This window comes from Ranitomeya variabilis, chromosome 4 (genome assembly GCF_051348905.1).
Source record: "Ranitomeya variabilis isolate aRanVar5 chromosome 4, aRanVar5.hap1, whole genome shotgun sequence".
In the NCBI taxonomy this organism is placed as follows: domain Eukaryota; kingdom Metazoa; phylum Chordata; class Amphibia; order Anura; family Dendrobatidae; genus Ranitomeya; species Ranitomeya variabilis.
In genome coordinates, this window is record NC_135235.1 from 17592425 (window position 1) to 18169140 (window position 576716).

Genomic DNA, 576716 nt, shown 5'->3' on the forward strand with positions numbered 1-576716 from the left:
ACCTAATTTCCCATAACTTGTGCTATAATCTGATTTGTAACACCTACTCTGCCCATCTGTCGTCTGCTCTGAGCTCTTGGCTTGCTCATGTCTTTACATCCACTATATAATATAAGGAAAATTGCTTTAAATAATTGCCGCCTTTTCAGCAAACTTTGCAATATGTCTGATCATCAAAATCGGCTTCTTTCTCCACTTGTACCCCTTCTTTTTCTCTCTGCCTCCTGAACTCATTATTAACTGTAAACATCTGCTAAAATTCTTCTTGCTCAAACTAAACACACTGGCAGCTCAATAAGGGAACAAATTACAGTTGCCTATTAATGTCTACGGAGAGGAGAGGGACAACAGGAGGCAGGTTCAGAGCAAGAAAGAAACAGAGACACACAAGATTGCAGCAGGCTGATTTCTAATAAATTGCTGGATTCACAGCTACATTGCTCAGTATTACCATATAATGTGCTCCATTCTGTAGCTGATTTCTGCAAAGTATTTATTTAACCCGAGTTGTTTTTTTATGTAGACTGCTCAGTCCTGTTATATATTGCCCTCCATGGTTGCTGCTTTATAGTAAGTGTTTTATCTCACCCCAGAGCTGGACTTAAAGGTACTCTGCTCAGTACTGTTGTATAATGTCCTCCATATTGAAGATACATGCTAGTAAATGTTTTATCTTACTCCAGACCTTGACTAAGTTCATTGCTTGCTACGGTTCAATAATGTCCCCCTTGCAGCAACTGCTTTCTAGTAAGTGATTATCTCAACCCAGTGCTGGATTCAGAGATACAATGCTCAGTACTGTTATATAATGCATTCAATGCTGTTGTTGCTTTCTAGTAAGAGCTTATCTTATCGGAGTGCTGGATTCATAGCTATACTTATTATTGCCTATTGATGTCTATTTAGATGAGAGAGAAAAGTGAGAAAGAAATAGAAACATAAAGTGAAGATGATAATTAACTCTCTACAAATGTGAACTGGTACACCATTCTGTCATATATTGTACTCCATGGTGTTGCTTCTTTTTTCTAGTAAGTGTTTTCTGTCACCCCAGTGTTGGATTCACAGCTACCTAATTAGTGCTACTGTATTATGTTCTCCATACTGCAGTTGCTGTCTAGTAACTGTTTATATAATTTCAGTGCTGCAATCAGGGCCTGTAAGAGGGGTAGGTAGGGTAAGCACCTATCTAGGGTGTTACATCCTGTCTCCCCTAGGGGTGGGTAAAAAAAGTGACATTGCTGAATTCCCGAGACCATCTGGCACCTTCCTCCAGCCGCAGGCATTCTGATCATTGATGGCCGGGGTGCAGACACACGGATGAGCAGAGCCACTCACCCCTCATCCACCAAGATGAGTATATGAATACAGCACCAGAACCACTTCAGTGTATTAAAGCATCACCAGAACCTCAGTCAGTACATGAATTCATCAGTAGAACCACCATCAGTAAATAAATACAACACCAAAGCAACCATCACTACATGAATACGTCACCAGAATTACCATCAGTACAGGCATACAACACCAGAACCACTATCAGTACATGAATATATAGCCAGAGCCACCATCAGTATAGGAATATGGCACTAAAACCATCATTAACACAGGAATATAGCACCAGAACCACCCTCACTTTTGTTTCAAACCGTATTTGTCACATGACAGATAGAAAAACCATCAGACATATCCCCTTTATCTATAATGGTGTCTGTTTAGTTTCCATTATGATATCCACCAAATGTTGGAAACCTTAACTGAACAAATAAGGCCCATATTATACAGTAGTTAAGCTGTAGTAGGGGTCCTGCCACCTTAGTCTCTGACCCATTCCTTAACATGGGAACTGAGGGTACATCGGGGGTAGGAGTGGGGGACGCCATCGGCTTCATCCGTCTATGGCACCGAAATACCTTGTCCCGGCTCTGGTAGCATTCTCGGGTTCACTTTTCTTCATGTCCCTTTATGAATTCTCTTTGTAATGGATGTAGCAGAGTTGTATGACGCTTTGTGACTTGTAGACAATGGAAAAAGCAGTGAAGGAGAAAGTCTTGATGCCTTTCCGATATCTGGCAGGTCCATTCCTGTGTGTTCAGTGATACGGCAGGAAAACAACGCCACGTTCAGAAATCCTCTGTGACCCGAATAGCCGAAGTGTACGGCAGTGGGAGGCGTCTGATATTGGAAGTCGTTCATTCCAGGACGATTGATCTGCGGCTTCTCGAATGCAATTAGCATCAATTACATTTGGTCATTCCCATTGATCTCCACCTGTCGGTTGTGTTTATGGATCCCTGCCGCCATCTGGGATGGTGGGGGTTGTGGCCTTGTAACATACAGAGAGCCATAAGTTAGAGACCTCTGCTCTAGAGACCTCTGCTCAGCCCAAGATGGAAGTTGTAGTTTTGAACCAACCAGAGAGGCTTGAAAACGAGAGCAAGAGACAGAGCGAGCGAGAGAGAGTGAGAGAGAGCGCAGGTGAGAGAGAGCGAGAGAGAGCGCAGGTGAGAGAGCGAGGGAGAGAGCAAGCCAGAGAGAGAGTGAGAGAGCAAGCAAGAGAGAGCGCGAGGGAGAGCAAGAGACAGACCAAGAGAGAGAGACAAAGAGAGTGAGAGAGAGCACCAGAGAGAGAGCGAGAGAGAGACCAAGAGAGAGCGAGGGAAAGAGCAAGCAAGAGAGAGCGGGAGACAGACCAAGAGAGAGCGAGAGAGAGCAAGAGAGTGAGAGAGAGACCAAGAGAGCATGAGAGCGAGAGACCAAGAGTGAGTGAAAGAGAGCACGTGGAAGTGAGAGCGAGAGACAGACCGAGAGAGCAAGAGAGAGACCAAGAGAGAACAAGAGAGAGAGAGAGAGAGAGAGAGGTCACTTTCAATACTTGCTGTGAATTATAGATTTGCAATACGTAGAGAGCTACAGGCTGTGAGCGCTGCCCAAGGCACAGGTCCTCCTACTATTCTCATGAGAGTTGCGGTGTTCCAACTGCTGGAGAACCACAAGTTGGAGAGAGACGTGTCAGACACATTCCTGTTGTGAATTAGACTTTTTTGGCTCCCTCTTGTGGTCACTAGTGATATGACTCTGGGATTGTCTTTCCTCAGTTTTGGCACCCACCTGGGTCGTTAGTCCAGGGGTGTTGCTATATAAACTTCCTGAATTCTCAGTCTGGTGCCTGGCATCGTTGTAATCAGTTCCTTTCTGTTTGCTCCTGTCTGCTGGTCCTGGATCTTGCAAAATTAAGCTAAGTCCTGCTTCTTTGTTTTTTGTTTTTTTGCATTGCTCTTATTTTTTGTCCAGCTTGTACTAAATGTGATTCCTGATTTTGCTGGAAGCTCTAGGGGGCTGGTATTCTCCCCCCGGGCCGTTAGACGGTTCGGGGGTTCTTGATTATCCGGCGTGGAAATTTTGATAGGGTTTTTGCTGACCATATAAGTCATCTTACTATATTCTGCTATTAGTCAGTGGGCCTCTCTTTGCTAAATATCTAGTTCATTCTTACGTTTGTCTTTTCCTCTTACCTCACCGTTATTATTTGTTGGGGGCTTGTATCCAACTTTTGGGGTCTTTTCTCTGGAGGCAAGAAAGGTCTATCTTTTCCCTTCTAGGGTTAGTTAGTTCTCCGGCTGGAGCGAGGCGTCTAGAACCAAGTAGGCACGTTCCCCGGCTGCTGCTATTTGTGGTGCTAGGTTTAGATATACGGTCAGCCCAGTTACCACTGCCCTATGAGCTGGTTTTTTGTGTTTGCAGACTTGGTAATTACTTTTGAGACCCTCTGCCATTGGGGTCATAATACATTCCCTGCTCTGGAGACCATTCTGGGAGTTAAAGTTTGGCAAAACCTTGGGAGGGACCACACACGCTGCAGACAACTCACAGTTTACCCAGCATACTATGGCCATGCTGGGAGTTGTAGTTTATTTATTGTAGTTTATTGACAACTGTGATGGTCAGTGGTGCCTACAGCCTGTCAGGATGGTGGGTGAGAGGTTGGGACAACGCTAAAGTTTACCCAGTATACAATGGCCATCCTGGGAGTTGTAGTTTTTGACCACTGTGACATGGCCGAGGGTAGCTGACGCATAATTAGCACTGCTCCTGAGGTATTACAGGAGGATGGGAAAGTATTACCCACAGCCTGTAAGTGTTACCCACTGCCTGTCAGGGTTATTGGAAAGTGTTGTTATCCCCAGGAGGACAGCCTATATTCCCGCTGTCACCAGCTATCATGGTGCCTTCTGGACACTCCTCATCCAGAGGGATAACAGAACCAGCTACTGATCCAGAGCCGGTCGCTGAGAGCTCCAGTGAGATTGGGGCCTTAATGTCCCTTCTGGCCACCTCTAGCCTATGGCTCCAGGCTGCACTGCACACAGATGTCGGTCTGGAGGTGTTGAGAAATGTTGCGGAGAGGCCCATCCCCAAGTTCAAGGCTGAGAGGGTATTGTGGGATTCAGGGAGGTTGTGTTGGGGGATGGGCTCGGGAAACAATCTGCGAAACGGTCTCCTATGCCATCTCCAAAAGGAAGAGGTGTCATAAATGTAATAGTAAAATAGGATGACTCTCTCAGCGCATCTTTTAAGAGGGAACGTGTCACCCTCATACTGAGCAGAGCAGCATAGTTTCATCATACATTTTAAATGGAAAAGAAGCTAACACTCTAAGGCCGGTTTCACACTAGCGTTTTGAGGAGCTGCGGAGGGATGCGGACTTCCTCCATGAAGCCCCGCCCTCAGCTGCTAGCTCCGCCTACTTCTGCATGCGGCCTGCGTACCTATCTTTAACATTAGGTACGCAGGTCGTGCCGCTGTATAAAAAAAAAAATTGCAACAAGCTGCATCCTACGCTGGTCGCAGCATCGTCAAAACGACGCATGCGGAAGCATCCGCATACAGCGGCACGACCTGCATACCTAATGTTAAAGATAGGTACGCAGGCCGCATGCAGAAGTAGGCGGAGCTAGCGGCGGAGGTGCGGCCGAGGGCGGGGCTTCACGGAGGAAGTCCGCAGCCCTCCGTAGCTCCTCAAAACGCATATTGTGAAACCGGCATATTACTCCGTCTGACCCCTTTTTACTCTATGACCCCCTGCTGTACACAGGTAACTGAAGTAGGTTATCTGATGGAGAGCAGATATGAAGTCTGGACACAGAGACTGTGAATTGATACTTTTCTCTTCTGGATAAATAAGTTCCCTTTTTGCAAAGCAACATTTCACCAAAGATGTCAGACGCTTTGGCACTGGATACCAGATATGGATATCGGGGGTTTTGTGGCAGACATAGGTCCTGTAGTTATGGGAAACATAGTTTCTGCATCATTATGTATATATGTGCTTCTCACTAAATTAGAATATAATCAAAAAGTGAATTTATTTCAGTTCTTCAATACAAAAAGTGAACCTGTAATATGAATGATTACACCAAACCTTTTTCTCCACTCATGGTTAGTAGTTGGGTGAAGCCATTTATTGCCAAACTACTGTGTTTTCTTTTTTCAAAATCATAATGACTTTTGGTGAATTTTGGCTTGATAACATGCACAGAAGTTGACACCGATGGGTGTGAATGGCTACTAAAGGTAACATCCTCACCTGTGACCTGTTTGCTTGTAATCAGTGTGTGCATAAAAGCTGAGTGAGTTTCTGGGATCAGACAGACTCTTGCATCTTTCATCCAGCCACTGATGTTTCTGGATTGTGAGTCATGGGGAAAGAAAAGGTAGTTGAACTGTATAAAACAGGAAAGGGACACAAAAAGATATCCAAGGCATTGATAATGCCAGTCAAACTGTGATTAACAAATGGGTAATCAGGGCTTCTGTAAAAACAAAACCACGGTCAGGTAACCAACCAAAATGTCATCTACAACTGCTAGGAAAATTGTTCAGGATGCAAAGAAAAACCCACAAATAACATCAGCTGAAATACAGGACTCTCTGAAAACTAGCGGTGTGGCTGTTTCAAGATACACAATAAGGAGGCACTTGAACAAAAATGGGCTGCATGGTCAAGTCGCCAGAAGAAAGCCATTACTGCACAATGCCACAAAGTATCTCACCAACAATACGCAAAACAGCACAGAGACAATCTCAGAACTTCTGAAACAAGGTAATTTGGATTGATAAGACCAAAATTGAACTTTTTGGCCATAACAATAAACGTTACATTTGTTTAGAGGTCAACAAGGCCGATGATGAAAGGAACACCATTCCTACAGTAAAGCACGGAGGTGGATCGCTGATGTTTTGGGGATCTGTGAGCTACAAAGGCACAGTAAACTTGGTCAAAGTTGAAGGAAAGATGAATGCAGCACGTTATCAGCAAATACTGGAGGCAAATTTGCACTCATCAGCCCGGAAGTTGCACATGTGTTGTGAAATTGGATTTTGGGCTCCCCCGGTGGCCACTGGTGGAATTGAACTGGTGTGCATCATCCTCTCTGTTCACCTGTTTCCATCAGGATGTGGGAGTCGCTATTTAGCCTTGCTCCTCTGTCACTTCCATGCCGGTCAACATTGTAATCAGAAGCCTTTCTGTGCATGTTCCTGCTGCTAGACAACTCCCAGCTAAGTTGGACTTTAGTCCTTGTTTGTTTTTGCATTTTGTTCCAGTTCACAGCTGTAGTTTCGTTTCTGTGTCTGGAAAGCTCTTGTGATCTGAAATTGCCACTCTGATGTTATGAGTTAATACTAGAGTCTTAAAGTAATTTCAGGATGGTGTTTTGATAGGGTTTTCAGCTGACCATGAAAGTGCCCTTTCTGTCTTCCTGCTATCTAGTAAGCGGACCTCAATTTTGCTAAACCTATTTTCATACTACGTTTGTCATTTCATCTAAAATCACCGCCAATATTTGTGGGGGCCTCTGTCTGCCTTTCGGGGAAATTTCTCTAGAGGTGAGCCAGGACTATATTTTCCTCTGCCAGGATTAGTTAGTCCTCCGGCCGGCGCTGGGCGTCTAGGGATAAAACGCAGGCTACGCTACCCGGCTACTGTTAGTTGTGCGTCAGGTTTAGTTCATGGTCAGTTTAGTTTCCATCCTTCCAAGAGCTAGTTCTTATGTTTGCTGGGCTATGTTCTCTTGCCATTGAGAACCATAACAGTTTGACCGGCCCAAAAAGGGTTAAATTAATTGACAGAGAAAGGAGAGAAAAGAGAAGTCTGCTGAAGATTTTTTTTTTTTTTTCAGTTCTGAGTGTGCTTTCAATTGAATCACTTGCAAGTCTGCCTATATTGCAGCCTTCCTCTCTCTCTCTCCTTCTAATCCTGGAATGGCTCTGTGTTCACCTGTTTAAAATGGATATTCAGAGTTTAGCTGCAGGTTTGAATAATCTCACCACGAAAGTTCAAAATTTACAAGATTTTGTTGTTCATGTTCCTATATCTGAACCTAGAATTCCTTTGCCTGAATTTTTCTCGGGGAATAGATCTTGCTTTCAAAATTTCAAAAATAATTGCAAGTTGTTTTTGTCCCTGAAATCTCGCTCTGCTGGAGATCCTGCTCAGCAGGTCAGGATTGTGATTTCCTTGCTCCGGGGCGACCCTCAGGATTGGGCTTTTGCATTGGCTCCAGGGGATCCTGCGTTGCTCAATGTGGATGCGTTTTTTCTGGCCTTGGGGTTGCTTTATGAGGAACCTCAGTTAGAACTTCAGGCGGAAAAGGCCTTGATGTCCCTATCTCAGGGGCAAGACGAAGCTGAAATATACTGCCAGAAATTCCATAAATGGGCTGTGCTTACTCAGTGGAATGAGTGCGCCCTGGCGGCGAATTTCAGAGAGGGTCTCTCTGATGCCATTAAGGATGTTATGGTGGGGTTCCCTGTGCCTGCGGGTCTGAATGAGTCCATGACAATGGCTATCCAGATCGATAGGCGTCTGCGGGAGCGCAAACCTGTGCACCATTTGGCGGTGTCTACTGAGAAGACGCCAGAGAATATGCAATGTGATAGAATTCTGTCCAGAAGTGAACGGCAGAATTTTAGACGAAAAAATGGGTTGTGCTTCTATTGCGGTGATTCAACTCATGTTATATCAGCATGCTCTAAGCGTACTAAGAAGCTTGATAAGTCTGTTTCAATTGGCACTTTACAGTCTAAGTTTATTCTATCTGTGACCCTGATTTGTTCTTTATCATCTATTACCGCGGATGCCTATGTCGACTCTGGCGCCGCTTTGAGTCTTATGGATTGGTCCTTTGCCAAACGCTGTGGGTATGATTTGGAGCCTCTTGAAACTCCTATACCCCTGAAGGGGATTGACTCCACCCCATTGGCTAGCAATAAACCACAATACTGGACACAAGTAACTATGCGGATTAATCCGGATCACCAGGAGATTATTCGCTTTCTTGTGCTGTATAACCTACATGATGTGTTGGTGCTTGGATTGCCATGGCTGCAATCTCATAACCCAGTCCTTGACTGGAAAGCTATGTCTGTGTTAAGCTGGGGATGTAAGGAGACGCATGGGGACGTACCTGTGGTTTCCATTTCATCATCTATTCCCTCTGAGATTCCTGAATTCTTGACTGAATATCGTGACGTTTTTGAAGAACCTAAGCTTGGTTCATTACCTCCGCACCGGGAGTGCGATTGTGCCATAGATTTGATTCCGGGTAGTAAATACCCTAAGGGTCGTTTATTTAATCTGTCTGTGCCTGAACATGCTGCTATGCGAGAATATATAAAGGAGTCCTTGGAAAAGGGACATATTCGTCCTTCGTCATCTCCCTTAGGAGCCGGTTTTTTCTTTGTGGCTAAGAAAGATGGCTCTTTGAGGCCGTGCATTGATTATCGGCTTTTGAATAAAATCACGGTTAAATATCAATATCCGTTGCCACTGCTGACTGATTTGTTTGCTCGCATAAAGGGGGCCAAGTGGTTCTCTAAGATAGATCTCCGTGGGGCGTATAATTTGGTGCGAATTAAGCAGGGGGATGAGTGGAAAACCGCATTTAATACGCCCGAGGGCCACTTTGAGTATTTGGTGATGCCTTTTGGTCTTTCAAATGCCCCTTCAGTCTTTCAGTCCTTTATGCATGACATTTTCCGTGATTATTTGGATAAATTTATGATCGTGTATCTGGATGATATTTTGATTTTTTCGGATGACTGGGACTCTCATGTCCAGCAGGTCAGGAGGGTTTTTCAGGTTTTGCGGTCTAATTCCTTGTGTGTGAAGGGTTCTAAGTGCGTTTTTGGGGTTCAAAAGATTTCCTTTTTGGGATATATTTTTTCCCCCTCTTCCATCGAGATGGATCCTGTCAAGGTTCAGGCTATTTGTGATTGGACGCAACCCTCTTCTCTTAAGAGTCTTCAGAAATTTTTGGGCTTTGCTAACTTTTATCGTCGATTTATTGCTGGTTTTTCTGATGTTGTTAAACCATTGACTGATTTGACTAAGAAGGGTGCTGATGTTGCTGATTGGTCCCCTGCTGCTGTGGAGGCCTTTCGGGAGCTTAAGCGCCGCTTTTCTTCCGCCCCTGTGTTGCGTCAGCCTGATGTTGCTCTTCCTTTTCAGGTTGAGGTCGACGCTTCTGAAATCGGAGCTGGGGCGGTTTTGTCGCAGAGAAGTTCCGATTGCTCCGTGATGAGACCTTGTGCTTTTTTCTCGCGTAAATTTTCGCCCGCCGAGCGGAATTATGATGTTGGGAATCGGGAGCTTTTGGCCATGAAGTGGGCTTTTGAGGAGTGGCGTCATTGGCTTGAGGGGGCTAGACATCAGGTGGTGGTATTGACTGACCACAAAAATCTAATTTATCTTGAGTCCGCCAGACGCCTGAATCCTAGACAGGCGCGCTGGTCGTTGTTTTTCTCTCGGTTTAATTTTGTGGTGTCCTACCTGCCGGGTTCTAAGAATGTTAAGGCGGATGCCCTTTCTAGGAGTTTTGAGCCTGACTCCCCTGGTAATTCTGAACCTACAGGTATCCTTAAGGATGGAGTGATATTGTCTGCCGTTTCTCCAGACCTGCGGCGGGCCTTGCAGGAGTTTCAGGCGGATAGACCTGATCGTTGCCCACCTGGTAGACTGTTTGTTCCTGATGATTGGACCAGTAAAGTCATTTCTGAGGTTCATTCTTCTGCGTTGGCAGGTCATCCTGGAATCTTTGGTACCAGGGATTTGGTGGCAAGGTCCTTCTGGTGGCCTTCCCTGTCTCGAGATGTGCGAGGCTTTGTGCAGTCTTGTGACGTTTGTGCTCGGGCCAAGCCTTGTTGTTCTCGGGCTAGTGGATTGTTGTTGCCCTTGCCTATCCCGAAGAGGCCCTGGACGCACATCTCGATGGATTTTATTTCGGATCTTCCTGTTTCTCAGAAGATGTCTGTCATCTGGGTGGTGTGTGATCGTTTCTCTAAGATGGTCCATTTGGTTCCCCTGCCTAAGTTGCCTTCTTCTTCCGAGTTGGTTCCTCTGTTTTTTCAAAATGTGGTCCGTTTGCATGGTATTCCGGAGAATATCGTTTCTGACAGAGGTACCCAATTCGTGTCTAGATTTTGGCGAGCATTCTGTGCTAGGATGGGCATAGATTTGTCTTTCTCGTCTGCTTTCCATCCTCAGACTAATGGCCAGACCGAGCGGACGAATCAGACCTTGGAGACATATTTGAGGTGTTTTGTGTCTGCAGATCAGGATGATTGGGTTGCTTTTTTGCCTTTAGCGGAGTTTGCCCTCAATAATCGGGCCAGCTCTGCCACCTTGGTGTCTCCCTTTTTCTGTAATTCGGGGTTTCATCCTCGATTTTCTTCTGGTCAGGTGGAATCTTCGGATTGTCCTGGAGTGGATGCTGTGGTGGAGAGGTTGCATCAGATTTTGGGGCAGGTAGTGGACAATTTGAAGTTGTCCTAGGAGAAGACTCAGCTTTTTGCCAACCGCCGGCGTCGGGTTGGTCCTCGGCTTTGTGTTGGGGACTTGGTGTGGTTGTCTTCTCGTTTTGTCCCTATGAGGGTTTCTTCTCCCAAGTTTAAGCCTCGGTTCATCGGCCCGTACAAGATATTGGAGATTCTTAACCCTGTGTCCTTCCGTTTGGACCTCCCTGCATCTTTTTCTATTCATAATGTTTTTCATCGGTCATTATTGCGCAGGTATGAGGTACCGGTTGTGCCTTCCGTTGAGCCTCCTGCTCCGGTGTTGGTTGAGGGCGAGTTGGAGTACGTTGTGGAAAAAATCTTGGACTCCCGTGTTTCCAGACGGAAACTCCAGTATCTGGTCAAATGGAAGGGATACGGTCAGGAGGATAATTCTTGGGTGACTGCCTCTGATGTTCATGCCTCCGATTTGGTCCGTGCCTTTCATAGGGCTCATCCTGATCGCCCTGGTGGTTCTGGTGAGGGTTCGGTGCCCCCTCCTTGAGGGGGGGGTACTGTTGTGAAATTGGATTTTGGGCTCCCCCGGTGGCCACTGGTGGAATTGAACTGGTGTGCATCATCCTCTCTGTTCACCTGTTTCCATCAGGATGTGGGAGTCGCTATTTAGCCTTGCTCCTCTGTCACTTCCATGCCGGTCAACATTGTAATCAGAAGCCTTTCTGTGCATGTTCCTGCTGCTAGACAACTCCCAGCTAAGTTGGACTTTAGTCCTTGTTTGTTTTTGCATTTTGTTCCAGTTCACAGCTGTAGTTTCGTTTCTGTGTCTGGAAAGCTCTTGTGATCTGAAATTGCCACTCTGATGTTATGAGTTAATACTAGAGTCTTAAAGTAATTTCAGGATGGTGTTTTGATAGGGTTTTCAGCTGACCATGAAAGTGCCCTTTCTGTCTTCCTGCTATCTAGTAAGCGGACCTCAATTTTGCTAAACCTATTTTCATACTACGTTTGTCATTTCATCTAAAATCACCGCCAATATTTGTGGGGGCCTCTGTCTGCCTTTCGGGGAAATTTCTCTAGAGGTGAGCCAGGACTATATTTTCCTCTGCCAGGATTAGTTAGTCCTCCGGCCGGCGCTGGGCGTCTAGGGATAAAACGCAGGCTACGCTACCCGGCTACTGTTAGTTGTGCGGCAGGTTTAGTTCATGGTCAGTTTAGTTTCCATCCTTCCAAGAGCTAGTTCTTATGTTTGCTGGGCTATGTTCTCTTGCCATTGAGAACCATAACACACATGGGACGTACTTTGACATTCCAACATGACAACAATTCAAATCTCAAGGCCAAGTCAACATGTCATTGACTACAGCAGAACAAAGTGAAGGTTCTGGAGTGGCCATCACAGTCTCCTGACCTCAATATCATTGAGCCACTCTGGGGAGATCTTAAGTGCACAGTTCATGCTAGACAGCCCAGGAATTTACAGGAACTGGAGACTTTTTGCCAAGAAGAGTGGGCAGCTTTACCATCTGAGAAAATAAAAAACCTCATCCACAACTACCACAAAAGAATTTAAGCTGTCATTGATGTTAGAGGGGGCAATCACGGTATTAAGAAATGGGGTATGCGAACTTTTGATCGGGTCATTTAGATGTTTTGGTTGTCATTATGATTTAAAAAGAGAAAACACAGTCGCTTGACAATAAATGGCTTCACCCAACCACTAACCATGAGTGGAGAAAAAATTTTGGTGTTATCATTCATATTCTCTGAAAAAAAGGCCAAGAAAGCAAAAATTCTGCTGGGGTATGTAAACTTTTGAGAACACCTGTATATAAGTACAGTAAATACAAGAGATACCCAGGTTATACCAGATGTAAATATATAAATATAGTATATACATAGAATCATAGAATCATAGAATAGTAAAGTTGGAAGGGTCCGCCTGGGTCATCTGGTTCAACTCCCTGCTCAAAGCAGGATTCACTAAATCATCCCAGACAGATGTCTGTCCAGCCTCTGTTTGAAGACTTCCATTGAAGGAGAACTCACCACCTCTCGTGGCCGCCTGTTTCACTCATTGATCACCCTCACTGTCCAAAAGTTTTTCTAATATTTAATCTGTGTCTCCTCCCATTCAGTTTCATCCCATTACTTCTAGCCTTTCCTTGTGCAAATGAGAATAAAGATGATCCTTCTACAATGTGACAGCCCTTGAGATATTTGTAGACAGCTATTATGTCTCCTCTCAGTCTTCTTTTTTGCAAGCTAAACATTCCCAGATCCTGTAACCATTCCTCATAGGACATGGTTTTCAGATCAGTCACCGTTCTGGTCGCTATTCTCTGAACTTGATCCAGTTTGTTGATGTCTTTTTTAAAATGTGGTGCCCAAAACTGGACCCAGTATTCCAGATGAGGTCTGACCAAAGAGGAGTAGAGGGCAATAATGAGTTCACGTGATCTAGACTCTATGCTTTTGTTAATACATCCCAGAATTGCATTTGCTTTATTTGCTGCTGCATCACACTGTTGACTCATGCTCAGTCTGTGATCTATTAGTATACCCAAGTCTTTTTCACACATACTGTTGCTTAGCCCTATTCCTCCCATTCTGTATATGCTTTTTTCATTTTTATTGCCCAGATGTAGTACTTTGCATTTTTCCCTGTAAAAAATCATTCTGTTAGTTGCTGCCCACTGCTCCAGTTTATTTATATCTTTTTGAATCCTCTCTCTTCTCTAGTATTAGCTATCCCTCCTAGCTTTGTGTCATCAGCAAAAGTAATCAGTGTACCCTCAATTTTTTCATCTAAATCATTGATAACGATGTTGAACAATACAGGGCCCAGGACAGAAACCTGTGGCACCCCAATTGAGACATTCTTCCAACTGGATGTGCAGCTATTTACGACCATTCTTTGGGTCCGATCACTAAGCCAGTTATGAATCCACCTAACCGTTGCCTTGTCCATTCTATACTTAGTCATTTTTTCAATAAGGATTGTGTGAGATACGTTGTCAAATGCTTTGCTGAAGTCAAGATATAATATATCTACAGCATTTCCCTGATCCACCCAGTCAGTGATTCTGTCATAGAAGGAAATTAAGTTAGTCTGACATGACTTATTAGTTACAAACCCATGCTGACTCTGGTTAATCACTTCATTCTTATCCAGGTACTTACATACATGTTGTTTAATAATTTGTTCAAAGATCTTTCCTGGTATAGATGTCAGACTCACCGGCCTATAGTTCCCTAGGTCCACGTTCTTCCCCTTTTTGAAGATAGGACCAACATTTGCTCTTCTCCAGTCTTTTGGGACTCCTCCTATTCTCCAAGAATTTTCAAAGATTCTGGAAAGTGGTTCAAAAATTTCTTCTGCTATCTCCTTCAGTACTCTGGGGTGTAATTCATCTGGACCCAGAGACTTGAATTAATTTATGTTAGCTAAGTGTTTCCTCACTATCTTTCTGTTTATAAATATCCTGGATTCTTCTATTCCCTATACAAGAGATACCCAGGTTATACAACATGTGTATATATATACACTGCTCAAAAAATAAAGGGAACACTTAAACAACAGAACATAACTCCAAGTAAATCAAAATTCTGTGAAATTAAACTGTCTACTTGGGAAGCAACACTGTTTGCCAATCAGTTTCACATGCTGTTGTGCAAATGGAATAGACAACAAATGGAAATTATTCACAATTATCAAGACACCCCCTATAAAGGAGTAGTTCTGCAGGTGGGGACCACAGACCACATCTCAGTACCAATGCTTTCTGGCTGATGTTTTGTTCACTTTTGAATGTTGGTTGTGCTTTCACACTCGTGGTAGCATAAGACGGACTCTACAACCCACACAAGTGGCTCAGGTAGTGCAGCTCATCCAGGATGGCACATCAATGCGAGCTGTGGCAAGAAGGTTTGCTGTGTCTGTCAGCGTAGTGTCCAGAGGCTGGAGGCGTTAACAGGAGACAGGCCAGTACACCAGGAGATGTGGAGGGGGCCGTAGGAGGGCAACAACCCAGCAGCAGGACTGCTACCTCAGCCTTTGTGCAAGGAGGAACAGGAGGATCACTGCCAGAGCCCTGCAAAATGACCTCCAGCAGGCCACAAATGTGCATGTGTCTGCACAAATGGTTAGAAACCAACTCCATGAGGATGGTCTGAGGGCCCGACGTCCACAGATGGGGGTTGTGCTCACAGCCCAAAACCATGCAGGATGCTTGGCATTTGCCACAGAACACCAGAATTGGCAAATTCGCCACTGGCGCCCTGTGCTCTTCACAGATGAAAGCAGGTTCACATTGAGCACATGTGACAGACATGACAGAGTCTGGAGACGCCGTGGAGAGCGATCTGCTGCCTGCATCATCCTTCAGCATGACCGGTTGGGCAGTGGGTCAGTAATGGTGTGGGGTGGCATTTCTGTGGAGGGCCGCACAGCCCTCCATGTGCTCACCAGAGGTAGCCTGGCTGCCATTAGGTACCGAGATGAGATCCTCAGACCCCTTGTGAGACCATATGCTGGTGCGGTTGGCCCTGGGTTCCTCCTAATGCAGGACAATGCCAGACCTCATGTGGCTGGAGTGTGTCAGCAGTTCCTGAAAGATGAAGGCATTGAAGCTATGGACTGGCTGCCCGTTCCCCAGACCTGAATCCGATTGAGCGCATCTGAGACATCATGTCTCGCTCTATCCACCAACATCACGTTGCACCACAGACTGTCCAGGAGCTGGCGGATGCTTTAGTCCAGGTATGGGAGGAGATCCCTCAGGAGACCATCTGCCGCCTCATCAGGAGCATGCCCAGACATTGTAGGGATGTCATACAGGCACGTGGAGGTCACACACACTATTGAGCATCATTTCCTTGTCTTGAGGCATTTCCACTGTAGTTGGATCAGCCTGTAATTTGATTTTCCACTTTGATTTTGAGTATCGTTACAAATACAGGCCTCTATTGGTTAATAAATTTGATTTCCATTGATGATTTTTGTGTCATTTTGTTGTCAGCACATTCAACTTTGTACAGAACAAAGTATTCAATGAGAATATTTCATTCATTCAGATCTAGGATGTGTTATTTGAGTGTTCCCTTTATTTTTTTGAGTAGTGTATATATATATATAAATACTTTTATTAGTCAGGAAGTGAATTATGTTTTGCTATCATCGTATATTGGTTTAGACAAGATGACAGATTGTGGGGGCATGTAATTTTCAGAACCTGTAATGGGAATTTTTTGAGCATGTATGGAAAATTTAAGGGTATGTACACACGTTGCGGATTTGGCTGCGGATTCGTAGCAGTTTTCCATGCAGTTTACAGTACCATGTAAACCTATGGAAAACCAAATCCACAGTGCACATGCTGCGGAAAATTCTTTGCGGGAACGCTGCAGTTTATTTTCCGCAGCATGTCAATTCTTTGTGCGGATTCCGCAGCGTTTTACACCTGTTCCATAACTGGAATCTGCAGGTGTAAAAGCGCAGGTGAAATTCGCACAATATCGGCAGTAAATCTGCGGTAAATCAGCAGGTCATCCGCAGAACGCAGGGCGTTTTACCTGTGGATTTTTCAGAATCTGCGGGGAAAAATCCACACACAAATCTGCAACGTGGGCACATACCCTAACAGGTCCTTACTACATGCTGTGATTAATATGAAGGGGCTACCTGATGACAGTTTCCTTTTAAAGGAACAATCCACCTGTCACGGTTCACACCGTGCTACCAACAATATGTCACGGATCCCAACAATATGTCAGGGATCCCGGGGAGGATATCTATATCTTCCCCACTACTCACACCAATTTGTCATGAACCTGGGTTGTTTGATTGCCCCTGATTCCTTCTGAAGGGGATTTATCTATATCCCACTTCCCAGTTCCGGTTTGGAACTTGCAGCTCTCTGGCGCCCCCTTTACCCTCAGGTCAGACTAGGTACTGCACCTAGGGTAATTAGTCACAAGAAAGGCTGCTTGCTATGTACTGGCTATTGGGCATGCTACAGAGAGGGCAATATAACTACTCCCACACAGGCGGGAACAATAATTATCAATGCCGCCATCGCTACAAAGATTCCCAATCGCACAGAACAAAGTATGCTGCCAAAAGCTCCGATTCCACAAGGGTTAACGGGTCCGGAGCCAACCCAAATCAGTAGCGTAATTCACTTCAGAGGAAGTGACAGTTCGTTTATAGAGCAGAGAGAGACAAGCTAGCAAATTATATATTTTACTCCATAAAAAGGTAGGCAGTGTTTACAAAGTATAAAAGATATTATAAAGAAGACAAAATCATGTGTACATTACAGATTACAAATGAAAAAAGGATTAACATTGAAAAGAGAACTTACAGGTCGTTGTCTCATGGCATCATCATGGCAGCAGCATGCTGGGGGAAGGGTGAGCATTTATCCAGATGCTTAACACCCCTCTCTATAGCAGCTAGACCCCCGGGACAAAAGACACTGCAAACTGCTGTCCCACTAAGTTATCTTACAGCCCAAAACCCAGGCACTCCCCCTGTGGTGACATCACTTAGGGGCTGATGCCTCACCCTTTACTTAGAATATGAAAATTATTTTTATGCATATCTCGCTGTATGAACCTCGTATAATAAATACCCCAGTATCACGAGGTGCACCACGTTGGGGTGATTCTTTTGAGTGTAAATACGGATTAATTACATGACCTGCTTACGAAGAAATCCACTCTTTGCACTCGTTGTGCTTAGCTTCTAGCGGTTTCAGTGAGTGATAGCTCTATCGAGGGACATCCGGAATATGTAATTATATATTTCTAGCCCGGGTCGGTGCCCATATATATCATGTTAATAGAACAAAGGAACTCAAGGCTTCTACACCAGTTTTCGCTGGTATTCGATGGGAGGGGGAATGAGTAGTTTTAGGGAGATGTCTGTATTTGCAGCTAAAAGCAATAAAAAATATTTTGGGAGGGAGAAATGAGGGGTTTAGGATTCACACACACACAAGCAGGCAGAGTCAGAAGAGGGGAGGTCGGGATGGCCCGCAGCATGTGTCGGCTCAGCTTTAAGGGACTTGGCAGAGCTCAGGGTGCGTGATAATACACAATCAAATACCTCATGTTCCTGACACCACCAAAAAAAACCCTGTGTCTTATCCATCAAGAGAGTGAATGTAGAAGTCAGCCCGTCGCCCCATCCTCGAGATGCCGCTTTTGAATCTCCACCTTCTATCTTTGCTGAGACATTACACAGGGCAGCACTGAGACAAGAGCCTGGGGAGCCTCAGCATGGAGATAGGTCGGGGTCTATGAGCTCCGCCATGGAATTCAATATGCAGAGGCCTCTATGGAGCGGACCTGTCAGAGAATGGTATTAGATGGATTTCCCCTTTAAGCGACTTTTCTGATCCGTGAGAATTTAATCCATACTTTAACTTCCCTTTGAGCTGTGAATGCAATGTATAAGAGCTGTGCAGAGCGCCCCCGGCAGGAGATGAGCGGCTCCGCTCCTGTCTATTGCTGTAATTGTGCAGGGATGGCTGCTGTCTTTCCTGGCAGAATCCGCTGTAATCTCGCCTGTTCCCCCGCAGCCTCGCAGCGCTGTGCTCCTGCAGGAGACGCATTTCCAGGGCTTTGTCTTCTCCCAATTAATTGTACTTCAGAGATTTGTGCTCAGCGCCATTAATTCCGTCTCCTCCTTGTGCTCCGCTCGTACTGCAGGGTCTAACCTGACATGTGAGAGGCGAAGCATCGGAGATTGCATGTGTTAAAGGGGAAGGTGCCTACAGTAGATCTTTAAACTCTTAATGGCGGTTCTTGGGTGGTAAAAGTTTTTCCTTCTTCAATAAATGCCCCCTCCACTATGCCCCCCACTAGTAGACCTTCCTTCTATATGTACCTTATAGTTTTTCGCCTTTGGTGAAAATATAGCTGTAGTAAATTGTTCTTTACGATTATATGAAAAATGATGACATCACGAACAAGACATCATTGTGCTAGAATTAGACCGTAAGTGGAGGAAAACTTTGAGACTCGGGGCTTCACAAAGTTTACTTTTTCATTTTGAAGGGCTGCAGAGATTGTGGGATTCTCCTAGGACCCCTATAGTGATCTCTTGGGTGGGTCTGCTGCTGTAGCATTGAGCGGCCTTGTGCCTGATCTGCACAGCAGAGGGCGCTACATCTTTGGCCAGGTTTGAGTGGAGCAGTGGTTACAACTTGAAGAGAAGTATTTTTGGTGATTTCCTGAAAATCCAAAAATATATGCAGAAATCCTATGTGTAGGGTTGATTGTGTGTAAGTGAGATCATGGAGGCAGAGATGCTCCTTTCCTTGTGTGAAGATTGCGTGCAGACGGGTCCTTTACTGTGGGTGCAGAGATCGTGTGTGCAGAGTTCTTACTATAGAGTTATACTGTATACAAAGACTGGGCAACACCACTCGGCAATTAATCTGTGCATGAATTCCACTATTGCCATACATACAATCATGGCCGAAAGTGTTGGCTCCCTTGAATTTGTTCCAAAGAATGAAGTATTTCCCCCGGGCCATTATTGCAATTACATATGTTTTGTTATACAGATGTTTATTTCTTTTGTGTGTATTGGAGCAACACAAAAAAAAGAGGACAAAAAGGCTAATTAGACAATTTCACACAAAACCACAAAAATGCGCCAGACAAAAAATGCTCCTGTGTATAATGTCACTGGTGATCACTGTATTACCTGTATACTGACACTATATACAGAGCTCCTGTGTATAATGTCACTGGTGATCCCTGTATTACCTGTTCACTGACACTATATACAGAGCTCCTGTGTATAATGTCACTAGTGATCACTGTATTACCTGTACACTATATACAGAACTCCTGTGTATAACGTCACTGATGATCACTGTATTACCTGTACACTGACACTATATACAGAGCTCCTGTGTATAATGTCACTGGTGATCCCTGTATTACCTGTTCACTGACACTATATACAGAGCTCCTGTGTATAATGTCACTAGTGATCACTGTATTACCTGTACACTATATACAGAACTCCTGTGTATAATGTCACTGGTGATCACTGTATTACCTGTATACTGACACTATATACAGAGCTCCTGTGTATAATGTCATTGGTGATCCCTGTATTACCTGTTCACTGACACTATATACAGAGCTCCTGTGTATAATGTCACTGGTGATCACTGTATTACCTGTTCACTGACACTATATACAGAGCTCCTGTGTATAATGTCACTGGTGATCCCTGTATTACCTGTACACTGACACTCTATACAGAGCTCCTGTGTATAATATCACTGGTGATCACTGTGTTACTTGAACACTATACACTATATACAGAGCTCTTGTGTGGTACTGTACAGTGTATATATACAGGACAGGAGTAGCGGTATTGTGCAGTGTATATATACAGGACAGGAGGAGTGGTACTGTGCTGTGTATATATACAGGAGGAGTGGTACTGTACAGTGTATATATACAGGAGGAGTGGTACAGTGCAGTGTATATATACAGGACAGGAGTAGCGGTATTGTGCAGTGCATATATACAGGACAGGAGGAGTGGTACTGTGCAGTGTATATATATACAGGACAGGAGGAGTGGTACTGTGCAGTGTATATACACAGGAGGAGTGGTACTGTGCAGTGTATATACAGGACTGGAGGAGTGGTACTGTGCAGTGTATATATACAGGACAGGAGGAGTGGTACTGTGCAGTGTATATATACAGGACAGGAGGAGTGGTACTGTGCGGTGTATATATACAGGAGGAGTGGTACTGTGCAGTGTATATATACAGGACAGGAGGAGTGGTACTGTGCAGTGTATATATACAGAACAGGAGGAGTGGTACTGTGCAGTGTATATATACAGGACAGGAGGAATGGTACTGTGCAGTGTATATATACAGGACAGGTGGAGGGTACTGTGCAGTGTATATACAGGAGGAGTGGTACTGTGCAGTGTATATACAGGACTGGAGGAGTGGTACTGTGCAGTGTATATATACAGGACAGGAGGAGTGGTACTGTGCAGTGTATATACAGGACTGGAGGAGTGGTACTGTGCAGTGTATATATACAGGACAGGAGAAGTGGTACTGTACAGTGTATATATACAGGACAGGAGGAGTGGTACTGTGCAGTGTATATACAGGACTGGAGGAGTGGTACTGTGCAGTGTATATATACAGGACAGGAGGAGTGGTACTGTACAGTGTATATACACAGGAGGAGTGGTACTGTGCAGTGTATATATACAGGAGGAGTGGTACTGTGCAGTGTATATATACAGGAGGAGTGGTACTGTGCAGTGTATATATACAGGAGGAGTGGTACTGTGCAGTGTATATATACAGGAGGAGTGGTACTGTGCAGTGTATATATACAGGAGGAGTGGTACTGTGCAGTGTAAATATACAGGAGGAGTGGTACTGTGCAGTGTATATATACAGGAGGAGTGGTACTGTGCAGTGTATATATACAGGAGGAGTGGTACTGTGCAGTGTATATATACAGGACAGGAGGAGTGGTGCTGTGCAGTGTATATATACAGGACAGGAGGAGTGGTACTGTGCAGTGTATATATACAGGAGGAGTGGTACTGTGCAGTGTATATATACAGGAGGAGCGGTACTGTGCAGTGTATATATACAGGAGGAGCGGTACTGTGCAGTGTATATATACAGGAGGAGGGGTACTGTGCAGTGTATATATACAGGACAGGAGGAGTGGTACTGTGCAGTGTATATATACAGGAGGAGTGGTACTGTGCAGTGTATATATACAGGAGGAGTGGTACTGTGCAGTGTATATATACAGGACAGGAGGAGTGGTGCTGTGCAGTGTATATATACAGGACAGGAGGAGTGGTACTGTGCAGTGTATATATACAGGAGGAGTGGTACTGTGCAGTGTATATATACAGGAGGAGCGGTACTGTGCAGTGTATATATACAGGAGGAGCGGTACTGTGCAGTGTATATATACAGGAGGAGGGGTACTGTGCAGTGTATATATACAGGACAGGAGGAGTGGTACTGTGCAGTGTATATATACAGGAGGAGTGGTACTGTGCAGTGTATACAGTATATACAGGACAGGAGGAGTGGTACTGTGCAGTGTATATATACAGGAGGAGTGGTACTGTGCAGTGTATATATACAGGACAGGAGGAGTGGTACTGTGCAGTATATATATACAGGAGGAGTGGTACTGTGCAGTGTATACAGTATATACAGGACAGGAGGAGCGGTACTGTGCAGTGTATATATACAGGACAGGAGGAGTGGTACTGTGCAGTGTATATATACAGGAGGAGTGGTACTGTGCAGTGTATATATACAGGAGGAGTGGTACTGTGCAGTGTATACAGTATATACAGGACAGGAGGAGTGGTACTGTGCAGTGTATATATACAGGAGGAGTGGTACTGTGCAGTGTATATATACAGGACAGGAGGAGTGGTACTGTGCAGTATATATATACAGGAGGAGTGGTACTGTGCAGTGTATACAGTATATACAGGACAGGAGGAGCGGTACTGTGCAGTGTATATATACAGGAGAGGAGGAGTGGTACTGTGCAGTGTATATATACAGGACAGGAGGAGTGGTACTGTGCAGTGTATATATACAGGAGGAGTGGTACTGTGCGGTGTATATATACAGGAGGAGTGGTACTGTGCAGTGTATATATACAGGACAGGAGGAGTGGTACTGTGCAGTATATATATACAGGACAGGAGGAGTGGTACTTTTCTCGTTGCACCGTCCTTTTGTACTTGTCTCCCAGTTGTCTAATCTCTCGGTCTCTCTGTAGCTGCCTGTTACTTTCTTTCAGGTTCTCTTTATTTTCTCCTCTGTTCGTTTCTTTTTTCCTATCTGCTCTTCATCATCTTAATGCCTCTAAATTGCTCTCTAAGTCTCTCCTCATCTCCGCTTTCCCTCTCTAGAGGCCACATATAGTGACACACTACATGTTCTTACATTCTTTACTGTTAGCAGGAGCATAGTCTGCGGTTTTATTCTCCTGCATTTTTTTTTTTTACTTGATAACTACACGCGGTTTTGATGATCTCTAACACTCTCATCATTGTCAGGAGCTAAGAGCTATTAAGAGCAAACCTGTTACATTAGTCTTCATCAACTAATTATAGAGTTCAGAGTCCTTTCTATCAATTTCCTCCTCATATTGTATAACCTAACAGCTCAAAGGGAAAATATTCATTAGGACTCATGACTGAAACAATTTTAATTACAGTTTTCAGGTGGAGAAATTAAATGTCATTATAGAAAAATGACTGTGAAGATGAAAATAGACGTAAAAATGACTAAACAAACTGCAATCAACATAATAATTTTCATACTTCCCACTTGTAGAAGAATATAACTACTATAATACTTCCCCTATGTACAAGAATATAACTACTATAATACTGACCCTATGTACAAGAATATAACTACTATAATACTACCCCTATGTACAAGAATATAACTACTATAATACTGCCCCCTATGTACAAGAATATAACTACTATAATACTGACCCTATGTACAAGAATATAACTACTATAATACTACCCCTATGTACAAGAATATAACTACTATAATACTGCCCCTATGTACAAGAATATAACTACTATAATACTGCTCCTATGTACAAGAATATAACTACTATAATACTGCTCCTATGTACAAGAATATAACTACTATAATACTGCCCCTATGTACAAGAATATAACTACTATAATACTGCCCCCATGTGCAAGAATATAACTACTATAATACTGCCCCCTATGTACAAGAATATAACTACTATGATACTGCTCCTATGTACAAGAATATAACTACTATAATACTGCTCCTATGTACAAGAATTTATACCTACTATAATACTGCTCCTATGTACAAGAATATAACTACTATAATGCTGCCCCATGTACAAGAATATAACTACTATAATACTGCTCCTATGTACAAGAATATAACTACTATAATACTGCCCCTATGTACAAGAATATAACTACTATAATACTGCTCCTATGTACAAGAATATAACTACTATAATACTGCCCCTATGTACAAGAATATAACTACTATAATACTGCTCCTATGTACAAGAATATAACTACTATAATACTGCTATTATGTACAAGAATATAACTACTATAATACTGCCCCTATGTACAAGAATATAACTACTATAATACTGCTCCTATGTACAAGAATATAACTGCTATAATACTTCTCCTATGTACAAGAATATAACTACTATAATACTGCCTCTATGTACAAGAATATAACTACTATAATACTGCCCCTATGTACTGGAATATTACTACTATAATACTGCCCTATGTACAAGAATATAACTACTATAATACTGCTCCTATGTACAAGAATATAACTACTATAATACTGCTCCTATGTATAAGAATATAACTACTATAATACTGCTATTATGTACAAGAATATAACTACTATAATACTGCTCCTATGTACAAGAATATAACTACTATAATACTGCCCCTATGTACAAGAATATAACTACTATAATACTGCCCCTATGTACAAGAATATAACTACTATAATACTGCTCCTATGTACAAGAATATAACTACTATAATACTGCCTCTATGTACAAGAATATAACTACTATAATACTGCCCCTATGTACTGGAATATTACTACTATAATACTACCCTATGTACAAGAATGTAACTACTATAATACTGCTCCTATGTACAAGAATATAACTACTATAATACTGCTCCTATGTGCAAGAATATAACTACTATAATACTGCCCCTATGTACAAGAATATAACTACTATAATACTGCTCCTATATACAAGAATATAACTACTATAATACTGCTCCCTATGTACAAGAATATAACTACTATAATACTGCTCCTATGTACAAGAATATAACTACTATAATACTGCCTCTATGTACAAGAATATAACTACTATAATACTGCTCCTATGTACAAGAATATAACTACTATAATACTGCTCCTATGTACAAGAACATAACTACTATAATACTGCTCCTATGTACAAGAATATAACTACTATAATACTGCTATTATGTACAAGAATATAACTACTATAATACTGCCCCTATGTACAAGAATATAACTACTATAATACTGCACCTATGTACAAGAATATAACTGCTATAATACTTCTCCTATGTACAAGAATATAACTACTATAATACTGCCTCTATGTACAAGAATATAACTACTATAATACTGCCTCTATGTACAAGAATATAACTACTATAATACTGCTCCTATGTACAAGAATATAACTGCTATAATACTTCTCCTATGTACAGGAATATAACTACTATAATACTGCCCCTATGTACAGGAATATAACTACTATAATACTGCCCCTATGTACAAGAATATAACTACTATAATACTGCTCCTATGTACAAGAATATAACTGCTATAATACTTCTCCTATGTACAAGAATATAACTACTATAATACTGCTATTATGTACAAGAATATAACTACTATAATACTGCCCCTATGTACAAGAATATAACTACTATAATACTGCTCCTATGTACAAGAATATAACTGCTATAATACTTCTCCTATGTACAAGAATATAACTACTATAATACTGCCTCTATGTACAAGAATATAACTACTATAATACTGCCTCTATGTACTGGAATATTACTACTACAATACTGCCCTAAGTACAAGAATATAACTACTATAATACTGCTCCTATGTACAAGAATATAACTACTATAATACTGCTCCTATGTGCAAGAATATAACTACTATAATACTGCCCCTATGTACAAGAATATAACTACTATAATACTGCTCCTATATACAAGAATATAACTACTATAATACTGCTCCCTATGTACAAGAATATAACTACTATAATACTGCTCCCTATGTACAAGAATATAACTGCTATAATACTGCTCCTATGTACAAGAATATAACTACTATAATACTGCCCCTATGTACAAGAATATAACTACTATAATACTGCTCCTATGTACAAGAACATAACTACTATAATACTGCTCCTATGTACAAGAATATAACTACTATAATACTGCCCCTATGTACAAGAATATAACTACTATAATACTGCCCCTATGTACAAGAATATAACTGCTATAATACTTCTCCTATGTACAAGAATATAACTACTATAATACTGCCTCTATGTACAAGAATATAACTACTATAATACTGCCTCTATGTACAAGAATATAACTACTATAATACTGCTCCTATGTACAAGAATATAACTGCTATAATACTTCTCCTATGTACAGGAATATAACTACTATAATACTGCCCCTATGTACAGGAATATAACTACTATAATACTGCCCCTATGTACAAGAATATAACTACTATAATACTGCTCCTATGTACAAGAATATAACTACTATAATACTGCTCCTATGTGCAACAATATAACTACTATAATACTGCCCCTATGTACAAGAATATAACTACTATAATACTGGGAAAAGCAGAAGTCCAGCGTGGGTGATGTCCATAAAAAATACCTTTTATTCCATTTTTGTTAAAAAGCACATAAATCCAAAGTCCATCTTCATATCCATAGACACAAAAACGGGTGATTCATACCAGTGACAGTCACAGGCTTAAAGTGCATTAAAATCAAACGCGTTTCAACGGTCGTGCCGCCTTACTCATTGTGATAAAAATAAAATGAAAGAGGGCTGCCATATAGGACTAGGCCCATTAGGTTACACCCCCTGATCTTGCAGACAACAGAAACAGGGCAACACCTACAGGTAATTAGTGAGTTTAGCCTGAAATTTGCATGTACAAATACTATGGTTGGGGCAGGAAAAAACAAACAAAAAAAAAAACAAAAAAAAACAAACACATATATGCAAGAATTATAACTTATCATTCATAATAATTCATAAGATCCTGCCGGAGTATACTCATCTCTGAAACAATATGATGAATGGATGAAATCTATTAAATTAAATCTCAGCAAACTGGAGGAATATATTACCCAAACTAAAAAAAGCAAATTTGATCGGGACCATCAGGACTATATTCGTAATGAGGTATATGACTGGCATGAAAAAAGACGTGCACCATATAAATCACCTAGTTCAATCCTGAAATGGAGCAATAGAAATGGACAGATGAATTACCAACAAAGAAGGGTTATCTTCTCTGATACGGACGTCTCTCATGAACATTCAGACGAGTACACCTCAGGAAATACGTCTGATTCCTCCTATGAAAGACAACGATTTACCCCTCATCGTGACCAAAGATTTGGGAAAGATGCCCCAACCCAAGTGCCTCCAAAAAACGGACGAGACGCAGGAGAAGGGGTGGCAGGAAGCATAACAACAAGAAGATATCCACAGAGGCGAAAGAAGGCGAGAAAAACGTGGTAATTAACTTGTCCAGCTATCTAATTAGTGAGACCCAAATGGACATTCTATCTAAAGGTCTCACCTTCTCCCCTACAAATGAATTTGATATGTACAGAACATTACTAGATGTAAATAAATTTGTTCGAAATTTGACTTTAAAATGCCACTTTTTCAAGGAAGAATCTGATCAGGGTACTATACAGAACCTGACCACACAGAGTGACCAGACCACACTGGGTGAAATAGGGACTTTCCAGGAACTTTGCTCCATTAGTGACCTGAGGACCCTTGAGAGTGAATCTATAGAATCCATCAAAAATCTAAACTCTGGTTATAAATCAAAAAAACCCTATTTTTACCCTGTCAATTCAAGACCTAACATCTTGGATTCATTCCAGGAATGCATAGAGGAGGACCTGATAGAACTAAAGAAAAAATCCTCATGTAACCATAACAGACCCAATCTGAGTAAAACAGAAAGGAAAGCTCTGGAGGAGATCAGAGGCAACCAGGATCTCATGGTCAGAAGGGCGGACAAGGGAGGAGCTGTGGTCCTACTGAATGCAGGTCTATATGTCCAGCAGAACATGGTGATGCTGAATAACAGCAGCACGTATAGGAGACTACAGCATGATCCCACTGAACTGTTCCAGAAAAAACTAAAACACCTGCTTTCTGAGGGTTTTGCTATAGGGGCACTGGATAAAAAACTGTCTGAGGATTTATTTGTGGGACACCCTATAATCCCCATCTTCCACTCCCTGCCTAAGATCCACAAGGAGGTCTTCCCTCCTACATTCAGACCCATAGTAGCAGGGATTGGAAGCATGGGTGAAAACCTCAGTGCCTGGGTGGATATGTATCTGCAACCACTGATTTATAGACTACCAGGCTATATAAAAGATACCAAGCATCTGATTTCCTCCCTGGATCAGACTGCATGGTCTGGAGACTGTATCTCCATCTCCTGTGACGTGGAGGCCTTGTATCCCTCCCTGATGCATGACCTGACTATCTCCAGCCTGAGGAGACATCTCCAGGACTACAGCGACTACACTCCGGCTATACAGGAATTTTTGATTTCCTCTGTGGACTTTCTCCTCAAACATAACTTTTTTTCCTTTAACAAAGAGTTTTTTTTGCAGGTTTGCGGAGCCCCGATGGGCGCAGGGTTCTCGCCATCTATCGCTAACCTGTATATGGCAGCCTGGGAGAGCTTGTTCATGTTTTCACATATTAACCCCTTCTCCCCCTATATTAGGTGGCTGGGGCGCTATCTGGACGACCTGCTCCTCATATGGGAGGGACCTGCGGACTTGATACCTGAACTTATCAAATATATGAATGATAATGAAATGAATTTGAAATTCACCTATACAATTGGTGGTAGAAACATTAATTTTTTAGATGTCACTTTAGATCTAAATTCAGATTCAATCATCACAATCTCCCCTTTCAGGAAACGTACCGCGACTAATTCCATATTACATGCCAAATCATGTAATCCGAGACATGTAATAAAAACATACCTGTGGGGGAACTCTACAGGTTTAAGAGGAACAGTACGACCAAGGAAGTCTATGAGGGGAGTAAGAGGGAGGTGAAGGCCAGGCTGGCTCCTAGGGGTTACCCCAGCTGGAGACTATTGTGGAGGATATAGATCGGGATACTATATACCCGTGTGTCCAGTGAGGAGCACATCACCTTCACCACTACATACAGCGGAGTAAGAGGGAGGTGAAGGCCAGGCTGGCTCACAGGGGTTACCCCAGCTGGATGCTGCAGAGGGCTGAGAGCATTGTGGAGGATATAGATCGGGATACTATGCTGAATAAGGCGAGTAATAACCGTGTGTCCAGTGAGGAGCACATCACCTTCACCACTACATACAGCGGAGTAAGAGGGAGGTGAAGGCCAGGCTGGCTCCTAGGGTTTACCTCAGCTGGAGACTATTGTGGAGGATATAGATCGGAGACTATATACCCGTGTGTCCAGTGAGGAGCACATCACCTTCACCACTACATACAGCGGAGTAAGAGGGAGGTGAAGGCCAGGCTGGCTCCTAGGGTTTACCTCAGCTGGAGACTATTGTGGAGGATATAGATCGGGATACTATATACCCGTGTGTCCAGTGAGGAGCACATCACCTTCACCACTACATACAGCGGAGTAAGAGGGAGGTGAAGGCCAGGCTGGCTCCTAGGGGTTACCCCAGCTAAAGACTATTGTGGAGGATATAGATCGGATACTATATACCCGTGTGTCCAGTGAGGAGCACATCACCTTCACCACTACATACAGCCCTCAGTTCAAAGAGATTACTGACATCATCAGAAAAAGAATCCCTATGCTGAGCCAGGATAAAAAGCTGAACCAAATCCTGGCCAAACCAGTGCGCTATATCGCTAAAAAAGCCCCCAGTCTGAACGACATCTTATCCCCCAGCCTCTTTGTTAGTGAGGACAAACGGTTAAAAGAGAAAGAAAACTGGCTCAGTACTAAAGGCACCTACAAGTGCGGGCACAATATCTGCACCTGCTGTAAATATATGGTGACCAGTAAGGAATTCCACTCATCTGTCACTAAAAAGACCTACAAAATTAACCACTACATTAACTGCAACACCTCCAATGTGGTGTATCTGATTAATTGCACCAGCTGTGACCAGCAATATGTGGGGTGCACAGGGGGTCCCCTGAAGGTGAGAATACGGAGGCACCTGTCTGATGCCGTGAATAAAATCCCCCATAAGACACTTCATCCATAAACACAATGGGGACGTCAGCTCACTGGAGGTCCGCGGGATTGAAAGGGTTAAAGCCCCATTTCGAGGGGGCGATATAAAAAGAAAAATAACCAACAGAGAGATATGGTGGATGTATCAACTTAAGTCCAGAGCCCCCCTAGGCATGAATATCCGGCAGGATCTTATGAATTATTATGAATGATAAGTTATAATTCTTGCATATATGTGTTTTTTTTTTTTTGTTTGTTTTTTCCTGCCCCAACCATAGTATTTGTACATGCAAATTTCAGGCTAAACTCACTAATTACCTGTAGGTGTTGCCCTGTTTCTGTTGTCTGCAAGATCAGGGGGTGTAACCTAATGGGCCTAGTCCTATATGGCAGCCCTCTTTCATTTTATTTTTATCACAATGAGTAAGGCGGCACGACCGTTGAAACGCGTTTGATTTTAATGCACTTTAAGCCTGTGACTGTCACTGGTATGAATCACCCGTTTTTGTGTCTATGGATATGAAGATGGACTTTGGATTTATGTGCTTTTTAACAAAAATGGAATAAAAGGTATTTTTTATGGACATCACCCACGCTGGACTTCTGCTTTTCCTTCGTACTACTTGCAGCACTGCATGATCCGTGCGCTGGGACTGAGAGGAGGTGAGCTGATCTTCGTTGCTTTTTCTTTTCTACTATAATACTGCTCCTATGTGCAACAATATAACTACTATAATACTGCTCCCTATGTACAAGAATATAACTACTATAATACTGCTCCCTATGTACAAGAATATAACTGCTATAATACTGCTCCTATGTACAAGAATATAACTACTATAATACTGCCCCTATGTACAAGAATATAACTACTATAATACTGCTCCCTATGTACAAGAATATAACTACTATAATACTGCTCCCTATGTACAAGAATGTAACTACTATAATACTGCTCCTATGTACAGGAATATAACTACTGTAATACTGCCCTTATGTACAAGAATATAACTACTATAATGCTGCCCCTATGTACAAGAATATAACTACTATAGAACTGCTCCTATGTACAAGAATATAACTACTATAATACTGCCCCTATGTACAAGAATATAACTAATATAATACTGCTCTTATGTACAAGAATATAACTACTATAATACTGCTCCTATGTACAAGAATATAACTACTATAATACTGCCCCTATGTACAAGAATATAGCTACTATAACACTGCTCCTATGTACAAGAATATAACTACTATAATACTGCCCCTATGTACAAGAATATAGCTACTATAACACTGCTCCTATGTACAAGAATATAACTACTATAATACTGCCCCTATGTACAAGAATATAACTACTATAATACTGCTCCTATGTACAAGAATATAACTACTATAATACTGCTCCTATGTACAAGAATATAACTACTATAATACTGCTCCTATGTACAAGAATACAACTACTATAATACTACTATTATGTACAAGAATATAACTACTATAATACTGCCCCTATGTACAAGAATGTAACTACTATAATACTGCTCCTATGTACAAGAATATAACTGCTATAATACTTCTCCTATGTACAAGAATCTAACTACTATAATACTGCCTCTATGTACAAGAATATAACTACTATAATACTGCCCCTATGTACTGGAATATTACTACTATAATACTGCCCTATGTACAAGAATATAACTACTATAATACTGCTCCTATGTACAAGAATATAACTACTATAATACTGCTCCTATGTACAAGAATATAACTACTATAATACTGCTATTATGTACAAGAATATACCTACTATAATACTGCCCCTATGTACAAGAATATAACTACTATAATACTGCTCCTATGTACAAGAATATAACTGCTATAATACTTCTCCTATGTACAAGAATATAACTACTATAATACTGCCTCTATGTACAAGAATATAACTACTATAATACTGCCCCTATGTACTGGAATATTACTACTATAATACTACCCTATGTACAAGAATATAACTACTATAATACTGCTCCTATGTACAAGAATATAACTACTATAATACTGCCCCCTATGTACAAGAATATAACTACTATAATACTGCTCCCTATGTACAAGAATATAACTACTATAATACTGCCTCCTATGTACAAGAATATAACTACTATAATACTGCTCCTATGTACAAGAATATAACTACTATAATACTGCCCCTATGTATAAGAATATAACTACTATAATACTGCTCCCTATGTACAAGAATATAACTACTATAATACTGCTCCCTATGTACAAGAATATAACTACTATAATACTGCCCCTATGTACAGGAATATAACTACTATAATACTGCCCCTATGTACAAGAATATAACTGCTATAATACTGCCCCTATGTACAAGAATATAACTACTATAATACTGCTCCCTATGTACAAGAATATAACTACTATAATACTGCCCCTATGTACAGGAATATAACTACTATAATACTGCCCCTATGTACAAGAATATAACTGCTATAATACTGCCCTATGTACAAGAATATAACTACTATAATACTGCCCCCTATGTACAAGAATATAACTACTATAATACTGCTCCCTATGTACAAGAATATAACTACTATAATACTGCCTCCTATGTACAAGAATATAACTACTATAATACTGCTCCTATGTACAAGAATATAACTACTATAATACTGCCCCCTATGTACAAGAATATAACTACTATAATACTGCTCCCTATGTACAAGAATATAACTACTATAATACTGCTCCTATGTACAAGAATATAACTACTATAATACTGCCCCTATGTACAAGAATATAACTACTATAATACTGCCCCTATGTACAAGAATATAACTACTATAATACTGCCCCTATGTACAAGAATATAACTACTATAATACTGCTCCTATGTACAAGAATATAACTACTATAATACTGCCTCTATGTACAAGAATATAACTACTATAATACTGCCCCTATGTACTGGAATATTACTACTATAATACTGCCCTATGTACAAGAATGTAACTACTATAATACTGCTCCTATGTACAAGAATATAACTACTATAATACTGCTCCTATGTGCAAGAATATAACTACTATAATACTGCCCCTATGTACAAGAATATAACTACTATAATACTGCTCCTATATACAAGAATATAACTACTATAATACTGCTCCTATGTACAAGAATATAACTACTATAATACTGACCCTATGTACAAGAATATAACTACTATAATACTGCTCCTATGTACAAGAATATAACTACTATAATACTGCCCCTATGTACAAGAATATAGCTACTATAACACTGCTCCTATGTACAAGAATATAACTACTATAATACTGCCCCTATGTACAAGAATATAGCTACTATAACACTGCTCCTATGTACAAGAATATAACTACTATAATACTGCCCCTATGTACAAGAATATAACTACTATAATACTGCTCCTATGTACAAGAATATAACTACTATAATACTGCTCCTATGTACAAGAATATAACTACTATAATATTGCTCCTATGTACAAGAATACAACTACTATAATACTACTATTATGTACAAGAATATAACTACTATAATACTGCCCCTATGTACAAGAATGTAACTACTATAATACTGCTCCTATGTACAAGAATATAACTGCTATAATACTTCTCCTATGTACAAGAATCTAACTACTATAATACTGCCTCTATGTACAAGAATATAACTACTATAATACTGCCCCTATGTACTGGAATATTACTACTATAATACTGCCCTATGTACAAGAATATAACTACTATAATACTGCTCCTATGTACAAGAATATAACTACTATAATACTGCTCCTATGTACAAGAATATAACTACTATAATACTGCTATTATGTACAAGAATATACCTACTATAATACTGCCCCTATGTACAAGAATATAACTACTATAATACTGCTCCTATGTACAAGAATATAACTGCTATAATACTTCTCCTATGTACAAGAATATAACTACTATAATACTGCCTCTATGTACAAGAATATAACTACTATAATACTGCCCCTATGTACTGGAATATTACTACTATAATACTACCCTATGTACAAGAATATAACTACTATAATACTGCTCCTATGTACAAGAATATAACTACTATAATACTGCCCCCTATGTACAAGAATATAACTACTATAATACTGCTCCCTATGTACAAGAATATAACTACTATAATACTGCCTCCTATGTACAAGAATATAACTACTATAATACTGCTCCTATGTACAAGAATATAACTACTATAATACTGCCCCTATGTATAAGAATATAACTACTATAATACTGCTCCCTATGTACAAGAATATAACTACTATAATACTGCTCCCTATGTACAAGAATATAACTACTATAATACTGCCCCTATGTACAGGAATATAACTACTATAATACTGCCCCTATGTACAAGAATATAACTGCTATAATACTGCCCCTATGTGCAAGAATATAACTACTATAATACTGCTCCCTATGTACAAGAATATAACTACTATAATACTGCCCCTATGTACAGGAATATAACTACTATAATACTGCCCCTATGTACAAGAATATAACTACTATAATACTGCCCCTATGTACAAGAATATAACTACTATAATACTGCTCCTATGTACAAGAATATAACTACTATAATACTGCCTCTATGTACAAGAATATAACTACTATAATACTGCCCCTATGTACTGGAATATTACAGCTATAATACTGCCCTATGTACAAGAATGTAACTACTATAATACTGCTCCTATGTACAAGAATATAACTACTATAATACTGCTCCTATGTGCAAGAATATAACTACTATAATACTGCCCCTATGTACAAGAATATAACTACTATAATACTGCTCCTATATACAAGAATATAACTACTATAATACTGCTCCCTATGTACAAGAATATAACTACTATGATACTGCTCCTATGTACAAGAATATAACTACTATAATACTGCCCCTATGTACAAGAATATAACTACTATAATACTGCTCCCTATGTACAAGAATATAACTACTATAATACTGCCTCCTATGTACAAGAATATAACTACTATAATACTGCTCCCTATGTACAAGAATATAACTACTATAATACTGCTCCCTATGTACAAGAATGTAACTACTATAATACTGCTCCTATGTACAGGAATATAACTACTGTAATACTGCCCCTATGTACAAGAATATAACTACTATAATGCTGCCCCTATGTACAAGAATATAACTACTATAGAACTGCTCCTATGTACAAGAATATAACTGCTATAATACTTCTCCTATGTACAAGAATCTAACTACTATAATACTGCCCCTATGTACTGGAATATTACTACTATAATACTGCCCTATGTACAAGAATATAACTACTATAATACTGCTCCTATGTACAAGAATATAACTACTATAATACTGCTCCTATGTACAAGAATATAACTACTATAATACTGCTATTATGTACAAGAATATACCTACTATAATACTGCCCCTATGTACAAGAATATAACTACTATAATACTGCTCCTATGTACAAGAATATAACTGCTATAATACTTCTCCTATGTACAAGAATATAACTACTATAATACTGCCTCTATGTACAAGAATATAACTACTATAATACTGCCCCTATGTACTGGAATATTACTACTATAATACTACCCTATGTACAAGAATATAACTACTATAATACTGCTCCTATGTACAAGAATATAACTACTATAATACTGCCCCCTATGTACAAGAATAAAACTACTATAATACTGCTCCCTATGTACAAGAATATAACTACAATAATACTGCCTACCATGTACAAGAATATAACTACTATAATACTGCTCCTAAGTACAAGAATATAACTACTATAATACTGCCCCTATGTATAAGAATATAACTACTATAATACTGCTCCCTATGTACAAGAATATAACTACTATAATACTGCTCCCTATGTACAAGAATATAACTACTATAATACTGCCCCTATGTACAGGAATATAACTACTATAATACTGCCCCTATGTACAAGAATATAACTGCTATAATACTGCCCCTATGTACAAGAATATAACTACTATAATACTGCCCCTATGTACAAGAATATAACTACTATAATACTGCCCCTATGTACAAGAATATAACTACTATAATACTGCCCCTATGTACAAGAATATAACTACTATAATACTGCTCCTATGTACAAGAATATAACTACTATAATACTGCTCCTATGTACAAGAATATAACTACTATAATACTGCCTCCTATGTACAAGAATATAACTACTATAATACTGCTCCTATGTACAAGAATATAACTACTATAATACTGCCCCCTATGTACAAGAATATAACTACTATAATACTGCTCCCTATGTACAAGAATATAACTACTATAATACTGCTCCTATGTACAAGAATATAACTACTATAATACTGCCCCTATGTACAAGAATATAACTACTATAATGCTGCCCCTATGTACAAGAATATAACTACTATAATACTGCCCCTATGTACAAGAATATAACTACTATAATACTGCCCCTATGTACAAGAATATAACTACTATAATACTGCCCCTATGTACAAGAATATAACTACTATAATACTGCCCCTATGTACAAGAATATAACTACTATAATACTGCTCCTATGTACAAGAATATAACTACTATAATACTGCTCCCTATGTACAAGAATATAACTACTATAATACTGCCTCCTATGTACAAGAATATAACTACTATAATACTGCTCCTATGTACAAGAATATAACTACTATAATACTGCCCCTATGTATAAGAATATAACTACTATAATACTGCCCCTATGTACAAGAATATAACTACTATAATACTGCTTCTATGTACAAGTATATAACTTCTATAATACTGCTCCTATGTACAAGAATATAACTCCTATAATACTGCTCCTATGTAGAGGAATATAACTACTATAATACTGCCTCTATGTACAGGAATATAACTACTATAATACTGCCCCTATGTACAAGACTATAACTACTATAATATTACTCCTATGTACAAGAATATAACTACTATAATACTGCCCCTATGTACAAGAATATAACTACTATAATACTGCCCCTATGTACAAGAATATAACTACTGTAATACTGCCTCTATGTACAAGAATATAACTACTATAATACTGTTCCCTATGTACAAGAATATAACTACTATAATACTGCCCCTATGTAGAGGAATATAACTACTATAATACTGCCTCTATGTACAGGAATATAACTACTATAATACCGCCCCTACGTACAAGAATATAACGGCTATAATACTGCTCCTATGTACAGGAATATAACTACTATAATACCGCCCCTACGTACAAGAATATAACTACTATAATACTGCTCCCTATGTACAAGAATATAACTACTATAATACTGCTCCCTATGTACAAGAATATAACTACTATAATACTGCTCCCTATGTACAAGAATATAACTACTATAATAATGCCCCTATGTACAAGAATATAACTACTATAATACTGCTCCTATGTACAATAATATAACTACTGTAATACTGCCCCTATGTACAAGAATATAACTTCTATAATACTGCCCCTATGTACAAGAATATAACTACTATAATACTGCCCCTATGTACAAGAATATAACTACTATAATACTGCTCCTATGTACAAGAATATAACTACTATAATACTGCTCCTATGTACAAGAATATAACTACTATAATGCATCCTCTGCCATGTTAGATGTGGATTGTGCCATCTAGTAATATACTGTTTGATCTCTTGGCATATGCCCTGATGCACAGGGGTCACCCAGCAGACATTATGTATGCCGCCTCGTAGTATTCTAGTTCGCGCTTTGTGTTATCAGACATAATGGCTCTGCAGTGTATGAAATGACAGAGGAGATTCTGCCGTCTTCTGCTCCTCACCTTCCTGCTCAGGGACATTTGCGTTTTCCTCCTGTTTATTTATTCAGAAGTCTCATTATCTGGGCACACAGATACATAAAATATGCATTTCCACGAAGTGGCAGATTTCTGCACAATATTCTCTTCTCATATTTGAACTTTGGATATTAAATACAAATTCCCTGCGAATGAGGAAATCGTCCTTTCTGTCCACATAATCGAGGTTGATCTTGGGTTTATTAATTAGAATCTGGTCGTGGAAGCGACGGTCATTTCCCCCGTCTTCTGGATGTGGGGTGGAGGGCGACGCACCGAGGGGGCACAGGTTAGACATGGAACATAACGCTGCACCTTGCAGCGGGTCTGTAATCAGTCACAAGGCCTGAGCCTGCGCCGCTCCAGCGCGGAGCATTACTGAGTGATGTTTGATGAATGGACGGAGACGACCATAAAATCCTGCACAAGAGGCTCTTAGATCACAGGAGAAAGCAGAATCAAAGGGCTGGAAAAACAGAGAAATTGAAGGCAGAATTAGGAATACAAAGGTGGCGGAGTGTGGAAACTGAAAGCGTCCCTCATCAAGATCTCAAGGACAAAGGAGGTCAAATCAGTGACATGAAGGACCAGTGCTGTGCAGAATAGGGGGCAAATAGGGCAATGTCTATCCAGGACCCGTGCTATGCAGAATAGGGGGCACATAGGGCAATGTCTATCCAGGACCCCTGCTGTGCAGAATAGGGGGCACATAGGGCAATGTCTATCCAGGACCCCTGCTGTGCAGAATAGGGGGCACATAGGGCAATGTCTATCCAGGACCCCTGCTGTGCAGAATAGGGGGCACATAGGGCAATGTCTATCCAGGACCCCTGCTGTGCTGAATAGGGGGCACATAGGGCAATGGCGGCGTGCGAGCAGAGCGCGGCTCCGGTGCTGGTGTGAATGGGGCTCAGACAGGTGTGACAACTGGAGTCCACACCGTACACATGATCCATGTATCGGTTCTGGATCTTGCCCCAATTTATCTGCAACTTCTCCACTGTTCTGTGCAGATATTGCTGTGGACTTTGTTAGAATTTGTTTTTCGATGGCAATGGATGAAATTTGCACAATCATTTAATGCTCTGCAGATGTTAGTAGAATTATCAATCTCTCATCACACATTGCTCTCCGTGCTGTCTGTGCATAATAACTCCTTGCCTAATTTCGACATTTCTGACTTATTTTGGTGTTGAAATGCAAAAAAAAAACTAATACAAGACCAGCAATGTAACCTGCAGATTTAGAGTTCACTAATGGATGAAATCTGCTCACAAAATGGATGAAATCTGCATTTAAAAGGTGAATTTTTGCAACAGATATTGAAATGCTAATGATTGAAAAATTCGTGAGTGAATGTATCAATCCTAAACGTTAATATCGACCCTTTAACAAGCTTTGGCACTTGACTTAAGATACAAAGTAAAACCAGAAACTCCATTTTCAGACCCTGGTTTTGGGGGGATTGCTCCTCAGCACCAGGAGGTCTGGGTTTGGTTGGGTGAGAGACCCCTGACAGGCGCTCTAAGGGGGAATGTTTCTCCCATAAAAGATGCAACAAAAGCAAGTTTTACTTGGAGTTCGCACCTTTCTCCATCCCAGCAGAATATGGAGGAGAGGAAGTTAAAAATCATGCACTTGAGTTTTAATTAATTTTTGCAACTATTAAAGTTTTATGTGAGAAAAATGAATGCTTAATATCTGCACCAGATATAAAGTCGTGGACCATGTCTTAGACAGTTTCTCTGCAGAAATGTTCAGCAGTTGAGATTTATTGAAATGTCGTCCTCTTATCTGGCTTTGAGCTATACTGCAGATTTTCTGCATCCAAATAAATCCATGGAGAAATTGCATGAAGGATGCACGTTACTGTAATAACTGAGACAAGTGCAGTCCATGGAGCTGTAATAACTGTGCAATTAATAGACCGTGATGTTGCAGTGAATGAGCTCCGCACGGTCCACGCTGCTGTAATAGATGCGCTATGAGCGATGGCTGATATTGTCCATTGTCCGCGTCGCTGCAATCACTGAACCAGGACATCACTTCTAGCCTGAAACTTACTGCTGTAATAAATGTAATGTGCAACGTCCACGGCATCATAGTAACTGAACTATGAGCTTCCACAATAACTGATTCACGAGTGGCCCCCTGTACTGTTATAAATGTACTATGACAAAACTACAAGCTACAAGTGACACAACTGTAACAAAAAAGGAGGAAACAGAGTATATGTTTCAAACAAGTCAGAAAAATCTTTATTAATTTAACAAACAATTGTAAAACAGGTTTAAAAAGCTGTACAGAAAGGAAAAACAAAAGTGACTCCCATCCATCCATCTTGGTTAGTAGATGTTATAGATATCACCTTACACACCTCAATAGTGGGAAAGAAAATAATTCCCTGAGAAAACACTAAGTTCCAAAGATTGCCTATATGTAATAGGAGTCTTCCATTGTATCAAGGTTTAGAGGACAGACATCCAATATCTCATGTATGAGAGGCGCAATTTGGTCCTTGCTCAAAGGAGAAGCCAGCCTGCCATATGAAGTTTAAGTAACTAAACAGTCAGTACATCTCATTAAGAAAGGGATTTCAGCTAATGATAGGAGAGGATGGGGCAGTCACACAGCAGATAATGATAGCCACCAACGAGTGTTTCACATGTTTAATCCATAGTTCACTGTAATAACATCACTCTGAGCAGAGCATGGTGCTGTAATAACCGATAAGCAAAAAATACACCTAGTGCTATAGTAACTGAATTAAGAACTGCCAGTGGTGCTGTAATACCTGAGCCCTGTGCTGTCCATGGTGCTGTAATACCTGAGCCCTGTGCTGTCCATGATACTGTAATACCTGAGCCCTGTGCTGTCCCTGGTGCTGTAATGCTTGAGCCCTGTGCTGTCCATGGTGCTGTAATACCCGAGCCCTGTACTGTCCATGGTGCTGTAATACCTGAGCCCTGTGCTGTCCATGGTGCTGTAATACCTGAGCCCTGTACTGTCCATGGTGCTGTAATACCTGAGCCCTGTGCTGTCCATGGTGCTGTAATACCTGAGCCCTGTACTGTCCATGGTGCTGTAATACCTGAGCACCGTGCTTTCCATGGTGCTGTAATACCTGAGCACCGTGCTTCCCATGGTGCTGTAATACCTGAGCCCTGTGCTGTCTATGATTCTGTAATACCTGAGCCCTGTGCTGTCCCTGGTGCTGTAATACCTGAGCCCTGTGCTGTCCATGGTGCAGTAATATCTGAGCCCTGTGCTGTCCCTGGTGCTGTAATACCTGAGCCCTGTGCTGTCCCTGGTGCTGTAATATCTGAGCCCTGTGCTGTCCCTGGTGCTGTAATGCCTGAGCCCTGTGCTGTCCCTGGTGCTGTAATACCTGAGCCCTGTGCTGTCCGTGGTGCTGTAATACCTGAGCCTTGTGCTGTCCGTGGTGCTGTAATACCTGAGCCCTGTGCTGTCCCTGGTGCTGTAATATCTGAGCCCTGTGCTGTCCCTGGTGCTGTAATACCTGAGCCCCGTGCTGTCCGTGTTGCTGTAATACCTGAGCCCTGTGCTGTCTGTGGTGCTGTAATACCTGAGCCCTGTGCTGTCCGTGGTGCTGTAATACCTGAGCCCCGTGCTGTCTCTGGTGCTGTAATACCTAAGCCCCATGCTGTCTCTGGTGCTGTAATACCTGAGCCCTGTGCTGTCCGTGGTGCTGTAATACCTGAGCCCTGTCCTGTCCCTGGTGCTGTAATACCTGAGCCCTGTCCTGCCCCTGGTGCTGTAATGCCTGAGCCCTGTGCTGTATATGGTGTTGTAATACCTGAGCCCCATGCTGTCTCTGGTGCTGTAATACCTGAGCCCTGTGCTGTCCATGGTGCTATAATACCTGAGCCCTGTGCTGTCCATGGTGCCATAATACCTGAGCCCTGTGCTGTTCATGGTGCTGTAATACCCGAGCCCCGTGCTTTCCATGGTGTTGTAATACCTGAGCCCCGTGCTGTCCATGGTGCTGTAATACCTGACCCCCTTGCTGTCCATGATTCTGTAATACCTGAGTCCTGTGCTGTCCCTGGTGCTGTAATACCTGAGCCCTGTGTTGTCTATGGTGCTATAATACCTGAGCCCTGTGCTGTCCATGGTGCTGTAATACCTGAGCCCCGTGCTTTCCATGGTGTTGTAATACCTGAGCCCTGTGCTGTCCATGGTGCTGTAATACCTGACCCCCTTGCTGTCCATGATTTTGTAATACCTGAGTCCTGTGCTGTCCCTGGTGCTGTAATACCTGAGCCCTGTGCTGTCCATGGTGCTATAATACCTGAGCCCTGTGCCGTCCATGGTGCTGTAATACCTGAGCCCCGTGCTTTCCATGGTGCTGTAATACTTGACCCCCTTGCTGTCCATGATTCTGTATTACCTGAGTGCTGTGCTGTCCCTGGTGCTGTAATATCTGAGCTTTGTGCTGTCCGAGGCGCTGTAATACCTAAGCCCTGTCCTGCCTCTGGTGCTGTAATACCTGAGCCCTGTCCTGCCCCTGGTGCTGTAATACCTGAGCCCTGTCCTGTCCCTGGTGCTGTAATACCTGAGCCCTGTGCTGTCCATGGTGCTGTAAAACCTGAGCCCTGTGCTGTCTCTGGTGCTGTAATGCCTGAGCCCTGTCCTGTCCGTGGTGCTGTAATACCTAAGCCCTATCCTGCCCCTGGTGCTGTAATACCTGAGCCCTGTCCTGCCCCTGGTGCTGTAATACCTGAGCTCTGTCCTGCCCCTGGTGCTGTAATACCTGAGCCCTGTCCTGTCTGTGGTGCTGTAATACCTGAGCTCTGTTCTACTACACTACTATACTACTGCCCCTATGTACAAGAATATAACTACTATTATACTGCTCTAATGTACAAGAATATAACTACTATAATACCGCCCCTATGTACAAGAATATAACTACTATAATACTGCTCCTATGTACAAGAATATAACTACTATAATACTGCTCCTATGTACAAGAATATAACTACTATAATACTGCCCCTATGTACAAGAATATAACTACTATAATACTACCCCTATGTACAAGAATATAACTACTATAATACCGCCCCTATGTACAAGAATATAACTACTATAATACTGCTCCTATGTACAAGAATATAACTACTATAATACTGCTCCTATGTACAAGAATATAACTACTATAATACTGCCCCTATGTGCAAGAATATAACTACTATAATACTGCCCCCTATGTACAAGAATATAACTACTATAATACTGCTCCTATGTACAAGAATATAACTAATATAATACTGCCCCTATGTACAAGAATATAACTACTATAATACTGCTCCTATGTACAAGAATATAACTACTATAATACTACCCCTATGTACAAGAATATAGCTACTATAATACTGCCTCTATGTACAAGAATATAACTACTATAATACTGCCTCCTATGTACAAGAATATAACTACTATAATACTGCTCCTATGTAGAAAAATATAACTACTATAATACTGCCTCTATGTACAGGAATATATCTAGTATAATACTGCCTCCTATGTGCAAGAATATAACTACTATAATACTGCTCCTATGTAGAAGAATATAATTAATATAATACCGTTCCAATGTACAAGAATATAACTACTATTATACTGCTCTAATGTACAAAAATTTAAGTACTATAATACTGCCTCTATGTACAAGAATATATCTAGTATAATACTGCCCCCTATGTACAAGAATATAACTACTATAATACTGCTCCTATGTAGAAGAATATAATTAATATAATACCGTTCCTATGTACAAGAATATAACCACTATAATACTGCCACTATGTACAAGAATATAACTACTATAATACTGCCCCTATGTACAAGAATATAACTACTATAATACTGCCCCTATGTACAAGAATATAGCTACTATAATACTGCTCCTATGTACAAGAATATAACTACTATAATACTGCTCCTATGCATAAGAATATAACTACTATAATACTGCCCCTATGTACAAGAATATATTACAGCCCTGTCCTGCCCCTGGTGCTGTAATACCTGAGCCCTGTCCTGTCCCTGGTGCTGTAATACCTGAGCCCTGTGCTGTCCGTGGTGCTGTAAAACCTGAGCCCTGTCCTGTCTCTGGTGCTGTAATGCCTGAGCCCTGTCCTGTCCATGGTGCTGTAATACCTAAGCCCTATCCTGCCCCTGGTGCTGTAATACCTGAGCCCTGTCCTGCCCCTGGTGCTGTAATACCTGAGCTCTGTCCTGCCCCTGGTGCTGTAATACCTGAGCCCTGTCCTGTCTGTGGTGCTGTAATACCTGAGCCCTGTTATGTCCATGGTGCTGTAATACCTGTGCCCTGTCCTGCCCCTGGTGCTGTAACACCTGAGCCCCGTGCTGTCCATAATGCTGTAATACCTGAGCCCTGTGCTGTCCTTGGTGCTGTAACACCTGAGCACAATGCTGTCTCTGGTGCTGTAATACCTGAGCCCTGTGCTGTCCATGGTGCTGTAATGCCTGAGCCCTGTGCTGTCCCTGGTGCTGTAATACCTGAGCCCTGTGCTGTCCATGATTCTGTAATACCTGAGCCCTGTGCTGTCAATGGTGCTGTAATACCTGAGCCCTGTGCTGTCCATGATTCTGTAATACCTGAGCCCTGTGCTGTCCCTGGTGCTGTAATACCTGAGCCTTGTCCTGTCCATGTTGCTGTAATACCTGAGCCCCGTGCTGTCCATGTTGCTGTAATACCTGAGTCCTGTGCTGTCCCTGGTGCTGTAATACCTGAGCCCTGTGCTGTCCGTGGTGCTGTAATACCTGAGTCCTGTGCTGTCCCTGGTGCTGTAATACCTGAGCCCTGTGCTGTCCATGGTGCTGTAATGCCTGAGCCCTGTGCTGTCCCTGGTGCTGTAATACCTGAGCCCTGTGCTGTCCATGGTGCTGTAATACCTGAGCCCTGTGCTGTCCCTGGTGCTGTGATGCCTGAGCCCTGTGCTGCTCCTGGTGCTGTAATGCCTGAGCCCTGTGCTGTCCATGGTGCTGTAATACCTGAGCCCTGTGCTGTCCCTGGTGCTGTAATACCTGAGCCCTGTGCTGTCCATGATTCTGTAATACCTGAGCCCTGTGCTGTCCCTGGTGCTGTAATACCTGAGCCCCGTGCTGTCCCTGGTGCTGTAATACCTGAGCCCTGTGCTGTCCCTGGTGCTGTAATGCCTGAGCCCTGTGCTGTCCATGATTCTGTAATACCTGAGCCCTGTCCTGCCCCTGGTGCTGTAATACCTGAGCCCTGTCCTGCCCCTGGTGCTGTAATACCTGGACCATGTGCACTTCCCTTCTTGCACTGATACCTGTGTGATGTTCTCCCGGCTGTGGATACATTGCATCCTATGCACAGTATATATATATATATATATATATATATATATATATATATATATATATACACTCACTGGCCACTTTATTAGGTACACCTGTATACACTATAAGCACAGATGCACTTTAATTAATGCATTTATATGTAATTGAGCACAAATGGCTGTAATTAGGATTGTTAGGACACTATATATATGTAACAAGGAACCTGTATCCACTGCTTGAGAAAAGCTCAGTAGAGCTGAAACGTCGCATAGACATGTGGATTTGAATAAATCCTGCACCTTTTTGAAAATGGAGTGCTGCTTCTTTTTTTGATCTATACTGAATACTGACGACCGGTGGACGGGTTGCCTGGAGGCTTTGCACCCTAAAGATAAGTTACACCAGTGTGCTGTTCCTTTTTTACTATATATATATATATATATATATATATATATATATATATATATATATATATATATATATATATATATATATATATATATATATATATATATATATATATATATATACACACACACTCACTGGCCACTTTATTAGGTACACCTGTCCAACTTCTTGTTAACACTTAATTTCTAATCAGCCAATCACATGGCGGCAACTCAGTGCATTTAGGCATGTAGACATGGTCAAGACAATCTCCTGCAGTTCAAACCGAGCATCAGTATGGGGAAGAAAGGTGATTTGAGTGCCTTTGAACGTGGCATGGTTGTTGGTGCCAGAAGGGCTGGTCTGAGTATTTCAGAAACTGCTGATCTACTGGGATTTTCACGCACAACCATCTCTAGGGTTTACAGAGAATGGTCCGAAAAAGAAAAAAAATCCAGTGAGCGGCAGTTCTGTGGGCGGAAATGCCTTGTTGATGCCAGAGGTCAGAGGAGAATGGGCAGACTGGTTCGAGCTGATAGAAAGGCAACAGTGACTCAAATCGCCACCCGTTACAACCAAGGTAGGCCTAAGAGCATCTCTGAACGCACAGTGCGTCGAACTTTGAGGCAGATGGGCTACAGCAGCAGAAGACCACACCGGGTACCACTCCTTTCAGCTAAGAACAGGAAACTGAGGCTACAATTTGTACAAGCTCATCGAAATTGGACAGTAGAAGATTGGAAAAACGTTGCTTGGTCTGATGAGTCTCGATTTCTGCTGCGACATTCGGATGGTAGGGTCAGAATTTGGCGTAAACAACATGAAAGCATGGATCCATCCTGCCTTGTATGGAGCATCTTTGGGATGTGCAGCCGACAAATCTGCGGCAACTGTGTGATGCCATCATGTCAATATGGACCAAAATCTCTGAGGAATGCTTCCAGCACCTTGTTGAATCTATGCCACGAAGAATTGAGGCAGTTCTGAAGGCAAAAGGGGGTCCAACCCGTTACTAGCATGGTGTACCTAATAAAGTGGCCGGTGAGTGTATATATATATATATATATTTATATTGTGCAATGATTTTCTTCTCTGTGCTGAACTCGCCAGCAGATTTCTGCACCAGGATCCGACCTCTGTCATTAGTTATCATGATGCACAACAACATGACAGCGTTAAGCTACTGCAGGAACCTGCACCTTTCAGCATCAGTAAATCACTGAATGCCGGGAATTAAATCTCCTCCATACGATTCTTGCAGTCAAGCAGCTGTCGTTCCGTGATAACTATGTCAGTCTATCATGTTGCAGACTCTTTTTACTTCCAGCCTTATAAATCATTTCCTAGGAACATACAAGGGGATAAAACGTGTTTTATGTGTGAAGGGTTAAATTCTGAGGCAGCGCCATTCATCAAAATTCGCAGTCTTGCCAGGTAACGTTCTGCCGGATTTTGTGCAGACCTTGTGGAAGTTGAGAAAAGCTTTGAAAACTTGGAAGTTCAATTTGCATTTGCAGAAGAGAATCCGCCAGCGGGCATATTGTGGGGTGCACATTGCGTCCCCGGATATTGTGCTGCTGCTGTTACAGGTCACATCTGACATTGGTGATCGCTGCGGATTCCATGTGGCCCTATTAGATTGGACCCCGATCATGAGGTATTTGCGTTTGTAATGGTTAAAGGAAACCCCTGAGTCTAAATCGCTGTTTTTCGCCTTCTAAAGAGCATCCTTTATCACTATTTCAGCCCCACAGCATGGCACTTCTGATAGAAATCGCTGACCGCCCCGTTGGGTGGCCCCAGACCATCCTAGATGCCTCTGATGACACATATCAGCCCCTTTGATGTGGATAACTTCCCATGTGTAGAGATGATTGAGTTAATTCTCATCTAATCAAAACTTATCAAAATAACTCAAATTTCCCCCAAAATGTGGCTAGCGGTTGGTAATTCACCTTTCACAAATCCAGCAAAATTGTAGAGGGTAACAATAAACTATCATTTCCACCTCTCAGGTTTTCCTTGTACTTTTCCTGCCACCGTGCCTCACCCAGTTCTCCAATTGGTCTTGGGTGGACACCACCACTGAGTACCTGATTCATGAGGTCATATGGGACACGATGCTCATCAACGGTGAAGATCTAGAGGTGGAAATAGACTTTAAGAAAATCTGATTGGAGGACCTACCATGGAGATATGGAGAGGTCCAGCTGCAAAAAATATGGGGAGAACCAGCAGAGGAGATACAGGGAAAACCAGCTGGAGAGATATCGGGAGGATCAGCTGAGAAAATATGAGAAGGACCAGCCAGGGAGATATGGAGAGGACCAGCCAGGGAAATATGTGGAGGTCCAGCCAGGAAGATATAAGAAGGACCAGCTGGGGAGATATGAAGAGAACCAGCAGGGGAGATATATTGAGAACCAACTGAGGAAATATGAGAAGTACCAGGCAGGAAAATAAGCGGAGGAACAGCCATAAAGATATGTGGAGGACCAATTGGGGAGATATGAGGAGCAGTAACCGGGGAAATATAAGATGCACCTGTATATATGGGGAGAATCAGCCACTTAAATATAGGAAGCACTAGCCAGTGAGATATGGAGAGAACTAGCTGAGGAGATATGGGAGGACACAATAGGGAGATATTGGGAGGACAAGCCAGGAAGATACAGGGAGGTTCAGTCAGGGAGATATGAGAAGAAACTGCAAAGGAAATATGTGAAGGATCAGCTGGGGAGATATGGGGAAAACTAGCCAAGGAGCTATGAGAAGACACATCAGGGAGATATTGGAGATATTGGGAGGACCAGCCAGGGAGATATGGGGAGAACCAGCTGGGGAGCTTTGTGGAGGTCAAGTCAGATATAAGAGGAAACTGCCAGGGAAATGTGAAGGACCAGTCAGGGAGATATGGGGAGGACCAGCTGGGAAGATATGGGAACGACCATCTGGGGAGATATGGGAAGGACCAGTTGAGGAGATATGGGAAGGAGAACCTGGGGAGATATAAGAAGAACCAGCTGGGGAGATATGGGAAGGACCACCTGGGGGAGATATGAGAAAGACCAGCTGGGGAGATATAGGGAGAGCCAGGTAGGAATCTTTGTGAAGGACCAGCCGGGGAGATATGGGGAGGTCCAGCTGGGAAGATATGAAAAGGACCAGCTGGGGAGATATGGAAAGGACCAGCCGTGGAGATATGGATAGGAGATAGGACCGACAGGGAGATCTGGGGAGGACCAGCCAGGGAGATATGGGTAGGACCATCTGGGAAGATATGGGAAGGACCAGCTGGAGAGATATGACAAGGACCACTTGGGGAGATATGAGAAGGACCAGCTGGGGAGATCTAGGAAGAGCAAGCTAGGAAGCTTTGTGGCAGACCAGCCAGGGAGATATGAGAATGGACTAGCCGGGGAGATAAGGGAATGGACCAGCTGGGGAGATATGGGGAGGACCAGTCAGAGATATTGGTGGTACCAGATGGGCAGAAATGGGATGGACTAGCTGAAGATATATTGGATGGACTAGCTGGAAAGATATGGGATGGACCAGGTGGGGAGATATGGGAAGGACTATCCAGAGAGATATAGGGAGGACCAGTTGGCAAGATATGGAAAGGACCAGCTGAGGTGATATGGAAAGGACCAGTCAGGGAGATATTGGTAGGATCAGCTGCGGAGATATGGGAAGGACCAGCTGGGAAGATATGAGAAAGACCAGCCAGGGAGATATGGGGAGGATGAGCTGGAAAGATTTGGGAAGGACCATTTGAGGATATATGAGGAGGACTGTTGTGAATTTACCTTTTGGCTCCCTCTAGTGGCTACTAGTGATTTGACTCTGGGTATGTCATTCATCCCTTGTATGCTCACCTGGGTCGTTAGGTCAGGGGTGTTGCTATATAAGCTCCCTGGACCTTCAGTTCAATGCCTGGCAACGTTGATATCAGAGCTAATCTGTAGTGCTCTTGTCTACTGATCCTGGTTCCTGCTTGATTAAGCTAAGTCTGCTTTCTTGCTTTTTGCTATTTGTTTTTGTTTGCATTTTTGTCCAGCTTGTATATAATCTGTTTCCTGACCTTGCTGGAAGCTCTAGGGTGGCTGGTGTTCTCCCCCCGGGCCGTTAGACGGTTCGGGGGTTCTTGAATCTCCAGCGTGGATTTTGATAGGGTTTTTGTTGACCATATAAGTTATCTTACTACATTCTGCTATTAGTAAAGTGGGCCTCTCTTTGCTAAAATCTAGTTCATCTCTGTGTTTGTCATTTCCTCTTACCTCACCGTTATTATTTGTGGGGGGCTACTATCCTACTTTTGGGGTCTATTCTCTGGAGGCAAGAGAGGTCTTTGTTTTCCTCTTCTAGGGGTAGTTAGTCCTCCGGCTGGCGCGAGACATCTAGCGACCAACGTAGGCATGTTCCCCGGCTACTGCTAGTGTTGGCGTTAGGAGTAGATATATGGTCAACCCAGTTACCACTGCCCTATGAGCTGGATTTTTGTACGTCGCAGACTTACTTGTTTCTCTGAGACCCTCGCCATTGGGGTCATAACAGTTTGCCAGGCCAGTATTAAATGTTAAATGCATTGCAGAAGCGGGATTATAAGAAAGAAAGTTCTGAGTTTTTTTTTTCTCTCTCTCATTTTTTTTTCTTTTCCCCTTTACCTCTGAGTGGCTTGTTTGCTGCAGACATGAATGTCCAGACCTTGATTACAAGTGTGGACCAGCTTGCTGCTCGTGTGCAGGGCATACAAGATTATGTTATCAGAAGTCCTATGTCAGAACCTAAGATACCGATTCCTGAACCGTTTTCCGGAGACCGATTTAAATTTAGAAGTTTCAGGAATAATTGTAAATTGTTTTTGTCCCTGAAACCCTGTTCATCTGGAGACTCCGCTCAGCAAGTAAAAATTGTTATTTCTTTTTTACGGGGCGACCCTCAGGATTGGGCCTTCTCGCTGGCGCCAGGAGATCCGGCATTGGCTGACATTGATGCGTTTTTTCTGGCGCTCGGTTTGCTTTATGAGGAACCCAATCTTGAGATTCAGGCAGAAAAGGCCTTGCTGGCTATGTCTCAGGGCCAGGACGAGGCTGAAGTGTATTGCCAAAAATTTCGGAAATGGTCCGTGCTGACCCAGTGGAACGAGTGTGCATTGGCTGCTAATTTTAGAAGTGGCCTTTCTGAAGCCATTAAGAATGTGATGGTGGGTTTTCCCATTCCCACAGGTCTGAATGATTCTATGGCCCTGGCTATTCAAATCGACCGGCGGTTGCGGGAGCGCAAAACCGCTAATTCCCTCATGGTGTTGTCTGAACAGACACCTGATTTAATGCAATGTGATAGAATCCTGACTAGAAATGAGCGGAAAATTCATAGACGCCAGAATGGCTTGTGTTACTACTGTGGTGATTCTACACATGTTATCTCAGCATGCTCTAAACGTCTTACTAAGGTTGTTAGTCCGGTCGCCATTGGTAATTTGCAACCTAAATTTATTCTATCTGTAACTTTGATTTGCTCACTGTCATCGTATCCTGTCATGGCGTTTGTGGACTCGGGTGCTGCCCTGAGCCTTATGGATCTGTCATTTGCCAAGCGCTGCGGTTTTGTTCTTGAGCCATTGGAAAATCCTATCCCTCTTAGGGGTATTGATTCTACGCCATTGGCAAAAAATAAACCGCAGTTTTGGACACAGGTTACCATGTGCATGACTCCCAAACATCGGGAGGTAATACGTTTTCTTGTTCTGCATAAAATGCATGATTTGGTTGTTTTGGGTTTGCCATGGTTACAGACCCATAATCCAGTCTTGGACTGGAAGGCTATGTCAGTGTCAAGTTGGGGCTGCCATGGAATTCATGGAGATTCCCTGCCCTTGTCTATTGCTTCTTCTACGCCTTCGGAAGTTCCGGCGTATTTGTCTGATTATCAGGATGTCTTCAGCGAGTCTAAGTCCAGTGCACTGCCTCCTCATAGGGAATGTGACTGTGCAATAGATTTGATTCCTGGCAGTAAGTTTCCTAAGGGAAGACTGTTTAATCTGTCGGTACCTGAACATACCGCTATGCGTTCATATATCAAGGAGTCTCTGGAGAAAGGACATATCCGTCCGTCTTCTTCCCCTCTTGGTGCGGGATTCTTTTTTGTGGCAAAAAAGGACGGATCTTTGAGGCCTTGTATTGACTATCGGCTTTTAAATAAGATCACTGTCAAATTTCAGTATCCTTTGCCGCTGTTGTCAGATTTGTTTGCCCGGATTAAAGGTGCCAAGTGGTTCACCAAGATAGACCTTCGTGGTGCGTACAACCTTGTGCGCATTAGGCAGGGCGATGAATGGAAAACCGCATTCAATACGCCCGAAGGTCATTTTGAGTACTTGGTGATGCCATTCGGTCTCTCTAATGCACCTTCAGTTTTTCAGTCCTTCATGCATGACATTTTCCAGAAGTATCTGGATAAATTTTTGATTGTTTATCTGGATGATATTCTGGTTTTTTCTGATGATTGGGACTCGCATGTGGAGCAGGTCAGGATGGTTTTTGAGATTCTGCGTGAAAATTCTTTGTTTGTAAAAGGCTCAAAGTGTCTCTTTGGTGTACAGAAGGTTCCCTTTTTGGGGTTCATTTTTTCCCCTTCTGCTGTGGAGATGGATCCAGTCAAGGTCCGAGCTATTCATGATTGGACTCAACCCTCGTCAGTTAAGAGTCTTCAGAAGTTCTTGGGTTTTGCTAACTTCTACCGTCGTTTTATCGCAAATTTCTCTAGCGTTGTTAAACCGCTGACGGATATGACCAAGAAAGGCTCTGATGTAGCTAACTGGGCTCCTGCTGCCGTGGAGGCTTCCAGGAGTTAAAACGCCGGTTTACTTCGGCGCCTGTTTTGTGCCAGCCTGACATCTCACTTCCTTTTCAGGTTGAGGTGGATGCTTCGGAGATTGGGGCAGGGGCCGTTTTGTCACAGAGAGGCCCTGGTTGCTCTACTATGAGACCTTGTGCCTTTTTCTCTAGGAAGTTTTCACCGGCAGAGCGAAATTATGATGTGGGCAATCGGGAGTTGTTGGCCATGAAGTGGGCATTTGAGGAGTGGCGTCATTGGCTCGAGGGTGCTAAGCATCGTGTGGTGGTCTTGACTGATCACAAAAATCTGATGTATCTCGAGTCTGCTAAACGCCTGAATCCTAGACAGGCCCGCTGGTCATTGTTTTTCTCCCATTTTGACTTTGTGGTCTCGTATTTACCAGGGTCTAAGAATGTGAAGGCCGACGCTCTGTCTAGGAGCTTTGTGCCTGATGCTCCTGGAGTCGCTGAACCTGTGGGTATTCTTAAGGAAGGAGTTATCGTGTCTGCTATTTCTCCAGATCTGCGACATGTGTTGCAGAGATTTCAGGCTGGTAGGCCTGACTCTTGTCCACCTGACAGATTGTTTGTGCCTGCTAGATGGACCAGCAGAGTCATTTCCGAGGTTCATTCCTCGGTGTTGGCAGGGCACCAGGGAATTTTTGGCACCAGAGATCTGGTGGCCAGGTCCTTTTGGTGGCCTTCCTTGTCAAGGGATGTGCGGTCATTTGTACAGTCCTGTGGTACTTGTGCTCGAGCTAAGCCTTGCTGCTCTCGTGCCAGCGGGTTGCTCTCGCCCTTGCCTGTCCCGAAGAGACCTTGGACACACATCTCTATGGATTTCATTTCTGATCTTCCGGTGTCTCAGGGCATGTCTGTCATCTGGGTGATATGTGATCGTTTCTCCAAGATGGTCCATTTGGTTCCTTTGCCTAAGCTGCCCTCTTCTTCTGATCTGGTTCCTGTGTTCTTCCAGAACGTGGTTCGTTTGCACGGCATTCCTGAGAATATTGTGTCGGACAGAGGATCCCAGTTTGTTTCCAGGTTCTGGCGATCCTTTTGTGGTAGGATGGGCATTGAGTTGTCATTTTTATCCGCTTTCCATCCCCAGACTAACGGACAAACGGAGCGAACTAATCAGACTCTGGAGGCTTATTTGAGGTGTTTTGTCTCTTCTGATCAGGATGATTGGGTGACCTTCCTTGCCGTTGGCTGAATTTGCCCTTAATAATCGGGCTAGTTCCGCCACCTTGGTTTCGCCATTTTTCTGCAACTCTGGTTTCCATCCTCGTTTTTCCTCGGGACATGTGGAGCCTTCTGACTGTCCTGGGGTGGATTCCGTGGTGGATAGGTTGCAGCGGATCTGGGGGCATGTGGTGGACAACTTGAAGTTGTCACAGGAGAAGGCTCAGCGTTTTGCCAACCGCCGCCGCGGTGTGGGTCCCCGACTTCGCGTTGGGGATTTGGTATGGCTGTCTTCTCGATTTGTTCCTATGAAGGTCTCCTCTCCCAAATTTAAGCCTCGCTTCATTGGTCCTTACAAGATATTGGAAATCATTAATCCTGTATCCTTTCGCCTGGATCTTCCGGTGTCGTTTGCCATCCACAACGTATTTCATAGGTCCTTGTTGCGGCGGTACGTTGTGCCTGTGGTTCCTTCTGCTGAGCCTCCTGCTCCGGTGTTGGTTGAGGGCGAGTTGGAGTACGTGGTGGAGAAGATCTTAGATTCTCGTCTCTCCAGGCGGAGGCTTCAGTACCTGGTCAAGTGGAAGGGCTATGGTCAGGAGGATAATTCCTGGGTGGTCGCCTCTGATGTGCATGCGGCCGATTTAGTTCGTGCCTTTCACGCCGCTCATCCTGATCGCCCTGGTGGTCTTGGTGAGGGTTCGGTGACCCCTCACTAAGGGGGGGGTACTGTTGTGAATTTACCTTTTGGCTCCCTCTAGTGGCTACTAGTGATTTGACTCTGGGTATGTCATTCATCCCTTGTATGCTCACCTGGGTCGTTAGGTCAGGGGTGTTGCTATATAAGCTCCCTGGACCTTCAGTTCAATGCCTGGCAACGTTGATATCAGAGCTAATCTGTAGTGCTCTTGTCTACTGATCCTGGTTCCTGCTTGATTAAGCTAAGTCTGCTTTCTTGCTTTTTGCTATTTGTTTTTGTTTGCATTTTTGTCCAGCTTGTATATAATCTGTTTCCTGACCTTGCTGGAAGCTCTAGGGTGGCTGGTGTTCTCCCCCCGGGCCGTTAGACGGTTTGGGGGTTCTTGAATCTCCAGCGTGGATTTTGATAGGGTTTTTTGTTGACCATATAAGTTATCTTACTACATTCTGCTATTAGTAAGTGGGCCTCTCTTTGCTAAAATCTAGTTCATCTCTGTGTTTGTCATTTCCTCTTACCTCACCGTTATTATTTGTGGGGGGCTACTATCCTACTTTTGGGGTCTATTCTCTGGAGGCAAGAGAGGTCTTTGTTTTCCTCTTCTAGGGGTAGTTAGTCCTCCGGCTGGCGCGAGACATCTAGCGACCAACGTAGGCATGTTCCCCGGCTACTGCTAGTGTTGGCGTTAGGAGTAGATATATGGTCAACCCAGTTACCACTGCCCTATGAGCTGGATTTTTGTACGTCGCAGACTTACTTGTTTCTCTGAGACCCTCGCCATTGGGGTCATAACAGTGGACCACCCAGGGGATATTGTGAGGACCAGCAGGGGAGATATGGTGAGGACTAGCTGGATAGATATTGTGAGGACCAGCTGGGGAGATAAGTGAATGGCCAGCTAGGGAGATATGTGATAGACCAGCCGGGGAGATATAAGGAGGACCACCCAGGGAGATATTGTGAGGACCAGCCGAGGCGATATTGCAAGTGCCAGCCGGGGAGATATGATGAGGACAAGCTGGGGAGATATGGTGAGCATCAGTGTTGTGAATTCTGTTTTTGGGCTCCCTCTGGTGGTTACTGGTGGTACTGGCTGACTTTTGTCTTGCACCTGTTCCCATCAGGAAACTGGGAGTTTCCTATTTAGTCTGGCTTCTCAGTCATTCTAGTGCCGGCAATCAATGTTACCAGAGCACCTCTGTTGCTTGCTACCTGCTCCAAGTCTGCAATTCAGCTAAGTTGGATCTTTGGCATTTTTTGTGTTTGTTTGTCCAGCATGCATTTATATTTCTCTTGCTGCTGGAAGCTCTAGTGATCTGAAATTACTACTCCGGTGTCATGAGTTGATAACGGAGTTAAAGTAATTTCAGGATGGCTGTTTAGGGTTTTGAGGTGACCGCGAAGTCCTCTTTTGTATTTTCTGCTATCTAGTCAGAGGGCCTCTCTTTGCTGAATCTATATTCATACTGCGTACGTGTTTTCCTCTTACCTAACCGTTATTATATGTGGGGGGCTACTATCACTTTTGGGGTTTCCCTGGAGGCAAGCCAGGTCTGTGTATTCCTCTACTAGGGGGTAACTAGATCTCCGGCTGGTGCGAGGTGTCTAGGGATAATCGTAGGCACACCCCTGGCTACTATTAGTTGCGTGTTAGGTTCAGCGTCGCGGTCATCTGAGATTCCATCATTCCTAGAGCTAGTCCGTTTTTGCCTGAGTCCCTGCCATTGGGAACCATGACAGTATTGCCGGCCTCAAATGTATTAAAGGTATTGGCTGAAGAAAGAGAGAAAAGAAGAAGTTTCTGACACTTTTTTTTTTTTTTTTTACTCAGAAGTTCTGTCTAGCCATAATTGCAATCTGCTGCTTTTTCCTCTCCTCTTAACCCCTGAATGGCTCAGATCTCAGCTGTTGAGAAATGGATATCCAGAGTTTAGCTACAGGCCTGAGTGCTCTTGCTTCTAAGGTTCAAAATATCCAAGACTATGTTATACATGCTCCTATGTCAGAACCCAAGATTCCTATACCTGAGTTCTTTTCTGGAGATAGATCTCGTTTTTTGAATTTTAAGCACAATTGTAAATTGTATCTTTCTCTGAGATCTCGCTCCGCTGGAGACTCTGCTCAGCAGGTTAAAATTGTGATTTCCTTGTTGCGGGGTGACCCCCAGAATTGGGCATTTGCATTGGCACCAGGGGATCCTGCGCTGCTCAATGTGGATGCGTTTTTTCTGGCACTGGGGTTGCTCTATGAGGAACCTAATTTGGAGATTCAGGCTGAAAAGGCCTTGATAGCCCTCTCTCAAGGGCATGATGAAGCTGAAATATATTGTCAAAAATTTCGAAAATGGTCTGTGCTTACTCAGTGGAATGAGTGCGCCCTGGCGGCGAATTTCAGAGAAGGTCTCTCTGACGCCGTTAAAGATGTCATGGTGGGGTTTCCTACGCCCACAGGTCTGAATGAATCCATGACTATGGCTATTCAGATTGATCGGCGTTTACGGGAGCGCAAACCTGTGCACCATTTGGCGGTGTCTTCTGAGCAGGCACCGGAGATTATGCAATGTGATAGAATTCTGTCCAGAAGTGAACGGCAGAATTATAGGCGTAAAAATGGGTTGTGCTTCTACTGTGGTGATTCTGCTCATGTTATATCAGCATGCTCTAAACGCACAAAAAAGGTTGATAAGTCTTTTGCAATTGGCACTTTACAGTCTAAGTTTATTTTGTCTGTAACTTTGATCTGTTCATTATCATCTATTACCGTGGATGCCTATGTGGATTCTGGCGCTTCCTTGAGTCTTATGGATTTGTCCTTTGCCAGACGCTGTGGGTTTAGCCTAGAGCCTTTGGAAGTTCCTATCCCTCTGAAGGGTATCGACTCCACACCATTGGCTAGGAATAAACCACAATACTGGACACAAGTGACTATGTGTATGACTCCTGACCATCGGGAGGTGATTCGCTTCCTTGTGTTGTATAACTTGCATGATGTCTTAGTGCTTGGATTGCCATGGTTGCAAACTCATAATCCAGTCCTCGACTGGAAAACAATGTCTGTGTTAAGCTGGGGATGTCAGGGGGCTCATGGGGAAGTACCTTTGGTTTCCATTGCTTCATCTACTCCCTCTGAAATTCCGGCATTTTTGTCTGACTATTGTGATGTTTTTGAGGAGCCCAAACTTAGTTCTCTCCCCCCTCACAGGGATTGTGATTGTGCTATAGACTTGATTCCGGGCAGCAAGTTTCCCAAGGGTCGTTTGTTTAATCTGTCTGTGCCTGAGCATGCTGCTATGCGAGAGTATATTAAGGAGTCCTTGGAAAAGGGACATATCCGTCCATCCTCATCCCCTTTAGGAGCAGGTTTTTTTTTCGTGGGTAAAAAAGATGGCTCCCTGAGGCCCTGTATTGATTATCGCCTGTTGAATAAGATTACAGTCAAATACCAGTATCCTTTGCCACTATTGACTGATTTATTTGCTCGTATTAAAGGGGCAAAGTGGTTCTCTAAGATTGATCTTCGGGGTGCGTATAATTTGGTGCGGATTAAGCAGGGAGATGAGTGGAAAACTGCATTTAATACGCCCGAGGGCCATTTTGAGTATTTGGTAATGCCTTTTGGTCTTTCTAATGCTCCTTCAGTCTTTCAGTCCTTTATGCACGATATTTTCCGTAAATACCTGGATAAATTTATGATTGTGTATTTGGATGATATTTTGATTTTTTCGGATGACTGGGAGTCGCATGTTCAACAGGTTAGGAAGGTTTTTCAGGTTTTGCGGGCCAATTCTTTGTTTGTAAAGGGTTCAAAGTGTATTTTTGGGGTTCAGAAGATCTCCTTTTTGGGGTATATTTTTTCCCCTTCTTCTGTTGAGATGGATCCTGTCAAGGTTCGGGCTATTTGTGATTGGACGCAGCCTACTTCCCTGAAGAGTCTTCAGAAGTTCTTGGGCTTTGCTAATTTCTATCGTCGATTTATAACTGGGTTTTCAAGTGTTGCTAAACCTCTGACTGATTTGACTAAGAAGGGTGCTGATGTTGCCAATTGGTCCTCTGCGGCTGTGGAGGCCTTTCGGGAGCTTAAGCGCCGCTTTTCTTCCGCCCCTGTGTTGCGCCAGCCTGATGTTTCGCTCCCTTTTCAGGTCGAGGTTGATGCTTCCGAGATTGGAGCGGGGGCGGTTTTGTCGCAGAGAAGTCCCGATTGCTCAGTGATGAGACCATGTGCATTCTTCTCTCGAAAGTTTTCGCCCGCCGAGCGAAATTATGATGTCGGTAATTGGGAGCTCTTGGCTATGAAGTGGGCATTTGAGGAGTGGCGTCATTGGCTTGAGGGTGCTAGACATCAGGTGGTGGTATTGACTGATCACAAGAATCTGATTTACCTTGAGTCTGCCAGGCGTCTGAATCCTAGACAGGCGCGCTGGTCGTTGTTTTTCTCCCGGTTTAATTTTGTGGTTTCATACTTGCCGGGTTCAAAAAATGTGAAGGCAGATGCCCTTTCTAGGAGTTTTGAGCCTGACTCCTCTGGTGATTCTGAGCCTACGGGTATCCTTAAGGATGGGGTGATTTTGTCTGCTGTCTCCCCAGACTTGCGACGTGCTTTGCAGGAGTTTCAGACTGATAGGCCTGATCGTTGTCCGCCTGGGAGACTGTTTGTTCCAGATGAATGGACCAGTAGAGTCATCTCGGAGGTTCATTCTTCTGTGTTGGCAGGTCACCCTGGAATTTTTGGTACCAGAGATTTGGTGGCCAGGTCCTTCTGGTGGCCTTCCCTGTCTCGGGATGTGCGTGCCTTTGTACAGTCTTGTGATGTTTGTGCTCGGGCCAAGCCTTGCTGTTCTCGGGCTAGTGGATTGTTGTTGTCCTTGCCTATTCCGAAGAGGCTGTGAACGCACATCTCTATGGACTTTATCTCGGACCTCCCGGTTTCTCAGAAAATGTCCGTCATTTGGGTGGTGTGTGACCGTTTTTCTAAGATGGTTCATTTGGTACCCTTGCCCAAATTGCCTTCTTCATCTGAGTTGGTTCCTTTATTTTTTCAGAATGTGGTTCGTTTACATGGTATCCCGGAAAACATCGTTTCTGACAGGGGGTCTCAATTTGTGTCTAGGTTCTGGCGAGCGTTCTGTGCCAGGATGGGCATTGATTTGCCTTTTTCGTCTGCATTCCATCCTCAGACTAATGGCCAGACGGAGCGAACTAATCAGACCTTGGAGACTTATTTGAGGTGTTTTGTGTCTGCTGATCAGGATGATTGGGTCGCCTTTTTGCCGTTGGCAGAGTTTGCCCTCAATAATCGGGCCAGTTCTGCCACTCTGGTTTCTCCTTTCTTTTGCAATTCAGGGTTTCACCCTCGTTTTTCATCTGGCCAGGTGGAATCTTCGGATTGCCCTGGAGTGGACACGGTGGTGGATAGACTGCACCGGATTTGGAGTCATGTGGTGGACAATTTGAAGTTGTCTCAGGAGAAGACTCAGCAGTTTGCTAATCGTCATCGTCGTGTGGGTCATCATCTCCGCGTTGGGGACTTGGTGTGGTTATCTTCTCGTTTTGTCCCTATGAAGGTCTCTTCTCCTAAGTTTAAACCTCGGTTCATAGGTCCTTATAAGATTTTGGAGATTCTTAATCCTGTATCTTTTCATTTGGACCTACCAGCATCTTTCACCATTCATAATGTCTTCCATCGGTCGTTGTTGCGGAGGTACGAGGTACCGGTTGTTCCTTCTGTTGAGCCTCCTGCTCCTGTGCTGGTGGAGGGTGAATTGGAGTATGTTGTGGAGAAGATTTTGGACTCTCGCGTTTCCAGACGGAGACTTCAATATTTGGTTAAATGGAAGGGATACGGTCAGGAGGATAATTCTTGGGTGACTGCCTCCGATGTTCATGCCTCTGATTTGGTTCGCGCCTTTCATAGGGCGCATCCAGATCGCCCTGGTGGTTCTCATGAGGGTTCGGTGCCCCCTCCTTAAGGGGGGGGGGGTACTGTTGTGAATTCTGTTTTTGGGCTCCCTCTGGTGGTTACTGGTGGTACTGGCTGACTTTTGTCTTGCACCTGTTCCCATCAGGAAACTGGGAGTTTCCTATTTAGTCTGGCTTCTCAGTCATTCTAGTGCCGGCAATCAATGTTACCAGAGCACCTCTGTTGCTTGCTACCTGCTCCAAGTCTGCAATTCAGCTAAGTTGGATCTTTGGCATTTTTTGTGTTTGTTTGTCCAGCATGCATTTATATTTCTCTTGCTGCTGGAAGCTCTAGTGATCTGAAATTACTACTCCGGTGTCATGAGTTGATAACGGAGTTAAAGTAATTTCAGGATGGCTGTTTAGGGTTTTGAGGTGACCGCGAAGTCCTCTTTTGTATTTTCTGCTATCTAGTCAGAGGGCCTCTCTTTGCTGAATCTATATTCATACTGCGTACGTGTTTTCCTCTTACCTAACCGTTATTATATGTGGGGGGCTACTATCACTTTTGGGGTTTCCCTGGAGGCAAGCCAGGTCTGTGTATTCCTCTACTAGGGGGTAACTAGATCTCCGGCTGGTGCGAGGTGTCTAGGGATAATCGTAGGCACACCCCCTGGCTACTATTAGTTCTTTATTTTTTTTTTTTTTTATTTTTTTTTTTATATAGCGCTAACATATTCCGCAGCGCTTTACAGATTCCACACATTATCATCACTGTCCCCGATGGGGCTCACAATCTAAATTCCCTATCAGTATGTCTTTGGAATGTGGGAGGAAACCGGAGTGCCCGGAGGAAACCCACGCAAACACAGAGAGAACATACAAACTCTTTGCAGATGTTGTCCTTAGTGGGGTTTGAACCCAGGACTCCAGCGCTGCAAGGCTGCAGTGCTAACCACTGCGCCACCGTGCCGCCTATTAGTTGCGTGTTAGGTTCAGCGTCGCGGTCATCTGAGATTCCATCATTCCTAGAGCTAGTCCGTTTTTGCCTGAGTCCCTGCCATTGGGAACCATGACACATCAGCTGGCTAGATATGGGGAGGATCAGCTGAGAGGATAGGGGGAGGCCCAGCCTTGGAAAAATTTGGAAGAACCAGCCAGGAAGATATTTAAAGGACAAGATGAGGTGATATGTGGAGGTCCAGTCATGGAAATATGGGTTCGGGAAAAGTTCCAAAGGGCATCTCTCTCTTTGGTTGGGGTCTGACCTCATAGATCACCACCTGGATCCGAAACACATTCAGAATGGCATAATCTAATGGTCTCCTGGAGGTGGTCACTCCTGAGCGGCACTGAGCTGATGACGTGTCAAATCGGGCCAATATCACCTGTCTGTCACTGGATCAGGAGGGCGCACCCTCAGATGCTGCAGTGCAGCCACACAAACAATTAGGTCTCTACCTTACTGAGGGGCAACAGGAAGCACCAGATTTTCGAGACCAAAACTATCATTTACAACAGAGGTGTCAAACTGCATTCCTCGAGGGCCGCCAACAGGTCATGTTTTCAGGATTTCCTTAGCATTCCACAAGGTGCTGGAATCACTCTGTGCAGGTGATTAAATTATCACCTGTGCAATACAAGGAAATCCTGAAAATATGACCTGTTGGCGGCCCTCGAGGAATGCAGTTTGACACCTCTGATTTACAAGGTCACAAGGCTCAGCTGCAGCATCTAAGCCTTCTGTCTACTGAGCTGTGTATCTAATCCTCTCCTGTGTGATACTGTCTGCAGAGCCATGTATCTAATCCTCTCCTGTGTGATACTGTCTGCTGAGCTGTGGATCTAATCCTATCATCTATGATACTGTCTATTGAGCGCTGTATCTAATCTATTCTGTGTGATACCATCTGCTGAGCCATGTATCTAATCCCATCCTGTGTAATACTCCCTGCTGAATTGTGTATCTAATCCTATCATGTGTGATACTGTCTGCTGAACCGTGTATCTAATCCTATCATATGAGATACTGTCTGCTAATATGTGTATCTAATACTATCCTGTGCCATAATGTCTATTTAGCTACTGTATCTAAGCCTAATATGTTTGATACTGTTTGCTTAAAGGGACTCTGTCACCTGAATTTGAACAATTTTCAGCCATAGGGGTGGGGTTTTCGGGTGTTTGATTCACCCTTTCCTTACCCGCTGGCTGCAATATTGGACTGAAGTTCATTCTCTGTCCTCTGTAGTACATGCCTGCACGAGGCAATCTTGCCTTGCGCAGGCGTGTACTATGGAGGACAGAGAATGAACTTCAATCCAATATTGCAGCCAGTGGGTAAGGAAAGGGTGAATCAAACACCCGAAAACCCCACCCCTATGGCTGAAAATTGTTCAAATTCAGGTGACAGAGTCCCTTTAAGGCCGGGGTCACACTTGCGAGTTCAATGCGAGAAACTCGCACATCAATACCTGGCACTGCCGTCGGCACTCGGTACCTGAGCGTGCGGCTCCATGTATTTCTGTGCAGCTGAACGCTCCAGGCAGTGCCGGGTATTGATGTGCGAGTTTCTTGCATTGAACTCGCAAGTGTGACCCCGGCCTAATTCTGTATCAAAACGAATCATGTGTGATACTGTGTGCTGAGCCAATGTTATGTATGCCAATGACTTTTGAGCTGTGTATCTAAGTCTTACAGACGTGTTTGTTCCTGATTCTATGATATGGATTACTGTATTTGAAGCTGCTGTATCTAAGCCTATCACAAGCCAGGGTACCTAAGCTGATCACAAGTCAGTGTATCTAAGCTGGTCACAAGCCAGTGTATCTGAGCTGATCATAAGCCAGTGTATCTATGCCTATCACAAGCCAGTGTATCTAAGCTGATCATAAGCCAGTGTATCTATGCCTATCACAAGTCAGTGTATCTAAGCTGGTCACAAGCCAGTGTATCTGAGCTGATCATAAGCCAGTGTATCTAAGCTGATCACAAGCCAGTGTACCTAAGCTAATCATAAGCCAATGTATATAGGCTGATCACAAGCCAGTGTATCTAAGCTGGTCACAAGCCAGTGTACCTAAGCTGATCATAAGCCAGTGTATCTATGCCTATCACAAGCCAGTGTATCTAAGCTGATCATAAGCCAGTGTATCTATGCCTATCACAAGCCAGTGTATCTAAGCTGATCATAAGCCAGTGTATCTAAGCTGATCACAAGCCAGTGTATCTAAGCTGATCACAAACCAGTGTATCTAAGCTAATCAAAAGCCAATGTATATAGGCTGATCACAAGCCAGTGTATCTAAGCTAATCACAAGCCAGTGTACCTAAGCTGGTTATAAGCCAGTGTATCTATGCCTATCACAAGCCAGTGTATCTAAGCTGATCACAAACCAGTGTACCTAAGCCTCTCACAAGCCAGTGTATCTAAGCTGATCACAAGCCAGTGTACCTAAGCTAATCACAAACCAGTGTATCTAAGCTAATCACAAGCCAGTGTATCTAAGCTGATCATAAGCCAGTGTATCTAAGCTGATCACAAGCCAGTGTATCTAAGCTAATCACAAGCCAGTGTACCTAAGCTGGTCATAAGCCAGTGTATCTATGCCTATCACAAGCCAGTGTACCTAAGCTGATCACAAGCCAGTGTATCTAAGCTGATCACAAGCCAGTGTACCTAAGCTAATCACAAACCAGTGTATCTAAGCTAATCACAAACCAGTGTATCTAAGCTAATCACAAGCCAGTGTATCTAAGCTAATCACAAGCCAGTGTATCTAAGCTGATCATAAGCCAGTGTATCTAAGCTGATCACAAGCCAGTGTATCTAAGCTAATCACAAGCCAGTGTATCTATGCCTATCACAAGCCAGTGTATCTAAGCTAATCACAAGCCAGTGTATCTATGCCTATCACAAGCCAGTGTATCTAAGCTGATCATAAGCCAGTGTATCTATGCCTATCACAAGCCAGTGTATCTAAGCTGATCATAAGCCAGTGTATCTAAGCTGATCACAAGCCAGTGTATCTAAGCTGATCACAAACCAGTGTATCTAAGCTAATCACAAGCCAGTGTACCTAAGCTGGTCATAAGCCAGTGTATCTAAGCTGATCACAAGCCAGTGTATCTAAGCTAATCACAAGCCAGTGTACCGAAGCTGGTTATAAGCCAGTGTATCTATGCCTATCACAAGCCAGTGTACCTAAGCTGATCACAAGCCAGTGTATCTAAGCTGATCACAAGCCAGTGTACCTAAGCTGATCATAAGCCAGTGTATCTAAGCTGATCACAAACCAGTGTATCTAAGCTAATCAAAAGCCAATGTATATAGGCTGATCACAAGCCAGTGTATCTAAGCTAATCACAAGCCAGTGTACCTAAGCTGGTTATAAGCCAGTGTATCTATGCCTATCACAAGCCAGTGTATCTAAGCTGATCACAAACCAGTGTACCTAAGCCTCTCACAAGCCAGTGTATCTAAGCTGATCACAAGCCAGTGTACCTAAGCTAATCACAAACCAGTGTATCTAAGCTAATCACAAGCCAGTGTACCTAAGCTGGTCATAAGCCAGTGTATCTAAGCTGATCACAAGCCAGTGTATCTAAGCTAATCACAAGCCAGTGTACCTAAGCTGGTCATAAGCCAGTGTATCTATGCCTATCACAAGCCAGTGTACCTAAGCTGATCACAAGCCAGTGTATCTAAGCTGATCACAAGCCAGTGTACCTAAGCTAATCACAAACCAGTGTATCTAAGCTAATCACAAACCAGTGTATCTAAGCTAATCACAAGCCAGTGTATCTAAGCTAATCACAAGCCAGTGTATCTAAGCTGATCATAAGCCAGTGTATCTAAGCTGATCACAAGCCAGTGTATCTAAGCTAATCACAAGCCAGTGTATCTATGCCTATCACAAGCCAGTGTATCTAAGCTGATCATAAGCCAGTGTATCTATGCCTATCACAAGCCAGTATATCTAAGCTGATCACAAGCCAGTGTATCTAAGCTGATCACAAACCAGTGTATCTAAGCTAATCACAAGCCAGTGTACCTAAGCTGGTCATAAGCCAGTGTATCTAAGCTGATCACAAGCCAGTGTATCTAAGCTAATCACAAGCCAGTGTACCGAAGCTGGTTATAAGCCAGTGTATCTATGCCTATCACAAGCCAGTGTACCTAAGCTGATCACAAGCCAGTGTATCTAAGCTGATCACAAGCCAGTGTACCTAAGCTGATCATAAGCCAGTGTATCTAAGCTGATCATAAGCCAGTGTATCTAAGCTGATCATAAGCCAGTGTATCTAAGCTAATCACAAGCCAGTGTACCTAAGCTGGTCATAAGCCAGTGTATCTAAGCTGATCACAAGCCAGTGTATCTAAGCTAATCACAGGCCAGTGTACCTAAGCTGATCAGACAGCACAGGCCTCTATTGCGGCTGCTCTTCCTCCCTGTGTGCAGAGATAATGAGGCCGGTGCCGGTGTCTCCGGGGCGCAGGAGCGGGGCCTCCAGACCGACAAACCGCCAATTACGGGAACAAGGAGAAGGTCATCGCAGTTTGACTCTGGTGGAAAACTTCAAGGTCCGAAGCGGAGACCGATCCATCTCCTGCGCTATTTCCTGACACCCGTGGGCAGCGAGAGGGGATATTCACACATGGAGACGTAACCTTTACCTCCACGGGAAGGAGGATAGAAGTGATGGAACTGATGAAATGTCACATCTGTCAAAGGATGGGGTGAGCGGCAGAACTACAAGGCCCAGCATCATCCAGGCCATGCCTACTATGCAGAATTTTTTTTTGTAAGATGGATTTTTGCCTTTCTTGATGTTTCATGTTATAAAGATGATTGACGTCAGTACAAAGCAGAAACCTGCAGCCATTGCTTCTCCTAGAGACAAAGAAATGTTATCCAGCTGCCACCACTAGATGGCGCTCACGTCACAGGGATGTATACGACCTCTATAGGGAATCTCTGTGCTGCGGCCACATTATCACAGATGATCTCTGTCCTTATATCCGGCGGGGAATCTTCAGGAGCGTGGAGGCGATGGGTTAAGTTACAGTTTGATGAGATTGATTAAAGCTGAATTATATCATTTCCCTGGAGTTACACATATCGCTCATTTTCCCTTTACATTTGCGCAAAGTTTGTTCCAAAGTTTTATTAAAAGTTTGTGAAAAAGCAAAAAGGAAGGATTTCAGGATAAGTTCACACAACTGTATTTGGAGAACATTTGTAAGTGCAGCATCGGCATACGGCAGAGTATATGGAGAAATGAAAAATAACCGAAAAGTGAAGCAGAAATGCGACAATAAACAATAAATCCTGCGTGAGACAATGTGCACCCTGGAGGACTGCAGCGGATTATTGTATCACCATGGGGGATGTCAGTTTACACAATCTCATCCACATGATGCAGAGAAGAATCTGCAGAGGAAAGTGACCGCGATGCGGATTTGACAATTTTGGAATTTGAAATGTGCAATTTTTCTAATTTGTAACTTTCGGAAATTACTAGATGCAAAATCTGCAGCATTTCTGCAATAGAAATCAACACAATCTGATGCAGATTTTGCCGCTGTGGAATTTCTGCAGTAGATCCGTCCCTTGGGGTTTCCTCAAGATCAATCTTCAAGAGTGCAGCACTCGGATGCCTGCTCAGAATCCTCCTGAAGATTGACAGTTCATGGCCGCAGCATGGCCGCCCCGCTGGTCTGACCTGTGTGCTCTCCAATGCTGCAGAGGCAAAAGTGTCTTCAGCAAGAAGAGGGGCTCGAAAATGGTCTGGATCCAGCATTTGGCCAATTTCTCAGCACCGCTTATAAGCTGAGAGCAAAGAGCTGGCAAGTGCATAGACCTTGTCTCAAGGTTCAGCCGCCTCTGACACACTACAGTGGTGGCTGGTCACCTAGACAACAAGCTGTGAACTAACAAAAAAGACTTTTAGTAACAAGTAAACTGTGAAAGTTGCTCCATATTAAGCCAACGGCAATTTTTTGGCAAATAGGAGCCATTAAAGTAGGCTCAGATTCCCACTATGTTCATAGAGGACATAGATATTGGGTGTGCAGACAACCGGACCCCTCTGTGTAGGGAATCAAAGACCCCATATAAAAATCTGCCAGTATTATGAGGAGTGATTGGTAATTCCAGATGTTGCACCGGAGCCTCATTGTGTCCATGAAGGTTACATAGTATCTCCGTGTTCCTCCTTGAGAAGGATTTATCGCTACATTCAGACATTGCAGATCGTCCTGAGGTCCGAGTCAATGTCTCGCGAGGTCTGCGGCTGGAGAAGGGTCCAGCGGACATCATCACTCTCATTAAATTAGACATGGCCGGACGATCTGACACGATAATATCAGGAAGACGAGCCAAAATGACGAGACGATCAGAGAACAGAACAAATCTCCGCAAAGTGTCTGCTACCAGCCCAAATAGGGACAAATTAGTACAAAAGAGCATCCGCCGAGCAGATGGACGGCGTAACGGAGCTGATTAAGACCTGCGAGGGCAAATCAATGGCGCAGCTTTTGCAAGTTGTCTCATTAAATCTATTAATTGGGATTTGGAATTCATAAAGCATGTGGCTCTTAATTGGCAATCCGTTGCGAACATCGACTCCGCGCGGCTTTTTTAAAAGGCCATTACATTGATTAATGTGTAAATTAATTGCTAATTGATTGATAGTTTTTGTTACTTTAGCAATTGATTGGGCGGACGCAGATTTAGGAACATTGCTTCCCCCGGACTTGTAAATGACCCTTCACTTGGGGACATCAGTTAACGGACGAGTTAATTACTCCCGGTTCTCACAGAAGACTTTAACCTTTCTGCTTCTGGAGACGTCATCGCTGCCGTCAGCCGGGAGATCAGTGTATCTATGAGCGCATGACAGGTGTGCAATGTGCTCGAAATATCAATGGGTCCCAAAATATACAACATGGGGTGCAAAGAGCACTCTGCCCCCAGAGCTTGCAATCTGCTCGGATACATATGATTGCTACACATTTGTGCAGGGTCAGGCTGCGCTCAATGCGAGTCCCACCACAGGGGACAATTTGGGCCTATCAAACAGAGGGAAATCCGTCTCCCTGTCCTCCCTCCTCCGCATAGTGTTTTTCTCTAATACTAACTTGCAGCTGCATCTCCCTCTTCTCCCTCCTCCCAGGCTACTTTTTCTGCATTACCATCTCCAGCCACCAGCCGTCCACTATCCTCGGGGGCAGTACAATCCCAGTGATACCAAATATATGCAGTTTTTTAATCTTTTATATCTTTTGTACAACACTTTTTTGGAAGTTTATTCTATTATGTAACCTCCACTTTTTTTTCTTTAATGTGTGACACAGCTGTACATTTTCAGGACAAGTTGCAGTTTGCATCAGTAGCAGTTTGAGGGACATGTTTCCATTTTTTGTCATGTCTGACGTTCTTTTTCTAGTCCTACCTGACCATGTCGCCTCCCGATCACTTCTATCATGCACGATATTCTACTACTTGCGCTAGTTTGACAAAGTTGCCAGAATTTGCAGCATTTTTTGCTGTCGCCAAGCTCCGAGTCCCTGACATGTCAGCGTTCGCCTGCAATAAATGTTTTATATTCTGCAGTCACTTCTCTATTCTCCGGATTCTTTGACCTTTCTTATTTTGCTTTCAGAAATGCCGGCAGCCATGTTTGCCCCTGACCCGGCAATGTCTGCAGTGACTTCTGTGGTCCATGTGATTGCTGAGACGTGATGGAGCTTGTGTGGAGTAGGAAGATGCCGGGACGCTGCTTTGTCCAGTGGAAACTAATGTTCATATAAGAGATTATTTTTTATTTTGTTCATGGATGAATCACATAAAATTCTCGTATGTTTTAGATCTGGATCTGTGGAGCCAGGGACCTCGATATTGGGGTGAGAGCACACAGAGCATAGAGAAAGGAGACGCAGCAGCCATGTGGCCATTACTGGAGAGCGCGGCCCAGTCCTGGTGGGTGGTACAGACCAGTGCAGGACTCCCCTCCCCAGAGGAACTGCACTGGTAACAAACATGGAGCTGGGAAGAATAAAGACCTATCTTTTTTTGGACTGTGTGACAAATCCAGACACCATTATGGGGAACCCAGTTTGATCTTTGCTTGGAACCGTTTATTCACTACTCACTTGTTTGTTTCTGTAACTACCAGTGAAGAAGCTCACAGAGGCCGAGCTTCTTCTCCAGTGATGGAGACCAGGACCTTTCATTCTTCAGATCATTGGGGTCCCAGGAGCCAAAGATCTTTACATTATAGACTTATGAGAAGAATTGGATTTATTACTTTTGGACCTTTGGGGAAAATAATTGATTTTTGATAATTTTGCATAGAAATTGTGGCATAAATAGTGACATCCTTCCAGAGAATGCATAAGATATTACAGATGAGCTGTATTCTCTTCATTGGCGCTGAACTGCGATACAAGACACCCATGTGCCGACCATCTCTGTTATTGGGGACGTTGGGGGGAGACTGGATGGCACTGATATGACGAGCTATGGCTGACTCTGTGGCTGCCTTGCTGATGGTGCTTTCTAGTTGACTCTGTGTCTCTCTTGGCTATGGGGGTTTCTGGTTGCCTGGTTGTTTCTCTTGCTGTCTTGGTTATGTGATTTCTGGTGAACCCTGTGCTGCCTTGGCTATGGGGTCTCCAGTTCACTCAGTGACTGCTTTGGTTATAGGGTCTCTGGTTGACTCTGTGGCTGCTTTGGTTATGGTGTTGGTGGATGACTCTGTAACTTCCTGGGTTATGGGGTCTCTGGTTGACTCAGTGGCTGCCTTGGCTGTAGGGTCTCTGGTTGACTCTGTGGCTGCCTTGGCTGTGGGGTCTCTGGTTGACTCAGTGGCTGCTTTGGTTATGGGGTCTTTGGTTGACTCAGTGGCTGCCTGGGTTATGGGGTCTTTGGTTGACTCTGTGGCTGCTTTGGCTATGGGGTCTCCAGTTCACTCAGTGGCTGCTTTGGTTATGGGGGTCTCTGGTTGACTCAGTGGCTGCCTGGGTTATGGGGTCTTTGGTTGACTCTGTAGCTGCTTTGGCTATGGGGTCTCCAGTTCACTCAATGGCTGCTTTGGTTATGGGGTCTCCGGTTGACTCTGTGAATCTTTAGTTATGGGGGTCACTGACTGACTCTACCCGGCTCTGTTATGGGGGAGCCCTTTTGTTCATACTGCGGATGGTGAGGACTCCGAACACACTATATCCCCATGGAAAAGATGTCGATATGATAAACCCTGTCTGTACCCATTGCGGATAAGAAGCCCACTGGCTGCTCAGTGTGATGTGATGAATGTGACCCTGGTGCCCATGACATTATATGGGCACCATAACTATTACATGCACTATATGGCACGGAACTATCTGGGCTTGATCCCATATACCCCTTATGGTGTAACATCCACCATTTTTAATTTCTCCTATATTTTTTTTTTTTTTTTTATCATTGAAGTCAATGGAGACGAATTCCAACCTGAACTCTTCCCATTGGGATTTGCCAATTAGTCTTTATGATTTTTTTTTTTAGACTCTGGAGGAGGGTGGGAAGATTTCCGTATCCTCCACTGTTTTTCCTTAGGATGACAGCTCTTCCTCTAGAAGAAGCCGTTGCCACTAATTTGGGGGGTGATGCTGACACCACACGGCTCCTTCCAGGCCCTTAGACAGTTTGTTAGCAAAATGTCGGCAGAGACGACGCGGGACCAGCGTGAGAAAAATTACCGGTGCGGTCGTCTCTGTGCATAGACAATGGCGCTGATGATGTCAGAGAGGGGGCAGAATTATATGGAGAAGGTTGTGATGTCATGGGGGCATGGTTATCTAGAGAGAGCTGGTGATGTCAGAGAGGGGGCAGAATTATATGGAGAAGGATGTGATGTCACAAATTTAATAGTGGTTATGTGGAAAGGTTGGTGGTGTCACCGCGGGGGCAGGGTTGTGTGGAGAGGACTGATGATGTTACACCGTGAGGGTCCAAAAATATTGGGAGTAGCATGTGAATGCAACAATGTAACAATGCAGGGACTTGTGAGGTCACAAAGGGTCACAGTTATCTGGAGAAAGCCGGTAAGGCCCCGTTCACACATCAGTTTTTTGCCCTCAGTCACAATCCGTTGGCTCGATGGATCGACGGATCCCTTGCAGATTGTGTAAAACTGATGCATCGGATTTGTTTTTTGGACGGATCCTACTAGCGGATCTCGCTAATTGGATTGGAGCATGCTCAGTTAAAAAATACGGAATCCATCGCCGGATTCTGTCGTTTGACGGATCCGGCGCCATAGGCTTCCATTGTAGCAAACGATGGACGGTGACAGATTTCGACGTACACAAAAAACGTTACTTTGTCCGTTGTCTCTGGCCGCCGGCCAATTTTCGACGGATCTGGCGAACGACAGATGAAACGTGAGGCAATCAGTCGCTAATACAAGCCTATGAGAAAAAAAACTGATGCCGCCGGATCTGTTTTTTTTTTTCAAAATCCGAAGGACTGTGACTGAGAGCAAAAAACTGATGTGCGAAAGGGGCCTTAGATTACACAGTAAAACAAAAGGTTATATGACATGAGTTGATGTTACTTTGTGGGCAGGACCAGGTGACCCTTCATCAGACATTTCCTACTGAAGATCCAAGCTCCTCCCATGAGGAGCCCAGAGACCTAGTAGAATAGGAAATAATACCTGGAGGTTTGCTATTCTTCACTCCGAGTCATTCTCAGTTCACCTAATAATAAGAGACTGACTGAACTGCTGACGACCTCCAGATACTCAAGAATTCGAAGGTTCAACAGGATCTGAATCCAAGAAAAAGAGCAGTGAAAAATCATTCCTGAAAACAGAGCGCACCATGACAGGCGCGGTATTGTGTCTCCTGTCGTCATCTTGCTCACTTTGCTGTTGACAATGATGTTTCACGGCGCTTTTTCTTGGGTTCAGCACATATTGAACCTTTGGATTCTTGAGTATCAACTATCTATTCAACTACCAAGAAAACTGAAATTCCAAAAGGCCAAGAAGTATCTGCCATTAATAAAGACATGAAGATACATAAAAAAGCGGAGCATGGACTCCCGATCCCAGAAAACAGTGGAAATAATACAAGGCGAGGTGCTGTCTGTTGGTTTCCAAATGTCTCCATTACGGGAGGTGGGCGACCCATAGAAATAAAAAAGACAAAAAGATGACCGATAGCAGGGAGGGTACAGAAATACGTGAAATATAGGGAAAACACTAGAGGAAAAAAATCAAGTAGAAAAATCATCAAAATCCCTGTATCCTCCGACAACTCCATTCAGTTATGTGGCTGACAAACGTGGACATATGAGGGGCCCTACGTACAAAGCGGCCCATTGCTATAAGTTCTAAGTGCTTCCTGCAGTCTGAGGACTACATGTAAGGCGCTATGATCTGGAATTAAAGGGGTCCTTTAAGCTCCTCTTTCACTAGGACCCTCCAATGTAAGTAGCCGCCCCTGTTGGGAATTATTGACTGATCTGTTCATCCTGAGCCTCCTTGTTCATAGAATGATGGTGGTCATGCAGTATCTGTCAGCCACACGTGTCCAAAATAATTCAGTGTCGTGTTAATTTCCCTCACTGTATCCCAGATCCTGGATTGTGGGGTCTCGGAGGCGCTCGCGGACCCTTGTCACGATCCCCTTTGTGCAGAAACAATTGCAATTATCTCATTTCTGGATTCTTCACAATCTGAGTGCAGGATCCCTGTAAGAGTTCAGCGTCTTCTCCTCCTTGTTCTAATCTCATCATCCAATTAGTGACTTGATACTTAACAACAAAAAACCCTTTTTAATGAGGTTCACATCTGACAATGGGAAAAAGAAGAAGAAGAAGAAGAAGAAGCGAGCGGCTCCATTAACGACATAATTAGAATGCGGAATCTTTGATATCGTCTCCTAATAGAGACCATGAGGCTCCGTGGATGAGGATGTGTTCTGGCTGGTGGCGGAGACCGCGGGGTCACACCGCTCCACACATCCCGTCACTCACAGAAGTCACTTAGAGCGGGGGAGTCATTTCATGCCCAGATCAGAGGAAATAGCCAAGTTGTGGAGACAAAAAGTTCTTTAAGTTCAACTTTTTGTATAGTCGCAGGCGCTGCCGTCTGTAGAAAGAAAAAATAAAATCCGTGTAACCATCATGACACAGAAAAAGTCAGCGCTGACAGTAAAAGGGGTCGTTCACTTTTGATCAAAATTTCAAAATTGCCACCGAGTGAAGCTGCAGGCGAAGATTGTACTTCTTACAGTGGCCACTACAGGTAACACATGGTATTACAAGACATCCTCCCATAGGAAACCCCCCATAGTAGGACAGGTTCTCCACTTTATCTAATTTTGGGGACTCCAGGGAGAAAATATCCTTTAATTTATCCAGAACTACGATCAATCGCAAAAATCATCTCCCTCTCTGGAAGACACTAATCAGGATGGAGGGGGCCATGTCATACCAAGTTTTTCCTGTAGGGGTCACTGCAAGATAAATGTGCATCATCTACAGCCTGCATCCAATCACTAGCGGGTCTAGTTATGAAGTCAGGTTTTCCTGATTAACAATCCCTCTTAAAGTCAGGGCAGATTTTTCTTTTCTGTGACTTCTATATAAGAAAACCACCTCCAGGTGTAGAAGATTTCATTGGTGCCATGTTATACCTCGGTCTGCCTATAGTGGCCACTGTAGGACAAATATGGAGCTATCTGCAGCTTTCCATGGCAGTAACAGCACCATCTATAGGCTGTATCTGGTATTACAGCTCAGTCCCTTCTCTGGAGCTGAGCCCCTGGACTAATGCTCTATCTAGAAGGCAGCAGCCACATTTATTGATCCTGAACAATCCCTTTAAAATCCTTTTATGATAATTTGCAAAACCTTCCTATAAAATGTATCTTACCGATATTGTGTCAGGATGAGCTCTGTGACTCAAGCGCTGGCAGAAAGAGGTAAAGGACTATGGCACTGGAGAATGTGTGGCTTCAGAGCAGCAATCGCCTGGCCTCTAGACAACTCTGCAGACAATCAGCTGCGCAGCAGTGTAAAGAATGGAGGACAAAATGACATAGTATATGTTTATATAGTGCAAAAAAATAAAACAAATAGTGCAGCCTGAGTGTGAAACCACTGCGATGGAGCAATGAAAAAGGTACAATATGCAAATGTACCAAATATCCACAAAAGGGTCCTGCCGCACATCTGCTGCCATTTCCCAAGTGTTGGGAAGACACAAACGGACAGACCGTGCCAGGAGGAACTGTAGAGGCCCATAAATACATTTTTAAACATTTTTGTCCATGTGATTTACGACTCCAGCGCAGTAGGTTTGTTACAAGCGCAGCACATGCTAGCGCCCCCCGATGGTGTCTCTGTGAGCCTCCATAGTTCCTCCTGGCACTGTTGCTTTTTGTTTTCACAATATTTATATAAATATTTATCTTACAACTTTCTTTTGTTCCGTGGTTACAAAACACTGACATTTGTGGAAAGTTCAGATTTCCATTTCTCTTATCTTTCTTCCTACAGAACTTCTGGGGGTACTGAGCATCCGAGCAGGTATCTGAGGACTATGTACCGCGCGCCTATTTCCAGGGGTATCTGCGCCTCTATATGGGGGCCGGTGGCGGTTTATGTAGACGAGGAGAAGGAGGCGGCGCTGCAGGCGAACAAAACGATTCTGGGGACACAAATTCATTGGTGTTTGTGATGGAGGAAGGTAGGAGTGCATCTGATGATTAGATACACTCGTATCTAATGCCGGGTTTGGGGGTCATGATTGCATGCATCTGTGGGGGGGTTGTAACTTAGTTACTATCTATTTTACCCAGGGGTGGATTAAGGGTAGCCAGGGCCCCGGGCTGTTCAGACACTGTGGGCCTCCCCCGGTCATGTGACGGGGGTCATGTGACGGGGGTCATGTGACGGGGGTCATGTGACGGGGGTCATGTGACGGGGGTCATGTGACACCCGAACCAGATTATTCCAGAAAAATGGCCGGGCCCTACTCTACTGTAACCTATTAAATATTTGTTAAAATATCCAATACAATTTAGGTATATTTTGACCAATAATATCACATACAAGGAACAAATACCACCGCGCCATGTCAAGACCACATATTACCACCACTTGGTGACCAAATAGCACATTCAAGGGACAAATACCACAACCCCATTTCCAGAACACATATTACCACCACATAGTGACTGAATACTACAATACTGATCAGTAATTAAAAAAAAAAAGTAATTAAAAAAAAACACAATACTATCAACATAAGTGCCATTATACACAGGAGATCTGTACTTAGTATGCAGAAGAGATGCGGGCTGTGCTCTGTGCTGTATACTACTGTGTGGGCTGTGCTATATATAGTTCTCTGTGGGCTGTGCTGTATATAGTGCTCTGTGGGCTGTGCTATATATAGTGCTCTGTGGGCTGTGCTGTATATATTACTCTGTGGGCTGTGCTATATATAGTGCTCTGTGGGCTGTGCTGTATATAGTGCTCTGTGGGCTGTGCTATATATAGTGCTCTGTGGGCTGTGCTGTATATAGTACTCTGTGGGCTGTGCTGTATATAGTGCTCTGTGGGCTGTGCTGTATATATTGCTCTGTGGGCTGTGCTGTATATATTGCTCTGTGGGCTGTGCTGTATATAGTACTCTGTGGGCTGTGCTGTATATAGTGCTCTGTGGGCTGTGCTATATATAGTGCTCTGTGGGCTGTGCTGTATATAGTACTCTGTGGGCTGTGCTGTATATAGTACTCTGTGGGCTGTGCTATATATAGTGCTCTGTGGGCTGTGCTGTATATAGTACTCTGTGGGCTGTGCTGTATATAGTACTCTGTGGGCTGTGCTGTATATAGTGCTCTGTGGGCTGTGCTGTATATAGTACTCTGTGGGCTGTGCTGTATATAGTACTCTGTGGGCTGTGCTGTATATAGTGCTCTGTGGGCTGTGCTGTATATAGTACTCTGTGGGCTGTGCTGTGTATAGTACTCTGTGGGCTGTGCTGTATATAGTGCTCTGTGGGCTGTGCTGTATATAGTGCTCTGTGGGCTGTGCTGTATATAGTACTCTGTGGGCTGTGCTGTATATAGTACTCTGTGGGCTGTGCTGTATATAGTGCTCTGTGGGCTGTGCTGTATATAGTGCTCTGTGGGCTGTGCTGTATATAGTACTCTGTGGGCTGTGCTGTATATAGTGCTCTGTGGGCTGTGCTGTATATAGTACTCTGTGGGCTGTGCTGTATATAGTACTCTGTGGGCTGTGCTGTATATAGTGCTCTGTGGGCTGTGCTGTATATAGTGCTCTGTGGGCTGTGCTGTATATAGTACTCTGTGGGCTGTGCTATATATAGTGCTCTGTGGGCTGTGCTGTATATAGTGCTCTGTGGGCTGTGCTGTATATAGTACTCTGTGGGCTGTGCTGTATATAGTGCTCTGTGGGCTGTGCTGTATATAGTGCTCTGTGGGCTGTGCTGTATATATTACTCTGTGGGCTGTGCTATATATAGTGCTCTGTGGGCTGTGCTGTATATAGTACTCTGTGGGCTGTGCTGTATATAGTGCTCTGTGGGCTGTGCTGTATATAGTGCTCTGTGGGCTGTGCTGTATATAGTACTCTGTGGGCTGTGCTATATATAGTGCTCTGTGGGCTGTGCTGTATATAGTGCTCTGTGGGCTGTGCTGTATATAGTACTCTGTGGGCTGTGCTGTATATAGTGCTCTGTGGGCTGTGCTGTATATAGTGCTCTGTGGGCTGTGCTGTATATAGTGCTCTGTGGGCTGTGCTGTATATAGTGCTCTGTGGGCTGTGCTGTATATAGTGCTCTGTGGGCTGTGCTGTATATATTACTCTGTGGGCTGTGCTATATATAGTGCTCTGTGGGCTGTGCTGTATATAGTGCTCTGTGGGCTGTGCTGTATATAGTGCTCTGTGGGCTGTGCTGTATATAGTACTCTGTGGGCTGTGCTGTATATAGTGCTCTGTGGGCTGTGCTGTATATAGTGCTCTGTGGGCTGTGCTGTATATAGTGCTCTGTGGGCTGTGCTATATATAGTGCTCTGTGGGCTGTGCTGTATATAGTGCTCTGTGGGCTGTGCTGTATATAGTGCTCTGTGGGCTGTGCTGTATATAGTGCTCTGTGGGCTGTGCTGTATATAGTGCTCTGTGGGCTGTGCTATATATAGTGCTCTGTGGGCTGTGCTGTATATAGTACTCTGTGGGCTGTGCTGTATATAGTGCTCTGTGGGCTGTGCTATATATAGTGCTCTGTGGGCTGTGCTGTATATAGTACTCTGGGCTGTGCTGTATATAGTGCTCTGTGGGCTGTGCTGTATATAGTGCTCTGTGGGCTGTGCTATATATAGTGCTCTGTGGGCTGTGCTGTATATAGTGCTCTGTGGGCTGTGCTGTATATATTACTCTGTGGGCTGTGCTGTATATAGTGCTCTGTGGGCTGTGCTGTATATAGTACTCTGTGGGCTGTGCTGTATATAGTTCTCTGTGGGCTGTGCTGTATATAGTACTCTGTGGGCTGTGCTGTATATAGTGCTCTGTGGGCTGTGCTGTATATAGTGCTCTGTGGGCTGTGCTGTATATATTACTCTGTGGGCTGTGCTGTATATAGTACTCTGTGGGCTGTGCTGTGTATAGTACTCTGTGGGCTGTGCTGTATATAGTACTCTGTGGGCTGTGCTGTATATATTGCTCTGTGGGCTGTGCTGTATATATTGCTCTGTGGGCTGTGCTGTATATAGTACTCTGTGGGCTGTGCTGTATATAGTACTCTGTGGGCTGTGCTGTATATAGTGCTCTGTGGGCTGTGCTGTATATATTACTCTGTGGGCTGTGCTGTATATATTGCTCTGTGCTATATATATTACTCTGTGGGCTGTGCTGTATATAGTGCTCTGTGCTCTGTGCTGTATATAGTGCTCTGTGGGCTGTGCTGTATATATTGCTCTGTGGGCTGTGCTGTATATAGTACTCTGTGCTCTGTGCTGTATATAGTGCTCTGTGGGCTGTGCTGTATATATTGCTCTGTGGGCTGTGCTGTATATAGTACTCTGTGGGCTGTGCTGTATATAGTACTCTGTGGGCTGTGCTGTATATAGTGCTCTGTGGGCTGTGCTGTATATATTACTCTGTGGGCTGTGCTGTATATATTGCTCTGTGCTATATATATTACTCTGTGGGCTGTGCTGTATATAGTGCTCTGTGGGCTGTGCTGTATATAGTGCTCTGTGGGCTGTGCTGTATATAGTACTCTGTGGGCTGTGCTATATATAGTACTCTGTGGGCTGTGCTGTATATAGTGCTCTGTGGGCTGTGCTGTATATAGTACTCTGTGGGCTGTGCTGTATATAGTGCTCTGTGGGCTGTGCTGTATATATTACTCTGTGGGCTGTGCTGTATATATTGCTCTGTGCTATATATATTACTCTGTGGGCTGTGCTGTATATAGTGCTCTGTGGGCTGTGCTGTATATAGTGCTCTGTGGGCTGTGCTGTATATAGTACTCTGTGGGCTGTGCTGTATATAGTGCTCTGTGGGCTGTGCTGTATATATTACTCTGTGGGCTGTGCTGTATATATTGCTCTGTGCTATATATATTACTCTGTGGGCTGTGCTATATATAGTGCTCTGTGGGCTGTGCTGTATATAGTGCTCTGTGGGCTGTGCTGTATATAGTGCTCTGTGGGCTGTGCTGTATATAGTACTCTGTGGGCTGTGCTGTATATATTGCTCTGTGGGCTGTGCTGTATATAGTGCTCTGTGGGCTGTGCTGTATATAGTGCTCTGTGGGCTGTGCTGTATATATTACTCTGTGGGCTGTGCTGTATATATTGCTCTGTGCTATATATATTACTCTGTGGGCTGTGCTATATATAGTGCTCTGTGGGCTGTGCTGTATATAGTTCTCTGTGGGCTGTGCTGTATATAGTACTCTGTGGGCTGTGCTGTATATAGTGCTCTGTGGGCTGTGCTGTATATATTGCTCTGTGGGCTGTGCTGTATATATTGCTCTGTGGGCTGTGCTGTATATAGTGCTCTGTGGGCTGTGCTGTATACAGTGCTCAGTGGGCTGTGCTGTATATAGTGCTCTGTGGGCTGTGCTGTATATATTACTCTGTGGGCTGTGCTGTATATAGTGCTCTGTGGGCTGTGCTGTATATAGTACTCTGTGGGCTGTGCTGTATATAGTTCTCTGTGGGCAGTGCTGTATATAGTACTCTGTGGGCTGTGCTGTATATAGTGCTCTGTGGGCTGTGCTGTATATAGTGCTCTGTGGGCTGTGCTGTATATATTACTCTGTGGGCTGTGCTGTATATAGTACTCTGTGGGCTGTGCTGTATATAGTGCTCTGTGGGCTGTGCTGTATATAGTGCTCTGTGGGCTGTGCTGTATATATTACTCTGTGGGCTGTGCTGTATATAGTGCTCTGTGGGCTGTGCTGTATATAGTGCTCTGTGGGCTGTGCTGTATATATTACTCTGTGGGCTGTGCTGTATATATTGCTCTGTGCTATATATATTACTCTGTGGGCTGTGCTATATATAGTGCTCTGTGGGCTGTGCTGTATATAGTGCTCTGTGGGCTGTGCTGTATATAGTGCTCTGTGGGCTGTGCTGTATACTACTGTGTGGGCTGTGCTGTATATATTGCTCTGTGGGCTGTGCTATATATAGTGCTCTGTGGGCTGTGCTGTATATAGTGCTCTGTGGGCTGTGCTGTATATAGTGCTCTGTGGGCTGTGCTGTATATATTGCTCTGTGGGCTGTGCTGTATATAGTACTCTGTGGGCTGTGCTGTATATAGTACTCTGTGGGCTGTGCTGTATATAGTACTCTGTGGGCTGTGCTGTATATAGTTCTCTGTGGGCAGTGCTGTATATAGTACTCTGTGGGCTGTGCTGTATATAGTGCTCTGTGGGCTGTGCTGTATATAGTGCTCTGTGGGCTGTGCTGTATATAGTACTCTGTGGGCTGTGCTGTATATAGTGCTCTGTGGGCTGTGCTGTATATAGTGCTCTGTGGGCTGTGCTATATATAGTGCTCTGTGGGCTGTGCTGTATATAGTACTCTGTGGGCTGTGCTGTATATAGTACTCTGTGGGCTGTGCTGTATGTAGTACTCTGTGGGCTGTGCTGTATGTAGTACTCTGTGGGCTGTGCTGTATATAGTACTCTGTGGGCTGTGCTATATATAGTACTCTGTGGGCTGTGCTGTATATAGTACTCTGTGGGCTGTGCTATATATAGTACTCTGTGGGCTGTGCTGTATATAGTACTCTGTGGGCTGTGCTGTATATAGTACTCTGTGGGCTGTGCTGTATATAGTACTCTGTGGGCTGTGCTGTATATATTACTCTGTGGGCTGTGCTGTATATAGTACTCTGTGGGCTGTGCTGTATATAGTACTCTGTGGGCAGTGCTGTATATAGTGCTCTGTGGGCTGTGCTGTATATATTGCTCTGTGGGCTGTGCTGTATATAGTACTCTGTGGGCTGTGCTGTATATAGTGCTCTGTGGGCTGTGCTGTATATAGTACTCTGGGCTGTGCTGTATATAGTTCTCTGTGGGCAGTGCTGTATATAGTACTCTGTGGGCTGTGCTGTATATAGTACTCTGTGGGCTGTGCTGTATATAGTGCTCTGTGGGCTGTGCTGTATATAGTACTCTGTGGGCTGTGCTGTATATAGTGCTCTGTGGGCTGTGCTGTGTATAGTACTCTGTGGGCTGTGCTGTATATAGTACTCTGTGGGCTGTGCTGTATATAGTGCTCTGTGGGCTGTGCTGTATATAGTGCTCTGTGGGCTGTGCTGTATATAGTACTCTGTGGGCTGTGCTGTATATAGTACTCTGTGGGCTGTGCTGTATATAGTACTTTGTGGCTGTGCTGTATATAGTACTCTGGGCTGTGCTGTATACTACTGTTTGGTCTGTGCTGTATAATACTGTGTGGGCTGTGCTGTATATATTACTCTGGGCTGTGCTGTATATAGTGCTCTGTGGGCTGTGCTGTATATAGTGCTCTGTGGGCTGTGCTGTATATAGTGCTCTGTGGGCTGTGCTGTATATAGTACTCTGTGGGCTGTGCTGTATATAGTACTCTGGGCTGTGCTGTATACTACTGTTTGGGCTGTGCTGTATACTACTGCGTGGGCTGTGTTATCTACTACACGCGCTGTGCTATATTATGCAGGCTGTGCTATATACTATACGGTTTGTGCTATATACTATGCGGGCTTTATATATATATATATATATATACTATGGGGAGTATATTATATTCTATGGGGGAGGCCATGTTATGTACTATGTGGCTGTGTTATATACTATTGTGGGGGTATATTATATACTCTGGGGGAGGCTGTGTTATATACTATGGGGGAGGCTGTGTTATATACTATGGGGGGCTGCATTATATTCTATGGGGGGGCTACATTATATATTATGGGGAGGTGGGCTGTATTATATTCTATGGGGGGTTACATTATACTCTGTGGGGTGGCTGCATTATACTATATGTGGGCTGCATTATACTGTATCGAGGACTATGGGGAATACGTTATACTATATGAAGAACTATGGGGTGCATTATACTATGGGAAGTGAATTGTAGTACATGGATGACTATGGCGGTGCATTATACTATATGGAGCACTGTGAGGAGTGTATTATACTATGTGGAGGACTGAGCAGTATATTTTAATATGGAGGACTATAGGGAGTGTATTATACTATATGGAGGACTGTGGGGCACATTATAATATATGGAGGACTATGAGGTGTATTTTACTAAACAAGTAAAATGCTGCATATTCAGATTGTTCTTGCTGGAACAAAAATCATTGTTCTCAGCAGCACATCGCCAGCGTAAACTGTAGATGTGCTGCTGATAACATGATACTGTATGGTGATCTGTTAGTGATCTATTAGTGATCGTTCTGTCCCATCATTATTCCTCAGTTGGTGGAAAGAGGCCGGGAAACAAGCGTTGAACAATAGGAAACCGCCGCAGCGCCGGAAGGGGCCCGGTGAGCAGATGAGAAGGGGCCCGATGTGGGCCCCCTCTCTCTGCCCACTGGGTCCGGGGGCACATAAATGCCGGCGCCCGGGCGCCGGCGGGCATTCACAGTACTCGGGCGGATTATCAGAGGGTCAATCTGTGCAGTAGCCCAGGGCCCCCCCACACCACTGGGCCCTGGGCTACCGCCCATATTGACCCTCTGATAATCCACCCCTGGCCCCCCCGGTCATGTGACGGGGTCATGTGATACCTGTTATGACCCCAATGGCGAGGGTCTCAGAGGAACGTGGAAGTCTGCAGAATACAAAAATCCAGCTCATAGGGCAGTGGTAGCTGGGTTGACCATATATCTACTCCTAACGCCAACACTAGAAGTAGCCGGGGATCATTCCTACGTTGATTCTAGATGACACGCTCCAGCCGGAGAATCTAGCTACCCCTAGTAGAGGAAAACAAAAGACCTTTCTTGCCTCCAGAGAAGGGGACCCCAAAGCTGGATAGAAGCCCCCCACAAATAATAACGGTGAGGTAAGAGGAAATGACAAACACAGAAATGAACCAGGTTTAGCACAGAGAGGCCCGCTTACTGATAGCAGAATAAAGAAAGGTAACTTATATGGTCAACAAAAACCCTATCAAAATCCACACTGGAAATTCAAGAACCCCCGAACCGTCTAACGGTCCGGGGGGAGAACACCAGCCCCCTAGAGCTTCCAGCAAAGGTCAGGATATATATTTGGAACAAGCTGGACAAAAATACAAAACCAAAACAAATAGCAAAAAGCAAAAGGCAGACTTAGCTGATATAACTGGAACCAGGATCAGTAGACAAGAGCACAGCAGACTAGCTCTGATAACTACGTTGCCAGGCATTGAACTGAAGGTCCAGGGAGCTTAAATAGCAACACCCTTAACTAACGACCCAGGTGCGGATAAAAGGAATGACAGAAAAACCAGAGTCAAAAAACTAGTAACCACTAGAGGGAGCAAAAAGTAAATTACAACAGTACCCCCCCCTTAGTGAGGGGTCACCGAACCCTCACCACGACCACCAGGGCGATCAGGATGAGCGGCATGAAAGGCACGAACTAAATCGGCCGCATGAACATCAGAGGCGACCACCCAGGAATTATCCTCCTGACCATAGCCCTTCCACTTGACCAGGTACTGAAGCCTCCGCCTGGAGAGGCGAGAATCCAAGATCTTCTCCACCACGTACTCCAACTCGCCCTCAACCAACACCGGAGCAGGAGGCTCAGCAGAAGGAACTATAGGCACAATGTACCGCCGCAACAAGGACCTATGAAATACATTGTGAATAGCAAACGACACAGGAAGATCCAGACGAAAAGATACAGGATTAAGGATTTCCAATATCTTGTAAGGCCCAATAAAACGAGGTTTAAATTTGGGAGAGGAGACCTTCATAGGAACAAAGCGGGAAGAAAGCCATACCAAATCCCCAACGCGTAGTCGGGGACCCACACCGCGGCGGCGGTTGGCAAAGCGCTGAGCCCTCTCCTGTGACAACTTCAAGTTGTCCACCACATGATTCCAGATCCGCTGCAACCTATCCACCACAGAATCCACCCCAGGACAGTCAGAAGGCTCCACATGACCCGAAGAAAAGCGAGGATGGAAACCAGAGTTGCAGAAAAAAGGCGAAACCAAGGTGGCGGAACTAGCCCGATTATTAAGGGCAAACTCAGCAAACGGCAAGAATGTCACCCAATCGTCCTGATCAGCAGAGACAAAACACCTCAAATAAGCCTCCAAAGTCTGATTGGTTCGCTCCGTCTGTCCATTAGTCTGAGGATGGAAAGCAGACGAAAACGACAAATCAATGCCCATCCTACTACAAAAGGATCGCCAGAATCTGGAAACGAACTGGGATCCTCTGTCTGACACAATATTCTCAGGGATGCCGTGCAAACGAGTAGCCAGCTGGTCCACACTTGTAATCAAGGTCTGGACATTCATGTCTGCAGCAAGCATAGCCACTCTGAGGTAAAGGGGAAGAAGAAAAAAAAAAAAACTCAGAATCTTCTTTCTTATAATCCCTCTTCTGCAATGCATTAAACATTTAATACTGGCCTGGCAAACTGTTATGACCCCAATGGCGAGGGTCTCAGAGGAACGTGGAAGTCTGCAGAATACAAAAATCCAGCTCATAGGGCAGTGGTAGCTGGGTTGACCATATATCTACTCCTAACGCCAACACTAGAAGTAGCCGGGGATCATTCCTACGTTGATTCTAGATGACACGCTCCAGCCGGAGAATCTAGCTACCCCTAGTAGAGGAAAACAAAGACCTCTCTTGCCTCCAGAGAAGGGGACCCCAAAGCTGGATAGAAGCCCCCCACAAATAATAACGGTGAGGTAAGAGGAAATGACAAACACAGAAATGAACCAGGTTTAGCACAGAGAGGCCCGCTTACTGATAGCAGAATAAAGAAAGGTAACTTATATGGTCAACAAAAACCCTATCAAAATCCACACTGGAAATTCAAGAACCCCCGAACCGTCTAACGGTCCGGGGGGAGAACACCAGCCCCCTAGAGCTTCCAGCAAAGGTCAGGATATATATTTGGAACAAGCTGGACAAAAATACAAAACCAAAACAAAATAGCAAAAAGCAAAAGCGGACTTAGCTGATATAACTGGAACCAGGATCAGTAGACAAGAGCACAGCAGACTAGCTCTGATAACTACGTTGCCAGGCATTGAACTGAAGGTCCAGGGAGCTTAAATAGCAACACCCTTAACTAACGACCCAGGTGCGGATAAAAGGAATGACAGAAAAACCAGAGTCAAAAAACTAGTAACCACTAGAGGGAGCAAAAAGTAAATTACAACAGATACCTGAACCAGATTATTCCAGAAAAATGACCGGGCCCTACGCTACTGTAACCTATTAAATATTTGTTCAAATATGCAATACAATTTATTTATATTTTGATTTATTTTTCCATTTTTAAAATGACCAATATCACATACAAGGAACAAATACCGCTACACCATGACCATTTTAAAATGCGCGCGTCTCCTGCCTCCCGTGACGTCACGGCTTGTGATTGGTTGCGTCGCCCATGTGACCGCGACGCAACCAATCACAACGCCGGAACGTAATTTTAAAATCCTGAAGGACCTGAAATTACGTCACGGCTTGCTGTGATTGGTTGCGTCCCGGCCACATGGGCGGCGCGCGACCAATCACAAGCCGGGACTTCGCGTAAGGAAGTTAAAGCGCGAATTTTAAGCAAAGAACGCTGCCGGTTCCCTCGGTAAGGTGCAGGCTGCGTCGGAGAGGTGAGTATAGCAATATTTTTTATTTTAATTCTTTATTTTACACATTAATATGGTTCCCAGGGCCTGAAGGAGAGTTTCCTCTCCTTCAGACCCTGGGAACCATCAGGGATACCGTCCGATACATGAGTCCCATTGACTTGTATTGGTATCGGGTATCGGTATCGGATTGGATCCGATACTTTGCCGGTATAGGCCGATACTTTCCGATACCGATACTTTCAAGTATCGGACGGTATCGCTCAACACTACTGGTGACATTGTACACAGGACCTCTGTATATAGTATACAGTGTATAGTGTCAGTGTATAGGTAACACTGACTCACCAGTGACGTCTCTAGGTGAAGTCCTTCATCTTTCATCCAGCACAGACCGCCATCATTTCTTCCAGCCAGGACTCGTTTCTGCAGGAAATAACACAGTTATCTCGAGCTCTGCTTGCAGAACACATTACTTAATTTTTCACAACTTCTACATTACACCACATGGAGAAAAAAAGGTGACATAGTATCACTCTGCACAGTAACAGGACCGCCCCCCCCCTCCCCCATTTAAAACAGTATACTCAAAAAATAAAATAAATACATCACTGCAGTAATAATATCCCTTAATTAGCCCCTATGGTAATAATATTCCCAATCCTGGCTGTTGTGAATTCTGCTCTTGGGCTCCCTCCGGTGGTTGTAAGTGGTAGCGCTGCTGTCTCTGAATCACAGCATTTATCAGGTGTTTTCACTTTTTGCAATTTGGACAGGGCTATTTAGTCTTGCTTCACCCTTTAGTCAGTGCCAGTTGTCCATTGTTCCTGGAGGATTCACATCCCTGCCTGGTCTCTTCTGCTTTGCAGTTCTTTTCAACAAAGATAAGTTCTGGCCTTGATTTTGCTGTCCACATGCTGTGGTCTTATTGTTCAGTTATTTTCCATGTTTTGTCTTGTCCAGCTTGGTCTGTATAAGGATTTGTTTAGCCAAGCTGGTATCTCTGGAGATGCAGATATACCCTCCATGTCTTTAGTTAGCTGTGGAGTTTTTTGTATTTTCTGTGGTGGATATTTTCTAGTGTTTTAATACTGACCGCATAGTACTCTGTCCTGTCCTTTCTATTTAGCTAGAAGTGGCCTCCTTTGCTAAATTCTGATTTCAGTCTGTGTATGTTTTTTCCCTCTCCTCTCACAGTCAATATTTGTGGGGGGCTGCCTGTTCTTTGGGGATTTTCTCTGAGGCAAGATAGTTTTCCCTTTTCTATCTCGAGGGGTAATTAGTCCTCCGGCTGTGACGAGATGTCTAGGGAGCGCTAGGTACATTCCACGGCTACTTCTAGTTGCGGTGTTAGGTTCAGGGTCTGCGGTCAGTACAGGTACCACCTTCTCCAGAGTACGTCCCATGCTGCTCTTAGGCCACCAGATCATAACAGTACAACTGGCCCACAATGAGTTAACCGCATCTCAGAAGAAGGGAAGGAAAGTGCTGAGCCATTTTTTTTTCTGTAGGCTGTTGTGTTTTTTTTCTCTTCCCTCTTTGCCTCTGGGTGGCTCAGGAGTTCGGCGCTGGTATGGATGTTCAGGGATTGGCTTCTCGTGTGGATCAACTTGCTGCTAGAGTACAGGGTATTTCCGATTATATCGTTCAGACTCCAGTTTTAGAGCCTAGAATTCCAACTCCTGATTTGTTTTTTGGGGATAGGTCCAAATTTCTGAGCTTTAAAAATAACTGTAAACTGTTTTTTTCTCTGAAACCCCGTTCCTCTGGTGATCCCATCCAGCAGGTTAAAATTGTTATATCTCTGCTGCGTGGTGACCCCCAGGATTGGGCATTTGCCCTGGAACCTGGGAATCCGGCGTTGCTTAATGTAGACACCTTTTTTCAGGCGCTTGGGTTATTGTATGATGAACCTAATTCTGTGGATCATGCTGAGAAGACCTTGTTGGCCCTGTCTCAGGGTCAAGAAGCGGCAGAATCATATTGCCAGAAGTTTAGAAAATGGTCTGTACTAACTAAATGGAATGAGGATGCCTTGGCGGCAATCTTCAGAAAGGGTCTTTCTGAATCCGTTAAAGATGTTATGGTGGGGTTCCCCACGCCTGCTGGTCTGAGTGATTCTATGTCTCTGGCCATTCAGATTGATCGGCCCTTGCGCGAGCGCAGAGTTGTGCACACTATGGCATTGTCTTCCGAGCGGAGTACTGAGCCTATGCAGTGTGATAGGATTGTGTCTAGAGCTGAACGACAAGGATTCAGACGTCAGAATAGGTTGTGTTTTTACTGCGGCGATTCTGCTCATGTTATTTCTGATTGCCCTAAGCGTACCAAGAGAATCGCTGGTTCTGTTACCATCAGTACTGTACAACCTAAATTTCTGTTATCTGTGACCCTGATCTGCTCATTATCGTCATTTTCTGTCATGGCATTTGTGGACTCAGGCGCCGCTCTAAACTTAATGGACTTAGAATTTGCCAGACGTTGTGGGTTCCCTTTGCAGCCTTTGCAGAGTCCTAATCCTTTGAGGGGCATTGATGCTACACCGTTGGCTAAAAATAAACCCCAGTTTTGGACACAGGTGACCATGTGCATGGCGCCAGCCCATCAGGAAGATTGTCGTTTTCTGGTGTTGCATAATTTGCATGATGCTATTGTGCTGGGTTTCCCATGGTTACAGGTGCATAATCCGGTATTAGATTGGAAATCTATGTCTGTGACTAGTTGGGGTTGTTAGGGGGTTCATGGTGACGTTCCTGTGATGTCAATTGCCTCCTCCCCCTCTTCTGAAATTCCTGAGTTTTTGTCAGATTTCCAGGATGTATTCAATGAGCCCAAGTCCAGTTCCCTTCCACCGCATAGGGACTGTGATTGTGCTATTGACTTGATTCCAGGCTGTAAGTTCCCTAAAGGCTGACTTTTCAACCTGTCTGGGCCAGAACATACCGCCATGCGGAGCTATTATAAGGAGTCCTTGGAGGGGCATATTCGGCCATCGTCTTCACCATTGGGAGCAGGTTTTTTCTTTGTTGCCAAAAAAGATGGCTCCTTGAGACCCTGTATTGATTATCGCCTCTTGAATAAGATCACGGTCAAATTCCAATACCCTTTGCCTTTGCTTTCTGATCTGTTTGCTAGGATTAAGGGGGCTAGTTGGTTTACTAAGATTGACCTTCGAGGGGCATATAATCTGGTTCGTATTAAGCAGGGGGACGAATGGAAAACTGCGTTTAATACGCCCGAAGGCCATTTTGAATATCTTGTGATGCCATTCGGGCTCTCTAATGCTCCATCTGTTTTTCAGTCCTTCATGCATGATATATTTCGGAATTATCTTGATAAATTCATGATTGTATATTTGGATGATATTTTGATTTTTTCAGATGATTGGGAGTCTCATGTGAAACAAGTCAGGATGGTATTTCAGATCCTTCGTGATAATGCCTTGTTTGTGAAGGGGTCTAAGTGCCTCTTTGGAGTACAGAAGATTTCTTTTTTGGGCTTCATTTTTTCTCCCTCATCTATAGAAATGGATCCGGTTAAGGTTCAGGCCATTCATGATTGGATCCAGCCCACATCCGTGAAGAGCCTTCAGAAATTTTTGGGCTTTGCTAATTTTTATCGCCGTTTCATTGCCAACTTCTCCAGTGTGGTTAAACCCCTGACCGATTTGACGAAGAAAGGCGCTGATGTGACTAATTGGTCCTCTGCGGCTGTTTCTGCCTTTCAGGAGCTTAAACGCCGATTTACTTCTGCCCCTGTGTTGCGTCAGCCGGATGTTTCTCTTCCTTTTCAGGTTGAGGTTGACGCATCTGAGATTGGGGCAGGGGCCGTTTTGTCTCAGAGGAATTCTGATGGTTCCTTGATGAAACCGTGTGCCTTCTTTTCTCGAAAGTTTTCGCCTGCGGACCACATTATGATGTCGGCAATCGTGAGTTGTTGGCTATGAAGTGGGCGTTTGAGGAGTGGCGACATTGGCTTGAGGGGGCCAAGCACCGTATTGTGGTCTTGACCGATCATAAGAATCTGATTTATCTCGAGTCTGCCAAACGGCTGAATCCTAGACAGGCTCGATGGTCCCTGTTTTTCTCCCGTTTTGATTTTGTGGTCTCGTATCTTCCGGGTTCTAAGAATATTAAGGCTGATGCCCTTTCTAGGAGTTTTTTGCCTGATTCTCCTGGGGTCCTTGAGCCGGTCGGTATTCTGAAGGAAGGGGTGATTCTTTCTGCCATCTCCCCTGATTTACGACGGGTTCTTCAGAAATTTCAGGCTGATAAACCTGACCGCTGTCCAGTGGGGAAATTGTTTGTTCCTGACAGATGGACTAGTAAAGTGATTTCGGAGGTTCATTGTTCTGTGTTGGCTGGTCATCCTGGTATTTTTGGTACCAGAGATTTGGTTGGTAGGTCCTTTTGGTGGCCTTCTTTGTCACGGGATGTGCGTTCTTTTGTGCAGTCCTGTGGGACTTGTGCGCGGGCCAAGCCTTGCTGTTCCCGCGCTAGTGGGTTGCTTTTGCCTTTGCCGGTCCCTGAGAGGCCCTGGACGCATATTTCTATGGATTTTATTTCGGATCTTCCGGTTTCCCAGAGGATGTCAGTTATCTGGGTGGTTTGTGACCGGTTTTCTAAGATGGTTCATTTGGTACCTTTGCCTAAGTTGCCTTCCTCTTCTGATTTGGTTCCGTTGTTTTTTCAGCATGTGGTTCGTTTGCATGGCATTCCGGAGAATATTGTGTCCGATAGAGGTTCCCAGTTTGTTTCTAGGTTTTGGCGGGCCTTTTGTGCTAGGCTGGGCATTGATTTGTCTTTTTCTTCCGCATTTCATCCTCAGACAAATGGCCAAACCGAGCGAACTAATCAGACTTTGGAAACTTATTTGAGATGCTTTGTGTCTGCTGATCAGGATGATTGGGTGGCTTTCTTGCCATTGGCCGAGTTTGCCCTTAATAATCGGGCTAGTTCTGCTACCTTGGTTTCACCCTTCTTTTGTAACTCTGGTTTTCATCCTCGTTTTTTCTTCAGGGCAGGTTGAGCCTTCTGATTGTCCTGGGGTGGACTCTGTGGTTGACAGGTTGCAGCAAATTTGGGCTCATGTTGTTGACAATTTGGTGTTGTCTCAGGAGGGGGCTCAGCGTTTTGCTAACCGTCATCGTTGTGTTGGTTCCCGGCTTCGGGTTGGGGATTTGGTCTGGTTGTCTTCCCGTCATGTCCCTATGAAGGTTTCTTCCCCTAAGTTTAAGCCTCGGTTTATTGGCCCTTATAGGATTTCTGAGATTATCAATCCAGTTTCTTTTCGTTTGGCCCTTCCAGCCTCTTTTTCATCCATAATGTTTTTCATAGATCTTTGTTACGGAAATATGTGGTGCCCGTTGTTCCCTCTGTTGATCCTCCTGCCCCGGTGTTGATTGATGGGAAGTTGGAGTATGTGGTTGAGAAGATTTTGGATTCTCGTTTTTCGAGGCGGAGGCTTCAGTATCTTGTCAAATGGAAGGGTTATGGCCAGGAGGATAATTCTTGGGTTGTTGCCTCCGATGTTCATGCTGATGATTTGGTTCGTGCCTTTCATTTGGCTCGTCCGGATCTGCCTGGGGGCTCTGGTGAGGGTTCGGTGACCCCTCCTCAAGGGGGGGAGGTACTGTTGTGAATTCTGCTCTTGGGCTCCCTCCGGTGGTTGTAAGTGGTAGCGCTGCTGTCTCTGAATCACAGCATTTATCAGGTGTTTTCACTTTTTGCAATTTGGACAGGGCTATTTAGTCTTGCTTCACCCTTTAGTCAGTGCCAGTTGTCCATTGTTCCTGGAGGATTCACATCCCTGCCTGGTCTCTTCTGCTTTGCAGTTCTTTTCAACAAAGATAAGTTCTGGCCTTGATTTTGCTGTCCACATGCTGTGGTCTTATTGTTCAGTTATTTTCCATGTTTTGTCTTGTCCAGCTTGGTCTGTATAAGGATTTGTTTAGCCAAGCTGTTATCTCTGGAGATGCAGATATACCCTCCATGTCTTTAGTTAGCTGTGGAGTTTTTTCGTATTTTCTGTGGTGGATATTTTCTAGTGTTTTAATACTGACTGCATAGTACTCTGTCCTGTCCTTTCTATTTAGCTAGAAGTGGCCTCCTTTGCTAAATTCTCATTTCAGTCTGTGTATGTTTTTTCCCTCTCCTCTCACAGTCAATATTTGTGAGGGGCTGCCTGTTCTTTGGGGATTTTCTCTGAGGCAAGATAGTTTTCCCTTTTCTATCTCTAGGGGTAATTAGTCCTCCGGCTGTGACGAGATGTCTAGGGAGCACTAGGTACATTCCACGGCTACTTCTAGTTGCGGTGTTAGGTTCAGGGTCTGCAGTCAGTACAGGTACCACCTTGTCCAGTGTACGTCCCATGCTGCTCTTAGGCCACCAGATCATAACACCTGGCCCTGTGTATCTCATTCCTGGCTCCTGCAATATGTTCTCGCATCCTGCACTCATGAGTATCCATTCTGCCCCATATGATTTCCCCATCCTGCCCCATCTGTCTCCATCCTGCCTCATGTCTTTCATTCTGCCCCGTATCTACATTCTGCCCATGGTGCGCCCCCAGACGTAGGGCCGCGGGGTACTCGGTACCGGGCCTCTCAGTCTCAGTTCTGGGGTTGTCACGGTGGCTAGACTCAGTCCGTGACCCTGCTAAGGGGCGTCCAATGAAAGGTGGTGGTGCGTGGTGCAAGGTGCGATGAATAACGAGGACACAGGGTTGCAGTCTCTTTACCTCTTTACTGAAGGCTTCAGGGTCCGCAATCCAGAGTACTGCTAACAGGGCTGTCCGAGACCGGCCGGTCCGAAGGCACATCCAGAGTTCCCTTTGCAGGTGGAAATCAGTGCCTACCTTCTAGCGCCTGTGTGTTGTAGTACCTCCCTGCTGAGCACCACGGGATAGTCCTCACAAATGTTGTGTATGTTTCTGATGTTCTTTCTCACAACTCTCGTATCTGTTCTGATGTTCTTCTCCGTCCCCCAGATGATATGGATAGGACGCACCCGTATGACGGGTAGGCCTGGAGTTATTTTATAGGGACCCTAGAGTCGCCCCTCTCCCACAGTTGCCCCCTATGTCTGCCTAGGTGATCTAGGTGAGACAGCCAACCTATAATTAACTGTCCTGCCGTTGTCTGATGTAATGCTTGGAACCCAATACTTCCTCGGCGTTCCAGCCACCGGCTACGCGCCTCAGTAGGATGTTGCCACGATCTTAGGGCACGACTCCTACTGGTTCTATTCTCCTTTGTAATGTGATCTCGTTTCTCACTTCTCCGCAATAAACCTCGCTTCTTTTCCTTTCTTAGGATGCCACGGCAACGGGTGCAGGCGCGGCTCTGTCCTTTTCGCTAGGCCACTGTCAGGATCCCACCCCTGACAGAGACCCCCCTGAATCTTCCCCGCAACACCCTCTGCCACAGGATGTTGCCTGGGCAAAACCCAGTCAGCTTCTCCCTAACTTCCTATCCAGCCCCCAGTTTTACCAGAGTGTGAGGAGTGGCCTAATACATAGAACTCTTTGCTCCCCCTGGTGGCCGGAGTGTGAAGTGTAATGTGTGACTGTGATACCTGGTCAGGTGAACTCCTTTAGTGCAATCAGACGTAACATCACTCCCCTTAGTGGCAGAGCGAAATTACTGCAACGACCAGGACTCTGGGGCGCTGCCCATGCCTCTAGTCCCGCCCCCAGTGTGTCCAGCAATCTGCCCCAGTGTGTCCAGCATATTACCCCCAGTGTGTCCAGCAATCTGCCCCAGTATGTCCACCATTCTGCCCCCGTGTGTCCAGCATATTACCCCCAGTGTGTCCAGCAATCTGCCACAGAGTGTCCAGCATTGTCCCCAGACAGTGTGTCCAGCAATCTGCCCCAGTGTGCCCAGCATTGCCCCAGTGTGTCCAGCAATCATCTGCCCCAGTGTTGTTGTGAATTAGACTTTTTTGGCTCCCTCTTGTGGTCACTAGTGATATGACTCTGGGATTGTCTTTCCTCAGTTTGGCACCCACCTGGGTCGTTAGTCCAGGGGTGTTGCTATATAAACTTCCTGGTTTCTCAGTCCAGTGCCTGGCATCGTTGTAATCAGTTCCTTTTTGTTTGCTCCTGTCTGCTGGTCTTGGATCTTGCAAAATTAAGCTAAGTCCTGCTTCCTTGTTTTTTGGTTATTTGCTTTGCTCTTATTTTTTTGTCCAGCTTGTACTAAAATGTGATTCCTGATTTTGCTGGAAGCTCTAAGGGGCTGGTGTTCTCCCCCCGGGCCGTTAGACGGTTCGGGGGTTCTTGAATATCCAGCGTGGAAATTTTGATAGGGTTTTTGCTGAACATATAAGTCATCTTACTATATTCTGCTATTAGTCAGTGGGCCTCTCTTTGCTAAATATCTAGTTCATTCTTACGTTTGTCTTTTCTCCTTACCTCACCGTTATTATTTGTTAGGGGCTTGTATCCAACTTTTGGGGTCTTTTCTCTGGAGGCAAGAAAGGTCTATCTTTTCCCTTCTAGGGTTAGTTAGTTCTCCGGCTGGCGCGAGACGTCTAGAACCAACGTAGGCACGTTCCCCGGCTGCTGCTATTTGTGGTGCTAGGATTAGATATATGGTCAGCCCAGTTACCACTGCCCTATGAGCTGGTTTTTTGTGTTTGCAGACTTGGTATGTACTTTTGGGACCCTCTGCCATTGGGGTCATAACAGTATGCCAGGCCAAGGTTGATTGTTTAATGCATTGCAGAAGTGGGATTACAAGAAAGGAAAGTCTGAGTTTTTTTTTTTTTTCCTCTCTTTCTTCCTCCCCTTTACCTCTGAGTGGCGTGTGCTTGCTGCAGACATGAATGTCCAGACTTTGATTACAAGTGTGGATCAGCTTGCTGCTCGTGTGCAGGGCATACAAGATTTTGTTACCAGTAGTCCAATGTCTGAACCTAAAATACCTATTCCTGAACTGTTCTCTGGAGACCGATTTAAGTTTAGGAATAGGAATAATTGTAAATTGTTTCTTTCTCTGAGACCCCGTTCATCTGGAGACTCAGCTCAGCAAGTAAATATTGTTATCTCTTTCTTACGGGGCGACCCTCAGGATTGGGCCTTCTCGCTAGCGCCAGGAGATCCGGCATTGGCAAATATTGATGCGTTTTTTCTGGCGCTCGGATTGCTTTACGAGGAACCCAATCTTGAAATTCAGGCAGAAAAAGCCTTGCTGGCTATTTCTCAGGGTCAGGATGAAGCTGAAGTGTATTGCCAAAAATTTCGGAAATGGTCCGTGCTTACTCAGTGGAATGAGTGTGCTCTGGCCGCAAATTTCAGAAATGGCCTTTCTGAAGCCATTAAGAATGTGATGGTGGGTTTCTCCATTCCTACAGGTCTGAATGATTCCATGGCGCTGGCTATTCAAATTGACCGGCCTTTGCGGGAGCGCAAAGCCGCGAATCCTCTGGTAGTGTTGTCTAAACAAGCACCTGATTTAATGCAATGTGATAGAATTCAGACTAGAAATGAGCGGAAAAATCATAGACGTCAGAATGGGTTGTGTTTTTACTGTGGTGATTCTACACATGTTAAATCAGCATGCTCTAAACGCCTAACTAGGGTTGTTAGTCCTGTCGCCATTGGTAATTTGCAACCTAAATTTATTTTGTCTGTGACTTTAATTTGCTCATTGTCCTCCTACCCTGTTATGGCGTTTGTGGATTCAGGTGCTGCCCTGAGTCTTATGGATCTGTCATTTGCCAAGCGCTGTGGTTTTGTTCTTGAGCCGTTGGTAAATCCTATCCCTCTTAGAGGTATTGATGCTACGCCATTGGCCGAAAATAAACCGCAGTTTTGGACACAGGTAACCATGTGCATGACTCCTGAACATCGGGAGGTGATTCGTTTTCTTGTTCTGCATAAAATGCATGATTTGGTCGTTTTGGGTTTGCCATGGTTACAGACTCATAATCCAGTCTTGGATTGGAAGGCAATGTCTGTGTCAAGTTGGGGCTGTCAGGGAATTCATGGTTATTCCCCGCCGGTGTCTATTGCTTCCTCTACTCCTTCGGAAGTTCCTGAGTATTTGATTACCAGGGTGTATTCAGCGAGTCCAGGTCCAGTGCTCTTCCTCCTCATAGGGACTGTGACTGCGCTATAGATTTGATTCCAGGTAGTAAATTTCCTAAGGGAAGATTATTTAATCTGTCTGTACCTGAGCATGCCGCAATGCGTTCGTATATTAAGGAGTCTCTGGAGAAGGGGCATATCCGTCCATCCTCTTCCCCTCTTGGTGCGGGATTCTTTTTTGTGGCCAAGAAGGACGGATCTTTGAGACCTTGTATTGACTATCGGCTTCTGAATAAAATCACTGTTAAATTTCAGTATCCTTTGCCTCTGTTGTCGGACTTGTTTGCCCGGATTAAAGGTGCCAAGTGGTTCACCAAGATAGATCTTCGTGGTGCGTACAACCTTGTGCGCATTAAGCAGGGAGATGAATGGAAAACTGCATTTAATACGCCCGAAGGTCATTTTGAGTACTTGGTGATGCCTTTCGGGCTCTCTAATGCTCCTTCAGTGTTTCAGTCCTTTATGCATGATATTTTCCGGAAGTATCTGGATAAATTTATGATTGTTTATCTGGATGATATTCTGGGTTTTTTTGATGATTGGGACTCGCATGTAGAGCAGGTCAGGATGGTGTTTCAGGTTTTGCGTGAGAATGCTTTGTTTGTTAAGGGCTCAAAGTGTCTCTTTGGAGTACAGAAGGTTCCCTTTTTGGGTTTTATTTTTTCCCCTTCTGCGGTGGAGATGGACCTAGTCAAGGTCCGAGCTATTCATGATTGGACTCAACCCACGTCAGTTAAGAGTCTTCAGAAGTTCTTGGGTTTTGCTAACTTCTACCGTCGTTTTATCGCTAATTTTTCTAGCGTTGTTAAACCTTTGACGGATATGACCAAGAAAGGTTCTGATGTTGCTAAATGGGCTCCTGCAGCCGTGGAAGCCTTTCAAGAGTTGAAGCGCCGGTTTACTTCGGCGCCTGTTTTGTGCCAGCCTGATGTCTCACTTCCCTTTCAGGTTGAAGTGGATGCTTCTGAGATTGGGGCAGGGGCCGTTTTGTCGCAGAGAGGCCCTGGTTGCTCTGTAATGAGACCATGTGCTTTTTTCTCTAGGAAGTTTTCGCCTGCTGAGCGGAATTATGATGTTGGCAATCGGGAGTTGTTAGCCATGAAGTGGGCATTTGAGGAGTGGCGTCATTGGCTCGAGGGTGCTAAGCATCGTGTGGTGGTCTTGACTGATCACAAAAATCTGATGTATCTCGAGTCTGCTAAACGCCTGAATCCTAGACCGGCCCGCTGGTCATTGTTTTTCTCCCGTTTTGACTTTGTGGTCTCGTATTTACCAGGTTCAAAGAATGTGAAGGCTGATGCTCTTTCAAGGAGCTTTGTGCCTGACTCTCCTGGAGTCGCAGAACCAGTTGGTATTCTCAAAGAGGGAGTTATCCTGTCAGCCATTTCCCCGGATTTGCGACGTGTGTTGCAGAGATTTCAGGCTGGTAGACCTGACTCTTGTGCACCTGACAGACTGTTTGTTCCTGATAAGTGGACCAGCAGAGTCATTTCCGAGGTTCATTCCTCGGTGTTGGCAGGGCATCCGGGAATTTTTGGCACCAGAGATCTGGTGGCTAGGTCCTTTTGGTGGCCTTCCTTGTCACGGGATGTGCGGTCATTTGTGCAGTCCTGTGGGACTTGTGCTCGAGCTAAGCCTTGCTGTTCTCGTGCCAGCGGGTTGCTCTTGCCCTTGCCTGTCCCAAAGAGGCCTTGGACACACATTTCCATGGATTTCATTTCAGATCTTCCGGTGTCTCAGGGCATGTCTGTCATCTGGGTGGTATGTGATCGCTTTTCCAAGATGGTCCATTTGGTATCTTTGCCTAAGCTGCCTTCCTCTTCCGATCTGGTTCCTTTGTTCTTTCAGAGTGTGGTTCGTTTACACAGCATTCCTGAGAATATTGTGTCTGACAGAGGATCCCAGTTTGTTTCCAGGTTCTGGCGATCCTTTTGTGCTAAGATGGGCATTGATTTGTCATTTTCGTCTGCCTTTCATCCTCAGACTAATGGACAGACGGAGCGGACTAATCAGACTCTGGAGGCTTATTTGAGGTGTTTTGTTTCTGCAGATCAGGATGATTGGGTGTCCTTCTTGCCGTTGGCTGAGTTTGCCCTTAATAATCGGGCTAGTTCCGCTACTTTGGTTTCGCCATTTTTTTGCAACTCTGGTTTCCATCCTCGTTTTTCCTCGGGACATGTGGAGCCTTCTGACTGTCCTGGGGTAGATTCCGTGGTGGATAGGTTGCAGCGGATCTGGAATCATGTGGTGGACAACTTGAAGTTGTCACAGGAGAAGGCTCAGCGTTTTGCCAACCGCCGCCGCGGTGTGGGTCCCCGACTTCGTGTTGGGGATTTGGTATGGCTGTCTTCTCGATTTGTTCCTATGAAGGTCTCCTCTCCTAAATTTAAGCCTCGCTTCATCGGTCCTTACAAGATATTGGAAATCCTTAATCCTGTGTCCTTTCGCTTGGATCTTCCGGTGTCGTTTGCCATTCACAACGTGTTCCATAGGTCTTTGTTGCGGCGGTACGTTGTACCTGTGGTTCCTTCTGTTGAGCCTCCTGCTCCGGTGTTGGTTGAGGGCGAGTTGGAGTACGTGGTGGAGAAGATCTTGGATTCTCGTCTCTCCAGGCGGAGGCTTCAGTATCTGGTCAAGTGGAAGGGCTATGGTCAGGAGGATAATTCCTGGGTGGTTGCCTCTGATGTGCATGCTGCCGATTTAGTTCGTGCCTTTCACACCGCTCATCCTGATCGCCCTGGTGGTCTTGGTGAGGGTTCAGTGACCCCTCCTTAAAGGGGGGGTACTGTTGTGAATTAGACTTTTTTGGCTCCCTCTTGTGGTCACTAGTGATATGACTCTGGGATTGTCTTTCCTCAGTTTTGGCACCCACCTGGGTCGTTAGTCCAGGGGTGTTGCTATATAAACTTCCTGGTTTCTCAGTCCAGTGCCTGGCATCGTTGTAATCAGTTCCTTTCTGTTTGCTCCTGTCTGCTGGTCTTGGATCTTGCAAAATTAAGCTAAGTCCTGCTTCCTTGTTTTTTGGTTATTTGCTTTGCTCTTATTTTTTTGTCCAGCTTGTACTAAAATGTGATTCCTGATTTTGCTGGAAGCTCTAGGGGGCTGGTGTTCTCCCCCCGGGCCGTTAGACGGTTCGGGGGTTCTTGAATATCCAGCGTGGAAATTTTGATAGGGTTTTTGCTGACCATATAAGTCATCTTACTATATTCTGCTATTAGTCAGTGGGCCTCTCTTTGCTAAATATCTAGTTCATTCTTACGTTTGTCTTTTCTCCTTACCTCACCGTTATTATTTGTTGGGGGCTTGTATCCAACTTTTGGGGTCTTTTCTCTGGAGGCAAGAAAGGTCTATCTTTTCCCTTCTAGGGTTAGTTAGTTCTCCGGCTGGCGCGAGACGTCTAGAACCAACGTAGGCACGTTCCCCGGCTGCTGCTATTTGTGGTGCTAGGATTAGATATATGGTCAGCCCAGTTACCACTGCCCTATGAGCTGGTTTTTTGTGTTTGCAGACTTGGTATGTACTTTTGGGACCCTCTGCCATTGGGGTCATAACAAGTGTGTCCTCTAGCATTGCCCCAGTGTGTCCAGGAATCCACCCAAGTGTCTCCAGCATTGCCCCAGTGTGTCCAGCAATCATCTGCCCCAGTGTGTCCTCCAGCATTGCCCCCAGTGTGTCCAGCAATCCACCCCAGTGTCTCCAGCATTGCCCCAGTGTGTCCAGCAATCTGCCCCAGTGTGTCCAGCAATCTGCCCCAGTGTCTCCAGCAATCTGCCCCAGTGTCTCTCCAGCATTGCCCCAGTGTCTCCAGCATTGCCTCAGTGTCTCCAGCATTGCCCCAGTGTCTCCCGCTATCATCTGCCCCAGTGTTTCCTCCGTCTCCAGCATATTGCCCCCAGTCAGACAGTGTCACTGACTGTCCAGCATTCTGGCCCGCTCGGTCCCCGGATTGCCGTTAGCCAAGGTTATAAAAAAAAAAAGAAAAAAACAAACCGAGTTCTCCTCACCTGACAAGCGCTCCAGACGGCGAGCTCCCTCCAGCAGCGCGCACTCGCAGGCGACTGACAATGACGTCAGACGCCGGCGACATGTGCGCTGCTGCGCCTGCGGACGACTTCAGCTGCCAGTCTCCAATTGGCTGGCGGCTGTTGTTAACTATTGACGTGCGGGCGCGCGCCTGCACGTCAATAGGAAACTGCTGCAGCACCGGTAGGGGCCCGGTGAGCAGATGAGACGGGGCCCGATGCAGGCCCTCTCTCTCTGCCCACCGGGCCCATAAATTATACGCCAGTCTGACAGGGGCACTGGCAGTAATGCCCTGATGGCGGCGGCCGGCGGGCAATCTGTGCGGTAGCCCAGGGCCCCCCCACACCACTGGGCCCTGGGCTACCGCCCAGATTGACCCTCTTATAATCTGCCCCTGATTTTACCCCCTTCCTACAAATGTATCAAAATGTTTCAGAGAAGTCACAGATTAGAATCAAATCTGGAATTGTAGCAAAAGTAACAATTAACGCTTCCTTAATTCATGCCTCGTACAAATGTATCAAGATCAACAAAGCAAGTTCAATATCCCAAAGTTCCCCTGTCCGTCACGGCATGAATCCGTGAATCTCAATTATGATTTCCTTCCTGTTTGTGGATGAGGGCAGTGGAAAGTGGAATAAGTTGGACTGAAGCTGAAATTCCACACACAACCTGTGGACCGGAGTGGCGCTGTTTCTGGTAGGAAGGAGCCATGGTTTTACTTGCGGACGTTCTTATGTTGAACAAGATGCAAATGTGAAATAAATGAATGGACGGAGAATTAGAAGAATGCACGGCTCAGGGACATTACGGGGCTCCGCCATTGTGGTTTGTGGAGCAGAAGTGTTCTCTCTCCACTGATATATTTATATATAAAATAACGTTTGCACTTTACTGTTTTCTGCAAGTAACTTATGGCAGATCCGTACTGCTGGTCTTCTATGTCTAAGTTGTGATGAGCAGAATATAAGTCACTATGGGGGAAGGGGAGCGAGGGAGGTGTAGGACAATATGGGTGATGGGCAGACCCCCTGCCCTCAGGACCTCGGCTGGTACCATCATGTCGATGACATGCTCCTCTGCTCAGCTTTTCTCTCATGCCTTTTACTAAAATTGCTATTTCTTTATATTCCACTTTCTTTTGTTTGCTTCCAGGCTTTAGTTTCTTAAGTGATTGTTTCAGGGAAAATGCAGGAGTTAATCAGAGGAAGGAACCATCAATACGGGATCATCTACTGCAAGAGCGCGAGTGTCTGCGTGATATATCGCTGCTCCTGAGCTACTGCTCCCCGGAAAGTTACAGGGGCGTCAGAAATCAGGGGATCCGAGCAAAAACTGCGAAGTCAGACCTGAGAGCGATGGAAGAACAGAGCAAAACCCCAAAGAAGGACGAGATCAGACACTCGGGGTACAGGATAATGACACTGACACTGGGGTACAGGATAATGACACTGACACTGGGGTACAGGATAATGACACTGACACTGGGGGTACAGGATAATGACACTGACACTGGGGGTACAGGATAATGACACTGACACTGGGGGTACAGGATAATGACCCTGACACTCGGGGTACAGGATAATGACACTGACACTGGGGTACAGGATAATGACGCTGACACTGGGGGTACAGGATAATGACGCTGACACTGGGGTACAGGATAATGACGCTGACACTGGGGTACAGGATAATGACGCTGACACTGGGGGTACAGGATAATGACACTGACACTGGGGTACAGGATAATGACGCTGACACTGGGGTACAGGATAATGACGCTGACACTGGGGGTACAGGATAATGACACTGACACTCGGGGTACAGGATAATGACACCGACACTGGGGGTACAAGATAATGACACTGACACTGGGGGTACAGGATAATGACGTTGACACTCGGGGTACAGGATAATGGCACTGACACTCGGGGTACAGGATAATGACACTGACACTCGGGGTACAGGATAATGACACCGACACTGGGGTACAGGATAATGACACTGACACTCAGGGTACAGGATAATGACACTGACACTGGGGGTACAGGATAATACACTGACACTCGGGGTACAGGATAATGACACTGACACTCGGGGTACAGGATAATGACACTGACACTCGGGGTACAGGATAATGACACCGACACTGGGGGTACAAGATAATGACACTGACACTCAGGGTACAGGATAATGACACTGACACTGGGGGTACAGGATAATACACTGACACTCGGGGTACAGGATAATGACACTGACACTGGGGGTACAGGATAATACACTGACACTCGGGGTACAGGATAATGACACTGACACTCGGGGTACAGGATAATGACACTGACACTCGGGGTACAGGATAATGACACCGACACTCGGGGTACAGGATAATGACACTGACACTCGGGGTACAGGATAATGACACTGACACTGGGGGTACAGGATAATACACTGACACTCGGGGTACAGGATAATGACACTGACACTCGGGGTACAGGATAATGACACTGACACTCGGGGTACAGGATAATGACACCGACACTGGGGGTACAAGATAATGACACCGACACTGGGGGTACAGGATAATGACGTTGACACTCGGGGTACAGGATAATGGCACTGACACTCGGGGTACAGGATAATGACACTGACACTCGGGGTACAGGATAATGACACCGACACTGGGGTACAGGATAATGACACTGACACTGGGGGTACAGGATAATGACGTTGACACTCGGGGTACAGGATAATGACACTGACACTCGGGGTACAGGATAATGACACTGACACTCGGGGTACAGGATAATGACACTGACACTGGGGTACAGGATAATGACACTGACACTCGGGGTACAGGATAATGACACTGACACTGGGGGTACAGGATAATGACACTGACACTGGGGGTACAGGATAATGACACTGACACTCGGGGTACAGGATAATAACACTGACACTGGGGGTACAGGATAATGACGCTGACACTCGGGGTACAGGATAATGACACCGACACTGGGGGTACAGGATAATGACACCGACACTCGGGGTACAGGATAATGACACTGACACTCGGGGTACAGGATAATGACGCTGACACTGGGGGTACAGGATAATGACACTGACACTGGGGGTACAGGATAATGACACTGACACTGGGGGTACAGGATAATGACACTGACACTCGGGTACAGGATAATGGCGCTGACACTCGGGGTACAGGATAATGACACTGACACTGGGGTACAGGATAATGACACTGACACTGGGGGTACAGGATAATGACACTGACACTCGGGGTACAGGATAATGACACTGACACTCGGGGTACAGGATAATGACACTGACACTCGGGGTACAGGATAATGACACTGACACTCGGGGTACAGGATAATGGCGCTGACACTCGGGGTACAGGATAATGACACTGACACTGGGGTACAGGATAATGACACTGACACTGGGGGTACAGGATAATGACGTTGACACTCGGGGTACAGGATAATGACGTTGACACTCGGGGTACAGGATAATGACACCGACACTGGGGTACAGGATAATGACACCGACACTCGGGGTACAGGATAATGACACCGACACTGGGGGTACAGGATAATGACACTGACACTGGGGGTACAGGATAATGACTCTGACACTGGGGGTACAGGATAATGACACTGACACTGGGGGTACAGGATAATGACACTGACACTGGGGGTACAGGATAATGACACTGACACTGGGGGTACAGGATAATGACACTGACACTGGGGGTACAGGATAATGACACTGACACTCGGGGTACAGGATAATGACACTGACACTGGGGGTACAGGATAATGACACTGACACTCGGGGTACAGGATAAGGACACTGACACTGGGGGTACAAGATAATGACACTGACACTGGGGTACAGGATAATGATGTTGACACTCGGGGTACAGGATAATGACACTGACACTGGGGTACAGGATAATGACACTGACACTCAGGGTATAGGATAATGACACTGACACTGGGGTACAGGATAATGACACTGACACTGGGGGTACAGGATAGTGACACTGACACTCGGGGTACAGGATAATACACTGACACTCGGGGTACAGGATAATGACAATGACACTCGGGGTACAGGATAATGACACTGACACTGGGGGTACAGGATAATGACACTGACACTCGGGGTACAGGATAATGACACTGACACTCGGGGTACAGGATAATGACACTGACACTCGGGGTACAGGATAATGACAATGACACTCGGGGTACAGGATAATGACACTGACACTGGGGGTACAGGATAATGACACTGACACTCGGGGTACAGGATAATGACACTGACACTCGGGGTACAGGATAATGACACTCGGGGTACAGGATAACGACACTGACACTCGGGGTACAGAATAATGACACTGACACTCGGGGTACAGGATAATGACAATGACACTCGGGGTACAGGATAATGACACTGACACTGGGGGTACAGGATAATGACACTGACACTCGGGGTACAGGATAATGACACTGACACTCGGGGTACAGGATAATGACACTCGGGGTACAGGATAACGACACTGACACTCGGGGTACAGGATAACGACACTGACACTCGGGGTACAGGATAATGACACTCGGGGTACAGGATAATGACCCTGACACTCGGGGTACAGGATAATGACACTGACACTCGGGGTACAGGATAATGACACTCGGGGTACAGGATAATGACCCTGACACTCGGGGTACAGGATAATGACACTCGGGGTACAGGATAATGACCCTGACACTCGGGGTACAGGATAACGACACTGACACTCGGGGTGCAGGATAATGACACTGACACTCGGGGTACAGGATAATGACACTGACACTGGGGTACAGGATAATGACACTGACACTGGGGGTACAGGATGATGACACTGACACTGGGGGTACAGGATAATGACGCTGACACTCGGGGTACAGGGTAATGACACTGACACTGGGGGTACAGGATAACGACACTGACACTGGGGGTACAGGATAATGACACTGACACTGGGGGTACAGGATAATGACACTGACACTGGGGGTACAGGATAATGACACTGGGGGTACAGGATAATGACACTGACACTCGGGATACAGGATAATGACACTGACACTGGGGGTACAGGATAATGACACTGACTCTCGGGGTACAGGATAATGGCACTGACACTGGGGGTACAGGATAATGACACTGACACTCGGGGTACAGGATAATGACACTGACACTCGGGGTACAGGATAATGACACTGACACTCGGGGTGCAGGATAATGACACTGACACTCGGGGTACAGGACAATGACACTGACACTGGGGGTACAGGACAATGACCCTGACACTCGGGGTACAGGATAATGACCCTGACACTCGGGGTACAGGATAATGACGCTGACACTCGGGGTACAGGATAATGACACTGACACTCGGGGTACAGGATAATGACGCTGAGGGTATCACACAGCAGAATGATATTTTTGTGCACTTTTTCTTTCAGTCATTTTTATGTTTTTATATTTTTACATAAACACATGGATATTCGGCGCAGTCGGTGCCTCCTTTCACTCTTCATCTCTCCCGTGTTTCTTTGGCCGCGGGGCTTATTTGTACCTACACAAGTTGTTACACTTTTTAATCTGATCCCTTTATCTCCGGGATTTGAGTGGAGGATCCCAGTGTGCCTGTGAATGGCTGTCAGATGTCTGCAGCAAAGGCCGCCCTGTAGAGAACATGTTGTCTTTATTGTTCAAGAACTGGGTTAACGAGGATCCGAGGTGGAATAATCATCGCCTTCTACGCTTCGGCTCAGCAACACATTTTTATTTTAAGCTAATCAGGAAAGGAAAAATAAAATAACTCAAATCCGGAAAATGTTGCCAAGTTTCCAACAATGATTCATAATAGATCGCTTTAAGTCATTTCGACTCCCCAAAAAGTTTTGATACGTTTTATAGTTGTCAGGAACAGAGGCGCTGATTAGCTGTGAATGCAATAATAAATGGAACAGAAGAGAAATTTCACAATGTAATAAATTACTGGCAAACTTCCAGAGATCGGCTGCACAAAAATGAAAGAGAGGGAGAAGAAAAGCAGAAAAAAAAACACTGATGTAACAGGAAAAAAGTCACAAAAAAGCAGTAATAGGAGTAATCTCAAAGAGTCCGTATAGAGGAGAAGAATAGAAAATAGATGCAAAGCTCAGAGTAATTGTGGAATGGAAATCTCATATCAAATGTATCAATTCCAGATGATATTTTATAAATAAGGGAGAAAGTTATCTGTCACATGACTATGCACACCTCACGGCTGATGTTTGTATCGGAAGACGGAAACAAGAGAAGTGGATGGAATCCTGAGACATGTTTGTAAGATTGGCAATATCTGTTATGGAGAGCACAAAATGAAAGGGGTTGTCCCAACTTCAGTATAAGGCAGTGAGACGTTCCGTCACAATGGAGGAGTGACCACCATTCCACCCCATTCAATAGTCAAACTACCTCCTCAAGTATCAGTGTCATTTTCCTGTACCCCAAGTGTCAGTATTATTACATTAAAGGGATTGTCCCAACTTGAGAATAAGGCAGTGAGATGTTCCGTCACAATGGAGAAGTGACCACCAGTCCCATAGACAATGGATGGAGCATCGATGCTCATTTCAGACCCCAAGTTTTAGGATTGGAAGTTGACTAGAAACAATTGAATTGATTGATAGAGTAAGGGCTCATTCTCAAGTTCCGATTGTCATGTACGAGTGCGATCTGTGGTTTTCACGGCTAGCACTCATGCCTGTTATAGTCTATGGGACCATTCACATGTCCATGATTTTTAACTAACCTCTCGGAAAATCACGTAGACGTGTTTGCCTTTGATTCGAGGGTCAGATCAAAATCCCCAATGCAAGTCAATGCGTCCGTGAAAAAATTGGACCACACTGGGATGAAATGCAAGAGCGGTCCGGGTTTCACAGACTGTAACAATGGAGAAGATGGAGAAACTTTGTTTTTTAATTTCTCCACGAGCGAGAAAAGTGAATGACACTCGAACCACCCTCTGATCAGGCTCTGACCAGAGCAATCAGTCCGTTTTTCTCATTTGTGGAAACATTAGATGTGTGAATTAGCCCTAATAGAGAGGACAAGGGATGTTATAGTCAATTTGTAACTAATAAACTTTGCTACACACTTTCCTCCCCAAAAATGGAATGTGACAGAATCTGAATATTTTTCAAATTGATTCTTGTGAATTCCAGCAAATTGTGAGGTCTGTAGGGAGTTAAGAAAGAAAATAAAATGATACACAGCCCTCCTCGATCGGAGGACCAGCTGCAGGAGATTTAGATGAGGAGGGTTACTCTGACCCCTTCCCGGATGATTTCGAGTGAATCTGCTGACTTTAGTCAGATTCGTTCATCTCTAGGAAGCTCATTAATATTTCCAGCCCGAGGACCTCGACCAGTGATTCCCAATCTCCAGTCCTCACGGCCCCCAAGAGATCATGTTCTCAGGATTTCCTTAGTTTTGCACAAGTGATGGAGATATTATCAAGGCAGCAGAAATTGACGCAGGTTCTCTCACCTGTGCAATACTAAGGAGATCCGGAAAACAAGATCTGAGGACGAGAGATTCTGAAACACTGACCTAAACTATCACAATTCTCACTTTTATAGAATCAAAACTTCTTACTGTTGTTGATAAGAATACGAGAACTCTTTCTAAAATTAAACTGTCTAATTATAATTTAGATTTCCTGCAGCTTTTTCTGATTTTCCATTTAAAGAGAACCTGACATCAGAAAATTACCTATTAAGCTAATCCCAGACTCCTGCAGGCAATTACATGATAATTACAATGATGTTTGTAGCTAAACTGTGTGTTGTGCTTTGTGCTATAATTATCAGGTAAAAACTTTGCTCATTGAGTAGAAAGTCATCGGTGATGTATGGTTCACTATATACTATGTTTGCTTCTTATTCATTATTTACATTTACTTGGTTTTGTCCTTTCATTTTTGTGCTTGACAATATCGACTTGGTTTTCCTTATCAATATGTTTTAGAACATTTCATCATTTGCAACATTTCAAAAAATGTTTCAAAATTTTTCTGATCGTCCGTATTCTACTGGAGAACAAAACCCGTCTATTTTTATTTTTGTGTTGGTGAAGACTAAAGTCCGACACATTAAACCAAGCATGTGACTTTTTGCTTTAAAAAGTTGCAAAAAAAAAGGTAAAACAATGTCAACAAAAAGTCTCTGATTTTGCACTAAATTCAGTCTGCGTGTGCCAGTTTAAGAATTTGGTGTAAAAAATGGCAGCAAATAACAGAGGACAACAAAAAGAAAAGTCACTTAAAATAAAACACTAAAAATGAATTGGGGCCAATGTTCCTATTCAGGTTTTTTCGGTTATGTTTTGCTTTTTTCCTTTTTCTCTATGCTTCCATTTTTGTCCTTATTGCTTCCTTCACCCCCATTTCATCTCAGTTTGGAAGATTATTTGGATAGTCATCTGTACTTTACTCTTTATCACTTCTTTTTCAACTCACTTTGTTTTCGCTTCTATTTTCCCTAAACAGGAAATATTGTAACAATTTTCCAAAAATGTTCAAGATAAAGGGTTGTTACAAAGAAGAGAAAATGAAAATCCTCAGTTTCTAGATCTTTTGCAGGTTAGATAAAATAAATCAGATTGTGAGCTTATTTGTGTCTGTTCATGAGTAATCTAATGGGAACAATCAGATTTATTCACAAAGCAGACAAAAATATAATACATCATATTAATGTATAAGATAAGTGATGTAAAGCCTACGGTAACAAGTTGAAGATGTAACTTGTTTCAGCAATCTACAGCTTCTCACTTGTCCCAGCTCCGGCGCTGGTTCTTGGATCGGATGTCTACTGTTGAACTCTACTTTAACTCTACAAGTACCGTATATCTCTTGACAAATCCAGCTCTGCTATGTTTCCGCGCATTTTAATCTTCTAATTGTGTCTCCATGAGGAAAAGATAAGTTTAGATACAAGAGGAAAATTGTCCCGGTCTATTGTAGTATATTGAGGACTGTGGGGCCCCTCAACTCCTCATACTAAAGGTCCCCAAAGGGGTGATTGGGGGGCAGAAATGGTACTGTGAGGTTCTATTACCCTCATGATCACAAGGAAGTGTGATGAAATACATCCTTACCTTTCCAGCAGTACAAAGAGGAGTTATTTTTGCTTATTCAGAGGAGCAAGGATCGTTTTTGTTCAGGTTACCCAACCCCTTCGCTCTTGAAATAAATATAATCCTCATGGTCATTATTAATATGAAATTGTTGTCACCTTTACTCACTGTGATATGGTGTGTGGGGTATCATTCTGTCTATAGTCATATTTTTACTGTCTTGTTGCTCTGTATCATTCTGTGTATCCCCTGTAATGTGACCACACAACATTTAATCTTAATTATCCAGACATCTATTTTCAGTAGGCCAGGAGACATAGACTATTATCTTTATGTTGACTTTTGAATTTATATGTTTTTCTTTGGTTGGTTAAGAATCACAGACTATTGTTCGTATAAGCCTTTAACATTGGCTCTTGAGTTGACATTTCTTGCAGCATATTGTGTTGTTATCTTGCATGACAGGGACGCAGGGTAATTGAACAATAGATGTTTGTTAATATGTTGATTACACATTGTACCAGGACAGCTAGTTTGTTGACATGAAAAAGAGAGGACAAACTAGGCAGATTGATTTAAGGGAACCTGTCAGCAGGATTTTGCTCAGTAACCTATAGACACTGTGAAGTTGGCACTGTTATGCTGATTAAAATGATACCTGGGGTTTTATGTGGTGCTCTGTTCACATATTCATCCTTATGAGCTTATGCCAGGTCACTGATCGGCGCCTGCGCTGTAGCATGATACAATGAATAATATGCATGTATTAATTTATGATTTAGTCATATAGTATTGTGGGGAGAAGAAAAAAATTATCTTCATCAAAATGTTGCGTGCGGCGGCGCCTGTGCAGTAGCATCTATCGGAACGCTCCAGAACTCTCCTACTACCTGGAGATGTGGACTTGGTGCTAGTCTGCCTTAGATCTTGCAGGACTGGTGAAAAGAGGATTCCTGGAAGTTCTATTAAAACAAGGGACTCAGTAAACCTGATTTTGGCCCCTCTCTCCTGAAGCCCAAAACCTGCTGCAGATGCTGTCTGTATGGTGCGTGCACCCCAGGACACAGAGGGGTCTACATCACTCTCGTCTTCTTGTAGATTTCTTATTTACCAGATGTGAGGATGCGACTATAGAGCGGTAACGTTTCCTCTCTGAAATACGACTTGTCTTTATGGTAAGTGTCACATCCAGGCGGCATCGGCAGTCGAGCTCCCGTTCTGTCAACAAGACTTAAAAGTATCCTCAGATGCTTTCAACCTCCCCAAAAATGTGAAAATGACGTCTCCAAGAATTTTCCTTCAAAGATGAAAGTGCCGTGATGTGTTTAGATGCCGGTTACACGGTGTCATTGCTCAAATAACATTTTATGTTGGTGATACACTGGAAGAAAGGTTAAAAATACATACAGTGAGAAGATAGGAGTGCGGCAGTGCTGGGGGAGGCCATCATCCCATCATAAAAGTATCTTCTGTAACACAGGGCCCAATACTGCCAATCACAGTGCCCATATAACAGCGCAGCTCAAGTACCCTGGTAATATAAGGGACCAAAGCCCTAGATACAAACAATAAACCTAATACCCATCTACACAGAGATGTATTGTCATGACTCTGTTGTCGGGTGTCCCAGGACCAGAAGTTCCTTCCCTGTCCTTAATGCTAGGGGTGCCCTAGCTCGTCCTGTTTCTCTGATTAATTCTAATCACGAAGACACCAGGGCCAAGTACCGTGCCTTAGCTCCTGAATCTGCTCTCAGTCTGTGCCCTTCCCCCACCCAGGGAAGAGGGGAGTAGTATACTGTAATACCCCAACCAGACGAACAAGGGAATATGAATAGGGATAATGAAAGATATCAAACATACAAATATACTCACACATATAAGAGAAATAAACACCAGGGAGGGGAGGATGGGGTTAAATGAAAGTAGGAGAAGAAGGGGAATTATCACACACAGAAAAACCTAGCAACGGTCACAGATAAATCCACCAAACGCCCTCTCCAATAATAACCACCAACAACCTCCAGCCATGCAGCATAAGCTATCTCTGATAATGAGTGCTAGCCAGGGCCCAGATTATATAGGAGATGGCAGTGGCTAACAGTGAACAGCTGAGAGCCTTAATGCAGGAAAGCTTCCAAGAGCTCTCAACTGAACAGATTAACCCCTGCACTGCAAAAAAAAACAACCCTTGCACCATTTACTAGTCTTCTTCAATATAAAGTATATAGACATTGGGGTGACTAAATGCATTTCTGATGGATCATTCTGTAAAAGACGCAGGTATTTTCTGGAAATTTCAGAGCCCTCTGGTGGCTCCAGTAGACATATACAAAATTGAATGCAGTGATTGTGGATGGTCTTGATGGGCCCTAATCCTTAGTCAGGGAATGTGGGGTCCATAAAGAGCACAGTTGTGGAGCACAGTAGCAAACTCGTTGTGGCAAATCAGTGGCTCCCAATAAACCAATGATGATCCAGCACCTTGCACTATATAAATGGTAAAGGTTTCAGAATGGAAATATTTTCACTTGCTCGTCATCCTTTTTTGTGAATTCTTAATTCAGGTAGTTACTCTCTATGCACAAGCTATACGAGAAATTCCTATATGACTTGTAAAGCGTCAGATCCTTTAGGCACAAACTATTGTATGGAAAAATATGATGGTCTCGTTTTCAAGGTTATGGAGCCCGACAAGTACAAACTGTATAATCTATATGTCGATGATTAGATTATCCAGTGGGAAAAACTTGATTGTGGAGCCTCTGGCACACAAGCTACATGCCTAAATGGTGATACAGGGATGTAAGGGAAGAGATAGAGGGAACTCGATGACATCCACTTTACCAGCCCTGGGTATAGTGCGGCCCACAGGCCACATCTGTCCTTCTGGCTGTTCTAGTCCGGGCCACAGACTGGGACAGCCATAAGGCTGAAAACAGTGACCCAAGGGCCACATCATGTCCTCACCCGTATCCCGATATCACCTCTATCTACTGCAGGATGCAGATAGCGGTGAATATATTGGTGAAGGATGGAGTCGCCGGCTCCTTTTTCCACCAATCAGCATGTGCGACTGAGAAAGTAGATGTAATGATGCCACTTCATTGCGTCTCCTGTGTGGAGAGTCTGCACCAGTGACCAGAGTGAATGGGATGTGTGTCTGTATATAGGGGGCTATGGGAGTGCTCATACTGTAAATAAGAGGCTATGTGGGGGCTCATACTGTATATAGGAGGCTATGTGAGGGCTCATACTGTATATAGGAGACTATGTGGGGGCTCATACTGTATATGTGAAGTTATGTGGGGGCTCATACTGTATATAGGGAGCTATGTGGGGGTTCATACTGTATATAGGAGGCTATGTGAGGGCTCATACTCTATATAGGAGACTGTGGGGGCTTATACTGTATATAGGAGGCTATGTGAGGGGTCATACTGTATATAGGAGGCTATGTGAGGGCTCATACTGTATATAGGAGGCTATGTGGGGCTCATACTGTATATAGTAAGCTATGTGGGGGTTCATGATGTATATAGGAGGCTATGTGAGGGCTCATACTCTATATAGGAGGCTATGTGGGGGCTCATACTGTATATGTGAAATTATGTGGGGGATCATACTGTATATAGGAGGCTATGTGAGGGCTCATACTGTATATAGGAGACTATGTGGGGCTAATACTGTATATGTGAAGTTATGTGAGGGCTCATACTGTATATAGGAGGCTATGTGAGGGCTCATACTGTATATAGGAGACTATGTGGGGGCTCATACTGTACATAGGAGACTATGTGGGGGTTCATACTGTATATAGGAGGCTATGTGAGGGCTCATACTGTATATAGGAGACTATGTGGGGGCTCATACTGTATATAGGAGGCTATGTGGGGCTCATACTGTATATAGTAAGCTATGTGGGGGCTCATACTGGATATAGGAGGCTATGTGAGGTCTCATACTGTATATAGGAGACTATGTGGGGGCTCATACTGTATATAGGAGACTATGTGGGGGCTCATACTGTACATAGGAGACTATGTGGGGGTTCATACTGTATATAGGAGGCTATGTGAGGGCTCATACTGTATATAGGAGACTATGTGGGGGCTCATACTGTATATAGGAGGCTATGTGGGGCTCATACTGTATATAGTAAGCTATGTGGGGGCTCATACTGGATAGAGGAGGCTATGTGAGGGCTCATACTGTATATAGGAGACTATGTGGGGATCATTATGTATATAGGAGCCTATGTGTGGGCTCATACTGGATAGAGGAGGCTATGTGCAGGCTCATGCTGTATGTAGGAAGTGATGTGCGGGCTCATACTCTCATACTGTATATAGGAGGCTATGTGGGGCTCATACTGTATATAGTAAGCTATGTGGGGGCTCATACTGGATATAGGAGGCTATGTGAGGGCTCATACTGTATATAGCAGACTATGTGGGGGCTCATACTGTATATAGGAGGCTATGTGGGGCTCATACTGTATATAGTAAGCTATGTGGGGGCTCATACTGGATATAGGAGGCTATGTGAGGGCTCATACTGTATATAGCAGACTATGTGGGGGCTCATACTGTATATAGGAGGCTATGTGGGGCTCATACTGTATATAGTAAGCTATGTGGGGGCTCATACTGGATATAGGAGGCTATGTGAGGGCTCATACTGTATATAGGAGACTATGTGGGGGATCATTATGTATATAGGAGCCTATGTGTGGGCTCATACTGGATAGAGGAGGCTATGTGCGGGCTCATGCTGTATGTAGGAAGTGATGTGCGGGCTCATACTGTATATAGGAGACTATGTGGGGCTAATACTGTATATGTGAAGTTATGTGAGGGCTCATACTGTATATAGGAGGCTATGTGAGGGCTCATACTGTATATAGGAGACTATGTGGGGGCTCATACTGTACATAGGAGACTATGTGGGGGTTCATACTGTATATAGGAGGCTATGTGAGGGCTCATACTGTATATAGGAGACTATGTGGGGGCTCATACTGTATATAGGAGGCTATGTGGGGCTCATACTGTATATAGTAAGCTATGTGGGGGCTCATACTGGATATAGGAGGCTATGTGAGGTCTCATACTGTATATAGGAGACTATGTGGGGGCTCATACTGTATATAGGAGACTATGTGGGGGCTCATACTGTACATAGGAGACTATGTGGGGGTTCATACTGTATATAGGAGGCTATGTGAGGGCTCATACTGTATATAGGAGACTATGTGGGGGCTCATACTGTATATAGGAGGCTATGTGGGGCTCATACTGTATATAGTAAGCTATGTGGGGGCTCATACTGGATAGAGGAGGCTATGTGAGGGCTCATACTGTATATAGGAGACTATGTGGGGATCATTATGTATATAGGAGCCTATGTGTGGGCTCATACTGGATAGAGGAGGCTATGTGCAGGCTCATGCTGTATGTAGGAAGTGATGTGCGGGCTCATACTCTCATACTGTATATAGGAGGCTATGTGGGGCTCATACTGTATATAGTAAGCTATGTGGGGGCTCATACTGGATATAGGAGGCTATGTGAGGGCTCATACTGTATATAGCAGACTATGTGGGGGCTCATACTGTATATAGGAGGCTATGTGGGGCTCATACTGTATATAGTAAGCTATGTGGGGGCTCATACTGGATATAGGAGGCTATGTGAGGGCTCATACTGTATATAGCAGACTATGTGGGGGCTCATACTGTATATAGGAGGCTATGTGGGGCTCATACTGTATATAGTAAGCTATGTGGGGGCTCATACTGGATATAGGAGGCTATGTGAGGGCTCATACTGTATATAGGAGACTATGTGGGGGATCATTATGTATATAGGAGCCTATGTGTGGGCTCATACTGGATAGAGGAGGCTATGTGCGGGCTCATGCTGTATGTAGGAAGTGATGTGCGGGCTCATACTGTATATAGGAGACTATGTAGGGGCTCAAACTGTATATGTGGGGCTCATACTAGGGGGCCATTTGGGAGCTCATATTGCGTGTTGAGGGCTATGTGATGGCTCACACTGTATACAGTGAGGCTATGTGTTTTTTTTTACTATATATAGGGGCTTTGTGTGGACTCATACTGTATATAGAGGGGATGTGTGGACTCATACTGTATATAGAGGGGATATGTGGGGGCTCATACTGTATATGGGTGCTATGTGGGGACTCATACTGTATATAGAGGCTATGTGCGGGCTCATACTGTATATAGAGGGGATATGTGGGGGCTCATACTGTATATATGGAGGGGGTGTAAGCATACTTAATTCTGCTCAATATTAACTGATACAACTAATATTAATATAAAAATATAATTAAAACCAATATGTTAATATTAACATTGAAGCAGAATTAATTTGGACCTATTGGTTCGGCCTCCACAACAATCACATTCTCTCATGTGGCCCCTCGGGAAAACGAATTGTCCACCTCTGCTCTGGACACAGACTGGTAATGCCACATGATGATTTTGGGGGTGTCATGGAAGCCCCTGCACAATTGCCCCTTTGTTCCTCCATATTTTCAGCTCTGATTTCTGAGAATAGGTAAAACAAGGCACTTACAGAGGGAAACAATCTCACTTGCTCGCTCATTATCGCACATTTCGACCCATCCTCTAATAATTTACAATTACTGAGCAAGAAATCATAAAACTTTTTTTTTATTATTCTTAATTCTGTAACTATTATCGGCATTAAATCCCGGTGATGTTTTTCCTCCAGCGCTGGCAGCAGGCACTTATGAAATAAATAATCATAATTAATGAGAACGCGGCAATAAAACAAACTGTAATGGCCATAAAACGCTCAAACAATCTAATGAATATTTATGAGGAATCATTGACAAGAAAATGGGAACTAATCAGGTATTTCCTATGAAAAGCGAGCGATAATTCTGTATAAATGCGACTTGTAAGACGCAGCGAGGCTCCGGCGAGGGAGGGAATATTGATGATCATGGTCACATGTGTTAAAGAGCTGCTCGGAGAACATTAGGACTTCTCTAATAGGCCGGTAATAAATGTATTCAGGCCCCGTGCGGTGGGATACCTCCATGCTATTAAAAGCTCTTATTATAAATAATGCAATCCCTTCTTAATGAAACCACGACGCTGCCGCTAGTAAATCAGACAGACGTCCTGCAGAACATTTCCCATTATAGGGGAACTTCACCTTCAGAGAATTGCATTTCCTATATGACTGGGTGTCGTGCACATGGCCGTGTTATGGATCCATGATCCTGCTCCCCTTGGGGCCACGCTGTACCGATACGTTCCATAGGGACTCAATGTGTGCTGTACAGGGTCCGTGCACATGCCAGTACAGGGTCCGTGCACATGCCAGTACAGAGTCCGTGCACATGCCAGTACAGGGTCCGTGCACATGCCAGTACAGGGTCCGTGCACATGCCAGTACAGGGTCCGTGCACATGCTGGTACAGGGTCTATGCACATGCCAGTACAGGGTCCGTGCACATGCCGGTGCTTTCTCTATTGATCTTGCACCTAAGATCAGTCTCTTTATCTTGACTACTGGCGAAAACTCTTTTCTTGACCTTGATTTGTCCTTGAGATTTCTTGCACTTTTCCTGAGAGTAATGAATTTGACCGTTATCAGCAAATCTGAGCTTCATTCTCTCAACAGAATGAGACATGTTGAAAGCAACTCTGAGACATTTCTTCTACATTTTCTTTTTTTTCTCATTCTTCTCTTTGTTTTTTTCCTCATTTGTTTTATTTCTTCTTGATCTTCATTCTAATTTTCTGCTTCTCTTTCCTCTTGTTTTGCCTCCTCCCCTTTGTTCTCTTTTGTATCCTCTCTTTCATTTTCTCTTCTTCTTCTACCTCTTGCTTCCTTATCTTTCTTGGTTTCCTCTTCATCTTTCTCCTACTTATGCCTTTTGCTCTTCTTCCTCAAATTTCTTTTCCTTGTTTTCCCTTTTCTTCTATCTTCCTGATTTGTTTTCCCTAATCTTTTTCATCCTCCTCTTTGTACTTGCTCCTCCTCTTTCCCTTTCTTATTCCTCTTCTTCTTTTTATTCCTCTTCCCCTCGATCTCCTTCTTCCTTTTTCTTGTTAGGAACATGTTAACTCAAATAGGCTCAAACAGGCTACTAGAAACGTTTGTGGAACGAGCCACGGCTGTACAAGGCTCTGGCCTTTGCTGCAGAGGACCTCGGGTTGCACCCACGGAGTAGCTGCTGGCCGGGCCGGTGAAGGGAATCATTAAGGAGATATCAGAAAAACATGGCTGAATCAGAGAGTCGGGGACAATTAAAATATTGGTTTTCAAAAGCGAAGTCGGGTGATAGATGGGGATCAAGTCTGACAAAGATGAAGAAAAGTAATTAGACAGTGAAGACGGACATTCAATGGAAAAGCAGTGGAGAAAATGAGGAACACGTTGGGTCAATGCACAATAAGTTAATCTAACATAGGCACGCCAAGCTTATACAGCACACGGCACAGTGATTGACGTGCCACCAGGACCTTAATTAACATGCCTTTAAGTATTCATATTCATGGCTGGTGGTGAACATGTCACCTGGCAGGAGGGGGGACACTTCACAAGGAACATAATCAATGTCCAGCACTGAAGTCCAAACAGCCTCCCTCTGTCAGCATTGCCCTCTGGAACTACGTGTCAGTGCCCGAGGGCAGCTGGCACCAAACTGGTAAGTATGTTACATTCTTCTTGTTTCTCTTCTTCTTTTTCATCCTCTTCTTCTTCCTCTTGTTTATCCTTGCTTTTCTTTTTTTGTCTTTCTTTTTCTTCTATTCTTCTTTAACCTTGTTTTTCGTTTCTTTCGTTTCTTCCTTTTTTCTCTCTTTGTTTCTTTCTTTCCTTCTTTTTATTCCTCTTCTTCTTCGTCTTTATCCTTGTTTTTTGTTTGTTTGTTTATTTCTGTTTCTTCCTTACTTTATTCTCTCTACCTTTTCTCTTTCCATTTTTTCTTTTTACTTAATTTCTTTCCCTTTTCTTCTGCTGCTTACATTTTCCTCTACTTGTTTGGTTCCTTTTAGTTTTACCATTTTCTTCTTCATCTTGCTCTTCTTCTTTTTATACCTTTTCCTCATGTATTTTCTTTCCCTTTATTCTACTTCTTTTCCAACTGTTTCATCTCTTCTATGTTTCTCCCTTTTTATCTTCTTCCTCCTCTTCTTGATTTTTCATCCACTTTCTCCTTTATTTGATTTTCCTCTTCATCTTTTTCTTCTTTCTTACACTTTCATGATGAATAGGCTATGCAGTTTTCTGTATAATTTTCTTTATGAGCGTCACTCTTTATATCCATTACTTAAAAGCGCTTTAATTTGTCCATCTGTATCCGATATGATGGGCACTAATTAGCCGATAATAACTAATAGAAACAAGGAGCGCCGGGAGCGTGGCTGAGCATAATGATGGAGTCGTCTGCGCTCCTCGCATTGTTTCTTAAATAAAAGGTTTCATTTATTTCTGCCATTAGAGGATCACTCCTTTATGAGATATGTAAATTAAAGCCCTTGATAATTACTGGGAATTTTCTTCCCAGATGATTAGTACAAAGCAGTTCAGATAATAAGAGCCATCTATAATGTCATGCGCCTTCTCTGTGATCTTACGGTTATGACTCTCACACTTGGGGTTTTAAGTGAATATACAACATTTTGGGGCCTTGCAAAAATTTCCTTAAAGGTACAGAGCTCACATTTATACATTAAACTGTAGCTACACTGACACAGCACCAGGTGGCAGCACAGACTCAGAGAGAGATACTAAAGGAGGAGGTAATATAGATCGATATCTTGGTCTTCTTATTCAACTCATTAACCACCATTTTAGTGATTCATAAATCAACTTTTATCTTATTCTTATTTATTTTATGGACACTTAATTTTTTCATATTTCTACAGTTTTACACTAGAAAATTGGCAAAAATTGGTGAAAAGGCTTAATGAATCTGGGCCAAAGTTCTAAAAAATTTCCAAAATGGTGGAAACAATTACTAGACAAAAGTAAATACTGCATTTTTTTCTAATTTAAACTAATGTTGCGACTTTTATGAGTTATTGACAGTTTTTGCTTCTTGTTCTTTTGCTGGTCTGTAGATGGGCGATCCAGGGACTGTCTGACGGTCAATAGGAGGTCGGCTCACAAAGGAGTTTTGTTCTCTATACTCTAATGTTGGTATAATGTTTCTTTGAATCAGCTGAGGTTTGTATGAGAAAAAGGTGAATTGTCGTGGACTTATGTCTTTCTCCAACTTACTGAGTTACCCTAATTTCCTCCAGAGCCCCCAAAATGTTCCTCAAGGGGGGAAAATTCCAGATGAGCAAATAGTTTTGAAACAAATCAAATTCACTTAAAATTTTTCCAAAAATTAAAATTTGATTTTTTTTTTACATTTTTATTGCTGAAAAGAGGTTAAAATATAAAAAAAGTTACTTTCCGCTCGCTCCTCACCAGACGTAGTGCTGCTCTCCCCTCCAGATCCTGCATTAGCTCATTTTTTCCCCTCTGGTGTTTCGCTCTGTCTTCATTTTTGACACCTCTGGGGCTCACTGGTCAGGTGCAGGATCTGGGGAGTATAAGATTTTTATTATTTTTTAATCCCCCCATTTAGTGCTTTGGGGTCTGGAGAGAACTCAGATCGGAACAAACGGAGATTCCAATTGAATTTCCCCCCTGAATTAGTGCGAATCTTGGAAATGAGATTGCGGCAGATCCGCTCATCTCTAGTGATTGTACAATGTCTCAATACCTGCTCTCCATCCTATTCCATAAAGATTCTTACAATATAAGGGACAGTTTTGTCTTCTATGGTGAAAGATTTACAAAGAAAACTTCCCAGTCTGACTTTCAGAGAGGACAAGTCTTTAGAATCCTCCCGAACGTTTCACTATTGTTGCAAATGAGAAGAGGCTGAAATGAAGTGTGTCGTATCCGGCGCTGGATCCAGGAGAGGCCGGTAACGCTGAGTGGAGGGAATATCTCTCATTTAAAGCCGCCATAAAAAGTTACTGAACATATGACGCTGCCGGAGATTAGTAATGAAGACATTTGCCAGGAGACGGCCGAGGTGCCGTGTTTCATTGCTTTTTGATTTCATATTCTATAATAAAGTGGGGACAAGGGGAAGATTTAGAGATAGGAAAATGATTTTTTAATGGAGGGAGAAATGTGAACGCTGAATTTATGGCGAAGAGACTGCGAAAGTTTTCTTCTACCGAGGCAGGAAATGTAAGAGGGTTATTACCGTATGTTCTATCTTCTTCATAGAGCTTATTCTAACTGGTAACTAAGTTTACTTTTCATCCGTGATTGGTACAAGTGCAATGAGCTGAGCTGTGAAATTACCTTCGGATTAGGAGAGTAATTATAACAATGTATCAAACGGACGATATTAATATCTTCACTGCAATCTGCGGCCCCTTCTGTATCGTCTACTTGTGATCCATCCGAAGGCGGAATTCTCAGCATCTCTTTACAAAACGTACAATATCGTTCATTCTTCTAATTGTGTCACATGTATCTAATGTTTGATACATTGCTTTTTTTAATTCTGCGCAGTAAACAAGTGACCCACATTGTATAATTTATTATTATTATTATTATGATTTTTGCCTTTAGGGTTCCTCTCTAAATGTGGAACAGAAGAAGTAATTCAGCCTTTGGTTTATTACCGGTTTTATAAATGTTCATCTTGTTCCCTCTTTCCCTCGTGATCCAGCAGAATTGTGAACGCAGCTTAGATCTAGTCCCGCTTACAGCTGAGAATGTGTTACAGTGTATCAAGAAAAGAGATGAGTGAACTGATTAGTAATGAATCAAATATATTATGAATTTCCTCCAAAATTTGGAATTCTGGTGAATTATACATTTTTTTTTCAGATTTGGTTCTCAAGAATCAACCAAATGATGGGGCATCAACTCCCAGGTTATTGAATTCATTTAATTGCCATAATGGAATTAAAATCCACTGATGAGCAGAAGGGTAACAATGTGCCGACCTTCTGACTTTCAGGCTCCATATCTCACCATCCTCTACAGCTTCGGACATGAGACTACCATTATTTTATAGACAATCATCTTTTCTATCTCATACATAAATGTGACTTGTGACTATTTAGCATATGATCAGTTATGCAGATTCTCGTCATGTTGCTGCATTGTTACTGTTTTGCTCCTGGTTGTAGAAGAATCTTTTATTCATGAATACTACAAATTACAACCAGTTCTCACATTCCCTAATAGGTCCGTGTGTTATTAGGATGATTCCCAAGTGAAAGGTCACTGGTACGAATCGAGGAGCAGCCATGAAGATTTCCCAAGAAAAGAGAATCCGCATCATCCAGCTCATCGATAGCGGTCGGTCTGTAAAGACAAATGTCAAACTGCATCATGTGAGCGCCATGACAGCTGGAAAAATACGAGATGAAGTCCGTCCATTCAAAAGCCAAGAGATGGATGTCAAGGCAGAATATTGGGGTCACCAAGTCAGCTGATCCCAAGGTCTATCAGTTCTGGTGCGATAAACACGGAAGTGGAGGAGACTCATAAGCTTCATAATAGTGAGATCACAGACGTCCATGCAAGCACCGTACGTTACACAAGTCTGGAATGGTGGCCCGAAAAAAAGGTGGAGAAGACTCAACTTCAATATCGTCATAAGAAGCGTCGGCTCGAGTCTGCAAAAAAGTAGAAAAAGTAGAAGATTGGAAACGGGATTTGGAGCAATGAGACGAAAGTCAGAAGACGGCTCTGATGGGTGCAAATGGGTCTGGAAGAAACAAAGGAAAAAGGGGTTAATGGATCGAGACATGGAAGGTGAAATTCGGTGGCAGAAGCCTTATGATATGGGGATGTTTCACAGCCATTGGTGTTGGCTACTTGACCAGGATCGATGGTGGTCTCAATGCTGAGCTTTATGTGAGTGTCCTACAAGATGAGTTATGGTACTTCATACACTTGAGTGCTCTGGGTAGGAAAAGGACAACATAGGGTTCCAGCAGGAAGACCTGAAGCATACAGAAGAAATGGGTCAGTGACGATGAAGTAGAGGTGCTGGGTTGTCCTCCACAGTCCCAAGAGCTCAACCCAATCCAACACTTGTGGGTAGAGGTGACGATAAAGCTGTATTCAGACCCCAGTGAGGCGACCAGTGCGCACCAACATGGGGAACGTGTAGACGAGACCTGGGATCAGATTTTGGTAGAGACATGTTTGAATCTGATGAAGAGCAGCTCTGGAGGATTCAGAAAGGTGGATCTACACAACGCTGAAGAAATAATCTTTATGGAACGAAAACCACTTCTGAAGATTTTGTGCTCTTCTCTGCCTGATGAAGGGACCGGAGGAGTCGCGAAAGCTGGAATTTGTTACCATCTTTTCAGTTCGTCATTAAAAGGTATCAACCACTGAGGACTCTCAATTCTTAAGATCATTTTAATGAAATAATGCAAATTAAAATGTCATTGATCTTATTCTGCTCTTCTGCCATCTTGTCTTTCTTCTTCTCTGCCTAGAAAGCTTCTCCTTTCATCCCTAGAAATGTGTGACCGTATCGGCATTGTGCGCCCGTCCCCACAATGCCTTCCCACCAGTCCCACGTTGGTTTCTTTCCCGGTATAACATGAGCATCGTGTGAGAAGAGAAGGCGATAAGTTGTGTCTCCGGATCCGCGCTCCGTCTTGTAGAGGACTACAATACATCTCTGAAATAAAGCAGGAAAGTGGCCCCCAATCGTCACCCTCGGCCCCTTTCCCCTTTCATCTGTGTAATTCCCCCTCGCGTCGCTTACGTGTGATGAAAAACCGATTTAATGTGTTTGATTTTCAAAGCGTTCGCTTCTCCATTGAAACGGCAGCTTTTCTTTTAATTCATTATTCAAAGTTGCTTTAGCGAGGGGCATCAATTATTCATCCTCACCTCCTCCGTCTTATTATACACAGATAATTTGTCACCACTCACAAATTATGGCTTCAGTTCTGATACAAAAAAATAGCAGCATTTTCTGCACACTTGATGGGTTAATAAAACCTCTATAAAATTAAATAGACTTTAAAGGGGGATTCCAGGACTATGATATCGGTGGTCTACATCAGATTATTCAGGGGGCTGATTCCTGGCACCCCACTGATCAGCGCCATGTATCTCATAGTGGCAGTGCCTGGTACTGCAGCCCAATTCTATTCACCTGGGGTTGTTCAATCAGACATTTATGGCACAAGTATAGATGCGGGTCCCACCTAGAAAGGATGACGGACGGCTGCTTTCTCATGAAATATTTCTTATAGAAATAAAAACTATTATTAAATTATTTATTATTAGTTTCTCCTCTCTCTTGCAGTACCAGTTTTCACCATGGGGTGGTTTGAAGATATTTCCATAAGAATCAGTGCAACAGCGCCCCCAGTTGTGTCATTTCATGCAGAGAATGCTACAACTTTGCAGTAAAACATTGGAGAAAACTTCTTACATTAATAAGAAGAAAACGAATTAGTGGAATAGACAATTATTCACTTTACTAACGTCGTATACAAATTAAGTGGTGAGCTTTAGTTGGAAAGTGATAGAGCGACAATCCCGGCTCTGAGCCTAACCTTCCCCTGGACTGCGGTCCTCTAGACTGGAGGACCCTTGTCATGAGATCAGCATTAAAGGGCAACTCAGCCTTAATAAATATCCTCAAGTCATATTCACCCATGATGCATGTGAATGCAAGCGCTGGTGGTGCAATGGGAAAAATACAGTAAAATGGCTAGCGCCTCCTATGGGGATAGTGCGTCACTGCAGCCGGTTCTATAACTCTACCCAAGTTCAGAGATGGTGCTCATCTCTAAAGACAAGTGACTATAAGGCTATGAATGATGGGAGCTATGAGATCGCACCAGGACAGGGGCCGCGTACCCTTATTGATAGAATTGCACTTTTTGCAGGACGGGGGCCGCGTACCCTTATTGATAGAATTGCTCTTTTTGCAGGATGGGGGCCGCGTCCCCTTATTGATAGAATTGCTCTTTTTGCAGAATGGGTGCCACTTCCCATTATTGATAGAATTGCACTTTTTGCAGGACAGGGGCCGGGTCCCCTTATTAATAGAATTGCTCTTTTTGCAGGATGGGGGTCACTTCCCCTTATTGATAGAATTGCTCTTTTTGCAGGATGGGGGTCACTTCCCCTTATTGATAGAATTGCTCTTTTTGCAGAATGGGTGCCACTTCCCATTATTGATAGAATTGCACTTTTTGCAGGATGGGGGCCGCTTCCCCTTATTAATAGAATTGCTCTTTTTGCAGGATGGGGGCCGCTTCCCATTATTGATAGAGTTGCGCTTTTTGCAGGATGGGTGCCACTTCCCATTATTGATAGAATTGCACTTTTTGCAGGATGGGGGCCGCTTCCCCTTATTGATAGAATTGCTCTTTTTGCAGGACAGGGGCCGGGTCGCCTTATTGATAGAATTGCACTTTTTGCAGGATGGGGGCCGCTTCCCCTTATTGATAGAGTTGCGCTTTTTGCAGTTCATTTCCTGCCTCTAGAATTATTCTCAGCAAAGAATGTATTTCACTCAATAAACACTAATTCATCCACAACTTGTTCTCCGCTGTCAATACGAGAGGCCGATAGTTTCCTTAACCGCGGACATTTCTGGCTTCCTCGCTGCGTACCACAATTAAAGATTGCCACTTACTGCAATTAAATGTAATGAATAATAATCAGAGTGAGGACGTCTCTTTTACACCACTCATTTATTTTTCCCACCTAATGCCGCTGCCACCAATTAGTCAGAAATGCGCTGAATTCCAGCCGCCGGCAAAACGCTCTTAAATACGTGTTATGCAAATAACCTTTATAGTCTTTTATCAGAACGAGAAAATTCTCCTTTAAGGATCCAATTATATGCAGTGGAATTATTAGGAGTGGAGTGAGATCGGTGGTGAGTGCGCGCTCTGCAAAGTTTCACAACTTTCATTCGTCTCTGTAGGAAGCGGCGGAGGACATGAGGCCTCGTCTCCATTGTGATAGGAGATCTGGATCCTCGGGGACCGGCACTGGTCGTTCTGGGTCCATGGGGACCAGCACTGGTCTTTCTGGGTCCTCGGGGACTGGCACCGGTCTTTCTGGGTCCCCGGGTACCGACACTGGTCATTCTGGGTCCTTGGGTACTGTCACTGGTGGTTCTGGGTCCCCGGGTACCGGCGCTGGTCGTTCTGGGTCCCAGGGGACTGGCACTGGTTGTTCCGGGTCCCCGGGGACCGGCACTAGTCATTCTGGGTCATCGGGGACTGCACTGGATGTTCTGGGTCCCCGGGTACCGGCACATGTTGTTCTGGGTCCCCGGGGACTGGCACTGGTCATTCTGGGTCCACAGGGATCAGCACTGGTTGTTCTGGGTCCCCGGGTACCGGCACTGGTCGTTCTGGGTCAGCGGGTACAGGCACTGGTCGTTCTGGCTCCCCGGGGACTGGCACTGGTTGTTCTGGGTCCCCGGGGATCAGCACTGGTCGTTCTGGGTTCCCAGGGACTGGCACTGGTCGTTCTGGGTCCCCGGGTACCGGCACTGGTCATTCTGGGTCCCCGGGGACCGGCACTGGTCGTTCTGGGTCCCCGGGGACCGGCACTGGTTGTTCTGGGTCCCCGGGGATCAGCACTGGTCGTTCTGGGTTCCCAGGGACTGGCACTGGTCGTTCTGGGTCCCCGGGTACCGGCACTGGTCATTCTGGGTCCCCGGGGACCGGCACTGGTCGTTCTGGGTCCCCGGGGATCAGCACTGGTCGTTCTGGGTTCCCGGGGATCAGCACTGGTCGTTCTGGGTCCCCGGGGATCAGCACTGGTCGTTCTAGGTCCCCGGGGATGAGCACTGGTCGTTCTGGGTCCCCGGGGATCAGCACTGGTCGTTCTAGGTCCCCGGGGATGAGCACTGGTCGTTCTGGGTCCCCGGGGATCAGCACTGGTCATCCAGCTACACAGCACGTGTGCAATGCTGCTAGTTTTGGATACGATGTATCAATATCATAAGAATAGAAGACAGTGAGAAGTGACTGATCAATTCCAGGATCTCGGTTTGCTGTCAGTGAATGAGAATCTTTGCATTTACAATCGGAGGTAGTAATGCTGTGCAGAAATAGCGCTGCTCCAGGATTACCATTAGATACAATTGTATCCAATTCATACAATACTCTGAGCCAATCATCCTGGACTTCAGACTGATACATTGTATCAAACCAACAGGGAAAATTGTGTAGCTGCTGCTGACATTCTGACATGCGGACAGAGTGCACGATTGTCCCCAAGAGCAGGACTAAATATGTACAGTATATGTTTGTGGCAAGTAATGTATACAGTATTAGAAAAATTATATTTAGGGTTTAAAGCACGTCTGTATCTTCAGGTGACTGTTCAGAATACGCTGTTCTGCATGTACAAGAGGAATAACAGTGTTTCTGCCATTATATGACTTGTATGTTGCATTTTTCATCAGCTTTCACCTGTGTAGGCTCTATCTCTAATTTACAGTCGTCTGTGAGCTAGTGGGTGGAGATGTAAGAGGGTGGTGCTGTTATGGACAGTAAGGAACACGCTGTCACTTTAAGAGGCTGCACCCCCTTGTCTGGTGTGTTGGAATGTTCTGCTTCCCCCTGCATTAGTCGGCATGATGGACTAGTCTGGCAGAGTTCAGGTGTGGAGCTGTAGCAGCATGTGTGACCTGAGGCTGCTGCACAGAGGATTTTTCGTGCTGATAAAGCTGCTAGAGAGAACTTTGTGCTGTTTGCTACAAAAAAGATCCCAGGCTGGGACAGAGTGTACTTCTGAAATTTTCAAGACTTTTCCGGGTTACAGCAAAGGTAGCTGTTCTGTGCTAGTTTGTGAAGCCACGAAGATACTGAGAAAGGGACTTACAGTTTCTGGGAGCATCCCTAGGACCCAGAAGCAAGGAGAAGACCACGTTTCACAGAGCTGACAGAAAGCCGTGCGCACCACCGTATAGACTGCTGGGGGCCCCCCTGGGACTGGACCTGAGTCCCCAACATCACCGTGAGTCTGTTCCTGTTTGATGCACCTGTTAGGGCCTAGTGTAGGCTTTGGTAGTCAGTACACGGGAGCCGTGTGGCCTGCTTAGTAAGGGCCAGGGAGGTTATACGTAGAGTAGCATCGTTATTTGTGTATTGTTTAAAGTTGCTTGTGAGACATATTCTGAGTCTGTAATTGTTGGAGCACCGTGCTATTTTACAGAAAACATAACTCATGTACATTGTCTTTTGCTATTGTAAACCCCTGTTTGCATCTTCCTCGTTCCTTTCATTCCTTGCCTCCCAATAAATCTACCCTTTGTTGTTTGCACCTCATCTTGTGTACTGTAGTCTTCCTGCACAGTGGTGGTCTCCCAGCCATTGCTTCAAGTGGTGCTGCGAGCAGGGTACTGTCACCAAGATGGAGGCAGCAGACAGCAATGGCGGGAATGCTAACATTAATGGGGATGCTGTGGGCATTGGTGGAACCCCTGCAAGGACACTCCCTATGGGCACCATATTTAGTGTGCTACCAAAGTTTGACGGCAAGAATATGCCACTGTCCGACTGGGTGTCCCGGCTGCAAGGCACCCTGAAGATTTATAACATCAGCCCAGACCTTGAATTGGACATTGCGTTAACTTCCCTAGAGGGGGAAGCCCGTAGAAACATCTGCCTACAACCAGAACTCACCCGCAGTACCCTGAAGGAGCTAGTGAAGTTCCTGGAATAGATCTACGGCGAGACTGCTAGCGCCAGACACCTTCGCGCCAAATGTTTCTCTAGGCTGCAGCGGGAAGAAGAAGGAATTTCTCAGTATGCAACAGCACTGCAAGAAGTGTTAGCAGAGGTGCAGAGAAAGGAGGCGGATGGATTTGGCGGCATGGGCTCTAAAGACCGGATACTCCAGGAGCAATTCATTCTGGGACTGCACAGCACATCCTTGAGGCGAGCACTGTCAGAACGGGTCCGGGCAGATCCGGCTCTTACGTTTCATCAAATCCTGGTGGAAACAGTGACCAGAAGTAAAGAAGAGAGCTATGCGTCTGGGGTGATGCGTGTCCAGGGCGCCAATACCAGAGGGGACCCAAACCATCAGGAGATGCTGGTCCAGGTGGTGCAAGACTTGCAGCGGTCCCTTGTCAAAGTGCAAGAGAAACTGACCCAGATGGAGCGAAGAGTGGGGGAACTACAACAGTCTGACCCACCGTACTCATGCAACCATACTTCAGCCCGACCGATAAGGGATCAGTGGGAGCAAGCCCCCTCTGTCAGGCATCGGAGGCACGAGGGCAGGCTCGAAGTTCCCCCCGGCGAGGAGGAGGCATTCAATGCTGGGAGTGTGGAAGACGGGGGCACCTTGCCAGAGACTGTCGGAACTATACTCAAGGCCAGCGGAAGCCGCCGTTAAACTACCAACCCCCGAAGTGCGGCACTCTGCGGGGGAGGCGAGAAGAGAGGCCGCTCCATATCATAACGAACACTTGATTGCTGGGAGCCCCATCCTACGTGCTAAATTTGAAGGAGTTCTAGTGGATTGCCTGATAGATACCCAGTCACAAGTGACAACGATGCCAGAAGCGTACTTCAAGCAGCATTTCCAGGACCTGGCCAAGCCAGAAAAAGAGACATTGATCCGGTTGTTTGCTGCCAACCAACAACCGATCCCGGTCACAGGGGTCGTGTGGATGAATATTCGAATCTGTGGGCAAGAAGTTGGGAGAAAAGGGATCCTGCTAGTCCCTGAGCCTATCAAGGAAGATGTGCCTGTAGTACTGGGAATGAATATCCTACGTGAACTCGATCAGATTATGTTTACCAAATGGGGACCTGGATATTGGAAGAAGGCTACTACACATAAGCCTACTCAAGAAGCCCTTCAACGACTGATCCGCGTCTGTGGGACGTAGAAGAGTGTGCCATCTTATCAGACGGTAGGGGTCATCCGGGCTCCTGGTAAAGAACCTGTAATCCTACCTCCCAAGCGAGAAACTATAGTATACCTTCCAGTGGGGACTCACCGCCATCTTGATGTGTTGGAAGTGGTTGTTCAGCCTGTGGTAGGCAGAGGAGTGGACCAATAAGTCATGATAGCTTGTACGATAGCTGTGGTCCAGCGAGGACATGTCCCCATAAGGGCTTTGAATGTAGGCCCCGGGAAGGTCACCTTGCCACGAGGGACAGATCTGGCCCTGGTGTACCTACATAAGGGTGAAGTGGTGAGTCAAAAGGAGATGTCTTTATCACCGAGAGAAGGCGTGGGGTGGACCCTGAGCATGTGCAAGCAATAGAAACGATGCTGTGGGAAAATCAGGCCGCATTCGCCCGTCACGCCGAAGATTTCGGCTGTACTGAAGCCATCACGCATGAGATACCGACTGGGGAAGCTCGTCCAATTCGAGTACGATACCGGCAGATCCCACCCAAGATGTATCAAGAGGTGAAAACATTACTGAGGCAGATGCTGGATTCAGGAGTGGTGCAGAGTAGTCAGAGCCCTTGGGCAGCCCCAGTGGTGCTCGTCAAGAAAAAGGATGGGACCATCCGGTTCTGTGTAGATTACAGGAAACTCAATGCCTGCACTGTTCGAGACTCGTATCCGTTGCCCCGCATCAAGGAATCCTTGACAGTGTTGGGGAAAGCTAAGTACTTCTCCAACCTGGACCTAGCAAGCGGATACTGGCAAGTAGCCCTGGCAGAGAAAGACAAAGAGAAAACCGCCTTCATCCTCCCTATGGGGCTGTTCGAGTTTAACCGGATGCCCTTCAGGCTCTCCAATGCTCCAGGCACATTTCAACGGCTGATGGAAAAGTGTTTGGGAGACTTAAATTTTGAGGCTACCCTGATCTATCTGGATGAAATCATTGTGTTTTCGGCCTCATTCGAAGAACACTTTGCCCGGCTTGGACAGGTACTCGGAAGACTGCGGGCCCATAACATGAAGGTGAAGCCAAAAAAGTGCCACCTCTTCAAGAGAGAGATCGAGTACCTAGGCCACATATTGTCACAAGATGGAGTTCTACCCTCGCCAGAAAAAGTGGCTGCTATCCAGAAGTGGCCAGTCCCTCGAACAGTGAGAGAACTCCAGGCCTTCCTGGGACTCGCTGGGTACTACCGCCGGTTCGTTAAAGACTTCGCGAAGGTGGCAGGTCCTCTCAATGAGTTGCTGAGGGGGACCGCTGGAGTGCCGAAGACCCAGCGCATCCCCTGGGCACAGGGACAACACGAGGCCTTCCAGGCTATAAAGAATGCCCTTACTTCGGCCCCGATTTTGGCCTACGCAGACTTCGATCAACCGTTCCTGTTGTACACAGATGGTAGCCTTCATGGACTCGGTGCAGTACTTTCTCAGATACAGGATGGACATGAAAGAGTAATCGGGTATGCCAGCAGGTCCCTGCGAGACAGCGAAAGAAACCCTCACAATTACAGCTCCTTCCGGTTAGAGCTCCTGGCCCTGGTGTGGGCCATGACAGAAAAGTTTGCAGGCTTCCTGACAGGAACCAAGATTCAAGTTCGAACAGACAATAATCCCCTGGCCCACCTTGAGAATGCTAAATTGGGAGCCTTAGAACAACGGTGGATGGCTCGCCTAGCCAAGTTCGACTTTACCATCCGTTATCGCTCTGCTACCGAAAATGCAAATGCTGATGGGCTGTCAAGAGTGCCTGTGGAGACTCCAGTGGGGGATCTTGATGAGCAACTCGAAGAGGAGGAAACCCCAGACTTTAATAAGTTTAAGCCCCCAATGGTTGCGGCCCAGTCAAGAAGGGAGGCCTGCGCATTACCCCGGTCCCTGGGGAGAACCAATGAGGAATGGGGACACTTTCAGGATGAAGACGAAGGGCTGAGACAGATGAAATGGTGGGTAACGCAAAAGTGGAAGCCTGGCAAACAAGAGAGAGATGATCTGGACTCTGAAATGAGGAGTGTGTTGCACCAGTGGGATAGACTGGAAGTGCGAGAGTCAGTGCTATATCGTAAGAGGCAACAGCCAAAAGATATGGAAGTAAGGTGGCAAGTGGTCATCCCAGGAAGAATGGCTCAAGAAGTAGCTAAAGAAGCCCACGAATTCGGAGCGCACTTCAGCCCCACAAAGACCTACCAATGGTTGCAGCGGTATGTGTATTGCCCCCGGTTGGAGCTTGTGGTGGAAGAGGTTTGCCGGCAATGTCGAGTTTGTGACCTCATTAAGAGTACTGAACAGAGGGCACCCATCCAGACCATACAAACTAAGGAACCGCTAGAAGTCTTGATGATCAACTATCTCCTCGTGGGACACTCGGCCCGGGGGCTGCAATACTGTTTGGTAATGACCGATCATTTCTCTAAGTTCGCAGTAGTCACTCCGACTAGAGATCAGACTGCGGAATCGGCGGTGCGAGCCATCTGTCAAGACTTCATCCGGGTGTACGGGTGCCCAAAGTGCATCCACTCTGACCAAGGCACATGTTTCCAAGGCAAGGTGATGGAAGAATTGTATTGCATGTATGGCATCGAGCGGTCCCGGACCACCCCTTACCACCCTCAAGGCAACGGAGCTTGTGAACGCTTCAACAGAACCTTACTTCAAATGCTGAGAACGTTGGAGGAGGATAAGAAGGCGTGTTGGCCAGACTATCTGCCAGAATTGGTCTGTACCTACAACAATCGGGTCCACTCCACCACGGGTTATACCCCCTATCTACTGTTGTTTGAAAGAGCTGGACGGGAGATCATTGAGCTGAATTTGGAACAGCCAGAGGAGCTGATGGAGCGAACTGTCACCTCATGGGTGAAAGAGCATCGGCAACGATTGCAAACGATACGGCGGTTGGCGGGTCAGCAACTGCAAGAAAAAGAACATACGGACCTCAAACCGACTCAAGGGTTACCGCTCCAACCTGGAGACCGAGTATTAGTCAGAGAGAAACACCCTAAGGGAAAACTAAGTGAGAGATGGGAAGTACAGCCGTACAAGGTTATCGAGCGAGTGTATGCTAACGGCCCAGTCTACAAGGTACAGATTATGAATGGGGCATCCGCCCCTAGAGTACTTCACAGAAATATGCTGCGGCCTTGCCGGTCTGAGGTCTGTTCTACGCCATTGTCACCTGAAGGTGCCACTCCACTTCCTGAATCTGTCATGCGTGATGGTGAAATCGATGATGAGTGGTGGACCGTCCTTGACACAGTAGGGAGTCCTCAGCCGCCCAGAGACGGTAATCCCATGGATGTACCAGCACCACCATGCGAGGACGAGACCAGACAAGAGCTCACAATGTCTCCTGCAACAAGTGTTCCTCTGGAAGATAGTCAAGCCTTGCCTGACAGCCAAGAGCTTCGGAGATCCCAGAGGTCTAATGCAGGGGTTCCACCAGTCTGTTTTTTGCAACTTTATTGCCTCCTCTATAGGTGCTGTTTCCGCATTGAACATTCCTCCATTACACTTTGACCCTGATGCTGTGATGGCTGAGGACGACCATCATTAAGAAGGGAGGCATGTAAGAGGGTGGTGCTGTTATGGACAGTAAGGAACACGCTGTCACTTTAAGAGGCTGCACCCCCTTGTCTGGCGTGATGGAATGTTCTGTTTCCCCCTGCATTAGTCAGCATGATGGACTAGTCTGGCAGAGTGCAGGTGTGGAGCTGTAGCAGCGTGTGTGACCTGAGGCTGCTGCAGAGAGGATTTTTCGTGCTGATAAAGCTGCTAGAGAGAACTGTGTGCTGTTTGCTACAAGAAAGGTCCCAGGCTGGGACAGAGTGTACTTGTGAAATTTTCAAGACTTTTCCAGGTTACAGCAAAGGTGGCTGTTCTGTGCTAGTTTGTGAAGCCACGAAGATACTGAGAAAGGGACTTACAGTTTCCGGGAGCATCCCTAGGATCCAGAAGAAAGGAGAAGACCACGCTTCACGGAGCTGACAGAAAGCCGTGCGCACCACCGTATAGACTGCTGGGGGGCCCCCTGGGACTGGACCTGAGTCCCCAACATCACCGTGAGTCTGTTCCTGTTTGATGCACCTGTTAGGGCCTAGTGTAGGCTTTGGTAGTCAGTACACGGCAGCCGTGTGGCCTGCTTAGTAAGGGCCAGGGAGGTTATACGTAGAGTAGCATCGTCATTTGCGTATTGTTTAAAGTTGCTTGTGAAACAAATTCTGAGTCTGTAATTGTTGGAGCACCGTGCTATTTTACAGACAAGATAACTCATGTACATTGTCTTTTGCTATTGTAAACCCCTGTTTGCATCTTCCTCGTTCCTTTCATTCCTTGCCTCCCAATAAATCTACCCTTTGTTGTTTGCACCTCATCTTGTGTACAGTAGTCTTCCTGCACAGTGGTGGTCTCCCGGCCATTGCTTCTGAGACAAGCTTCCATGATGTCTCCCAAACACAGCACACACAAGGGATTACTGCTCTCCTGTCTCTAGGTAGCGTATGCTCAGAAACAACAACATTTAGGACATTATTCTGCAGTACTGAGCAGTGCAGCTGTGAATCCAACACTAGGATGAGACAGAACATTTACAGGAAAGCAGCTGCAGCATGGAGGACCTTATACATCAGTACTGAGCAGAGTAGCTGTGAGTTCAACTCCAGGGTGAAATTGACATTTATTGCAAGCAGCTCTCCAACTCTCTTTCTGCCTCTTCCTCATACCCTATACCATTTTTATAGACTTCAATATGGAATGGATAATCTGATCCCTCAGTGAGCTGGCAATCCATTTTGTAGTTCTGGAGTCAGGGCCAGGGAGAGATTAGTCATAACTCATAAGTGGAGAAATAGGCAGATTTCTCTGATAAGATATTGCAAAGCTTCTTATGTTTGCTTGTACTATTGATTTGTGCAGCTTCTTCAAATGACAGCGGTTATTTAGGTTTTATATACATAATCATGAAAATCATTTTAGTGCTCCAAATTTTTATTTTTTGTGTTTTTTAATATCATCAAACGAAACATGGCATGAAAAAGTAGTAAAGATTGAGGTACTTAAAAAAATCTGTAGAAAACTAATATGTGGCATGGATATAATGGGAGTGGACCATAACAGCTGTACTGGGCAGAATATGCACTGCTCAAAAAAATAAAGGAAACACTTAAACAACAGAATATAACTCCAAGAAAATGAAACTTCTGTGAAATCAAACTGTCCACTTAGGAAGCAACACTGATTGACAATCTATTTTACATGCTGTTGTGCAAATGGAATAGACAACAGATGGAAATTATTGGCAATTATCAAGACTCCCTCAATAAAGGAGTGGTTCTGCAGGTGGGGACCACAGACCACTAGAGTTTAGCGACTTTTACTTTTTTAGGATCGAGTCGGGTTTCGCAAAACCCGACTTTGTCAAAAGTCGGGTTGGGTGAAATCGGCCGATTATTGCGAAAAGTCGGGGATCCGACTGAAACACGAAACCCAATGTAAGTCAATGGGGAATCAAAGTCGGCAGTGAGTGGAGGACAGGAAAACACCTACAGTGCCCATTTTAATGCCAAAAACATCCATTCTTGTTACTTAAGCTTGTCAATCTTAATTTACCTTATAATAATAGGCATTGAAAATTGGGGGTCATTTGGCTAAAGTTGTGGGGGGGGGGGGTAGAGCTGGCTCAAGTTTTTCGTGGGCCCAGGAAACGCGGACTACGTCACGGCGGTGGAGCAGGGAGAGGTAAGTGTTTCAATTTTGCAAGTGCTGTGATCCTGAGCAAGCAGGGGGGCACACTCGTTCGCATTGGCACTGGCACAGGGCCCCTCAAAGTACAGCGGTGTGTTTGACGGTGGGGGCGCCTCCCACCGGCAGAGACACTTTTGCGTACTATGAGGGGCCCTGTGCCAGTGACATTGCCAACGAGTATGCCCCCCCACCTGACGAAGGAACCTGCACTTTCATCTGCGCCTTCCTCTTTGTCCCCGTGTAAGGTGGTATAGTATGCGGGAAGGGGAACCTGACTTTCAGCAGGGTCAGATTCTGGCTGTGTAGAGTGCAAGGGGAATGTAGTGGTCTGGGTCAATGTACCAGCAGACTCATCTAGCAGTGGCTGGGCAATGGGCAGGATGAGGAGGAAACACAGTTAGTAGGCCCAAATAATAAAGTAGGCTAAATGCAGTTCAAAATTGGTAACAGGACTAACCAGGCGGCATTGCTTTGTTCAGTGGAGGACAACTGTAATGAGAGGCTGACACAGTGAGTAGGCCCAAATAAGTAACTAGGCTAAATGCAGTTCAAAATTGGTAACAGGACTAACCAGGCGGCATTGCTTTGTTCAGTGGAGGACAACTGTAATGAGAGGCTGACACAGTGAGTAGGCCCAAATAAGTAACTAGGCTAAATGCAGTTCAAAATTGGTAACAGGACTAACCAGGCGGCATTGCTTTGTTCAGTGGAGGACAACTGTAATGAGAGGCTGACACAGTGAGTAGGCCCAAATAAGTAACTAGGCTAAATGCAGTTCAAAATTGGTAACAGGACTAACCAGGCGGCATTGCTTTGTTCAGTGGAGGACAACTGTAATGAGTGGCAGACACAGTTAGTAGGCCCAAATAATAAAGTGGGCCAAATGAAGTTCAAAATTGGTAACAGGAGTAAACAGGCGGCACTGCTTTGTTCAGTGGAGAACACCAAGGAGCGGCAGACACCATTAGTAGGGCCCAACCAAACTAGTAGGCCAAATGCATTTTCATATTCAAAATATAGGCCGAAAGCCTGAAGATTGAAGCTCAGCTTTGTTCAGTGGAGGAGAAAAGCAAGGAGCGGCAGACACCATTATTAGGGCCCAACCTAACCAGTAGGTCAAATGCATTTTCATATTCTAAATATAGGCCGAAAGCCTAAAGATTGAAGCTCAGCTTTGTTCAGTGGAGGAGAACACCAAGGAGCGGCAGACACCATTAGTAGGGCCCAACCAAAATAGTAGGCCAAATGCATTTTCATATTCAAAATATAGGCCGAAAGCCTGAAGATTGAAGATCAGCTTTGTTCAGTGGAGGACAGCTGTATTGAGTGGCACAGACAGACACAGGTAGTAGGCCTAAAATAAAAAAGTCGGCTCAATGCAGTTTAAAATGGGTTACAGGTGTACACAGGCAGCATTGGTTTGGTCAGCGGAGGACGATTGCAAGGAGTGGCGCAGACAGACTTACTAGGCCTAAAATAAAAAAGTAGGCTCAATGCACTTTAAAATGGGTTACAGGGGTACACAGGCAGCATTGGTTTGGTCAGCGGAGGACGATTGCAAAGAGTGGCACAGACTTACTCGGCCTAAAATAAAAAAGTAGGCTCAATGCAGTTTAAAATAGGTTACAGGGGTACACAGGTAGCATTGGTTTGGTCAGCGGAGGACAATAGCAAGGTGTGGCGCAGACTTACTAGGCCTAAAATAAAAAAGTAGGCTCTATGCTGTTCTAAACTGGTAACAGGAGTAAACTGGCGGCACTGCTTTGTTCGGTGGAGGACAACTGGAAGAAGTGGCTGACACAATAAGTTGGCCAAAATAGTAAAGTGGGCTAAAAGTCTGCAAAAAAAATGTTCCTAAATAAACAGGTGGCAAATCTAGGTACAGAGGTAGGTTCCTCTGCTGAGTAGCAGACAGTGGTAGTTTGTGCACAATATTCACAGGTCTAAATGGAGGGCAGGGCACCTGTATACTTTTACTATCATCTATCATTTCAACAAATTTGTATTGGCAGTGCCATTGAAGGATTTAACAGCACAGACTAAACAGTAGTGGAGCTGTGAGAGGTAATTTTGCAAGTGGTAGATCACTGTTTGAGCTGGCGGGGGAACACTCTCTTGTGGGCGGCGGTACTGGCCCAGGGCCCCTCATATTACGACGGTGTGTCTGACGTTGGTTGTGCACCACCACCGCCGTCAGAGACACTTCATTGTACTATGAGGGACCCTGTGCCAGTGCCGTCAGCCAAAAGTGGGCACACCCACCTGTCCAGGCAAAAGGCACTCGCACGGGTGCTTGCGCCAAGTGGTGACCACGGCCCTGTGGGGGGAGTCAGCCCATTTAGGGAGGTGTAAAAATGGCCTATGGTGGACATTCAGCAGCTGCAAATGGAGGAATTGGAGCAGTCAGTAAGAGGAGGCCAAAAGCAAGACCTTTTTACAGGAAAACTACGTGTCAGCAGGGAAAGGTGGGGCAAAGTAATTAGAAATCCATGAGTGGTTCATTTTAATGAAGGTTAGATCATCAACATTTTGGGTAGCCAGACGAGTCCTTTTTTCGGTCAGTATTGAACCAGCAGCACTGAAGACTCTTTCTGATAGCACACTAGCTGCTGGGCAAGCAAGCTCCTGTAATGCATATTCTGCCAATTCAGGCCAGGTGTCTATTTTAGATGCCCAGTAATCAAATGGGAATGACGGTTGAGGGAGAACATCGATAAGGGAGGAAAAATAGTTAGTAACCATACTGGACAAATGTTGTCTCCTGTCACTTTGAATCGATGCAGCAGTACCTGTCCTGTCTGCGGTCATTGCGAAATCACTCCACAACCTGGTCAGAAAACCCCTCTGTCCAACGCCACTTCTGATTTGTGCACCTCTAACACCTCTGCCCTGTAGCCCCCTGCAGCTCGTGTGAGAACCATCACCGGCGCTGTGTGCTGGGAATGCCTGAATCAAACGGTCTACAAGAGTAGCTTGTTTGGTAGCCAATATTTGCTCAAGGTTCTCATGTGGCATGATATTTTGCAATTTCCCTTTATAGCGTGAATCCAGGAGGCAGGCCAACCAGTAATCGTCATCGGTCATCATTTTGATAATGCGGGGGTCCCTTTTTAGGATACTCAGCCATGTGGGCCAATGTTCCAGGTGTCAAATCACTGCTTGTGCTGGGTTGAGGAGCACTTTCTGGCAAATCAACATCACTTGTCTCCCGCAAAAACCCTGTACCTGACCTTGCAAAGCCACCAGTTTGTATTGCCCCCTGAGAAGCTTCCTCCTCCCATAAATATTCATCCCCATCATCCTCCTCCTCTTCGTCCGTCACCTCGTCCAGGAGAGTTCCCTGAGCAGACAATGGCTGACTGTCATCAAGGCTTCCCTCGTCCTCGGCTGCAGACGCCTGCTCCTTAATGTGCGTCAAACTTTGCATCAGCAGACGCATTAGGGGGATGCTCATGCTTATGATGGCATTGTCTGCACTTACCAGCCGTGTGCATTCCTCAAAACACTGATGACTTGACAGAGGTCTTGTAGCTTCGACCACTGCACACCTGACAACTCCATGTCTGCCATCCAACTGCCTGCCCGTGTATGTGTATCCTCCCACAGAAACATAACAGCACGCCTCTGTTCCCACAGCCTCTGAAGCATGTGCAGTGTGGAGTTCCACCTTGTTGCAACGTCGATTATTAGGCGGTGCTGGGGAAGCTTAAACGATCGCTGATGGTTCTGCATATGGCTGGAGTGTACGGGCGAACGGCGGATGTGCGAGCAAAGTCTTCGCACCTTCAGGAGCAAGGCGGGTAACCCCGGATAACTTTTCAGGAAGCACTGCACCACCAGGTTCAAGGTGTGAGCCAGGCAAGGTATGTGTTTCAGTTGTGAAAGGGCTATGGCAGCCATAAAATTCCTCCCGTTATCACTGACTACCTTGCCTGCCTCAAGATGTACACTGCCCAGCCATGAATGAGTTTCTTGCTGCAAGAACTCGGACAGAACTTCCGCGGTGTGTCTGTTGTCGCCCAAACACTTAATTTCCAACACAGCCTGCTGATGCTTGCCACTTGCTGTTCCATAATGAGACACCTCGTGTGCAACACTGGCAGCTGCGGATGGAGTGGTAGGGCGACTGCGCTCTGTGGATGAGCTTTCACTTCTGGAGGAGGAGGAGGAGGAGGAGGGGTGCTGAACGCCTACTGCCAACTGTTTCCTAGACCGTGGGCTAGGCAGAACTGTCCCACTATGGCTGTCCCCTGTGGACCCTGCATCCACCACATTAACCCAGTGCGCCATGATGGACACGTAACGTCCCTGGCCATGCCTACTGGTCCATGCATCTGTTGTGAGGTGCACCTTTCCACTGACTGATTGCCTCAGTGCATGGACAATGCAGTCTTTGACATGCTGGTGGAGGGCTGGGATGGCTTTTCTCGCAAAGAAGTGTCGACTGGGTAGGTCATAGCGTGGTACTGTGTAGGCCATCAGGGCTTTGAAAGCTTTGCTTTCAACCAACCGGTAGGGCATTATCTCTAACGAGATTAGTCTAGCAATGTGGGCGTTCAAACCCTGTGTACGCAGATGAGAGGCTGAGTACTTCCTTTTCCTAACAAGAGTCTTGTAGGGTGAGCTGGACTGGAGAGCTGCATATGGTGGAACAAGCAGCGGTGGTGGTGGTGGTGGACATGGCGGATTGAGAGAGGGTTGGTGATGGTATTCTTGATGTTGACCTACATACAGTGTTTCTTACCAAAAACCTTGTGATACCCTGACTGCCTTGGCCTTGCGACGATACCTCTGCATTTGCTGCAGGTGGTGTCCTAAACGGTGGGCTTACAGTGAGGGAAGCAATGTAGCGTTGCTGACTACCTTCATTCTGAGCGGGTGCACCAACGTAACGGGACGTTTGGTAGTTAGTCCAGGCTTGCAAGTGCATGCTGGTTAAATGTCTACGCATGCACGTTGTATTTACATTTTTGACATTCTGCCCTCTGCTAAAGGTCTTTGAGCATTTCTTACATATAACTTTGCACTGATCATTCGGATCTTGGTTAAAAAATTGCCACACTGCACTCTTCCTACTATCGAATACCTTTTCAGGCATTGCACGCTGTGCCACTTTCACCGGATGGCCACGCTGTCCTAAAACAGTTTTTTGGTTGACACACGTTTTTGGCCTGATACGGGCCTGCCAGATGAAAGCTGTTGCGATGTTGATGCCTGCTGCGGCTCATCCTTCTCCGCTTCAGAGCTACTGCCAGCGGCACCCTGTTCCCCCAATGGCTGCCAATCTGGGTCAACAACTGGGTCATCTATCACCTCCTCTTCAATGTCATGTGCACCTTCCTCTGTGTCACCGTATAAGGTGCTATAGCGTTCGGGACGAGGCACCATAGTCTCATCAGGGTCAGATTCTGGCTGAGTACACTGCGAGGGCAATGTTGTGATCTGAGTCAATGGAACAGCATAATAATCTACCTGTGGCTGTGCATCAGTGCACTTCATGTCCGATTCATCTTGTAATGGGCTGTTAACAATTTCCCTTTCTAACCCAGGCACGGTATGTGTAAAGAGCTCCATGGAGTAACCTGTAGTGTCGCCTGCCGCATCCTTCACTTTTGGTTTGGGTGAAGGACACAAGGAAGCGACTTGTTCCTGACGGGGAGCACACACTGACGATGCGCTGCTTTTATATTTGGAACTTTCTGAAGAGGAGGCGAAAGAGCTAGAGGCTGAGTCAGCAAAGAAAGCCAAAACTTTTTCCTGCTGCTCCGGCTTTAAAAGCGGTTTTCCTACTCCAAGATAAGGGAGCCTTCGAGGCCTTGTGTAGCCAGACGATGACGCTGGCTCAACAACTCGAGCCTTAGGTGCTATTTTGCTTTTCCCACTACCACCAGATGCTCCACCACCACCATCATTACCAGCTGGCAATGACCGCCCACGGCCTCTTCCACCAGACTTCCTCATTTTTGGGAAAATGTAATCAAAGTAACAACCGTTATATGGTACTGTAAAACCAGGTAGAAGGTGTATATAAACTTGTTGTGAATTTAAATCTCCCTTTTTATGTGTGGGAGACTGCTGCAAAAAAAACAACACAGGCCCACTATATTACACTACACAGTATACTGTAAGTGGCAGAAAGTGGCTGGCAGATATACGCCAAACACAACGGACGCAGATGCACTTAGTGGCAATATAAATCTCCCTTTTTATGTGTGGGAGATTGCTGGAAAAACCAGGCCCACTGTATTACACTCTATACAAAAATCACCAGGCTTATCATAAATTAGGGGCTGGGAACACCCAAATTTTCCTCCCCCACTATCATTAACCACACCACAATGGCTGGTAGGGAAACTCCAAACCAAATATACCACAGACAAAAGGAGTAACAAAATCCCAAGGCACATGTTCAAAAACATATAAACTTTATTGGTAATAAATAACAATGCAATATAATAAAGTTACAATTGCTATAAAAGCACAAATAAGACAGGAGAATTTTCAAATGGAGAGCCCATAGGTATACCAGCGGTAGACAGAGAGTCCAATAGCCTTTGGGTAGGTATAAATATATATCCTATGTCAGATTCTAAGGTCATGTGGAAAGACATACCCCCATATCAAGAGACAAGTAATAAGACACATGCTTTTGTAGTAACATGCCGCCACATAGACCACAGTCAAAATCTCAATTAGGGGGGCTGCCAGCGGAGCGGAGCAAATCCTCTGGCCTTATATATGGGTAAGCTGAACTCTGTCTACCGCTGGTATACCTATGGGCTCTCCATTTGAAAATTCTCCTGTCTTATTTGTGCTTTTATAGCAATTGTAACTTTATTATATTGCATTGTTATTTATTACCAATAAAGTTTATATGTTTTTGAACATGTGCCTTGGGATTTTGTTACTCCTTTTGTCTGTGGTATACCACTGTATTACACTACACAGTTTTAGTTGCAGAAAATGGCTGGAAGATATATATATATATATATATATATATATATATATATATATATATATATATATATATATATATATATATATATATAAAAAGGGACTGTACTACAATAACAATCTCCCTACAATGATCTCAGGACAAGTATGGCAGCAATAAAAAGGACTGCTGCACACAAAAGTGTGGACAAATAAACAATAGAACTGTGCAGAAAGGAGCAACAGGACTTTTGCTTTTAAAAAAGCAGTTGGTTTGCACAGCGGCGTACAAACAGCAATGCAGCTATCAGGGAGCCTTATAAGCTACAGAGATGATGCACAGAAATCTAGCCTCCACTGTCCCTGCAAAGAAAAGGTGGTGTTGGACAGTGGAAATCGCTCCAGCACAAGAGGTTTGGGGGTTAATTTTCCCTCCCTAACTATGTCCCTTCTTCTGACGAAGCTGCCAGCAACCTCTCCCTATGCTATGATCGGCAGAAGTAAGATGGCGGTCGGCGTGCACGCCCCTTTATAGCCCCTGTGACGCCGCAGAAAGCAAGCCAATCACTGCAATGCCCTTCTCTAAGATGGTGGGGACCGAGACCTATGTCATCACGCTGCCCACACTCTGCGTCCACCTTCATTGGCTGAGAAATGGCGCTGAAAGCGTCATACGAAACGCGACTTTGGCGAAAGTTGTTGATTTTTGAAAATGTCCGATCCGTTTCGCTCAACCCTACAGACCACATCTCAGTCCCAATGCTTTCTGGCTGATGTTTTGGTCACTTTTGAATGTTGGTTGTGCTTTCACAGTCGTGGTAGCATGAGACGGACTCTACAACCCACACAAGTGGCTCAGGTAGTGCAGCTCATCCAGGATGGCACATCAATGCGAGCTGTGGCAAGAAGGTTTGCTGTGTCTGTCAGCGTAGTGTCCAGAGGCGCTACCAGGAGACAGGCCAGTACACCAGGAGACGTGGAGGGGCCGTAGGAGGGCAACAACCCAGCAGCAGGACCGCTACCTTCTCCTTTGTGCAAGATGGAACAGGAGGAGCACTGCCAGAGCCCTGCAAAATGACCTCCACAAATGTGCATGTGTCTGCACAATCGGTTAGAAACCAACTCCATGAGGATGGTCTGAGTGCCCGACGTCCACAGATGGGGGTTCTGCTCACAAACCAACACTGTGCAGGACACTTGGAATTTGCCACAGAACACCAGGATTGACAAATTCGCCACTGGCGTCCTGTGCTCTTCACAGATGAAAGCAGGTTCACACTGAGCACTTGTGACAGACGTGAGAGTCTGGAGACGCCGTGGAGAGCGATCTGCTGCCTGCAACATCCTTCATCATGACCGGTTTGGCAGTGGGTCAGTAATGGTGTGGGGTGGCATTTCTTTGGAGGGCCGCACAGCCCTCCATGTGCTCACCAGAGGTAGCCTGACTGCCATTAGGTACCGAGATGAGATCCTCAGACCCCTTGTGAGCCCATATGCTGGTGCGGTTGGCCCTGGGTTCCTCCTAATGCAGGACAATGCCAGACCTCATGTGGCTGGAGTGTGTCAGCAGTTCCTGCAAGATGAAGGCATTGAAGCTATGGACTGGCTGCCCGTTCCCCAGACCTGAATCTGATTGAACACATCTGGGACATCATGTCTCGCTCCATCCACCAACGTCACGTTTCACCACAGACTGTCCAGGAGTTGGCGGATGCTTTAGTCCCGGTCTGGGAGGAGATGCCTCAGAAGACCATCCGCCGCCTCATCAGGAGCATGCCCAGGCATTGTAGGGAGGTCATACAGGCACGTGGAGGTCACACACACTACTGAGCATCATTTCCTTGTCCTGAGGCATTTCCACTGAAGTTGGATCAGCCTGTAACTTCATTTTCCACTTTGATTTTGAGCATCATTCCAACTCCAGACCTCCGTGGGATGTTACGATGATCATTTTTAGCTTTATTGTTCTCAACACAATCCACTATATAATGAATAAAGATTTACAACTGGAATATTTCATTCAGTGATATCTAGGATGTGGGATTTTAGTGTTCCCTTTATTTTTCTGAGCAGTGTATATAGTATATACAGTGTGAGAAGGTGCATTACGGTGACAGAGCCGAGGTCCGACAGACCGTCCTCCCCAGCTGACGTGGTCAGTCTGACCTTGTTGGGGGGCTGCCCCTTATCCATGACTTCACCCCCGAGGAGCGGCTCGCACTCAGCAGCTCTTCTGGAAGCTTCTCCTCTAGACTTACAGCCTTCTACCACTAGGGGCGCCCTCGGCTCTCCGTAGGCGGCTCTGGCTCTGACTTCCTCGTGTTTCTGTTGCTGTGATATAATATTGCAGATCCTGTGATAATTATTAGGATCCACACCCGGAGACAGCTGCTGCCACCCACCACGTTTATCACTAGCGCCAATTATACACTGTTTACGGAGAGGTGTAAAATGTCTATAAATGTTCTGCTCGCTTGTTGGTGATGAGCTATACGAGGAGCCGCAATCAGGGGGGAAACGATGGATTTCTGAGGTGGGAACAGATTTAGTGCAGTAAAAATAAGCACAGATGTCAAACCTGGATGATCGTCTCTGTGGTGTCACCACCCGACACCCGGCAGAGCAGCCTCTCAGATCACAGCTCCGCAGATCGCGCTCCTCCAGCTGTTCTGAAGCTACAACCTTTCCCCTCTGAAATAAATAAGTTTATTCAGTATCAAAAGTGATTTTCTAAGAGGATTTTTAAGCAGAATCAGCTTCACAATCCCTGCAAAAAAAAACCCCCAAAAACTCTGTGTGAACATATCCCAAGGAATGATGCAGAATCAATGCAGAAAGTTCCCAGGGATTTTTCGAGCAGTAAAAGCCACAACACAATTTGTTCCACAAGTGCGCTGGATTTGCGGCACATTTTCGTTTTTGCACTTTTGCAGTGAATTCAGCTTAAAAGCCAGGACGGACAAACCACGGCGCAGATTCTCTGCATGCACAGATTTACAGGATTTGGAAGGTGAAACAAACAAACGTATAGAATAAATGTCTTCATCTTTACAAAAACACATGTCCATTTATCATATTGCACAATGACAGCACAGAGTATTTCAGAAAAGTGTACTAATCTAGAAGAAGGTAAAAAGACAAAGAATTCTATAGAGAGATTAGGTCTGACAGCAGCACAGAGTATTATAGGAGATGATTATACCAGGAGGAAGAGGGATTGGATGCAGCTCCAGTTTTATCTTTGTGTCAGCGAGGATGTATGCTTTGAGAAGGGATAGGTGGGGGATGCAGCTGCAGTTGTCTCTCTGTGTCAGTGAGGCTGCATGCTGTAAGGATGCAGGGGGAGGAGGGGGATGCAGCTGCAGTTCTGTCTCTGTGTCAGCGAGGCTGCATGCTGTAAGGATTCAGGGGAGGAGGGGGATGCAGCTGCAGTTCTGTCTCTGTCAGTGAAGTTGCATGCAGTGAGGAGAAGGGGAGGAGGGGGACGCAGCTGCAGTTCTCTCTCTGTGTCAGTGAGGCTGCATGCAGTGAGGAGGCAGGAGTGCGAGGGGATGTAGCTGCAGTTGTTTGTGTCAGTGAGGCTGCATATGTAACACCCCAGGTTTCTGGTTGTCACAGTGACATTGCTTTCCTCACGAGGAGAGTGATGTCATGCTTGGAAGCGAGGGAGGATCATCTCTATCAGGTACACACAAGCATGCAACATGTTCACACTCCAGGCCAGAAGGGGGAGCTTTGATCCAGCCTATGGGTGGCTCCCCTATATATATATTCTGGTCTGGAGGGAAAGTTCAGTCTGTCAAAGAGACAGAGAAGAGAGCAGTCAGACTGTGAGAGTCAGAAGGACTGAAGTGGCCGTGTAGCCACGAGGGTGCTGCAGCTCCTAGAGAAAGAGAAAGAAGAACAGATTGTAGAGAGTGCTTAGGATAAGTGAAGCGAAGGAGAGTGATACCTGGGGAGAATAGCTGCGACTGAGCTACCTCGCTGCAGAGCGCAGATACCGGTAGCCGGAAGACCGAGGTTGTGAGGGACTCCAAGAATTACAGCAGAAATCGGCAGGACAGCAGGACTACACGTCACCTGTCCACCCTAATACCCAGGAGACACAGTGGCACATAGAGCCCAGGTCATGATAGAGACCCTGTAAAGAGGCTCGAGCCACCTGTCATACTGGTTAGTGTCCCACCTTTAAGGAGGACAGAGTGAACAGTGAGGACCTTGACAGAAGCCACAGGCAGCAAGGCACTACTACACCACCGCGCTAGTAGGAAGCTTCTAACTCCACCTGGTAAAGGGGACTCTGAACTCGCTTCCAAGCCGGCAGGACCCTGCCTGCCCTGTGATCTGGTGCCCTGGACTGTGGCCGCCTGAAGTCTTCAGTAAACCAGGTAGAGAGACTGCAAACCTGTGTCCTCCGTTTCTTACTACACCATGCACCATCTCCCATCTACACATCGGGAGACCTGAGGACCCAACTTCACCTGTGGGAAGTTATACCATCTAGCTGCCATAACATCACCCCAGAGGACCCCTTTAAGCAGCGTCGGTCCCCACTGACCGAATACCACAGGTGGCGTCATGAACACAAACTTTATTCAAACCCCTTTTACATGGGCGCCCAGGGCCACGGACCGGGTCGCCGCCACCGTGACAAATGCCTTTAATTACCAAACTCAGTACCGAGTACCCCACGGCCCTGGTGGGCCTTCCACATGCTGTGAAGAAGGATGAGGGGATGCAGCTGCAGTTGTCTCTCGATGTCAGTGAGGCTACATGCTGTGAGGAAGCAAGGGGATGCAGCTGCAGTTGTCTCTCGATGTCAGTGAGGCTACATGCTGTGAGGAAGCAAGGGGATGCAGCTGCAGTTGTTTTTCTGTTTCAGTGAAGCAGCATGCTGTGAGGAGGAAGTGATTAGGAGGATGCAGCTGCAGTTGTATCTGTGTCAGTGAGGTTGCATGCAGTGAGGAGGCAGGGGGAGGAGGAGGGATGCAGCTGCAGTTCTCTGTGTCAGTGAGGCTGCATGCTATGAAGAAGGAGGGGATGCAGCTGCAGTTCTCTCTCTATGTCAGTGAGGCTGCATGCAGTGAGGAGGCAGGGGGAGGAGGGCGATGCAGCTGCAGTTCTCTGTGTCAGTGAGGCTGCATGCTATGAAGAAGGAGGGGGATGCAGCTGCAGTTCTCTATGTCAGTGAGGTTGCATGCAGTGAGAAGGCAGGGGGAGGAGGGGGATGCAGCTGCAGTTCTCTGTGTCAGTGAGGCTGCATGCTATGAAGAAGTAGGGGGATGCAGCTGCAGTTCTCTATGTCAGTGAGGTTGCATGCAGTGAGGAGGCAGGGGGAGGAGGGGGATGCAGCTGCAGTTCTCTGTGTCAGTGAGGCTGCATGCTATGAAGAAGGAGGGGGATGCAGCTGCAGTTCTCTCTCTATGTCAGTGAGGTTGTATGCAGTGAGGAGGCAGGGGGAGGAGGGGGATGCAGCTGCAGTTCTCTCTGTGTCAGTGAGGCTGCATTCTGTGAGGAGAAAGGGAGGAGGGAGATGCAGCTGCAGCTCTCTCTCTCTTTATCAGTGAGGCTGCATGCAGTGAGGAGGCAGGGGGAGGAGGGGGATGCAGCTGCAGTTCTCTGTGTCAGTGAGGCTGCATGCTATGAAGAAGGAGGGGGATGCAGCTGCAGTTCTCTCTCTATGTCAGTGAGGTTGTATGCAGTGAGGAGGCAGGGGGAGGAGGGGTATGCAGCTGCAGTTCTCTCTGTGTCAGTGAGGCTGCATTCTGTGAGGAGAAAGGGAGGAGGGGGATGCAGCTGCAGCTCTCTCTTTGTCAGTGAGGCTGCATGCAGTGAGGAGGCAGGGGGAGGAGGGCGATGCAGCTGCAGTTCTCTGTGTCAGTGAGGCTGCATGCTATGAAGAAGGAGGGGGATGCAGCTGCAGTTCTCTCTCTATGTCAGTGAGGTTGTATGCAGTGGAGGCAGGGGGAGGAGGGGGATGCAGCTGCAGTTCTCTCTGTGTCAGTGAGGCTGCATGCAGTGAGGAGGCAGGGGGAGGAGGGGGATGCAGCTGCAGTTGTCTCTCATTGAGGCTGCATTCTGTGAGGTGGGATGGGGGAAAATGTACTGGAACCAGATGAGGGATGAACAAAAGTCCGCACAGATCCTTGTGCCATTCGTGCTGTCCGTGCCTCCTCTTCTGTGTGTCATACACTGTCACATTACCAAGTGTTGAGCGATACCGTCCGATACTTGAAAGTATCGGTATCGGAAAGTATCGGCCGATACCGGCAAAGTATCGGATCCAATCCGATACCGATACCCGATACCAATACAAGTCAATGGGACTCAAGTATCGGACGGTATTCCTGATGGTTCCCAGGGTCTGAAGGAGAGGAAACTCTCCTTCAGACCCTGGGATCCATATAAATGTGTAAAATAAAGAATTAAAATAAAAAATATTGCTATACTCACCTGTCCGACGCAGCCTGGACCTCAGCGAGGGAACCGGCAGCGTTGTTTGTTTAAAATTCGCGCTTTTACTTGGTTACGTGAAGTCCCGGCTTGTGATTGGTCAGGGCGGCCATGTTGCCGGGACGCGGACCAATCACAGCAAGCCGTGACGAAATTACGTCACGGCTTGCTGTGATTGGTCCGCGTCCCGGCAACATGGCCGCCATTAACCAATCACAAGCCGTGACGTCACGGGAGGCTGGACACGCGCCCATTTTAAAATGCGCGCGTGTCCAGCCTCCCGTGACGTCATGGCTTGTGATTGGTTGCGTCTCCCATGTGACTGCGACGCAACCAATCACAAAGCCGGGACGTAATTTTAAAATCCTTAAGGACCTGAAATTGCGTCACGGCTTGCTGTGATTGGTTGCATTGCCCATGTGACTGCGACGCAACCAATCACAACGCCGGAACGTAATTTTAAAATCCTGAAGGACCTGAAATTACGTCACGGCTTGCTGTGATTGGTTGCGTCCCGGCCACATGGTCGGCACGCGACCAATCACAAGCCGGGACTTCAGTAAAGGAAAGAAAAGCGCAAATTTTAAACAAAGAACGCTGCCGCTTCCCTCGGTAAGGTGCAGGCTGCGTCGGAGAGGTGAGTATAGCAATATTTTTTATTTTAATTCTTTCTTTTACACATTTTTACATTAATGTTGTTTCGATACCGATACCCGATACTACAAAAATATCGGATCTCGGTATCGGAATTCCGATACAGCAAGTATCGGCCGATACCCGATACTTGCAGTATCGGAATGCTCAACACTAATTTACCACACAACCTCACACACGGCGGCCCCGTGGCCTCTTCCATACAGTTGTTAATGACACTATATAGTGTCTCCCCTGCAGGACAGGACGGTAATATTCCGCACAGCACCGGACATTTTTACAAGTTCATCTAGAAAACCAGTGCAGATAAAGCGCAGTATGGCGGCACAGCGCCGATAATAAGACTTCTCCATGGAAGACAATGGAGGCTGAAGTACAAACTCCGTCCCCTCCAGGTGAAGGCTTCTCGCCGCCGTCTTAGGTGATTTCTAGCTTTGGTAATCCATAAATACAGTGAGGTCGCAGTTGTTCCCCGTGATCCGGAGCCGCGCCAGCAGCACTCGGGGATTTGCATGCGCAGCAGACAGCGAGATATCAGTCTCCGATCACACGGAAATCTGCGCTCCTCAAAATTAAAACCTGCGCCCGAGCCGGTCCAGTTACTCCTGGACGTGATGATGAGACGATTAGAAGAAATGAAGTCAGCCCGTCCGGTCCTCGTTATGTCTGCACTGATAACGGGGCCGGCAGCGGGTAATCAATGCTGGAGGACGGCTGGAGGAAAGCGCTCACAGACCACCACGGCAGAGGCTCGCCATCACGGAATTTGGTTCTGCTTTGGGGGCAAATCTGCAGCACTCGAAATATGGCCTGAAAGGGATTGTCTCATCTTATTAAAGGGTTACAAGTGCAAAGTGCTGGTAAAAACTATTTATCTATATTAAAAATCCTTTCCGAACTCAAGAAAAGAGGAATTTATAGTCCTCTAGTTTACTGCTGATTGCCCAGGTTACCGGCCACCTCTGCAGTGTATGAGGTGAGGACAGTTTCCAGGGTGAGGAGCGCAGCGCTTACAAGCTCTTTGATCTACGGTTCACAAGCGCTGCAATGAAGATGCTCCGTTCAGCATCAGCGCCCCTGCCCCTTTGGAGAATGCATCCTGCTGTTTATATCCTGAATTTGAATAATTGTTTCCTTGCAAAATTAACCCTTTCATTCCCATGTTAAGATAATAAATCGTGTAGTTGGTTATTTCTGCCTTTTCCCTGTCTGCGTGTTGCATCAGAAGTAACGGCCCGGTTCACTTGCACCTTCGGATCACCACCGGGGACGTCCACTCCTGGATGGCGGCTCACACTCAGTCTTCTGTGCTTGACCTGTGACGGATGACTATAAGACCGTGACAGATAAGGGCTGGGACTGCGGTCTTGACCAGTGCAGTCTGGATCCCAGGCCTTGACTGGTGTCGTCCACATTTCGCTCACTGGTTCATGGCATCCCACCTGTCTCGTCCTCCAAGCACATCACGGTGGCTCGGCCACGGCCTCCCTCTGTGTAGACATCTCGCTGGTTTTAATTGTTGGCGCCAACTGACTTCCCGCCTTGCCACTTGACTCAGTGCTCTCTTTTCATCCATCCTTCCAGAAACACTTCTCCCATCCTTCGGTTGGACAGAAGACGGGAATCTCCGGTCATGAATGCTGCACAATGCTTAGGACCCTCATCCTCCATGGCGCACTCCTTTACACAACCTCATGAGGAGCTTAATTACAACAGGCCGGTGTAATGCCTGCTGCAGCGCAGTAGCACACAACCTCCACCAGGGGATGCGGGTGAAGTAAAACAGGTGCACTTACAGTGAAATCACAGAGCAGCAGGCAGAAGCCACTAGGTGGTGAAAGAATAGTCATTCAAAGCCGGGTCAGCAACAGAGAGGGAACGAAGTACCAGAGGTCACATCAATACATGTGGTCAAAAGCAAGCCAAAGAAGTCAGAGCCGATCAGGAACAGGAAAGTCAGGGACGCAAAACAGTCACGCAGGTCAGAGGATGAGCTAAGTCAAATTCCAAGGGGTCACAACACGGGGAGCAAGTACTGCAACGAGCGAAGTCACAAGGGAACACAGGTACGGGACCTAGATAAACGGGCAGAGGACAAATCAGGGTATAACGGCGGACTGAAATAGCCAGACCCCCGCATGGCCATCCCGAGGAGAGAATAATCAGAAACAAACCCCAGACTGGTTCATGACAGCCGGATTATGGAGTGTGACGCGTGTGACATGGGCTGCGCAGCTCTTCTGTCCTCCAGAGCTGGACTTCACTGCACCATTTTCACAACATCAGATTTCGATAAGTCGGCAACTTTATGCGCCCGTCACGTATTGCACTGCAGAAATGAGATGAAATTTTAGTGTTAATCTTCCTCCCTCCATTGTGTAACTGGTTTTCATTAACCTCAATATTATCGCACTGCTTTTCCTTAAATCCTCTGTGTTGCTGGGGACCCTGCTCCTTCCATTTTTCAACTCTCATTCTGTGACTTTCCACCAGATCAGGTCACTTCTTTCTCCAAATACCCTGAGCTGCCGATGTCCCACGAGATCAGTGCACTGCTTTCCTGAAATACTCTGTGCTGCTGGATGCCTTGCTTCTTCCATTGTGTAACTGTCAGTCTGTGACCTCCGATAAGATCTGAAACACTCTGTGCTGCTGGGGTCCCTGCTGCCTCCATTAGGCATCTCTCAATGTGTCCTCTCCAACTAGGCCAGCAGACTTCTTCCCTGAAATACTCTGTGCTGCTGGAAACCCCTCTCCTGTCATTGTGTTGCTTTCCCTTTTCCCCATCCCCCTCCTTATAATCAGGACTCTGCCTCTCAGGCAGCACTATCATCATCACATGTGCATAGGTTTCAGGGCCCATACATTGTGTTCCTTAAATACTCTGTGCTGCTGTCAAGCTTTCAATCGTTCATTCATTATATGGCTAAAAGGTTCATTTGGATCAAAGTTCTTAATTATTCATGTAGATCTAATTATTGGTGGGGAGAGGTGACCCTAGACGCCCCCAGAAAAGACCTCAATGAAGGGGTCACAGTGCCACACCTTTGGTTGTGACAGCGTCCGGTACTACAGTTCACATGGAGCAAAGTGCAGTACCGGGCACAGCCACAGCCACATGTATGGGCCTATGTCCTGTAAACTTTTTTTGGGGGGGCGTTGGACCCTCACTGATGTGAAATTTAAAGGGTAAAACCATGGCCATAGGAAAAATGAAGAAAATCGATTGTATCAGATAGCGGAGACTAGCGAGGGTCTGGCATCCTCGTAGAACAGGGTAATTATGGCCGACGCCTCTGCCAGCGCCGCCTCCTCCATCCCATTACTGGAGACATGACTTATACCTTGGAAAGAGCTTCTTGACAAACTCGGTAGCAGCCTCGCGGGGTGGAGGGTGACGGAGGCTAATTACACATCTAATAAGTTAATTAGGGCTTTGTGCCGTCTCGCGAGCCGCCTACATGTTATATAAGCCGGGGATTATAACAAGGCTCCGAGTCTCTTCTGAAAGCAGCGGGAGCTCGTTTAGGGAGGGCAAATTTAAGAATTATGTCCCATTAGCAGACCTAATTAATTCCGAACTCCGAGAGGACGACAGCTTCAATATCACAATGAAACGCGGGTAATGTCTGGGGAGCGCCATTACCATTTATCCAGCGCAGTCACTGGGGTCATTAGTGCCCCGCACCTCTCCAGGGGCCATGATTACGGCTTCTCTCCGAGCTTTCCTTAGTGCGTCCTGTCTGGGCGACCAGCGGATGATTGAAAATGGCACCAGCAGTGACTGAGGGGAATATTAGGGGTGCGGAGACAGCAGTCGCACCAGGACCCTAAGAAAGACCCCAAATGATCTCTGCAGGCCAGGGGACACCAGTAAGAGACATGCTGAAAAAATCCTATAAAAAACCTCCTCCTGCCGTCAAACCATCGAAAACCGAACAGACGCCAAAGAAAAGGAGTTTTCTGAGACGTCTCACACTTGAAAAATAAATATTTTTGGCCTCCTGAAAAGAGTCGCATCGACTATTTAATAAGATACAAAATCACTTTATTCCATGGTAATTAAATTCCAGCCTGTGCGGCGATGCTCGGTGAATGTCATGTGTCGCTGGCGGTAAACACATTCATAGAGCAAAAACATTGCGGGAACAAATGCGAACAAGGGTCTTCCTGAGCCTCATAGGTTTGTCGTTCCCCTTTTATCTCCTACATGTATTTTATCTGCCGGGTGCAGTGGGCTCGGGAGTTGTGTTATACGGCCGGCGCCAGCCTCTAAGGCCCCTCAGTCACACCACAGCTTTTCCTGTGTGAGTGTTCTCCGTGATTTTCACAGATAGCTCTTATACTTCTGATAGTCTATGGAGCCGTTCACATGGCCGGGATTTCTTGCTGACCGAGCGGTCCACAGAAAATTGCGGAGAAATGTTTGATTTTTGTCTGAGAGTTGGATCAAAATCAGCAATGCAAGTGAAGCAGCCCCCAAGCGCAGGGCAGCGGGGTACTCGGTACTGGGTCTCTCGGTCCTGGGGATGTCACGGTGGCCTGACCCAGTCCGTGGCCCTGCTAAGGGGCGCCCAATAAAAGGGTGCTTGTGATGGTGTAAGTCGCAGTAAATGACGAGGTCACTTTGTTCTGTCTCTTTTTGGTTTTTCCAGTGTAGAATTAAGCATTGTTTATATTGTTCCCAGGTGAGCACAGCAATGCTGAGGCCCTCCTGTCTGGCCCCGTCTGGTCCAATCCTTGGGGTATCCCATTGGAAGATCACCCCCTCTGAGCTCACATCTAGTGGTTCCCCCATAGTTGTCGGTAACGGAGGCACCAGCTTCTCCATAGTGTCGGGGGTTATCACTACCAGCTCAGCGGTGAGGAATCGGTCATTGTCGGGACGGGGAGCGGTCGTGGGAGCAGGATCGGTCGGGAGAGCAGGGGCGCTTTCCATACCTGCGTCTGATGTGGTTCCACCGATGCCGGTCTGTTCCACTGATGAGGACACTGGAGTCGGCAGCGACTCGGACCGCGGTTCTTCCGATGCGACCCTCTGGGACAGCCCCAACTTCCATTGCTTCACATCAGCTGGCTCCGTGTCCGGGATAGGTTGACTCGGCTCCTCCACCTGCGGCTCCAAGAGGTTTGGATCCTCCAGCTGCGGTGGGTTCGGATCTGCCTCCGGTCGGCGGGGAGAGCCCGGGATCACTTCGCCGTCGTTCCGGTACTCGCTGGTCACCCTCGTTGTTTCGCAGTCGGCAGCTGCACACACATGGTTCCGCCATCTTCTGAGGGTGGAGCTCCTTCTTGTCTTGGTTTGCAAATCAGGGGGCGGTTCTCCTCTGCTTCGGGGCAGGTCGTCATCTTGCAGCAATAGTCGGAGGGGGCGGTCGCCACTTGGGTAGTTCCCTCCCATGGCACGCCCTTCTTCTTTCTCTGCGCTCCGCATTGCGCTGTAATGGTGGTGGTTTTGGTGGGAATTTTTGGCGGCAAATAGCAATACACAGTCCCTGCAACAAATCACGGTTCAAGCACAATTCAATCACAGTTCCAAGGCACACATGACCTGATTCTTCAGGCTTAAGTAGATCCTGTTCGTGACGCCAAGTTGGAGAGGCCCTCAAGCGCAGGGCAGCGGGGTACTCGGTACCGGGTCCCTCGGTTCTGGGGATGTCATTGTGGCCTGACCCGGTCCGTGGCCCTGCTAAGGGGTGCCCAATAAAAGGGTGTTTGTGATGGTGTAAGTCGCAGTAAATGACGAGGACACAGGATTGCAGTCTCTTTACCTCTTTACTGAAGGCTTCGGCATCCACAATCCAGAGCACTGCCAACAGGGCTGGCTGAGACCGGCCGGTCCAAAGGCACATCCAGAGTTCCCTTTGCAGGTGGAAATCAGTAGCCTACCTACTAGCGCCTGGGTGTTGTAGTACATCCCTGCTGAGCACCACGGGATAGCCCTCACAACTGTCGTGTATGTTTCTGTTCTTTCTCTCCGTCCCCCAGATGATATGGATAGGACGCACCTGTATGACGGGGTAGGCCTGGAGTTCTTCCGGGACCCTAGAGACGCCACTCTCCCACAATTGCCTCCGTTGTCTTCATTAGGTGATTTAGGTGAGACAGCCAACCTAGAGTTAACTGCCCTGCCGTAGTTCAAAGTAATGCGTAGAGTCTATTACTTCCTCGGCGTTCCGGCCGCCGGCTACGCGCCTCAGAAGGATGTTGCCGATCTCGGGGCACGACTCCTTCTGGTTCTATCGCCTTTGTGCTGTGATCTCGTTTCTCACTTCTCCACAATATACTTCGCTTCGTGTCCTTTCTTAAGATGCCGCTGCAATGAGGTGCAGGCACGGCTCCGTAACGATCTGTCCTTTGCTAGGCATGTGATATGGGGGGCTTTCAACTTTGGCGTCACGAACAGGACAAGAAGAAGGGCGTGTCGTCGTGGACATGAACGAACTGAGAAGCGTGAAAAACAATGGCCGCCCAGTCTAAATATCTCTGTATTTTGAGGACGTGTTCGTCAGCAGCTGAGATCTGCCTCCTGATCCTCAATGGCGGCGGGGACAAAGAACAAGAAACCGCCCCAGGAGAAGAGAGCGGGAAAAGGACGAGAAAGGAGCGAGCCGCCAGTGGAACCGACCGACACCGAAGACACCGCTGTGGCAGATAAGAACGCTGACCCTGCCCCGGAGACAGAGGAACTGCTGATAGGCCCCGTAGCAGCGCCACCTCCCCGCGGTACCCACCTTCAACGTCTCGAGCCTTGGGACCAGGCCACGGGGATGGAGCAATTCCTGAAGGCCCCAATTACACCCACCACCTTGCCGGGTGAGTTATATGCAGAGCGGACAGTGTACCGCTGGGTGAATCCCGGACCAGACTTTATGGGTTTCCCCGGGGCAGAAAAACAGAAGGGAGAAACCGTGGAAGTCCTAAGTTGGGAGGACTTCCAGGCCCAGCTCGCCCACAAGTGGGAGGAAACGGAGGAAAAACATCAGGCCCAACGCAGAGCCTTTGATAAACGTGACCTACAAGTTAAAGCCCAGGCCCGCAAGGACCGCACCGCTAACCAGGTCCCGCGTAAGCAGGGTACAGTCGTAACCTTCAAACTCCAAGGAGGATGGGGTTTCATAAAAGAACAAGGACAGTATGCCGAAATATTTGTTAACTGCAGAGACGTAGAATCTCATCTCTGGGAAGGACATCTAGACAGAGACCTGTATCCAGGAGATAAAGTCACCTACACCAGGCACTTTGGTGAAAAAGGATGGTTTGCCCTGAATGTGCACAAGCAAAGAAACACTGTGACATACCACACTAAAACCCCTGCTATGCCATCTCCTGTGACAACAGCACCACCACGTGTCAAGACCACTGCCACTACAACCACTACTACAGTCACTCCTACCTGTACTTTTACAAGGACCACAGTGTACACTGTTACTACCACAGAAACTGTTGTGGCCATGGAACCAACTCCAACAGTAACCTGTGTTAAGGTTACCCTTGAACAGAACTCAGTGGGCACTCAGACCCCCATCTGGAGTGAGGGAGCCCCCTATGTAGCACCTGGTAGCCGCCAGTACCCAAAAGGACTACCTCCACCAGTGCTACCTCTAGAATTGCAATAGAAGAAACCTGACCTGAATGTAAACAGTTAATTCCTCATCCTTTACTACTTTCAAGTACTAAACCCGTCGTTTCTTAAAGGGGTCCTCAGTTCCAGGAGGATCCCAGGAGTTTGCACCAGTTTTGCACAAAGTTTATCATAGTATCAAAGAACTGTGGAATCATGAACTGCGCATGATCAGAAACTGTCCATTGTAAATAGCTTGCACCTTCTTAAAGGTGCTTTCTACTGGTTTTACAAAGGAGGCTTTTACAGAGACTGCCTCTAACAGAAACTGCTACTAATCTTGTTGTAAAAATTACTTTGCTTCACAGACCTGAAGAAAAACCCGATGGTGTGGCAGAATTCTGGGTCAGGATACACGTCTTGTAGCCCACCAAAGACCAACGTTGGGGGTTCGTCACGGGTCCCTCGCATCACGTCACTCATGTTGCTAAAACTGACTTCAATATTGATGATGTGATTGATATGTTGCACTACCTCAGAAAAGACTTGAGTTTGCCCTTAAAGGGAATGTTCAATTATTGTACTTTCTCAGAGAGTTAATATATTATAGATATTATAGATAATATATTATAGAGTTAAATAAACAAATATCACTGGCGCTCACCACTGGTGTCCACTGAACAGATGGACCAAAGAATCTCCCAGCTGCTGGTATCCACAGAAAATGCGCCCCTTCTGTAAAAAACTAGTACATATAACAACTGATACCGCGCTTAGGAAAAAGAGACTGCCCCTAACTACAGGAAAACAGCCAAAACATGAATATATGCAGCAATAAATGATAATAATAAAGATGACCCACTGTGTTTTATGATAAGTCCAATAAACAACTACTTATACTGCCGACCTGCTTGCTCACTCAAAAAAGTTCCATGCACACAGGTGTATATGCACTCCAGCAGGAGTAGCCTTAAAATGCCCGTTACTACTAGATTAATCACATTTGTGTACTACACAGGTTACCTTGCCCACACATCTGCCGCGTGCAGTGGAGACACCGCACACCACTTCCGGTATCCACCACGAGCATTGAGGTGAGAGCCTGGCACAACATTCATCGTCCCACCGACTACACTTCCATATGGTAAGAGTCATTGTCTCCTAAGGTCTTTCTAGTACACAAATGTGATTAATCTACTAGTAACGGGCATTTTAAGGCTACTCCTGCTGGAGTGCATATACACCTGTGTGCATGGAACTTTTTTGAGTGAGCAAGCAGGTCGGCAGTATAAGTAGTTGTTTATTGGACTTATCATAAAACACAGTGGGTCATCTTTATTATTATCATTTATTGCTGCATATATTCATGTTTTGGCTGTATTCCTGTAGTTATGGGCAGTCTCTTTTTCCCAAGCGCGGTATCAGTTGTTATATATATATTATAGAGTTAATATAGCAGATAGTGAGTAATTAATTTGAATTTAGGTAGAATTGTGTTTTAAAGTTAGATAGTCTAATATGATGTACTCTGAATAAATTGAAGAAAATGCAGTGAGCCCGTAGGGGTTGATAGACTGTTAAAGTAAGCCCGTGGGGGTAGGTTGATCATTTTGCACTTAAAAGAGAATAATTGTTTTGCACTTGAAGAATAACAGTAAAAAAGAAAATGTTAATTTGCACTTTGAAGTTCTACGTTAGTATACCCTTAGAGGGTACTTGCACTTAATAGATAGTATGCCTGTATGGGTAATTGTGTTTCATAGTCAGTTAGTAACTGTTTTCTACTTGTATTCAAGTCGCGCGCAAAATGTAAATATGTTTCTGTTTGTAACGTTCAAGTATTCTCACCTCCCATAAAGGGAAGCACATTTAAATTAATTTGTTTTACAGCATTTAAAAATTTGCATGTCTTTTTGCTAATGTATTGTTGTTTTCTTTTCCCAGTCCCAGAGTACTGGATTTAACAGGGGGGTAGTGCAGCGCTCCAGGGTCCTGGTCGTTGCAGTAATATCATTCTTCCACCAGGGGGAGTGATGTTACGTTTGATGGCAATAAAGGAGATCTCTTTACCAGGCATCACAAACCATGCAACACACTTCACACTCCAGTCCACCAGGGGGAGCTATGCTCCTATTTATTAGGTCACTCTTCTCAATTAGGTAAAACTGGTGGCCTGGATAGGAAGTTAGTCAGTTCCTGTCAGGCAGACAGAGAGGAAGGAGGAACATCTAATAGCTGCTGACAGAGTGGGTCCCTGACAGGGGTGGGATCCTGTCAGAGGCCTAGACAGAAGGCCACGGAGCTGCGCCTGCCTGACGTGCGGCAGCATCCTAAGAAAGAGACATGAACAGCAAATTGTATTGTAGAGGGTGAGAAACGAAGTCATAGCAAAAGGAGAGGAAACCAGAAGGAGTTCTGCCCTGCACAGGCTGCCTCCGTCTGAGGCGCAGGATCCGGTAGCCAGAACACAGAGGGAGCAACAGTCCTTTATGCCTTGCTCCAGAGACCAGCAGGACAGCTAATTCCAAGTTACTGATCCGCCCTATACCCAGGAGGCACGGTGACAACTTGTGGGGGCCGGGGAGTGCTAGAGTCCCTGTAAAAAGCCTCAGGACATCAGTCATATGGGTTTGTCCTATCCTTACCATCAGGGGGACAGAGAAAGAGACATAACATCTAGAACATCTACAACAGTTGTGAGGACCTTATGAGAGGCTCAGCAGTAAGGTACTACAACACCCAGGTGCTAGAGGAAGGCTACTGATTTCCACCTGGATAAGGGGACTCTGGATGTGCCTTCGGACCGGCCGGACTCAGCCAGCCCTGTGATCTGGTACTCTGGACTGTGGACGCTGAAGTCTTCAGTAAAGGTAAAGAGATTGCAACCTTGTGTCCTCGTTCTTCACTGCGCCTCTCACCATCCACCATCTACACACTGGGAAGCCCTGGGGATACACTTTACCTGTGGGAAGGTATACCATCTAGCTGCCATAACATCCCCCAGCGGACCCCTTAAAGCAGCGTCTGTCACCCTGACCGAATACCACAGGTGGCGTCACGAACATTATCCCTTTAAAGACCTTTACAACGGATGTCCCTAGGGCCACGGACCGGGTCAAGCCACCGTGACATCCCCCTTGAGAACCGAAGGACCCGGTACCAAGTACCCCACTGCCCTTAGGGGGGCGATTCACTATTAATTAATAATTGCCTGAGTATCTGTAGGGGGTTGTCTTATGCTCCTATCCATTTTAATGTATTTGTATTTTTATGTGTTTCACCAATAAAATTATATCTTTTTACTTTGGTATATGCTTCCATAATTTTTGATAGGTTATTATTACTTTTGGAAGTACCACGCCTAGGCCATTTTTCTTGGTTTACTCTAATTATTTAAGCAGTTTGCATCATATTAAAGGGACATTAAACTTTTAAAATCCTTAAGTATAATTCCATTGTTTTCAAGTCACAATAATAAAGTAAATAGAAAAAAAAGAGTCGTCCTTTTAATTATAGCAGTAAGCACATTATCCCTACAACTTGTGCTGCAGAATTAACTCTCTAGCACCGGCCCTTGACATCAGATAGGCTGATTTGACAAAATGATCTCCCGCATTGGGGATCACTAAGATTTGGGCAAAGACGTCCCCATAGTCCCTGACACTTGTAAAGTGTTAATCCCGCAGCAGTTCAATTAAGTCAATAGTGAAGTTGGGTTATCGCCGCCCGATCCTGGCCCCATGGATTCTGCTTCCTCCGTCATTTTCTTTTTGCTGAGGTTACTGACTCCTAATCCCTCATTACTAACGGATTTTCTCAGCAGCAAAACATTTCCCATCAAGACGAGACCGAAATTCTCCTGTTCAATTAGACTTTGAAAAGATATTCATTGTAATGTAAGAAGCAGAATCTATGGACAAATATCTCACATTATAGCCTCCTATCTGTCTGCAGGTTTACTGACATTTAATGTAGCCGAGACGCCAGCAAATTATATCAGTACAACAGAGAAAAGCATTCAGATGTATCAACATAAGAGGGGCCCGCATAAAAGCCCAGTAATATTCCTGTACATAGTGGGGAGCATTATAGCAGTAATATTCTTATTTTATAATAATTACATTCTTGTACATAGGAGCAGTATTATAGTAGTGATATTTTTGTACATAGTGGCAGTATTATAGTAGTTATATTCTTGTACATAGAGAGCAGTATTATAGTAGTTATATTCTTGTATATAGGGAGCAGTATTATAGTAGTTATATTCTTGTACATAGGAGCAGTATTATAGTAGTTATATTCTTGTACATAGGGGCAGTATTATAGTAGTGATATTTTTGTACATAGTGGCAGTATTATAGTAGTTATATTCTTGTACATAGAGAGCAGTATTATAGTAGTTATATTCTTGTATATAGGGAGCAGTATTATAGTAGTTATATTCTTGTACATAGGAGCAGTATTATAGTAGTTATATTCTTGTACATAGGAGCAGTATTATAGTAGTTATATTCTTGTACATAGGAGCAGTATTATAGTAGTTATATTCTTGTACATAGGGGGCAGTATTATAGTAGTTATATTCTTGTATATAGGAGCAGTATTATAGTAGTTATATTCTTGTACATAGGGGCAGTATTATAGTAGTTATATTCTTGTACATAGGAGCAGTATTATAGTAGTTATATTCTTGTACATAGAGAGCAGTATTATAGTAGTTATATTCCTGTACATAGGTGCAGTATTATAGTAGTTATATTCTTGTACATAGGTGCAGTATTATAGTAGTTATATTCTTGTACATAGGAGACAGTATTATAGTAGTTATATTCTTGTACATAGGAGCAGTATTATAGTAGTTATATTCTTGTACATAGGGGCAGTATTATAGTAGTTATATTATTGTACATAGGGGCAGTATTATAGTAGTTATATTCTTGTACATAGGGGCAGTATTATAGTAGTTATATTATTGTACATAGGGGCAGTATTATAGTAGTTATATTCTTGTACATAGGAGCAGTATTATAGTAGTTATATTCTTGTACATAGGAGCAGTATTATAGTAGTTATATTATTGTACATAGGGGCAGTATTATAGTAGTTATATTCTTGTACATAGGGGCAGTATTATAGTAGTTATATTCTTGTACATAGGAGCAGTATTATAGTAGTTATATTCTTGTACATAGGAGCAGTATTATAGTATTTATATTCTTGTACATAGGAGCAGTATTATAGTATTTATATTCTTGTACATAGGAGCAGTATTATAGTAGTTATATTATTGTACATAGGGGCAGTATTATAGTAGTTATATTCTTGTACATAGAGAGCAGTATTATAGTAGTTATATTCTTGTATATAGGAGCAGTATTATAGTAGCTATATTCTTGTACATAGGGGCAGTATAATAGTAGTTATATTCTTGTACATAGGGGCAGTATTATAGTAGTTATATTCTTGTACATAGGAGCAGTATTATAGTATTTATATTCTTGTACATAGGAGCAGTATTATAGTATTTATATTCTTGTACATAGGAGCAGTATTATAGTAGTTATATTATTGTACATAGGGGCAGTATTATAGTAGTTATATTCTTGTACATAGAGAGCAGTATTATAGTAGTTATATTCTTGTATATAGGAGCAGTATTATAGTAGCTATATTCTTGTACATAGGGGCAGTATAATAGTAGTTATATTCTTGTACATGGGGCAGTATTATAGTAGTGATATTCTTGTACATAGGTGCAGTATTATAGTAGTTATATTCTTGTACATAGGTGCAGTATTATAGTAGTTATATTCTTGTACATAGGAGACAGTATTATAGTAGTTATATTCTTGTACATTGCGGCAGTATTATAGTAGTTATATTCTTGTACATAGGGGCTATATTATAGTAGTTATATTTTTGTACATCTTTGCAATATTATAGTAGTTATATTCTTGTACATAGGGGCTGTATTATAGTAGTTATATTCTTGTACATAGGGGGCAGTATTATAGTAGTTATATTCTTGTACATAGGTGCAGTATTATAGTAGTTATATTCTTGTACCTAGGAGCAGTATTATAGTAGTTATATTCTTGTACATAGGAGCAGTATTATAGTAGTTATATTCTTGTACATAGGAGCAGTATTATAGTAGTTATATTCTTGTACATAGGAGCAGTATTATAGCAGTTATATTCTTGTACATAGGGGCAGTATTATAGTAGTTATATTCTTGTACATATGGGCAGTATTATAGTAGTTATATTCCTGTACATAGAGGACAGTATTATAGTAGTTATATTCTTGTACATAGGAGCAGTATTATAGTAGTTATATTCTTGTACATAGGAGCAGTATTATAGTAGTTATATTCTTGTACATAGGGGGCAGTATTATAGTAGTTATATTCTTGTACATAGGGAGCAGTATTATAGTAGTTATATTCTTGTACATATGGGCAGTATTATAGTAGTTATATTCTTGTACATAGAGGACAGTATTATAGTAGTTATATTCTTGTACATAGGAGCAGTATTATAGTAGTTATATTCTTGTACATAGGGGCAGTATTATAGTAGTTATATTCTTGTACATAGGGGGCAGTATTATAGTAGTTATATTCTTGTACATAGGAGCAGTATTATAGTAGTTATATTCTTGTACATATGGGCAGTATTATAGTAGTTATATTCTTGTACATAGAGGACAGTATTATAGTAGTTATATTCTTGTACATAGGAGCAGTATTATAGTAGTTATATTCTTGTACATAGGGGCAGTATTATAGTAGTTATATTCTTGTACATAGGGGGCAGTATTATAGTAGTTATATTCTTGTACATAGGAGCAGTATTATAGTAGTTATATTCTTGTACATAGGAGCAGTATTATAGTAGTTATATTCTTGTACATAGAGGCAGTATTATAGTAGATATATTCTTGTACATAGGGGCAGTATTATAGTAGATATATTCTTGTACATAGGAGCAGTATTATATTAGTTATTTTCTTGTACATAGGGGCAGTATTGTAGTAGTTATATTCTTGTACATTGAGGCAGTATTATAGTAGTTATTTTCTTGTACAGTACATAGGAGCAGTATTATAGTAGATATATTCTTGTACATAGGAGCAGTATTATATTAGTTATTTTCTTGTACATAGGGACAGTATTGTAGTAGTTATATTCTTGTACATTGAGGCAGTATTATAGTAGTTATTTTCTTGTACAGTACATAGGAGCCGTATTATAGTAGTTATATTCTATATTGGAGGCGGTTTTTAGTATGGTTGGAATGTATCGTATGTCTGTAGGCATTTTGAATCTGTAAAGTTGTCAGATGCTTTCAAAGTTGTATTTTAAGGAAGGACAAATTGGATTTACCATCGTTCTAGATTTGTTGGTTCAGTTTTTATAGACTTATAAATATTATTTCTTATTGACTTCAGAAATCTGTGTATCCTCAAAATAAACGTCTTTTTTATGATTTTGGAAGATTGAACATGTTTCTGTACAAGATGACCCCTGTGAATGTTGGAGACCTGATGGTTGTATCATGAAGAGTATGTGCAGGAGATAAAATAAATATCTGCTCCTTTGAAAGGCTATAAAGTTTGGCATAAACATCCAAATTTTACTGTAAATAGGAAAAAAATATTTTTTGAAGGTTATATGGAATTTCAGATTTCAGCACATTTCTAGCGGTCTGGAGTCGCGTCTAATTACAAGAAGAGGGAATTTGGAAAGATTTTTTATTCCATTGAATTTAAAGGTCTGTCATCAGTTACGAGCGGAGGAGATTCTGTGGGAGATGGATGGTGCTGATCTCACACTACGTGCAGGAGCCACGGGACCCTCATAAAGGGACCTCACTGTCCTCACTAAACACCAATCAAAATAATAAACGTAATGAGCCGTGTACGGACAACAAAGATATTTACAAGACGTGAACCTTGTGCAATATTCATGACGACGGGTATCATGAGTCCGGAAGAAAGACTTCACTTTAAAGAATGTTACGACAACCATTAATGCAAATACTGAGCTTGTGTTATGGGTTGGTGGAGTCGCTCATGCAACCATGGGACCAGGAGCTCAAGAAACCGACTTCACAGCCGTTAATGAAAGAAGCACAATGTAAACACATGGGTGACCGGACTCCAGCCACCCTAAAATAGGAGGAGACCCCGATCCACCATTCAACCTCAGATAACCCAAATCATATTCTAAGAGAGCGTGTGATGAAACCTTCTGGACCACCAAGATGGTGAAGGCCTCATAGCCTTGGTCTCTTGTGAACTCCCCATAGTTTGATCCTGGAGCTCATAATTTTCCAATGGCCAACCTATTTTTATTGACTTGTCAAAGGTGAATCGTCAAATGCTACCACCTGCATGCATATCAATATTAGAAAGGAATCCTTCATTTGGCAGGATATGCATTAGGCATTGTTCCCCCATATTCTGCTTCAGCTCATGGGGCAGTATTATAGTGGTTATATTCTTGTACATAGGGGCAGTATTATAGTAGTTATATTCTTGTACATAGGGGCAGTATTATAGTAGCTATATTCTTGTACATAGGGGCAGTATTATAGTGGTTATATTCTTGTACATAGGGACAGTATTATAGTAGCTATATTCTTGTACATAGGCGCAGCATTATAGTGGTTATATTATTATACATAGGAGCAGTATTATAGTGGTTATATTATTATACATAGGAGCAGTATTATAGTAGATATATTCTTGTACATAGGGGGCAGTATTATAGTAGTTATATTCTTGTACATAGGAGCAGTATTATAGTAGTTATATTCTTGTACATAGGAGCAGTATTATAGTAGTTATATTCTTGTACATAGGGGCAGTATTATAGTAGTTATATTCTTGTACATAGTGGGTAGTATTATAGTAGTTATATTCTTGTACATAGGAGCAGTATTATAGTAGTTATATTCTTGTACATAGGGGCAGTATTATAGTAGTTATATTCTTGTACATAGGAGCAGTATTATAGTAGTTATATTCTTGTACATAGGGGCAGTATTATAGTAGTTATATTCTTGCACATAGGGGCAGTATTATATTAGCTATATTGTTGTACATAGGAGCAGTATTATATTAGTTATATTCTTGTACATAGGAGCAGTATTATAGTAGATATATTCTTGTACATAGGAGCAGTATTATAGTAGTTATATTCTTGTACAGAGGAGCAGTATTATAGTAGTTATATTCTTGTACATAGGAGCAGTATTATAGTAGTTATATTCTTGTACATAGGGGGCAGTATTATAGTAGTTATATTCTTATATATAGGAGCAGTATTATAGTAGTTATATTCTTGTACATAGGGGCAGTATTATAGTAGTTATATTCCTGTACATAGGAGCAGTATTATATTAGTTATATTCTTGTACATAGGAGCAGTATTATAGTAGTTATATTCTTGTACATAGGGGCAGTATTATAGTAGTTATATTCTTCTACATAGGAGCAGTATTATAGTAGTTATATTCTTGTACATAGGGGCAGTATTATAGTAGTTATATTGTTGTACATAGGAGCAGTATTATATTAGTTATATTCTTGTACATAGGAGCAGTATAATAGTAGATATATTCTTGTACATAGGAGCAGTATTATAGTAGTTATATTCTTGTACATAGGAGCAGTATTATAGTAGTTATATTCTTGTACATAGGAGCAGTATTATAGTAGTTATATTCTTGTACATAGGGGGCAGTATTATAGTAGTTATATTCTTATATATAGGAGCAGTATTATAGTAGTTATATTCTTGTACATAGGGGCAGTATTATAGTAGTTATATTCTTGTACATAGGAGCAGTATTATAGTAGTTATATTCTTATACATAGGAGCAGTATTATAGTAGTTATATTCTTGTACATAGGGGCAGTATTATAGTAGTTATATTCTTGTACATAGGAGCAGTATTATATTGGTTATATTATTGTACATAGGGGCAGTATTATAGTAGTTATATTCTTGTACATACGAGCAGTATTATAGTAGTTATATTCTTGTACATAAGGAGCAGTATTATAGTGGTTATATTTTTGTACATAGGGGGCAGTATTATAGTAGTTATATTCTTGTACATAGGAGCAGTATTATAGTAGTTATAGTCTTGTACATAGGAGCAGTATTATAGTGGTTATATTCTTGTACATAGGGACAGTATTATAGTAGCTATATTCTTGTACATAGGGGGCAGTATTATAGTGGTTATATTATTATACATTGGAGCAGTATTATAGTAGTTATATTCTTGTACATAGGAGCAGTATTATAGTAGTTATAGTCTTGTACGTAGGAGAAGTATTATAGTAGTTATATTCTTATACATAGGAGCAGTATTATAGTAGTTATATTATTGTATATAGGAGCAGTATTATAGCGGTTATATTCTTGTACACAGGAGCAGTATTATAGTGGTTATATTATGGTACATAGGAGGCAGTATTATAGTAGTTATATTCTTGTACATAGGGGCAGTATTATAGTAGTTATATTCTTGTACATAGAAGCAGTATTAAAGTAGTTATATTCTTGTACATAGGAGGCAGTATTATAGTAGTTATATTCTTGTACATAGGAGCAGTATTATAGTAGTTATATTATTGTACACAGGGGCAGTATTATAGTAGTTATATTATTGTACATAGGAGCAGTATTATAGTAGTTATATTCTTGTACATAGGGGCAGTATTATAGTGGTTATATTATTGTACATAGGGGCAGTATTGTAGAGTTATGTTCTTGTACATAGGAGCAGTATTATCGTAGTTACAGTGCCTTGCAAAAGTATTCGGCCCCCTGAAAATTTTCAACCTTTTCCCACATATCATGCTTCAAACATAAATATACCAAATGCAAATTTTTGGTGAAGAATCAACAAGTGGAGCAAAATCGTGAAGTTGAACGAAATGCATTGGTTATTTTACATTTTTGTGGAAATTCATAAACTGAAAAATATGGCGTGCAATATTATTCGGTATACATATATACAGTAGTTATATTCTTATACATAGGGGTCAGTTTTATAGTAGTTATAATCGTGTACATAGTGTCAGTATTATAGTAGTTTTATTCTTGTACATAGGGGCAGTACTATAGTAGTTATATTCTTGCACATAGTGTCAGTATTATAGTAGTTATATTCTTGTACATAGGGGCAGTATTATAGTAGTTATATTCTTGTACATAGGAGCAGTATTATAGTAGTTATATTCTTGTACATAGAGGCAGTATTATAGTAGTTATATTCTTGTACATAGGTCAGTATTATAGTAGTTATATTCTTGGACATTGGGGCAGTATTATAGCAGTTATATTCTTGTACATAGGGGCAGTATTACAGTATTATAGTAGTTATATTCTTGCACATAGGGGCAGTATCATAGTAGTTATATTCTTGTACATAGTAGTAGTATTATAGCACTTATATTCTTGTACATAGAGGCAGTACTATAGCAGTTATATTCTTGTACATAAGGGCACTATTATAGCAGTTATATTTTTGTACATAGGGGCAGTATTACAGTAGTTATATTCTTGTACATAGGGTCAGTATTATAGTAGTTATATTCTTGTACATAGGGGCAGTATTACAGTAGATATATTCTTACACATATGGGCAGTATTATAGTAGTTTTATTCTTGTACATAGGGGCAGTATAATAGTAGTTATATTCTTGTACATAGGGGCAGTATTACAGTAGATATATTCTTATACATAACGGCAGTATTATAGCAGTTATATTCTTGTACATAGGGGCAGTATTATAGTAGTTATATTCTTGTACATAGGGGCAGTATTACAGTAGATATATTCTTATACATAAGGGCAGTATTATAGTAGTTTTATTCTTGTACATAGGCGCAGTATTATTGCAGTTATATTCTTGTATACAGGGGCAGTATTATAGTAGTTATATTCTTGTACATAGGGGCAGTATTATAGTAGTTTTATTCTTGTATACAGGGGCAGTATTATAGCAGTTATATTCTTGTACATAGGGGCAGTATTATAGTAGTTTTATTCTTGTATACAGGGGCAGTATTATAGCAGTTATATTCTTGTACATAGGGGCAGTATTATAGTAGTTATATTCTTGTATACAGGGGCAGTATTATAGTAGTTATATTCTTGTACATAGGGGCAGTATTATAGTAGTTATATTCTTGTACATAAGGGCAGTATTATAGTAGTTATATTCTTGTACATAGGAGCAGTATTATAGTAGTTATATTCTTGTACATAGGAGCAGTATTATAGTAGTTATATTCTTGTATACAGGGGCAGTATTATAGTAGTTATATTCTTGTACATAAGGGCAGTATTATAGTAGTTATATTCTTGTACATAGGGGCAGTATTATAGTAGTTATATTCTAGTACATAAGGGCAGTATTATAGTAGTTATATTCTTGTACATAGGGGCAGTATTATAGTCGTTATATTCTTGTACATAGGGGCAGTATTATAGTAGTTATATTCTTGTACATAGGGGCAGTATTATAGTAGTTATATTCTTGTACATAGGGGCAGTATTATAGTAGTTATATTCTTGTACATAGGGGCAGTATTATAGTAGTTATATTCTTGTACATAAGGGCAGTATTATAGTAGTTATATTCTTGTACATAGGGGCAGTATTATAGTAGTTATATTCTTGTACATAGGGGCAGTATTATAGTAGTTATATTCTTGTATACAGGGGCAGTATTATAGTAGTTATATTCTTATACATAGGAGCAGTATTATAGTAGTTATATTCTTGTACATAGGAGCAGTATTATAGTAGTTATATTCTTGTACATGTGGGCAGTATTATAGTAGTTATATTCTTGTACATAGGGGCAGTATTATAGTAGTTATATTCTTGTACATAGGAGCAGTATTATAGTAGTTATATTCTTGTACATGTGGGCAGTATTATAGTAGTTATATTCTTATACATAGGAGCAGTATTATAGTAGTTATATTCTTGTACATAGGAGCAGTATTATAGTAGTTATATTCTTGTACATAGGGGCAGTATTATAGTAGTTATATTCTTGCACATAGGAGCAGTATTATGATAGTTACATTCTTGTACATAGGAGCAGTATTATAGCAGTTATATTCTTGTACATAGGGGCAGTATTATAGTAGTTATATTCGTGTACATAGGAGCAGTATTATAGTAGTTATATTATTGTACACAGGGGCAGTATTATAGTAGTTATATTATTGTACATAGGAGCAGTATTATAGTAGTTATATTCTTGTACATAGGAGCAGTATTATCGTAGTTACAGTGCCTTGCAAAAGTATTCGGCCCCCTGGAAATTTTCAACCTTTTCCCACATATCATGCTTCAAACATAAATATACCAAATGCAAATTTTTGGTGAAGAATCAACAACAAGTGGAGCAAAATCGTGAAGTTGAACGAAATGCATTGGTTATTTTAAATTTTTGTGGAAATTCATAAACTGAAAAATGGGGCGTGCAATATTATTCGGTATACATATATACAGTAGTTATATTCTTATACATAGGGGTCAGTTTTATAGTAGTTATAATCGTGTACATAGTGTCAGTATTATAGTAGTTTTATTCTTGTACATAGGGGCAGTACTATAGTAGTTATATTCTTGCACATAGTGTCAGTATTATAGTAGTTATATTCTTGTACATAGGGGCAGTATTATAGTAGTTATATTCTTGTACATAGGAGCAGTATTATAGTAGTTATATTCTTGTACATAGGAGCAGTATTATAGTAGTTATATTCTTGTACATAGAGGCAGTATTATAGTAGTTATATTCTTGTACATAGGGTCAGTATTATAGTAGTTATATTCTTGGACATTGGGGCAGTATTATAGCAGTTATATTCTTGTACATAGGGGCAGTATTACAGTATTATAGTAGTTATATTCTTGCACATAGGGGCAGTATTATAGTAGTTATATTCTTGTACATAGTAGTAGTATTTTTAGCTTTACATGAACACCCGAGCCTTACACTATGGCTGGTCCAAATAACTAAAGCAATTGTTACCATCCACCTCTTGTGTCTCCCCTTTTCCTCATAGATTGTAAGCTTGCGAGCAGCAGGGCCCTCATTCCTCCTGGTATCTGTTTTGAACTGTGATTTCTGTTATGCTGTAATGTCTGTTGTCTGTATAAGTCCCCTCTATAAGTTGTAAAGCGCTGCGGAATATGTTGGCGCTATATAAATAAAATTATTATTATTATTTATTTACATGTATTTACATGTAATTTACATGTAATTTACATGTAATTTACATGTAAAGCTATTCTTGTACATAGGGGCAGTATTATAGTAGTTATATTCTTGTACATAGGGGGCAGTATTATAGTAGTTATATTCCTGTACATAGGGGCAGTATTATAGTAGTTATATTCTTGTACATAGGGGGCAGTATTATAGTAGTTATATACTTGTACATAGGGGCAGTATTATAGTAGTTATACTCTTGTACATAGGAGCAATATTATAGTAGTTATATTCTTGTACATAGGAGCAGTATTATAGTAGTTATATTCTTGTACATAGGGGCAGTATTATAGTAGTTATATTCTTGTACATAGGGGGCAGTATTATAGTAGTTATATTCTTGTACATAGGAGCAGTATTATAGTAGTTATATTCTTGTACATAGGAGCAGTATTATAGTAGTTATATTCTTGTATATAGGAGCAGTATTATAGTAGTTATATTCTTGTACATAGGAGCAGTATTATAGCAGTTATATTCTTGTATATAGGGAGCAGTATTATAGTAGTTATATTCTTGTACATAGGGGGCAATATTATAGTAGTTATATTCTTGTACATAGGAGCAGTATTATAGTAGTTATATTCTTGCACATAGGAGCAGTATTATGATAGTTATATTCTTGTACATAGGAGCAGTATTATAGTAGTTATATTCTTGTACATAGGGGCAGTATTATAGTAGTTATATTCTTGTATATAGGGGCAGTATTATAGTAGTTATATTCTTGTATATAGGAGCAGTATTATAGTAGTTATATTCTTGTACATAGGATCAGTATTATAGTAGTTATATTCTTGTATATAGGAGCAGTATTATAGTAGTTATATTCTTGTACATAGGGGCAGTATTATAGCAGTTTTATTCTTGTACATAGGAGCAGTATTATGTAGTTATTATATTACTGAAGCAGTACTGTAGCAGTTAGTTGACATTTTCCGCAGATTTTCTTTTCTTGCTGTTATTTTGCTTTCTTAGATTTATATAGACTGGTGCAGAACTTTCCTTTGCTTCTTGTTTACTTCTTCCATTACGGGTGATAATTCTTCCCTGGGTACAGGAGATACAATGCATCTTTGTCTTTCCTCCATCTATTGATCCTTGTATACTCCTGTAGTAATGAGGACGCTATCAGTGTTGGGCAGACCTGTCCTATTGTCGTCTTCTCATCCGCCGCTCACTGGGAGAACTCTTTGCCTCTCTTCGTAAAGGATAAAGGATTTCCATTTCCGTCATCTCAGTGGGGAGATCTTCTGAATCCATGTGTTTCTATGAAGATGATTTTTTCCATTTTAAAGAGCTGATATCATTTACTGCTTAACAAAATCCGCCCAATTGTAGTGAGATTACCGCGGTTCAGCATTTAATGGATTTAATGGCAACAAGTACGTGATTCGAGCTGGAAAGTGGCGGTAATGTAAGGTTCACCCAGGGACACAACATATTAGTGCAAAATATCAATTACCTCTGACATGTCATTAAATTATCAGGACGCAGCCACGAAGGTCACTGCAGGTGTGTCAGTGTCTAGGGGGTCTGCAGGCCTAAGCAGCCCACCAGGGTGCAGGAACATCGGGGGAACAGATGGTGGTGACGCAAGAAGACCGACCTCAGCGGCACTGGTGGAAGCAATGGTAGCATCCGTTTTCTAATTTTTGGGGAAGTCAACACTGACAGCTTGGCAGATATAGCTCACCAGCAGCACAGAGTATTTCAGGAGGGCAATGCTCAGATCTTCTAGGAAGTCAGATGGAGAAATATACAGTGGAAAAGCCGGAGTCTCACCAGCTGCATCACAGAGTATTTCAGGAGAATGAAGACCATGTGATGGTGTTCGGACTGGGATGATAAAGGGTTAATACGCTGTATGCAGACAGATGAGGTGACGCCACATGCGCCATATCTGAACGGGTCAGATTTATTCTGCCGGAACATTTCATCATCTGCGACTAACGGAGAGAATGACGAGAGATTGAGTTACATAATGTAATAAATTGAATCAGCCCCGGTAATATTCCTCATTGTTCTCCCGCACACCTTCGTAAAATACGGATTTCTTTAGTGAATTACTTTATTTCAGTTGTCAGATATCACTTAGATCCTAATGCAATTGTTTCCAGCTCCCTCCCCGGAGCGCAGCGCGGCTTCAGCTCTGCTACATCTGCCACAATTACACCTTACCTGGCAGGAGCCATTAATCCCAATATACCTAGTAATGTTGCCTTTATTTACTCAGAGTTCAGCAGCGAGAAAATCTACGAGACCACAATCTATCGCTAATGATTATAGAAATAGGGTCCGGGATGAGACGGGGGAGGAGGATGGGGGCCGAGCAGTAATATTAATATTCATCATCATCATCATCTTCATTATTCAGAGCAGATTACAGATTCAATATCTGGGTACAAATAAGATTCTTCTGTTATATTATCGCACCCTATATCCCCCCAGTATTCTGTAACATGGGGGTAAACCACATACTCAAATAGGCAAATGTAATGACCAGAGGTCCAAATAAGATCCAGTGAGTCACAAACCAAGACTAAGGCAGAAATCTCCAACGGTATTTACTCAAAGGCAAAATAATAAAGGTAATATGGAGAATATTAAAGTAGATGCACCCAAAGATACACCAGCTCAGCAGCAGCTGAAATCACTGTGCCACTCCAAGGTCTCCTGCGAACTGTATGCTACAACAGACTAGTAAGAAATTTGCCTAACAGGGAAACTAAAACAGGAACAAGTGTAAATTGATTGTAGTGTTATAAAGGGAGCCCCTGGAACGGCACACTGAGTATAACTTACACACCTCTAATATAAGATACACCTCTAAAGAAACAATTAAACACTCTGAGCAGGGATACCCGGGTATCTATGACTATTGGTACCGTATCCTGAGATAGATCTCCTCTCAGGAATCCGCACAGGCTGCAGCCAGTCTATATCTTCAGCGCCAATGAGTTACAGCAAGCTCCTCTTGTCTGATCGGCAGATGCCGAGCCCAAACGCCGGGGACTTAGTTGGTGGTCTCACGATGTTGTCTCTGCTTCTGTAGCTCCTAGGAATACTTCCACGACAACCCGTCCGTTTCTGTATCAGCAGTCTGTCAGACTTGTTTCTCCACTTGATGCACAGGTATTCCACAGACTCTCAAACACGTAGTGGGTTTGCAGTAAAGTTTCAGTCTTTCAAAATAAAAGTTAGCTTTTCTCCAGGAAAACGTTAGCAATGGAAAGTCTCTCAATAGCTTCTCTTTCTCCAACAAACTCGCAGTAAAATCCTCACACAGTCTCTTTGCTATATCACGGCAGCTCTGCTCTTTCTTCCCGCCTTTCTCTCTCTCCTCTCACTTCCTTGTTTCACTTTACACACGAGATACCAGACCCCACCCCCCAGCACACATTGTCTCTCGGAGTCTTGCAGGATCTGTTCTCTGCTGCAGCAGGCAAAAACCACAGGGTCCTAGTGCCCTCTCAGTGGGACTACAGTTCACCCTCTTACATGCCACCCCACTAGAGGTTGGCGTCCTCGACATACCTTCCCACTCAAATTCATCTTGAGCATATCGCTGAGGCGGTATTCCTGCCGTAGATCGTGTAGTTCTCCTGAGTCCTACATCAACAGGTGTAACCTTAGAGGGAGCTAAAGTCTCTTCCGTGGTCGTGTTAGTGGGCGCAAGTGGAGTTGTCTCCTCCTGCGGCTCGATGTCCTGTGATACAGCGTCAGGACCAAGCAGTTGACCTGATGCACTCTCCTCAACGACATCCTCCATATCCCCAACATTCTCATCACCCGAGGCCAGATCGGTCACAGGGGGCAAATAAGCAGGTGCAGGGGTAAGCACACCATCAAACTCAAGATTGGTCACAGGGGGCAAATAAGCAGGCGCAGGAGTAAGTACACCATCAAACTCAAGATCATTCAGAGTTCCCGCCCCTTGGAACATGGCCTCTGGCTCTAGGGGAGTAGGCGCCGAATCTTCAAACCAGCACCGTTGTAACATGTTACGATGCAAATTACGGGTTGGCCCCCCTGTCCCCACCGGTTCGACCTCGTACACTGGAATCTCAGGGTTCACCTGTTTTTTTATCAGATACGGTATCGCCTCCCATCGGTCACTCAGCTTTCCTGACCGTCGTTTTGTCCTCACCAACACTCTGTCTCCCGGAGAGAATAGCTCTGTTTGTACAGGTCGCGTGTCCCTATGGACCACCTGGCGAAGGCGGTCGCCCACCACCTGATGCACCACCCTCAACCGCCGCCGATGCTCTCGTACCCACTCGGATGCAGTCCGAGGGGGGGCAGAGGAGGGATCTGGCATGTTCAAATCCTCAATGTCTCGGCCAGGTCTACCAAACATTAACATGTGTGGTGAGTAACCAGTAGTACTGTGCACCCTGTTATTGTAAGCCCACATCAATTCGGGGAGATACTCAGGCCAGCATGTCTGTTGCTGACTCTCTAAGGACCTCAACATTTGCAACAAGGTCCGATTAAAACGCTCACACGCCCCATTACCCTGAGGGTGGTAAGGCGTTGTTCTCGACTGCTCGATACCATAGAGCTGGTGCAACTCTTTCATCAGCGTCCCCTGAAAGCAGGCCCCTTGATCTGAATGTATTCTCTGCGGACACCCGAACACTTGGAAGAAATGTCGGCACACTGCCTCAGCCGCCGACTTGGCCGTCTGATCTCTTGTCGGCACCGCTACAGCATACTTGGTAAAGTGATCTGTCATCACCAGGCAATAGGAGTACCCTGACGTAGAGTACCCTATCAACACGTAGTCAATCATGAGTAGCTCCAGTGGAGCTGAAGTCTTAATAGACTGTGTGGGAGCCCACTGCTCAGGGCTTTTGTTGAGCCCACAAATTCGGCACTGCCGACACGCGTCGGCCACCATCCCTCCCAACTCAGGGCAGTAGAGGACTCGCTGCAACCACTGAAGTGTCTTTTCACTTCCAAAATGGGCCCCCTTCTCATGCGCCTCACGAGCGACCACTGGACCCATCCCCACAGGAATTATCAGTTGGTACCGATGCTGCAGCTCCGATGGCAGGTACACCTTACGATACAAAAGACCTTGTTCCACACACAATTTATCCCATTGTTGAAGGAGTTTCATTCCTTCCATGGACAACTGAGCCTTGTCCTCTGCACTGGGCCAGGCCTTGTTTTGTACCCAACGGCGCACAAGTGCAACGTCCGGACACTCATCCTGGACTCTTGTCCAATCTGAAGATGTTTTACCCAGGACACAGGGCATCCCGGTGGCCACCCCACTTGAGTGTACCACACTTTGGAAGATAGGTATCTGCCCCAAAGCTGGAGTTTCAGTGTCCTCAAGTTGTTCGTCAACATCTTCCCCTGATGACCCAAGGGGCACTCTTGACAATGCATCTGCATTGCCATTTTCTCGACCAGAGCAAAATTTAATGCGGTAATTGAACTTGGCTAGTCTGGCGACCCACCGCTGCTCTAACGCTCACAGTTTTGCATTCTCTAAGTGAGCTAGCGGGTTGTTATCTGTCATGACTAGCACCTCAGCTCCTGTTAGATACTCGGCAAAGCGTTCTGTCATTGCCCACACCAGGGCCAGCAATTCCAGCCGGAATGAGCTGTAGTTAGCCGGATTTCGCTCGGAGTCTCTTAAAGATCTGCTGCCATAAGAAATCACTCGCTCTCGGCCGTCCTGCACCTGTGCTAGTACAGCCCCCAACCCATGAAGACTACCATCGGTATACAACAAAAAAGGGGTGTCGAACCGGGCGTAGGCCAGCAATGGGGCACTCGTTAGGGCGATTTTCACTTCATCAAATGCCTTTTTCTGTAGGGGCCCCCACGGAATGGGGCGATTTCGAGGACCCAGCGCTGTCCCTCTCAAAAGTTCATTCAAGGGACTCACCACTTGTGAGAATTTAGGCACAAACCGCCGATAGTATCCTGCTAGGCCCAGGAAGGCCCGCACTTCTCGCAGGTCACAAGGAGGGGGCCACTCTTGTACCGCCTTGATCTTACTGTCTAAAGGTAGTACCCCGTCCGGGGTCACCAGATGCCCCAAATATTCAATCTGGTTTCGTAACAGTTGACATTTTTTTGGCTTTCTTTTCAGGCCGTAGCTCTTGAGCCGCCGGAGAACTTGACGCAGCTTCTCCAGATGATCTTCAAATGAGGTTCCGAACACCACAATGTCGTCTAGATATATCAGGACTGATTCAAAATTTAGATCGCCCAAGCAATGTTCCATCAGGCGTTGGAAGGTTCCCGGGGCGGTAGCGAGGCCAAAGGGCATCCGGTTGAACTCAAAGAGCCCCATTGGCAAGACAAACGCCGTCTAGGCCCGATCTTTTTCAGCCATTGGGACCTGCCAGTACCCGCTTGCCAAATCCAACGTTGAGAAATACTTGGCCCGACCCAGGGCCGACAGGGATTCTTCAATACGGGGTAAAGGATATGCGTCCCGTACGGTGTGGGCGTTCAATTTTCGATAGTCCACACAAAATCGGAGTGTCCCATCCTTCTTGCGGACCAAGACTACAGGGGCCGCACAGGGACTCCGGCTCTCTCGGATCACTTGGTTGTCCAGCATACTGGCCACCATGCTCTTCACCTCTTGATAAAGCGCTGGAGGAATTTGACGATATCTTTCTCTAATGGGTGGAGTATCCCCCGTTGGAATCTCATGCTCAATCGTCTGGGTACACCCGAAGTCCTCTCCATGTCGGGAAAAGGTCTCTTGATGTTCCCACAAAACTCTCTCCAACTGCTCCAACTGCACGGGGGTCAGCTTCTCCCGATCCACTCCCATCTGCTCCATGATCACATGACCATTCCATTCCTCCGTAGGAGGCTCAGTCCGGCCTACCTCGACCGCAAAGGTCCAGGATGACTGTTGGTCTGGTCGCAGTTCGAATCCTACATTTTCCGGCACCTTTTCTGCCGGCACGAACAGTTCAGCCAGTATGGTTCCAGCGGGAATTGCAACAGCTTCATCTAAAACATTGATGCATCGGACCGGCACTCGTCCATTCTTCACGATCGCCAGAGACCGGGCCACATGTACCTTGGCAAATGAGGAACCCTCTCGGGCGGGCTCAAGTAGCACTTCAAGCCCATTCAATCTCTGTGCAGCTCCCACAGGCAGCATTAAGAGTTCCTCTTGTCTTGGTCCCAGCAGGATCGGGGCCCTCGATGGCACTCGGACCCGGCCCACCCGGCCACCTGGGACCGCACTTTTCAGCAAGTCGCAACTCAGCACTAGACGGTGTAGAATTCTCTGTGTGGGTCGGTGTCTTGTCGCACGGGCCCAGTATCGGGGTCCTTCACTGGCATACATCTGGTGATTCAAGTCTCGCAGCACGTTCATTCCGAGCGTCACTTCCATCCCTCTTCTAGGGGGGTGATCCACCAGTACTACCCCTTTCTGCCCCAGGTCTTGACCAAACATTTTTAGTTGCATCCACACGATTCCCTTGACTGACAGTTGACCATTATTGGCGGCGGTCAGTCGTATCACTCGGCCATCCTCTGGAATCACTAGTCGACTGAAGTATCTCTCATATACTTCTAGTGGCATTATAGTACATTCGGATCCCGTGTCAACCAAGCACCTCATCTTCCGCCCTTCAAACTCTGCTTCTATCACTGGACTACATGCAAACAAATCTTGCTCATTCTGTCGAGGGCTTTGTGTGGGTGGGGCCGCTGCTGCTTGCCCTCTCATGGCAGCGGCCGGAAGTTTAAAGCCGGCGACGGGGTTTCTGGGGCTGCAAGCGTCCGGCAGTAACGAGAGATGTGTCCCTGGCGCCCACACTTCCAGCAGGTGATTGCTCCTCGTGGACGAGGGCTTGACTCATTCTGATAGGACGACCTGGCCGTCTGTGGGGTCACCGTTCCAGGGGGTGGGGCAGGAGGCCCCTGTGAGGGGGTAGAGGCGGGATCAACTGTCAGTTGAGACAATTTCAGCTTCAACTCCTTCACCTCAGCACGCAAAGCTTGTACCATGCTTACCAGCCCCTCTCCCCCTAACCCTGATGACCCACCTTCCTCCAGCTGGGCACTGTTCACTGACCCCTCGGGCACATGGGCAGATTTCTCTTCCCTTTCCACTGCAGCTCGGTAAATCTGCCAGAAGGATAATTCTGGTGCAGCCCAGGCCATTTCCAACAGTTTGTCCCGGAGAAGTCTATTAGCTAAACCGGTAATGAATTGATCCCGGAGCAAGCGGTCTACCTCCCGGAACGACGCCATGGCCCCCTGGTCTAGTCGCTGCATCTCATTCAGCGTCTCTTGCAAGATATTAGAGTACTGCATCAGGGACTCACACTCTCTCTGGGGACGATTAAAGAATAGGGACCGAAGCTGGGCCACACGCGCTCGGCCCCCCAAACTCCCCTCTAACAGTTCCAAAATCTTTTCTAACGTATCCCTCTCTGATTCTGGGCGCACCATCACCATACGCCTAACATCACCCTCCAGTGCATTTAATGCCAGCTCAGCGCATAACGCGGGGGTCAAATTACACATGCGCAGAATACTCCGGATTCTCTCAGCCCAATCTTGCAACACCATATTGCGCCCATCGTATTTCGGCATGTGCTGAAGTAAAGCTCCTACAGGCACATACCCTCCCGGAGTCGCTGCGGCTGCCAGGGGAACCCCAACCCCCGAGGAGGATGCGGATACAGCGGGGTCATTTCCACCCTCGCCCTCGTCCATGACAACACTGGATCCTGCCGACTACGCCAAAAATGTAATGACCAGAGGTCCAAATAAGATCCAGTGAGTCACAAACCAAGACTAAGGCAGAAATCTCCAACGGTATTTACTCAAAGGCAAAATAATAAAGGTAATATGAAGAATATTAAGGCAGTTGCACCCCAAAGATTCACTAGCTCAGCAGCAGCTGAAATCACTGTGCCACTCCAAGGTCTCCTGAGAACTGTATGCTACAACAGACTAGTAAGAAATTTGCCTAACAGGGAAACTAAAACAGGAACAAGTGTAAATTGATTGTAGTGTTATAAAGGGAGCCCCTGGAACGGCACACTGAGTATAACTTACACAACTCTAATATTAGATACACCTCTAAGTAACAATTAAACACTCTGCGCAGGGATACCCGGGTATCTATAACTTATGGTACCGTATCCTGAGATAGATCTCCTCTCAGGTAGGAATCCGCACAGGCTGCAGCCCAGTCTATATCTTCAGCGCCAATGAGTTACAGCAAGCTCCTCTTGTCTGATCGGCAGATGCCGAGCCCAAACGCCGGGGACTTAGTTGGTGGTCTCACGATGTTGTCTCTGCTTCTGTAGCTCCTAGGAATACTTCCACGACAACCCGTCCGTTTCTGTATCAGCAGTCTGTCAGACTTGTTTCTCCACTTGATGCACAGGTATTCCACAGACTCTCAAACACGTAGTGGGTTTGCAGTAAAGTTTCAGTCTTTCAAAATAAAAGTTAGCTTTTCTCCAGGAAAACGTTAGCAATGGAAAGTCTCTCAATAGCTTCTCTTTCTCCAACAAACTCGCAGTAAAATCCTCACACAGTCTCTTTGCTATATCACGGCAGCTTCTGCTCTTTCTTCCCGCCTTTCTCTCTCTCCTCTCACTTCCTTGTTTCACTTTACACACCAGATACCAGACCCCACCCCCCAGCACACATTGTCTCTCGGAGTCTTGCAGGGTCTGTTCTCTGCTGCAGCAGGCAAAAACCACAGGGTCCTAGTGCCCTCTCAGTGGGACTACAGTTCACCCTCTTACACATTCACAGGAGTGCTGGGTGTTAACCCTTCTCTACAGGGATGTGGTTTTGGCTCTGTGGCCCCTGGGTTCCCTCCATGGAGCAGCTGCTGGTCAAGAGTTGGCATTGAGGTAAAAATAGAGATGTGCCAGAGACATTGAGACAAGGACAAATTAGAGCCAAGAGTGTAGGCACTGGTATGCAGGTGCTGTGGCGGGCACTGGTATGCAGGTGCTGTGGCGGGCACTGGTATGCAGGTGCTGTGGCGGGCACTGGTATGTAGCAGCTGTGGCAGGAACTGGTATGGGAGTGCTATGGCAGGCACTGGTATGCAGGTGCTGTGGCAGGCACTGGTATATGGGTGCTGTGGCATGCACTGGTATGTATGTGCTGTGGCAGGCACTGATATGTAGGTGCTGTGGCAGGAACTGATATGTAGGTGCTGTGGCAGGCACTGGTATGCAGGTGCTGTAGCAGGCACTGGTATGTGGGTGCTATGGCAGGCACTGGTATGTTAGTGCTGCGGCAGGCACTGGTATGTAGGTGCTGTGGCGGGAAAGGTATGTGTGTTGTGGCAGGCACTGGTATGTTGGTGCTGCGGCAGGCACTGGTATGTTAGTGCTGCGGCAGGCACTGGTATATAGGTGCTGTGGCAGGCACTGGTATGTTGGTGCTGCGGCAGGCACTGGTATGTTAGTGCTGCGGCAGGCACTGGTATGCAGGTGCTGTGGCGGGCACTGGTATGTGTATGTTGTTGCAGGCACTGGCATGTAGGTGCTGTGGCAGGCACTGGTATGTAGGTGCTTTAGCAGGCACTGGTATGTGGGTGCTATGGCAGGCACTGGTATGTTAGTGCTGCGGCAGGCACTGGTATGTAGGTGCTGTGGCGGGAAAGGTATGTGTGTTGTGGCAGGCACTGGTATGTTGGTGCTGCGGCAGGCACTGGTATGTTAGTGCTGCGGCAGGCACTGGTATGTAGGTGCTGTGGCGGGCACTGGTATGTGTGTGTTGTTGCAGGCACTGGTATGTAGGTGCTGTGGCAGGCACTGGTATGTAGGTGCTGTGGCAGGCACTGGTATGCAGGTGCTGTGGCAGGCACTGGTATGCAGGTGCTGTGGCAGGCACTGATATGTAGGTGCTATGGCAGGCACTGGTATGTTAGTGCTGCAGCAGGCACTGGTATGTAGGTGCTGTGGCAGGAAAGGTATGTGTGTTGTGGCAGGCACTGGTATGTGTGATGCTGTAAGAATCAGGCTGCACTCAGATGTCATCCGAGTGCAGTCCCATTTGAGAGAGTAGATTCTAACAGGGACAACGGAGAGTGGACCCACTGGACCGTGACGACGAACCCCTCTCGGACGAGCTGACCAGGTGGACCGCCCCCTATACAGGGAGCGTTAGGGGCAGGCCCGTGAGGGACTATCGCCACGGAAGCTGGAGGGTCGACTGAGATAAGAAGGGTACACTGCAGGAACACAGGGACCGAAGGAAACAGCGGAGGAAACAGAGGGAATGGCAAGGAACTACTGAGACGAGGGAGAAGATGGGAATACTACAGAGACACAGAGGCTGACGAGACAATATGGAGACACAGAGGCTGACGGGAGCAAGGTGTGGTAAAGGAGCCGGGCAGGTACCGCAGAGAAACAGGAACTGAAGGAACAAAGCAGGAACACAGGAAAATCAGGCAGGTACTGCAGAGGAAGGAGGAGTCCCAAGGTCAGAAAGCTAGGAACGCACAGAGACCACAGGTGACCAGAAGCACTTGTAAACACAAATGATCATCAGGCACAGAGGAGCAGCAGGAAGCAGCTTATATACCAGCGTGAGAGCTACTTCCGGGTTACAGTCCTCCAGGATGACGGAGAGGACAGGAAGGAGTGCCAACAGAGGAATCAGATGTGCGCACGCGCCGAGCTGAATGCGCCGCGCGCGCGCACCCGGCGAGCTGCAGAAGCCGGGGGCGAGCGCTGCATGACAGTACCCCCGTCTTTACGCCCCTCCTTTTTAAGACTTGAAAGAAACCGGGACAAAATGCGAGGGGCCTGAATGTTCTCACGAGGCTCCCAGGACCTCTCCTCAGGACCAAAACCTTTCCAGTCAACCAAAAACAAAGTTCTCCCTCTAAGTTTTTTCATGGCTAAAATGTCCCTAACTTGAAAGACATCATCCTCGGAAACAGGCGAAGGAGAACAAAGGTTAGAAGAATGAAACTGATTAAAAACTACGGGTTTAAGGAGAGACACATGAAAGGAATTAGAAATACGCAGAGAGGCAGGCAACTTAAGTTTGTAAGAAACGTCATTAATACGAGACAAAACTTCGAATGGACCGATATAGCGAGGACCCAGCTTATGTGAAGGAATTTTGAGACGGATAAATTTAGAAGAAACCCAAACCTTGTCCCCAGGATGGAATATAGGAGAATCGAGGCGTCTTTTGTCCGCATGTCTCTTCATCCTGACTTGAGCCAACTCAAGGGCAGACTTGGTCTCCTGCCAGACCCTGGGGAACTCTCTAGACAGAAGATCAGCCGCTGGTACAGTAGAGACAGGAGGAACCGGAAGAGGAAGGCCAGGATGTTGACCGTAGACGATAAAAAATGGAGATTTGTTAGTAGCTTCGCTGGAATGGTTATTGTAAGAAAACTCAGCCCATGGCAGCAAGTCAGACCAATCATTCTGATGGGAATTGGAAAAATGACGGAGATAAGTTACCAAGGTCTGATTAGTACGTTCCACCTGGCCATTGGACTGCGGATGGTAGGCCGAAGAAAAGTCAAGCGAAATGTTCATAGATTTGCAGAGGGATTTCCAGAAGCGGGCGATGAATTGAACACCTCGGTCAGAAACAATATGTAAAGGAAGACCATGAAGACGAAAAATATGGTGAACAAAAATCTTTGCCAATTCGGGAGCAGAAGGCAAACCAGGTAGTGCAATGAAATGAGCCATCTTGGAGAAACGATCCATGACCACGAAGATGACGGTACAACCAGATGAAGAAGGCAGGTCAGTGATGAAGTCCATCGATAAATGTTGCCACGGAGTGGAGGGTACCGGTAAAGGATGCAAAAGCCCGGAAGGTAGTTGCCTGGGAATTTTATTCTTGGCACAGGAGGGACAAGAGGCGACAAAACTTTGGACGTCCTTGGACAACGTAGGCCACCAGTAATAGCGAGAGATCAGACGGAGGGTTTTTTTGAGACCAACATGTCCAGCTAATTTGGAGGCATGACCCCAAAGTAAGACGCGTTCTCTGTTCTCTTCAGCAACTAAGGTCTTACCCGGAGGCAACGAGGAAAGAGAGAGAGGAGCAACTGTGATGACTCTTGCAGGATCAATGATGTGCACAGGTTCTTCCTCCATATCCACCGCCTGGAATGACCTAGACAGAGCGTCGACTCTGGAGTTTTTATCTCCTGGCAGGAAACGAAGTTCGAAGTCAAACCTGGCGAAAAACAAGGCCCACCTGGCCTGCCGAGGATTTAGTCTTTGCGCAGAGCGGATATATGCCAGATTCTTGTGATCTGTGTAAATTACAAAACGATGTAAAGCCCCCTCCAAGAGGTACCGCCACTCCTCCAATGCCAACCTGATTGCCAAAAGTTCTTTATCACCGATAGAATAATTATTTTCAGAGGAGGAGAAGATCTTAGAGAAAAAACCACAGGGCACAAGACGACCAGAAGAGGATTTCTGCGAGAGCACAGCTCCAGCTCCAATTGCAGAAGCATCTACTTCAAGGATGAAGGGTTTATTGGCCACAGGACGATGAAGAATAGGAGCGGAGGTGAAGGCCTGCTTGATGGACCAGAAAGCCTCTTCGGCCTCAGACGACCATAGATGAGGATTGGCACCCTTCCGAATCATGGAGGAGATTGGAGCAGAAAGATAGGAAAAGTGAGGGATAAACTGCCGATAGTAGTTAGCAAATCCAAGAAATCGCTGAATTGCTTTCACTCCAAGAGGACGTGGCCAGTTGAGCACGGCAGAAACTTTTCCTGGATCCATACACAAACCAGCGTCGGAAATGATGAAGCCCAAGAAGGGAAGAGATGACTGTTCGAAGACACATTTTTCCAGTTTTGCGTACAGCCGATTCTCTCTCAAACGCTGAAGTACTTGCCGTACATCTCTTCTGTGAGTAGACAGATCTGGAGAGAACACAAGGATATCGTCCAAGTACACTACAACACAGGTGTAAAGTAGATCCCGAAAAACATCATTTACAAACTCCTGGAAGACTGCGGGTGCGTTGCATAAACCGAATGGCATAACCAAATATTCATAATGACCATCTCTGGTATTAAACGCAGTCTTCCACTCGTCACCGGAACGGATACGGACCAAATTATAAGCTCCTCTGAGATCCAATTTGGTAAAGATTCATGCTCCACGTAGACGATCAAAGAGTTCTGGTATGAGAGGAAGTGGGTACTTGTTCTTGATCGTGATAGTGTTGAGACCCCGATAGTCTATACATGGGCGAAGAGAACCGTCCTTCTTCTTGACGAAGAAGAACCCAGTTCCTGCAGGTGAGGAAGACTTTCGAATGAAGCCTCTGGCCAGATTCTCTTGGATATATTCGGACATGGCTTGAGTTTCGGTAGGAGACAATGGGTAAATACGTCCTCGAGGTGGAGTAGAACCAGGAACAAGGTCTATCGGGCAGTCATAAGAGCGGTGCGGCGGCAAGATCTCCGCCTCCTTCTTGTTAAAGACATCCGAGAAGGCGCAATAGGCTGGAGGAATTCCCGTGGATTCCGAAGCAGACCGAAAGGAGGACGCAGGCTTGACAGGAAGCAGGCACCTGTTCAGACAAGACTGTCCCCACCGTAGAACATCTCCAGAGCGCCAGTCCAGAGTGGGTTCGTGATCTCTCAGCCAAGGAAGACCCAAAAGGAAAGAATGAGACAATGAAGGTAAAACATAAAAGGCCAGTTTCTCACGATGAAGAGCTCCAATCTGAAGTTCAACTTCCTCCGTAACTAAGTTGACGGTCTCCCGCAAAGGCTGACCATCGACGGAAGCTATTTGTCTAGGAGTCTCCAAGGGTCTAACAGGTATCCCAAGCCTGTTAACAACCTCGAGCTGAACAAAGTTCCCAGCCGCTCCTGAATCAACATAAGCCTCCAGAGAAAAGTGACGGGAACCTAAATGTAGAATAACAGACAAAACCAGAGGTGGAGAGGAGTCATAACCACCTAGGAAGGCCTCTCTTACCTGTCCTAGGCGGAGGCGTTTCCCGACCTCTGAGGACAGGCGCGTAAGAGATGAGAGGCACTACCGCAGTAAAAACAGAGACCTTGTGCGAGTCTCTCCTTGCGGCGCTGCTCGGAAGACTCAAAGCGATCGACCTGCATGGGTTCAGGAGAAGATGAAGAAACCACCGGGGCTGTTTGAGAAAAAGAAGTCCCTCGAGCAATAGTGGTCTGGCGAAGAGGTCTCTTTTCTCTGGCAAGCTCGCGAGTGCGCTCCTGAAAGCGCAGATCAATGCGTATGGCCAAGGAGATAAGATCATCCAAAGAGGTGGGAGTGTCCCGTCCTGCCAGCTCATCCTTAATCCGTGAAGACAAACCACGCCAAAACGCTCCAACCAAAGCCTCATTATTCCACCCAAGGTCTGAAGACAGAGTCCGGAAACGGATGGCGTACTGAGCTGCGGAGAGAGTAGCCTGGCTAAGGTTAAAGAGGGACTCTGTGGTAGAGACCAGACGTCCAGGTTCATCAAAAACCTTGCGGAAGGTATCCAGGAACGGATTGAGTTGGGAGACCAAAGGATCATTACGCTCCCAGAGGGGATTAACCCACGCCAAAGCCTCACCCTCCAAATGAGATACTATAAAAACAACCTTAGCTCGATCGGTGGGATAAAGTAGCGGAGACAATTCAAAATGCAACTGGCATTGATTAAGAAAGCCGCGGCACGCTTTAGGATCCCCACCATACCGAGGAGGTCTAGCAAGTCGGGGCGAGGGTTGTGGCGCAGAGACAGGAGTGGAGACAGAGGCCACATTCTGGAGGGCGAGAAGCCGATCATTAATAGAGGCCAAACAATTCGAAATATGGGACTGAGTGTCCCATTGTAGACCTAGCTCCAGCTGAAGGGCAACCAACTGCGGAGCAATACCAGGATCAGAAGGCTGTAAAGCCGCTAGGCGAGACTCCATATTTTTTAAAAACGACATGATCCTAGTCTGGTTTTCACGCAAAAAGAGTAAGTCTGTGATACTGTGATGCTGTAAGAATCAGGCTGCACTCAGATGTCATCCGAGTGCAGTCCCATTTGAGAGAGTAGATTCTAACAGGGACAACGGAGAGTGGACCCACTGGACCGTGACGACGAACCCCTCTCGGACGAGCTGACCAGGTGGACCGCCCCCTATACAGGGAGCGTTAGGGGCAGGCCCGTGAGGGACTATCGCCACGGAAGCTGGAGGGTCGACTGAGATAAGAAGGGTACACTGCAGGAACACAGGGACCGAAGGAAACAGCGGAGGAAACAGAGGGAATGGCAAGGAACTACTGAGACAAGGGAGAAGATGGGAATACTACAGAGACACAGAGGCTGACGAGACAATATGGAGACACAGAGGCTGACGGGAGCAAGGTGTGGTAAAGGAGCCGGGCAGGTACCGCAGAGAAACAGGAACTGAAGGAACAAAGCAGGAACACAGGAAAATCAGGCAGGTACTGCAGAGGAAGGAGGAGTCCCAAGGTCAGAAAGCTAGGAACGCACAGAGACCACAGGTGACCAGAAGCCTTTGTAAACACAAATGATCATCAGGCACAGAGGAGCAGCAGGAAGCAGCTTATATACCAGCGTGAGAGCTACTTCCGGGTTACAGTCCTCCAGGATGACGGAGAGGACAGGAAGGAGTGCCAACAGAGGAATCAGATGTGCGCACGCGCCGAGCTGAATGCGCCGCGCGCGCGCACCCGGCGAGCTGCAGAAGCCGGGGGCGAGCGCTGCATGACAGTATGTTGGTGCTGCGGCAGGCACTGGTACAGTATGTTAGTGCTGCGGCAGTCACTGGTTTGTAGGTGCTGTGGCAGGCACTGGTATGTAGGTGCTGTAGCAGGCACTGGAATGCAGGTGCTGTGGCAGGCACTGGTATGTTAGTGCTGCAGCAGGCACTAGTATGTGTGTGTTGTAGCAGGCACTGATATGTAGGTGCTGTGGCAGGCACAGTTGTGTGGGTGCTGTGGCAGGCACTGGTATATAGGTGCTGTGGCATGCACTGGTATGTATGTGCTGTGGCAGGCACTGATATGTAGGTGCTGTGGCAGGCACTGATATGTAGGTGCTGTGGCAGGCACTGATATGTAGGTGCTGTGGCAGGCACTGGTATGCGGGTGGAAGATCGTCATCTGTATTAGTTCTCTGTGCGGTATAAGACACCATCACAGTAGAGTTTCCATCAGACGATCAAAGTGAGATGAATGGAGTTTCTCTTCTTCGTCTTCTACATCATCATCATCGCCTTCTTCTTTGTCCAGATAGTGAAGATCCCCAAACTTTATGAGGTTGCGGATCATCAGCCCATTAGGATTTGGATGTTACATTTTGTAGGCACTGGCGTTCGAGGTTCATTTACTTTATCTCACCTTGCTCTGTGATTTGGGATTTTTATCTATTTCTTTCTTTTGATAGACGGATAATAGGAATCTGAGCGCTGGAGGGCGAGGAGCCGACTGCAAACAAACAGCACAAGAAACTACATTAAACTTCTTACATTTATATTGCTCTTCGAGAAAACAATCCTGAAAAGTGATAGAATATTATTTTACTACATAGCGGTTTCTTCTCCTCCAGGGACCCTCACATTCATTTCTTAAATTTATTAAAAAACATCATACATTCTAAAAATATACGGAGAGCGTTCAGAAAGTATTTACACCCTTCACTCTTTCCAGATCTTGCTACAGCCTCACTCATCAATGGATAACGTGCCTGGCCTTCTCATCACTGTGCACACAATGCTCCATCATGATAAATTAGAAGTCGAATTTCTTCGATGAAAATAGAAATTGTCTTGTTCTGTGGAGACCCCAGAACTCAATAGATATGGGGACTAAAAAGTAACAAAATAGTATCCTCACCTGACTGCATCGGCTCCATCAGGCTCCGACCTTTTGTGATCTCCATCGCTGGTGTTGTCGTCTTCTGCTTCTTCCTCCACGCCATTGATATAGTCCCCCACAGCCTAAAAACATCAGCTCTCAGCCACCCCAGAAAAGGCGCATCTATTAGTTGCGCCAATTCTGGCACTTTGCCCGGCTCTTCCCATTTGCCCTGTAGCGGTGGGAAGTGGGTTTCATATTTGTGGGGTTGATGTCACCTTTGTATTTTCAGGTGACATAAATCCCACGGCTTATAATGGAGAGGCGTCTATAACACATGTATCCATTACTAATCCTATAGTTGTATGGTAAATAAAGACACAGCCAGAATAAAGTTCTTTAATTGAAAGAGAGACACAGACTCCGTTAATAATCTCAATTAAGCCATACTTACTCCAACACCTAATTCCCTGACATCCTCGATCTCCTGTAATAAAAGTAAAATAAAAAAACAACAATATATCATACCTGTCCGTTATTCGGTACCACACTGTAATCTATGTCGGGGGGATAAATAGTTTAAAACCTAGACAGTGCCAAGATGCGACCGTCCAGGCTGAGAACCACTGGTGAATGAGCTGATGAGAGCAGTCTGGGGGGCAATATCCATGGCCCCTTCCCAGCCTGAGAATAGAAGCCCCCAGCTGTGAGCTTTAGCAAGGCTGGTTGTCAACAATGGGGAGACCCCACGCCTTTTTTTAAAAATTATTTATTTAAATAATTAAAAAAACAGCGTGAAGACCCCTCTGTTCTTGATAACCAACCTTTCTGAAGCTGGCAGCTGAGGGTTGCAACCCCCAGCCGTGAGTTTTGACTGGTAGGTTAAAGAAAATAGGGGGAACCCACGCCGGGTTCTTCAATCATTTATTTTGTTATATCGCAGGTGGCGGCTTAGGAATACCCCAATCATCCGCACCTACTGTCAGTGTTATTAGTGGCAGCAGGTGTCTGATGATGGGGGTAACAGTCCCAAAAGTCCCCACCTGCTATCATCGTTCTGACTTTAATATAACTCTCATCATTCTCCTCTGCTCGCACTGATTGCCGGCAGAGCAGGAGAACATTATGAGAGCTGTCTTCAGCACCTGCCGCCGGGGAACAGCGCTTACTGTAGCGCTTCTTCCCCGGCGGTCGTCTGTGTAGTACTGATGCTGCACACGGGCATCACATGGTTACCACACGTGTGCCGCCAGTATTACACACACTTACACACAGACACACAGACACGGATATCTCCGGTACTGGTTTTTCTGGTACCGGAAATATCAGGACTTGTGAAAGAGGCCTTATATGGCGAAAAGAAAATTCAGAAATATTTGAAAATAAAAAAGTTGGTTTGTGTTTACAGTTTCCATAACTTTTTTTTTTTAATTACGAGGTATTTTAAAAAGGCTTGTTTTTCTTTGTCTGGGGAGCTGGATTACACATGAGTTTTTGAGTACTTTTTATTGCATTTTTAGGTGGGAGGCTTAGTGACTATAGTGATTGTAAAAATAAAGATTATTATTATTATAGTGACTAAAATAAATAGCAATTCTGGTGTTTGGACATTTTGAGGTTAGATAATTTTATATTTTGATAGATTGCACTTTTAGGAATGCAACAATACCTTATATATTTTTTCACTTTTTAACTAGGAAAAGCGATGCGATTTGAACTTTTATCTTTTTTAATACCTTTAAAAGAATTGTTTCTTTATTTCAACTTCATGTTTTAGCCCCTTTAAGGCCTCTTTCACACTAGCGTCGGTACGGGTCCGTCGCTATGTGGCGGGCCGACGTACCGACGCACGTTGTGAAAATGTTGCACGACGTGGGCAGCGGATGCAGTTTTTCGACGCATCCGCTGCCCAGTCTAAAGTCCGGGGAGGAGGGGGCGGAGTTTCGGCCGCGCATGCGCGGTGGAAAATGGCGGACGCAACGTATGAGAAAACGTTCACTTGAATGTTTTTTCGCTACGACGGTCCGCCAAATACCAACGCATCCAGTGCACGACGGACGCGACGTGTGGCCATACGTCGCAATCCGTCGGCAATACAAGTCTATGGGAAAAAAACGCATCCTGCGGGCACATTTGCAGGATCCTTTTTTTTCCCAAAACGACGGATTGCGACGTACGTCACACGACGCAAGTGTGAAAGAGGCCTAAGAGATTTGACTCCCGATTGTTTCATTGCTTGTTCTATGCACTGCAATGCAGCAGTAAAATGATGGTCTCCTATGAAGCTCAGTGTTTGGCTGGATTAAACGCAGGGCACCGGTGGGACCGTCAGCAGCCGCCAAATACCTACCAACTCCTCAAAACCATGGGTGCTCGAAATGGGACTGGGGAACCATGTGTCCGAGAATGCCAGCAGCAATGTAAAGGGTTAACAGCAGATGTTGGCGGATCTGACCTTCAATATTGTGTGTATCAATAAAATGCATAAAGGAAAAATATCATCAGTCTGCAAACAAATGTGAAAAACTAGGAAAAAAAGTGAGAAAAATGAGAAGGGTCAACAAGAATGTAACAATTCCCGGTGTCATGTATCAGACGTCTTTGTGTCACCCGAGATTAAGGAAGAGCAATCTCTTTCCACCTCTCGCACGAGGCGCTCTGCCGCGCTGTAATAAAAGCAGAGCCGCCTTTATATAGAATTATGACTTAACAATACGATGAGTGATGGGATCGCACAAAATTAATTGCTGTCCGGTCGTTTAACAGATTTACTTCATCATCATTTGTCACAGTAAAGTGACCTTTACCCGTGTCCAATCAGAACTGCCAATCAAATCTTACAACGTGTCTCCGTGGACGGAGCCGTAACGCTGTGATGTATAGAGCTGTCATGGGGTCCATCTATAAATGTCCAATACTCCTCACAGATGAAACATTTCAGTGTTAGAAGCATTGGGCATTATACATTCAGTAGTCTGTGACTTCTGTCGTTGATGATTTATTTCCATAAGTCAGTAAGTGACCCAAATATATAACATTTTGTGTTACATTTCGGGGAAATTGGCTTCTCCCTCATTAGTCGCCCCCTTTCTTATATTTGTAAGCTACTTGTTAAAGTTCACAAACTGGTAACAAAGTAGCTGAAGTTAAAGAGGAGCGAGAGATGGGGAGAGGAGGGGATGATAATGCAGACTCTCACTGTGTCAGCTGCTGTGAGACTCATGCTGTGAGAGGGGAGAAGGAGCAGTAGGTGGTGGGGAATGATTGGTCAGATCACATGGCACAGCTCTGCCCACACCGAACGTTGTGTCGTGCCACCATGAACGTGTACAGGTGTAAGGCAGAGAGTAGAAGAGACACAAAATCTGCAGCTGACACACAATACTTACAGCTGCTCTTAGTCTAATGTGTATATACACACACCTGCGAGACTTCACGTCACCTCTTCCACTTCTCACCCACTTTTTGATAGACTTTGCATCTCACTTTCAACACCCAATGCCTATGAAAATTGTCCTGCAGGTCTAAAGTTCATTTGTCCCCAAAACTTTCACCCAATGTCCAGTTTGGGTGTCATTTCTACATTTCTAAGTGTTTCTCTTTTTATCTATCAAATTTTACTTATACGTGTACAATTTTATGCTAAAATGCTACAAAAAATTACTTCCTCTGAAGAAGTAATTGTACTTCATGTTACATAATTTATAGGGGTTATCCACTACTCATACTGTCACGATTCAGCTATCAGATGACCCGGCACCAGGGGCTCCTTCCCTGTCCCTAATACTAGGGGGTGCTCTAGCTCACCCTATTCTCCGAGATACTTCTGAAGGTGAAGATGCCGGGGCCGCCACCCTTGCCTTATCTCCTAAATCAGCCCTCCATCTGTTCCCTTCCCCACCCAGTGAAGAGGGGAGCTGTCTGCACCGCAGTAGACCAACCTGATGAACAAGGCAACAGGAACTAGGGGTAACTGAAAATACCAGCCATACAATTTTAACTCACATATAACAAAGGAATGCATCGGGGAGTGGAGGATGGGGGAATAACCAAAGCAAGAGGAAGCAAGGGAATTACCACACATACAAGCCAAGCAACAGTCACGATAACTACTCCAAACTCCTTCTCATATTACCACCAAACAACAATCCTCCCAGCCATGCAGCATAAGCTAGCTCTGATGATGTGTGTCAGTCAGGACCCAGATTATGTAGTGGGTAGGAGCGGCTAACCGAGCTCAGACTCCCAGAGCTCCCAACATGGCCGATTAACCCCTGATCTGCCAAAAGAAATAAACACCATTTAAAAAGGAAGTGGAGTGCTTGTTTTTGGCTCAGGAATAGTAGCAATCAGACTCTACAGGTCTTCTGGCTCCTCTCTGTCGCGGTAACCCTGTGACACATACACTTTTTAAATTGTTCCTATGGTAATGCTAAAAATAAAACAAAAAACAGTTAAAAACAAAACATACTCACCTAGCCTCATGTCCCTTAGCTTCTTCTGGTGGGGGTGCCAGGTGACCACTGCAGCCAGTCAACATCTGCTTGCTTTGCTGCAGCGATTATATTTCATTGGAGCAGAAAGAATTAGGCTGAAGATTGTTTCATCTGGCCCAGAAAGAACCGCTGTCACATATGAACAGATACAGACTGTCTGCAGCGGTCACCTGACTATGCTTTTTTATTTTAATCGCCTCCCCATGGGACGTGTTTTAAAATTAATTTATTAGTGATTAAGTAATAGTGGGCAACACCCTTAATGCACTAGAATTGGGCAATGATATATAGGTGACCATTGTAGAGCATCCAACTAGATTTCGCCCCAGGTGTATGTGAGCCCTTGAGGGCGTCACTGTGGCCCCTTATTTAATTTACATTTGACATGACCAGCAAATTTTAAAACCTACCCCAGACACAGACAGACATGGCATCTGCCAAGGATTGTATCTGATTCCTTGCAACTTAGAAAACATAAAACAGCCACATAAAACAAAACAAAAGCCAAGATGAACATCGACCTTCATAACTCATCAAAGATTATTATATGTATCCAACGGGAAGAAATGTATACAAAGAATCCTGAAACATAAAAGAAAGATGTAATATCCTTTCATTCAGCGAAACATCACCACAAGGAATTAGTCTCGGAAGGCAGAATGATGTAGATGTGGGAGCTGAAATCTCTCACTCGTCCTGTAACATCTCCACTGGGATTTGATTCTCACCAACCTGCCCTAAAGTTTCACCTAAGATGTTACATCAAACTTCATTGAGTCCTGGAGAGGAAAAGGTCAGAGAAGAACACCGGGCCGTTTTATGTTGAAAGTTTTGAAGGCTTCGCAAGAACCTCGCGGTTTCTTTTTGAACTGATCACAATCTCTTTTTTGTGATTGAGCTCTTCAGAACATTGAAGACTTGTAGACGTTTCGAGAGTGGAAGAGCGGTTACTGGAAGACGACCCCTCATAGATGCTGCAACGACGAGCAGTTATTAGGAAGCGTGAAACCAAATTGTTCTCAATGCTTTCTAAAACAACATGTCTACAGATTTTATATAGTAGAGATATTTTATTTTATTACTGAACTGTTTGGTTTTGTCATCCGTGGATAATTGTGTCAATGGGCATAGTTTCTCTATTTAATTAATAATCTCCATATTACGGGTGATGGGTCCTTATTGTGAGGAACTGTAATATGGTGTCCAGAAACTGGAAAATAAACTTTGGATCATGCTCCTTAGTATGCTTTTATTACTCACACTCTTGCGGTTTGGTTGCTGTGTCTGCCCCCGTGGGGAGTTATTTCCAGTGGCTGTCCCTGCCTCTTGTTACTGTTGTTGCTACTTTGTTTGATTCTGACCTTGTTCTTTAGGGCGTCTCTCTGGTACCAAATGTCCAACTCTTGGTATTGACCCATGGTTTCTCCTCACTGCTTTCATGCTTTTTTTCTCAGGCTGTTCACATTCTCTTCGAAAGTTTGGTGATGACTTCAGTCTCTGTTCCTGATTATGCCACGGCAGCATCTGTGATACCTTTGCCATGGCTTTTCTGGTAACCGAATCCTGGGAATCTTCCTAAAGTCTTCCAGAAGAAGAAACGATGTCTTAAATGTGGTGCTGGAGAAGGATGTTATCAATACCATGGATGACAAGAAGAACAAACAACTCAATTTAGGAATAAATCAAGCCAGACATGTCACTGGAAGCAAGGATCACCAAGCTACGATTTGCCTACTTTGGGCACATCATAAGAAGAGCGCAATCACTGGGACATCATGGTTGGAAGAATAGAAGGAACAAGGTGAGGAGGAAGACCAGCAATCCGATGGCTTGATACAATCAAGAGAATGGCAGAGAAGACCCTGGTGGATCTACCTAGGCTTGCACAGTTTTGATCTTCCTACACATTGTTTATCCATCAAGTCGCTAGAGATCGCGCCGAAGGCTGCTAAGAAAAAATTCAAGACTGAGCAGTCAGTATAGAAAAGATACAAAAGCTGTAGCTGTTGCTATAACTCCAAAACCCGATCTCAACAGCTAAGACTTAGTCCTTTAGTCTCAGCCTCTTTGTTAGCCTGGAATTTCTTTCTGTAGCCAATGCCTTGCAAAAATATGTACAGTCATGTCTGCGGTTGGGCTGTACTGTAAGTTCAAAAGTGCTTGTTCTTGGAGATCTCTCAGAAAATAGAACTTCATACAGATATACTTGGTGCTTGGTTAATGGGATTTTGTGAAATGAACATAATTTATAGTTTCTGATTTTTGGGGCGTCACACTCCGTAGTTCTATATAGGATTTATAATATAGGTGAATGTAGGACGACGAACTCTGACAGGTGTAATATGCAAACAGTCAGGATTCCTCCACTGTTGCCAGTTCGAGCGGTTGTCACATGTCTACTAGCTTCTCATCTGATTTTCTCCTTAAAACAGCGAAAGAAGCAGTAAAAGCTGCTAGTTGGTACATGATCACCAGTAGTCAAATCATATAATTGCGATCACATAACAACTACTCAAGTTGGCTACAAATTGGGATAGTCTGCACCTTGCACGCTGTCAGGATTCAGCAGTCTGCAGTCACCTAAAGTGACTAAAGAAATTTATGTTCAGTTGGGAAAACTCTTAACTTTTTCAGTCTGTGCCAGGGATGAACATCCTTGCTTGCCTTCACAGATATTTGTAGGTCCAAATTATTGTTGACCTAATTCATTAAACGAAATGTCTCAAGCAAATAACTTGTGAGACCTGAGAACCTCAAATATTTAGGGTACCAACGTGGAGATGGGATAACCAAGTCCTGATTGACCCAAATTATTGGTTTAGACCAATATGCAAGTTACAATACAGAAATGGGAGGAATGAAAGCTACCCTGAACTGACTAACAAAGCAAAAGAGGAGCGTCATATAGTATCCTGAACAAGGGGCACATCCGTCAGCGGCACTTTCATTAATCACCTTACAGGATCCACTTTCTTGTATGTATGTATGTAAGGCGCCATGTAACCGTATGCACAGATCCTGGGCTCCCGTCAGCTCTCAGGAGCGTACACAGCCTATCATGTTTCTCCAGGAGTCTTATCCAGCATTCGACTTTGATCTAGTTTTTTTTTATCTTACACTCTTTACTGATCTAGTGTCTGTACACAGCTGCGATGCCTAGTTTTGCTGCATAGGGCAAAGGTATTGGTGTTAATTTACCCCTACACACTCTTTACATGAGCTCTGAACCCAGGAGTTGTCCTTCTTGGGCTGAAATAACAATGCAGCTCCTCAGGGGAGTGGCAATGGAAGCTCCTCCCCTTAAAATTATGTGATAGACCAATCAGGATTATGCCCCCTGATCACTCTCTATGGGGTACCATATTAACTGTAGTGTTGCAGTGTTGAGTATTAGTATAAAAAACGACATATCCTGCAATACACTGCACTTACCAGAGGGAGGGGTCTCTGCTTTAAAATATTTTTAAAAAATAAATAAAATGTGTTTGGAACGTTATTTTTTAACTCGGAATTAAAATAAAATAAAAAAGTAAATATAAAGCTATCGAACAAGTAGAATGAGTCGTCTAACCCGGCATCTAACAACAACCTGCAGCATCAGGACATTTACTATCGAGGCGTCGCAAATATCCGCATTGGTAAAGATCAGGCGGCGGCAGACACACGAGTGACAGAATGTAATAAGAGTGAAACACGACATCGATATCACATAATGTACTGCAGCTAAATCACCCGCGCCCCAGCTAAACAACAAATTGCAATTATTGATGCCTTGCCGCAGAAGGAAGAAGTATTGATGCATTTATGATGCACGGTCCGACATATTCTACATATGTACAATGGACCTCGTTTGTCCAATAGATGAAGAATATTTAATATCATTTCTGCTACAATATTTCAGACTGATCCCACGACGGCGCAATATTAAACACGAAAAAAGATCTGCTTTCAATATCACAACTTCCTCACTTCAAAGCTCATAGGAAATTACCTTGTATATTTAAGGTACGGAAAGTCAATAACCATCTCACCAGAAGCATAAGTCATTAGATTACACCGTACGCGGAAAAATCTCGACCCATGATGATTTTTTAAAAATTTTCATTTTCACATTCTTTTGTTATGTTTTATTTTATTTATTCATTTTTTTATTTTTTATGTATTTAGTGTAATTCTTTGTTATTTCTCTTTAATTCTCCTTTTCTTATTTTCTCTCCTTTTTATCAATTTATTTCAGGTGATCAAATCATTTCCAAATGAATAGAATTTGCTTCAAATTTTGATTTGCCAGAATCAGAATTTTTTTTATGATGATTCACTGCTTTTTTCTTTTTAGGCCACGATCACACATTCATCATTTGGTCACTATTTTTTTTACATCAGTATTTATCAGCTAAAACGAGGAGTGGGTGAAAAATGCATAAGTGGTGGTGTTTCTATTATACTTTTCCTCTGATTGTTCCTCTCCTGATTTTAATGTAAAATAATCACCAAATACTGAACGTGTGAACATGGTGTCACGGGTTTACCATGACAGAGAAGAGCCAGAAAACTGCAATTCCTCCTACTCCTGCACTGATTAGAAGCACTTCACCTTCATATTAAATGGTGCAGGTTTCTTTTAGCAGTGCAGGAGCTAGTCTACTCAGTTGAGAGCTCCTGGAAGCTTTCCTGCATGAAGGCTCTCAGCTGTTCACTGTTGGCCACTCCCATCTCCTATATAATCTGGGCCCTGGCTAGCACTCATTGTCATAGCAGCTTATTCTGCATGGCTGGAGGTTGTTGTTGGTTATAATTAGAAAAGGCGTTTGGTGGAGTTATCTGTGACCATTGCTAGGTTTTCAGTGTGACAATTCCCTTTCTTTTCCTACTTTGGTTTAACCCCATCCTTTACTCCCCGGTGCATTCCTCTGTTGTATGTGTGAGTATATTTGTATGTTTGCCATTTTTCGTTATCCCTGTTCGTATTACCTTGTTAGTCTGGTTGGTGTATGTTGGAGCAGCCCCCAGATGCAGGACGGCGGGGTACTCGGTACCGGGTCTATCGGTTCTGAGGATGTCACGGTGGCCTGACCCGGTCCGTGGTCCTGCTAAGGGGCGCCCAATAAAAGGTGTAGGTGGTGGTGTAGGTCGCAGTAAATAACGAGGACACAGGGTTGCAGTCTCTTTACCTCTTTACTGAAGACTTCGGCATCCACAATCCAGAGTACTGCTAACAGGGCAGGCTGAGACCGGCCGGTCCGAAGGCACATCCAGAGTTCCCTTTGCAGGTGGAAATCAGTGCCTACCTACTAGCGCCTGGGTGTTGTAGTACTTCCCTGCTGAGCACCACGGGATAGTCCTCACAACTGTCGTGTATGTTTCTGTTCTCTCTCTCCGTCCCCCAGATGATATGGATAGGACGCACCCGTATGACGGGGTAGGCCTGGAGTTATTTTATAGGGACCCTAGAGACGCCCCTCTCCCACAATTGCCTCCGTTATCTTCATTAGGTGATTTAGGTGAGGCAGCCAACCTATAATTAACTGCCCTGCCGTTGGTTTAAAGTAATGCTTAGAGCCCAATACTTCCTCGGTGTTCCGGCCACCGGCTACGCGCCTCAGTAGGATGTTGCCGATCTCGGGGCACGACTCCTACTGGTTCTTTCGCCTTTGTGCTGTGATCTCGTTTCTCACTTCTCCACAATAAACCTCGGTTCTTATCCTTTCTTAAGATGCCGCCGCAATGAAGTGCAGGCGCGGCTCCGTAACGATCTGTCCTTTTTGCTAGGGCTCTGCCAGGATCCCACCCCTGACAGGGACCCCCCTGGATCTTCCCAAGCAACCTCTTCTCTCACAAGGTGTTACCTGGGCAAAACCCAGTCAGCTTCTCTCTAACTTCCTATCCAACCCCCAGTTTTACCAGATTGTGAGGAGTGGCCTAATACATAGCGCCCTTTGCTCCCCCTGGTGGCCAGACTGTGAAGTGTATTGGTGTCTGTGATACCTGGTCAGGTGAACTCCTTTAGTGCCATCAGACGTACCATCACTCCCCTTAGTGGCGGAGCGTCAGTACTGCCACGACCAGGACTCTGGGGCGCTGCAATTACAGTACACTACTACTCCCCTCTTCCCTGGGTGGGGAAGGGTACAGACTGAGGGTGGATTCAGGAGCTAAGGCAAGGTACGTGGCCCCGGCATCTTCACTGTCAGAAGTAACCAGGGCAAGGTTGGGCGCCCCTAGCCTTAGTGACAAGGAAGGAACCCCTGGTCCCAGAGCACCTGACAACAGAGTTGTGACACATGGCCTTAGGACTAGGGATTAAATAAAACCCTAAAAATTAATATATTCACCTTGCCCATCACCTCTGCTAGTGCCTCTGTTCCTGAGTCCTGTTCTGTTGGCCCACTTCCTCCTTCAAGCTCAACTCTTTTCTTCTGTCCTCAGTCTTTTTCACTCTTCTTCTTCTCTGGTGTTCACTAGACATCAAGTGGAAAACCAAAGAAATGAGCCGGAGCATAAGCTGCTATACATGCAACACAAAGGAGCATTCACACTATGGCCAGATAGCAAACAAAATCTAATATGGAAGTGCGGCGCGCCCCCACACCGCCGCAGGGCCGAGGGGTACCCGGAGCCGGGCCTCTAGGTCTCAGTCCTGGGGTTGTCACGGTGGCTAGACCCGGTCCGTGGCCCTGTCCGTCAGTGGGGGACGTCCGGTGAAATAAGTGGTGCTAATGGTGGTGTAGCGGTGCAGTTGTGGGGTGCAGGTCGCGGTAAATAACGAGGACACCAGGTTGCAGTCTCTTTACCTCTTTACTGGAGATCTCTGAGTCCTCAGTCCAGAATACGGTTCACCAGGCTGCGCAAGTCCGGCCGGTCCAATGGCACCTCCAGAGTCCTCCTCTCAGGTGGAAATCTGTGCCTTCCTTCTAGCGCTATGTGTTGTAGTCCTTCCCTGCTGTGCTCACGGAAAGTGACCCCACAACGGTTGTGTCTGTTTCTTAAGTTCCCTCACAACTCGATTTGATGTTCCTCTGTAATCCACCCCTCCCTGTATTCAGGTTGGAATGGCACCCGTTTGTCAGGTAGGCCTGGAGTTCTTCCGGGACCCTAGAGACGCCCCTCTCCCGCAATTGCCCCCCAAGACTTCATAGGTGATATGTGGTAGACAGCCCGCCTGAGACCGACTGTCCTGCCGCTGTTTGGAGTATGGCTTGAAGCTGTATTCTATTCCACTCCCTCGGCGTTCCGGCCACCGGTATTGCGCCTCAGCAGGGTGCTGCCTCTTTCAACAAAACCCCTGCTGGTATTCTCCTTCTGCTTGATCTCGTTTCTCACTCAGCACAATCTGCCTCGCTTCTAGTCCTTTCTTGGGCACCGCCGCTAAGCTGAGCAGGCACGGTCCCGTTACGTTCTCTCAATGCCAAGCCTCTGCCAGGATCCCACCCCTGGCAGAGACCCTACAGTCTCTCCCTTCACAACACCCTCTGCCACAAGGTGTTGCTCCGTTCAATCCCGTCAGCGTTATCTCTCTAACTTCCTGCCTGACCCCCAGTTTATCCACTATGGTGGGGAGTGGCCTAATGAATAGCACCCTTAGCTCCCCCCGGAGGCCCTGCTGTGAAACATATTGGTGTCTGTGATACCTGATTGGAGGAACTCCTTCAGTGCCATCGAACGTACCATGGCTCCCCTTAGTGGCAGAGCCACAGTACTGCAACGACCAGGACTCTGGGGCGCTGCACTCCCCCCTGGTTAAACACAGTACTCCGGGACTGGGAAGAAAAACAACAATACAGATTAGTAAACAGACATACAATTTTGTTGAGTGCAAAACAATAAGTATACTTGAACAGGCTTCCCTTTATGGGAGGTGAGGACACTTTTAACGTTACAAACATAGTCAACATTATAAATTACAGGCTATACATAACTCCTGTTACCCAACCGGGTATTCTACTTAGTGCAAATTCTGGAACAATAAATTAACATTGCCTTTAAGAAACATACACTCTTAGTTTACCAAAGGCCTTCCTATAATCACATTACAGGGTAGGGTAACTTCACATTCTCCTACTTTGAACCTGCAGGACCGCCTGTCCCTATGGCACCAGACCTTCTGCCTCTCCTTTCTTTTACAGGACCGCCCCGTTCAGCCAGGGCCTACTGCCTTTCGCTACTATACATAGTATAGACATAACATTCCTTTCGTTTAAAGAACTCTGAGCCAGCTCTACTCGGCTCCTTTAAGGACTCACTCTCTAACCCCTACGGGTTCGCTTTCTGTCCTTAGTAACAAAGTAACTTTCTATGGGGACGCAGGGTTTACCTTCTATCCTCACCTTCATAATTACTTCTTTACTTTCAACTATGCAGATCTCTACTTCTACCCCTGCGGGCTCTCTGCATCTTTTCCTTTCACAAAACATTATTTTCAGATTTCACAATTCAAACAATTTAAACACATATAACTTTTCATGTAAAACAGTTACATTCTTTTCAAAGCATCATCATATTACCGTTCTAAAACAGTATCGCTTTCAAGTTCAATTCCACGCATCCCCTTTAAGAGGGGACCAAGCCTTTCTGAGGTAGCTCGTCTTCTCAGCCTACCAGTCCACGCAAAGGCTCCGGAATGGCATCTTCGCAAAGTGTCTTTTAACTAAAACCAGTAGGAAAGGTATCTTCGCAAAGTGTCTTTTAACTAAAACCAGTAGGAGGCACCCTTAAGAAGGTGCAACTATTTACAAGGAAGTTCGAATCATGCACAGTCCATGATTTCACAGTTTGTGTAACTTTTGTGCAAAACTTCAAAGAAACAGCAGTAGTGACCCCGGATCAACAAAGGGGTCACCTTTTAAAGTTTACCCTGGACGGGTTTTAGCAGCAAACAATCAGGAATAGTTAAAACAATAAAATAGCAACTATTTACATTTTCTGACAGCAATGTCTTACTGAGGTTCTGCGGAAGGTGATCTCTTTTCTGGCCTCACCAGACCAACAGATCGGCCCGGTGAGCCAGGACGCCGTTCTGGTCCCAGTAAGGATAAGATTCCCCTCCGGGGGGTCCTCCTTGTCGGCAGGTGCACACGTCCCTCTGGAGTGCGGCGAGGCTGGGCTCCTTGCGGTTCCGCGGGGCCGGGTTCTGCTGCCTTTCCTCCGGGACTATCCCCTTCTGGTGTCCCCGCCGCAGCCCGGAGGGCGATGCATCGCTGGACCCCTCGAGCGAACCAGCCCGTCTCACTGGCGTCCCTCTTCCACCTCGTATAGGTGACGGCATCTCCTGGCTCCAGGTCGCGATCAAACCCCCCGCGGCAAGGTTCCACCTCTTCTCGGTCTACCCGAACTTGTACTGGCTCTCCAATTTCTTGGATCACTCCTCTCCCATATCGGGGATTAAAGGCCACCACCACACCCCAGTGCGAGGTCGGAATCTCCGGCGCGCCAATCGAATCAATCTGCTCCGCCGGCTGGGGTCGGCTCCGCCAGGCGGCCATCAGACGCCGGAAGTGTTCGGCGTCCGGAATTATTTTCAGGTCCGGAGTCGGTAGCGTACCTTCAGACGCGGCCAGGTGGGACGGAGCGGGGGATACTGGGGACAAGCGGATCTCCGTTGGCTGACCCATCCGAGCAAGCACACGGGCATCCTCTTTCAGCCGGCGTGCTAACTGTCGGGCCTCGGCTGCAGCCGCGCACTCCGCGGACATCGGTACAGGGGGTCGTCCCATCTGTGGCCCTGCGAGGGTCAGACCCCGCAGTGTTGGTATCTCTGGGGCTACCCCAGGCTGCGCAGCCTCAGGCCGGGCCGGGTCAGCTCCGCATGGTGCTCCGGGTGTCGCCATCTTTTTCTCCTCTCCCGCGTCTTCTTCCCGCGGTCTCTTCCGTGGGCGGCCCCGTCCCCATGGTCTCCACCCTCCGACCAAAATCAGGAGGCGTACCTCAGCTGTTGACGGGCACGTCCTCAGGACACAGAAATACTTAGACTGGGCGGCCATTGTTCTTCGCGCTCTCCAGCTTGTCTACGCCCACTCCACGCCCCTCTTCTCTTCCTGCGCTCTCCACAGCGCTGCAATGGCGGCGGATTTTGGCGGCAAATGGCACAACACACAGTCCTCTCAATAAAGTACAGTTCAAGCACAGTAAATCACAGTCTCTAGGCACACATGACCTGATTCTTCAGGCTTAAGTAGATCCTGTTCGTGACGCCAAGTTCTGCGGCGCGCCCCCACACCGCCGCAGGGCCGAGGGGTACCCGGAGCCGGGCCTCTAGGTCTCAGTCCTGGGGTTGTCACGGTGGCTAGACCCGGTCCGTGGCCCTGTCCGTCAGTGGGGGACGTCCGGTGAAATAAGTGGTGCTAATGGTGGTGTAGCGGTGCAGTTGTGGGGTGCAGGTCGCGGTAAATAACGAGGACACCAGGTTGCAGTCTCTTTACCTCTTCACTGGAGATCTCTGAGTCCTCAGTCCAGAATACGGTTCACCAGGCTGCGCAAGTCCGGCCGGTCCAATGGCACCTCCAGAGTCCTCCTCTCAGGTGGAAATCTGTGCCTTCCTTCTAGCGCTATGTGTTGTAGTCCTTCCCTGCTGTGCTCACGGAAAGTGACCCCACAACGGTTGTGTCTGTTTCTTAAGTTCCCTCACAACTCGATTTGATGTTCCTCTGTAATCCACCCCTCCCTGTATTCAGGTTGGAATGGCACCCGTTTGTCAGGTAGGCCTGGAGTTCTTCCGGGACCCTAGAGACGCCCCTCTCCCGCAATTGCCCCCCAAGACTTCATAGGTGATATGTGGTAGACAGCCCGCCTGAGACCGACTGTCCTGCCGCTGTTTGGAGTATGGCTTGAAGCTGTATTCTATTCCACTCCCTCGGCGTTCCGGCCACCGGTATTGCGCCTCAGCAGGGTGCTGCCTCTTTCAACAAAACCCCTGCTGGTATTCTCCTTCTGCTTGATCTCGTTTCTCACTCAGCACAATCTGCCTCGCTTCTAGTCCTTTCTTGGGCACCGCCGCTAAGCTGAGCAGGCACGGTCCCGTTACGTTCTCTCAATGCCAAGCCTCTGCCAGGATCCCACCCCTGGCAGAGACCCTACAGTCTCTCCCTTCACAACACCCTCTGCCACAAGGTGTTGCTCCGTTCAATCCCGTCAGCGTTCTCTCTCTAACTTCCTGCCTGACCCCCAGTTTATCCACTATGGTGGGGAGTGGCCTAATGAATAGCACCCTTAGCTCCCCCCGGAGGCCCTGCTGTGAAACATATTGGTGTCTGTGATACCTGATTGGAGGAACTCCTTCAGTGCCATCGAACGTACCATGGCTCCCCTTAGTGGCAGAGCCACAGTACTGCAACGACCAGGACTCTGGGGCGCTGCAGAAGCAAAATGACCCTGCTCTAGGTAAGGAAGTAAAAAGCAATGGTACATATAAATAATACATTGAGGTCTTCTGACACAAGTAGAGGTTTTAATATTAGAAGACAAGACCGTCTCAATGAATACACCTTGTCGCGGTGGGATGACTTTTGCACTTCTTTGATCAAACACAGTATTTACCAAGTTCCCTATGTTATTTATATAAACTATTATTATTAAGTTATTTACTTACTGCTGAGTATTTTCTAAAAAAAAAAGTCTAGAGGCGCAGAGGAGGCAACGATGAGTGTAGACGATTAAGCCTGGAGGAGATAGCGAGCTAGTGGAGGAGCTGAGGCGCTAGGACAGGTGAGGGACGAGGTGAGTAAAGAAACTTTTTGACCAAATCAAATGTCATCAAATTCATTCATCGCTATAATTTACTCTTTTTTTTCCATTTTTATCCCCTTTTTTATATCAGGTTTAATATTTATTACAATTTCCTTCATTTTGTGCTCATTTTTTACATTTTTGATTTACTTTTCTTTTATGGTCTCTTTTCTAATTTCCTCGGGAGTTGAGTGGGTAAAAATTTTTTTTTTTTTTTTACTTTTATCTCTTTCTTTTCCTTTTTTATACTATATTTTTAACACTTCCTTTTTTTAATTCCTTTTTAACTGTATTCTGCCAAATAAAAGGGATGGCTCACATCACTCTCTGTTCTCCGTTAATATTCCGCCTGAAAACTCTAAGTCACGGAGTGTAATGTTTGCAACTTTAGGCTCCGTTCACCTCCTATCCAGTCGCGTCCGCTTTTTTTTTCATGGACTCATACACTACTCTAAAGTGATCAGCAAAAGCCAAGGAGGTCAAACATTTCCCATATGTTCAGGAGATGTCTGAAGACCGTTATTCATATAGAACTTATTATTCTTATGGCTACATTTTATTTATTTATCTATTTTGTTTCTATTTATTTAATATTAACTTTACTGTTGTTATTTTTTCTCTTTCTTTTTGGTCATTTGTTACTTTTCTTTTTTTTTTCACACTGTCTTTTATTTATTATTTTCTTTGACTTTTTCCAGGTAGTAGTTCCTCCGATTACCCCAGAAATCGTGGCTCATTAATGGAGATATATGTGTTTTTCTCCGAGCTGCAGCAAGGGGATTTCATTGGAATTGTTATCTCAGCACAACGGGTATTAAATGTAATTGAGACGACTTGACAAGCTGACAAGGTACAGTTGCAGCCTGGAAACTCATCAACCAGTCAATAAAACATAATGTGCATCGTTCAGGCTGTAATTCGACAAAATAAAAAAAAAGCAAAACAATCATGTAAAAAAAAAAGCTAGAGCTAGAAGAGCCAATTATTCTTCTTTGCTGGAGGGGTCCATATTATTGAACCTTTCGATGCGTCGGCCGGAGTCATTCATCAGGATCATGTAAATGAGGAGAATGTATACAATAAAGCGCTGATGACAAGGAGGCCAAACAAGTCTTCATTATTCCCTCGTCCTGCGGCCGTTACCAGATTTAATAAATGTTTCATACCGCTGCCTGGATGCGGAGTTTACTTCTACAACTTTATAGCGGAGAGTTAAGTACTGTGCGGGGAGGAAGGTCCGTCCAGATTTATTTCGCGTGTCCGGATAAGCGGAGCTCCTACTCCGTCATCTCAGCCTGGAAATGAACTTTTACCAAGTGAGGAGCAACTTTCATCAGAAAATATTTTTATGTTAATGTGTCGTACGTTCATAGGTATCAGAGCTAACGAGGAATAAATGAATCAATGTAGCCACGCGGGCTGCAGCTCACGGGTACATAGACATAGGGGGTGCCGGGGAGGCAGACACAGCCTGATGGGGTACGTTACATGGGGGGCTACACACCGACTCCCCAAATACTGCACTCCAAGTCACAGCATAGACAATGTAACAAACCGTTCTCCTTCTTCTCCAATACTTAATGGATTTTGGCTATTGCCATTGTTATAATGCGACACAGGACGAGCCGAGCGCACGAGCCAAATACACATAAAGCAGCGGAGCATTAATGGAGAATAAATGGCCTTCTATTAACATAATCTAATAATTAAAGTTTTATTAGTACAGGGCATAACTCAGGGGGAGAACATGACACTGCATGGCAGTTATACATTATCAAAGACGTGATATTGTGCGGATTTTCAAATTTCATTTACATGTTTAATATTTCTGAGAAACATCAAGGGAAGAAATGTGTGATCAATGAACTGGTTATAGGAGAGGAATTATAGCAGATATATTGTATATAGGGGACAGTATTATAGTAGTTATATTCTTGTACATAAGGAGCAGTATTATAGTAGTTATATTCTTGTACATAGGGGGCAGTATTATAGTAGTTATATTCTTGTACATAGGGACATTATTATAGTAGTTATATTCTTGTACATAGGGGGCAGTATTATAGTAGTTATATTCTTGTATATAGGGGCAGTATTATAGTAGTTATATTCTTGTACATAGGAGCAGTATTATAGTAGTTATATTCTTGTACATAGGGGGCAGTATTATAGTAGTTATATTCTTGTACATAGGGGCAGTATTATAGTAGTTATATTCTTGTACATAGGAGCAGTATTATAGTAGTTATATTCTTGTACATAGGGGGCAGTATTATAGTAGTTATATTCTTGTATATAGGGGCAGTATTATAGTAGTTATATTCTTGTACATAGGAGCAGTATTATAGTAGTTATATTCTTGTACATAGGGGGCAGTATTATAGTAGTTATATTCTTGTACATAGGGAGCAGTATTATAGTAGTTATATTCTTGTATATAGGGGCAGTATTATAGTAGTTATATTCTTGTACATAGGAGCAGTATTATAGTAGTTATATTCTTGTACATAGGGGCAGTATTATAGTAGTTATATTCTTGTACATAGGGGCAGTATTATAATAGTTATATTCTTGTACATAGAGCAGTATTATAGTAGTTATATTCTTGTACATAGGAGCAGTATTATAGTAGTTATATTCTTGTACATAGAGCAGTATTAAAGTAGTTAAATTCTTGTATATAGGGGCAGTATTATAGTAGTTATATTCTTGTACATAGGAGCAGTATTATAGTAGTTATATTCTTGTACATAGAGCAGTATTAAAGTAGTTAAATTCTTGTATATAGGGGCAGTATTATAGTAGTTATATTCTTGTACATAGGAGCAATATTATAGTAGTTATATTCTTGTATATAGGGGCAGTATTATAGTAGTTATAAGAGACGCTCTCACAAATCACTTAACCATCTGCTCACTCTTTCTATCCTCCTTCTCCTAGTCGCTGGAGCCATCTCTCCGAACCCCGGCCCCCCATGTTATAGCCAGTCAAACCTCCCAACTGCTACACCCAGAAACCCCTCTAACCTTATTAATATTCCATGCATGCCTTCTGTCTCTTTCAATTGTGCTCTTTGGAATTCTCGCTCTGTGTGTAATAAACTCTCCTTCATTCATGACTTCTTCCTTTCTAACTCTCTTAATCTCCTGGCTCTTACTGAAACCTGGATCCAGCAGTCAGACACCACCGCTGCTGCTGCTCTCTCATTTGGTGGACTACACTTTTCTCATACCCCAAGATCAGACAACAGAGCAGGTGGAGGCGTTGGTCTGCTCCTTTCACCCAAATGTACCTTCCAAGTTATCCCCCAAGTACCCTCACTTGTATTCCCTTCCTTTGAGGTCCATGCTGTCAGACTCTACGTCCCCTTCTCCATGCGAGTGGCGGTGGTGTATCGTCCTCCCGGCCCCTCTCACCAGTTCCTGGATCATTTTGCCACCTGGCTTCCACACTTTCTCTCTTATGACACCCCCACCCTCACCATGGGTGATTTCAATATCCCAATTGCTTCTCCCCTCTCCCCATCTGCTTCTCACCTTTTATCTCTAACCTCCTCTTTCGGCCTCTCGCAGCATACTAACTCTCCAACACATGATGATGGAAACTCCCTTGATTTGGTCTTCTCCCGGCTTTGCTCACTGGATGATTTCCCAAACTGCCCTCTCCCGCTCTCTGACCACAACCTTCTTTCATTCTCTATCAAGAACTGCCATCCCGCTCAGGTCATCCCCACTTTCCACACTTATAGAAACATACAGGCCATTAACACCCAGAAACTTATGAAGAACTTGCAGTCTTCATTGGCCCCAATCTCCTCCATCTCTTGTCCTGATTCTGCTCTGAAGCATTACAATGAAACCCTGCAAAGTGCCCTGGAAGAAGCTGCACCTCCTATACATAGAACAACTCGGCACAGACGGCGACAACCGTGGCACACGCTGCAAACACGTTTCCTGCAGCGGTGCTCCAGGTGCGCCAAACGTCTGTGGAGAAAATCTAATCTACCCGAAGATTTCATCCATTATAAGTTCATGTTAAAAACATACAACTCTGCCCTTCACCTCTCCAAACAAACCTATTTCAACACCCTCATCACCTCGCTGTCCAATAACCCTAAACGTCTCTTTGACACTTTCCGGTCCCTACTCAACCCAAGAGAGCAGGCCCCAACCACAGATCTCCACGCTGACGATCTGGCCAATTACTTCAAAGAAAAAATTGACCACATTCGACAGGAAATCATTTCCCAATCTCTTCATACCAAGCACTGTCCTCCCTCCCCCACTGCATCTAGTTCACTCTCTGACTTTGAACCAGTTACAGAAGAAGAAGTAAGCAGGCTCCTTGCATCTTCTCGCCCGACCACTTGCACCAGCGACCCCATTCCGTCGCATCTCCTCCAGTCCCTTTCCCCGGCTGTCACCTCTCACCTAACAAAAATATTCAACCTTTCCCTCACTTCCGGTATTTTTCCCTCCTCATTTAAGCATGCCATCATACATCCACTACTTAAAAAGCCCTCCCTCGATCAAAATTGTGCCGCTAATTATAGACCTGTCTCTAATCTTCCCTTCATCTCTAAACTCCTGGAACGCCTGGTCCACTCCCGTCTTACCCGCTATCTCTCAGATAATTCTCTTCTCGACCCTCTTCAATCTGGTTTCCGCTCTTTACACTCTACTGAAACTGCCCTCACTAAAGTCTCTAATGACCTACTAACAGCTAAATCTAATGGTCACTACTCCATGCTAATTCTCTTGGATCTCTCCGCAGCATTCGACACTGTGGATCATCAGCTCCTCCTCACTATGCTCCGCTCCATCGGCCTCAAGGACACCTTTCTCTCTTGGTTCTCCTCCTATCTCTCTGGCCGATCCTTCACTGTATGTTTTGCTGGTTCCTCCTCCTCTCACCTTCCCCTTACTGTTGGGGTTCCTCAAGGATCAGTCCTAGGCCCCCTCCTCTTCTCTTTGTATACTGCCCCTATTGGACAAACAATCAGTAGATTTGGTTTCCAGTACCATCTCTATGCTGACGACACCCAATTATATACCTCTTCTCCTGTTATCACGCCGACCTTTTTAGAAAACACCAGTGATTGTCTTACCGCTGTCTCTAACATCATGTCCTCCCTCTATCTGAAACTGAACCTGTCAAAAACTGAACTCCTCGTGTTCTCTCCCTCTACAAACCTACCTTTGCCCGACATTGCCATCTCCGTGTGCGGTTCCACCATTACTCCAAAGCAACATGCCCGCTGCCTTGGAGTCATCCTTGATTCCGAGCTTTCATTCACCCCCCACATCCGATCACTGGCTCGCTCTTCTTATCTGCATCTCAAAAACATTTCCAGAATTCGCCCTTTTCTTACTTTCGACTCTGCAAAAACTCTTACTGTCTCACTTATTCATTCTCGTCTGGACTATTGTAACTCTCTACTAATTGGCCTACCTTTTACCAGACTCTCCCCGCTCCAATCTGTCCTGAATGCTGCTGCCAGGATCATATTCCTCGCCAACCGTTACACCGATGCCTCTACCTTGTGCCAGTCATTACACTGGCTACCCATCCAATCCAGAATCCAGTACAAAACTACTACCCTCATCCACAAAGCACTCCATGGCTCAGCACCACCCTACATATCCTCTCTGGTCTCAGTCTACCAACCTACCCGTGCCCTCCGCTCTGCTAATGACCTCAGGTTAGCATCCTCAATAATCAGAACCTCCCACTCCCGTCTCCAAGACTTTACACGTGCGGCGCCGATTCTTTGGAATGCACTACCTAGGTTAATACAATTAATCCCCAATCCCCACAGTTTTAAGCGTGCACTAAAAACTCATTTGTTCAGATTGGCCTACCGCCTCAACGCATTAACCTAATTATCCCTGTGTGGCCCATTAAAAAAAAAACAACAACATAATCACGTTCCTCCATCATGTTCTCATACACTTTATGCAGTTAATAGCCTCTGTGTCTGTACTGCTACATACTTAGGCAGTTAACTGGTTCATGCAGCTTTACATGAACACCCGAGCCTTACACTATGGCTGGTCCAAATAACTAAAGCAATTGTTACCATCCACCTCTTGTGTCTCCCCTTTTCCTCATAGATTGTAAGCTTGCGAGCAGCAGGGCCCTCATTCCTCCTGGTATCTGTTTTGAACTGTGATTTCTGTTATGCTGTAATGTCTGTTGTCTGTATAAGTCCCCTCTATAAGTTGTAAAGCGCTGCGGAATATGTTGGCGCTATATAAATAAAATTATTATTATTATTATTATTAGTTATATTCTTGTACATAGGAGCAGTATTATAGTAGTTATATTCTTGTACATAGAGCAGTATTAAAGTAGTTAAATTCTTGTATATAGGAGCAGTATTATAGTAGTTATATTCTTGTATATAGGGGCAGTATTATAGTAGTTATATTCTTGTACATAGGGGCAGTATTATAGTAGTTATATTCTTGTACATAGGAGCAGTATTATAGTAGTTATATTCTTGTATATAGGGGCAGTATTATAGTAGTTATATTCTTGTACATAGGGGCAGTATTATAGTAGTTATATTCTTGTACATAGGAACAGTATTATAGTTGTTATATTCTACTACATAGGGGCAGTATTATAGTAGTTATATTCTTGTACATAGGGAGCAGTATTATAGTAGTTATATTCTTGTACATTGGAGCAGTATTATAGTAGTTATATTCTTGTACATAGGGGCAGTATTATAGTAGTTATATTCTTGTACATAGGAACAGTATTATAGTTGTTATATTCTACTACATAGGGGCAGTATTATAGTAGTTATATTCTTGTACATAGGGAGCAGTATTATAGTAGTTATATTCTTGTACATAGGGGCAGTATTATAGTAGATATATTCTTGTATATAGGGGCAGTATTATAGTAGTTATATTCTTGTACATAGGAGCAGTATTATAGTAGTTATATTCTTGTACATAGGGATCAGTATTATAGTAGTTATGTACTTGTACATAGGGGCAGTATTATAGTATATTATGTTCCAAATTATTATGCAAATTATATTTTTCTCGGATTTTCCTAAATGGTCGGTGCAAATGACAGTCAGTCTAATAAAAGTCATCACCCGTTAGATTATACATCGAATTTTATTGAATAAACCTCCCAATGATAACAGTATAATCTCCAAAATGAATAAAAACTTAAAATGCACTGTTCCAAATTATTAGGCAAAGTAGAATTTCTAAACATTTGATATAAAGAACTGAAAATGCTCATTTGTGGAATTTGCAGCATTAGGAGGTCACATTCACTGAACAAAAAGCTATTTAACTCCAAAACATCCTAACAGGCCAAGTTACATGTTACCATAGGAGCCTTCTTTGATGTCACCTTCACAATTCCTGCATCCATTGAACTTATGAGTTTTTGGAGAGTTTCTGCTTGTATTTCTTCCCTCCCAGAGCTGCTGTTTTGATGTGAACGGCCTCCCACCCTCATAGATCTTTTGCTTGATGATACTCTAAAGGTTCTCTATAGGGTTGAGGTCAGGGGAAGATGGTGGCCACACCATGAGTTTATCTCCGTTTATGCCCATAGCAGCCAATGACTCAGAGGTTTTCTTTGCAGCATGAGATGGGGCATTGTCAGCATGAAGATGATTTTGCTCCTGAAGGCACGTTTCTGCTTTTTATACCATGGAGGAAAGTTGTCAGTCAGAAACTCCATATACTTTGCTGAGGTCATTTTCACACCTTCAGGAACCTTAAAGGGCCCTACCAGCCGTTTCCCCATGATTCCGGCCCAAAACATGACTCCTCCACCTCTTTGCTCTTGTTGCAGCCTTGTTGGGACATGGTGGCCATCCACCAACTATCCACTACTCCATCCATCTGGACCATCCAGGGTTGCTCAACACTTATCAGTAAACAAGAATGTTTGGAAATTAGTCTTCATGTATGTGAGGGCCCAATGCAACCTTTTCTGCTTGTGAACACTGTTTAATGGTGGCCGAATAGTAGGTTTATGCACCACAGCAAGCCTTTGAAGGAGCCTACACCTTGAGGTTCGAGGGACTCCAGAGGCACCAGCAGCTTCAAATATCTGTTTGCTGCTTTGTAATGGCTTTTTAGCAGCTGCTCTCTTAATCTGATGAACTTGACTGGCAGAAATCTTCCTCATTATGCCTTTATCAGCACAAACACATCTGTGCTCAGATAGAGCCACAAATCTCTTAACAGTATGATGATTATGCTTAAGTTTTCAGGAAATTTCTAATGTTTTCATCCCTTCACCAAGGCATTGCTCTATTTGATGCTTTTCAGCAGTAGAGAGATCCTTTTTCTTTCCCATGTTACTTGAAAACTGTGACCTGCTTAATAATGTGGAACATCATTTTTAAGTAGTTTTCCTTTAATTAGAATCACCTGGAAAACTAATTATCCCATGTGTTTAAGATTGATTTGAGTGATCCATTGAGCCCTGAGACACAATACCATCCACGAGTTTATTTGGAAAACAAAACAATTAAATCTTTATCACACTTAAATCCAATTTGCATAATAATTTAGAACACAGTGTAGTTATATTCTTGTACATAGGGGCAGTATTATAGTAGTTATATTCTTGTACATAGGGGCAGTATTATAGTAGTTATATTCTTGTACATAGGGAGCAGTATTATAGTAGTTATATTCTTGTACATAGGGGTAGTATTATAGTAGTTATATTCTTGTACATAGGGGGCAGTATTATAGTAGTTATATTCTTGTACATAGGGGGTAGTATTATAGTAGTTATATTCTTGTACATAGGGGCAGTATAATAGTAGTTATATTCTTGTACATAGGAGCAGTATTATAGTAGTTATATTCTTGTACATGGGGCAGTATTATAGTAGTTATATTGTTGTACATAGGAGCAGTATTATAGTAGTTATATTCTTGTACATAGGGGGCAGTATTATAGTAGTTATATTCTTGTACATAGGGGCTAGTATTATAGTAGTTATATTCTTGTACATAGGGGCAGTATTATAGTAGTTATATTCTTGTACATAGGAGCAGTATTATAGTAGTTATATTCTTGTACATAGGAGCAGTATTATAGTAGTTATATTCTTGTACATAGGGGCAGTATTATAGTAGCTATATTCTTGTACATAGGAACAGTATTATAGTAGTTATATTCTTGTACATAGGGGCAGTATTATAGTAGTTATATTCTTGTACATAGGGGGCAGTATTATAGTAGTTATATTCTTGTACATAGGGGGTAGTATTATAGTAGTTATATTCTTGCACATAGCAGCAGTATTATAGTAGTTATATTCTTGTACATAGGAGCAGTATTATAGTAGTTATATTCTGATACATAGGGGCAGTATTATAGTAGTTATATTCTTGTACATAGGGGGCAGTATTATAGTAGTTATATTCTTGCACATAGCAGCAGTATTATAGTAGTTATATTCTTGTACATAGGAGCAGTATTATAGTAGTTATATTCTGATACATGGGGCAGTATTATAGTAGTTATATTCTGATACATAGGGGGCAGTATTATAGTAGTTATATTCTTGTACATGGGGCAGTATTATAGTAGTTATATTCTTGTACATAGGAGCAGTATTATAGTAGTTATATTCTTGTACATAGGGGCAGTATTATAGTAGTTATATTCTTGTACATAGGGGCTGTATTATAGTAGTTATATTCTTGTACATAGGAGCAGTATTACAGTAGTTATATTCTTGTACATAGGAGCAGTATTATAGTAGTTATATTCTTGTACATAGGAACAGTATTATAGTAGTTATATTCTTGTACATAGGGGCAGTATTATAGTAGTTATATTCTTGTACATAGGGGGCAGTATTATAGTAGTTATATTCTTGTACATAGGGGGTAGTATTATAGTAGTTATATTCTTGCACATAGCAGCAGTATTATAGTAGTTATATTCTTGTACATAGGAGCAGTATTATAGTAGTTATATTCTGATACATAGGGGCAGTATTATAGTAGTTATATTCTGATACATAGGGGCAGTATTATAGTAGTTATATTCTTGTACATAGCAGCAGTATTATAGTAGTTATATTCTTGCACATAGCAGCAGTATTATAGTAGTTATATTCTTGTACATAGGAGCAGTATTATAGTAGTTATATTCTGATACATAGGGGCAGTATTATAGTAGTTATATTCTTGTACATAGGAACAGTATTATAGTAGTTATATTCTTGTACATAGGGGCAGTATTATAGTAGTTATATTCTTGTACATAGGGGGCAGTATTATAGTAGTTATATTCTTGTACATAGGGGGTAGTATTATAGTAGTTATATTCTTGCACATAGCAGCAGTATTATAGTAGTTATATTCTTGTACATAGGAGCAGTATTATAGTAGTTATATTCTGATACATAGGGGCAGTATTATAGTAGTTATATTCTGATACATAGGGGGCAGTATTATAGTAGTTATATTCTTGTACATAGGGGGTAGTATTATAGTAGTTATATTCTTGCACATAGCAGCAGTATTATAGTAGTTATATTCTTGTACATAGGAGCAGTATTATAGTAGTTATATTTTGATACATAGGGGCAGTATTATAGTAGTTATATTCTGATACATAGGGGGCAGTATTATAGTAGTTATATTCTTGTACATGGGGCAGTATTATAGTAGTTATATTCTTGTACATAGGAGCAGTATTATAGTAGTTATATTCTTGTACATAGGGGCAGTATTATAGTAGTTATATTCTTGTACATAGGGGCAGTATTATAGTATTTATATTCTTGTACATAGGAGCAGTATTATAGTAGTTATATTCTTGTACATAGGAGCAGTATTATAGTAGTTATATTCTTGTACATAGGAGCAGTATTATAGTAGTTATATTCTTGTACATAGAGGCAGTATTATAGTAGTTATATTCTTGTACATAGGAACACTATTATAGTAGTTATATTCTTGTACATAGGGGCAGTATTATAGTAGTTATATTCTTGTACATAGGGGGCAGTATTATAGTAGTTATATTCTTGTACATAGGGGGTAGTATTATAGTAGTTATATTCTTGCACATAGCAGCAGTATTATAGTAGTTATATTCTTGTACATAGGAGCAGTATTATAGTAGTTATATTCTGATACATAGGGGCAGTATTATAGTAGTTATATTCTGATACATAGGGGGCAGTATTATAGTAGTTATATTCTTGTACATAGGGGGTAATATTATAGTAGTTATATTCTTGCACATAGCAGCAGTATTATAGTAGTTATATTCTTGTACATAGGAGCAGTATTATAGTAGTTATATTCTTGTACATAGGGGCAGTATTATAGTAGTTATATTCTTGTACATAGGGGGCAGTATTATAGTAGTTATATTCTTGTACATAGGGGGTAGTATTATAGTAGTTATATTCTTGCACATAGCAGCAGTATTATAGTAGTTATATTCTTGTACATAGGAGCAGTATTATAGTAGTTATATTCTGATACATAGGGGCAGTATTATAGTAGTTATATTCTGATACATAGGGGGCAGTATTATAGTAGTTATATTCTTGTACATAGGGGGTAATATTATAGTAGTTATATTCTTGCACATAGCAGCAGTATTATAGTAGTTATATTCTTGTACATAGGAGCAGTATTATAGTAGTTATATTCTGATACATAGGGGCAGTATTATAGTAGTTATATTCTGATACATAGGGGGCAGTATTATAGTAGTTATATTCTTGTACATAGCAGCAGTATTATAGTAGTTATATTCTTGTACATAGGAGCAGTATTATAGTAGTTATATTCTTGTACATAGGGGCAGTATTATAGTAGTTATATTCTTGTACATAGGGAGCAGTATTATAGTAGTTATATTCTTGTACATTGGAGCAGTATTATAGTAATTATATTCTTGTACATAGGAGCAGTATTATAGTAGTTATATTCTTGTACATAGGGGTAGTATTATAGTAGTTATATTCTTGTACATAGAGGCAGTATTATAGTAGTTATATTCTTGTACATAGGAGCAGTATTATAGTAGTTATATTCTTGTACATTGGAGCAGTATTATAGTAATTATATTCTTGTACATAGGAGCAGTATTATAGTAGTTATATTCTTGTACAAAGGAGCAGTATTATAGTAGTTATGTACTTGTACATAGGGGCAGTATTATAGTATATTATGTTCCAAATTATTATGCAAATTATATTTTTCTCGGATTTTCCTAAATGGTCGGTGCAAATGACAGTCAGTCTAATAAAAGTCATCACCCGTTAGATTATACATCGAATTTTATTGAATAAACCTCCCAATGATAACAGTATAATCTCCAAAATGAATAAAAAAATAAAAACTTAAAATGCAGTGTTCCAAATTATTAGGCACAGTAGAATTTCTAAACATTTGATATAAAGAACTGAAAATACTCATTTGTGGAATTTGCAGCATTAGGAGGTCACATTCACTGAACAAAAAGCTATTTAACTCCAAAACATCCTAACAGGCCAAGTAACATGTTAACATAGGAGCCTTCATTGATATCACCTTCACAATTCCTGCATCCATTGAACTTATGAGTTTTTGGAGAGTTTCTGCTTGTATTTCTTCCCTCCCAGAGCTGCTGTTTTGATGTGAACGGCCTCCCACCCTCATAGATCTTTTGCTTGATGATCCTCCAAAGGTTCTCTATAGGGTTGAGGTCAGGGGAAGATGGTGGCCACACCATGAGTTTATCTCCTTTTATGCCCATAGCAGCCAATGACTCAGGTTCTTTGCAGCATGAGATGGGGCATTGTCAGCATGAAGATGATTTTGCTCCTGAAGGCACATTTCTGCTTTTTATACCATGGAGGAAAGTTGTTAGTCAGAAACTCCATATACTTTGCTGAGGTCATTTTCACACCTTCAGGAACCTTAAAGGGCCCTACCAGCCGTTTCCCCATGATTCCGGCCCAAAACATGACTCCTCCACCTCCTCGCTCTTGTTGCAGCCTTGTTGGGACATGGTGGCCATCCACCAACTATCCACTACTCCATCCATCTGGACCATCCAGGGTTGCTCAACACTTATCAGTAAACAAGAATGTTTGGAAATTAGTCTTCATGTATGTGAGGGCCCAATGCAACCTTTTCTGCTTGTGAACACTGTTTAATGGTGGCCGAATAGTAGGTTTATGCACCACATCAAGCCTTTGAAGGAGCCTACACCTTGAGGTTCGAGGGACTCCTGAGGCACCAGCAGCTTCAAATATCTGTTTGCTGCTTTGTAATGGCTTTTTAGCAGCTGCTCTCTTAATCCGATGAACTTGACTGGCAGAAATCTTCCTCATTATGCCTTTATCAGCACAAACACATCTGTGCTCAGATAGAGCCACAAATCTCTTAACAGTATGGTGATTATGCTTAAGTTTTCAGGAAATTTCTAATGTTTTCATCCCTTCACCAAGGCATTGCACTATTTGATGCTTTTCAGCAGTAGAGAGATCCTTTTTCTTTCCCATGTTACTTGAAAACTGTGACCTGCTTAATAATGTGGAACATCATTTTTAAGTAGTTTTCCTTTAATTAGAATCACCTGGAAAACTAATTATCCCATTTGTTTAAGATTGATTTCAGTGATCCATTGAGCCCTGAGACACAATACCATCCACGAGTTTATTTGGAAAACAAAACAATTAAATCTTTATCACACTTAAATCCAATTTGCATAATAATTTAGAACACAGTGTAGTTATATTCTTGTACATAGGGGCAGTATTATAGTAGTTATATTCTTGTACATAGGGGCAGTATTATAGTAGTTATATTCTTGTACATAGGGGGCAGTATTATAGTAGTTATATTCTTGTACATAGGGGTAGTATTATAGTAGTTATATTCTTGTACATAGGGGCAGTATTATAGTAGTTATATTCTTGTACATAGGAGCAGTATTATAGTAGTTATATTCTTGTACATGGGGCAGTATTATAGTAGTTATATTGTTGTACATAGGAGCAGTATTATAGTAGTTATATTCTTGTACATAGGGGGCAGTATTATAGTAGTTATATTCTTGTACATAGGGGGTAGTATTATAGTAGTTATATTCTTGTACATAGGGGCAGTATTATAGTAGTTATATTCTTGTACATAGGAGCAGTATTATAGTAGTTATATTCTTGTACATGGGGCAGTATTATAGTAGTTATATTCTTGTACATAGGAGCAGTATTATAGTAGTTATATTCTTGTACATAGGGGCAGTATTATAGTAGTTATATTCTTGTACATAGGGGCAGTATTATAGTAGTTATATTCTTGTACATAGGAGCAGTATTATAGTAGTTATATTCTTGTACATAGGAGCAGTATTATAGTAGTTATATTCTTGTACATAGGAGCAGTATTATAGTATGTATATTGTTGTACATAGGGAGCAGTATTATAGTAGTTATATTCTTGTACATAGGGGCAGTATTATAGTAGTTATATTCTTGTACATAGGAACAGTATTATAGTAGTTATATTCTTGTACATAGGGGCAGCATTATAGTAGTTATATTCTTGTACATAGGGGGCAGTATTATAGTAGTTATATTCTTGTACATAGGGGGTAGTATTATAGTAGTTATATTCTTGCACATAGCAGCAGTATTATAGTAGTTATATTCTTGTACATAGGAGCAGTATTATAGTAGTTATATTCTGATACATAGGGGCAGTATTATAGTAGTTATATTCTGATACATAGGGGGCAGTATTATAGTAGTTATATTCTTGTACATAGGGGGTAGTATTATAGTAGTTATATTCTTGCACATAGCAGCAGTATTATAGTAGTTATATTCTTGTACATAGGAGCAGTATTATAGTAGTTATATTCTTGTACATAGGGGGCAGTATTATAGTGGTTGTATTCTTGTACATAGGGGCAGTATTATAGTAGTTATATTCTTGTACATAGGGAGCAGTATTATAGTAGTTATATTCTTGTACATAGGGGCAGTATTATAGTAGTTATATTCTTGTACATAGGAGCAGTATTATAGTAGTTATATTCTTGTACATAGGGAGCAGTATTATAGTAGTTATATTCTTGTACATAGGGGCAGTATTATAGTAGTTATATTCTTGTACATAGGAACAGTATTATAGTAGTTATATTCTTGTACATAGGGGGTAGTATTATAGTAGTTATATTCTTGCACATAGCAGCAGTATTATAGTAGTTATATTCTTGTACATAGGAGCAGTATTATAGTAATTATATTCTTGTACATAGGAGCAGTATTATAGTAGTTATATTCTTGTACATAGGGAGCAGTATTATAGTAGTTATATTCTTGTACATAGGGGCAGTATTATAGTAGTTATATTCTTGTACATAGGAGCAGTATTATAGTAGTTATATTCTTGTACATAGGAGCGGTATTATAGTAGTTATATTCTTGTATATAGGAGCAGTATTATAGTAGTTATATTCTTGCACATAGGGGCAGTATTATAGTAGTTATATTCTTGTACATAGGAGCAGTATTATAGTAGTTATATTCTTGTACATAGGGGCAGTATTATAGTAGTTATATTCTTGTACATAGGGGCAGTATTATAGTAGTTATATTCTTGTACATAGGGGCAGTATTATAGTAGTTATATTCTTGTACATAGGGGGCAGTATTATAGTAGTTATATTCTTGTACATAGGGGCAGTATTATAGTAGTTATATTATTATACATAGGGGCAGTATTATAGTAGTTATATTCTTGTACATAGGGGCAGTATTGTAGTAGTTATATTCTTGTACATAGGGAGCAGTATTTTAGTAGATATATTCTTGTACATAGCGACAGTATAATAATCATTATTTTCACGGACATAGGAGCAGTATTATAGTTGGTTTGATCTGGTGCATTTTGCATTTACTCTCATAGATCCCTTCTTCCTAAGTTTATTCCTGCCAGTAAACAGATAAGCTACATGTCACTAATGCTCTTGTGTATAACTGCTGAGGATCATAGTTACACAAATTATTAGAAACAGAATAACTTTTATCTAATGTTTCCTTTTTAGTTTTTTTTTTTCAGAAATAAACAATAATAAAGAATTCTAAATCAGGATTTTGCACAACTTTTACATTCTCGTCAATATTTCAGCAGGGTCAATAATTTTAGTCCGCTGTCATTTAACCTGGAGGCGATGTTCTGGACTATTAACTATTAATGAACTGTTCTTATGTAACATTCTGACTCTGGAGCTGCATGATACATTGTTGCAGATTCAGCATGTAATATACAGTACCACAAATTCCATTAACTAGGGCAGCGCCCCCCTGCTATGCGAAGACTATAACTCCCACCGTGTCCTGACAGCCTTGGGCACGATGTTGGTTTTGTCACCCTGCAGTTCCTGTACATTGGATGGTAAGGATATATAGCGCTACATTGGATGGTAAGGATATATAGCGCTACATTGGGTGGTAAGGATATATAGCGCTACATTGGGTGGTAAGGATATATAGCGCTACATTGGATGGTAAGGATATATAGCGCTACATTGGATGGTAAGGATATATAGCGCTACATTGGATGGTAAGGATATATAGCGCTACATTGGATGGTAAGGATATATAGCGCTACATTGGATGGTAAGGATATATAGCGCTACATTGGGTGGTAAGGATATATAGCGCTACATTGGGTGGTAAGGATATATAGCGCTACATTGGATGGTAAGGATATATAGCGCTACATTGGGTGGTAAGGATATATAGCACTACATTGGATGGTAAGGATATATAGCACTACATTGGGTGGTAAGGATATATAGCACTACATTGGGTGGTAAGGATATATAGCACTACATTGGGTGGTAAGGATATATAGGGCTACATTGCGTGGTAAGGATATATAGCGCTACATTGGGTGGTAAGGATATATAGGGCTACATTGGGTGGTAAGGATATATAGCGCTACATTGGGTGGTAAGGATATATAGCGCTACATTGGGTGGTAAGGATATATAGCACTACATTGGGTGGTAAGGATATATAGCACTACATTGGGTGGTAAGGATATATAGGGCTACATTGCGTGGTAAGGATATATAGCGCTACATTGGGTGGTAAGGATATATAGGGCTACATTGGGTGGTAAGGATATATAGCGCTACATTGGGTGGTAAGGATATATAGCGCTACATTGGGTGGTAAGGATATATAGCGCTACATTGCGTGGTAAGGATATATAGCGCTACATTGGGTGGTAAGGATATATAGCGCTACATTGGATGGTAAGGATATATAGCGCTACATTGGGTGGTAAGGATATATAGCGCTACATTGGGTGGTAAGGATATATAGCGCTACATTGGATGGTAAGGATATATAGCGCTACATTGGGTGGTAAGGATATATAGCGCTACATTGGATGGTAAGGATATATAGCGCTACATTGGGTGGTAAGGATATATAGCGCTACATTGGGTGGTAAGGATATATAGCGCTACATTGGATGGTAAGGATATATAGCGCTACATTGCGTGGTAAGGATATATAGCGCTACATTGCGTGGTAAGGATATATAGCGCTACATTGGGTGGTAAGGATATATAGCGCTACATTGGGTGGTAAGGATATATAGCGCTACATTGGGTAGTAAGGATATATAGCGCTACATTGGATGGTAAGGATATATAGCGCTACATTGGGTGGTAAGGATATATAGCGCTACATTGGATGGTAAGGATATATAGCGCTACATTGGGTGGTAAGGATATATAGCGCTACATTGGGTGGTAAGGATATATAGCGCTACATTGGATGGTAAGGATATATAGCGCTACATTGGGTGGTAAGGATATATAGCACTACATTGGGTGGTAAGGATATATAGCACTACATTGGGTGGTAAGGATATATAGGGCTACATTGGGTGGTAAGGATATATAGCGCTACATTGCGTGGTAAGGATATATAGCGCTACATTGCGTGGTAAGGATATATAGCGCTACATTGCGTGGTAAGGATATATAGCGCTACATTGGATGGTAAGGATATATAGCGCTACATTGGGTGGTAAGGATATATAGCGCTACATTGGGTGGTAAGGATATATAGCGCTACATTGGGTGGTAAGGATATATAGCGCTACATTGGGTGGTAAGGATATATAGCGCTACATTGGATGGTAAGGATATATAGCGCTACATTGGGTGGTAAGGATATATAGGGCTACATTGCGTGGTAAGGATATATAGCGCTACATTGGATGGTAAGGATATATAGCGCTACATTGGGTGGTAAGGATATATAGCGCTACATTGGGTGGTAAGGATATATAGCGCTACATTGGATGGTAAGGATATATAGCGCTACATTGGATGGTAAGGATATATAGCGCTACATTGGGTGGTAAGGATATATAGGGCTACATTGGGTGGTAAGGATATATAGCGCTACATTGGATGGTAAGGATATATAGCGCTACATTGGATGGTAAGGATATATAGCGCTACATTGGATGGTAAGGATATATAGCGCTACATTGGGTGGTAAGGATATATAGCGCTACATTGGATGGTAAGGATATATAGCGCTACATTGGATGGTAAGGATATATAGCGCTACATTGGATGGTAAGGATATATAGCGCTACATTGGATGGTAAGGATATATAGCGCTACATTGGGTGGTAAGGATATATAGCGCTACATTGGATGGTAAGGATATATAGCGCTACATTGGGTGGTAAGGATATATAGCGCTACATTGCGTGGTAAGGATATATAGCGCTACATTGGGTGGTAAGGATATATAGCGCTACATTGGGTGGTAAGGATATATAGCGCTACATTGGGTGGTAAGGATATATAGCGCTACATTGGATGGTAAGGATATATAGCGCTACATTGGGTGGTAAGGATATATAGGGCTACATTGGGTGGTAAGGATATATAGCGCTACATTGGGTGGTAAGGATATATAGCGCTACATTGGGTGGTAAGGATATATAGGGCTACATTGCGTGGTAAGGATATATAGCGCTACATTGGATGGTAAGGATATATAGCGCTACATTGGGTGGTAAGGATATATAGGGCTACATTGGGTGGTAAGGATATATAGCGCTACATTGGGTGGTAAGGATATATAGCGCTACATTGGATGGTAAGGATATATAGCGCTACATTGGGTGGTAAGGATATATAGCGCTACATTGGATGGGAAGGACATATAGCGCTACATTGGGTGGTAAGGATATATAGCGCTACATTGGGTGGTAAGGATATATAGCGCTACATTGGGTGGTAAGGATATATAGCGCTACATTGGGTGGTAAGGATATATAGCGCTACATTGGATGGTAAGGATATATAGCGCTACATTGGGTGGTAAGGATATATAGCGCTACATTGGGTGGTAAGGATATATAGGGCTACATTGCGTGGTAAGGATATATAGCGCTACATTGGGTGGTAAGGATATATAGCGCTACATTGGATGGTAAGGATATATAGCACTACATTGGGTGGTAAGGATATATAGCGCTACATTGGGTGGTAAGGATATATAGCGCTACATTGGGTGGTAAGGATATATAGCGCTACATTGGATGGTAAGGATATATAGCACTACATTGGGTGGTAAGGATATATAGCGCTACATTGGATGGTAAGGATATATAGGGCTACATTGGGTGGTAAGGATATATAGCGCTACATTGGGTGGTAAGGATATATAGCGCTACATTGGGTGGTAAGGATATATAGCGCTACATTGGATGGTAAGGATATATAGCGCTACATTGGATGGTAAGGATATATAGCGCTACATTGGGTGGTAAGGATATATAGCGCTACATTGGATGGTAAGGATATATAGCGCTACATTGGATGGTAAGGATATATAGCACTACATTGGGTGGTAAGGATATATAGGGCTACATTGGGTGGTAAGGATATATAGGGCTACATTGGGTGGTAAGGATATATAGCGCTACATTGGGTGGTAAGGATATATAGGGCTACATTGCGTGGTAAGGATATATAGCGCTACATTGGGTGGTAAGGATATATAGCGCTACATTGGATGGTAAGGATATATAGCGCTACATTGGGTGGTAAGGATATATAGCGCTACATTGCGTGGTAAGGATATATAGCGCTACATTGGGTGGTAAGGATATATAGGGCTACATTGGGTGGTAAGGATATATAGCGCTACATTGGGTGGTAAGGATATATAGCGCTACATTGGGTGGTAAGGATATATAGCGCTACATTGGGTGGTAAGGATATATAGCGCTACATTGGATGGTAAGGATATATAGCGCTACATTGGGTGGTAAGGATATATAGCGCTACATTGCGTGGTAAGGATATATAGCGCTACATTGGGTGGTAAGGATATATAGCGCTACATTGGGTGGTAAGGATATATAGCGCTACATTGGGTGGTAAGGATATATAGCACTACATTGGGTGGTAAGGATATATAGCGCTACATTGCGTGGTAAGGATATATAGCGCTACGTCATGGTTTCAGTCAGTAACTAATATACATCTGCGTTCTGTGGCAGGGTTATACGTTCCTGCGAAATGTGAAGAGTTTGAAGGAAAGTTCCACAAATTGGTGCGGACCACGTGTAAGATAGAGAAGTGACAATTTCATTACACCCTGTTTGAGTTCTGTGATTTTACATATTAGCATATAATAAAAAAAACCTGGTCCTTAGGAAGCATTATATATGGCCAACACATGGTAACTTACACAGTGCCATTATATATTTGCCTAAAAACTGATCCAATATGCAGAAGCAGTGTGATAAATTAAGTACACCCCAAAAATCAGTAGCCTGTAGAAAAAGCTTTAGCATCAATAATTTCTGAATTTATGGTTTTCCACTTTACTTTTTCAGTCTCTTTCATCATTTCAGAGGATTTTTTTCAGTCTCTTTCATTTTTCAGTGGAATTTTGGTTACTCATCTTTACAACATTGCTTAAAGGGGTCTTCTGTCCTTAGGCCACAAGTCAGGAGCCATCCTATATGACTGCAGAGTTGTAAATTAGTGACTGACAGCTACCTGCGCATGCCGTCATACAGGGAAGACTGTCAATCACTATTACATTTCGGAAGGTCCCGCTACAACATTTCTATTGGGTTCAGGTCTGGACAGAAGAATAAATGGAGAGATGGAAGTTTGCTGTGCTGCCGAGGACACTAGGAGTGCGGTGTGCGCTCACCGGGGGTTGTGTAAGCCACAACACTGTACCTGCACATAAAAAAACATCTGCTGCAGATGAAAGGAGGGAAATCCAGTGCAGAAAGGGATTCTGTGCTGCCGAGGACACTAACGGGACTATTACTGGTGTACAGGAGGAAGTATCCAGGAGGCAATATAGATGAATAGCGGTTTTTATTGTCCACTAATTTCGAAATTCACAAACTTCTTCATCAGGACCAAATGGTGTGTGAACTTCGAAATGCGTTGACAAAAAACGCTGGCCACCTATATTGCCTCCTGGATACTTCCTCCTGTACACCGGTAATACCCGTTGGTGTCCTCGGCAGCACAGAATGTCTTTATTTTTTTCTTCCATGGATTTCCCTCCTTGGAGCTGCAGCAGCCGCTTATTACAGCGCTGGTAAAGTGTTGAGCCTTACACAGCCCCCCAGGTGGGCGCACTCCGCACTCCTACGTCTTCTATTATATACCGTATCAGACACTATGTTGCGCTTTTGTTTTCCAGGGTTTCGTTGCACATTGCAGCATAATAGTCACTTTGGCGCTGAAAGACTCCAAGAAAAGGTAATTGCTCCACTTACATTTTTTAAGTCTCCGATTTAAGGAATCGATAAATACCCAACATTTCGGCAGCACTGGCCTTTGCCAAGGTTTATCTGAATGGTGCAGAGGTCGGTGCCTATACGAGGAGGTTGGTCTACAGGACTTGCCGCACTGTCACATTCTTGCATTCGTTGAGTGACTCTTCTACTTCTTGACCTAAGGTCATTCTTTAGGGCAGGAACCATTTTTTTCCCGATGACACTGCCGCACTGCGATTCTTTTCTTTTTCTCCTATTTTGATGCAGATTTGCTGCTCGGGATCAGACATTGTCCTGTTGTATGACCCAGTCTCAGTCAACCTTTAGCTTTTGCACAGACGACCTCACATTTGCCAATAGAATGCTTTGTTATACATGGCTGACTCAATGACTGCGAGATTCCCGGGTCCTGTGGTTGCAAAACAAGCACATATCATCTCCCCTCCACCACCGTGCTGGACGATTGGTATAAGGTGTTTGTACTAATATGTTGTGAGTTTTTTTTTTACAACTTTGCTTTGGTCTCATCTGCCCAAAGGACAAACTTCCTGCAATATTTTGGTTTGTTCACATGTAGCTTTGAAATTTAAAAAAAAAAACCTTTCTCCTGATAACCCTTCCAAGCCAGCAAAACCTATCTAGTCTCCCTCTAATTGTGCTGTCAGGAACTTGAACATTTAACTGAAGACTTTAGACTCTGAGCTGCAGCTCTTGAGTTTTTTTGTGGTTTCTCTTCCATTTCATGCTCTGATCTTGGAGTGAATTTGCCGGGTCATCCGCTATTATGATTGTCTACTATCTTACATTCTCTCCACTTGTAATTATTCTCTTATTTTAGAATAATGGAAGACCATTTTTTGGGAGAAATTGCCTTAAAAATACTTCTCAAATTGCAAATGAACAACAATTGCTTCTCTAAGATCATTGTTGAGAGAGCCGCCATCTGACATCTCCAGCTGCCGCTTATCTTGGGAAGACGGAAAGGATCAGTTCAGAATCGGCGTGCCAAATCCTTAATCTGAAAATCATCTGTCCGGGGCTCCCATACCCAGAAGACAGTCGGCCAAACCTGTCAATATCAGTGGGTTCGGCTGTCGTGAGTCCAGTGAGTACGGGGGGCTTAAGACTCGATGAACTATCCCAATAAAACCAATGTCTTAATGTCGTTCATGTTTTCTTGAAGTCACACATTGGAGTTGGGTTTAAGGACGCAGTAATGGCGCCATGTTACCGCCACTCACAGAGGTCACCGCGTTGCTGTGCGGTCAGACGTCCCTGAACGTTGTGTTCTCATGGACAGGATGGTGCAAATGTGTTCTCAGCATAAATTATCATGGGGATTCGAGGAGGGTCATCCAGAATCTCCAGGGGTCATGTTTGTTTTTCCCCCTTTCGTAATCACATTGTAATCAATTAGTGACGGTTGAAATGAAGCGATGAAAAAGCTCTAACCCCGAGATTACAAGTCATTGATTCTAAATAAAACAAGCAATGAATGGAAGATGCTGACGGATCCTGATGTGTCCGGTGGCAGGTTCAATATCCTGCCGAGGTGGCCTTCTCCTGGAGTCCATGCATTTCATTGCATATTATTAGTTTTAGTAAAATGTTCTCTTTTTAAATAATAATAATATTAAATATCAAAATGATCTGATGCTCAAAGAAATTTGGCATGTGACAAAACCTCCAGTGGCAGGTCCTTATATTGGGGCGGTAGGTCCCACAGATGGTGGGTTTGGTGGATCCTAATGATGACAAGTAGGAAGATAAATGAATGTATGCATCTACTGAATCTACATATTAAGAACCAAACATTAATACTGTGAGTACAAAACGTCTCCCTGGTGACATCATTGTATGTATCGTTACTATCAGTCCCAGAGGGTTCTGCAATGGACTCGGTTCTGAACATTAAGGACCAGTAGTGGCCATTAATGTCTAGAAGGGATGAGTCATAAACAGCCCATGAACCCATGGATGGACCTATATGTGCTTCTGCACGGGGGCCCTATAGGCAAGATACCACTAGAAGAGGGCACCAATGTTTGGCTGAAGTCCTAGTAATGAGGTCAGTTTCCAAGGTCTGAGTTTCACCATCGGGGTACGGATCATGATTTCCGGACCACCTGCCAAGTTCTGATCATCTCATCAGCCTCATGGAGCGCGATTTCCGGACTGGCCACAAAGCTCCTGACGTGAAGTCTATGGCCTTATAGGCTTGTAAGAAGCTTGGACAAGTGAAATGGCATTTTATTGTCAAACATCCAGGGGCCCCCAATGATCTACGTTGGCCCCTACATTATCCTATGGGTCACTGCCTGCAATGTGATTAATAGACAACGTGTGCAGGTTCTGTAATGTGGATCTGCGGGGTGACGTCCGATGTGGACACTTCTGCACCCCAAGTCTGTAGCCACTGAGGCCCCGGTGTACAGACTGCATGAATAATACCGCACCACCGCTATCTCCTACTCTTCATTATTTGGATTCAGAGGTTTGCCCCCACACCATGCCGGCATGTATCCTTCATCATTCCAATACTTTGTCATATTGACTCAGCTGACATCTCCATACTTTCCGGGATCCTGCGTTATTGGATTTTTTTCTGTTTTGAGAAAGATTTAGGAACTTCTCAGCTGAGACTTAATCTCACATCACTACTGTTTTGGTTCAAGTGAAGCTATCACCAGATTTATTCAACCTAATCTGGAAGCAGCAAAAGCAAGAGACAGAAAACCTGATTCCAGTGATGTGTCACTTACTGGGTTGCTTGCTGCAGTTTTGATAAAATCACGGTTTTATCGGAAGAAGATTTTCACTAGAGGACGAGTAAACCTGCTACCAAGTACTCCAACCCACCACGCCCCCTGCACTGATTGGCAGCATTCTGCCTATGCACAGTTCACACAGAAATCATCCAATCAGGGGTGTGGGCGGGTTTTATTCAGATGAGCATTCACAGCAGATAAAACAGTGACTTTATCAAAACTACAGCAAGCAGCTCAGTAAGTGACACATCGCCGGAATCAGGGTCTCTTCCTCTACATTATGCCGCTCTCAGATTGCATAGTAAAAGCCAGGTGACAGATTCCCTTTAAGCACATATAAAGCTTCCACTTTCCAAAATATTTTATTTTTAACAAGCTGACAATGTGAACAAACCCTCCAAACACCGAGGGCGCCGTAAACCATAGCGTCACAGCGAGCGATCAGCAAGCCAGGAGGGTAACCGTGTGTGGTCGATACGACATTCTGTCCTGAGAGATGCAGAAATAATTCCTTCATTATCTAAGTGCAGTGGAAATTCCTGAGATTGGGGAAGAATTGAGCTTTTCAATTCCATATTTACAGAATCCGCTTTCCAAGGGCACAAACATCATTTCTGTTATTACAGAAGACAGAGGAAAGTGACGCCGCGTATTAACTGAATAGAAAGTTAAGGAAGTGACCGGGTCGCCCCGTCTATTTCTGCCGCGCAGGGACAAGGGTCGCGCCCCGCTCCCGCCCGGTCTCCTATCCTCTCGGATGGTATGTGCCTTCTCCATGACCCGATGAATACGACAATTATTACTCCCTTCTCCATTCTAAGAATGGACGGACAGATTTTCTTTGGGACTTTGTTGATCCCGCTATCAAAACCGATCTGGGACTGCAGAAAGTTTTCCAAGTCCGGAATTAGTAAGTGTCATTAGCTAATGTCTGCCGCGGCTCGGCCGAGAGGTCAGTCTGAGAGTTATGGTGGGCGGCCGCGATCACTAGGACGGACGGGTGAAATCATTTTCTGTTCGACTCTTGACCTGTATTATAACTTTTTTCCTTTCCAACAGGCGCCGAGGTCGATCTGATTTAAAGGGTAACTCCAGTATGGACTAGTAATGCTATAGATATCCCTGGCTTAGTTTGTGGTAGTGGTTCTGTTCCCCCGCGATCCCAGGAGCTCCCAGAACCAAAATAGGAGAAACACTTGCAAATTTCATGAGCGGCAGGTCAACTCTCCAACCGCCAAAAGATGTCAGAGAAGAATTAGTCTTATTGAAGACAACAGCCATCACGGTGCCAACTTATTCCACTCTTCACATTGAAGACAAATGCACAATCACACAAGCCGAGCGTGCATGTGAACGGGGGAGCCGGGAGAGACAACTATGAGATCAACAAAATCCCACCCATATAACTCAACAGAGGCGAAATATCCTTTATTAATAATATATTGTATCCCCGGTGCACCGTGAAGTAACAGACACCGATTATCTACAACGTAGTCAGTCTGTCGCCAAAATATTACTAAGTCTCATGTGGGCAGAGTATGGTATCAATTCAGGAGAATTTATGGTCAGATGAGCGATATTTCAGTTTTCATACAACATGTCACAGAATATACAGCCGATGTCACAGAATAGACAGCATGTTACAGAATGTACAGTATATATATATATATATATATATATATACACAGTTAGGTCCTGAAATATTTGGACGGTGACACAAGTTTTGGCATTTTAGCCCTTTACCAAAACAAATTGAAGATCCAGTTATATAATAAATCTGGGCATAAAGTGTCGACTCTCAGATTTAATTTGAGGGGACTGACATCCTAATTGGAGGAAGGGTTCAGGAATTACAGCTCTGTAATATGGAGCTGCCTGTTTTTCAAGGGACTAAAAATAATTGGACATTTATCTCAAAAGTTCTTTAATGGTCTGCATGTGTGTTTCCCTCATGAATCCATTATAAATTAAGCAGGAAAAAGTTCTGGAGCTGATTCCAGATGTGGTATTTGCATTTGGAAGATGTTGTTGTGAACCCACAACATGCGGAAAAAAAGAGTTTTCAGTGGAAGTGAAACAGATCATCATTAGGCTGAAAATAGAAGATAGCAGAAATGTTAGGAGCGGCCAAATCAAGAGTTTCGTACATTCTGCAAAATAAAAGAGTACTGAGGAGCTCGGGATCTCAAAGAGGCCTGGATGTCCCCAGAAGACAACAGTGATTGATGATTGCATAATCCTGCGATGGTGGCATCCATGGCCTCCACAATTTAGGCCATCATTGCTGCAAAGTCTCACACCGGAGGAGACCAACGATGGTGACGTCCACTGCCTCAACTTCAGGCCATCTTTGCTGCAAAGCTTCACACCGGAGGAGACCAACGATGGTGACATCCATGGCCTCCAGACTTCAGGCTGTCTTTAATGCAAATGATTCTCTACAAAGGGTGAAACATGGACATTTTATTTATGGGATAGTTAATTTGTCCAATTACTTCTGAGCCCCTGAAATGAGGAGAATTTGTAGAAAAATGGCTGCAATTTCAAAACGTTTCACAGGATATTTTTGTGCAATCTCTTTAATTAAACCTGAAAGTAATTTTACATCCAAAGTAGCAAATTAGCGTCCTGCAGAGCTGAAATCACGAGGCTTCGTCACTGGCCAAATATTTTGGACCTAACTATATGTATTCACACACATATACAATGTAACACTAGACAACGTCCATTCTGCAGCTTTTACTTTTGTTCTTGCTCATTTCTTTTATTCTTGTAAGACCAAATGGCGGAATGACACAAGGTGTGCAGTTTTTGCAGTTTTCTTCTTTTTCTAATCCTGGAGAGATTCGTCCTCTCTGTTAATTATTATATTGATATTCTCACACATCACTAATTTACCTACATTTAAGCATTTTCTGTAAAAAAACAATAACCACAAAATTCCAAATGAGATGAGGATAAAGTGAACTCAGATTCTGGAACACAAACGCTCCAAATAAGTGTAATTGATCTCTTATTCTCTTCTCTCAGGGCATTGCAGAGCTAGACCGTCTTTGATCGGGCAGATTATTTAGTGAGCGCTCTGCCTGATCACTAAAGTAAGCTTAGAGACATGACCTCTCCCTACAATTAAAGGGCCAGCACTCTGCCTAGAAGTACCTATCATTGTTCCAATCATAACAAGGATGAATTAATTTTTACCTTTCCGAATAATAAAATGTTATCTAAAAAATAATTAACATTTGATAATGATATTGTTACATTTTACTTTTATGCATAAACACATTTTAATGACTGTTACATTTTATGTCTGTTTTTATAGACGTTTAATTAAAACTTACTTTCCCGGCTGTAATATTTGCAATGTGAATAATTATATAGAAATGCAAACGCTGATGAATATACATGTATAATCCTCCGTGGAGATTGGGTTGTATATCTGGATGGGGAAAAAAAAAAAAAAGAGAGAGTTGACTTTGACCTTGAGTGGCAATAAAATCCTCGGTGCAATCACTCTTCCCTGTCACATTTTTCTGTAACTTTCATTATAAATTATTTAAGACTTTTGGAAAGTGTTAAAAAAGAGCACTTACGATGACACTTATACCACATATTAGATGGGCCTGTTCTTGCCAATTCTATTGTTAATTCCCCTCTGTGTACTCACTTAACGAGGGTGCCAACGAGGATATTGATGCCTCTGATCTTGACTGAAACAACAATCTCATTTTGTTAAGATCACTTAACAGCTTTTAGATGATATTAGGTTTTTGCCCTCTGTCGTCTACTCAAGGTTTCCTCCTGGACCACTTAGGAAACTTTTCTTTGCCTCTTGTTGCTCTGCTCACAATGATCATCGTCCATTTCCTGAAGAAGTGTCTTATGACCTTCGAGCTGAAGATCTACCCTTCTTCTAGTCACACAATTCATAAAGGATTCTTAAAAGGGGTTTTCTAGAACTACAAAATTGTAACATTAGAGTGATGGGGGTCCAACGCTCGTCATTCTTGGCGATTAGCTGTTTGACAGAGATTAGTAAATTTGCCAAATTTTGTATTTGGTAGATTGCTCGAAATTTACAAGGAAATTAGTTTTGCACTGACATCATTCAATGCTAATTTAAAATTTGCTTATTATGCTCTGGGTTCTTATAATATTGTAATAAACCTAGGGTGTGAAAAAAAAATGAATACCTTGTCCACCCACCTCAGAAGCTGGACATCCAGTCCTTCGTGCCATCTGACCTTTTCTTTCTACCTTCTCTTGTCGGGCAACATCCTCTTTGGCCATCTTCACGTTACAGTGGGGTTTCCAGGGCACGTCATGATGACATTATGGCGCACTTAATAGGCGACATTTGCCGTGCCGTCAGAGGCCAAAATCAAGGTCAGAAACCATAGCCCAGAGTCAAGAAGACGAAAGTTTCAAAGGTAGAAGGAGGAAACAAGAAGCTGAATGGTGGGATGCGATCATGGAGAGCCAGGTGCCTGATGAGGAGAGTATTGATATTTTTTCATCCTTTTCCTGGGTCCTCTACAGATAGATGTCCACCACTTTGCTATATTTCCAAAAGGTGATTTGCTAAAAAATTCAGATTCAGGGAAATTATATTTTTTGGTAAAATCAAACTGAATTCAATTCAACTGGAAAAAAATGACTTCTGATCTCTACTCAGTGAAGTATTACAGCTCAGTCCCATTCACTTGGATAGAACTTTCAATGAAGTGTAATACCAGGCACAGCCACTACCAAACGTATGGCGCTGTGGCTATGAGTGGGGCATAGAGGTTCAATGGCTGACCACCCGAAGTGCCAGGAATCAGATCACTTTTAGATAATATTGTCCTCTACCAAGGTCGTAGGGCTGTAGAGTAAGAGTCCTGCTTTGGGTGGAGATGGAGTTTCTGTACTGATTTTTAACAACGGCTTAGAATTAATAATAATATAGGATTATATCCTGCTAATAAAGTACATTTTGTTATTTCTGTTAGCCTAAAGCTTCTTTTTACCGCAGTAGATTTAGTATTAATGACACTGGAGTCAGAGTCAGAGTCGATATTTTGGCTTCCTGACGTCACAGGTCTGGTCTCCACAATGGCTGCAGGAGCATAATCAGGAGCTGGGCCAATGGTCATCACCAGGAAAGCAGCCAGGAGGGGACAAACCAGAAGATATGGAATGGAGATTGAGTCAGAAGAGGAGCCGAGGGTCAGAGCCGGTGAAGAACAACAAGAAAAAAAAATCCAAGGTCCAGATCACGAACAGAGACTAATAGCAAAAAAATAAAAAAACTAAAGTCAAGCGCAGTCCATCTTACCAATGTTCATATATGACCCATTGCTGGGGTCCTGGGGAATGACGGAGTCAGAGAATACATGACTTACCAGTTTAGGGCACACAGATTTGCCAAATCATCGGACGTTCAAGAGGTTTCCAATTTTACAAGGAGAGTCCTAGATATTCTGGGAGAGTTGAAGAAAAGAAACAGCCAGAAAGTTCCCAGTGATTCCTCTTAAAATCGGTCACTGATCACTGAGTGCCGGTGTCTACAGATATCTGGCATTGCCGCAGAAAGTCACCACCAGAGAGAAGAGTCATTTTTACATCCAAGTAATCAAAGCATTGGAGCGAGAATGCTGTAGAAATTGGGGATGTAACAGCTTCTCTTTTTATGGTAATCCTCCCCATTGAGCCCATTTTTTTCCTGATACCCAACTATCCTGCCTTAAAGTGACTGTCCTGTCAGTAGCTCAAAAATGATATGTAAGTCCTTAGCTCCAGGGGAAGGTCACCTGCTATTTGCTCTGATCTTACTCATTGTCTGCTCTTCAGCTGAGCAGGGTCAGGACAGAGCTGTAATCTTTGCCTTAGACTGCAGTGTCTACAGGGAGTCTGCGGTAGTCTGAGACACGCCTCCTCTAGCCTGATTGGTTCATGCTGCAGCTCTATCCCTCCTCTCTCAGCATCTGCCTCCTCTGATTGGCTGCTGTGCAAACACACATCCAACCACAAGGTTAGCAGGGAATAAGTGCAAGAACAGCAAGGATATAATGATTATAGATTACTCAACCACCAGCGTGAAAAGCTGATTATATGAGGAGCATAGGAAGAGGGAACAGACTAAGCGGACTGAATATATAACGGGCCTTGTGTCCTGCACTCCACTTAGGTGTTCACCTCTCCTTTCCTGACATTTAGTTCTTGTTCCTGTGTATTGTATATTCTGTTTTTTTATGCATTTATTTGTGCATAAAATCAGTAACTTGTAACTCATGTCTACTGTGTGTTTAAAGGTCCAGTTACACGGCGCATTTTTTGGTGCATTTTTTCCCTACAGGATTCTATGAGGAGCCTGTAAAAATGCAATTCAGCCTTTAAGTGCAGAATTCCAGAGCTCTGTGCTATATAATGCATTTATAAAACTGCTGCGTCAAATCTGTATCAAAAAGGCAGCAAGTAACGCATGAAAAGTGCAATAATTGGAGCCCACTGCTATTGCATGATTTGGTGCGGATACTGGCAGAAAAAAAGCAGAGGAGAAAAAAAACAGCATTTTCACACTTGGGAACAAGGACTTAAGTTTGTTTTTTACATTGATTGACTCAACTCTTGTGCTTGAAGTAAAGAGTGCACAGCCCTAACAATGATGAATGACAGCGGACGTATCCAGTGCCGTCAGCGCCGATACATTGTGCTCAGCTCTTGTCTCTCTCAAGCACCGATCTCGCATCAGTTGGCCTCAATGGTTTCTTTGACTCATCGTTTCCTCTGTTTTCTGGAGGATATTTCTTTACTAAAGACAATGCCTGGCTGCTCTTCACAGCCCTAACCATGATGAACTGGTTACATTGTATCGGAGCAGAGCTTCCATTGTTCTCTGTGCATTGTTCAGCTCTCCTCTCTGAAGTTCTTTCCTTGGAGCAGTTAACCTTCAGGTGTTTACAGACAATAAACCCTGACAAGACCCTTTATGAGAGCCCTGCGCCCCACGCTCTGCGCGGTCCACAGTATTCTGTGATCAGTTGTATCGTGCAATGTATAGCAGATTCAGAGATCTAACTGTGATGGTGTGATATGGTGCATTGGGTATCATTCTGTCTATGTTCATATTTTTACTGATTTTCGGAGTGTTGTCTTGTTGCTCTATATCATTCTGTGTAGCCCCTCTAATGTGACGACACAGCATTTAATCTTAATTATTCAGACGTGCATTTTCAGTAGGTGAAGAACCATAAACTGTAGTCATATGAGTTTTAAAAGTTTACTCTTCATATTTTGAGATGGCTGCTGTTTGCCTCTTACATCAGCTCTTACAGGGTATTGTCTGCTGTCTTTGCAAAATAGGGAAGCAGGATCATTGTACAATTGATGTTTGATAATATGTTGATTGACCATTGTATGGGACCGTGTGGCTTGTTGTATAGTAAGTTGTTTTAATGGTTTCAACACTCCAATTAATTAATACTAATTATTGATATGATTTCGATCAGTTATTATATATATATATATATATATATATATACTAGATGGTAGCCCGATTCTAACGCATCGGGTATTCTAGAATATGTATGTAGTTTATTTATGAAGATTTTAGAATAATACATTGAATACACAGGACTGCGCCTGTCGTTGATTGTTCGCGGCCGGCCACGTTGTATATAGCACAGCCACGTAGTATATAACAGCCCACGTAGTAAATAGCACAGCCACGTAGTACATAGCACAGCCACGCAGTATATAGCACAGCCACGTAGTATATAACAGCCCACGTAGTAAATAGCACAGCCACGTAGTACATAGCACAGCCACGCAGTATATAGCACAGCCACGTAGTATATAACAGCCCACGTAGTAAATAGCACAGCCACGTAGTATATTGCACAGCCACGTAGTATATAGAACAGCCCACGGAGTATATAGCACAGTCACATAGTAAATAGCACAGCCCACGGAGTGTATAACAGCCCACACACGCAGTATATAACACTGGCCACGTAGTGTATAACACAGGCCACGTAGTATATAACACAGGCCACGTAGTGTATAACACAGCCCACCTAGTATATAGCACAGCCACGTAGTATATTGCACAGCCCACGTAGTAGATTGCACAGGCCACGTAGTAGATTGCACAGCCCACGTAGTATATTGCACAGCCCACGTAATATATAGCACAGCACACATAGTATATAGCACAGCCCACGCAGTATATTGCACAGCCCATATAAAAAATTAGATCTCAGCCACATATAAGTCCATAAATGGACAAAACAAAAACTCCCCAACAATATATATGATAATCCGAAAAAAGAAGTCATAGAGTTGTCTTTAAAGGTACAAAAAAGCAGCATGTTTATTAACAACCATTTATATTAAAATGCTCATAGTAGAGTACACACTCAGGGTCATAGTAGAATAATGTTGTGAATCATGGAAACAGGTAAACAACATCCACATAACACACCTTCAGTATACGCCTTGAGAACCCAGGTTAAACAAAATAAGTAAGAAGCAATACCAACTTACTGATCCCACCAGAAATACATGTAAGGTGAAAGACTAAAGCAATGTAAAAGACCGGGCCTCACCCATGTTAGACGTGGTGTGTATCTGTGGAACCGCCAGCCCCAGTATATTGCACAGCCACGTAGTATATTGCACAGCCCATGTAGTATATTGCACAGCCCACGTAGTATATTGCCCAGCCCATGTAGTATATAACACAGCCCACACAGTATATAACACAGCCCACGTAGTATATTGCACAGCCCATGTAGTATATAGCAATGTGGGCATCATATCCCTGTTAAAAAAAAGAATTAAAATAAAAAATAGTTATATACTCACCTTCTGTTGGCCCCCGGATCCAAGCGAAGCATTTACCGATGCTCCTCGCGCGCTCCGGTCTCAAGAGTGCATTGTGGTCTCACGAGATGATGACGTAGCAGTCTCGCGAGACTGCTACGTCATCATCTCGCGAGATTGCAATGCATGGAGCGGTCAGCGGAGCGTCGCAATGAGCGGGGAAGGCCTGTTCTGGATCCGAGGGGCCGACGGACGGTGAGTATATAACGATTTTTTTTTTTAATTATTTTTAACATTTGATCTTTTTATTATTGATGCTGCATAGGCAGCATCAATAGTAAAAAGTTGGTCACATAGGGTTAATAGCAGCGTTAACGGAGTGCGTTACACCGCGGCATAACGCGGTCTGTTAGCGCTGCCATTAACCCAGTGGATGGTATCCTTGTTGTAGGAATGTATTCCTCAGTGATCCACTGTCTTTGCTGTCTGAAAAGATCCAAATATACCTCAGAGCTTGACTGTAGACGATGGATTTTTTTGAGTGTCTTGGATGAAAGCTGTTCCATCTAACATAAGCCGGATGTCCGGTGGGCTTGTGGTAAATTGATGTCTGTATGGCATTATCCTTGATGTATATGGTCATGTCCAGAAAATGTATTTGGGTCTTTGAAAAGTTGAGGGTGAGCTTGATGGTTGGGTGGTACTTGTTGAAGTTATTGTGGAAGGTGAGTAGATCATCTTTCGAGCCTGTCCTTATTATTAACAGGTCATCAATGTAGCAGAAGTATGCAAGAGGTTTAACAGAGCAGGATGACAAAAATTCTTCCTCTAGTTTCGCCATAAATAATTTAGCATATTGTGGGGACATTTGGCTTCCCATGGCGCTGCCCATACACTGTTGGTATAAATTGTTCCCAAAAGAAAAATAGTTGTGATGGGGCACAAACCTGAGAAATTGCAGTGTTGGTTCTGTGGCTAGATTGTTCTTTTGAAGGACATATTTGCATGCTGCAATTTCATCCTCATGAGGAATGTTGGAATAGAGGGACTCTACATCCATGGTGGCTAGTAGCGTGTCCTCTGGAAGTGGGCCCAACGCTGACAATTTGCAAAGAATATCCGTGGTGTCCTGGATATAGCTGGGTGTGCGCCTCACCAAGGGTTTCAGAATGTTCTCCACCCAGCCAGAGATATTCTCAGTTAAAGTCCCAATACCAGAGATGATAGGCCTTCCAGGATTACCTTCTTTATGTATTTTAGGCAACATGTAGAAGGTACCTGTTTGGGGATTGTCTGGCAGAAAAGTATTCACATTGATTTTTCGGGTTCCATCATGACCTGTGGATGATGACCTGAAACAGAAATGTGGGTATAAAGAGGAATTTTCTCTCCTAAGGAGAGAGACAAGTAAGATAGATCCTTTGTGGGATGCTGAGTCTACAGTCAGCACCCCAGAGAGACTCGGAGAAACCAAGATTGCCCTAGAAATACTGCTGGAGGAGCCTGTATGGAGAAGTATCTGAAGCCGCACTGCGATATCAATCTCTAAGCCGAGGATTGTGACTCTCATCTCCTGGGGCATTTATCCCGTTACTGGACTGTATGTGTGTTCCTCTGTGTGGTGGAATGTTTTATGGACCTTTCGATTTGCATGTAATAAAGGTTCTTGGGACTGCTCCATCATCTCTTGCTCTGTGGATTGTGTGATACCGGAGCAGGACCCCGTGACACTAACCAAGTGGTCTCATAGTGCAGAGCTTCAGTGAGTCCAGGATGAATCGCTTTAGCTTGTGGCCACATTTTTAAAAACTTTTCAAAGAAAGTTTTCACTTTATTTGGACTTTGTATTTTGGCTTTAGTCTGGAATGTAACATGGGTAGGAGGGAATAAGAGTTCCCACAAGCACTAAATATCACTCGCTCTAAACCTGCATAATGGAGCAACTGGCAAGGTCTTACTTAGACACATGTGATACTGTAACTTTATTTTGGCACTGGGTTATGTACTGTCCTATGATTCAGCCTGTTATTACGCCCTGTATCCTGCAACAACTAGTGGCAAAATACACCTTATCCGAGCATGCTCGCTTATCACTAAAAGATTACTAACAATTAAGCAGCACTCTGATACGCTTTAGAATGTAAACATTAAATATACTAAATTGGAGCTGCATTACTGCTGTAGTTAAAGAATGAAGGCACTTAGCGCATTAATTGGCCAACTCATGTGAGCCCAACACCAGCGACAAGGCGTCCCCCTTTGTTGGACCCTAAACCTAACATGATACTTCTACTGGGCTACAATTATATGGGCAGATAGGATCAAGCTCTCTTTGAGGTTTTTTTAAAGGAGAATTTGGAGCGGCTGTGGACACGGCCTAAACTTTCCATTTTCATCCCTCCACCTACTTAGTTTTTCTGTTTGAAACTTCCCAAAACCCCCAAACTCAAAACTCCTCTAAAACTTAAAGTTTCCACTAAGTTTCCGCTCCAAAAACTCAGAAAAAAGCCACAGTATGCCCAGACCCCTAGAGCGCAGTATTATGCAGTTTTCCTTCATTACTTCTTTAGTTAAAAATCTTTTTCGGAATTAAAGAAACTTTTGACTGATAAATTACTTTGTGCTTTTTACTCTGTGACACTTTAATGGCGCCGCGGTTTTATTGGTCTTGAATCTTAATCTTTTGCAGGTAAAGTTATGGAAGAACACACAAAAATAATAGCGGGCTCCAACCTTGTGCAAATACCGCCGGCTGTCAGAAGAACGTCTGAATAACTTTCAACAAGAGCCCAGCTTGAAGCGCAGCCGCCATGGAAAGACGGGACGAGTTAGTAACTTAACCGAGTGTGAAAATGCAGGTGGTTCTGCGAGTTGCCAGCGCGAGGAGGAGCATTGCTGGGCATGGAAAACAACATTTATCTGACTCATTTATTATGTCTCCCCTTCACTGCAGATTAACCTCTTCAGTTCCCCAGGCGCTAAGGTCGACACTGTACATTCACTGACGATGTCTTGGACCTCTGGAGGAGAAGCTCAACAGCAGATTCAGTTCCGCATGAGCAGATGCAATCATGGCGTTCATCGCTGATAGGATTACTCCACGCACACGAAGATGACAATGTTACACGGCTTAATGACAAAGCAAAGGAGACATTAAACCAGGAGAATCCGAGAATTTCTGCAGGCAGGAAGGGATAAAGAATATTCTCCTGAGCAGAAAAAGACGCCTGGGGCGCTGGGCTCAGATAGTTTTTTGTTTCATCCACTTTACATTAGCAAAAGAGAAGGAAACACCTGGACTGACCGTTCACGGAGTCTTTACTGTCGATTACATAGGAAGGCGCTGAAATAAGACGCAACTGGAGGCCGCGAAGAATGGACGACTCTTCCTGAGTAATTTCCACCAGTGCATGAAAGACGACGTAAAATAAAAATGTGTAACATTTATGGAAACATCGTAACAACTCCAGACATAAATGTAACAATGTAACTAACGACAAGACAAGGACAGATACTGCAGAGCTGATGATGCTTCATCTTGAATTACAGGGTGTTTCAAGTGATACTTTTTAGGTTTCCTTGGAGGAAGATGTTACAGAAAAACTATTGATATTCAATATTTTGTGTCAAGGAAATCACGATATGAATATTATTATTATTGCTTTTTTCTACTATACGGTGCTGTCTATTGAATTGAATAGAAATTACATGTCCACACCGATTGGATTTAATGTCAGTGGGTGCAGCTTTATTCTCATTTGCACATGGAAACACGAGAAGCAATGGGCTGAAACTGATAGGGAGAAGATACAGATTAGATATTAGAAAACACTTTTTGACAGTGAGGGTGATCAATGTGTGGAACAAGCGGCCACGAGAGGTGGTGAGTTCTCCTTCAATGGAAGTCTTCACATAGAGGCTGGACAGACACCTGTCTGAGATGGTTTAGTGAAATTGCAATATTGTAGGGAAACAAGTGATCCCAGGAAATGTTCATGATAATCCAGCAGTGTAAATGGACTCATGCATGTGCGACAGTGAAAACTGGAATTGGAAGTAAAAAAAATAACAGGTCTATCAAATCTATTATCTATCTCTGTCTCCTAAAGCTCTCTGTCATCCGTCTATCTAGTTACCTAATGTTTAGCCTTTGTGTCGTACATTCTCAGAGGTGGTAACTTCCTCCTCCATAGTTGGCCCATCAGCCTATGAGCATGTTCACATGACCGTGTTTTCAGTCCGAGTGCTGTCCACGTATAGCAGTTTGCACTCTGACCAATCTTATTCAATTAGGCAGTGCAGATGAGTGAGTTGTTTCACGAGCTGAAACCGAGCGTAAAAACAAATGTCAGCATGCACAAATTTCTACTGTAAATCAGACGAGATTCACCCATTCAAGTTTATGGGTGCACAAAACAAATCTTTTGATTTGATCCTTCAAATTTCAATCAAGACTTTCTTCTGCCCACAGTCTTCTTCACGGTACCCTGCACCGGCCAAGTATTTAGTCATTAACACTTCAAGGTCTGTCTTACACGTTGCCTCTTTTCTTATGTTCTCCTTTGCTGTCTCAGGGTCCCCACAATCCTACAGCTTTACCTTCCTTACAATGCTTAAGCTGAGCTCTCCGTCTTTGCTCTACTTCCCCGGTCAACTATGAAGTTCTGGCCATAACTGGGATACAAATATGTTATAAAGATAGAGATGATTCCACTGAAGAATTCCTGTGCTCTTACTAAGCAGGAAAAACATTCTTAGAAGGTTTCATTCTCCCACCATAGGGATTGATGATAAAGTGCTAGTATAAGTCACCACTAATCGATTGTTGGGGACGAACTTATCAGGGGTGACGGGTCTGACCACACTTGTACCAGTACGCTCTCAGCTCTGCTACATCAGTGATCGCTCTCAGCATTTCAGTATCATTGTTCCTTTGCAGATTGATCATCCTGTCACCTCTTTCCAAAATTGCTCACAAATAGTGTTGAGCGATACTTTCCGATATCGGAAAGTATCGGTATCGGAAAGTATCGGCCGATACCGTCAAAATATCGGATCTAATCCGATACCGATACCCGATCCCAATGCAAGTCAATGGGACGAAAATATCGGAATTAAAATAAACCCTTTATAAACTTGTAGGTTCATTCTACATGAAGGAAAACAACTAAGAATAATGTAGGATGTATTGGGGGACGTGGCAGAGACATTAAAGGCACAGAGGTTTAGCCCAATGTAATAGAATAGCAGGATTTTGGTTTTTTTTATGACGTTCGGCGGTAGAAAGATTTTGACTATGTTAATTTTTTTTTTATTTTGTCAGATATTGATGTTTCACTACTTCCACGCCCTTCACCTTCTTTTTTACTTCTCCCACACTTTCTTCTTCATTATCCTCATCATCAGCTTCTTTGACATCAACTTCTTCACCTTATTCATCTTCTTCTTCATCTTCTACCTATTATTTTTTTGGTTACATTGTTCATATTCTTTTTATTTTACTATTATCTTCATCATATTCTACTTCTTCATCATATTCTTATTTGTGACAGGCATTCCCGTAGTTGTTATCTATAAAAGTTTGAAGATTACACCTTCCGTTCTGCCTGTCACAAAAGAGTTACATTTGTCCGCGTTCAGTTTGGCCTGCAGCATCAGGCTTTATCCAGGGGCACGACGAGGAGGAACGGACTCACCCCCATACACTGCTTAGTCTTCTTCTGCTTATAATTTAGATAATATTTTTTGCTCTGATATTTAGTGTTATGCTTAATGTTCTTCTGCTCTTTGTTCTGCAGCCTCTTGTTCTTCTGCTTCTTGGTCTTCCAGGTCGTCGTCGTCTCCAGGGTCGTCGTCATCGGGGTGGTCTTCAGGGTCGTCGTCTCCGGGGTCGTCGTCATCGGGGTGGTCTTCAGGGTCATCGTCTCCAGGGTCGTCGTCATCACGGTGGTTGTCGTCTCTGGTGTCGTCGTCATCTTAGGGGTGGTCTTCCGGGTCATCGTGTTTAGTATCTTGAACTTGGAAATGTAGCAGAAGGTACAAGAAGGCTGAGAAAATGCCGAGAACCAGCTGATGGAACTGGAACTCGGATGGCTACCCGAAGGTCCAAGAGCCAATGGAACAACCGAGGACCAGCTGACGTTACTGGAACCCGGTTACTAAGCAGGAGGTACCCGTGCCTGAAAGCACTACCAAGGACCACCTGACATTGGTGGAACTCGGATACCCAGAGGGAGGCACCAAAGCCAAAGGCTCTGCCCGGAACCAGCTGACGGTACTGGAACCAGGATGGGGAGCAGAAGGTACAAGAGCAAAAGACACTGCCGAGAACCAGCTGACGGTGCTGGAACCCGGATGGGTAGCCGAAGGTCCAAGAGCCAATGGAACTACCGAGGACCAGCTGACGTTACTGGAACCCGGTTACTAAGCAGGAGGTACCCGTGCCTGAAAGCACTACCAAGGACCACCTGACGTTGGTGGAACTCGGATACCCAGAGGGAGGCACCAAAGCCAAAGGCTCTGCCCGGAACCAGCTGACGGTACTGGAACCAGGATGGGGAGCAGAAGGTACAAGAGCAAGTGTCTGCGTGGCTTTTGCAGGACACGATGCCGGCTGCACAGCAGGGGAACAGCTGGCGGTGCTGAACCCCACTGACACATTGGCTGGTGTTTTTCTCTGTGCAGCTAGCAGTACCGGGCCCCAACTGGCGGTGTTAGAGCCCGGGGTCAGCAGGAGGAGGAGATGGAGCAGAGTGTAGGCCGAAGCCTGCACTGGCGGCAGCTTTGGGTCTGTTGTGCCTGCGTGGCTGTTGCAGGACACGTTGCCGGCTGCACAGCAGGGGAACAGCTGGCGGTGCTGAACCCCACTGACACATTGGCTGGTGTTTTTCTCTGTGCAGCTAGCAGTACCGGGCCCCAACTGGCGGTGTTGGAGCCCGGGCTCTGCAGGGGGAGCAGAGTGTAGGCCGAAGCCTAATTGAACCAATTTCAAAGGTAACCTTTAACCCCCCCTCAGGGGTTACAAAGTAGAAGAGCCACAGCTTATGCAGCAGTAATGCTGCACAAGTCAAAGGTTGCTCTTTTAATTTTGCTCCTTGCACACGCTGAAAGGAACATGTATAACATTTAGGCCCTTACACAGTCAAACTGATTTTGAGGCGTGAGTTCCCTTCATAAAGAGACGCAGTACAGCTGGCAAAAATGCCACCTTGGTGCTTTGCGCGGCCTCCTGAGCATCGTTATTTGTTGCACAGGAGTCTGCGCTTTTGTGTTATCCCTTGGCCTTGGGCTGTTAGCGCTGACCATCCTCTGACATCATGTTATGTCGGCTGTTGCGGTTTGCGATGACCATGCATCCCAGCCCCCCAGTGTGTTAACATTGTTAAAACACTGCGGGGCAGGGATTCATGGCCTGGCGCAGTACATATGTTTGCCTCTCACACTCGGGTCCTTACACCCGCTTCAGACTGTGCGGCGTCAGCTGATCCCTTATCGCATGCCACGGCCATGAAGCCGCACAGTCTGAGGAAGGCGGAAGGAGATGAGGGACAGGCGAAGAAATGCACCGTTCATGCCCATCAATCACACCCTCGCAGTCCAAATAAATAAGACACCGAGGGGCGTTTTGTGGGGCAAGGCGGCCGCAGAGGCGCAGGCAGCCAAACAATGATATCAGAAGACGGGCAGCGCTACCAAGGAGCTTGTTGCGTGTCAATACAAAGGAAAATCACACCTGAGGGACGTTTTAATGGTCGCAGAGGACTCATTTTTAGACGTGTTCACTTCAACATGGGCAAGGAGATTAAGTTTCTGAGCCACCTTGCACACATGCAGCATTACTGTCGTACAAGGTGGCTGTAAAACGTAAAAACGCCTGGGGGAGGGGGGACAGGTTTCCTTCAATTTCAGTTCTTGTGTCTGCGTGGCTGTTGCAGGACACGTTGCCGGCTACACAGCAGGGGAACAGCTGGCGGGGCTGAACCCCACTGACACATTGGCTGGTGTTTTTCTCTGTGCAGCTGGCAGTACCGGGCCCCAACTGGCGGTGTTAGAGCCCGGGGTCAGCAGGAGGAGGAGATGGAGCAGAGTGTAGGCCGAAGCCTGCACTGGCGGCAGCTTTGGGTCTGTTGTGCCTGCGTGGCTGTTGCAGGACACGTTGCCGACTACACAGCAGGGGAACAGCTGGCGGTGCTGAACCCCACTGACACATTGGCTGGTGTTTGGCTCTGTGCAGCTAGCACATCTGGGCCCCAACTGGCGGTGTTAGAGCCCAGGGTCAGCAGGAGGAGGAGAGGGAGCAGAGTGTAGGCCGAAGCCTGCACTGGAGCAAGTTGAAAGGGAAACTTTAACCCCCCCCCCCAGGCGTTTGTAGCTGAAAGAGCCATCGTGTACAGCACTAATGCTGGAAAAGGTAAACTTAGCTCTTTTAATTATGGTCCTTGCACATGCTGAACCTAACACTTATAAAAAGTGTCCCCTCCTACCGTGATACCGTCCGGTAGGTGGAACTTTCCTTTGTGATGTGACGCAGCACAGCCGTCATTCTTACCCCCTTGGCGCCGTGCGCCGCCTCCTCAGCATTGTTTGAATCAGTCCCGGAGCCTGCGCTGTTAGGTTAGCCCTTGGCCAGGCACACATTTTGCGCTGCCCGTCTTCTGACATCATTTGGTGTCAGGCTGGCTGCGCCTGTGCGGCCGCGCTGGCCGAGAGCCCGCCTCGTACTGTCTTCTGATTTAATCCCACTGGGGGCCTGAGATCCATGGACATGCGCAGTGCATATCTGAACCTCCACCTCTCACTCATCTCCCTACGGCTTCTTCTGACTGTGCGGTGTCACGGCCGTGGCATGCTATTAGGGACCAGCTGACACCGCACAGTTTGAAGAAGCCGTAGGGAGATGAGTGAGAGGTGGAGGTTCAGATATGCACTGCGCATGTCCATGGATCTCAGGCCCCCAGTGGGATTAAATCAGAAGACAGTACGAGGCGGGATCTCGGCCAGCGCGGCCGCACAGGCGCAGCCAGCCTGACACCAAATGATGTCAGAAGACGGGCAGCGCAAAATGTGTGCCTGGCCAAGGGCTAACCTAACAGCGCAGGCTCCGGGACTGATTCAAACAACGCTGAGGAGGCGGCGCACGGCGCCAAGGGGGTAAGAATGACGGCTGTGCTGCGTCACATCACAAAGGAAAGTTCCACCAACCGGACGGTATCACGGTAGGAGGGGACACTTTTCATAAGTGTTAGGATCAGCATGTGCAAGGAGCACCACGAAAAGAGGCACTTTTTCCCTTTGCATCATTACTGCTGCACAAGGTGGCTCCTTCAGTAACAAACGCCTGGGGGGGGGGGGGACAGGTTCCCTTAAATTTAACTTGTTGTGCCTGCGTGGCGGTCGCAGTACACGTTGCCGGCTGCACAGCAGGGGAACAGCTGGCGGTGCTGAACCCCAATAACACATTGGCGAGGTGTTTGGCTCTGTGCGGACAGTACTTCTGGACGGCAACTAGCAGTGTTGGAGCCCAGGGACAGGTGGAGGAGGAGGAGGTGGAGGAGGTAGGAGGGATTGCCACACACACAGCAGGGGAACAGCTGACGTTACTGAACCCCAATAACAGAGGAGGGACTGTTGGGACTGTGCGTACAGCACTACCAGGCAACAACTAGCGGTGTTGGAGCCCAGGGACAGGTGGAGGAGGAGGAGGTAGGAGGAGGTAGGAGGGATTGCCACACACACAGCAGGGGAACAGCTGACGTTACTGAACCCCAATAACAGAGGAGGGACTGTTGGGACTGTGCGTACAGCACTACCAGGCAACAACTAGCGGTGTTGGAGCCCAGGGACAGGTGGAGGAGGAGGAGGTAGGAGGGATTGCCACACACACAGCAGGGGAACAGCTGACGTTACTGAACCCCAATAACAGAGGAGGGACTGTTGGGACTGTGCGTACAGCACTACCAGGCAACAACTAGCGGTGTTGGAGCCCAGGGACAGGTGGAGGAGGAGGAGGTAGGAGGAGGTAGGAGGGATTGCCACACACACAGCAGGGGAACAGCTGACGTTACTGAACCCCAATAACAGAGGAGGGACTGTTGGGACTGTGCGTACAGCACTACCAGGCAACAACTAGCGGTGTTGGAGCCCAGGGACAGGTGGAGGAGGAGGAGGTAGGAGGAGGTAGGAGGGATTGCCACACACACAGCAGGGGAACAGCTGACGTTACTGAACCCCAATAACAGAGGAGGGACTGTTGGGACTGTGCGTACAGCACTACCAGGCAACAACTAGCGGTGTTGGAGCCCAGGGACAGGTGGAGGAGGAGGAGGTAGGAGGGATTGCCACACACACAGCAGGGGAACAGCTGACGTTACTGAACCCCAATAACAGAGGAGGGACTGTTGGGACTGTGCGTACAGCACTACCAGGCAACAACTAGCGGTGTTGGAGCCCAGGGACAGGTGGAGGAGGAGGAGGTGGAGGAGGTAGGAGGGATTGCCACACACACAGCAGGGGAACAGCTGACGTTACTGAACCCCGATAACAGAGGAGGGACTGTTGGGACTGTGCGTACAGCACTACCAGGCAACAACTAGCGGTGTTGGAGCCCAGGGACAGGTGGAGGAGGAGGAGGTAGGAGGAGGTAGGAGGGATTGCCACACACACAGCAGGGGAACAGCTGACGTTACTGAACCCCAATAACAGAGGAGGGACTGTTGGGACTGTGCGTACAGCACTACCAGGCAACAACTAGCGGTGTTGGAGCCCAGGGACAGGTGGAGGAGGAGGAGGTAGGAGGAGGTAGGAGGGATTGCCACACACATAGCAGGGGAACAGCTGACGTTACTGAACCCCAATAACAGAGGAGGGACTGTTGGGACTGTGCGTACAGCACTACCAGGCAACAACTAGCGGTGTTGGAGCCCAGGGACAGGTGGAGGAGGAGGAGGTAGGAGGAGGTAGGAGGGATTGCCACACACACAGCAGGGGAACAGCTGACGTTACTGAACCCCAATAACAGAGGAGGGACTGTTGGGACTGTGCGTACAGCACTACCAGGCAACAACTAGCGGTGTTGGAGCCCAGGGACAGGTGGAGGAGGAGGAGGTAGGAGGAGGTAGGAGGGATTGCCACACACACAGCAGGGGAACAGCTGACGTTACTGAACCCCAATAACAGAGGAGGGACTGTTGGGACTGTGCGTACAGCACTACCAGGCAACAACTAGCGGTGTTGGAGCCCAGGGACAGGTGGAGGAGGAGGAGGTAGGAGGAGGTAGGAGGGATTGCCACACACACAGCAGGGGAACAGCTGACGTTACTGAACCCCGATAACAGAGGAGGGACTGTTGGGACTGTGCGTACAGCACTACCAGGCAACAACTAGCGGTGTTGGAGCCCAGGGACAGGTGGAGGAGGAGGAGGTAGGAGGAGGTAGGAGGGATTGCCACACACACAGCAGGGGAACAGCTGACGTTACTGAACCCCAATAACAGAGGAGGGACTGTTGGGACTGTGCGTACAGCACTACCAGGCAACAACTAGCGGTGTTGGAGCCCAGGGACAGGTGGAGGAGGTGGAGGAGGTAGGAGGGATTGCCACACACACAGCAGGGGAACAGCTGACGTTACTGAACCCCAATAACAGAGGAGGGACTGTTGGGACTGTGCGTACAGCACTACCAGGCAACAACTAGCGGTGTTGGAGCCCAGGGACAGGTGGAGGAGGAGGAGGTAGGAGGAGGTAGGAGGGATTGCCACACACACAGCAGGGGAACATCTGACGTTACTGAACCCCAATAACAGAGGAGCGACTGTTGGGACTGTGCGGACAGCACTTCTGGACGGCAACTAGCGGTGTTGGAGCCCAGGGACAGGTGGAAAAGCAGAGGAACACAATGTAGGCCGAAGCCTGAGAAAGTCGAAAGGGAACCTTTAACCCCCCCCCAAGGCGTTTGTAGCTGAAAGAGCCAGCTTGTGCAGCACAAAAGATGCAAAAGGAAAAGGTGGCTCTTTTCATCATGCTCCTTGCAAACACAGAACTAAACACTTATAAAATGTGTCCCCTGAAACCGTGAAACCGTCCCGGAGGTGGGACTTTCCTTCATAATATGACGCAGCACAGCGGTCATTCCTACCTCCTTGGCGCCGCGCCCCGGCTCCTCAGCGTAGTTTGATTCCGTCCCGGAGCCTGCGCTGTTATGTTATCCCTTGGCCAGGCACACTTAGCGCTGCCCATCTTCTGACATCATTTGGTGTCATATTTAGTCCCATTACCCATGAGAAAATATCTATGGGAAAAAGGAGGCTCAGGCACTAATATAACATAAAATAAATTTTAATGCAAAATATAAATAAAAAACAAACATCATGAATATTCAGCAGGAAATATTCTCCTAAAACCATGTACGCTAAGAACAACTACTAGGCCGGACATAAATGAACATAATAGAATGACACATAGTCCACAATAGATAGATGCACCAAAAAATGAGTTATACTAAAGTAAGGTCTGTGCAAGGGATATAAAGCCAATTACCTATAACCTTATAAACAAAGTCCTGTAAGAAATGTCATCAGTGCTTGTATAGCACAACAGGAAATAAGTGACCACAAATGTAAACCACAAGCTACAAGAATATTGCTGTCCTCTCAACTCTATATACGAACAAATGCACTGAAACAACATGGAAACTCATTTCCTATGTGTAGAGGCTGAAAAAAATGCCACAGTAAATATGCATGATAGTATAATAGTAGATGAAGATGTAAAAAATTAGCTCTATGGACTAAGCTTCATGTGAAGCCTGGAAAAGCATGTGGCATGCTGATGTGAAGTCAGCATCTAAAGCTAAAGTGCATAGTGTAACAATAAAGTGAACCGTGCCTAATGAAGTAAAAACTTACATAAATAAATGTCCGGACAACTAGAGTGTTCCCCGACAGCGCCGTTTCGCCTGACTGGCTTCCTCAAATAGGGGGCGAGAGTGTCTAAAGTTCGCGCCCATCACACAGACGTGTTTCACAGCTGATTCGGGTGTATATAAGAACAGATAGGTTAACTTTAGACACTCTCGCCCCCTATTTGAGGAAGCCAGTCAGGCGAAACGGCGCTGTCGGGGTCGCTGTGGAACACTCTAGTTGTCCGGACATTTATTTATGTAAGTTTTTACTTCATTAGGCACGGTTCACTTTATTGTTACACTATGCACTTTAGCTTTAGATGCTGACTTCACATCAGCATGCCACATGCTTTTCCAGGCTTCACATGAAGCTTAGTCCATAGAGCTAATTTTTTACATCTTCATCTACTATTATACTATCATGCATATTTACTGTGGCATTTTTTTCAGCCTCTACACATAGGAAATGAGTTTCCATGTTGTTTCAGTGCATTTGTTCGTATATAGAGTTGAGAGGACAGCAATATTCTTGTAGCTTGTGGTTTACATTTGTGGTCACTTATTTCCTGTTGTGCTATACAAGCACTGATGACATTTCTTACAGGACTTTGTTTATAAGGTTATAGGTAATTGGCTTTATATCCCTTGCACAGACCTTACTTTAGTATAACTCATTTTTTGGTGCATCTATCTATTGTGGACTATGTGTCATTCTATTATGTTCATTTATGTCCGGCCTAGTAGTTGTTCTTAGCGTACATGGTTTTAGGAGAATATTTCCTGCTGAATATTCATGATGTTTGTTTTTTATTTATATTTTGCATTAAAATTTATTTTATGTTATATTAGTGCCTGAGCCTCCTTTTTCCCATAGATATTTTCTCATGGGTAATGGGACTAAATATGTATCTTTTGAGGTGTGCACAACACTATTTAAGGACAAATGATAATATCATTTGGTGTCAGGCTGGCTGCGCCTGTGCGGCCGCGCTGGCCGAGAGCCCGCCTCGCAGTGTCTTCTGATTTTATCCCACTGGGGGCCTGGGATCCGTGGCCATGCGCAGTGCATATCCTCGCCTCTCACTCCCCTCCCTACGGCTTCTTAAGACTGTGCGGTGTCACGGCCGTGGCATGCTATTAGGGACCAGCTGACACCGAACAGTCTGAAGAAGCCATAGGGAGATGAGTGAGAGGTGGAGGTTCAGATATGCACTGCGCATGTCCATGGATCCCAGGCCCCCAGTGGGATTAAATCAGAAGACACTGCGAGGCGGGCTCTCGGCCAGCGCGGCCGCACAGGCGCAGCCATCCTGACACCAAATGATGCCAGAAGACGGGCAGCGCTAAGTGTGCCTGGCCACGGGATAACATAACAGCGCAGGCTCCGGGATGGAATCAAACAACGCTGAGGAGCCGGGGCGCGGCGCCGGGGGGGGGGGGAGGAATGACGGCTGTGCTGCGTCATATTACGAAGGAAAGTCCCACCTCCGGGACGGTTTTACGGTATCAGTGGACACATTTTATAAGTGTTAAGTTCTGCGTGTGCAAGGAGCAAAACCAAAATAGCTACCTTTTCCTTGTGCAGCATTACTGCTGCACAAGGTGGCTCTTTCAGTAACAAACGCCTTGGGGGGGGGGGGACAGATTCCCTTACATTTCAGTTGTTGTGTCAGCGTGGCGGTCGCATGACACATTGCCGGCTACACAGCTGGGGATCAGCTGACGTTACTGAAACCCAATAACACTGGGTCGTATGTTTTGACTGTGCAGACGGCACTTCTGAGCCTCAACTGGCGGTGTTGGAGCACAGGAATTTAAGTTCAGGTGGTAGAAAGATGAACACAACAGGAGACCTGGATAACGTATACAGTGACCTAATTATTTAATCAGGAGGAGGAGTGGCAAATTCCTGCGAGATCCAGGCCTTGTTCATTTTCAGGAAAGTAAGCCGGTCAACGTTATCGGAGGATAGTCGCATGCGACGGTCAGTTAGTACACCACCTGCAGCACTAAAGACACGTTCCGATAATACACTGGCCGCAGGGCAAGACAGCACCTCCAATGCATACTGGCTTAGCTCTGGCCATGTATCCAGCTTTGAGACCCAAAACTTGAAAGGGGAAGAGCCGTCTGGGAGTACAGCAAGAGGGTAAGACATGTAGTCTGTCACCATCTGACGGAACCGTTGCCTCCTGCTGACTGGAGCCGTCTGTGATGGTGTAGACTTTTGTGGGGGGCACAGAAAACTGTGCCACAGTTGGGCCATACTGGTCTTGCCTTGGGCAGAGGCACTGCTTCTGCTCCCTCTTTGTGCAGAGCCTGTTGTGAATTTACCTTTTGGCTCCCTCTAGTGGCTACTAGTGTTTTTACTCTGGGTATGTCTATCATCCCTTTTATGCTCACCTGGGTCGTTAGGTCAGGGGTGTTGCTATATTAGCTCCCTGGACCTTCAGTTCAATGCCTGGCAACATTGATATCAGAGCTAATCTGTAGTGCTCTTGTCTACTGATCCTGGTTCCTGCTTGATTAAGCTAAGTCTTCTTTCTTGCTTTTTGCTATTGTTTTGGTTTTGTATTTTTGTCCATCTTGTACATAATCTGTATCCTATCCTTGCTGGAAGCGCTAGGGAGGCTGGAGTTCTCCCCCCGGGCCGTTAGACGGTTCGGGGGTTCTTGAATCTCCAGTGTGGATTTTTGTTAGGGTTTTTGTTGACCATATAAGTTATCTTACTACATTCTGCTATTAGTGAGTGGGCCTCTCTTTGCTAAACCTAGTTCATCTCTGTGTTTGTCATTTCCTCTTACCTCACCGTTATTATTTGTGGGGGGCTTGTATCCAACTTTTGGGGTCTATTCTCTGGAGGCAAGAGAGGTCTTTGTTTTCCTCTTCTAGGGGTAGTTAGTCCTCCGGCTGGCGCGAGACATCTAGCGACCAACGTAGGCATGTTCCCCGGCTACTTCTAGTGTTGGCGTTAGGAGTAGATATATGGTCAACCCAGTTACCACTGCCCTATGAGCTGGATTTTTGTACTTCGCAGACTTGCTGATATCTCTGAGACCCTCGCCATTGGGGTCATAACAAGAGCCTCCACCACTGCCTGGACGCACTGAGCTGCTTTGGAATGCACTAGCAGCACTTCTCTCAGTTGGAATGGAGAAGATGATGGAATTGACCAGTTTGTCTTGGTACTCCCGCATTTTTCGCTCCCGGTTCAACGGTGTGATGAGGCTTTCTACGTTGTCCCGGTAGCGAGGATCGAGGAGGGTGAACACCCAATAATCAGACATGTTGAGAATGTGGGCGATGCGGCGGTCGTTTCTCAGGCACTGCAGCATGTAATCCACCATGTGCTGCAGACTGCCAACTGCCCAAGAAACGCTGTCCCCTGCTGGAGGCGTGATCTCTGCCCGCTCGTCATCACCCCACCCTCGCTGTACACACTGAGTACTGGACAATTCGGTAACTCCCTCCTCTGGACGGATGTCTTCCTCCTCCATTGACTCCTCCTCATCCTCCTCACAAACTGTCCCCTGCCTACGCGTTTGTGAGGAACCACGTGGCGCTGACTGTCCAGAAGATGATGGAAATGGTGAATCCTCATCCTCCACCTCTTCCACAACATCATCCCTTAGCGCTTGCAGTGATTTTTCAAGCAGGCAGATAAGGGGGACAGTCATGCTGAATAGTGCATCATCTGCACTCGCCATCCGCGTGGAATAATCAAAGGGACGCAAAACCTGGCAGACGTCATTCATAGTGGCCCACTCTGTGGTTGTGAAGTCTGTACGGCGCTGACTGCGACTTCTTTGCGCCTGAAGCAGCTGGTACTCCATTACAGCTTGCTGCTGCTCACACAACCGCTCCAACATATGTAACGTGGAATTCCACCTGGTAGGTAGGTCACATATGATGCGATGTTCCGGCAGGCGGTGTCGGCGCTGCAGAGCCGCAATGCGCGCTTTTGCCGTGCTGGAACGCCGCAAGTGAGCACACTCTAGGCGGACCTTGTGCAGCAGTGCATCAAGATCCGGATAGTCCCTCAAAAAGCTCTGCACGACCAAATTGAGCACATGTGCCAGACATGGGATGTGAGTGAGGTTGCCGAGGCCCAGAGCTGCCACCAGATTTCGGCCATTATCACACACTACCATGCCTGGCTGGAGATTCGCTGGCACAAACCACACATCGCTCTCCTGCTTGATGGCATTCCAGAGCTCCTGCGCTGTGTGGCTACGATTCCCCCAAAAAATTAATTTCAAGACGGCCTGTTGATGTTTGGCCACGGCTGTGCTCATGTCGGTCGTAACAGGTACACGTTCATCACGGGTCCATGTGGAGGTGGACTGTGACGGCTCCTGCAGCGATGATTCTGAGGAACTGGTGTAAGAGGAGGAGTCAATGCGTACAGAATGGATTCCTGCAATCCTTGGAGTGGGCAGGACACGTCCTGCGCCACTCGCACGGTCTGTACCCGGCTCAACGACATTAACCCAATGGGCAGTGAGGGAAAGGTATCGCCCCTGTCCATGTTGACTGGTCCACGCATCGGTGGTGAGGTGGACCTTGCTACTGACGGCGTTCAGTAGCGCGTGTTTTATGTGTCCCTCCACATGCTTGTGCAGGGCAGGGACGGCTTGCCTGCTGAAGTAAAAGCGGCTGGGCACATTGTACTGTGGGACTGCCAATGACATCAAGTCACGGAAGCTGTCAGTCTCCACCAGCCTGAATGACAGCATTTCCAGTGACAGAAGTTTGGCAATGCCTGCAGTCAGAGCCTGTGCTCGTGGGTGGTTTGACGAGAAAGGCCGCCTTTTCTCCCATGCCTGTACTACCGATGACTGTAGACTGGGCTGGGAGTGTGTGGATGACTGGGAAAGTGGTGCTGCGGGTGGAATTACAGCGGGTCTCTGGACAACAGGGCCAGAGGTTCTTCCACGGCGATCCTGGGAGGAAGCCGAACCAGCTGCGTGTGAGCTAGAGGAAGAGGCAACACGAGCTGAAGAGGTGGTAGCTGCCGCTGTTGGTTGGCCTAGCTCTTCAGTGTGTTTTTCTAACTCTGCCGGGTGCCTGTTGCGCACATGTTTCCACATGTTGGAGGTATTGAGGTTGCTGACATTTCGACCTCTTTTGACTTTTTGATGACACACCTTGCATCTGACATAGCAAATGTCATCTGCAACTGTGTCAAAAAAGGACCAGGCACTGCAAGTCTTGGGAGCGCCCTTTTTGGCTTTTGGAAGAGACATGCTCCTAACGGGTGCCAAAGCGGAGGCTGCAGGATCCGCAGTCTTACCCCTCTCTCTCCCTCTTTGGGCCGTACGGGGAATCTCTTCCTCAGAGCTGCTCCCACCACCTTCCTGTCCCTCACGCCAAGATGGGTCAAGGACCTCATCATCTACACTACCCTCTGCCCCCAACTGCTCCTCCTGGGTAGTCTCAGCAGCAGAGCACGCACCAGTAAGTGGCACCTGAGTGTCATCATCAGCTGATGCGGCCTGCGATGTGGTGACCGGAGCCACTGGCCCACCCGCCTCTTCAGAGGAATAGAGAAAAAGCTGTTGGGCATCACTGCACCCTGCCTCTTCTTCCATTTCTCCAATGCTGCTTGGCTGGCCCCCTGTTTCCAAGCCAAGAGATTCAGAGAACAGAAGTAGAGACGGCTCTGTCATGTTCTCAATGGCAAGAGAACATAGCATCAGCATATATAGGAACTAGCTCTTGGAAGATGGGAACTGAGCTGACCATGAACTAAACCTAACGCACAACTAGCAGTGGCCGGGTAGCATGCCTACGTTGATTCTAGATGCCCAGCACCAGCCGGAGGACTAAATAATGCTAGCAGAGGAAAATATTAGTCCTAGCTCACCTCTAGAGAAATACCCCGAAAGGAGACAGAGGCCCCCCACATGTATTGGCGGTGAATTAAGATGAAATAACAAACGTAGTATGAAAATAGGTTTAGCAAATTTGAGGTCCACTTACTACATAGCAGAAGACAGAAAGGACACTTTCATGGTCAGCTGAAAACCCTATCAAAACACCATCCAGAAATTACTTTAAAACTCTGGCATTAACTCATAACACCAGAGTGGCAATTCCTGTTCACAAGAGCTTTCCAGACACAGTAACGAAACTACAGCTGTGAACTGGAACAAAAATGCAAAAACAAACATGGACAAGAGTCCAACTTATCTAGTAGTTGTCTAGGAGCAGGAACAAGCACAGAGAGGCTTCTGATAACATTGTTGACCGGCAAGCAACTAACAGAGCAGCAAGGTTATATAGCGACTCCCACATCTTGATGGGAACAGGTGAACAGAGAAGATGAAAACACCAGTTCAATTCCACCAGTAGCCACCGGGGGAGCCCAGAATCCAAATTCACAACAGTACCCCCCCCTCAAGGAGGGGGCACCGAACCCTCACCAGAACCACCAGGGCGATCAGGATGGGCCCTATGAAAGGCACGAACCAGATCAGAGGCATGAACATCAGATGCATTCACCCAAGAATTATCCTCCTGGCCGTATCCCTTCCACTTGACCAGATACTGGAGTCTCCGTCTGGAAACACGAGAGTCTAAGATTTTCTCCACAACGTACTCCAACTCACCCTCAACCAACACCGGAGCAGGAGGCTCAACGGAAGGCACAACCGGTACCTCATACCTGCGCAATAATGACCGATGAAAAACGTTATGAATAGAAAAGGATGCAGGGAGGTCCAAACGGAAGGAAACAGGGTTAAGAATCTCCAATATCTTATACGGGCCGATGAACCGAGGCTTAAACTTAGGAGAAGAGACCCTCATAGGGACAAAACGAGAAGACAACCACACCAAATCCCCAACACAAAGCCGAGGACCAACACGACGGTGGCGGTTGGCAAAAAGCTGAGTCTTCTCCTGGGACAACCTCAAATTGTCCACCACCTGCCCCCAGATCTGATGCAATCTCTCCACCACAGCATCCACTCCAGGACAATCCGAAGATTCCACCTGACCAGAGGAAAATCGAGGATGAAACCCCGAATTACAGAAAAACGGGGACACCAAAGTGGCAGAGCTGGCCCGATTATTGAGAGCGAACTCTGCCAATGGCAAAAAAGCAACCCAATCATCCTGGTCAGCAGACACAAAACACCTCAGATATGTCTCCAGGGTCTGATTAGTCCGCTCGGTCTGGCCATTCGTCTGAGGATGGAAAGCGGACGAAAAAGATAAATCTATGCCCATCCTAGCACAGAATGCCCGCCAAAATCTAGACACGAATTGGGTCCCTCTGTCAGAAATGATATTCTCAGGAATACCATGCAAACGAACAACATTTTGAAAAAACAGAGGAACCAACTCGGAAGAAGAAGGCAACTTGGGCAGAGGAACCAAATGGACCATCTTAGAGAAACGGTCACACACCACCCAGATGACAGACATCTTCTGAGAAACAGGCAGATCTGAAATAAAATCCATCGAGATGTGCGTCCAAGGCCTCTTAGGAATAGGCAAGGGCAACAATAATCCACTAGCCCGAGAGCAACAAGGCTTGGCCCGAGCACAAACGTCACAAGACTGCACAAAGCCTCGCACATCTCGTGACAGGGAAGGCCACCAGAAGGACCTTGCCACCAAATCCCTGGTACCAAAAATGCCAGGATGACCTGCCAACGCAGAAGAATGAACCTCAGAGATGACTCTACTGGTCCAATCATCAGGAACAAACAGTTTATCAGGTGGGCAACGATCCGGTCTATCCGCCTGAAACTCCTGCAAGGCCCGCCGCAGGTCTGGAGAAACGGCTGACAATACCACTCCATCCTTAAGGATACCTGTGGGCTCAGAGTTACCAGGCGAGTCAGGCTCAAAACTCCTAGAAAGGGCATCCGCCTTAACATTCTTAGAACCCGGTAGGTATGACACCACAAAATTAAACCGAGAGAAAAATAATGACCAGCGCGCCTGTCTAGGATTCAGGCGCCTGGCGGTCTCAAGATAAATCAAGTTTTTGTGGTCAGTCAATACCACCACCTGATGTCTAGCCCCCTCAAGCCAATGGCGCCACTCCTCAAAAGCCCACTTCATGGCCAAAAGCTCCCGATTCCCAACATCATAATTCCGCTCAGCGGGCGAAAATTTACGGGAAAAGAAGGCACAAGGCCTCATCACGGAGCAGTCAGAACTTTTCTGCGACAACACTGCCCCAGCTCCGATCTCAGAAGCGTCGACCTCAACCTGAAAAGGTAGAGCAACATCAGGCTGACGCAACACAGGGGCAGAGGAAAAACGGCGCTTAAGCTCCCGAAAGGCCTCCACAGCGTCAGGGGACCAATCAGCAACATCAGCACCCTTCTTAGTCAAATCGGTCAATGGCTTAGCAATATCCGAAAAACCAGCAATAAATCGACGATAAAAGTTAGCAAAGCCCAAAAATTTCTGAAGACTCTTAAGAGAAGAGGGCTGCGTCCAATCACAAATAGCTTGAACCTTGACAGGATCCATTTCAATGGAAGAGGGAGAAAAAATATATCCCAAAAAGGAAATCCTCTGTACCCCAAAAACACACTTAGAACCCTTCACACACAAAGAATTAGACCGCAAAACCTGGAAAACCCTCCTGACTTGCTGGACATGAGAGTCCCAGTCATCCGAAAAAATCAGAATATCATCCAGATACACAATCATAAATTTATCCAAATAATCGCGAAAAATATCATGCATAAAGGACTGGAAAACTGACGGAGCATTAGAAAGACCAAAAGGCATCACTAAATACTCAAAGTGGCCCTCGGGCGTATTAAATGCGGTTTTCCACTCATCCCCCTGCCTGATTCGCACCAAATTATACGCCCCACGAAGGTCAATCTTAGAGAACCACTTGGCCCCCTTTATGCGAGCAAACAAATCAGTCAGCAACGGCAATGGGTATTGATATTTTACAGTGATTTTATTCAAAAGCCGATAATCGATACATGGTCTCAAAGAGCCGTCTTTTTTTGACACAAAGAAAAAACCGGCTCCTAAGGGAGATGACGATGGACGAATATGTCCCTTTTCCAAGGACTCCTTTATATATTCTCGCATAGCAGCATGTTCAGGCACAGACAGATTAAATAAACGACCCTTTGGGTATTTACTACCCGGGATTAAATCTATGGCACAATCGCACTCTCGGTGCGGAGGTAATGAACCAAGCTTGGATTCTTCAAAGACGTCACGATAGTCAGACAGGAACTCAGGAATTTCAGAGGGAATAGATGATGAAATGGAAACCACAGGTACATCCCCATGAGCCCCCTTACATCCCCAGCTCAACACAGACATAGCTCTCCAGTCGAGGACTGGGTTGTGAGATTGCAGCCAAGGCAATCCTAGCACCAAATCATCATGTAGATTATACAGCACCAGAAAGCGAATAATCTCCTGGTGATCCGGATTAATACGCATAGTTACTTGTGTCCAGTATTGTGGTTTATTATTAGCCAATGGGGTGGAGTCAATCCCCTTCAGAGGAATAAGAGTCTCCAAAGGCTCTAAATCATACCCACAGCGTTTGGCAAAGGACCAATCCATAAGACTCAAAGCGGCGCCAGAGTCGACATAGGCGTCCGTGGTAATAGATGACAAAGAGCAAATCAGGGTCACAGATAGAATAAACTTAGACGGTAAGGTGCAAATGGAAACAGATTTATCAAGCTTTTTAGTGCGCTTAGAGCATGCTGATATAACATGAGTAGAATCACCACAATAGAAACACAACCCATTTTTCCGTCTAAAATTCTGCCGCTCGCTTCGGGACAGAGTTCTATCACACTGCATACTCTCTGGCGACTTCTCAGTGGACACCGCCAGATGGTGCACTGGTTTGCGCTCCCGCAAACGCCTATCGATCTGAATAGCCATTGTCATGGACTCATTCAGACCCGCAGGCACAGGGAACCCCACCATAACATCCTTAATGGCATCAGAGAGACCCTCTCTGAAAGTCGCCGCCAGGGCGCACTCATTCCACTGAGTAAGCACAGACCATTTACGGAATCTTTGACAGTAAATTTCCGCTTCATCTTGCCCCTGAGATAGGGACATCAAAGTTTTTTCTGCCTGAAGCTCCAAATGAGGTTCGTCATAAAGCAACCCCAAGGCCAGAAAAAACGCATCCACATTGAGCAACGCAGGATCCCCTGGTGTCAATGAAAAAGCCCAGTCTTGAGGGTCGCCCCGGAGCAAGGAAATCACAATCCTGACCTGCTGTGCAGGGTCTCCGGCAGAGCGAAATTTCAGGGACAAAAATAATTTGCAATTATTTCGAAAATTCTGAAACCCAGATCTATTCCCCGAGAAAAATTCCGGCAAAGGAATTCTCGGCTCAGATACAGGTGCATGACAAACAAAGTCTTGCAAATTTTGTACCTTCGTGGCGAGATTATTCAAACCTGCAGTTACACTCTGAAGATCCATTACAAACAGGTGGACACAGAGCCATTCAAAGATTAGAAGGAGAAAAAAAAAAAAATAAATTCTCAGCAGACTTCTTATTTCTCTCCTTTCTCAGCCAAGGATTTTAACCCTTTAGTGGGCCGGTCAAACTGTCATGTTCTCAATGGCAAGAGAACATAGCATCAGCATATATAGGAACTAGCTCTTGGAAGATGGGAACTGAGCTGACCATGAACTAAACCTAACGCACAACTAGCAGTGGCCGGGTAGCATGCCTACGTTGATTCTAGATGCCCAGCACCAGCCGGAGGACTAAATAATGCTAGCAGAGGAAAATATTAGTCCTAGCTCACCTCTAGAGAAATACCCCGAAAGGAGACAGAGGCCCCCCACATGTATTGGCGGTGAATTAAGATGAAATAACAAACGTAGTATGAAAATAGGTTTAGCAAATTTGAGGTCCACTTACTACATAGCAGAAGACAGAAAGGACACTTTCATGGTCAGCTGAAAACCCTATCAAAACACCATCCAGAAATTACTTTAAAACTCTGGCATTAACTCATAACACCAGAGTGGCAATTCCTGTTCACAAGAGCTTTCCAGACACAGTAACGAAACTACAGCTGTGAACTGGAACAAAAATGCAAAAACAAACATGGACAAGAGTCCAACTTATCTAGTAGTTGTCTAGGAGCAGGAACAAGCACAGAGAGGCTTCTGATAACATTGTTGACCGGCAAGCAACTAACAGAGCAGCAAGGTTATATAGCGACTCCCACATCTTGATGGGAACAGGTGAACAGAGAAGATGAAAACACCAGTTCAATTCCACCAGTAGCCACCGGGGGAGCCCAGAATCCAAATTCACAACACGGCTCCTGTCCTGGGCTCTCTGTCTGCCTGGGCAATTTGGCAGGTGGTGAAGAGACAGATGGCTGCTCTCCAGTGCTCTGTGTCTGAGAGGATGTGGCACTAATTGAAGTTGATGCATTAGCTGCCATCCATCCGACAACGGCTTCAATTTGTTCTTCACGCAGCAGCGGTGTACGGTGCTCTGACACAAAGCTGCGCATGAATGACTGTTGCCTGGTGAAAGTGGGTGCTGATGAGTCACCGGTGCCCGCAGCAGGCACAGAATCCCCACGTCCCCTCCCTGCTCCGCGCCCACGCCCACGTGCCTTACTCACTGCCTTCTTCATCTTGGTTGACTGATAAAGATAAGCAGAAAAGTACTAACGGCTTTGTGTGCTTATTCCTGAGCAACTCCTTCTAACAGGTATAAGAAACACTAATTTTCTAAAGTGTGGGCTAGACTTTAATATGAGCTAATGTGGCCTACACAAATGTAAAGTGGTGTAACTGGTGTGTTTGGTGAACTTTATTATTTATTTATTTTTTGGGGGCTGAACTGACAACGGATAGAGCTGCAGTCACACGGAGACCGTGCAGACAGACGTAAACGGCGCTGCAAGGCCCAAAAACCCTCCTCTACGTTATCCTATGTAGTGTTTTTCCACAAGTTAGCTGGAGACGGGTGGAAAGACACTAATAGGATTTTTTTGAAAAAATGTGCAGCAGCCTGCACTACTTAAAACAAAATGAAAATTGATTTGGCGGTATGACGCAGTGAAGAACCCTGAGCTGGAGACAACCAGGCTATGGCTGCTCACAGACTACAGGGCGAGCTGCAGTCACACGGAGACCGTGCAGACAGCCGTAAACGGCGCTGCAAGGCCCAAAAACCCTCCTCTACGTTATCCTATGTAGTGTTTTTCCACAAATTAGCTGGAGACGGGTGGAAAGACACTAATAGGATTTTTTTGAATAAATTAGCAGCAGACTACACTACTTGAAAAAAAAAAAAAAAAAGAACAGTATGAGGCAATGAACCACCCTCCCTGAACTGAATACAACCAGCTATGGATGGCCTATGTGGCTGCACTCAGACTAGAGAGTGGGCTGCACTCACACACACACACACACAGACCTTGCAGATCGCTGTGAAAACAGCGCTACAAGGCAAAAGCAAGGTGAATAGTAGGTGAACACAGCGGTTGCTAAATTATCCTTTGGATAGCACAAAGAAGCAAATCGCTATCTCTAAACTGTCCCTCAGTCAGCAAACAGCGTCCTGTCACTAACTGAATTCACAGCAGAGTGATCGCAAAATGGCGCCAGCGACTTTTAAACTGCATCATGACATCATTTCAGCAGCCAATCACAGCCTTGCCAGTAGTTTCATGCCCTCCATGCTGAACAGGATGTGCCCACACTTGGAATCATTCTCATTGGCTGAATTTCTGCATTTTGAATCTTGGAACTTCCGATTCCGGTATCCGATACGCGGCAAGTATCGGAATCCCGGTATCGGAATTCCGATACCGCAAGTATCGGCCGATACCCGATACTTGCGGTATCGGAATGCTCAACACTACTCACAAATCTTACAAAGTGAAGATTTGACATCTGAGGGGCCGATTACCAAGTCTCGTGTTCTTACTCTGTACCATCTGTCAGATGCTCTGATTATAGGACGTGTCAGGGAAGCTCCACACACCCACAGCTCCGGCTAATGTGACAACTTTGTACTTCTTTGCAATTAATTGACTTCCCTCTGTGGCCGCCTCTTCTATCTTCCATGGACTACAAATTAATGAAAGCCCAAAGTCTAAAATACCAATCAGCGGAGTCAATCAGAGGTGTAGGGTGAAGCTCAGGGCACCAGTGTAAAAGATTTAATTGGCTACCACCAACTCACCAGTGACTTATGACATCACACTGTGTCTATGTGGCTATATAGTGACATCACACTGCGTCTATGTGGCTATATAGTGACATCACACTGCGTCTATGTGGTTATACAGTGACATCACACTGCATCTATGTGGTTATATAGTGACATCACACTGTGTCAATGTGGTTATATAGTGACATCACACTGTGTCTATGTGGTTATATAGTGACATCACACTGCGTCTATGTGGTTATATAGTGACATCACACTGTGTCAATGTGGTTATATAGTGACATCACACTGAGTCTATGTGGTTATATAGTGATGTCACACTGCGTCGATGTGGTTATATAGTGACATCACACTGCGTCGATGTGGTTATATAGTGACATCAAACTGCATCTATGTCATTATATAGTGACATCACACTGCGCCTATGTGGTTATATAGTGACGTCACACTGCGTCTATGTGGCTATATAGTGACATCACACTGCGTCTATGTGGTTATATAGTGACATCACACTGCGTCTATGTGGTTATATAGTGACGTCACACTGCGTCGATGTGGTTATATAGTGACATCACACTGCGTCGATGTGGTTATATAGTGGCATCACACTGTGTCTATGTGGTTATATAGTGACATCACACTGTGTATGTGGTTATATAGTGACGTCACACTGTGTTGATGTGGTTATATAGTGACATCACACTGCGTCGATGTGGTTATATAGTGACGTCACACTGCGTCGATGAGGTTATATAGTGACATCACATTATCAGATGTGAATCACTTTAGCCTTGTCTACTTATGATGCTGCAGTTCTTTTTTGAAAGGATGACTAGTGATGAGCGAGTGTACTCGTTGCTCGGGTTTTCCAGAGCAATGATTACATAGGAAGGCGCTGAAATAAGACGCAACTAGCGGCTGTGAAGAATGGAAGGCTATTCCTGATAAATTTCCACCAGTGCATGAAAGATGACGTAAAATGCTCAGTGTCTACTGGATGACAGGCTGCATCCCATGGTGTCCCTATATGACCCATTTCCTTTGGCTATAGACTGTCTGCAGGTAAGTCCGCTGGGTTATCTGCACATCCTGCCTATTTATTTATGTGTAATGGCGGATCCTGCAGAGACATCATTTTCCTCAACCGTTCTCTTCTCTAATGGAACCAAAGCGAAAAAATGAAAATGACCATTTAACCAGGTGATATCACACAGAATTACATCCATTATAAATAGGTAACTCTCGTTAGTGCCCAGACCCTGCTGCCGCACTGGAATGGACGTCCGTTACAATCACTGTCGCTGGAGATGCTCAGAATATCATTTCCTTACATCCAATGCATAAAATTTGCTTTGTGAACAAACTGCTTGTCCAATCTGACCCAATCCGCCGGTGATAGATGGATTTGCCTTGGAAACTATTAAACAGCATCATTTAGTTGGAAGTGAGGACAAGGCGAGCAGTTATGGCGAGATACACAATCCCGCCAGCTACAGAATGTCTCTCCCGCAGAACACTCATCATTTTCTGCACTAATCAAATCAATGTGTTGGGTAAATGTTGTTATGTGGAAAGGATTTTTCCTGCAGATGGAGGTTTGAAAAATGAGACGACGGGCGAGATCGGAAAGGTGAAAATGAGTTCCGAGGTAATAATGAAAATTAGGAGAAAAGCAGATACGTCTTGGTGGCGAATCGGATGAGGATTGGATGTGAAGATCCACTATCAATCAGTATTATAGTAGGGGGCAGTATTATAGTAGTTATATTCTTGTACATAGGGGCAGTATTATAGTAAACTCAAAAAAATTCATAAAGAAGGATGACACAGTAAAGCCAACCTAATACCCAAGAGAGCAGACACAGGGTGTGCCGAAACCAAGGGGAGGAGGAATTCCAGATGGATACTTCTAGACACTGTACATAGTGGAGGGGGCTAGGCTGGTCTTAGATGGTGCCATGTGCATAACCTCCTAATCGCCTCTTATGCCACAGACGCTCACACAATACAATAATTAAAATAATAGTATAAAACCATTACATAAATTGTACTGTCACTCATTAAGCTGGGGAGTGTACCTGATCTAGTACAGCTGGATTCCCGGGTTTCAGCACCAAGTGTGAGATGAGAGATACAAGTATGAGACGCACTCAAAAATCTTGTTTGGCATGATAAGATTCAGACCCCTAGGGTTTGGTAAAAGCAGGGACAATAGCCACATCTGGCCCCACATCTCAGGAACCCATAGTTATAAAGATTTTCTAGTGCACCCCATAATTTATTGCACTATATGAATATATGAATGTTACTTAGTATATATCTCCCCAATACAATTTGGCACTGGAGAAGGACGTTATCAATATCATAGATGGCAAGAAGAACAAACAAATGAATTTTGGAACAAATCAAGCCAGACATGTCACTGGAAGCAATGATCACCAAGCTACGACTTGTCCACTTTGGAGACATGAAGAGAGCAATGACTGGAATAGGACATCATGGTCTGAAGAATAGAAGAAGGAGAAGAGGAAGACCAGCAATCTGATGGCTTGATACAAGAAGACCCTGATGGACCTATCTAGGTTTGTACAAGGTTGATCACGGCTGCAGATCAAGTTGAAGTCCATTAAATAAATAAAATAAATAAATAAAATTAGCCATGGATTTAGAAATTACGCACCATTCATTTAAAAGTTTCTCCACTCAAACATTTGAGGAGCTGCGGTTGGTAAATAACTGGCTGCAGCGGTCAGGTCACTGGTAACATCATGTGGCGGCACGAGAGTAGGGAGCAGAGTACAGGAGTGAGCAGAAACTTTTTAATAATTTTATCATCATGGGTCCTCATTGAGAGATGTATCATTGTGGAGAAGCATGCCATTAAATGTTGCAACACCAGAAACCCACTCATGAAAGTGGTGGCGCTCCTTTTTAAATGGGCTTGGGCCAAAGTCCAAATAGCGTCATGTAGAATTGTAAAGGTTATCCACACTTGTCTGCTTTGCTGACAGAGTCCATTTAACCTCGTTTTGTAGCCTCACACTGGTGCAGTCTGATGGAAAGTTTGTTAAAAATGCTGCTGCTCCCGCCTGCAGACAGATAAGAATACAGCAGAGCAGAGATCACCTTGTGCCGATGTGCGGAGATGAAATATTCCCACACCAGGACAGACCCCGGGCTCGCAGCTTTGCATATAGCTGACATAAATATATCCTCTCATTACTGGAAAGCATAGCACGTCGCACGCTCTTATTATTCATTCTCCCATTTTTGTATAATAAAAATTCTTGACACTCTATAAAAAGCCGCTGCTGTCTCCCCTCCGCAGATCTATTTCCCTCCAACAACAACAGTGTTTATTTTATGTTAAGAATGTAATACTCTCCCAGATATGGTGGAGATTTCACACCCGAGAATTTCTGGCAATTGGAAAAATCGCATTATTTTTCGCCCTCCTGAGAACACACTCCGACAGAAAGATATAAAACTGTCTGATACTATGTGTTCTTTTCAAGCAATGCAAAAAGTTACTGAATAGCGGTAATTCATTCATTGCCTTCAATGTTAGATATAAGAAGAGGAGGATTAATTCACCCGTAATCATTCGTCACATACAATTATAATATACATACAGGGAGGATTATAATAGTTATATTGCTGTACATAGTGGCAGTGGTATTATAATAGTTACATTCTAGGGCAGCACGGTGGCTCAGTGGTTAGCACTGCAGCCTTGCAGCGCTGGGGTCCTGGGTTCCAATCCCACCCAGGACAACATCTGCAAAGAGTTTGTATGTTCTCTCCGTGTTTGCGTGGTTTTCCTCTGTGTCCTCCCACATTCCAAAGACATACTGATAGGGAATCTAGATTGTGAGCCCCAACGGGGACAGCGATGATAATGTGTGCAAACTGTAAAGCGCTGCGGAATAGGTTAGCGCTATATAAAGATTACTATTATAGTTATATTCTTGTATATAAGAGCAGTAGTTATATTCTTGTACATAGGGGCAGTATTATAGTAGTTATATTCTTGTACATAGGGGCAGTATTATAGTAGTTATATTCTTGTACATAGGAGCAGTATTATAGTAGTTATATTCTTGTACATAGGAGGCAGTATTATAGTAGTTATATTCTTGTACATAAGAGCAGTATTATAGTAGTTATATTCTTGTACATAGAGGGGGCAGTATAATAGTAGTTATATTCTTGTACATAGGAGCAGTATTATAGTAGTTATATTCTTGTACATAGGGGCAGTATTATAGTAGTTATATTCTTGTACATAGGGGCAGTATTATAGTAGTTGTATTGTTGTACATAAGAGCAGTATTATAGTAGTTATATTCTTGTACATAGGAGCAGTATTATAGTAGTTATATTCTTGTACATAGGAGCAGTATTATAGTAGTTATATTCTTGTACATAAGAGCAGTATTATAGTAGTTATATTCTTGTACATAGAGGGGGCAGTATAATAGTAGTTATATTCTTGTACATAGGAGCAGTATTATAGTAGTTATATTCTTGTACATAGGGGCAGTATTATAGTAGTTATATTCTTGTACATAGGGGCAGTATTATAGTAGTTATATTGTTGTACATAAGAGCAGTATTATAGTAGTTATATTCTTGTACATAGGAGCAGTATTATAGTAGTTATATTCTTGTACATAGGAGCAGTATTATAGTAGTTATATTCTTGTACATAGGAGCAGTATTATAGTAGTTATATTCTTGTACATAAGAGCAGTATTATAGTAGTTATATTCTTGAACATAGAGGGGGCAGTATTATAGTAGTTATATTCTTGTACATAGGAGCAGTATTATAGTAGTTATATTCTTGTACATAGGGGCAGTATTATAGTAGTTATATTCTTGTACATAGGGGCAGTATTATAGTAGTTATATTGTTGTACATAGGAGCAGTATTATAGTAGTTATATTCTTGTACATAGGAGCAGTATTATAGTAGTTATATTCTTGTACATAGGAGCAGTATTATAGTAGTTATATTCTTGTACATAAGAGCAGTATTATAGTAGTTATATTCTTGTACATAGAGGGGGCAGTATTATAGTAGTTATATTCTTGTACATAGGAGCAGTATTATAGTAGTTATATTCTTGTACATAGGGGCAGTATTATAGTAGTTATATTCTTGTACATAGGAGCAGTATTATAGTAGTTATATTCTTGTACATAGGGGCAGTATTATAGTAGTTATATTCTTTAACATAGGGGGCAGTATTACAGTAGTTATATTCTTGTACATAGGGAGCAGTATTATAGTAGTTATATTCTTGTACATAGGAGCAGTATTATAGTAGTTATATTCTTGTACATAGGAGCAGTATTATAGTAGTTATATTCTTGTACACAGGAGCAGTATTATAGTAGTTATATTCTTGTACATAAGGGCAGTATTTTAGTAGTTATATTCTTGTACATAGGAGCAGTATTATAGTAGTTATATTCTTGTACATAAGGGCAGTATTATAGTAGTTATATTCTTTAACATAGGGGACAGTATTACAGTAGTTATATTCTTGTACATAGGGAGCAGTATTATAGTAGTTATTATCTTGTACATAGGAGCAGTATTATAGTAGTTATATTTTTGTACATAGGAGCAATATTATAGTAGTTATATTCTTGTACATAGGGGGCAGTATTATAGTAGTTATATTCTTGTACATAAGGGCAGTATTTTAGTAGTTATATTCTTGTACATAGGGGCAGTATTATAATAGTTATATTCTTGTACATAGGAGCAGTATTATAGTAGTTATATTCTTATACATAGGGGCAGTATTATAGTAGTTATATTCTTATACACAGGAGCAGTATTATAGTAGTTATATTCTTGTACATAGGAGCAGTAATATAGTAGTTATATTCTTGTGCATAGGAGCTGTATTATGGTAGTTATATTCTTGTACATAGGGGCAGTATTATAGTAGTTATATTCTTGTACATAGGGGCAGTATTATAGTAGTTATATTCTTATACATAGGGGCAGTATTATAGTAGTTATATTCTTATACACAGGAGCAGTATTATAGTAGTTATATTCTTGTACATAGGAGGCAGTATTATAGTAGTTATATTCTTGTAAATAGGGGCAGTATTATAGTAGTTATATTCTTGTACATAGGAGCAGTATTATAGTAGTTATATTCTTGTGCATAGGAGCAGTATTATAGTAGTTATATTCTTTAACATAGGGGGCAGTATTACAGTAGTTATATTCTTGTACATAGGAGAAGTATTATAGTAGTTATATTCCTGTACATAAGGGCAGTATTATAGTAGTTATATTCTTGTACATAGGAGCAGTATTATAGTAGTTATATTCTTGTATATAGGAGCAGTATTATAGTAGTTATATTCTTGTACATAGGAGCAGTATTATAGTAGTTATATTCTTGTACATAGGGGGCAGTATTATAGTAGTTATATTCTTGTACATAAGGGCAGTATTTTAGTAGTTATATTCTTGTACATAGGAGCAGTATTATAGTAGTTATATTCTTGTACATAAGGGCAGTATTATAGTAGTTATATTCTTGTACATAGGGGGCAGTATTATAGTAGTTATATTCTTGTACATAAGGGCAGTATTATAGTAGTTATATTCTTGTACATAGGGGGCAGTATTATAGTAGTTATATTCTTGTACATAAGGGCAGTATTATAGTAGTTATATTCTTGTACATAAGGGCAGTATTATAGTAGTTATATTCTTGTACATAGGAGCAGTATTATAGTAGTTATATTCTTGTACATAAGGGCAGTATTATAGTAGTTATATTCTTGTACATAGGAGCAGTATTATAGTAGTTATATTCTTGTACATAGGAGCAGTATTATAGTAGTTATATTCTTGTACATAGGAGCAGTATTATAGTAGTTATATTCTTGTACATAGGAGCAGTATTATAGTAGTTATATTCTTGTACATAGGAGCAGTATTATAGTAGTTATATTCTTGCACATAGGAGCAGTATTATAGTAGTTATATTCTTGTACATAGGAGCAGTATTATAGTAGTTATATTCTTGTACATAGGAGCAGTATTATAGTAGTTATATTCTTGTACATAGGAGCAGTATTATAGTAGTTATATTCTTGTACATAAGGGCAGTATTATAGTAGTTATATTCTTGTACATAGGAGCAGTATTATAGTAGTTATATTCTTGTACATAAGGGCAGTATTATAGTAGTTATATTCTTGTACATAGGGGCAGTATTATAGTAGTTATATTCTTGTACATAAGGGCAGTATTATAGTAGTTATATTCTTGTACATAGGGGCAGTATTATAGTAGTTATATTCTTGTACATAGGGGGCAGTATTATAGTAGTTATATTCTTGTACATAGGGGCAGTATTATAGTAGTTATATTCTTGTACATAGGGGGCAGTATTATAGTAGTTATATTCTTGTACATAGGGGCAGTATTATAGTCGTTATATTCCTGCACAGAACGTCATGTTTGAAGTATCAGTTTCATGATGTTTGCACAAATTCAAAAGAGAGCTTCACATAGAAGTGTGTAGGAGGTAAATGTTTTCTGCAGGTGTATAGAAAGTCTTTGTGAAATAAGGCAACAAATTATCACTCTGCAGACGTCCAATACCACAAGAAAGATTTGTTCTGTGAGATCTGCACTGTCTCCAGCATTGGCCACATTGTGGGATAATGCACTCAGTGATTATGTGAGCAGAACGCAGACGATTATGCGCTGATTGTATATGTGACTCACAGAAATGAGAGGAACAAAATGTAAACTTTCCAATATTTCTTGTAAACATCAATTCTCTGTATTATAATATAGAAACGATGGAAAATGAGGGGAAGAAAACCCCGAAACTGAGCTAAACCAGTAACTACTGGAGGCGGAAGAAACTTTAATGTTCAGCATTGAAATCGCAGTATCACACATGATAGGCTTAGATACAACTTTCAATAAACAGTATCACACATGATAAGGTTAGATACACGGTTCAGTAGATAGTATCACACATGATAGGCTTAGATGCAGCAGACAGTATCACACATGATAGGCTTAGATGCAGCAGACAGTATCACACATGAGAGGCTTAGATACACCTTTCAGTAAACAGTATCACACATGATAAGGTTAGATACACGGTTCAGTAGATAGTATCACACATGATAGGCTTAGATACACAGTTCAGTACACAGTGTTACACATTGTAGGTTTAGATACACTGACTCACCAGTCAGTACCATACATGATTAGCTTAAATATGGTATTTCAGCAGATAGTGGCATCGATGGCCGGCTTACATGGATCGGATATACATGATAGACTTAGACATACAGGATTAACAGACAGAATGCAATATGATAGGCTTGGCTACACAGCTCAGCAGACAGTATCCACCTGATAATCTAAGATACATCAGCTCAGCAGTCAGTATCATACATGAGAGGTTTTGAAATTGCAGCTCAGTAGACTGTATCACAAATGTTTGACTAGGATACATATGAGAGGCTGAGATACAGCAGAAGACAGTATCACACTTGAGATACTTAGGTACAGCTATTTATCAGACAGTATCAAACATGAGATGCTTAGATACAGCAATTTTTCAGACAGTATCCCAAATGAGAGACTTAGATACAGCAGTATAACATAGTATCACTGATGATGGGCTTAGAAACAGCAGTTTAGAAGACAGTATTATTATTATTATTATTATTATTATTATTATTTATATACCACCATTGATTCCATTGTGCTGCACATGAGAAGGGGTTACATATAAATTACAGATATCACTTACAGTAAACTCACAATTACAGACTGATACAGAGGGGCGAGGACCCTGCCCTTGCGGGCTTACATTCTACAGGATGGTGGGGAAGGAGACAATAGGTTGAGGGTTGCAGGAGCTCCGGTGTTGGTGAGGCGGTAGCTCCGGTGTTGGTGAGGCAGCAGCTCCGGTGTTGGTGAGGCGGTAGCTCCGGTAGTGGTGAGGAGGCAGCAGGGTCAGTGCAGGCTGTAGGCTTTCCTGAAGAGATGGGTTTTCAGGTTCCGTCTGAAGGATCCGAATGTGGTTGATAGTCGGACGTGTTGGGGCAAAGAATTCCAGAGGATGGGGGATATTCGGGAGTCTTGGAGGCGGTTGGGTGAGGAGCGAATAAGTGTGGAGGAGAGAAGGAGGTCTTGGGAGGACCAGAGATTACATGAGGGAAGATATCGGGAGATTAGTTCAGAGATACATGGAGGAGACAGGTTATGGATGGCTTTGTAGGTCAGTGTTAGTAATTTGAACTGGATACGCTGAGGGAATGGGAGCCAGTGAAGAGATTTGCAGAGGGGGGAAGCGGAGGAGTAGCGAGGAGAGAGATGGATTAGTCGGGCAGCAGAGTTAAGGATGGACTGGAGGGGTGCAAGAGTGTTAGCAGGGAGGCCACAGAAAAGGATGTTGTAGTAGTCAAGGCGGGAGATGATGAGGGCATGCACAAGCATTATAGTACATTGATGGTTGAGGAAAGGACGGATTCTGGAGATATTTTTGAGCTGGAGGCGACAGGAGGAGGAGAGAGCTTGGATGTGCGGTTTGAAGGACAGGGCAGAGTCGAAGGTTACTCTGAGGCAGCGGACTTCCGGTACGGGGGAAAGCATGATGTCCTTTATGGTGATAGATAGGTCAGGTAAGGAAGATCTGTGGGATGGAGGAAAGATGATGAGTTCAGATTTGTCCACATTGAGTTTGAGGAAGCGAGAGGAGAAGAAGGAGGATATGGCTGATAGACACTCCAGGATTCAGGACAGCAGAGAGGTGACGTCTGAGCCAGAGAGGTAGATCTGAGTGTCATCAGCATAGAAGTGGTACTGTTTAGCAGGCAGTATCACACAGGAGAGGCTTAGATGCAGCAGTTTATCAAACAGTATCACACAGGAGAGGCTTAGATGCCTCAGTTTAGCAGGCAGTATCACACAGGAGAGGCTTAGATGGAGAAGTTTAGCAGACAGTATCACACAGGAGAGGCTTAGATGCAGCAGTTTAGTAGACAGTATCACACAGGAGAGGCTTAGATGGAGAAGTTTAGCAGACAGTATCACACAGGAGAGGCTTAGATGCAGAAGTTTAGCAGACAGTATCACACAGGACAGGCTTAGATGCAGAAGTTTAGCAGACAGTATCACACAGGAGAGGCTTAGATGCAGCAGTTTAGCAGACAGTATCACACAGGAGAGGCTTAGATGCAGAAGTTTAGCAGACAGTATCACACAGGAGAGGCTTAGATGCAGAAGTTTAGCAGACAGTATCACACAGGACAGGCTTAGATGCAGAAGTTTAGCAGACAGTATCACACAGGAGAGGCTTAGATGCAGCAGTTTAGCAGACAGTATCACACAGGAGAGGCTTAGATGCCTCAGTTTAGCAGGCAGTATCACACAGGAGAGGCTTAGATGGAGAAGTTTAGCAGACAGTATCACACAGGAGAGGCTTAGATGCAGCAGTTTAGTAGACAGTATCACACAGGAGAGGCTTAGATGCAGCAGTTTATCAAACAGTATCACACAGGAGAGGCTTAGATGCCTCAGTTTAGCAGGCAGTATCACACAGGAGAGGCTTAGATGGAGAAGTTTAGCAGACAGTATCACACAGGACAGGCTTAGATGCAGCAGTTTAGTAGACAGTATCACACAGGAGAGGCTTAGATGGAGAAGTTTAGCAGACAGTATCACACAGGAGAGGCTTAGATGCAGAAGTTTAGCAGACAGTATCACACAGGACAGGCTTAGATGCAGAAGTTTAGCAGACAGTATCACACAGGAGAGGCTTAGATGCAGAAGTTTAGCAGACAGTATCACACAGGAGAGGCTTAGATGCAGCAGTTTAGCAGACAGTATCACACAGGAGAGGCTTAGATGCAGAAGTTTAGCAGACAGTATCACACAGGAGAGGCTTAGATGCAGAAGATTAGCAGACGGTATCACACAGGAGAGGCTTAGATGCCTCAGTTTAGCAGACAGTATCACACAGGAGAGGCTTAGATGCAGAAGTTTAGCAGACAGTATCACACAGGAGAGGCTTAGATGCAGCAGTTTAGCAGGCAGTATCACACAGGAGAGGCTTAGATGCAGAAGTTTAGCAGACAGTATCACACAGGAGAGGCTTAGATGCAGAAGTTTAGCAGGCAGTATCACACAGGAGAGGCTTAGATGCAGAAGTTTAGTAGACAGTATCACACAGGACAGGCTTAGATGCCTCAGTTTAGCAGACAGTATCACACAGGACAGGCTTAGATGCAGCAGTTTAGCAGACAGTATCACACAGGAGAGGCTTAGATGCAGAAGTTTAGCAGACAGTATCACACAGGAGAGGCTTAGATGCAGAAGTTTAGCAGACAGTATCACACAGGAGAGGCTTAGATGCAGAAGTTTAGCAGGCAGTATCACACAGGAGAGGCTTAGATGCAGAAGTTTAGCAGACAGTATCACACAGGACAGGCTTAGATGCAGCAGTTTAGCAGACAGTATCACACAGGAGAGGCTTAGATGCAGAAGTTTAGCAGACAGTATCACACAGGAGAGGCTTAGATGCAGAAGTTTAGCAGACAGTATCACACAGGAGAGGCTTAGATGCAGAAGTTTAGCAGGCAGTATCACACAGGAGAGGCTTAGATGCAGAAGTTTAGCAGACAGTATCACACAGGAGAGGCTTAGATGCAGAAGTTTAGCAGACAGTATCACACAGGAGAGGCTTAGATGGAGAAGTTTAGCAGACAGTATCACACAGGACAGGCTTAGATGGAGAAGTTTAGCAGACAGTATCACACAGGACAGGCTTAGATGCAGAAGTTTAGCAGACAGTATCACACAGGAGAGGCTTAGATGCAGAAGTTTAGTAGACAGTATCACACAGGACAGGCTTAGATGGAGAAGTTTAGCAGACAGTATCACACAGGAGAGGCTTAGATGCAGAAGTTTAGCAGACAGTATCACACAGGAGAGGCTTAGATGCAGAAGTTTAGCAGACAGTATCACACAGGAGAGGCTTAGATGCAGAAGTTTAGCAGGCAGTATCACACAGGACAGGCTTAGATGCCTCAGTTTAGCAGACAGTATCACACAGGACAGGCTTAGATGCAGAAGTTTAGCAGACAGTATCACACAGGACAGGCTTAGATGCAGCAGTTTAGCAGACAGTATCACACAGGAGAGGCTTAGATGCAGAAGTTTAGCAGACAGTATCACACAGGAGAGGCTTAGATGCAGAAGTTTAGTAGACAGTATCACACAGGACAGGCTTAGATGGAGAAGTTTAGCAGACAGTATCACACAGGACAGGCTTAGATGGAGAAGTTTAGCAGACAGTATCACACAGGACAGGCTTAGATGCAGAAGTTTAGCAGACAGTATCACACAGGAGAGGCTTAGATGCAGAAGTTTAGTAGACAGTATCACACAGGACAGGCTTAGATGGAGAAGTTTAGCAGACAGTATCACACAGGAGAGGCTTAGATGCAGAAGTTTAGTAGACAGTATCACACAGGAGAGGCTTAGATGCAGAAGTTTAGCAGACAGTATCACACAGGAGAGGCTTAGATGCAGAAGTTTAGCAGACAGTATCACACAGGAGAGGCTTAGATGCAGAAGTTTAGCAGGCAGTATCACACAGGACAGGCTTAGATGCCTCAGTTTAGCAGACAGTATCACACAGGACAGGCTTAGATGCAGAAGTTTAGCAGACAGTATCACACAGGACAGGCTTAGATGCAGCAGTTTAGCAGACAGTATCACACAGGAGAGGCTTAGATGCAGAAGTTTAGCAGGCAGTATCACACAGGAGAGGCTTGGATACGTTGATGTTGCATGTGTATTTGGGTGCAGTGCACCCAGCAGACACATTGTATGTGGTATATGGGCAGATGTGTGCGGTACATGTCGGTCACAGGCGTCTCCTCGTCTGTCCGCTCGGGTCGCACCAGGGTGAGAGCATTTTGTGAGGATAAAGCACAGAGCTTTCCTGATGGCTGCGGTCAGTGCCCTTCGCCTCCGGGCAGTCACAGGTGGCCGCTGATCCTCCGCTTTGTGCGAGGACGTGATAAGGTGTAAAATGCTCCATATTCTGCGGGGTGAGGAGAGCGGAGGCAGCAGATGGACATCTTTGGTCTCATGGATGGACATCTGGCCCAGGACTACACACAGGCACACTGACATATGTCTGCTCTTACTAAATTTCTTACTAAATTCACCACTAATCTGCCGTATCTAAGCCAATCAAATCATGTATTATATCGCTAGCCGTATCTAATCCATATCATGTGTAATGCTGCCTGGTAATTGACAGTTTCTAAGCCTGTAATGTGGGATATGTCTGCTAAACTGCTGTACCTAAACCTGTCATATGTGAGATACCTTCTGCTGAATGGCTGGCTGTAAGTGTAGCATGTGTGATACCATCTGCTTACAGGCTGTATCTAAGTCTATATTATGTGTGCTACCTCAGTTAAACTACTGTACGTAAGCCTATCATGTGTGATACTGCCTGGTAAACTACTGTATCTCAGCCGTTCATGCATGATAATAAACATATTATGTGTGATACCGTCTGCAGTACCCAAGCCTATCATGTGTGATACTCTGCTGAGATGCTCTATGGAAGTGTTCAAACTGCATTACGTGTGATACTGTCTTCCATGGCCGAGCCTTCTGTGTGATACATTTTACTGAACGGTGTATCTAATCCTATCATGTGTGATACTGACTTCTAAGATTTGTATCCAAACCTTTGGTGTAAGGTCACTAAGTTCCTTAGGTTCTATGTATTGAATTTTTGGACTCCATGTGTCCTAATTTGCCCCCGTTACTGGTAGACCCCCATATCTGGTACACAGCCTCCTTCATCTCCCCTGTCCTCTCCTCTTTTTCCTCTGCTTTCCCTTTTTGCTGATTATTCTGAATCTTCCACACTGCTCGCTGATACAAAGTAACTATATTGGAAGAATCTTGTGATTATTGTGCTGGCAGCAGATGACTGGGATAATAACAATGTATCAATCAGAGATGATCTACAACTGATACATATTCTCTGTCTCGGTGATGGATTCTGCACCTGATGATGGGGATTGTCTCCAGTTTGCTGGGAGTAGTTGCTTCTGTCTCTGGTATATTGTATTATATCCAAGGTTCTGGGAAGACGCATCCGCTGCGGGTTCGGAGGATTGTCAATCTGATATCCATGACCATAAAGCTCATGAGACTAGTTCGACAACTTTATAAAATATCATGTATTGCAGATTCTTGCAGTTTGCAACATCTCTGCTTGCTGTCAGCAATGAAATCATTCACTTTTACATCTGAGATCATTGCTAGCAGGGTAGCAGGGGCCTTTATAGAGAGAAGCACGGTATAATGCCACACAGGCGCCACATTTCCAGATATTCTTGCTTAGACGCTTTCAATGGAGAAACATAACTGTTCTTGATCAGAGTCAATTAGTTGTAATTTTCTGAAAGATTTTAAAGAGTTGAAACACAAATAGGGAAATTTATCATAAGGAAACTTTTTAGACTCAGTTTGGCTTGTGGCTGCGATATTTTTATTTGAATCATAGTTACCAAACTTTTTCACAATATTTAATGCGGTTTTGGTTCTGTTGAATTAAGACTCGTGTCTATAGATGTTTCTCCAGATTTTACACTGCCACCAGATGGAGGGGGAATTTGGAGTTTTCTGCAACTTTTTAAAATGTAGCAATTCATAAATGTGACCAATGTGCATGTGATGGCAGGATATGTTATGGGGGTATCATTTTGTATATATTTATATTTTACTAGGAAACCCTACCCGGGTAAAGATGGTAACAAGGGCCTCGGCTACCTTTACTAATACTGGACAGGGCCACAGCTTCAGGATAGCGAGTGGCATAGTCCTCCCATAACTCCAATCCAACACAGTTTTTCTCCACAACCATAATCCAATCGCACAGAAGCTCGCTGTATATATTTGCAGGCACCCCCCACCAAGACAATGGGAATTCCCGGACCCTTGTAAATTGCCTCGGGGCGAACTACACGGGGGTCAGTGACAGTCAGGAATGCCCCCGTGTCTCTAAATCCTGACAATTTGTGTCCATCAATTAAGACGTCCTGCAGGTGGCAATGCCGTTGTTCTGGGTAGCTAAAGGACAAAGGCCGGAGTCCGTACACTCCAGGAGGGGTATCTATGGTGCCGTGGTTGGTGGTCCACTCTGGTGGGGTTGCTCTTCCTCAGGCGGGATGGAGTGTACAGGACGCACTGGGCGAGGTGGGGCTGCATTGGGCTCCCTCCGAATCCTTGAGGGGCAGCCAGACTGCAAATGTGTAGGTTGCCCACACCCATAACATCTCCTCTCTGTGATACCCCCAGGTCATGGTCGGAACTGTTGGGGCCCAGGATTGTGAGGTGTGATTGTTATCGGCTTGCGACTAGGTGGAAGGGCAGATATAATCAGAGGGGGACGGGGCGCAGGAGAAGGCCATGGTTCATTGTCCAGAAGCCTCCTCCATTGCGGTCGGATAGTAAGGGCTTCATCGGCCAAGGCTGCAGCTCTATCCACGGTGCATGGCTTGCGCTCCCGGACCCATTCCCGTACCTCTGCGGGGCACTTGGCAAGAAATTGTTCTATAAGGAACGCCTGTATAACATCTTCCACAGTAAAGGCGTTTTCTGCTTCCAGCCATCTCCGACATGCCTGGGACATCTTATGTGCATACATCCTAAACAATCCCCCCTTAGTGCATGGGAGGTCTCGGAACTTGGCCCTATATGAGTCTGGGGTAATAGCATGGTAATCCAGGATAGTCTGCTTTACAATGTTATAATCCCGATCCCTACCAGACCAGTAGGTCAATTAAGGCCTCTTTAGTCAGTCCCTGGTAGTTTAGGCCCAGGTCTCTGGCTCTCTCCTGTAACTTGGATACAGTCCAATTTCTGTACTCACTCTGTGGGTGGTTCTCCGTTGGGTTACGCTCTGTTGATCCCACTGCTGCCACCATTTGACACGGGGTCCTTCTCCGGTACCACACAATCAACAGAGCCAGCGAAGAGTGAAAAATCCCAATCCCTTTATTTAGGCAAAAATACAAAAGGTCCATATACAATCCACCACACAAAGGATAAAATAGTCCAGAACACGAATACAGTTCAGTAACAGGATAAAAGTCCAACAGTCCAGCAGACAGAGGATAGCATAGTCCATATACTCTTCTTTCTCTCTGAGACGCTGTGAACACATCATCATTCCACACAGGACTGATCTGTGTCTCACCTCCCTGATACTTACAAGTCCCTCTCCTCATTCACAGGTCAGGGGGGTCAGGGGGGTTCACAGAACTGTGGGGGCTGATATCAGATGGCAAATAACAGCAATTCATCAATTGCCAAATAACTCATACTACAAGAGAACACCATGATAATCAGTAAAATAGAAATATGCACAAAATGATAACCACATCACATATCCCACCATCACAGTGCACAGCTAAGCTCAACCACGTTTAACATCCACTTGTGAAAAGTGTTGAACAATGTGCAACAACATTTGCAACTTTCTGACATGCAAAATCCTTGATAATTCCTCTCCCCACTCAAAGTATCTTAAAAAGAGACTGAACTTGTCATAAACTTAACTAAATGATGCCTTAAATAGTGACTGTCCGTGCAGTAAACTTTGCATAAATCAGTAATACAAAGAAAAAAGCTTTGTAATATATCCCATCATGTAAATCTGTTTCTCTCTCCACTTAAGAGCAGCGTCTTCTCTCCCCCGGCCTCCTGAACTCATCATGTACAGGAAAGCTAGAATTCATCTTGGTCATATCAAGCTGGACTACCAGCTCACTGAGGAATCAGATTACAGCAGATGTGGAAACCTGTATAGAAAGTTTTAGGAGAAATTCAAAAGGTTTCACACGTTTGCTAGTTTTGCTCAAATCAGGAAGTCGATCGATCGGAGACAAGAGCTCACAACCGGTGTCTGTTAGAGTACAGGCTCTTCTGATCTCAAAAGCCCAGGCACAAGTTTTTATTACAACTACAGAGACAAGAAAAATGGTAATGACTTTACATTGCCTAAGAGAGAAGCTGTTTTAATTGGGGAAAGAAAGTATTTTAATTAGAAATAACAAGAGTCCTAAATTATGACTCCTGCAGAAGTTTATTATGAATTCCGCAGAACTCCTTGACCAGCTCTGTCCAATTAACTAGACTTTCATAAACAAAAGGAAAAGCTTAACACAAAGACACCTCTCTATGGGACACGCAGTGCATGGGCTAACAAACATTTCCCCAAGGGGGATAAATTTTTTCAAAATATATTATGGGCATCATAGACACCCATGCCAAAAATTGGACTGCCTGTAGCGGCACAGAAGACATTAAGCCTGGTGATCTAGTGGTGGAGAATGAGGAGACAAAGATAAATTATACTGAAATAATAAAAAAAGGATGTGAATCCACCAATGAAAGTAAATAACAAAAGGGAGGGGTGACACAGGTTCATATATATGATGCCAGATTGTGTCCAACAAGATATTTTTGTCTCTAGCAACAGCTCAGAGACAGGAATATAAAAAAAAATATAATAGTATTTCAATATTTTCATATTGTTGAGGTATACACTGGGTCATAAAAGGACGGTGCAGAGATATTAAAACTGGAATACATAAGAATAAATGGGAAAAATATATGTACATCTCATTTTATTTTGGTTTCTAATTAGTAACGGGCATCTGAAAAACACCCTTGCCCAAAAATTGAGTGACGTTTGCATCATGGAATACATTCACCCTGGTGTTGTACTGGTTGTGGATGATGAGGATGAGGATAAGGAGGATAACACCAAACAGACGAAATCAGGAAGCGGATAGCCATGTGTGGTTGGGGAGAGGTGCATGACAATACACCTCAAAAAAGACAATGTATTACAGGTTACGTTTTGCTGATTTCACTTGGTGGTGTACAGAAGTCTGACAGAATGCTAGCAGCAGGGCAGACCAGGACCTCCAAGGCGTAGTGAGCCAGTTCATGCCACGTGTCCAGCTTGGATACCCAATAATTAAAAGGCACAGAGGAATCACAAAGGACTTTTGCATGATCTGCAAGGTACTCCCTCACCATTTTCCCAAACATTGCATTTCTTGTGACAGCACCCCTTGTCTCTGTGCCGGCACGATTGGAGGGCCTGAGAAAACTGTCCCAGAACTTTGTCATTGTTCCCCTGCCTGAGCTGGATTGTACTTCTGTCTCTCGCTTGGACTCCTTGGTTGTACAGCAAACTCTGACATCTGCTGCCAGCGTTCTTACATGGGAATTTTCTAAGTAATTCCGCTACAAGGGCCCTCTGGTACTGCAACATTTTAGCAAACCTCTCTGCCTCTGGCAGCAGAGATTGAAAGTTCTCCTTGTAGCGTGTGTCAAGAAGGGTCACCAACCAGTAATGAGTGTTACCAAAAATGTTTATAATGCAAGGGTCACGTGAAACGCAGCGCAACATAAAGTCAGCCAAGCGTGCCAGACTGCTAACAGGCAAGACTTCCGTGTCCTCGGTTGTGATGGTGTGATATGCTATGTGGGTATCATTTTTGTGTATATTTCTATTTTACTTATTTTCATGGTGTTCTCTTGTAGGATGAGTTGTTATTTGCCATCTGATATTCTCCCCACAGTTCTGTATTGTTATCTCTCCACAGGGTCAGTGAATAATGTTGTTTGCTAATATTCTAATGACATGTTGACCTAGCTTGTTGAAACAATGAGCCCCTGAGACCTTCCCCCTCATGACCTGTGAATAAGGAGGGAGACATGAAAATATCAGGGAGGTGAGACACAGGTCAGTCTGGAATGATGTGAAGAGGATATCAGAGAGAAAGAAGAGTATATGAACTATGCTATCCTTTCTGCTGGATTGTTGGACTTTTATCCTGTTACTGAACTGCATTCGTGTTCTGGACTATTGTATCCTTTGTGTGGTGGATCGTATATGGACCTTTCATGTTTTTGCCTAAAAAAAAGTTCTGGAATTGTTCACTATTCTCTTGCTCTGTTGATTGTGTGGTACCGGAGTAGGACCCTGTGACATCACCAACAGGATGACTGACCATGCTGTGTCCTCCTCCTTCTCCTCCTTGTCCTCAGGCCATCCCCGCTGAACAGACGGTATGACAGCTGTGCTTGTAGTACCGTTTGTAGCACTTGAAAGTAGCTCCTGTTCTACCTCCTCCTCCTCATTGCCTACCAATCCACGTTGGGAAGACATGAGGCTGGGCTGAGTGTAATCACCCTGTATGGTTCCTTGGTCCATGTCCTCGTGCTCTGCCTGTAATGCATCCTCTTTAATTGTCACCAGAGAGGTTTTCAAAATGCTGAGAAGTGTGATGGTGACGCTAATTATGGCGTCATCGCTGCTCACCATCTTGGTGCAGTCCTCAAAGTTTTGTATGATGGTACATTCATCTAACATCCATATCCACTCCTGAGGTCTTATGTGTGGAGTCTGAACTGAATATCGACGGCCTTGTTGATGTCAGTAGTCAACAACTGCCCTCTTCTGCTCACAAATCTTTTCCAACATATGCAGCATAGAGTTTCAACACGTGGGGACATCACACACCAGTCGGTGAGCCAGAAGCTGCAAATGCTGCTGAAGCACGGCAAGGGCGGCTGAAACTGTAGCTCACTGTCTAAAATGGGCAGACAGACGGCGTACTTTTACTAGCAGATCTGGAAGCTCCGGATAGCTTTTCAGGAAAAATTGAACCATGAGGTTAAGCACATGGGCCAGGCAAGTTACATGTGTGAGCTCACCTTGCCTCAGAGCCCCCACCAGGTTATGGGCATGTCACACATGACCATGCCTGGCTGTAGGTTCAGCAGTGTCATCAAAATATCTGACTGCTCTTTCAGCGCTGTCTAGAACTCTTCTGCATTGTGTGGTTTGTCACCTATGCAGATTAGCTTCAGCACAGTCTGTTGCCGCTTGGCTGAGACAGTGCTGCAGTGCTTCCAGCTTCTGACTGATGTGTAGATTTCAGAGATGGAGGCTGAAGAGGAGGAGGAGGTGCAGGAACTGTAGACTTTGGGGGCAACCCTGATTGATGTAGGACCCGCAATCCTCAGTGTGGGGAGGATGTGTTCCATCCCAAGGTCCGACTGGGTCCCAGCTTCCACTATGTTAACCCAGTGTGCCGTCAGTGAGATGTACGATCCCTGCCCACAAGCACTTGTCCACGTGTTCGTGGTTAGGTGGACTTTCCCAGTAACAGCATTGTTGAGGGCACGGGTAATATTGTGGGACACATGCTGGTGTAATGCTGGTACGGCACACAGGGAGAAATAGTGGCGACTGGGGACCAAGTATCTTGGGACGGCCGCCGCCATCAGGTTGCGGAAAGCTTCCATCTCAACGAGCCTAAAAGGCAACATTTTGAGCGCAAGCAGAAGAGAAATGTTAGAATTTAGTACTGTGGCCTGTGGGGCATTGGCTGGGTATTTCGGCTTGTGTTCCAATGACTGGGGCATAGACAACTGAAGGCTGTGCTGGGACAAGGATGTGGATGGGCTTGATGATTGTGCTGCTTTACTGTGGGCAACAACAGGTGCAGGGCTAGAGGCATCTTCACATGCATGGTGGACTGGAGATTGGCTTCTATGCAAAACAGTGGAAGAAGCAGTGGTGTCACGTGCAGACAGTGTTCCTGGAGCCTGGGGTTCGGCCCACAAAGTCAAGTGCTTTGCTGCCATGTGCCTGATCATGCTGCTGGTGGTCAGGCTGGTAGTTTTGCTACCCCTGCTGATGTGGGCATGGCAGGCGCTGCAAATGGCTTGTTTGGGGTTATCGGCAGAGTCTTTCAAAAATAACAAGACTCGGGAAGATCTAACATTTGGAATGGCAACTTCCCTCATGTTGGTGTTACGGGGAACGGATGCACGCCTTCTGTCTGTGGCCACCACACTGCTTATTCTTGTCTGTTGGGGTGATATGCCTCCTTCCCCATGTGTGCTGCTGTCCTCGCTCTGCATGTCCTCCTGCCAGGTTGGGTCAGTCACTATGTCTTCCACCACCTCATCTTCCACATCCGCACCCTGCTCCTCCTCCTGACTTTCTGGCAATTGTGTCTCATCATCGTCCACCTCTTGTGACACTTTCCCACCATCGCCTTCGTGTGACTGGGGCTGGTCAAAGCTTTGGGCATCGCTACATGCAATCTCATCTGGCCCCACTTCAAGTTGACAGGCCGAGAGTCCGGAATCTTGTTAGGGAAAACTGAACAACTCTTCGGGGTGTCCAAGTGTGGCATCAGTTGTCTCAGGGCACTCGGCATGGTGGGAGGAAGGAGAATCAGGGTGAGGAATATCCGGTCCACACTCACGGCTACTCAGACTTGACCATGTGGAAGGCATGGTGGTGTTGGCTTAGTGACTGGAAGCATTATCCGCTATCCAACCAACAACCATTTCACACTGCTCTGGCTTCAATAGTGGTGTGCTGCGGTCCCCTAGAAACTGGGACAGGAAGATCGAGCGAAAAGATGTGGGTCTTTGTTGTGGCCCACTTTCACCTTGGCCACGGCCTCGTCCTCTGCATGCACCATCAGCCTTTCATCCACTTCCCCATTCCTTGCCCCTTGCCTTGCCCATTTTAAATGGACTACTGAACTACCGTATTTCAAAAGCTCAACACAGATCTATTTAATTGGAGCAAAATTATATCTGATCAGTATGCCTTCAAAGCTACGATTTTTCCACCACAGATACACCAGGCCTCAGCCTGACATAACAGACTGCATAAAATATGTATATATTTTTGGGGGGTGAATTTAAAAAAAAAAAGAAAAGGAGACCAAGGCTAGCACACAGAACTATGATACGTATGCCTGCTAAACTACAATTTTTCCACCACCAATACTCCAGCTGTCAGCCTCAGATAACACACTGATGTAAATGTGGCCTTGACATAACAGACTGTATACATTTTTGGGTTTTTTTTGAAGAATTTAAAAAAAAAAGAAAAGTGGAACAAGGCTAGCAGACAGAACTATAAAACTTATGCCTGCGAAGCTATGATTTTTCCACCACCGATACACCAGCCGCCTGCCTCAGATAACACACTGATGTATATGTGGCCTTGATTATTTTGGGCACACCTAAATTGTGTCAACAAGTTGGCTATGGCACAAAAAAAAAAAAAAAAGATTTTTTGGCGCTCTCACATCTGGTGTCTGGGACAAAAAAAAAGGTAGATTTTCACATTCTTAAATTTCAATAACCTGGCTGTAGTAGGCAGCATGAACAAGCAAATAAATGTTAAAATAAGGGGGCTATGGATTGCTTTAGAATAAAAGGAGCAGGTATCAGGTGAAGAAGGAAAAAAGCCACAGAAAACTGCAGCTAGATATATATGCAGCGCCCCAGAGTCCTGCTCGTTGCAGTACTGTGGCTCCGCCACTAAGGGGAGCTATGGTACGTCTGATGGCACTGAAGAGTTCACCTGACCAGGTATCACAGACACTAATACATTTCACAGCCGGGCCACCAGGGGGAGCTAAGGGTTCTATTCACTAGGCCACTCCTCACATACTGGTAAAACTGGGGGTCAGGCAGGAAGTTAGAGAGAAAGCTGACTGGGTTGGAACCAGGCAACACCTTGTGGCAGAGGGTGTTGTGGGAGAAGATTCGGTAGGGTCCCTGTCAGGGGTGGGATACTGACAGAGGCCTGGCAACTTGAGCGAACGTAACGGGACCGTGCCTGCTCAGCATAGCGGTGGTGCCCAAGGAGGGATTGGAAGCGAGATAGATTGTGCTGAGTGAGAAACGAGATCAAAGCAAGAAGGAGAATACCAGTAGGAGTCGTGCTGTGAGACCGAGGCAACATCCTACTGAGGCGCACAACCGGCGGCCGGAACGCCGAGGGAGTATTACAATATTCAGCTTCAGGCAATACTCTAAACCAACGGCAGGACAGTCAGTCTAAGGCGGACTGTCTCACCTAAATCACCTATGCAGTCTTGGGGGGCAACTTGTGGAGAGGGGCGACTCTAGGGTCCCGGAAGAGCTCCGAGCCTACCCGTCAAACGGGTGCCGTCCCAACCGTAACATCAGGGAGGGACGGAGGATTAGCAGAACATCATCTAATCGAGTTGTGAGGGAACTTAAGAAACAGACACAACAGTTGTGGGGACTTTCCGTAAGCACAGCAGGGAAGGACCGCAACACATAGCGCTAGAAGGAAGGCACAGATTTCCACCTGCTAAGAGAACTCTGGAGGTGCCATTGGACCGGCCGGACTTGCGCAGCCTGGTTATCCGGATTCCGGACTGAGGACCCAGAGACCTTCAGTAAAGAGGTAAAGAGACTGCAACCTGGTGTCCTCGTTATTTACTACAATCTACACTGCACCGCAACATCACCGTCTACATCTATCACTGTACGCCCCTCAGCAGGGTCACGGACCGGGGCCTAGCCACCGTGACAACCCCAGAGCAGAGACTCAGAGGCCCGGTACCGGGTACCCCTCGGCCCTGCGGCAGTGGGGGCGCTTCATATATATAAATAAATAAGCAGCAGCAGACAGTTATGGAGCTTTGGGAAGGATGCACTGGGAGCAATGGACGCACATACAGTGCCTGCAGGCCTTGCACTGATGTGGATATGCTGTGCCCTGCCTATCTGGCGCTGCAATATCGGGACCCACGAATTAGCCCTAAAAAGGACTGTTGGTTTCTCAGGAGTTGTGGGCTGAACAGTTGCAGACCTACACTAACTCTAAAACCACGATTCTGACCCTGTCTCGGCAGCAGCTCTCCCTACACTAGCTAACTCCGGAGCAGAATGCGGCGAGCAGGGAGGCACCGGGTCTCTTATAGACCTGATGACGCTGTGTGGCCATAACAAAGATGGCTGCGGCATTACAGTGCATGGCTGACAATCTCTGCACTGTCATTGGCACTCTAAAGAGCACCAGAATTGCAGGGCGGAGACCCGAGTTCCCGCCGAATAATCCCGGAAATGTTCGCTGCTCGCCGAGTACACCGAGCATAGTGACACTCGGGCGAGTAACGAGCAGTGGCGAGCACGTTCGCTTATCACTATTTACAGACAATGTATCCATCAGCTACTTCCCCATGCTATGGTAGCCTGGAGGGGATGGATCTCATTCACCGACGGACATCTTGTTTGTAAATCTTGTCATATATGTTTACTGGAGGAGCTCTGTGATATTTTGCAGATGTGATAACTGACGGTCTATGATGTCTGATCTTACATCTCTTTACATAGTGTTGTCACAACAAATCTACCACTTGTGAATCTTATTGCAGTTTTTGGCTCCTCTTTAGTGATCAGAGATTATACTAGTTGCTCGGGTTTTCCCCAGCACGCTCCGGTGACCTCCGAGTATTTATGACTGCTCGGAGATTTAGTTTTCATCGAGGCAGCTGAATGATTTACAGCTACTAGCCAGCCTGAGTACATGTGGCGGTTGCCTGGTTGCTAGGGAATCCCCACATGTAATCAAGCTGTCTAGTAGCTGTAAATCATCCAGCTGCCTCGATGAAAACTAAATCTCCGAGCAGTCATAAATACTCGGAGGTCACCGGAGCGTGCTGGGGAAAACCCAAGCAACCAGTGCACTCTCTCATCACTACTCCTCTTCACTTCTCCATGCAGAGGTTCTGCTGCATAACGTCACCTCTACTGTCCACTGTCAATCAAGAAGGGGGTGGGGAGTAGCAAAGGAGCTGGAACTACAAGTGCACAGACACCCCAACAAATACACAGACACCCCAGCAGGTGCACAGACACCCCAGCAGGTGCACAGACACCCCAACAAGTGCACAGACACACCAACAAGTGCACAGACATCCCAACAAGTACACAGAGATACCAACAAGTGCACAGACATCCTAACAAGTACACAGACACCGCAGCAGGTGCACAGGCACCCCAGCAAGTGCACAGACACCCCAACAAGTGCACAGACACACCAACAAGTGCACAGACATCCCAACAAGTACACAGAGATACCAACAAGTGCACAGACATCCTAACAAGTACACAGACACCGCAGCAGGTGCACAGGCACCCCAGCAAGTGCACAGACACCCCAACAAGTGTACAGACACCCCAGCAAGTGAACAGACACCCCAACAAGTGCACAGACACCCCAACAAGTGTACAGACACACCAACAAGTGTACAGACACACCAACAAGTGCACTTGAGGACCTAATTAGTAAATTAATAAAAGCCAAAGTTCGGCACATTGGATAGAGCTGTAATAGGCATCTTTCATAACATTTTACACTGCCCTACACTACGTGACCTCTGCAGGGGTAGTGTTCCCTTTTTGTGACCCTATCCCCATGCTGAATTATGGATGCAGCTCTTTATAATTTTTATTTGCTGAGATATTTAACATCGCACATAGATAGCGGTGTGAGCCAGGACGGCCTGTACCCCACTATCTGCAGTCAGCGTCTACATTAGAAGCAGTAAAGTGTATATATATAGCCTGCATATGTATAATGTATAACATCGGGTTATTTATTTAATGGCAGCAGCGGGGTTTGCGGTTATTACACCAGACAAGAGAAACGTATGACTCTATTAGATATTTTCATGGTATAATCAATTTTCTAGGTCCGTTGCGATGCTCAGAAGACAACCCCGGCCGAGGTGATGTACGGCTTCAGCGGACGTACGATGACTGCGCATCTGGTGCTGGACCGCGGATATCTGCCCGGGGCCGCTGCTAACAGATGTTCCCGACCAGACATTTTAATAAGAGATGTTAACTGGTGACTACATTCATTTTGGAAATGAAATTCCATAAAATAAGAAGTGCGCGTTATTCGCCTTAATGACGGGCGGACAGTGATGGCGGCGATTCTTCTGCTTTATGTCTGATTCGTCCGATCTTGTTCCTCGGATGTTCTCCCCTGTCATAGTCACAAGTCTCGTTACCTAAATGAGGTATTTTGTGTGAAGTGTCAGCCGTCGCCGGGATGGGAACGCAGGATCGAAGCTTATGAGAGTCGGCGGTTTTACGGTTGTCATGCAGATGAGCGGAGATCAGAGGAGGAGGCGCATGTGTCACGTAGAGTAAGGTTCATCAGATCCAGGACCAGCTCTGTAGCGTCCAGTGTGACAATGTGTCGGTTTATCGAGGGACGGAAGTTAATCATTCAACAGTGATAGTTTTAAAAAAGTTAAGAAAAGTTGTTTAGTTCAGAAAATATATTAAATATATTACAGCGCAGAAATGGGGGGCCAAGAGAAAAGCTTCAAGTGGTGTACCCCAATAATACAGGCTAAATAATGTTATATAGAGACCAGATAATACTGAGGGAAAAGAGACAGTGTACCACTACACTGCACACAATCCATCATACACATCACACACTGTGCCCACCCACATATACGTTAAACACACCTACATACACTGCACACACTGTCTGCATCTACATCATACACATCACACACTGTGCCCACCTACATATACGTTATACACACCTACATACACTGCACACACTGTCTGCATCTACATCGTACACATCACACACTGTGCAGATCAACATATACGTTATACACACCTACATACACTGCACACACTGTCTGCATCTACATCATACACATCACACACTGTGCCCACCCACATATACGTTATACACACCTACTGTACATACACTGCACACACTGTCTGCATCTACATCATACACATCACACACTGTGCCCACCCACATATACGTTATACACACCTACATACACTGCACACACTGTCTGCATCTACATCGTACACATCACACACTGTGCCCACCCCACATATACGTTATACACACCTACATACACGTCACACACTGTCTGCATCTACATCATACACATCACACACTGTGCCCACTGTCATGGTTCCCAATGGCAAGGGAACGTAAAAAACACATAAGTAACGAACGAGCTCTCGGGTGATGGAAACTCGAGTTGACCGTGAGCTAAATCTACCACACAACTAACAGTAGCCAGGGAGCATACCTACGGCTTCCTATATGCCACGCGCCAGCTGGAGGACTAACTACGCCTGGTAGAGGAAGAAACAGACCTGGCTTACCTCTAGGGAAATACCCCAAAAGATGATAGCAGCCCCCCACATGTAATAACGGTGAATTAAGAGGAAAAGACATACACAGTATGAAAGTAGATTTAGCAAAGAGAGGTCCACTTACTAGATAGCAGAAGGATACAAAAGAGGACTTCACGGTCAACTGAAAACCCTTTCAAAAACCATCCTGAAATTACTTTAAGACTCCTGTGTCAACTCATGACACAGGAGTGGCAATTTCAGCCCGCAAGAGCTTCCAGCTACAGAGAATCACAAAAACTGCAAACTGGACAAAAGGTACAAAACAAAAGGACAAAGTCCACTTAGCTGATCAGCAGACTAGTAGCAGGAACATGCAACCGAAGGCTCTGGTTACAATGATGACCGGCAAGGAAATGACTGGAGAGCAAGGCTAAATAGGAAACTCCCAAACACTGATGGAAGCAGGTGAACAGAAGAAGCAAAGTGCAAACAAGCCACCAGTACCACCAGCAACCACCAGGGGAGCCCAAAAAGCGGATACACAACAGTACCCTCCCCTTAAGGAGGGGGCACCGAACCCTCACAAGAACCGCCAGGGCGATCTGGATGAGCCCTATGAAAGACACGAACCAAATCCGATGCATGAACATCAGAGGCAGTTACCCAAGAATTATCTTCCTGACCATAGCCTTTCCATTTAACCAGATATTGAAGTCTCCGTCTGGAAATACGGGAGTCCAAGATCTTCTCCACGACGTACTCCAATTCACCCTCCACCAGCACAGGAGCAGGAGGTTCAGTAGAAGGAACCACCGGTACCTCATATCTCCGCAACAACGACCGATGGAACACATTATGGATAGCGAAAGATGCCGGGAGGTCCAAACGAAAGGAAACAGGGTTAAGAATCTCCAAAATCCTATAAGGACCGATGAACCGAGGCTTAAATTTGAGAGAAGAAACTCTCATAGGGACAAAACGGGAAGACAACCACACCAAGTCCCCAACGCGAAGGTGGGGACCAACACGACGACGACGGTTAGCAAACTGCTGAGTCCTCTCCTGGGACAATTCCAAATTATCCACCACTTGTCCCCAAATCCGATGCAACCGATCCACCACCACATCCACTCCAGGACAATCCGAAGATTCAACCTGACCAGATGAAAAACGCGGATGAAACCCTGAATTGCAAAAGAAAGGAGAAACCAAAGTGGCAGAACTAGCCCGATTATTAAGAGCAAACTCCGCCAACGGCAGAAAGGCAACCCAATCATCCTGATCCGCAGACACAAAACACCTCAAATAAGTCTCCAAAGTTTGATTAGTTCACTCCGTCTGGCCATTGGTCTGAGGATGGAATGCAGACGAAAAGGACAAATCAATGCCCAACCTGGCACAGACTGCCCGCCAAAATCTAGACATGAACTGGGTACCCCTGTCAGAATTGATGTTTTCCGGAATACCATGCAAGCGAACCACATTTTGAAAAAACAGAGGGACCAACTCAGATGAGGAAGGCAACTTAGGCAATGGCACCAAATGAACCATTTTAGAAAAACGGTCACACACCACCCAGATGACAGACATCTTCTGAGAAACAGGGAGATCCGAGATAAAGTCCATAGAGATGTGCGTCCAAGGCCTCTTCGGAATAGGCAAGGGCAACAACAACCCACTAGCCCTAGAACAACAAGGCTTGGCCCGAGCACACACATCGCAAGACTGCACAAAAACACGCACATCTCGAGACAGGGAAGGCCACCAGAAGGATCTAGCCACCAAATCTCTGGTGCCAAAAATTCCCGGAAGACCTGCCAGAGTAGAAGAATGAACTTCCGAGATGACTCTAGTGGTCCACTCGTCAGGAACAAACAGTCTACCAGACGGACAACGATCAGGTCTATCCGCCTGAAATTCTTGCAAAGCACGTCGCAAATCTGGAGAGACAGCAGACAAAACCACTCCATCCTTAAGGACACCAGCAGGTTCAGAATTCCCAGGAGAGTCAGGCTCAAAACTCCTAGAAAGAGCATCTGCTTTCACATTCCTAGAACCCGGTAAGTACGAGACCACAAAATTAAACCGGGAAAAGAACATCGACCAACGTGCCTGTCTAGGATTCAGGCGCCTGGCAGACTCCAAATAAATTAAATTCTTGTGATCAGTCAAAACTACCACCTGATGTCTGGCACCCTCAAGCCAATGACGCCACTCCTCAAATGCCCACTTCATGGCCAAAAGCTCCCGATTACCAACATCATAGTTTCGCTCGGCGGCCGAAAATTTTCGCGAAAAGAACGCACAAGGTCTCATCACTGAGCAGTCGGAACTTTTCTGCGACAAAACCGCCCCCGCTCCGATCTCGGAAGCATCGACCTCAACCTGAAAGGGAAGAGAAACATCAGGCTGGCGCAACACAGGGGCAGACAAAAAGCGGCGCTTAAGCTCCCGAAAGGCCTCCACGGCAGCAGGGGACCAATTGGCAACATCAGCACCCTTTTTAGTCAAATCCGTCAGAGGTTTAGCAACGCCAGAAAAACCAGCTATAAATCGACGATAAAAATTAGCAAAGCCCAAGAATTTCTGGAGACTCTTCAGAGAAGTAGGCTGCGTCCAGTCGTAAATAGCCCGAACCTTGACAGGGTCCATCTCAATAGAAGAAGGGGAAAAAATATACCCCAAAAATGAAATTTTGTGAACCCCAAAAACACACTTTGAACCCTTTACACACAAAGAATTCTCCCGCAAAACCTGAAAAACCCTCCTGACCTGCTGAACATGAGACTCCCAGTCATCAGAAAAAATCAAAATATCATCCAAATACACAATCATAAATTTATCCAAATATTCCCGGAAAATATCATGCATTAAGGACTGAAAGACAGAAGGTGCATTAGAAAGGCCGAAAGGCATTACCAAATACTCAAAATGGCCCTCAGGCGTATTAAATGCGGTCTTCCACTCATCCCCCTGCTTAATTCGCACCAAATTATACGCCCCACGAAGATCAATCTTAGAGAACCACTTAGCCCCCCTTATGCGAGCAAACAAATCAGTCAGCAAAGGCAACGGATACTGATATTTGACTGTAATTTTATTCAGGAGACGATAATCAATACAAGGCCTCAGAGAGCCATCCTTTTTAGAGACAAAGAAAAAACCGGCTCCTAAAGGTGATGAAGAAGGACGAATATGTCCCTTTTCCAGGGACTCCTTAATATACTCGAGCATAGCAGCATGTTCAGGTACAGATAGGTTAAACAAATGACCCTTTGGAAATTTACTGCCAGGAATCAGATCTATGGCGCAATCACAATCCCTGTGAGGAGGGAGTGAACCAATCTTAGGCTCTTCAAAAATATCACGATAATCAGACAAAAATGCCGGAATCTCAGATGGAATAGATGACGAAATGGACACCATAGGAGTGTCCCCATGAGCCCCCCGACATCCCCAGCTTAACACAGACATAGCCTTCCAGTCAAGGACTGGGTTATGAGACTGTAACCATGGTAATCCAAGCACCAAAACATCATGTAAATTGTACAACACAAGGAAGCGAATCACCTCCTGATGGTCTGGAGTCATACGCATAGTCACTTGCGTCCAGAACTGTGGTTTATTACAAGCCAAAGGTGTAGAATCAATACCCTTCAGAGGTATAGGGACTTCCAGAGGCTCTAAATCAAACCCACAGCGCCTGGCAAAGGACCAGTCCATAAGACTCAGAGCGGCGCCCGAGTCCACATAGGCATCCACGGTGATAACTGATAATGAACAAATCAAGGTTACAGACAAAATAAATTTGGACTGTAAAGTGCCAATTGAAATGGACTTGTCAACCTTCCTAGTACGCTTAGAGCATGCCGATATAACATGAGCAGAATCACCACAATAGAAGCATAACCCATTTTTACGCCTATAATTCTGCCGCTCGCTTCTGGACATAACTCTGTCACATTGCATTTTCTCTGGCGTCCCTTCAGAAGATACCGCCAAATGGTGCACGGGTTTGCGCTCCCGCAAACGCCGATCAATCTGAATTGCCATTGTTATGGACTCATTCAGACCTGTAGGCGCAGGGAACCCGACCATAACATCTTTAACGGCATCAGAAAGGCCCTCTCTGAAATTTGCCGCTAAGGCGCACTCATTCCACTGAGTAAGCACAGACCACCTACGAAATTTTTGGCAGTATATCTCCGCTTCATCTTGCCCTTGAGATAGGGCTATCAAAGCTTTTTCAGCTTGAATCTCCAAATTAGGTTCCTCATAAAGCAACCCTAAGGCCAGGAAAAACGCATCCACATTGAGCAACGCAGGATCCCCTGGTGCCAATGAAAATGCCCAATTTTGAGGGTCACCTCGCAGCAAAGAGATTACAATCTTAACCTGCTGGACAGGATCTCCTGAGGAGTGAGGTCTGAGAGAAAGGAATAATTTACAATTATATTTGAAATTCAAAAACCGAGATCTATCTCCGGAAAACACCTCCGGTGTAGGGATTTTAGGTTCAGAAATAGGAGCATGTATAACAAAATCTTGTAAATTTTGAACCTTCGTAGCAAGATTATTTAAACCTGCAGCCAAACTCTGGACATCCATGTTAAACAGCTAAGGTCAGAGCCATTCAAGGGTTAAGAGGAGGTAAGAAGCAGCTAGACAGCAATTAAGGGCTAGGCAGCAAAACTCTGAGGGAAAGAAAAAAAAAAAAATTTCCCTTCAACACTTCTTTTTCTCCTGCTTCAGCCCAAACAATTAACACTTTGTGGGCCGGTCATACTGTCATGGTTCCCAATGGCAAGGGAACGTAAAAAACACATAAGTAACGAACGAGCTCTCGGGTGATGGAAACTCGAGTTGACCGTGAGCTAAATCTACCACACAACTAACAGTAGCCAGGGAGCATACCTACGGCTTCCTATATGCCACGCGCCAGCCGGAGGACTAACTACGCCTGGTAGAGGAAGAAACAGACCTGGCTTACCTCTAGGGAAATACCCCAAAAGATGATAGCAGCCCCCCACATGTAATAACGGTGAATTAAGAGGAAAAGACATACACAGTATGAAAGTAGATTTAGCAAAGAGAGGTCCACTTACTAGATAGCAGAAGGATACAAAAGAGGACTTCACGGTCAACTGAAAACCCTTTCAAAAACCATCCTGAAATTACTTTAAGACTCCTGTGTCAACTCATGACACAGGAGTGGCAATTTCAGCCCGCAAGAGCTTCCAGCTACAGAGAATCACAAAAACTGCAAACTGGACAAAAGGTACAAAACAAAAGGACAAGTCCACTTAGCTGATCAGCAGACTAGTAGCAGGAACATGCAACCGAAGGCTCTGGTTACAATGATGACCGGCAAGGAAATGACTGGAGAGCAAGGCTAAATAGGAAACTCCCAAACACTGATGGAAGCAGGTGAACAGAAGAAGCAAAGTGCAAACAAGCCACCAGTACCACCAGCAACCACCAGGGGAGCCCAAAAAGCGGATACACAACAGCCCACCCCACATATACGTTATACACACCTACATGCACTGCACACACTGTCTGCATCTACATCGTACACATCACACACCGTGCCCACCTACATATACGTTATACACACCTATATACACTGCACACACTGTCTGCATCTACATCGTACACATCACACACCGTGCCCACCTACATATACATTATACACACCTACATACACTGCACACACTGTCTGCATCTACATCGTACACATCACACACTGTGCCCACATACATATACGTTATACACACCTACATACACTGCACACACTGTCTGCATCTACATCGTACACATCACACACTGTGCCCACATACATATACGTTATACACACCTACATACACTGCACACACTGTCTGCATCTACATCATACACATCACACACTGTGCCCACCCCACATATATGTTATATACACCTACATACACTGCACACACTGTCGGCATCTACATCATACACATCACACATTGTGCCCACCTACATATACATTATACACACCTACATACACTGCACACACTGTCGGCATCTACATCATACACATCACACAGTGTGCCCACCTACATATACATTATACACATCTACATGCACTGCACACACTGTCTGCATCTACATCATACACATCACACAGTGCCCACCCCACATATATGTTATATACACCTACATACACTGCACACACTGTCTGCATCTACATCATACACATCACACACTGTGCCCACCCCACATATATGTTATATACACCTACATACACTGCACACACTGTCTGCATCTACATCATACACATCACACACTGTGCCCACCCCACATATACGTTATACACACCTACATACACTGCACATACAGTCTGCATCTGCATCATACACATCACACACTACCGACCTAAATATACGTTATACACACCTACATACACTGCACACACTGTCTGCATCTACATCATACACATCACACACTGTGCCCACCTACATATACGTTATACACACCTACATACACTGCACACACTGTCTGCATCTGCATCATACACATCACACACTGTACAGACCTACATATACGTTATACACACCTACATACACTGCACACACTGTCTGCATCTACATCATACACATCACACACTGTGCCCACCTACATATACGTTATACACACCTACATACACTGCACACACTGTCTGCATCTGCATCATACACATCACACACTGTACAGACCTACATATACGTTATACACACCTACATACACTGCACACACTGTCTGCATCTACATCATACACATCACACACTGTGCCCATCTACATATACGTTATACACACCTACATACACTGCACACACTGTCTGCATCTACATCATACACATCACACACTGTACAGACCTACATATACGTTATACACACCTACATACACTGCACACACTGTCTGCATCTGCATCATACACATCACACACTGTACCGACCTAAATATACATTATACACACCTACATACACTGCACACACTGTCTGCATCTACATCATACACATCACACACTGTGCCCACCTACATATACGTTATACACACCTACATACACTGCACACACTGTCTGCATCTGCATCATACACATCACACACTGTACAGACCTACATATACGTTATACACACCTACATACACTGCACACACTGCATCGATATGCTTTCACTTCACAGTGGTTCCTTCCATTCATTTTCTTCACCCCTAATGTGAAAGCTTGAGGAATTAAATGTAAAGGATTGTAAACATGGAGGCTTATTTCTAAAACCAGCGCCATGCGCGGCACAGTCTGTACGTGGCACTGCAGCCGTCCGCCATTCATTGCTGTAGTAAGAAGGTGCAATACACAATCCTTGCACCTGCGCTGTGGACCAGATTATATTTTCGCTTCTATGCTTTGTACCATGTCAAATTTTGTTTTTTCTCCTCTATGGATTTCCTAAAAAAACCCAACTCAAAACAAACGTTAGAGCTGAAAAGAGGTTAAAGACTGTGCCAGGCGCGTTTGGTAAAGTATCTGCCGTTGTAAACATCACGGAGGATAATTGCGGCAGCTGTCAGGAGTTTTGGGATGCTGATGTGTTTTATGGGTCCTCGCAAATAACATACTATTAAATGCAATGACAGTGCTAATTAGGAACCGCAGGACTGTTTATTCATGAGCCGCTCCTCCGTCACCGCAATTAGGAAGAATCAGCCTCAGCCTATGATGAGAGTTATTGTCTTCTACGGGGCCTTGACTTATTTATTGGAGGCATAAACATTATTTTGGCTGAAACGTGGCGGTTTCGACTGGTTGAGATGTGACCGAGACGTCCTGCTCGGCTTCTGGATCTGGTTATTAGAAAGAGTTGTCCAAGTCGTAAAATGGGAAGATCCATCCGTTCTTGATTTTTGGATTTACCAGTCTCCAAAATTACTGAGCCACTGACAACCTAATAAAACTAACTGGCCCAATATGGACCCCCGTAGGGTAATATGCATATAATGCCCACCATCAAATTGGCCTCTCAATGCAAATTAGAGGCAGCAAGAGGAAACTGCATCAATGTATCTCTATCCACTCAATGCATGACTGATACAGGTGAGCAAATCCATTTGTCGAGATCCAGTCCGGGTTTTGAGTCCTGTTTTCCTGGTCTGGTCATGTCAAGAGTTAATCTTTCTCAGCCTCTCTCTGGGTTCAGGTTAGCTATTTTTCGCCGCTGCTTCCTGCAAGCTATGTCAGTTATAGTTTTTGCCTAGTGCTGCTGTAGCTGACTCTGATTACTCTGATTTGTCCTGCTGCGTTTGCTGTCTGAACCTGTTTCTCTGTTTTCCCCTATTCCCGTCTTGACTCTGTTGTTTCCCTTCAGTGTGCTGACTCCCTGGTTTTGACTTGGCTTGTATCCTGACCTGCTTCTGTCTTTTGCCTTATCCGCTTCTGACCGTTACTGACTCCCTGGCTTGTCTCTGACCGTGAGTTTGCTTATTCCTTTGGTACTGCGCTACAGTTTAGAATTTGACCCGGCTTGTTGACTATTCTGCTGACACCTGTGGTAGCCTCACTGCTGCACTGCAGGCTAGCTCTGATTAGGTGCAGTCCTGCTTCCAATCCACTGCGATCTAGTGGAGCCTGCACCTACCTGCATTGCAGCAGCGTGACACCATTCAATGCAAATCAAATTCATGCTGAATTTTTATGAACTTTCTGGACCCAACAAGTACAAACAATTTGTGATTCCAATCTGGATAGTGAGAAGACGTCATAGCTCAGTCATAGAGATAGGGAGAGAAAGCCATAAACACTGAATAAACAGTACAGAGTGTGACAGCACAACAAAGAGGATTACTGTGTGAGGAACGGGCTATTACCCCTGGTTAGCCAAACGTATGTATGGTGAGGACATTTTGACATTACCAAGGCTGTTTTTGCATTAAAGAATATGAAAGGGGTTGACTGCAGCCCCTGGAGATCTCAGAGTGTTGCACTTCTTTTCTGTAAATCTATTTTTTTTTTTAATAAATCGCCAAAGTTATCAGATTCGAATTTGAATGAAAAACTAATAGCATTTACAGCTTTTAATGGGTGTATGTCCAGGAAAGGCTGAAATGTCCTCCTGACTGGTGCTGACCCACTCATGTTTGGCCACGGTCACTCTCTTGTCTCTAAAGACTGTAAACATCTATAATCCAGAGCAGAAAGGCCTCTCTATCTCATGGACCCAACATGGCCAGGAATTTCATGAGTAGCTCACTGATTAGAAGGGAAAGTTTGCGCTTACTCTATGACGCCGTGGTAGGGAAATGAGAACTTGAAAACCTCAGGTCAACAGTTGACTTCTAGGGGGTCCACCGAGGGAGATATTCTGTGCTTCACTTATTATTGGAGGAACTATTTAACCTTAAAGATTGTCCTAAGTGCACAACTCATCCAGCGCCTATTGGTGGCTTCTGGAGGAGTAAAAAAGGGAAATGTATGAAAATGCTGCCTGGAAAAGAAGAACATTGATGATGGCCACCAATCAAATCCCACCTCTCATTTTGCTCCTGCACCTTGGAAAACTAAAGACGTTTTTAGATTGGCTTCTATGGGAAGCCACTTTATCTTTATTTGCACCATTTTTAATGCATCTTCACCAGTATGGCCAGTCATGTGCAAGTTTCATCCAGTAGGAAACAGTTAGAGGGGTATTCTGAACCTCGTAAAATGTTGGTCTTTTCATTGGATAGGTCACCAATACTAGATATTGGGGAAACTCCCAGCACTTCCACATAAGGGGGCACAAGTGCTCTTATGTAGGTCATTTTCATAAGTCAGTAATGTGACGCCCAGGAGACCGAGGTACCCAGCACCAGATCAATGAGGTCTGTCTCTTGAGGGGGATGTCACTAGTGGCTTGACCCGGTGCTGTGGCCTCAGGCGATGCACAGTGTAAGGGATATCATGAAGGAACAGACACTTACTTGATCAGCAGCAGGTCCTCTCAGCTGTGATGACCCCGATTCTGGATCGATGGCTATTGTCCAAATGAAAGACTGAGGCGCTGAAACGTTTAACCAGTTTACTTCAACAAAGAGGGATTTGCAACCAATACTGTCACCGGAGTTTGTATAAGAACCCTGAATTACTTTGACCCTGTCAGGATTTCCACCTCTTATTATGCGCAGTTTCTGTATGGCCCTGCTGCTGTTTGTGAACTGGCTGCCCACTAGTGTTGAGCGATACCGTCCGATACTTGAAAGTATCGGTATCGGAAAGTATCGGCCGATACCGGCAAAGTATCGGATCTAATCCGATACCGATACCCGATACCAATACAAGTCAATGGGACTCAAGTATCGGACGGTATTCCTGATGGTTCCCAGGGTCTGAAGGAGAGGAAACTCTCCTTCAGGCCCTGGGATCCATAATAATGTGTAAAATAAAGAATTAAAATAAAAAATATTGCTATACTCACCTCTCCGACGCAGCCTGGACCTCACCGAGGGAACCGGCAGCGTTGTTTGCTTAAAATGCACGCTTTTACTTCCTTCCGTGACGTCACGGCTTGTGATTGGTCGCGTGCCGCCCATGTGGCCGCGACGCGACCAATTACAGCAAGCCGTGACGTAATTTTCAGGTCCTCAATGCCTAATTCTAGGCATTCATGATTTTAAAATTACGTTCCGGCTTGTGATTGGTCGCGTCGCGGTCACATGGGCGACGCGACCAATCACAAGCCGTGACGTCACGGGAGGCAGGAGACGCGCGCATTTTTAAAATTACGTCACGGATTGTGATTGGTTGTGTGCCGCCCATGTGACCGCGACGCGACCAATCACAGCAAGCCGTGACGTAATTTCAGGTCCTGAATGCAGAAATAGGCATCAGGACCTGAAATTACGTCACGGCTTGCTGTGATTGGTCGCGTCGCGGCCACATGGGCGGCACGCGACCAATCACAAGCCGTGACGTCACGGAAGGAAGTAAAAGCGCGCATTTTAAGCAAAGAACGCTGCCGGTTCCCTCGGTGAGGTCCAGGCTGCGTCGGAGAGGTGAGTATAGCAATATTTTTTTATTTTAATTCTTTATTTTACACATTAATGTTGTTTCGATACCGATACCCGATACCACAAAAGTATCGGATCTCGGTATCGGAATTCCGATACCCGCAAGTATCGGCCGATACCCGATACTTGCGGTATCGGAATGCTCAACACTAGTGCCGACCCAATCTGTCTCTTCTGTGCTCTGGTTCGACGGACAACCCGAGTCCTTTTTTGTCGGCTTACCCCCTTTGGCAGTACCGCTGAACTCTGTGTCTGTTGCTGCATCTTACCCTAGTGAAGCTGATATCACCTCATGTCCTTACGGTTGCTGTATTATATATAATTAATATAGCCACGGATCCATTATCCGTCTCTGCGCCTATTCTGGGTAGTGATTATTGCTACCCGGTTCTCACAATGTCCTTTTTCTCTATTCCTCTTTTCCTACTATGGGTACTACGGGCCTATAATCCGTCATAGGGCTGTTAGGAGTTCAGTTATACGACCTCTCACTTTCAGCTCCTCAACCCAACTGCCAGTCCTTTTCTCAGACCGGAATAGATCAAGGGGAGTCTCTGGAGCTCCCCCTTCTGGCCGGAGATGGTAGTGCAGTCTTGCTATTTTAGTATTTGTATTTGGTGTCAATAACTATTTTTGTGGCAAATACCCCTAGGGGTGCCACATTCCCCCTTAGTTAAGAACAGTACTCCGGGACTGTGGGACGGTAACATTTTGAAATAACAATTGATATGTACAGAGTCTTAAAAATGAAAAGTTACAAAAACGACTCAAAGAAACAAAAAAAATGGAATTCTGTAAAAAGTCACTTCAAATAGCGTCCATTAATACAGTTCTATCCTTGAAGGTACTAGGAAGTAAAGTTCACAAAGCAGTCTTTCCGGAGCTTTGATTTAGTGTTTCCGGGCTGATAAAAAGTTCAAGAATATGCAAGAAGTTCATACAGGTAAGTCTCTGTAGGTACTGGGCTTAAACGTTACAGAACGATAACAATGACTATAGTCTTATAGTTGGTAATCCGCATACCTGGCCGGTAATTGACCCTGGGTACTACGCTGGGATCTACGTAATAGCGGTGTCTCTTTATGTGGTGTACTTCTGTCTACTGCGGATATAGTATCTACCCTCTCTGCTAAAGATAATTCCACCACTATGGGGTTGGCAAGTCCACCGTGAATGAGATTACTCTGATCAGGAATCTGTTCTTCCTGACCTGGAACCTCTTGTAGTACGGGGTCAGCCTCTTCCTGTCTTGGGACTTCTAATATTGAGTTCGGTGTTGGATAAAAGGCCACCATGGGAACCACTACTGCACCATGGTATGTTAGTAGGGTTTTGGGAAAGTCTCCTATACAGGTGTGATACATTTCCTCCTCTTTTTCCTTTACTGGTTGAACCTGTATGGGTTGAATAACTTCTGGTTCTGGCTGGACAACTTCTGGCTCTTTCAACGTTTCCGGACATAATTTAAGATTGTCTCTTGACACTAGTACAGATGTTAAACCTCCGTTTTTGCTAATGAGACACATTTTAGGATTATCCATTCTTGTTGGTAAAACTGTGTAGGGTACGGCTTCCCATTGATTATCCAGTTTATTGGTTCGATGATTCCTCTTGAGTACTTGGTCACCACATCTTAATGGAGTTGCTAGAGCATTCTGGTTGAAAGTTCTCTCTTGTCTTTCTCTGGTTTGCTGGAGGCTTCTTTCCACACTCTCTTGCACTTGGCGATACTGCTTTTGCCTTACGACATCCCAATTGGAGTCTTGAACTTCTGCGTCTGGTTTCAGAATTCCCATTTCTAGATCGATTGGTAATTGGCCGGGTCTTGCACGCATAAGATAAGCTGGGGTACAGTTGGTAGAGCTCACCGGAACATGATTATATAGATCCACCAAGTCAGGCAATTTCTCTGGCCATTGATTCCTTTCCGTTTCAGGTAGTCTTTAGTAGGTCTATCACAATATGGTTCATCTTCTCACATAAGCCGTTTGTTTGTGGATGATAGGCCGTCGTCCGGATCTTTTTGCAACCATACATGCAGCGCCCCAGAGTCCTGGTCGTTGCAGTACTGTGGCTCCGCCACTAAGGGGAGCTGTGGTACGTCTGATGGCACCGAAGGAGTTCATCTGATCAGGTATCACAGACACCAATACATTTCATAGTCGGGCCTCCGGGGGGAGCTAAGGGTTCTATTCACTCGGCCACTCCCCACCATAGTGGGTAAACTGGGGGTCAGGCAGGAAGTTAGAGCAGAAAGCTGACTGGGTTGGAACCAGGCAACACCTTGTGGCAGAGGGTGTTGTTGGGGAAGATACAGTAGGGTCTCTGTCAGGGGTGGGATCCTGACAGAGGCTTGGCAACTTGAGCGAACGTAACGGGACCGTGCCTGCTCAGCATAGCGGCGGTGCCCAAGGAAGGATTAGAAGCGAGATAGATTGTGCTGAGTGAGAAACGAGATCACGCAAAAGGAGAAATACCAGTAGGAGTCGTGCTGTAAGACCGAAGCAACATCCTACTGAGGCGCACTACCGGTGGCCGGAACGCCGAGGGAGTATCATAACATTCATCTTCAAGCAATACTCCAAACAGCGGCAGGACAGTCAGTTTAAGGCGGGCTGTCTAACTTAAATCACCTATGCAGTCTTGGGGGGCAACTTGTGGAGAGGGGCGACTCTAGGGTCCCGGAAGAGCTCCGAGCCTACCCGTCATACGGGTGCCGTTCCAACCAGAATATCAGGGAGGGACGGAGGATTAGCAGAACATCATCTAATCGAGTTGTGAGGGAACTTAAGAAACAGACACAACAGTTGTGGGGACTTTCTGTAAGCACAGCAGGGAAGGAGCACAACACATAGCGCTAGAAGGAAGGCACCGATTTCCACCTGTGAAGAGAACTCTGGAGGTGCCATTGGACCGGTCGGACTTGCGCAGCCTGGTGTACCGTGTTCTGGACTGAGGACCCAGAGACCTTCAGTAAAGAGGTAAAGAGACTGCAACCTGGTGTCCTCGTTATTTACTGCACCGCACCACCACCACCACTACCATCATCCGTCACCTCATTCATTGTGCGCCCCTCAGCAGAGTCACGGACCGGGTCTAGCCACCGTGACAACCCCAGAGCAGAGACTCAGAGGCCCGGTACCGGGTACCCCTCGGCCCTGCGGCAGTGGGGGCGCTACAACTTGGCGTCACGAACAGGATCTACTTAAGCCTGAAGAATCAGGTCATGTGTGCCTTGGAACTGTGATTTACTGTGCTTGGACTGTACTTTATTGCAAAGACTGTGCTGCGCCATTTACCGCCAAAATCCGCCGCCATTATAGCGCTGGGGAGAGCGCAGGAGAAGAAGAGGGGCGTGGAGTGGGCGTAGGCAAGCTGGAGAGCGCGAAGGACAATGGCCGCCCAGTCTAAATATTTCTGTGTCTTGAGGACGTGTCCGTCAACAGCTGAGGTCCGCCTCCTGATCCTGTTTGGAGGGTGGAGACCATGGAGACGGGGCCGCCCACGAAAGAGACCGCGGGAAGAGGACACTGGGGAAGAAGGAAAGATGGCGACACCGGGAACACCGCGTGGGACTGACCCGATCCAGCCTGAGGCTGCACCACTCAACACAGCCCCAGATGCGCCAACGTTGCGGGGACTGACCCTCACGGAGCCACCGATGGGCCGACCCCCCTTGCCGCCGTCTGAGGAGTGTGTAGCTGCAGCCGAGGCCCGCCGGATAGTACGCCGTCTGGGGGCTGATGCCCGCGTGCTCGCTCGGCTGGGCCAGCCCACAGAGATCCGTTTGTCTCCAGTGTCCCCTGCCCTTCCCGACCCGGCCACGGCTGAAACTGCGCTGCGGACGCAGGACCTGAAGATCATGCCAGAGGCCGAACACCTGCGGCGCTTGATGGCTGCATGGCGAGACCGACCACAACCGGCAATCCAGGTTGATCTGACCAGTGTCGCAGAGGTTCCATCGTCCCACTGGGGTGTAGTGGTGTCCTTTAACCCCCGACATGGAAGGGGGGTTATACAGGAGATCGGGGAGCCGCTACAAGTCCACGTGGACCGGGAGGAGGTAGAGCCCTGCGGAAGAAGATTCGCTCGCGACCTGGAGCCAGGTGATGCTGTAGCCTACACCAGGTGGAGGAGGGCAACAGGCGAAGCTGGCTGGATGGCGCGGGGCGTCCAGCGGTGCGTCGCGCTCCAGGCCGCCGCTGAAACATCCGAAGATGAACCTCCTGTTGAAAAGACAATGGAACCTGTCCCTGCGGAGCAGCGGGGAGCCCGGACCCACCATGTACCTTGGGGGCGTGCTGGTTCATCCGTGAGAAGAACATCCCGGCGAGGGATCCTGTCGTTGCTGGGGCGGGCCTCGCTCCTTGAACCGGAAGCGCGACCCGTTGGTCTGGTGAGGCCCGGGAGGAAACCACCGGCTCCACCGAAAAATGAGTAAGCATGAATGCTTTAAATATGTAAATAGTTCTTTAACTGTTTGTTCGTTTCCTGTTTTGCTGCTAAACCCGTCTAGGGTTAACTCTTAAAGGGATCCCCTTGTTGACCCGGGATCCCTATTGTTTTGTTTGCTTTTTCTATTTTCCCCTGTTATCAAGAACTGCCGCAATCATGAACAGTGCATGATACAAACTTTTTGTACATAGTTTGCACCTTATTAAAGGTGCTCCCTACTGGTTTTACTTCAAAAAGGACTCTTTGTGAAGATACCACACTGGAACCTTTGCTGAGTATGGACTGGTAGCTTGAGAAGATACGCTACCTCATAGAGACTTGGTCCCCTCTTAAAGGGGATGTTCATTTGTTGCACTTAAATGGTGATATTGCTTTAAGACAGTAGCAATAATGTTTTGACGAAAGAAAGTGATGATAATGTTTGCATGAGAAAGTTATATGTATCCAACTAGTTGATTGTAAAGAAATGCTGATAATGTTTCCTGGAAGAAAGTGAAAGCTAGAAGAAGGATGCAGTGGGCCCGTAGGGGTAGACGAGGTGTCCAGCATGCATGATAGTGAGAAAGATGATGAAAAGGTTTAATGTTATGTAAAGAAAATGGTTGATAATGTTGATAGACAATGGGGATAGAAGGTAAACCCTGAGTCCTCATAGGAGTCATGTAGAGATGGCTCAGTTCTCTTAAATTGAAAGTAATGTTATGCTCTATACTGTGTATAGTAGTTGAAAAGGCAGTAGGCCCGGGCTGAACGGGGCGGTCCTGCATAGAAAGGAGAGGCAGTAGGTCTGGTGCCGTTAGGACAGGCGGTCCTGCAGATTTAAAGAAGGAGAATGAAAAAGTTAAAATTGCCTTATAATGTGATTATAAGAAGGTCTTTAGTGGATTCAGAGTGTATGTCCTTAAAGGCAATGTTAAATTATTGTTCAACAATTTTGCACTTAAGTAGAATACCCGGTTGGGTAAGAAAAGTTATTTGTAGCATGTTGCTATGATATTTAACCATGTTTGTAACGTTCAAGTGTCCTCACCTCCCATAAAGGGAAGCTCTGTTCAAGTATACTTATTGTTATTACACTCAACAAAACTGTATGTCTTTTTGCTAACTTGTATTGTTGTTTTCTTCCCAGTCCCGGAGTACTGTGTTTAACCAGGGGGGAGGGCAGCGCCCCAGAGTCCTGGTCGTTGCAGTACTGTGGCTCCGCCACTAAGGGGAGCTGTGGTACGTCTGATGGCACCGAAGGAGTTCATCTGATCAGGTATCACAGACACCAATACATTTCATAGTCGGGCCTCCGGGGGGAGCTAAGGGTTCTATTCACTAGGCCACTCCCCACCATAGTGGGTAAACTGGGGGTCAGGCAGGAAGTTAGAGCAGAAAGCTGACTGGGTTGGAACCAGGCAACACCTTGTGGCAGAGGGTGTTGTGGGGGAAGATACAGTAGGGTCTCTGTCAGGGGTGGGATCCTGACAGAGGCTTGGCAACTTGAGCGAACGTAACGGGACCGTGCCTGCTCAGGATAGCGGCGGTGCCCAAGGAAGGACTAGAAGCGAGATAGATTGTGCTGAGTGAGAAACGAGATCACGCAAAAGGAGAAATACCAGTAGGAGTCATGCTGTAAGACCGAAGCAACATCCTACTGAGGCGCACTACCGGTGGCCGGAACGCCGAGGGAGTATCATAACATTCATCTTCAAGCAATACTCCAAACAGCGGCAGGACAGTCAGTCTAAGGCGGGCTGTCTAACTTAAATCACCTATGCAGTCTTGGGGGGCAACTTGTGGAGAGGGGCGACTCTAGGGTCCCGGAAGAGCTCCGAGCCTACCCGTCAAACAAGTGCCGTTCCAACCAGAATATCAGGGAGGGACGGAGGATTAGCAGAACATCATCTAATCGAGTTGTGAGGGAACTTAAGAAACAGACACAACAGTTGTGGGGACTTTCTGTAAGCACAGCAGGGAAGGACCACAACACATAGCGCTAGAAGGAAGGCACCGATTTCCACCTGTGAAGAGAACTCTGGAGGTGCCATTGGACCGGTCGGACTTGCGCAGCCTGGTGAACCGTGTTCTGGACTGAGGACCCAGAGACCTTCAGTAAAGAGGTAAAGAGACTGCAACCTGGTGTCCTCGTTATTTACTGCACCGCACCACCACCACCACTACCATCATCCGTCACCTCATTCATTGTGCGCCCCTCGGCAGGGTCACGGACCGGGTCTAGCCACCGTGACAACCCCAGAGCAGAGACTCAGAGGCCCGGTACCGGGTACCCCTCGGCCCTGTGGCAGTGGGGGCGCTGTTATGACCCCAATGGCGAGGGTCTCAGAGGAACGTGGAAGTCTGCAGAATACAAAAATCCAGCTCATAGGGCAGTGGTAACTGGGTTGACCATATATCTACTCCTAACGCCAACACTAGAAGTAGCCGGGGATCATTCCTACGTTGATTCTAGATGACACGCGCCAGCCGGAGAATCTAGCTACCCCTAGTAGAGGAAAACAAAGACCTTTCTTGCCTCCAGAGAAGGGGACCCCAAAGCTGGATAGAAGCCCCCCACAAATAATGACGGTGAGGTAAGAGGAAATGACAAACACAGAAATGAATCAGGTTTAGCACAGAGAGGCCCGCTTACTGATAGCAGAATAAAGAAAGGTAACTTATATGGTCAACAAAAACCCTATCAAAATCCACACTGGAAATTCAAGAACCCCCGAACCGTCTAACGGTCCGGGGGGAGAACACCAGCCCCCTAGAGCTTCCAGCAAAGGTCAGGATATAGATTTGGAACAAGCTGGACAGAAATACAAAACCAAAACAAATAGCAAAAAGCAAAAGGCAGACTTAGCTGATATAACTGGAACCAGGATCAGTAGACAAGAGCACAGCAGACTAGCTCTGATAACTACGTTGCCAGGCATAGAACTGAAGGTCCAGGGAGCTTATATAGCAACACCCCTAACTAACGACCCAGGTGCGGATAAAAGGAATGACAGAAAAACCAGAGTCAAAAAACTAGTAACCACTAGAGGGAGCAAAAAGCAAATTCACAACAGTACCCCCCCCTTAGTGAGGGGTCACCGAACCCTCACCACGACCACCAGGGCGATCAGGATGAGCGGCATGAAAGGCACGAACTAAATCGGCCGCATGAACATCAGAGGCGACCACCCAGGAATTATCCTCCTGACCATAGCCCTTCCACTTGACCAGGTACTGAAGCCTCCGCCTGGAGAGGCGAGAATCCAAGATCTTCTCCACCACGTACTCCAACTCGCCCTCAACCAACACCGGAGCAGGAGGCTCAGCAGAAGGAACTACAGGCACAATGTACCGCCGCAACAAGGACCTATGAAATACATTGTGAATAGCAAACGACACAGGAAGATCCAGACGAAAAGATACAGGATTAAGGATTTCCAATATCTTGTAAGGCCCAATAAAACGAGGTTTAAATTTGGGAGAGGAGACCTTCATAGGAACAAAGCGGGAAGAAAGCCATACCAAATCCCCAACGCGTAGTCGGGGACCCACACCGCGGCGGCGGTTGGCAAAGCGCTGAGCCTTCTCCTGTGACAACTTCAAGTTGTCCACCACATGATTCCAGATCTGCTGCAACCTATCCACCACAGAATCCACCCCAGGACAGTCAGAAGGCTCCACATGACCCGAAGAAAAGCGAGGATGGAAACCAGAGTTGCAGAAAAAAGGCGAAACCAAGGTGGCGGAACTAGCCCGATTATTAAGGGCAAACTCAGCCAACGGCAAGAATGTCACCCAATCGTCCTGATCAGCAGAGACAAAACACCTCAAATAAGCCTCCAAAGTCTGATTGGTTCGCTCCGTCTGTCCATTAGTCTGAGGATGGAAAGCAGACGAAAACGACAAATCAATGCCCATCCTACTACAAAAGGATCGCCAGAACCTGGAAACGAACTGGGATCCTCTGTCTGACACAATATTCTCAGGGATGCCGTGCAAACGAACCACGTTCTGGAAAAACACAGGAACCAGATCGGAAGAGGAAGGCAGCTTAGGCAAAGGAACCAAATGGACCATCTTGGAGAAGCGATCACATATCACCCAGATAACGGACATGCCCTGAGATAGCGGAAGATCAGAAATGAAATCCATGGAGATATGTGTCCAAGGTCTCTTCGGGACAGGCAAGGGCAAGAGCAAACCGCTGGCACGAGAACAGCAAGGCTTAGCTCGAGCACAAGTCCCACAGGACTGCACAAATGACCGCACATCCTTTGACAAGGAAGGCCACCAAAAGGACCTGGCCACCAGATCTCTGGTGCCAAAAATTCCCGGGTGACCTGCCAACACCGAGGAATGAACCTCGGAAATGACTCTGCTGGTCCACTTATCCGGGACAAACAGTCTGTCAGGTGGACAAGACTCAGGCCTATCAGCCTGAAATCTCTGCAACACACGTCGCAGATCCGGAGAAATAGCTGACAAGATAACTCCATCTTTAAGAATACCAACAGGATCAGCGACTCCAGGAGCATCAGGCACAAAGCTCCTAGAAAGAGCATCGGCCTTCACATTCTTTGAACCTGGTAAATACGAGACAACAAAATCAAAGCGGGAGAAAAACAATGACCAGCGGGCCTGTCTCGGATTAAGGCGTTTAGCAGACTCGAGATACATCAGATTTTTGTGATCAGTCAAGACCACCACACGATGCTTAGCACCCTCGAGCCAATGACGCCACTCCTCAAATGCCCATTTCATGGCCAACAACTCCCGATTGCCCACATCATAATTTCGCTCGGCAGGCGAAAACTTCCTAGAGAAAAAGGCACAAGGTTTCATAACAGAGCAACCAGGGCCTCTCTGCGACAAAACGGCCCCTGCCCCAATCTCCGAAGCATCCACCTCAACCTGAAAGGGAAGTGAGACGTCAGGCTGGCACAAAACAGGCGCCGAAGTAAACCGGCGTTTCAACTCCTGGAAAGCCTCCACGGCAGCAGGAGCCCAGTTAGCTACATCGGAGCCCTTCTTGGTCATATCCGTCAAAGGTTTCACAATGCTAGAAAAATTAGCAATAAAACGACGGTAGAAGTTAGCGAAGCCCAAGAACTTCTGAAGACTCTTAACCGACGAGGGCTGAGTCCAATCAAGAATAGCTCGGACCTTGACTGGGTCCATCTCCACAGCAGAATGGGAAAAAATGAACCCCAAAAAGGGAACCTTCTGTACACCAAAGAGACACTTTGAGCCCTTGACAAACAAAGAATTCTCACGCAAAATTTTAAAGACCAACCTGACCTGCTCCACATGCGAATCCCAATTATCAGAAAAAACCAAAATATCATCCAGATAAACAATCAAAAATCTATCCAGATACTTCCGGAAAATGTCATGCATAAAGGACTGAAAAACTGAAGGCGCATTGGAGAGCCCAAAAGGCATCACCAAGTACTCAAAATGACCTTCGGGCGTATTGAATGCGGTTTTCCATTCATCACCCTGCTTAATGCGCACAAGGTTGTACGCACCACGAAGGTCTATCTTGGTGAACCACTTGGCACCCTTAATCCGGGCAAACAAGTCAGACAACAGCGGTAAAGGATACTGAAATTTGACAGTGATCTTATTTAAAAGCCGATAATCGATACAAGGTCTCAAAGATCCGTCCTTTTTTGCCACAAAAAAGAATCCCGCACCAAGAGGGGAAGAAGACGGACGAATATGTCCTTTCTCCAGAGACTCCTTGATATATGAACGCATAGCGGTATGTTCAGGTACCGACAGATTAAACAGTCTTCCCTTAGGAAACTTACTGCCTGGGATCAAATCTATAGCACAGTCACAGTCCCTATGAGGAGGCAGTGCACTGGACTCAGACTCACTGAAGACATCCTGATAATCAGACAAATACTCCGGAACTTCCGAAGGCGTAGAAGAAGCAATAGACACAGGCAGGGAATCCCCATGAATACCACGACAGCCCCAACTTGAGACTGACATAGCCTTCCAGTCCAGGACTGGATTATGGGTCTGTAACCATGGCAGCCCTAAAACAACCAAATCATGCATTTTATGTAAAACCAGGAAACGTATCACCTCGCGGTGTTCAGGAGTCATGCACATGGTAACCTGTGTCCAATACTGCGGTTTATTAGCTGCCAATGGTGTAGCATCAATACCCCTAAGAGGAATAGGATTTTCTAATGGTTCAAGAGTAAAACCACAGCGCTTAGCAAATGAGAGATCCATGAGACTCAGGGCAGCACCTGAATCTACAAACGCCATGACAGGATAAGATGACAGTGAGCAAATCAAAGTTACAGACAGAATAAATTTAGGTTGCAAATTACCAACGGTGACAGGACTAACAACCTTAGCTATACGTTTAGAGCATGCTGAGATAACATGTGTAGAATCACCACAGTAGTAGCACAAGCCATTCCGGCGTCTATGAATTTTCCGCTCATTTCTAGTCAGGATTCTATCACATTGCATTAAATCAGGTGTCTGTTCAGACAACACCATGAGGGAATTTGCGGTTTTTCTATCACATTGCACCGAATTAGGTGTCTGTTCAGACAACACCATGAGGGAATTTGCGGTTTTGCGCTCCCGCAACCGCCGGTCAATTTGAATAGCCAGTGCCATAGTATCATTCAGACCTGTGGGAATGGGAAAACCCACCATAACATTCTTAATGGCTTCAGAAAGGCCATTTCTAAAATTAGCGGCCAGTGCACACTCGTTCCAATGTGTCAACACGGACCATTTCCGAAATTTTTGGCAATACACTTCAGCCTCGTCCTGCCCCTGAGACATAGCCAGCAAGGCCTTTTCTGCCTGAATCTCAAGATTGGGTTCCTCATAAAGTAAACCGAGCGCCAGAAAAAACGCATCAAGATCAGCCAATGCCGGATCTCCTGGCGCCAGCGAAAAAGCCCAATCCTGAGGGTCGCCCCGTAAGAACGAAATAACAATTTTTACTTGCTGAGCAGAATCTCCAGATGAACAGGGTCTCAGGGACAAAAACAATTTACAATTATTCACGAAATTCCTAAACTTAAACCTGTCTCCGGAAAACAGTTCAGGAATCGGTATTTTAGGTTCTGACCTAGGATTTCTGATAACATAGTCTTGTATGCCCTGCACACGAGTAGCCAGCTGGTCCACACTTGTAATCAAGGTCTGGACATTCCTGTCTGCAGCAAGCATAGCCACTCTGAGGTAAAGGGGAAGAAGAAAAAAAAAAAAAAAAAAACTCAGAATCTTCTTTCTTATAATCCCTCTTCTGCAATGCATTAAACATTTAATACTGGCCTGGCAAACTGTTATGACCCCAATGGCGAGGGTCTCAGAGGAACGTGGAAGTCTGCAGAATACAAAAATCCAGCTCATAGGGCAGTGGTAACTGGGTTGACCATATATCTACTCCTAACGCCAACACTAGAAGTAGCCGGGGATCATTCCTACGTTGATTCTAGATGACACGCGCCAGCCGGAGAATCTAGCTACCCCTAGTAGAGGAAAACAAAGACCTTTCTTGCCTCCAGAGAAGGGGACCCCAAAGCTGGATAGAAGCCCCCCACAAATAATGACGGTGAGGTAAGAGGAAATGACAAACACAGAAATGAATCAGGTTTAGCACAGAGAGGCCCGCTTACTGATAGCAGAATAAAGAAAGGTAACTTATATGGTCAACAAAAACCCTATCAAAATCCACACTGGAAATTCAAGAACCCCCGAACCGTCTAACGGTCCGGGGGGAGAACACCAGCCCCCTAGAGCTTCCAGCAAAGGTCAGGATATAGATTTGGAACAAGCTGGACAGAAATACAAAACCAAAACAAATAGCAAAAAGCAAAAGGCAGACTTAGCTGATATAACTGGAACCAGGATCAGTAGACAAGAGCACAGCAGACTAGCTCTGATAACTACGTTGCCAGGCATAGAACTGAAGGTCCAGGGAGCTTATATAGCAACACCCCTAACTAACGACCCAGGTGCGGATAAAAGGAATGACAGAAAAACCAGAGTCAAAAAACTAGTAACCACTAGAGGGAGCAAAAAGCAAATTCACAACAGGGCGCTACATACATATTACAGAATTCTCTGATTCAAAGGCTGTACCCTGATCGGTGAGAACCTGTTCCGGATATCCATGGGGTCCACAAAAGTACGTTTGGAATGCTTTGGCTGCTGTTTTTGCTGTCAGATCTTTTACGGGTACTACTACCAGGAAGCGTGAATAATGGTCCACGATGGTTAAGGCATAAACATAATTGGACCGGCTCGGTGTCAACTTCACGTGGTCCATGGCTACAAGTTCAAGCGGTTGTTTGGTGATTATGGCCTGCAGTGGTGCTCTTTGGCTCTTTTGATCGTTCCTTCTGAGGTTGCACGGGCCACAGTTTCTACACCACTGTTCGATTGATTTTCTCATCCAGACCCAATAAAATCTTTCTCTCAGAAGTACTTCTAGCTTTTTCCAACCAAAGTGACCAGCACCATTGTGGTAAGCCTCGAGGACCATCCTCACATCTTGTTTAGGCACGATAATCTGCCAAACCAATTCATGTGTTTTCGGATTGGTGTATCTTCTACAGAGTTTCCCTTGATACAGGAACATTTTGCCTCTCTCTTTCCAGAGTTGATGCGTCTCTTCTGGGGCATCCTCATCGGGATATGCACTTTGCTCAGTCAACAGTTCTTTCACCAACTTCACAGCCGGATTGCTATCTTGGGTGTCAGCCCATCTATGGTGTGCTAACGGATTAAAATTCACTTCTTGTTGTTTCTGATAGGTATTTGACTGACGATGTTTTGCCTTGGGCCGATGGAAGGCTGGTAGTTCAATTTCTTCAAGCTCCCCCGTTTCTTCTTCTACATCTCTCAAGTGTGGCATCCGGGATAGGGCATCGGCATTTCCATTCTTGCGACCTGCTCGATACTTGATCATGAAGTTGTAATTAGATAACCGAGCTATCCATCGCTGTTCTAACGCACCTAATTTAGCCGTGTCTAGGTGGGTCAATGGATTGTTGTCAGTATAGACAATAAATTCTGCACCGGCCAAATAGTGTTTGAAACGTTCAGTCACAGCCCAAACTACTGCCAGTAGCTCCAATTTGAAGGAGCTATAATTTTCAGAATTTCTTTCAGTAGGCCGGAGTTTTCTACTTGCAAAGGCGATGACTTTCTCCCGACCTTCTTGCTTTTGTGACAGCACCGCTCCCAATCCCACATTACTGGCATCGGTGTAGAGGATGAAAGGTTGATGGTAATCCGGGTACGCCAGAACTTCTTCTCCGGTTAGTGCCTTCTTTAGTTGTTCAAAGGAGTCTTCTCTTTCGTCGTCCCACTGAAAAGGAGGGTTTCGGTTTGAAGGTTTCTTTGTCTGCCCTATCAAAGCATCTTGCAAGGGCGCTGCCAATTTGGTAAATCCTTTTATAAATCTGCGATAGTAACCCACTAATCCCAAAAATTACCTAATGTACCTTTGGCTTGAGAAGGTGACATTTGGATGGCTTGATTTTCATGCCATACCTGGATAAGGCTTCGAACACCTCTGCCAGGTCTTTTAAGTGCTGTTCGTAAGTCTTTGAGTAGACGATCACATCATCTAGGTACAGGAGGATGGTCTCAAAGTTCTTATGTCCGAGGCAGCATTCCATCAGCCGCTGGAAAGTACCGGATGCGTTGCAGAGTCCGAACGGCATGCGATTAAATTCGCATAGACCCATTGGTGTGGTGAATGCCGTCTTTTCCTTATCTCTCTCAGCCACAGGGACTTGCCAATACCCGCTTGTTAAGTCTAAGGTGGAAAAATAATTAGCAGATTTCAAAGCAGTCAAGGACTCTTCTATCCTAGGCAAGGGATAGGCGTCTTTATGGGTGATGTTATTAATCTGCCGGTAGTCTACGCACATTCTCATGGTTCCGTCCTTTTTTTTGACAATCACTAGAGGGGCCTCCCAAGGGCTACAGCTATCTCTTATTACCCCAGCCTGTTTCATCTCCCTCAGCATATCCTTCGCACATTGATAGTGAGCGGGTGGTATGGGTCTATATCTGTCTTTTATTGGGGGATGGTCACCGGTGGGGATTGTATGTTCTACCCCTTCTATCCGTCCGAAGTCCAGTGGGTGTTTACTGAAGACCTGTTCATATTCCGTCACTAATCTATATACCCCTTGTCTTTGATGGGTAGGTGTTGAATCTATGCCCACGTCTAGCTGTTGGCACTAATCCTCCAACACTCCCTCTGAGCCGTTGCCTTCTACCTGGCAGGTTGATTCCAAGGGCTCAATGGTCGTGATGGCATTGTTGTCAACATTATATAGCTTTGCCAACTCCATCTTGGGTTCTCTCATCTCCTGCATGGTTTTAGCCATTGAAGCAACAACATCAGTTAAAGAGTCAAGCTTTTGCTGAAGAACCTCATTAGTAATGGGCCCCAGGGACTTAGCACTGGCACCGGACATAGCTGATGTCACTGGCATTCCCCGTTGCTGAAGTGCATCTGCCATGGGTTGTGTGAGATCCTGTTCGTGACGCCAGTTGTGACGCCCAGGAGACCGAGGTACCCAGCACCAGATCAATGAGGTCTGTCTCTTGAGGGGGATGTCACTAGTGGCTTGACCCGGTGCTGTGGCCTCAGGCTATGCACAGTGTAAGGGATATCATGAAGGAACAGACACTTACTTGATCAGCAGCAGGTCCTCCCAGCTGTGATGACCCCGATTCTGGATCGATGGCTATTGTCCAAATGAAAGACTGAGGCGCTGAAACGTTTAACCAGTTTACTTCAACAAAAAGGGATTTGCAACCAATACTGTCACCGGAGTCTGTATAAGAACTCTGAATTACTTCGACCCTGTCAGGATTTCCACCTCTTATTATGCGCAGTTTCTGTATGGTCCTGCTGCTGTACGTGAACTGGCTGCCGACCCAATCTGTCCCTTCTGTGCTCTGGTTCGACGGACAACCCGAGTCCTTTTTCTCGGCTTACCCCCTTTGGCAGTACCGCTGAACTCTGTGTCTGTTGCTGCGTCTTACCCTAGTGAAGCCGATATCACCTCACTTCCTTCCGGTTGCTGTATTATATATAATGAATATAGCCACGGATCCGGTATCCGTCTCTGCGCCTATTCTGGGTAGAGGTTATTGCTACCCGGTTCTCACAATGTCCTTTTTCTCTATTCCTCTTTTCCTACTATGGGTACTATGGGCCTATAATCCGTCATAGGGCTGTTAGGAGTTCAGTTATACGACATCTCACTTTCAGCTCCTCAACCCAACTGCCAGTCCTTTTCTCAGACCGGAATAGATCAAGGGGAGTCTCTGGAGCTCCCCCTTCTGGCCGGAGATGGTAGTGCAGTCTTGCTATTTTAGTATTTGTATTTGGTGTCAATAACTATTTTTGTGGCAAATACCCCTAGGGGCGCCACAGTAAATCAATAAATTGGTCTCAATGCGAAACATTGTGAATCTCTGACTTAGAACTTCTCTGGAGCTGCACCTATTCCCTGGATTTATCATTCTTCTGCGAATACTCGTTATATTGCTTTATAGATTGATAACTCCAGTATTGGGCTTATTGTTCCTGCCTCACTGGTGATTTCTACCACTAGTGTCTCACCCATTGTCTTAATTCCTAGTTTCTTCATACTTGGCCACAGATGTAAAATGCCACATATGTAACATGGTGCCCACCTTCCATGTGCCACACATAGCAGCGTCTTCCAGGGGCAGAGGGGTCTTTAGACTTTCCTTAAGGAGAGGCTGATATCTCTGCCCCCTGGTCTGCAGCGCAGTTTACAATTTATTCGGCTTTTTTCAGCCCCAGAATTGATTGATTGTTATGAAACTCCTTTTCTTCAAGCCGGGAAGCCACGTTTAATGACATAATATCCGGAGGCTTCTCGTTCATCTTCTCTCCACAATTTTGCTCTTCTCTTATAATATCTGATATTGATTATTTATACTCCACAGACACGAATTTCATATTTCATATAATGGGAAAAATAGAATATATATATAATATATACACATTTACAGGTCTGTGCAAAAGTCTTAGGCAGGTGTGGATTTATCCTGCAAACGTTATAACTAATAGAGTCCAGAATTCTATCATTTTTTTATCTTGTTGCTTTTTTCCCCATTATATTTACAATCTCGCCATCATCCAAATCCGTCTTTCTTTGAACAAGCTGAGGTTGTAATCCCTTGTTTTATTTTTTTTCAAATCTAAGATGTCTTCTTGGCATGTGAAGAACTTTAATTAAACTGGTATCACTGGCATCACAGCGGCGCTGAGCGGGGGAGGAGGGGGCCAAGGCTGCAGGTGAATTTCCATAGGATGCAGCCAGGTAGATGGAGATGTCTAAACTGCAGATAGTGGAAATAATTGGGAGTTAATATATGGATCTGTCACAGATTTATTTTTAAAACTTCTTAAGGACCAAGCCATTTTTTCCACCTTAGAAGTGTTTAGTATGAACATACTAAACTGGTATTATCTGAGCACTATATGGTGGTATTATCTGAGTACTGTATGGTGGTATTAACTGAGCACTCTATGGTGGTATTATCTGAGTATTGTATGGTGCTATTATCTGAGCACTATATGGTGGTATTATCTGAGTACTGTATGGTGCTATTATTTTAGCTCTGTAATGTGACATTATTTGATTTCTGCCATGGTTTGTAGCCTCAGCTGGCAATGTAGGGAATCTTTGGAGTCACCTCTGTGTTGGAAAGATTCTTACAATGCAATCGCTACATGACTTGACAAACTTTTCTGGGTCACACAGATACCTCTTCTCTGTCTTGTCTCCTTGTCTCTTGTGCAGTTATTTTTGGCCACATACAGCAGATATTAAATGTCATTTAAAAGGAATAATCTTTACAAAGGGCGCATGTTTGTACCAGGAAAAACATTATATGATTCTCCCAGAAACCTATCTCTAAAAGTTAGCAAGGACTTAGGACCTCAGTAACGCACACTGTAAGGCGGTGTGATGTGGGTGTAGCGCCCCCACTGCCGCAGGGCCGAGGGGTACCCGGTACCGGGCCTCTGAGTCTCTGCTCTGGGGTTGTCACGGTGGCTAGACCCGGTTCGTGACCCTGCCGAGGGGCGTACAGTGAATAATAGATATGGATGGTGGTAGTGGTGGTGGTGGTGCGGTGCAGTAAATAACGAGGACACCAGGTTGCAGTCTCTTTACCTCTTTACTGAAGATCTCTGGGTCCTTAGTCCGGAATCCGGATAACCAGGCTGCGCAAGTCCGGCCGGTCCAATGGCACCTCCAGAGTTCTCTTAACAGGTGGAAATCTGTGCCTTCCTTCTAGCGCTAGGTGTTGCGGTCCTTCCCTGCTGTGCTTACGGAAAGTCCCCACAACTGTTGTGTCCGTTTCTTAAGTTCCCTCACAACTCGATTAGATGATATTCTGCTAATCCTCCGTCCCTCCCTGATGTTGCGGTTAGGACGGCACCCGTATGACGGGTAGGCTCGGAGCTCTTCCGGGACCCTAGAGTCGCCCCTCTCCACAAGTTGCCCCCCAAGACTACATAGGTGATTTGGGTGAGACAGCCCTCCTTAGACTGACTGTCCTGCCGTTGGTTTAGAGTATTGCCTGAAGCTGAATATTGTAATACTCCCTCGGCGTTCCGGCCGCCGGTTGTGCGCCTCAGTAGGATGTTGCCTCGGTCTCACAGCACGACTCCTACTGGTATTCTCCTTGTTGCTTTGATCTCGTTTCTCACTCAGCACAATCTATCTCGCTTCTAATCCTTCCTTGGGCACCACCGCTATGCTGAGCAGGCACGGTCCCGTTACATTCCTTCTTGTAGCCAGGCCTCTGTCAGGATCCCACCCCTGACAGGGACCCTACCGAATCTTCTTCCACAACACCCTCTGCCACCAGGTGTTGCCTGGTTCCAACCCAGTCAGCTTTCTGAACTAACTTCCTGCCTGACCCCCAGTTTACCCACAATGGTGGGGAGTGGCCTAATGAATAGAACCCTTAGCTCCCCCTGGAGGCCCGACTGTGAAATGTATTGGTGTCTGTGATACCTGGTCAGATGAACTCCTTCAGTGCCATCAGACGTACCATAGCTCCCCTTAGCGGCAGAGCTTCAGTACTGCAACGACCAGGACTCTGGGGCGCTGCACTCCCCCCCGGTTAAATCCAGTACTCCTGGACTGGGAAGAAAACAACAATACAGGTTAGCAAAAAGACATACAATTTTGTTGAGTGCAATAACAATAAGTATACTTGAACAGAGCTTCCCTTTATGGGAGGTGAGGACACTTGAACGTTACAAACATGGTTAAATACTTTTAAATAACTTTTCTATAAATAACTGGGTATTCTACTAAGTGCAAAATTTTAAACATTAATTCAACATTGCCTTTAAGGCTTTAAGGATGTACACTCTGAATCCATTAAAGACCTTCTTATAACACACTATAAGGCAATTAACTTCATTCCCCTTCTTTAAATCTGCAGGACCGCCTGTCCTAATGGCTCCAGACCTACTGCCTCTCCTTTCTTTACAGGACCGCCCCTTTCAGCCCGGGCCTACTGCCTTTTCAACTACTATACACAGTATAGAACATAACATTTACCTTCAGTTTGAAATCACTGAGCTATCTCTATCTGGCTCCTAAGAGGACTCACCACTAACCCCTACGGGTTCACTTCCTGTCCTCGTTCTTCCATCAACATTATCAAACACTTTTCACATTTAACTAGTTAGGTACATTTAACGTGTTCATATCAACATTATTACTTTCTCTTTCCAAGACATTATTGCCACCCAACTGTCTTAAGGCAATACGGTTCATCAGCGCAATACGTGAACATCCCCTTTAAGAGGGGACCAAGTCTTTATGAGGTAGCACATCTTCTCAAGCTACCAGTCCATACTCAGCAAAAGCTCCGGTGCAGTATCTTCGCAAAGAGTCTCTCTTTAAGTAAAACCAGTAGGGAGCACCTTTAATAAGGTGCAAACTATTTACAAGCAGTTTGTATCATGCACTGTTCATGATGGTGGCAGTTCCTGATAACAGGGGAAGGTAGGAAAAGCAAACAAAACAATAGGGATTCTGGGTCAACAAAGGGATCCCTTGAAGAGTTAACCCTCAACGGGTTTAGCAGCAAAACAGTAGAACAATAACTATTTACATTTATTAAAGCATTCCTGCCTACTTAATCTTGCAGTGTAGGGGGTGGTCTTTGGTTCCCGGCTGATGCAGCACCTGTGCTGGTAGTTGGTCTCTCAGATGCCATCAGATCAGCCGGTGTCTGGATTTGAAGGCTAACCCTGCTTGCAAGTTCAGCAGCCGCTACAAGGCGTACGGTGGTGACAGTAACAAGATCTGGCAATTCTGGATCAGTCATGATCGGGGCAACAGGCGACGCTCCCTCAGGCTCACACCGGTGTACGTTCCGAGCGCACCATCCTTGTGCATTCCGGTGGCGAGTGTAAGTCACCTGATCCCCCCTTTGCAATGGGTCACCATCTCGACTGCAGCAGGGAGTTTTCACGTTGTAACTAGTAACAAAGACATCAGTTGGTAGCCCCGGTTCCTGTATGGAGCCCCATCCCCTCTTTGGGTGGTAGGCCAGCACAGTTCCCCTCTTTACCACGTCTTTCCTGCCGTGCGCAGACTTCCTACGTTGTGTGTCATGTTGTTCGGTCTCGTCTCGATCTTTCCAGTGTTGTATTAGACATTGCTTATACTGTTCCCAGGTAAGTACCGCAAGGGTGAGGCTCCCCCCGGAGCTCCATACGGCTCATTCCAGGGGGTGTCCCACCGGAGGATCACCTCGTCCGGGCCTACATCTATGGGTTCCCCCATCTTGGTCGGTAGTGGAGGTAACAGCTTCCCCATCGCGTCGGGGGTGAGGACTACCCGCTCCACTGAGAAGAAGCGGTTATTGTTGCTGGGGTGAGGAGCGGTCACAGGAGCGGGATCGGTCAGGGGAGCCGGATCGGTCGGGAGAGCAGAATCGGCCGGGGGAGTAGGGGTGCCGTCCATACCTGCGCCTGTTGTGATTCCACCGATGTCGCTCCAGTCCGTTGACAAGGACACTGGAATCGGCTGCAGCCCGGACCGTGGCTCTTCCGGAGTGGTCTCTGGATGTGGCTCCGCCCTCCATGGCTCCGTGGCTGGGATAGGTAAGCTCGGCTCCTCCACTGGCGGCTCCAAGGAGTTCAGGTCCTTCGCCGGCGGTGGACGCAAGTCCGTCTCTGATGGGCAGGGGCAGGCCAGGATCACCTCGCTGTGGCTCGGGCACTTGCTGCTCATCGTCGCTGTCGGGCATTCGGCGGCAACGCATGCACCTGGCTCCGCCATTTCTCCGAGGTCAGGCTCCTCCTTCACCTCGTTCCCGCCGTTGCAAGTCAGGGGGCGGTTCTCCTCGGCTGCTGGGTAAGTCGTCCTCTTGCAGCAGGAGTCGGAGGGGGCGGTCGCTACTTCTGGCGCCGTTTTGGTAGTCTCCTCCCATGGCACGCCCCTCTTCTTCCTCCGCGCTCCCTGGGATGCTGCAATGGCGGCGACTTTTGGCGGGAATTTTTGGCGGTAAATGGCAACACACAGTCTTTGCAATAAAGTACAGTCCAAGCACAATAAATCACAGTTCCAAGGCACGCATGACCTGATTCTTCAGGCTTAAGTAGATCCTGTTCGTGACGCCAAGTTGTAGCGCCCCCACTGCCGCAGGGCCGAGCGGTACCCGGTACCGGGCCTCTGAGTCTCTGCTCTGGGGTTGTCACGGTGGCTAGACCCGGTCCGTGACCCTGCCGAGGGGCGTACAGTGAATAATAGATATGGATGGTGGTAGTGGTGGTGGTGGTGCGGTGCAGTAAATAACGAGGACACCAGGTTGCAGTCTCTTTACCTCTTTACTGAAGATCTCTGGGTCCTCAGTCCGGAATCCGGATAACCAGGCTGCGCAAGTCCGGCCAGTCCAATGGCACCTCCAGAGTTCTCTTAGCAGGTGGAAATCGGTGCCTTCCTTCTAGCGCTAGGTGTTGCGGTCCTTCCCTGCTGTGCTTACGGAAAGTCCCCACAACTGTTGTGTCTGTTTCTTAAGTTCCCTCACAACTCGATTAGATGATGTTCTGCAAATCCTCCGTCCCTCCCTGATGTTGCGGTTAGGACGGCACCCGTATGACGGGTAGGCTCGGAGCTCTTCCGGGACCCTAGAGTCGCCCCTCTCCACAAGTTGCCCCCCAAGACTACATAGGTGATTTGGGTGAGACAGCCCGCCTTAGACTGACTGTCCTGCCGTTGGTTTAGAGTATTGCCTGAAGCTGAATATTGTAATACTCCCTCGGCGTTCCGGCCGCCGGTTGTGCGCCTCAGTAGGATGTTGCCTCGGTCTCACAGCACGACTCCTACTGGTATTCTCCTTCTTGCTTTGATCTCGTTTCTCACTCAGCACAATCTATCTCGCTTCTTATCCTTCCTTGGGCACCGCCGCTATGCTGAGCAGGCACGGTCCCGTTACATTCCTTCTTGTAGCCAGGCCTCTGTCAGGATCCCACCCCTGACAGGGACCCTACCGAATCTTCTCCCACAACACCCTCTGCCACCAGGTGTTGCCTGGTTCCAACCCAGTCAGCTTTCTGAACTAACTTCCTGCCTGACCCCCAGTTTACCCACAATGGTGGGGAGTGGCCTAATGAATAGAACCCTTAGCTCCCCCTGGAGGCCCGACTGTGAAATGTATTGGTGTCTGTGATACCTGGTCAGATGAACTCCTTCAGTGCCATCAGACGTACCATAGCTCCCCTTAGTGGCGGAGCCACAGTACTGCAATGACTAGGACTCTGGGGCGCTGCATGGGCACCTTATGATATCGCCCCTGGGCACAGTGCAGCACTATTTTACATGCTCTGTATTATTCTGTTATTTGAGCATTATATGGCACCATTACTTGGACACTGTATCAGAATGCCTGGTCATGTCAGGGCACCATTATTTCAGCATTGTTCATGGAGCTTTTCATTACAGTGCATATTGGCATCGTACAGCTATAAAATGCTTCACTGACTGAGCTGCGGCATTGTGTGTGACTTCCGGAGAAGCTGACGAACAGCTCTGACCAGACAAGGTCTATATGAAGAAATGCCAAATCTTGTGCAACACTTTGATACATTTAGTGCAAATAATGGAACGCAGCCACAAGCTAAACTGACTTCAAAGAGTCCTTTCAAACAATCCGAAATGTACTAAAACAGGAAAACAGATCCCTGTGTAATATAGAAAAGGTGCAAATCATCGCGTCGTCTTATGATCATCGATTTCTGATGTTGACATCCTATAAGTGCTGCATTGTCCATAATGGGGAGTGACGGCTGAACGTGAGTACGGAGCGTGCCTCTTCTGATGAGCGCTGGAAACAACGCCGGATTATAGTTTGCTGCTGACAATTAAACCCAACAGTAACGGCAAGTATGAAAAGCAGGTGTTCACATAATACAGGATAATTGGATAATGGGATTTCTGCATGACGTGGCTGACGAGTGCCATTTTGTGTTCCGGTAGGCTTCCGTAAATTAAACACCTGCATTTCATCGTGGAGCCACGTTGCTTTCTGGAATCAAGGGGTTAATTTGCTCACAGAGTCCTGGTGGTATGATTGTGGCTCATACTCATAGGGTGCATGTACACCGCATAGTCCTGTGCAGGGAGCCTGCGCAGAGGTGCATGACATGTGCTCTGCCCTATCGGCTCTGGGGTGCAGGCTTTTAGTTTTGTCTTAATTCAAACAACCCCTTTAAAGGGAACCTGTCACCTGGGAGGCAGTCCGGTCCGGTCCGATGAGTGTCACTGGACTGGTCTTGGTCCGGCACCTCCCTTCTTCTTGCGATGCAGTCCTCCTTCCTGGTTCATGTGGATGATGCATCCCTACGTCATCGTCGTCACCACAGTCCTCTCGGCATTGCGCTCCTGCGCAGGTGTACGTCTCTCCTTTGACCTTTCCCGTCGCTTGCGCACTGCAGTCTTTTACTCTGCCCTCAACATGGTGGAGAAGTACGCCTGCGCATGAGCGCTACGCTGAGAGGACTGTGTGGACGACATAGGGGCACGTCATCTACATGACACAAGAAGAGGATCGTAAGAAGATGGAAGGTACCAGACCAAGAACAATGACACCCATTGGACCAGACCGGACTGCCCCCCCAGGTGAATATAATGAAAGCTCTGTCTCTTCTCTATTAGGTCGAGTTGGGGACATATATTCATCATTATATAATGCTGCATATCAGGCCTGAAAGGTGGTGGCCATATCTCATATCGGCCTAACCGATGTCCCTTTAAATTGCACTTCTCTCACTGGTAACACCCCTTTCTCTTAGAATAAGCTCTGGAGGTGGAGTCTTACGAAGATCTATGTCCAGCCCATAGATCTTAACAGCTCATTTACATATTAACCCATTACTTGCCAAATTAGCAAATTTTTTTTTTTTTTTTTTTTAATGACAGATTTTTAATGATTTGGGTCCTGATGAATCAGAAACATAATTTGTAACATTTTTTCAAGTACGAATTTTTCAGAAAAGGGCGTCACAATATTCAATAAAAAATGACAATGACACGATTTCCTATTTTGAAAACATTCATTTTACAAACACAACACAAAAAATTGGACCTAATTATAAAAATTATAAAATCTTAGTTGCTAGAAGCTAAAGATTAGGTGTCCCCAAAAAAAGGACATTGGTGGATAATGGGTTAAGAAAAATGTGCATTCTCTGGAATAAGACATCGGATTGCAAATATCGAGGTATCATTGTATTCAGCTTCTGACAACCTACGTGCCCATATAGGCGGCTCAGGAGGGTTGATCCTACTGATATATACATTTTAAGGACCACATAAAACTACTTTGTAACTAACCCAGTCTCAGCTAGCTAATTAATACACTAACGCAGACTTCGGGGAAGTGGGGAGAGTATCAGATAGATACAATGTATCCATTCTGTCTGGTAGAATATTGCCCTTCTGCGCTTATGTGATCCCATTATCTGCCTTCATATTCAGATTACCAGAACTTTAAGTTGGCAGATGAGGGGGTGCCAGTACAGGGGTAGCACTGCTGCAGCCAGGCATGTCCTCTGAAAGCCGGAGGAGTGACTGCTCCAGTAAGGGGGGAAATAGGAGAGCAGGGCAGGCCAGACAGGTGCTGGTAGTGGGGGACTCAATTATTAGGGGAACAGATAGGGCAATCTGTCACAAAGACAGGGATCGTCGGACGGTGTGCTGCCTACCTGGCGCTCGAGTCCGACACATCGCTGATCGGGTGGACAGATTACTGGGAGGGGCTGGTGAGGACCCAGCGGTCATGGTGCACATTGGCACAAATGACAAAGTTAGAGGTAGGTGGAAGGTCCTTAAAGATGATTTCAGGGAATTAGGCTGCAAGCTGAAAGCAAGGACCTCCAACGTGGTATTTTCCGAAATACTGCCTGTACCAGGTGCCACGCCAGAGAGGCAACGGGAGATTAGGGAGGTTAATAAGTGGCTCAAGAATTGGTGTAGGAAGGAGGGGTTTGGGTTCCTGCAGAACTGGGCCGACTTCTCAGTGGGCTACAGGCTCTACGCTAGGGACGGGCTGCACCTCAATGGGGAAGGTGCAGCTGTGCTGGGGGAGAAAATGGTTAGAAGGTTGGAGGAGTGTTTAAACTAGGGATTGGGGGGGAGGGTATTCATTTTATAGGAGGGGAAGATAGTGCAGATAGAGACCTGGGCACAAATAAGGAAGTTGGGGGTGGCGGTGGCATGGGGGGTGGGGTTAGAACAGCTAATAATTTAAGAAAGAATAGAGGTACAGAGAGGAACATCAAGTGCATGTATACTAATGCCAGAAGCCTCGCCAACAAAATGGACGAATTAGAACTAATGTTGTTGGAGCATAATTATGACATGGTGGGGATATCTGAGACGTGGCTGGATGAGAGCCATGACTGGGCTGTTAACTTGCAGGGCTATAGCCTTTTCAGAAATGACCGTACAGATAAGCGAGGGGGAGGGGTGTGTCTGTATGTAAAATCCACCTTAAAACCCATCCTGCGTGATAATATAGGTGAATCTAATGAAAATGTAGAGTCTCTGTGGGTGGAGATAAGGGGAGGGGGAAAAAATAATAAATTACTGATAGGGGTTTGTTATAAATCTCCAAAAATAATGGAAGCAATGGAGAATATCCTCGTAAAGCAAATAGATGAAGCTGCGACTCAAGGAGAAGTCATTATTATGGGGGACTTCAACTACCCTGAAATAGATTGGGGAACAGAAACCTGCAGCTCCAGCAAAGGTAATCGGTTTTTGACAACTATGAGAGACAATTACCTCTGACAACTGGTTCAGGACCCAACAAGGAGGGGGGCACTGCTAGACCTAATATTAACCAACAGGCCAGACCGCATATCAAATATAAGGGTTGGGGGTCACTTGGGGAATAGTGATCACAAAATAATAAGTTTTCATGTAACCTTTAATAAGATGGGTAGTAGGGGGGTGACAAGGACACTAAACTTCAGGAGGGCAAATTTCCAACGGATGAGAGAGGATCTTGGTGCAATTAACTGGGACGATATCCTGAGACACAAAAATACACAAAGACAATGGGAGACGTTTATTAGCATCCTGGATAGGACCTGTGCACAGTATATACCGTATGGGAATAAACATACTAGAAATAGGAGGAAACCAATATGGCTAAATAGAGCTGTAAGGGGCGCAATAAGGGACAAAAAGAAAGCATTTAGAGAATTAAAGGAAGTAGGTAGTGAGGAGGCATTAAATAAATACAGAAAATTAAATAAATTCTGTAAAAAGCAAATCAAGGCAGCAAAGATTGAGACAGAGAGACTCATTGCCAGAGAGAGTAAAAATAATCCCAAAATATTCTTTAACTATATAAATAGTAAGAAACTAAAAAATGACAGTGTTGGCCCCTTAAAAATAATCTGGGAGAAATGGTGGATGAGGATGAGGAAAAAGCCAATATGCTAAATGACTTTTTTTCATCAGTATTTACAAAAGAAAATCCCATGGCAGCCAATATGACTAGTGATAAAAATTCCCCATTAAATGTCACCTGCTTAACCCAGCAGGAAGTACAGCGGCGTCTAAAAATAACTAAAATTGACAAATCTCCGGGCCCGGATGGGATCCACCCCCGAGTACTGCAGGAACTAAGTACAGTCATTGATAGACCATTATTTTTAATCTTTAAAGACTCCATAATAACAGGGTCTGTACCACAGGACTGGCGTATAGCAAATGTGGTGCCAATATTCAAAAAAGGGGCAAAAACTGAACTCGGTAATTATAGGCCAGTAAGTTTAACCTCTACTGTGGGTAAAATCCTGGAGGGCATTCTAAGGGATGCTATACTGGAGTATCTGAAGAGGAATAACCTCATGACCCAGTATCAGCACGGGTTTACTAGGGACCGTTCATGTCAGACTAATTTGATCAGCTTCTATGAAGAGGTAAGTTTCGGACTGGACCAAGGGAACCCAGTGGACGAGGTGTATATGGACTTTTCCAAAGCTTTTGATACGGTGCCACACAAAAGGTTGTTACATAAAATGAGAGTAATGGGGATAGGGGAAAATATGTGTAAGTGGGTTGAGAGCTGGCTTAGGGATAGGAAACAAAGGGTGGTTATTAATGGAGCACACTCGGACTGGGTTGCGGTTAGCAGTGGGGTACCACAGGGGTCAGTATTGGGCCCTCTTCTTTTTAACATATTTATTAATGACCTTGTAGGGGGCATTCAGAGTAGAATTTCAATATTTGCAGATGACACTAAACTCTGCAGGGTAATCAATACAGGGGAGGACAATTTTATATTACAGGATGATTTTTTTTTTTTTAACCATTGAAAGTTTTTATTAAGCAAAAATATTTTACAGTAACAACAGCATAGGAGATAGGGGAAGGGGGGAACAAGGGACAAGAAACACCATTATAATGTTACAAAAGATCAGAATACACAATATTTCCGGAAGTGCAGCAGAATATAACAGTGCAGAAGGAATCAACATAATACCTCTCAATTTAACTGGTAGGGGTAGGAAGAAGTGAGGCCGGGATTGATACCAGAGAGGATGAGATCCAAGGGTCCCACCAATTGAGAATTTTGTTCTTCCTAGAGAGACTATCTACTATGGTTAATTTGTAGCTAAGATGAAGATTAATCCTTGCAATTAGTTCGTCTTTGCTGGGAACTATAGGGGATTTCCAATATTTTGCAATGCAGAGCCTCGCAGCGATAAGTATATTAGAAATTATGGGTTGGAGGGGATGGGGGAAGTTCAAAAGTGATATACCCAGGATGGCAAGGGGACCCGTTAAAATGAAAGGGAGCTGAGTAATCTCAATTAATATGGATTCGACTTGACACCAGAATGGTCTAAGACACGGGCAATCCCACCACACATGGGCTAATGAGCCGTTGAGATTGCATCCTTTCCAACATAGAGAAGAAGAAGAGAGGTGGAGTTTGGCTAACTTGGCAGGAGTAAAATACCATTGGAGGTGGATTTTTTTAATTTGTTCTAAGTGTCCAATACAAGAAGAAAATTTGGATGGGTGTGTCATAGCGAAGTCCCAGTCAGTCAGGGGAGCATCGAAGGAAAGGGCAGCCTCCCATGAGGACATGAAGGGGAGTTTGCATACTAAATCATGTAAAAGGAGGGCTTTATAAATAATTGAAATGCCATGATCAATCAGGGTATTTGGTCTAAAAAATCGTTGAAATGGAGTCTCCTCATCCGAGTGGAGGGCGGGAATTCCAGATTGGAAGCAACGTTTCAGGAGGCTGCGAATTTGGAAATATTGGAAAAAACATCTTCCAGGGAGAGAGTAGCGTGCAGCCAAATCCGAGAATGGGATCAGGCCACCATCGTTAAATAGGTCGCGTACCCAGAGAATCCCACATCTCCCCCAGGAAGAGAGAGACAGACCATCAACCGCAGACTCCAAAGCTTGAAGGGACACATAGTGGGTTAGGAAGGAAAGAAGAGTAGGGCACAACTCTGACCAAATTTTGATGGCAGAGCGAATTGTATTAAGAGAGGGACCATGAGGGATAGAGCGTAACAGACACAACTCCAGCAACACCTTAAGAGACTGTCCAGGAGCGAAGTTAGACTCAATATTAAACCACATAAGCGACGAACCACCTTCCCACCAGATTTTTAGAGGTTCTAAAAGAGCGGCCTTATAGTAAGCTTGGACTCTAGGAGCCCCAAGGCCTCCCTTGGAGTATGGGAGTGACATTAATGATCGTTTAATTCTATGTGGTTTACCATTCCAAATAAAACGATCAATCAAAGATTGGAATGCTGATATATATTTAGATGGGACGGAAAGAGGGAGACATCTGAAAAGATAAATGAGCTTAGGGAGGATTAGCATCTTACTGGTTTGAATTCTGGCCATCCAGGACAAGCAGGAGCTAGAGAATTGGTCTAACTCTTTTTTGATTTCCGAAAGAGTTGCGTCACAATTAATGCGGACAATGTTTTTGGTGTGCGATATTTGAATACCCAGGTATGTAAAACCCAGAGGGGACCAGAGGAAAGGGAACTTAGATTGAATATGTCGCTGGAGGGAGGATGGGAGGAATAGAGGGAAAATTGGGGATTTAGATAGATTTAGTTTGTAATATGAAGCTTCAGCGAATTGCGCTAGAATATCGGAAACTGCATTAAGGGAGTCTACAGGAGCTGAGCAAGTCAAGACTACATCATCGGCGTATAAGCCAATTTTGTGCTCATGATCTCCCACCCTTATCCCCCTAATTTTAGGGCACTGTCTAATAGAGGCAGCAAGAGGCTCCATAATGAGCGCAAAGATGATGGGAGAGAGAGGGCAGCCCTGGCGGGTACCATTGGAGATGGAGAAAACATTGGATCTGAAACCGCCTGAACGGACAGATGCACAGGGGTTGGAATAAAGGGCCATAATAGCTCTGGTAATTTGACCAGATAGACCGAATCTTTGAAGAGTGAGATCAATATACCCCCAATGCACTCTGTCAAACGCTTTCTCTGCGTCAAGAGACAGAAATACACTGGGAAGGCTCCCCCTCTCCACCACATCCAGCAGGTCAATTAAACGTTTTGTGCCGTCTCTTGTCTGTCTACCAGGAACAAACCCAATCTGGTCCGGGTGTACGAGTGAGGGGAGTATTGTCATTAGCCTATTGGCCCAAAGCTTAGCATAAATTTTGACATCGCAGTTTAGAAGAGCAATGGGGCGAAAGTTCCCTGGGGAGGTCATAGGCTTCCCCGGTTTGGGAAGGGTTGCTATAGAGGCCTCCAAGCCTTCCTTTTTAATAGTGCCGGTGGAGAGCCAATGATTAAAGAGGCGCAAAATGTAGGGAGACAGGATAGAGAAGAATTGGGAATAATAAGAAAAGGAAAAACCATCCGGACCAGGGGCCGAACGTTTTTCAGCCTCTTTAATAATTTGGGTTATTTCAGAAGACTCAATCGGTGAATTTAGGAAGGATAGTTGGTCTGAAGTAACTGTAGGAGGTTATGGAAAATTGGGACGGTTGAGGAGTATTGGCATCTGAGTTGAGGTTGTATAGAGAGGAGTAATATGACGCAAACTCTTCCGCTATGTGAATTGGGTTGTAAATGCGAGAACCGTCAGGCCTCAAAAGGTAGTGGATTTTGGACTGGACCTCCCTTTTTTTGACACGCTTGGCCAGCAGAGGGCCCGCTCGGTCCCCCATTGAGTAAAATTTGGCATTGGATTTTCTAAAAGCATTTTCTGTTTTACGGAGAAGCAATTGGCGGAGGTGAAGGCGGGCTTCTGTAAGTGCTGAAAGCAATTGCGGAGATGGTAATAGTTTATGCTGAGCCTCCAGTTGGGATATCGCACCCAAAGCTGTATGGAGGTTCATGTTATATTTCCGCTTGGCTAAGGCAGCCATTTTGATAAGATGGCCACGGATCACTGCCTTGTGAGCAAACCAAAGCGAATCATCACTTATTTCCTCAATATCGTTCATGGAGAAAAATTCTTTAAGGGAAGCCTCTATCAATTGGGAGTTTGATTGGTCCTTTAGAAGGAATTCGTTAAGCCGCCAGTGTGAGGGGGGTCTAATTGCAAGAGGATCGCTTAGAGAGACCGAGACAGGCGCATGGTCAGACCAAGTAATATTACCTATCTCTGCAGAAGTACAGTGAGGGAGGGCCACATCGTCTACCAAAATATAGTCAATTCTGCTATAAGAACCTCGCCTGGGTGACCAGAATGTGTAATCCCGCTCATTACAATGGAAATATCTCCAGACATCATGAAGGTTAAATGCGTTAATAAGTTGGGCCGCTTCACCTCTAGATACAGAAAAGGCAGAACAATCCAGGGCCTTAGAAACCGGGATGTTAAAATCGCCCGCAATCAATTTATAACCATGTTGGATGCCGCTCAACGTTTGGAAGAAGGAGTTTAAAAACTTGATTTGGCCAGAGTTTGGTGCATAAATGGAAGCAATTGTATAGGGAATATTATTAATTAGGCATAGCACTATGAGGAATCTGCCTAAAGGGTCCGCTACAGAATTAACCAACTGAAAAGAAATTGCTTTGTTAACAAAAATGGCAACTCCAGCTTTTTTGCATTTGGCATTGGCAAAAAATTGGTGAGGATATAGACCTGAATGCAATCTAAAGTTATCACGTTCTAACAAATGAGTCTCTTGAATGCAGATAATATCATGATGCGCCTTAGAGAGTTGGCGCCAAACCAGGGACCTCTTCCTAGGCGAGTTGAGGCCGTTAACATTAATAGAAAACAGTGAGACACTCATTAATAATAATAAGAAAAGCGCAGATAAAAGCATTCCGGAAGTAATATTGCGATATCGTATGGCAACAAGGTGGACCGATATGAGATACCAGCAAGCAAAATGGTGTGGGAAAGGTGGGAAGGGGAGGAAAGAAGAGGGAGGGACAAAAACAGACAAACAACAGAAAAAACATAACTTGAGAGTCCATTCAGGTATTACCCGAATCCAAAGGTGAGACAGAAAAACAATTCACCTGTGGGGCAATATGCTGAGTGAGGTCCTGCAAGTGACCGAGCTCAGCAAAAAAAAAAAAAGGATTGCGTGGGAATAGAACAAAATAATAATCTAAAAAAGAAAAAGAAGTAAAAAGAAAGTAAGTTCCAGCCAGGAACCAGTATAGATGAGACTCAGGCAACCTTCCAGTCCGGAGAAATCCGTCGTCTTCCAGCTTTAGATCCACCGGGACCAGGAGAAGCAGTTGTTTGGGGCAGAGGGCCGGGAGGAGACAACCCCCATTGAGACAGAGTCTTGGCTGCTTGTGAAGGAGAAAGGCAGGTGGTAACCGAACCATCTTTGCGGATGCATAGCTTAGTGGGGAAGCCCCAGCGGTAGAGGATTCCCTTTTCCCTTAATATAGAGGTATATGGCGCAAAAGCTCTGCGTTGGGCCAGAGTGCCGGCCGATAAATCAGGGAAGACAGATATTCTAGCAAAGCGTTCAGGAAGTGTTGGTTTGCTTCTTAATGTTTGCAGAAACTCCTCTTTCATTATGAAAAAGTGAATACGTGCCAGTACATCTCTGGGAACAGATGGATCCAAACCTGAGGGTTTGGGAATTCGGTGGATTCGATCGATAATAACTCCCTCTTTAGTTGCGTTAGGGAGAACAGCAAGTATGAAGTCCTGTAAAAAGGATCTCAAATCTTCAGAGCTCACTGTTTCTTCAATGCCCCTGAGCTTAACGTTATTTCTTCTAGATCTGTCCTCCAGGTCCAGGGTTTTGGATAGGGTTTTGTTAGCGAGAGAGCTTAAGTTCTCATGTGCATCCCACAAATCATTATGTGAGGCCACAAGTTCTGCCATCTTATGTTCTAGGTGGTCTGTACGGCTCCCCAGCTCCTCCACCTCTCCTTTAAGATCTGCCATCATTGCGCGCATATCTTCTTGAAGGGAGATGCGGAGGTCTCCCAACATAACCTTCATCATAGACGCTGTAATCGGGGCGTCGGTAAGATCTGTTGCAGCTGCGCTCGAGGTGGAGGATTGAGAGCCTCGGCGCGCTGAGCGGGAAGACCTGGGAGAAAGCAGCGCCATCTTGGATTTCTGGCGCGGCTGAGGAGAGGCCGCAAAGAAATCTCCGATGCGCCTGGTGGGATCCCCGGAGCCGGCTTTTGCTTTCCCCATGTACTCACCGGTAAGTGAAGTACTGAAACGGAGGGGACACAGGACCGGAAGGGCCACGAGTAAGTCTTTGTGAGCCGGTTATCTCTTCCTGGCAGCGGAGCTCCTGCGTTATGCGACCTGCTCCATCAGCGGTCAGGCCACGCCCCATTACAGGATGATTTATGTAAACTAGAAGCTTGGGCTGATAAATGGCAAATGAGCTTTAATGGGGATAAATGTAAGGTCATGCACTTGGGTAGAAGTAATAAGATGTATAACTATGTGCTTAATTCTAAAACTCTGGGCAAAACCGTCAATGAAAAAGACCTGGGTGTATGGGTGGATGACAAACTCATATTCAGTGGCCAGTGTCAGGCAGCTGCTACAAAGGCAAATAAAATAATGGGATGCAGTAAAAGAGGCATAGATGCTCATGAGGAGAACATAATTTTACCTCTATACAAGTCACTAGTGCGACCACACTTAGAATACTGTGCACAGTTCTGGTCTCCGGTGTATAAGAAAGACATAGCTGAACTGGAGCGGGTGCAGAGAAGAGCGACCAAGGTTATTAGAGGACTGGGGGGTCTGCACTACCAAGATAGGTTATTACACTTGGGGCTATTTAGTTTGGAAAAACGAAGACTAAGGGGTGATCTTATGTTAATGTATAAATATATGAGGGGACAGTACAAAGACCTTTCTGATGATCTTTTTAATCATAGACTTGAGACAGGGACAAGGGGGCATCCTCTACGTCTGGAGGAAAGAAGGTTTAAGCATAATAACAGACGCGGATTCTTTACTGTAAGAGCAGTGAGACTATGGAACTCTCTGCCGTATGATGTTGTAATGAGTGATTCATTAATTAAATTTAAGAGGGGACTGGATGCCTTTCTGGAAAAGTATAATGTTACAGGGTATATACACTAGATTCCTTGATAAGGCGTTGATCCAGGGAACTAGTCTGATTGCCGTATGTGGGGTCGGGAAGGAATTTTTTTCCCCATGGTGGAGTTACTCTTTGCCACATGAATTTTTTTTGTTTTCCTCTGGATCAACATGTTAGGGCATGTTAGGTTAGGCTATGGGTTGAACTAGATGGACTTAAACTCTTCCTTCAACCTTAATAACTATGTAACTATGTAAGAACTGATCTATTTATATAAGATCTGACGTATGCGTCAATCTCACATCCGATGACTCAATATTCCGGGGGAATCCCAGGAATCTGTAAATTAGGGCACAACTGACTACTAATATAGGTTCATACAATGTTGATTTTGTGATCAGTCTTCTTGGCAGTCGTTGCCTTTTTTTTTTCTTATTTTTTTTTGGTTAGGAGTCAATTAAATTAGGTTGATGGATGTGTCATGTGTGAGAGTGATTCATTGCCTTAAAAAAGAGCAGAAACTGCAAATAGCTCAGGAAGTCGACTGCTAAAAACGGGAAATGAATGTGGGAAATGCAATAAACTGATACTTCTGTCCCTGGGTTCCATGAAGTCGTCAAGGAACGTGCAGCAATTGTGGGGGTGCGAAAGGCCAGGGTAACGTACAGGACATGGAGATCAGAGAGACTTTTGAAATTCCAATTCACCAATTGTTTTCCTAAAAATTGGACTTCCAGCACATCGCAATTCAGCAAATCCCACAATAGTCCTGGATCTCCACATTCACTTCCAGTTTTTATCACCCGTTTTTCTCAGCTATTTGCACTTTTTAAAGGAAATGAATCACTCTCACATATGACACTTCCATCAACCTAATTTAATTACCTGCTTTTACAGGGAGGAATTATGGATGGAAGCAGAGGTCATGGTGGTCTGGGCCGAATGGAAAGGAAAGGGGAAAATAAATGTCAACAATCAGCGAGAACATCCCCGGTGAGAACCTGCAGAGGACACACATATATCTATGGTCTGCAGAGTAGGGATGAACGGAACCATAGTTGTTTGGGTTCTGAACTTTATGTCCTACAGAACTTCTCTCAGATCTCCAAACATTGCTCATTGTCTTCCGGGAGATGAATTAACCAAGCCCCTTTTTAATGGTCAAACACCGCTCAACGCCCTCATCCTGCTCTATCCATCCTCAATTCCGTACCTTCATGTCTGGAAGTTGCTGGATCCTGGAAATTTGAGGAGGTTTCATCAGGACATTAGAGTCCACCTGTTCCAGGAAATCAGAAAGTTTCCTCTTCCCAGGAGCCTCCAAGAACGTTGGCCATGAATGAACTTTGGGTGCTATGCTACGTGCAATCTCATCAGCGCGAGTGGTGGCCTGCGGAGTGGATGAGGTGCTGGCATTGTACATGTTGTGATCATCACATCAACAGAAGAGTAACAAGAATAAGGTTGGACAATGAGGGTCTACAAAACCCAAAGCAGAAAATGGCCTGTACTGTGTAACAAAATCAAGAAGACAGGAACAGGATCAATATCAAGACCTGGAGCTTCAGGAATCGCTGGTGGTGCCCAACACGAGGCTGTATTCTTAAATCAACTTTGCAGGTTTCGAACGAAAATATGGAGCAGAGAATTTGTGCCCTATAGAACTTACCGGTGCCATCTAATGCAGATCCGCAGTATGAGGCTTCCAGGACCTCTGCTGCTACATAGTATCAAGTAGAAATAGAAAGATACTAAAATAATAGGAAACATCCGGTCTCATCTCGTCGATGAGTTTAAGATGACGGCAGAGTTGTTACAATAAGAAGTGACTGTCAATCACTCCGCTCCTAGTCAGAAAGCCAGCAAGGAAAGAGAAAGCCAAGACACAGGCGCTAATAAAACTCAATAAGACACCAACCGCGTGTGGCGGAAATCTCATTCCTTAACTCTCTTATTTAAGAATGCAGACAGTAACTCAGAAGATGGGTGGATCCCGCCGCGCTCCGGATCAGGGATGAACATGGCACTTCTTCCAACCGCTCCACTGTTTCCAAGCCCCGAAGAAATTAACAGAAGAAATGTAAGCCTGAACGTCTGCACAGCAGGGTCGCTTCTACATTACTGCGCTCTATGGGCGTTGTTTGTGATACTTTTCATGGCAGAAGATGTCATGTGCACATTCCCTGAATAGACACATGGCTTTGGTGAGTTTCTATAAGAACATGGAGCTGCTGATGTTTTACTAATTAGAATATAGGGTGAAACGATACAGTGTTTTGTGCTGTTTATGCTGCAGAAAACTAAGTTTATTGGAAAAAGAACCAAAGAATTGACATAACGCTTTTATCCAACTGATGCTAAAAATTATCAGAAAAAAACCACGACACTTGCAGTCCTGACACCTTTTCTTTTTTATTTTGAAGCGTTTTTTTGAGGTTCGAAATCGCATTAAAAACTTTTGTTTTTGTTTCTATTATTTCCAGAACTCACAGCTTAGTGCGAGCATTGATCCCAACATCAGGACCCCACGGGCTCAGCTCATGACGACGGAGCCTTCCTAACTAATGGGGTCGTCCCAAGCCCAATTTTATTCATTTAAATTTGGAATTCGATTTTGTATTTCCATTCTGATTGTTTTAAATTCTATTTCTTTTTAATCAGAAACTTTTTTTTACATTTTAATTTTTTTTTTTTTACATTATAATTTTTTTTTTACATTTCCATTTTTTTTTTTCAAATATTTCCCAAACTACAAAAAGTAATAGGAGAACCTGAAGATAATTTCCTCCCAAATTGGAGAGATCCCTCGTGCTCTGCTCCGATAGTAGAACATATATTATCCTCAGACGGACCTCGTATGGAAACAAGATACATGATTTTTTCATTTCAGGAAGTTGTTGCCAAGCAACATTTGAAATAATCCTGTTATTTAAATGAAAAAATGCTTGGAAACAGCAGGATCGTCCCGAAATGTTAATATGTTCTTCAAAATGTTCGAACAACGTGAAAAAGACTTTGAAGGTGACGCTCCAGGAAATTTACTCTCATCTTGCTAATGATTATGGTAAGATTTACTACAAATATTGCAGTGGTTAAGTCTATGATCTGAAAAACATCACTGCTTTCTCCCAGCAACAGCGCCACTCTTGTTCTCAGTTCGTGTCTGGTATTGCAGCTCAGTAACATTCAATTCAAAAGAGTTAAAGGGGTTTTCTTTTTTCAGTAAACTATTGACCCCAGTCACAGTACAGTAAGAAATAGAGTTTTTCCCCTAATCCAGTGCTGGGTCTCCACTGCTGCTCTGGTCTGTGATGGGCAGCAGCGATAGTGATGAGTGAACGTGCTCCAATAAGGTGTTATCTGAGCATGCTCGGGTGCTGACCAGGTGTCTTCGGCGAGCTTGAAAAATATATTTGAGTCCCGGCAGCTGCATGTCTCATGGCTATTCGATCATTTTCGAGCACGTCACAGACACTCGGTCAGCACCAGACCATGATAACACCTTATCGGAGCACTGTCGCTCATCACTAGTCATGATACATTACAGAATCTGAACCACATCTGCAACAAGAACATGTGGACTTTTCTGCAGATTCTTTTTCTGATTTTGTGGATTTTTTTTTCTCTAATTTACCTGTGATGTCAGAATACACGAAAAACAGTTCTGCCATTTATTTTTTTTCATGGAGCAGCGTTGTGAATGACATCTTAGGAGATGTAGCAAAGTGCATACAATAATTTCAATGGGGATTTTACACTTTTCAATGCGCGAAAACTCTTAAAAAAAAGGAAAAAATCTATAAAATCTATAAAATGATGCCACTGCAGACTCTGTATTACAGAAAAGTCAAACCAGATATGGCTCTTGTGGACGGGTCTGTCACTCACTTTTCCCGGCTCCAGCGCTTGCTTCTTCTGGAGGCAAGAAAGGATAACTGCATCCAGGTATCACAAACATGCAACAGATTTCATACTCCAGGCCACCAGGGGGAGCTTCTGCTCCTATTTATTAGGTCTCTCCCCAGATATATATAACTGGTAGTCTGTAGGGAGAGTTAGTTAGTTGCTGGCTGAGCTCAGCTCAGTGAGTTCCGGACCGGAGTCTGAGGAGGACAGAGGGTCCACGGAGCTGAGCATGCCCTCAGAGCTGCAGCTCCCAGAAAGAGACTTTGAAAGGCAGAATTGTATGGCAGCGAGCGTGAAGGAAGTCGAAGCAAAGTAGAGGATACCAGAAGGGGACCAGCCCCGAACAGGCTGCCTCCTTCTGAGGTGCAAAACCCCAGTAGCCGGAACACCGAGGGAGTAAGGACCTCTACGCCTTATAGCAGAGACCGGCAGGACAGCTGATTGCAGGTTACCTGTCCGCACCTATACCCAGGAGGCACGGTGACACCCACAGAGCCGGGTTATCTAAGAGACCCTATAAACAGGCTCAAGTCACCAGTCATGCGGGTTTTGTCCTATGCTATACAGGGGACAGAGAGAGAAACACCACATCTGTGAGACCCTTATGTGAAGCCACAGGCAGTAAGGGACTACACCACCGCAGCGTGACGGAAGGCTACTGATTTCCACCTGAATAAGGGGACTCTGGATTTGCCTCCAAACCTGCTGGACTCTGCCTGCCCTGTGGTCCGTACCCTGGACTGTGGATGCTGAAGTCTTCAGTAAAGGTAAAGAGACTGCAACCTTGTGTCCTCGTTCTTCTCTGCACCTTTCACCATACCACCATCTACACACTGGGAAGCCCTGGGAACATACTTCACCTGTGGGAAGGTATACCATCTAGCTGCCATAACATCACCCCAGCGGACCCCTTAAAGCAGCGTCGGTCACCCTGATCGAATACCACCACAAGTGGCGTCACGAACATAAACTCTATCCCTTTAAAGATCTTTCCCTTTTACATGTGCACCCTGGGCAACTGACTGGGTCGCAGCAACCGTTACATCCCCCCGTGAACCGCAGGGCCTGATACCGAGTACCCCCCCTAGCCCGTCGGGCGACTAATACAGTGTGCTCATTGCACTGGCCATCTCCGTTCCCTGAAGCCCACATGCAGTGCCCCAGAGTCCTGGTCGTTGCAGTACTGTTGCTCTGCCACTAAGGGGAGTGATATTACGTCTGATTGCACTAAAGGAGTTCACCTGACCAGGTATCACAGTCACACATTACACTTCACACTCCGGCCACCAGGGGGAGCAAAGGGTTCTATGTATTAGGCCACTCCTCACACTCTGGTAAAACTGGGGGTCGGATAGGACGTGGGAGGAGAAGCTGACTGGGTTTTGCCCAGGTAACATCTAGTGAGAGGAGAGCGTTGCTTGGGAAGATTCAGGGAGGTCCCTGTCAGGGGTGGGATCCTGACAGAGGCCTAGCGAAAAGGACAGATTGTTACGGAGCCGCGCCTGCACCTCATTGCGGCAGCATCCTAAGAAAGGACACGAAGCGAAGTATATTGTGCAGAAGTGAGAAACGAGATCACAGCACAAAGGAGATAGAACCAGTAGGAGTCGTGCCCCGAGATCGGCAACATCCTTCTGAGGCACGTAGCCGGTGGCCGGAACGCCGAGGAAGTATTGGGCTCTACGCATTACTTCAGACAACGGCAGGGCAGTTAACTCTAGGTTGGCTGTCTCACCTTTACACCTAATGAAGACAACGGAGGCAATTGTGGGAGAGGGGCGTCTCTAGGGTCCCTATAAAATAACTCCAGGCCTACCCCGTCATACGGGTGCGTCCTATCCATATCATCTGGGGGACGGAGAGAAAGAACAGAAACAGACACAACAGTTGTGAGGACTATCCCGTGGTGCTCAGCAGGGAGGTACTACAACACCCAGGCACTAGTAGGTAGGCTACTGATTTCCACCTGCAAAGGGAACTCTGGATGTGCCTTCGGACCGTCCGGTCTCAGCCAGCCCTGTTAGCAGTGCTCTGGATTGTGGATGCCGAAGCCTTCAGTAAAGGGGTAAAGAGACTGCAACCTTGTGTCCTCGTCATTTACTGCGATCCACACCGTCACCTACACCTTTAATTGGGCGCCCCACAGCAGGGCAACGGACCGGGTCGGGCCACCGTGACATCCTGTAATAATTATAGAGGATAATTCAGGAGACTCTTTGCGTGGAACAAGACAACAGGACTCAGTTTTATAAGTGGTAAAGTCTATATTATCACGCGGTGATTCAAGCAGGTGCAGAGAGAAACTCAAGTCCACAACACTTGGTGCAAATAATAAACGCAGCTTAGCACTAGAAGTCCCAGAGAGGGGTCATTTGACATTTCTACCTTTGAAACCCAGAGAAGGGTCAAATGACCTAAAGGATTTTATCTATAGCTTTTCTTATCTCTATTCACTGTCTTTTGTTCTGTAATTAAGGCCATTACTGTTGCACCACAGGAGGTTGTTTGCTGTTTTCCATCGAGTTTTCCCATGTAGTTTCAAGTTTCAAGTTAAGGCCCCGTCTCACATAGCGAGATCGCTAGCGAGATCGCTGCTGAGTCACAAGTTTTGTGACGCAACAGCGACCTCAGTAGCGATCTCGCTATGTGTGACACGTACCAGCGATCAGGCCCCTGCTGTGAGATCGCTGGTCGTGTCAGAATGGCCTGGACCTTTTTTTGGTCGTTGAGGCCCCGCTGACATCGCTGAATCGGTGTGTGTGACACGGATTCAGCGATGTCTTCACTGGTAACCAGGGTAAACATCGGGTTACTAAGCGCAGGGCCGCGCTTAGTAACCCGATGTTTACCCTGGTTACCAAAAAAAACAAACACTACATACTCGCCTTCTGATGTCCGTCAGGTCCCCTGCCGTCTGCTTCCTGCTCTCACTGACTCCCGGCCGTACAGTGAGAAGTGAGAGCGCAGCAGTGACGTCACCGCTGCGCTCTGCTCTCACTGTACGGCGGCTCAGTCAGAGCGGGAAGCAGACGGCAAGGGACCCGGACACCGAAAGGCGAGTATGTACTGTTTGTTTTTTTTGGTAACCAGGGTAAACATCGGGTTACTAAGTGCGGCCCTGCGCTTAGTAACCCGATGTTTACCCTGGTTACCCGGGTGCTGCAGGGGGACTTCGGCATCGTTGAAGACAGTTTCAACGATGCCGAAGTCGTTCCCCTGATCGTTGGTCGCTGGGGAGAGCGGTCTGTGTGACAGCTCCCCAGCGACCACACAGCGACTTACCAACGATCACGGCCAGGTCATATCGCTGGTCGTGATTGTTGGTAAATCGCTTAGTGAGACGGGGCCTTAAGTTCTGTTCAGTTTATTGTATTTGATAATATAAAGACTATACATATTGTATTTAGTTTAGTTTTATTTGAGCAAAAAAGCGCTGAAACAATGAATCATTTTTTATATATTTTAAATAGAGAAGTAGAAATTTTAGAGCAAGGTACAGCTGTGAGTAATGACCAGAAGCATTTGTGTCTAAGGCTATGTGCACACTTTGCGGATTTCACTGCGGATTTTTCCACAGCGGAATTCCAAAATCCGCAGTGAAAACCCGTTGCGGTTTTTACTGCGGATTTATCGCGTTTTTTATTGCGGTTTCTTCTGCTGATTTTCATCTGCAGTTTCCTATTGGAGCAGGTGAAAATCCGCAGAAAAGAAGTGACATGCTGCGGAATGTAATCCGCAGCGTTTCCGCGCGGATTTTTCCGCAGCATGTGCACAGCGTTTTTTGTTTCCCATAAGTTTACATTGTACTGTAAACTCAGGGGAAACTGCTGCGGATCCGCAGCGGTCAAAGGTACCGTTACATGTTACGATCTCGTCGACGATATAGTTAGAAATGTCACGTGATCACATCGTTCGTGCAATCAGTTTCACATCGTCCAAGAGGCGTCACAAGCAACTATCTTGTTAACTATGTAAATTTTGGCTCCGCGTTAGCCTCATTGCAAACGTTTGCAGAACGATTTTTCACAATAGCAGGAATAGGAGAATTTAGACTGACATCGTTCATCTCAGCGTTACACTGAACGATGCTGCACATCTTCTGACACATAATTGGACGAGGATCGTCAGATTTGAGATCCTGACCTCAAATCTGCGATCAGCAATCCAACGATGTGTTTGTCCGATATCTTCACGTTACACGCAACGATGTGAAAACGACATCACATGAACAACGTGACCACGTGAGGTTTTCAAACGATATCGTCAACGAGATCGTAACGTGTAACTGTACCTTTAGGCCTCAATCACACTAGCGAAAAAAAATCGCAGCATGTTCATTCTTGTGCAAATTTGGTGTGAAAAAAATTCGCACAAGAGGACTGAAATTTTAGTGTGAAAAATATACAAAAGAACAACTGTTATTTGTTTCGATGCTTTTTATTTTTTTTTAAAAACCAATAAGATTTTTTTTTCACTAAAGTGTTATTTCACACCAACATCAAACAAATAGTCACATTTTCAAGATGAGCAGTGTATAAGCGTCATGGCCAAACAAATGTGATAAAACAGTGAACAAGAAAACAATATAATCAAATTATACAATAGGGAGGGATGTTGGTGGAGGAGTGGGAAGAGGGGAGGGGGAAAGGGTAAAGACAAATACATGGGGGTAGGGGAGTAAAGGAGCACGTATCAAAGGATGCTTTTTATTTTTGTTATAAAAATGTTAAAAAAAATACAAGGAATAAAACAATTCCACACATATTTTCAATAGGCTGCAGTGGGGGGGCTGTGTGTGTGTGAGTGGCATGTCCTTGTGTGACTAGCATTTCAGCACTCTCAGCAGTCTGTCTGAACATGTCGGAACATACCTGGCACTGCCTGGGTATGTCCCTGGTACATTTGCCACACATGTATTTGTAGCAGTCAACACATCTCTCAGTTGTACATTTGTTCGTGCATCGATGGTTGACCTGACACTTCACCCTTTTGCCAGGGCTGGGTGTGGAAGGAAGTTGCCAAAGGAGTTCACTGCGCATGAACATGTCATCAAAGCGTAGGTGTTGCATGATGTCTTGAAAGTGGTTTCGGGTCATAGTGGCAATGATCCTTGGGTTTTCCAGGTTTGCTGACCAGCTGTCACGTAGTGATGGAACCTTGGTCACCCCCGCAAGATAATGACTGAAATAAATGCCATTAGTTCCGGGAGACCCATGAACCAATCCACCTGCTCCGTGTGACGTGCATGTTGAGTAGTCCATTCTTCAATGCTACGAAGCATGTCAAGACTGATAAAACAGAGGAAGCTCTGAAGGCAACTCTGGACACTTCGTCTGGCCTTAGCACTTGGCTCTCCATCTGTAGGGTACGGTTCTATTGGGGTCAAATGGAGATGTTTCCCCACTTGTACTTCATGCCACACTGTGCCATCTTTTGCGGTCGCTGTCGGCTCACTCGCCAACCGAGCTCTCTTTTTTGGTAGAGGCGGAGTCTCCTCATCTGCAAGATAAATAATTTCAAATAAGCATTTTGTTTTGGTTCAAAATAAAAAAGATAGTCAGGCACCACACCCAACCTGCACCGCACCGTACTGCCCACGCACCACACCTGCCCCGCACCGACCCTTATCTGCATCTGCACCAACCCCTGCAAAACATAGGATCCAAATGAACAGGCAAAAAAGGGAGTGTGAAGCCAGCCTAACCTGAAGACAGCTCAGAGTCCGAATCCGATTGAAGGACTATGTCTTCTCCATCTGAGTCAGAAGGGTTTGTGTTGCTCAGAATCAGTTCCAATGCCTCTTCAATGGTGTGCCTTCTCTCCATTTTCTTTCCTGTGAACAAAATAGGTTTCTCCCCCACAGCACATAAAGCTGCATGTAAATTTGCTAATGCAATGCAGCTGGGGGGTGGGCAGACACTCAGGAGCAGCTCACATTCTTTGGCTAGGGACACACTTCAGTTCCTGATCAGTTTTCTTTCAAGATTGACACCTGTTCTGGGTTTTGGAGTCACTCCTGGGCCCTAATGGGACCGTCACACGGGGAGATGATTCCCGGCGATGTGCGGGCGATCACGTGTGCGTGCATATCACCGGGGCATCACAGGTGACATGACACATGCGGACATGTCGCCGGCGAATGTCTGTGAGGGATCGCCTCGGAACCAGCCTGTAGTTCAGAGGCGATCCCCGGGCCATTCTCTGGATAACTGTACCTTCTCTGCACCAACCCCTGCAAAACAGGATGCAAACGATCAGGCAAAAAAAGGCACTGTGAAGCCAGCATCTCTTTCTTGTGAGCAGCAACCCCCACACTCAGGAATAGCTTGCATTCTTCTGTTTACACACTCTTATCTTAGATAATCCCCCCTGCAGATTCCTCAGGCAAGAGCACATTTACAAATGAAAGGATGCTAATTAAGGTGTCAATATGGACTGAGGGTCATTTGACCCTTTCTCAGGACTTCAGGGGGATCTTGAAATTCCCGGGACTTCTAGTGTTAGCAGTCAATATGAAACTTCAGAGGTAGATGCAAACAAACAGAAAGTCTATGAAGCACAGTTATACTTGAGGAAACTTGACACGAATAGATCCTTGACTTAGTCCAGACACAGATAGATATGCTATTAGGCAGTTCAAATCATATCTTAGCTCAACCAGGGAGTCCTGGTTAATAGTCTCAGGTTTTGCAGAGCAGAAACAGCTTACATGTCCAGCAAATGCAGATGGAAGTAACACGAGTAGCAGATGAAGGAGGATTACTGAACACTGGTGTATGCAGCAGGTACTCAGAGCAGAGTGGCAGGATCTCCAACACAGGTTCACAGGAGCAGGTGCAGGTGCAAGGCCAGGGAGTAATCAGGAGCTGGATGCAAAGCAGAATAATCTAGTACAGACTGAAGGCTGGGGTGGAGTTTTATAGCAGGAAGACAAGTGCACATGAGACCAAAGACGCCATGTTGGAAAAGGGCAGCAATGCACAAAAGGTAAAAAATGTTCAGAGTCCTGACATTACTCCCTCCTTAGAAGCGGCCTCAAGACGATCCTGGACCTGGTTTCTCAGGGAATCTCTGATGAAAACGAGAAATCTTCTGTTGGGCATTGATGTTTTCCACAGGTTCCCAATAGTCTTCCTCAGGGGGATATCCCTGCCATCTTATCAGATGGTTAATAGTCTCAGGTTTTGCAGAGCAGAAACAGCTTACATGTCCAGCAAATGCAGATGGAAGTAACACGAGCAGCAGATGAAGGAGGATTACTGAACACTGGTGTATGCAGCAGGAACTCAGAGCAGAATGGCAGGATCTCCAACACAGGTTCAGAGGAGCAGAATGCAAAGCAGAATAATCTAGCACAGACTGAAGGCTGGGGTGGAGTTTTATAGCAGGAAGACAAGTGCACATGAGACCAAAGACGCCATGTTGGAAAAGGGCAGTAATGCACAAAAGGTAATAAAAAATGTTCAGAGTCCTGACACATCCCCAGAACCGAGACCGAGGGACCCGGTACCGAGTACCCCGCTGCCCTGCATTTGGGGGTCGCTCCACACACCCTGTACTGTGTGTCTGTACTGGAAGTAATGTCCCACAGAAACAATACTCTGCTACAGCCAGAGTGTCAGGACTCTGATTTTCTGTTCATCTGTGGTGCTTTATTGCCCTTTTTAAAGATGGCATCTGCTGCCTCGCTTCTGCTCATGTGATCTGCCTTCCCTGTCTTTATAACCCTAGTTGCCTTCCAGTCCATTCTTCTGTATTCTGCTTGAGTCCCTGGCTCTGTGCTGCAAGAGACTGCTCCTCTCCAAAAGATCTGGTTTAGCCCTTCCAGCAAACCTCTCCAGTTCTCAGTAGCAAGCTGTGTTGTGTTCCCCCGCATCTGCATCTGTCTCCAACCTGCCTACTTTGGACACCTCAGCTCAGCCTGTTTCAGCTAACCTAGTTGGTGTACAGTGGCAGTATTTGTGACTGTTCTGGACTTCCTAAGAGACTTCCAGCCCTGCATTGTTTTCGGGACTTTTATTCAGGGACTGCCAGCCCTGTTGTGAACTTTGTTTTCTGAACAGCTTCTCCTAGTGTGTGCCTCACCCAAAAGACTTTGCCTGCAGCAGTGCTGCATATGAACTGCTTCACTTTCTCCCTGTTTGCTGTGTTTTCTTGAACGGTTGCTCACTTGCTGTACTTGCGACTTGTTACCGTACTCCTGTTCAGTTTACTCACTGTCTCAAGCAAAGAGGTTCCTGAGCATTCCACTTTAATTGTTACACAGAGCTTGGTTCCCATCTGGTCGCAATCTTCTACTGATGCTGCTTATGGACCCCTACTGGCCCAGATTACTGACTTCTATTCGCACTGGTTATGGACTTCAACTGATGCTGGTTACAGACTTCTACTAGCGCTGGTCACTGACTTCTATTGGAGCTGGTAACAGACTTCTTCTCACACTACTTACAGTACAAACTTCTACTGGCACTGATCTCGGTCTTCTACTGGAGCTGCTTAGGGATCTTCTGGAGTTGGTTATCGACCTCTACTCGCATTGGTTATGGACTTCTACTGGCGCTAGTCACAGACTTCTACTGGCACAGGTCACGGATCTCTACTGGAGATGCTTACAGACTTCAACTGGCTTTGTTTATGGCCTTCTACTGGCATTGCTTATGGACTTCTACTGGAGCTGGTCACTGACTTATTCTGCCTTTGCTTACAGATTTCAACTAGGTCTGCTTACAGACCTCTTCTTGCACTGTATACAGATTTCTGCTAGCGCTGCTTACAGACCTCTACTGGCACTGCTTACAGACTTCAACTGGCTCTGGTTACAGACTTCTACTGGCACTGGTCACAAACTTCTGGCACTACTTATGGACTTCTACTGGAGCTGGTCACGTACGTCTACTGGCACAGCGCACAGATCTTCCTCAAAATCCAGGCCTTCTTTGGCATGTGATTGCTCTGCAACCCTGCTGTGGTTATGGTGGCTGTAAGTCCACCTAACAGCCACATGACCTTTCCTGGTACAGGTTATGGCATAGACTGCCTCTTCACTGCCTGGACATGCCTTTAACAAATAGAAAATGCGACACAGGTGTCACCTGACCTGGTGTCATCTTTTAACAACTCTTCCTCTGGTAACATAGGTTCCCACTAATAGGTTCCTACCATTGTAATTGTTTCTTTACTTTCACCTTTGTCCAGCTGATGGCAGTGTTTTCTTGCAATTACTCAGCTAGGCATCAACTTCAATTGTATTCTTCTCTGTTGTCCACTTTCTTACAACACCTCGATACATGAAAGCAATCAGTCCATGCCGCACAACAGCCAATCTTCCAGACTCAATAAATCCATCTCACATAACTGTTCCCTTGGGAATTTTTCCTAAAATACTTGCAACATTTCTGGTGCTCACTCCATCTATACAATGGATTAGCTTCTACTATGTGACAGACTACACATGGATCATTTTCTCCCCAATATGTGGCACATAAAATTGTACAAATACCATCCCTTAGTAACAGATAGCTACGATGACATCTGTAACAAACAAACAGAGCAAAAACTGATGCAAAATAGAAAGGTATAGAGCAAAGCAAAGTTTTTGGTCTCTCTGGTTTCCATTTTGCAATAGTTTTGTGTTCCAATTTTAATTATTCCGCTTGTACTAAGGGAATGTGCACAGGATGTGGAAAACGCTGCGGATCCGCAGCGTTTCCGCAGCTGCGGGTCCGCAGCAGTTTCCCATGAGTTTACATTACAATGTAAACCTATGGGAAACAAAAAACGCTGTGCACATGCTGCGGAAAAAAACGCGCGGAAACGCAGCGGTTTACATTCCGCAGCATGTCACTTCTTTCTGCGGATTCCGCAGCGGTTTTACAGCTGCTCCTATAGAAAACCGCAGTGAAATCTGCAGATAAAATCGTGGTAAATCCGCAATAAATCTGCAGCAAAAATGCAGCGTTTTTGCCCTACAGATTTATCAAATCCACTGCGAAAAAATCCACAGTGGACCATTATAAGTGTGAACATAGCCTAAAGGTGTCTCTGCGACCTACCGAGTTCTGGGCATGGACAGTGCTGAAAAATGGATCCGTTAATAGATGACATAATGGTAGGCCATCTGTTATGTGCAGTTTCCCATGGATTTTAATGTTAAAAACACTTTTTATTCAGCTGAGGCTTTATTCACACATCATCATTTTTGATCAGTATTTCATCGTTACTTGTATGGCAAAACCTGAAGAGTCTCCAAAACACAGGATAAGTCTCAACCTTTTAAGTAACATTTTTTCTCTGTACGTTCCGCTCCTGGTTTTGGCTCACAAACACTGATACCAAATACTGATGTGTGAATAAGCCCTAAGATGGATTGCAGAAAAAGATGAGGAAAAGGAAGACATTTCATGACACTTCCAGGAATGGATCTTGCACTGGATGATTTTATTTCAGTTTTTTATGATCTCAAAATGGATCCAAAAACGGAATTAACTCCTGGACATGTGAACGGGACCTAAGATCTGCGTGCACGCGGCAAGAAACGAGCTCATCAAGTGTATGAAAAAAAGAAATCCCATATCATTGAAGCCAGGATACATTGTAACGGAAGGTTCCCTTTAAGAAGATTTTGTCAGATAAGCAACAATGTATCTCATACAGGTTACAGCCCCCTGACGCCTTTGCTCCGGGTAACAATTAGCCATTTCCATGTGATATTTCACAATAACGAGAAGACTATTTAGATCTGAAAACGTTTGTTTTGTGCAAAATGTAATTCTCATTTGGATAGAGATTCCCAGAAGCCGACGCGTCTGCAATATTTTCTGCTGTGTAATAATAAGCCATCTGGAGCAAGGAGGATGCATGGAACACGTGTCCAAGCCCCCGAGAGAGGTTTTGCCATTTATTCCCCCCATTAGTGGAGTCAGCAGGTTCCCCTCGCTCTACAGGGTTCATCCCATTTCAGGGAAATCCTAAATTCATCGTCTTCCATATTGAGGTTTGTGAACAATCATTGTAAATAATGCCGCCACACCTCATCGATGTGCATCCAGGGCAGAGGAGACGGGACGATGGGAAACAGATGGATCATTTAATTTATCTTCCAATTACAGCTGACACTTTGGGTACGGCTCCTGCAAGTCATCTGTTCGCCTTTTAATGATCCATTACACATCTGTGTTTATTGTTATCCTCAGATGCATTATCTCATTAAGACCTGTAGTGATGGCGGAGGTTTTTAATGGCACCATTTCATATTCTCTTATTAATGGCTGCTACAATATCTCCCAGGGCCTTCTGTGTGAGTGATTAGGTGGGGAATCGAGCCATATAATTTATTGTGTCTGCCGTCGGCTGCTCGTGGGGCTGATAGGGGGTGCGGGGTGTTTTTGGAGTTGTGCAAGAAAAGTCAAATTCCTCTTCTTTATTGAAACTTTGAATGGGAAGATGAACATTTCCTGGCTAATTTGGTTACGGTTGAATGCAGGAAAATTACTGGGGTATTCCAATCTACAGAAGTGATCAGACTAATGTTAGATCGGTGACCCCCAGCACTGGAAATGGGGGACTAATATCTCCTGTCCTTCATGACTCTCCTCTGTCTGCAAGACTATGGCCAGCGGGAATCAAGCCCTCAACGACAAAGTCAATTCTCATATTGAATATTTGTTTTTCCTCCTGTTTTACAAACAGTCATTTATTTTCTATTATTCCTTCAACACATTAGTAATTTTTTTGCTACTTTTTTTACGAGACGACTCATAGATTTGAATGACATAATTCAGTATCCATATGATGTGAAAAATGGGGAAAAAATAAGTGAGAATTGGTGAAAAACGCTGAATTCCATCATTGTTTTGGGTTTTAATTTTTATGGTGTTCATGAAAATATCCGGGAACTTGATTCTTCAGATCAGTATGATTCCATCGATGCCAATTTGTTTAGTTTCATTTTTTTTTAGTTATTTTGAAAGAGCTGTAGTGATCAAAAAGCTGCCATTCTGGCATCTCAATTTTCCTTTTACGAATTTTAGAATGTGGGTGAAATAATTTTAGATTTTGATAGATCAGAATTTTACGGATGTGTTAGCACCCAATAGGCTGTTCTTCATTTACTTATTCAATCAAAATGGGATATTTAAATTTAAATTTTTTCCTAATTTTTACAACTTTTTTAAAAGAACTTTCGTATTACTTTTTTACATTCCCACATCGATCTTAATGGGATAGTCCCAAAGTAGACTTTGTTCCTGGGAAAACTTTAAACCTGCAATTGTTTCCTTGTAAAATCCATGACCTCCAGTGAAGTCCGGCCATGAAGTCCCGCGCACAATGCCATAGAATATCATAGTTACAGTACGAGCGCTATATGTAAAGTCTTAAGAGGTATAACACGGCCGGTATCTGACCGGTATGGCTCAGGGTCAGGTCCACACACGCTCTCCATAGTATGTAACAAAGTGAGATGGAGTAAAAGTGTAACCATTGTGTTTCATCTTTATGTCATAAATGAATCGTGCATACGGAAAGAAACAACTTTGTAATATATTTTACTTCTTTCTCCTCCTGGACTGATCGTTCATTCTCAAAATTCTCAATTTCTGGGTAAAATCTGTATTCAGTGAAGATGAATTGGAACAAGAGAGGAGAAGGAGATGGAAGTTGATACTTTTAGCATTCTGTAGAGGGAGGAGCTCGAGACGACACAGAGAATCTACAGCAAGTTCTCCACCCGTCATCTCCTGTCTCAGTAATGGGAAAGTTTCTATTGACTGAATACAGATTTTAATTGTAGGAATGAAAGATCAGTCCTGGAAGAGAAAGAAGCAGATTTATCTGATAAAATATATTGCAAAGTTGAATATTTTCATATGTGCTAATGATTTATAAAATAAAAATTAAAATGACAATCGTGGTCCTGAGTGAATGGTCGTGGTCGTGTGTGCCGGCTCCTCCTTGCACAGTCAATGGCACTAAACATGTAAAACCAGCACAGCGCAGTCGGGTGCTCGGCTGCCTCCATTAGTGCAATCAACAGCCAGCTGCAAGGTGCGTGTACCGCCATCTCCATCTACATTCAGCTACTGGGCTGCACCAACACAAAGTAGCAAGTATTTGTCAAGTGTAAAGGAAATGATACATGGTTCTATGTATATGTATATGTATGTATATGTTGTATGCAATGACTAAGGACGGCACAGTCTGAAACTCAAACAGTATTATAGTAGTTATATTCTTGTACATAGGAGCAGTATTATACTAGTTATATTCTTGTACATAGGAGCAGTATTATAGTAGTTATATTCTTGTACATAGGGGCAGTATTATAGTAGTTATATTCTTGTACATAGGAGCAGTATTATAGTTATATTCTTGTACATAGGAGCAGTATTATAGTAGTTATATTCTTGTACATAGGAGCAGTGTTATAGTAGTTATATTCTTGTACATAGGAGCAGTATTATAGTAGTTATATTCTTGTATATAGGGGTAGTATTATAGTAGTTATATTCTTGTACATAGGGGCAGTATTATAGTAGTTATATTCTTGTACATAGGAGCAGTATTATACTAGTTATATTCTTGTACATAGGAGCAGTATTATAGTAGTTATATTCTTGTACATAGGGGCAGTATTATAGTAGTTATATTCTTGTACATAGGAGCAGTATTATAGTTATATTCTTGTACATAGGAGCAGTATTATAGTAGTTATATTCTTGTACATAGGAGCAGTGTTATAGTAGTTATATTCTTGTACATAGGAGCAGTATTATAGTAGTTATATTCTTGTATATAGGGGTAGTATTATAGTAGTTATATTCTTGTACATAGGGGCAGTATTATAGTAGTTATATTCTTGTACATAGGAGCAGTATTATAGTTATATTCTTGTACATAGGTGCAGTATTATAGTTATATTCTTGTACATAGGTGCAGTATTATAGTAGTTATATTCTTGTACATAGGAGCAGTATTATAGTTATATTCTTGTACATAGGTGCAGTATTATAGTAGTTATATTCTTCTACATAGGGAGCAGTATTATAGTAGTTATATTCTTGTACATAGGAGCAGTATTATAGTAGTTATATTCTTGTACATAGGAGCAGTATTATAGTAGTTATATTCTTGTACATAGGAGCAGTATTATAGTAGTTATATTCTTGTACCCAGGGAGCAGTATTATAGTAGTTATATTCTTGTACATAGGGGCAGTATTATAGTAGTTATATTCTTGTACATAGGAGCAGTATTATAGTAGTTATATTCTTCTACATAGGGAGCAGTATTATAGTAGTTATATTCTTGTACATAGGAGCAGTATTATAGTAGTTATATTCTTGTACATAGGAGCAGTATTATAGTAGTTATATTCTTGTACATAGGAGCAGTATTATAGTAGTTATATTCTTGTACATAGGAGCAGTATTATAGTAGTTATATTCTTGTACATTAGGAGCACTATTATAGTAGTTATATTCTTGTACATAGGGGGCAGTATTATAGTAGTTATATTCTTGTACATAGGAGCAGTATTATAGTAGTTATATTCTTGTACATAGGAGCAGTGTTATAGTAGTTATATTCTTGTACATAGGAGCAGTATTATAGTTATATTCTTGTACATAGGTGCAGTATTATAGTAGTTATATTCTTCTACATAGGGAGCAGTATTATAGTAGTTATATTCTTGTACATAGGAGGAGTATTATAGTAGTTATATTCTTGTACATAGGAGCAGTATTATAGTAGTTATATTCTTGTACATAGGAGCAGTATTATAGTAGTTATATTCTTCTACATAGGGAGCAGTATTATAGTAGTTATATTCTTGTACATAGGAGCAGTATTATAGTAGTTATATTCTTGTACATAGGAGCAGTATTATAGTAGTTATATTCTTGTACATAGGGCAGTATTATAGTAGCTATATTCGTGTACATAGGAGCAGTATTATAGTAGTTATATTCTTGTACATAGGGGCAGTATTATAGTAGTTATATTCTTGTACATAGGAGCAGTAGTATAGTAGTTATATTCTTGTACATAGGGGCAGTATTATAGTAGCTATATTCGTGTACATAGGAGCAGTATTATAGTAGTTATATTCTTGTACATAGGGGCAGTATTATAGTAGTTATATTCTTGTACATAGGAGCAGTATTATAGTAGTTATATTCTTGTACATAGGAGCAGTATTATAGTAGTTATATTCTTGTACATAGGGGCAGGATTATAGTAGTTATATTCCTGTACATAGTAGCAGTATTATAGTAGTTATATTCTTGTACATAGGAGCAGTATTATAGTAGTTATATTCTTGTACATAGGAGCAGTATTATAGTAGTTATATTCTTGTACATAGGGGCAGTATTATAGTAGTTATATTCTTGTACATAGGAGCAGTATTATAGTAGTTATATTTTTGTACATAGGGGCAGTATTATAGTAGTTATATTCTTGTACATAGGGGCAGTGTTATAGTAGTTATATTCTTGTACATAGGAGCAGTATTATAGTAGCTATATTTGTGTACATAGGAGCAGTATTATAGTAGTTATATTCTTGTACATAGGGGCAGTATTATAGTAGTTATATTCTTGTACATAGGGGCAGTATTATAGTAGTTATATTCTTGTACATAGGAGCAGTATTATAGTAGTTATATTTTTGTACATAGGGGCAGTATTATAGTAGTTATATTCTTGTACATAGCAGCAGTATTATAGTAGTTATATTCCTGTACATAGGGGCAGTATTATAGTAGTTATATTCTTGTACATAGGAGCAGTATTATAGTAGTTATATTCTTGTACATAGGAGCAGTATTATAGTAGTTATACTCTTGTACATAGGGGCAGTATTATAGTAGTTATACTCTTGTACATAGGGGCAGTATTATAGTAGTTATATTCTTGTACATAGGGGCAGTATTATAGTAGTTATATTATTGTACATAGGAGCAGTATTATAGTAGTTATATTCCTGTACATAGGAGCAGTATTATCTATATATATAATTGTCTAAGGGCTTTTCTGTCTGTCTGTCTGTCTGTCCCGTTTATTCATTCGCTGATTGGTCGAGGCCGCCTGGGCCTCGACCAATCAGCGACAGGCATAGCATGGCGACGATGATGTCATAATGGAAATCCCGCGTCTCTGGCGACGGGCACAGAATCGACGTAGATGTCATAATGGTTGCCATGGCGACGATGATGTCAAAAAGGTTGCCTCGACCAATCAGCGACGGGCACAGTCGGAATCATCATTGTCCATATACTATGGGGACATGCATATTCTAGAATACCAGATGCGTTAGAATCGGGCCACAATCTAGTAGTAGTTATATTCTTGCACATAGGAGCAGTATTATAGTAGTTATATTCTTGTACATAGGGGCAGTATTATAGTAGTTATATTCTTGCATATAGGAGCAGTATTATAGTAGTTATATTCTTGTACATAGGAGCAGTATTATAGTAGTTATATTCTTGTACATAGGGGCAGTATTATAGTAGTTATATTCTTGTACATAGGGGACAGTATTATAGTAGTTATATCCCTGTACATAGGAGCAGTATTATAGTAGTTATATTCTTGTACATAGTGGAAAGTATTATAGTAGTTATATTCTTGTACATAGAGAGCAGTATTATAGTAGTTATATTCTTGTACATAGGAGCAGTATTATAGTAGTTATATTCCTGTACATAGGGGCAGTATTATAGTAGTTATATTCTTGTACATAGGGGCAGTATTATAGTAGTTATATTCTTGTACATAGGGGCAGTATTATAGTAGTTATATTCCTGTACATAGGGGCAGTATTATAGTAGTTATATTCTTGTACATAGTGGAAAGTATTATAGTAGTTATATTCTTGTACATAGGGGGCAGTATTATAGTAGTTATATTGTACATAGGGGGCAGTATTATAGTAGTTATATTCCTGTACATAGGGGCAGTATTATAGTAGTTATATTCTTGTACATAGTGGAAAGTATTATAGTAGTTATATTCTTGTACATAGAGAGCAGTATTATAGTAGTTATATTCTTGTACATAGGGGCAGTATTATAGTAGTTATATTCTTGTATATAGGGGCAGTATTATAGTAGTTATATTCTTGTACATAGGAGCAGTATTATAGTAGTTATATTCTTGCACATAGGGGGCAGTATTATAGTAGTTATATTCTTGTACATAGGGGGCAGTATTATAGTAGTTATATTCTTGTACATAGGAGCAGTATTATAGTAGTTATATTCTTGTACATAGAGGTCAGTATTATAGTAGTTATATTCTTGTACATAGGGGCAGTATTATAGTAGTTATATTCTTGTACATAGGAGCAGTATTATAATAGTTATATTCTTGTACATAGGGGCAGTATTATAGTAGTTATATTCTTGTACATAGGGGCAGTATTATAGTAGTTATATTCTTGTACATAGGAGCAGTATTATAGTAGTTATATTCTTGTACATATGAGCAGTATTATAATAGTTATATTCTTGTACATAGGGGCAGTATTATAGTAGTTATATTCTTGTACATAGGGGCAGTATTATAGTAGTTATATTCTTGCACATAGGAGCAGTATTATAGTAGTTATATTCTTGTACATAGGAGCAGTATTATAATAGTTATATTCTTGTACATAGGGGCAGTATTATAGTAGTTATATTCTTGTACATATTGGATACAAAATATCTATGAAGTTATGAAAGTTAAGGACTAATGATTGCAGCAGAATGATTTCAGATTGTCTTCCAACATACGACATTATATCATTCTCATCAGTTTATCATCAACGGACAAAGAATGTGTGAAACAAAATTTAGGAAAACACGACATGTGCAGGTTAGACAGATTTCTGACACTGCTCTACATCATATACACTTGTACAGCTGCCTGATTATAGATTGGCGGCTTTTACTGTAATGACAGGTTCAACTGCAATAATCGATTGTCTTTACTGTGGATGAATGAAGAGTTAGATCACTGTAATCCCCGATTCCTTTCTGTGCCCTCCAGACATCAAGGTGAACACGAAGATCAATGTAAAAGGCAGATGCATCACTATACAATAATGGGTATTAGAATTCTTCACAGATATTAACCTTTGCCCTTAGACGTCCCCAAAGGAACCTTCCAGACTGAGGTTAGAGAGATGCTTTAGTTTCCAGAAGTTTGTTCTTCCAAAAATATTTAGTAATTGTTAAGAGTTTAGGTACAATCTTTATAAGATATGAAAGCAGCACAGAGTATTTCAGCAGAGGAAGGTGCTGTTCTTGTGGAATGTCACAAACCGAGAAATGCATTGTAAAAGAATCAGTATCTGCAGCAGCACAGAGGCTTTCAGGACAGTGGCGAGCTGATGACGTGGAGTCAGTGATTTATTCACAGAGGATAATATAATAGGAAAGAGGGACCAATAGCAGCACAGATTATTTTAGGAGATATTGCGTTGATCTTATGGAGGGCAGTGACCTGTTCACACATGTTAATATGATGAGGGCAGGTACCATTAGCAGCACAGAGTATTTCAGGAGATGGTGTGTTAATACAGTGAACAGATAATGGATACAAGAGGAAGGTCTCAGAATTACATGGAAGCTGCACAATCCACTGCAGCACAGAGTATTTCAGAAGAGGAGTGTGTTGGTCTTGTGGAGGCAGAGAGACTGTGTGAAAGATTGGAAGATAACAGAACATGCATCACTGGCAGCACAGAGTATTTCAGAAGAGGAGTGTGTTGATTTTGCTGGAGGTATTGACCTGTTCACTCCTGAGAAGGGGCCAGTGAGGGGAAGATTGGATGTGAAAGGGGAAGCACCAGGGAATGGAGACAAGATGCAAGTCACAGGCTGCTGAACTGAGGGCTGCAAAATGGAAGAAACTTACAGCAGCACAGAATGTTTCAGGACTGGAGTGATCTTACAGACTCGGACCGATGTTATTCAATGGTGCAGTGCAGATGAGAGATTGTTTTCACTAATTGGTTTGTTTTTATCGCTGACAACACTTGGAGCCCTCAGGGTGTGACGTCTGTGTGCCATGTTCACACTGGTGCGCGTGTACAGGACATCCCTGCTGCCGTCAGTCTGAGTCTACAATGTTCACGTGTACAGGACGTCCCTGCTGCCATCAGTCTGAGTCTACAGTGTGCATGTGTTAACGACATTCCTGCTGCCGTCAGTCTGAGTCTACAATGTGCACGTGTACAGGACGTCCCTACTGCGGTCAGTCTCAGTCTACAATATGCACATGTACAGGACGTCCCGGCTGCCGTCAGTCTGAGTCTGCAATGTGCACATTCCAATGAGAAGAAGATAAAGCCTTGAATGAATCGCTGGGTCCAAACGCCTGACTGCTGCGGTATATACAGTATATATACACATTGTGCACTGTGAATATTGGGTCAGCGTGCCTTTAATGAGCCGTTTTCGGGCACGGTGCCCAGAGCTGTAATATGGCCCTGTCCCTGGAGAGCCGTCACAATGTGAGAAGAGGAAACGAGTGGGAGATTTCTGTTACGCGGTCCCCAGCAGCACAGAGTATTTCAGATCATGATCTTCTTGGAGGTCACTGTAGTGTAGTCGATGAATGTCTCTATAGAGGGGGCCCTGTCTGCTCGGACCCCCGTCGTTTCATCCCCTTGCCACGATGATGGAGTAAGTTTTGACGTGAAATCGTCATCTGGAACGAGCTCCATCCACGCGACTCGTTCAGGGGAGCAATAAAAGCGCCATCTGCTTGTCCCCGCGAGCGGGAGATCCATCATATCGGAGAGGAGATAAATGCGGAGGCCTCTGTACTCGGCACTTTTATTACTCCGAGAGCAACTGCAGCAAACGTCCTACAGACGCTCCGCGCCGGAACTCTGCGGAGTCGGGGAATGCGGCACATGCTTCATTTACGCCAAATCCAGAAAATCTCAGCTGTCCCATTACCGTGACAAAGGTTCCACTAAAGCGGTTACTAAAGGGCTGTTTTTCCCTCACTCCTCGTGTTCGGAGCCTGTTCTCCCCTTTTGCACAGATTTATCATGGAGCAGGTGGGTGAGCTGAAGTGGAGCCGGCGATGGCCGTGTTTAGAGGCTTTTATAGGCTTTTAAGGAATTGCATAGTCGGAGCTGTAAGTACAGGTTTGTCTCGCTGTGCAGATGTTTATTTTACACAGTGGGAGGGAAGCAGGGTTAAGCAGCGTTCTGATGAATCCTTTCAAGCCCGTAAAACACGAGCGCAGAAAGTGGAATGTCGCTTTTCCAATCTGGCTTCTCGCGGAGCACGTTAACGCCTGCATTAGCAATCAGAGCCTCCGACACCGGGGCCTCATCCTCCTCGGCACTGAACGGGTCCCGATCCGGCGCCATGCCGAGGATTTTATTTCTTCTTGTCTTTTAGTTAAGATGTATTTCAATGAGTCGAAATAGAGCTGAACTCCAATAAACCCCCGGGGCGAGAAGTTGCCGTTTGGCTCGATGCTGAACTTGTGATTGAAACGTTAGTAGAAATTTTGTTTCTTTTAAAACAGTTACTGAGAAGGTTCTGAACTTAATATGGAAGATTAGAGTTTAGTAATTATGTTTGGAATCGGTTGCCCAATCTGAATTTGCCGGATTCATGCCATATTGGTACCATATTCGTGCCGAATATATGTTTGATGAACCGAATCCGAACATATTCATTCATTTCTACTCCCATTGACTCCAATGATGTTCGGCAAATATTGCAAATACAATATTCATAAATACAATATTCATAAATACAATATTCGCCGCCAATCGTAATCGGAACTGAATTTTTAATAATTGCCTCAACTGTACTTAAGATTAAAAGACCAAGAACCTCTCAATACCACATCGGTGGGGGTCCAGCACCCGGTCCCTCACTACTCAGCTGATGCCTGGAGTCACAGCCAACAGAGTCTCTCATTGAAGTGACTGCGGTAACTGAGAATGATCGCAACATTGTGTCCTTCCAGCCCATTGTGAACATTGTATCTCTGGAGCAGTATCAGATGATATATATATTGTACAGGGACCTCTTCTGTCAGTGTCCGTCAGTGGTCATCACTATCTTTGTCCTAGGCAGCCCCTGTAGGAGAATAATGAGTTATTATGCAATGGAGGAGAGAAAGGAAGACTCATCTGGGGGCAGCAAAGAAGAGGGTTTGAGGGATATGATACCGATGGCTTATTCTTCGTCTACGCCATGACTCTTGGGACCTTCACCCCCCAGATCAAGATAGGTGATCCCATCACAGGGTGGGTTTCAACACTGGGACCCCTTAGATGTCTAGAATGGATGACCCATTTGCTTTTCAATTTTGTTCTCTCTCTATCAGTCCCACAGACTATCAATGTGACCAGAACGCGTCATTCAATGAAGACCTCGGCGAGGAGGAACGAGAACTGGATCCCGATACAACAGTGGAGCACATTGCATTCTGCTCGGGGCGCTCCTATGATCTGCTCCCGTCACACATCATTCAGGTCACCGGTATAGACATAACATGTATAAAAAGTGCAGTCCGGTCCGCTATATATGTGGCGACATGACTCTTATCAGCAATCAGTAGGTGATACATAACCAATAACTCTGTTGGATCCATAGCATCATTGCCTGCTGGACTCCATAGTCACAATGGAGGTCTTGATGCAGAGGGGAATAGTGCCACTGCCGACAATAACATAATGCTTGTGTGATACTTACTGGTGGGGGTCCTAGGGCTGCCACCAATCACATTAATTGATGTAAGGTTGTGGAAAATCCCTTTAAGTGCCATCTCTGAGTATTAAGTGTCTTGGTGGAACACGGTTTGGCCAATGGCGCTAAGCGCTGGGAATATAAGGGAAGGTTATAGCGCCCCCTACAGCCATGAATCTCACAGCCACAGACAGATACATCTTCCTTACAATGAATTACTTAAAGCCGCCGTGTTTCCTGAATGCAGCCGGTCGTAAAATGATATTGCAGGTTACTCTGCAGCGAGGGCTGTAATCTGTTAAACGAGGACACATTTTATTAATGTCAGCTCCTCTCTGAGCGCTTTCTGTAATTCTGCACTCGCTGGAAACACAATAATGAGACATCGGGTCAAATAGTTTACAGTGTGAGAGGAACAATAACAGCTATTGTTTCTCTGGTGTAACATCACCGCCTCGCCATCTAATGATTTGCTATGCATAACTTAATTTGGTAATTCACGACTCTGCGCTCATATGAGACTGCAGAAGAATCCGGAACGCAGGAGCCCCCGATGGGGATATAAATTGTACGGGCGCAGGAGGGGGCTCCGTGCAGGATCACTTTATTACAGGAAAACAACGCGCCTCTATGTTATCGATACCAAAGAATTATCCTCCGGTCTCGATCCCTCCAGTGTTTAATATTGAGGCGCCATAAATATTGTATACACTCATATAACATGTAATAACAAATAATCAGCATCGATCCGCCACAAAGAATATTAACGGAAAATGGGAAATAATGATTCATGTGACAGCGGATCGAACTGAGCCAGAAAGAGAGGAAAAAGTACAAGAATAAAACCTATGTTTAGGAAAACTGCAGAATGTCACTTCTTAAAGCGTTTTTTCAGTGTATTTGCAACTTTTTTTCACCCATAGGTATAAGAATAGGTAAGTGCAAAAATGCAGAAAAAAAACTCAGGTATCATCAGGTTTTTCTGCATTTTTGGTGCAAAAACCTAAGAAAGTTAAATCAGGCTTTTTTGAGCCACTAAACTTTATCAACATGCATAAGAGAACAAAACACGTCAATAAAAACCAAGCAAAACCTGCTTTTTGTCAGCAGCTTAAAATCTGCAAAGAATGCAGCAAAAATGCAATGTGTGAACATAGCCTAAGGCTTGTCGTTGCAGCAGAGCTAAATATGTCATTTCACAGAATGCACATGGGACAAATGAACTAGAGCAATGCAGAAAGCAAAAGCAAGTCAATGGTAAATTCATCTTTGCAACATTTGTAGCAGAGGTTGTCACAATGTTGTTAGCAACTTAATTACACTAGATCCCAACCACTCAGGTATCAATGGTCTTAACTGGAATTGCTGGGCGCCATTTCAAAAGTTATTACGGTATGTCCCCTCCCCATACTATTCCCTAAAAGACACTCAAGAAAAAGACACAGTCCATCCCATAAGACCCACACAGAAAAGCATATACTTACATGATGAGTATGAACACTACATGCAATGTAAAAGTTAGTCTCCAAATGAATCCTAATTACATAGTTTATGACAGGTGGCACACAACCGAAATAATACAGCATATTCAAGATGTGGCCAAAAGGTGTCAAAAATATTTTTTTTTATTTAGGACAGCTAAGACTTGCTGGCTTTTGGTGCAGCGGACTGACATTGGGTGTTATTAGCTACAGATAGTCCCATACTCTGTAGGTACAACATTGCATTCTATGACCTTAGAATTAGAAGTATTGAACCTCCGGTCACCCTGTAGAAGCAAGACATTTTGTAGAGTATCTAGTGTACACAGAATTGTGTCATCTGAGAGTGCAAAGAAAGTTTCTAAAGTACAAACTGTATGACATTATCCACAGACTGAAGACTAAAACTAAAATAACCGCCGGATGAGACACGGAGAGTTGGAAGGAGGGGCACATGACCGGGGCAGGTAGCGAGTGACTGTGTTATAAAGGATTTGGGAAAAAAGCAGGTGGGAGGACAGTAGAAGGGAAAGGGGAGTGAAGGAAATGACATGGGGGAAATGACATGGGGGAGTGACCTAGGCACAAGGGGGTCAGGGGGAACAAAAAGCAAGACAGCAAGTTCTGCCCAGCCATCCCTGAGGAGGAGAAGAACGACTGGATCACAGTGGCCACATCAACAATTTTAATAATGATGTTAATGAGACAGTATACATATTTACATGTGAATTTAATTTGGCAGTTACCTTTAAGCCCAGGGGAAGGGCAATCCATTGCCATGGTTCCCTGGAGGTTTCCCCCACAGGGGTTTTTTCCTCTCCTGACTGGTGGCTGATGGCTCTCTGTGAGCCTGAGGTTCTGATATAATCAACATAATGATAAATTGAGCATTAGTGGGTTCTCGAAGCTGGCAAAAATTAGGTAATGGGGGATTCTTTCATCGCGGGGCCGCCCCCTACATTGGATGGTTAGTGGTTTTTGGTGGGCTGGTGAGACTTGGGTGATACCTGATGAGGCAAGTCAGGGTCACATTATTATGAGACCCGAAGGGCCACCCGATGTTGGAGGTCAGGTGCACGGTAACCGATGGGTGGGTACCCGATGACGGAAGTCGGGTTCAGGTTAACGGTGTGGAGGCAACCTCTTCCCTCAATTTATGGTGCTTCCGAGTCTGGGGAAAAAACGCGGCTGGAAGTAAGGCTGGGAGGGAAGGGGCAATGCCGACAGGATAATCACCAGCCCAGGATCGGGTTAGCTTCGAGGGCCTCACCACCATGTGTCTTTAATTAATAATAAAAAATGGCTGCTGTGGCCATTATTATCCAAAAAGAATACTGGTGTGGCGTGTTTTATTCAAGGGGGAAGGGTGAAGGTCACGGGAAGTTAACTGTGCCAAGGTCAAGGTCCCAGATCAGCCCTCGGGTGCTCCATTTACCAGAGTTACTACTTTCTGAATATTTTCCCAATTTTGGATTTATTGACAAATAGTATCACCTTAACCAGTTATAAGGGCACAGCCCCAAGGTTGTGGTACCGAAAACTACAACTTCCATCATTGTCTGATGAATGGTCATCATCATCAGACTACTGTGAGATTTACTAATTTACTATATGAGTGACATTATATATACACTGCAGCTGCCGACATACTGAACAAACAATGTTACCATATGATTCCATATATACTGCGCCTACAAATAATACAGTCATGGAAGAAAGTGTTGGCACCCTTGAAATTGTTCCAGAAAATGAATTATATAACCCAGAAAAATATTGCAAAAGCACATGTTTATTTCCTTAGTGTGGAACAACACAAAATAACAGAAAAAAAAGGCAAATTGGACATAATTTCACACACAACCCCAAAAATGGGCCGGACAACATTGTTGGCACCCTCAACTTAATATTTGGTTGCACGCTTTGGAATAAATCTGCAGAACTGCAATCAATCGCTTCCTATAACCATCTATAAGCTTCTTGCGCCTCTCAGCTGGAATTTTGGACGACTCTTCTTTTGCAAACTGCTCTAGGTCTCTCATATGTGAAGGCGTCTTCTCCCAACACCAATTTTAAGGTCTTTCCACTGGTGATCAATGGGATTTAGATCCAGACTCCTTGTTGCCACTTCAGAACTCTCCAGTGCTTTGTTTCCATCCACTTCTGTGGGCTTCTTACACAATGTTTGAGGTCATTCTCCTGCTGGAAATCCCATGACCTAGGACTTTCTGACACTGGTAGAAATCTTTTCTAAGTCTTCAGATTTCATGATACCTTGATCACAGTCATGGCGCCCAGTGCCAGAATCAGCAAAACAACCCCAAAACATCTCTGACCCTCCACCATATCTTACTGTAGGTACTGTGTTCTTTTCTTTCTATGCCTTATTCAGTTTTAGGTAAACAGTAGAATGATGTGCTTTACCAAAAAGCTCTATCTTGGTCTCATCTGTCCACAAGATGCTTTCCCAGATGGATTTTGGCTTATTCATGTGTATTTTTGGAAACTGCAGTCTATCTTTTATATGTTTCTGTGTCAGCTGACACTGATGCACCCTGAGCCTGCAGGACAGCTTGAATTTTTTTGGAACTTGATTGGGGCTGCTTATCCACCATCTGAGCTATCCTGCATGGCAACCTTTCATCAATTTTTCTATGCCGTCCATGACCAAACTACAGTGCCATGGGTTGTAAACTTCTTGATTATGTTGCTCACCATGGACAAAGGAACATCAAGATCTCTGGAGATGGACTTATAATCTTGAGATTGGTGATATTTTTCAACAATTGTGGTTCTCAAATCCTCAGACAGTTTTCTTCTCGTCTTTCTGTTCTCCATGCTTAGAGTGGCACACACAGACACACAATGCAAAGATTGTGTCAACATCTCCCCTTTTTACCTGGTTTCAGGTGTGATTTTCATATTGCCAACACCTGTTACTTGCCACATGTGAGCGTGAACGAGCATCACATGCTTGAAACAAAGTTGTTTATTTACAGTTTTGGAAAGATGGCAACAATTTTGTCTAGTCCATTTTGGGAGTTTTGCATGAAATTATGTCCAATTTGCCTTGTTTCTTTTTTTTTTAAAAAAGATCCAATACACACAAAGAAAATAAACACGTGTATAACAAAATGTGCAATTGCAATCAATTTCCTGGAGAAATATTTAATTTTCCGGAACAATTTTAGGGGTACCAACACTTTTGGCCATGACTGTATGAGAAAACAGAGTAAACCTCAACAGTAACCCAAAATACACAATAAATTTTGATCCCAGTCCGAATGCCCAAAATAATGTATACCGCAGACCAAACCACTAAATAAGCTTTAGTTCCAGATCAGACCATTAAATTAATTCAGATCATAGATGAGACCCTTAAATGAATTTAGACTCCATATCATATATATTCAGACATGACCCTCTATATAAAAACTGATCCTCATTGTCTGGACGGCTGCAGTTCTGGGCCCCAGCGTGTGATAACCACACAAATGATGTAACCTACAAAAGCAACACACCGCTACAGAGAAGGTCTGACATTATGGCAACTCTTGCTAAAATCTACTGGATCAGCTCTTCTTGAATCCAGAACCTCAGAGGTGGCTGCTCTGGCAATAGTCACACCCCTGCTTACAGGCAACTCCCATCTCCTGGCTGGTTGGTTCACTCCTTCATTAGCCGGAGGCAGGAACAGCCTACAAGGAGACCAACAGAGATCTTTAGATTGACATCAACTTGACCATTATTACTCCGGGGGTGAGATGGGCATCGGCATTTTCAGTCTATGCTTTGAGGATCATGAAAATCTTATTACAATCTTTGTTCTGGATTACTGCACTGAAAATAATTCAGATGGGATCATTACATTGTGACCTTCTGCAGCTGAAAGAAACAACAATCTGTCAGAGAATGACACAAGTGTGTCTGAAAATAGAGCACATTGTATATAATATATGAGTCAGACCCTCCTCCTACAATACTTACAGGCAGACGTTTGTTTCCATTTCAGAAAAAGATTATATATATACAGTACAGACCAAAAGTTTGGACACACCTTCTCATTTAAAGATTTTTCTGTATTTTCAGGACTATGAAAATTGTACATTCACACTGAAGACATCAAAACTATGAATTAACACATGTGGAATTATATAATTAACAAAAAAGTGTGAAACATCTGAAAATATGTCTTATATTCTAGGTTCTTCAAAGTAGCCACCTTTTGCTTTGATGACTGCTTTGCACACTCTTGGCATTCTCTTGATGAGCTTCAAGAGGTAGTAACCGGGAATGGTTTTCACTTCACAGGTGTGCCCTGTCAGGTTTAATAAGTGGGATTTCTTGCCTTATAAATGGGGTTGGGACCATCAGTTGTGTTGTGCAGAAGTCTGGTGGATACACAGCTGATAGTCCTACTGAATAGACTGTTAGAATTTGTATTATGGCAAGAAAAAAGCAGCTAAGTAAAGAAAAATGAGTGGCCATCATTACTTTAAGAAACGACATTAACCCCCTAGTCTCTGAACTAGCGAATCCCAACACTCCCACCACTGTGTGCATCATTTCTACTACTGAACCTGCCACTAAAACTGACATTCGAACCCAGACTCCTAGTGACTTGACCGCATTTGAAAAGCGAACCAACGACATTGACAGCGCATCAGACGAGAGCAAAGAACCGAAGCTTCCCCAGTCGAGAAGTGTTCACTATCGACTGATGTCTTGCAACTTACAAGAATAAACCTCGGAGAACTGAAAACTGTAAATAGTTAACTGTTTGTTTCCTGGTTTGCTGCTTTAAACCCATCAAGGGTTAATTCTTAAAGGGATCCCTTCATTGACCCGGGATTCCTATTGATTTATGTTTTTGCACAAGTTTTATATGTTTATCAAAGACTGCAGAATCATGGACGGTGAATGATTCACAAACTGTTGCTGTACATAGTTTGCACCTTCTTAAAGGTGCTCCCTACTGGTTTTACAAAAAGAAGAGCTTTTTGAAGAGACTGTTCCTGATTATAGCGTGAAGCTTCTTACTTTGAACTGACTTGCAAATTGATGGTTAGCACTACCTCAGAAGAGACTTGGTTTCCTCTTAAAGGGAATGTTCATTTGTTGCACTTAGCCTAAAACATGATAATGTTGCCTTAAGAAAGTTAAATGGTGATAATGTTTTACATAGTAGTAGTATGTAGTTAGCCAGCTAGTCATAAGAAATGTTTAATGATGTACTTTAGAAATTGAGGACAAGAGAAAGTTGAAAGCCGAATTTCAATAAAGTGAACCCGTAGGGGTAGGCAGATAGTCCTGCATATGTGAAAGTAAAAGAGAAAAATAAAGAAAATGTTAATTTGCACTTGTGAGTTTTATTGCATGCCTTTAGTGGGTATATGCCCATATGCCCTTAAAGGAGAGATACCGTTTTGTATTTGCACTTAGTAGATAGTATGCCCGGCTGGGTAATAACAGTTATTTATAGTTAGTTAATTAACAAGTGTTATTTAAAATCTTAAGCACAATGTAAATTTGTTTTTGTTTGCAACGTTCAAGTGTTCTCACCTCCCATAAAGGGAAGCATTGTTGTATTTACTTGTTTACAGCATTCCAAAAATTTGTATGTCTTTTGCTAACATGTATTGTTGTTCTTCTTCTCCCAGCCCAGGAGTACTGGATTTAACAGGGGGGGGAGTGCAGCACCCCAGAGTCCTGGTCGTTGCAGCATTGTCGCTCTTCCACCAGGGGGAGTGATGTTACGCCTGATGGCACTAAAGGAGTTCATCTGACCAGGTATCACAGTCACACACTACAATTCACACTCCGGCCACCAGGGGGAGCTAAGGGTTCTATCTATTAGGCCACTCCTCACACTCGGGTAAAACTGGGGGTTGGATAGGAAGTTAGTCAGAAAGCTGCTGGGTGAGACCCAGGAAAGACCTGTCAGGCAGACAGGGGAGAAGGAGGAACATCTGAGCTGCAGACAGAGGTCCCTGTCAGGGGTGGGATCCTGACAGAGACATAGCGAGAGATAGAACGTTACAGAGCTGCACCTGCACCCCATTGCGGCAGCATCCTAAGAAAGGACAAGAAGCGGATTATATTGTGGAGAGTGAGAAACGAGATCACAGCACAAGGAGATAATACCGGGAGGAGTCCTGCCTTAAGATCGGCAACATCCGTCTGAGGCGCGTAGCCGGTGGCCGGAACACCGAGGGAGTAATAGGCTCTACGCATTACTTTAAACTACGGCAGGGCAGTTAATTCCAAGTTGGCTGCCCGACCTTAATACCTAATGAAGACAACGGAGGCAAATTGTGGGAGAGGGGCGTCACTAGAGTCCTGGAAGAACTACAGGCCTACCCCGTCATACGGGTGCGTCCTAACCATATCATCTGGGGGACGGAGAGAACGAACATCAGAGACAGACAGAATCAGTTGTGAGGACTATCCCGTGGTGCTCAGCAGGGAAGGACTACAACACACAGGCGCTAGTAGGTAGGCACTGATTTCCACCTGCAAAGGGAACTCTGGATGTGCCTTCGGACCGGCCGGATTCAGCCAGCCCTGTTAGCAGTGCTCTGGATTGTGGATGCTGAAGTCTTCAGTAAAGAGGTAAAGAGACTGCAACCCTGTGTCCTCGTTATTTACTGCGACCTGCACCATCACCATCTACCTTACTGGGAAGCCCTGGGGACACACTTCACCTGTGGGAAGGTACACTATCTAGCTGCCATTCCATCACCCCAGCGGACCCCTAGCAGCGTCGGTCATCCTGACCGAGTACCACAGGTGGCGTCACGAACACCGTACAAACAACTAACTACACCTTTAATTGGGCGCCCCTTAGCAGGGCCACGGACCGGGTCGGGCCACAGTGACATCCACAGAACCGAGACAGAAGGGACCCGGTACCAAGTACCCCACTGCCCTGCGCCTGGGGGCGATCCAACTTAAATACATTTCAGTAATGTGTTCAATATGTTATCCCTGTGACATTTCTCATTATTATACATAATTTATGGACATCCATGGTGATTTATTTGCCTGTGTGAATTGGATGGGTTGTTACCAACATCTGGTGAGAATTTCATGTCGATAGCACCTTTAGAAATATATTTACTTAGAAAATTGGAAACGTGTTCAATACTTTTTTCACCCGCTGCATATGTATACATTTCTCAACATTAAAGTTGCAACACCAAGAAGGAAAAGTGGTGGAATGATCTAAATCACAGGATGTAGACGTTACTGATCTGCAAATGATGAAAAATACAATAACATTTTTTCCAATCCTCTGGATTTCTCCATTCCAGAGTTTGGCCTCTTGCAGAAATCCCAGCGCCTCCAGCCTCGGTTACTATTACAGAGGTTATTAATGGTCGTCTAAAGATGGTTCTGCAGCTTAATGCACTTGGGTAAATCATCAAGATCCTCTGCTGGCAGCTCCTGTCCAATCATTGACCAATGAGGTCACCGTTGTGCTTGATGGAGACAAGTCCAGAGACACTGCAGCCACGGGAGGAGGTTTAAGCCAAGCAAGCTAATCACAATAGTATGATGAACACATGCCTGGGGTTGTCGTGTTGATAAACAGTTCCTGGGACACTGGAGAAATGGCCGCATCACTGGTTCCACCACCAAATCGATGTAACACCCATATGTTTATGCACCAGGACCAGTGTGACGCTTGCTTTTTTTTACACACCATAGAAATAATTGAGTGAATTGTCAGTTTTTCGCCCAGCTCCTCCTGATCCGTGTATTCTCATTAGTGAGAATTTCTTGGTCAGTTCTGAGACGAGATCTTGGCCCTTGTCCTTTAAATGAATCGATACAGAAAAGCTACATAATAAACTGAATTGTGGCAGTTTGAGCGTTGAGCAGCGGAGAAGATGTAATTTTTAAATAGTGCTCGGAAGATAATTGATACGTAATTGCCTCATTAAACGCTAAGGAAAACACAGGCCAATGTGATGGAATTTCCGATCCTCCTCGTAAAGACAATCATGTTTTTATGGGGAATTTTCACAGAGATAAGGACAATATTAATTTTCATGTGACACAAAACAGACATTATCCATAAAAATTATACAGAACTTGGAAGATAGAGATTAAATAAGAAGGTAAAATATATGACTGGAGCGAGACCTGAAGATACAGAAAATTAGTAATTACTGTCAATCTTCATTAGTCTGGGGCTCCATGTAAGATATCGCCTTATGGGGTAAGGATGATTCTGAGGAAGGTCACAGATCAGCCCAGAACTACATGGGAGGACCTGGTCAATGACCTGAAGAGAGCTGGGAACACAGTCTCAAACCTTACCGTTAGTAAAACACTTTTGCAGTCATAGATGTAAATTCTGCAGGGCACGCAAGGTCCTCCTGCTCACCCCTGCACATGTCCAGGCTATTTGACCACTAGGATGATTCAGAGGAGACATGGAAGACGGTCATGTGGTCAGATGAGACCAAAATAGAACTTCATGATATTAACTCCACTTGCCGTGTTTGGAGGAAGAAGAATGAGTACAACCCAAAGAACACCGTTCCAAGCAAGTAGCATGGTGGAAGAAACATCATACTTTAGGAGTGCTTTTCTGCAAAGAGGACATGACGACTGCACAGTATTGAAGGAAGGATGGATGGGGTCACATATCATCAGATTTAGGCCAGCAACCTCCTTCCCTCAGTAAGAACATTGAAGATGGGTCGTTTCTGTGTCTTCCAGCATGACAATGACCTGAAACACACAGTCAGGGCAACTAAGGAGTGGTTCGAAAGAAACATTTCTAGGTCCTGGAGTGGCCTAGCCAGTCTCCAGACCTGAACCCAATAGAAAATCTTTGGGGGGAGCTGAAACTCAATGTTGCCCAGTGACTGCCCAAAACCTGGAAGATCTGGAGAAGATCTGTATGGAGGAGGGGGCCAAAATCCCTGCTGCAGTGTGTGCAAACCTGGTCAAGAACTGCAGGAAACATCTGACTTCTGTAATTGCAAACAAAGGTTTCTGCACCAAACATTAAGTTCTGTTTTTCTATTGTATCAAATACTTATTTCATGCAATAAAATGCAAATTAATTATGTAAAATTCAAGCAATGTGATTTCCTGGATTTATCTTTAGATTCTGTCTCTCACAGTTGAATTGTACCAACAACAAAAATTACAGAAATCTCCATTTTTTTGTATGTGGGAAAACTTGCAAAATCGTCAGTGTATCAAATACTTATTTTGTCCACTGTACAACTTGTGTATATAGTGCTATGAGCAATGCTGGTATAACCTGAGTATCTTCTGTCTATACAGCTGGTGAATATGAGCATGTTTTGTATATAATAAAATATGTACAGCTGCCCGGGGGCTGGAAAAAAGGCCATTAAGGGCCTTTGAGGTTCCCCAACCCTGCTGCAAGACAAAGATATGGATGTATAAAGTGAAATAGAGAATGCTGGTATAACCTGGGTATCTCCTGTATATAATTATATATGTACAGCTGGTATAACCTGGGTATATCCTGTATATAATTATATATGTACAGCTGGTATAACCTGGGCATCTCCTGTATATAATTATATATGTACAGCTGGTATAACCTGGGTATATCCTGTATATAATTATATATGTACAGCTGGTATAACCTGGGCATCTCCTGTATATAATTATATATGTACAGCTGGTATAACCTGGGCATCTCCTGTATATAATTATATATGTACAGCTGGTATAACCTGGGCATCTCCTGTATATAATTATATATGTACAGCTGGTATAACCTGGGTATATCCTGTATATAATTATATATGTACAGCTGGTATAACCTGGGCATCTCCTGTATATAATTATATATGTACAGCTGGTATAACCTGGGCATCTCCTGTATATAATTATATATGTACAGCTGGTATAACCTGGGCATCTCCTGTATATAATTATATATGTACAGCTGGTATAACCTGGGTATATCCTGTATATAATTATATATGTACAGCTGGTATAACCTGGGCATCTCCTGTATATAATTATATATGTACAGCTGGTATAACCTGGGCATCTCCTGTATATAATTATATATGCACAGCTGGTATAACCTGGGCATCTCCTGTATATAATTATATATGTACAGCTGGTATAACCTGGGCATCTCCTGTATATAATTATATATGTACAGCTGGTATAACCTGGGTATATCCTGTATATAATTATATATGTACAGCTGGTATAACCTGGGTATATCCTGTATATAATTATATATGTACAGCTGGTATAACCTGGGCATCTCCTGTATATAATTATATATGTACAGCTGGTATAACCTAGGTATCTCCTGTATATAATTAGATATGTACAGCTGGTATAACCTGACTATCTCCTGTATATAATTATATATGTACAGCTGGTATAACCTGGGCATCTCCTGTATATAATTATATATGTACAGCTGGTGTAACCTGGGCATCTCCTGTATATAATTATATATGTACAGCTGGTATAACCTGGGCATCTCCTGTATATAATTATATATGTACAGCCGGTATAACCTGGGCATCTCCTGAATATAATTATATATGTACAGCTAGTATAACCTGGGTATCTGCTGTATATAATTATATATGTACAGCTGGCATAACCTGTGCATCTCCTGTATATAAATATATATATTTACAGCTGGTATAACCTGGGCATGTCCTGTATATAATTATATATGTACAGCAGGTATAACCTGGGGCTTCTCCTGTATATAATTATATATGTACAACTGGTATAACTTGGTATCTCCTGTATATACTTATATATGTGCAGCTCTTATAACCTGGGTATCTCCTATATAATTATATATGTACAGCTGGTATAACCTGGGTATCTCCTGTATATAATTATATATGTACAGCTGGTATAACTTGGGCATCTCCTGTATATAACTATATATGTACAGCTGGTATAACCTAGGTTTCTCCTGTATATAATTAGATATGTACAGCTGGTATAACCTGAGTATCTCCTGTATATAATTAGATATGTACAGCTGGTATAACCTGGGCATCTCCTGAATATAATTATATATGTACAGCTGGTATAACCTGGGCATCTCCTGTATATAATTATATATGTACAGCTGGTATAACCTGGGCATCTCCTCTATATATTTATATATGTACAGCTGGTATAACACGGGCATCTCCTGTATATAATTATATATGTGCAGCCAGTATAACCTGGGCATCTCCTGTATATAATTAGATATGTACAGCTGGTATAACCTGGGCATCTCCTGTATATAATTAGATATGCACTGCTGGTATAACCTGGGCATCTCCTGTATATAATTAGATATGTACTGCTGGTATAACCTGGGCATCTCCTGTACATAATTATATATGTACAGCTGGCATAACCTGGGCATCTCCTGTATATAAATATATATTTACAGCTGGTATAACCTGGGCATCTCCTGTATATAATTATATATGTACAGCAGGTATAACCTGGGCTTCTCCTGTATATAATTATATATGTACAGCTGGTATAACCAGGTATCTCCTGTATATAATTATATATCTACAGCTGGTATAACCTGGGCATCTCCTGTATATAATTATATATGTGCAGCTGGTATAACCTGGGTATCTCCTGTATATAACTATATACAGCTGATATAACCTGGGTATCTCCTGTATATAATTATATATGTGCAGCTCTTATAACCAGGGTATCTCCTGTATATAACTATATACAGCTGATATAACCTGGGTATCTCCTGTATATAATTATATATGTACAGCTGATATAACCTGGGTATCTCCTGTATATAATTAGATATGCACAGCTGGTTTAACCTGGGCATATCCTGTATATAATTAGATATGTACAGCTGGTATAACCTGGGCATCTCCTGTATATAATTATATATGTACAGCTGGTATAACCTGGGCATATCCTGTATATAATTATATATGTACATCTGGTATAACCTGGGCATCTCCTGTATATAAATATGTATATACAGCTGGTATAACCTGGGCATCTCCTGTATATAAGTACAGCTGGTATAACCTGGGCATCTCTTGTATATAATTATATATGTACATCTGGTATAACCTGGGCATCTCCTGTATATAAATATGTATATACAGCTGGTATAACCTGGGCATCTCCTGTATATAAGTACAGCTGGTATAACCTGGGCATCTCCTGTATATAATTATATATGTACAGCTGGTATCACCTGGGCATCTCCTGTATATAATTCTATATGTACAGCTGGTATAACCTGGGCATCTCCTGTATATAAATATGTATATACAGCTGGAATAACCTGGACATCTCCTGTATATAAGTACAGCTGGTATAACCTGGGCATCTCCTGTATATAATTATATATGTACAGCTGGTATCACCTGGGCATCTCCTGTATATAATTCTATATGTACAGCTGGTATAACCTGGGCATCTCCTGTATATAAATATGTATATACAGCTGGAATAACCTGGGCATCTCCTGTATATAAGTACAACTGGTATAACCTGGGCATCTCCTGTATATAATTATATATGTACAGCTGGTATAACCTGGGCATCTCCTGTATATAATTATATATGTACAGCTGGTATAACCTGGGCATCTTCTGTATATAATTATATATGTACAGCGGGTATAACCTGGACATCTCCTGTATATAATTATATATGTACAGCTGATATAACCTGGGCATCTCTTGTATATAATTATATATGTACAGCTGGTATAACCTGGGCATCTCCTGTTTATAATTATATATGTACAGCCGGTATAACCTGGGCATCTCCTGTATATAATTATATATGTACAGCTGGTATCACCTGGGCATCTCCTGTATATAATTCTATATGTACAGCTGGTATAACCTGGGCATCTCCTGTATATAAATATGTATATACAGCTGGAATAACCTGGGCATCTCCTGTATATAAGTACAACTGGTATAACCTGGGCATCTCCTGTATATAATTATATATGTACAGCTGGTATAACCTGGGCATCTCCTGTATATAATTATATATGTACAGCTGGTATAACCTGGGCATCTTCTGTATATAATTATATATGTACAGCGGGTATAACCTGGACATCTCCTGTATATAATTATATATGTACAGCTGATATAACCTGGGCATCTCTTGTATATAATTATATATGTACAGCTGGTATAACCTGGGCATCTCCTGTTTATAATTATATATGTACAGCCGGTATAACCTGGGCATCTCCTGTATATAATTATATATGTACAGCTGGTATAACCTGGGCATCTCTTGTATATAATTATATATGTACAGCTGGTATAACCTGGGCATCTCCTGTATATAATTATATATGTACAGCTGGTATAACCTGGGCATCTCCTGTATATAATTATATATGTACAGCCGGTACAACCTGGGCATCTCCTGTATATAATTATATATGTACAGCTGGTATAACCTGGGTATCTCCTGTATATAATTATATATGTACAGCCGGTATAACCTGGGCATCTCCTGTATATAATTATATATGTACAGCTGGTATAACCTGGGCATCTTCTGTATATAATTATATATGTACAGCTGATATAACCTGGGCATCTCCTGTATATAATTATATATGTACAGCTGGTATAACCTGGGCATCTCCTGTATATAATTATATATGTACAGCTGGTATAACCTGGGCATCTCCTGTATATAATTATATATGTACAGCTGGTATAACCTGGGCATCTCCTGTATATAATTATATATGTACAGCCGGTACAACCTGGGCATCTCCTGTATATAATTATATATGTACAGCTGGTATAACCTGGGTATCTCCTGTATATAATTATATATGTACAGCCGGTATAACCTGGGCATCTCCTGTATATAATTATATATGTACAGCTGGTATAACCTGGGCATCTCCTGTATATAATTATATATCTACAGCTGGTATAACCTGGGCATCTCCTGTATATAATTATATATGTACAGCTGGTATAACCTGGGCATCTCCTGTATATAATCATATATGTACAGCTGGTATAACCTGGGCATCTTCTGTATATAATTATATATGTACAGCTGATATAACCTGGGCATCTCTTGTATATAATTATATATGTACAGCTGATATAACCTGGGCATCTTCTGTATATAATTATATATGTACAGCTGATATAACCTGGGCATCTCTTGTATATAATTATATATGTACAGCTGGTATAACCTGGGCATCTCCTGTATATAATTATATATGTACAGCTGGTATAACCTGGGCATCTCCTGTATATAATTATATATGTTTAGCTGGTATAACCTGGGCATCTCCTGTTTATAATTATATATGTACAGCTGGTATAACCTGGGCATCTCCTGTATATAATTATATATGTACAGCTGGTATAACCTGGGCATCTCTTATATATAGTTATATATGTACAGCTGGTATAACCTGGGCATCTCCTGTATATAATTATATATGTACAGCTGGTATAACCTGGGTATATCCTGTATATAATTATATATGTACAGCTGGTATAACCTGGGCATCTCCTGTATATAATTATATATGTACAGCTGGTATAACCTGGGCATCTCCTGTATATAATTATATATGTTCAGCCGGTATAACCAGGTATGTCCTGTATATAATTATATATGTACAGCTGGTATAACCTGGGCATCTCCTGTATATAATTATATATGTACAGCTGGTATAACCTGGGCATCTCCTGTATATAATTATATATGTATATATATATATATTATATTCTCGCCGTCCCCCGGTTGGGCCTTCTTCCGGAGCTCAGGTTATATACGATCTTCCCGTCCTCGGTCCTCGGTGCAGATGTCAGATATCCATTATGATAATAGAGAATTACATTCAGTTGCGGAGTTTTACTGCCCGTTAATTGGCCGCTCTTTGTCCCTGTAGACTTTGGAGGGAGAAGTTCCTGGATTAGGCTCCTAATTTATCTCCTTGCTGTCGGAGGATTGGGGCGACATCGTTGGGTCTCACTAATATCATTACACTTTGTAACATTAATTTGGCTCTGTCCATATGGTCGCTGATGGAAATGATATTGCAGATTTGCAGGGGCAGCTTTAGTCAGCAACTCCGGGGTCCTCGGAGACGTCTCATCATAAATCCTGCTTAAACTTTACGTTTTTGGATGAAAGAATAGGAAATTGCCGGGAAGGTGATTATTTCTGTTGTAAGGTCTTATACTATAGTGACAGAAGAGGTGACGACTCTTCATCTTACTCATTCATGGCAATGTTGCTCATATCACCAATGTATTTCACCTTTTTGATGCCTAAGAACCTTGTGGCATAACAAGAAAAGTATCAAATATTTGAACATTTCTTTGATCATTTTTTTATTATTATTTTAGGAAAATTTTATTTTTTTTTCTTTTGTTCAATATTATTTTACTTTAATTTCAAAAGAGGATATTAATTAAGATTTCTATTTTCTATAGTTATACTTTTTCTCTCTATAAGCACGCACGGACCCTGGGCACTTTGTCCAGCTAGCCCAGTAATGACCCCGGAGCCCTGGCCGCTGACCACTGTTGTCTTGCAAGCAATGAAGTCCTGGATCTGAATCCGACCAAGAGCAAAATTAGCATGAAATTTGATGACTTTTTGGCTCGTTATTGGCTCTGAGCAGCGTTGTGGAATATGTTGGTGCTCTATAAGTAATAAAGAATGAGAGAATCGATTCTAAGCTGGGTTTGTTTGAATTTCCCCAATTTTGCAGATTTTAGCATACCCAAATTTTTTGTGGATTTCAATCATGTGACTCTAGCAAAATGAAGGACTGTTGGCTACAATTTATCTAGATTAACATGGGCCATGAAGGTGTTAAGAAACAATAATATCATATATACCTCACCCCTCATTTTACCTTACTGCCACTGTTCTCCGCGGGTCCTTAGCTAAGTTCGGGCTCCACTGTTCTGTTAACTCTTCCCTCCCACAAAGTCTTCAAACGTGTTATGACCCCAAAGCCGTCGGGATGAGTGAAGAGAATACTACAGCCGAAGCTTTTGGAGCTGGTAGAGGACGGGCGGGAACTGCAGCTATATACTAAAGGACGATTTTAATAGCAGTCTAAACATCTAAAAGAGAGGTTTCTTTCCTAGAATGTGGTCACTTGTGGGGGTCTTCTCCTGTTTTGGAACCTTCTTCCCTTCCGAGCCCTGCCATGTGCACAAACAGTAGTTTTTGACCATTTATGGGATATTGCCTCATTCAAGACAAAACATGTAATTAATTTTGCAATTTATTTTTCCTATTACCCCTTGTGGAAATCATTTTTTTTCTGGCTTAAGAAATTATTTAGTGGGAAAAATGTAATTTTTCATTTTTAAATTGCACTTTGCATTAATTCCAGTGTAGCACCTGAAGTGTTTATGCATTTCCAGACAGCGGTGTAGAATAAGTTTAGTGGTGCAGTTTTGGTATCCCTTCTGGGGAGTTTCCAATACCCTCAAAGTCACTTCAAAACTCAATGGGTCCAGAAAGAAAAAGTTTTGTAAATTTTCTTGAAGAATAAAAAAAAAAAAGAAAATAAAGAAAAATTTGAATCCTTCTAACATCCTAACAAAATAGTAAAAGATTTGAAGAGTAATGCTGATGTGTAGCAAACATGTAGGAAATGTTATTTGATAACTTATTTGCACTTCATAACTATTTGGTTTAAGGAAATAAGCATTCAACGTTTTCATCTAAATTTTCATCAAATTTCAGATATTTTCATAAAAAAATGCAAAACATATAGATCTAAATTTCCGCTAACTTAAATTACAATGTGTCACAAAAAACAATGGAGTATTTGGAAATTGTGGATAACCTGACCTGCTGGCATTATATTCAATAACGGAGTACAATCAAGAAGGAGTATATGTGCAGTTTATTCTTTACGAGTTTTGAAGCGTTCTTACTTCTTTTAATTCACCAGAAGACTCCCAAAAATTCAGGATTTCTGTGGTTCGCACAAAGAAATAAGAATACTTTTAAATGCGTAAAGAATAAACTGCATTGATACTCTTTCTCGATTGTACTCTGTCAAAGATCACACCTGGGGGGTCACGCTGAATGCACCACGCTGTTACCTTTTTGTCACGAATAGCCCTCTGCTGCCACCTATCATCAGGGCAATTACACAATTGACTGAACATTGACGGAGGAGGCCACATGCTGTTTATACTAACAGTTCGGTCATTGGAGAACTAACAGTGAGTGTATGATACGTATATATCAAATTCCAAAGCATTAAATATATGTATATACCCCCAGTACGGTTAGTGTCAGCTCTGAAATAACACGACTAACTACTTGCTGCAATCACCAATTGTTTACAGGCCGACTTGACACTGTACAGGTAGTGTATGGCTTTCAGGAGTGCGGTTTACAGAACAAAAGGAACAGAACTATTACATTTCATATTTAATCCAGAAAGATAGGCTGTGTTTATAAAAAAAATGCAAAAGATTTTACAAAGTGGACAAAACAATACAGCATATACCATTACATAAAATAAAGGATAAACAAATGAAAATAACTAAACCTGACGTCACTGCAATGGTGCAGATTTGTGGAGGAAAGTGCTCCTAATGAAAAAGTCCGAAAAAGGGTATCAATCCTACATGGTGATGTATCATCCTGGTATTGAACACAGATCATAATTTGCCTTGTCATTTTATCAGCACCTAAGTTACACCCGCACACCTCCCCTTGTTGACTCATAACAGGGCTGGTCATGAGATGTGGCTTCAGTTTCAGAAAATTATGATATTCCCAACATTCATGATATCTTCACTCCTGAGGGTTGCAGGCGTTTGATATTGACGTCATATTTTTTATCCCAATTTTACCTTTTCATCTATGTGAAACCTGGCATGGCCGCCGTTAGCTATCTGGCCATTATTATTTTGGGGATGACTGGCAAGTTATGAAAAAATATGCATCTTAGTCCTGAAGTTGAAAATGTATATCGGATGTATACAAACCCCAATATTCATATCTGGACCCTGGAGCCGGGCTGGCTACCAAAGATGCCCTGATGAAAGGAAGCTCATCCTGAAGACCACAATAGATATCCTGTTTTAATAACCTGGTCACTGCAAGGGCCATCTGCTTCAAAGGGATTTTATTTCACTTTTGCTACTTCTTAGCTATACATAATTTACTCTCTTGTGGTCCTACTTAGAAAAGTTTGAGTGTAAGCTCTTTCTCCTTCTGGAATTAACTTATGGATTTTAATGTTTTTTATGACCAAATCCTTTATTGGATATAATGCCAGCAGCTACCCACAATTTCCAGATATTTAATTACTGTGTTGCTGCCAGTCAATTGAGCTGCCGCAGCTGGGATCCCTGTATGATTCCCTTTACCATGTTGTGCCTCACATCAGGTGATCGGCAACGCCTTTTGACTGACGCTGTAATATGGATAACACTTTATTGCACATTTGTTGTTCCACGAGCCATTTCCCATTTAAAAAAAAACAATCTCTGAATTACTGGGAGATGTTGAAACTTTACAGAGTTATTAACAAATAAAGTGACACTAGTCAGAAATGAAAAAAATAGTGCCCAAAATGGCTCCACCACTAAGAGGTTAATATATTCTGGTGGATATATTCTGTAATTGTTTCTATAAACACACTTACAATATTTACACCAGAAATATAAAAAAAATGAAACAAATTAGATTTTACACTGTTACAATATATACAGTTCTCCGATCTGCTGCTGCCCTTTTCTATGTCCTTCCAGCCAAAGTTAGAAGACTCAGGTCAGAAATGACAATATTAAATCACTGAGAGATACTGGAACAATCCCATAACTGGGTCACTTCATTCCTAGAAGATGATAATTTCACCTAGAAAGCAAACGCTCATGGGTATTATGTGGAGAGGGATCTGCAGCCACTTCATTCAGAGGATTCATCTGCTCCACATCTGGGAAACCATCTTTCGGTTGGAGCCCTTGGGACAAGTAATAGTTTTGTGAATTTCTCACTTTGATAGATGTTGTGGGTAAAAATAGGGGAGAAAAAAAACAGGTAGTAGATTTATTGGCTTTTCATAAACTGCCCTCTAGGGTTATGTAATAATACAGAAGATTATAATGGAGAATGGATAACAATTAGGGATCAGCGAATGTGCTCGATGATACTCGGATATCACTTGAGTATCTGGGTGCTTGGATGTGCTCGTTACTCAGCAAGTATTAACTGGTGCTCGAATTTGAAACTCGAATCCCCGCCCCTCATGGTTTCCTGCGCGTCACTGTAGTGCCGTAGCCATCTTGATAGTGGCATTACTGTGATTGGCTGGCCGTATGACATCATCAGGAGTTATAAAAGGACAGGCGCCACCATGCTTGGCTCACTGACGCCATTGCACAGCTCAGGGACCGTTCTTGTGGAGAGAGTGCTTGTCCAGGGATGTGTGTGCACAGAGCCCTCTAGCATTGATACTGGTGCTGATTGTGAACCATCAAACTATCACCCCTTGTAAGGGCTAAATCCGTGCTTTGCTGTTTGTATCAGATACATTCTGCATTTAGCCTGAATGGCAGAATACAGACTCTAGGCAGGTCTTAGAGCTTTGAAGTCCATTGATAAATATATATCTGCTGCACTTAACCACTTTTCTTAGTGAAAAAAATGACTATATTGTCATCCATAGAGCATTAGGTGCTTTGTGGTTCATTTCAGTTGTAAATATAACTCAAAAAAGCATTGAAATTTTTTTCAGGATTTAATTACTCATCCATAAACTATTACGTGCTCTGTGCTACATTTTGGTTTTTGATGTTATATAAAACTACAAAAACATGTTGACATTTTTTTCTGGATATAATTTCTCACTCATAGAGTATTACGTGCTTTGTGGTACATTTCTGTGATATATATCACTCCAAAAAAGCATCGAAAAATTTGTCAGGATTTAATTACTCATTGATAAACTAGTACATGCACTGTGGTAAATTTTGGTTTTCGATGTTATATAAAACTACAAAAATGAGTTGAAATGTTTTTCTGGAATTAATTTCTCAATCATAGATTATTACATGCTTTGTGGTACATTTCTGTGGTATATATCACTACAAAAAAAATTTAAAAATTTGTTTAGATTCAGTTACTCATCCATAGAGTATTACATGCTCTGTGGTACATTTCATTGGTTTAAAACACTCCAGAAAAAGTGTTAAAAAATATTTCTGGATTCAACTAGTCATCCAAAGAATATTAAGTGCCTTTTCTGTTACATTTCGTTAGTGTATAGTACTCCTTAAAAGTGTTGAAAAATATGTCTGAATTCAATTATTCATCCAACGTGTATTAGGTGCTTTCTGTTACATTTTGGTGGTATATAACACCCTAATAAAATGTTCTAAAATATTTCTGGATTCAATTAGTCATCCATAAAGTATTAGGTGCTTTCTGCTACATTTCGATGGTATATATTACTCCAAAAAAGCATTAAAAATTTTGTCTGGATTCAATTACTTATCTATACAGTATTATGTACTTTGTGTTAAAGTTTGGTGGTATATAACGCTCTGAAAAAGCATAGGAAAAATTTGTTTGGATTCAATTAGTCATCCATACATTATTAGGTGCTTGTTGTGACTTAGGGTGGTATAGAACACTGCAAACAAAGCGTTGAAAAATTTGTTTGGACTCAGTTAGTCATCCATAGAGTATTAGAAGCTTTCTTTTACATTTTAGTAGTATATAACACACCAAAAAAAAGTTGAAAAATCTGCCTGGATTAAATTACTCATCTATACAGTATTAGGTGCTTTGTGCTAAATAGTGCTATGTAAAACTACAAAAAAAGTTCAAACATTTTTTATGGATTCAATTAGTCATCCACACAATTTAATGCGGTTAACTTGGCTCTTGTTACGTTATAGTGGTATATAAAACTCCCACCAAAAATTTTTGCCGCTTGACTGAGGCAGTGCTGCAGTGCTTCCAGCTTGTGACAGATGTTGACTTTTCTGAGATGGAGGAAGACTAGAAGGAGGATGTGCAGGAACTGCTGTAGAAGGTGGGGACAACCTTGATTGAACCAGGGCCTGCAATCCTTCATGTCGGTAGCATGGGTTCTGTCCTAGGTCCCAACTAAGTCCCAGCTTTCACAATGTACACCCAGTCTCCTGTCAGGGAAATGGCCCCCTGACGAAGGTGTGAGCACCGAAATGCGCGTTTGGGCGGAGGCACATCCCCGGGATCACTAGTCCTTCTAAGCGGTGGGTACCTTGTTGCGGCTGCGTATGTATTCAAACAACCCTGTTACCAGTATTATTATGCTATTAGCTAGGATTACTATTGTGACTTGGTACGCCATTCATGGCTAGATTGTTTTGACCTACATAGTGCGCTGCATTGTAGCCTTCATTTCAAGACCGCACCTGTTAATTCCATCAACGTCTCTATTTTCTTTATGTCTGTTTCTTTTTTAGGTTCCTTTGTATATTCTTATGATTTTTTTATTAATACAAAAATATATATAACTATGAAGGACTGTCATCCCGTGTACGTGCCTCCTTGTTTGTTTTTACAACGTTTCCACAGTGTAGCCATATGTCCCTCCGTACACTTGTGTTAGTTAATTAATAATAAAATTTATTTTTGCACATTTCAGTTTAGACCATGTGTCATCATTTGTTAGTGTTGGTATCCTGTCAGGGAAATGTAGCATCCGTGGCCACAAGCACTTGTCCAGGTATCCATGGTTAAGTGGACGTTCTCAGTAACAGTGTTGGTCAAGGCATGGCTAAAGTTATGGGACACGTGCTTGTGTAATGCAGGCAGGGCCGGACTGAGCATCGGGCACTTCTGGCAAATGCCAGAAGGGCCGGTGCCTATGTGGGCCGCTCGATCCGCCCAGGATCGCTAGTCTGCTAGATTGCTAGTCTGCCACCTCTTGCAGGGCGCCAGCCTATTTTCCAGCTGCTGGCCCCGTTACTTTTTCAGGCACCTAGTGGTGAAGTATAACGAGGGAGGGGGCGGGACGAGCAGTGTGCACATGTAGCTGGAGCCATGGCCGGCCTCAGCGATGTGCATGCAGTGGTGAGAGGGCAGCTCCTGGCACACAACTAATACAAGAGGAGGAGGGTGCATTACTTACACAGATCTCTAAATCTGACCGATCTGCCAGGACCTGGAGGGGGAGGAGCATCAGCGTGCAGAGCAGCAGCACAGCAGGACAAGATGAGAGAAATGCAGGTTACAGTATGTGTGTATTCCTATGTATGTGAGCTTGCTTTTGTGTGCATCTTTTGCAGTGTGTGTGTGAACATGCATGCATGTATGTGTGAGTGTGCTTGTGTGTGTATTTTCCAATGTGTGTGTGTCTTTTGCAGTGTGTGTGAGTGTGTAGGTATGTCTTGCAATGTGTGTGAACATGCATGTGTGTATTTTCCAATGTGTGCTTGTATTTTGCAGTGTGGGTGAACGTGCATGTATGTTTTCATATATATGTATGTGTAGGCAACTCATAATTTCACTTTCAAATATCACATATGTAACGTATATATATCTGCCCCAGCATATCCTGTGTGGCGGATACATGTCGGCCCTGGCGTGTCCCGTGTGGCTGATTCTCGTCAGCCCCAGTGTGTCCCATGTTGTGGGTACTCATCGGTGTGTCCCATGTGACAGATACGCGTTGGTCCTGGTGTGTCCCATGTGGCGGGTACTCGTCGGCGTGTCCCATGTGGTGTGTAAATGTCAGCCCTGGTGTGTCCCGTCTGGTGGGTATTCATCGACCCCAGCATGTCCCGTGTGGTGGGCACATGTCCGCCTCAGCGTGTCCCATGTGGTGTGTACATGTCCGCCTCGGCGTGTCCCGTGTGGTGTGTACATGTCCGCCTCGCCGTGACCCATGTGGTATGTACATGTCCGCCTCGGCGTGACCGGTGTGGTGTGTACATGTCTGCCTCAGCGTGTCCCGTGTGGTGTGTACATGTCCGCCTCAGCGTGTCCCATGTGGTGTGTACATGTCCGCCTCAGCGTGTCCCATGTGGTGTGTACATGTCCGCCTCGGCGTGTCCCGTGTGGTGTGTACATGTCTACCTCAGCGTGTCCTGTGTGGTGTGTACATGTCCGCCTCAGCGTGTCCCGTGTGGTGTGTACATGTCCGCCTCGGTGTGACCCGTGTGGTGTGTACATGTCTACCTCAGCGTGTCCCGTGTGGTGTGTACATGTCTGCCTCGCCATGACCCGTGTGGTGTGTACATGTCGGCCCCAGTGTGACCCGTGTGGTGTGTACATGTCCGCCTCAGCGTGTCCCGTGTGGGGTGTACATGTCCGCCTCAGCGTGTCCCGTGTGGTGTGTACATGTCTGCCTCGGCGTGTCCCGTGTGGTGTGTACATGTCCGCCTCAGCGTGTCCCGTGTGGTGTGTACATGTCCGCCTCAGCGTGTCCCGTGTGGTGTGTACATGTCCGCCTCAGCGTGTCCCGTGTGGTGTGTACATGTCTGCCTCAGCGTGTCCCGTGTGGTGTGTACATGTCCGCCTCAGCATGTCCCGTGTGGTGTGTACATGTCCGCCTCGGCGTGACCCGTGTGGTGTGTACATGTCCGCCTCGGTGTGACCCGTGTGGTGTGTACATGTCCGCCTCGCCGTGACCCGTGTGGTGTGTACATGTCGGCTCCAGTGTGTCCCGTATGATGTAAACAGTATAATTGAAGGAAACCTGTCAGCAGGATTGTGCTGAGTAACCTACACACACAGTGTCAGATAGGTGCCGGCGGTAGCCCCCGCCCTGCAGTCTGATCGCATTTGTGATGTGTATATAATTCATTTGTTTAAGGTTATCCTGAAATTCCTAAAAAAAAGAAAAAAAAATCCGTTTGAAAATGGCTCCGGCTGTGCCTGTGCAGTAGCAGCTATTGGTGATCCGACAGCTGCTACTGTGCAGGTGGCGCCATCTTTGTAGAGAAAAAAAATTCCTCCTCCAAATGGTGCCGCCGGTGCCTGCGCAGTAGCAGTTATTTGATCACCTCTATATAGACTAATAGCTGCTACGGTGCGCGTGCGCCATTTTGAAACAATTATTTTTTAATGAATTTCAGGATTACATCAAACAAATTAAATAGCAAGCACAAAATCGATACCTTAACCCCAGGTATCATTGTAATTAGTATAGCGGCGCCGACCTGACAGTGTGTAGGTTACCGTGCACAATCCTGCTGACAGGTTTCCTTTAAGTATACAGCGAGGACTTGTGTATATAGCATATAGTAAGGTGCTGTGTATATTTACCTGCGGATCCGCAACATTTTTGACGCTGCAGATCTGCATCAGTTTTCCATGCGTTTTACAGTAGCATGTTAACCTATGGAAAACCAAATCCGTAGTGCACATGCTGCAGAAAAAAAAACGCTCGGAAACGCAGCGGTGTATTTTCCACAGCATGTAAATTCTTTTTGCGGATCTGCAGCGTTTCTGAACCCATTGACTTGCATTGAGTCAGGCACATCCGCTGCAAAACCGCAGATGTAAAAAAGATCTGTGGTTTAGCTGCGGATGAAACGCAGATTGAGAGGAGGGAAGTGTGCGGGAAGTGACTGTGCGTGTATAGTGTGTGTGGGCGGGGTCTGCGGGCTGTCCGGGGATCTGCGGGGCTGTACAGCGCTGTCCAGGGCTGTGCGGGGGGGGTGGTCTGTGGGGGGTTGTGTGTGTGTGTGTGTGCAGGCATCATCCGATGGGACTACAAGTCCCATCCGGCTATGCCTGTGACAGTGATTGACACATTAGCCAATAATGGGACATTGATGGGACATATTGTTCATTAATAAACGTCGGCGTTGCTATTATATATCTATCCATATATCTACAGTATCTACATCATTCCATAGATTTATATATCCATAGAAATATGAAGATATATCTATGTATCTATAGATCTATCTCTAATTACTTCTATCTCTTTCCTTCTATCTATTATCTAACTATCCCATGTCTGTTTTTCTATCTATCTATCTATCTGTAATGGAGTGTGGGTCGGACAAATGTAAAAGAGGAGGTTGGACAAGAAATGACATCACAAATCTTTTTTGTTCAGTAATAGATCTTTATTTAGCTTTCAAAAACGCATCAAATCCGCACCTGCATTTTCTGCCAAGAGATGTGGATTCAGTACGGAAAAATCCGCAGGCAAATCCGCAATGTGTGCACATACCCTTATAGTGTAGATACGTGTATTTTATACAGTGCTGTGTGTATTAGATGGTGTGGACTCTATACTATATACACAGTCACATCTCTACACTACACCACTCCATACCAGGCTTTATGACACAGCATATAGTGTGGAGCTCTGTATATAGTGTGGACTCCCCTTTACAAAATATATACACAGGCGCAGTGCCCACTAAATAATCACAGCTCCACAGGACATACTACAATATAGTCCACGTATCGGTACAGTACACATGTAGTAAATAGTGTGGCACCACTATACACCCACACACATACACACTCTGCACAGTGCCACTTCTCCTGTCCTGAATACTGGGTGTAAGGCCGGGGTCACACTTGCGAGTGCAATGCGAGAAACTCGCATCAATACCCGGCACTGCCGCTGGCACTTTGACCCCAGTGTACGGCTGCATGTATTTCTATGCAGCTCAACGCTCCGGTCCGAGTGCCGGTGGCAGTGCCGGGTATTGATGCGACACTCATGCGAGTTTATCACAAGTGTGACCCCGGCCTAACGCAGATTTTGTGTGTATGTGTCTTTATTTAACTCTTTATGTACCATAGTATTATGTTTATTACTAAACATCGGCCTTTGGTATTATCTATCTGTCTATAGATATATCTATCTATAGATCTATATCTCTATCTCTATCATGTATCTATAGATCTAAATATCTATCATCTATCTATTATCTATCTATAGATCTATCTATCTGTGTGTAAAAATTCTTCAATGGAGTATGTAAATGAAGAGGTTGGACAAGAAATTACATCACAATTCTTTTTTTTTGTGTTCATTAAGGTTATGTGTCCACGTTAAGGATTGCATCAGGATTTTTCATCAGTATTTGTAAGCCAAAACCAGGAGTGGAACAATAAGAGGAAAAGTATAACAGAAACATGTGCTCCACTTTTGCATTCATCACCCACTCCTGGTTTTGGCTTACAAATACTGATGAAAAATCCTGACCAAATCCTGATGCAATCCTGAACATGGACACATACCCTAATATATCTTTATTTAGCTTTCAAAAATGCTTACAAATCTGCATGAAAAAATGCATCAAACGCACTCAGATTTTTACCTGCGTTTTCTGCCAAGACAGGAAGAATCTGCACAAAAAATTCCACAGGCAAATCCACAACGTGTGCACATACGCTAATGGTTTATAGGGTTGATGTCAGCTGCCATCAATCCCTGGTGTAAATAATGGTGTAAGTAACCACTAACCCAGACCTGGTGAGATCCAGCGACTCTGAAGAGTGGTGACGGTAGTAACAATACCGCTCTTCACAGTCGCCGAGCTCAGCGTAAGACCCGGAATATCTGAAGAGCAGTGACGTTACTGATGTCACCGCTCTTCAGAGTCACCGGGTCTCGTGCTGCGCAGCGGAACCAAAAGTGGCTGTAGGCAAAGTGTATGGAGCATCAGAATGAGGTTCCACAATCCCTTCGTTATCTACGAGATCCAGTTATGTAGGTAAGGTAGCGGTTTTTCTTGGTAGTGCAACTAAAAGCAATAAATAGGACTGAGCTGTAATGCTGGATACAGCTGGGATTATATGTTATATAGTCGTGTTACACTCCCCTCACTTCTTGTAACCTACTGTACAAAGATATTATACAGTCACCATGTGACAAGTGGGCCTGTGTGACTTCAAATGCCAGGGCTGAATTTTAGTCCCAGTCCGGCCCTGAATGCAGGGATGGCACACTGGGAGAAATAGTTGCGGGTGAGGACTGAGTACCGAGGGAGGCCACCTCTATAAGTTTGCAAAAAGCTTTCATCTCCACAAGCCTAAACGACAACATTTACAGGGCAAGAAGTCTGGAAATGTGGGCATTTAGTATTGCGGCCTGTAGGTGGGTGGCTGGATATTTAAGTCTGCTGTCCATGGACTGGTGTAGGGCCAACTGAACACTGCAATGAGATAAGGATGTGGTTGCTGATGGTGGTTGCAAGTCTGCAACGACAGGTGCCGGGTGGGAGTCATCTTCGCCTACATCATGGATAGAGGATTGGCGTGCATGTAGAACAGGGGAAGAGGCAGTGATGTCACTCACAGACACTGTGTCTGGACCTTGGCATTCAGCCCAAGTACTCAGGTGCTTTGATTGCATGTGCATGAGCATACTGGTGGTGGTCAGGCTGGTAGTTGAGCTGCCCCTGCTGATGCTGGCATGGCAGATTTTGCCATTTGCCTTTTTTGGGGTTAACTAGACTGCCTTTAAAAAATTTTCAGACTTGGGAATGCCTAACCCTTGGCTTGGCAACTTTAAACGTGTTGGTGCTCTGGAGAACAGTTGCCCGTCTTGTGGGTCTGGCCACCCGAATGCCTCTTCCTGCCTGTTGTCGTGCTGCAGATCTCTCCCCTTGTGCACTGCTGTTCTCATTCTACCTGTCACCTTCCCATGTTAGGTCATTGAATTCATCACCTTCTCGTCTTCCACTTCTGCACCTTGGTCCTGCTCCTGACTTGCTGACGTAGCAACACCACTTGTTGGCAATTGTGTCTCATGATTATAAAGCTCTTGCAACAGTAATTGCACTTTTCTACCGTCACCTTCTTGTGACCGTGGCTGCTCAAATATTTGGGCATAGCTACATGCGATCTCCTAATGTCCTACTTGAAACAGGCAGGGCGAGAGGCAGAATCTATTAACGGAAACGTGAGCAGCTCTTAGTAGTGTCCAAGTGTAGAAACATTTCTTTCTGGGCACTCGGCAAGGAGGGACGAAGGAGGATCAGGGTGAGGATTATGTGGTCCAAAATCACGGCTACTGAGACTTGACGGTGTGGAAGGCAGGGTGGTGCTGTTAAAGTGACTGGAAGCATTTTCTGTTATCCAACAACTTTTTCACACTGGACTGGCTTCAAGAGTTGTGTTCTGCGACCCCCTTCAAAGTGACACAGGAAGCTAGATCAACATAATGTGTTCTGCTCTTGCAGGCAGTTTCACTTTGCTCATGTCCTCGGCCTCTGCGCTGACCGTTACCATCACATCCACTTCCCCAACCCTTACCACACACCATGTCCATTTTAAATATCTTCATATGTAATTTGATATATCCTTGTTGAGAAAACGTTGCACTATTACTATCGCAGGAAAATTGGCCCACCTCAGATGGACTTCTTACACTGCAGTACTGTGGGCAAACGAGGTCAGCGGGTGCTCTCGTCCGCTGGCCCAGCTGTCTTTAGCAAGACTGCATGGACCAGGGCTCATACCACTGAACATTTGTGCTCTCTTCCCGTGGGCAGAATGCTACTCAGACAACACAAGATGAGGGTAAAACATCGTGGCAATTGTCATGGTTCTCAATGGCAAGAGACCGTAGTAAAGCATACAAAAGGACTAGCTCTTGGAAGATGGGAACTCGAGCTGACTGTGAGCTAAACCTACCGCACAACTAACAGTGGCCGGGTAGCGTGCCTACGTTTTATCCCTAGACGCCCAGCGCCAGCCGGAGAACTGACTGACCCTAGCAGAGGAAAATACAGACCTGGCTTACCTCTAGAGAAATTTTCCCCAAAAGGCAGACAGTAGCCCCCACATATAATGTCGGTGATTTTAGAGGAAATTGACATACAAAGTATGAAGATTGAGGTCCGCTTACTAGATAGTAGGAAGACAGAAAAGGGAACTACACAGTCAGCTGAAAACCCTTTCAAAACACCATCCTGAAATTACTTTAAGACTCTAATATCAACTCATGACACCAGAGTGGCAATTTCAGCTCACAAGAGCTTCCAGCCTCAGAAATATTCAAACACAGAGAACTGGAACAAAAATGCAAAACAAACTTAGGACTACAAGTCCAACTTAGCTGATAGTAGTCTAGGAGCAGGAACATGCAACAGAAAGGCTTCTGGTAACATTGTTGGCCGGCATAGAAATGACTGAGGAGCAAGGCTAAATAGACAACTCCCACATCCTGATGGAAACAGGTGAACAGAGGCGATGAAGCACACAAGTTCAGTACCACCAGTGACCACCGGGGGAGCCCAGAAACCAAATTCACAACAGTACCCCCCCCCTCAAGGAGGGGGCACCGAACCCTCACCAGAACCACCAGGGCGATCAGGATGAGCCCTATGAAAGGCACGGACCAAATCGGAGGCATGAACATCAGAGGCTGTCACCCAAGAATTATCCTCCTGACCGTAGCCCTTCCACTTGACCAGATACTGAAGTCTCCGTCTGGAAACACGGGAGTCCAAGATCTTCTCGACAACGTACTCCAACTCACCCTCAACCAACACCGGAGCAGGAGGCTCAACGGAAGGCACAACCGGTACCTCATACCTGCGCAACAATGACCGATGGAAGACATTATGAATAGAAAAAGATGCAGGGAGGTCCAAACGAAAGGACACAGGGTTAAGAATCTCCAATATCTTGTACGGGCCGATGAACCGAGGCTTAAACTTAGGAGAAGAAACCTTCATAGGGACAAAACGAGAAGACAACCACACCAAGTCCCCAACACAAAGACGAGGACCAGCACGACGACGGCGGTTGGCAAAATGCTGAGTCTTCTCCTGGGACAACTTCAAATTGTCCACCACATGCCCCCAAATCTGATGCAACCTCTCCACCACAGCATCCACTCCAGGACAATCCGAAGACTCCACCTGACCGGAAGAGAAACGAGGATGAAACCCCGAATTACAGAAGAAAGGAGAAACCAAGGTGGCAGAACTAGCCCGAATATTGAGGGCAAACTCCGCCAAGGGCAGAAAGGCAACCCAATCATCCTGATCCGCAGACACAAAACACCTCAAATAAGTCTCCAAGGTCTGATTAGTTCGCTCGGTCTGGCCATTAGTCTGAGGATGGAAAGCAGACGAAAAAGACAAATCAATGCCCATCCTAGCACAGAACGCTCGCCAAAATCTAGACACGAATTGGGTTCCCCTGTCAGACACGATATTCTCCGGAATACCATGCAAGCGAACCACATTTTGAAAAAACAGAGGAACCAGCTCGGATGAGGAAGGCAATTTAGGCAAGGGAACCAAATGGACCATCTTAGAGAAACGGTCACACACCACCCAGATGACGGACATCTTCTGAGAAACAGGGAGATCAGAAATAAAATCCATGGAGATGTGAGTCCAAGGCCTCTTCGGAATAGGCAAAGATAACAACAATCCACTAGCCCGAGAACAACAAGGCTTGGCCCGAGCACAAACATCACAAGACTGCACAAAACCTCGCACATCTCGCGACAGGGAAGGCCACCAGAAGGACCTAGCCACCAAATCCCTGGTACCAAAGATTCCAGGATGACCAGCTAACGCAGAAGAATGGACCTCCGAGATGACTCTACTGGTCCAATCATCAGGAACAAACATTCTACCAGGCGGGCAACGATCAGGTCTATCCGCCTGAAACTCCTGCAAGACCCGTCGCAAGTCTGGGGAAACAGCAGATAATATCACTCCATCCTTAAGGATACCTGTAGGTTCAGAATTACCAGGGGAATCAGGCTCAAAACTCCTAGAAAGGGCATCCGCCTTCACATTTTTAGAACCCGGTAGGTAAGAAACCACAAAATTAAACCGAGAGAAAAATAACGACCAGCGCGCCTGTCTAGGATTCAGGCGCCTGGCAGACTCAAGATAAATCAAATTCTTGTGGTCGGTCAATACCACCACCTGATGTCTAGCCCCCTCAAGCCAATGACGCCACTCCTCAAAAGCCCACTTCATAGCCAAGAGCTCCTGATTACCAATATCATAATTTCGCTCAGCGGGCGAAAATTTACGAGAAAAGAACGCGCAAGGTCTCATCACGGAGCAGTCGGAACTTTTCTGCGACAAAACCGCCCCAGCTCCGATTTCTGAAGCGTCGACCTCAACCTGAAAAGGAAGAGTAACATCAGGCTGACGCAATACAGGGGCGGAAGAAAAGCGGCGCTTAAGCTCCCGAAAGGCCTCCACAGCAGCAGGGGACCAATCAGCAACATCAGCACCCTTCTTAGTCAAATCAGTCAACGGTTTAGCAACATCAGAAAAACCAGTTATAAATCGACGATAAAAATTAGCAAAGCCCAAAAACTTCTGAAGGCTCTTAAGAGAAGAGGGCTGCGTCCAATCACAAATAGCCTGAACCTTGACCGGGTCCATCTCAATGGAAGAGGGGGAAAAAATGTACCCCAAAAACGAAATCTTTTGAACCCCAAAAACGCACTTAGAACCCTTTACACACAAGGAATTAGAGCGCAAAACCTGAAAAACCCTCCTGACCTGTTGGACATGAGAGTCCCAGTCGTCCGAAAAAATCAAAATATCATCCAGATACACAATCATAAATTTATCCAAAGACTCACGGAAAATGTCATGCATAAAAGACTGAAAGACTGAAGGGGCATTTGAAAGACCAAAAGGCATTACTAAATACTCAAAATGGCCCTCAGGCGTATTAAATGCGGTTTTCCACTCATCCCCCTGCTTAATTCGCACTAAATTATACGCCCCACGAAGATCAATCTTAGAGAACCACTTGGCCCCCTTTATTCGAGCAAACAAATCAGTAAGCAGTGGCAAAGGATACTGATATTTAACCGTGATTTTATTCAAAAGCCGATAATCAATACACGGCCTCAAAGAGCCATCTTTTTTAGATACAAAGAAAAAACCGGCTCGTAAGGGAGATGACGAAGGACGAATATGTCCCTTTTCCAAGGACTCCTTAATATATTCCCGCATAGCAGCATGTTCAGGCACAGATAGATTAAATAAACGACCCTTTGGAAACTTACTGCCCGGAATCAGATCTATTGTACAATCGCAATCTCTGTGCGGAGGTAGTGAACCAAGTTTAGGCTCCTCAAAAACGTCACGATAATCAGATAAAAATTCCAGAATCTCAGAGGGAATAGATGACGAAATGGAAACCAAAGGTACGTCCCCATGAGTCCCCTGACATCCCCAGCTTAACACAGACATTGCTTTCCAGTCGAGGACTGGGTTATGAGATTGCAGCCATGGCAATCCAAGCACCAACACATCATGTAGATTATACAACACAAGGAAGCGAATAATCTCCTGGTGATCCGGATTAATACGCATAGTTACTTGTGTCCAGTATTGTGGTTTATTACTAGCCAATGGCATGGAGTCAATACCGTTCAGAGGTATAGGAACTTCCAGAGGCTCTAAATTAAACCCACAGCGTTTGGCAAAGGACCAATCCATAAGACTCAAAGCGGCGCCAGAGTCGACATAGGCGTCCGCGGTAATAGACGATAAAGAGCAAATCAGGGTCACAGATAGAATAAACTTGGACTGTAAAGTACCAATTGAAACAGACTTATCAACCTTCTTAGTACGTTTAGAGCATGCTGATATAACATGAGTTGAATCGCCACAATAGAAGCATAACCCATTTTTTCGCCTAAAATTCTGTCGTTCGCTTCTGGACAGAATTCTATCACATTGCATAATCTCTGGCGCCTTCTCAGTAGACACCGCCAAATGGTGCACAGGTTTGCGCTCCCGCAAACGCCGATCAATCTGAATAGCCATTGTCATGGACTCATTCAGACCTGCAGGCACAGGGAACCCCACCATAACATCTTTAATGGCATCAGAGAGACCCTCTCTGAAATTCGCCGCCAGGGCGCACTCATTCCACTGAGTAAGCACAGACCACTTACGAAATTTTTGGCAGTATATTTCAGCCTCATCTTGCCCTTGAGACAGGGCCATCAAGGCTTTTTCAGCCTGAATCTCTAAATGAGGTTCCTCATAAAGCAACCCCAAAGCCAGGAAAAACGCATCCACATTGAGCAACGCAGGATCCCCTGGTGCCAAAGCAAATGCCCAATCCTGAGGGTCGCCCCGGAGCAAGGAAATTACAATCCTGACCTGCTGTGCAGGATCTCCAGCGGAGCGAGATCTCAGAGACAAAAATAATTTACAATTATGTTTGAAATTCTGGAAGCGAGATCTATCCCCGGAGAAAAATTCAGGCAAAGGTACTCTAGGTTCAGATATAGGAGCATGAATTACAAAATCCTGTAAACTTTGAACCTTCATAGCGAGATTATTCAAACCTGTAGCTAAACTCTGAGGATCCATTTTCATCAGGTGAAATCAGAACCATTCAAGGATTAGAAGGAGAGAGAGACGAAGGCTGCAGTAAGCAGAGATGCTAGTGAATCAACTAATGAGCAAACTCAGGAAAAAAAAAAAAAATTCTCTGCAGACTTCTTTTCTCTCCTTTCTTCTGCCAATTATTTTAACCCTAGGCCGGCCAAACTGTCATGGTTCTCAATGGCAAGAGACCGTAGTAAAGCATACAAAAGGACTAGCTCTTGGAAGATGGGAACTCGAGCTGACTGTGAGCTAAACCTACCGCACAACTAACAGTGGCTACGTTTTATCCCTAGACGCCCAGCGCCAGCCGGAGAACTGACTGACCCTAGCAGAGGAAAATACAGACCTGGCTTACCTCTAGAGAAATTTTCCCCAAAAGGCAGACAGTAGCCCCCACATATAATGTCGGTGATTTTAGAGGAAATTGACATACAAAGTATGAAGATAGGTTTAGCAAATTGAGGTCCGCTTACTAGATAGTAGGAAGACAGAAAAGGGAACTACACAGTCAGCTGAAAACCCTTTCAAAACACCATCCTGAAATTACTTTAAGACTCTAATATCAACTCATGACACCAGAGTGGCAATTTCAGCTCACAAGAGCTTCCAGCCTCAGAAATATTCAAACACAGAGAACTGGAACAAAAATGCAAAACAAACTTAGGACTACAAGTCCAACTTAGCTGATAGTAGTCTAGGAGCAGGAACATGCAACAGAAAGGCTTCTGGTAACATTGTTGGCCGGCATAGAAATGACTGAGGAGCAAGGCTAAATAGACAACTCCCACATCCTGATGGAAACAGGTGAACAGAGGCGATGAAGCACACAAGTTCAGTACCACCAGTGACCACCGGGGGAGCCCAGAAACCAAATTCACAACAGGCAATACTTTATTGAACCACAACACATTAGCAAACAGAACAGTCCCAGAAAATACCCAAGATGGTGCACATTACAGGGTCTCACCCTTCCGCCGACCCACCTGGATAATGGCAGATGTTACGTCAGAGCTCCCAGGGTCGCTACTCCACACACAGAATGGAAGAGTCGAGGTAACAACAAGTGTAGGAAGATGACAGTCTATTGAGTCCTTACAAGATGCAAGGCCAGTTGATGTGAGAAACACAAACTGGCTTCTCTAAACATCTCCATGGAACCAGACGACCAGCAGGTCCCATTCCTGGCTTTCTCCAAACGTGGTTCAGCGATAGTCAAATGTGCCAGCTCTGTATTTCTTCAGTTGGATCGATGATGCCATGACTTCTGTAATGTAGACTCACTAAACACAAACAGATCTTCCTTTTTATAGGTCACAACTTCTCATTCAGTCATTCTACCACAGGCTTGGGGGAAGGAGGTAGGAGGTCATCCCTCACTGCAGCAGTGTGTAAACAGAATGCATAGATTGTCCTTCATATTGCAGCGCACCAATGGGTCATCAACATATTAGCAAACATTCAAACATTGTGCCTTTGTTGCAGAATACTAGGACTGCAATAAAATAGCTAATCAGCAGGCAGTCAACAAATGACAGCCAGTGAATTCATTACAATAAGGGCCAACAGTCATTCTCAGGTTTACTGTAGCTCATGTCCCTGGGCCTACTGAATTAATATGTCTGGATAATTCAGATTAAATGCGATGTTGTCACAAGTACCAATAAAGCAATGCTATTTATAATCAACCAATTCTGTTTTTTTTTTGTTTTGAGCTGTATGAATGCTGTATAATATTAGACTGCTGAAAAAAATTTGCAATAATACAATCATAGGAAAATTGCTCCACCTCAGATGAACTTCTTACGCTGCAGTATCAATATAGCGATGCTATTTCTAATCAATAATTTTTTCAATGCAAAACTGGAGCGCGATAAATGCCGTATAAAATTTCACTGCTGAAAAAAAGTAGCAGCATTACTATTGCAGGAAAATTTTCCCCCCACTTCAGATGGTCTTCTTACACAGCAGTATCAATACTGTGCTACTTCTAACCAGCCAAGTTTTTTTTTATGCCCAACAGGAGCACGATAAATGGCATATAAAATTTCACTGCTGAAAAAATTAGCAGTATTACTATTGCAGGAAAATTTGCACATTTCAGATGGACTGGTTACACTGCAGGAGCAATAAAGCGATGCTATTGAAATCAAACCAAGCCTGGCTTTATGCTTTTGACCCACAACTGCCGCAGTAAAAATGGTGCATAATATTTCCATGCTCAGAACAATTTGCAGGATTAAGAGCAAAAAGAATATTATTAGCCCTAAGAAGGGCTTCTGGTACAAGTTGCTGGCTGCAGTGTAAAGGACGTACGATTCACCCTATTCTGTCCTACATGATCCCTTCAGCACAATCTCTCCCAAAGTGCTGCTAACAGCAGTATTACTATTGATTATCATTAGCCCCAAGAAGGACTGTTGTACTTGAAAGAAATATAAATGTGGTTGAATCCCTGGCTTATGCACAGCTATAATTCTGTCCCTCTCTCGCCAGCACCTCTCCCTTTTGCCTGTGGCCGGGGTACAGTATGCAGAGTATGGCATCATGGGTCTTATATAGACTATGCAGCCAGCCAATCACAGTAATGCCACAACCAAGATGGCTATGGCAGTACAGTGACTGGCAGGCTATCCCCGCATGTTTATTGGCTGTCTAAAAAGTGCTCGAGCATTAACCCCTTAAGCCCCAAGGGTGGTTTGCACGTTACTGACCGGGCCAATTTTTACAATTCTGACCACTGTCCCTTTATGAGGTTATAACTCTGGAACGCTTCAACACATCCTGAAGATTCTGACTCTGTTTTCTCGTGACATATTGTACTTCATGATAGTGGTAAAATGTCTTTGATATTACCTGCGTTTATTTGTAAAAAAACGGAAATTTGGCAAAAATTTTGAAAATTTAGCAATTTTCCAACTTTGAATTTTTATGCCCTTAAATCACAGAGATATCTCACACAAAATACTTAATAAGTAAACTTTCCCACATGTCTACTTTACATCAGCACAATTTTGGAAGCAAAATTTTTTTGTTAGGGAGTTATAAGGGTTAAAAGATGACCAGAAATTTCTCATTTTTACAACACCATTTTTTTTAGGGACCACATCTCATTTGAAGTCATTTTGTGGGGTCTCTATGATAGAAAATAAGCAAGTGTGACACCATTCTAAAAACTGCACCCCTCAAGGTGCTCAAAACCACATTCAAGAAGTTTATTAACCTTTCAGGTGTTTCACAGGAATTTTTGGAATGTTTAAATAAAAATGAACATTTCACTTTTTTTCACACAAAATTTATTTCAGCTCCAATTTGTTTTATTTTACCAAGGGTAACAGGAGAAAATGGACCCCAAAAGTTGTTGAGCAATTTGTCCTGAGTACGCCGATACCCCATATGTGGGGGTAAACCACTGTTTGGGCTCATGGCAGAGCTCGGAAGGGAAGGAGCACCATTTGACTTTTTAATGCAAAATTGACTGGAATTGAGATGGGACGCCATGTCGCGTTTGGAGAGCCCCTGATGTGCCTAAGCATTGAAACCCCCCACAAGTGACACCATTTTGGAAAGTAGACCCCCTTAGGAACTTATCTACATGTGTTGTGAGCAGTTTGACCCACCAAGTGCTTCACAGAAGTTTATAATGCAGAGCCGTAAAAATAAAAAATCATATTTTTTCACAAAAATGATCTTTTCACCCCCAATTTTTTATTTTCACAAGGGTAAGGGAAGAAATTGGACCCCAAAAGTTGTTGTGCAATTTGACCTGAGTATGCTGAGCCACTGATATGCCTAAACATTGAAACCCCCCAAAAGTGACACAATTTTGGAAAGTAGACCCCCTAAGGAACTCATCTAGATGTGTTGTAAGAGCTTTCAACCCCCAAGTTTCACTACAGTTTATAACGCAGAGCCGTGAAAATAAAAATTATTTTTTTTCCCACAAAAATTATTTTTTTGCCCCAGTTTTGTATTTTCCCAAGGGTAACAGGAGAAATTGGACCCTAAAAGTTGTTGTCCAATTTGTCCTGAATATGCTGATACCCCATATGTGGGGGGAACCACCGTTTGGGCGCATGGCAAAGCTCGGAAGGGAAGGGGCGCCATTTGGAATGCAGACTTAGATGGATTGGTCTGCAGGCATCACATTGTGTTTGCAGAGCCCCTAATGTACCTAAACCGTAGAAACCCTTCACAAGTGAGGGGTGTCTGAACAAGCAGAACATCGCAGCTACGATGAAAGGTGTCTGAACAAGCAGAGCATCACAGCTACGATAGAGGGGTGTCTGAACAAGCAGAGTATCGCAGCTACGATAGAGGGGTGTCTGAACAAGCAGAGCATCACAGCTATGATAGAGGGGTGTCTGAACACGCAGAGCATCGCAGCTATTATAGAAAGGTGTGAGGACACAGCTATGACAGATAGAATGTACCAAACTTGAAGGGTCTTCAAGAACCATAGTGCAGATTGCACAGGACACCTGCCTGATTCTTGAGGAGTCTATGGCTCAGGGCTCAGAGCACGATGGGAGTTACACAGCATTAGGCCGATGGTAATAATATAAGAAATGAAATAACACCTTGGATTCAGGATCGATAGCATTTTATTGGAGGACGTTTCATGGCGTTCTGCGTGAGATGCTCACAGTTTTTCAGCTGCAGTGAATGTGTGCGGATATTTGTTTAGAATTGATTATTTTCTTAATGCAGTTACATTCGGCTGTTAAGATACCAGAGAGAGAAACAGGAAATTATCTGCAAAGTTTATCAATATTTTGCTGAAATGTAAAACATTTGTTGTGGTTTCTCATGCTGATCTTTTGCTCTTTATCATAAAGTACTGGCCAACAATCAGAGAGCTACAGGTTGTAAACCAAAAAGCTCATGCAAATTGGGCAAGAGGATCGACGGACGGCTCGATATGCACAATGGAGCATAAATTCAGAGACATAAGAAAATACAGTAATCAATAGAGTCCACAGTTGGATATACAGATAGAGATAGATAGATAGATAGATAGATAGATAGATAGATAGATAGATAGATAGATAGATAGATAGATAGATACAGTTGTGCTCAAAAGTTTACATACCCCTGCAGAATTTTTGCTTTCTTGGCCTTTTTTCAGAGAATGTGAATGATAACACCAAAACATGGTCAGTGGTTGGGTGAAGCCATTTATTGTCAAACTACTGTGTTTTCTCTTTTTAAATCAACTCTGTGACCATTCCTGACCGGCCCAGCCAGAGCCCTGACCTAAACCCAATGGAGAATCTCTGGAGAAACCTGAAAATGGCCGTGCGCCAACTTTCACCATCCAACCTGACGGAACTGGAGAGGATCTGCAAGGAAGAATGGCCGAGGATCCCCAAATCCAGGGGTGAGAAACTTGTTGCATCATTCCCAAGAAGACTCATGGCTGTACGAGCTCAAAAGGGGCTTCTACTAATACTGAGCAAAGGGGCTGAAGACTTATGACCATGGGATATTTCAGTTTTTCTTTTTTAATAAATTTGCAAAAATTTCTACATCTCTGGGGGTTTTTCAGTCAAGTTTGGGTGCAGAGTGAAAATTAATGAGAAAAAATGAAGTTTATTGTGTTTACCAAATGGCTGGAATGAAACAAAGTGCGCAAATGTGAAGGGGTCTGATTATTTTCGGTACCCACTGTAGAGACATATTAGATAAATAATAGATAGATAATACTGTACATAGCTATATAAGATATATAGAGAGGATAGATAGATAGATAGATAGATAGATAGATAGATAGATAGATAAATAGATAGATAGATAGATAATAGATAGATAGATAGGTAGATAGATAGATAGATAGATAGATAATAAATAGATAGATAGAAAATAGATAATAGATAATACATAGATATATTAGAGATTTTTATTGAGAAATGCCAGATGCACTGGATTTCCTACAAGCATTAAAGGTGAAGTGAAAAGAAACAAACATCTTGTTTTCACCTTAGGGGGTCATTGGGGAAAACAACATGTTGCAGCAAAAATGATCGAGTTCACAATTATAGAACACAGTAAACAGCCTGATGACAAACACATCCACTAACAGCTTATCCGTGATAAATAATGCAGAAGTCAGATGTTCTTCTACATTACGTTACAGTACAGTGCCTATTGTGGAACATGACACTTTTCGATATGGAAGACACTGAACAAGCAGGAAGAGGTAGAAGATTTGAATAATAATGAATGTAGAACAGTGAGTGCAGCTCTGGGGTTTTATACAGGATGTAACTCAGGATCAGTAATGCAATGTAATGTACGGAAAGTGTTCAGGCCCATTTAAATTTTTCACTCTTTGTTTCATTGCAGCCATTTGGTAAATTCAAAGAAGTTGAAAACATGATGTGGAAATTTTTACTAATTTATGAAAAAGAAAAACTGAAACATTACATGGTCACAAGTATTCAGACCCTTTGCTCAGACACTCATATTTAAGTCCCATGCTGTCCATTTCCTTGTGATCCTCCTTGAGATGGTTCTACTCCTTAATTGGAGTCCAGCTGTGTTTAAAGGGAATCTGTCACCTCATTTTTCGCCTATAAGCTGCGGCCTCCGCCATCAGGGGCTTATCTACAGCATTCTGTAATGCTGTGGATAAGCCCCCCCCCCCCCCGATGTAACCTGAAAGATAAGAAAAAGAGGTTAGATTATACTCACCTGGGCGGGCGGTCCCGGTTCGGGTCTGATGGGTGTCTGTTATGGACCTGGTGGTTAGGAGCACCTGGAATGACCTGATGGTTAAACTAGACGACAGGACAAGCTCTGGGAAGTGGGATCTCTGCTGACCGCAAATTCTAATCCTATCACACACACTAGAAATAGCCGTGGAGCGTACCTAACTCTCCCTAGACGCCTCTTCACAGCCTAAGAGCTAACTACCCCTAAAGATAGGAAATAAAGCCTTACTTTGCCTCAGAGAAATTCCCCAAAGGAAAAGGCAGCCCCCCACAAATATTGACTGTGAGTTAAGAGGAAAGTCACAAACACAGGAATGAAACAGGTTTCAGCAAAGGAGGCCAGTCTTCACTAAATAGACAGAGGATAGGAAAGGGATCTATGCGGTCAGCACAAAAAACTACAAAAAGCCACGCAGAGTGTGCAAAAAGACCCCCGCACCGACTCACGGTGCGGAGGTGCCACTCTGCACCCCAGAGCTTCCAGCTAGCAAGGCAATATCATGTTAGCAAGCTGCACTAGAACTTAGCAAGTACTAAGAAATATATTCAATACACAATGAACAACAAATGAACTAGCAGGGACTTAGCTTCTGCTGGAGTAGACAGGTCATCAGAAAGATCCGAGAGAGATCTGAACCAGTACTGATACATTGACAGCTGGCATGAAGTAACGATCTGAGTGGAGTTAAATAGAGAAGCCAGCCTAGCCGCAAACGAGGGCAGCTGAGGAAGCAACCTCAAGAACCAGCAGTTCCACTCACAGCCACCAGAGGGAGTCCACGGACAGAACTCGCCGAAGTACCATTCATGACCACAGGAGGGAGTTCGAGAACGGAATTCACAACAGGTGTCACGGTCCGATCCCTCCCATTTTCATACGATGACGTCCTCTTCTATGCTTCCTGTCGCAGCTCCTGTGCAGGCATACTTTATCTCCCTGTTGAGGGCAGAGCAAAGTACTGCAGTGCGCAGGCACCGGGAAAGGTCAGAGAGGCCCAGCTCCTGCGCACGGCAGTACTTTACACTGCCCTCAACAGGGCAAATCAGTATGCCTGCGCAGGACCCCCGACAGGAGGCAAAGAAGAGGTTGTCATCGTATGAAGAAGGGAGGCGCCAGACCCGGACAGCGATGCCCATCGGACCAGACCGCACCGGGACCGTCCCTGTGTGAGTATAATCTAACTTGTTTTTCTTATCTTTCAGGTTACATCGGGGGCTTATCTACAGCATTACAGAATGCCGCAGCTTATACGGCCAAAATTAGGTGACAGATTCCCTTTAATTAAACTGATAGGACTTGATTTAGAAAGGCGCACACCTGTCTATATAAGACCTCACAGCTCACAGTGCATGTCAGACCAAATGAGAATCATGAGGTCAAAGGAACTGGCCAAGGAGCTCAGAGATAGAATTGTGGCAAGGCACAGATCTGGCCAAGGTTACAGCAGAATTTCTGCAGAACTTAAGGTTTCTAAGAGCACAGTGGCCTCCATAATCCTTCAATGGAAGAAGTTTGGGGTCACAAGAAGTCTTCCTAGACCTGGCCGTCCAGCCAAACTGAGCAATCATGGGAGAAGAGCCTTGGTGAGAGAGTTAAAGAGGAACCTTAAGATCACAGTTGCTGAGCTCCAGACATGCAGTAGTGAGATGGGAGAAAGTTCCACAAAGTCAACCATCACTGCAGCCCTCCACCAGTCAGGCCTTTATGGCAGAGTGGCCTGAAGGAAGCCTCTTCTCAGTGCAAGACATATGAAAGCCCGCATAGAGTTCGCTAACAAACGGATGAAGGACTCCCAGACTATGAGAAATAAGATTCTCTGGTCTGATAAGATGAAGATAGACCTTTTTGGTGATAATTCTAAGTGGTATGTGTGAAGAAAACCAGGCACTGCTCATCACCTGCCCAATACAATCCCAACAGTGAAACATGGTGGGGGCAGCATCATGCTATGGGGGTGTTTTTCAGCTGCAGGGACAGGACAACTGGTTGTTATTGAAGGAAACATGAATGTGGCCAAGTACAGAAATATCCTGGATGAAAACCTCTTCCAGCATGCTCCGGACCTCAGACTTGGCCGAAGGTTCACCTTCCAACAACACAATGACCCTAAGCACACAGCTAAAATAACAAAGGAGTGGCTTCAGGACAACTCTGTGACCATTTTTGACTGGTCCAGCCAGAGCCCTGACTTAAACCCAATGGAGCATCTCTGGAGAGACCTGAACATGGCTGTCCACCAATGTTCACCATCCAGCCTGACGGAACTGGAGAGGATCTGCAAGGAAGAATGGCAGAGGATCCCCAAATCCAGGGGTGGAAAACTTGTTGCATCATTCCCAAGAAGACTCATGGTTGTACTAGCTCAAAAGGTGCTTCTACTCAATACTGAGCAAAGGGGCTGAAGACTTATGACCATGTGATATTTCAGTTTTTCTTTTTTAATAAATTTGCAAAAATTTCTACATTTTTGTTTTTTGTTCAGTCAAGATGGGGTGCAGAGTGAACATTAATGAGAAAAAATGATCATTTTTGAATTTACCAAGTGGCTGCAATGAACCAAAGAATACTGAATACTTTCTGTACCTACTGTAGCTCTGGACTCACACCAAGTGGGATCTACAACCTCATCGTCATCCTCACTGTTCTCATACTCCTCAACATGAGAGTCACCCTCCTCCTCTTCCTGTCCTGACACCACAGTACAGTCCGCATGTGCCTCTGGTATCCAAGTCTCATCAGGATCACCTTTACTCTTGGTGGTTAAGGACTGGTGATGAGGGTCTGGATTCTGCTCGAACCCTACTTCTTCCGGCCCCGGATCCAACATGAAAAAATGTTGTGCATCAGTGCAGATGCTTTTCTCCTCTGGATTCTGTGAATCTTCTCTCAGCAGACCTCTGATGCGCATTGAATACAATGTGTGAACAGCTCTGTACAATGGCCCACAGTCAGTAGGGTGTTTATAAATTTGTAACACGGGGGAAACAAGGGTGATTGGGGTGCCACCTCTGAGGATTGTACTGTGTGTGATGTTAAGATGTAGGAAGAGAAGGAGAGGCCACTTGATGCAGCGCTTGCCATCCACTGGAGCACATGCTCTTTCTGAGACGCATCTACAAGGAGAACCTCAGTGCGGCTGCCAAAGAAAGGGAGTGGAGTAGCCCGGCCAGTAACAGAAGTCCTCAGTCGTCTTTGGATAGAATGAGATGTTGTTTGTTCAGTTGAAATTCATTGATATTAACACCTAACTCATGTACACATCGAACACCAAGCATATTCCCCCTACCACCACGACCTCGCTTTTTCACCCTCATGTTGTATGCAGCCTTCCCCTCTTGTAACCTGCTGTTTCACAACCTTAGGCCCACACCTGTCAGTCACCTGTCACTAAATGGACAATCACTATTTATTTTCTTAGACAGTGTGCCTGAACAACACCGTTATACCTAACAATTTAGATTGGCAAATGTGGCCTCCTGATTCCTCACTGTTAGGGCATGTTCACACTTTGCAGATTTTGCTGTGGATTTTTCCGCAGCGGATTTGGAAAAACCGCAGTGCAAAACCGCTGCGGTTTTCACTGCGGATTTTCCTGCGGTTTCTTCTGCGGATTCCTCTGCGGGTTTTCAACAGCACTTTCCTATTGGTGCATGTTGAAAACCGCTGCGGAATCCGCAGAAAGAAGTGACATGCTCCTTCTTTTTTTCCGCAGCAATTCCGCGTGGTTTTTTCCGGGATTTTCCGCAATGTGGGCACAGCGGTTTTTGTTTTCCATAGGGTAACATTGTACTGTAACCTGAATGGAAAACTGCTGCGGATCCGCAGCGTCAAAAACGCTGCGGATCCGCAGCAAAAACCGCAAAGTGTGAACATAGCCTAAGCGTTTTATCCCGAAAGATTTGGGCCTCCTGGCTGGACCCCTATATTAGACCAATTGATTTTTAAGTGGAAATCTGGCCTTCTGATCCCTCACTGTAACACAGTTTTTGCCCAAAACGATTAGCAAATTGGGTCTCCTGAGACTGAAACACAGTTTTTGCACAATCTAGTTAGATTCAGGAAGATCGATTTCACACAGGACAGGATTCAATCTAGCTACCTGACAAATTCACTTTCAGCAGCAGCAGAATCAGGAGCGACCTCTCTCCACTGTTTCACTGAGAAAATGGTGCCAGCCAAACAAGATATCTGCTTTTTATATGGACAGGGACATGTGACTTTGGCAGCCAATCACAGAAGACCTTGCGTCATGGCATTGTGGATGGTTTCTGCGCCCTGATTGGCTGCCGGAATCTCCACGCACCAAAAAAAAAAAATAGAAAAAAAAAATTACACTCCTCTAACTTAGACACACCTCTTCCCCTTATAAATCTCTTCCCCCTTCCCCCCCCCCCGCTCTTCATACAGCACCAATATCCTATACAAAGTAAAAACTAAAGCATTAGTGGAAACACGATTATTTACCAAACTGTGACCGAATTTTGCCGAATTTTTTAGTAAAAATGCTCGGGAAAGCGAACACATTTCCAAATATGCTACATTCTTGATGAATTTGAGATTGGCGAACGTTTTCCTAAGGCCGTCGTCACACTCGGCGTAAGACAATACGGTCCGTATTTTACGGCCGTAATACGGAGAAATGTTCCCAAAATATTGATCCGTAGGCAGGGTGTGTCAGCGTATTTTGCGCATGGCATCCTCCGTATGTAATCCGTATGGCATCCGTACTGCGAGATTTTCTCGCAGGCTTGCAAAACCGACATCTAATGGATTTATGTGCTCAAATGTTTGGGAAAACATATATACAGTATATATATATATGTCATTGAGACACATATATATATATAGTCTGTATTTATATTTACTACAGCGCGATATCTGTGAAAAGCCGGTAATTCAATTGCCGGCTTTTCATTTCTCCTTCCCAAACCCGACAGTATATGAGACATGATTACATACAGTAAACCATCTCATATCCCCATTTTTTTTGCATATTGCACACTACTAATGTTAGTAGTGTGTATGCAAAATTTGGGCGCTGTAGCTGCTAAAATAAAGGGTTAAATGGCGGAAAAAATTGGCGTGGGCTCCCGCGCAATTTTCTCCGCCAGAGTGGTAAAGCCAGTGACTGAGGGCAGATATTAATAGCCAGGAGAGGGTCCATGGTTATTGGCCCCCCCGTGGCTAAAAACATCTGCCCCCAGCCACCCCAGAAAAGGCACATCTGGAAGATGCGCCTGTTCTGGCACTTGGCCACTCTCTTCCCACTCCCTGTAGCGGTGGGATATGGGGTAATGAAGGGTTAATGCCACCTTGCTATTGTAAGGTGACATTAAGCCAGATTAATAATGGAGAGGTGTCAATTATGTCACCTATCCATTATTAATGCAATTGTATGAAATGGTTAAAAAACACACACACACATGATTTAAAAGTATTTTAATGAAATAAACACAGCGGTTGATTTAATATTTTATTGCTCTCTCAATCCATTTGCAGACCCTCGCTTGGCAAAACAATAAACCCACAATATACATACCTTCTGCTGACCCGTCACGTCCCACGAGGTAATCCATCTGAAGGGGTTAAAATAATTTACAAGCAGGAGCCCTGCAAATGCAGCTGTGCTCGTGCTTGTAATTCCCCGGCGAATGAAGGAAATGTAGGTCATTGACCTACATTTCCTTCAGTCGCGGTGATGCGCCCCTGCTGGATGTTCTCATGAACTGCAGCCTGGGAACTTTTTCCCACGCTCCAGGTCATATGAGGACATCCACCAGGGGGCGCATCACCGCGACTGAAGGAAATGTAGGTCAATGACCTACATTTCCTTCATTCGCCGGGGAATTACAAGCACGAGCACAGCTGCATTTGCAGGGCTCCTGCTTGTAAATTATTTTAACCCCTTCAGATGGATTACCTCGTGGGACGTGATAGGACATCAGAAGGTATGTATATTGTGTGTTTATTGTTTTGCCAAGCGAGGGTCTGCAAATGGATTGAGAGAGCAATAAAATATTAAAACAACCGGTGTGTTTATTTCATTAAAATACTTTTTAATCATGTGTGTGTGTGTGTGTGTTTTTTAACCCTTTCATACAATTGGATTAATAATGGATAGGTGTCATAATTGACGCCTCTCCATTATTAATCTGGCTTAATGTCACCTTACAATAGCAAGGTGACATTAACCCTTCATTAGCCCATATCCCACCGCTACAGTGAGTGGGAAGAGAGTGGCCAAGTGCCAGAATAGGCGCATCTTCCAGATGTGCCTTTTCTGGGGTGGCTGGGGGCAGATGTTTTTAGCCACGGGGGGGCCGATAACCATGGACCCTCTCCTGGCTATTAATATCTGCCCTCAGTCACTGGCTTTACCACTCTGGCGGAGAAAATTGCGCGGGAGCACGCCAATTTTTTCCGCCATTTAACCCTTTATTTTAGCAGCTACAGCGCTGAAATTTTGCACATACACACTACTAACATTAGTAGTGTGGAATATGCAAAAAAAAATGGGGATATGAGATGGTTTACTGTATGTAAACCATGTCTCATTTCATGTCGGGTTTGGGAAGGAGAAATGAAAAGCCGGCAATTGAATTACCGGCTTTTCACAGATATCGCGCTGAATGAAATATAAATACAGAATATACACTCACCGGCCACTTTATTAGGTACACCATGCTAGTAACGGGTTGGACCCCCTTTTGCCTTCAGAACTGCCTCAATTCTTCGTGGCATAGATTCAACAAGGTGCTGGAAGCATTCCTCAGAGATTTTGGTCCATATTGACATGATGGCATCACACAGTTGCCGCAGATTTGTCGGCTGCACATCCCAAAGATGCTCCATACAAGGCAGGATGGATCCATGCTTTCATGTTGTTTACGCCAAATTCTGACCCTACCATCCGAATGTCGCAGCAGAAATCGAGACTCATCAGACCAAGCAACGTTTTTCCAATCTTCTACTGTCCAATTTCGATGAGCTTGTACAAATTGTAGCCTCAGTTTCCTGTTCTTAGCTGAAAGGAGTGGTACCCGGTGTGGTCTTCTGCTGCTGTAGCCCATCTGCCTCAAAGTTCGACGCACTGTGCGTTCAGAGATGCTCTTAGGCCTACCTTGGTTGTAACGGGTGGCGATTTGAGTCACTGTTGCCTTTCTATCAGCTCGAACCAGTCTGCCCATTCTCCTCTGACCTCTGGCATCAACAAGGCATTTCCGCCCACAGAACTGCCGCTCACTGGATTTTTTTTCTTTTTCGGACCATTCTCTGTAAACCCTAGAGATGGTTGTGCGTGAAAATCCCAGTAGATCAGCAGTTTCTGAAATACTCAGACCAGCCCTTCTGGCACCAACAACCATGCCACGTTCAAAGGCACTCAAATCACCTTTCTTCCCCATACTGATGCTCGGTTTGAACTGCAGGAGATTGTCTTGACCATGTCTACATGCCTAAATGCACTGAGTTGCCGCCATGTGATTGGCTGATTAGAAATTAAGTGTTAACAAGAAGTTGGACAGGTGTACCTAATAAAGTGGCCGGTGAGTGTATATATATATGTGTCTCAATGACATATATATATATATATATATACTGTATATATGTTTTACCGAACATTTGAGCACATAAATCCATTAGATGTCGGTTTTGCAAGCCTGCGAGAAAATCTCGCAGTACGGATGCCATACGGATTACATACGGAGGATGCCATGCGCAAAATACGCTGACACACCCTGCCTACGGATCACTATTTTGGGAACATTTCTCCGTATTACGGCCGTATTACGGCTGTAAAATACGGACCGTATTGTCTTACGCCGAGTGTGACGCCGGCCTAATAGTAAGTGCAGCTGTTGGGTAGAATACACGATAAGTAGTGTAATGTATTTACAGCTGGCTCAACATCATACATACATTTATATTCAGTTTTTTATATGAATATTACACTTGTTTCTGAGGTTTTACATATTTTTTATTTACTGACTTGTGATTTTTCTCTATTAAACATTTTTTTTTCGGAAATGTAATTTTTCAAGAAAAGAAACCTTTTTTAAAATCTTATGACATCTGATGTTTGATAATATGCTGCTGAGCAACAAATCCTCAAATGGCCCAATTATAATAAGAAAGGTCAAGTATTTGTCAAGTTCCCCTGAAATGTCTAGTAAAGAGGTGAAAGACGTTCAGATTATTATTGTGAATCCGTCACATGGCTCAATAACAAAGATACACGATGTAACAATAAACTGCTGAAGAAAGATGATTGCGGATCAAGATGTTTCTATATGAAGATTCGGATCATGTTTTAATAATTCACTTTACTTTTTTCATATTAAATCTAAGTTTTATCTTCATTCAGCACATTAACTTATTTCTATTACCCATTCCTTCCATTTCTGAGCCCCAAGAATAAGATCAAATTCATACATCCTTGATATAATAAAGGGGTTTTCTTATAAACATAAATAGGTAAAATCAAAAAACAGCTTTTTAAGTTAGCTCCATTATTAAGAGCTGAGGTATTTTTAATTCTGTGCAAAAAAAAAATTGGATCCCAAATGGAATATCTGTATGGCATCTTATATTTACAGATCTTATGCCATTATTAACATAGGAAATTGTATTTGATCATGTACATGTTAATCTGTTGATGTATAAATATGTGTCGGGTGTCCTGGGACCAGGGGCTTCATCCCTGTCACTAACGCTATGGGCGCCCTAACTCACCCTGTTCCACGGACTACTTCTGATGGTGAAGATGCCGGGGCCACGTACCTTGCCTTAGTTGCTGAATCCACCCTCAGTTTGTGCCCTTCCCCCACCCAGGGAAGAGGGGAGTAATAGTGTACTGTATTACCAACCAGACTAACAAGGTAATGCAAATAAGGATAAAGGAAAATACCAAACAAACAAATTTACTCACATAAACAGCAGTAAACACCGGGGAGTGAAGGATTGGGAAAGACCAAAGTAAGAGAAGGAGGGGAATTAACACACACTCAAAACCTAGCAACAGTCACATATAAACCCACCAAATGCCTTTTCAAACAACCACAAACCACCATATCCTAACCATGTAGCATAAGATAGCTCTGGCAATGAGTGCTAGCCAGGGCCCAGATTATATAGGAGACAGGAGTGGCTAACAGTGAACAGCTGAGAGCCCGAATGCAGGAAAGCTTCCAGGAGCTCTCAACAGAGCAGATTAACCTCTGCACTGCTGAAAAAAAATTACACTGTTTAATATGAAGGTGAAGTGCTTCTAATCAGTGCAGGAGTAGGAGAAATCAGACCCTGTAGTCTTCTGGCTTCTCTCTGGGGCGGTAAGCCCGTGACAATATGGATGTTGCCAGAGAAGAAAAACAGCCGCACTCAAGGAGTGTTTGTATTTGCAAAAAGGGTCTATGTTTATTACACGTACAAAAATCACCACAAAACATCAAAGAAAGTGTAGGCAATGTTGCGCTGACATAAAACGCATGAAAATATGGATGAAAATTCTGGTTGAAAATGTGACAATTTTTCATACGCACGTCTGACCTTGGCCTAATTGTGATCTTGGCTATGGGTCCATCTTTCTTTTACTTAAACTGCTGCTTAAAAGTCAGGTGCTCTGAAGGTTCTAAGACAAATGTACCTGATCCATGGAAATAGCTTCATAATAAAGTCTCGAAAACGTATTTACTTCCACATTTATTGTCCCTTTTCTGCCTAATTGCAATCACACCAAAAGCTGCAATATAAAAAACTAGTATAACAGAATGTCTCTTTTGGTTTACTCACCCAGCTACTAGGCCCACCCCTGCTTTCCCTACACTCCACCCCTGCTTATTTCCGCTGCCTCCATCCTGGCCTGTCTTTTATATCCAGAGAAATTTTAAAAATGTTGCTATTTCTATAAAAGTAATTAACATTAGGACTATGATGCTAAGGAATAAGAGGTTTGTCAGACAAGAAAAGCTATGAAAGAGTTAAAATAAAAATTCAATATTGGTTGCCAGCGCATGTCTAATATGTGCTCATGAGGACAGTGCAGTGCATAAGGATAGCACTCTGCCACAGGAAGATAGATGATAGCATTGATGAGCTCCTCCGGCTCATGTAACATATTATCTGACCACTTCAGGTGTAATAGAAAATCAGTTGTGTAGAGTCAGCAGGAAGAGGGACACTGCCTGTATAATGTGGTCAGAGGACATATGAGTGGCTACATGCATATGTATGATATAAAACCTCCACGATATGTGCGGCTGAGCAGACTGCAAATAAGTTCTTACACTAACCAGAAGGTGGCGCTGTGAAGAGCTGAATACATGTGCAGATGCCCAGTATACAGTTACTTTGTGTTCCCCTGACCTTGCAATTGTGTGGTTATTATAAACTGTCAAACTGTAGCTATATATATAGGTATATATATATATATATATATATATATATATATATATATTATATATATATACTCCTGTGTAGCACTTACATCATAGTTGCATAGGTTAGATTTGTGAAAGATAATGATAAATGAAGTTATAGCAAGCAACATTTTTGACACAAACTCTATAGCGGTCACTCACCCATACCAACCCCCAAAGTATCTTTTTTGGATCACAAAAATTTCGAATTTTTTTGGCACCCTTGAAATTGTTCCAGAAATATAGTATTCCTCAAAGAAAATTATTGCAATTATACATGCTTTGTTGTACATGTGTTTATTTCCTTTGTGTGTATTGGGACAACACAAAAAAAAACAAAAAATTGGACATAATTTCACACAAAACCCTAAAAATGGGCGAGACAAAATTGTGGATAAACAAGTTTGTTTCCAACATGTGATACTTGTTCGCATTCACCTGTGGTAAGTAACAGGTGTGGCCAATATGAAAGTCAAACCTGACACCGGATAAAAAAAGGGGAGAAGTGGACTCAGTCTTTGAATTGTGTGTCTGTGTGTGCCTCACTAAGAATGGAGAACTGAAAGAGGAGAAGAGAACTGTCCGAGGACTTGAAAAGCAAACTTGTTGAAAAATATCAACAATCTCAGGGATCCATCTCTAGAGATCTTGATGTTTCTTTGTCCATGGTGAGCAAGGTAATGAAGAAGTTTACAACCCCTAGCAATGTTGTAGCTTATATCCCTGGACAAGGAAGGCAGAGAAAAATTGATGAAAGGTTGCAACACAGGATGGTCCGGATGGTGGATAAGCCCCAATCAAGTTCCAAAGAAATCCAAGCTGTCCTGCAAGCTCAGGAAACAACAGTGCCAGTGCAAACTATCTGTCGACATTTGAATGAAATGAAACACTGTGGCAGGAGATCCGGGAGGACCCCACTGCTGACATAGAGATATAAAAAGCTGGGCTGCAGTTTGCTAAAATGTATGTGAGTAAGCCAAAATCCTTCTGGAAAAGTAACTTTTGGACAGATGAGAGCAAGATAGAGTTTTTTTGTCAAGCATATCAATCTAGTGTTTACAGAAAATGGAATGAAGCCTAGGAAGAAAAGAACACAATGCCTACAGTCAGATTTGGTGGAAGTTCAAAGATGTTCTGAGGTTGTTTTGCTGCCTCTGACACTGAGCACCATGACTGTGAGTAAGGTATCATGAAATCTGAAGTTCACCACAGGATTTTGTGTGGCAATGTAGTGACCAGTGTCAGAAAGCTGTGTTTGCATCCTAGGTCATGCGTCTTCCAGCAGGATAATAACCTCAAACATACTCCAAGAAGCCCCCAGAAATGGATGGAAACAAAGCGCTGGAGAGTTCTGAAGTGGCAGAAATGAGTCCGGATCTAAATCTCATTGATCACCTGTGGAGAGATCTTATAATTGTTGTTGGGAGAAGACCCCTTCACGTATGAGAGACCTGGAGCAGTTTGTAAGAAGAGTCGTCCAAAATTCCAGTTCGGAGGTGCAAGAAGCTTGTGGATGGTTATAGGAAGCGATTGATTGCATGTATTTATTCCGAAGGGCATGCAACCAAATATTAAGTTGAGGGTGCCAATTTTGTCATGACTTTATAAATCCTGACCACACTTCTAAATAAATACAGCCCACAGACTCAAATCCAGAACCCCAGATAAATACAGACATCATACCAGACCACTAGATGTTTACAAATCCTCAGGCTCGACAGCACCAGATACCACAATTATTATAGACTATAGACCGGACCATTAGAACTTTGCAGAATCAAAACCAGACTGATAAATACAGACACAGGTCACAACGTCTGAACTAATACAGACACCATACCAACCTCTGTATAAATACCAACCTCAGAAGTGGAAATAAACACAGACCTCCTTAAATGAATATAGACCAAAATATCAGCCCCAAAATAAATATAGACCCCGAGCTCAAAATCAATACTGACTCCAGAGCAGATCACTAAATTAATACAAGATTCCAGACATTATCCTAAGAGAAAGCACAGACCCCTAAAGAAGCACAAATTAATCTCCCCAGACATTTAAAAGTGAATAATAACTTTCTATATCAAAATGTAGTTTATTATTCTATGCAAAGCAATTTTATATTACATGATAAAGTGACAGTTAAGCATCACTAGGGAGAAACTCACTATACAAAGATATATGATACATGATAATATCCTGTCTGCAGCCACCACTAGGGGGAGCTCCCTGTATACAGAGATACATGATAAGATCCTGTCTGCAGCCACCACTCGGGGGAGCTCCCTGTATACAGAGATACATGATAAGATCCTGTCTGCAGCCACCACTAGGGGGAGCTCCCTGTATACAGAGATACATGATAAGATTCTGTCTGCAGCCACCACTAGGGGGAGCTCCCTGTATACAGAGATACATGATAAGATCCTGTCTGCAGTCACCACTAGGGGGAGCTCCCTGCATACAGAGATACATGATAAGATCCTGTCTGCAGCCACAACTAGGGGGAGCTCCCTGTATACAGAGATACATGATAAGATCCTGTCTGCAGTCACCACTAGGGGGAGCTCCCTGCATACAGAGATACATGATAAGATTCTATCTGCAGCCACCACTAGGGGGAGCTCCCTGCATACAGAGATACATGATAAGATTCTACCTGCAGCCACCACTAGGGGGAGCTCCCTGTATACAGAGATACATGATAAGATCCTGTCTGCAGCCACAACTAGGGGGAGCTCCCTGTATACAGAGATACATGATAAGATTCTATCTGCAGCCACCACTAGGGGGAGCTCCCTGTATACAGAGATACATGATAAGATCCTGTCTGCAGTCACCACTAGGGGGAGCTCCCTGTATACAGAGATACATGATAAGATCCTGTCTGCAGTTACCACTAGGGGGAGCTCCCTGTATTCAGAGTCACATGATAAGATTCTATCTGCAGTCACCACTAGGAGGAGCTCCCTGTATACAGAGATACATGATAAGGTTCTGTCTGCAGCCACCACTAGGGGGAGTTCCCTGTATACAGAGATACATGATAAGATCCTGTCTGCAGTCACCACTAGGGGGAGCTCCCTATATACAGAGATACATGATAAGATCCTGTCTGCAGTCACCACTAGGGGGAGCTCCCTGTATACAGAGATACATGATAAGGTTCTGTCTGCAGCCACCACTAGGGGGAGTTCCCTGTATACAGAGATACATGATAAGATCCTGTCTGCAGTCACCACTAGGGGGAGCTCCCTATATACAGAGATACATGATAAGATCCTGTGTGCAGTCACCACTAGGGGGAGCTCCATGTATACAGAGATACATGATAAGGTTCTGTCTGCAGCCACCACTAGGGGGAGCTCCCTGTATACAGAGATACATGATAAGATTCTGTCTGCAGTCTCTACTAGGGGGAGCTCCCTGTATACAGAGATACATGATAAGATCCTGTCTGCAGTCACCACTAGGGGGAGCTCCCTGTATACAGAGATACATGATAAGATCCTGTCTGCAGCCACCACTAGGGGGAGCTCCCTGTATAAAGAGATGCATGATAAGATTCTGCCTGCAGCCACCACTAGGGGGAGCTCCCTGTATACAGAGATACATGATAAGATTCCGTCTGCAGTCACCACTAGGGTGAGCTCCCTGTATACAGAGATACATGATAAGATCCTGTCTGCAGCCACAACTAGGGGGAGCTCCCTGTATACAGAGATACATGATAAGATCCTGTCTGCAGTCACCACTAGGGGGAGCTCCCTGTATACAGAGATACATGATAAGATTCTATCTGCAGCCACCACTAGGGGGAGCTCCCTGCATACAGAGATACATGATAAGATCCTGTCTGCAGTTACCACTAGGGGGAGCTCCCTGTATTCAGAGTCACATGATAAGATTCTATCTGCAGTCACCACTAGGGGGAGCTCCCTGTATACAGAGATACATGATAAGATCCTGTCTGCAGTCACCACTAGGGGGAGCTCCCTGTATACAGAGATACATGATAAGATCCTGTCTGCAGTTACCACTAGGGGGAGCTCCCTGTATTCAGAGTCACATGATAAGATTCTATCTGCAGTCACCACTAGGGGGAGCTCCCTGTATACAGAGATACATGATAAGGTTCTGTCTGCAGCCACCACTAGGGGGAGTTCCCTGTATACAGAGATACATGATAAGATCCTGTCTGCAGTCACCACTAGGGGGAGCTCCCTATATACAGAGATACATGATAAGATCCTGTCTGCAGTCACCACTAGGGGGAGCTCCCTGTATACAGAGATACATGATAAGGTTCTGTCTGCAGCCACCACTAGGGGGAGTTCCCTGTATACAGAGATACATGATAAGATCCTGTCTGCAGTCACCACTAGGGGGAGCTCCCTATATACAGAGATACATGATAAGATCCTGTCTGCAGTCACCACTAGGGGGCGCTCCATGTATACAGAGATACATGATAAGGTTCTGTCTGCAGCCACCACTAGGGGGAGCTCCCTGTATACAGAGATACATGATAAGATTCTGTCTGCAGTCTCCACTAGGGGGAGCTCCCTGTATACAGAGATACATGATAAGATTCTATCTGCAGTCTCCACTAGGGGGAGCTCCCTGTATACAGAGATACATGATAAGATCCTGTCTGCAGTCACCACTAGGGGGAGCTCCCTGTATACAGAGATACATGATAAGATCCTGTCTGCAGCCACCACTAGGGGGAGCTCCCTGTATACAGAGATGCATGATAAGATCCTGTCTGCAGTCACCACTAGGGTGAGCTCCCTGTATACAGAGATACATGATAAGATCCTGTCTGCAGTCACCACTAGGGGGTGCTCCCTGTGTACAGAGATACATGATAACATCCTGCCCGCAGCCACCACTAGGGGGAGCTCTCTGTATACAGAGATAAGTGATAAGATCCTGTCTGCAGCCACCACTAGGGGGAGCTCCCTGTATACAGAGATACATGTTAATATCCTGTCTGCAGCCACCACTAGGGGGAGCTCCCTGTATACAGAGATACATGTTAATATCCTGTCTGCAGCCACCACTAGGGGGAGCTCTCTGTATACAGAGATATATGATAAGATCCTGTCTGCAGTCACCACTAGGGGGTGCTCCCTGTATACAGAGATACGTGATAAGATCCTGCCCGCAGCCACCACTAGGGGGAGCTCCCTGTATACAGAGATACATAAGATTCTGTCTGCAGTCACCACTAGGGGGAGCTCCCTGTATACAGAGATGCATGATAAGATTCTGCCTGCAGCCACCACTAGGGGGTGCTCCCTGTGTACAGAGATACATGATAAGATCCTGCCCGCAGCCACCACTAGGGGGAGCTCCCTGTATACAGAGATACATAAGATTCTGTCTGCAGCCACCACTAGGGGGAGCTCCCTGTATACAGAGATACATGATAAGATCCTGTCTGCAGCCACCACTAGGGGGAGCTCTCTGTATACAGAGATAAGTGATAAGATCCTGTCTGCAGCCACCACTAGGGGGAGCTCCCTGTATACAGAGATGCATGTTAATATCCTGTCTGCAGCCACCACTAGGGGGAGCTCCCTGTATACAGAGATACACGATAAGATCCTGTCTGCAGCCACCACTAGGGGGAGCTCCCTGTATGCAGAGATACATGATAAGATCCTGTCTGCAGTCACCACTAGGGGTGCTCCCTGTATACAGTGATACGTGATAAGATCCTGCCCGCAGCCACCACTAGGGGGAGCTCCCTGTATATAGAGATACATGATAAGATCCTGTCTGCAGCCACCACTTGGGGGAGCTCCCTGTATACAGAGATACATAAGATTCTGTCTGCAGTCACCACTAGGGGGAGCTCCCTGTATACAGAGATACATGATAAGATCCTGTCTGCAGCCACCACTAGGGGGAGCTCCCTGTATACAGAGATACATAAGATTCTGTCTGCAGTCACCACTAGGGGGAGCTCCCTGTATACAGAGATGCATGATAAGATTCTGCCTGCAGCCACCACTAGGGGGAGCTCCCTGTATACAGAGATACATGATAAGATTCCGTCTGCAGTCCCCACTAGGGTGAGCTCCCTGTATACAGAGATACATGATAAGATCCTGTCTGCAGTCACCACTAGGGGGTGCTCCCTGTGTACAGAGATACATGATAAGATCCTGCCCGCAGCCACCACTAGGGGGAGCTCCCTGTATACAGAGATACATAAGATTCTGTCTGCAGCCACCACTAGGGGGAGCTCCCTGTATACAGAGATACATGATAAGATCCTGTCTGCAGCCACCACTAGGGGGAGCTCTCTGTATACAGAGATAAGTGATAAGATCCTGCCTGCAGCCACCACTAGGGGGAGCTCCCTGTATACAGAGATACATGTTAATATCCTGTCTGCAGCCACCACTAGGGGGAGCTCCCTGTATACAGAGATACATGATAAGATCCTATCTGCAGCCACCACTAGGGGGAGCTCCCTGTATGCAGAGATACATGATAAGATCCTGTCTGCAGTCACCACTAGGGGGTGCTCCCTGTATACAGAGATACGTGATAAGATCCTGCCCGCAGCCACCACTAGGGGGAGCTCCCTGTATATAGAGATACATGATAAGATCCTGTCTGCAGCCACCACTAGGGGGAGCTCCCTGTATACAGAGATACATAAGATTCTGTCTGCAGTCACCACTAGGGGGAGCTCCCTGTATACAGAGATACATGATAAGATCCTGTCTGCAGTCACCACTAGGGGGAGCTCCCTGTATACAGAGATACATGATAAGATTCCGTCTGCAGTCACCACTAGGGGGAGCTCTCTGTATACAGAGATACATGATAAGATCCTGCCCGCAGCCACCACTAGGGGGAGCTCCCTCTATACAGAGATACATAAGATCCTGTCTGCAGCCACCACTAGGGGGAGCTCCCTGTATACAGAGATACATGATAAGATGCAGTCTGAAGCCACCACTAGGGGGAGCTCTCTGTATACAGAGATACATGATAAGATCCTGTCTGCAGCCACCACTAGGGGGAGCTCCCTGTATACAGAGATACATGATAAGGTCCTTTCTGCAGTCACCACTAGGGGGAGCTCCCTGTATACAGAGATACATGATAAGATTCCGTCTGCAGTCACCACTTTGGGGAGCTCCCTGTATACAGAGATACATGATAAGATCCTGCCCGCAGCCACCACTAGGGGGAGCTCCCTGTATACAGAGATACATAAGATCCTGTCTGCAGCCACCACTAGGGGGAGCTCCCTGTATACAGAGATACATGATAAGATCCTGCCCGCAGCCACCACTAGGGGGAGCTCCCTGTATACAGAGATACATAAGATCCTGCCCGCAGCCACCACTAGGGGGAGCTCCCTGTATACAGAGATACATAAGATCCTGTCTGCAGTCACCACTAGGGGGAGCTCCCTGTATACAGAGATACATGTTAATATCCTGTCTGCAGCCACCACTAGGGGGAGCTCCCTGTATACAGAGATACATGATAAGATCCTATCTGCAGCAACCACTAGGGGGAGCTCCCTGTATGCAGAGATACATGATAAGATCCTGTCTGCAGTCACCACTAGGGGGTGCTCCCTGTATACAGAGATACGTGATAAGATCCTGCCCGCAGCCACCACTAGGGGGAGCTCCCTGTATATAGAGATACATGATAAGATCCTGTCTGCAGCCACCACTAGGGGGAGCTCCCTGTATACAGAGATACATAAGATTCTGTCTGCAGTCACCACTAGGGGGAGCTCCCTGTATACAGAGATACATGATAAGATCCTGTCTGCAGTCACCACTAGGGGGAGCTCCCTGTATACAGAGATACATGATAAGATTCCGTCTGCAGTCACCACTAGGGGGAGCTCTCTGTATACAGAGATACATGATAAGATCCTGCCCGCAGCCACCACTAGGGGGAGCTCCCTCTATACAGAGATACATAAGATCCTGTCTGCAGCCACCACTAGGGGGAGCTCCCTGTATACAGAGATACATGATAAGATGCAGTCTGAAGCCACCACTAGGGGGAGCTCTCTGTATACAGAGATACATGATAAGATCCTGTCTGCAGCCACCACTAGGGGGAGCTCCCTGTATACAGAGATACATGATAAGGTCCTTTCTGCAGTCACCACTAGGGGGAGCTCCCTGTATACAGAGATACATGATAAGATTCCGTCTGCAGTCACCACTTTGGGGAGCTCCCTGTATACAGAGATACATGATAAGATCCTGCCCGCAGCCACCACTAGGGGGAGCTCCCTGTATACAGAGATACATAAGATCCTGTCTGCAGTCACCACTAGGGGGAGCTCCCTGTATACAGAGATACATGATAAGATCCTGCCCGCAGCCACCACTAGGGGGAATTCTGGAGCTGACTTTTTGCTGTGTTACTAGTGAATAAGCTGTATAAATAGCAGAATTTTTCCTATCGATTGCTATATTTTCATTCTAAAGGTACCGTCACACTAGGCGATATCGCCAGCGATCCGTGACGTTGCAGCGTCCTGCATAGCGATATCGCTATGTTTGGCACGCAGCAGCGATCTGGATCCTGCTGGGATATCGCTGGTTGCAGGGAGAGTGGACGAACTTTCTTTCGTCGCAACTCTCCCGCTGACACCGCTGGATCGCCGTGTGTGACGCCGATCCAGCGATGTCTTCACTGGTATCCATGGTAAACATCGGGTTACTAAGCGCAGGGCCGCGCTTAGTAACCCGATATTTACCATGGATACCATGGTAAAAGTAAAAAAAAAAACACTACATACTCACCGTCTGTTGTCCGTCACGTCCCCTGGAGCTTGCCGTACTGACTGTCTCAGCGCCGTCCGGCCGTAAAGCAGAGCCCAGCGGTGAACCTGCAGTAACAGGGGTTCACCGCTGGGCACCGCTGTTACGGCCGGCTGGCGCTGAGACACAGTCAGTGCGGCAAGCGCCGAGGGACATGAAGGACGACAGAAGGTGCGTATGTAGTGGTTTGTTTTTTTTTACATGGGGACTTCGGCATCGCTGAAGACAGTTTCAGCGATGCCGAAGTCGCTTGGTCGCTGGAGAGAGCGGTCTGTGTGACAGCTCCCCAGCGACCACACAGCAACTTACCAGCGATCACGTCGCTGGTCGCGATCGCTGGTAAGTTGCTTAGTGTAACGGCACCTTAACAATATACATATCTTGGCTGGAATGACCTATTCATTGTTTACTGTTTGCAGCTACATGATGATTTTGGTATATCTGCTGCTGATCTCCTGGTCTTTTGTTTGCACTGACGCCTCTGTGTAAATAATATCGGATTGATGTTGTATTCTGCATGTGTGATTTAGGGCAGACCGCCGGAAGAGGCAATGATTTCCCCCTCCACCAATTCTTTTTTTGTCTTTTAAGGTTGTTGATCAGTGTATTATATTGGTGCAGCCCTTCAGTGCTGTGTCACCCTCATACAAATGTGTCTCCGGCTGCCGCGCCGAGTGACTTATATCCGAAGCAGCCTTATTACTACAGACTATTAGGCTATTTGTTCTCTGCTCCCGTGCTGCCGTATTGATTTGTGCAAGGTGATCTTTGCTATTTGATTTTCGCTCTGGAGAAGCTTTTCATACTTTGTATCAGGCGGATAAGGAGTCGTCCTCCTTGAGATGTCACTCACTTCTCCGCACTGACTGTGCATGTGAAATGATCTCATATTATGTCAGCTCCTATCTGCTGAGACCTTCTGGGCAATTACCGGCCCGCTTTACTGAAGTTACACAACATTTTATTCCTATGTTAAATGCCTTTAGTGTACAGAATCTGCCAGACTCAGGGGTCTTCAGGAGTTTGGGGCCTGACCGCCCTAGTGAGACATGGGGTCATATATCCACATTAAAACTGGATGAAGGGTTTAGGAGTTTCAGCTTTTTAACATGTGCCACCCTGTTTTTAAAGGGACCAAAAGTAATTGGACAATTGACTCCAAGGCTCTTTCATGAACAGGTGTGGGCAATCCCTTCGTTATGTCATTCTCAATTAAGCAGATAAAAGGCCTGGAGTTGATTTGAGGTGTGGTGCTGCATTTGGAAGGTTTTGCTGTGAAGTAAACATGCGGTAAAGGAGCTCTCCATGCAGGTGAAACAAGCCATCCTTAAGCTGCGAAAACAGAAAAAACCCATCCGAGAAATTGCTACAATATTAGGAGCGGCAAAATATACAGTTTGGTGCATCCTGAGAAAGAAAGAAAGCACTGGTGAACTCATCAATGCAAAAAGACCTGGGCGCCCACGGAAGACAACAGTGGTGGATGATCGCAGAATAATCTCCATGGTGAAGAGAAATCCATTCACAACAGCCAACCAAGTGACCAACACTCTCCAGGAGGTCGGCGTATCAATATCCAAATCTACCATAAAGAGAAGACTGCATGAAAGTAACTACAGAGGGTTCACTGCACGGTGCAAGCCACTCATAAGCATCAAGAAGAAAAAGGCTGAAAACATCTAAAAAAGCCAGCACAGTTCTGGAAGAACATTCTATGGACAGATGAAACCAAGATCAACCTCTACCAGAATGATGGAAAGAGAAAAGTATGGTGAAGGCGTGGTACAACTCATGATCCAAAGCATACCACATCATCTGTAAAACACGGCGGAGGCAGTGTGATGGCTTGGGCATGCATGGCTGCCAGTGGCACTGGGTCACTAGTGTTTATGGATGATGTGACACAGGAATGAATTCTGAGGTCTTCAGAGCCGCCATACTGTGTGCTCAGATCCAGCCAAATGCAGCCAAACTGATTGGTCGTCGTTTCATACTTCAGATGGACAATGACAGAGGCGTAGCTAGGGTTTCAACTTAGGGGGGGCGAAACATCTGAGTGGGCCCCTAACCAGCTAACCCTGATTATTGCTACGGTTGTGCACTCTTATTGTGAATATAGGGGAACCTCAGAATATGACCCTACTGTTATTGAAAATAAATCTATATACAAAAACGAACATTGACTTTACCGCCATATTGGACCATATGCACAATAATAATGTCCCCCAAGTTCCCCCATGTACTGCTCCATTATACACAGTATGGTGAGCTTAAAGCTTCCCTATACACAGTCTAAGGCCCCCACAGCTCCCCTATACACATTATGATGATTCTATAACTCCCCTATACACCATATGATGTTCCCACTGCTCCCCTATTTACACAGTATGATGTTCCCACTGCTCCCCTATAGATAATATGAGCCCAATGCTCCCCTATACACAGTATAATGCTGACAGAACTCCACTATAGAAAGTATAATGCCCCCCAGAGCTCCCCTATATACAGTGTAATGGGCCAACAGCTCCCATATGCACAATATGCCATCACAGTTTCCTATACACAGTATGATGGGCCCGCAGCTCCCTTATACACAGTATGATGGGCCCGCAGCTCCCATATACATAGTATGATGGGCCCGCAGCTCCCTTATACACAGTATGATGGGGCCACAGCTTCCTTATACACAGTATGATGTCCCCCACAGTTCCCTATACACAGTATGATGGGCCTGCAGCTCCCTTATACACAGTATGATGGGCCCGCAGCTCCCATATACATAGTATGATGGGCCCGCAGCTCCCTTATACACAGTATGATGGGGCCACAGCTTCCTTATACACAGTATGATCGGCCCGCAGCTTCCTTATACACAGTATGATGGGCCCGCAGCTCCCTTATACACAGTATGATGGGCCAGCAGCTCCCTTATACACAGTATGATGGGCCAGCAGCTCCCTTATACACAATATGATGGGGCCACAGCTTCCTTATACCCAGTATGATGGGCCCGCAGCTTCCTTATACACAGTATGATGGGGCCACAGCTTCTTTATACACAGTATGATGGGCCCACAGCTTCCTTATACACAGTATGATGGACCCGCAGCTCCCTTATACACAGTATGATGGGGCCACAGCTTCCTTATACACAGTATGATGGGCCCGCAGCTTCCTTATACACAGTGTGATGGGGCCACAGCTTCCTTATACACAGTATGATGGGCCCGCAGCTCCCTTATACACAGTATGATGGGGCCACAGCTTCCTTATACACAGTATGATGGGCCCGCAGCTTCCTTATACACAGTGTGATTGGCCCTCAGCTCCCTTATACACAGTGTGATGGGCCAGCAGCTCCCTTATACACAGTATGATGGGCCCGCAGCTCCCTTATACATTGTATACGGGAGCTGCGGGTCCATCATACTGTGTATACGGGAGCTGCGGGCCAATCATACTCAGTATGATGGACCCCACAGCTCCCGTATACACAGTATGATGGGCCTGCAGCTCCCTTATACACAGTATGATGGGCCCGCAGCTTCCTTATACACAGTGTGATGGGGCCACAGCTTCCTTATACACAGTATGATGGGCCCGCAGCTCCCTTATACACAGTATGATGGGGCCACAGCTTCCTTATACGCAGTATGATGGGCCCGCAGCTTCCTTATACACAGTGTGATTGGCCCTCAGCTCCCTTATACACAGTGTGATGGGCCAGCAGCTCCCTTATACACAGTATGATGGGCCCGCAGCTCCCTTATACATTGTATACGGGAGCTGCGGGTCCATTATACTGTGTATACGGGAGCTGCGGGCCAATCATACTCAGTATGATGGACCCCACAGCTCCCGTATACACAGTATGATGGGCCTGCAGCTCCCTTATACACAGTATGATGGGCCCGCAGCTCCCGTATACACAGTATGATGGACTCACAGCTCCCTTATACACAGTATGATGGACTCACAGCTCCCTGTCATGATTTGGATACCCTGGTCATTTACTCATCCTCCGGCGTATTCACTATTTTGTGGGACTGCTGCAGTGTCGCTGCTCAAACTTGTGAGCGCAGCTTCTGACAGGCCAGAAGTGAGAAGCTATGTCACAAGCGCTCAATGTAAGACCATGAGGCTATGTGCACTTGTTGCGGATTCGTGTGCAGATTTACCGCGGATTTCCTGTGTTTTTTGTGCAGATTTCACCTGCGTTTTACCACCTGCGGAATCCTATAGAGGAGCAGGTGTAAAACGCTGCGGAATCCGCAAAAAGAATTGACATGCTGCGGAAAATACAACGCAGCGTTTCTGCACGGTATTTTCCGCACCATGTGCACTGCGGATTTCGTTTTCCATAGGTTTACATGGTACTTGTACACCAGATGGTAAACTGCTGCGAATCCGCAGCGGCTAATCCGCAATGTGTGCACATACCCTGAGAGTGAGAAAAAGGCCAGAACGAGGCTGCCACAGACTTACATTGATTAGTGACCTCTGCGCTGCTCCATGAAACACTGGAGCCGTGGACAGGCCACAAACTGCAGGAGACAGAGCCGAGCGGAGACTTAGGGTATGTGCACACGCTGCGGATCCGCAGCAGTTTCCCATGTGTTTACATTACAATGCAAACCTATGGGAAATGAAATCCGCAGTGCACATGCTGCGGAAAAAAACGTGCGGAAGCGCAGCGGTTTACATTCCGCAGCATGTCAATTCTTTGTGTGGATTCTACTGCGGGTTTACACCTGCTCCAATAGAAAACTGCAGGTGTAAACCCGCAGCGCAATCCGCAATAGAAACCGCGATAAATCTGCAGGAAAAACCGCAGTGGTTTTGCCCTGCGGATTTATCAAATCCGCTGCGGAAAAATCCGCAGTCCTCCACAATACGTGTGCACATACCCTAAAACAGATGAAAACGCCAGAAGGTGAGTATCAGACAGGGGGCAGGGGACGTGGATTTTCAGCACCGGTCCAGCAATGAAATAAAAAATAATGCTGGAGTGGTGCTGTAAATGTGATGCAGCTCTTGGTTACTGTATGCCGGCTCCTTATACTAATATTCATAAAAGACCCAGGCAGTACGTATCAAAAGCCCCCTAACCCCCCCCCCCCCCATCTCCAGCCTCCCCAGACAGCAAATATTACGTGATGGAGTACATATAATATCATAACTAAGCATTATAATATTCAGCCCCCAGTGACCTGTCCCACTCCCCCACTTCAATACCCCCATCAACTCCATCATCTCACATCCACCCCCTGAGTGCCCTGTCCCACTTCACCCACCTTCTGCCCTCACAACACCCAAATGGTCTTACATTCACCCCCCAGTGTCCTGTCTCCCCTCCCCCACAATACCCCCATGGTCTCACATTCACCCCCCCAGTACCCTGTCCCCCTCACTCACTTTCAGCCCCCATAATACCCCAATGGTCTCACAGTGACATACCTGAATTTAAGAAACCTAACAAGTTCCATCCAACGGCACTTACCGATAAAGTTTGCAGGCAGGACCAGGAAGTGTCTAGGTGAAATAAAAGATGTGGGCACTAGGACCCAGCGTGCCTGAGCCAATCCCAGCGTGCACAGAGTGAAGAAAAACTACAGCCAGGGAAAAGCTTAATGATCAGGTCAGAGGCGAAACCATTCACTGCAGGAGGGAGACTGCAGCCGGCCACTGTGCAAATAGCGTGCACGGGAGCAGACATTATACTGCTCTGCTCCTCTGCGGTGTTCTGCCTCCCAACAGAAGTGGCCCTGGCTCCCAGTGGGCCCCTTCATGTGACAGGGCCCGGGGCGACGGCCCCCTCTGCCCCCCCAGTAGCTACGCTACTGGACAATGACCCAAAACATAAAGCCAAAGCAACCCAGGAGTTTATTAAAGCAAAGAAGTGGAATATTCCTGAATGGCCAAGTCAGTCCCCTGATCTCAGCCCAACTGAGCAGCATTTCACTTGTTATAGACTAAACTTCAGACAGAAAGGCCCACAAACAAACAGCAACTGAAAACCACCGCAGTGAAGGCCTGGGGAGCATCAAAAAGGAGGAAACACAGCGTCTGGTGGTTTGTTACTTTTGTGTCCAGTCTGGACCATCCTCTGTGTGTTACATACCCTGCACTCCAGATTGATACATTCTTGTTTCATACTACAGTGAGAGCTGATACATTCAGATCATACTTGATGCCAATGACTGGATACAATTGTAACGAGCCCTCAGCTGTGAGAATTTTACAGGTTAGAAATAGAAATAACATTGTCATTCACTTACATCAAGCAATTGTAACGTGAAAAATATTAGGCATTAGCAGAGTGTTGTGGTCCACAGCACACACAGATCTTTATATCATTTTTGCAGCCACAGAAGTCCTAAATCCTGAAATACAGTGATCAAGGGCCTGTATTATATATATACCCCCCCCCCACACACATACATGTATATATTACATAGTCTCCCTTATTATGTATATTGCCATCCCTTATTACACAGTGCCCTCTCTGGCTATGTACAGCACCGTCCCTTTCATATCGGATTATATAGAACACTGTCTTTATTACATAAAGTCCTCTCTTGTTAGATATATAATGCAATGATGGAGCATGGGAAAGCTTCTTTTCTAATAGAGGAGCTGATGGACTGGTCGTCTGGTCATCGGCTCCTCCATCAGCAGTCATTTTATATCTAACAAGAGAGAGGACTATGTAATGAAAGAGGGCACTGTCAATAACAAGAATAAACTAAGTAAGACACAGCACTGTACATAACAGCAGAGGAAGCTATTTAATAAAGGACATCACCATATATAACTAGAGAGGATGGTATGTAATAAGGGACCATGTTATATATAATAAAAGAGGAAACTGTAACTAAGGATGGTGTTATACACAAGTGAGTATACAATATACTAAGGGATTCTGCTATATATAATAAGTGAGTACACTATATACTAAGGGACTGTGCTATACATAATAAGAGAATACACTATATACTAAGGGAATGTGCCAGACATAATAAATGAGTACAATATATACTAAGGGACTGTGCTAGACACAAGAGAGTACACTATATACTAAGGGACTGTGCTAGACATAATAAGAGAGTACACTATATACTAAGGGAATGTGCTATACATAATATGGTTACCTTTTATTGTCTTCCTCTTCCTCCGCATCCCATCATTGTCTTCTTCCCCACCTCCATCATTACCCTCTCCACCACCCCATCATTGCCCTCTCCACCACCATCATCATTGCCTTCTCTACCACATCCATCATTGCCTATTCCCCCACCTCCATTATTGCCCTCTCCACCATCTCCATCATTGCCCTCTCCTCCACCTCTATCCTTGCCATCCCCTATTACCTCCATCATTGTTCACCCCCTCCACCAACATCATTGTTCTCCCCCTGCACCTCCATTATTGTACTCTTCACCACCTCCATCATTGCCTTCTCCCCCACCACCCTCATCATTGCCCTTTCCACCACCTCTATCATTGCTTTCTCCCCAGCCACCCTCATCATTGCCCTTTCCATCAACTCCATCATTGCCTTCTACCCCACCACCTCCATCATTGCCTTCTCACCCACCACCCCCATCATTGCCCTTTCCACTACCTCTATCATTGCTTTCTCCCCCACCACTCCCATCATTGCCCTCTCCATGACATCCATCAAGGCCTTCTCCCCCATACTCCATCATTGCACTTTCCACCACCTCCATCATTGCCTTCTCCCCCACCACTCCCATTATTGCCCTTTCCACCACCTCCATCATTGCCTTCTCCCCCACCACTCCCAATATTGCCTTTTCCACCACCTTTACCACTGCTTTCTCCCCACTACGCCCATCAATGAGCTCTCCATCACCTCCATCATTGCCCTCTCCACCACCTACACACACACACCGCTCACCTCTCCGCACGTTCCCCACAGCATCTTCATTGCCGGCAGCTTTCCATCTAACACAGGCTCGCGTTGAATGCTGACATCGTCCAGCCGCGCGTCTCTGTCAGATAGGAAGTGCAGGCTGGAAGCAGGATGTATTTTGGGAGCTCCGCTCTGTGGCTATTTGCTCCTGTAGGAACTGGGAGCTGCCAGGATTGCTCCCTGTCTGCCGCACATGATGAGGGCAATCTTGCCAGGGGCCCCTCGGGGACGTAGAAGCCATCCAGATTGCCTTCAGTGTTAGCCACCCTGCAGGGGCCACCCGCCACCTCCGGGCAAAGGTGCAACCGCACCTGCTGCACATGTGGTATTTCTGCCCCTGCAAGATGCAGAGGTGGATGGAGACTTATCTGCAGGATCCATAGGACTCTCCAGTTTGGCTGATAGGAGGTACACTTTCTTCCTTCTCGAAGGGGATCTCATTTGCAAACACATTTTTGGCTAAAATTTCCTTGGATAAAATGCAAAAAAAAGGCAAATGAATAAAGATTTAAAATAAAAATAATGAACAAAGCTTAGTACTGTACTTTAGATAAACTAAAGTGATTTTCTGCAGGCAGAGATGATAACACTGGCGGCAGGTAGTGGAGTGACCTTCCCATCCCTCCTCTATGCTGATCCTCACCACAAAAGAAAAGCCATGCAGAAAAAAAGTCGATAGATCGATGGGCGAGAGTCGCCTGACACCGAGGTTAATTGCAGCACAAATTATTTGATTTTCATTGCAAAACTCTTTAGCCACAAAATCTAAATTGAGCAAAACGTCCGTGGGAATGAGGAAAGTCATAAACCAGAGCAGATACCCTGCAGGAAGGCATGGAGGGCTTCCGGGGCCAATACAAAATCAGTACCGGGACCCAAAACTGTCACGGCCATTTATTATGCTGATGTCTTTTTATATACTTGTTCCAGGGAGTAACAACTACATCTGGACACCATAAGGCCCCTGTCACACGTCCTGATATTACCAGTACTGGAAAAACAGTACCAGTGCTATCCGTGTCCGTGTGTTATATATGTGTAGCATACGTGTGACATCCATGTGCTGTCCGTGTGCTGCATCAGTGTGACACGTAGCGGCGCCTGGGAAAAGCAGTACAGTTATGGCTGTTCCCAGGCGATGGGTGCTGAATCCAGCTCTTATCATTGTCGCCTGGTCTCCCTGTGATCAGTGTGATACCAGAGAGCACACTGTATGATGTCCCCCTAAATAGCCTCCATATAGTATAATGCACCTCATAGTCCTCCATATAGTACTGTATACTGCACTACTCATAGGTCTCTTTATAGTATAATGCACTCCCCATAGGCCTCCAGATAGTATCATGCACTCCCCTTAGGCCTCTATATAGTATAATATGTACTCCACATAGGCCTCTATATAGTGTAATGCACTCACCATAGGCCTCCAAATAGTATAATGCACTCCACATAGGCCTCAATATAGCATCATGCACTCCCCGTAGGCCTCTATATAGTATAATGCACTCACCATAGGCCTCCAAATAGTATAATGCACTCCACGTAGGCCTCAATATAGTATCATGCACTCTCCATAGGCCTCCATATAGTATCATGCACTCCCCATAGGCCTCCATATAGTATAATGCACTCCACGTAGGCCTTTATATAGTATTATGCACTCCCCATAGGCCTCCAAGTAGTATAATGCACTCCCCATAGGCCTCCAAATAGTATTATACGCTCCACATAGGCCTCAATATAGCATCATGCACTCTCCATAGGTCTCTGCATAGTATCATACACTCCCCATAGGCCTCCATATTGTATAATTCACTCCCTATAGGCCTCAATATAGTATAATGCACTCCCGATAGTCCTTTATATAGTATAATGCACTCCCGATACTCTTCCATATAGTATAATGCACTCCCCATAGACCTCTATATAGAATAATGTACTCATCATAGGCCTCCATATAGTATAATGCACTCCCCATAGGCCTCCATATTTTATGATGCATTCCCCATAGGCCTCTGTAAAGTCTAATGCAGTCCCCATAAGCCTCCATATTGTATAATGCACTGCCCATAGAACTCCATATAGCATAATGACTCCTCATATGCCTCTATACAGTATAATGCATTCTCCATTAAAAAATACAATATACCCCTCCCCTCCTCATTCCTCCGCCGCTCTGAGAGCCTGCTCATCTCAGCACATCTCTGTCTAGCTTTTGAGTATATTTTGTCTATTTCACTTTGTCAGGCAGTTCCTAATTAAGGCTGGTTTCACATTTGCGGTTGTGTCCGCGGCGTTTTGGATGCATACATCCGCATGCTTCGTGTATTCCTATCTTTAACATTGGGGACACAGGTGTCTGCGATCGGTTGCTGTGAAGAAACCAGATTGTATCTTAATTTCCCAGACAACCATGTTTTTGCAAAACCAAAAGAACTGGCTTTTTATCTGTATATTGGCTTGTGAATTTAAGTGTTTATGTCTGGTGGGTCAAGAGGACAGACTTGCCAACTGATATACTATCTAACATACTGTGTAATAGTGACTGTACATTGAGTGGTTTAAGCTTTGTTTATTGATGTGTGCTTATATGCTAATAGTGCTACTTAATCCCATCACCATTGTTTACCTTATCTTGATGTTGGACTGAAGGCCCCTGGGTAATTCTAAAAATAGCTTACATGCCTTCGGTATAAAAAGACTCAGAGATCACATCCTGGGAGACTGAAGCTGTACAGAGCTATCATCCAGACATTCTGCAAACCACACTACAGACAGGAGAAAGGACTGCAGCCAATTCATCATGGCCCCATCACGAGGGACACTGATCTATGATTCTATAGGAAACAACCTAGGGGTTTTCGGCTCCGGTTGGAAGGACACAGATCTGATCCAGTGACCATCTCTGAACCATGGATATGTTTGGAGAAAGCCAGGGTTGGGACCTGCTGGTCGCCTGGTTCCATGGAGATGGTCAGATAAGCCAAGTGGTGACTCTCGTGTCAACTGGCTTTGGACCTTGTATGGACTCTATGGACAGTTCTTGGTCATCTCCCTATGCTTGTCGTTACCCCTTCTCTGTGCGTGCATCCACAGATGGAGTAGCGACCCGACGAGCTCTGACATCATGTCAACTGGCTTTGGACCTTGTATGGACTCTATGGACAGTTCTTGGTCATCTCCCTATGCTTGTCGTTACCCCTTCTCTGTGCGTTCATCCACAGATGGAATAGCGACCCTGGGAGCTCTGACATAACATCTACCATTATCTCGGCGAGTCAGCGGAAGGATGAGGCCCTGTAATGTGCACCATCTTGGTGTAATTGGTGGGATTGTTCTGTTTGCTATTGTGTGTTGTGGTTCAATAAAGTATTGCCACACTGTTTTACCTTAACCCTGTGTTGTCTGTGTAGTGTATTGCCCACTGGGAGATAGAGCGGGCGTTCAGTGGTATGAGCCGTGGTCCATGCAGTCTTGCTAAAGACAGCCGGGCCAGCGGACGAGAGCACCCACTGACCCCGTTTCTCTACAGTTGCGTTTTGCCGCGTTTGACGACGCACATGTCATTTCGTTGTCTGCGGCTTGGCGCAGTAAATGCTGCATGTTGTAATTTCATAGGCTTCAGTTTTCCGCCTCGAAACGTATGCGGTTGTTAGCGGAAGGAATGCGTCGAAAAAACGCATTACAGTCTATGTGAACGCATGCGTTCGCAAGCACATGCGTTTGTTTGCGTTTGTGAACGCATGCGTTTTACCACAGGAAAACCTGTCTAGACACTGATTAGCCACCGCCCACATACAAACTGATAAAAGGACGGAGTGGGCATTGGCAGGTCACTACTCAGCAGACTGGGAAGCAGAGCAGACGCTTGAAAGAACCTGGGAGGAATCTACACTCTGAACAATGTGAGGATCAAAGCCAATGTGTTTATTTTCTTTTTTCTGTCTCTATATGTCCTAATAATTTCTGTCTTTTTTTTCTTTCTGCATGCATCAGAATGTCTTCTTCTTCTGAGGAGGAGCAACGTCTTGGGCCTGCACAAGGTGGAAATGACATTGAAGTGAGTACTCACCTCTTCAGATTGGTAAGTATTCTCTGTCACATCTACACATTTTGATCTACACATTGACAATTTTTTTATTTTCTTTTTCAGAGCAGTTCCGAGCAGGAGCAGGGTGGACATGGTCGTGTGGCAAGGCGGCGTGTAAGTATACCTGACTGATTGTACTCTGCTTATTGTATCCTGACTTTACTATTCTTCACTGTTCATTTCTTTACTTTGCTCTTTCTTTACCTTTATCTTCTTGTCTCCTTTTTTTTTTCTTGACTTTGAATATTCTTGCCTGTTTTCTGTCTCTGTTGTTTTCTTTCTTTTCCTTATGTTAATGTCTCAAACATTAATGTATTTATTTATTTTCTAGGTTCCAGAACGGGATGAGGACCTCATTGACAATGACATCCTCCTCTCCGCAGCACTCTGACAACGTGACGATCCGGCGGCTATGGAATGAGGTGGCCCAAGCGATGTGGGATGGTTGGGACAATGCCCCAGCTCGGGTCCACAAGGCATTTCGTAAGTATTGCAATGCAGTGTGATGCAGCAGTGACCTTGGCTGGGATCACACAACTGTGTGTTATGAGAGAAACTCCAGAGAGTTTCTCTCATCACACACAGTTGTGTGATCCCTGCCAAAAGCCCATTGTCTAACCATAATTTTTTTTTTCAACAGTGCTCAAAGTCAGATCACGTTGGCGTTCGATGAAGTATCGCTTCAACAAGGACCTTCGTCAAGAGAGCCGGGTTCCTAGTGGTTCTGGAGCAAGTATCTGAAAATATAAATATCCCCGCATGCTGGCATTTTTGAGACCGGTCCTTGCCCAGAGAGCGTAAGTATTTTTTGTGGTGTATTGGGTTGTGTTGTATTGCCTAATCTGTATTTTTCTAATCCACAGGAGTTGGCGCTTTTACTATTGTAAATGTTTGGTACTAATTTGTTTTTTTTTATTTTTAATTTTTCACAGCACATGGAGCAGCACTCTTGACCCTGGTTCTGGAGCGGTCCTTCGTCAAACAGCCATGGATCCGTCCCAGCCATCCAGCAGCGCTGCAGCAAGTGGGCCTGCCACACAGACTGGAGACCAAGAAGCTGGTCCATCAGGTGTTCCCCTGTCCCAGTCCTCTGCCTCTTTTTTTTGGGCTCTTCTCGGCAGCGGTAGAAGGCCTCGGACAGGTCACTCATGCCCAAGTTTTTGCACTTGAGCTCGGTCTTTCATGATGGACTCAAGGCAATGGGAGACAGACTGGATAGTGCCATAAACCATATGAAAACACTTATCCAGGATGTCACCAGAAGCCTTGACCAAGCGAAAGCCGACCTCCAGAGGCCAGCACATAATTTTTTCAATCAAATAGAGAAGGGCATGTCGGAACACCTTACTCCTGATCTCCAGCTTAGTGTCATGCAGTCCTGCAATGCTGCTTACGTGCAGGCCATGCAGCAGAGTTGTATTTTCATCAGCCAGTGGTGGCATTTCCACCTGTGCCAACACTGTCACGCTTGACCTCAATGCCGAGCTCAGGGGTGAGTTAAGGGGAAAGCACAAACGCAGAGATGAAATCAGATTTAGCAAATGAGGCCCGCTAATACTAGATAGCAGAAAATAGGAAGGAAACTGTGCGGTCAATAAAAAACCCTATTCAAAATATCCACGCAGAGATTGCTCGAGCCCCCGCACCAACTAACGGTGCGGGGGAAGCAACTCTGTACCCCAGAGCTTACCAGCAAAAAGAAATCACATGTTAGCAAGCTGGACTAGACTCATCATACACAGAAATCATATTGCAGGCAGATGAGCAAAAAATATTCAAACAGAACTTAGCTTATCCTGAAGAGGCAGAAAACGAGATAATCAGGAGTAATCAGAATAGCACTGAATACATTGACAGCCGGCAACAAGTGGAAGTGAAGCAGAGCTAAATAGGAGCCTCCCTGGTGAATAACGAGGCAGCTGATCCAGCAGACCCGCAGGATAATAAACCAAACCACCAGGGGGAGCCAAAAAACCAAAGTCACACAATACCATCTGTGACCACAAGAGGGAGCCCGAAAACGGAGTTCACAACAGCCTTCCCCACCACCACCATGCAGCAGCAGGACCCTGACATGGCCTTCCGCACCACCACCATGCAGCAGCAGCCGGACCCTGGCATGGCCTTCCCCACCACCACCATGCAGCAGCAGGACCCTGGCATGGCCTTCCCCACCACCACCATGCAGCAGCAGGACCCTGGCATGGCCTTCCGCACCACCACCATGCAGCAGTATCAGCCACCGGACTCTGGCATGGCCTTCCCCACCACCACAACCATGCAGCAGCAGCCACACACGGACCCTGACAGGTCGGCCACCATGACCAGGACGCAAGAAATGAGCCCACTGAGGCTTCCCAGACCGCAGCGCCGATCCCAAAAAGGGAAAAAAATAAAAAGCAGCGGACTATCTCTATTCCTCCCCCCCTCACCTCCCAATGTGTCTGTAATGTCATGTTTGTCTCACCCTTCCAGTGTGTCTCTGCCTTCTCATGCATCTAGCACCATCCCCAAACTCCCAGATCCCAGTACTTTAATTGCCCCTTTTCCTGCAACCCCTGCATCGTCTACAGTTAGCCAGGCCTCACAGCTACAGACCCCCCAGTTCCGTCACTCTACCCCAAGCAGGTGCAGTTAATTTTTTTTGTTTATAAATAAATGTTAATGTTTTTTGCCCCCAAAACGGTTTGGTTATTTGTGTATTTCGCCGCCGGCAACACACACCGTGCGCTGAATAAACACACTGCGCCGTACACTTTGCTTTTTTGCCACCTCATAGCTCCAGTAGTTATTAAGTACAACACTGCAGCTTTGTGTGTTTGGTATGGAGCTATGAGTTGTCAAAAAAAAATATTACTTGTATTTTCTCCATAATCTCTTCAGTTTGATTAATCTGTGTTGCAGACTGAAGAGACAATGGCGGTAATACAAAGCAGAACTATACTCAACAGGTCATGTGTCAAAGAACTCATTAATTATGACACCTGACCTGGTGAGTAGAGAACTGCCTTGTAAAACCTCCATTTTCTCTTCAGTCTACGTAATCTATTTCACACAAACTGAAGAGACGATGGCGGTCATACAAGGCATATCTATACTCACCTGGACAGGTGTCAGAAATAGTGAATTCATGAGGCTGGGTTTTGTGTTAAATGAATTCATTATTTCTCACCCATCACTTGGTGAGTATAGATCTGCTTTGTATTAAACAACCATCGTCTCTTCAGTCTGAGTCCAATAGATACTGCAGAACAGAATCAGGACGCAATGACGTCAACAACCTTACCACTAACAACCTAAGTGGTTTTTAGAGGAAATACATATGAGACGCGGTACAGATATCAAAACACGTTGTTTATTAACAAAAAATATTAGTAACATTTAAAACAACTGGTACAGACCCAAACCCAACAGCACATTTTACACAATATTGTCTAGCCATGCCATACATCTAATGTCAGAAGCAAAATAGGCAGCAACTTGGTTCCGCATGTGGCCAACTTCAACAGTTGACTTCAGCGGGTGATGCTGGTAGTCTGGCAATGGGTTTGCAACTGGTTCACCCAGTTCAATGTTGGGTCGCTCCTTAGCCATTATATAATTGTGGAGAACCACACAGGCTTTGACCACCTCATCGACTATCTCCATTTTTAGATTAATGGCTGATGCAAGAATGTGCCATTTTGAGACTAGAATCCCAAAGGTACACTCTACTGTTCTTGGGCCCTGGTCAGTCTGTAGTTATAAATCCTTTTAGTGTGGTTCAAGTCCCGACTGGAATATGGCTTCAGTAGGTTTTCACACATCTGGAAGGCCTCATCCCCAACCATAACAAATGGCATCGGTGGGCCTTGAGTGTTGGGGAGAGGTTGTGGCTGGGGAAAATAAAATTTTTTGCCACACAGACGTCGGCCCATGTCCGAGTTCTTGAAAGTCTGTGAGTCATTCCCACGGCCAAAAGCTCCAATGTCCACGGCGATGAAGCGACAGTCCACATCTGCTATTGCCATGAGCACTACAGAAAAATATTTTTTGTAGCTGAAGAACTCCGATCCAGTTCTGGCGAGTGTGATAATGCGAATGTGCTTTCCATCCACCGCTCCCAAACAGTTGGGGAAATCACACACACTCCAGAATTTTTCGGCAATTTCCATCTACATGTCCGCGGTGGGTAGGGGTATAAACTCATCCCGGAGAACGTTCCACAAAGCCCGGCAGATGTCTGCAACTATTCCAGACAGGGTGGAAATTCCAAGCCAGTACTGAAAGTGGAGCGATGATAAGCTCTCTCCGGTTGCCAGAAATCTGAAATAAGAATAAAAAAATAAATTTACAATCAATTCCATTTATGTTGGTGTTTAGCTAAAGACATAAGGAAAAATACAAATAATACATGGCAGACCAATAATAATTATGACTGGCATTTGTTTAGAATTATTGCGTACCTTAATGTAACCAGCAGACGTTCCTCTGGTGGAATCGCTCTACAGAACTGGGTGTCCTCTCTCCAGATCGCTCCTTGGACACGACCAAGCAAATCCTGAAACGTCTCTTGAGACATCTTGGTATATTCCGGGAATTTGTCGGGGTTGGCATTAAGCTCGCCATATAGCGTGTGATAGGCTCCACTGCTCTCCCGGAGGTCAATAATGGGGTGTCTCCAAAAACGCCTATGCCATGTCCTTCTCTGTCGTTCTCTATTTCTTTGTTGCTCCCAAGCAAACGCGATGGTCTCAGTATAACACTGCGGTCTCGGTATAACACTGCGGTCTCGGTATTACCCTGTAGTCTCGGTATAACACTGCGGTCTCGGTATAACACTGCGGTCTCAGTATTACCCTGTGGTCTCAGTATAACACTGCGGTCTCGGTATAACACTGCGCTCTACTTATAACACCGCGGTCTCGTTACTACCCTACGGCCTTAGTATAACACTGCGGTCTTGGTATTACCCTATGGTCTCGGTATAACACTGCGGTCTCAGTATAACACTGCGGTCTCGGTATAACACTGCGGTCTCGGTATTACCCTGTGGTCTCAGTATAACACTGTGGTCCCGGTATAACACTGCGGTCTCGGTATTACCCTGCGGTCTCGGTATAACACTGCGGTCTCGATATTATCCTACGATCTCAGTATAACACTGTGGTCTCAGTATAACACTGCGGTCTCGGTATTACCCTGCGGTCTCGGTATAACACTCTGGTCTCGGTATTATCCTACGATCTCAGTATAACACTGTGGTCTTGGTATTACCCTGTGGCCTCAGTATAACACTGCGGTCTCAGTATTACCCTGTGGTCTCAGTATAACACTGCGGTCTCGGTATAACACTGCGCTCTCCATATAACACCGCGGTCTCGTTACTACCCTATGGCCTCAGTATAACACTGCGGTCTCGGTATTACCCTACGGTCTCGGTATAACACTGCGGTCTCGGTATAACACTGCGGTCTCGGTATAACACTGCGGTCTTGGTATAACACTGTGGTCTCGGTATTACCCTGTGGTCTCAGTATAACACTGTGGTCTCGGTATAACACTCTGGTCTCGGTATTACCCTGCGGTCTCGGTATAACACTGCGCTCTCCGTATAACACCGTGGTCTCGTTACTACCCTACGGCCTCAGTATAACACTGCGGTCCCGGTATAACACTGCAGTCTCGGTATAACACTGCGGTCTCGGTATAACACTGTGGTCCCGATATAACACTGCAGTCTCGGTATTACCCTGTGGTCTCGGTATAACACTGCGGTCTCGGTATAACACTCTGGTCTCGGTATTACCCTGCGGTCTCGGTATAACACTGCGCTCTCCGTATAACACCGTGGTCTCGTTACTACCCTACGGCCTCAGTATAACACTGCGGTCCCGGTATAACACTGCAGTCTCGGTATAACACTGCGGTCTCGGTATAACACTGTGGTCCCGGTATAACACTGCAGTCTCGGTATTACCCTGCGGTCTCGGTATAACACTGCGGTCTCGGTATTACCCTGCGGTCTCAGTATAACACTGCGGTCTCGGTATAACACTCTGGTCTCGGTATAACCCTACGGTCTCAGTATAACACTGTGGTCCCGGTATAACACTGCGGTCTCGGTATAGCACTGCAGTCTCGGTATTACCCTACGGCCTTGGTATTACCCTGCGGTCTTGGTATAACCCTGCGGTCTCGGTATAACACTGCGGTCTCGGTATAACACTCTGGTCTCGGTATTACCCTGCGGTCTCGGTATAACACTGCGGTCTCGGTATAACACTCTGGTCTCGGTATTACCCTACGGTCTCAGTATCTGCCACCAGATCTTGTCACAGATTATTAAGTGCTTGCAGGAGGTGAACGCCGACTCCTTCTAAGAAGAAATGAAATAGACGTGTTCCCGAGGGGCCGGGTGTGGTGACAGCACAAGATATCAAAGTGTCTTCCATGAAATCCAGTGATGACACCGGCCGCGCAGGGAAAGCCGCCCAAATGACATCTTTTTAATTGAGGCCAGAGTCATATCTTTGTGAGGGCAGATCCGCGGCCCGGGGTTGAGACCTCGACAGGTTCTCCAGGGAGGTGAAGAAAGAGAAGCCTGAAACTAACGAGCAGATACAGTAACGACTTTACAAGATTGTGATGAAGAAGGATTATAAGAACATGGAGCTCTGGGGACAAGTGCTCAGTCCTCTCCTAGAAGGACAGAAAAGCAGCTCACGGGGTTGTCCGGCTGTGCTCACTTCCACCAAGCAGCCCCAATCACACAAAGCCCCGGAGATAATCATGATTGTTGGGCTATGGGCAAAGGAACGGCTGTAATTTTATTGCAGAAATGTTGCAGATTAGTTGCAGAATCCACATTTTGCATTGCATGAGATTGAGTGAAATCCAGAATCCTGCTCCTGTAATGCCCTGTGTGCTGTCTGCCACATTCATATCCACAGCCAAAAATCTGCAATGAAGGAACCTTAAAATACATCATACTACATACAGGGAGCTGTGGGGGCATCATACTGTACATAGGGGGATTTGGGGACCATGATATTGTATAAAGGGAGATGGGGGCCATCATATTGTATATATGAGCTGTGGGGACCATCATATTGTATATAGGCGGATGTGGGGACCATCATATTGTATATAGGGGATGTGGGGACCATCATATTGTATATAGGGGGATGTGGGGACCATCATATTGTATATAGGGGATGTGGGGACCATCATATTGTATATAGGAGGATGTGGGGACCATCATATTGTATATAGGGGATGTGGGGACCATTATATTGTATATAGGGGGTTGTGGGGACCATCATATTATATATAGGAGGATGTGGGGACCATCATATTGTATATAGGCGGATGTGGGGACCATCATATTATATATAGGAGGATGTGGGGACCATTATATTGTATATAGGGGGTTGTGGGGACCATCATATTGTATATAGGAGGATGTGGGGACCATTATATTGTATATAGGGGGTTGTGGGGACCATCATATTGTATATAGGGGATGTGGGGACCATCATATTGTATATAGGGGGTTGTGGGGACCATCATATTGTATATAGGGGGTTGTGGGGACCATCATATTGTATATAGGAGGATGTGGGGACCATCATAGTGTACATAGGGGGATGTGGGGACCATCATATTGTATATAGGGGCTGTGGGGACCATCATATTGTATATAGGCGGATGTGGGGACCATCATATTGTATATAGGGGATGTGGGGACCATCATATTATATATAGGAGGATGTGGGGACCATCATATTGTATATAGGGGGTTGTGGGGACCATCATATTGTATATAGGGGATGTGGGGACCATCATATTGTATATAGGAGGATGTGGGGACCATCATATTGTATATAGGGGGATGTGGGGACCATCATATTGTATATAGGGTATGTGGGGACCATCATATTGTATAAAGGAGGATGTGGGGACCATTATATTGTATATAGGGGGTTGTGGGGACCATCATATTGTATATAGGGGATGTGGGAACCATCATATTGTATATAGGAGGACGTGGGGACCATTATATTGTATATAGGGGGTTGTGGGGACCATCATATTGTATATAGGGGATGTGGGGACCATCATATTATATATAGGAGGATGTGGGGACCATCATATTGTATATAGGGGGTTGTGGGGACCATCATATTGTATATAGGGGATGTGGGGACCATCATATTGTATATAGGAGGATGTGGGGACCATTATATTGTATATAGGGGGTTGTGGGGACCATCATATTGTATATAGGAGGATGTGGGGACCATTATATTGTATATAGGGGTGTCATGTTCTCAATGGCAAGAGAACATAGCATCAGCATATATAGGAACTAGCTCTTGGAAGATGGGAACTGAGCTGACCATGAACTAAACCTAACACACAACTAGCAGTGGCCGGGTAGCATGCCTACGTTGATTCTAGATGCCCAGCACCAGCCGGAGGACTAAATAATGCTAGCAGAGGGAAATATTAGTCCTAGCTCACCTCTAGAGAAATACCCCGAAAGGAGACAGAGGCCCCCCACATGTATTGGCGGTGAATCAAGATGAAATAACAAACGTAGTATGAAAATAGGTTTAGCAAATTTGAGGTCCACTTACTACATAGCAGAAGACAGAAAGGGCACTTTCATGGTCAGCTGAAAACCCTATTAAAACACCATCCAGAAATTACTTTAAAACTCTGGCATTAACTCATAACACCAGAGTGGCAATTCCTGTTCACAAGAGCTTTCCAGACACAGTAACGAAACTACAGCTGTGAACTGGAACAAAAATGCAAAAACAAACATGGACAAGAGTCCAACTTATCTAGTAGTTGTCTAGGAGCAGGAACAAGCACAGAGAGGCTTCTGATAACATTGGTGACCGGCAAGCAACTAACAGAGCAGCAAGGTTATATAGCGACTCCCACATCTTGATGGGAACAGGTGAACAGAGAAGATGAAAACACCAGTTCAATTCCACCAGTAGCCACCGGGGGAGCCCAGAATCCAAATTCACAACAGTACCCCCCCCTCAAGGAGGGGGCACCGAACCCTCACCAGAACCACCAGGGCGATCAGGATGGGCCCTATGAAAGGCACGAACCAGATCAGAGGCATGAACATCAGATGCATTCACCCAAGAATTATCCTCCTGGCCGTATCCCTTCCACTTGACCAGATACTGGAGTCTCCGTCTGGAAACACGAGAGTCCAAGATTTTCTCCACAACGTACTCCAACTCACCCTCAACCAACACCGGAGCAGGAGGCTCAACGGAATGCACAACCGGTACCTCATACCTGCGCAATAATGACCGATGAAAAACGTTATGAATAGAAAAGGATGCAGGGAGGTCCAAACGGAAGGAAACAGGGTTAAGAATCTCCAATATCTTATACGGGCCGATGAACCGAGGCTTAAACTTAGGAGAAGAGACCCTCATAGGGACAAAACGAGAAGACAACCACACCAAATCCCCAACACAAAGCCGAGGACCAACACGACGGTGGCGGTTGGCAAAAAGCTGAGTCTTCTCCTGGGACAACCTCAAATTGTCCACCACCTGCCCCCAGATCTGATGCAATCTCTCCACCACAGCATCCACTCCAGGACAATCCGAAGATTCCACCTGACCAGAGGAAAATCGAGGATGAAACCCCGAATTACAGAAAAACGGGGACACCAAAGTGGCAGAGCTGGCCCGATTATTGAGAGCGAACTCTGCCAATGGCAAAAAAGCAACCCAATCATCCTGGTCAGCAGACACAAAACACCTCAGATATGTCTCCAGGGTCTGATTAGTCCGCTCGGTCTGGCCATTCGTCTGAGGATGGAAAGCGGACGAAAAAGACAAATCTATGCCCATCCTAGCACAGAATGCCCGCCAAAATCTAGACACGAATTGGGTCCCTCTGTCAGAAATGATATTCTCAGGAATACCATGCAAACGAACAACATTTTGAAAAAACAGAGGAACCAACTCGGAAGAAGAAGGCAACTTGGGCAGAGGAACCAAATGGACCATCTTAGAGAAACGGTCACACACCACCCAGATGACAGACATCTTCTGAGAAACAGGCAGATCTGAAATAAAATCCATCGAGATGTGCATCCAAGGCCTCTTAGGAATAGGCAAGGGCAACAATAATCCACTAGCCCGAGAACAACAAGGCTTGGCCCGAGCACAAACGTCACAAGACTGCACAAAGCCTCGCACATCTCGTGACAGGGAAGGCCACCAGAAGGACCTTGCCACCAAATCCCTGGTACCAAAAATGCCAGGATGACCTGCCAACGCAGAAGAATGAACCTCAGAGATGACTCTACTGGTCCAATCATCAGGAACAAACAGTTTATCAGGTGGGCAACGATCCGGTCTATCCGCCTGAAACTCCTGCAAGGCCCGCCGCAGGTCTGGAGAAACGGCTGACAATACCACTCCATCCTTAAGGATACCTGTGGGCTCAGAGTTACCAGGCGAGTCAGGTTCAAAACTCCTAGAAAGGGCATCCGCCTTAACATTCTTAGAACCCGATAGGTATGACACCACAAAATTAAACCGAGAGAAAAATAATGACCAGCGCGCCTGTCTAGGATTCAGGCGCCTGGCGGTCTCAAGATAAATCAAATTTTTGTGGTCAGTCAATACCACCACCTGATGTCTGGCCCCCTCAAGCCAATGGCGCCACTCCTCAAAAGCCCACTTCATGGCCAAAAGCTCCCGATTCCCAACATCATAATTCCGCTCAGCGGGCGAAAATTTACGGGAAAAGAAGGCACAAGGCCTCATCACGGAGCAGTCAGAACTTTTCTGCGACAACACTGCCCCAGCTCCGATCTCAGAAGCGTCGACCTCAACCTGAAAAGGTAGAGCAACATCAGGCTGACGCAACACAGGGGCAGAGGAAAAACGGCGCTTAAGCTCCCGAAAGGCCTCCACAGCGTCAGGGGACCAATCAGCAACATCAGCACCCTTCTTAGTCAAATCGGTCAATGGCTTAGCAATATCCGAAAAACCAGCAATAAATCGACGATAAAAGTTAGCAAAGCCCAAAAATTTCTGAAGACTCTTAAGAGAAGAGGGCTGCGTCCAATCACAAATAGCTTGAACCTTGACAGGATCCATTTCAATGGAAGAGGGAGAAAAAATATATCCCAAAAAGGAAATACTCTGTACCCCAAAAACACACTTAGAACCCTTCACACACAAAGAATTAGACCGCAAAACCTGGAAAACCCTCCTGACTTGCTGGACATGAGAGTCCCAATCATCCGAAAAAATCAGAATATCATCCAGATACACAATCATAAATTTATCCAAATAATCGCGAAAAATATCATGCATAAAGGACTGGAAAACTGACGGAGCATTTGAAAGACCAAAAGGCATCACTAAATACTCAAAGTGGCCCTCGGGCGTATTAAATGCGGTTTTCCACTCATCCCCCTGCCTGATTCGCACCAAATTATACGCCCCACGAAGGTCAATCTTAGAGAACCACTTGGCCCCCTTTATGCGAGCAAACAAATCAGTCAGCAACGGCAATGGGTATTGATATTTTACAGTGATTTTATTCAAAAGCCGATAATCGATACATGGTCTCAAAGAGCCGTCTTTTTTTGACACAAAGAAAAAACCGGCTCCTAAGGGAGATGACGATGGACGAATATGTCCCTTTTCCAAGGACTCCTTTATATATTCTCGCATAGCAGCATGTTCAGGCACAGACAGATTAAATAAACGACCCTTTGGGTATTTACTACCCGGGATTAAATCTATGGCACAATCGCACTCTCGGTGCGGAGGTAATGAACCAAGCTTGGATTCTTCAAAGACGTCACGATAGTCAGACAGGAACTCAGGAATTTCAGAGGGAATAGATGATGAAATGGAAACCACAGGTACATCCCCATGAGCCCCCTTACATCCCCAGCTCAACACAGACATAGCTCTCCAGTCGAGGACTGGGTTGTGAGATTGCAGCCAAGGCAATCCTAGCACCAAATCATCATGTAAATTATACAGCACCAGAAAGCGAATAATCTCCTGGTGATCCGGATTAATACGCATAGTTACTTGTGTCCAGTATTGTGGTTTATTATTAGCCAATGGGGTGGAGTCAATCCCCTTCAGAGGAATAAGAGTCTCCAAAGGCTCTAAATCATACCCACAGCGTTTGGCAAAGGACCAATCCATAAGACTCAAAGCGGCGCCAGAGTCGACATAGGCGTCCGTGGTAATAGATGACAAAGAGCAGATCAGGGTCACAGATAGAATAAACTTAGACGGTAAGGTGCAAATGGAAACAGATTTATCAAGCTTTTTAGTGCGCTTAGAGCATGCTGATATAACATGAGTAGAATCACCACAATAGAAACACAACCCATTTTTCCGTCTAAAATTCTGCCGCTCGCTTCGGGACAGAATTCTATCACACTGCATACTCTCTGGCGACTTCTCAGTGGACACCGCCAGATGGTGCACTGGTTTGCGCTCCCGCAAACGCCTATCGATCTGAATAGCCATTGTCATGGACTCATTCAGACCCGCAGGCACAGGGAACCCCACCATAACATCCTTAATGGCATCAGAGAGACCCTCTCTGAAAGTCGCCGCCAGGGCGCACTCATTCCACTGAGTAAGCACAGACCATTTACGGAATCTTTGGCAGTAAATTTCCGCTTCATCTTGCCCCTGAGATAGGGACATCAAAGTTTTTTCTGCCTGAAGCTCCAAATGAGGTTCGTCATAAAGCAACCCCAAGGCCAGAAAAAACGCATCCACATTGAGCAACGCAGGATCCCCTGGTGTCAATGAAAAAGCCCAGTCTTGAGGGTCGCCCCGGAGCAAGGAAATCACAATCCTGACCTGCTGTGCAGGGTCTCCGGCAGAGCGAAATTTCAGGGACAAAAATAATTTGCAATTATTTCGAAAATTCTGAAACCCAGATCTATTCCCCGAGAAAAATTCCGGCAAAGGAATTCTCGGCTCAGATATAGGTGCATGACAAACAAAGTCTTGCAAATTTTGTACCTTCGTGGCGAGATTATTCAAACCTGCAGTTACACTCTGAAGATCCATTACAAACAGGTGGACACAGAGCCATTCAAAGATTATAAGGAGAGAAAAAAAAAAAAAAAAAAAAAAATTCTCAGCAGACTTCTTATTTCTCTCCTCTCTCAGCCAAGGATTTTAACCCTTTAGTGGGCCGGTCAAACCGTCATGTTCTCAATGGCAAGAGAACATAGCATCAGCATATATAGGAACTAGCTCTTGGAAGATGGGAACTGAGCTGACCATGAACTAAACCTAACACACAACTAGCAGTGGCCGGGTAGCATGCCTACGTTGATTCTAGATGCCCAGCACCAGCCGGAGGACTAAATAATGCTAGCAGAGGGAAATATTAGTCCTAGCTCACCTCTAGAGAAATACCCCGAAAGGAGACAGAGGCCCCCCACATGTATTGGCGGTGAATCAAGATGAAATAACAAACGTAGTATGAAAATAGGTTTAGCAAATTTGAGGTCCACTTACTACATAGCAGAAGACAGAAAGAACACTTTCATGGTCAGCTGAAAACCCTATTAAAACACCATCCAGAAATTACTTTAAAACTCTGGCATTAACTCATAACACCAGAGTGGCAATTCCTGTTCACAAGAGCTTTCCAGACACAGTAACGAAACTACAGCTGTGAACTGGAACAAAAATGCAAAAACAAACATGGACAAGAGTCCAACTTATCTAGTAGTTGTCTAGGAGCAGGAACAAGCACAGAGAGGCTTCTGATAACATTGTTGACCGGCAAGCAACTAACAGAGCAGCAAGGTTATATAGCGACTCCCACATCTTGATGGGAACAGGTGAACAGAGAAGATGAAAACACCAGTTCAATTCCACCAGTAGCCACCGGGGGAGCCCAGAATCCAAATTCACAACATAGGGGGTTGTGGGGACCATCATATTGTATATAGGGGATGTGGGGACCATCATATTGTATATAGGAGGATGTGGGGACCATCATAGTGTACATAGGGGGATGTGGGGACCATCATATTGTATATAGGGGCTGTGGGGACCATCATATTGTATATAGGCGGATGTGGGGACCATCATATTGTATATAGGGGATGTGGGGACCATCATATTATATATAGGAGGATGTGGGGACCATCATATTGTATATAGGGGGATGTGGGGACCATCATATTGTATATAGGGGCTGTGGGGACCATCATATTGTATATAGGGGGATGTGGGGACCATCATATTGTATATAGGGGGATGTGGGGACCATCATATTGTATATAGGGGGATGTGGGGACCATCATCTAATATATAAAGCTGAATGTGTGTATGTATGTGTGTATGTGTGTATGTATGTCCGGGATTGGCATCTGAACCGTCGCAGCTACAGCCACAAAATTTTGCACAGTCACACGTCTGGACCCCGAGAGCGTCATAGGCTATATTGTGAGGTGAAATTTTAACCCCGCGCTTTCCAATTCACCAAACAATTTTGCCCCTATCTCCATAATGGGGAAAAAATGGAAGGAAAAGTGTTGGAGGCAAATTAACAGCTGCCAGATGTGAACAAGGGGGACTTAAAGAATGAAAGCGATGGCGCCAAAGAGTATATACTGTACAGTTGCTAAGGTGGGGCCCCGACATGGGATAATCACCACACCACCACGGGGATATGAACACACACACAAAATGCGCCACACACTACCACGTGCTTGAACACATATACCACCCTCAGCGCATATTTCACCACACATACACCAACCTCGCCACATAAAAGTTGAAACACAAAAGTCGCCGCTCAAAACTCGCCACGCGCAAAACTCTCCACATGCAAAACTCGCCACACGTGCAAAACTCGCCACACGTGCAAAACTCACCTCATGGAAAACTCGCCACACGCAAAACTTGCACACGCGGAAAAATTGCCACATGCACAAAAGTTGCAACACATGCAAAAGTTGCCTCACACAAAACTTGCACATACTCAAAAGGCACCACACATAAAACTCGCCACGCGCAAAACTCGCCATGCGCAAAACTTGCTGCACACAACTTACTACACTAACCTGTCACATGCAACTCGACACACAAACAGTTGCTACACGCATGTCGCCACACAAAACTCATCTCACAAAAGTCGCTACATGCATGTCGCCACACGCAACTCAACACACAACTTGACACACGAAACTCGCCCTAAAACACACACAAGTCTGGTATTATCCTTCAAAAATAAAAATCTGATTAATAAGCTGACAAACTACAAGAGCAACAAATGTACCATATAGGAATCCGGCAGCTGTCAGTCACATGACCTGTCTATTATGTGTATGTGTGAGCTAATATATACTGCCAGGGGGTGGGCTTACTGTTGGCTGGGGATTTATCAGGCTGCCAATTTAGCTTACAAATACTGAGGTAAAAATACTGACCAAATAACATGTGAACGAGGTCTAATACAGGAGGAGATGACATACAGATATATACTATATACAGGAGGAGATGACACACAGGTATATACTATTTACAGGGGAGATGACACACAGGTATATACTATATGCAGGAGGAGATGACACACAGATATATACTATATACAGGAGAGATGACACACAGGTATATACTATATAGAGGAGATGACATACAGGTACATACTACATACAGCAGGAGATGACATACAGGTATATACTATATACAGGAGATGACACACAGGTATATACTATATAGAGGAGCAGATTACCTACAGGTATATAGTATATACAGGAGGAGATGACATACAAGTATATGCTATGTATAGGAGGAGATGACACACAGATATATACTATATATAGGTGAGATGACACACAGGTATATACTATATACAGGAGGAGATTACATACAGGTATATACTATGGCTCTTCAGCTAGCTTAGATTTACAATCTCCATGCTTTTCTCATGGTCAACTTTATGTGGCCTGTTCAAGAGTTGGAACAGCCAAAAATCTGTTTGTCTTTGCACCTGAAGGAAAAACTAAGAATGTCGTTTATCAAAAGGCTCTCGAATAAGTAGTAGAAGATTACTTCACATTACTTGGCCAATTTAGTAAAATCTGTGTGGAATATCTCTGGTGTTGAAATATATGTTGTAAAATGCTTCTATTAGCTTAGTTTTTGCCTTTTCTATCTATTTGTTTTGTGTTTTTTTTGTGCAGAATAAATTTTTGTTAACACATTCTATTTTTCTAACAGCAGTTATTACCCCGGGCGAAGCCGGGTAGTACAGCTAGTATTGTATATAGGGGATGTGGGGACCATCATATTGTATATAGGGGGATGTGGGGACCATCATATTGAATATAGGGGATGTGGGGACCATCATATTATATATAGGAGGATGTGGGGACCATCATATTGTATATAGGGGGATGTGGGGACCATCATATTGTATATAGGAGGATGTGGGGACCATCATATTGTATATAGGGGATGTGAGGACCATCATATTGTATAGATGGGGATGTGGGGACCATCATATTGTATAGAGGGGGATGTGAGGACCATCATATTGTATATAGGGGCTGTGGGGACCATTATATTGTATATAGAGGGATGTGGGGACCATCATATTGTATAAAGGGAGCTGTGGGGCCATCATATTTTATATAGGGGCTTTGGGGAGCATCATATTGTATATAGGGGGATGTGGGGACCATTATATTTTACATAGGGGGGTGTGAGGACCATTATATTTTACATAGGGGGATGTGGGGACCATTATATTGTACATAGGGGTGTGTGAGGACCATTATATTGTACATAGGGGTGTGTGAGGACCATTATATTTTACATAGGGGATGTGAGGACCATTATATTGTATATAGGGGGATGTCGGGACCATCATGTTGTATATAGAGTGATGTGGGGACCATCATGTTGTATATAGGGGCTGTGGGGACCATCATATTGTACAAAGGGGGATGTGGGGACCATTATATTGTACATAGTGGGATGTGGGGACCATCATATTGTATCGAGAGATTTCAGCCAACAACCTTTAGTTAGAGCTTATTTAATTCAATAAAATGCAAATGAATTATATACAAATCCTACAATGTGATTTCCTGGATTTTATTTTTAGATTCTCACAGGTGAAGTGTACCTGCGATAAAAATGATAGACCTCTCCATTTTTTTGCAGGTGGGAAAATACTTATTCCCCCCCTGTGCATACAGTATATACACAATGTATCTGATAGTCTTGTATCTCTCTCTATATATACAGTACAATGTGCACCCTCGGCTCTCGTCCTCTCTCTGTCTCTTTCTTTCTCTCTGTCTCTCTCTCTCTCTCTGTCTCTTTCTCTCTCACTGTCTCTTTCTGTCTATTTCTTTCTCACTGTCTCTTTATCTCTGTCTCTTTCTTTCTCTGTCTCTTTCTCTCTCTAAATATACAGTATAATGTGCACTCTTGACTCTTGTCCTCATTCTTTCTGTCTCTTTCTGTCTGTCTCTTTCTTTCTTTGTCTTTCTCTGTCTCTCTCTATATATACAGTATACAGTACAATGTGCACTCTCGCCTCTCGTCCTCTCTTTCTGTCTCTTTCTCTCTCTCTTTTTCTCTATATACAGTACAATGTGCACTCTCGGCTCTCATCCTCTCTGTCTCTTTCTTTCCATGTCTCTTTCTTTCTTTCTGTCTCTTTCTCTGTCTCTTTCTTCCTCTCTGTCTCTATCTCTCTATATATACAGTATAATGTGCAGTCTCGGCTCTCGTCCTCTCTTTCTTTCTTTCTGTCTCTTTCCTTTTCTCTGTCTCTATCTCTCTATATATACAGTACAGTAGTCTCTTTCTTTCCCTGTCTCTTTCTTTCCTTATGTCTCTTTCTTTCCCTGTCTATTTCTTTCTTTCTTTCTTTCTTTCTTTCTTTCTCTTTCTTCCTCTCTGTCTCTATCTCTCTATATATACAGTACAATGTGCAGTCTCGGCTCTCGTCCTCTCTTTCCTTTTCTCTGTCTCTATCTCTCTATATATACAGTACAGTAGTCTCTTTCTTTCTCCCTGTCTCTTTCTTTCCCTGTCTCTTTCTTTCCTTATGTCTCTTTCTTTCCCTGTCTCTTTCTTTCTTTCTTTCTGTCTCTTTCTTCCTCTCTGTATCTATCTCTCTATATATACAGTACAATGTGCACTCTCGGCTCTCGTCCTCTCTGTGTCTCTTTCTTTCTTTCTTTCTTTCTTTCTTTCTCTGTCTCTTTCTTCCTCTCTGTATCTATCTCTCTATATATACAGTACAATGTGCACTCTCGGCTCTCGTCCTCTCTCTGTCTCTTTCTTTCTGTCTCTTCCTCTCTCTGTTTCTTCCTCTCTGTCTCTTTCTCTCTATATATACAGTACAATGTGCACTCTCGGCTCTCGTCCTCTCTCTGTCTCTTCCTCTCTCTGTTTCTTCCTCTCTGTCTCTTTCTCTCTATATATACAGTACAATGTGCACTCTCGGCTCTCGTCCTCTCTGTCTCTTCCTCTCTCTGTTTCTTCCTCTCTGTCTCTTTCTCTCTATATATACAGTACAATGTGCACTCTCGGCTCTCGTCCTCTCTGTCTCTTCCTCTCTCTGTTTCTTCCTCTCTGTCTCTTTCTCTCTATATATACAGTACAATGTGCACTCTCGGCTCTCGTCCTCTCTGTGTCTCTTTCTTTCTCTGTGTCTCTTTCTTTCTTTCTTTCTCTTTCTTTCTTTCTCTCTGTTTCTTCCTCTCTGTCTCTTTCTCTCTATATATACAGTACAATGTGCACTCTCGGCTCTCGTCCTCTCTCTGTCTCTTTCTTTCTGTCTCTTCCTCTCTGTCTCTTTCTCTCTATATATACATACATACACAATGTAGCTGATGATATTCTGATTGACGTTGGGCGCTGGATTATGTAACATCTTGTACAAACATCTGCAAATCACAACTTTCTATTTTCATTCTCGCTCCATTTGCAACTTTTCAGAACGTCTTCAGATGATTCTTGTTCTTGAGGCTCAGAGCTCCGAGGTGTGAACAGGATGACAAGGAAACTGAAACACATGGAGCCTATGTATAGGGGGCCCCCATTATGAGTTCTCCTCTGACGCGTATCATTGACAAGTGTCTGGACTTGATATCAGGTGAAGTCCAGTCTCTCGAGGAGTCATCTCCAAGGTTGTGGTCCAGGATTAGAAACATTCCTCTGGTCCTATCTGCAGACAATTTCTCATAGCGGGACTAACAAAAGTAAAAACGAAAGATAAATAAAAACTGAAACAACATAAAAAAAGGAAAATAAAATATATTTTTAAAAAATGCAATATGTGAAACATTTGTTCTGAACATTAGACGTCCCACCATAACCATGAAAACGAGTGGAATTTGCCTTGTTGAATTCTCCTCCACGGCATTTTGCTGAATTGTAAATGGCTGAAAAAAGGGAAAAAAAATATTAATACTCATCTCACTGCTCACCTCCCATTGCCGCAGCCGACCGTCTGACATAAACCGTGACATCAAAGAATCAATGGGCATCGGAAGTCCCAGAGCAGAGCAAGGACGGGCCCATGATCAGCCGTGCGCATGATCTGCTGTGCACATGATTGGTCGTGCGCATGATCGACGATGCGCATGATTGGCCATACACATGATTGGCGGTGTGCATGATCGGTCATGTGCAAGATCTGCCGTGTGCATGATTGGCCGTGCGCATGATCTGCCATCCATATGATCGGTCGTGAGCATTATTGGCCATGCGCATGATCTGCTGTCCATATGATCGGTCGTGAGCAATATTGGCCGTGTTAATGATCTGTCATGCGCATGATCAGCCGTGCACCATTCATTCTGATTGGTGCTGATAGAGCATTACAGTCAGCTTTCTCCTGCAGTCCCATGGAGAATAGAAGCGGTGGTCGGGCAGGTCCACTGCTGCTTCATTCTACCGGGGATAAAAGTGCCCTATTCTGGCCATCAGTGCCGGTCCCAGCCGCTGGACCCCCGCAGATCTAGAAGTTGTAACCTAGCTTGCTGATAGGTGCTAATTTATTTCACCCTCAGAATCTCCCACTCTTCGCCTTCCATCCCATCTTCTGCCACTTGCTCATGGCTATGACAGTGGGATTCTTCATGTTCTCCGTCAATAGACAGTTGCAGAAGGCGATTACCACAGATTTTCCAGACCCTGAACCTGTTCACAACCGATGCGCAGAGTCTACGCTCACTTTTCTTTTTTGATTTATTCTTCTCTGTATATTCATTTGCATATTTTGGAAAAAAATAACCTACAAACCATTGGAGCCCCATGCTGGGAAAGAGCTGCATTATTGAATGCTCGTGTACAGTGAGACGCTACCTGCAGATCTGTCTCCGCCTGAACATAACACTGACTGTGCAAGACATCGACTAATTGCTCAGGAACTCCGGCAACAGCCAGGAATCCGGGATAACGCCCTGAATAATTGATAGAGCGACATACGGAGATCCGGAGCCACCGATGTGTCACGCGGCGTCCGCAGAGGAGATCCGGATCCATGGCTACAGTGACGTGTGATGGCTGATGTGACAATTGCAGGATATTTCCTGGTCTGTCGGCTGTTGCTGAGGATGCCCATCATGACGTGACTGCGGACCCTGACATGGACCACCCACCGGATGGGACTATTAGTGGACGTGGATCGCCCCAGGCGCAGGGCAGTGGGGTACTCGGTACCGGGTCCCTCTGTCTCGGTTCTGGGGATCTCACGGTGGCCCGACCCGGTCCATGGCCCTGCTAAGGGGTGCCCAATTAAAAGTGTAGTTTGTCAAGTGTTCGTGATGCCACCCGTGGTACTCGGTCAGGATGACCGACGCTGCTAGGGGTCCACTGGGGTGATGGAATGGCAGCTAGATGTTATACCTTCCCACAGGTGAAGTAGGTCCCCAGGGCTTCCCTTGATGAGTAGGTGGTAATGGTGGGTGTTGTAAGGCGCGATGAATAACGAGGACACAAAGGTTGCAGTCTCTTTACCTTTTACTGAAGACTTCAGCGTCCACAGTCCAGAGTACTGCTAACAGGGAAGGCTAAGTCCGGCCGGTCCGAAGGCACATCCAGAGTTCCCTTTTCAGGTGGAAATCAGTAGCCTTCCTACTAGCGCCTGTGTGTTGTAGTACCTCCCTGCTGAGCACCACGGGATAGTCCTCACAACTGTCGTGTTGGTTTCTGTTTCTCTCTCTCCGTCCCCCAGATGGTATGGAAAGGACGCACCCGTATGACGGGGTAGGCCTGGAGCTTATTTATAGGGACCCTAGTGACGCCCCTCTCCCACAATCTGCCTCCGTTGTCTTCATTAGGTATTAAGGTCGGGCAACCAACTTGGAATTAACTGTCCTGCCGTGTTTCAAAGTAATGCGTAGAGCCAATTACTCCCTCGGTGTACCGGCCACCGGCTACGCGCCTCAGAAGGATGTTGCCGATCTTAAGGCAGGACTCCTCCTGGTATTATCTCCTTGTGCTGTGATCTCGTTTCTCACTTCTCCACAATATACTTTGCTTCTTGTCCTTCCTTAGGATGCTGCCGCAATGAAGTGCAGGCACAGCTCCGTAACGTTCTATCTCTTGCTATGTCTCTGTCAGGATCCCACCCCTGACAGGGAACTCTGTCTGCAGCTCAGATGTTCCTCCTTCTCCCCCTGTCTGCCTGACAGGTCCTCTCTGAGTCTCACCCAGGCAGCTTCTCTCTCTAACTTCCTATCCAACCCTCAGTTTTACCCGATTGTGAGGAGTGGCCTAATAGATAGAACCCTTTGCTCCCCCTGGTGGTTGGAGTGTGAAGTGTAGTGTGTGACTATGATACCTGGTCAGGTGAACTCCTTTAGTGCCATCAGACGTAACATCACTCCCCCTGGTGGAAGAGCTACATTACTGCAGTGACCAGGACTCTGGGGCGCTGCACTCCCCCCCATTAAATCCAGTACTCCCGGACTGGGAAAAGAAGAACAACAATACATGTTACCAAAAGACATACAAAATTTTTGGAATGCTGTAAACAAGTAAGTATAACAATGCTTCCCTTTATGGGAGGTGAGAACACTTGAACGTTGCAAACAAAAACATATTTACAATGTGCTTAAGATTTTAAATAACACTTATTAATTAACTAACTATAAATAACTGTTATTACCCATATGGCTATACTATCTACTAAGTGCAAATACAAAACAGTACTTTTCCTTTAAGGGCGTGTACCCACTAAAGGTATGCTATAAAACTCTAAAATATAAATCAACATTTTCTTCATTTCTCTCACTTTCACGTATGCAGGACTATCTGTCTACCCCTACGGGCCTACTGCATCTTTCTTTTAGCTTTTCTCTCAGCAATTCTAATATTACTTTAACTTCGATTTTATTCAAGAACATTATAAGACATTTCTATTCCTAGCTACATACTATCACTATGTAAAACATTATCACTATCTAACTATTTAAGGCAACATTATCATGTTTTAGGCTAAGTGCAACAAATGAACATTCCCTTTAAGGGGAAACCAAGTCTCTTTGAGGTAGTGCAAACTCTCAAGTTGCAAGTCTGTTTAAAGCAAGAACTTCTGCGCTGTAATCAGGAACAGTCTCTTCAAAAAGCTCTTCTTTGTAAAACCAGTAGGGAGCACCTTTAAGAAGGTGCAAACTATGTACAGCAACAGTTTGTGAACCATTCACCGTCCATGATTCGGTAGTCTTTAAAGATGAGAAATCTTGTGCAAAAACAAACATAAAACAATAGGGATCCCGGGTCAACAAAGGGATCCCTTTAAGAATTAACCCTAGATGGGTGCAGCAGCAAGAAACATAGAAACAAACAGTTAACTATTTACAGTTTCAGGTTTCCGAGGTTTATTCTCATAATAGGTTGCAAGACATCAGTCGGTAATGAACACTGCTTGACCGGGGAAGCTTTAATCCCGTGTTCTCGTCTGATGCGGTGTCAATATCATTGTGTCGTCCCTCAGGTGCGGTCAAGTCACTAGGGGTCTGGATTCGAAAAGCTCAGCAGCTGTGATAATGCACACCGTAGTGGTCATGTTAGGATTTGTTAGTTCAGAGTTAATCTTAGGCAGGACGGCGGGTGGCGTTACAGTAGGCTCACATCGCCTGACGTTCCGGGCACACCACCCTTGTGCGCTCCGATGGCGAGTGTAAGTCACCTGGTCTCCTCCGCGTAAGACTCGGTTATCATATCCATCACGGTGTTGAGGGAGGATCTAAATTGATCCTTCACGGTTAACTCAGTGATTTCCAAATTAATCTACAGGGCGTTGCCGGCAACTGAAAATGAACAGACGGAGACGTGTGTCTCTGTTTGGGGGGGAATCAAGCTGATCTCTCTGGCCCCCGTTTATTGTCTGTGACTTTTCATAGTCATAGAAATTATACTTCAACCAATCAGCATAAGAACACGCTCACAGTTCTTAACCTATAAGAATGCAGGAACAGTCTGTGCGTCAAAGCTTCGTAGAACAATGCACCCTCAGTCTCATGTTCTGTTTAGATTGCAACAATCAAGGTCTCATCAAGGTCTCACAACAGCTGTAAACTTTAGCCTACTAACAAAATGTATCTTAAAACAGCAAAATAGAGTCGAAAAGCAATCTTTCGGAAAGGAAGGGAACTGATGGCTATTATTCTTTCTTTTGTGAGGTGTCTGACACCCTGAAGGAGACAGTGACCCAAAAATATCACATGACCAAGGCAGAACCGAAGTTTTGAGGCCGAATCCCGACAGTTCAGATCTGCCAGATACTTGAGGAGGCTAACAGTGGCAGCAATGGCTTCCTGCTCTGTTGTCGTCCCTGATAAATAAATGCAAACAGAAACTGGCAATTTGGGTGTAATGGAATGCTGAAGAAGGCATTGGCAAGGTCGATGACTGTGAACCAAGCAGCATCCTGAGATATCTGGGACAAAAGAGTATGTAGATTAGGCACGGAGTTTCCAGAACAGTAGCTGCATTAACTACCCGTAGATCTTGTACCAGCCGGTACACAGGGGGTTAGCCGGGTGGGGGCTTTTCTTAACGGGAAACAAGGGCGTGTTACATGGGGAAACACAGGGTACCAGGGCACCATTATCGAGTAACGTTTGTATTTGCCCCTTGAGGCCCCGCTCCTGATCATGTTTCAAAGGGTATTGATGGACTTTGGACAAAGGGGCACCAGGTTTGAGAAACACTTTTACTGGTTCTACAGGCATTATTGGGGGTGGATCTGGGCCTATCAGGGCCATCATAACCATAGGAAGGGCATGTAGGATACACATCTCATTGTGTTCATCTGCATAGGGGTTATATAACGTGAGGACCATCTGACCATCATCTTGGAATTGTATTCTGGAGCGGAACTGTGATAATAAATCTGCCCCCAGTAAATGAACCGGACATGCGGGAGAGATTACGAACTGAGCAGTAACTTCAGGGAAAGGTTCCACAGGGATGGGTTTTGTGAGAGTATATTTATTGGGTCTGCCATCTACTCCAATTAAAACAAGCTCTTGGTCTGAGAATTGACATGGCGGGGCTGGGGAGGGAGATTCCCAGACACAGGGTTAAAAAAGATATTGGATTTGTGTACGGTGGGAGGAGGGCAGGAGCTGAAGTCTGTTACGTGGGCCACTGATAAGGAACGGAGCTGCGTCCTTGCAGCTGTGTTGGGGGGGGGCTGAGATTGGAGTAGGAATCACTGCGGACACTGATTTAACCTTTAATTTCACTGCTGATGCAGAATGGGCTAAGTTCTGAAACCCCCCTTTTTTTTTTTTCTTACTACTTTTAATGCATCATCCGGAGTGGAAGTCTCAATATCGGGTCTGACTGACATTATTGCCTCTTTCAATTCAGATTTAAGGCCGGACATTAAAGCTACTACAAAAATGTGTGAATGGGCTTTATTTTACAATGAGAATAACAGATCTTTAAATACTACCATAATACGCCCATAGAACTTCTCAGCTGTCCAGGATATATTGGTGCCTTGGGAATAAGGGGCATAGGGCTTACAGTCGGGAGTAGAGGCTTAATTTCCTGGAGAGGGACCATATTATCTAGCAGGGAGACCCCCTGTCCCAAATTTTTGATTGTTTGCTTTCCTGACACATTAATCTCAGTCACTTTCTCAGTTCCTTCTAGTACCACAAAACATCCAGTTTTTTGTCATAGTAATAGACAACTTTCCTTTTTCAACGTAGCAAAAACAATCAGAATTCACATCCTCTGTTGATCCTCAATTTGCTATATATCAACCACTCAACTTGAAGCAGGTGCTTTAAACAAAACACAGATCTTCCAGCACGTACTACACCAAGAAAATACAGAGAAACTTAGAACGCAGCCACATGCCCCCTCCACACCAGAGACACAGAGATAAGAAAATCGCAGCATTCCTCAGCACAGAAAGAAGAAAGCAATAGCGCAGCTGTTTGACCCCTCCCATCTAGTATCTTAGAAATTTCACACAGAAACGGAATACAGCAGTTCCCAGACTTAATTAATTTCTACAAAACCTTCATCACACAATTCACATGCCAGATTGAGAATATTTTCCCTGCATTCCTGACAGATTTCTTTCCCCGTCTTTGGGCTAACAATATCAGATTCATCACACAAATTCAAAGTCTTCTTCTTCTTCCACGGAAACTGATTCTCCTTTAGAGCTAAATATCCTTACTTAGTCGTGCATAGTACTAGAGCGGCCGTATAGTCTATTCCACTAGGTTTACCTGTCCCCCGCTGGGACAACCCAAAATCGCGGTACTCAGCGAAAGGAGGAGGGCGTCTCAGACTTTCCCTCCGGACACCTCTGGAAACACACATATATATCTATATATTCCTGAGTTACGCATCCTACCCATCTTTGATCACCTCACCGCGCCTGATTCTAACAGTGATCAGGAATTCAGGATATTTTGACTATAAAGAGAATTACATCACTGGTCAATCCGGGGTGTCCGTCCCTTATGAGGTACGGTTCGAGCACTGGGCTCCCAACGGAACTACACCTCTATATGATTCCACCCAAGAATCACCCCACCATCGGGGACAAACCTCAGATCCTCTTTGCAGCACAAACAGGAAAACCACACCAAACGGTCAGTCTGGACAATGTAACTGCCAACTTACCGTGGTTGTTGTGGGGGATGATCAGTCCCAATTTTCCAGTGCCTGTGTCCGGTCCGAGGGTCCTTTGTCTTGTTGTCCTCCGAGGGGCAGAGGCATTCCTGCTTGGGGCCCCACGTTTCGGGCGCCAACTGTTGAGGGAGGATCTAAATTGATCCTTCACGGTTAACTCAGTGATTTCCAAATTAATCTACCGGGAGTTGCCGGCAACTGAAAATGAACAGACGGAGACGCGTGTCTCTGTTTGGGGGGGATCAAGCTGATCTCTCTGGCCCCCGTTTATTGTCTGTGACTTTTCATAGTCATAGAAATTATACTTCAACCAATCAGCATAAGAACACGCTCACAGTTCTTAACCTATAAGAATGCAGGAACAGTCTGTGCATCAAAGCTTCGTAGAACAATGCACCCTCAGTCTCATGTTCTGTTTAGATTGCAACAATCAAGGTCTCATCAAGGTCTCACAACAGCTGTAAACTTTAGCCTACTAACAAAATTTATCTTAAAACAGCAAAATGGAGTCGAAAAGCACAAAATGGAGAATCTTTCTTAATTTGTCCCTTCACAGCGGGACTGGGCCTTCACGTTGTAACTGGTAAAGAAGACTTCAGTAGGCAGTCCCGGCTCCTGTATAAAGCCCCAACCACTTTTCAGGTGAAAGGCTAGTACAGTCCCTTGTTTTACCGAATTCTTATTACCGCGTTCGGTCTTTGGCTTTTGTACTTTAGGTGGGTCGGTTTTTCCAGTGCGAAATTAAGCATTGTTTATACTGCTCCCAGGTGAGTGCAGCAATATAGGTTCCTTCCTGTCGGGACCCATCCGGTCTAATCTTTGGAGCATCCCATCTGAAGATCACCCCGTCGGCGCTCACGTCTAGCAGTTCCCCCATAGTGATTGGTAGCGGAGGCACTATCTTCTCCAGGGTGTCGGGGGCTACCGCAACGAGCTCAGTGGCGGTGGGTCGGTCATTGTCGGGACGGGGAACGGTCGCGGGAGCAGGATCGGTTGGTGGAGCAGGGGCGCTTTCCATACCTGCATCTGATGTGATTCCACCGATGTCGATCTGTTCCATTGGTGAGGACACTGGAGTCAGCTGCGGCTCGGGCCACGGGTCTTCCAGTGCGACCTTCCTGCACAGCTCCGACTTACATTTTTTCGTTGTGGTCAGTTCCGCGTTCGGGATAGATTGACTCAGCTCCTCCGCCCTTGGTTCCAGTAGGTCCGGATCCTCCAGCGGCGGTTGGTTCGGATCTGCCTCCGGTCGGCGGGGACAGTCCTGGATTGTTCAGGTACTCGCTGGTCGCACTCACTGTTTCAAGGTCTGTGCCCACACATACACATGGCTCCGCCATTTTCTGGGGGTGGTGCTCCTTCTCCACTTCTTTCCCGCCGTTGCAAATCAGGAGGCGTTTCTCCTCTGCTTCGGGGCACGTCGTCTTCTTGCAGCAGTAGTCGGAGGGGGCGGTCATTACTTTTGGCGCTGCTTTGATAGTCTCCTCCCATGGCACACCCTCCTTCTTCTCCGGTGCTCCTCGTGGCGCTGTAATGGTGGCAGTTTTGGCAGGAATTTTTGGCGGCAATCGGCAATACACAGTCTTTAAGCAAATCACAGTTCCAATACAGTTCTGACACAGTTCTTAGGCACACATGACCTGATTTTCAGGCTTAAGTAGATCCTGTTCATGACGCCAAAGTTGGATCGCCCCCAGGCGCAGGGCAGTGGGGTACTCGGTACTGGGTCCCTCTGTCTCGGTTCTGGGGATGTCACAGTGGCCTGCTAAGGGTCGCCCAATTAAAACTGTAGTTTGTCAAGTGTTTGTGACGCCACCTGTGGTATTCGGTCAGGATGACCACTGGGGTGATGAAATGGCAGCTAGATGGTATACCTTCCCACAGGTGAAGTATGTCCCCAGGGCTTCCCTTGATGAGTAGGTGGTAATGGTGGATGTTGTAAGGCGCGATGAATAACGAGGACACAAAGGTTGCAGTCTCTTTACCTTTAACTGAAGACTTCAGCGTCCACAGTCCAGAGCACCGATCACAGGGCAGGTAGAGTCCGGCCGGTCCGAAGGCACATCCAGAGTTCTCTTATCCAGGTGGAAATCAGTAGCCTTCCTACTAGCGCCTGTGTGTTGTAGTACCTCCCTGCTGAGCACCACAGGATAGTCCTCACAACTGTCGTGTATGTTTCTGTTTCTCTCTCTCCGTTCCCCTAGATGATATGGCTAGGATGACCGGTATGACGGGGTAGGCCTGGAGTTATTTTATAGGGACCCTAGTGACGCCCCTCTCCCACAATTTGCCTCCGTTGTCTTCATTAGGTATTAAGGTCAGAGTAACGCGTAGAGCGAATTACTCCCTCGGTGGTCCGGCCACCGGCTACGCGCCTCAGAAGGATGTTGCCAATCTTAAGGCAGGACTCCTCCTGGTATTATCTCCTTATGCTGTGATCTCGTTTCTCACTCTCCACAATATACTTTGCTTCTTGTCCTTCCTTAGGATGCTGCCGCAATGAAGTGCAGGCGCGGCTCCGTAACGTTCTATCTCTTGCTATGTCTCTGTCAGGATCCCACCCCTGACAGGGACCTCTGTCTGCAGCTCAGATGTTCCTCCTTCTCCCCCTGTCTGCCTGACAGGTCTTCTCTGGGTCTCACCCAGGCAGCTTCTCTCTAACTTCCTATCCAACCCCCAGTTTTACCAGATTGTGAGGAGTGGCCTAATAGATAGAACCCTTTGCTCCCCCTGGTGGTTGGAGTGTGAAGTGTAGTGTGTGACTGTGATACCTGGTCAGGTGAACTCCTTTAGTGCCATCAGACGTACCATCACTAGGGTTGAGCGACTTTCATTTTTTTAAGATCGAGTAGGGTTTTGGGAAACCCGATTTTGTCCAGAGTCGAGTCGAGTGCAGTCGGCCGATTATCGCTAAAAGTCGGGGATCGACCGAAACACGAAACCCAATGCAAGTCAATGGGGAAGCATAGTCGGCAGTGAGTGGAGGCCAGGAAAACACCTACAGTGCCCATTTTAATGCCAAAAACATCCATTCTTGTTTCTGAAGCTTGTCAATCTTAATTAACTTTATAATAATAGTTGGGCATAGGGAATTGGGGGTCATTTGGCAAAAGTTGTGGGGGGAGTAGGGCCGGCTCAAGTTTTTCGTGGGCCCAGGAAATGCGGACTACGTCACGGCGGTGTTGCAGGGAAAGGTAATTATTTAAAAGTTGCAAGTGCTGTGATCCTGAGCAAGCAGGGGGGGGGCCCACTCGTTCGCATTGCCACTGGCACAGGGCCCCTCAAAGTACGGCGGTGTGTTTGCATGGCGGGGGCGCCTCCCACCAGCAGCGACACTTTTGCGTACTCTGAGGGGCCCTGTGCCAGTGACGTCGCCAACGAGTATGCCCCCCCACCTGATGAAGGAACCTGCACTTTCATCTGCACCTTCCTCTTTGTCCCTGTGTAAGGTGGTATAACATGCGGGAAGGGGAACCTTACTTTCAGCAGGGACAGATTCTGGCTGTGTAGAGTACAAGGGGAATGTAGTGGTCTCGGTCAATGTACCAGCAGACTCATTTAGCAGTGGCTGGGCAATGGGCAGGATGAGGAGGAAACAGATATAGGGCCAAAGAATAAAGTAGGCTACATGCAGTTCAAAATTGGTAACAGGACTAAACAGGCGGCATTGCTTTGTTCAGTGGAGTAGCAAACCCAAGAGCAGCAGACACTGTTTCAAGGGCCTAACCACACTAGTAGGCCAAATGCAGTTTAATATCTGATAGTATAGGGCGAAAGCCAGAATGTGGAAGCTCAGCTTTGTTCAGTTGAGGACAACACCAGGGAGGGGCAGACACCTTTAGTAGGCCGGAAAAGCCTATTGCATTTTTTAAAATGGTAATTTGGAGCAGAAGGTTGAAGCTCAGCTTTATTTAGTTGAGGGCAACACCAGGGAGGGGCAGAAGCCGTTAGTAGGCCCTAACCACCATTTTTTTTTAAAAACCACTTAATGAGAGCCGGAAGGTTGAAGCTCAGCTTTATTTAGTTGAGGACAACACCAGGGAGGGGCAGAAGCCGTTAGTAGGCCCTAACCACCATTTTTTTTTTTTAAAACCACATAATGAGAGCCGGAAGGTTGAAGCTCAGCTTTATTTAGTTGAGGACAACACCAGGGAGGGGCAGAAGCCGTTAGTAGGCCCTAACCACCTTTTTTTTTTTAAAACCACATAATGAGAGCCGGAAGGTTGAAGCTCAGCTTTATTTAGTTGAGGACAACACCAGGGAGGGGCAGAAGCCGTTAGTAGGCCCTAACCACCTTTTTTTTTTTTAAAACCACATAATGAGAGCCGGAAGGTTGAAGCTCAGCTTTATTTAGTTGAGGACAACACCAGGGAGGGGCAGAAGCCGTTAGTAGGCCCTAACCACCATTTTTTTTTTTAAAACCACATAATGAGAGCCGGAAGGTTGAAGCTCAGCTTTATTTAGTTGAGGACAACACCAGGGAGGGGCAGAAGCCGTTAGTAGGCCCTAACCACCTTTTTTTTTTTTAAAACCACATAATGAGAGCCGGAAGGTTGAAGCTCAGCTTTATTTAGTTGAGGACAACACCAGGGAGGGGCAGAAGCCGTTAGTAGGCCCTAACCACCTTTTTTTTTTTTAAAACCACATAATGAGAGCCGGAAGGTTGAAGCTCAGCTTTATTTAGTTGAGGACAACACCAGGGAGGGGCAGAAGCCGTTAGTAGGCCCTAACCACCATTTTTTTTTTTAAAACCACATAATGAGAGCCGGAAGGTTGAAGCTCAGCTTTATTTAGTTGAGGACAACACCAGGGAGGGGCAGAAGCCGTTAGTAGGCCCTAACCACCATTTTTTTTTTTAAAACCACATAATGAGAGCCGGAAGGTTGAAGCTCAGCTTTATTTAGTTGAGGACAACACCAGGGAGGGGCAGAAGCCGTTAGTAGGCCCTAACCACCTTTTTTTTTTTTAAAACCACATAATGAGAGCCGGAAGGTTGAAGCTCAGCTTTATTTAGTTGAGGACAACACCAGGGAGGGGCAGAAGCCGTTAGTAGGCCCTAACCACCTTTTTTTTTTTTAAAACCACATAATGAGAGCCGGAAGGTTGAAGCTCAGCTTTATTTAGTTGAGGACAACACCAGGGAGGGGCACACAGACAGACTCCTTTAGTAGGCCTGAAAAGCCTATTGCATTTTTCAAAATGGTAATTTGGAGCAGAAGGTTGAAGCTCAGCTTTATTTAGTTGAGGGCAACACCAGGGAGGGGCAGAAGCCGTTAGTAGGCCCTAACCAAAGTTGAAGGCCAAATGCAGTTTAATTTCTGATACTATAGGCCGAAAGCCAGAAGGTGGAAGTTCCGATTTAGACAGTGGAGCACAATTTGAATTAGGGACTGCAGACAGACTTAGTAGGCTGTCCCCTGTGGACCATGCATCCACCACATTAACCCATTGCGCCGTAATGGACACGTAATCTTCCGTGGCCATGCCTACAGGTCCATGCGTCTGTTGTCAGGTGCACCTTTGTACTCACAGATTGCCAGAGTGCATGGACAATGCGGTCTTCTACATGCTGGTGGAGGGTTGGGATGGCTTTTCTCGCAAAAGAAGTGTCGACTGGTTAGCTTGTAGCGTGGTACAGCGTAGTCCATCATGGCCTTATTAATAGTAAATAAAATATATAACTAGGCTCTATGAACTTTTAAATAGGTTCCAGGGGTACACGGGCAGCATTGGTGTGGTCAGTGGAGGAGTATTGCAAGTAGGGGCTGCAGACAGGCTATCAAAGGCCTAAAATAACAAACAGTAGGCAGTCATGGCAGTTTTACATCGGTTACATGGATACACAGGCAGGCACTCCAGGCAGCATTGTGGTCAGTGGAGGAGTATTGCAAGTAGGGGCCGCAGACAGGCTATCAAAGGCCTAAAATAACAAACAATAGGCTCATTGCAGTTTTACAGCGGTTACATGGATAGACGGGCAGGCAGCTTGGTGGTGGTGAGTGGAGGAGTATTTAAAGTAGGGACCGCAGACAGGCTTCAAAGGCCTAACATAAGAAAATGGGCTGGCTGTAGGCACTTTATAATTGGTTCCAGGGGTACACGGGCAGCAGTGGTCTGGTCAGTGGAGGAGTATTTAAAGTAGGGACCGCAGACAGGCTTCAAAGGCCTAACATAAGAAAATGGGCTGGCTGTAGGCACTTTATAATTGGTTCCAGGGGTACACGGGCAGCAGTGGTCTGGTCAGTGGAGGAGTATTTAAAGTAGGGACCGCAGACAGGCTATCAAAGGCCTAACATAACAAACAATAGGCTCATGGCAGTTTCACAGCGGTTACATGGATACACGGGCAGGCAGCTTGGTGGTGAGTGGAGGAGTATTTAAAGTAGGGACCGCACACAGGCTATCAAAGGCCTAAAATAACAAACAATAGGCTCATGGCAGTTTCACAGCGGTTACATGGATACACGGGCAGGCAGCTTGGTGGTGAGTGGAGGAGTATTTAAAGTAGGGACCGCACACAGGCTATCAAAGGCCTAAAATAACAAACAATAGGCTCATGGCAGTTTCACAGCGGTTACATGGATACACGGGCAGGCAGCTTGGTGGTGGTGAGTGGAGGAGTATTTAAAGTAGGGACCGCAGACAGGCTTCAAAGGCCTAACATAAGAAAATGGGCTGGCTGTAGGCACTTTATAATTGGTTCCAGGGGTACACGGGCAGCAGTGGTCTGGTCAGTGGAGGAGTATTTAAAGTAGGGACCGCAGACAGGCTATCAAAGGCCTAACATAACAAACAATAGGCTCATGATGGCAGTTTCACAGCGGTTACATGGATACACGGGCAGGCAGCTTGGTGGTGAGTGGAGGAGTATTTAAAGTAGGGACCGCAGACAGGCTATCAAAGGCCTAACATAAGAAAATGGGCTGGCTGTAGGCACTTTATAATTGGTTCCAGGGGTACACGGGCAGCAGTGGTCTGGTCAGTGGAGGAGTATTTAAAGTAGGGACCGCAGACAGGCTATCAAAGGCCTAACATAACAAACAATAGGCTCATGATGGCAGTTTCACAGCGGTTACATGGATACACGGGCAGGCAGCTTGGTGGTGAGTGGAGGAGTATTTAAAGTAGGGACCGCAGACAGGCTATCAAAGGCCTAAAATAACAAACAATAGGCTCATGGCAGTTTCACAGCGGTTACATGGATACACGGGCAGGCAGCTTGGTGGTGGTGAGTGGAGGAGTATTTAAAGTAGGGACCGCAGACAGGCTTCAAAGGCCTAACATAAGAAAATGGGCTGGCTGTAGGCACTTTATAATTGGTTCCAGGGGTACACGGGCAGCAGTGGTCTGGTCAGTGGAGGAGTATTTAAAGTAGGGACCGCAGACAGGCTTCAAAGGCCTAACATAAGAAAATGGGCTGGCTGTAGGCACTTTATAATTGGTTCCAGGGGTACACGGGCAGCAGTGGTCTGGTCAGTGGAGGAGTATTTAAAGTAGGGACCGCAGACAGGCTATCAAAGGCCTAACATAACAAACAATAGGCTCATGGCAGTTTCACAGCGGTTACATGGATACACGGGCAGGCAGCTTGGTGGTGAGTGGAGGAGTATTTAAAGTAGGGACCGCACACAGGCTATCAAAGGCCTAAAATAACAAACAATAGGCTCATGGCAGTTTCACAGCGGTTACATGGATACACGGGCAGGCAGCTTGGTGGTGGTGAGTGGAGGAGTATTTAAAGTAGGGACCGCAGACAGGCTTCAAAGGCCTAACATAAGAAAATGGGCTGGCTGTAGGCACTTTATAATTGGTTCCAGGGGTACACGGGCAGCAGTGGTCTGGTCAGTGGAGGAGTATTTAAAGTAGGGACCGCAGACAGGCTATCAAAGGCCTAAAATAACAAACAATAGGCTCATGGCAGTTTTACAGCGGTTACATGGATACACAGGCAGCTTGGTGGTGAGTGGAGGAGTATTTAAAGTAGGGACCGCAGACAGGCTATCAAAGGCCTAAAATAACAAACAATAGGCTCATGGCAGTTTCACAGCGGTTACATGGATACACGGGCAGGCAGCTTGGTGGTGGTGAGTGGAGGAGTATTTAAAGTAGGGACCGCAGAAAGGCTTCAAAGGCCTAACATAAGAAAATGGGCTGGCTGTAGGCACTTTATAATTGGTTCCAGGGGTACACGGGCAGCAGTGGTCTGGTCAGTGGAGGAGTATTTAAAGTAGGGACCGCAGACAGGCTTCAAAGGCCTAACATAAGAAAATGGGCTGGCTGTAGGCACTTTATAATTGGTTCCAGGGGTACACGGGCAGCAGTGGTCTGGTCAGTGGAGGAGTATTTAAAGTAGGGACCGCAGACAGGCTATCAAAGGCCTAACATAACAAACAATAGGCTCATGGCAGTTTCACAGCGGTTACATGGATACACGGGCAGGCAGCTTGGTGGTCAGTGGAGGAGTATTTAAAGTAGGGACCGCAGACAGGCTATCAAAGGCCTAAAATAACAAACAATAGGCTCATGGCAGTTTTACAGCGGTTACATGGATACACAGGCAGCTTGGTGGTGAGTGGAGGAGTAGTGCAAGGAGTGTCTGTCCCAGTACTCCCAAAATATAAATAGATGTTAATGTCTCGCAAAACAACCAAAACAAAAAAAAAAGGTGGCATACTTAGGTACAGGGGTGGGCTCATCTACTGAGTTTCTGACATTGTAATTTGGCAGTAACTATTTAATGGTGCCAATATAGGACACAGACACAGACTACTTTAAGTTGCATCATAGATGTCTACAAATTTGTATTGTCAGTGCCAGACATTGAATGATGTCAGCGAATAGACTAAAGATTGGTGGAGCTGTGCGACATAATTTTGCACGTGGTAGAGCACATTTTGAGCTGGGGTAGGGGGGAACTCTCTTGAGGCCGGCGGGACCGCCCCAGGGCCCCTCATGTTACAACGGTGTGTCTGACGTTGGGTGCGCACCACCACCGCCAGAGACACTACATTGTACTATGAGGGACCCAGTAGCAATGCCGTCAACCAAAAGCGAGCACACCCACCTCTTCAGACAAACAGCAGTCTCACGGGTGCTTGCGCCAAGTCGCGATACCACGGCCCCGTGTGGGGAGTTTTGCCATTTAGGGAGGTGTAAACATGTCGTATGCTGTACAATCAGCTGCAGCAAATTAGACATTAGAAAAGTAATTCACAGGCAAGAGCTTTTCATAGGAAAGCTAGGTGTCGGCCGGGCAAGGTGGGGCAAAAGATTTCGAAATCCAGTTGTGGTTCATTTTAATGAATGTTAGATCGTCAACATTTTGGGTAGCCAGACGAGTCCTTTTTTCGGTTAATATTGAACCTGCAGCACTGAATACTCTTTCTGATAGGACACTTGCTGCCGGGCAAGCAAGCTCCTGCAATGCATATTCTGCCAATTCTGGCCAGGTGTCTAATTTGGAGGCCCAGTAATCAAATGGGAATGACGGTTGAGGGAGAACATCGATAAGGGATGAAAAATAGTTAGTAACCATACTGGACAAATGTTGTCTCCTGTCACTTTCAATTGATGCAGCAGTACCTGTCCTGTCTGCGGTCATAGCAAAATCACTCCACAACCTGGTCAGAAAACCCCTCTGTCCAACGCCACTTCTGATGTGTGCACCCCTAACACTCCTAGTCTGCTGCCCCCTGGAGCTTGTGTGAGAACGATCACGTGCGCTGTGTGCTGGGAATGCCTGAAGCAAACGGTCAACAAGAGTTGATTGTTTGGTTGCTAATATTAGTTCCAAGTTCTCATGTGGCATAATATTTTGCAATTTGCCTTTATAGCGTGGATCAAGGAGGCAGGCCAACCAGTAATCGTCATCGTTCATCATTTTCGTAATGCGTGTGTCCCTTTTTAGGATACGTAAGGCATAATCCGCCATGTGGGCCAAAGTTCCAGTTGTCAAATCTCCGGTTGTGATTGGTTGAGGGGCAGTTGCAGGCAAATCTACGTCACTTGTGTCCCTCAAAAAACCAGAACCCGGCCGTGACACGCAACCAATTTCCTGTGCCCCCGGGAAAGGTTCGGCATTAAAAATATACTCATCCCCATCATCCTCCTCGTCCTCCACCTCCTCTTCGCCCGCTACCTCGTCCTGTACACTGCCCTGACCAGACAATGGCTGACTGTCATCAAGGCTTCCCTCTTCCTCTGGTGCAGACGCCTGCTCCTTTATGTGCGTCAAACTTTGCATCAGCAGACGCATTAGGGGGATGCTCATGCTTATTACGGCGTTGTCTGCACTAACCAGCCGTGTGCATTCCTCAAAACACTGAAGGACTTGACACATGTCTTGTATCTTCGACCACTGCACACCTGACAACTCCATGTCTGCCATCCTACTGCCTGCCCGTGTATCCTCCCACAAATAAATAACAGCACGCCTCTGTTCGCACAGTCTCTGAAGCATGTGCAGTGTTGAGTTCCACCTTGTTGCAACGTCTATGATTAGGCGATGCTGGGGAAGGTTCAAAGACCGCTGATAGGTCTGCATACGGCTGGCGTGTACAGGCGAACGTCGGATATGTGAGCAAAGTGCACGCACTTTGAGGAGCAGGTCGGAGAACCCAGGATAAGTTTTCAATAAGCACTGCACCACCAGGTTTAAGGTGTGAGCCAGGCAAGGAATGTGTTTCAGTTGGGAAAGGGAGATGGCAGCCATGAAATTCCTTCCGTTATCACTCACTACCTTGCCTGCCTCAAGATCTACTGTGCCCAGCCACGACTGCGTTTCTTGTTGCAAGAACTCGGACAGAACTTCCGCGGTGTGTCTGTTGTCGCCCAAACACTTCATAGCCAATACAGCCTGCTGACGCTTGGCAGTAGCTGGCCCATAATGGGACAACTGGTGTGCAACAGTGTCATCTGCCGATGGAGTGGTTGGCCGACTGCGTTCTGTGGAAGAGCTGTAGCTTCTGCAGGAGGACGAGGAGGAGGAGGAGGGGGTGCGAACGCCTACAGCCAACTGTTTCCTAGACCGTGGGCTAGGCACAACTGTCCCTAAATTGATGTCGCCTGTGGACCCTGCATCCACCACATTCACCCAGTGTGCCGTGATGGACACATAACGTCCCTGGCCATGCCTACTGGTCCATGCATCTGTAGTCAGGTGCACCTTTGTACTCACAGATTGCCTAAGTGCATGGACGATGCGCTGTTTAACATGCTGGTGCAGGGCTGGGATGGCTTTTCTGGAAAAAAAGTGTCGACTAGGTAGCTCGTATCGTGGTTCAGCGTACTCCATCAGGGCTTTAAAAGCTTCGCTTTCAACTAAACGGTAGGGCATCATCTCTAACGAGATTAGTCTAGCTATGTGGGCGTTAAAACCCTGTGTACGCGGATGCGAGGATAAGTACTTCCTTTTTCTAACCAGAGTCTCATGTAGGGTGAGCTGGACTGGAGAGCAGGAGATCGTGGAACTTTCGGGTGTGCCGGTGTACATGGCAGACTGAGAGACGGTTGGAGACGGTATTGTTTCCGCCGGTGCCCTAGATGCAATATTTCCTCCTACTAAACTGGTGATTCCCTGACCCTGACTGCTTTTGGCTGGCAAAGAAACCTGCACAGATACTGCCGGTGGTGCGGAAAATGGTGGCCTTACAGTGACGGAAGGGATGTTGCGTTGCTGACTAGCTTCATTGGCCGAGGGTGCTACAACCTTAAGGGACGTTTGGTAGTTAGTCCAGGCTTGAAAATGCATGGTGGTTAAGTGTCTATGCATGCAACTAGTATTTAGACTTTTCAGATTCTGACCTCTGCTTAAGCTAGTTGAACATTTTTGACAGATGACTTTGCGCTGATCAGTTGGATGTTGTTTAAAAAAATGCCAGACTGCACTCTTCCTAGACTCGGATCCCTTTTCAGGGATTGCAGACTGAGCTTTAACCGGATGGCCACGCTGTCCTCCAACAGGTTTTGGCTTTGACACGCGTTTTGGGCCAGATACGGGCCCGGCAGATGGAACCTGTTGCGATGTTGATGCCTGCTGCGGCCCCTCCTCCACCTCCGCTTCTGAACTACTGCCGCCTGCACCCTGTTCCCCCAATGGCTGCCAATCGGGGTCAATAACTGGGTCATCTATTACCTCCTCTTCGAGCTCGTGTGCAACTTCGTCTGTGTCACTGTGTCGGTCGGTGGTATAGCGTTCGTGGCGGGGCAACATAGTCTCATCAGGGTCTGATTGTGGATCTGTACCCTGAGAGGGCAATGTGGTGGTCTGAGTCAAAGGAGCAGCATAGTACTCTGGCTGTGGCTGTGCATCAGTGCACTCCATGTCAGAATCTACTTGTAATGGGCATGGCCTGTTAAATGTTTCACTTTCTAAGCCAGGGACGGTATGTGTAAAGAGCTCCATGGAGTGACCCGTTGTGTCGCCTGCTGCATCCTTCTCTCTTGTTGTAGTTTTTGCTGAGGAGGACAAGGAAGCGACTTGTCCCTGACCGTGAACATCCACAAGCGACGCGCTGCTTTTACATTTACCAGTTTCGGAAGAGGAGGCAAAAGAGCTAGAGGCTGAGTCTGCAATGTAAGCCAAAACTTGCTGTTGCTGCTCAGCCTTTAAAAGCGGTTTTCCTACTCCCAGAAAAGAGAGCGTTCGAGGCCTTGTGTAGCCTGACGACGAAACTGGCTCCACAGCTCCAGACTTAGGTGGAATATTTTTATCCCCACGACCACCTGATGCTCCACTACCACTACCATCATTACCAGCTGACAATGAACGCCCACGACGACCTCTTGCACCAGACTTCCTCATTGTTTAAAAATCGTAACCAAACTAACTTTATTTGTTGCTGTCAAACAACTTACACGGTGAGCTATAACTTCAGTATGATTTCAATATCCCTTAACAGGTTGGTGAGACCACAAGGAAAATCAGGCACAATGTTACACACTCTGTTTTCTGTGACACCAAATCACAGAGATGACACACACGCAGGACTGTCACTCAAGCACTAATGTCAATATTAATCTCCCACCTAATTTATTTTTTTTTTTTTCTCTGTGAGACTTTAGAAACCAAATAATATTTAAAAAAAAAACAAAAAAACAAGGCTTTCTATGGCCCACTGAATGAGAGATGGCACGCACAGGAGTGGCACACAAGCCCTGACTGAGGCCAATATTTTTCTCCCACTGATTGATGTAGTGTTTTTGTGTTGAGGTTGATTTTAAAACACAAATGAAGGAAAAAAATAAAAAGGCTTTCTATGGCCCACAATTAGAGAGAGAGGTGGCACACCCAGGAGTCAAGACTGGCACACAAGCTGAAATGGCAATATTACTCTCCCACTGTTTTTTTATGTATTTTTTTTTTATTTTCAGGGAGACTTTAGAAACCAAATAATATTTAAAAAAAAAAAAAAAAACAAGGCTTTCTATGGCCCACTGAATGAGAGGGACAGAGGTGGCACACCCAGGAGTCAAGACTGGCACACAAGCTGAAATGGCAATATTACTCTCCCACTGTTTTTTTATGTATTTTTTTTTTTTATTTTCAGGGAGACTTTAGAAACCAAATAATATTAAAAAAACCAAAAAATAAATAGGCTTTCTATGGCCCACTGAATGAAAGGGAGAGAGGTGGCACACCCAGGAGTCAAGACTGGCACACAAGCTGAAAGGGCAATATTACTCTCCCACTGTTTTTTTATGTATTTTTTTTTTTTATTTTCAGGGAGACTTTAGAAACCAAATAATATTAAAAAAACCAAAAAATAAATAGGCTTTCTATGGCCCACAATTAGAGAGAGAGGTGGCACACCCAGGAGTCAAGACTGGCACACAAGCTGAAATGGCAATATTACTCTCCCACTGTTTTTTTATGTTTTTTTTTTTTATTTTCAGGGAGACTTTAGAAACCAAATAATATTAAAAAAAAAACAAAAAAACAAGGCTTTCTATGGCCCACTGAATGAGAGGGAGAGAGGTGGCACACCCAGGAGTCAAGACTGGCACACAAGCTGAAATGGCAATATTACTCTCCCACTGTTTTTTTATGTATTTTTTTTTTTTATTTTCAGGGAGACTTTAGAAACCAAATAATATTAAAAAAACCAAAAAATAAATAGGCTTTCTATGGCCCACTGAATGAAAGGGAGAGAGGTGGCACACCCAGGAGTCAAGACTGGCACACAAGCTGAAAGGGCAATATTACTCTCCCACTGTTTTTTTATGTATTTTTTTTTTTTATTTTCAGGGAGACTTTAGAAACCAAATAATATTAAAAAAACCAAAAAATAAATAGGCTTTCTATGGCCCACTGAATGAAAGGGAGAGAGGTGGCACACCCAGGAGTCAAGACTGGCACACAAGCTGAAAGGGCAATATTACTCTCCCACTGTTTTTTTATGTATTTTTTTTTTTTATTTTCAGGGAGACTTTAGAAACCAAATAATATTAAAAAAACCAAAAAATAAATAGGCTTTCTATGGCCCACAATTAGAGAGAGAGGTGGCACACCCAGGAGTCAAGACTGGCACACAAGCTGAAATGGCAATATTACTCTCCCACTGTTTTTTTATGTTTTTTTTTTTTATTTTCAGGGAGACTTTAGAAACCAAATAATATTAAAAAAAAAACAAAAAAACAAGGCTTTCTATGGCCCACTGAATGAGAGGGAGAGAGGTGGCACACCCAGGAGTCAAGACTGGCACACAAGCTGAAATGGCAATATTACTCTCCCACTGTTTTTTTATGTATTTTTTTTTTTTATTTTCAGGGAGACTTTAGAAACCAAATAATATTAAAAAAACCAAAAAATAAATAGGCTTTCTATGGCCCACTGAATGAAAGGGAGAGAGGTGGCACACCCAGGAGTCAAGACTGGCACACAAGCTGAAAGGGCAATATTACTCTCCCACTGTTTTTTTATGTATTTTTTTTTTTTATTTTCAGGGAGACTTTAGAAACCAAATAATATTAAAAAAACCAAAAAATAAATAGGCTTTCTATGGCCCACAATTAGAGAGAGAGGTGGCACACCCAGGAGTCAAGACTGGCACACAAGCTGAAATGGCAATATTACTCTCCCACTGTTTTTTTATGTTTTTTTTTTTTATTTTCAGGGAGACTTTAGAAACCAAATAATATTAAAAAAAAAACAAAAAAACAAGGCTTTCTATGGCCCACTGAATGAGAGGGAGAGAGGTGGCACACCCAGGAGTCAAGACTGGCACACAAGCTGAAATGGCAATATTACTCTCCCACTGTTTTTTTATGTATTTTTTTTTTTTATTTTCAGGGAGACTTTAGAAACCAAATAATATTAAAAAAACCAAAAAATAAATAGGCTTTCTATGGCCCACTGAATGAAAGGGAGAGAGGTGGCACACCCAGGAGTCAAGACTGGCACACAAGCTGAAAGGGCAATATTACTCTCCCACTGTTTTTTTATGTATTTTTTTTTTTTATTTTCAGGGAGACTTTAGAAACCAAATAATATTAAAAAAACCAAAAAATAAATAGGCTTTCTATGGCCCACTGAATGAAAGGGAGAGAGGTGGCACACCCAGGAGTCAAGACTGGCACACAAGCTGAAAGGGCAATATTACTCTCCCACTGTTTTTTTATGTATTTTTTTTTTTTATTTTCAGGGAGACTTTAGAAACCAAATAATATTAAAAAAACCAAAAAATAAATAGGCTTTCTATGGCCCACAATTAGAGAGAGAGGTGGCACACCCAGGAGTCAAGACTGGCACACAAGCTGAAATGGCAATATTACTCTCCCACTGTTTTTTTATGTTTTTTTTTTTTATTTTCAGGGAGACTTTAGAAACCAAATAATATTAAAAAAAAAACAAAAAAACAAGGCTTTCTATGGCCCACTGAATGAGAGGGAGAGAGGTGGCACACCCAGGAGTCAAGACTGGCACACAAGCTGAAATGGCAATATTACTCTCCCACTGTTTTTTTATGTATTTTTTTTTTTTATTTTCAGGGAGACTTTAGAAACCAAATAATATTAAAAAAACCAAAAAATAAATAGGCTTTCTATGGCCCACTGAATGAAAGGGAGAGAGGTGGCACACCCAGGAGTCAAGACTGGCACACAAGCTGAAAGGGCAATATTACTCTCCCACTGTTTTTTTATGTATTTTTTTTTTTTATTTTCAGGGAGACTTTAGAAACCAAATAATATTAAAAAAACCAAAAAATAAATAGGCTTTCTATGGCCCACAATTAGAGAGAGAGGTGGCACACCCAGGAGTCAAGACTGGCACACAAGCTGAAATGGCAATATTACTCTCCCACTGTTTTTTTATGTTTTTTTTTTTTATTTTCAGGGAGACTTTAGAAACCAAATAATATTAAAAAAAAAACAAAAAAACAAGGCTTTCTATGGCCCACTGAATGAGAGGGAGAGAGGTGGCACACCCAGGAGTCAAGACTGGCACACAAGCTGAAATGGCAATATTACTCTCCCACTGTTTTTTTATGTATTTTTTTTTTTTATTTTCAGGGAGACTTTAGAAACCAAATAATATTAAAAAAACCAAAAAATAAATAGGCTTTCTATGGCCCACTGAATGAAAGGGAGAGAGGTGGCACACCCAGGAGTCAAGACTGGCACACAAGCTGAAAGGGCAATATTACTCTCCCACTGTTTTTTTATGTTTTTTTTTTTTTTTCAGGGAGACTTTAGAAACCAAATAATATTAAAAAAAAAAAAAAAAAAAAAAAAAATAGGCTTGCTATAGCCCACTGAATGAGAGATAGCACACACAGCAGTGGCACACAAGCCCTGACTGAGGCCAATATTTTTCTCCCACTGATTGATGTAGTGTTTTTGTGTTGAGGTAGATTTTAGAACACAAATCACGGAAAAAATAAATAGGCTTTCTATGGCCCACTGAATGAAAGGGAGAGAGGTGGCACACCCAGGAGTCAAGACTGGCACACAAGCTGAAAGGGCAATATTACTCTCCCACTGTTTTTTTATGTATTTTTTGTTTTTTCAGGGAGACTTTAGAAACCCAATAATATTTAAAAAAAAAAATAAATAGGCTTTCTATGGCCCACTGAATGAGAGGGAGAGAGGTGGCACACCCAGGAGTCAAGACTGGCACACAAGCTGAAAGGGCAATATTATTCTCCCACTGTTTTTTTAGGTTTTTTTTTTTTTTTTCAGGGAGAATTAGAAACCAAATAATATTAAAAAAAAAAAAAAAAAAATAGGCTTGCTATAGCCCACTGAATGAGAGATAGCACACACAGCAGTGGCACACAAGCCCTGACTGAGGCCAATATTTTTCTCCCACTGATTGATGTACTGTTTTTGTGTTGAGGTAGATTTTAGAACACAAATCACGGAAAAAATAAATAGGCTTTCTATGGCCCACTCAGTGAGAGATGGCACACACAGGGATGGCACTGTAGCAGAAATGCCAATCTTAATCTCCCACAAAAAAAAAAAACAAAAAAAAAAAAAAAACTGTCCTACAATTACTATCTCCCTGCAGTAATGTAAGCCAGGTATGGCAGGCAGCAATAGGAGTGGACTGATGCACAAATTAAATAAAAAGTGTGGAAAAACAGAAAAGATAGCTGTGCAGAAAGGAAGGAACAAGAGGATATGTGCTTTGAAAAAAGCAGTTGGTTTCCACAGTGGCGTACACACAGCAATACAGCTATCACGGAGCCTTCTAGGGCAGCCCAATGAGCTACAGCGCTGAGGGGAAAAAAAAAAAAAAATAGCTTCCACAGTCCCTGCACACCGAAGGTGGTGTTGGACAGTGGAAATCGCTGCAGCACAAGCGGTTTGGTGGTTAGTGGACCCTGCCTAACGCTCTCCCTGCTTCTGATGAAGCGGCAGCAACCTGTCCCTAAGCTCAGATCAGCAGCAGTAAGATGGCGGTCGGCGGGAACGCCCCTTTATAGCCCCTGTGACGCCGCAGACAGCAAGCCAATCACTGCAATGCCCTTCTCTAAGATGGTGGGGACCAGGATCTATGTCATCACGCTGCCCACACTCTGCGTTCACCTTCATTGGCTGAGAAATGGCGCTTTTCGCGTCATTGAAACGCGACTTTGGCGCGAAAGTCGCGTACCGCATGGCCGACAAGCACAGGGGTCGGATCGGGTTTCATGAGACGCCGACTTAGCCAAAAGTCGGCGACTTTTGAAAATGATCGACCCGTTTCGCTCAACCCTAACCATCACTCCCCCTGGTGGAAGAGCGACAATACTGCAACGACCAGGACTCTGGGGCGCTGCAGACGCATAAGTCTGTTATCTCCTGTGAAAACCTAAAAACTAAACCCCACGAGCCACAAGTTGTTCTTCCACTGGAGAATTCATTGAAAATGATCTTTCCTCATACCTTCATGACAGGTCATTTATAGGCTCGCCGTCCCCCCGTAGATTAATAATAATAATTATTATTATTATTATCTGTAAGATACAGCCTTTTCTTCTGCGTCCGTCTGGATTTGCTTCTTGTATCATTTCTTTATATATTAAAGAGGATATTTGACTTTAAAAACACAGCCCAAGATCCTCTAAATAAAGTCAGAATACCTTACTGTTACCCCGCCGGCCCACCCTTCCTCTTTTGGATCCCCCCATTCTCTGCACTTCCTCTCCCAGCTGGCTGAGAATGTGATGGCTGCAGACAATTATGGGCGGCTCCAGTGACCGTCACATTGGTGACCTTTAAGGCTGCTGATTGGCTGAAGCAGTCACATGTCCACACAGGCAGAACAGGACGTCCAGAGACCGGCGGGGGACCTGGACCGTGGACAAAAAGGGGCTGCTAGGGGTTGGTGTGAGTGATAGTTATTATGGAGCAGTTCTGGGCTGTCTTTGAAAAAAATGTAAAAGTGGAAAACACTTTTGTGCATTTAACCCGTTGCACTGAAAACAAACTCGATAATTGCCATAAAGCTTCACCTGCAAGTAAAAGGAAAGTAATTAAAGGGCTTGGGACACTTACTCCTTTTTTGCTACAGTTTATATAGAACTACTGGTTCTGCAACGCTGCATGGAATCTGCACATTGGGGCCAGAAGCCCAGGAGGAAACCCCCAAGGAGGAGAACATACAAGCTACTTGTAGTGGTTGCCTTTGGTCGACCTTAGTGCTGTCGGCTTTAATATCCACTGCGCCACCATGTAGCACCACGGCTGGCATCATCATGTTTCCAGTGGATTATTTCATGTTTCCAGTGGATTATTTCCACACATTGAAGAAACCACAGCGGCTTTAGCTCCACTAGACATGATCACATGAGTGAGGAACAGCTGGACACTAGAGACATAAGTTACCACTGGACACCAGGGGAAAAAACTAAAGCCTTCTCTGACCTAGACCACCAGGAATGCTGATAGTGACCTCCTTACTGATGTCCAGCCCAAAGTATTACAAACAATGACATTAATTTGAGTCAAACACTAGACCACCTGGTATACTGACGTTATTTCCTACCTTACACTAGACCACCTGGTATACTGACGTTAATGCCTGCGTTACACTAGACCACCTGGTATATTGATGTTAATTCCTACCTTACACTAGATCACCTGGTATATTGATGTTAATTCCTACCTTACACTAGACCACCTGGTAAACTGACATTAATTCCTGCCTTACACTAGATCACCTGGTATACTGACGTTAATTCCTGCCTTACACTAGATCACCTGGTATACTGACGTTAATTCCTGCCTTACACTAGACCACCTGGTATATTGATGTTAATTCCTACCTTACACTAGATCACCTGGTATACTGATGTTAATGCCTGCGTTACACTAGACCACCTGGTATATTGATGTTAATTCCTGCCTTACACTAGACCACCTGGTATACTGACGTTAATTCCTACCTTACACTAGATCACCTGGTATACTGACGTTAATTCCTGCCTTACACTAGATCACCTGGTATATTGATGTTAATTCCTGCCTTACACTAGACCACCTGGTATATTGATGTTAATTCCTACCTTACACTATACCACCTGGTATACTGACGTTAATTCCTGCCTTACACTAGACCACCTGGTATACTGACGTTAATTCCTGCCTTACACTAGATCACCTGGTATACTGACGTTAATTCCTGCCTTACACTAGATCACCTGGTATATTGATGTTAATTCCTGCCTTACACTAGACCACCTGGTATATTGATGTTAATTCCTACCTTACACTAGATCACCTGGTATACTGACGTTAATTCCTGCCTTACACTAGACCACCTGGTATACTGATGTTAATTCCTACCTTACACTAGACCACCTGGTATACTGACGTAATTTCCTACCTTACACTAGACCACCTGGTATACTGACGTTAATGCCTGCGTTACACTAGACCACCTGGTATATTGATGTTAATTCCTACCTTACACTAGACCACCTGGTATACTGACGTTAATTCCTGCCTTACACTAGACCACCTGGTATATTGACGTTAATTCCTGCCTTACACTAGACCACCTGGTATACTGACGTTAATTCCTGCCTTACACTAGATCACCTGGTATACTGACGTTAATTCCTACCTTACACTAGACCACCTGGTATATTGATGTTAATTCCTACCTTACACTAGACCACCTGGTATACTGACGTAATTTCCTACCTTACACTAGACCACCTGGTATACTGACGTTAATGCCTGCGTTACACTAGACCACCTGGTATATTGATGTTAATTCCTACCTTACACTAGACCACCTGGTAAACTGACGTTAATTCCTGCCTTACACTAGACCACCTGGTATACGGACGTTAATTCCTGCCTTACACTAGACCACCTGGTATATTGATGTTAATTCCTGCCTTACACTAGACCACCTGGTATACTGATGTTAATTCCTGCCTTACACTAGACCACCTGGTATATTGATGTTAATTCCTGCCTTACACTAGACCACCTGGTATACGGACGTTAATTCCTGCCTTACACTAGACCACCTGGTATACTGATGTTAATTCTTACCTTACACTAGACCACCTGGTAAACTGACGTTAATTCCTGCCTTACACTAGACCACCTGGTATATTGATGTTAATTCCTGCCTTACACTGGACCACCTGGTAAACTGACGTTAATTCCTGCCTTACACTAGATCACCTGGTATACTGACGTTAATTCCTACCTTACATTAGACCACCTGGTATACTGACGTTAATTCTTGCCTTACACTAGATCACCTGGTATACTGACGTTAATTCCTACCTTACAGTAGATCCTTAATTTCTAAAACTTGTTAAAAAAATGCAAACATTGTAATAAGAAATAACATACTACAAATACTAATAATATACAATATATGTAATACATCGTCCTACAGCCTTTATTACTGACTTTCTGATACATTGCATCCGCTGACGTCGTCCCAGCACTTACGTTTCACGTGAAATTAGTACAGAGCCCCTACAGATCTGACATTGAGCGCTCTGTATTATTGTTTTCAGGGCCGTCTAATCCGCTTCATTCCATTCAATCTAAATTCATCCAATTTCTATAAGTATAAATGTTTCTATTGTGCGAAGTACATTAAAGGCTATGGGAAGTCCGAGTATGGCTAATGACCGCTAAGTGCAGTAATGGGCCGGCGCTTAGCCTAAGTGCCTTTCAGATTTAGTGCACGATAAATAAACCCGACCCGGGTGACTCGATTGTCCATGCACCCCGGGATGACGAGATCTGCAGGATCACAAGACGCAGATTGATTCAGAGATTGATCAATAGGACATAATTATCTCCACTTATCTGCCTGGTATAGAGAAAGCGTAAGGACATTGAGTGACAGCCGCAGATATACAACCTGTAATGTGTAACCAGAGAACAGTATGGAGATAACACACCTGGAAACATGGACTCAAGACCCCACAACGTTCACCACCAAACCCCTTTGTCGCTTCAAGACTCCACTGACACCTCCAGGCCCCTCTGTGTCCACCATACCCTTCTATGTTCTCTAGACCCTTCTGTGCTCTCTAGACCCTTCTGTGTTCTCTAGACCCTTCTATATTCTCTAGACCCTTCTATATTCTCCAGACCCTTCTGCTTTCTCTAGACCCTTCTATATTCTCTAGACCATTCTATATTCTCTAGACCCTTCTAAATTCTCTAGACCCTTCTATATTCTCTAGACCCTCCTGTGTTCTCTAGACCCTTCTATATTCTCTAGACCCTCCTGTGTTCTCTAGACCCTTCTATGTTCTCAAGACCCTTCTGTGTTCTCTAGACCCTTCTGTGTTCTCTAGACCCTTCTATATTCTCTAGACCCTTCTGTGTTCTCTAGACCCTTCTATATTCTCTAGACCCTTCTGTGTTCTCTAGACCCTTCTATATTCTCTAGACCCTTCTGTGCTCTCTAGACCCTTCTATGTTCTCTAGACCCTTCTATATTCTCTATACCCTTCTATATTCTCTAGACCCTTCTGTGTTCTCTAGACTCTTCTATATTCTCTAGACCCTTCTGTGCTCTCTAGACCCTTCTATGTTCTCTAGACCCTTCTATATTCTCTAGACCCTTGTTTTCTCTAGACCCTTCTATATTCTCTAGACCCTTCTATATTCTCTAGACCCTTCAATATTCTCTAGACCCTTCAATATTCTCTAGACCCTTATGTGTTCTGTAGACCCTTCTGTGTTCTGTAGACCTTAAATGTTCTTTAGACCCTTCTATGTTCTCTAGACCCTTACGTGTTCTGTAGACCATCCTGTGTTCTACATATCTCTCTGTACCCGCCAAACTATTCTGCCCCCTACTGTGTGCACCACCAGACTCCTACGTCCTCCTCCACCTCCACACATCTGTTTGTTTGGAGCAGATCTTCTCTCCTCTTCCAGACCCTTCTGTTTTCTCCAGACTCCTCTGTTCTCTCCAGGTTTGGTCACTGAAATTCAATATATTTGATCCTTCTTTTCCCAGACACTAGGAAAAGTTAGGATTCCTATCCCAGACTACTCCGGACCGTCCATCTCATCTACACCCACTGTCCCCTCCATCCCCTCCAGATCATGTGTTTCTCTTTATGATGACACATGGAATGATTCTCGTAAAGAAACAATCCATTAAAAGATTTAATCTTTAACGTAAAATCAGGCTCCACTTTTATATCCATCCTTGTTGTACACGAAGACCACTTATCTGCCTGGTATAGAGAAAGCGTAATGACATTGAGTGACAGCCGCAGATATACAACCTGTAATGTGTAACCAGAGAACAGTATGGAGATAACACACCTGGAAACATGGACTCAAGACCCCACAACGTTCACCACCAAACCCCTTTGTCGCTTCAAGACTCCACTGACACCTCCAGGCCCCTCTGTGTCCACCATACCCTTCTATGTTCTCTAGACCCTTCTGTGCTCTCTAGACCCTTCTGTGTTCTCTAGACCCTTCTATATTCTCTAGACCCTTCTATATTCTCCAGACCCTTCTGCTTTCTCTAGACCCTTCTATATTCTCTAGACCATTCTATATTCTCTAGACCCTTCTAAATTCTCTAGACCCTTCTATATTCTCTAGACCCTCCTGTGTTCTCTAGACCCTTCTATATTCTCTAGACCCTCCTGTGTTCTCTAGACCCTTCTATGTTCTCAAGACCCTTCTGTGTTCTCTAGACCCTTCTGTGTTCTCTAGACCCTTCTATATTCTCTAGACCCTTCTGTGTTCTCTAGACCCTTCTATATTCTCTAGACCCTTCTGTGTTCTCTAGACCCTTCTATATTCTCTAGACCCTTCTGTGCTCTCTAGACCCTTCTATGTTCTCTAGACCCTTCTATATTCTCTATACCCTTCTATATTCTCTAGACCCTTCTGTGTTCTCTAGACTCTTCTATATTCTCTAGACCCTTCTGTGCTCTCTAGACCCTTCTATGTTCTCTAGACCCTTCTATATTCTCTAGACCCTTGTTTTCTCTAGACCCTTCTATATTCTCTAGACCCTTCTATATTCTCTAGACCCTTCTATATTCTCTAGACCCTTCAATATTCTCTAGACCCTTCAATATTCTCTAGACCCTTATGTGTTCTGTAGACCCTCCTGTGTTCTGTAGACCTTAAATGTTCTTTAGACCCTTCTATGTTCTCTAGACCCTTACGTGTTCTGTAGACCATCCTGTGTTCTACATATCTCTCTGTACCCGCCAAACTATTCTGCCCCCTACTGTGTGCACCACCAGACTCCTACGTCCTCCTCCACCTCCACACATCTGTTTGTTTGGAGCAGATCTTCTCTCCTCTTCCAGACCCTTCTGTTTTCTCCAGACTCCTCTGTTCTCTCCAGGTTTGGTCACTGAAATTCAATATATTTGATCCTTCATTCCCAGACACTAGGAAAAGTTAGGATTCCTATCCCAGACTACTCCGGACCGTCCATCTCATCTACACCCACTGTCCCCTCCATCCCCTCCAGATCATGTGTTTCTCTTTATGATGACACATGGAATGATTCTCGTAAAGAAACAATCCATTAAAAGATTTAATCTTTAACGTAAAATCAGGCTCCACTTTTATATCCATCCTTGTTGTACACGAAGACTACTCAACGCTATGGGTCTACATACAATCATGTCCATAACCATAAAGCCCACCGCCATGTTGATAACTGGGTAGACACAAATGAAGGATACAATGTTGGGTTGGGGTTTTCCTTTCATGATCATACTACATATGCAGCAACTTACCATAATTTCAGTTTTTCAGGCTTTGGGACTTTGAAATTAATTAACTATGTAAAATGTGAGCAGCAAAGTTTACAAGATGTCGCTCCGCTTTTATGTATCCTGCATTAGCTAATGCATAATTAGATTTGAAATTAAAGGCTATTCTCATGACCTCCCATTAGGAGCACACCTCTCGTATCTCCTATCTGCCTGCTTGCCGGGGGCGGTGTGCTCCTGAAGATTGACCGTGTGGACTGGCATCATGGTTGAACCACTGGGTCATACTGCAGTCTCTCCAATGCGGCTAGCAGGGACAGCTCATCTCTGCACTATTGGAGGAGAGCAGGAAGACTGAAGCTGGCTTGATCCAGAGACAGAGCTTGTAAGTGTGAGCTTTTTGCCTAGAAAATCGTCCACCTCTGATAGTCAGTGGTGGCAACCTAGTGTCACGCTTGTGCATCGTAGACCTACTGAGCCACGGACTGGGCAAAGCCCGGAGAGGCGTAACTAAGCGCCCACCTGAGTTTTCACTAGAGCCCCTGATGCTGGGGTTAGACTTGTGCCCCGGTGGACGCCAGGTGATACACCAGGTCAAATCCCAGCACCGCGGCTGCCGGCCCCACGGGTCAGGACAGTAAACGGACTAGGAGTCCAACGTAGGACCGGATATAGAGGATATATATGTAGCCACTCATTCAGGCGGAATGGATTCCGTAACTGTTACTGGCAGAATGGGATTCAGGCTTTGGTGCGCGCACTGTCTCTTTAAAATACAGATAGTGCATACGCGCGCGCCCTAAGCATGCTGCCAGAGGTTCTGTGAGCCGGTCACCGACCCTGATGCACGGAGGAGGCTGGGGCATTGAGTATCTCGGTGTCTCTGCAGAGACCCCCATACAGCAACCTCTGCAATTCCAAAAAAGAAGTCAATTTATCCTATAAGGAAAACCGCCTTCCAGCCTCATGTGGTGATCGCATCGGATCATCCTTCATACGATGATTCTCTATATTTCTATTTATGTTACATTGTTAACAGAAATCATCTCGTCCATTGAAAATCTCACCTATTTCTGCTAAGAAGAGCGCTTCATGTGGCTCCCACAGACTCACTGCCCCTACAATAAGATGTCGCTTTCAGTCCTTGCTCATCATTATTCTCCATGTCCCTTTTCCACTTACTTGCTCTTCTTTGTACCTGTCCTGGCTCTAGGGCTTCGTTCCTCTAAGAAGCTTCGCTCCCAGGGGAAGTATACAGGATGCTTCTGATCTTCACCATCAGACACTTTCAGCACTTCCTTTCTTAGTGTCATGGCGCTCCGTCCAGGGGATCCTACCTCGCTGTCAGCCGTCTAGAAGTGAACTACATATTACAGAAGTGGTCACACTTACGGTGGTGGTAACAGAGAGTTATTGGCATCAAGAAATCAGGACACATCTTTATCTTTACACAAGTATCTTTGACATTTGTATCTTTTGCACTAATTATAAAATAAGACAAGTGGAAAATAAGCATGGTGTTATAATACACTGTACAGGAGGAGGAGGTGAGCTGTGACATCTATTGTGAATGGTGGATCCTGTGTTATCAGCTGTATATAGAGGTATTATCAGTCATTGTACAGGAGGAGGAGGAGGTGAGTTGTGACATCACCTATTGTGAATGGTGGATCCTGTGTTATCTACTGTATATAGAGGTGTTATCAGTCATTGTACAGGAGGAGGAGGTGAGCTGTGACATCACCTATTGTGAATGGCAGATCCTGTGTTATCTACTGTATATAGAGGTGCTATCAGTCATTGTACAAGAGGAGGAGGTGAGCTGTGACATCACTTATTGTGAATGGTGGATCCTGTGTTATCTGCTGTATATAGAGGTGTTATCAGTCATTGTACAGGAGGAGGTGAGCTGTGACATCACCTATTGTGAATGGTGGATCCCGTGTTATCAGCTGTATATAGAGGTGTTATCAGTCACTGTACAGGAGGAGGAGGTGAGCTGTGACATCACCTATTGTGAATGGTGGATCCTGTGTTATCTACTGTATATAGAGGTGTTATCAGTCATTGTACAGGAGGAGGTGAGCTGTGACATCAGCTATTGTGAATGATAGATCCAGTGTTATCTACTGTATATAGAGGTGTTATCAGTCACTGTACAGGAGGAGGAGGTGAGCTGTGACATCACCTATTGTGAATGGTGGATCCTGTGTTATCTACTGTATATAGAGGTGTTATCAGTCATTGTACAGGAGGAGGAGGTGAGCTGTGACATCACCTATTGTGAATGGTGGATTCTGTGTTATCTACTGTATATAGAGGTGTTATCAGTCATTGTACAGGAGGAGGAGGAGGTGAGCTGTGACATCACCTATTGTGAATGGTGGATCCTGTGTTATCTACTGTATATAAAGGTGTTATCAGTCATTGTAGAGGAGGAGGAGGTGAGCTGTGATATCATCTATTGCGAATGGTGGATTCTGTGTTATCTACTGTATATAGAGGTGTGGATGAGAGATGGATGAGAGACATATACCAGGATGGGGGACATATACCAGGATGATGTACAAAAAATTAGCATCTGCAAAAATAGAAATGGCACTATTACTCCCTACTGTATTGCACACCTGTCTTGGATCCATGCTTTGCCGCACACACCTGTGTTTTGGAATTAATACCGTACTTTAATGTCCCTCAGTACCTCTGTAAGCTGTCTGCGGTCTCCAGGATGTCTCTTTACTGCCTGCGGCTTCCAATCCCTCAGTCTTCTGTCTGCCTGTGGCCTTCAGTACCTCTTTCAGCTGTCTACGGTCTACAGGACCTCTAATAGCTGCTCGTGGCAACCAGTCCCTTAATCTCCTGTCTCACTGTGGCCTTCAGTATCTTCAACCTGTCTACGGTCTCCAGGACATCTCTGGGCTGCCTACAGCTTCCATTCCCTCAGTCTCCTGTTCACTCGTGGTACCTCTGCTATCTGTCTCCTGCATGCCCCACCAGCCTGCTTCACCGATGCCCATGGCCCATTTGCCCACCCGGAATTTGGGCTTGGAGGATCCACTTCACCAGGTGAGCCTAACACTCCCATTTTCTATATCAATAAGAAATAGGTTAAATAAAAGGCATCCCTGCAGTGAACTTTCCACAGGGCTGGAACAAGGGGCAGGCAGTGTATACACCATCATAGGGCACCACCTCCTGTACCACCTCCCACACACTTTGAAAAAAAATGATTGAATGTCTGCGGTCGCCCAGCATCTTCCCGCCGTGATTCCTCTCAGTAATGGCCAGGGCAGGCACACAGGGGACTAGTGTCAGTGACTGTACCTGGCTGTCGCTCATCCCCGCACTCGATTGTGTTCATGTCTGTCAGACACAAATACAATTGCTCTGTGCGCTGCCTGGGACAGAAATAGAGGAGCTGTCATTTCTCCCGCTCCACTGAGCTCTCTGCCAAGACACAGGCCACTTCTGGCCCACTCCATTTTGGAGAAGGCGCACTCAGGGGACGTTGGGCAGATGGAGTGACATCATCGTACTGTCCAGCGTCCACTGCTTCACAGGATTATGCGAGTATGAGCTTTTTTTCTCTTCTTATATTACTGTGAGGGGGCATACAATGAGGGGATTGGCTGTGGGTTGTGTTGTTGATGGGTGGAATAAAGGGGGTATGCTGTGCTGCTGAAAGGGTCTGCACAAATTTGGGGAAATAAACTGAAGGTTTGTGCAGAGGGGAATAAACTGAGGGGGAAAATCAGCTGAGGGGCTATGCAGATGGGGAATAAACTGATAAGCAGTGGAGAAGGGGGAATAAACTGAGGGGCTGTGCAGGTCAGGGAATAAACTGTGGCTGTGCAGATGGGGTGAATCAACTGAGGGGCTGTGCTGATGGGGGAATAAACTGAGGGGCTTTGCAGATTGGGGAATACACTGAGGGGCTGGTCAGATGACTGAATAAACTGAGGGGCTGTGTAGATGCAGGAATAAACTGAGGAGCTGTGCAGATGGGGAATAAAGTGAAGGGCTGTGCAGATGGGGTGAATAAACTGGGAGTCTGTGGTGGATCTGGTTACATATTCATATACTGAGTGATGGGAGTTCTGATGACATATTAATTTACTGATAGTGGTTCTGGTGAATTATTTATGTACTGATGCTGGTTCTGGTGATATTCATGTACTGATGGTGGTTCTGGTGATGAATTTATTTACTGATGATGTTTCTCTGCCATATTCATGTACTCTTGATGGCTCTGGTGCACTAGTTTTGTACTGATGATGATTTTGGCTTCGTATTCATGTACTGATGGTGGTTCTGGTGATGAATCTATTTACTGATGATATTTCTCTGACATATTCATGTACTCTTGATGGCTCTGGTGCTCTAGTTTTGTACTGATGATGATTTTGGCTTCGTTTTCATGTACTGATGATGGTTCTGGTAATGAACATATCACCAGAATCATCATCACTACATGAATACAGCACCAGAACAGCCATCACTGTATGCATATGTCAGCAGAATCGGAATACATAACCAGAACCACTATCAGTTTTGTGCAAGTTGTATTTGTTGCATGACAGACACAAAAAACATCAGATTTATCACTTTTAGTTATAACGGGGGTCTGTATATTTCTGTATATTTTTATATTATGGTATTTACCAAATGCTGAACACTTTATTTGAATGGCCCCGACTACAGTTACGCTTCACTAGTTTCCATAACTATCCTTGGGTTCTACATTTAAAATATAGGACTCTTGGGATGAATATCACAATTTTTTTCCCCTGTATTGTGAAAATGGTCAGAAAAAAATGATTAATTCTGTATCTAACTTTGAAATCGCATTCCCTGTTAAGTCACACCCCTAAAGTACACGAGTTTTTTAAGCTTTGATGACTTTTTTTGTGAAAAAAAGTAACAATTCTAGTGGAAGGGGTCATCAGAGTTTGCTGTGTAACCCATCTGAGGGTAAGGGGGATATGCATTAGGGGTCTTGTTACCTTAAGGTACCGTTACACTAAACGACTTACCAACGATCACGAGCAGCGATACGACCTGGCCGTGATCGTTGGTAAGTCGTTGTGTGGTCGCTGGGGAGCTGTCACACAGACAGCTCTCTCCAGCGACCAACGATCAGGGGAACGACTTCGGCATCGTTGAAACTGTCTTCAAAGATGCCGAAGTCCCCCTGCAGCACCCGGGTAACCAGGGTAAACATCGGGTTACTAAGTGCAGGGCCGCGCTTAGTAACCCGATATTTACCCTGGTTACCATTATAAAAGTAAAAAAAAAAAACACTACATACTCACATTCTGATGTCTGTCACGTCCCCCGCCGGCGTCCACAGGGTTAAAACTGCTTTCGGCAAGAGCGCTGCTAATATGCATGCGCTGCTGCCATGAGCTTCCCTGCACTGAATGTGTCAGCGCCGGCAGTAACAGCGATGACTAGGGTTGAGCGACTTTCATTTTTTTAAGATCGAGTCGGGTTTTGCGAAACCCGACTTTGTCCAGAGTCGAGTCGAGTGCAGTCGGACGATTATCGCTAAAAGTCGGGGATCGACCGAAACACGAAACCCAATGCAAGTCAATGGGGAAGCATAGTCGGCAGTGAGTGGAGGCCAGGAAAACACCTACAGTGCCTATTTTAATGCCAAAAACATCAATTCTTGTTTCTGAAGCTTGTCAATCTTATAATAGTAGTTGGGCATTGGAAATTGGGGGTCATTTGGCAAACGTTGTGGGGGGGTAGGGCTGGTTCAAGGTTTTAGTGGGCCCAGGAAACGTGGACTACGTCACGGCGGTGGAGCAGTGAGAGGTAAGTATGTCAAGTTTGCAAGTGCTGTGATCCTAAGCAAGCAGGGGGGGCCCACTCGTTGGCATTGGCACTGGCACAGGGCACCTCAAAGTACAGCGGTGTGTTTGCACGGTGGGGGCGCCTCCCACCAGCAGCGACACTTTTGCGTACTCTGAGGGGCCCTGTGCCATTGACGTCGCCAACGAGTATGCCCCCCCCCCACCTGATGAAGGAACCTGCACTTTCATCTGCACCTTCCTCTTTGTCCCTGTGTAAGGTGGTATAGCATGCGGGAAGGGGAACCTTACTTTCAGCAGGGTCAGATTCTGGCTGTGTAGAGTGCAAGGGGAATGTAGTGGTCTAGGTCAATGTGCCAGCAGACTCATCTATCAGTGGCTGGGCAATGGGCAGGATGAGGAGTACTAAACACAGATATAGGGCCAAAGAATAAAGTAGGCTAAATGCAGTTCAAAATTGGTAACAGGACTAAACAGGCGGCATTGCTTTGTTGAGTGGAGTAGCAAACCCAGGAGCAGCAGACACTGTTTTAAGGGCCCAACCACACTAGTAGGCCAAATGCAGTTTAATATCTGCTACTATAGGCCAAAAGCCTAAAGACTGAAGCTCAGCTTTATACAGTGGAGGACAACACCATGGAGCGGCAGACACCGTTAGTAGGCCGTAACCACCAATTTTTTGTTAAAAAAGCACTTAATGAGAGCCAGAAGGTTGAAGCTCAGCTTTATACAGTTGAGGACAACACCAGGGAGCGGCAGACACCGTTAGTAGGCCGTAACCGAAGTCGAAGGCCAAATGCAGTTTAATATCTGATACTATAGGCCGAAAGCCTAAAGACTGAAGCTCAGCTTTATACAGTGGAGGACAACACCATGGAGCGGCAGACACCGTTAGTAGGCCGTAACCACCAATTTTTTGTTAAAAAAGCACTTAATGAGAGCCAGAAGGCTGAAGCTCAGCTTTATACAGTTGAGGACAACACCAGGGAGCGGCAGACCCCGTTAGTAGGCTGTAACCACCATTTTTTTGTTAAAAAAGCACTTAATGAGAGCCAGAAGGTTGAAGCTCATATTTATTCAGTTGAGGAGAACACCAGGGAGCGGCAAACAGAGGTATTAGGCCCCAAACACCAATTTTTTTAAAAAAAAGCACTTAATGAGAGCCAGAAGGTTGAAGCTCAGATTTATTCAGTTGAGGAGAACACCAGGGAGCGGCAAACAGAGGTATTAGGCCCCAACCACCAATTTTTTTTAGAAAAAGCACTTAATGAGAGCCAGAAGGTTGAAGCTCAGACAAGGCAACCTGGAGGAGAACACCAAGGAGGAGGAGAACACTCAGGAGAAGGACAACAGCAGGGAGCGGCAAACAGAGGTATTAGGCCCCAACCACCAATTTTTTTTAAAAAAAGCACTTAATGAGAGCCAGAAGGTTGAAGCTCAGATTTATTCAGTTGAGGAGAACACCAGGGAGCGGCAAACAGAGGTATTAGGCCCCAACCACCAATTTTGTTTTAAAAAAGCACTTAATGAGAGCCAGAAGGTTGAAGCTCATATTTATTCAGTTGAGGAGAACACCAGGGAGCGGCAAACAGAGGTATTAGGCCCCAAACACCAATTTAAAAAAAAAAAAAATGAGAGCCAGAAGGTTGAAGCTCAGATTTATTCAGTTGAGGAGAACACCAGGGAGCGGCAAACAGAGGTATTAGGCCCCAAACACCAATTTTTTTTTTAAAAAAAGCACTTAATGAGAGCCAGAAGGTTGAAGCTCAGACAAGGCAACCTGGAGGAGAACACCAAAGAGGAGGAGAACACTCAGGAGGAGGACAACACCAGGGAGCGGCAAACAGAGATATTAGGCCCCAACCACCAATTTTTTTTAAAAAGCACTTAATGAGAGCCAGAAGGTTGAAGCTCAGATTTATTCAGTTGAGGAGAACACCAGGGAGCGGCAAACAGAGGTATTAGGCCCCAACCACCAATTTTGTTTTAAAAAAGCACTTAATGAGAGCCAGAAGGTTGAAGCTCATATTTATTCAGTTGAGGAGAACACCAGGGAGCGGCAAACAGAGGTATTAGGCCCCAACCACCAATTTTTTTTAAAAAAAGCACTTAATGAGAGCCAGAAGGTTGAAGCTCAGATTTATTCAGTTGAGGAGAACACCAGGGAGCGGCAAACAGAGGTATTAGGCCCCAAACACCAATTTTTTTTTTAAAAAAAAGCACTTAATGAGAGCCAGAAGGTTGAAGCTCAGACGAGGCAACCTGGAGGAGAACACCAAGGAGGAGGAGAACACTCAGGAGGAGGACAACACCAGGGAGCGGCAAACAGAGGTATTAGGCCCCAACCACCAATTTTTTTAAAAAAAGCACTTAATGAGAGCCAGAAGGTTGAAGCTCAGATTTAGACAGTGGAGGAAAATTTGAATTAGGGACTGCAGACAGACTTAGGCTGTCCCCTGTGGACCATGCATCCACCACATTAACCCATTGCGCCGTAATGGACACGTAACCTTCCGTGGCCATGCCTATAGGTCCATGCGTCTGTTGTCAGGTGCACCTTTGTACTCACAGATTGCCAGAGTGCATGGACAATGGAGGTGGTGCTGGTGAAGGGCTGGGATGGCTTTTCTTGCAAAAGAGGTGTCGACTGGGTAGCTCGTAGCGTGGGACAGCGTAGTCCATCATGGCTTTTTTAATATTACATAAAATAAAGAAATAGGCTCTATGCACTTTAAAATAGGTTCCAGGGGTACACGGGCAGCATTGGTGTGGTCAGCGGAAGAGGAGGATTGCAAGGAGGGACCGCAGACAGGCGTACTAGGCCTAAAATAACTACAAATAGGCTCAAGGCAGTTTTAAATCGGTTACCTGGATACACAGGCAGCATTGTGGTCAGCGGAGGAGGAGGATTGCAAGGAGGGACCGCAGACAGGCGTACTAGGCCTAAAATAACTACAAATAGGCTCAAGGCAGTTTTAAATCGGTTACCTGGATACACAGGCAGCATTGTGGTCAGCGGAGGAGGAGGATTGCAAGGAGGGACCGCAGACAGGGGTACTAGGCCTAAAATAACTACAAATAGGCTCAAGGCAGTTTTAAATCGGTTACCTGGATACACAGGCAGCATTGTGGTCAGCGGAGGAGGAGGATTGCAAGGAGGGACCGCAGACAGGCATACTAGGCCTAAAATAACTACAAATAGGCTCAAGGCAGTTTTAAATCGGTTACCTGGATACACAGGCAGCATTGTGGTCAGCGGAGGAGGAGGATTGCAAGGAGGGACCGCAGACAGGCGTACTAGGCCTAAAATAACTACAAATAGGCTCAAGGCAGTTTTAAATCGGTTACCTGGATACACAGGCAGCACTGTGGTCAGCGGAGGAGGAGGATTGCAAGGAGGGACCGCAAACAGGCGTACTAGGCCTAAAATAACTACAAATAGGCTCAAGGCAGTTTTAAATCGGTTACCTGGATACACAGGCAGCATTGTGGTCAGCGGAGGAGGAGGATTGCAAGGAGGGACCGCAGACAGGCTTACTAGGCCTAAAATAACTACAAATAGGCTCAAGGCAGTTTTAAATCGGTTACCTGGATACACAGGCAGCATTGTGGTCAGCGGAGGAGGAGGATTGCAAGGAGGGACCGCAGACAGGCGTACTAGGCCTAAAATAGCTACAAATAGGCTCAAGGCAGTTTTAAATCGGTTACCTGGATACACAGGCAGCATTGTGGTCAGCGGAGGATGATTGCAAGGAGGGACCGCAGACAGACGTACTAGGCCTAAAATAAATAAAAATAGGCTCAAGGCACTTAGAGTTATCTCGCAGGGGTACACAGGCAGCATTGGTGTGGTCAGCGGAGGACGATTGCAAGGAGTGTCTTGACACAGTTAGTACTCACAAAAAATAAATAGATGTTAATGTCTCGCCAAAAAACAAAAAAAAAAGTGTGGCATACTTAGGTACTGGGGTGGGCTCATCTGCTGAGTTTCTGACATAGTAATTTGGCAGTAACTTAGTATTTACTGGTGTCAATATAGGACACTGACCCAGACTACTTTAACTAGCATCATAGATGTCAACAAATTGGTATTGTCAGTGCCAGGCATTGAATGATGTCAGTGCATAGACTAAACATTGGTGGAGCTGTGCGAGATAATTTTGCACGTGGTAGAGCACAGTTTGAGCTGGGGGGGGGACTCTCTTGTGGCCGGCGGTACCGTCCCAGGGCCCCTCATGTTACAACGGTGTGTCTGACGTTGGTTGCGCGCCACCACCGCCAGAGACACTTTATTGTACTATGAGGGACCCAGTGGCAGTGCCGACGACCAACAGCGGGCACACCCACCTCTTCAGACAAACGGCACTCTAACGGGTGCTTGCGCCAAGTGGCGAGATCACGGCCCCGTGGGGGGAGTTTTACCATTGAGGGAGGTGTAAACATGTCGTATGCTGGACAAACAGCTGCTGCAAATTAAGAGATTGGAACAGTCAGTAAGACCAGTCCACAAGCAAGACCTTTTTATAGGAAAGCTAGGTGTCAGCCGGGAAAGGTGGGGCAAAATAATTTGAAATCCAGGAGTGGTTCATTTTAATGAAGGTTAGATCATCCACATTTTGGGTAGCCAGACGAGTCCTTTTTTCGGTTAATATTGAACCTGCAGCACTGAATACTCTTTCTGAGAGCACACTAGCTGCTGGGCAAGCAAGCTCCTGCAATGCATATTCTGCCAATTCAGGCCAGGTGTCTAATTTTGATGCCCAGTAATCAAATGGGAATGACGGTTGAGGGAGAACATCGATAAGGGATGAAAAATAGTTAGTAACCATACTGGACAAATGTTGTCTCCTGTCACTTTGAATAGATGCAGCAGTACCTGTCCTGTCTGCGGTCATAGCAAAATCACTCCACAACCTGGTCAGAAAACCCCTCTGTCCAACGCCACTTCTGATCTGTGCACCTCTAACACCTCTGCCCTGTAGCCCCCTGCAGCTCGTGTGAGAACCATCACCGGCGCTGTGTGCTGGGAATGCCTGAATCAAACGGTCTACAAGAATAGCTTGTTTGGTTGCTAATATTTGTTCGAGGTTCTCATGTGGCATAATATTTTGCAATTTGCCTTTATAGCGAAGGTCAAGGATGCAGGCCAACCAGTAATTGTCATCGCTCATCATTTTAATAATGCGTGGGTCCCTTTTGAGGATACGTAAGGCATAATCCGCCATGTGGGCCAAAGTTCCAGTTGTCAAATCTGCGGTTGTGCTGGTTTGAGGGGCAGTTACAGGCAAATCTACGTCACTTGTCTCCCTTAAAAAAACAGAACCCGGCCTTGCAACGCCACTAATTTCTGTTGGCCCAGGAGAAGCTTCCTTATTAAAAAAGTACTCATCCCCATCATCCTCCTTGTCCTCCTCCTCCTCTTCGCCTGCTACAGCGTCCTCTACACGGCCCTGACCAGACAATGGCTGACTGTCATCAAGGCTTTCCTCTTCCTCGGCTGCAGATGCCTGCTCCTTTATGTGCGTCAAACTTTGCATCAGCAGACGCATTAGGGGGATGCTCATGCTTATTATGGCGTTGTCTGCACTAACCAGCCGTGTGCATTCCTCAAAACACTGAAGGACTTGACACAGGTCTTGTAGCTTCGACCACTGCACACCTGACAACTCCATGTCTGCCATCCAACTGCCTGCCCGTGTATGTGTATCCTCCCACAAAAACATAACAGCACGCCTCTGTTCGCACAGCCTCTGAACCATGTGCAGAGCGGAGTTCCACCTTGTTGCAACGTCGATGATTAGGCGATGCTGGGGAAGGTTCAAAGACCGCTGATAGGTCTGCATACGGCTGGAGTGTACGGGCGAACGGCGGATATGCGAGCAAAGTCTGCGCACTTTGAGGAGCAGGTCGGGTAACCCCGGATAACTTTTCAGGAAGCACTGCACCACCAGGTTTAAGGTGTGAGCCAGGCAAGGAATGTGTTTCAGTTGGGAAAGGGCTATGGCAGCCATGAAATTCCTTCCGTTATCACTCACAACCTTGCCTGCCTCAAGATGTACAGTGCCCAGCCATGTATGAGTTTCTTTCTGCAAGAACTCGGACAGAACTTCCGCGGTGTGTCTGTTGTCGCCCAAACACTTCATTGCCAATACAGCCTGCTGACGCTTGCCACTAGCTGTCCCATAATGGCACACCTGGTGTGCAACAGTGGCAGCTGCGGATGGAGTGGATGTGCGACTGCGGTCTGTGGACGAGCTCTCGCTTCTGCAGGAGGAGGAGGAAGAGGAGGAGGGGGGGCGAACGCCTACAGCCAACTCTTTCCTTGACCGTGGGCTAGGCAGAACTGTCCCAATATTGCTGTCCCCTGTGGACCCTGCATCCACCACATTCACCCAGTGTGCCGTGATGGACACGTAACGTCCCTGGCCATGCCTACTGGTCCATGCATCTGTTGTCAGGTGCACCTTTGTAGTCACAGACTGCCTGAGTGCATGGACGATGTGGTCTTTAACATGCTGTTGGAGGGCTGGGATGGCTTTTCTAGAAAAGAAGTGGCGACTGGGTAGCTCGTAGCGTGGTACAGCGTAGTCCATCAGCGCTTTGAAAGCTTCACTTTCAACTAACCGGTAGGGCATCATCTCTAATGAGATTAGTCTAGCAATGTGGGCGTTCAAACCCTGTGTACGCGGATGCGAGGATGAGTACTTCCTTTTCCTAACAAGAGTCTCATGTAGGGTGAGCTGGACTGGAGAGCTGGAGATCGTGGAACTAGCAGTGGTGCCGGTGGACATGGCAGACTGAGAGAGGGTTGGAGATGGTATTCTTGCCGGTGCCCTACATGCAGTGTATCCTACTGCGAACCTGGTGATTCCCTGACTGCTTTGGCCTGGCGACGAAAGCTGCACAGATACTGCAGGTGGTGCGGGAAATGGTGGGTTTACAGTGAGGGAAGGGATGTAGCGTTGCTGACTAGCTTCATTGGCCGAGGGTGCTGCAACCTTTAGGGACGTTTGGTAATTAGTCCAGGCTTGCAAATGCATGGTGGATAAATGTCTATGCATGCAACTTGTATTTAGACTTTTAAGATTCTGACCTCTGCTTAAGGTAGTTGAACATTTTTGACAGATGACTTTGCGCTGATCATTTGGATGTTGTTTAAAAAAATGCCAGACTGCACTCTTTCTACTATCGGATACCTTTTCAGGCATTGCAGACTGAGCTTCTTTAACCGGATGGCCACGCTGTCCTCCAACTGGTTTTGCCAAGCGTTTTTGGCCAGATACGGGCCCGGCAGATGGAACCTGTTGTGATGTTGATGCCTGCTGTGGCTCCTCCTCCTCCGCTTCAGAACTACTGCCGCCTGCACCCTGTTCCCCCAATGGCTGCCAATCGGGGTCAACAACTGGGTCATCTATGACCTCCTCTTCTATGTCGTGTGCAACTTCGTCTGTGTCACCTTGTAAGCCGGTGGTATAGCGTTCGTGACAGGGCATGTTATGATCCTTAGTGGCTGAGGATCACAAATAGACCAGCAAGTGAATAAACTAAGGACGAGCTCTAGGGAGATGGTAACTGGACTGATTGCAAATCTGAACCTATCCAACACAACTGAGGTAGCCGGTGAACGTGCCTAAATAATTCCTAGACGTCTCGAGCCAGCCTGAGGAACTAGCTACCCCTAAAGAGAAAGAAAGACCTCGCTTGCCTCCAGAGAAATAATCCCCAAAGATATAGAAGCCCCCAACAAATATTAACGGTGAAGTAAGAAGAAGGCACATACATAGGGATGAAATCAGATTCAGCAAAAGAGGCCCACTAGTACTAGAAAGCAGAAAATAGAGCAGGGGTCTATGCGATCAATAAAAAACCCTTACAAAATATCCATCCTGAGATTTCAAGAACCCACGCACCAACTAACGGTGTGTGGGGAGAAACTCAGCCCACTAGAGCAACCAGCAAGCGAGGAAATTACATTTTAGCAAGCTGAACAAGAAAACATGATAAACACTGCTGATCAAAAAATGAGCAAACAAAACTTAGCTTATCCTGGATGGACTGGGAGCAAGTAGTCAGAAGGAATCTGAGTAGCACTGATTACATCGACAGCCGGCAAAAAGTGGAAGTAAAACAGAGCTATATAGGAACCTCCCAGAGGATAACGAGCCAGCTGATAGCCAGAGACCAGCAGGATAACAGACAAAGCCACCAGGGGGAGCCCAAAGCAAAAGTCACACCATACCACCAGTGACCACAAGAGGGAGCCTGAAAACAGAGCTCACGAAAGGGGCACCATAGTCTCCGCTGGTTTTGATTCTGCCTCAGTACACTGCGAGGGCAATGTTCTGGTCTGAGTCAAAGGAACAGCATAGTAATCTGGCTGTGGCTGTGCATCTGTGCACTCCATGTCCGATTCAACTTCTAATGGGCATGGCCTGTTAACTGTTTCACTGTCTAACCCAGGAACGGTATGTGTAAAGAGCTCCATGGAGTGACCCGTTGTGTGGACTGACGCATCCTTCACTGTTGTTCTGGGTGAAGGACACAAGGAAGCGACTTGTTCCTGACCGGGAGCATCCACTGACGATGCACTGCTCTGACATTTGGCACTTTCCGAGGAGGAGGCGAAAGAGCTAGAGGCAGAGTCAGCAATGAAAGCCAATACTTGTTCCTCCTGCTCCGGCTTCAAAAGTGGTTTTCCTACTCCCAGAAAAGAGAGCGTTCGAGGCCTTGTGTAGCCAGACGACGAACCTGGCTCAACAACTCAAGACTTAGGTGCTGTACTGCTTTTACCACGACCACCTGATGCTCCACCACCACTACCATCATTACCAGCTGACAATGACCGCCCACGGCCACGACCTCTTCCACTAGACTTCCTCATTGTTTGCAAAACGTAACCAAAGTAACACTATTTGTTACTGTAAAACAACTTATCAGGTGAACTCAAACTTCTGTAGGATTTATATATACCTTTATAGGTGCCTGACACTGAAAGGAAAATCAGGCCCAATGTTACACACTAGGTTTTCTGTGCCCCAATAATTTGAGACAGATGGCACACACAGGACCGGCACTCAAGCAGAAATGCCAATCTTAATCTCCCATTTTTTTTTTTTCCAGGGAAAATTAAAAAAAAAAAAAAAAAAAAATGGACCAGTATTACACACTGGTTTTTGGTGGCACACAATGAGAGACAGATGCCACACACAGCACTGGCACAGAGGCAGACTTGCCAATCTTTATCTCCCAATATTAATTTTTTTTTTTCAGGGAGAATTAAAAAAAACAAACAAAAAAAACAATATTACACACTAGGTTTTCTGTGGCACACAATGAGAGACAGATGCCACACACAGCAATGGCACAGAGGCAGACTTGCCAATCTTTATCTCCCTGCAGTAATCTCAGAAAAGTATGGCAGGCAGCTATAATAAGGACTGCTGCACACAAAAGTGTGGACAAACACACAAGATAGCTGTGCAGAAAGGAAGGAACAACAGGATTTGTGCTTTGAAAAAAGCAGTTGGTTTGCACAGCGGCGTACACACACAGCAACGCAGCTATCAGGGAGCCTTCTAGGGCAGCCCAATGAGCGACAGCGCTGAGGGAAAAAAAATGTAGCTTCCACTGTCCCTGCAAACAAAAGGTGGTGTTGGACAGTGGAAATCCCTACAGCACAAGCGGTTTGTGGCTCTATGTACCCTGCCTATCACTATCCCTGCTTCTGAAGAAGCGGCAGCAATGTCTCCCTACGCTCAGATCAGCAGCAGTAAGATGGCGGTCGGCGGGAACGCCCCTTTATAGCCCCTGTGACGCCGCAGAAAGCAAGCCAATCACTGCAATGCCCTTCTCTAAGATGGTGGGGACTGAGATCTATGTCATCACGCTGCCCACACTCTGCGTCCACCTTCATTGGCTGAGAAATGGCGCTTTTAGCGTCATTGAAACGCGACTTTGGCGCGAAAGTCGCGTACCGCATGGCCGACTCCACACAGGGATCGGGTCGGTTTCATGAGACGCCGACTTTGCCAAAAGTCGGCGACGTATGAAAATGAACGATCCGTTTCGCTCAACCCTAGCGGTGACATCACCGCTGTGCTCTGCTTTACGGCCGGCGCTGACACAGTCAATGCAGAGAAGCTGTCGGCAGCAGCGTGTGCATTAGCAGCGCTGCTCCCGAAAGCAGTTTTAACCCTGTGGACGCCGGGGGATGTGACAGACATCAGAATGTGAGTATGTACTGGTTTTTTTTTTAACTTTTACAATGGTAACCAGGGTAAATATAGGGTTACTAAGCGCGGCCCTGCACTTAGTAACCCGATATTTACCCTGGTTACAAGTGAACACGTCGCTGGATCGGCGTCACACACCCTGATCCAGCGGGTGACAGCGGGTGATCAGCGACCAAAAAAAGGTCCTGATCATTCCCCAACGACCTCCCAGCAGGGGCCTGATCATTGGTCGCTGTCACACATAACGAGATTGTTAGCGGGATCGTTGCTAACGTCACCAAAAGCGTGACGTTGCAACGATATCGTTAACGATATCGTTATGTGTGACTCAGCCTTTAGTCCCTGAGCCATTCCTTTGCTTTAGGGTGGGGGGCATTGGCTTCATCTAACTAGGGCACCAAAATACTTTGCCTGCCTACAGATACATTATGAATCTGTAATAAGGAACAAAGGTATGAAATACTGGAAAAAGCGATTTGCAGGTATAAAAAATGTTGGAGTATGTAGAGTATAATAAGACACTTCTCAGCATTTTAGTTCTATTTTTCGAACCCCTGGGGTCTTTTTTTTTCTTTATTTCTCTTATATTATGTTTAATTATTGCACATTTAATTGCTTCGCTTTCCATTATTCTCCTTCCATTATTATTTTTCAGCGTATGATTAATTCCTTGATTTTCTCTTATTTGCTTTTCTCCTCCTTTTTTCTGCAAACTTATAACAATTCCCGTGTAATTTCAGCATCATTGATGTCAGTTTGGTTCCATGGTACAAGACTCACAATGTGATATGAATACACAGCGTCACTCACACCGTCCCGTACAATGCATGTATTCTCCGACATTCGTTAGTAAATGACTTTTATGTCAAGATAAACAATGATGAGGATTACGGTCGTCTCCATTACCGAGTGTTCGAGGGAGAATTGTTTTGTAATTAGAATCTGAATGTATTATTTGTATAATTTTACTCTCATTAATTAGATGTCAGTCTGTACAAGGGAGATCATGTTTTTATTATTTTTTTAATGTTACTGTTTTTTTTTCCTTTTTAACCATTACAGTGGCGGTGATATTGGAGGCACACTCTAACAACCAGCATAATCGGGAGGGTGTTCCAGCAGGGAGTGCACTTTATAGCAGCTGCAATTAATTTTAATTTATGATAACAAATGTTTATAAACGAACAAAGTTTTCAGGAAGAGAAGGGATTGGAGATTTGGCCTCTGCAGACATCTCTGCTGGCAGCTTACTGTACTTCCCTGCAAAACAAATATTGGGCATGTTGAAATTTAACATGCCTGATGTTTCTCCTTGTCTCTCTTCATCTCCTGGATGTTAACCAAATATTATTATTATGATCGGGGTCATCATACTATTTGAAGGGTTATGTGGGGGCCGTCATACTATTGAGTGTGCTATGGGGGGCCATCATACTATTGAGTGTGCTATGGGGGGCCATCATACTATTGAGTGTGCTATGGGGAGCCATCATACTATTGAGAGTGCTATGGGGGGCCATCATACTATTGAGTGTGCTATGGGGGGCCATCATACTATTGAGTGTGCTATGGGGGCCATCATACTATTGAGTGTGCTATGGGGAGCCATCATACTATTGAGTGTGCTATGGGGGGCATCATACTATTGAGTGTGCTATGGGGGGCCATCATACTATTGTGAGTGCTATGGGGGGCCATCATACTATTGGGTGTGCTATGGGGGGCCATCATACTATTGAGTGTGCTATGGGGGGCCATCATACTATTGAGTGTGCTATGGGGGGCCATCATACTATTGAGTGTGCTATGGGGGCCATCATACTATTGAGTGTGCTATGGGGAGCCATCATACTATTGAGTGTGCTATGGGGGGCATCATACTATTGAGTGTGCTATGGGGGGCCATCATACTATTGTGAGTGCTATGGGGGGCCATCATACTATTGGGTGTGCTATGGGGGGCCATCATACTATTGAGTGTGCTATGGGGGGCCATCATACTATTGAGTGTGCTATGGGGGGCCATCATACTATTGAGTGTGCTATGGGGGGCCATCATACTATTGAGTGTGCTATGGGGGGCCATCATACTATTGAGTGTGCTACGGGGGCCATCATACTATTGAGTGTGCTATGGGGGGCCATCATACTATTGAGTGTGCTATGGGGGGCCATCATACTATTGAGTGTGCTATGGGGGGCATCATACTATTGAGTGTGCTATGGGGGGCCATCATACTATTGTGAGTGCTATGGGGGCCATCATACTATTGAGTGTGCTATGGGGGCCATCATACTATTGAGTGTGCTATGGGGAGCCATCATACTATTGAGTGTGCTATGGGGGGCCATCATACTATTGAGTGTGCTATGGGGAGCCATCATACTATTGAGAGTGCTGTGGGGGGCCATCATACTATTGAGTGTGCTATGGGGGGCCATCATACTATTGAGTGTGCTATGGGGGGCCATCATACTATTGTGAGTGCTATGGGGGGCCATCATACTATTGAGTGTGCTATGGGGGGCCATCATACTATTGAGTGTGCTATGGGGGGCCATCATACTATTGTGAGTGCTATGGGGGGCCATCATACTATTGAGTGTGCTATGGGGGCCATCATACTATTGAGTGTGCTATGGGGGGCCATCACACTATTGTAAGTGCTATGGGGGGCCATCATACTATGGTGAGTGCTGTGGGGGGCCATCATACTATTGAGTGTGCTATGGGGGGCCATCATACTATTGTGAGTGCTATGGGGGGCCATCATACTATTGTGAGTGCTATGGGGTGCCATCATACTATTGTGAGTGCTGTGGGGGGGGCCATCATACTATTGAGAGTGCTATGGGGGCCATCATACTATTGTGAGTGTTATTGGGGGCCATTATACTGTCAGGAGGGCTATGTGGGGGGCCATTATACTGTCCAGAGGGCTATGTGGGGGCCATTATAGTGTTTGTGGGAACACTAAGATGCTTCAAAAGGGGCAAAATTGCCTTGCAATGGTTGGAAAAATGTAGTATATGCCTTTCTGTTCCCCTGTCCCCTATTTTTTTGGGGGGTGGGGGTCTGAATTAGGACCTTTGCTATGGGCCCCATGTTATGTATGTACGCCCCTGGACTGGAGTATATAACACAATGTCGCTCCAGATCAGCAAAGTGATGCACATTATACGGAGATTATTACCTGCAGTACGGAGCTGACCTTCCACTTGTAGAAGGCACCGATTGATACAAGGTGCTGACTTTCAGCGCATCTAGCTTAGTACTGAACACAAAGAGCTCCTGATCTCATTGATTTACGTGGATTTAGGAGACAATCCCAATGGAACCAGATTATTTTAAAGTCTAGAAATCCCATAAACTTCTACAGCGCCGAGTGCTGTCAAGTCAACCTGAGACGTCCTTGACCTTAAAAGAGGCACCGTCCTTAAACAAAAAGGGAAAAAAAAAGAACAGTGTTTATCCCTCAAGAAATGTGCTAGCAATTCTCTTAATGTCAAGATATAAATAGGGAGCAGTATAAGCTGACAAGTACTTGAGCCTCCAAGGCAGACTGCAGACACCTTGACCTCCAAGAAATAAATGCGTGAAATTTCCAGAACTCTCCCCAAACAACCGACATCCAGCAGAAGAAGTCGTCTACTATCCTGACCCAGGAAATGGAAAATGATACAATGTATCCAAAAGTATTTTAAGAGTAAAGTTGTTCTTGACCTACATGATTCTCTTCCAAGGTTCCAGAGGATTATCGAGCTAGAAATAGAATTTTTTTGAGTGTGGAATTTCTTCAGAAAAGGAGACGATGTTGATGTAGTAAGATGTAAGGTTATTATGAACGGAACAAAGCTACACGTAAGGATCCTATAAAGAAACACATGGTGACCCTACAGATCCATGCCCTGACATACTGTATGTTGTCTGATGAGACATAGTGCAACTTCTTTAGGAAACAAATAGCAGGTAGACATGAGTATATACAATAACTTATATAGTTATACTGTACGCAATGTGCATGCTCGACCACTGCTCCATTTATTTTCTATGGGACTGCTGGAGAAAGTCAAGTAGAGTGTTCTCCTATCTCACAGAAAGAAAAAATGGAGAAACAATAGTTGACAGCAGCCGATCTTTGCAATAGGAAGGGGCTTCTTATTACCTGAATACCCCTTCAGCTATTGGAAGATTACCCAATTCCCCTGGTTCACCAGATACTCCGATGTGTGGTGGTCAAATTTAAGGGCAAATTGATCCCCGCATTGTAATCTAAAAGCCAGAAAATCATTGAAATTGGGAAGATGGAGAAGCAGATGGATTGATTGATCACCTCACGGGCAGGACTGACTATGTTGGTCCCAAATAAGTGTTTTCCGAATGCACCTCGATCCTCGATGTCCCACATGATATTAGCAGGAGTTCTCCCACCAATCTCTGATTTGGTAAAACATTTAGAGCACATAATTGGGCGCTCCCGCCTTCATTTTGGCCTAGGCCACTAGTTACCCTCAACCAATTTCTAGTTCATCTTTACACCTAACGGGACCTTTATAATGTCTTGAAGGCACCTAGAGATGAGTTGTTCCCTGTCCATCTCTTACTCTATAAGGGACATAATCAGCTGTGTCACACTTTTAGGTATCTGCTCTCTTTCTACAGTAAATTAGGAATAAAACACCTTTCGTCTTAGAGAACTTCTCCAGGAACTTTCCGTGTGGTCCTCAGGACAGTGTGACCTTGTTCCTTCATCTTTTCTAAAAGCTCCATTTTGGATTCACTTCCACAGATGAGCGCCCTTCCTGCATTTTTATGCAGCGCCCCAGAGTCCTGGTCGTTGCAGTACTGTGGCTCCGCCACTATGGGGAGCTATGGTACGTCTGATGGCACTGAAGGAGTTCATCTGACCAGGTATCACATACACCAATACATTTCACAGCCGGGCCTCCGGGGGGAGCTAAGGGTTCTATTCACTAGGCCACTCCCCACCATAGTGGGTAAACTTGGGGTCAGGCAGGAAGTTAGAGGAGAAGCTGACTGGGTTGGAACCAGGCAACACCTTGTGGCAGAGGGTGTTGGGGGGGAAGATACAGTAGGGTCTCTGTCAGGGGTGGGATCCTGACAGAGGCTTGGCAACTTGAACGAACGTAACGGGACCGTGCCTGCTCAGGATAGCGGCGGTGCCCAAGAAAGGATCAGAAGCGAGATAGATTGTGCTGAGTGAGAAACGAGATCATAGCAATAGGAGAATACCAGTAGGAGTCGTGCTGTAAGACCAAAGCAACATCCTACTGAGGCGCATAACCGGTGGCCGGAACGCCGAGGGAGTATTATAATATCCAGCTTCAAGCAATACTCTAAACAGTGGCAGGACAGTCAGTCTAAGGCGGGCTGTCTAACTCAAATCACCTATGCAGTCTTGGGGGGCAACTTGTGGAGAGGGGCGACTCTAGGGTCCCGGAAGAGCTCCGAGCCTACCCGTCAAACGGGTGCCGTCCCAACCAGAACATCAGGGAGGGACGGAGGATTAGCAGAACATCATCTAATCGAGTTGTGAGGGAACTTAAGAAACAGACACAACAGTTGTGGGGTACTTTCCGTAAGCACAGCAGGGAAGGACCACAACACATAGCGCTAGGGGGAAGGCACAGATTTCCACCTGTGAAGAGAACTCTGGAGGTGCCATTGGACCGGCCGGACTTGCGCAGCCTGGTGAACCGTATTCCGGACTGAGGACCCAGAGATCTTCAGTAAAGAGGTAAAGAGACTGCAACCTGGTGTCCTCCTTATTTACCGCGACCTGCACCCCACAACTGCACCATTACCGTCACCACCATCTACATCAACCTACCTATTCACTGTGCGCCCCACGGCAGGGTCACGGACCGGGGCCTAGCCACCGTGACAACCCCAGAGCAGAGACTCAGAGGCCCGGTACCGGGTACTCCTCGGCCCTGCGGCGGTGGGGGCGCTACAACTTGGCGTCACGAACAGGATCTACTTAAGCCTGAAGAATCAGGTCATGTGTGCCTTGGGACTGTGATTTACTGTGCTTGGACTGTACTTTATTGCAAAGACTGTGTGCTGCGCCACTTGCCGCCAAAATCCGCCGCCATTGCAGCGCTGAGGAGAGCGCAGGAAGAGAAGAGGGGCGTGGAGTGGGCGTAGGTAAGCTGGAGAGCGCGAACAACAATGGCCGCCCAGTCTAAGTATTTCTGTGTCCTGAGGACGTGTCTGTCAACAGCCGAGGTCCGCCTCCTGATCCTGTTTGGAGGGTGGAGACCATGGAGACGGGGCCGCCCATGAAAAAGACCGTGGGAAGAAGACACTGGAGAAGGAGAAAAGATGGCGACACCGAGAACACCGCGTGGGACTGACCCGATCCAGCCTGAGGCTGCACCACCCGACACAGCCCCAGATGCGTCAACGTTGCAGGGACTGACCCTCACGGAGCTACCGATGGGCCGACCCCCCTTGCCACCGTCTGAGGAGTGTGTAGCTGCAGCCGAGGCTCGCCAAATAGCACGCCGCTTGGAGGCTGATGCCCGCGTGCTTGCTCGGCTAGGCCAGCCCACGGAGATCCGTCTATCTCCGGTGTCCCCTGCTCTTCCCAACCCGGCCACGGCGGAAGGTACGCTGCCAACACAGGGTATGAGGATCTTGCCGGAGGCCGAGCACCTGCGGCACCTGATGACGGCGTGGCGGAGCCGGCCCCAGCCTGCAGCTCAGATTGATTTGACCAGTGTGGGAGAAACCCCGTCGTCACACTGGGGTGTAGTGGTCTCCTTCAACCCCCGACATGGAAGAGGGGTTATACAGGAGATCGGGGAGCCGCTACAAGTCCAAGTGGACCGGGAGGAGGTCGAGCATTGCGGAAGAAGGTTTGCTCGCGACCTGGAGCCCGGTGATGCTGTCACTTATACTAGGTGGAGGAGGGCAACCGGCGAGGCTGGCTGGATGGCGCGGGGCGTCCAGCGGTGCGTCGCACTCCAGGCCGCCGCTGCAACATCTGAAGATGAGCCTCCTGCCGAAAAGGCAATGGAACCTGACCCAGCGGAGCAGCGGAGAACCCGGACCCACCATGTACCCTGGGGGCGTGCAGGATCCTCGGCGAAAAGAGCATCGCGGCGAGGGATCCTGTCGTTGCTGGGACCAGAACCTCTTCCTGGATCACCAGCGCGACCCGTTGGTCTGGTGAGGCCCGGGAGGAAACCACCTGCTCTACCGAAAAATGAGTGAGCATGAATGCCTTGTATATGTACATAGTTCTTAACCGTTTGTGTGTTGCTAAACCCGTTCAGGGTTAACTTTTTAAAGGGATCCTTTTGTTGACCCGGGATCCCTATTGTTGTTTTGTTTATTTTTTCTGAGTTTTGCACAAAGTTTCTAGAACTGCCGCAATCATGAACAGTGCATGATACAAACTTTTTGTAAATAGTTTGCACCTTATTAAAGGCGCTCCCTACTGGTTTTACTTCAAAAAGGACTCTTTGTGAAGATACCACACTGGAACCTTTGCTGAGTAAGGACTGGTAGCCTGAGAAGATACGCTACCTCATAGAGACTTGATCCCCTCTTAAAGGGGATGTTCATCTGTGTACTTATGAGTAATACTGCCTTAGAACAGTAAAGTGATAATGATGCTTTGAAGGAAAATGATACTGTTTACATGTAGAAGTTATATGTATTGAACTAGTTAATTGTAAAAGAAATGCCAATAATGTTCAGTAGAAGAAAGTGTGAAAGCTGGAAGAAGGGTGCAGTGGGCCCGTAGGGGTAGACATAGTGTCCTGCATAGTTGCTAGTAAGAGAGTAATGATGAAAGTTAATGTTATAAGAAAATGGTTGATAATGTTGATAGAAAACGAGGATAGAAGGTAAACCCTGAGTCCTCCGTAGAAAGCTAGTTTATTGTAAAGAAAGAGTTAATGTGTTATAGGGGACAGAAAGTGAACCCGTACGGGTTAGGTAGTGAGTCCTCCTAGGAGCCATATGAAGATGGCTCAGTATTCCTAACCTGAAAGTATGTTATGTTCTATACTGTGTATAGTAGTGGAAAAGACAGAAGGCTCGGGCTGAAAGGAGCGGTCCTGTGAGAGAGGAGAGGCAGTAGGTCTGGTGCCGATAGGACAGGCGGTCCTGCAGATTAAAGAAGGAGAATGTGAAAGTTAAAATTGCCTTATAATGTGATTATAGGAAGGTCTTTAAAGGATTTAGAGTGTACATCCTTAAAGGCAATGTTAAATTATTGTTCAGCAATTTTTGCACTAAGTAGAATACCCAGTTGGGTAACAGGAGTTATTAATGACCTGTAATTTATAATGTTAACCATGTTTGTAACGTTCAAGCGTCCTCACCTCCCATAAAGGGAAGCTCTGTTCAAGTATGCTTATTGTTATTGCACTCAACAAAATTGTATGTCTTTTTGCTAACCTGTATTGTTGTTTTCTTCCCAGTCCCGGAGTACTGTGTTTAACCAGGGGGGAGTGCAGCGCCCCAGAGTCCTGGTCGTTGCAGTACTGTGGCTCCGCCGCTAAGGGGGGCTATGGTACGTCTGATGGCACTGAAGGAGTTCATCTGACCAGGTATCACAGACACCAATACATTTCACCGCCGGGCCTCCGGGGGGAGCTAAGGGTTCTATTCACTAGGCCACTCCCCACCATAGTGGGTAAACTTGGGGTCAGGCAGGAAGTTAGATCAGAAAGCTGACTGGGTTGGAACCAGGCAACACCTTGTGGCAGAGGGTGTTGTGGGGGAAGATACAGTAGGGTCTCTGTCAGGGGTGGGATCCTGACAGAGGCTTGGCAACTTGAACGAACGTAACGGGACCGTGCCTGCTCAGCATAGCGGCGGTGCCCAAGGAAGGATCAGAAGCGAGATAGATTGTGCTGAGTGAGAAACGAGATCAAAGCAACAAGGAGAAATACCAGTAGGGGTCGTGCTGTAAGACCGAGGCAACATCCTACTGAGGCGCACTACCGGTGGCCGGAACGCCGAGGGAGTATTATAATATCCAGCTTCAAGCAATACTCTAAACAGCGGCAGGACAGTCAGTCTCAGGCGGGCTGTCTCACCTAAATCACCTATGCAGTCTTGGGGGGCAACTTGTGGAGAGGGGGGACTCTAGGGTCCCAGAAGAGCTCCGAGCCTACCCGTCAAACGGGTGCCGTTCCTACCCGAACCTCAGGGAGGGACGGAGGATTAGCAGAACATCATCTAATCGAGTTGTGAGGGAACATCAGAAACAGACACAACAGTTGTGGGGACTTTCCGTAAGCACAGCAGGGAAGGACTACAACACATAGCGCTAGGGGGAAGGCACCGATTTCCACCTGTGAAGAGAACTCTGGAGGTGCCATCGGACCGGCCGGACTTGCGCAGCCTGGTGAACCGTATTCCGGACTGAGGACCCAGAGATCTTCAGTAAAGAGGTAAAGAGACTGCAACCTGGTGTCCTCGTTATTTACCGCGACCTGCACCCCACAACTGCACCATTACCGTCACCACCATCTACATCTACCTACCTATTCACTGTGCGCCCCACGGCAGGGTCACGGACCGGGGCCTAGCCACCGTGACAACCCCAGAGCAGAGACTCAGAGGCCCGGTACCGGGTACTCCTCGGCCCTGCGGCGGTGGGGGCGCTACATTTACCCTTTTTATATTATTTTTGCTATTGAATACATTTTTAGACTTTGGGTTTTTTTTTTTTTGCTCCATGATCAAAAATGTTTTTTTTTCCTATACTGCGCTTGGAGAAAACAATTGCATGTATAATTGAGAGAAGTCCACACTGGTCACTAACATGAGGCTTTGAAAGGTTTAAAGGGCAATTTACAGAAGTCAAAGTGATCGCTGGATGTCCGACCACTGGGAATCCCATTAATCCCAAGAACAGAATTTTAGATCCCATGTGGAGGACTAAGCACAGTCATGGATGGAGCAGAGATGTACGTGCTCGACCTCTACCTAAATTCATTGTCTATTGGACTCCTGGAGAAAGTACAGTTCTACATTATCATCTGCAGTCCCATAGACAATGAATGGAGCAGAGGTCGAGCATGAGCACCTTCACTCCACTCAAGGCTGAGCTCTGCAGAATGCTTTTTTAGGGTTCAGAGCCCTGTTTTGGGGGACGGCAGGAGCTCCCCATCAATCAGTAAATGATTCTGTATCCCACAGGTAGAGGATTACATTAAATTGTGGAAATAACCTTATAAAAAACCTCATTAAATGAACTGATTACAGACATGAAACAGGTCAGGAATATTCGCTACATTGTCCCTTTTAGCCGCATTTCAGAGCAGTTCCTGTAACTTTCGGGCATCTCTTTTGCTATGATGTCTATTAACATTAATATATTTGAAATGCCACAAGCACAACAATGCCTTCAATTATAGGTCTGCCCAAGCTAAATGTCAGACGGAATAAAAGGATTGTTTTCCATCATTGCTGTTACATTTAACATATTTGCTTCTCTTTAATCTCTCCGTTTCCCGCTTTGTGTTAATGGATTCTATTAGAAAAGACTGAGCCGTAATCTCCAAATTAAAGAATTAAAGTCTTATCTTTAGATATATATTTGGTTACTTTGTTGCACTTTTGTTCAAAATCACTTTCCGGAATCTTAGAATATTCCTAGAAATAGATGAATCCTAAAGACGACGAATAAGTGCAGTTAATCCCTATTTTTTATTTATTTTTCAGATTTTTTTTTTTTTATTAAACAAGGTTGTCCCTCCTGCCCTCGTCTCAGAAGTGACAGGACGTCAGCTGCGGAACGTAATGGCTAATTTTCATGTCCCTGCTCCTCTTATACCTGTCTCCATAAAATAGCACCTTGCAAATGACTCAAAGGAGCATGGAAATCGAGGCTCGTCATTACCATAATCCCCGCAACAAGTTGTCAACATCTTGAGATATTTTCCGAAGAAGAAGAATGTAATTTTCTCCTTTATTCACCAGGGCTTCAATGAAGTACAAAAATAAATAAAATAATACCGAATAAATAGTGATAAAAGAAACATTGGAATCGGGATGATTGTGTTAATGTGAATGTTGCATTTTTGCGGCGCTCGCTGGTCTCCATCATGATACAAGAGAATAATCTGCATCAGGACCATTAAGGCTGTTTGCATATGAGTGGGAAGCTCTGTACATACATGATGGTGAGAATTGTACTGAGGATAGATGACGGGGGGGGGACATTGTAACTATGCCAACATAAATCAGAATTCAGAGCTATCCTTATCCACCGACAAAGGATCATTGTAAATTCACCAAGTTTTCCATAAATCAAAAGTGCAAGCATACATAAGAAACTTTGTAATATATCTTATAAGAGAAATCTGCTTCTTTCTCCACTATTGAGCCACTTCTTGTCCTATACTTGCCTCCTGCACTCATCACTTATTATGAAACCTGCTAAAATCTGTTCAAATCGTTTCCAACATCACATTACAGCTGCTTATTCCAGTCTATGGAAGAAGGTGGGAGGAGATGCTGAGTGAGAGAAGTAGAAAAAGGGAGAAACATACACAGACTATCATTTTGCTGCTTTCTGGTAAGGGCTGGATTCACAGCTTCACTTCTCAACACTACTGTACAAAGTTCTCCATGGTTCTGTTTTCTAGTAAGTGCATGGATTCACACTTACACAGCTCTGTACTTTTGTATAATTTCCTTCAGGCTGCAGGAATAATACCTCATGTCTGGGTGTGCGGTACTGAATGCTGTAGCTTTCTAGTAAGTGTTATCTCACCCCAGAGCAGGATTTACAGCTACACTACTCTTTAGTGTCCTCCCTGCTTCTGCTTCTGTCTATTAAGTTTTTATATCACACAAGAGCTGGATTTTCAGCTACACTGTGAAGTTCTACTCGAACATGTCCTCCATTCTGCAGATTTCCAGTAAATGTTTTATCACACCACTGTGATAGTTTCACATCTACACTGCTCATTACTACTGTAAAATGCCGTCCATGCTGCTTTTGCAATCTTGTCAGTCATTTTTAGATCACCCAAGTTCTGGATTAAAATCTCCTCTGCCCAGTACTTCTGTATAAGGTTCTGCTGCTGCTTCTGAACATGTGCTACATGGAATCCTATCAGAGTTGTCACTTGTAAAGCTGAGTATGAGATAAACTAATAATTATAGTTATAAAAGAGATACAGTAGTATGCAAACGTTTTAGAGAGATGTAGAGAAAATTCTGCACAGTAAGATTAACAAAATTAACAAAATGCAAAGTGAATAAAGAAAAGAAAAATGTAAATTCATCACTATTTGGTGACCGACCGTTGCCTCCATCATCAGTATCTGGTCCCCGACAATCATCTCCATCATCAGTATCTGGTGACCGCCCGTCGCCTCCATCATCAGTATCTGGTGACCGTCCATCACCACAATCATCAGTATCTGGTGACCGTCCATCACCACAATCATCAGTATCTGGTCCCCGACAATCATCTCCATCATCAGTATCTGGTGACCGCCCGTCGCCTCCATCATCAGTATCTGGTGACCGCCCATCACCTCCATCATTAGTATCTGGTGGCCACCCATCACCTCCATCATCAGTATCTGGTGGCCGCCCGTCACCTCCATCATCAGTATCTGGTGACCGTCCATCACCACAATCATCAGTATCTGGTCCCCGACAATCATCTCCATCATCAGTATCTGGTGACCGCCTGTCGCCTCCATCATCAGTATCTGGTGACCGCCCATCACCTCCATCATTAGTATCTGGTGGCCACCCATCACCTCCATCATCAGTATCTGGTGGCCGCCCGTCACCTCCATCATCAGTGTCTGGTGACCACCCATCATCTCCATCATCAGTGTCTGGTCCCCGACAATCATCTCCATCATCAGTATCTGGTGACCGCCTGTCGCCTCCATCATCAGTATCTGGTGACCGCCCATCACCTCCATCATTAGTTTCTGGTGGCCACCCATCACCTCCATCATCAGTATCTGGTGGCCGCCCGTCACCTCCATCATCAGTGTCTGGTGACCACCCATCACCTCCATCATCAGTGTCTGGTGACCACCCATCACCTCCATCATCAGTGTCTGGTGACCACCCATCACCTCCATCATCAGTGTCTGGTGACCGCCTGTCACCACCATCACTTCTTCTCATCACTTGTACACCGTTTATGGAGGATCTCGGCAGGAGTTTGTGTGAGGGGCAGAGACAGGGCAGTAGTCATGGCCGAGAGCATATGCGTTAGCATGCCCTGGTGTCCCTTCGCATGAACAAAGTGTCCCCACTGCAGCATACCTTCAACTTCATCTTCTGTACCGTCAGGGTTCCCTCGGGCTGGCTGATCATCCACTGCTGCTGTTGTTCCATTTAAAGACACAGAGTCCGTTTTAAACTTCAAAGGCAAAACTTTACTTTCATGTTCTCACAGCACATCCATCAACAACCGATTCCACAATACACATTCCTTCCTCTTTCCCTGTACTCTCCTCCTTGTCACACACCACGTGCCCGGGACGGACCGCATCGTACGGTTCCTCAGCATCCTCTCTGTTCAAACTATCTATGCTTGGGAGCTCCCTCAGCTGTTTCGCAATGGGTCTGAGGGCATAAGCCCATGTGATGATCTGCCACATGGTGAGCGACCTGCCCTTCGTTACTGTTGTGCCTTCTCCTGCAGCTCCAAATCTTTCTAATGCTTTCACTGCTGCTGCTCTTCTGCTGATCTGGCCTGGTGACCCTGGATGACTGGGCTCTTTCCTTGGAACGTTTTGTGGTCACTGTGCGGTCCTGAGCATTAAGCCCATCAGGACTGTCTGGGCACTAAGGCCTCCTGAGCCGTCCAGCTCCCAAGCTTCTCTCCCTAAAAACAGGAAATGCTTTCCCTCTTATCCCACAGTGTCCCCTCTTATATTAACTATGTACAGAGTACTGATTACCAACTATAAGGTGCTCCCTCTAGTGAACCTGTAAGTAACTTCACTTTCCTTACTAATACTGTACAAAATATATATACCAAGAGTAAATACGTAATACTCTACTTTAAAGGGGGGGTAGGGGTAGAGTATGGAACTGTTTATGTACCCCCTTACATTTGTTCCAAACATCTTGGAGACCTGACCCCAGATCTTCTGTGTATGAGGCTTGTGCGGATCCTTCTGTCTCTTCATGTGATCCCAGACAGATGGGATGATGTGAGATCAGGGATCTGGGTCGGGATCATCACCTCCAGGACTCCTCGTCATTACTGACATTGGCTGGATGTTGGGGGTCGTTGTTTGGCTACAGAATTATGGCGCCAATACGCAACAGTCCTTCATGAGTTGTTTTCCAGAAACAGCGCCACCCTTGAGCAGAGGCAGCCTCTGTTATTGCAGCTCAGCCCATATAAATGGATTAAGTAGAGCTCTAATACCGGGCGGGCACAGTATCTGGATAAAATTGTCTTTGTTTCTGGAAAATATGAAGCAGATTCTAGATAATGAGTCCTGAATGATATAATTGCCCCGGGCTTTGCCCCAGTCCTGCAGGTGCAGCGGGCTTTAGTACAGCAGCAATTTTACAAACTTATAGCAGAAGCCAAGTGGAGAAGCTGCCAAGTTGCTGGTTGGTGAAGGATGAGGCTCCCGGGGACCTCGGCATGTGGAGTCTGCACCGCGCAGCCGCTCAATAATTGAACATGACATCTGTATGCTTTACATGGGATCTTCTAAGTAAACTCCATTCAGTCTGCTCCGGACGGCGTGGCGGAGGCATTAAATATTAAAATACTTTTATTTGTTCTTGCTTCAAAGAAATAGAGGAAATAAAAACAAATATATCAGTTTTTCTTCTGTAAGGAGGGTGTACGCCCCCAAATCCATCCCATCAGGAGCAGTGCTGCAGTGTTCAGCATGGAGAAGAGACAAAATGCCAGCATAAGGCTATGTTCACACATTGCGTTTTTGCTGCATTTTTTTAATGCAAGTTTTAAGTGGCGTTTTTCAACAAAATACATGAGATTTCAGAAATCTCATGCACACATTGTTTTATTTTCCTGACTGATTTTGAAAACTGCAGCATGCCACTTCTTTCAGCGTTTTATCACCCATAGGAAACAATGGGTAAGTGAAAAAATGCAGCAAAAGTACACAAGTATCAGGTTTTGCTGTGATTTTGGCACAAGAACCTTAAGGAAGTTGCATCATGATGTTTTGGGTTTTTTTTGGGGGGGGGGGCACTAAACTTTTTCAGCATGCACCAGAGACAACAAAAACGCAGGCAAACCTGCTTTCTTGTGCCTGCTTTTTGAGCAGGTTTTGCCAGCAGAAAAAAAAACACAGCAAAAACGCAACATGTGAATATAGCCTAAGCCTTTCATAAGGCAAACATTTTGAAATGTGTCTTCTATTGTGATAATTTGTTACAATGTACTGTATCAATAAAGAAAAAAGTCACATCCTGTTACCCTCCCACCTCCCTCCTCTGCTCCAGTAAAAGAAACTCTTAAAAGGGTTGTCCAGCACAACTCGTTCGCATAGCTTTAATACTTGTTTTAGATTTATTTGACTATTCTTGCAGTGACCTGATTATTCCGCTCTTCCCCTGATAACCTCCTTTAGGGTGGTTCCTATCAGTAACTTTCGCAGCCTCTGATTTTTGATGCCTGAGTTTTTATTGTCTCCTTCCTTCCCGGCTCACACCGTCCTCGTCACATATATTTTCTCCGGCTCGCTGGCAGCTCGTTGACTTAGAAATGGCAGCAGTTTGGGCAGCGCGTGGCACGCCTGTCTATTTTCGGAGCGCGCACGTGCACGGCAGAATACAGACCTGCAGCATAAAGTAACAAAGTGACTGACTAATGAGACAATGGGACATGAAGGAATCCGAGGAAATGTAAATAAGCCGCTCGTTAGGATTTTGTCGAAGAGAAAGAACGAGAAAAAAAAATCACTTTTCTTTACAGAACCAAATGTACCAGAACAATTATGAATATTTCATGGTAAAATACTATTAAGCAGAAATCGCTCCTCATCATTATGAGATTCTCCTCTGTTCTCTGCAGTCTCTGAAATATTCATTTTTAGATCTTCGCTGAGGATTCGTTCTCGCTGGATAATAATAATCTACTTTGTTGCATTATTTTATATTTAGATCGTCTTGTAATTATTGAAAATGTTTCCAATGATATAACGATGTTCATAGAGTTATTGTGTCTCAGCCGGGAGCCGGGCCCCAATTTCTACGGCCCGATTTATCAGATACATCATACAAACTCATTTTTCCAGTTGTCATCCGTCTATAAAGGATCCACGTTTGAAAAAAAAAATTGGATCCATTACAAACAGATGCAGAACTAAATACAAAGTTTCCATTTTTTAATGGATTTGTATTTTTTTATTTAAAAAAACAAGGATTCATGAAACGTCAACACTTTGTGTTCAGTTTTGTATCTGTTTTTGCTCCATTTGGGACAGATCAGTTCCTACTAGACGTGCCTCCATCATTTCTAGTGTTCTGGGCTGAAAACCAGATCTGTTATCTGTTGACCAAGTCATGTCCATTGTGATATGTTTGTCGTAGACTTCAGCTTATGTTTGTTATTGATTTTTTCAAAAAAAGTTATGGAGACAAAGTTATTTTTTGTCCCAGTTTAAAAAAATGGTAAATAGCTGTAAAGGAAGAAAATTGGAGATTTTTATGTCCCTTCTGTTCCTATTCCAATGAGTGGATCCTGTGCTGGAACATTGTATTTCCATTGGCCTGAGATCAGACGGCAGTGCACGGTGTGGTTGCAGGGTCTCCAGACCCCAGTGTGACCGCTTCATGTATTTCTATGACACCGTCACCCTCGGGTTTGGAAACCCACCGCCAGACCGTGCACTGCGGTTCGATCACAGAACGATCGGCACGGATGTGTGAACGCGCCCTTAGGGTTCTAGAACTATTAGACATGTGGACAGAACTTCCCCTGTGCTGCCTTCTCAGATGTTGTAAGCTGAGCGCCTGGGCAGGATAATCTGTGGGGAAATAGGATTCTCACTTATTTAGAAATTGCCAACAGATCCCTTTGAAGTGATCTTATAAAAGCTTGTGCCAATTGTGTCTAAAGACGCTGCAGATTATTTTCCTATAGGATTGTACGGGGAACTGGCAAAAAAACGGATTTGAAAATATTAATGTTTCTGCACTAAAAATGCATCAAAAAAACGCTGCTTCATTTGCACCAAAAAGCTTAAAAAAGAAAAATATTACAATATATATATAAAAAAAACACAATAATCCGAGCAGTTTCCTGTTGCGTATTTTGGCGTTTCACTTAAAAATCATTGCCCCCAACGAGTCATCGGGTGTTTGTTGGTCTCGGGGATTTCTAACCAGATGTAACCGTCATTATTACTGAGCACGCTCCTATATAAATGAGGGTCTCTGATATTCTAGGGCAATGTCGGGTCACATAGGATAATATAAGGGGGAACTTTTAGGATCCCTCAGAATTAGGGAAGTGAATTGGTGAAAGTCAGGATCACTGATGTGAGAGGAGATGGGGTCACAGCACAATCTGGCAGAGCCCTAATTGTCCATTTTTTTAAATTAATTTCCAGGATTAAAGGGCCACTGTCACCCCCTCCAGCCGTTATAAACTAAAAGAGCCACCTTGTGCAGCAGTAATGCTGCATTCTAACAAGGTGGCTCTTTTAGTTTTAGGTTCAAGCATACCCCAAATAAAGCGTTTTTATACTTAGCCACAATTCCTGTCTTTAGCCAGGGAGGCGGGTCCTCACTCCCCAGCTTGACCAGCTCCTCTGCCGTCACTCACATCTTCCTGCGCTTTCGGTGCCGCCCCCTCAGCGCTGTTATCGTTTCAAATCCTGCGCCTGCGCTGTGTACTGGTGTCCTCCGCAGACGCAGTAAGCTCTGGCCGTCTGATGTAATGGCTGATACCAGAGAACAAAAGACATCCACAGAACACCAGGATGGATCTGCTGCACAGCAAATAGCTGTAGGACCTGCGATCATGTCACTGCCATGTGATTAGGGCAAGCTGGGGAGTGAGGACCCGCCTACCTGGCTAGAGACAGGAATTGTGGCTAAGTATAAAAACGTTTTATTTGGGGTATGCTTGAACCTAAAACTAAAAGAGCCACCTTGTTAGACTGCAGCATTACTGCTGCACAAGGTGGCTCTTTTAGTTTATAACGGCTGGAGGGGGTGACAGTGGCCCTTTAATGACAGAGAGGAACATCAAAACACAATGGCTACAGAATTGTCACTTCAACCTATAGAGTTGACTGGGAATGGTGTAATACTTATTTTAGCCTGTAGGGGCAGCTTCTACACGGTCTCCCCACAAGTTCTGCTCATTTCTGGGGCTTTACTTTGTGATCAGCTTACAGTCCAGGAGCTTTCTAACAAGAAGCAATGAAGGAGATGATCCCTTTAATAAGGATGAGAGTTACAATTGGCAACGTTAGAGTTAAACCTCTGACTTTTCCCCACAGCTTCCATCTATGATGTTCACTCCCCATACATCAAATATTCTGTACAGAGAATATCAAAAAGTCCAAATAAATTAGAAGCAGAGACTTTCGGAAAGAGAATAAATCCCAGCAGCTTTGGAGGAGGCAGAGTAGAAGCGCAGCTGCTCTCCCCTCATGGGCATCAGCTCCCAACAGTCAGAGGAACAAGCTGCACAAATCGCGGCCTCTTCTGTGTCTTCACACAAATCCCAGAAACTGAGATGAGACAAATCTGGAGCTGAGGAGAAGGATACAGAATCCTCCATGGTTAGAAGCACAGACACAATTTATTAAGCAGTAATAGATCAACTTAGGCTGGACATTAAGAGGTTAATGCTAAAATAGCACACGTGACTCCGTCCAATCAGGAGCTTAAAACCATTTTCTAACATGTCTCCTATCACTTGATGTTGATCCTTATATGTCACATGACTATTTACAGAAACAAACTGATACATTGTGTTCTGTGTCCTGCAGGAATTCTCCGCTTGTTACCCGGGTTCTGCTCTGCCCCCTCTGACTGTAGGGTCAGTGCCCGTCGTGTCTTTATCAGATGGTCCAACCAGACAAGTTTTTCACAAGGAAGACACTTCTGGAAATGTTAGGATTGTTTTTTCGTTGTTAGCATGTTGTGATCACTTCTTCATCACTTTTTTGATGTTTTTGAGCTCCAGCATTTTTTTTGACTACTTTTCCAGTGTTTTCGTGGCATCATTGCACTGGTGTTTTAAGGACATTTTTTTTTCTTCATTGAACTGGAGGAACCGCCAGAGGTTTTTCAAGCAAAAGCAATGGCAAAACGCTTCAAACGACATTTTTCAGCCATTGACACTTTTTTTGGCCATTTGGTGTCTTAACTTGAGGCCGTTAAAATACACTAAAATGACTAAACAGCAAATTGTTTTTATGCAGAAATGCTTATCTTCATCCTTTTTAACTTTTTTTCTAAGTGCTTTGCTTTTTGGACTGGACCTGCCTGAAAAAGCACATCATCTGCATGTATCTCAAGAATCACTTAGTAGGTCTGTTTTCTTGGGGGTGATAGTTTAACATTTTAAAGTAAAAAAAATCATGCCACAAAAACCTATCACTCTGCAGTGTTGATTCAGAGGAAAGTAAAACAACCTCCATTATTCATAACAAGCCAATTACAGTGATTTCTTTTGAAGGTAAACCTCAGGTGATATTGCGTATGGACATCATACCGGGAGGTCCTAACTTGGGAATCCCATACAGAAGCCATGGGTGTAACACTGTCAGTATGCCTGACATGTAAGGTGACATCTCTCCTACAGAGATCACTGGGGAACAGAACTGTCTGATCTCAGATTGCCCTTTAAAAACACATCTGTTTGATGGATCCAATAAAAACAGGGTGCTCTGTTTAAACATTGCAAACTACAGTCCACCCTGACCCTATGCAGCATATCCTGAGAGGAGTATGGTCTCTCTCCATGGCGCCTAGTGGTGCCCGAGTTCATTAGCTGAGCCTTGAGTCCTGGGGGCAGTCTGGTCACTCTCTCCATGGTGCCTAGTGGTCCTGGTTTCACCTCTTATTATACTGTATGTAAAGGAGAGGTGAAGAGGAGTAAAGTGCAGAGGGAGAAAATAAGGAAAAGGATACAGAAAAAGATGGCGATGTGCTTTCTATTTCCAGAGCTGGATTCACATCTACACTGCTTATTACTTCTGACAAATTTACTCCTTCCTGATTCTGCATATGTCTGTCTGCTGCCTAAAGAATGAAGAGCAGGAATCCCTCATATCTGTGTGTGATGAATGAGGGGCATCAAGCAGCTTGTCTCCATCCACAGATTGCAGGTGGGAAAAAAGTGAAAATGTAGAATACAAGTCTTATAATGACCATAAATAGTGTTCCTCATGTATACACAACAGATTATTCTGAAAAGTTACTTGAAAGTATTTTACCCATTAGAGGATTTCACATGCTGAAAAAAAGGTAGGTGACAAGTTCACATCCACAAGAGAATGATACACTTGGCCACATGTGATATATCCACTATCTAAGCCACATAAGACATGGCCAGACAGCGCCTTCCAGATCGAGAGTCGCTGTCACCGCCTTCTTTTATGATGCCTACATCGTCATGCCCACTAGTCGGAGAACCCTTTTATTACTTTTGTTGCCTTCTGAAACCTGTCCAGCCATGTAACATCCTCTTTCACACAAGCTGCCTGCACAATACTTCACTAATAGAGATGGGCGAACCCAAACAGTAAAGTTCGGCGTCCGTACCAAACACCTACTGTTTGGGCATGGACACTGAACATGGACTTCACCAGGAGGTCCGTGTTACTCTTTGGGTTTGGCTAACTGAACACCAGGTGCTTGTCACACTGTCATGTGCATGGCTGCAGGGCAAACACCGCTTCTGATCGGCGGTGAACTCATCCCCGCCGGTCAGAGAGCTGCGGTTCCCACGCTGTCAGAAGACAGCACGAGTGCTTAGCTGTGATCGGAGGTATAAAGTTTACCTCCGGTCACTGGTGTCAGTTGATGGGACTACAGCTCCTATAAGCCGACGCCTGCTGCTGCTAATAACAGGGAGAGCAGGTTTGGCTGATGGGAGTATTCATTAGCCGGCTCCTGCGCTGTAAATAAATAATAAAAAATAAAAAAAACCCGGCATGGGGTTTCTCTGTATTTTTGTTAACCAGCTAGGCAAAACTCACAGTGGGGGCTGCAACCCTCAGCTGTCAGCTTCAGCAAGGCTGGTTATCAAGAATAGAGGGGTCCCCATGCTGTTTTTTGACAACCAACCTTGCTAAAGCTGACAGCTGGGGACTGGTATTCTCAGGCTGGTAAGGGGCCATGGATATTGCCCCACGCTGCCTAAAAATAGCAGCCCACAGCAGCCCAGAGAAGGCACAACTATTATATGCACCAATTCTGGTGCTTTGCCCAGCTCTTCTCACTTGCCCTGTAGCAGTAGCTAATGGGGTTAATATTTGTGGGGTTGATGTCACCTTTGTCTTGTCAGGTGACATCAAGCCCATGGCTTAGTAATGGAGAGGTGTCTATAAGAGTTTTTCTCACGGTTACATCAACCCCACAAATATTAACTCCACTTGCCACAGCTACAGGGTAAGTAGGAAGAGCGGGGCAAAGCACCAGAATTGGCACATCTAATAGATGCGCCTTTTCTGGGCAGCTATAGGCTGCTACGTTTAGGCAGGGGGGCAATATCCATGGCCCCTTACCAGCCTGAGAATACCAGCCCCCAGCTGTTTGCTTTAGCAAGACTGGTTGTCAAAAATGGGGGGGGCCCATGACATCTTTTTTAATGATTTATTTACAGCACAGGAGCCGCTGATGAATACTCCCATCTGCCGCTCCTGATCTCGCTGTTATTTGCGGCAGCAGGTGTTGGATGATGGGAGCATGAGTCCCATCAGCTGACACCAGTGACCGGAGGTAAACTTTATACTTCCGATCACAGCTGAGCGCTTCCGCTATCTTCTTACAATGTGGCAACCGCGGCTCTCTGACAGGCGGGGATGGTTTCACCGCCAATCAGAAGCGGTGTTTGCTGCACCGTCATGCACATTACAGCACAGCAAACACTGGATGATCAGGCCCCCATTCAAGTGAATGGGGTCTGGGTTTGAGTCTGGGTACTGTTCTGGTACCTGAACCCGAACTTTTTTAACTGTTCAGCCGAACCCACTGGATCCGAACATCTAGGTGTCCGCCCATCTCTATTCACTAGCCATTACTATTACTAAGATTTGTGCTTCTTCACTAACCAAAACTATCCATCTAAATAAAGAAAAACATAAAAAATAAGTAATAGAAAAGAGAAACCCACAGATCGTTCCCGCGCAGCGGAGTATCCATCACAGCACTTTATAGAGACTGGAATGTCAGGAAAGTAGAAACAACTTATCAATATTTGCGACAGTCTGAAAGTCTAAGATCCATGTGAAGATCAGATGTCTTGCCGGCTCTTAGTGCCCCAGACATCAGAAAGTGCACTCTGCTCGAGTGCCGAGGAAGTCACATAAGGTGCGCGAAATGCGGAGACTGAACCTGCAGCTACAGATACATTGCCTGACAAAGGAACAAATAAATTAAGAAATCTCCTGAATCTCCTGAGCTCCATTATTTTTTTTCTAAATAGATTCAAATTCTGTGCTGATTCTTTTCCTAATATATCTCTATCGCAGACAAAACCAAAAGAGTTAAATAATACAATTCTCTGCATACTGATTGATTAGAATATCAAATCGTCACCGTCATTTCAGGTGACTTCACAATAACCTGTCCTGTGTGGACATGGGCAATTACACTATTTCTGGCCATTATATTCTGCATTTCACCAGTTTTCCCCTCTATGGGCTCTCATCTCTAATTTTTAGTTGCCTCTGAGCTAGTGAGTGGAGACCAGCTGATAAGATCTCTCCCATACACCACACACACAGAGATGAGGGATTCCAGCTCTCTTGTCTCTCCTGTCCTCCTCTATGCAGCACCTACTCAAAGCAGCAACATAGAGGATATTATACAACAGGACTCAACAGTCCAGGCTTGAATTCAGCTCTGGGGTGAGATAAAACACTTACTAGTAGCAGATTCAGGGAGATATTATCGTAGCACTGAAAAATATTACTGTGAATCCATCTGAGAGAAAACATTTTATAGAGGAATCAACATCATTTAGGCCATTATACTGCAGTTCTGAGCAGTGTAGCTGTGAGTCCGGCTCTGGGGTGAGATAAAACCCCTACTAGAAGCAATTTCATGGAGATTATACAGTCATACTGAGAAATATTAAGGGGGTATTCACAAGTTGTCTCTTTAGAAGTTCATAGCAATGCAATTTCCAACCAGTTTACTTACTGGTCACTGGCGTGGTGGGCTCTCCTCATAGAGTGACAGTCCTGATGAGTAGAACTGTATTTTTAGAAAAGTTGACATTGTTATCCTCGTATTTACATGCAGGTATAACAGGGTAATTGAAAAAATACTGGTCTCAGTCAGAGCAGCGAGCTGGGAGAGAGTGATTAGGAGACCTAATGTAATGCTGCAGATTGGGGATTTTCCAAGATTTATTACATCAGTTCAGAAACTGATATAGATGTAGAGGGAGGTGAGATGATAATGGCTGTATAGAAATAAAAGTGCTGGAGAGAGGAGCTGGGATGTTAAGAGTTAACCTCTCTCCTGTTATGTAACTACGGCACATTCTCTAACTAAGTAAAGCTATTTAAAGAAGCACTCCTCCTACTCCTTCTCGCATCAAAATTGTAATCCTTTTAATATATCTCAAACATCATGCTCTGTGTACTGGAGAGGGGTTGCTGGGATGTTAAGAGTTAACCCCTCTCCTGTTATGTAACTTTCTCTAGCTAAGTAAAGCTATTTAAAGAAGCACTCCTCCTACTCCCCCTTGCCTCAAAATTGTAATCCTTTTAATATATCTCAAACATCATGCTCTGAGTACTTACAATTGATTATTTGCCTTTCTACCCAGTTAATTATTTTCTTTTCCATTAGGTCTATGACATCAAATGATCAAAAACAAACTAGCTAAATCCTTCTAAGCTCTATGTAGAAACAGGAGGTCTCTTTTTCCTCCATGAGTCATTAGTGCAAAAGTCCCTGGCAGGGGAAGGAGGAGGGAGCAGCTAGGTCAGGAATTTAAGAGGGGAATGATAAATGCAGTAATAGAGACTTCCTGTTTCTACATAGAGTGAAAAAAGGGAGAATTAACTAGGTAGTATGAGCAATTGTAAGTTCACAGTGTTATATACAGTAATATGGTGATTGCAATATAGAGGATAAATACTTTGATGGGAGAAGTAGGAGTGTTTCCTTAACCCCTTTCTGACATCGGACGTACTATCCCGTCGAGGTGGGCCCGTATGACCACCGACGGGATAGTACGTCCAGCGCGATCGGCCGCGTTCACGGGGGGGAGCGCGGCCGATTGCGGCCGGGTGTCAGCTGACTATCGCAGTTGACATCCGGCACTATGTGCCAGGAGCGGTCACGGACCGCCCCCGGCACATTAACCCCTGGCACACTGCGATCAAACATGATCGCAGTGTTCCGGTGGTATAGGGAAGCATCGCGCAGGGAGGGGGCTCCCTGCGGGCTTCCCAGAGACCCCCGGAGCGACGCGATGTAATCGCATTGCTCCGAGGGTCTCTTACCTCCTCCTCCCTGCAGCAGGCCCGGATCCAAGATGGCCGCGGCATCCGGGTCCTGCAGGTAGGTGGCTTCACTGCGCCTGCTCAGAGCAGGTGCCGGGAAGCCTCCAGAAGCTGTGCATGTCAGACGGATATAAATAACCATGGAACCGCTGAAAACGTCATCTTGTCCCGCAAAAAAACGAGCCGCCATACAGCGCCATCAAAGAAAAAAGAAAAAAGTTATAGTCCTCAGAATAAAGCGATGCAAAAATAATCATTTTTTCTATAAAATAGTTTTTATCGTATAAAAGCACCAAAACATAAAAAATGATATAAATGAGGTATCACTGTAATCGTACTGACCCGAAGAATAAAACTGCTTTATCCATTTTACCAAACGCGGAACGGTATAAACGCCTCCCCCAAAAGAAATTCATGAATAGCTGGTTTTTGGTCATTCTGCCTCACAAAAATCGGAATAAAAAGCGATCAAAAAATGTCACGTGCCCGAAAATGGTACAAATAAAAACGTCAACTCGTCCCGCAAAAAAAAAGACCTCACATAACTCTGTGGACCAAAATATGGAAAAATTATAGCTCTCAAAATGTGGTAACACAAAAAATATTTTTTGCAATAAAAAGCATCTTTCAGTGTGTGACGGCTCCCAATCATAAAAATCCGCTAAAAAACCCGCTATATAAGTAAATCAACCCCCCCTTCATCACCCCCTTAGTTAGCGAAAAATTAAAAAATTAAAATAATGTATTTATTTCCATTTTCCCATTAGGGTTAGGGTTAGGGCTAGGGTTAGGGCTAGGGTTAGGGTTAGGGATAGGGCTAGGGATAGGGTTAGGGTTAGGGCTAGGGTTAGGGTTAGGGCTAGGGTTAGGGTTAGGTTTAGGGCTAGGGTTTGGGCTAGGGTTAAGGCTACAGTTAGGGTTGGGGCTAAAGTTAGGGTTAGGGCTAAAGTTAGGGTTAGGGTTTGGATTACATTTACGGTTGGGATTAGGGTTGGGATTAGAGTTAGGGGTGTGTCAGGGTTAGAGGTGTGGTTAGGGTTACCTTTGGGATTAGGGTTAGGGATGTGTTTGGATTAGGGTTTCAGTTATAATTGGGGGTTTTTCACTGTTTAGGCACATCAGGGGCTCTCCAAACGTGACATGGCGTCCAATCTCAATTCCAGCCAATTCTGCGTTGAAAAAGTTAAACAGTGCTCCTTCCCTTCCGAGCTCTCCCGTGCGCCCAAACAGGGGTTTACCCCAACATATGAGGTATCAGCGTACTCAGGACACATTGGACAACAACTTTTCGGGTCTAATTTCAACTGTTACCCTTGGAAAAATACAAAACTGGGGGGCTAAAAAATAATTTTTGTGGAAAAAAAAGGATTTTTTATTTTCACGGCTCTGCGTTATAAACTGTAGTGAAACACTTGGGGGTTCAAAGTTCTCACAACACATCTAGATAAGTTCCTTGGGGGGTCTAGTTTCCATTATGGGGTCCTTGTGGGGGGTTTCTACTGTTTAGGTACATTAGGAGCTCTGCAAACGCAATGTGACGCCTGCAGACCAATCTATCTAAGTCTGCATTCTAAATGACGCTCCATCCCTTCCGAGCTCTGCCATGCGCTCAAACGGTGGTTCCCACCCACATATGGGGTATCAGCGTACTCAGGACAAATTGGACAACAACTTTTGGGGTCCAATTTCTCCTGTTACCCTTGGAAAAATACAAAACTGGGGGCTAAAAAATAATTTTTGTGGAAATTTTTTTTTTTTTTATTTTCCCGGCTCTGCGTTATGAACTATAGTGAAACACTTGGGAGTTCAAAGCTCTCACAACACATCTAGATGAGTTCCATAGGGGGTCTACTTTCCAAAATGGTGTCACTTGTGGGGGGTTTCAATGTTTAGGCACATCAGTGGCTCTCCAAATGCAACATGGCGTCCCATCTCAATTCCTGTCAATTTTGCATTGAAACGTCAAACGGCGCTCCTTCCCTTCCGAGCTCTCCCATGCGCCCAAACAGTGGTTTACCCCCACATATGGGGTATCAGCGTACTCAGGACAAATTGTACAACAACTTTTGGGTTCCAATTTCTTCTCTTACCCTTGGGAAAATAAAAAATTGGGGGCGAAAAGATCATTTTTGTGAAAAAATATGATTTTTTATTTTTACGGCTCTGCATTATAAACTTCTGTGACTCACTTAATGGATCAAAGTGCTCACCACACATCTAGATAAGTTCCTTAGGGGGTCTACTTTCCAAAATGGTGTCACTTGTGGGGGGTTTCAATGTTTAGGCACATCGGGGGCTCTCCAAACGTAACATTGCGTCCCATCTCAATTCCAGTCAATTTTGCATTGAAAAGTCAAATGGCGCTCCTTCGCTTCCGAGCTCTACCATGCGCCCAAACAGTGGTTTACCCCCACATATGGGGTATCGGCGTACTCAGGACAAATTGTACAACAACTTTTGGGGTCCATTTTCTCCTGTTACCCTTGGTAAAATAAAACAAATTGGAGCTGAAGTAAATTTTTTGTGAAAAAAAGTTAAATGTTCATTTTTATTTAAACATTCCAAAAATTCCTGTGAAACACCTGAAGGGTTAATAAACTTCTTGAATGTGGTTTTGAGCACCTTGAGGGGTGCAGTTTTTAGAATAGTGTCACACTTGGTTATTTTCTATCATATAGACCCCTCAAAATGACTTCAAATGAGATGTGGTCCCTAAAAAAAATGGTGTAAAAATGAGAAATTGCTGGTCAAATTTTAACCCTTATAACTCCCTAACAAAAAAAAGTTTTGGTTCCAAAATTGTGCTGATGTAAAGTAGACATGTGGGAAATGTTACCTATTAAGTATTTTGTGTGACATATCTCTGTGATTTTATTGCATAAAAATTCAAATTTGGAAAATTGCGAAATTTTCAAAATTTTCGCCAAGTTTCCATTTTTTTCACAAATAAAGATATGTAATATCAAAGAAATTTTATCATTATCATGCAGTACAATATGTCACGAGAAAACATTGTCAGAATCACTGGGATCCGTTGAAGCGTTCCAGAGTTTTAACCTCATAAAGGGACAGTGGTCAGAATTGTAAAAATTGGCCCGGTCATTAACGTGCAAACCACCCTTGGGGGTAAAGGGGTTAAAGTCTTGAGAACACCCCTTTAATGTGAATTTAGCTTAGATAAAACATTTACTAAAAGAAGCAGCAGCACAGAGGACATTATGCATCAATACACCTGTTATTACAGCAATAGGATTAAATAAAACACTTCCTAGAAAGCAGCACCATGCAGGACATTGTGCATCAGTACTGAGCAGTGTAGCTGTGAATCCAGCTCTAGAATCAGATAAAATACAAGGAAACAGCGGCATGGAAGACATTATATGGCACTACTGGTCATGATTGATTTGAAATCAGCAATTACTAGAAATCAGTAACAGGGTCAGTGCGAGTCTGTGCCTCTTTTTCTGTCCTCGCTTCTTCTCCCCTTCTCCATAGACTTCAATAGGCAGCTGTAGTCTGACCCCTTTTTGTGCTGCCAGTCCTTGTTGTCTTAAACCAAACAGATTTTTGTAGTATTTCCAAATGAGCGATGAGATAAAGAGACAGGTAGATGGAGAAGTGGCTCATAAGTGGAGAAAGAAGCAGATTTGTCCAGTAGGATGTGGGGGATTTAACAGGTAAGTCATTTCTTCATCACTTTCCCTTCTCTTATGCACTGAGCTGCGGTTGCTGCAGTCGCTGCAGTGAAGATTGACGACATAACCTGGATGTTTCCTGTCTATAAAGCAGTTTACAGCTGCGCCGGTGCACAGATCACTTTTTATATGGAGCGCACGATATATATATGTGAAATGTGCTTTGCTTTGTAAATCTCCTTATTGTTTAGTTTTCTTCGTCCTGTGCGCGGTCTGTGAGGTGCGAGGCACCGAGCGCATAAAGCGGCTCCTTCAGTGCTCGGATTGATTGGAGCAGACCGTAAAAGCGGCAGAATCGGAAGAATCAGTGGTGTGGGATCATCTCGTTCCATAACCGGGGCCATCGTCGTGTTATATGGGATCGGTAATAAGCCAATATTTCCCGTTACAACACTTACTTTTATGGTGCGCCATCACTACGCCCCCTTTATGTTATCCTTATGGCTGGGTGATAAATCTACAAGAGAAGGTTTTGCATTTAATGATTTGTTTCTAGGACGCGCCATGGGGAAATCGCATACTTGTTCGGTTTTTATTGCATGGTAGTAGTATAAGGATATGGAGACTTTTGCATCCATTTGTTTTTGCTTCAATGTTTAAAAAAAAAAGGATAAAAAAAGTAATTTTGACAAATCAAAATCTACAACAACTCCTATTAAGAGCCATCTCCTTATCTCCGACGGAGACCCCGCAGTTCACAGGAAGAAGCAGAAAGAAACAAGTGAAGCGACTACAGGCTCAGACTACACAGGGCGAGATTGTAGTCTGTAACTATGGAGACGCATGACTCTGTATAGGAGCTGTGTACACAAAACCGTGTGGGTGTATAGAGCAGTCACCATGCAGAGCGAGCGGTGGCCTCTAACAGCAGCGACTGGAACCAGCCTCAAGGTTTCTGATTAACCATTTAAACAGTTCAGATCCATTGTCTCCAGCACAATCCGACCGCTTCTATCGCTGCCATGTTGGTCTCTGACTGGACATTATAGGAGATCACTAGTTCTACATTATACCGCCTACAGTACAAAATTACAGTGTATAATGCAAACAGAGACACGTAATTACAATTTTTCAATCACTGCTCCTCCCCCAAAAATGCAATGAAAAAAGTAGTATTTGCTCCAACATGGTACCAATAAAATCTCCAGCTCCGCAAGGAAAAAACAAATGTTCACCCATCTCTAACAATGGAACAACAGAAAAAGTTACAGATCTCAGAAAAGGCGACACAAACCACATCTTTTAACTATGCTCTAAATTTTTTAGACCACCTTGTGGAGTGTGTCAATGATGCCTTCTGGACATCTGTCAGGTCAGCAGTCTTCCCCATGATTGTGGAGCTACTGAAACAGACTAAGGGACCTTTAAAAACCCTTAGGAGCCTTTGCAGGTGTGTTATGTTAATTATTCTAATTGGGTTCTCATTTGGCTGTAAGCCATAATCATCAACATTAACAGAAATAAACACGTGAAATAGATCACTCTGTGTGTAATGACTCTATATAATAGGAGATTCACTTTTTGTATTGAAGAACTGAAATAAATTCACTTTTTGATGTTCTAATTTTGTGAGACGCTCCTGTAAGTGTTATTATTGTAGTACGGAAAAAATAGTGATTAAGAAGAGTTGTCCATGTCGTGGACAATCCCGTTAAGTCCCTCATATACATTAGTCAAAGGTAGGCCAACCACCTCAATTTAGGGCAGATCGACCTACCATCAGCTCTGTAGTAAGACTCTCCTTAGACAATGTTGGCAGAGATAAGGTTTGGGTGGGCAGTCCGTTCTTTTTTGCAGACCCCGGTTAACAATACCGTAAGTTGTTATTTCTACATGCGCCGCTGCGGCTCTCTGCCCGAATACTCTGTATATTTCTATGGGATGAGTCTGGCTGGATGCAGGAGGTGGTGCGCAGAGTCACCGCAGCTCTTGTAGAGTCTATGTCTTTCCTGCAGTCTCTGCATCACGTTGAGTCACGTTTTATGCCGTCTTTTGTTTTCTCGAGCCATCAAAAGTTTAATAACGGCCGTATTTCATGTCCCAACTTTCTCAATTGCCCAAAGTATATTTTGGAAATTGGCACAAGATACAAACAGCCGAGATCCTTCTGCTCCTCCGCGGCGTGGACTTTATAAGCCATAAATGATGGATTGTTCCCTGCACCTTTAGTAAATCTCAGACGTGTCCCTCTTATAGCTGCGGGGGAGGGATGTTCCTCTCCGACAGGCAGCTTTGGCCACGGCTGTAGTGACAAAAGTTTCCGGATGAGGAGACTGATTGGTCTGCGCTTGTTATTGACTTGTTGGTTTTATGTCATGGATGTAGCACTGTCTGCTGGTGATAATTATATGGGTTATTAACCCTCTGTCCCACACCGCTCCGCACATTTATGGCTGGGGAGTTATAGCTGCAAGCCCACTGTAATGGCAACCAAAAAAGAGATAAGACGTCTACAGAAGAGCAGCTGCACTTCCGAAAATCGAACAATATAAATCGTTACTATGTAGCAAACATAAAAACCAAGACAAGTAATAACATATAAAAATGCGCCATTGTGCAAGAACCTGTTTCCTCGGCCAAAGACTGCCATTGGGATACACCGAAATGACGGCACGAATCCAATAAAGCCAAATAAATGTAATGGAAATGTGAAACAGATATAAATGGACATCACCTCTAAAGTGATGTCACATAGTACGGAATAAAGGAAAAGGCGCAATACACAAGTGCAGACACCCCATAGATATGCCGAATATAAGACTGTGTGATAAAGGGCCATGTGCAGAGTCACCCAGATACATTGTCTCATAGGAAAAGCATTATATAAGAGTGAGGACCCTACGTGTATCGCCACAGGAGGGAGCATCCTCAGCCAATTTACCTATTGCACAAATGTCCATACATGTCAGATATTTTGTGACTTGTTTGCTGCAGTCACAATACCTTTGGGGTTACAATGTGACCCCAATAGCTTGGCACCTAGTGAACTTTGGTGACGTCGTGTAGCAGCAGCTTAAGAACTCTTGGATGTGGCCCAGTCCTTTCATAACATTAATCCTTTTCAGCTTTGCTTAGACTGTATCTATAACCAGTGACTAACTACCCATTACCATTATTCAGGGGGGGGGGGGGGGGCACACAGCACAAAACCTCCATCAGTACAGGAATACATCACAATAACCACCATCAGTACAGGAATATAGCACCAGGACCACCATCAGTATAGGAATATAGCACCAGGACCACCATCAGTACAGGAATATAGCACCAGGACCACCATCAGTACATGAATACACCACAATAACCACCATCAGTACAGGAATACATCACACTAACCACCATCAGTACAGCAATATATCACCAGGACCACCATCAGTACATGAATACACCGCTGTGACCACCATCAGTACAGTAATATAGCTCCAGGACCACCGTCAGTACAGGTATATAGCACCAGGACCACCATCAGTACATGAATATAGCACCAGGACCACCATCAGTACATGAATACACCACTGTGACCACCATCAGTACATAAATGTGCACATGGTACATCAATTGTAATGTCAGGTCAGACCCAAATACATTTGTATCACCTGAATCTTGTGCTTCCAGTTTGTCCTTAATGATCATCGACAGACTGCAGACCATAGGGGAACCACAGTACTGGTGAGAATTAGTCAGTATCACACATTTACATCCAGGTACCTTATAGGTGACATCTTCTGTGAATGGAGTCATTCTCTTTTTTCTTCATCTTGTCCAGACACCATGATGATTTTTTACAGCCCCCCTCAGCCCTGCAGACATCCCTCTATCCAGCCTTTTGTACCACATCCCCACACGATGCCCTTAAAAATAGAAAATAGCAGTGTCATTATAATGCTCCTGAATAAATTATCTGCCCTATGCTGAGCCCCCGAATAAATAATTGCCCCTCACTATATTCCCTGCCCAAAATATTACCCCCACTTTGAACCTCTTATGGTACATGCCCTCCACACTGCACTCTCCTTTCCATACTGGGCCCCTCTTCAAACTGTCTGCTCACACAATGCCCCCCATAAGGCATAGTCTTCATACTGTACCCCCTCATCATCCTCCCCTTCTTTGGCATAATACTGGCCCCTCATTGCTGTGCTTTTAATGTTTTTCCATGCTTTCCACTCACACTATCAGTCTCTATTCTGTGCCCACTCCCGCCTATCGCTTCACACCGTTCCCCTCAATAGTCTCTTACATTTCCCCTCCCTCCTCATATTGTCTCCTAACACTTTTACCCCCATGGTCTCCATACTACCTCCTCATACATCTCCCTGACTTTCTCTGTAATGTTTTTTTCTTGGCTTCTGCAGTTCATTTTCTACTTTAGATGATTAGATTACTTTGTTACAGATTCTTTTCATCTCTTTGGAGCCGACCCCTCAGATTTACAGATTCTAAACGCTCTTTTTCCCTATTATACAGACAATACAATTTATATTGCATGAATATGGAAAGCCCCCATAACAATAATATAGACTGCCCTTTTAAAGGTTTAGTAATAGTTAGTCCTATTTGCATCCCATGGTAAACGTTTATCATTTCTGCCGCATTTCTCCCTCACCTCACTTTCATGATGACGGACTTTTTACACAAAGCTTAATAATTCATCTCAAGGACTTGGAATTGTCTTTGTTGGAAAAGATGGAATTCGTTTTAACCATAGAGCTCTATTACTGCATATCGGCCTCTGGAAACAGTTACAGAGATACACAGCTTCGCTACGTTTGTTTCTAGGTTTGGTACATTAATATTATGCATCATATGTGACAAAACAAGGTGCATTAGTCTCTACAGAAATCCTTCCCAAACAGTAGTCCTGAAAAGCTCAGATAAGAAATGTGACGCAGCTCGTTACTTATGTCAAGTGAAAGGATCCTGACCTTCAAATTAAGCGAATATACTAAAAAAAAGGTCAGTGTGCAACTTCACAATATTCACACTATCCAGGAATGAGCTCTGGCTAATGCAATATACCTTTGTGGAAATAAATATCCTGCCTTGTTGACTTTTTGATATACTTTATAGCTGAGTGCTAATATTCTTACATGATAAATTATAAAATTCTATCCACTTGTAGCAACCGCTAAGGAGGAGCTCCCTGTATACAGAGATACATGATAAGATCCTGTCTGCAGTCACCACTAGGGGGAGCTCCCTGTATACAGAGATACATAAGATCCTGTCTGCAGTCACCACTAGGGGGAGCTCCCTGTATACAGAGATACATAAAATCCTGTCTGCAGCCACCACTAGGGGGAGCTCCCTGTATACAGAGATACATAAGATCCTGTCTGCAGTCACCACTAGGGGGAGCTCCCTGTATGCAGAGAAACATGATAAGATCCTGTCTGCAGCCACCACTAGGGGGAGCTCCCTGTATACAGAGATACATGATAAGATCCTGTCTGCAGCCACCACTAGGGGGAGCTCCCTGTATACAGAGATACATGATAAGATCCTGTCTGCAGGCACCACTAGGGGGAGCTCCCTGTATACAGAGATACATGATGAGATCCTGTCTGCAGTCACCACTAGGGGGAGCTCCCTGTATACAGAGATACATGATAAGATCCTGTCTGCAGCCACCACAAGGAGGAGCTCCCTGTATACAGAGATACATGATAAGATCCTGTCTGCAGCCACCACTAGGGGGAGCTCCCTGTATATAGAGATACATGATAAGATCCTGTCTGCAGTCACCACTAGGGGGAGCTCCCTATATACAGAGATACATGATAAGATCCTGTCTGCAGCCACCACTAGGGGGAGCTCCCTGTATATAGAGATACATGATAAGATCCTGTCTGCAGACACCACTAGGGGGAGCTCCCTGTATACAGAGATACATGATAAGATTCTGTCTGCAGTCACCACTAGGGGGAGCTCCTTGTATACAGAGATACATGATAAGATCCTGTCTGCAGCCACCACTAGGGGGAGCTCCTTGTATACAGAGATACATGATAAGATCCTGTCTGCAGCCACCACTAGGGGGAGCTCCTTGTATACAGAGATACATGATAAGATCCTGTCTGCAGTCACCACTAGGGGGAGCTCCTTGTATACAGAGATACATGATAAGATCCTGTCTGCAGCCACCACTAGGGGGAGCTCCCTGTATACAGAGATACGTGATAAGATTCTGTCTGCAGTCACCACTAGGGGGAGCTCCCTGTATACAGAGATACATGATAAGATCCTGTCTGCAGCCACCACTAGGGGAAGCTCCCTGTATATAGAGATACATGATAAGATCCTGTCTGCAGTCACCACTAGGGGGAGCTCCCTGTATACAGAGATACATGATAAGATCCTGTCTGCAGCCACCACTAGGGGAAGCTCCCTGTATATAGAGATACATGATAAGATCCTGTCTGCAGTCACCACTAGGGGGAGCTCCCTGTATATAGAGATACATGATAAGATTCTGTCTGCAGTCACCACTAGGGGGAGCTCCCTGTATACAGAGATACATGATAAGATCCTGTCTGCAGCCACCACTAGGGGGAGCTCCATGTATACAGAGATACAGGATAAGATTCTATCTGCAGCCGCCACTAGGGGGAGCTCCCTGTATACAGAGATACTTGATGAGATCCTTTCTGCAGTCACCACTAGGGGGAGCTCCCTGTATACAGAGATACGTGATAAGATCCTGTATGCAGCCACCACTAGGGGGAGCTCCCTGTATACAGAGATACATGATAAGATTCTGTCTGCAGTCACCACTAGGGGGAGCTCCCTGTATACAGAGATACGTGATAAGATCCTGTATGCAGCCACCTCTAGGGGGAGCTCCCTGTATACAGAGATAAGTGATAAGATCCTGTCTGCAGTCACCACTCTGGGGAGCTCTCTGTATACAGAGATATATGATAAGATCCTGTCTGCAGCCACCACTAGGGGGAGCTCCCTGTATACAGAGATACATGATAAGATCCTGTCTGCAGTCACCACTAGGGGGAGCTCCCTGTATACAGAGATACGTGATAAGATCCTGTATGCAGCCACCACTAGGGGGAGCTCCCTGTATACAGAGATACATAAGATCCTGTCTGCAGCCACCACTAGGGGGAGCTCCCTGTATACAGAGATACATGATAAGATCCTGTCTGCAGTCACCACTAGGGGCAGCTCCCTGTATACAGAGATACATAAGATCCTGTCTGCAGTCACCAGTAGGGGGAGATCCCTGTATACAGAGATACATGATAAGATCCTGTCTGCAGCCACCACTAGGGGGAGCTCCCTGTATACAGAGATACATGATAAGATCCTATCTGCAGTCACCACTAGGGGAAGCTCCCTGTATAAAGAGATACGTGATAAGAGCTTGTCTGCAGCCACCACTAGGGGGAGCTCCCTGTATACAGAGATACATGATAAGATCCTGTCTGCAGTCACCACTAGGGGGAGCTCCCTGTATACAGAGATAAGTGATAAGATTCTCTCTTCAGACACCACTAGGGAGAGCTCCCTGTATACAGAGATACATGATAAGATCCTGTCTGCAGCCACCACTAGGGGGAGCTCCCTGTATACAGAGATACATGATAAGATCCTGTCTGCAGTCACCACTAGGGGGAGCTCCCTGTATACAGAGATAAGTGATAAGATTCTCTCTTCAGACACCACTAGGGAGAGCTCCCTGTATACAGAGATACATGATAAGATCCTGTCTGCAGCCACCACTAGGGGGAGCTCCCTGTGTACAGAGATACATGATAAGATTCTGTCTGCAGCCACCACTAGGGGGAGCTCCCTGTATACAGAGATACATGATAAGATCCTGTCTGCAGCCACCACTAGGGGGAGCTCCCTGTATACAGAGATACATGGTAAGATCCTGTCTGCAGCCACCACTAGGGGGAGCTCCCTGTATACAGAGATACATGATAAGATCCTGTCTGCAGTCACCACTAGGGGGAGCTCCCTGTATGCCGGTATAGAGGTAATGAGATGAGACACAATGTAACAAGATGATGAGTGATGAGACACAATGTGATAATACAGTGAGTGTCAGGAAGTTGTGTGATGGATCGTTGAATGGTTGGATACGTCCTGACCGAATGATGGGTTTCAGGAGACTGTATGACAGATATATGAGTAAGAAGGATCTAATGGTGACTGACAAGGACAAGTCGTCGGCACAATGAGTGGCAGCTCGTGAACAGATCTTGGGTGAGAGGAGATTGATTGTTGAGGAGATGGCTTTCGCCTTTACATTGGGAGGACGTGATGGCCGCTGTTGTAGTGTGAAGCCTTTCCATTTAATGATTCCGTTAGAGTTACCGCACCCTGAGTGGCAGAATCGTGACGCGATATGAATGTATTTAGATAAATGACTTATAAATTCCGGCCGCGTCTGATGAATATCTGCAGACCCATCAGCGGTGCCATAACTCAGTGGGCCCAAGGCGCCATTCTTCTCCTTTCTGTAATATATCGTTACCTCTGTATACATTGTTTCCAATCTCTCTCGTACTGGGCGCTCCATCTGCATGGAGTGACACGTAGTTTATTGGTAAATCGCAGCTCTCACCGGTGGGTCCGGCGCATCCTCCCCTCACACTGATATATATATATTTCCTTCTTCCTTAGAAAAATAACATTTCAAATGAAGCGAACCCTGATGGTATTGTGAAAAGTCTCCGCCACGTTGAGCAATAATTGGGCAGCTGGTAAATTTCCCTAGAGGCAGCTTGAAGAATATATTTCTTATCTGGGAATGGAAACATCATCTTTAATGCTTGTTACAGCCGGGGGTTGGCGTCACCCACAGCAAACTATAGCGCAGACTTTTAATCACTCTTTCTCATGCTGTAAATATCTACTATATATCTCGACTTGTTTTTCCTCTCGGATTTCATGGAAATGGATGGAAAACAAGTCACAGGACAGTTGACGCTCAGATACTGATGCTTCGTTTTATCGGTGCCGGGGCGGAGGTTGTCTCCTTCTGGGGCAGGTGATTCATTCCGCATCCTAATATAGTTCTTTATATTGCTACATTTCAGGAGCCGCTTCCTATAAATGACCTTCTCCAGTGAAGACCAGAACTTGAGCGGTGGTGTCCTCGGACGATGGGGATAAATGTAGAAGCTTGGCTCTCACGGCCAGCCTAAACTCCGGGTGAAAATCATCACCATCAATGAACGTGGTCCGCTTTCCTCTAGGACATCACATAGGAGAACCCAATGATGTCGTCTTCTGAGGTTTCCTTCAGTTTTGGTCTAACCAAATTCTGGATAATAACGAACATGCTATTAGTTCAGGGACTCGCAAGCGTTTATCTTCGAAGACCTGACATTCATCGACCTCTAATTTGCAGCACGTGGAGGCCGACGGCCGAGGAGGTGGATGTGTCACATTACATAAATGGCCGGACATCCTTGTATATTGGAGAGGGAAGCAAAATTTCCAGATGTCCCCTCCTTCTTCTTCCCTTAGGGGCCACTTGTGGGTGTAAAGGTGTCATCAGAATAACGGAGTGTAGGGGGAATGTGAAAATTCTAAGGGGTAACATATTTTGGTTTGTTGCGTGTGTGTTTCTTTGCTTCTTGTCTCCATGTTTTCCTTAATCATTTTGTTGCCTTCAGTCTGAACCTACAATAGGTACAAGGAAAACCATTGCACGGTCAGCGGTGTCCAAACTTTTGACTGGTGCTGTATGTTAGGTAACACAATATAGAAATAACTAACATTTAAAGTTCCCAGAAGCACCAAAGTTCGCTGAATGTGCGTCCAAGGACATATGGCAGTGACTAAGGATGGGGACATCATTACTATAATGGGCCCAGGATGGACGACATCACACCGGGTATACCAGGAGGGGGCCCAGGAAAGGAGATATTATTACAGGATGGAGCAAAGAATGGAAGACAATATTACAGGAATGAGCCAGGAATGGGACCATTTTTACAGGAAGCATTATTACTGGAAGGGACCTAGAAAGCGTAAATTACACCACAAAGGGGCCCAGAATGGGAAAATTATTACAGGAAAGGGCCCAGGATGGGAACATTATTACAGGAAAGGGTTCAGGATGGGAACATTATTACAGGAAAGGGTTCAGGATGGGAACATTATTACAGGAAAGGGCCCAGGATGGGAAAATTATTGCAGGAAGGGGCCCAGGATGGGAACATTATTACAGGAAAGGGCCCAGGATGGGAACATTATTGCAGAAAAGGGCCCAGGATGGGAACATTATTACAGGAAATAGCCCAGGATGGGAACATTATTGCAGAAAAGGGCCCAGGATGGGGAGCATTATTACTGAAAGGGACCTGGAAAGCGTAAAGTACACCAGGATGAGGCCCAAGATGGGGGACATTATTACAAGAAAGGGCCCAGATAGGGAGACAATATATCAGGAAAAGGCCCAGGATAGGGGACATTATTACAGGATAGAACCCAGGATGGAAGACAATGTTACAAGAATGAGTCAGGAATGGGAACATTTTATAGGAAGTTCCCAGGATGAGGAGCATTATTACTGAAAGGGATCCAGAAATGGGGAAATTACATCAGGAAGGGGCCCAGGATGGGAACATTATTACAGGAAAGGGCCCAGGATGGGCAGCATTATTATTGTAAGGGACCCAGAAAGTGTAAATTACACCAGGAAGGGCACAGGATGATGACATTATTAAAAGAAAGGGACTAGATTGGGGGACAATATATCAGCAAAGGGAGGGACATTATTTCAAGATAAGACCCAAGATGAAGGATATTACTACTGGAAGGGGCCAGGAGGAGGACATTATTACAGGAATGATACATGATGGGGGACATTATTATAAGAAGGGTGCAGGATGGGGGACATTAACACAGGAATGGTCAGAATAGGAGACATTATTACAGGATGGGACCCAGGATGGAGGACATTATTATAGGAATGAGCCAACGATTGGGAACATTCTTACATGGGGGCCGAACACGTATCTTTATAGGATCTGGGACTCGAAAAGGACCCATACATCTGACCAAAATGCAGGTGGGGGCCCAGGTCCAAAATGTGCATGAAGGCCCATTGGACTCTCTAGTTAGTCCACTGTTCAGTGAATATTTTATATGTAAAGCGATTCTTGATGGTTAATGGATGAGACATAATCCTCAGCCCTAGATAATCCATGGTGATCTCCTGATGTCCACAATATCTGCATGTAGAGATAGATGGTGTCTATAGACTTTTTCCATTTTATGGACTTTATGGAGCAGATTTCCATTGGCCAGATGATTTACTTTTGTCCTCTAGGTGAACCTACACACGTTTCCACCCCTTGTCTTTTCCTGAATTTAGTTAATTATCCCAATTTCTCATGGTAAAATATCAATATGTTCTCATGGCATGCCTTCAAAACCCTGCAATGGCTGCAACTCACTTCACAACCACTAGGTGGCCACATGCAGACAGAAAGAGGAAAAACATCTCCGGACAGAGTATCAGAAAATCACATTTTTGTTTTTTAGATTTTTTTTTTTTTAAGGCGAGTTATGTTTCATCACTTGTTTCGGGTTCTGTGGAGTTCACAGTAAATGTAAAGGAGGGCTCATCTGTATTATGGTTCTATGGCCAGAATTATCAGTGAATCTATGGCTGCCCGCACTTCTTGTCCATCTCCATCCGCAGAACGAGCAATATTATAACACAACACAATCCGCACAAAGTGTTTGATTACAAGATGATTCTTTCTGCAGCCTCTTTACAGCAGAGACAGAATTATAATTTTCAGCCAATTTTCGAAAATTGCTAGAATTCAAGTCCAACCCGAGAACAGAACATAATCACCGAGAGAAGGAAGAACGAGCTGCTGATATTTATAGCAAACCTAATTTTCCTCTGAGAAGCGCAGTTCACTGTTCGGCGGTGCGACCTCACGTACGATTGTTATGTGCAATGTTTTTCCGTTTTAGCAGAATATTGGTGAAATAAAGGCGGCCGGGTGGAGCAGGCGCACGCTTACATCTCTCTGTAAAGCCGCCGGAGGTAAATAGCGAGAGAGCCGTCTGATTCCGGGTGTTTGATTTGCAGAGGTGGACGGGAATATCTCTTCATAGTCACATCTTAGGAACAGATAGCTGGTGATGCCCAAGATTCACGTGGCGCTGTCTGTGAAAACCGCCATGCTGTGATCTCCCAGGGGGAAAAGTACAAGCAGACGACACAGACACTAATCTAATTGGAATCGCAAACATTGACTGATCATTAATCACGTAACCAACATCCAGAACATGAGCCTGCACTGGTAATATTCTGCCTATTCCAAAACAAAACCATCGAAGAACTACATATAAGTAATAGACATGACCAAGGAACCTGAAGCTATCAATTTAAAAAGTAAAAAAATAATTGTATTTGACCCATTTAGGTGCAAAATTATGGTGCTGAATATTTTTTTTATAATTGCTTAGCTGCCAAAGTTCCAACTTTCTGCATAGAAATGATACAATTCAGCCTTTCTGCAGCCACCACTAGGGGGAGCTCAGGAGCTCACATGCATCGAATACAATACTAACACAGTATACAAGGAGCTCCCCCTACAGGTGGCAGCAGGCGGCCGCAATTAAATTGTGCAATGCTTTGTCTGTTTAATGGTAAAACTGGGAATAAAAACCACTGAAACCCCCCGTCATTGTCATTTTTGTACTCCATGCAACTGAGATGCACACTGGGCTTCATAGGATATCTTGATTTCTACTATATTGTAGTTGTATTGTAGCGTACTATTTAGTTATAATAGATTGAAGTCTACATTGTGGGATAAAAAATAAGGACAACCTAAAAAAAGAACAAAAGTAGAAAAAAAATGTAAAAAATAAAAAATGTTAAAAGCAGCTTTGGTAAAAGTCCTAAAAGTCCAGTCTAAGAAAATATCAAATTAATGAACCTATAAGGTAAACACTAGAATGAGAGAAGAAAAATTAACCTTCCAGATTTGATGTCACTTTTGTGATTGCACCTTCCTCAAAAATGCACTGAAAAGAGATCAAAACATTCTATGTACCCAGGGCTTTATATTCCACTATATACTGGAGGGCCAGAGCCTAGGGCGGCAGCTTGCATGGGGCGGAAGTGGATGCGGTATTTGTATTACAGCATGCCCCCTGTGTGTATTCTATGTGTGCATGAGTAACCTCGAGCCTTTGACTGTATACATGCTTATAAAACTTGGGTAAGAATACGTCTTAGTTACTGCAAGTCTGCCTTCAATGGGGGGCATATTTAGGCTTTGCGCCTATGATATTAAAGGCTAGAAGTATAGTCCTGTATGTACCCCAAAAACTACAGCTCATCATGCAAAAAACAGCTTCAACAGGGAAAGGCAAAAAAAAGTTTTTGCTTTAAACTTCCAAATTTTATAAATCACTAATATACTAGAACATTTTACATACTTGTTATCCCATCGATGTAGTGATTCACGTTATTGCAAACAATGCAACACTTATTAGATAACATTTTTATAAAGTAATACATAAATCTTTGGCAAATATAGACTAACTAGATGGAGGCGCGGTGCTATCGCATCGGGAGGGCGGTAATGTCGCGATGGGGGCTGGCTTTGCAGCATTGAGAATCTCTCCCCCCATGTGCTCACCCATCTATCCACTCTCTCTTTCCCCATGTGCTGACTTCTCCCATCTGTGCTCTCTTCTTTGACCTGTCTACCCCATGTGCTATACCCCGGTCTCTCTCACCCCTGTGCTCTGTCTCTCTCCCCCATCTGCTGTCTTCTCCTTTAATTTACATTGTATCCACATAAAGACAAAAAAAAAACATTTTACTCTATAATTTTTATTATTATTTATTTATAAAGCACCATTGATTCCATTGTGCTGTACATGAGAAGAGGTTACATACAAGTTACAGATATCACTTACAGTAAACAAACTTACAATGACAGACTGATACAGAGGGGCGAGGACCCTGCCCTTGCGGGCTTAGGGTACTGTCACACAGTGGCACTTTTGTCGCTACGACGGTACGATCCGTGACGTTCCAGCGATATCCATACGATATCGCTGTGTCTGACACGCAGCAGCGATCAGGGACCCTGCTGAGAATCGTACGTCGTAGCAGATCGTTTGGAACTTTATTTCGTCGCTGGATCTCCTGCTGTCATCGCTGGATCGTTGTGTGTGACAGCGATCCAGCGATGCGTTCGCTTGTAACCAGGGTAAACATCGGGTTACTAAGCGCAGGGCCGCGCTTAGTAACCCGATGTTTACCCTGGTTACCTGTTATGATCCTAGTGGCTGAGGATCACAAAACGGACTAGCTAAGTTTATGAACATAGACACGAGCTCTAGGGAGGTGGTAACTGGACTGACCGCAAACCTGATCCTAACCAACACACTAAAGGAAGCCGGTGAACGTGCCTAAAATCCTGGACGTCTCGACGCAGCCTGAGAAACTATCTACTCCTGGAGGGAAAGTAAGACCTCACTTGCCTCAAGAGAAATCACCCCCAAAGATATAGGAAGCCCCCAACAAATAATAACGGTGAGGTAAGGGGAAAACACAAACGTAGAAATGAAAACAGATTAAGCAAATGAGGCCCGCTAATACTAGATAGCAGAAGACAGATAGGGAACTGTGCGGTCAGTAAAAAACCCTATGCAAAATATCCACGCTGAGAATACAAGAACCCCCACACCAACTAACGGTGTGAGGGGAGAAACTCAGCCCCCTAGAGCTACCAGCAAGCAAGGAAATCACATATTAGCAAGCTGGACAAAAATAAACCAAGAAACATGTGACCACTGATGGTCAAAACATGAACCAAGCAAAACTTAGCTTCTCTTGAAGAGACTGATAACGAAGGACTGCAGGAGAGCTCCAAAATAGCACTGAAGACATTGACAGCAGGCAACAACTGAGAGTCCAGGTGAACTAAATAAGAAACCAGCTAAGAGATAACGAGACAGCTGATCCTGCCTCAGACCTGCAGAATGACACAAAGAACCACCAGAGGGAGCCCAAAGACAGCACTCACACAGTACCAGTTGTGACCACAAGAGGGAGCCCAAAAACAGAGTTCACAACAATACCCCCCCCCCCTTGAGGAGGGGTCACCGAAACCTCATCAAAACCCCCAGGGCGATCAGGATGAGCCACATGGAAGGCATGAACCAAATCGGCCGCATGAACATCAGAGGCGACAACCCAGGAATTATCCTCCTGACCATAGCCCTTCCACTTAACCAAATACTGAAGCCTCCATCTAGAAATACGAGAATCCAAGATCTTCTCCACCACGTACTCCAATTCGCCCTCAACCAGCCCTGGAGCAGGGGGTTCAACAGAAGGAACCACAGGCACCACATACCTCCGCAACAAAGACCTATGGAACACGTTATGAATGGCAAACGACGCTGGGAGGTCCAAACGAAATGACACCGGGTTAAGGATTTCCAAAATCTTATAAGGACTGATGAAGCGAGGCTTGAATTTAGGAGAGGAAACCTTCATAGGAACATACCGAGAAGACAGCCATACCAAATCCCCAACAAGAAGTCGGGGACCCACACCGCGACGGCAGTTGGCAAAGCGCTGAGCCTTCTCCTGTGACAACTTCAAATTGTCCACCACATGGTTCCAAATCTGCTGCAACCTATCCACCACAGAATCCACCCCAGGACAGTCAGAAGGCTCAACCTGACCCGAGGAAAAAACGAGGATGAAAACCAGAATTGCAGAAAAAAGGCGAAACCAAAGTAGCAGAACTAGCCCGATTATTAAGGGCAAACTCGGCCAATGGCAAAAAAGTCACCCAATCATCCTGATCAGCAGAAACAAAACATCTTAAATAAGTTTCCAAGGTCTGATTAGTTCGCTCTGTTTGACCATTCGTCTGAGGATGGAAGGCCGACGAAAAAGACAAATCAATGCCCATCTTAGCACAAAAGATCCGCCAAAATCTGGACACAAACTGGGATCCTCTGTCAGACACAATATTTTCAGGGATGCCGTGCAAGCGAACCACATTCTGAAAAAATAGAGGAACCAAATCGGAGGAGGAAGGCAACTTAGGCAAGGGCACCAAATGGACCATTTTGGAAAAACGATCACACACCACCCAGATGACAGACATTCTCTGAGAGACTGGTAGATCCGAAATAAAATCCATGGAAATGTGCGTCCAAGGCCTCTTCGGGACAGGCAAAGGCAAAAGCAAACCGCTGGCACGAGAACAGCAAGGATTAGCCCGAGCACAAATCCCACAGGACTGCACAAAGGAACGCACATCCCGCGACAAGGAAGGCCACCAGAAGGACCTAGCCACCAAATCTCTGGTACCAAAAATCCCAGGATGTCCTGCCAACACCGAAGAATGAACCTCGGAAATAACTCTGCTGGTCCATCTATCTGGGACAAACAGTCTCTCTGGTGGGCAGTGGTCCGGTCTATCCGCCTGAAATTTCTGCAGCACTCGTCGCAAATCTGGGGAAATGGCAGACAAAATCACTCCCTCTCTGAGGATACCAGCCGGCTCTGAAACTCACGGAGAGTCAGGCACAAAACTCCTAGAAAGAGCATCAGCTTTCACGTTCTTCGAACCAGGCAGGTACGAGACCACAAAATCGAAACGGGAGAAAAACAACGACCAACGAGCCTGTCTAGGATTCAGCCGCTTGGCAGACTCGAGATAAATCAGATTTTTGTGATCAGTTAAGACCACTACACGATGCTTAGCTCCCTCAAGCCAATGTCGCCACTCCTCAAATGCCCACTTCATAGCCAACAACTCCCGATTACCAAAATCATAATTTCGCTCGGCAGGCAAAAACTTTCTTGAAAAGAAAGCACAAGGCTTCATCACAGAGCAATCAGAGCTTCTCTGCGACAAAACAGCCCCTGCTCCAATCTCAGAAGCATCAACCTCGACCTGAAAAGGAAGAGAGACATCAGGCTGACACAAAACTGGAGCCAAAGAAAACCGGCACTTCAGCTCCCGAAAGGCTTCCACGGCCGCAGGAGACCAATTAGTCACATCAGAACCCTTCTTGGTCAAATCCGTCAAGGGTTTAACCACGCCAGAAAAATTAGCAATGAAGCGACGGTAAAAACTAGCAAAACCCAAGAACTTCTGAAGACTCTTAACAGATGTAGGCTGAGTCCAGTCATGAATAGCCTGGACCTTGACTGGGTCCATCTCAATAGTAGAAGGAGAAAAAATAAAACCCAAAAAGGAAACCTTCTGTACTCCGAAGAGACATTTAGAGCCCTTCACAAATAAGGCATTAGCACGCAGGACCTGAAATACCATCCTGACCTGCTTCACATGGGACTCCCAATCATCAGAAAAGACCAAAATGTCATCCAGATAAACAATCATAAATTTATCCAGATATTCTCGGAAGATGTCATGCATGAAGGACTGGAACACAGAAGGAGCATTAGAGAGTCCAAAAGGCATCACCAAGTACTCAAAATGGCCTTCGTGCGTATTCAATGCTGTTTTCCATTCATCCCCCTGCTTAATGCGCACAAGGTTATACGCACCACGAAGATCTATCTTGGTGAACCAACTAGACCCCTTAATCCGAGCAAACAGATCAGATAATAATGGCAAAGGATACTGAAATTTGACCGTGATTTTATTTAGAAGACGATAATCTATACAAGGTCTCAGAGAACCATCCTTCTTGGCCACAAAAAAGAATCCTGCACCAAGAGGGGAGGAGGACGGGCGAATATGTCACTTCTCTAAAGACTCCTTTATATAGCTCCGCATTGTGGCATGTTCTGGTATAGACAAATTAAAAAGTCGTCCCTTAGAGAACTTACTACCAGGAATCAAATTTATAGCACAATCACAATCCCTGTGAGGAGGCAGGGCACCGGATCTGGGCTCATCAAATACATCCTGGTAGTCCGACAAAAACTCAGGGACCTCAGAAGGAGTGGAAGAAGCAATTGATACCAAAGGAGCATCGCCATGAATCCCCTGGCAACCCCAACTTGAAACAGACATAGCTTTCCAATCCAGAACTGGATTATGGGCCTGCAGCCATGGCAGACCCAACACGACAACATCATGCAAATTATACAGCACAAGAAAGCGAATCACCTCCTGATGTACAGGAGTCATGCACATGGTCACTTGAGTCCAATATTGAGGCTTATTCTCAGCCAATGGTGTAGCATCAATTCCCCTCAGTGGAATAGGGAATTCCAAAGGCTCCAGGACAAAACCACAGCGCCTGGCAAACGACAAATCCATCAGATTCAGGGCAGCACCTGAATCCACAAAAGCCACAACCGAGTAGGATGACAAAGAACAAATTAAAGTAACAGACAAAATGAATTTAGGCTGTATAGTACCAATGGTGACAGGTTTAGCGATTTTTTTAACGCGCTTAGAGCATGCTGAGATAACATGAGTAGAATCACTACAGTAAAAGCACAACCCATTTTGACGTCTATGATTTTGCCGCTCAATTCTGGTCAGAACTCGGTCACATTGCATAGACTCAGGTCTCTGTTCAGAAAACACCGCCAGATGGTGCGCAGATTTGCGCTCCCGCAAACGCCGATCAATCTGAATGGCCAAAGCCATTGAGTCATTCAGACTTGCAGGAGTGGGGAACCCCACCATAACATTCTTAATGGCTTCAGAAAGACCTTCTCTGAAATTTGCAGCCAGGGCACACTCATTCCATTGAGTAAGCACCGACCATTTCCGAAATTTTTGACAATACACCTCAGCTTCATCCTGGCCCTGAGAAAGAGCCAGCAAGGCCTTTTCTGCCTGGTTCTCAAGATTAGGTTCCTCATAAAGCAGTCCAAGCGCCAGGAAAAACGCATCCACATTCAGCAATGCAGGATCTCCTGGCATCACAGAAAAGGCCCAATCTTGAGGGTCGCCACGTAACAAGGAGATAACAATTTTAACTTGCTGAGCGGAATCACCAGAGGAACGAGGTCTCAAAGATAGAAATAATTTACAATTATTCTTAAAATTCAGAAACCTAGATCTATCTCCAGAAAACAACTCAGGAATAGGTATTTTTGGCTCTGACATAGGGCTATGAACAACAAAATCCTGAATGCTTTGCACCCTTGCAGCAAGATGATCCACACTAGAAGTCAGACTCTGAATATCCATGTCTGCAGCTGAACACAAAACCACCCAGAGATTAAGGGGATGAGAGAAGCTGGACAGACTGCAGCAAAGATAGAGAGAAAAAAAAAAAAATTGTACTCAGGGCTTCTCTTATCCCACTTCTGCGATGCATTAAACACTTTTTTGGCCTGCTGTACTGTTATGATCCTAGTGGCTGAGGATCACAAAACGGACTAGCTAAGTTTATGAACATAGACACGAGCTCTAGGGAGGTGGTAACTGGACTGACCGCAAACCTGATCCTAACCAACACACTAAAGGAAGCCGGTGAACGTGCCTAAAATCCTGGACATCTCGACGCAGCCTGAGAAACTATCTACTCCTGGAGGGAAAGTAAGACCTCACTTGCCTCAAGAGAAATCACCCCCAAAGATATAGGAAGCCCCCAACAAATAATAACGGTGAGGTAAGGGGAAAACACAAACGTAGAAATGAAAACAGATTAAGCAAATGAGGCCCGCTAATACTAGATAGCAGAAGACAGATAGGGAACTGTGCGGTCAGTAAAAAACCCTATGCAAAATATCCACGCTGAGAATACAAGAACCCCCCACACCAACTAACGGTGTGAGGGGAGAAACTCAGCCCCCTAGAGCTACCAGCAAGCAAGGAAATCACATATTAGCAAGCTGGACAAAAATAAACCAAGAAACATGTGACCACTGATGGTCAAAAAATGAACCAAGCAAAACTTAGCTTCTCTTGAAGAGACTGAAATCGAAGTACTGCAGGAGAGCTCCAAAATAGCACTGAAGACATTGACAGCAGGCAACAACTGAGAGTCCAGGTGAACTAAATAGGAAACCAGCTAAGAGATAACGAGACAGCTGATCCTGCCTCAGACCTGCAGAATGACACAAAGAACCACCAGAGGGAGCCCAAAGACAGCACTCACACAGTACCAGTTGTGACCACAAGAGGGAGCCCAAAAACAGAGTTCACAACAGTTACCAGCGTAAAAGTAAAAAAAAACAAACAGTACATACTTACATTCCGGTGTCTGTCCCCCGGCGTTCTGCTTCTCTGCACTGTGAGCGCCGGCCGGAAAGCGAGCACAGCGGTGACGTCACCGCTGTGCTTTCCGGCTGGCACAGACACAGTGGAGAGAAGCAGAACGCCGGGGGACAGACACTGGAATGTGAGTATGTACGGTTTTTTTTTTTTACTTTTACGCTGGTAATCACGGTAAACATCGGGTTACTAAGCGCGGCCCTGCGCTTAGTAACCCGATGTTTACCCTGGTTACCCGGGGCCTACGGCATCGTTGGTCGCTGGAGAGCTGACTGTGTGACAGCTCCCCAGCGACCACACAACCACTTACCAACGATCACGGCCAGGTCGTATCGCTGGTCGTGATCGTTGGTAAATCGTTATGTGAGACGGTACCCTTACATTCTGCAGGATTATGGGGAAGAAGACAATAGGTTGAGGGTTGCAGGATCTCCGGTGTTGGTGAGGCGGTAGCTCCGGTAGTGATGAGGAGGCAGCGAGGTCAGTGCAGGCTGTAAGCTTTCCTGAAGAGGTGGGTTTTCAGGTTCCGTCAGAAGGATCCGACTGTGGTTGATAGTCGGACGTGTTGGGGCAGAGAATTCCAGAGGATGGGGGATATTCGGGAGAAGTCTTGGAGGCGGTTGGGTGAGGAGTGGATAAGTGTGGAGGAGAGAAGGAGGTCTTGGGAGGATCGGAGATTACGTGAGGGAAGATATATGGAGATTAGTTCAGAGATATATGGAGGAGACAGGTTATGGATGGCTTTGTAGGTCAGTATTAGTAATTTGAACTGGATACGCTGAGGGAATGGGAGCCAGTGAAGAGATTTGCAGAGGGGGGAAGCGGAGGAGTAGCTGAGGAGAGATATGAATTAGTCGAGCAGCAGAGTTAAGGATGGACAGGAGAGGTGGAAGGGTGTTAGCAGGGAGGCCACAGAAAAGGATGTTGCAGTAGTCAAGGCGGGAGATGATGAGGGCATGCACAAGAATTTTAGTAGATTGACTGTTGAGGAAAGGACGGATTGTGGAGATATTTTTGAGCTGGAGGCAACAGGAGGTGGAAAGAGCTTGGATGTGCAGTTTGAAGGACAGGGCAGAGTCAAGGGTTACTCCGAGGCAGCGGACTTCCGGTACTGGGAAAGCGTGATGTCGTTAATTGCGATAGATAGGTCAGGTGTGGAAGATCTATGAGATGGAGGAAAGATGATGAGTTCAGATTTGTCCACATTGAGTTTGAGGAAGCGAGAGGAGAAGAAGGAGGATATGGCTGATAGACACGCTGGGATTCTGGAGAGCAGGGAGGTGACGTCTGGGCCAGAAAGGTAGATCTGAGTGTCATCAGCATAGAGGTGGTACTGGAATCCATGAGACTTTATGAGTTGTCCCAGTGTATAGATTGAGAAGAGTAGGGGTCCTAGAACAGAGCCTTGGGGGACCAATAGAGAGAGGGTGGGATAAGGAGGTAGTGTGGGAGTGGGAGACGTTGAATGTGCGGTTGGAAAGGCATACCTCCCAACTTTTGAAGATGGGAAAGAGGGACAAAGTTTGCGGAGCGCGAAGTGCGCTGCGGTAAATTTTAGGCCACGCCTATGACCACACCCATTTATAATTAGTCACACCCATATCCACGTCCCAACCACACCCATTTAGCACTGCTGATCACACTGTTTCATATACAATAATTATAAACAAAAAAATATGGCCACACAGTGCACCATACTGTATAATGGCCACACATGATGCTCCATGCTGTATAATGACCGCACATGATGCTCTATACTGTATAATGACCGCACATGACGCTCCATACTGTATAATGACTGCATATGACGCTCCATACTGTATAATGACTGCACATGATGCTCCATACTGTATACTGGCTGCACATGATGCTCTATACTGTATAATGACTGCACATGATGCTCCATACTGTATAATGGCTGCACATGATGCTCCATACTGTATAATGACTGCACATGATGCTCCATACTGTATACTGGCTGCACATGATGCTCCATACTGTATAATGACTGCACATGATGCTCCATACTGTATAATGACTGCACATGATGCTCCATACTGTATACTGACCCCCCTCCTGTATGCATGGCTCATATTCCCCCCTGTATGCATGGCTCATATCCCCCCCCCCTGTATGTATGGCTTATATATTCCCCCCACCCTATGCATTGCTCATATTCCCCCCCCTCCTGTATGCATGGCTCATATTTCCCCCTCCCGGCTCATCTCTACACCCCCCCCCCCCCCGCTCCCGTCTTGAATGGCGATGGCGCGGCTTATCGTCCTCCTTCATCCCCCAACTTTTATAAAAAAAAAAAAAAAACAGCCACAAACCTTGCTCAGGTGCCACCCCCTGCATTGTCCCCGCCCTAGGCACGTAGTGCGGGACAACTAATGTCCCGCCCGGGATCGCGGGGCTGACTGTCAAAATCAGGACAGTCCCGCGGGATCCGGGACTGTTGGGAGGTCTGGAAAGGTATGAGGAGATCCAGGATAGGGCGAGGTCTTTGATGCCAAAGGAGGAGAGGATCTGTAGTAGGAGGCAGTGGTCAACTGTGTCGAAAGCAGAGGACAGGTCTAGAAGGAGGAGTACAGAGTATTGTCTGTTAGCTACGGCTGTAAGTAGGTCGTTAGTGATTTTGGTCAGGGCTGTTTCAGTTGAGTAATATTGTTTAATAACAGTCAGTGAAATATTTGACCTCAAAATGAATCCTCTGCGATCCCCTGCTGTAATGTTAGTATTGTCTTTTGCTTCCTCCCCTGCCCACGGTCAGACACAGACAATTTTTAAAATGAACTTTCGTTCATGGGAAAACCCCTTTAATGTGACCGGCTTCCTCTGCCTGTAGACACGTCGCGCATCTGCTGCGGGCATCATCCGAATGTGCAGACAGATAGCGGCGGTCACATTCAAACTGCGCATGCGCTCCTCCTGTACAAAGATGGCGGCGGTCAGTGATTCATTCGGCTGATCCCGGTGGTGGCATGTCCGCAACGGTGTTCTGCTGGTGGTACCACGCAAAAGGCTGCATACGGCGTATACAGGGTGTGTGTGTGGTGCATATGCCATATACAGTGTGTGCCTGTGTGTGTGGTGCGTACGGCGTATACTGTGTGTGCGTGTGTGTGGTGGGTACGGCATATACAGTGTGTGTGTGTGTGAGGTACATACGGTGTATACAATGTGTGTCTGTGTGTGTGTGGTGCGTACAGCATATACAGTGTGTGTCTGTGTGGTGCGTACAGCATATACAGGGTGTGTGTGTGTGGTGCGTACGGCGTATGCAGTGTGTGCTGTAAGGTTTCTCTTACTGAGAGTGTTGGGGGACACTCACTTGGCCGCGATATTCAAGCACACGGGCACGGGTTTATAAAACAAAGCAGTCCATGCGGTTTATTAAGCCTCATAAACCGGGTAATGCACAGTTCATCACTTGTATCACATAGAACACAACAGGCACCAACAGTCTCTTTGGTACCTGACGGGAGCCACTGTTCCACCTGCCGACTCTTCTAACAGCCTTTGGGTAAGCTGCCTAACGGGGATCACCAACTCGCCTGGTCGGCAGCCAGTAGTCAGTCCAGACCTCACCGAAGGACTCCAGCTTCCCCACACAGTAACTGTCCCTGGCCCCGCAGATCCCGGTCCTCACCTCGTGCTATTCAGGGATCCGGTCCTCGTCGCAGGACCTCCCAACACCCAGGTAGCCAGGACCCTGCCTGGTGGCCTAGTCCGGGTATTCTTCAGGACGTCCTTCCCCAGCCGGGAACGTCCAATACCCAGGCCACCCGAAGCCAAGTCTCACGGTCTCAGGTGCTTGCAGGACCCTAGTCATTCCTAGGACAATCCAGCACCAACCATCTCAGGTGCTTGCAGGACCCTAGTCATTCCTAGGACAGTCCAGCACCAACCATCTCAGGTGCTTGCAGGACCCTAGTCATTCCCAGGACAATCCAGCACCATCCATACATCAGGTTCCTCGGTTCCAGGTGCTCACAGGACCCTAGTCATTCCTAGGACGATCCAGCACCTTCACCGGTCAGGTCCATACCCAGGTTCCACACAGGACCTACCGGACACACCGCTCAGCTCCACACACAGGGAGCTCACAACGAACACTGACTCACACCCTGGTCACGTTACATACTGGTAACCACTCCCCTGGGTGGGAGTGTATGTGTGGCTAGTCTGACCCTCCCATCTCTCATGACTAGCCTAGTAAGTCACCCAAACTTAACTATACACATTACATAGTAACATAGTTAGTAAGGCCGAAAAAAGACATTTGTCCATCCAGTTCAGCCTATATTCCTATATTCCATCATAATAAATCCCCAGATCTACATCCTTCTACAGAACCTAATAATTGTATGATACAATATTGTTCTGCTCCAGGAAGACATCCAGGCCTCTCTTGAACCCCTCGACTGAGTTCGCCATCACCACCTCCTCAGGCAAGCAATTCCAGATTCTCACTGCCCTAACAGTAAAGAATCCTCTTCTATGTTGGTGGAAAAACCTTCTCTCCTCCAGACGCAAAGAATGCCGCCTTGTGCCCGTCACCTTCCTTGGTATAAACAGATCCTCAGCGAGATATTTGTATTGTCCCCTTATATACTTATACATGGTTATTAGATCGCCCCTCAGTCGTCTTTTTTCTAGACTAAATAATCCTAATTTCGCTAATCTATCTGGGTATTGTAGTTCTCCCATCCCCTTTATTAACTTTGTTGCCCTCCTTTGTACTCTCTCTAGTTCCATTATATCCTTCCTGAGCACCGGTGCCCAAAACTGGACACAGTACTCCATGTGTGGTCTAACTAGGGATTTGTACAGAGGCAGTATAATGCTCTCATCATGTGTATCCAGACCTCTTTTAATGCACCCCATGATCCTGTTTGCCTTGGCAGCTGCTGCCTGGCACTGGCTGCTCCAGGTAAGTTTATCATTAACTAGGATCCCCAAGTCCTTCTCCTTGTCAGATTTACCCAGTGGTTTCCCGATCAGTGTGTAATGGTGATATTTATTCTTTCTTCCCATGTGTATAAATTACACAAACTCTTGAGGGACTACAGGTCCCAGCATAACCACAATACATCAGACTTACCACGCAGACTCCCTCTGCGACACATATCGGCCATTCACAACACTGCCGATTACAGGTTCACCACTATTACCACAACAGATACGCCTCCATGCATATCTCACAGAGCGCACAGAGCGCCCCCTAGCTGCCACAGGGGTCACTACACCACATATCCCCCCCTTCTGTTCACACCTGTAGGGTGGAACACCTGTCAAACACCTGGAATCTCGAGACAGGTCACACACACTCCTTTGTCCTACCAGTCGAGAAGACTGTCTCAAACGGTTTTGAGCTACACTCATAATCGTACCCTTGTTGGGTTTACCCCGCCCCCAGCGGTCAACACGTAGGCCTTGAGCTTTGGCCCTTAAGTCACAGTCTGCCTGTGTCACCAAATCTTTAGTCACCACACATTTTTTTTCTACCAGGTCTCCCACCTAAGTAACTCACCACTGTTTCGTCTCTAGTGCCCAATGCACACTACACGCTTCTACTGCCTTTTGAAGGCTTCATGCACACCCTCACCGGTACATGCATCTTGCGCCTCTTCGGGTACATCTATCACACACTTGACGAGTGGATTCTCACTTTCTTCAGGAACGGATGGCCCCTGTTTTGCCATCGACTTTTCCGACAAGACATCTGCCACAACCGGGTGACTATCTCGTTCGGCTCTTAACGCCCACTCTTCCTCAGCTTTACCCTCTTCCAGACCCCTGGTCAAGATGGGCATTAGCAGATGTGAGTCTTCGACCAGCATCTTCTTCTCTTGTAGAAGACCACTTAATGCTTCTCTGAGCCCTTTCACATCTTCCCTTAAGGCTTTGTTCACACCTTGCCAGGTTAACAGGTGACCTCTGAGCTCCGAGACTTCCTTCTCCAGCTCATTCACCCTCTGCTCAGCCTCTTGTCTCAGGACCCTTTCTCGCTCTTCACTAACAGGTTCAACCCTCTCTAGGGCTTCAGTAGTGACAACCCTAGCTTCGTCCTGATTCACAGGGACTTCACAGAGTATTTCACACACTCCAGGTCTTCCGTATCTCCCATCAAATCTTCACAAGGCGCAACTGGTTCAGCCCCTTTTCCTCTTTTATGTCTTCGGCGACGGGAGGAAGTTTTTCTCCTTATACCAGAGTCAGACTTACTGCCCTCTTTACCGCCTTCGTCACCGTCTGATTGGGAGTCACCACCACCCGATCTGTCATCCAGGAACCAGCCGTCCCTTCCTAACCAGGTCATAACTTCTGGAATGGCTGCCCCCGCTATCATGACTTCAGTCTGTGGAGCCCTGTCGTTTCTCTGTGTCAGTACGTGTGTTAGCACAGGGTCATACTCCGCTCCAGCGCCTATTACTGGCCATGACCTGTCATAGTCACCACCCAGAGTACGAAGATCACGCAAGTCCCTCTCTGTCTGGGTGTCAGCTCCACTTATTTTTTCCACCAGACCACTACCAGTCGCATTGTGGCACACTTCAGGTGGCATGTCCGTAAGTTGGGCACGTTTATCATTTCCTTTGGTCCCGCCCACCTTAGGACTGTCAACTCTAGGGGGCGCATTCTCACTAATACTACCACCCTTCCACATAACATCCACAAACACTTCACCCGTTTTCCACCAGTCCCACAGTGTCACCAAATCTTGTCCTTTAACCATAGGACACGGCCAGCTCGGGACTACAACCACCTCATGGTATGTGGAAACATCAGCTGCAGTAACGGAGAGAGTGGCTGTCTGAAGACATTTAGCGTCCCCAGGTGACCCAGCACTCCCTGGAAGGATTCTCAGCAAAGACGCCTCTCTCCCCGGGTCTAACAACCCCTGCACACACTCTCCATTCAGCCAAAAAGGACACAGACGTGGCTCCTCACTGATTACTGCCCTTTCTTTGGCTCCGCCCCCTTTTTGGGCAAGTGTTGCGCTTTTTGACACCACCCCGGTTCGGGATTCAGCCCCCCTTCGGGATTCCACCCCTTTTTGGGCCATTACCCCTATTTGGGTTACCGCCCCTTTTTGGGACTCCGCCCCCTTTTGGGCAACCATCTCCATTTGGGGTCCCCGCTCACTATTAGGGATACTCCCCTCCCTGGGACACACCCAGTGGACTTCTCCACGGCACTCAGTCCCCAGTTCACACAGTACACCCCTTTGTCTCTGGGCTTGTACTGGCCCTTTAAGAGTCAGCACAACCTAAAAGGGAAATTTTTTTTTTTTTTCTATGTCCCTTTCACCAGCTCCTGCTGGTACCGCCACAGCTCCCGCTGCAGTCACACACAACCGGCACCTCCATGTGCTGCCAACCACAAGTCACTGTAGCTCCGCCTGCTGTGGAACCTCTCGCTGCAACCACGGCCACTCTCCACACGGCTCTGCACGGCTCCACCGCTGCCGCTTGTCACCTTCGTGACCCCGCCGAGTCACAGCAGACGCTTGTCACCTTCGTAACCCCGCCGAGTTACCGCTAGACGCTTGTCACCTTCGTGGCTCTGCCACAGCAATTAACTCCACGTGTGCTAGCGGGATTGTTGCCAAAATTCTCCACCAATTGTAAGGTTTCTCTTACTGAGAGTGTTGGGGGACACTCACTTGGCCGCGATATTCAAGCACACGGGCACGGGTTTATAAAACAAAGCAGTCCATGCGGTTTATTAAGCCTCATAAACCGGGTAATGCACAGTTCATCACTTGTATCACATAGAACACAACAGGCACCAACAGTCTCTTTGGTACCTGACGGGAGCCACTGTTCCACCTGCCGACTCTTCTAACAGCCTTTGGGTAAGCTGCCTAACGGGGATCACCAACTCGCCTGGTCGGCAGCCAGAAGTCAGTCCAGACCTCACCGAAGGACTCCAGCTTCCCCACACAGTAACTGTCCCTGGCCCCGCAGATCCCGGTCCTCACCTCGTGCTATTCAGGGATCCGGTCCTCGTCGCAGGACCTCCCAACACCCAGGTAGCCAGGACCCTGCCTGGTGGCCTAGTCCGGGTATTCTTCAGGACGTCCTTCCCCAGCCGGGAACGTCCAATACCCAGGCCACCCGAAGCCAAGTCTCACGGTCTCAGGTGCTTGCAGGACCCTAGTCATTCCTAGGACAATCCAGCACCAACCATCTTAGGTGCTTGCAGGACCCTAGTCATTCCTAGGACAGTCCAGCACCAACCATCTCAGGTGCTTGCAGGACCCTAGTCATTCCCAGGACAATCCAGCACCATCCATACATCAGGTTCCTCGGTTCCAGGTGCTCACAGGACCCTAGTCATTCCTAGGACGATCCAGCACCTTCACCGGTCAGGTCCATACCCAGGTTCCACACAGGACCTACCGGACACACCGCTCAGCTCCACACACAGGGAGCTCACAACGAACACTGACTCACACCCTGGTCACGTTACATACTGGTAACCACTCCCCTGGGTGGGAGTGTATGTGTGGCTAGTCTGACCCTCCCATCTCTCATGACTAGCCTAGTAAGTCACCCAAACTTAACTATACACATTACACAAACTCTTGAGGGACTACAGGTCCCAGCATAACCACAATACATCAGACTTACCACGCAGACTCCCTCTGCGACACATATCGGCCATTCACAACACTGCCGATTACAGGTTCACCACTATTACCACAACAGATACGCCTCCATGCATATCTCACAGAGCGCACAGAGCGCCCCCTAGCTGCCACAGGGGTCACTACACCACAGTGCGTATGGCGTATACAGTGTGTGTTGTGCGTACGGCGTATACAGTATGTGTGGTGGGTACGGCGTATACATTGTGTGTCTGTGTGCGTATGGTGCAAACGGCATATACAATGTGTGTGTGTGGTGCGTACCTCGTATACAGTGTGTGTGTGGTGTGTACGGCTGATACAGTGTGTGTATGTGGTGTATACAGTGTGTGGTGCATACGGCATATACAGTGTGTGTGTTGTGCGTACGGCATATACAGTGTGTGTGTGGTGGTTACGGCATATACACTCACCGGCCACTTTATTAGGTACACCATGCTAGTAACGGGTTGGACCCCCTTTTGCCTTCAGAACTGCCTCAATTCTTCGTGGCATAGATTCAACAAGGTGCTGGAAGCATTCCTCAGAGATTTTGGTCCATATTGACATGATGGCATCACACAGTTGCCGCAGATTTGTCGGCTGCACATCCCAAAGATGCTCCATACAAGGCAGGATGGATCCATGCTTTCATGTTGTTTACGCCAAATTCTGACCCTACCATCCGAATGTCGCAGCAGAAATCGAGACTCATCAGACCAAGCAACGTTTTTCCAATCTTCTACTGTCCAATTTCGATGAGCTTGTGCAAATTGTAGCCTCAGTTTCCTGTTCTTAGCTGAAAGGAGTGGTACCCGGTGTGGTCTTCTGCTGCTGTAGCCCATCTGCCTCAAAGTTCGACGCACTGTGCGTTCAGAGATGCTCTTAGGCCTACCTTGGTTGTAACGGGTGGCGATTTGAGTCACTGTTGCCTTTCTATCAGCTCGAACCAGTCTGCCCATTCTCCTCTGACCTCTGGCATCAACAAGGCATTTCCGCCCACAGAACTGCCGCTCACTGGATTTTTTTTCTTTTTCGGACCATTCTCTGTAAACCCTAGAGATGGTTGTGCGTGAAAATCCCAGTAGATCAGCAGTTTCTGAAATACTCAGACCAGCCCTTCTGGCACCAACAACCATGCCACGTTCAAAGGCACTCAAATCACCTTTCTTCCCCATACTGATGCTCGGTTTGAACTGCAGGAGATTGTCTTGACCATGTCTACATGCCTAAATGCACTGAGTTGCCGCCATGTGATTGGCTGATTAGAAATTAAGTGTTAACAAGAAGTTGGACAGGTGTACCTAATAAAGTGGCCAGTGAGTGTACAGTGTGTGTGTGTGGTGGGTACGGCGTATACAGTGTGTGTCTGTGTGCGTATGGTGCATACGGCATATACAGTGTGTGTGTGTGTGTGTGTGGTGCGTATCTCGTATACAGTGTGTGTGTGTCGTGCCTACAGCGTATGCAGTGTGTTTGTGTGGTGGGTACTGCATATACAGTGTGTGTGTGTGAGGTACATACGGTGTATACAATGTGTGTCTGTGTGTGTGTGGTGCGTACAGCATATACAGGGTGTGTGTGTGTGGTGCGTACGGCGTATACAGTGTGCGCGTATGGTGCGTACGGCATATACAGTCTGTGTGCGTATGGTGCATACGGCCAGGGCCGGACTGGCCATCGGGCAGTTCTGGCAAATGCCAGAAGGGCCGGTGGCAGTAGTGGGCCGCTCGAGTGTGCCGCTGTCGGCACACTCTCCCCGCTGTCGGCACACTCTCCCGGCTGTCGGCACACTCTCCCCGCTGTCGGCACACTCTCCCCGCTGTCGGCGCACTCCCGGCCCCGCATTCAAACGCCGGTACAGTTGAATGCAATGATGGAGGAGAGAGCATCTGCTGACGCTTCCTCTCCCATCATTCCCCGCTCTGCCTGCCGCTGACACTGCGGGTGCGCGATGACGTCATATCATCGCGCACCTGCTGTGTGACCGGGCGGGCAGACTGCGACTGCTGAGACCAGAGCCAGAGCAGCGCGGGGCAGGAGGAAATGTGAGTAGAGTGTTTTTTGTTTTTTTTTATCAATGAGTGATGACTGGATTGTGGAGCTATTGGGGGGGGGGGTGCCGCATTCCATTCTATGGGCCTGTGCTGCATTATATTCTATGGGCCTGTGCTGCATTCCATTCTATGGGCCTCTGCTGCATTATATTCTATGGGGCTGGCTGCATTCCATTCTATGGGCCTCTGCTGCATTATATTCTATGGGGCTGGCTGCATTCCATTCTATGGGCCTGTGCTGCATTATATTGTATGGGGGCTGTGCTGCATTACATTCTATGGGGCTGTGCTGTATTACATTCTATGGGGCTGTGCTGCATTATATTGTATGGGGGCTGTGCTGCATTACATTCTATGGGGCTGTGCTGCATTATATTGTATGGTGGCTGGCTGCATTACATTCTATGGTGGCTGGCTCCATTACATTCTATGGGGGCTGTGCTGCATTACATTCTATGGGGGCTGTGCAGCATTATATTCTATGGGGCTGTGCTGCATTACATTCTATGGGGGCTGGCTGTATTACATTCTATGGGGGCTGGCTGTATTACATTCTATGGGGCTGTGCTGCATTACATTCTATGGGGGCTGTGCTGCATTACATTCTATGGGGGCTGTGCAGCATTACATTCTATGGGGCTGTGCTGTATTATAGTCTATGGGGCTGGGTGTATTACATTCTATGGGGGCTGTGCTGTATTACATTCTATGGGGGCTGTGCAGCATTACATTCTATGGGGCTGTGCTGTATTATAGTCTATGGGGGCTGGCTGTATTACATTCTATGGGGGCTGGCTGCATTACATTCTATGTGGGCTGTGCTGCATTACATTCTATGGGGGCTGGCTGTATTACATTCTATGGGGGCTGGCTGTATTACATTCTATGGGGCTGTGCTGCATTACATTCTATGGGGGCTGTGCTGCATTACATTCTATGGGGGCTGTGCTGCATTACATTCTATGGGGGCTGTGCTGCATTACATTCTATGGGGACTGTGCTGCATTACATTCTATGGGGCTGTGCTGTTTTATAGTGTATGGGGGCTGTGCTGCATTACATTCTATGGGGGCTGTGCTGTAATGCTGGATACAGCTGTAATTATATGTTATATAGTCAGGTTACACTCCCCTCACTTCTTGTAGCCTACAAGTGTACAAAGATATTATACAGTCACCATGTGACAAGTGGGCCTGTGTGACTTCAAATGCCAGGGCTGAATTTTAGTCCCAGTCCGGCCCTGGCTGTCGCACTGAATTTTTACCAGTCAGTGATTGGCTGCAGTGGTCCCATGTCCCTGATTCTAGCAATCATCACATAGGGAAGGAGAGATTGGCTGTAGAACGGACAGATTGATAATGGGCACAGTGAAGGATCTGGGAGGTGAGTATTTCTGCTGTTTTTTTAGATTTTTTTCTTATTTACAGCCCCTTTAAGGAAGCGAGGAAGAGGATGGTCATCACCAAAATGGACGGTGGAGACCATAGAAATCATGAAGACATCAGAGGTGTCACCAGGTGTTTACACCAGACCTGATGGCTATTTTCTCATCAGAACTTGGCCACGCCGGGTCTTATGTAAACGTCAATCACCCGGGTCGGCGCCAACAAAGACAACACCCTAATTACAGGCTGATATTTGTGAAGGTCACAGTAATTGGATTCTCATCTCAGGCTTTTGATTAGCAGCAGCTTGGTAGCTCGGATCCCGGCCGTGTGCCGCTCCTGACTCATTTACATGGGACATAATACAGATACATTACAATACGTCCGACCCAGCTGGGAAATGTACGGAATATTGGATGCGGACGCTCCATCAAAAGCGTTGGGAATCATCATAGATGAAAAACATTATGACATTTTCTCCGAGACGCGTCGTGGGGATCGCTAGAAAGGAACGTGACTTCTAATTACTCTTTATTAAAAGCCGATCGGCCAGAAATGTATCGAAGATCGTAACACTGATTGTTGTAATGCTGTTACCCCCCCTCCCCCTGGTGAGACGGCTCCTTTCCTTACATTGGAGGGAGGCGGACGGTGTCCATTACTGGACCTTCTTACAGCTTCTTCTTATCCATTACTTATTCCTAAATCTGACATCTCGGTGGTGTTATTTCCAGAAAATAGAGATTATCATGGCCTGTAAATGCTGAGGGTAGTAGTCACAGTGCTGCCACAAAATGGTCCAAAAAGTAATGGGAAAATTTCATGTACTTTTGTACATTCATGTAAGGATGTAGATATAAAAGTACAGAAGTGTCTGCAGCCTGATCCCACTCATCGCACATCAGACCCTCACTTCCTAACAGCAAATGTGAACAGGTGCCAGCTGCTGTATTATCTACAGTATATATATATATACAGTGGGGCAAAAAAGTATTTAGTCAGTCAGCAATAGTGCAAGTTCCACCACTTAAAAAGATGAGAGGCGTCTGTAATTTACATCATAGGTAGACCTCAACTATGGGAGACAAACTGAGAAAAAAAAATCCAGAAAATCACATTGTCTGTTTTTTTATCATTTTATTTGCATATTATGGTGGAAAATAAGTATTTGGTCAGAAACAAACAATCCAGATTTCTGGCTCTCACAGACCTGTAACTTCTTCTTTAAGAGTCTCCTCTTTCCTCCACTCATTACCTGTAGTAATGGCACCTGTGTAAACTTGTTATCAGTATAAAAAGACACCTGTGCACACCCTCAAACAGTCTGACTCCAAACTCCACTATGGTGAAGACCAAAGAGCTGTCAAAGGACACCAGAAACAAAATTGTAGCCCTGCACCAGGCTGGGAAGACTGAATCTGCAATAGCCAACCAGCTTGGAGTGAAGAAATCAACAGTGGGAGCAATAATTAGAAAATGGAAGACATACAAGACCACTGATAATCTCCCTCGATCTGGGGCTCCACGCAAAATCCCACCCCGTGGGGTCAGAATGATCACAAGAACGGTGAGCAAAAATCCCAGAACCACGCGGGGGGACCTAGTGAATGAACTGCAGAGAGCTGGGACCAATGTAACTAGGCCTACCATAAGTAACACACTACGCCACCATGGACTCAGATCCTGCAGTGCCAGACGTGTCCCACTGCTTAAGCCAGTACATGTCCGGGCCCGTCTGAAGTTTGCTAGAGAGCATTTGGATGATCCAGAGGAGTTTTGGGAGAATGTCCTATGGTCTGATGAAACCAAACTGGAACTGTTTGGTAGAAACACAACTTGTCGTGTTTGGAGGAAAAAGAATACTGAGTTGCATCCATCAAACACCATACCTACTGTAAAGCATGGTGGTGGAAACATCATGCTTTGGGGCTGTTTCTCTGCAAAGGGGCCAGGACGACTGATCCGGGTACAGGAAAGAATGAATGGGGCCATGTATCGTGAGATTTTGAGTGCAAACCTCCTTCCATCAGCAAGGGCATTGAAGATGAAACGTGGCTGGGTCTTTCAACATGACAATGATCCAAAGCACACCGCCAGGGCAACGAAGGAGTGGCTTCGTAAGAAGCATTTCAAGGTCCTGGAGTGGCCTAGCCAGTCTCCAGATCTCAACTCTATAGAAAACCTTTAGAGGGAGTTGAAAGTCCGTGTTGCCAAGCGAAAAGCCAAAAACATCACTGCTCTAGAGGAGATCTGCATGGAGGAATGGGCCAACATACCAACAACAGTGTGTGGCAACCTTGTGAAGACTTACAGAAAACGTTTGACCTCTGTCATTGCCAACAAAGGATATATTACAAAGTATTGAGATGAAATTTTGTTTCTGACCAAATACTTATTTTCCACCATAATATGCAAATAAAATGATAAAAAAACAGACAATGTGATTTTCTGGATTTTTTTTTCTCAGTTTGTCTCCCATAGTTGAGGTCTACCTATGATGTAAATTACAGACGCCTCTCATCTTTTTAAGTGGTGGAACTTGCACTATTGCTGAATGACTAAATACTTTTTTGCCCCACTGTATATATATATATATATATATATATATATATAATGAGAAAAGTTACCTTGTCGTGACTGGTGGGCACACACACAAATCAGTGTGCCAACTACCTACATTGTTATGACCCCAATGGCAGAGGGTCTCAAAAGTACATACCAAGTCTGCAAACACAAAAAACCAGCTCATAGGGCAGTGGTAACTGTGCTAACCGTATATCTAATCCTAGCACCACAAATAGCAGCAGCCGGGGAACGTGCCTACGTTGGTTCTAGACGTCTCGCGCCAGCCGGAGAACTAACTAACCCTAGAAGGGAAAAGATAGACCTTTCTTGCCTCCAGAGAAAAGACCCCAAAAGTTGGATACAAGCCCCCAACAAATAATAACGGTGAGGTAAGGAGAAAAGACAAACGTAAGAATGAACTAGATATTTAGCAAAGAGCGGCCCACTGACTAATAGCAGAATATAGTAAGATGACTTATATGGTCAGCAAAAACCCTATCAAAATTTCCACGCTGGATATTCAAGAACCCCCGAACCGTCTAACGGCCCGGGGGGTGAACACCAGCCCCCTAGAGCTTCCAGCAAAATCAGGAATCACATTTAGTACAAGCTGGACAAAAATAAGAGCAAAGCAAAAAACCAAAAAACAAGGTAGCAGGACTTAGCTTAATTTTGCAAGATCCAAGACCAGCAGACAGGAGCAAACAGAAAGGAACTGATTACAATGATGCCAGGCACTGGACTGAGAAACCAGGAAGTTTATATAGCAACACCCCTGGACTAACGACCCAGGTGGGTGCCAAACTGAGGAAAGACAATCCCAGAGTCATATCACTAGTGACCACAAGAGGGAGCCAAAAAAGTCTAATTCACAACACTACATCTTATAAGCATAGTCTAGCAAAAGTTCTAATTGGGGGTCGCCCCCCCCCCAAAAAAAAATCTTAATATTTGATGGGTCACAGAAGCACATATTTCACATCTCTGCAGGCCTTACAGATTAATTTTCTTCCCATTGAAGCCCTTAGATTGTCCTTTCATTGTCCCTTTCAAGTATGATGCTAACAAATCAACAGCCTGATACCCCCACAGTGAATTCCTCCACTCGCACGGTATGATGACCCTACTGTACCCCTTCTCAATCCCATGGCAAATTATGGTGACCCCAACACAATATGATGCCCTAACTGAGATCTCCACATAGTCCTCCATACAGTATAATGGCTCCATATAGTTGTCCATACAGAATTTGTCTCCCCACATAGTCCTCCATGCAGAATAATAGGTCCCACATAGTCCTCCATACAGTATAATGGGCTGAACATAGTCCTCCATACAGTATAATGAACTCCACATAATCCTCCCTACAGTATCATGATCTCCACATAGTCCTCCATACAGTATAATGGTCCCCATACAGTTCTCCATACAGTATAATGGTCCCCATATAGTCCTCCCTACAGTATAATGAGCTCCAAATAGTCCTCCCTACAGTATAATGAGCTCCACATAGTCCTCTGTACAGTATAATGAGCTCCACATAGTCCTCCATACAGTATAATGGGCTCCACATAGTCCTATACAGTATAATGGTCTCCACATAGTCCTCCCTACAGTATAATGAGCTCTACATAGTCCTCCCTACAGTATAATGAGCTCCTAATAGTCCTCCCTACAGTATAATGAGCTCCACATAGTCCTCCATACAGTATAATGGGCTCCATATAATTGTCCATACAGAATTTTTCTCCCCACATAGCCCTCCATGCAGAAAAATGGTTCCCACATAGTCCTTCATAGAATTAGACAACAGGAAATCTCAAAATTAAGTATAATTCAACTCCAAATACAATGTCACACCAATACCCCTATTGTATATTAAACAAAAAATGAGGTAAGGAGTTTTTTTAAAACAAAATGCAATATTTTATTATATACCAAACAAGGCAAAATTCATTTACAAGCTAATGGAGTACCACAAAAAAACAGGTCTGAAGGGGAATAGAACCAGGTACCGTGCACAATTAACAATCTGTAAACATATAACCCCAGCCCATTCTCCTACACATAGGGTGGGCAACACTCTGTCAAATATGTAAACATACTGACCATTTAGCCATTAAACCAAATTAAATCAAGAAGTGTCATTAATTTTTTTCATTAAAAAATCAACCTTTATTTGCACATTTTTAAAGTACACACAACAATAAAATAGTACCTCCAAACCAATGACTACTACCTCTTAAAGGTCAGCTGAGCCGTATGCATAAGTATCAAACAAAAAGAATTGGGACCAAATAATTCTTTACTGCCCCTACAGTCATTTGATGATACTTATTAACAATATTGGTGATATTCACCTAATATAAATATTGTTCATGAATTATTCAAAACATGATCCGTATTCCTAAAAGTGACTACTTGAAATAAGCTGTCTATCGTAAGGAGCAGACAAAAAACATTGGGAATGCAATATATGCAGAGCAAATGTATACCGATTATAACAAAATCATGCTAATATGTGGCAACTCCAATGCACATGTGAATCTACTTCCAAAAACCTTTGATGCACCGCAACCACACCAATCACAGACTATGCTGAACGGCTTGCTAGAGAAAAATAACCCCAATCAATCCACTACTACATCTCACGGTGCACCTCACTGGTCATGAAAATGCTAGAAAGGCTTGCCAAGATAAAAAATCCCAATCAATACATATTACCTTGATATATGCATGGCTTCCCGAATAAAGTGCCAAGTGACACACTGAACCTCCTACTGCCCGACGCGCGTTTCGCATGTGCTTCTTCCTGGGGCCGAAATGTAGCTTACTTTAAGATGCAAACCTGGGCCCCAGCCTGCGTGGCACGCCTCCTGAAGAAGAACGGCGAAACGCGCGTAGGGGCGGCAGGCTGGGGCCCAGGTTTTCCTCTTAAAGTAAGTTACATTTCGGTACATGTTATATCTACATTCTCCTTTTGCACATGGCACAGATTGCACCTTATAGTGAGGCCATATATGTCTGCACTTGCAGACTTTATCCTGTTTGCTTTAATTAGTGCTCTGTCATGAATCCCCAATGGCTAGGGATAGCACAGGATAAGCAAAATAATAATAAATATCGGACGAGCTCTAGGGTGATGGAACCTGGGCTGACCGCTGCCCTACGCCTGACAAACGCAACAAGAGATAGCCAGGGAGCGTGCCTACGTTGGTTCTAGACGCCACGCACCAGCCTAAGAGCTAACTAGTACTGCAGAGAAAACAAAGACCTCACTTGCCTCCAGAGGAATTAACCCCAAAGGTATAGTTGCCCCCCACATGTATTGACGGTGAAATGAGAGGAAGGCACACACATAGAGATGATGTATATAGCTTTAGCAAATAGAGGCCCGCTGAAAACTAGAAAGCAGAATGACACAAAAGGGGACTGAGCGGTCAGCAAAAAACCCTAATCAAAAATACCATCCTGAGATTACAAGAACCCATGTGCCAACTCATGGCACATGGGGAGAACCTCAGTCCACTAGAGCAACCAGCTAACAAAGAGACATACTAAGCAAGCTGGACAAAAAACCAAACAACTGAAAATCAGCACTTAGCTTATCCTGAAAGATCTGGGAGCAGGTAGGCAGGAACCAAACAGAGCACATCTGAACACATTGATAGCCGGCAAGGGAAATGACAGAAAGGCCAGGTAAAATAGGAAACACCCAGCCTCTGATGGACAGATGGAAACCAAAGGCCGCAACCCACCAAAGTCACCCAGTACCAGCAGTAACCACCAGAGGGAGCCCGCAAACAGAATCCACAACAGTACCCCCCCCTTGAGGAGGGGTCACCGAACCCTCACGAGAACCCCTAGGGCGATCAGGGTGAGCTCTATGGAAGGCGCGGACCAAATCAGTCGCATGAACATCGGAGGCGACCACCCAGGAATTGTCCTCCTGACCATAACCCTTCCACTTAACCAAATACTGGAGTTTGCGTCTGGAAACACGAGAATCCAAGATCTTTTCAACAACATACTCCAATTCTCCCTCCACCAGCACCGGAGCAGGAGGCTCGACCGAAGGAACAACAGGCACCTCATACCTCCGCAACAACGACCGATGGAACACATTATGAATAGCGAACGATGCTGGGAGATCCAAACGGAAAGATACAGGGTTAAGAATCTCCGAGATCCTATAAGGACCGATGAACCGAGGCTTGAACTTAGGAGAAGAGACCTTCATAGGGACAAAACGAGAAGACAACCACACCAAGTCCCCAACAAGAAGTCGGGGACCCACGCGGCAACGGCGATTAGCAAACTGCTGAGTCTTCTCCTGGGATAACTTCAAATTGTCCACCACCTGATTCCAAATGTGATGTAGCCTGTCCACCACCACGTCCACTCCAGGACAATCCGAAGGCTCCACCTGACCAGAGGAAAAACGAGGATGAAACCCCGAATTACAAAAAAAAGGAGAGACCAACGTGGCCGAACTAGCCCGATTATTAAGAGCAAATTCGGCCAGTGGCAAAAAAGCAACCCAGTCATCCTGATCAGCAGAAACAAAACACCTCAAATAAGTTTCCAAGGTCTGATTAGTTCGCTCCGTCTGGCCATTCGTCTGAGGATGGAATGCAGACGAGAAAGACAAATCAATGCCCATCTTGGCACAAAACGTCCGCCAAAATCTAGACACAAACTGGGATCCCCTGTCAGAAACGATATTCTCCGGAATACCATGCAAACGAACCACGTTCTGAAAAAACAAAGGAACCAACTCAGAGGAGGAGGGCAACTTAGGCAAGGGCACCAAATGAACCATCTTAGAAAAGCGGTCACACACAACCCAGATAACGGACATTTTCTGTGAAACCGGGAGATCAGAAATAAAATCCATGGAAATGTGCGTCCAAGGCCTCTTCGGGATGGGCAAGGATAACAACAACCCACTGGCCCGAGAACAGCAAGGCTTAGCTCGAGCACACACTTCACAAGACTGCACAAAGGTACGCACATCCCTAGACAAGGAAGGCCACCAAAAAGACCTGGCCACCAAGTCTCTAGTACCAAATATTCCAGGATGACCAGCCAACACAGAAGAATGGACCTCGGAGATGACTCTACTGGTCCAATCATCCGGAACAAACAGTCTTTCTGGTGGACAACGATCCGGTTTATCCACCTGAAACTCCTGCAATGCACGTCGCAAGTCTGGGGATACGGCGGACAATATTACCCCATCCCTAAGGATACCAGTAGGCCCAGAGTCTCCAGGAGAGTCAGGCACAAAACTCCTGGAAAGAGCATCTGCCTTCACATTCTTTGAACCTGGCAGGTATGAAACCACGAAATTGAAACGAGAAAAAAATAACGACCAACGAGCCTGTCTAGGATTCAAACGCCTGGCAGACTCAAGGTAAATGAGATTCTTGTGATCAGTCAAGACCACCACGCGATGTTTAGCACCCTCAAGCCAATGACGCCACTCCTCAAATGCCCACTTCATGGCCAAAAGCTCCCGATTACCCACATCATAATTGCGCTCGGCGGGCGAGAATTTTCTAGAGAAGAAAGCACATGGCTTCATCACCGAGCCATTAGAACTTCTCTGTGACAAAACCGCCCCCGCTCCAATCTCGGAAGCATCAACCTCCACCTGAAAAGGAAGTGAAACATCTGGTTGACACAACACAGGAGCAGAAGAAAACCGGCGCTTAAGTTCCCGAAAGGCCTCCACGGCCGCAGGAGACCAATCAGCAACATCAGCACCCTTTTTAGTCAAATCAGTCAAAGGTTTAACAATACTGGAAAAATTAGCAATGAACCGACGATAAAAATTAGCAAACCCCAAGAACTTCTGAAGGCTCTTAACAGATGTAGGTTGTGTCCAGTCACAAATAGCCTGAACCTTAACGGGATCCATCTCAATAGTAGAAGGAGAAAAAATGTACCCCAAAAAAGAAATCTTCTGGACTCCGAAGAGACACTTTGAGCCCTTCACAAACAGAGAATTGGCCCGCAAAACCTGAAACACCTTCCTGACCTGTAGAACATGAGACTCCCAGTCATCAGAAAACACCAAAATATCATCCAAATACACAATCATAAACTTATCCAGATATTCACGGAAAATATTGTGCATAAAGGACTGAAAGACTGACGGAGCATTGGAGAGTCCAAAAGGCATTACCAAATACTCAAAATGGCCCTCAGGCGTATTAAATGCGGTTTTCCACTCATCACCCTGTTTTATCCGCACCAGATTATACGCACCACGAAGATCTATTTTAGTGAACCACCTAGCCCCCTTAATGCGAGCAAACAAATCAGTAAATAATGGCAATGGATACTGGTATTTGACTGTAATCTTATTCAGAAGGCGATAATCTATACAAGGCCTCAGGGAACCATCTTTTTTTGCCACGAAAAAAAAACCTGCTCCCAGAGGGGACGAAGATGGACGAATATGTCCCTTTTCCAAGGACTCCTTAATATAATTCCGCATAGCAGTATGCTCTGGCAGTGACAGATTAAATAAACGACCCTTAGGGAACTTACTGCCAGGAATCAATTCTATAGCACAGTCACACTCTCTATGAGGAGGGAGCGAATTGAGCTTAGGCTCCTCAAAAACATCCCTATAATCCGACAAAAACACAGGGATCTCCGAAGGAGTAGATGAAGCGATAGAAATCGGAGGTGCATCATCATGAGCCCCCTGACATCCCCAGCTTAGCACAGACATTGTTTTCCAGTCCAGGACAGGATTATGAGTTTGTAACCATGGCAGACCAAGCACTAGTACATCATGTAAATTATACAGTACAAGGAAGCGAATCACCTCCTGATGAACGGGAGTCATGCGCATGGTCACTTGTGTCCAATACTGCGGTTTATTCATAGCCAATGGTGTAGAATCAATTCCTTTCAGAGGAATAGGAACTTCCAGAGGCTCCAGACTAAAACCGCAGCGTTTAGCAAATGACCAATCCATAAGACTCAGGGCGGCGCCTGAATCCACATAGGCATCGACGGAAATGGAAGACAGTGAAAAAATCAGAGTCACAGACAAAATGAACTTAGACTGCAGAGTATCAATGGCAAAAGATTTATCAACCCTTTTTGTGCGTTTAGAGCATGCTGATATAACATGAGCTGAATCACCACAATAAAAACACAAACCATTTTTCCGCCTATAATTTTGCCGTTCACTTCTGGACTGAATTCTATCACATTGCATAATCTCAGGTGCCTGTTCAGAAGACACCGCCAACTGGTGCACGGGTTTGCGCTCCCGTAAACGCCGATCAATCTGAATGGCCATAGCCATAGACTCATTCAGACCTGTAGGCGCAGGGAACCCCACCATAATATCCTTAATGGCCTCAGAAAGACCATTTCTGAAGTTTGCAGCCAGGGCGCACTCATTCCACTGAGTAAGCACCGACCATTTCCGAAATTTCTGACAATATATTTCCGCTTCATCATGCCCCTGAGAGAGGGCTAATAAAGCCTTTTCAGCCTGAATCTCTAGGTTAGGTTCCTCATAGAGCAATCCCAATGCCAGAAAAAACGCATCCACACTGAGCAATGCAGGATCCCCTGGTGCCAATGCGAATGCCCAATTCTGAGGGTCGTGTTATGGTTCTCAATGGCAAGAGAACATAGCCCAGCAAACATAAGTACTAGCTCTTGGAAGGATGGAAACTAAACTGACCATGAACTAAACCTGCCGCACAACTAACAGTAGCCGGGTAGCGTTGCCTACGTTTTTTATCCCTAGACGCCCAGCGCCGGCCGGAGGACTAACTAATCCTGGCAGAGGAAAATATAGTCCTGGCTCACCTCTAGAGAAGTTTCCCCGATAGGCAGACAGAGGCCCCCACATATATTGGCGGTGATTTTAGATGAAATGACAAACGTAGTATGAAAATAGGTTTAGCAAAATTGAGGTCCGCTTACTAGATAGCAGGAAGACAGAAAGGGCACTTTCATGGTCAGCTGAAAACCCTATCAAAATACCATCCTGAAATTACTTTAAGACTCTAGTATTAACTCATAACATCAGAGTGGCAATTTCAGATCACAAGAGCTTTCCAGACACAGAAACGAAACTACAGCAGTGAACTGGAACAAAATGCAAAAACAAACGAGGACTAAAGTCCAACTTAGCTGGGAGTTGTCTAGCAGCAGGAACATGCACAGAAAGGCTTCTGATTACAATGTTGACCGGCATGGAAGTGACAGAGGAGCAAGGTTAAATAGCGACTCCCACATCCTGATGGAAACAGGTGAACAGAGGGGATGATGCACACCAGTTCAATTCCACCAGTGGCCACCGGGGGAGCCCAAAATCCAATTTCACAACAGTACCCCCCCCTCAAGGAGGGGGCACCGAACCCTCACCAGAACCACCAGGGCGATCAGGATGAGCCCTATGAAAGGCACGGACCAGATCGGAGGCATGAACATCAGAGGCAGTCACCCAAGAATTATCCTCCTGACCGTATCCCTTCCATTTGACCAGATACTGGAGTTTCCGTCTGGAAACACGGGAGTCCAAGATTTTTTCCACAACGTACTCCAACTCGCCCTCAACCAACACCGGAGCAGGAGGCTCAACGGAAGGCACAACCGGTACCTCATACCTGCGCAACAATGACCGATGAAAAACATTATGAATAGAAAAAGATGCAGGGAGGTCCAAACGGAAGGACACAGGGTTAAGAATCTCCAATATCTTGTACGGGCCGATGAACCGATGCTTAAACTTAGGAGAAGAAACCCTCATAGGGACAAAACGAGAAGACAACCACACCAAGTCCCCAACACAAAGCCGAGGACCAACCCGACGCCGGCGGTTGGCAAAAAGCTGAGTCTTCTCCTGGGACAACTTCAAATTGTCCACTACCTGCCCCCAAATCTGATGCAACCTCTCCACCACAGCATCCACTCCAGGACAATCCGAAGATTCCACCTGACCAGAAGAAAATCGAGGATGAAACCCCGAATTACAGAAAAAAGGAGACACCAAGGTGGCAGAGCTGGCCCGATTATTGAGGGCAAACTCCGCTAAAGGCAAAAAAGCAACCCAATCATCCTGATCTGCAGACACAAAACACCTCAAATATGTCTCCAAGGTCTGATTCGTCCGCTCGGTCTGGCCATTAGTCTGAGGATGGAAAGCAGACGAGAAAGACAAATCTATGCCCATCCTAGCACAGAATGCTCGCCAAAATCTAGACACGAATTGGGTTCCTCTGTCAGAAACGATATTCTCCGGAATACCATGCAAACGGACCACATTTTGAAAAAACAGAGGAACCAACTCGGAAGAAGAAGGCAACTTAGGCAGGGGAACCAAATGGACCATCTTAGAGAAACGGTCACACACCACCCAGATGACAGACATCTTCTGAGAAACAGGAAGATCCGAAATAAAATCCATCGAGATGTGCGTCCAGGGCCTCTTCGGGATAGGCAAGGGCAACAACAATCCACTAGCCCGAGAACAACAAGGCTTGGCCCGAGCACAAACGTCACAAGACTGCACAAAGCCTCGCACATCTCGAGACAGGGAAGGCCACCAGAAGGACCTTGCCACCAAATCCCTGGTACCAAAGATTCCAGGATGACCTGTCAACGCAGAAGAATGAACCTCAGAAATGACTTTACTGGTCCAATCATCAGGAACAAACAGTCTACCAGGTGGGCAACGATCAGGTCTATCCGCCTGAAACTCCTGCAAGGCCCGCCGCAGGTCTGGAGAAACGGCAGACAATATCACTCCATCCTTAAGGATACCTGTAGGTTCAGAGTTACCAGGGGAGTCAGGCTCAAAACTCCTAGAAAGGGCATCCGCCTTAACATTCTTAGAACCCGGCAGGTAGGACACCACAAAATTAAACCGAGAGAAAAACAACGACCAGCGCGCCTGTCTAGGATTCAGGCGTCTGGCGGACTCAAGATAAATTAGATTTTTGTGGTCAGTCAATACCACCACCTGATGTCTAGCCCCCTCAAGCCAATGACGCCACTCCTCAAAAGCCCACTTCATGGCCAAAAGCTCCCGATTCCCAACATCATAATTCCGCTCGGCGGGCGAAAATTTACGCGAGAAAAAGGCACAAGGTCTCATCACGGAACAATCGGAACTTCTCTGCGACAAAACTGCCCCAGCTCCGATTTCAGAAGCGTCGACCTCAACCTGAAAAGGAAGAGCAACATCAGGCTGACGCAACACAGGGGCGGAAGAAAAGCGGCGCTTAAGCTCCCGAAAGGCCTCCACAGCAGCAGGGGACCAATCAGCAACATCAGCACCCTTCTTAGTCAAATCAGTCAATGGTTTAACAACATCAGAAAAACCAGCAATAAATCGACGATAAAAGTTAGCAAAGCCCAAAAATTTCTGAAGACTCTTAAGAGAAGAGGGTTGCGTCCAATCACAAATAGCCTGAACCTTGACAGGATCCATCTCGATGGAAGAGGGGGAAAAAATATATCCCAAAAAGGAAATCTTTTGAACCCCAAAAACGCACTTAGAACCCTTCACACACAAGGAATTAGACCGCAAAACCTGAAAAACCCTCCTGACCTGCTGGACATGAGAGTCCCAGTCATCCGAAAAAATCAAAATATCATCCAGATACACAATCATAAATTTATCCAAATAATCACGGAAAATGTCATGCATAAAGGACTGAAAGACTGAAGGGGCATTTGAAAGACCAAAAGGCATCACCAAATATTCAAAGTGGCCCTCGGGCGTATTAAATGCGGTCTTCCACTCATCCCCCTGCTTAATTCGCACCAAATTATACGCCCCACGGAGATCTATCTTAGAGAACCACTTGGCCCCCTTTATGCGAGCAAACAAATCAGTCAGCAGTGGCAACGGATATTGATATTTAACCGTGATTTTATTCAAAAGCCGATAATCAATACACGGTCTCAAAGAGCCATCTTTCTTAGCCACAAAGAAAAAACCGGCTCCTAAGGGAGATGACGAAGGACGAATATGTCCCTTTTCCAAGGACTCCTTTATATATTCTCGCATAGCAGCATGTTCAGGCACAGACAGATTAAATAAACGACCCTTAGGGTATTTACTACCCGGAATCAAATCTATGGCACAATCGCACTCCCGGTGCGGAGGTAATGAACCAAGCTTAGGTTCTTCAAAAACGTCACAATATTCAGTCAAGAATTCAGGAATCTCAGAGGGAATAGATGATGAAATGGAAACCACAGGTACGTCCCCATGCTTCCCCTTACATCCCCAGCTTAACACAGACATAGCTTTCCAGTCAAGGACTGGGTTATGAGATTGCAGCCATGGCAATCCAAGCACCAACACATCATGTAGGTTATACAGCACAAGAAAGCGAATAATCTCCTGATGATCCGGATTAATCCGCATAGTTACTTGTGTCCAGTATTGTGGTTTATTACTAGCCAATGGGGTGGAGTCAATCCCCTTCAGGGGTATAGGAGTTTCAAGAGGCTCCAAATCATACCCACAGCGTTTGGCAAAGGACCAATCCATAAGACTCAAAGCGGCGCCAGAGTCGACATAGGCATCCGCGGTAATAGATGATAAAGAACAAATCAGGGTCACAGATAGAATAAACTTAGACTGTAAAGTGCCAATTGAAACAGACTTATCAAGCTTCTTAGTACGCTTAGAGCATGCTGATATAACATGAGTTGAATCACCGCAATAGAAGCACAACCCATTTTTTCGTCTTAAATTCTGCCGTTCACTTCTGGACAGAATTCTATCACATTGCATATTCTCTGGCGTCTTCTCAGTAGACACCGCCAAATGGTGCACAGGTTTGCGCTCCCGCAGACGCCTATCGATCTGGATAGCCATTGTCATGGACTCATTCAGACCCGCAGGCACAGGGAACCCCACCATAACATCCTTAATGGCATCAGAGAGACCCTCTCTGAAATTCGCCGCCAGGGCGCACTCATTCCACTGAGTAAGCACAGCCCATTTACGGAATTTCTGGCAGTATATTTCAGCTTCGTCTTGCCCCTGAGATAGGGACATCAAGGCCTTTTCCGCCTGAAGCTCTAACTGAGGTTCCTCATAAAGCAACCCCAAGGCCAGAAAAAACGCATCCACATTGAGCAACGCAGGATCCCCTGGAGCCAATGCAAAAGCCCAATCCTGAGCGTCGCCCCGGAGCAAGGAAATCACAATCCTGACCTGCTGAGCAGGATCTCCAGCAGAGCGAGATTTCAGGGACAAAAACAACTTGCAATTATTTTTGAAATTTTGAAAGCAAGATCTATTCCCCGAGAAAAATTCAGGCAAAGGAATTCTAGGTTCAGATATAGGAACATGAACAACAAAATCTTGTAAATTTTGAACTTTCGTGGTGAGATTATTCAA